Below are 442,932 nucleotides of genomic sequence, written 5' to 3' on the forward strand. Positions count from 1 at the left end.
ACTTTCATCTAAAATAAATTATTATATTGGTACTATAAATTAAAATTGTAGTATAAATTTTGATAAGGAACAAATTAACGAATAATAATATAAATTATATATTTTCAGCCATGTTAATATTTTAAATTCATACAATTTAAAAAATTAATATGGCATCGTAACTGGATTCATTTTTCAAGCTTTTTTTCTTTTTCTTACTCAGCGTATTAGGCAAGTCATATTCGCGATGTTGGATTTAATATGATGTAGAAGGTACGATATCTCATTTGTCAGAATATGATAAGTTGGTTACCGCTTACAAGGGAAAATTAAGGTAATCACATACTTTGTTGTATTCTTACTTTAACTGAGGGCGCATTCTGCTCATCTATAACGATTACGATACGTTCCCGATGCAATTTCATTCAAACTTTGACTAATCTATATTTATTCAGATTGGAACCGAACCGATATGATGTTAACATATGCCTTTATTTTAAAACCAAACTAAATTGTTAACTTTTATGCCAATAATCGATAATTAAATTAAATAATAGGAAGACGGACGAACGTCATCGATCACGCGATTCTATTGCGATAAAGTGACAATTTTTTAGTAGAATCATCGCGCTGTAATTGTGTTACCAAATTTTTCTCCCCTCAAGTTTCCTGCGAGATAAAAGACAATACCGCCTTTGAGCGCAATTTTTTTCCATTACTATGATGTAATCATTCTTTACATGTTGTGCGATAAAGTAAAAATAGATACACAAAATAATTGCAAACATAATAATACGTTTTCTGCCCCGTAGTCGGAATAAAATGGTACTTTAATTCTGTCATTTTCTTGGCGAGTTATTTAGGTATGGTAGAAAATAAATGTTTTCTAAATGTATCAGATATATCATAACAAAGATGATTCGAAGGGTATTTAGTGCTTAATCTTGCACTTGGCTGGGAAGCCACAGTTACAAAGAGTATAAGGGACTTACATCGTAAGGGATGATTTTTCAAAATAATAGAATTTATCTTCCAGACTATCACTTTCAATTTGTCCCGACCTGTGGTTCGAACCCAGGACCTCTGGATATGTGGCTTTATTTCTGGCCACTTTACTTATGAGACGGTGAAACATTAATATACCTATATATAGCTGTATGTATAAATGAATTTTGATGAAGCTAATTTGATTTCGACTGAAATGGATTGGGTTAAAAGCATTAATATAAAAAGACATATAATAGTTAAATGCGAGTCATTTAATTTTATTTTAACGAGTTTAACGACACGATAAGGATGAAATCCGCAGGGGTAGCGTCAGCCCCTGTTAAGGGGTGAAAAAATTTATAGGCTTAGTGCATTATTGGGATTACGTATTTCGCTGTTCAGACCTAACAAGTTATTAGTTTAGTTTTAACTTAGGGCTTTGTGCAAGCTCGTCTGGGTAGGTTATCTACTACCCACTTATCAGATATTCTAACGCAAAACAGCAGAACTTGGTTTTGTTGTGCTCCGGTTTGAAGGGTGAGTGAGCCAGTGTAATAAAAGGCACAAGGGACATAACATCTTAGTTCCCAAGGTTGGTGGCACATTGGCGAGGTGAGCGATGGTTAACATTTCTTACAATTCTTATATATATGGGCGTTAGTGACCGCTTACCATCAGATGGTCCGTATGCTCGTCCACCTAAATATTCAATAAAAAAATGTATGTAATAATTGTGGATGTAAATGGTGTGTTCTCCTATGTTCGTACTTATTTAGTTTTATGTAAGTGTAAAGCATGTTTTCGATGTATTTCATATACAACTGTTGTTGATGTAAATAAATAAATAATACTTATGTTGATATAACATAAATAGTTAAAACTTATTAGTTTGTTATATAGGAATGTATATAGGTGATAAAACAGTGCGGAGTTCGTATTCGTTTATTGTCATTTAGGACTTATTTTTACTTTATAGAGTTGTATATGTATTGCATATATGCATTGCTGTTTAGAAGTGATTATAAGTAGCTTATTCAATCATTCTGATTTAATACGGATTAGTAGATACACATGGGGCAGATTGTCGAACGCATGCAGGTTGCATGATCTTTTCCATTATTGAGCACGCTATGTATTATTAAAAAAATACTCACATGAAAATTCGATCGATTCATTGGTAGCTTGCCCGCGCCATCGCGATTCTCAATCGACCACGTAATTCTTTTACGGCAGATTCTCTGAAAACGTTCCCCAAATCAATAGTAAGGTTTATAAGAAAATTTTTGTGCTAAAGGTGATTATAACGACGTTGTACACGATAGCACCTTGGGAATGAAACGATCGACTCCAGGGGCGAAAAATAAATTATTACTGTGAGTAAAATTGTTGCTAAAAAAATAAATGTTATCGATCTGAGTTTCTTTTGTCGGCTGTTATCAGGTTTGAGGTATTTCTTTTCGAACTGATGGCAGATTACTATTGAATTCTATAATACTTCGATTGTTGTTTTGTTTGAGTGATCACAATATCTCTGAGAAAATGTATTTTTTAAATTAAAATAGATTAGGTAGACTGGCCTAAGTTAACTTTGGAAAATAATAAGTTATGTCTCTCACTAACTGTTCAAACCAGAACACAAGATGACTAAGTATTTCTGCTTGGCGGTAGAATATAGTTGAATGGATGCTAAGTGCCCAGATGATACAAATAATATTCATATATATATTTTTATGTGAAATATTTTTTGACGCGCCATTGGGGTAAGATCACGTATACTGGGACGGCAAACGTGATGACGTCCACTTATGCATCATGCCCACAGACACTCACAGTGTGCGTGCGTATATACTTCTTTACTATATATATGTGAGACAATGGGAGACAAAATAAATAGTAAAACCAATTTATAAGAAAACAAAGTATATTTAATATAATAGCAAGTAATTATACTTATTTCTAAACACTGATTACAACGAATTTGATACATAAAATAATGAAGTTAAATAACATAATTAACAGAATAAATACAAAAATACGCTCACCTGGGTAATTACCAAATAAACAGAGCACCGATAGTGCCGTGTTCAACACTGAACCACTTCTGATCTGTTGACATCTGTCGAGCCTTGTATTATATATTGACTTGTCATTTGAATCAATTGAACAACCGTGTTATAAGACCGGAACTTGATTAATGATGTTATCTTCCATATATATTTCCTTTCTCTACTACGTATCTATGTTACTATGTTGCCTGAAAGGGCGCGCTGTTTTAGCGATAGGGCAGCCTTTTGTACATCGTTCTTGTATGCTAACTACGTATATGTATGTTTATTGGTATACATTAGAGTTATTGAATTAATAATTAAAATATATTTGTGTTTATTAACGAAACTCTGCCTATAACCATCAATTTAGAAATTTCAACAAATTTGTACAAACAACAATTACAATAATTTATTATATTTGGTTATAACTTTTCTTCTTTTTTTTTAACGCTGGAAAAACGCATTACGCGTTTCCCCCACGGGAACAATGGGGGGGGGGGGTATGTGGGACTCTCCGGTGTTCAAGGCGCCGAGTGCGCCCCGAACATCGGGATACCCACTAAAAACCAGCGGTACCCTTTCCGTCTTAACGAGGAGCGCCACGGGGTCGCTTTCGCATGCTACCGTGGCGAAATCAAAACTTTTCGCCTACGATGGCGTCTGTTTTACAAAATTGGAATCCTTTTAAAAGTGAATTTTACAACAATTCGCTTAGTTCCGAGATTTCATTGTCGAGGCAGCGTAAGATGGAGTATTATTTTGTTCGATTTCTGGTAACGCTACGTCAGTTAAACCGTGATGTATTTGCAAAAGAAATACATGTGATTTATTTTTCTATTTTGAACTAAGAAACACAAGCACAGCTAACATTCGCGTAAAACTTATGTGAGCATTTATTAGTGTTGGTTTCCTGTATATTTTATTTTATTTATTTATTTATTGAGTGTTACCCCATCAACTTATCACTAAACACTTAGTTTTTAAAATTAATATAATATTATTAAATAATAAGCGTACTTATACGCTGTGAGATCAATTAATGAGATCTTTAAAAAGTTTAAAAAAAATTGGTTTGTTATTAAAAAAAAGTCGATATCGCCATTAGATGATAAGTAATTGAATTTAATCATACCTATATTTGTTCTTGAGGTTGGAGTGCAAAAGGATTCTCTAATTGGACGTCTTGGAATAATACGAGGAACTTATACGCTGAAATAATTCAGGCGATGATATTTCACCTTGAATGAGTTTATATAAAATCAAAATATCACTAAATATACGGCGATATCATTATGAAGTGTGCTAGTCTCGTTTCGTAGCGAATGACCCATTCAATTTGTATAACAACTATTACAAATAAATTCCGTGACCGTAATCGTAACCGTAACAGCCTGTGAATGTCCCACTGCTGGGCTAAAGGCCTCCTTTCCCTTTTGAGGAGAAGGTTTGGAGCTTATTCCACCACGCTGCTCCAGTGCAGATTGGTGGAATACACATGTGGCAGTATTTCAGTGAAATTGGACACATGCAGGTTTCCTCACGATGTTTTCCTTCACCGTAAAGCACGAGATGAATTATAATCGCAAGGTAAGCACATGAAAATTCAGTGGGGCTTGCCCGGGTTTGAACTCATGATTATCGGTTAAGATTAACGCGTTCTTACCACTGGGCTATCTCGGTTCCAAAAAATAAATTCATTAAATCTAAAATAGCGTGAAATTGAAAGATAATAAGAAAGAATTTAATTCAAAGACAATTTCTAGTGAAATATTTTAAATTCAATAAACAAAAGGTTTTATTTCTATTTTATTGATAGTAGTCGGGACACAAAACTTATTTACTACTAGCTGTTGCCCGCGGCTTCGCTCGCGCTTAACTATAAGGAAAGGATAAATGATAATTTGGAAGTGATTTTAAAGTAAGAAGCATGAAATGTCATTCTGGTTAGAAGAAAGTAAGGTTAAGGGAATTTTTTTTTTGGATTGATGATTACTTTAATAACCATCAGTGAACTTTCAGTTATTCCTAGCTAATATTCCGATCCCTGGATCGGAATATCAGAATCTCAGCAACAGAATCCTAATTCTGTTGCTGAGCAACGTTAAACAAAACTATTCAACTCGCTAAAAACTTTATTTATAATTAATAATCGAAGCACCTCTTTGTAAACGGTGGTAGGCTTTGGGCTCTACCAAGCCCGTCCTTGAAGCCCGTCTGGGTAGGTACCACCCACTCATCAAATATTCTACAGCTCAAAAGCAATACTTAGTATGGTTGGTGGTTCAAACCGGAAGGTTTGAAGGATGAATGAGGAAGCCAGTGTAACTACAGACACAAAGGACATAACATCTTCGTTCCCATGTTTGGTGGCGCATTAGCGATGTAGGTAATGATTAATATTTCTTACATCGCCAATGTCTAAGGACGGTGGCGATCATTTAACATCAGGTGGCCCATTTGCGCGTCGGGCTACCTAAAACATAAATAATAATAAAATTTATTTACACCCAAAACATGTAAATAATTTTAGTTGGCAGTTTTATCTAAATCTAGGGTTTTTTCATAAGCAACATAGGTGGTGGACCTCTGACTCCGAAACTAATATAAATTGTAATATAAGTTGACGGGCTGGTTGGCGTGGTTGGTAGATACTTGCCTTTCATGCTGAAGGTTTTGGTTTCGATTTCCACCCAGGACTGGCATTTGTGTGCATGAACATGTGTGTTTGTCTTGAGTCTGGGTGTAATTATCTATATAAGTATGTATTTACAAAAGAAAAGTAGTATATGCAGTTATCAGTTGTCTGGTTTCATTTCTGGTTGGGATCAGATGGCCGTGTGTGAATATTACATAAAAAATGACATTTGAGGTATTTCCTTTTGGGTTACAAAGTTACTCGCAGAGCTTGCTCTGGAGCATGCAACATAAGAACTGTCCATGTGATAACAGTTCTCAATAAAATCAGTGCCGGCCATGTTCAACGACAGGCAATGGGACTTTTGATTGTCAAGGGGAAGCACACTTTAAGAGGGAACTATATACTTTTAATTTCGAATATATTCTGATGAATGGTATTCTTGGAATGAAAACTACTTCTCCTCGAGCACATTCTAAAATAAAACTGAAGGAATTGGGGGTCATGATGAGGTATAGCTTCGAGACTATCAGTTAAGTGGTTCACATGGCAATAATGGAAGACGTTTTCAGTACAAACTTCTCTAACATGTTAAGTTCGTTTAAAAAAGAGTATTACTTGCATCAGAGGTATTTGAATGAAGATTTTTAAGTGAGTATGTACAAAAGTACTAACGATTAAAAAAAAACTAAAAAAATTGTGGTGGAATTTTGAAATACATGTATATCAATTCAATCAAGAAACACAAAAAGTAAATTTCAACCAGATCGGACTTTCAAACCCTATTTTACCTTCTTAGGAAGTAAATTTTTAAAAACACTGAAATACATATTATTTATTTATAACCAGAAGGTTGTATATGAAATTGCATGCCTTCTAACTTCAAAAATGAAGGGTTTCCATATAATCGTTCATCTCTTATTTTAACCCTTTAGGGGTGGAATTTTCAGATATCCTTCCTAAGTGAGTGCTTGCATCATAAAATGTATCAATTGCCAAAATTTCAAATTTGCTAACCCCTGTAGCTTAGGTTCTGTGTTGATGAATCAGTCAGGAAAAGTCATTATATGTATGTAGATATAACAACAAAAATACGTATTTTTTTATAACTTTTGATATACCGATTTTGACCGACTTTGATGAAATAAAGACTAAACAAAACCTCGAAATACTTTTTATAATATTTTAGTTATCTCAATTTGTAATTTTTAGCCGTTCCGAGATTAGCCTGGAGAAACAGACACACAGGCAGACAAAAATAAAAAATTACATGATTGTTTTGGTTTTGGTAAATCGCAAATAGCCATAAAACTTTAAAAGGGGCAGTTATTTTGCAATCACAGACAGACACTACAATTTTATTTATATGTATAGATAATTTAAAACTTCTTGAGAATGTTATGAGGATAATATCGATTTGAAATTACATCCCTTTCATCTCCAAATCAGCTTAAAATTGAAAAACGATTCAATTGGAAGGGATCTTTGTCGAGATAATCTGCAATCGACAGACCCCTGCTTTGTAGTTATATAAATTTAGATATATATATATCAATGTTAAAGCGAAACATAAGGGCTTAGTCTTGTAATGTGTTTTACGCAATTTTAATATATTTTTATTGATTTAAGATTCTAAGAAATGTAAATCTTAATCGGATATTGCAGGTTCTCCTCGTAGTCTGTTTTTAGGCGAAAATAATTGAACTCCAAAACTTCTCTTAAAAAGAGTCTCCTCTCCTTTTTCAGGAAAATGGGCCACATGATGGTAAATGGTCATCCTCATCAACTAGTACTGCAAAGAATTATATATCTTTTCTTCATATTGAATACGGCGTCAACCTTGGGCTCTACAGAAGACTTGTGTCCTTTGGGCCTGTAATTAAACTGGGTTACTCACCCATCAAACCGGACCACAGTAATTAATAGTATTGATGAGAGGGTGATTCCCTGACAGACAAGTACTTATCATCTACCATTTTTGGAAGTAAATAGTTTGAGGACCTAAAAACAGACATTTTTGATGGTATGTGAAGGAAAAGGTTACACGTACAAATAACAGAACTGGAAGTAACGATTAGTGTTACGGAAACATATTATTCACCCTTACCCTATATTTTTAAAACAAAACTTTAGAAACGAGTTATCCAACAACAGAGAAGTGGATATGCAGAAATACGCCTTAACGCGATAAAAATAAGACATATTTTAGCGAAAATATTATTAAGAAGGTTGTTTCAACACGTTAAGGAACGCAGATGTCTCTGAAGTATGAATAATAAATTTTTTTCCTTCTTTTACTGAAAAATATTGCAAAAAAATTATTTCCAACCGGGGTTTGTAAAAAGTATATGAATTTTATTTTTTATCTCCGGAATTAGAGTTATTTTAAGTATCGAGCTTAATGTCACTTAACTATATTTTTTCGATATTATATTTATTATGATTTTTGATAACTAAGATGTGTTCAAGTTGCCATATATGACAATTGCCAGTAATATACGTTTGTATTGAATTCATATTTTTATTTATATTACTTGTATACGCTATACTACACACATTTATTTATTTCGGGTTCCTAGGACTCCGGGAGTCTGGAAATTGGAAGCGTGGGAGTGCACACACTTCCAACTTCCAGACTCCCGGAGTCCTTACACCGAAAATTACTTTAATCTGGTGGCCCTGCGCATAAACTTTTTCCTTTCGTGTCGGATTGCTGTCCAATTGGATAATGAAAGTAAGGGAAAAGAGAGTGCCAGGTGGACTCTCTTTTCCTTGTTTACGTACACATTTTGTTTCGTACATTGATTAAAATAAATATATTTAATGCTGTTTTTAAATCGTAAAAGATTAGAGTTAAAAATTCGTTCCTAATATACTTTGCATCAACAAATACTAATACTATCAAACAATTGTTTTGTTAATCAAAATGTGACGTCATGTACAAGTCATTATACCATCCATATTCTACTTTTGTATATTATAAATGCGAAAGCTTGTGAGGAGGAGGTAGTGAAGGAGGGAGTGAAGATCTTTGTTACTCTTTCAAGCAAAAACTACTTAACGGAATTCGATGAAATTTGGAATTGAGATAGCTTATGCCTCCACCTAACATATAGGCTACCTAACGTTCCTGGTCTTAGAATCCCACGGAAACTAAGTGAACACAATATAAAGGCGTACACAGTGTAAATAATTATTATGTATTGTTTTTTATATTATTTGTGAATGTATAAATGATGTAAATAAGACTATAAAACTTTAACGGATTCAAAAACGCTATTATTTCTTCCTATGACTAAACTATATTATCCTCAGTAGACTCTTTATGTTATCGTGTGGATAATGACTTTTTGAGTACTCGCGTGCTCCGTCCTCCCTCGGGGAGTAACGCCACATCTGTTCTTAACACCCTGTTTATAATACTAGATTCGATTCAAGACGATTCTTGCGTTTTGAATTATTTTTTTTGAGCGTAAAATTACCATTTGCATTGAAACTGGGCATTAACAAATATTTATGTGTTTTTTATTTATTTCATATAAGACAATAGCCTGACAATGACTGATTATTATCAATGCACAGCTTATAGGACTTTTTCACTCATCAAGTTACATCATTCGAATCACTTCCCCTTTTAAAAATGTCTGTCCCCAAAAAAATGTGAATCTATGGGCGATGTGCTCCGCCCACTGACACTTCAAGCCTTCTTCAAATCTTTGGACGTTGTACGTCATTTTGGTTCGCTTGCGGATTTTGTAATTTTTGGTTCCATCATACAAAGAAACTCTGATACATATACGCGTACAATATGTATGAATGTATTTTAATCCGCAAAGATAAAATTATTAAAAACATTTTCCTCTGTTCGTCAACCGATTATACTTTTTTATGTTTATTCTCATAATAAAAAAATATTGAAAATGATAGAATAAAATAAAAGTTCGAAATATATAGTAATATATGATTTTTTGAGTATGTAGTTCTTATATTTAATTCCTATATATAAGGATGTTCAAATTTCGGCCACTGGACGAACTCAGTATTCAGTTTTTATAGCCCGTATCAACGAACATTAAATTATAAGAAATAAATTTAGTGAAGATATCGCTCTCCTTGAGTTTCAGCATCGGTTCATGATACTCAATTTATGAGGTTTACTGGTGGTAGGGCTTTGTGCAAGCTCGTCTAGGTAGGTACCATCCACTTATCAGATATTCTACCGCAAAACAGCAGTACTTGGTACTGTTGTGTTCCGATTTGAAAGGTGAGTGAGCCAGTGTAATTACAGGTACAAGATACATAACATCTTAGTTTCCAAGGTTAGTTATTTCTTACAATGCCAATGTCTAAGGGCGTTGGTGACCACTTACCATCAGGTGGCCCATATGCTCGTCTGCCTTCCTATTATATAAAAAAAAAATTATAAGGTTTTGATTTTATTTTTGACTCTTCAAATTACCTTTTTATTGCACGGCGTGTTCAATGTGTTAATTACCTATTAATGTGATACCTATACTTTTTAAACTAATTTAATTTAATTAGTAATTTGTCAGTTCTTGTTATTATTTTTCATATTATTGTGACGCGAAAATTTGTCATACAAAATATTAATCTTATTGATCAACAATGTGTTTTTTAACACTTCGATATTTAGATTTAGAAGTTTGAAGATAGTATCCAATTGAAATAACCGTAAAGCATAAAGATCGGCCGCGTTAAATAGCATATTTACATTATTGAAGTCGGTTATTTAGCAGCATTTATAAAACAGTTAAATGAAATTTTATTTTGTACGATTTTCTTAAAAATTTATACAGTTAGTTAAAATTACTTGAAAATATTTAAATATTTATTTTAAATATTAGTATAAATAATATAAATTGAATATGTTCTATGATATCTATGTTGAAAAATATAAACTGAAGTAATTCATTTTATTAAAAAAAATTTTTTGCCCACCACATTGTGTAGTATGACAAAAGGCGGACTCAATGCCTAAAGGCATTCTCTACCAGTCAACCTTTAGGCTAAGCAAAAATTCGTGAAGGCGGTAATTAATAATCAAAAATATACATACAAAAAAATATAACAACAACAAAGAAAATAAAAAAAGAGCTATAATATATATATATATAAATAATATATACATATGAATAATATATACATATGAATAATAATGCATTATAGATGTCAAAGATGAAGAGAACTAGGAACATTCTGATAAGATATGCTCACGGAGATGAGTCTTGAAAGTAAGTTTTGAGGTGGCTTTTCTTATATGCTGAGGTAGGTTTGTTCCATAATCGGACAGCCTGAACAGAGTAAGAATTAGAAACAAAACCAGAAGTATGAATAGGAACAGAAAGAATGTAAGAATCGTTACAGCGCAGCTGACGACTGTGCTTATCACACAAAAATTTGAACTTCCCGTTCAAATAATCAGGAGAGAGAGGGTCAGAGAGAATAGAGAAAAGTGAAGATAGTAATCGGAAGTCTCTACGTTGTCGAATAGTAAACCATTTTAATTTATCACGATACTGAGAAATATGATCGAACTTACGAAGACAGAAGATGAAGCACAAAGAGTTATTTAAGAGACGTCAAGTTTAGTCAGATTAATTTCACACATATATATATCTGTGATATATCACAGATAAATTAAACGGACACTTCTATGTATTTTCAAGTCTTCATGTTGATCACAAATTTAGTAATGTTGCTTTTAGTGAATTAAACATTTAATTTAAATATCATATTTAATACAAATACTTTATATTGTAAGAATATATTATAGCTTTATAAAACTCTTTCTAAGTATAAGTAAGTCTAAAAGTACAAAAAAAATTCTTTAATATTAGACGTCCAAGGGTTTCGGACCCTTTGGCTGGAGCTGTTGTCCAAAGACTAAGCAAGTAATAGAAGTGTCATTAAATTGCAGATTTTTTTATGTTTTATTTTTTTAACGAAGCGTAAATATGTAAGTTCAGGCATAATAATAATAATTACAGACACTGCTGGACAAGACCATGGTTATAAAGGAGGTGAGGTGCATATTTCAGTTTGGCTTACAAATAGTTTCTATTTTAGAAGACGTACTTGGTGTACACACAATCTTTCCTTCACCGCGTAAAATGAGTTTAATTTTATTTCAAGTAGGATGTACTATCGACTAATGACTAAACAAATTGTACAATACATTTCATCTTAGTGTATTGTGTGCCATTTGTGGGGATGTCAGAAAATAGTTGTTAGCAGCATTATATTAAAGTAAGTAAGTTTTGAGCAATTATTTTTTAATAAATGTTATGTAATTCACAGACATGATGATGTTACAATTATTATATGTAAAGATTAATATATAACTTAAATTTATCGAATGTTAAAGTAAGTTATATATTTTCAAGGCCTTACAAGGCCATCTGGGTAGTTACCATCCACTCATCTCATACTCTATCGCCAAACATCAATACTTAATATTGTTGTGTTTCGGTATAAATGGTAACTAGTGTACAGGCACAAGGGACATCTTAGTTATGGTTGTTAATGCATTGGAGATATAAAGAATAGTTAGTATTTCTTACAGCGCTAATGTGGTGTGGCGCGGTGGTGACCACTAACCATCAGGTGGTCCATTTGCTCGTCCGCCTATCTATTTTAAATTAAAATTACATTAAAATACGTCTGATCATGGAATATGCAGTTTTTAATGTATTAGAGAATTTGCAAGGAAATGAGACATGACCAACATCCTACCCTCCAATTATTTATCAAAGCTTGACAAGTGTCGGGTAGAAGTAAGACTACGTCAGAGGGATCACGACATTTTCAGACTCTCTTTTGTGCGGGCGCTTGCGAGCGGCGGTCGTTAGATAGTTGCTTTTACAAAATTCATGGTCCTTTTTATTTTAATTAATTATATTAGTTTCGTAATTCGTAATAATTGTCTAGTTCTAATAAGTTAAACAGTTGTGTTGGTTAGATGTGTCCATATTGGTTATAGGAAGTGTAAGATTAGAAATAGCATTAATTTAGGATTGATTGTGATATTATTTTAATTAACTTAATTTTAGTGTTAATAAGATTGATTTTATAATTTTGAATTATAAGGAAAGTAGTTGAGTTTTGTTTTTTTTTTTAATTATCCTATCTCTGGTTTTTACAATTAAAAATGGTTTTTCCTTTTTTTGAATCTTTGATCAATTTTCATTTTGTTCTGTTTTGTTCTAATACGTGTTGTGCTTTATTTGTACGTTTAGGTACCCGCAACATGTTCAATTTTAAGTATTATTTTATTACTTCCGTCCATCTGTCCATCGAGAAAACGTTGATATGCATATATTTTATATTTATATTTCGCCCTCGGTCTACAATAGATGCGATGTTGATTGTAACTGCCCGTGGCTTGAAAACCGCGCCACGTGAATTCGTGCTTCTCACATCGCACTTCCGTTCGCGCCACGCGTTCCCGTTGCCAGGCCAGGTGAAATGTTATGAATACAATATAAATGAAGGAATGGAAATAAATTTGTTATGATATATCATATTTTTAATAGTTGTGCAAGAAATACTTAATTATTAAATATTATATTAATAATAATAAATAAAACGCGTTTTATTTTTGTATATCTCTCATTCGACAAGTTACTGAGATCTGTAGTACCATAAGACTTTGTTTCAAAAAATAGTCTAAACTTATCACAATGCCTCAAGTGACAAACGCTTTATTTTTAAACATTTCTATAGAGCTTTTGTTCTATGGCCGTGCTAACTCGACGCCACCGTAAAAACTGAGATGTCCACTCATAAAGGGTGATAAATGGCGCGTCACGTGCACGCGGCGTGCAGAATATTTATAATAAATGTGGTTCAATGTTTGGGTTAATGCCTACACGAGCGATGTCTCAGAAATTAAGTCACAGGTAATATTATTATCATATATATAGTAAATATATTTAACATTTTACCTTAGTCTTAACAATACGATTATTTTAAGTCGTTTTTGGAATTTGTAGTAAAATATAACCACATTAGTTTTATTTGATGTTTTCTTTTTGGAACATCTATTGGCGCCCCTTAGTGTGTGACAGATTCGTAGTTTTAGTGTTACTTAGTCTTTATATTTATGAGTTTTATAGTTATGCTTTTTTCAAATTAGGCACACGAGAACTCAGTGGTTTTTAGCCGGATTTGAAGCCGCAATCTATGGTATAGTCCATTGCGGAGTATATTCATATGGTGTATATTCTTATCTTAATGTTTTATAATTTCGATCGACTGTATAGTCTTTGACGGCAGGTCATATAATGCAATGCCATAAATCTAGGAATATAACAAAGCAAGTCGACTCGCTTCAATGGACTCAAATAAAAAGAAGTCACATACATCACAGCGTGTACATTGTAACTGTTATTATATTACGGAACTGGAAAACAAATAAACAAATCTGCATATTCAACATTGCAATACATCACTACCTAATAAAAAAACATCGTGAGGAAACCTGCATGTGTCTAATTTCATTGAAATTCTGCCACATGTGTATTCTACCAATCCGCATCGGAGCAATGTGGTGGAATAAGCTCCAAACTTTCTCCTCAAAATGGAGAGGATGCCTTAGCCCATCAGTGGGACATTAAAAGGCTGTTACTGTACCACCTTATTGGGATACCAAGTTCAAATACCGGATTAAGCCGGTAAAAGTAAACTGGTTACCTAAATATTATCAGTGGAACTTCAAAGTTAGGATGTTGGAAAAGTAATGATCCCGCGCCTCGGGCAAGTGTCAAGCTGTTGTCATAAAGCTAATGTTGCTGTTTATGTTGTTAATTTTAAATAATATAGCTATTCTTAATAATAATTATTATTACAGCGCGAGATTAGGTATTGCAAATTTCCTCTCCACTCAAAAATAAGATTTGGAAGATATTCCAACACTTCTCTAATGTTCGGTGGACACATAGGTACGGTTTGAAGATTGGTGGAATTCTTGTTTTATCTAAGGCTTCAGCTGCTTTTTAGGAGAAACTTTGGAGTGTTTTCCACAACGCTGTTATGTTTTGGGGGATACACATGCTGCCAAATGTGTATCTACCGTCAAATAAAAGTTTCTCACGATTTTTTTTTCTTCAGCGATACGTACCAGCTAGTTTATTGAATAAGTTATGTACCGGAATTATCCATTAAGATTAACGTGTCCTAATCACTGGACCATCTCTGCACTCTTTTGTTATATATAATATAAATGTTTAACAAATGGTGTTGCTCTGTCACGTACTTACGCCCCAATTTCTTAATAGACCATGTAAAATTTTGTACAAAGATAGTTTCATTCTATTCCTGATTAAAGAACTAGGACAAAATACAATTAAAATGTTCTCCATGGTTCAACTAGTTTCTTTATAAGAACAGTAGTGTTATTTTGTAAGAAAAAAGTCTAAGCTGAACACAGAACACGATTGTGAAGTGTCAGAAAATGTAGGGACATTGACTTTAGTTATAAAATCGTTTGTCTTGAGTCTAGAAAGCTGAGGAATAGAGGTTTATTTTAACCTAAGTAAAGTAACAGCCTGTAAATTTCCCACTACTGGCCTATTGTCTTCTCTCCCTTTTGAGGAGAAGGCTTGGAGCTCATTCCACCATGCAGCTTCAATGTGGGTTCGTTGGCAAATGTGGCAGAATTGCAGTGAAATTAGACACATGTTGGTTTCCTCACGATGATTTTCTTCACAGCCGAGCACGAGATGAATTATAAGCACTTATTACGCATTAAAAATTTATAGAAAAAACGCCGTCTAAAAGATTGTCCTGTGGCATTGTACCCAAGACGCTGCCTCTGCTCTGCTAGACTCGGCCTTTGGGCTAAATAAGCGCTAGCTCTTGGGTCTTAGTGTTTTCAATTATAGAATATATAAGAAAGATTATTAAATATTTTTATAGATTGAATAATAAAAAAAACAGTTTTTCAATTAAAAGGAAATGGGGTATTTTTTATGGATTTTATGAAGTTAGGGCGGGTATCTAGTTAATTATAACATTCAAAGGTTACACGCATTACAATAGAGCATCACCGTTAATCGATTTTCAACATTTCACGAGTGAGACACGAAATGAGTTCAGACAAACATAACATAACATTAATAAAAGACAAACCTTAATCCGACTCGAGTACCAAAATAAATATGTCACTTTAGCCTTTGTGTGTTGAATTAACAAAATTGATTGAATACTTCCAACTGTTTATTTTGATTAATCAATTATTCAAATAATTACAGAACCCTAATTAAACAGATACGTTGTAATAAAAATTAAATGTAACCCAAAATCGTGCTGATCAGGACTGATCTAGTTATAAAACTAACGTTTACTATTATATTATTATTTGTTTAGTATACCCTTATGTTGTTTATCGAGAATTGCTCGATAAACTTAGAGAATACTAGTTCAGTTTATCGTTGAGTGAACACGATGAAATCAGATTCTACTGAAAATCATTTATGTATGTTTAACGTACTTTTTTAAATGTGTAACGTCCATAGTCGCGTTTTGAGTCATAGTCATAAAGAAAACTATTAAATATAACAGAATAAGTGTTCACATTTTTGTGCCATATATTAATCAATCACTTTCAAAAACTGCATAATAGGATCCCGACCCTTGGATCCGTCGAGCAGACTACATGCACTATACCTTCCGAGATCTTTTGTGTTCGCCCCTTTCTGTCCCCCCAAGAATCCCTTAAACACCCATGTCACGGAGATAATTATGGTATTCGATGGACGAGTGAATGAAGACATCCAAGACATAATCATATTATGTACATTTATAATTTTAATGGATGCGTCAGATTAAAATATTTCATCGTATACAAACGATTTGGTATTTGGGTTCTGCATGAATAATGTATAAATAGTTTTCGATTTCGATATTAATCCTGATCATCATCATAATATTGAGAATATATAAACATAATTTGCTTGTTCTTATTCCATTTACAAGGTAGAGACTTTTACGATCAAAGGCCTTTGCTTCTTTTGGAATGCTTTTGCTGGTAGGCTATAAGCTTAATTGAATTCTTTAGCCCTTATGACGCCCTGAGTTGGAGACCGATTGGCTTTAATTTAATCTATCTGTTTCGAAATACATATGAGTATTTATTTGAGTAATTGTGTGAACTTTCATTAAAATATTACACGCCGCCTTATTGCCTCTACTGGTGACAGGAGGGCAGGATTTAAAAGGGGAAATGCTGCTAGCATTCTTGCCACCATTCCACGAGGTCAGAATTCTAACAGAAGCTATTTTTAATATTTATTTGTATATATTTAAATCTTTATTTCAATAAATTCTGTTATAATGTTTTTAATATACTATTTTGTTAACCCTTGAAAATAAAAAAGGATCATCCAAGAAAAAACAAACAATCCATTCATTTTGATAATTAGATTCAAATTAGTTTAACAGCTTAAAATCGTATCTTGAGTTCCGTCACGGCAGGTAAAGCAAACATTTTAATTGGCAGAGTGTCTTGGCGTGTGATAGCTACAAAGTGTTGATTTACGTTCCACTGTGTCTACTTTGAATATTAACTTTAAAATTTGCAAATTTTTTAATTGCGGCATTCCTTTATAAATGTGTATAACCAGAAATTGCACTGTTAAATAACAGTTTTAATCTTAACAAGACTATTGCGTTGCCAATATAATGTGTCATGAAATATTTTATAACAACTTAAAATATCATTTCTTCTTATAACATAGGATAATATAAAGAAGCCTAAGGTCTGACTTGGTTAGTTTTCATGTACGAATTATTATTAAGTACCTATTAAAACAGTCATGGAATTGGTCAGTCAGTGAAAAAAATGACTATTTTTGGAAGTTAATATACTATATACATATACTATATACATATACTAAATAAACGTTTGAGGTGTGTTTATGAAATTTAGAGTACTTATGTATCTCGCAAGTCTCAACATATAAGCCAAATTTAACATGTTTATATAAAATAGTTTTTTAGTTATGAGGGGTTCAAAAGTGGCTCCAAATGGTTCGTGTAATATTACACACGGTGCTGCTCGCCAGTTCTGTTAGCTTGAACTTTGCTTGACACGCTAGATAGCTATTTGTTTACAATAATGATAATGTACTCTCTTATTCCCATGGGATGGCAATCTAACACAACCGATGAGACCAAGTGGAAACCTACGACCGAATTTCGTACTGCTACTATAAAATTATAACTTTATTTTTATTACCTAACCTGGTATTTGAAACCAGAACTTTAGAGCTTGTAGCCTTGTAAGCCAATAGATCAACGAGTTAATCAATTCACTGAATATGCTAACAAATTTAATGAATTCCGTATTATAATTTTATATATTAGTTATTTATATTTCTTTAATTTATTAAAAAAAAAACTCTATATACTACGATAGTAACTAATATTGTTACTTGGTAAATTTGCAAACCTAATGCAAAGGTTCGACCATTCTCCAGGATATTTTAGCAATTTGTATTATAATATAATTTAAAACTGATCTACTTTCTGTTTGAGATGCAAAGGAGTTTCTAATTAATGCGATGCTGGAACTCAGCCAGCTACCATCTCGCCGATAAAAAGAGCAAATTGAAAATTTATTATCTTAAGCTAGCTTCCTAATGAATTGATTATAAAATATTATTTTATTAGCGATAAGTGCATATAAATTGTTCAATCAATTTTGAAATTGAGAAAGATCTTTTGAATATAATGTCTAGTTAGACTTTGCATACGATGAGTTAGCAAAGTCAACAATGGGTAGTAATTTTGCAAAGTCTTCGAATAAGCAAATTGATTTGCTATCAATACGAGGTCGATAAAATTGACTTTGGCCGTTATGAACTGGGTTTAGTCCGATAATTGTTGATCTTTGCTTACTTATGAGGTTCACAGCAATGTTAACTTTTGCCTAGTAGTTCTGACATAGTGTATTAGCTAAATCCAATTTAAATAGGTATATAGTATCCTTGCTTTGCATATTATTTTTCCCAATAAAGTTCATATGATGGCCATTTTATTGCGTACTTACTTTAGTTTGAAGGGTGAATTCCTTAGAAAACACAGATTAGTATTTCAATAACGCTTCGCCCGATAACCGAAAATCTAGTCAAACGTGATAAAAAAGCCAAAATATATTAATGGTGTCATATAGCTGTGACAAATCGTGAACAAGTAACCAATATTGACAAAACACACAACCTTTCATATTTATGATATTAGTGTGATTATTATTATTCTAGTAATTAAAGAAAAATGGATTTACTGAAATATTGTAATGCCTTCTTATATACTATTTTAGGTGTAGTATTTGAATTTGAAGCCGAGATGGCCTAGTGGTAAGAACGCGTGAATCTTAACCGATGATCGTGGGTTCAAACCCGGGCAAGCACCACTGAATTTTCATGTGCTTAATTTGTGTTTATAATTCATCTCGTGCTTAACGGTGAAGGAAAACATCGTGATTAAACCTGCATGTGTCTAATTTCATTGAAATTCTGCCACATGTGTATTCTACCAATCCGCATTGAAGCAGCGTGGTGGAATAAGCTCCAAACCTTCTCCTCAAAAGGGAGAGGAGGCCTTAGCCCAGCAGTGGGACATTAACAGGCTGTTACTGTTACTGTATTTGAATTTGTTAGGACGACGTGACCACGTTGTTTCGCGTGAACATGCTATAGTATGTAGCCCATGGATAAAGCAGTAGCCAGTAATAAAATAATTTGACAACCCATCTCATCTAATTAAACTATAAAAATAAGGATAAAACTGAATATATCCTTTTTTTGGTTTGCAACCGATTTTTACATAGTAAATAGTAAAAGAACATAAAATTAGAAATTGTACAGTGTAATGCAAAATAATTTCAAAGCAAACACAACTTGCGGGAAATGAATTACTGTAAATATCTTATTACAGTTCAGTTATTAAAAATAAAACAACTATTAACATTTAAAACAAAAAACTAAAATTATATAGTAAAAGTGGAACGGCGCAACATAAATACTATAATTATATAATATAGAATTCTAATCAAAAATATGAGGTCTTTACATATGAAATTAGCATTTTGTCGTACTGACCATTTTGATCTGAAATATCTCCTCTTTGGTTAAGAATACCAAATTCAAATTTATAAATTCATTTAGCTGGTACATTTGAGTTTTGAAAACAGTCATTAATTTGTTTTTTCCTCATTATTTTTTTCTTTGGCGTCGCTTATTATCGTACAAATGAAAACATGAAATATCGGTATATTTACGAGTACGAGTTTACCGTGGCATCAGTGCTGCAGAAACGGCTCGAAGGATTAATGATATGTACGGCGCTGGTTTCGCAAAATAAAACACGGTACGTTTTTGGTTTCAACGTTTTCGTTCTGGAAATTTCGACCTTCTGAACCAACCCCGTTGACGGCCGGAGACCAAAGTGGAAAATGAAGAATTAAAGGCTATTGTGGAAGCGGATCTATCACAAAGCAATTCAGAAATAGCTGCAGGCTTCGGGGTAAGTGATAAAACTGTATTAATGCACTTGAAGCAAATCGGGAAAGTAAAAAAACTTGAACGGTGTGTACCTCATTAATTGAGTGAATCGAACTTGCAAACACGTGTCGACTGCCGTGTCACTTTGCTCCGACAAACCGACACAATAATGAACGGATTTTAAATCGAATCATTACTTATGATGAAAAGTGGATACTGTGCGATAATCGGAAGAGCTCGTCGCAATGGCTGAATCCTGGAGATCCAGCCAAATCCCTAAACGAAAATTAACTCAGAAAATGTTACTTGTGAGTGTTTGGTGGACTAGCACCGGTGTCACTTTCATCTTTCTAAAATCTGGCCAAACGATTACAGCAAATATCTATTGTCAGCAACTGCAAACCATGAAGGAAGAACTAGCTGCTAAACAACCGAGATTGGTCAATCGCTCTAGGCCACTGCTGCTTCACGACAACGCAAGACCACACACTGCACAACAAACAACCACTAAGTTAGATGAGCTACAATTGGCATGTCTGGGACATCCACCGTACCGACCTTGCTCCAACAGATTACCATTTTTTCCGGAATTTAGATAACTTCTTACAAGGAAAAAAATTCAACTCTGATGCGGCAGTGCAAACCGCCTTCAAAGAGTTTATTGATTCTCGCCCATCGCCCATGGTTTCTTTAGTAAAGGGATCAATGAACTACCTATGAGATGGCAAAAGTGCATAGATAGCAACGGTGCATACTTTGATTAATTAAATATATTTTACCAAAACATTTTGACTTTATATTCCTCCCGTACAAAACGCCAATTTCATATGTAAGGACCTAATATTAACTGAAGACTAATATAACATTCGACTTAATAATTGCAATCTAAAGCAACAAAGTATTTAATATTATCAATGTAATAATAAAAAAAAACAGTCGAAACGACTACTAATCAATAACAACGCAAATTCGAACGAAAGTCGATTGCTTATATTATGTATGACAGAATGTTACTTTTCTCCGTACAATCTGGATACCACGATAAAGAAATTGACGTTTTAGCATACCGCCATCCTTATTTTAAAGGCTGCAATATTATAACAACAAAAAACCGTACGTGACCTTTAAATTTTATACTTTTAATGACCTCGACCGATTTTGATAAAATAAAGACGAAACGTTACCTTGAAATACTTCTTATTATAATGTTATTTCAATTTGTAATTTTTAGCCGTTTTAAAGATTATTTCGAGTAAGCAGACAGATCGACAGAAAATAAGAAAAAAATGATTGTTATGGTTTTGGTAACTCAAAGGCAGAAAATTCAATTTTATTCACTTGAATGTATATTTTACTATCGGGCTATGCTATATGGCTACGAATGAAGTCGTGTATTTTAACCGTAGGATGAGCAAATTTGTGTACCAATTTGTCTCGTGCTTGTGGTAATAGAAAATGTTATGCGAAAAAGCTGTCGCTGAAAGAAATTCATTGTGAAATATTTACAGTGAAGCAGCGTGATGGATTAAGGTTTATATATTTTCTACCTAATGGCGTTTATTGAGGTTGTCCAGCCGTGGAATATTAGATAAAGATAAGTTTTGTTAACTTTATAAATGGCAGCTAAGTTGATGAATTGTTGTGATCATTTCTAGTGGCGGTGATGCTTTGTGTATGTTTGTCTTGGAGCAGCTTTTAAGAGATAAGGAGTGCGTTGCAGAATATGGAGCGGCATTTATAGGTTATTACATTTTTATTAAATATGATTGGAGATGAAAATTATCAAGTGACCAATTCCCTTGTCTGTCATAACAACATTACTTTGAGGTATGACTTTGTGCAATCCCGACTGGGTAGGTAAAACCAACTTATCACATATTTTACCGCAAAAAAGCAATACTTAGTATTGTTCTTTTCTGGTGAAGGGTGTGTGAACTAGGGTAACTTCAGGCACAAGGGATATAACACTTTTGTTTCCAAGGTTGGTTATAAATTGACGACAGAAAAAATGATTAATATTTCTTGTAGCGGGAATGTTTTTAAGTAGTGGGGATCATTTACCACCAGTTCGGGCGTATGACTAACAAACACACAAGTCAATTCATAATTGAATGATTACCGAAAATATTTGAACCATGAAATGAAACCAGAGGAAATCATTAGGTAGAACAAAATGTTATATTTTAGTTAAAGCCGCATATAAGACTTAATATAACAAATTAAGTTAACACACGTGTAACTTAAATATTAGACCACCATTTCGAGCTTTGAAACTTAAGGAATATACCAAAATTCTTGAAACTCGATAAAGTTCAAGCGATGTGCCCAAAGTTTATCGTGATTACTATAATTGAACAAATATGAATATGATGATGCGTTGTCTAGTATGTTTGCTTATGTAAAATTTACTTTAAAATTATTATAATTCTGTTATAATTGCCGATTGAAGAGATTTAAGCTTAATAACAATTGTATTGATTTTTACAAAGAGAAATACGAACCGATATCCGACACCCTCAATAGATAAAGGTTAAAATGTTTATTAATTAATTTGATTGTATTTATTTATACAATGTGTATATAATGTTATGTTATCATTGTACATCCATTTAATGTTACGTTTTTTCCTTTTACTTTGATTTTTATAGTTATTATTCTGTCCAAACCTATTCCTCAAAAAAGGAGAGGAGGCCTTAGACCAGCAGTGGGACATTCAGAGGCTGTTACTTTACTTTTTACTTTAAATAAAAATAATAAAGTTTTTATGTAGCTTGCTATTCAACACTTCTGGTCAGTTCAGTTTTTTATCTCACTCATTAACCAAGTCGGCCGTTCGCCTTTGGAACAAATTACGAGTTAGAGTCCATAATAAAAAAATGTGCCTGGCGCCTTTAATTGACAAATTAAGAAATTTATCAATTTTCGGTATTTCTTATAAACATCGTTTAGCAGATAATTAGTCAAAAATGCCAAGTTCTTTGATTGTCAAATCACTAATGACAGAAAGAGAGAAATCGGTCTTTAACTAAACAGCCGCTAAGTAACGTTTATAAATAAGGCCGGCAGTGTTTAATTTTATATTATATAAAGTGATTTAAGTACATTACATATTATATATTTATATACTATTATATGTGTATTTGTACTATGAGTAAATTATTTATAGTAAAATAATAAATCTTTATATTGCACACCTACTAACTATGTCTCCTGCAATTTCTAAAGCCAATAGAGAATCCTTTGCATGAAGCTTGTTTTTTGTGCAATATTTATATATTTTTAAATCTATGCACTAATATGCAATAAATTAGTTAAAGATACACTTAAAATCTAAAGCATTTGGTACACAAATGTATTTTTGTACAGCTTTTGCCTTCTACCACGATGTGTAATCCATCACTGGTTGATAAATTGCTTGCTATTATACAACCAAAATGCCGCTTACAATAAAACAGTTACAAATCACGTGGTGTTAAAATACCTACGTAATTTGTAAGAGTTATATTACGTATTCAAAATTTAAATCACTTGTAAGCACATTGAACGTTTCACTATTATATATTTTTTTTATCATTGTAGAGTAATAATTAATACAAATGGTGCCACTTTACCTGGCGCTAGAACAAACGCCCATATCGGGGTATTACGAAGTAGACGAACTAGACACGGCTGTAATTTTCTAACACATGTATTATGCTCTCATTCTACATTAATTTATTATTGAACCTTGTTGCAATTGTTTTTTTTTTCAAATCAACTAAATTTATTTAATATTACATTGAAACATAAATATATCTAAGTTAAAATATTTTACACGTTGACACGGAAATATAACAATGGCAATTTTTTTTTTCCAAATTATTTTAGTCAAATTTAAAATAGTCCCTCCCGATTCCCACCCGAGGCAAAGCTGCCTATAATGCAGGCCGATTTCCGCGCTGTACGGCAATGGACAAACTCTGTGCCAAGTAGGACCCGGAGCGACTGTTAAATCCCCTCTCTCTAAGGCGACAGCCAATCTCCCTTATAAAGTAAGGGCATTCGACCCCCAACATCCCGAAGTTTCGAACGCTAGTGGCACAAATAAAAAAAAATTACACAAGGGCATATTTCTCCCGCTTTCTCGCTGCTGCACTCTTAGCAGCCTCCCCAGTCGTCCGTGTTATGTGAGCCAGGTGAGAGATCGCGAAGGTATACATGTAACATCCCAACCAAGGTATTATTATAGTAAATAAAAAAATAAGGTTGTGTGAACACACACATGGTCACAGTAAATATAGTCGTGGACATAGCATACATGCAATTGTATGTTTGAATGTGTATATTGCACAAATCGCAAAATCTCTCTACCATTAATGACATGATTATTGGAGTGTATTGACAGTTATAATAATGTAACATTGTATCAGTGATTCATAAATAAATACGCCACAACAAGAGACGAGAATATATTTAATATGACTTTATGTGAACTAAGAGTGTTATGTTAAGTAAGGGATGGCGTGACGCGTCAGGATGTCTGACATAACTGATGGACACCCTATACCCTTTTAGTAAGTGGGTTGTCAGTAAACGCGAAATTATAATCTTTTATAATTAAATATACTCAAAAATATTAACATTGAGCAGTTAAAAAGTATATACGAATCAAAGCTAAAAATATCAAATGTACAAAACAACCTCGTTGAATAGTGACAAGTATAGTAGCGTTTCCGTAAATAACTTCCCTGTCATCAAAATTATTTATTAATTTTTACTAGTTTATTTCTATGTGGACGGCAAAGAAATATATTTCAAGATATATAAACTTTTACTTACGCCGTCAAAGGGCTGTTATGAGCATGGCTAATTTAAATTATTACACTGAATTACTGTAATAAGAATACAAGTAAAATACGAGTATTGATATTTGGCAGTCGAAGAATTATAGATAAGTGGGTAAATAGTGGATTACTTGTCTACTTAGAAAAAGGGCAACTTGGTACATTGGTATTATAACAAAAAACATTGAATGTAGCAAGGGATGCATTAAATCAATATCGCGCACAGTAACGCCACCACCTCGGCTGTCACCAACAGACATGAACCTCTGAAATATCGAGCGAGCCTGTGACAGTTCTGAAAGAAATCTGCGTTTGATGACCGACTTTATTGGATCCTATTTAATATTCCATTTTAAATTCATGTGAATTCTGATGATAATTCGAAATTGATTGGAGTTTTTAATTACATCCAACAGCATTGAAGATGCAGTGGATAGGTTTTTCCTACCGGGTAGGACACACGGTGATCTGAAAGGGTTGTCATCTTCAGGTCTGTTTAGTCTGGGGGAGTCCCGTGCACGTTTCACGAGCTTATTTTATTAGAATATAATTTAATTACGGATATTTAAAAAAATACTAGACTAATAATTATATCACCTTTATTTAAATGATAATATACACATATTTACAAAAGTTACAAAATATAAACTCTTTTAAGCCAAAGGTTATCGTTGGCAAATTCTTTAAACAAATTATATTAAATAGCATATTAGACTGTCATCAGTACGAAAAGTATTTACAAAATTTTAAATAAATTTGTCCTACACGGGTCAATAGGTGAAGTGAAATTAAAGTTTATAATTATTATGTTAATTAGCTTAACGATGTCTCAGTGAAGACCGAGTCATTGCTCTCAACTGGAGCCTTTAATAACATTTAAATCAGTCAAATCAGCAACCGTTTAATTACGTACAACTTTCGCAAACTTTATATAAAAAACGAATATCAGTATTCTACAATAGCACCAGTCGTGTAATAACATTTTTATGCTTTACTTTTTCTTATATAATGTTATGTTTTCTTATTTTATCTTAAACGTATCCATAGTATATGACGCTTATTTTAGTATTTTGTTTTTTTTTTTCCTTCGGGAAACAACCAGTACATTGTAAATAAATAATATTCATATAAATTACAAACATGGATCAAAAGATTAAATAAACAATAATTATTAAATTAACAGATTTTCATTAAATTTCTTTTTAAAAGTTTTGAGGGAACATGATAACAAATCATATGTTAAGAGCGCGGTATTATCTAAAGACAGCTGTCAATAGGTATTTAGTTAACGTTAAAGCACAATAGTAGACTCATTTGATGCTAATTATTTCAACGTCAATCTTTTATTATAAATTCCTTATTTATACTCTATACATATAAATAAAATTTAAGTGTCTGTCTGTGATATCAAAATAACTGCCTCTTTTAAATTTAATATGGCTATTCGCAATTTACTAAAACCAAAAAATTTTTGTCTGTCCGTCTGTTTGTCCAGGCTAAACGGCTCTTTAAAACGGGTAAGATTACAAATAACTGAAATATTAAACGAAGTATTTTACGGTGCCGTTTAGTCTTTACTTCATCAAAACGGTTTAGTCTATCAAAAGTGATAGTTTGTATAAAGAAAACGTATTCCATTATTGTCATGTGTATCACTTAATTGGTAGTTCGAAGCTGTGCTTCAACATGACCCTCATTTCCTACAGATTTATTTTAGGATATGCTTGAAGAGTTTATATATACATATATATACATAGTTCCCTCTTGAAGTGTGTTTCACCATGACAATCAAAAGTTCCATTGCCTGTTGAACATGACCGGCATTGATATTAGTAATAACTTTTGTGACATGGATAGTTTTTTTGTTGCATGATCCAGAGTGAGCTCTGCGAGTAACTTAGTAATTTTAGCCCCAAAAGGAAACACCGAAAACTTCGTTTTTTATGTTATAGGCAGGTGGACGGGCAAATAGGCCATCTGATATTAAGTGAACACCACCGCTCATAGACATAGGCGACGTACGTAATATTAATCATTCCTTACATAGCAAGCAAGCAAAAAAATATCATTTTTTCTTTATCTGCAGCAAAGCATTTTCATGATCTACAGCAAAGCTGCTGACCAGTCTTATCTTCCTTAAAGTGTATATTAAATTCTTGTTTAAATATCTTCCCATACATGGACTCTTTAACAGGAACTATGTTTTCTTTATCGCATTCTGTGACAATGCCACCAACGTGAAAACGAAGATGTTATGTCTTGCACCTACCTACAGTGGCTTACTCATCCTTCAAATCAGAACAACAGACTAAGTGTTGCTGTTTAGGGTGGTACCTTCCCAGACGGGCTTGCACAAAGCTCTACCACCGTTTAAAAAGAGGTGCTACGTTTATTATTTATAAATATAGTTTTCAGTGAGTTGAATAGTTTTGTTTAATCTGAGTTTGATAGAATAAAAATATATATAGGTACGTTTGCTCTTTTACAGTATGAACTATATTCAACAACGTGGATAGATGCCGGGTGTTTAGGCAACAGAATCGTAGACCGGAAGACATGTATAAAATAAATATTTCTTTAAGCCATTTAAGTCACTATATTAAGTGAAACTACAGGAAAGTAAGTTCAAAAAATAAAAAAAATAACTGTTTATATACTTTTTTCTAACCAGAATAACATTTTATGTTTCTTTCTTTAAAATCACAGACATTTATCCTTTATTAAATCCATATTTAAGCGCGAGCGAAGCCGTAGGTAGCAACTAGTCGTAAATAAAATACATTTTTTTATCTTAAGGAAATTTTATACTCTTTTGAAGAACCCTTGTTTTTCCTTAGTTTGTTTTTTATTCCGTGTAATTAGTCAATTAATTTGTTTACGATGAAGGTTTTATAGGAAAACTAAATCAGAAAAAATAATAATAATATCATTTTTGTTTCTAGAAGTGCTATTATTCTATTCGTATTAAGAAGTGTAAACATTGAGAGAGATAGTATTTCAAGTATAAATAAAATTAAGTCTTCGATTTTAGCGTCACGTATAAAACAATACAAAGGATAATATTGAATCAAAGTAATTGTTTTAATATGAATTGACAAATAGCGACTACCAAGGAGATTCTGGATAACAAGCAAAAGGCATCCATATTAGAGATGACCTGATTAGTAAGAGTAGCCGAATACCATCCAGACCAGAGGAATGCAGAATGCCACTAAGATGAATAAGTCCCCATCATCGTCAACCGGCACACATTCCGAGTCACGTTTGCTCCAATAAGGTAGGTTGTTGTTTAGTAATAAAATTGCAGGTATATTAAAAAAAACATCATTATAATTTCAGATAAGATATAGTTAAGGCAATCACAACTCGTCTATGGAGATACAATTAAACATACAGACAGATTGTAGTAGACGTTGCTTGCATTGCTTTTATTAGAATTTATATTTTATTACTAATGTCGATTAAGCGCTGGAATTGTTTCCTGGTATCAATTAACCAGTATAGCAGTCCACAAGAAAACTAGACAACGCAACATATTTTTTTTATCATTTTTATACGATTGCCCATAAATGAGAGTAGTGTTTCCAGGGTTCGAGTAAAGTACATATGTATATAATGATGTATGTGAGTTTCTATATTCCACCATAACATTAAAATGCCTAAACAGATTTGTATGTATGCGGTGTCCTTATAACGGGAATGTCTTGTCTTACTATCTATTATTGCACCGTCTGAAAGTATTAGAGGTGAGACTTGATATTTGGAGGACATTCAGAAAGTTTTTTGTAAAATATAATTTATGGATAGCTCTGCACACTTTCTTTAAATTGATTAAATAGATTTGTTTAAGGTTTCGTTATATTTAGCACAGACGAATATATAAATCTACTAAACCGCATTGAAGCAGCGTTATGGAATATGTTCCAAACCTTATCGTTTTTGGGATAAGATAATCATCTCGCGTTAACAACACTTAAATATATTTATATTCTTTCTGCAGACAAACCCAGGTAGTGCTAGTAGGTCTATACCATAATAGAAAAGTTCGTAACAAGCTTGTCGAGTATTTTCTGTTTAGTATTATTAGAACGCAAATATAATTGTTATAATAAAATCAGCATAGCGTAAACAGTTAACGAGTCACGTTCTACGAATAAACTTACTTCAAGGTAATCAAGTTGTCTTATCAAACACTACGTGCTTGACGCCGACCTGACATACGGATGAAAGGACTTATTCTTAAGTTAAAGAGGCTACAAGAAAACAGGCGAAATAAAATAAAAGTAACAGTCTTTAAATGCCCCACTGATGAGCTTTGGCCTGTCCCTTTGTGCTGCTTATGCCACCACGCTGCTCCAACGCAAGTTGATGGATACACATGGCAGATATTAATCGGCCTTTTGCACGTTTCTTAACGATGTTTTTCTTAACCACCTGATCACTAGTTGAAGTATAATCACACATTAAGCACATGAAAATTCAGTGTTGTGTACCCGGTCTTGAAACGGAATTATTATTTACGATTCACGTCCACTAACTGGACCATTACAGCTTCACGGCGAAATGACCAAGTGAAATACCTGGATCTAAATTAAGTTTCGAAGCTATTAATGAATTTTCGCACATATTAAATGAATTTTCGCATGTGTTTGTGATTAAAAAAAACATCGTAAGGAACTTGCAGGTTGTAAGTTTCATATGAAGTTCTGGCACATATTCCTCTAATATGGAGTGGAGTAGCGTATTGCAATGAGGTGTAAAAAAACTACCTTATTTGTCCACCCATTTTGACAAGTATGTTTACTACGTTTACCTTTACTGCTCCTGGTATTAAATTGAGTATTTCATTCTCAAAACACTTGTTCCAGCGTCGAGTGCAGTCAGCCTGTACGTGTTTATCCGCTCACGTTGTCTACTTAAGTTAAAGTGGAAGTTGGCTAAATGTAAATATGTTATATTCATTTGTATATAGGATCATTCTTTAAATATAGTCTATGCTAAATTTTCTATATTCATGTAAATATAAGAAATGTATGTATACTAATATTTTTAGCCTCACTGATTTTCAGTGCCGTCATTGTTAAGGAATTGCCAAGCACGTCAAGAGAAGTTGAAGCGCACACTCTAGATGTTCAACATAAGTAGGAGTACAATAAGCTCTTTCTGTTCTGTCTTTCTGACAAACCAAAACTGACAGAAAAGAGACCAGGCGCAGACTTTACTTCGAAAACATATATAACATATATAATTTTCTAATCTTAAGGATTCGACTTTCCGATGTAATAAGCGAATACTTTTTTTGTTTTTTTTTTAATGGTGTAGGTAGGCGGACGAGCATAATATGACCCACCTGATGGTAAGTGTACATTGGCATTGAAAGAAATGTAAACTATCGCTTACATCGCCATTGCGCCACCAACCTTGGAAACTAAGATGTTATGTCCCTTGCGCTCGTAATTACTCTGGCTTACTAGCCTTTCAAACTGGAATACAACAATACCAAGTACTGCTGTTTTGCGGTACAATATCTGATGAGTGGTTGGTACCTACCCAGAAGAGCTTGCACAAAGTCGTACCACCAGGAAAGCAGCACAGCATTCCTATTTTTTAAAAATAATCTAAAAAATGCACAGCATACATTTCTGTAAATATATATAGTTATCAGATGGACCATATGATTGGTTCCATTATTGAACATTATGCGGGTAGATATTTCAACCATGGTTTCACTTTGCGCTTCGCTTAGAAACTGTATTAACGATCCTTTCCGATTTTAAATGCTTATTTGAAAATCGAGTTGACAATAGTTCAACAAGTCGGGATCGAACCTGCAGCTTTCTGATCGCTAGGCGGCGGCATTACATTTAGGTATACAGGAATATCTTCTCAATATAATCATATATGATATTGTATTGTTCGTGTGTCAGAGAAAGGTGCCCTACAAGTTGGCTTAAGATCATAAATAGTTCGTATCTATTCGATTTATTCTCTTGCTGAAACGTTCGGAAATTTACTGTCGAAGACCCACTTCGTGTTACAAGCGATGTACTGTAACAATTACATCGTAATAAATAAAATACACTATTTTTAATCAGAAGACAGTTTTGTAGTTATATTAATGCTTTCTCTTTATGGGGTGGTTTTACGCGGTCATAGGTTCGCTTGCGATATAATTTGCAAGCGAAATTTTATCGTTCACTTTACGCAAGCTTTTAAAAAGCGAATAACCTGATTGACGGCATGTGTATCTTTACACCTTATATGTAATCAATATTATATCGTACAAGCCGTGTGACCACGCTTCGATGTACCATTTTGTATGCTCTAAATATTATCTTTATCTTCCCTGGGAACTTCATTCGTCTTCTAAGTTAGGACTTTGTGCAAGCCCGTCTGGGTAGTTTCCACACACGTATCAGGTGTTCTACCACTAAACAATAATACGTAGTATTGTTGAGTTCCGATTTGAAGAGTGAGTGAGCCAGTATAACAGGCGCAAGAGACATTACATCTCAGCTCCAAAGGTTAGGTGGCGCATTGGCGATATAAGGAATGGTTAATATTTCTTTTATCACCAATGTCTATGGGTGGTGGTGACCACTAACCATCGGGTGCCCATTTGCCCGTTCTTCTACTTTTAACACATAAAAGAATAATTATTACGTTATGTATTATATGCGATATACAAACAAAACAAAAACTATACGGGTAGTGGCCACGTTACACCCTTTCGCTCTGAAAACAAGAGATCCAGTGATAACACAACTAATTCTGGCAACGAAAACTCGATACCTTTCTACAAATGCTACGTTGATATCTGTTAATATGTTGTTATACGTAACAATTAAGTTCATTAAATTATACAATGCTTCAAAAATATTTTAAGAAAAAAGACGTGATACCTATCATTGGTAAAATACGATTCGCTTGTTTGGTTGAGAAGGATAGATGTAAAAATAATCCTATTGATTATTTAAATATATTTTATCATTTAAGAATATTTAGTATCTTAATTTATCACAGGATACTCTGTCTGTACTCAGACGGTGTAATTATCTATATAAGTATATAAAAGAAAAGTAGTATATATAGTATATCAGTTGTCTGGTTTCCATAGTAGAAGCTCTGCTTAGTTTGGGATCAGATGGCCTTGTGTGAATAATATCCCCGGATATTATATTATATTAAATATGAATATCTACAATAAGATATTATATTTGAACAGTAACAGTAACAGCTTGTTAATATCCCTCTGCTGGGATAAGGCCTCCTCCCCATTTTGAGGAGAAGGTTTGGAGCTTATTCAACCACGCTCCAATACGGGTAGAATACACATATGGCAGAATATCAATGAAATTAGACACATGCAGGTTTCCTCACGATGTTTTCCTTCACCGTCAAGCACGAGTTGAATTATAAACACAAATTAGGCTCATGAATATTCAGTTGTGCTCGCCCGGGTTTGAACCCACGATCGTCGGTTAAGATTCACGAGTTCTAACCATTTGAACATTAGGTATAATTATGTGAATATATAATTAATCAATCAAATCAAGAAAAACTAGTTTAAGCTGGTCAGAAATACGACACCGTTGTCAATGTAACGTTATTTATTGTTCGATTATCTAAAGTGCTAACACTAGTAATCATTTTAAATAGGTATACCATTAAATATTTATTCAGCTGAATAATATGAAATATTAATTTTGATTAAAACTTTTAATCTGATACGAGATTTTAAGATATAAGCTTTAATATTATCTCCTTTAGTAACCATCATTACGCGGAACGAATGGTTGTATAAAGATCCAAATCTGTATTAATGATTATTTTGAATGTCGTTATTAAGTTGGATTTAAGTTTTTCGCCCAGAGGATTGAAATTGCGATTCAATAGGGAAATGCTGCTAGCATTTTTGCTACCATTCCACGCGGTCACGATTTGTACAGTAGCTATTTTTTAATTTTTATTTGTATAAATATAAGGCTTCAATATGAATAATTCTTACATAAATATATATTGTATATCAAGCTTATGGTGAGTGAAAACGACCAAGTGGCCGCTGCCCCAAACGATGGTCGGAAGTTACCAACCTCACTGGTCTCCAAGTGACCACAGCCCTGAGGAAAGCTGAGGACAGGAAGGACTGGAGAAAATTCACAGAGATCATGACCCAGACCCTAAATCAGAGTGGACACGACCTTCAGCAATGAAGTAAGCGACCGAGAGAATATTAGTCCTGGACAAAGGCTTCCGTCTCTTATTAAGGAAAGAGCTTGAAGCTTATTCTATCACGTTGGTCCAATACTGGTTGGATACACATGTAGTGGAAGTTCATCCGAAGGATAGAAACAAAAATTAAACAAATGAAAACATAGTGATAAATACTGGGGTCTGAATCCGGAATCTTCGGTTATAATTCACGCGTTAAAGCCATTGTGCCATCTCGGCTCTGTCGTATACGGTACTATCAGTTTGTAGTTCAAAAAATGAAACAAATTACAAAATTCAAAATTGCTCCCGCGTGACGTAAGAGACGTAGCCAAGTTTGATTTGAATATCTAAATACATATGTATATATATATATATATATATAAATATATACTGTAGCATATATACGCTATTGTTTAGTCGCAAATAATATATAGCAGCGCGTGTTGTGCTTAGAATTTCTATAATACATAATCTGTATAGGTGATTTTGCCTTGAAACTTTAGCTAAGTTAAGATAGAAAAAGTCCGTGTAATACTAAGCTGGAGTTGGCGAATCCGGCAGAAAAGTTGGACGTAAATCTCTTTTATCTGACCGACCCCTGTCTAGTCCCTTTGTTATTATATAAGGGACTATTCTGAGAGAATGTTCCCTGTACAATTTTGAATGCAATATATATATTTTTATTCAACTATGAAATGCTACTAAACATTAAATAATTTGGTTACTTCGTTTAAATATTTAAAAAAACGTAAGAAATTATCAAATTTACTGACTATTTAAGAAGATGAAATATGACACTAGTATTGTGTTAACCGACTTACAAAAGAAATCATTTATATATATATATATTGTTTATAAGCGTGCACTCTTACGCTGTTAGCTAATTATTATTTTTAAATTTTTATGCATTGAAAGAAAAAATACCCCTTTATCTCATTTTTTAATTGAATATCTTATATATTGATGTTTATATAATTTTACTTAAATTAAATTAACTTAAGTAATATCCTTTCAGAATAGACTATGGAATGCAATAGAATAACTGGTAAATAGGTGATACCTTCAGACGGTCGTAGGGCTTAAATTAGCTTAGACGATTCAAATCGCTCTGGATTTTAGGTGATCGACTAAAATCGACACGCATGAACTTTCTATTATATTGAAAGTCCTTACTTATGTAATAATGTGTCGTTCTATGTAAAATTTTAGACATAAAGACTAAGACATAAACTACTTTTTTTATCAACATAAATTCAGCGATACCTTTGAATACCCCCGTGAAGCGACAAAGTGCGTGAATGTGTGTCTGTCATTGATTTATGCCGACCTTTTTCCATAAATTAGTCTCGTTTCATACGATAGTAGATTGATTCTGCAAATAATGTAATTTGCAGCGGGCAGGTTGTTAAGTGATACATGGATCCATGGCGGTGAAGGATGTTAAGGTCGTGTGTAATTTTTCAATGAATGTGTTGTTTTCGAAATCAAAAGACTGTCCTTTACATAACATGAGGCATATTTACATAAATTACAGTATTAATATTTTTAAAATAACAAAATTGTACAACAAATTTTTTACTAGATTTTAATCTCTTAATAGTGAAACAGGAATAATAAATATTAACAATATTAAATAACTTAAAAATGGCACCCACATAAACCCAATAAATAACTTCATTTCAGCCTCTTGGGTACAATGCCACACGAAAAACTTTTTGAACGCGTATTTTTTTATAAATTGTTATGTAATGTCTGTATATATTTTTTTTGTTTAGTTAAACTGTTTAAAATTATAATTTTAATGATATTAAACTATCATTTTATATAACTTATTAAGTAAGACATTTATATTTAAAATAATATCGTTGCTTCCTTGTAATTTTGATTCAAGAAAGAAAACGCATTTTGATTCTAAAAATTCTGCAATCTTAAAACCGACAACTACTAACTTAAGTTAATAATAAATTATATTTAAATTTTCAATTCATTGCTCAGTTTATTGATACTTACTAATAACGACACATACAAAGCTATCAATGTATTAGAATCACTAAAAGTACTCGTATCACATTCGTTTGAAACTTTCTTTGGTATACGCAAATTAGAATTTTAGATTTGGCTAGTTTCTCGTTGTTATTCCAAACCGGTAGCGGGTTCGAATCCGGGTTGAACAGTTGCTGACGTCTTTTTCTTTGTAAAACAGATGTTACGCATAAGTTAATATCAAATGATGAAATGCTCTTAATTATTTTAGATTTTCCTTTACGTCAAGCTATCTGGTTTATTAAATATGTTGTGGCATTGCATTTGGCTTATATTTGTTTTATTAAATGGCTTGTCTTTTTACTTATGAAGCTGCTCTTACTAGAATTTACAATTAATCTTTTCAGTGTTCGAGAACATTGAGATGATAAATAATATAATTTATTTCGTGCTCGGTGGAGGAGAAACCTTCATGTGTTGAATTTTACAAAAAATCTGACACATGTACCCGCCGGGCCGGATTGGTGCAGCGTGGTGGAATAAGCTCGCAACCTTCTCTTCTTTCTACTTTTAAGTTACATCAAACAATAGCATTCCATAATAATTGTGTTTTAAGATAATACATTAATTACCGTTATCTTTAACTAAACAACTAACAAATACTACAAGAACATAAGCCATTATGAAGCTTTTTAATATAAAAAGTAACTTAACACTATTTACATAAAAATATTTACACCAAAGCCAACAAACGATGCTATTTTTCATATAAAATTAGAACGTAGCAATACGTAGCTCTGCTACGCTTTTGTAGCACGTGCTACGAGACAAGGATAAAAGACACATCTTCGGGAATAGTATTTTAAAAGTAAAAAGAGGCACCTATGTATATGTGTTGTAAAAATACATAGTAATTGTTATTATATTTTGTTAATCAATCAGTTTATGATATGATTTTAAAGTTCAAATATTGTATTAATTCTAAAATTATTTTCCGTAAATTGAGACTACATTAATAAACACGTACTAAATGAATTTCATTTATCTCTCAAAATATAAAATAATATAATATAATAAGTAGTTTTTAAATAATTTCTTAAAAAAATCATGTTATATTTTTTATAAATACTTATTTTTATATCTCTCAACTCGCAATGAATCAGCGTTGTTGAACAAACTCCAAAACCTTCTCATGATAAGGTAAATAGGCCCTTATTAATACTACTGGGTTATTTATATACTGGGTGCTACTACAATGTTCAGAATCAGTAAAGATTAGAAGAGAGCCAAAAATTTCGATATATTTTGAAACTCTGTAACAAGTGTGAAGTAAGTAAACTTCCCGGCGATTATCGATACCGGCGAACAATTTCCAATCGCCATAACTATTATTGATTTACACCCCTTTTACGACTTTGTGAGCTAAAAACTAGAAACCTATCAACACAAAAATCAATCCTACTGTAATGGAATAAGGCTCATTTTATAATAAACAAATTTTATAATGGTACACGGAAGATTTCATACATGTAACGACAGATCACAAACGACGTAAGTACTCTCCTTTTGTTTTACAAAATTAAGCTTTCTATATTCTTCGATTAAAGTTAAGTTTAAATTTAACAAAGTTTAAGTTAGGTGTTAATCGCGTGAAAGGCAATGTACGCCTTTGGGTATCAGAAGCGTCGTATATCGGATTTAAGGAGATACAGTGCTTGCACAGAATAACGTTGTAAGTACCAAATATATACACACCAAAATAAACCTTTTTGTCGACCGAATATAAAGTTGGTAATAGATTGTGCAGTTTTTCAAGTTGTAATAATTATATTGTGTGAGTCGTATCTTTCGTTTTGGACGCCACATTCGTTATTTTTTATTTTTACTACTAAAGGGTACTTTTTATTTTGAGCCGGGCTTTATAGTGCCTTCGAACATGGGGCGGGGTTCGATACTCATTCTATTATAAGTCATCCGCAAGCAAGTGAAAGGTAATTGCTGGTCAGTGTGCTGTGGAACTTCTGGTAAATATTTACTTTTCGGTTCAGTTAAAGAATTGATTAGGGAGTTGTGATCATCCGAACGTTATTACACTTTGGTGGTTATTTTATCGTTATTTATCATATTTTCTTTAAAGATAAATATAAAAAACCTATGTGGGCGTATTATTAATATATAGTATAATTTAATTTAGCAATGTAAGAAACCAATTAAGCTTCCTGAAGGGATGTGACCTCCAACCATCCACTCGGTCTGTATATATCTTATATATAACACTTTTCACTAAGCTATCTACTTATTAATTACACTAACTCACCGTTGAATTTGGAACACAGCAATATTAAGTGATAGTACTATCGCGAAGAATCAGCTGATACTCCTCTTTTTCCTTTACATATCAGATATATATTTTTTTACAGAATAGAAAGGCGGACGAGCATATCGGCCACCTGATGATAAGTGGTCACCAACGCCCATATACATTGGCATTGTAAGAAATGTTAACCATCGCTTACATCACCAATGCGCCACCAACCTTGGGAACTGTGCTGAAGATGTTATGCCATTTGTGCCTGTAATTACACTGGCTCACTCACCCTTCAAACCGGAACACAACAATACCAAGTATTGCTGTTTTACGCTAGAATATCTGATGAGTGGGTAGTATCTACCCAGACGCGCTTGCACAAAGCTCTACCACCAGTAAAGTGGTATACAGTAATATACAACTAAATTGATAGTAATTCCATTTCCTCTTTTAAAAATTAAAACATTATTATGCAAGCACTCTCTTATGAGCACATTTGATCAGTCATCATTCATATCAAAAGATAAAATTAAATGAAACGCTACCAATGTAGTCTCTTTTTTTTTAAATGAAATACATAGTCAACTGCACATTATTAAATTTATATATCTCGTTCCTAAAACAAAAAGTACATGTACTGATTTTTAGTTTTATTTAGATAACAGCTTTAAATAATGCAAGTGCAGGATTTCATTGCTGTATCAAATGTCTCCCCCCGGAAGGATGTATTAACTTTGCGGAGTCGGAAGTATTGTGTTCTAAGTTTATCTCGTGTTTATACTATGACTATAACTGTTTTCAGAATAATCAACATTATTGTTAGTACGTCGTTGTCTTACTTTATATGATAGAAAACAATTGAAATCCGCGTTTATTGCAAATACGCAAAACCTTTATCTCATAGTAAATGTGTGCCACAACCCTTTGACGTTTTACGCTTTACACTCACAGACATATTAAGTATAAACAAATAGTTATTAGAATTTTTACAGCTATAAACTTTGTTTTGGGGTATGGTTAGTTAAATAATGCTGTCTTTGTCATGCGAATGTCAAGTCAATAATTATAGAAAGAGTTATCTCTTATCAGGATTAAATAAACACTTTGTTTTTGCAAAAGATTTACGAATATTTACCGAGATTGCAGACTCAAACCTAAAGTACTACAAATGTTTGTTGTGCTTAAAACACATCTCGTATCTCATATATCATCGTGGTCGGCAGTAAAAAATTCTACCACATGTATCTCTTCTGCAATGTGGAATCAATTCGGAATAAGCTTCAAAACTCTTCAAGAGGAGATCTTTCCGTCGATCTAGAACATTTACTTACTTACCTTACCTTGTAACAAATATTAATTATGATTATTTATTTTGAAAATTTTTCGTATTCTTAATATATTTCTTAGTGTGTTCCTTTTATTATTTGTGATTGGAAAAAAAATTATTATTTTTCTTATTTATACATTTTAACAGCAAGGCGTTGTAGTTATTCTGTACTCGTGTAACACTTAGCGGGTCAACGAGTATTCACCTCACGATGTTAAGGGTTAAAGTAAACACGGCGTTACAAAAATATAACGCAATTATTTATTATTTAATCTAAGAATATTTTATGAATACTCATAAATATTTTTAATATTTATTCGTCATTTCCATAATTAACAATTATAAAAACTGATTGAATTAAAAATGAAAATTTTTTTTTTTCAAAATATATGATAGTATACAATGGTTAATAACAGAAAAAATACTAATATATTATACTATTACATAATAAAACATTACACAATAAACAGCAAAGTTAATTACAAATGTTGTTTAATTTATACTCATTATCCACAAAACCCCAATCTAAAATAGAATAGATGTCACAATGGAGTTGCTATCGTCCGGAAAATTGGAATCGAATTGACATCATATGGAGTAAAGTACTCGAAATACTTAATTAACGGAAAACGCTGCTTTGACTTTAAATGTTTGAACATAGACTATTAACGCTATCATTAATAGAAAAGACCTTAGAAAAATCCGCAGAATTTTTCCTATCTACATATTATAACAATCCTCATAACAATCTGCTGAATTGCTTATAAGTGAAGCAACGCCATCTAGCGGCGAATGATAACAATGTAAGCAGTACAAAAAAGGGCTTTATGTAAAATACTTAATACTGAATATCGGCACATATGGTATGCAGTGTGAGTATTGTGGTGATCGTTTAAGCGATGTCGAATTCTATTAATCTCAAGCAGATATACCTCCATCCTTTTTGGAACGAAATTATTTTACGCGGCTTATAGTACAGTGTAATGGCAGTGGCCTTGGCCATATCGCATAACAAGTTAGCGCTATGCCTCCCGTCTCTTTCTCTTCATTACTGTCTTTTTCTATTTTATACGGTTGATTTGTAAAGAAAAGTGAAATTGTTTAAAAATGATATGATGCATGAATGCAATGAATGATGTATGCTTTACATTCAAACTTTAAAAAATACTCAATATAAAAGGTAGGGCATTATTATTAATTTATAGTAGACTCTGTTTTGATTGTTTGCAACTTTAAAATACATTTTAATACATTGTTAAAATATTAAATTCACTGTGACAATATTACAAAAAAAACCGTCTGAATTTATATCTATATTCTGAATCAAATTTAATTATTATATGCAATAAACTTACTTCCATTTGAATTCTCATAGCCGCACGTCCTGTGAACAAAGTTAAAATAATGTTTGCTTATATTGATTGTTATATTACGTTATGTTAATAAATAAGTTGTTTTTTTTTTATAAATAACTTTTAATTCACTATTTTATATTTAAATTTGAATAAATTACTATTTTCCTAAGAAAATTAAATGAATTTTATAAATTTAAATCTTTTCATCTAGTGTGATAAGAGAAATTTGAACAAAGGAATATAATCAATTAAATTTAAGTAAAAAAAAACGCCCCCGATCGCACCGTTTATATTATAAGACAATGTATTACTTTATTATATAATTTTAACCGTTGAGGTTGTTAAGTATTGCACACATATTAGTTGTTCTAACACTAAACATTAATAGTTTTTATTAAAGTGTAAAAGTTCGAAGGGTATGTGAGCCAGTGTATAAACGTTTGGATGCAAACTGACGATATATGAAATAGCATAGAACTGATTGAGCCAATTTCTACGGTGAGAGGTGACACTCAGGATTAGGGGGTTGTCGACATGCCGTCGTTATTCAAACTAAAAATAAATATTGAAGTAGAAGTACTGCTTTGAAGTAGAATCTATATGTCCAATAAAAACTGTCAAATCAGATCAAAATAAACTTTGTAACAGGAATTTTTATTTTGTATCGTTCGCACCGCCCCGTCAGAATCGACCCTTAACGATGCGTGAATATTGGAAAAGGGCCTTCAGGTGTGAGGTCGTGAGGTCGACGTTGTTACATTTTATCGCCGTCATGTTGAGATTGTCACACTCTGAAGACGTTTAGACATGCGTTGAACGCAAATAGGTCCTTCAGATAGCATTTGATTTTGCCTTAACAATGAAACGTAGTTATAGCTCTGTAGGTGTAGCTTTGAAATTCGAATAAGATTTTTTTGTTCGGAAGATCGACGAATCTGACTTAACATAAGTTAAGTGCTTTGATCCATAAAAAGTGTACTATAAATATAATAAACTATACCGTCGAATTCAGTTACAGGGTCAATGATTGATGACGGGAAATATGAAGAAATCAAATAGCTGCTTGTCTGGTAATGTTTTCACTTTTGTGCCTCATAGAGAAAGTAAAGCCAAAGTCTTTGCCTCTGCGCCTGATATTTCGATTTATCAATTCAACTTTAATATATTAAATTTCTGGTCCAGTGGATGTAAAATAAATATTAGCAAAAGATTGCTGGTTCGTACCCGGACAACGGGACGGTGGATTTTGGCTGCTTTTTCTGGTGCTTATAATCGCCTCGTATCGATCGTGTGTATCCACCAACAGTCAAAGAAGCGGCTTGATGTAATAAGCTTCAAAGTTTGCCCTGAATAGGCTTAACCACAGCAATGGGACATTTTCAGATCGTTAATTCCTTTTCACAATGAACTTTATACGATAGGCCATAATAATAAATAGTCAAAATTCCGTAACCATAGCAACCGCTACACCGAATCTGCTATAAACGTCATTTCCACTCGCATCTCGTCATTCACAATTCATATCGCGTTTACACCCTCACCCGTCTACCCCGCACCGGCGCCCTCCCCCACAAGTCCTCTACCCCCGTCACTATTCGGTTTTAATTGAATATCTGCGAATTAATTAAAGATAATTCAATTTATTGTTAAATCTGTTTTAGAATTACGATGCATCCATTATTGTTTATTTCAAAACAATATATAAAAAAAATAAGTTTTTTAATATACATTCTCTTATTAACAGCATTACTTATGTTGTTGTGTTCCGATTTAAGGGTTGAGTGAACCAGTGTTATACAGACACAAGGGACATAACATATTCGTTCCTAAGGTGAGTAGCGTATTGGTGAAGCGAGGAATGATTAATATTTCTTACAGCGCCAATGTCAATAGGCGCTCGTAATCACTCACAATCAGAAAGTGCTTTTGCTAGTCCACCTACCTATTAGAAATAATAAATATATAATATTCGAAAACCGAACGCGATAAGCTGGCATATAAACCTTGTAAACACTTTAAGGTTTTTATATGATTGATTTGTGTTTATATATCATCTCGTGGAGTTCGGGGAACTGACTTGTGCGAAGAAACTTGAATGTATCAAATTTGTCAAATGTGTCACCAACTCACACAGGAGCAGTGAGGTATGCTCCACCTCCCTTCTAGGAGAGTAGTCTTTGCCCAGTAGTGGGTTATCCACAGCTTCTGGTACTAATTAAAACTAATTATAAAAAAAAGAAACTTAAGAAAAATCATTTGTAACGTTACGTAATGTTTTGATTAAAATTCGACCTTGAAATCTAAATCGTATTACGCCCAAAGAAGTTTTGCTTCCTTCAATTTTTTTCATGTTTAATACAGGTTTTGTTTAAATTATTCCGACTCCGTTTCAAACAAATGTATATTTTACCATTATAGGAGATTTCAACATTATTATTTTAAAGTTCTAGTAATCAATACAGTGGTGGGTTATCAAAAAAAATAATATTAAAATATGCTTTTTTTAATTTGGCTCTTAAAGGCACATTTGAATTGCAAACATTGTAAACACGTATACTTTATTATACACCACAAGACAAAGTTTTAAACTAATTTAGATACACAAATACAACCGTTATTAATCAATAAATTACTAAAATTAAAGTTAATTTAAATTTTATTTATTATAATTTTGTTATATTACGACGCTAATGTGTTTTTAAATAATATTGTTAAAATTTACAAGATCAGATGCTGGATAAATTTTATTCCATTCCGACGGCTTTTTATTTATTATACACGCATTGTTGCTGGATAAAAATAATGTTTCACAAGAATATGTCATGAACACTTACAGGCCCATACAGTATCTCTACGCAACAAATAACATCAGAGGAGGGTCCTCCCCTGGTCCTGGTGCTGCATAAAGTAAGGACAAACTGGGGTACCAACAAATACCTTCACATTCACAGTATGAATATGAATACATATCTTAATATAACAAACTATGATAATCGTTATCTCTTATTCAACAGTACATTAAGATTATTCAAAACGTCAAACAGTGTCTTCATAACATTTTATACGTAAAATTTATATAAAATTGAATAGCAATATCAGTATTGCAAGTTCTAAGGGAAATATTGAAAGCCATCGATAAAAGACTTACTTAGGCATTGAATTGTTTAAGATACAAAGCCCCTTCTGACACAAGCGCATTATATTTTATATCAACGAAAACGTTATTTCATTTTGTATAATATGATTGTTATGTCAGTAATGAAGATATTTTATTGGCTGATAACAGTTTTCAGCTAACGAAAATTAGAAGTCTAAAGACATCGTTGTATTGGCACACATAGTCCAGGGCAAACACCACTGAAATTTCATGTGCTTAACTTGTAACTGTTTGATAAATACAAAACTAAATGGAATTAAATCGCACTTTATTAAAATTAACTTTTACAACGTCCTTAATTTAGAAGTTAACAAACATGTACATTCGGTTCTCATTTTAATCTCATAGGAAAAACGATAAGAAAATAACTAATTCATTAATTAAAATACATAGAAATTTTAATAAATTGAATGAAATGAACAAAAAAAATATATTTAAAACCATAATAAATTTGCCTTATATAATTACTCTATATTTTACTAAATTTAATTCACGCTGTTTTAATTTGTTGTGAACTTGTATGTATGGCATCGTGCAATAGTTGTAGCGAATATTAAATAGTGAACATTTTCCATTCCTAGAAAAGAAATAACTAAAATGAAATTAATGAATACAAGCATTTACGTCTTTGCACCTATATCTACTACTCATAGAAATAGAAAGAAAGATTCGATTTCGGTCACAGCGGCCGATCTCAAAAGAGATAGTTATCTTAGTAACATTCTGGATTCCTCTGGTTTGGATGGTATTTGGCTACTCTTGCTAATCGGGTCATCTCCAATATGGATGCCGTCTGATTCAGTATTATGCTTTTTATTGTTTTAATTATACTTGGAGTCCTCTCTTAATGTTTACACTTCTTAATACTAATATAATAATAATAATGTTTTCCAGACCGATTTCGGCCACGGCGGCCAATCTCAAGAGCGATTACGCAGGACATATTATAGTGCATAAGGCACAAACACAGGTGCACTCTTTATTCCCTAACCTTCATAACTCGATGGGACGGCAATTCAAAGAGCTCAGGTGCATGACCAATGACTTTACGTACTGTCCGAGGCACGGGAGCGTACACACTTCCAACTTTTAGACTCCGGGCTGCTACTGAGAATTTTCAACAGAAAATCTCAATAACTTTTTATTGGCCCGACCTGAGATTTAAGCCCAGGACCTCCAGGTCTGCTTTACACTTACACGACTGCCTCGTTGGTCCAGTGGCTAGATGTGGCAGGCAGAAAGATTTGTATCAGCCTTTTGCCGTCCACTGCTGGACGAAAGCCTCCCCCATCGCCAACCATCCCGATCTTGGGCAGTCCGCATCCATCCCGAACCTGCCACCTTTTTTAAATCGTCGGCCCATCTTGTCACAGGGCATCCTACACTACGTTTGCCTAAGAAAGATTATAACGATAATATATTGTTATTAATATAAAAAAATGGTCTTTATAGAACAAAATTATTAGTTTAAGTTAAGACGCATTGAGTTTCTTTTAAAGATTTAAGTTCTTTGTTATTTTTTTTCCTCAGTTGTTATTTGATTAGATGCGTAACATTTCTTTACGGTGACAGTATATTAATGAAAGCTTTTTGGTAATAAACATAACATGACATATCAGCGACATTCATCAACCTTCAATAGCAGATGTCACATCAATAGCGTCAACTATTCATCTGTTTAATACCCAATATGTCTTGTTGTATTAAGACCGGTCGATAATTGTCTATAACCTAGGCAATTTGCACTAATTACTAATCATTTGTCAGAGATTGGCAGTTCACATTTTTTAATCTTTACTATAGATTTCTTAATCCTGAAGATGTTCATCTTAAATTGCCTAAAAGAGATCGTTGTGTAGGTAGGAAAATGGGTCATCTGATGATAAGTGGTCAACATTGCAGACATTGGCAATTTAAATATTAACCATCCCTTAGATAGCCAATATGTCACCAACCTTGGGAACTGAGATGTTACGACCCTTGTTCCTGTAGTTACACTGGCTTACTCACCTTTCAAACCGGAACGCAACAATACTAAGTATTGCTGCTTGAAATCCCAAAGTTGCTTATTAAGTACATCGCCATTTTGCTACACATAAATCACATCAAATTTATTAAATGAACGCCATCCTTAAACTTAAAACAAACAAACAACGATTATCCGACGAATGTCTTAGCGGTCGAGTTAAGTTCGCAATGAGAACGTCTCATAAAGCAATTACATCACTTTTCACGGTACAAATAGTCCATATTTTGCTCGTTATTAAAACTAAGTCTTAACTCATACACGATAGAGCACAAATTCGAATGTCATTTATAATTTCAGTCCTAATTAAATAAATATGTTCCTATTTATATTCGATATAATCATAATATAATATCTAAAGAACTGAATTCACATATCAATAGAACAAACAGTATTTTAATGACATAATTAATATTAATTAACGGCAATTTGTACTTTATAGTACTTAACATTGAGCTCTTTATTTAAATGCCACCGCACAAATATAATATTTTCACTAAGAGTCGCGTGACGCGTATGTGCTGTCTCCCGTATCGATTATTTCATAATAATAGAATATAGTACATTATATATTAGTTTAATTTAATGGTTATGTAATAGATATTTTTATTATTTCAAACACGCACACGACCATACACCGAGTGACACACCCATAATCACGCACTGGTACACATAGGTGTGCTGAAAGAAATAGTAACCATCCTTAGATCGCCAACCTTGGGAAATAAGATTTAATAGAAGACTAATATATATAAAAGATTTGATAAATAAATATTGTGTCTGTCTCACTCACCCTTCAAACTGGAACACAAAAATACTAAGTTTTGCTTACTTGGTAGTAGAATATTTGATGAATGAGTGCTATTAAAATGTAATTTTATTATTACTTGCGTCTAGGCACTGCCTTCCATCGTATGATAAGTTGGAGCTGTTCATATTTCTTCACGATACGTATTATGCTGTTGTTGGGCACCAACAAAAAGTGCTAGTTGAATACACAGCTTTAATTTACAAATATTCCCATCATACTCGTAGTGGTTTAATATAATTACCGTCATGATAATACTGAATGCAAATGGCTCCAGCGTGTTATGTGATTAACATCAATTACGGCTTGGTAACTGACGGCGCTCATTATGTATTAGCGGCTGCCCGCGGATTTACCGCCTAAGTCGGTTTTGCGAGTCCATACATGTAGAGCAAAATTCAAATCCAAATCGCTTTATTGTCATATTTTTCAAAATAGTTTTTTTTTTTAATTTATATTACGAAGGCAAACGAGTAAATGGGCCACCTAATGGCAAGCGCTCCTTGGCGCGTACCTATAAATTAAAGGTGTGACTTATCACAGATTTTCATTTCATTTCATTACTGAATAAAACTAAATTAAAATTAAATAGTTATTAGTACTATGTATATCATTTAAAATGAAAAGAACCTTCAAAATCTTTTCACATTTCTATTTGAACGACACAGGAAATGGAAAAATATAAGCCGTGGGGGTACAAGGCTTAGTTCAAACTAGCTGTTACTCGTTGCTTTACGCTTCATGCTTTTTTTTTTTTTATTCAATAGGAAGGTGGACGAGCATATGGGCCACCTGATGGTAAGTGGCCACCAAACGCCCTTAGACATTGGCATTGTAAGAAATGTCAACCATCGCTTATAGCCAATGCGCCACCAAATAATTACACTGGCTCACTCACCCTTCAAATCGGAACACAACAATATCAAGTATTGCTGTTTTGCGGTAGAATATCTGATGAGCGGGTGGTACCTACCCGGACGAGCTTGCACAAAGCCCTACCACCAGTAAAATTTTTGGAATACATGCAGTATTACGATTTTTCAATTTTAAAAAATACTTCTAAATTTTTTTCTCTACTCAAGGTTAAAGCACATATCAGACTGATGTATACCATTTATTTGATTACGATACTTTGTAGACTTGTTTTGAGCAAAGTAACATAATAACATCAAAGCGCAATAAGTACCTCGAGTCATATAATTTATCAATAGAAAAAATCTACGCCAAATATCATACGCCGGATTCATTTAAAATCGTTGCCCGAAATATTTAAGTACAGGTAATTAGAAAATGAATTTATTACTATATATTATATCTTATTTATTCATTCTTGAGAAACATACAGCTTTACTTTTAATAATAATACATTATTGAATTGTATATATCAGTTTAGCTTACACTTGAAAATACATAACTGTTTTGAGCATTTCTAAGTTTAAATAAAATTATATTATATTTTATAAAATATTATTAATATTTATTAAAAAGCCGAGATGGCCCGGTGGTAAGAACGCGTGAATCTTAACCGATGATCGTGGGTTCAAACCCGGGCAAGCACCACTGAATTTTCATGTGCTTAATTTGTGATTATAATTCATCTCGTGCTTTACGGTGAAGGAAAACATCGTGAGGAAACCTGCATGTGTCTAATTTCACTGAAATTCTGCCACATGTGAATTCTACCAACCCGCATTGGAGCAGCGTGGTGGAATAAGCTCCAAACCTTCTCCTCAAAAAGAGGAGAGGAGGCCTTTAGCCCAGCAGTGGGACATTCACAGGCTGTTACGGTTACGGTTACGGTATTAATATTAGTAAGAAAATTTGTAGTACAGGTAGATATGTATACTCATAATATATGCACACAATTTTTCTTTCCTAATTCTAAGCTTACTATTCCTAGGACAGTAATATTATTTAATTTTTTACTATGTACCTTCGTTAATATATTTACCGAAGCAAGGAATCCTATTATATATATAAGCTTTCCTTGATAACACAATTCTTGTAAATACATACACTTGAAAATATATTGTTATAATACGATTGGTACATAAAAATATATAAAATAAAGACGTTAACTCGACTACTTACGTACAATTTTTTTTCTTATATTGAGCTGTCATTTTACGATTTCAAAAAGGCAATATGCCGTTGTTGAATATAAACTGAAAAGTACCGACAGGATCTAGTAATTAATCTCGGTAGTCGACTCAATCGGTAGGAAACAAAAAAAAAATTGTTATGAGTTATATACATAATTATAAGGCCGTGCAGACTAATAATAACAACACGAGACTAATAAACAAATTAGTTTATATATATACATACTCTACATATGATGATAATAATGTCCAAATTATTTTAAAAAAAGACAAACCCGTCCCTTTATATATATAAATATATATAAGTAAGTTGATAACACTTTTCAATCCCCGAGCTTAAGCTGCTCTAAGTTGAAGTCGCGTTACTCACCCCTCCTCCCACCCTCTCGTATTTCAGGGTTCAGATTTTATAATCTTGAGATCTTTTATGTAATTCGTCCGGTATCATATCCGAGGGTTCAGTTTCATTTCTTAAATAATCAATATGTTGTCCATTGCCTTTTGTGTATTTTTTCCATTGTTTTGATTTTACTTTTTTATGTGCATTATTTATGTGTATTGCGAATGTGCTTATATATTTTTCGTGCTTATATTTATTTAACGGTGTGTAATATCATGCAATATGCATTATTATTAATAATTATACATTAACTAAAAAAAATAGCAATAAATTTAAAACAATACAGATAATTTTATTATATTTTATACATTCCAACAATATTATTAACATTTATTTATATTCTTGGTACCCATATCTGTCCTGTCAACTTGTTTGTGTGATGAAAGCACTTGAATGTACCGTCGCAATATTCTTTTTTTATCTGTTCGCGTTATATAAGTATTTTAAATGAAATATATATTTCATAGTCTACCTATCTAGGTACCAACTAGCATATGGGCCACCTGACATTTGCGATATAAGAATATTCACCATTCCGTACATCGCCAATGCGCCATCAACCTTGGGAACCTCCTGAGACCAGCCGACCAGACCGTGTTTTTTTTTTATAATATAGGAAGGCGGACGAGCATATGGGCCACCTGATGGTAAGTGGTCACCAACGCCCATAGACATTGGCATTGTAAGAAATGTTAACCATCACTTACATCACCAATGCGCTTACCAACCTTAGGAACTAAGATGTTTTGTCCCTTTGTGCCTGTAATTACACTGGCTCACTGACCCTTCAAACTGGAACACAACAATACCAAGTAGTTGTACCACTGCAGTTTCGCGGTAGAATATCTGATGAGTGGGTGGTACCTACCCAGACGGGCTTGCACAAAGCTCTACCACCAATGATATATTATAGTGCCGACAGCTGTTCTTTCTATATCCGTCGAGACCGAAGTTGGTAAGGAAGACATCCCCGTTCATTATTGAAGGAACTGATAGGAAAGCATATCCGACAGGGCAACACCGACGGTTTTACTTGCGTTCGGAGTACGAGAATGTAAACAATTGAGTGTACTATTTAAATTTTCCTGATATAATAGTTTTTTTTTGTCATAATACCCCCCCCCCCCTCCTCCATTCTCTTTTTTTCTATATAAACTAATCAATAATAATTGTTAAACGGTGAAGTCTGGGCATGAATTCAATTACAAACGTTCAGCCTGTCACACATGAAGGCTGTTTTTCACGTAAATTGCCGACTGACATTGACGACGACGAATTTTTTTTGGATCCGTAATTTGTTTTCGGAATTTACAGCGAATTTTAGTTCGTTCACTTGTTACGCTATTTATTTATATTATATACCGCTACTTGATTCCTGTTATATGTATAGTTAGGAGATTCCTTGATTCCTACAACAGCGTTGTTAAAAAAAACGGCGCGCTAATTTAAAATCATGACTTTGTTGATGGACTGGAAGGTAAAGTAATTAATTAATTATTACTGGCGCGACTTATGATTTGTTGAATGTATGAAATTGTGATGTAGTGTGATGGCGTTCTATTTTTAAAAAGGCTTTGAATTATGAGAGTCAGGAAGAGCGTACCTGTAGTGGAACGAGTGCGTTCTTAAGCACTTAAATAGAAAAGATCTGGAACGCGATGATGATGGATGGAAGCTTCCCAAACAATTTGCATTCATCCATACAAACTCAAGATCAAGTGATACTACGTTTGTTTAAACGCGTTAACCACAGAATCTACCAAGACATTTTGAAAAAAAAAAATGTATTCGTTAGTACATTTATAAGGAAAGGTTATAAGACTATATAACATCAGGTTATGATCCACGGTAGTGAAGCAGTAAAGCTTAAAGCGGGAGAAACCACGTGTAGCAGTTACTATTTAATAAAGTAGTATTATACTTTCTTATTGATTATAATAATATACTGGGTTTTTAGGGTTCCGTAACTCAAAAGGAAAATGGAGCTCTTATAAGATCACATCGTTGTCCGTTCGTCTATCCGTCTATCAAGACCCTTTTTCTAGAAACGCGTGGAGGTATCAGCTTTCGCCGGCGAACCGATGTGATATGTGATATACAAACCTTCAAGAAAAGAGCGTACTCATTCCTTAAAGGCTGGCAATGCACCTGTCACTTTCCATCAAGTGAGCCTCCTTCTCGTTTTCCTACTATAACATTACAAAAAATCAAGTTGAAATTTATACCAAATACTCAAGTATGCAATCCATTGGAGAAATGAAAATATCAAACTTCTTAATTAACGCAATCAAAAGATACGGCCCGATACGGGTTTGAACCCCATTTATGCCGCAAAATGGATGTTTTGATACTCGCAAGGGAATTGAAATCTATAGGGTACTTCCTGTTTACCAAGAATTATGTCAAATTTGGCAAAAAGCAATTTCATTTAGCACACTTATTGGGAAAATTATGAAAACCGTAAATTTGTAATTTAATAGGTGTTAGGACTTTGTGCAAGCCCGTCTGGGTACCACCCACTCATCAGATATTCTACCGCTAAACATCAATACTTAATATTGTTGCGTTCCGGTTTGAAGGCACAAGGGACATATCATCTTCGTTTCCATGGTTGGTGGTACATTAAATAAATAAAAGTAAATAAAGCTTTTATTGCTGTTCTTAATTATACAAATATAATAATAATTATATTTGTATACTTTTTTGAATGTGCCCTAAACTTTTAAAGTAAAATATCGGCTCACGGTCGTTAATCTCCTACAGCTTGTCTTCCGACAAACGTCTCCTCTAATGATTTCCATTCAATCCTGTCTTTTGCTTTGCGAGTTCATGTTAGACCCGCTACTTTTTTAATGTCGTCCTCCTATCTCATAGTCTTTCACCTCTGTTTCTTTTGCCATCTCGGGTACCTCGGGTAATCGGTGGTACATTAGCTATGTCATAAGAATTCAATAAAGTTGTTCGTGTAATAAAAAGACATACAAACATTTCTTAACAGGTTTTAACAATTTTATTAGTGATAATTTCTAACGCGTTTTATAATATCATCGGGTAACACTACCTGTTATATGATATTCCCTATATCAATAGCATGATACAATTGAAATTGATAATGGGTTACAAATTATTTTAATGTGCGGTGCTAATTGGCTAATGACGATTTGGCAATTAGCAGCTCATTAACAATCTAACAATATATGGAGTATATATTATGTATATGTAAAATTGTATGTACTATTGGTACATAGAGAATAGTAGTCTAGATATATTGTAAGCAGCCAAAAAAATGTGATTGTATACATATATAATATGATTAATATTTATATTTATTTTTTACCTTATTATTATTGTTACGTTTATGTTTAATTTTTGTTGTGATAAAGTGCTGCTTCCACCACTTCATATTAAAATTGGTTTGATGAAACCTTTATTTATGTAATACAAAATCCTGATTATAAAAATATTGTCGAGGATATGTTAAATGCCTACAAAAACAAAAAAAACACAAATTCAAACCCAATATATTTTTATTGGCCCGACCTGGGAATTGAACCCAGGACCTCCGGGCCAGCGGCCTTATATCTAGCCACTAGACCAATGAGGCAGTCAAACGAAATATACAAACCTAAACCATACATACAAACCTAAACCTTTTAAAAATTAAACATAAACGTAACAATAATAATAAGGTAAAAAATAAATATAAATATTAATCATATTATATATGTATACAATCACATTTTTTTGGCTGCTTACAATATATCTAGACTACTATTCTCTATGTACCAATAGTACATACAATCTTACAAGTTAAGTTTAAAAATTATTATTTGAAATCACACATTGATTGTTTTCCTAAAATCTGAGCGACTACAGCGAGGAATAGGGTGAGCGGTTCCCTCAAGATGTTAAAGATATGGATAGAAGGGTTTTTTTTTAAATTAATAGGCCAGCGTTTGACCATTGACTTTCCTGATGTTAAGCATCGACACGGTCTAAGATGTAGCACGCTTGCCTATAAGAAACCTTTACTCTGGATTCGAAGACACCAACATTGTACCTATCAGGAAATACGGACTCAGGCAAAGCATCCCATAGTTTCGCTTTGCGAATGATGAATGTAGATTCAAAGCGCTTTGTACGTAGGCGGGGAATTTCCACTGTGTACTTATGGTGCTTTGGTCGCGTTTGCCTGGCCGTTCGATAGTAAAAGGAGGGTATGCAGGTCGTTGGGATGTTACTATAATGGCAGACTATTGTTGGATGTTGTATAGAGATGAAGCAAAAACTAATAATAGAAAATCAACTAAACGTAGGTTTAAAAAAAAAACAACGTTATTATCAATTATTCTGCTTAAATGTGCTATTGTTATTTAATTTAATAACTACAAACATAATAAAACTTAGTAAAAAAATCTTAAATGATTTTCATTCATTTTATAAAATGTTTGTTCCATACATTTTTAATCAAAAAGCGATATAATCTAAATCTTGTAAATTTGACGTGGTATATATCATATGACTACTGTTTTATATTACTTTTAGAACATTAATAAGAAATAATAATTTTGCAGATTTGCGTAATTCAATGGAAAACAGTAATTGACTCTATTATCTGGATATTGTATTTTTTTGTCAACGTATTTTGTATAATGCTGTTTTTCTTAAATAAAAAATAAATAAATATGGATCTTAATTTATTTTGGTATGCAAATTTTAATAATTAATTATTAAAGATGAAGTCTTAATAACCGATTTTAGTCACGGTAGCTGTTCTCAATGGCTTATAATAATGCCTTATAATAGCCTATATAGTAACTACTTACGAAATATTCAAGTGAGGGGAGAAACAATTTTAACTTTTTTTTAAATTGTTAATTTTTTATTTTTCAATAATCCTTCAGTAAAATAGTAGATATAAATTAAAAAAGTCAACGAAATGTGTTTATACTTAGTATATGAGCAAATTTATTTGCCGCAATTACATTTGAAATGTTAATATTTAAGATATCAATTAAATGAAATGCGTAGATTCGATTAGAGTTTCTTGTCGGGTCTTGTCTACGACCTACATTTAAAAATGGTGTTAGCTTTATGATTCCAAACTGCTTATTAGATGCTTGAATAAAGAATATTTCGATTTTGATTTAAAGATTTTTTTAAATTAAAATCAAGCAATTTTTTCGAATATTTTCATAAAAATATAATATAAATCTGTTATTTATATATTGAAATGCCTTTTGTTGTTATGAAAAGAAACTCGAATGAAATAATATATTTCAGAAAGACTTGAAGACTGGCAAGTGGGTCAACTAATGCTAAGTGGTCGCCACTAACCCTGAAATTCTCTCAGGCTGTAGCGGTTTTCCGTCCCATCAGGTCATGGGAGTAAGCGAATAATGAAAGAATATTTCGGCCACGACAGCCGAATATAAATTTCCCTGATATAAAGATAACATTTTATTGAAAAAATAAATAACATATATTGATAACATCACGAATGCCAATTCAAAATCGATTTTAATGGAATCGCAATAATTCGAAATTCGAAAGTTTGAGCAACAAAATGCTGCTCAAGAAAAAGTTGGAAAAACGTTTCCCTTAATTAACATGCAGTCAGGTGACCGTCAAGGTGACGTGACGAAATAACTGACGGTAGCCAATAAGGTCTACAAATAAAAACCTTCAAATGCCACACGAACGAATTCCCTTGCATAAGTCGTTAACAAATATTTTAGAAAGACTGATAATCGCATTTTCTCCCTACGACTTGATTACACGAGATAATTGAATGAACAAATAAGCTCGCTTGTTTTTCAGACGACTTTCGATCACATAAATTAATCTTATTAAGTACCCGAATAACTTTATCTATACAATACATTATATATCTGGCATCATGGTTTATTTTGTCTGTCTGAATTAAAAACAAATTTATTGATAAATTAATAAAGCCTATACATTACAAGATTATATATGGTAATAAAAGCTTGGATTCAGTTTTAGTTTTCTATACCGTAACAGCCTGTGAATATCCCACTGCTGGGCTAAAGGCCTCCTCTCCTCTTTTTGAGGAAAAGGTTCCACCGCGCTGGTCCAATGCGGCTTGGTGGAATACACATGTGGTAGAATTTCAGTGAAATTAGACACATGCAGGTTTCCTCACGATGTTTTCCTTCACCGTAAAGCACGAGGTGAATTATAATCACAAATTAAGCACATGAAAATTCAGTGGTGCTCGCCCGGGTTTGAACCCACGATCATCGGTTAAGATTCACGCGTTCTTACCACTGGGCCATCTCGACTCGGCTTAGTTTTCTATACTGAATGTATAAATTAAATTTTATGTAATTGACGAAAAAAGTAATAATTGTAATAGCTATGTGTGTAGCATTTAATTGCTAGTTTTTTATTTATTTTTGTATACAGTGATTATTTGAATATCTTAGAATCAATGTTATCGTTAAATATATAATAAACTACAATGGTGACTTCATACACACACAGACATTGTGGCGTTGTTCACTAACATTATAATATAATGTAATTCTAAGGAATTGATAGAAATGTGATATAAATATTTTTTGTCGTTATACAAAATAAAATTGTTTCCGCGTCAAGAACCTTTTATTATCATATTTCTGTTTCAATATAAATACAGAGTTTAATTTGTAATAGTTGAGTTTCAAGTAATAACAAAAACTATATTTCTTAGCCTACATGAACCGAGCGGTCTACACCGACCGTAATTTTTATTAATAAAAGTCAAGAAAGCGTACTAAAAGCAGCCATTGGAAGAAATCTGATTAGAAATAATACGTTTAAATAACAAAGGGTTCGCGAAGTTTTTATTTATACGCTCTGGTATTGGTTTTCGCTCAGAAATTCCTAAAGTTGGCCGGCCTATGCTAATTTCAGTGAAAGCTGACCCGTGTAGGGTGGCAATGCTTTTGGATGAGAACGATTTTTTGAGTATATTAATTTTTTTAGAGTTGCTTCAAAGTATTATGAAAGATTAAATACAAAGATCATCATAAAACAGTATCTTGAAATATCGGACTATAATAATTATAATATTTAAAGGATACACGCATCAAAATAGCGTACCGACGTACAACGGTTATCAATTTATCTCGTGTGACACACGAGGCGACTTTTACAGATAGTTATGTCCATACAAAGTGCTAACAATAAAAAAAAACAAACAGAAACAAAGTTCTGAGGTATCTTCATACATGTAATTCACATACAATTAATTAATATTTGATAACGGGCAAGATGGCGCAGTTTTTTATATTAATCAGTCTTTAATTTAATATTACCGTGTTCTACTACCGAGCTAAGTCCTCCTCCCCTTAAAGTCAAAGTAAAAAATCTTTATTCAATACATATTATATTTATACAGAAGCGTGACACTTACTGATTGTCATAAATCACTGGTTCAGGTCCAGTCCAGCCTTGAAAGGTTTGAAGGTCATTCAACCACGTTATTCCAATCGGGTTAGTTTCTTCAAGATTTTATCGACCAAGCATGAGATAAAACAAATTAAGAACATGAGATTTCAGTGACACTTGCTCGATTTTAAGGCTTTAGTTAATTAGTTAATATTCACGTGTTCTAAAAACTGAACCAAATCGAATTTTGTATAATTCACGATGGTATTATATTTCTAATAAATTCGTTATTTTGGTGACCCTGTCAAACTAATTTCAGTAGCAGGGTAACGTAGTTTCGTCCACTATTTTCGTCGTAAACAAAGTTATATCACCGGCGTTGCTTGTGATTAGAAAGAAAAATAAATGTCGGTATTTTAGTTCCACCTTTAATTGACGACGTGCTTTCATTGTTTATTTAACCATTTATAAGTGATCTAATACACTATTAATTAATTACTAGACACCCATAAATATGACCAAAGAGGTTAGATGTTTATAATACAAACATGAAGTGAGGTATTTATAATATTCATCATCATCATCATCATCATCAGCCGAAAGACGTCCACTGCTGGACAAAGGCCTCCCCCAAGGATTTCCACGTTGCCCGATCTTGCGCTGCCCGCATCCAACGGCTTCTCGCGACTCGTTCTAAGTCGTCGGTCCATCTTGTAGGGGGCCTGCCCACGCTACGTCTTCCGGTTCGTATTTTATAATATTACTATATTATAAATGCATGTTTTTGTGTGTTTCTATGTTTGATATACAATCGATCTCGAATATTTGGATGAGTACCCGGCGGTTTTTTTTTATAGAATAGGAAGACGGACGAGCATTTAGGCCACCAGATGGTAAGTGGTCACCAACGCCCATAGACATTGGAATTGTAAGAAATGTTAACCATCGCTTACATCACCAATGCGCCACCAACCTTGGGAACTAAGATGTTATGTCCCTTGTGCCTGTAATTACACTGGCTCACTCACCCTTCAAACCGGAACACAACAATACCAAGTATTTGTGTATTTTGACTGTTAAAAATAGTTTTGACTGAAGAATATTTCAAGAATAGGTTATTAAAATACATTGTGACATATAAATATTAAACAACCTCCATATAACCGTGGTATTGTGTAATGACTTTAAATATATAAATTAATAATATCCCGTAATAATATCCTGGGACTTTATTCACACACGGCCATCTGATCCCAAATTAAGCAGAGCTTGAGCCATGGAAATCAGACAACTGATATACTACATATACTACTTTTCTTTTGTAAATACATACTTATATAGATATTTACACCCAGACTCAGGACAAACAGACATGTTCATGCACACAAATGTCTGCCCTGGGTGGGAATCGAACCCACAACCTTCGGCGTGAAAGGCAGGTACCTACCAACCACGTCAAACGGCTTGTCATGTCAATTAAATTAAATATTTGTGTCAAATAAGTTACTTAAGTAATTGAATAATAACGCTATGGGCCTTTACGTGCAATCAATTTATTTTTATACATATAAAACATGTTTGCATAGTTTTGTCTAAAGATTATTTTAAATTCAGAGGGTAGAGGTGAAAGTCTTTCACGTATGACGTATCAGTATATATAAAAATTGTAAATTTTAATATAATGTAATTCAATTTTATTTGTTTATATTTACAGAATAATTATTTTTTTTACCTTTTAATTTATTAATTCAAATTTACATTATAGTGCACTAGTTTTTATCAAAATTTAGTTATTTATTTTGTTATTTAAGTTAACGATGCAATTGTTTTCTTTGTTTTGTATTTCGTCAATTAGAATTGGATTTTTTTTTTTAATTTTGGATTTTTAAATTAGCCTTTAATTGGTATATATATTTTTAAATATTTTTATACATGCAATAACAAATGTTTTTCTGAATATATAACGTTGGCTTCCTATTTAGTGAAATAAAAATAAAATAAATTAATACGACCAAAAGAAATAAACAGCCTGTCAATGATGAGTCCTCCTCTCCTTTGGAGTAGAAGTCTTGGAGCTTATTCCACCACTCAGCTTCAATGCTGTTTTATGGATATACATGTGGTGAAATTAAACACATACAGGCTTATTCAATGTTTGTCCACAAAATGAAATATAAACACAAATTAAGCATATGAAAATTCAGTGGTGCTGGCCTGGGCTTGAAACCACAGTCATCGGTTAAGATTCACACGTTCTAACTACTGGGCTATCTCGGTTCTTAACAAACATAATACATCCCAATAATTACCGACTAATTTCTTATAAATACACGACTGGATAAAAATATATTCCTTTTTTTCCTACCTTTCAGTACTAATAATATTTTATTTTATTTTTTAGAGAAAACGACTGATCATTATTTAGATTACTGGAATGTACAGTTATGGCAGTGGCCGCACAGTTATTTATAAAAATGCTAAAATATATATTAATTATATATTATACTGAATTTCTCAGTCTTATGATTTAATCGTAAAATGTTTCTCACGTATGTGTGTGAGATTGATAAATAAACATATACATAGTAACCTAGTTATTTGAAAATGTTTCAGGAAAATAAATATAACATTTTTAATATCACGTTTTGAGTGGAATAGTTTCACTTTGTGTTGTAGTGTTCCGGTTTCAAGGTATAAGCGGTATAACATCTCGGATCCCGTGGTTGGCGCGTTGACAGTATTAGAAGTATATATATATATATATATATATATATATATATATATATATATATGGACCACATTTATCATCATTCATCATTTGTTTGTGAGCATTTCTGAAATAAAAATAACCTTTTGAAATGTAAGGTTAAATATAATTAAAAATCAAAAAGTAATATACTTTGTTAAGTGAGATTTCAAAGCACGTTTGAATCGTCATTTTGAAGAATTATATTAAATGTAAACCGGCAAGAAACTTAAAGTAAAAAAGTAAAGTAACAGCCTGTGAATATCCCACTGCTGAGCTAAGGCCATGTCTCCCTTTTTGAGTAGAAGGTTTGGAGCTTATTCCACCACTCTGCTCCAGTGCGGGTTGATGGAATACATCATCATCACATGTGGTAGAATTTCAATGAAATTAGACACATGTAGGTTTCCTCACGATGTTTTCCTTCACCGTTAAGCACGAGATGAATTATATTCACAAATTAAACACATGAAAATTCAGTGGTGCTTGCACGGGTTTGAACCCACGATCATCGGTTAAGGTTCACGCGTTCTTACCACTGGGCCATCTCAACTTTTTCTGACTGTTGTTTTGCGATAGAATATTTGATGGTACTTACCTAGACGAGCTTGCACAAAGCCCTACTACCTGTTCACTTCAACAATCACTCCGTCCGTTGGTGAAAACCTTATGAGAATCCTTTTAGTAGTTTTTGAGTTTCTCAAGGACAAACAGACGCGGCCTATGACTTTATTTTACAATATGTAGTGATTATCATGAGACCTTATATTCACATTTAAATTCAATATGAATTTAATAGCAGACACGCACACTTTAAAACTACACATAACAAAACCAGCTCGGTCCCAGGGTGGGTTTAAATCAGCGTTAGATTGTGATCATACATATAACATTACACATGTATCGATGTCATTATCGAAATGAAAAGTCTGTTATTACAATATCGTGTTTATTATGTTATCATATTATATTTACAAATTTAAACACAAGATACTATTTGGAACACTATTATATGTTTGTTTGTACGAAGTGGGGTAAGCAAACTGAGAAAAGGACCACCTGATGGTAAGTCAGCACCACTCATAGACATTGGCGCTATCAGAAATATTCCTTATATCGCCAATGCTCCACCACTTAACTACACTTATATAATAATATTATACAACAGAACTGCGAGGCATCGTACGTAGTTGACATATCTAAGACACGTACGAAACGATTTGCTTCCTCGTTTCTGATACGCACCGCTAAGATCTGGAATACCCTCCCGACCTTCCACCACCTACAATATGGGTACCTTCAAGTCTAGAGTGAATAGGCATCTTCTAGACAAGCGCGCTCCATCTTAGACTGTATCATCACTTTCCATCAGGTGTGATAACTGTCAAGCGCTAGCTTATATATATAAAAAACAAATATATATATATATATATATATATATATATATATATATATATATATATATATATATATATATATATATATATAATTTAATTTGTTATATATATATATATATATACATACTAAAACGTTCTCCGAAACTCGCTGCATCACCTGGTATACATTTTATTTATATTCGTTTAATGGTTTTTTTTTTCTTTAAATTTAAAAATTCGTCTTCTCATTTCTTAGTAGATATAGGTACATAAAATAATTCTGTTAATTAATTTATAGGATTACGGGTGATGGCTCTAATACCGGAGTTTTTGCGTTAACGGTCACGAAATTCTAAGGAGCTAGAAGTTAGTAATTTGGCAGTGTCACACTTCGGTGTATCGGATCGAAAATAAATCCGTGAACTTTACGCCTCAGCGCTCTCCAGACGTATCGGATTTTCGAATCGGATCAGGAGAATGCATAACAGTGGGAGTGCATAACAGGATGCACCTGTGTTTACGTAGACATTCGTGCACTATAATATTTCTTACGTTCTTGGCTGGTCTAAGTGGAACATATATGTAAAACTAGTTACCGCCCACGGTTTGCTCGCATGTGAAGCGGGGGTACGTCCTATATCCTTTTCTGTACCGCTGATAACGATAAAGCCCTCTCATATTGCCTTTGTAATATTAATTAGAATAATAAAATAAGATTAACAACATTTTACGAGTAAAATACGAAGTGAGTTCTTACGAGACATGATTGAAGTTTATGTAATTTTCAAAAGTATGATATTTCTTTTATAAATACATTATAATATTGAAGATACACACATAATCGTGTTAATAATGATTGTTTAAAAATTAAAATTATTTCAATACATTAATCAATAATTATCAGGATGTTCTCGGTTATAGTTTCTTGACGGGCCCGTTAGCGTGGTTGGTAGATTGACTTTCACGCCGAAGGTTGTGAGTTCGATTTCCACCCAGGATAGACATTTGTCATGAACATGTCTGTTTGTCCTGAGTCTGTTCTATCTATATAAGTATGTATTGACAAAAGAAAAGTAGGATATGTAGTATATCAGTTGTCTGGTTTCCATAGTACAAGTTCTGCTTAGTTTGGGATCAGATGGCCGTGTGTGAATAATGTCCCAGGATAATTATTTATAGTTAGATCACACGCTGCATTTTTTATAAATTTCATAATACAATAGACCTGAGATGACCCAGCTACAACACGTGAATCTTAAACGAAGATAGAAGGCTGTGACTGTGATTTCATGTGCTTAATTTGTGTTTATAGTATAATATATCTTGTACGAGCACCAGTTCAAAAAAACATCGTGAAGAAACCTTCGTGTGTCGAATGAAAATCTTCCACATGTTTGGAACCCATACCGGCCAATATTAGAGCAACAAGAATATGAAAACATTTATTCGGATTAAATAGGTATTACAGACATCAAATTAAATAAATAATTATACTCCAAAAAAATCTGCTGAAAGTATTACTCATAATTTGAAATTCGGTTCGTAAATTTATTGAACAAATTCTCATTACACAAAGCTATCGTTAATACAAACACATAATTAAATCAGGCTTACGTTTGTACATCACATGTTCCGCAACGCTTATTAAAATCTCTTCCAAAACTGTTCGGGATTCATTTTAAATTGATTGCAGGAATTTAACGTCCATTCTATGATTGGATTAATTGTATTTCAATGCATTTGGTATTTCTGTACAAACGGATAATAGACAAGTAGGTCGTGTTTATCAATTAATATATTAATCGTTATTGATTGCGTAGTTGGTTTTGTGGCTGGTTCATAATTTTAAAAATCCTGAGCTCCTCGGTTCAGCTTCGGGTCGGGCCAGTAAAAAGTAATAGGGATTGTCAAGAGAATCTGAATAGCAATGCGTTGTTTGGAAATTAGCAGTATTTATTCTGTCTAACAAATCAAATAAGAAAATAATAATATTGCAATTCGACTGTTATAGCCGTTACATAATATTGACAACTAATATATATAAATAAAACTAGGATTTGCAAAACTATTATACAAGGTTATTCCATTACACACAATTGAAATATTCTTTATTTAAGAAGCCTGATAAAAGCACCATTGAAGTATTTAATTAAATGTATAAAAGCTTTCGGAATCCACATTCAGAATCTATGTGAAGAAATCTATGTGAACAACTTTATTTTTTATGTTTGACGGTGCAAACGAGCAGGAGTCTCTCCTGATTGAAAGTGACTGCGATCGCCCATGGACACCAACATAACATGCAACACCCGAGGGTCTGCAGTTGCGTTGCTGGCCTTTGAGGAATGAGTACGCTCTTTTTTTTATTAAATGATACATAATAGTCGGTTAAAATAAACCACACAACATACAAACACCTTTACACAATATAAAACACACAGTTATAATATTTAAGACGCTGTTTTCGCTTAAGCCTAGCTTAGATCACCCAATCAGTCTTCGCTTCGAGCCGTTACGTGTGACGTTCGATCAATCACTTCAACGACAAACGACGGATACCATTAGAGTCGAATTTACGCTTTTATTAAAAAAAAAAATGTGGCTGAATGTATCATACGTAGAATTTAATCAGCCTCTATGTAAGTTAATAGAGCAACCTAATTAAATAATTTCTTAGTATTGTAATTTTTACTTTTTCCTTGTCCTTGTTTGTTCAAGTAAGCTCATAAAAACACTTCAATAATATTGAATTTAATATAAGCCGGTTCGGAACGTAGATCCTAATATATTTTGATAAAAGAATTAAATTGATTAAAGAGTGAAGTGGAAAAATTTCGGATCTTAATATATATTAAAATACAGACAAAAAAACACCTGATAGTGATAACAAACATAAACCACTTCGTACGCCGTCAATGCGCTGCCAACTAAGGGATATAATATGTCACGTTCGCGGTTCACGGTTAATGTTCACGGTTGATGGCTGATTGTGATTGGCTGATTGCACAAGCCCGGTTGGAATACACCAATACAAATATTTGTTATTTGGCGATCAAATAAAATTGGTAAGTACCATACGGACCTGACTAAAGGTAAATAGATCTTTGCATCTCGACGTAATAAAAACCCTAGAATTAGATAACACTGCTAACAAATTGTGTACATGTATTTTTTTGGGTGTGTAAATAATTTATTATTATTATAATTATTAAATATAACTTTCTTGATAATAATTTATATATCTTTATTTTACCTACTTTCTAGATCATTATATATAATTTCTAGATTATTATATAAGCCGAGATGGCCCTGTGGTAAGAACGCGTGAATCTTAACCGATGATCGTGGGTTCAAACCCGGGCAAGCACCACTGAATTTTCATGTGCTTAATTTGTGATTATAATTCATCTCGTGCTTTACGGTGAAGGAAAACATCGTGAGGAAACCTGCATGTGTCTAATTTCACTGAAGTTCTGCCACATGTGAATTCTACCAACCCGCATTGGAGCAGCGTGGTGGAATAAGCTCCAAACCTTCTCCTCAAAAAGAGGAGAGGAGGCCTTTAGCCCAGCAGTGGGACATTCACAGGCTGTTACGACGGTTACGGCTTACGGCTAGATCATTAAAATAACTTCAGTTTATGTGTGTTACCGGAGAGAGTAATATTAGTTTGTAATAGTTTGCACAAATTCTCTTGTCTTCTCAAGTTTACATCGTCAGACATTGTAAATGTAATTGCGATAGTTATGATATCTATTTTAATTAAAATTAATTTAGATTAATTAAGATTTTCGTCAAGACGGATGACTTCGTTTATATTATTTTGGAAATGTAACATGGAATGGAGAAGACACGAGAGGAGATTAATTAGTACGGTTCAGATTATACATAAGTAATACTATTCAACATGATTGGGTTCATACCCAATACATACATACATACATACGACGCTATAATGTATCAGTAGATCTTTGTGCTAGCCCATTAATTTATTTTACCGCCACACAGCAATAAATTGCCAAAGCCAATGATAATAAGCAATTTGAAATAGGTTGTAAACGAATATATAAAACAGTGATTTTTTTAACAACTTTCCTTTTCTAATTACCTTACGCCTAGAGAGCCAGTTCTCGCGTAGCAGCCTGGACTTTGACTTTAGTATGAAATAAGAGTTTTCACTTTGCCTTAAAACAAATACAGTTTTACGTAACAATATATTTTTATTGTATACCTGGTCACAGTTATTTATTATATTTTTTTTATAGAATAGGAAGGCGGACGAGCATATGGGCCACCTGGTGGTAAGTGGTCACCAACGCCCATAGACAATGGCATGTAGGAAATGTTAACAATCTCTTACAACACCAATGCGCCACCAACCTTGGGAACTAAGATGTTATGTCCCTTGTGCCTGTAATTATATATATATATATACTTATACATATAATATATATACTTATATATATATATATATATCTTATTTGAAGTATATATATATATATATATATATATATATATATATATATATATATATATACTTCAAATAAGATCTTAACAATTAAAGTAATAACGATCATCTGATGAAGTAAAATATTTTTAATTTATTAATTTTCATATATTTACTATAAGTAAATGATTGGTAGATAGACCAGCTAGGTCTCTAGGGGTCTTGATGCATACAAAATATGTTTTCTCCTGATCTTGTAATGCAATATGTATCAATTTATATTCTCAGCAGCGACGAATTCAATGTTTAAAATCTACATTAGAAATGCTATAGGTCACGCCAACTACAAATAAAAAACCTCGATCAGTAAAAAAGATTTCATTGATATATATTTTTATATCAATTGTATTTAAAGAATAATAATATCTATACTAAAAAGTGAAGTATTTCACTGGCGCCCAAAGTGGGACTAAAATGCATGGCCTTGAAGTTTGAAACTGAACTAAAAAATAATATATAACAATTTTGAAAGAATATATAAAACGGAATGCGTTTGCTATCAGAACTTTCAAACTGCAACCTCAAACGAACTTAAGATATTTGAATTAAAAAAACATTATATCAATAATGTCTAATACAGTAACAGCCTGTAAATGTTCCACTGCTGGGCTAAGGCCTCCTCTCCCTTTTTTGAGGAGAAGGTTTGGAGCTTATTCCACCACGCTGCTCCAGTGCGGGTTGGTAGAATACACATGTGGCTGAATTTCGATGAAATTAGACACATGCAGGTTTCCTCACGATGTTTTCCTTCACCGAAAAGCACGAGATGAATTATAAACAGAAATTAAGCACATGTAAATTCAGAGGTGCTCGCCCGGGTTTGAACCCACGTTCATCGGTTAAGATTCACGCGTTCTTACCACTGGGCCATCTCGGGGGTCCTGGTCTCCTCGGTAAGTCGTATATACGTGTCAAAACGTATATACGACATGAGATGATTTCACTTTGACCAAGTCATGAAAAAAAAAAAAGTCTAATACATTACATTAATCTAATACATTAGTATTAGTTAAACAGACTTGTATATGCCATTTCTATTTTTCTTATTCTGAGAGCTCATTTGTATACAAGCCGGTATCTTCTATGATCATGTTAAGACGGTATATGGTATACGTTATTTATCTAGCGTAAGTAAATATCTTTGTATGTATTATTTTTATATTTCTTTGAAGATAAATTCACGCACATCATTACTTAACAATATTAATAAAAGCTAGTAGTCAAAAGCCTTACCATTTTCAAAGGTGCTGTTGAAAATTGTTATAGCATTCGTAATGGATATATTGGTGTTAAATTTAAATAAATACCTTTGAATAATAGTGCTTAAATATATTTGGTGGTAGGGCTTTGTGCAAGCTCATCTGGATAGGTACCATACACTCATTAGATATTCTACCGCAAAACAGGAGTACTTGGTATTGTTGTGTTCCGGTTTGACGGGTGAGTGAGCCAGTGTAATCACAGGCAAAATGGAAATAGCATCTTAGTTTCCAAGGTTGGCGGCGCATTGGCTATGTAAGGAATGGTTACTATTTCTTGCCAAGGAAATAATATCTTTTATACCAAAATAGTAAAGCATTGACAAAGGGAATACCATTATAGATGTCATGATCGGTAGTACATTAAAGGTATTATATATTCAGATAGTTGAACTGTGAGAGTATAATAGCTTATACTCTCACAGTTCAACTGTCTATGAATATCGATAGCCATACATTAGCCAGCCAATTGACCCATTACACCGATTGCATTCCAGCAAAAAATATAAAATGAAACGTTTTTGAAATGACTAGTATAAAATCTACATCTAAATTAATGTAATCAATACATGAACACTAACACACATGCGCAAACTCACGCAAACACTAAAACTAGATAAAAATTCACATTTTAACATTTACTTTTACTTTTTGAATTAATCGAAATAAAAGGCAGTCTATATTTATAAAAATATTTCGAAGAGCTCATATACTCGTGACAGGAGGTCTCACGTAGTAGATTGGAACACGCGCGCTTTGACACCACACGTGGTGATAGCTTTGGATACTCTACTTTGACATCATTTATGTATCCATTACATATAAAATGCAAAATAGACATTATTACCAAGTTTTATTAGATGAATAGATTTTAAATTTACAATTTATTTTACATTACTATTCCAATCATCATCATCATCATGATGATGATTTGTTATTATACATATTTATTCATACTATTCCAATATCGTATACAGACATATGTTGCCACATACTCATACCTTGACGAATAGAGAAAGACAGTAATTTTTTTTTAAATATAATCTTATTTAACTAGTATCGTTATTATTGTAGGCTTTATTATTAAATGATTATAAGTCGTATGTAGTTAGATGCGCTTTTTTATTGAATGATATAATCAATATCGCATATCACTTGCTGACATTTCATGATCGTGTTCTGTGATGAGTTACGACTTTATTCTAATAGCTCTTCTGTACCCCTGACACGATTGAAACACGATTGAATTAATAATGTTCTTAACACTATAAATTTACAATTAATATAAAAAATAATTCGCAAGTATCACTTTTTTCCAAAGTGTACATGCTCCAGAACTCTACTGGCCTTGCCAGCGCAACAGGGCGATAGGACGAGTGCTAAAACTCAAGCCAGATGTTGAGAGTCCACTTAAGAACTCCAAATACTTTCGTTTTGGGGGAATCTTCTGTGACGTCTGGCTATCAGTTTTAAAAAAATGATCTGTAAATAATATATACTAAGGCTCTTTATGTGGGTTAGAAACACAAATTAATTAGCGCCATCTTTTGATAACGGGTTATACCTAACGACGTTTTTTATTATTATTTATTTTTAAAAACAATCAGTCTTCATGGCTACCCTTCTGGCCAGCTGCAGGTAACAATGTAATTTATATATTCCGGATACGTGGGACATAGCGCTCACAAATCTGAAAATCAGGTCTACGGACTTGTTTTAGGTCGGTTGCTGTCAGAAGCATTAGTTAACTATTCGAAAATTTCGCAACTTTGCTGCGCGACACAAAATTAAATTGGAATTTCTAATTTGAAATCCTAACTGGATGAATTAAATGCAAGGCTGACTGACTTCATATCACCGGATCCATATATAGGTACTGAGTTCTATGGACTGGTGAGTATTGTTAGATTTTGTAAAGGACATGCAATACTCTAACTATTGAAATTATTTAGGATATGACGTAATATGTCGTTGCATAAATCAAAATACATTTTCTGCATATAGGCTCCACATGTATATTCAAATTGCCATCAAGAGTGAGTGTTACGTTTAAAGATTCTAATGAGAATAACCAACAAGAAACTTAACAGTGCTAAACTATATAGAAGGAAGAAAAGCTTTATTGATTTAGTATCTGACATGTGGACTACATAACAGTAATAATTATCTTACAAGTAACCACACAACACTGGTGCCTGACGGTTGGATAACTTTCCTTGTCCAATAATATACCTTGTCTGTTTATAATTTCTTGGTATATACAGTGAGTGTGACTTAAATGTTGTCTTCTTGACTTCGGTCACGGCAACTGCGCAGGGAATATTATAGTCTACAAAGGTGCAAACAAACAATTACTTAGGTATCTATTCTCTAGTGTATATTTAATATATGTAGTCTATTAAGCTCTTTATTCTCTCACACTCGTAATCCAATGGCATGGCAAAACGGACACGACCGGAAAGAATTTAGGTGCAAGACTATCGGCTTTACGTGCTTTCTGAGGCGCGGGAGTGTACACGCTTTTAACTTGTAGAGCCCGCTAGGCTGCCACTGAGAATTTTTGAAAAAAAAACTCATAACTTTTTTCGGCCCGACCTGGTGTTTGAACCCAAGGCGTCGGGATCTGTAGCCTATTATCCAGTCATTATACCAACGAGGCAGTCAAAAATGATAAATACCTATATCGTATACAGGGTTATTTCAAATTCACGGACTTGACGTAACGTTACTTCCATACGTGCTAATTCTGAGCTACATTAGAAATGGCACGTCCCGAGGTTACGACTAATATTAGCAGATCGTAAAGAAAGACTGTTATTGCCAGGGTGTAGTTACTGGCTTGTATAAAAGGGTTTTCCTATTAAACGTAACAAATGTATTCGACTTTTTCCAAAAGTATTGCCTGGTTTGGAAGAAAAATGTTGGGAATATATACTTTGTTATTTATTTATTATACAAAATATTAAAAAAGCATATCTAATGTTTATATTATCCTGGAAAAAATTATCGCGCCGGACCTCAAGCTCTTGAAGAATTGCTAAAAGCACTCGCTTTTACCGTAAAAGTACCAAGTGACACAAACCCGAAAAGTGCTGCATATTTATTACTAAGCAGCATCACAATCTAAACTCAAACATTTGATGTCCGTAACGCTTTTGAAACGATCAAACTATTTGCTGTTTCTCTGGTATGTAACTTATTTGGATAAAATCCAATATTTTTCCAAGACGTTATTCCATTAGGGTTCACAAATTTTAAAATCCGTTCCCTATTATACCTACTATATATTTTTTATGATTGAGTTATTTTGAGAAGTCGCAAAAAACAGCGACTATACTAATATTATAAGATATAAAACCTTATAATTACGCTCGAGTGACTCCTCTACGTCACATAAGCAATAACGTCACATAAATCAGCTCTGTGAGTTGACAGGGCACGTGTAGACGAGGCATTATTAACATAACTAAGACAAGCACTTGCCTACAACTTGCTTGATACACTACAATTATAAGTAATATTACAAAAAAATGTTTTATATTTTATATACAAACTACCGTTGGTTTTGAAATGCTTTTGCTTTCAAATGTCTTCGTAAATATTTCTTATTTATGTGTTCACCTGGATTATTCTAAGCTGTACTTGAGGCCGATAGATTCGACACTGCATCGACATCCAAATCTTTAATTTTCAATAAAATTCTTAATTTATATATTTTTTTGATTTCTCCTAGATTTGCGCATCTAGTTATATTTTAGAACAATATTTGTTTTGATGTCACTGACAAGATGCTTAAGAGTTATGCCACAAGTATGCCAGGTCCACGGTTTTTAAAGAAGATATATTTTAATTAATTAAAAAAGAACATCTAACTACTAATTTATAACTTTAATTTTAGATAAATATAAAAATTCAACGTTTTACCTACCGAAATTGCTTATAAACAACGAAATAAATAACAATTTAATTTGGAAAAATTGGCTACTACATTCCGAACTACATTTATTAGTCACTGGCTTAGATAAGGAGTGTGAAAAGGGAAAAATCGCAATTTTATTACACTTGATTGGTGGAAAAGGTGTCGAAATATTTAATTAAATCAACATTGAAAAAACACTAGAAGACCTCATTAATAAATGTAACAACTATGGACAGAGATGCTTTATTCATAAGAAAACAACGCGAACACGAAGATAAAAACAACTATCACGAATCTAGAAAATCTAAAAAAATTATTTTAAATAAAGTATAATAGTTATTATACTTTATTTTTAAGTTAATTAATAATAGCTTTAGTTATTCAAGCGCAACTATCAAACATACAAACATTCATATTCATAGCAATGGTTAGATATGTTAGTGAGATATCAAAAACTAAAGAGCACTGTCAGCAAGCCACGCATGCGTTATGTAAGGTTTTATATAGTGAAACATAACTGTAATGTGTGCTACATGAATCCTTATTTCAACGTAGTCGAATAAAACCTTTTTGGAGATTTTCTTAAGAAGATATTAGCAATGCCCGTTTTTTTTAATAAATAATATTCCTATTTACTTCTCCAATTAAGCGTTAAGCTTGTGTTAGAAGTGGAAACGATAATAGTCCAAAGGTTTGGGATCGAACCTACGACTTTTACATCGCTAAGCGGCACGTAAACCATTGCGCTGTTGACGATTGAATATCTTATATCAGTTTAGTAAACGGATCAGATGTAAGCTATGCCAATAAATGAATTTTAATGTTAAAAAAAACTAAGGCAGTAAGATTACTCGGGACAAGATTCTTTATATACAACATTGTTGTGATAAAGGCGCGTGGTCAGTATTCGTTGATGTTCATATATAATTTTAGTATACACCATTATATTGACAATGCTCCGCAAACCATGGCAGATTATTAGAATATATCAACGTTGATATCGTCATGCCTACGCCTGCCGTGGAACTTGAACAGGGTTAAGTGATTGCCTCTCAGCATTCTTTGGTTGATGCTTACACTTTACATAAATTGCATTTCAATTAATGTTATATAAATAATAATTATAACATTTATAAAAATCAAACGATGCTTATGTATTTGAAATTTTTTTTTGACATTTTCGCACCCCTTGCCACCTGACGCCTGGAGGGATCGCTCCTCTTGCTCTCCAGGGCCGGCGCTGCCTGCCTGATATTTCCTTATTCACAGATAAATTGTAAAATAGTACAAAATGTTCGGTAGAATAAATAATTATTGAGACCCATATGAAGTAATTAAAACCAATAGGTATGTTAACAACATATTAATATAAGTAGGCGAAATTTAACCAAAATCGATAAATATATATTTCTTAATAAACTAAATAATAATGAACTCAATGTAAAACGTAATTATTAAAAACTAAAAGTACGTAGCTTAAATATACCACTACAGGGTTTTTTTACGCGAAGTGTAAGGCTTATTCCACAACGCTGCGTCAATGCGGATTGGTGGATACATATGCGGTAGATTTCCTTTCGACCCAGTCAGTTCTTATCGCGATTTTCTTTCAACGACGAGCCGAGATCAATTATAAATATAATTAACCACATAAAATTCAGTTCCAAGGGTTTCAACTTGCAATCTTTAGTTAGGATTCACAGTATCTAACCACTGTGCTATCTTAGCTCTTACAACAATAAGAGCTTTAGATAAAACACTCCTCACGCTGATTCACTTTAAGGCTTGACACCTTCAGGCATAGTGCCAAGAATGTTGACATATTTCCCCTCTGGATGGTAAAATTTAGGAGACACTATCGCTGTAATACTATTACCAGTAGGGCTTTGTATACGCGTTACTAGTCTCAAGCATTCATAAATATTATTCTACTGACAAACAGAAATATTTTGTATGTAACGGTCTGAAGGGTGAGTTACCTAGTGTAACTGAAGGTATACGTATAATAAGTTATTTCGTCTTCTTGCAGAACCAATGAGCAAGGGCGAAACGGAAAACGTTCCATGAGGTGGCCCGTTTGCTCATCTGGTTCGACTGTGTGAAACTTGCACATTTATTTATTTATTCATTCATTCAATCATTCATTTATTTATTAGAAAAGGCACATATACAGTACATATATTAAACACTTTTGAATTTATTATTATGTACTAATTACAAATATGCACAGTACTGATAGCTGATTAAAAAGTGCTTCGTTTCTCTCTAAAATTGCATTTTAAGGCATTATAGTTATTTTCTTTATATTTCTCTGACATTTTTTTAATTAAAGTTAGTGGGGCGACAGTCTAAAATGACTGGAGCGTGATGACACAAGAAAGATAGCTTCGCTTGCTTTTTGAGGCACAGGAATGTATGCACTGTGAATATAAAGAGTGTTTATTCAGATTTAATCGACACAATAGCTTTCACTCACCCGACCTGGGTGCTTAACCCAGGAGATTAATAATGATAAATTTAACATTTTAAGGATAGAAGCATCAAAATAGTGTGCGTCAGTTGGTTTTCAATATTTTCGCGAATGAGATACGAAGGCGTATTTTAGAGGAAAGCACTTTTTAAATAATAAATGTCAATGTATCGTAGATATTAAGTTATCTGTTCAATCAAAAAGTCAATTAAATAAAGATTACTTTAATAACTCAAGACAACAGCGTTAAATTAATATGTAATAATCTAAGAAGTTTTAAAATTTTTTTTTTATATATCGAAATAAGCCCACATAAGCAAATAATAAAGCTTCGTACAATGCCCTTTGGGACACGTGACATGTAAGATATATAGTAACTTGTACAAATTTAATTGCCCTAAATATGTTATACAATAACAACCCTTAAGCTTTTAAACCTAAGGTTCACTTCTACATGTGCTTATACACAGTACGTGGTATGCTTCGTCGACTGTACAAGACCCGTGCCTCTCCATGAAACCCTTAGTATTCTATACATTTTATACATGTTCTAAAATGATACTAAGGGTCCAGTTAAATGGTCGATATTACGATACTCTTTCCACTAACCTTTCGGTAGGTATGTTTTTGACAAAATTACGATGTTAATTTAATACTTCTTCATTTTGTATTGTGTTTATAGATATACTATTTTAGTGGGAAATAGCTTTGCTATAGATAAAAACAAATTATAGTTTATTCATACAAAATACAAATAATATTTACTGAATACATAGTACGTGATTATTTTATTTATGTATCTCCGGTGCAGAGAACACATTAATAGCAATGATTGCGGCTTCAAATCCGGACAGCACATTTTTTTTTCTTTCAATTCACTTTGTTCTCAGGAACCTGCATGAGTGATGAGTTTCTGCATAAGTGTATCCACCAATCCACATTGCAGCATAGTGGAATAAACTCCAAAATTTCTTCATAAGAATATTTTTACTCGGATGTAAGCCTTTGTAAAAGTTCGTCTAGATATTCACATATTCTACCGAACCAAACAGCAATACTTACTATAGTTTACTGTTTTAGGCTGAGGGATATAATATCATGGATGGTGGCGCATTGGCCATGTAAGAAATGATTAGTATGTTACGGCGCCAATGTCTATGGGTGGTGGTGACAACTTACCATCAGGTGGGCCATCTGCCCTACTACACATTCCAACTACCTATGTTATAAAACAAAAGAAAAAAGGATAGCCTATGTCCAGTAGTGTAGCGTTGTAGCATTTATTTGACAAGTTGTTACGTAACTCGAGCAATAATTTGATGATATAGTCCGTTATATATATGACTAAAATTCACAACACGAAAGGAAGACATACCTGTCAACTTATTGAGTTGTCTTGTCGTATCCTACGTGAGTTTGCTGATTCGTCGTCCCTTCATCAACATGTACATACATGTACAAGCCTTAACATTTACAGTCAGCCTTAAAAATATGTACATATATTCGACATATTGACATATATTGATATACTCGGCAATGTGTAAAACGATAATTCTCGAAGTAATATCATATATAACTCACATATATATATATATGACTTGGTCAAACTTTTTTGACTGCCTCATTGGTCTAGTGGCTTGATATAAGGCCGCAGACCCGGAGGTCCTGGGTTCAATTCCCAGGTCGGGCCAATAAAAAGTTATTGGGTTTTTCTGTCAGAAAATTCTCAGTAGCAGCCCGGAGTGTGGAAGTTGGAAGTGTGTACACTCCCGTGCCTCGGAAAGCACGTAAAGCCGTTGGTCCTGCGCCTGAACTCTTTCCGGTCGTATCGGATTGCCGTCCCATCGGATTATGAGAGTTAGGGAATAGAGAGTGCACCTGTGTTTGCGCACACACTTGTGCACTATAATATCTCCTGCGTAGTTTTTTTTTTTTTTTTTTATATCGCCGGGAGGGCAAATGACTCTACTCCACCTGATGGTAAGTGGTAGTAGAGTCCAAACGCGACGACGGCCAGTACAGACGGGAAAAACGTTCTGCACTAGCCGCCTTCGCCTTGCCGGCCCGCAAGATGCCTCTTCACGCCTCGTTTGAAGGAACCCGGGTTGTAAGAGGAGGGGAATACGTGAGCTGGTAAGGAATTCCATTTTTTGGAAGTGCGACAAAGAAAGGAGTTGCCAAATTTCTTTGTTCGCGATGGAATTGATGTCACAGTTAGGCGGTGACATCGAGAACCAGCTCGCGTGGACTTAAGAAGGAAGGGGGAAGCAGGGAAGTAGTTGGCTAATCTCTCTTGAGATTGGCCGCCGTGGCCGAAATCGGTCTGGAGGACATTATTATTATTATTATTATATATGATATATAACAATAAAAATATTTATATTTCTACCTACGAGCATATTATCAAAATAATTTATTATATTTAGTCGCCCACGTGTTAGATATAAAAATTAATATTCATCAAAATCGATTCAGTGATTTAGCCCTAAAAGCGTAAAAGACAGGCAGACAAAGACATTCAAGTTGACTCTCATAACAACTTTTGAAAAGTCAAAATGTATGAACCTTTTACCGCTAACGGATAGATAGATTTTACCGAAAAAAAACACTTTTTAAGTCGTTTTCAATATTATATCAACCGTTTTGTTTAAATTAACTGGTCAAAACGAATCTGCTATGTGCGTTCTCCTATCAGTCTGCAAGCATCAGGCGAAAAACATTATGCCCTAAACATATCACGATGTTAACGATCGTTCTCACAGCGTGACATGATTAAGAAGACAAAAAAAGCTTAAAATTATACTCATTATATTTTGGTGTTGACTGTACATGTCGACGTGTGACACCGTCTGTTACGGGTTAGCTGAGAAGGTCTTTTGTATTGTTGACATGATTTTTGCTCTTACATAGTAAAACTATTTTTTATTTAAAATATGAAGGCTCTCGTTCGCGGTAAACGGTCACTTTTAATAACAGTACTAATACTGAAAGAGTCGAGCGATTGTTGGAGTTGCATTGATTATAGTTATCCTTCTGATATTATTGATGAAGTAACGATAATATGTTTGCATTTTTTATAGTAGTCCACGATTAATAGATAAATAAATTGACAAAAACTTTATATAATATATATTTTTGAACTCGACACATTTTGTAGTCATATCCTAGTTTTCATTGGATAATATATTTTTGTTTTATGCGTCGATTTGCTGGGCTTTCACGGCTAAACCACTAAGCCGATTTAGATGCAATTTGGTACGCGTCAAGCTGGAAACCCAAGGACGGAGATATGCTGCTAACAACTGCCATTATTGCATTCATATTCATTGTGATAATATTTTTGCGGGTAGGGAACTACCCGTAAAAATATATAGAAGAGACGACCCCTCTTCTCCGGTCTTCTTCGGCGAAGTGGGTCAGCGGAGGCTCTAATCACACTTCTGCTACGCAGGCTCTTTTTGTCACATAACACTATCACAAAAAAAGACAATGTCCATCCAACACGGGATCTCCGCCAACTATCACCGCCAGGGAATGCCTCTAGAGCCAGCACGCTGCAGACTCCGTCGGGGTGTGGTGCGCCGTTGCGTGAGATAATTAAACTTTGATTTAATTAACGCACACAGAAGCGAAATAAATTTGAAGTAAATATGTACGTGTAACAGTTGAAAATTAGCTAGTTCGTTTATAATATTTTAATTAATGTTGCAAAAGTAAGATTTGTTATAAAAGTATATTTCCACTCTTTATATTAAAACAGAAAAACTCGTCTAATATCGTAAAATATCGCGCTTTTAAAAATGCTCACATTAAAATCCTTTCAAATTTTAGATTTTAAACGAATATAAAAACTTTAACAAAATTTTCTTTCCAAAATTTTATTCCGTAATAAGAATTGAATTTTTTTTATTATTATTTTTCAATGGCCTGTATTTTGTTCTGGGTTTTTATTTAATGAGGGTGAGCTAAATTTTCATGACTCCGAATGGCTCTCAGGCATGTGGAAGTGTCAAGGTTACGTCGACTTTTAACAAGATGGCCTACGTATTTCCATAAAACGTTTTTGTTCCGGAGTTTTATTACTAATAGCGAGAACCTTCTGAAATTTTACCGCTAAAACATCGCGTCGGTTGTGATGTGAAACATGATTCAAAGTAATTACTTACACAAACGATATAATAAATACATTCAGCTAAATAATATATTTTAACGAGTACTGGCTATGCCACGCGATTATGTACACGGAATAATAAAAAAATCTATTTAATCCATTTGGGCTTTGTCTGATCTGGGTAGTTACGACTATGTTATATTCTACTGCCAAACAGCGGCAACATACTCAGTATTTTTACAGGGCCAATAAGCGGAGTTTACCGCTTACCCATCATACTCATTCCGCTTACCTATTTTATAAAATAAAAAAATAAACAATATTAACGGATGTAAATCAAGTCCAGTCTATCCAAGTTAAATTTGAAAAATCGTGAATATTGTCTTTAGTATTTACTATCAACTTATATACCCAAAACAATTTTAAGCGTAAAAAAGTACGTAAATATTTGAAGCTTTCTTCACTTTTGCGAAATAAAAACGAAACTGTTAAAAGCTCTGTAATGATCCAATTATATTTGTATTTTTTTAATTTATCATATAACGGTTGCTTTGGTTTTGGTATTATTATTTTCGAATAGAAATATTAATTGAACAAAGCAGTTATTTTGAAATCAGAGACAGACACTTAATGTTAACCGATGATCGGGGGGCGAACTCTAACTGGTGGTAGGGCTTTGTGCAAGCTCGTCTGGGTAGGTACCACCCACTCATCAGATATTCTACCGCAAAACAGCAATACTTGATATTGTTGTGTTCCGGTTTGAAGGGTGAGTGAGCCAGTGTAATTACAGGCACAAGGGACATAAAATCTTAGTTCCCAAGGTTGGTGGCGCATTGGATATGTAAGCGATGGTTGACATTTCTTACAATGCCAATGTCTAAGAGCGTTGGTGACCAGTTACCATCAGGTGGCCCATATGCTCGTCCGCCTTCCTATTCTATAAAAAAAAAAAAAAGAACCCGGGCAAGCACTACTGAATAATCATGTTTATTTTTTTGTATATGTAAAGGCTTCTTAGTTACTTCACTCTACATAATTTGTTAGGAAAAGGCAACAATTGTCAATAAAAAAATCTAATTGATTTTTGTTACGACAATTAACCTATTTTGATTCAATCTAAAAATCATTATGTTTGTATTGATTCGAAGATAGTTTTTTTTTTAGGTTTTAATGAAAGCATATTTTTCTAAATAACGAAGTGAACACTTCTCTTTGACAATCATTTCTTTAACAACAGTATATAAATATTATTAACTGTATAAATATGATTTCACAGAATATATGAATTAGTTAGTGGAATTACTTTATATTAAATAAAATAATTCCACTATAGAAGTAAATCTTTCTATTATATTTTAACTGAAAGAACCATCTTACGGAGTCTGCGTTTCTTTTTTAGCTCAATATATATATATTTTTGATGTTATAGGTAGGCGGACGGGCATATGGGCCACCGTATTGTAGGTGGACACCATCGCCCGTAGTCATTGGCGATATTAACAAAATAAAGTGATTATGATGTCTTCAGACAGCTTTCAGCCTGCTAACTTCAAGCTGATACTACGAGTTTCCTAATAGGGAACACCAAAAAATTTGTATTTACCTGATCAGTTTTGAACCATTTTGTTGGTTAGCTAGCCAATAGACCAACGAGACAGACTTAGAATGTAACTATATTGCCCCACTCCCATCATTAAGATATGGTACCAATATACCCAAATGCTCTTGCTGGATGCATGCATGTATGGATATTAAGCTATAATGACCCCATACAAATACTGGTTAAAAATATTTAAGCATAGAATATTTTTTACACAATTTTCTTTTAATTCTCTTAAAAGAAATTAATTATAAATACAAATTGATTCTATGTGTTAGTAAAATAATGAAATCTCTTTATTAGGTAATTATGTTTTTTATTTTAACCGCTATTATTTCGACCGTGATTCAATCGCTTAAACTTGTACACGCAACTATAAGATACAAAGAAATATCTCGAAAAACTACGCATATTTCATAGTCCTTAATACCAGTATCATAAGAACGATAATGACTCGTATATAACCGAACAATAGCTACGTTAATACATTCAAAAATAAACCTTAACTCCTATTCTAAAGAGTTAGAATTTTATCGAGTGTACAGAGCCGAATGGAGCGAAGTTTTTATTCGAAAATAAATTCTACAGTCGTTATAATAAAGTTTAAGCTCCAATGAAACAGATAGTCGTTCATAATCCAGGGTTGGCGATAAAGCCAGGGATACTGTGGCCGGTGAACAATAGTGTATTGTTCCCAGAGGCAACGGTAGGGTTGTCACGAATAGAATTACGGGATTTTTATTAAAATAAGCCAGTTATTTGAAATTTTGGGATAGTCAGATTGCTTTTATGATTGACATAAACGGTAAATATAAAAGGAATTCTTATTTAACATTTTGTTTATATTTGAGAGGAATATTGATGTATGTCAAGTAAATTTTCTATTTACATTAATTAAAATACACTGTGTTTGTCAATTACAAATGAATTAAAAGTTTTGACTTGCAAATAATCCGATAATAAAATAAACAAGCAGCAATATAGCTTAGTACAAGCGTTACCCAGTGTAAGTACAGTGCCCAAGGTGGGGACGCATTGCTTTAAGGAATGGTTAATAGTGGTTAGAACTAGTGAATCTTAACCAATGTTCGTGGGTTCAAACCCAGGCAAGCACCACTGAATTTTCATGTGCTTAATTTGTGTTTATAATTCATCTCGTGCTTGAAGGTGAAGGAAAACATCGTGAGGTAACCTGCATGTGTCTAATTTCATAGAAATTATGCCACATGTGTCTTCTACCAACCCGCATTGGAGCAGCGTGGTGGAATAAGCTCCAAAACTTCTCCTCAAAAAAAGGGACAGGAGACCTTAGCCCAGCAGTGGTACATTAACAGGCTGTTACTGTACTGTAATATTTCTTACGTTGCCGATGCTTATGCACGGTGGTGACCGTTTACCATCAGATTTTGCCCGTCCCCTAGTGATTTTATAAAAAAAATTAACAAAATGAGTTCCATTTAATTCGTAAACTTCTAACTGAAAAATGTTATAATTAGTTTTATATACTATTGCAGTGATAGTTTTGAATTAATTTATTGTAATGGTTTGACTCTTGTATCTTTTTTGTTTATTATTTTATTTATAATTATTTGTATATCGTTTGTACATACAACAATAAAATTGTCAAATCGTTGTATTACGTTATTTTCTGTATTAGCAATTAAATAAACAATGATTGTCTGGCAGACATTTTAAAATACGCACAGCCAAATATATCTCCTTCAGGCGTTTTTGTGTCATAATCTTTTATCGTCGTCAAAACCCGGTCGTGCTTATAGCCCTTATAAAAATATAATAATAGAAAGGTATCCCGAACTTTCTATTATTATTCGGGATGGATGCGGACTGCCCAAAATCGGGATAGTTGGCGTTCTATGGGAGGCTTTCGTCCAGCAGGGGACGGCAAAAGGCAGAAAAAAAAAGTTATATATAAATATATATTTATCTTTATAATTATCAGGGAGTGTTGTTTTAGTATCTGCTGCACTTTATTGCAATTTATTATTATTATTATCATAATAACATTCTTTTTTTTTAATGTTTTGTTTTATATATTATATATGTATGTTTATGTATATATTATTTATTTATTTGTATGTATATTTAGTTAGAGTACTGTATATATATATATATATATATATATATATATATATATATATATATATATATATATATATATATATATATATATATTTAAAAAATAAAAATTGAGATCATTAGCACACCTCCTTACCGCTTTATTTATTTCATGTCCTTCCCACAAAGGTTGTCTGGAAGAGATCGCTCTTTTAGCGATAAGACCGCCTTTTGTACAAAATAGTTTTCGTTTCTTTTGTGTTTGTGTTTAAAATGGTTCTGTAACTCTTTTGGTGTACAATAAAGCATATTCTATTCTATTCTATATATATATATATATATATTTTCTTATATATATATATATATATATATATAAATATAAGAAAACAGTTGTCACAGTAGTAAGTTGTAACAAAGTAATCTAAATAGTCAGTAGTTAGACTGTTGTAGTAGCGTGACCACGACTGAAGCAAACAGTAATGAAATGTCAGGCAAAATTAAAAATAGGTACAAATATGACACCCGGTAAAACCAGAGAATGATATACATATAAAATGCATGATAACGATGATGAGCTCCTGACAGATTTCCGCCACAGCGCCATCTTACTTGGGTATCTGCCGCATCATATCTAGTCACTAGACCAAGGAAGCAATAAAAAAATGCACAATATACACATATATATGATAAAAGCATAAATGAATGAATACTTTGATTTAATTTTTCTGAGGTTCAAGGCTTGTATCATTTTTCTTCCAATTCAAATTACTTAGCCTATGTGATGTCTTCTCCTAATATCAGTTTCAAATTAATAATTTAATAAAATAGTAAAACGGTCAAGTGGCAACCCTAGCAACAATGAATGAACGAACTCACTTATTCGAGATACTTTTGTTACTGTTTTTGTATCTCCGTTAATCGCTTTGACGTCTTTATGTTCGAAGGGCTGGACAGATGTAAGCCATAGTAACCCTTATTTTGCTTGATTTAAAGGTGAGAATCACGTGGAAAATATTGAAATTTTTTGATTAAGTGAAAAGTGCGTTTTCGTTGAAATAAATGAAAATGAATAATTTTGTTTGGACGAGATGGTTGGGGTAATTAATTATACTTTAATTTTTTATCGCAATGGCTCATTGGTTATAAGTTTTATGTATAAGGTTCGTTGTGCATAGTTTCAGAAACATTAATTTTCCAACTCTGATAATGTGACAAGGAAAGGTATTCAATACAGCAAAAGTTGGCAGTTGATGCATTTTATGATGTAAACACCCACTAAGGAAGGATTTTTGAAAATGCCACCCCTAAAAGATTAAAATAAGGGATGAACAGTTGTATCCCATACAACCGTTCACCTGATATTTAATATTAAAACTTCTGAGAAAAAAAAAATGCACAGGTATTTCGTCGTTTTTAGAAATTCAACGCCAAACGGGAGAAATGGATTTGAAACATTAGTATAAAAATGAAAAAAAATATTCCGATCTGCGTGAAATTTACTATTTATGTTTCTTGATTGATTTAATAAGCATGTATTTCAAAGTTTTTAGAAATTCCACCCAAACGTAGCCGAATTTTTTTTATTTTTGTTTTGAAGGGTTAAAACATTTGTATGGACATATTTGCTAAAAAACTTCATATAAATACTTCTGGGTGCAAATAACGAAATGCAAAATACACAATGTCAAAGTTTGTGTGAAGAAAACGTATTTCTATCATTGTCAAGTGTAGAGGAGAGATAATTTTCATTCCAAGAATACCATCCATGACAATATATTATTCATCATATATTATCATTCGAATTTCAAAGTATATAGTTTCCTCTTAAAGTGTGCTTCCCCATGACAATCGTTGAACATGGCCGGCATTGATTTTAGTGAGATTTATTATCACATGTACAGTTTTTAGAGTGATCTCTGCGAGTAACTTAGCCACAAAAGGAAACACCGCAAACGTCTTTTTTTTAATGTTATAAGTAGACCGACTGTCACATAGGCCACCTGATGTTTATTGATCACCATCGCCATAGACATTGGCTATGTAGGAAGTAGTAGCAATTCCTCTCATCACCAATGTGCCACCACCTTGGGAACAACGATGTTATTTCCCTTGTACCTGTAGCTACACTGGCTCACACATCTTTCAACGCAAGAATACTAAGTATTGCAGTCTATCTATATCTAATGAGTGGTTGGTACCAACTCAGACGGGAGTGCACAAAGCCCTACCACCGTTTACAAGGAGTTGCTTCGATTATTCATTATTAATAAAGTTTTCATTGAGTTTAATAGTTTTGTTTAATCTGAGTTTAATAGACTTAAAAAAATATATTCGTACACTTGCTCATTTACAGTATTAACTATATCCAATGGCGTGGATAGATGCCGCGGTATTTAACCGACAGAATCGTAGATTGGAAGACATATTGTATAAAATCAATTTTTCTTCAACACATTTAATTCACTATAAAATATATTAAATCAAATTTAATTATTAGAAGAATAATCAATCTATAATAAAAAAATAAAAATCTTAATATATTTTTTTCTAACCAGAATGACATTTAAGTGCGAGCGGAGGCGCGAGCAACAGCGTATATTTAAATATTAAAAAAAACTCGAAATAAGCTGGTTGAGTTTTTTATTATTTCTCAGTTACAATTAACAAAATATCACTCGAAAATATTTTGAAATATCAAAACCATTTTCATACGGCAGTTTCGTTATTTGCTCGTCGCTTTGAGCAATCAACAGTTTTTGTTAGTCTCTCACAATCAAGTGGCGAGCAGACGGTAAAAATTTTTTTTTTTTAAAACAATCCAAACTAAACCTAAGCTAGCAGAGCTTCTCTATCTTAACTTTAATAAATATGAAATGTTACTAAATAAATAAATGAACATGTAAACGTAAAGAAAAATATAAATTATGTTTAAGGCTTATTAAACTTTATAAAAAAACAATTGTTATATATTTGAAAAATATTTACATATTAAAAATAAAAATGAATGATGGCAAGCGCACTAATAGCATTCCTCCTACTTTACATAAAAATAAACTATATAATTATATTTTTATCTACACTTAACACTTGCCACTCTCTCTCTCCTACTCATATGAGGGCAAAACCACTGCCGGAAACAAGTAGTCTATACACTAAATTAATTTTAAAAGCGAAGATGATATGAAGTAAAATACACACAACAAATATCAAATATACTAATATTCTCCTCCTTATACTGCGGCTCCGTCGTCTAAAATCGCCTGAAAATACGAGTTTTTACTGACGATCAAATACGCAGTAACATAGAAATATATTTTTATTAGCGATATAATATATCCGAGCGTATTAAAAAGCCCCCAGCGATGTCGTAAATCGTAACATTAGACGAGGCTGTCCTATATTTCACACCATACTATATCTTTGTTAAATTATAATTTTATTTATACATATATATGTATTTTTCAAACAGCATTTTATTGCGATATTCCTGAAATTATAAATATGAAAGTGAGTTTGTTTATTACGCTTTTAAATCTAAGCTACTCGACGGATCACCTTGAAAGTCACCGATAACATTGGTATAGGAAAGAGCATAGGTTACCTAGTCTAGGAAGGATTAGAGAGGGAAGGAAAACCGCGGGCGGCAACTACTAATGTTATAAATGCGAATATATATATATATATATATATATATATATATATATATATATATATATATATCTGTTGGTTCATTCTACATTAGGACGTGGTTTTCATTTTTTTTAATTTCCTGTTGTGTTCCTTCTCTCTATATCAATAATATATTATCTGAATCCACAAATAAATAAATAAAACAGTTAAGCTATTATAAATAATATTAATGATTATTATTTAAAAATTGGAAATGCAAACAACATTTACTTTTCTGAATAAAAACTTAAAAGAAGCCAAATGAAGTCATTACTCTAAAGCAAGGAGCCGTGCTAGAGTACCAGGCTAGCATAAGAAATAAGGAGATAAAGCTGTACGACATTATCGAACCTCGGCTTAACTTGTACCGCGAAGTCCGAAGCAGCTAACTACGTTACCTAATGCCGAAGCAAAATCCAAACTAAGCAAGACTGCCGCGAGTCGCCGAATGAAATAAACCGACTTCTTTTGTTGGCCGGAACTTGTACCGAGGTTCTTGTGGTACAAGTCTAAGCATTTCTATTTTTTTTAATTCGTAAGAAATGATAAAGGAGATGCGTCACCCAGTAGGGTTAGTAGGGTACCCAGGGTTACTAAAGGCACTAAAAAGGGACTGCAATATTTCAATGCACCTCGTAAGTCTGGAACTTAAACCAATTGATTGAATTATCATTAAATTTAACATGCAAAGTATATAATAAAGGGCTAACTGCAATTAGTTGACTTATAATGATGATTAAAACCGCGAATTAAAAACGCTCTAATGTATTTATAGGCGTGTCAGTAGAGACATTAGGTAAATCTTGTTCTATTAGGTAAACCCATCTTATGTCATAATTCAAAACCAAAGAATAATTCAAACGTAATTAAAATTAACGGCGATCCGTCGATGTCCTCCAACCACGATATATGGCTGGCCGTTTGACGTTCCGCCAGTGACATAGCAACAAAAGTCTGCTATCACTCTCGTCTCAAATTGTATACTCTAAATCATTGACAGCACCACAGTCTCGCCGACATATTTATATTACATTATATTATTTACGTTATTCGTCGGATTTTTCCAGTGTAATAATAATAAACAGAATATCATCAAACCGCTCGTATCTCGTACCACAGACGAATCGTTGTCAAAGTTAGCCGTTCATAAGAAGTTCGCTGACAGAAAGTACCTACTATATGCAACACAATAATACGTAAGGATTTCTCTATTATTACGAGTACGTATAACTTGTTACTTAATCTTTAGATTAATGGCGCTTATTGAGAATAAGTTCTTCAATAGGCGCCATTATACATTGTACGTTCAAGTTATCAGTTATTTTATTACTAAATTGACACTAGAAGGAGTAAGCAATAGACTTATGATCAAGTTATCGTAGATTCGATTATACTTATATTTTAAGTAAAAAAATGTATTGATTTTTTTACTGTCATAATTATACAACCATTTTGCGATTATTATTGTAATTTATTCTTGTGATCATTACTTAGTTAAGCTTGTGGTTTCGTTTTAGTATTTTTTTCTAGTATAGCCAGCACATCATTGCCCGCTCTATAAACAACAGTCATATAGTCGTAATAACTAGAGTTAAAATGCACGAACAGACTCGATTATTTAAATTATAAAATGAGAAATTCCCAATAAGCACTTCAAAAATATTCACCAAAATCATCGTTCAATGCTTTTGGTGTTCAAAATATGAACTCATAGAACGCAAACTCACTGTGGTAAGTTATGATGCAGCACGATAAACCGCTTACTGAAATCATGCCAATCATTCTACAGGTTAAGGATGCCAGAAACTAAAATTATCTTTGGCAAGTTTCGTACTTAGAAAGCAGGTACTGATGTTGTAATTTTGAAATTGAATTCATTTAAAAAAATGCGATATTTAACTTATTGTATCGCAGTGGAATTCTTATTGTTGTCTTTTGTATTTATAGAATATTAACGCTTTACTTGTGGCTTCGCTCGCCATAATTCAGAATTGTTAAATAACCATATCCCTCTAGCTCTTTCTTAAAAAATAAAGGATTTTCATAAAAATATTTCATCCCCTTTATCACTACCTTCAGGTACTACCTGATGTGTGCAAATTCCTTAGCGCTTGCTCCTGTAGTTTGGCTGTGCTTTAATATGTCAGTGTCATATATATATAATGATAACGTCCTCCAGACTAATTTCGGCCATGGCGGCTAATATTAAGAAAGATTAGACAACTACGCAGGAGATATTATAGTGCACAAGTGTGTGCCCAAACACAGGTGCACTCTCTATTCCCTAACTCTCATAATCCGATGGGACGGCAATCCGACACGACCGGAACACACTTCTAACTTCCAGGCTCTGGGCTGCTACTGAGAATTTTCTGACAGAAAAAACCCAATAACTTTTTATTGGTCCGACCTGGGAATCGAACCCAGGACCTCCGAGTCTGCGGCCTTACATCAAGCCACTAGACCAACGAGGCAGTTTAGTTTATATATATCAAAACTGGAGATTTGTACAATAAGAAATAATAATGTAAAATTTGTGAGGATGCATGGATCTGCGAGTCTTTCACGCAAAAACGACTGAATGGGTATGGGTACAATTTGAAACAGACATAGCTTATAATCTGACGTGGTACATAGGCTACCTAACACCTACCATCGCGTGTGAAGGCACGGTGATACAAGGAAGCTAGTAGTAATTATTGGAAAAAGATTGAGTTTTTTCTTTTCTGTTTTTTTAGTAACGTTAATTGTTTTAATATATAATTGATTTATATTTGTATTGTGTAATTTATGTAACTGTTATCAGAAGGGCTTCCGGCCCGTAGCAAGTGTTTATGTTTTCAGTTAAGGACTATTTTACATTTGTAATTAGTAAGTTATTTTGGTTTTATCGTAGTAATTACAACATTATACAACTTGGGACCGAGGTAATCAGCGAAGTTTTGAGCAAAAGCTGTTTTGTGCCAGGGGACTACGAAACTCAATTGCTTCTACGTGTCATCGTTGAAACTAACACGTTTTTATATTGTGATGATATTTATCTATTTATTTAATTCCTTATATACTACATTACTGGTTAAAAGAACAGCTGAAATAAAAAAAAACCATTTTATCTTCTTATCTTTTTACAAGCAGTGTCTTCCAAATAATTAATATTCAAAAATTTTAAATGTGCGCAGATATTTATATTTTATTCATTTTATACCAATCAAGTGATGATTTTATAATAATTTAATTGCTAATGTCTTTTCAATTTGTTATAAATATTTTGATTTTTAAAATTATTATTTTTTGTTAACTCGAAATGTTGATATATTTTGCAACACCTATAATTTAGGAGACACTTGATTTGTATAACGTTATGTTTAAAGACTCAATTTGTATTTATTACTTCTTGTTGGTGTTGATATTATAATAAATAAATAAATAAAATACCTTTAGGCTTAGGACATTTGAAAATTGAGATCAGAGTGGGTGGTGGTATTTGTTTATATTTAAAATTCATACTAAATATTACATACGTAAGCATATATACATATTAAAAAAGAATCGAAAATAATTAGAATGTAAAAAAAAAATTAACATCAATATATACTACACAATCTGCCCCATCTTCGCCAATATGTGCCAATGCGTCGTGGTGTGTGTTCCATGTGAACCGGCATAATGATAAGCCTATTAATGGAGTCTTATTAAGGCATTGTTCTTAACAACAAGCGTTTGATCTGGACAATCTCTACAGAATCTTATTACCCTTCCCGTAACAGCCAGTGAATGTCCCACTGCTGGGCTAAAGACCTCCTTTCCCTTTTTGAGGAGAGGGTTTGGAGCTTATTCCACCACGCTGCTCCAGCGCCAGTTGGTTAAATACATATGGAGCAGAATTTCAGTGAAATTATACACATACAGGTTTCCTCACGATGTTTACCTTCACCGTAAAGCACGAGATGAATTATAATCACAAATTTTACTCTTTTTTATTACTCTTCGCGCGTATCTTTAAATATCTCGTTATATTTCCAAAGGTATCAAAGGTTCTAGTGAAAATGCAATATTTATCAAGATAAAACGATTAAAATGAATACGTTATTTATTTTGATAAGGATTAATTACTCTGTGACGTATCAAATATTTTATTATATTGGATGATACAACGTTAACTCCAATTCAGCCAAAAAGCGACTCACAGCGCGTTATGGTCACAGTAAAATGTTCACTAACATTAACAACTACATAACGAAATTCATGTATCGCCTATCATGCGATTCGACATTTAGCAATGAAAAAACCATGACGCATTCTGAACCGCACGCAAAAAAATCGATTTTAATCATCAATAAAACGCAACGTTAGAGCTCATCGCCAAATGGGGCTCTGATAATCTTGTTGAGTTTAATGCCAAGAAAACACAGGTATGTGCTCTCACAGCGAAAAAGTCAACATTTTCCCCTCTTCCCTCCCTCTGTGGTACTCCGCTGGTGATGCAAAGCAAAATCGCCATGCTGGGGACTGACGTTCGCTGCGACCTTAGTCCAAGGGATTACATCGAGGCTGTTATAAAACCCTCTTACAACCCGGGTTCCTTCAAACGAGGGGTGAAGAGGCATCTTGCGGGCCGGCAAGGTAAAGGCGGCTAGTGCAGAACGTTTTTCCCGTCTGTACTGGCCGTCGTCGCGTTTGGACTCTACTACCACTTACCATCAGGTGGAGTAGTCATTTGCCCTCCCGGCGAATATAAAAAAAAACAGCTTCTGGCGCAGCTGCAAGTGCATTTCCTTCACCATGCGTAAAGAATATAAAAATCACTCCAGAGGTAATACAGACAGGCCTACATTCACCTTAGAGTTACCAGTGTTGGTGTCTGTTAAAAATATTCAAGTATGAACGGTTTATAATAACGCTACTCGCTCCGCTTATGACCTAAGTCATCTTCTAGTGGTCAAAGTTGAGAACAGAAGTGCGCTGACATTGGGTCGTTTTATTACTTCTATCTGCGATCGATCGAAGCGGAAAAACGCTTGCGAAGCGTGTGTAAGATTGGAAATCTGTTACACAAACGACAATCTAGGGAAAGAATTTATTTGTTACGTTCGTATGACTGTATAGTTGCTTTTGTATGTCTATCATTTTTTACTTAAGTAGGTGGAGATATTTCATTTCAGAAACAACTTCGTAATTATAGCAACAAAGTCTTAACCAAAATGCGTATATAAATATGTTAAAATAGCTTCGATTATTCGAAGTCTATTATAATTATAATGTACAAAAGAGAATGCCAAAGCTTCTTTCATTATACAACAAAGATATTATTATTTCCTAAAATAGTACAATACATCAAAATATTTAATTAAAATATTTGTCTTCAGAAATTGGCTGGGTTATATTGTGTATCTTTGCTGATCAAAGATATTTCGGATTCATGTGCTCCATTTATGTACATAAATATTCGTCTCGTGCTCGCGGTGAAGAAAAACATCGTAAGGTAATCTATATGTGTCAGATGTAAAAGTGCCACATGTGTATAACCCGCGTTAAAGTAGAGTGGTGGAATAAGCTCGAAATTCTATCCCAAACGAGAGGAGCTCTTAGCCCAGAAGTGGGACACTTGCAAGCTGTTACTTTATACACATAGTACGGCGAGGTATTAATCACCTGAGTTATCAATTGAAGGGAACAAAAATACACTTTCAGAAAACATGAAAATAAACGACACAAAACTAAAATATACACGACGAGCTGAGACACCGCGTCGCGAAACTCTGATAATGTCAAGACAAGTTAAAGTTTTACGGCAGAAGTGTTGCCAGCGCTGAAATAACATTGAAGGAATTAACTATTAAAATAGTTAAAGGTAATTAAAAAAAAATTATGTATTTATACAATATTATGTACTAACAAGTAATAAATTTGTTTTTGAATAATATTTGTAATCAATTTGCGGCTACAATTTAAAACGATATTATTATAGTCAATATTGGCAACATTTTTAATTAAATTAATGGCAACTCTAAGTTATTTAATAATATAATGTATCTACTATTTAAATAAAATAACCTTGCCACAGTTTAAAAAGCTGCTTATTTGTAAATAATTTTTTTAGTTGAAAAAGTCAATTTCAAAAGCTACGTCAGTGTAAACTTAAACTGTCAACTAAAATTAATATGTTTTTGATTACGTAAAAGAACAAATATTATAAATGCGTAAGTAACTGTCTGTCTGGATGTCTATCTGTGTGTCTTTTACGATTTCATCACTAAACCGAATTTGATGAAATTTTGTGTAGAGCAACTTTGAAACCCAAGGAAGTACATTTGCATGACTGGCTGTTTTTTTATAACTAAAACTTGCTTGTTTTGTGTTATTTATTTTATATAATCCTCTATGCATGCATAATTGCGAAATTACGTGCAGATTCATTAGAAAATTTACTTAAAGTTTGCTTGCACAATAATTGTGTGTGTGTGTGTGTGTTTTAAGTATTAGTAATAATTAGTTCCTATTAGGTATAGGTGTAGCGAAAAGTGGGTTAATTCTTGCGTTTGAACATTTAATTGAAATTTGTCTTAATAGAAGAATAAACGATTCGGCATAAATAAATAAGAATATTTTAATACGACGGCATACACAATATATCTACAAAAAATTATATTGAGTTATATGATTCAAATATCAAAGGAATTTTATTCACAGAAATATATTATTTTATATAAAAGAACAACCTGTCTCATTGTTTCATAATAATACCTCACAAAAAAGTTCCATGAAGCAGTAAAATTGTCTTCGCAGGGAAGCCGATAAGCGCTCGTAAAATTATAACGTAAAATTATTTTACGGCTCCAACGTACCTACACATTACAAACTTACGTAATTTCCTGTTGCCATGAATTAATTCGTCCGGAGTCATCTTTTTTCCCGAAACCAAAAACTTTTCCTCCCGATATCATCTTTTGGATGATTTATACACCGGAGGAGTGAAGGTAAGGCGGCCACACGTTATGTTTTGAAAATGGTCCTGTCCTGAGATAATAACAAGAACAAATTGAAATAGAATATAATAAGCATGCAGAACTGAAACTGATTTTATAAAAACGTCGAATTGGTCTTTTTAAAAAAGATCAAATTATACAAATTGATGTAAATAACTCACTAAATATTACTCCGCATAACACATGTGAACACATCACAAATCACAAGTATATTTCAGTAAACAATATTAACATACTTAAATATTATATATACAACATACGGGCGGTACACAGCAATAAAGAACAACAAATTAGACTCTTAACTTTAAATAACGTGGGTGTGACAAAAACAAGATGCAATATAACGTATCGCTTGTGTTATAGCAATTGATATTATTTTCTGTAGCTAATTTACATATTAAAATTTTGTAAGAAAAATACAATAATCAAATAACAATGTAGAAAACATATATAAACACACACATTTATATATATATATCGACGCGGGATTCAAAGGTCCTCCATGTATACTTATTTATGTTATTATTAATTTATGTAAGAAATAGTCGTACAGTATTAGGTAACATTGTTTTTATAATAAGGTTTCATTGATGACATTAAAATATTTTGTTTATTATCACCAGTAGTAACAATCTACTGTAATTGTAAAAAAAAATACTTATAATTAAATTAAGTTATAAATATCATGCATAATGATTGTCTATAGATTTTACACTTATTTACTTTGTATTGATTTATAAAAGCAATTAACTAATTGATGTTAAAAAGGAAAAATAAAATAAACAAATAATTTAAAGCAATTCACCAATCCACCAGGCACTAAACAGCACCTTACTTAAAGTATAATGAAGTCAAGTTTTACGTTACGTTTACCAAATATAAGACATATTCTCAGGTCTGAGGTGTTTATTTTCGAACCGGTACATATGATAATCAATAAGTAACGCTTCTATATTGAATAAAGATTTTTGACTTTTACTTTGAATAAGTCCCCAAATTATACAAAACATGGTCGCTCTACTCCGACAACAGCAAGGGAAGTTCCTTGATGAATTTTCTTTTCATGTGTTTATATTTATACGACATGTTCTAAAAACTTCAGAGAAATTCGGCTCATGAAAAATGGATTACGTCTTCTCGTACTTTGTAAGTTTTCCACCGATCTGTCAAACGTGTTGCTTGACAAACGTTCTAGTATTTTCGAATGTGTAGTGACAGCCGCCATTAGTGTAACGTATCGAGTGTGTGAGCACTTACTGTATCTCATGTATTAATCAATTTTAGTACTTTCTATTTTAAAAAAAAAAGAATAACAATTGTCGTTATCAAAAAAAAAAAAACATTTTTGGAATTCACAAAAAATACTTTTCTTAAATAAAACATACCATTCCGTATATCGCCAATGCGCCTGCGAACCAAGATGCTAGGTATCTTGTGCCTGTAGTTACTCTCCCTTCAAACCGGAACACAACAATACCAAATATTGCTGTTCGTTACACTAATTGGCTATAGATAGACCTAGACAATATAATATTTGAAAAACTATTTAAATATAGCTTTTCGCTTAAATTATTGACGGGCCGGTTGGCGTGGTTGATAGATACTTGCCTTTCACGCCGACGGTTGTGGTTCGATTCCCACCCAGGACAGACATTTATGTGCATGAACATATCCGTTTGTCCTGAGTCTGGATGTAATTATCTATATAAGTATGTATTCACAAAACAAAAGTAGTATATGTAATATATCAGTTGTCTGATTTCCATAGTCCAAGCTCTGCTTAGTTTGGGATCAGAGAGCTTTGTGTGAATAATGTCCCAAAATATTATTAATATTAATATTATTAATTAAAATTTAGTGTTTTTTTCTTTCTTTTTATTGTTTAACTTACCTTTTTTCATCTAAACTTATTATTAACCGTAATTCTTAAATACAATACATATATACTTATCAACTTTCATGGTGATCGGTCAAATGGTGCTGAAGTGTCTAGTGTTTTTTATTTGTTTCCGCACCCAGTGTGCTGTCTCTCTCTTGTTTAGGGTCATTTTAATGTCCAATATCAAATATCAAAAAAATATAGTTACATATAAATTTAAATATCTTTATACGGAGTTCCATACCCCGACTTATAAAAATAAGTCTTCCAAGTGTCTCCAATAAACTTACAATTCATCTCATAATCTGCGTTGAATGAAAACATCGAGGCGACCTGCATGACTCGCAGAATGTATGAAACGTGATCCGGCAACAGAGAACGGATGAACTCTTCGGATGATTCACGTGATTATTGACCAGCAGTGGGTGGTTTGCGAACGGTATAGAATGGACTTATATACTATACTTATATACTATAATGTACTGTATACGTGAAGAGAAATCTTTGTACCCGTTTTTAAGTGTATTGCGTGAACGGAGGAGCATAGTGTATTGTGTAGCGAACGAGTGCAGAACGCTAAAATATATTATACGTATCTTAAATACATTGAATAAAAAAGACAAACAAGCTATTGCAAAATGGCACAAGCACAAACGTCTGTGGTGATATAATTAATAAAAAAATACTCATGATGTCCTTTTTTCCTTAGACGCCATGTATAATACCAATTCTTTTTAGCGGTAACACAATACAGCATAAGAACACACTCTATTTGAATCGTTATTTAATAGCATTAAATCAAAAATACCCGCTTACTATATCTATAGAATCGTAAGTGTACATCAGTGATCCGTAACCGTAACAGCCTGTGAATGTCCCACTGCTGGGCTAAAGGCCTCCGCTCCTCTTTTTGAGGAGAAGGTTTGGAGATTATTCCACCACGCTGCTCCAATGCGGGTTGGTGGAATACACATGTGGCAGAATTTCAGTGAAATTAGACACATGCAGGTTTCCTCACGATGTTTTCTTTCACCGCAAGCACGAGATGAATTATAATCACAAATTAAGCACATGAAAATTCAGTGATGCTTGCCCGGGTTTGAACCCACGATCATCGGTTCAGATTCACGCGTTCTTACCACTAGGCCATCTCGGCTTTCATCATCAGTGATCAATCGTTTTAAAATTCTTAATCGTTTTTAAATTATTATACATCACACAAATGCGGCTAAGAAACTTGCGGAACGTGTTTTATTGAGATGCTTTTGAATTACGCTTCACAGACAGAAAACGTAAACAAATCGAATCCTTTATTGAATATAGTAATTTTGAATATAGTTTATATCAAGAAGCTCACTAGTTACTCTTTATCTTAAATACAATGATTTTTATATAATACCATAACACTACATAATAAAATTTACATAAATTACACAACCAATGAAGCACGATTTAAAATAAATTAAAAACGATCTATTTTAATTTCTTTTATGACAGTCTAGGCTACCAGGCTCTCATAAATCAGAGGCAGTCAGACCCAATCAAATTAGCATAAAGAACCACAATTAGCGGTTCGTTTATAGCCCACGATAATGGTTTCGGAAATTAATGTACCGGAGAGATTGTGGTAGCGGTCTTTTATTGAAGGGACTTTTCAGCGATTTCAAAAAGAAATATTTCTTATTTTAATTTCCTCTGTTCTTAATTAACGATATTTCAAGATATTTTATGCCAAGGACAAATGCATCATTTATTTATTTAACAAATTTAAATCTATATGAAAGCTAATTTTAAATGATCCAATGTTGTTTATTGAAAAACAATGAACAACATTGGAGTTACATATTACATAACCGTAACCGCTGGGCTGTGCTGGGCTAAAGGCCTCCTCTCCTCTTTTTGAGGAGAAGGTTTGGAATAAGCATTCCACCACGCTGCTGGATATGCTATGCTATGCTATGGATGGATCTTTGTGACTCGTTCACGCAATATTTACTGATCGGATTTTGATGAAAATAAGAATGGAGATAGCTTAAACCCTTGCATAGCACATATGGCCTATGTGTACCTAACCTAATATACCTGCTCCCTTCCCTTTAGACGCGGGTGGAACCTAGTTAGTAACAATGTTCTTCAGAAATAAAATTACCTCAAGGAGTTCTCGGGAGAGATTAGCCCGCTGTGCCTAAGATTACTATACTGCTGTGAGTGTCTCTATTTCTTTATTTTGATAAACACAAACACAAGAAAATATAAAGAGAATTTCTTACCGTGATCGAATTATTGATTGAAATTCTATCAAAGTATTCAATAAATATCAAACGCGCAGAAAACAATCGCAATAATCTAGAAACCAATAAAATTGCTAAATCTTTTAAAGTTAAAAGCTACACACGTCTTATATAATAAATTTAACTTAACACAATATACCGACAAGATTTATTTAACAAGGCTGCAGTTGCTTACAGAATAACGGTATAACTTTTCAAGTTGCAGACGCATCTATAAAGTTGCAACTTGTTTTATTATCTTGCGTTTTGTTGTTACCTCGAGTCTCGTCCTGTTTTTGAATGGATATAGATATTTGCTATTAATCCAAATTTAACTATATAGAAGTTTATAACAAGTCTTATATAAAGTTAGCTTGTTATGCAAAATCTGCATGTTTCCAGCATGATATGATTAATAAACAAATATTAAGCACATGATAATTCAATTGTGTCTGCCCAGATTTGAAACCAAAAACCGGGAAAAATCTTCGATAAGACGCTGATGTATAGACCTATCTATCTACAACCATCGCGATGAGATATAGCTACTTATATATTTTCATTTATCTGAGTAGAAAAGCAAAACTTCTCGCGACAACATTTGGAAGTAACATTCAATGGTGAGACAGCACCTTCTTCTACTATTTTTTATGTAATAGCGGGCAAACGTGCAGGATGCTCACCTGGTGGAAAGTAACTACCACCCCGCCCATGGATATTTGCAATACTAGAGGGCTTGCAGGGGCGTTGCTTGGCTTTAAGGAATGAGCAGGCTAATTTTTGAGAAGCTAAGTGGTACTGATGGTTGAATGTCTAAATATAATGTTACTCCATTTAAAAGTCGGCGGCGCGGAAGCCACAGCCGCAGACGCAAATAATTCAAAATTTGCATGTGTCGAACATTATCCATATCCATTCTTATAATCATGTGATTACATACATTATAAAAGATAATCAATTGACAAACATATAAGGTAAAGGTATTTAATTGTTGTGTTTTTGCCTATTTATGTATAGAAATAAAGTAGATGCAGATTAATATTAAACAATAAATCATTAATTAAATTAGCAAAATAATAACAAAATGGCATTTACACAGAAATCTGTGAAGAATAAAGATACAATTATATTCATAAAAAATAAAATTATTTTAAAGTCAAAACAATGTATAATTTCACGTGATAATTAATGCATATTTATGCAACAATAATTACACAGAGCTGGAGATAGCAGTTGCGATTAAACAAGTAGGAACAACCGTTACATGCACGGCAACTTAAGAACTTTCAATCTCTGAAATTTAGCTTTATTACAAAACTACTACTACATTTGGTATCAAGTATTAGTGATCAAGCAAATGTTAATTTCGTAACAATTTTGAGATTTTTTTTCTATTTATTCTGTATATGTATTTTTATAGAAACCGAAATGGATACTGTATCCATTTTTATGTTTATATTATATTTTTGTGATATATATACTAGTGGAAATGTTTAAATATTTAAAATAGAAAGGTCTTATTCTTACATGCATACCTATATATACGATTTCTATCACGCATGTTTTACAATAATAACTTTTACATTTGGAAATTTAATAAATACATCGTCACAATTGTAAGTGTGAATTCAGTGTTACAGTAACAAAAAATATAGTCGTGTTGTTTGCACATACATTACGACGTCGACGTTTTATCCCGTGAAATAAAAAACTTTCCATGTGATAGCAAAATACTCCATCCATCATGACCGAACGAACAAAGGCACAAGTGAATCATATTTCAGAAGACCGTCTGAGACATAAACGGCCTTAAATATTATTTACTAAGAAATACTCTTAAAAAAAGAGAAGAAGACACCTATATTAAAAATTTAAAGCAAATCATAATCCAATTGGACTTGTCTTTTTGGTGGGTACCACCTACCAATCATATTCCAAAATACCTTAGAATCGTAATGTGACAGGATTAAAAATAAATTCCACTGGTTCGGAAAATAGATTATATTATCGATCTGCTAAGTAACTGTCCACCAATTAAATTACATCAAAATGTTAATTAAATATGATAAAGAATATTATTTATCATCCACGAAAAGAAATAAATATAAGTCCACACTTTTTTATTATCCATATCAGCTATTTTACAACCAAACCGCAACAGCTTCGTCTAGCTATACCGATTTGAGAGGTAAGTGATCCAATGTAATACAAGCACAAAATATATTGAATGCCGTGACTGGTAAGGCATAGATGAGTGGGTTACGAGTGTACTGCGTATATCAGTATATTTGGGCCAAGGTTTCATATTATAATAGTAATCTCTGTGAATATCAAGAAGACTTAAAAATCTTCCAAAACATTATAAAGTCGGATCTTAAACATTTATATCTTGATAAAGTTTTGTTACAGCGATTACACCGAAAGTTAGTGCTTCTACTGTTTAAGAGTTTCCATTCAACTTGAAACTTGAACAATAATGGTACGGAATTCCTGTTTTTACAATTTCAGACTTCGTTGCCATGGATTCGTATGAACTTTAGTTTCTAGCAAACTAAAACTATTTTGTTTCCAAAGACTTCTTCGAACATTACATGGTTGTTATATTAGGATCTACTTAATTGTGCTAACTTGACAATTATGATAAGTTACAGTTAAGCCGGCTTGTAATTCGACAACTTTGAGCTTTACATAATAAATGATTTACAATTATTATTCAAGTGTTATACGTTATTTTAGTCGATTGTAAGTTCACGTGCTTACTTGTTATCTGAGTTTGTAATTTATCCAGTGATTATTTACACATGTTTTATTGTTGAACATGAATAATAAATACAAATTATACGCACCAGCGAGGAGTACGGAGGGGAGGAGTGAATGTGAGATCACCTTCGCCCCCTAAGGACAGCTCGGCCAGCCGAGACACGAGCGGGACCGCGGATGCGTTGTATCGATACGATTCTGAGGTCTCTCCGATCCGCTCCGAAGACGGCTATTGCAGTGGTTTTAGGAGGTAAGAATTTCACATACTTGTTGGTGGGTAAGGCATCTTCGTTCCTAAGGTTAGCGGTGCATGGGCGATGTTAGGAATGGTTAATATTTCTTACAGCTAAGCAATGTCTAATGCGAAAAAGAGTATGTTTGTTTATTTCTTTATTTGTTATATCTTCACGGCTTTACTACTCAAAATTATGAAATTTTTCAAACTCGTTGTTAGGGTTACAGAAAAAAACAACGGGTAACCTCAGAAATGGAAGAAACCATGGACGGAAATTATTTTATTATAAATGAATCCCAGAAATTAAGCTGTTCTAAATATATAATGATATAATTAATGTATATTTAATTATTAAATTAAGTGATGTTGATATTTCTGTATTATTTAGCTTGCATAGCTATGATCTTGTTTTATTTAAGATAGATCTGCAAGTAATTATCATAATAGATTAACAAATACCTGCATGATAACGTTCACATTAAATGATAATCGAATCAAGATAACGGATGTAAACCATGTGACGCTACTGGTGAGCCATTTACCTATTTTTGACAATTAATGATCAAATGTAAAGCATTTCTACTAAACTAATTACCACCCGTGGCTTCGCTTTCGTCTGAGGAGAAGAGAGGGGGGGGGGTAGTGTTAGGTACCCTATGTCCGTTTCAATATCCCTGATGATGTGTATGCAAAATTCCATGATGGTCGGTTACATCGGTCGGTACATACACGCGAAAGTGTAACAAATAAACAAACCTACTGTCGAATTTATAATATAATATGAATACTAAATAAAGTCTGTCTATTATAATGAAGGCTTTGCTATTTACATAACAATATATATAAATAAGTAGAAATTTGCGGGTTGTTGTTTATCCGCAGATTATTTTAATATGTAAATTAGATCGCGGTTCTGCGCGTAATTATGTCACGGCCGTGAATATGATAATGAACTCGTTTCATTTTTCTATTAAGATACAAAGAGCAGATTCATGGGATCATTCATGGGACCATAAGCAGCTTATTTCGAACAGCATCCACCAATTCCAAATATTACATATGACAATCATATTATTAATATTAAATAACGTTCTGCAATTTGTAACAAAAAAGAAAAAACAGCAGAGGTATTTTCCTAGCAGTGGGAAATACATATATGGACGTGACCGTCCATATATGTCCCACTGCTAGGAATATATTTGTTTTCAATGCCAAGTGCGGCACTAGTATAGTGATGTCTTCAATAGACAAGCCAACTGTGCAAGGTATATGATCATACACAAGTGTGTGTAATATAATAATAAATGTAATCAGAAATGAGATTATCCGGAAAAAAACCGGAATCACCGACATAGCTTGGAAAATTAGCAGACTGAAGTGGTAGTGGGCTGGTCACGTATGTCGTAGGACCGATGGCCGTTGGAGCAGACGAGTCCTAGAGTGGAGACCGCGAATCGGCAAGCGCAGCGTAGGGCGCCCTCCAGCCAGGTGGACCGATGACCTTAAGAAGATGGCGGGCACCAACTGGATGTGGAAGGCGGAGGACAGGGAGTTTGGCGCACCTTGGGAGAGGCATATGTTCAGCAGTGGACAATGATTGGCTGTTGATTGAAGTGTGTGTAAAACACAGTTGAACTTATATCGGATGTGATATGATATGATTAACATGTGTGTGAATTATTAAATTATAAGTCCAAAGTTCAAAATAGATACAAATTTTATTATATACACACGTTTTCACTATATACAAATCAGAAACCAAAAGAGTAAGCAGAGTGTTAGAGCAAGGCAGAAGTCACAGCAATTAAGTAAGTATTTATAAAGTTATTAAAAATTAAAATACGAGAAATAATTTTATATAATAGAACAATAAAATCTTACATCTTAGTTCCCAAGGTTGGTGGCACGTTGGCGACGTAGGCGATGGTTAACATTTCTTACAATGCCAATGCCGTTGGTGAACACTTATCATCATATGGCTCATATGCTCATCCGCCTATCTACACAATAAAAAACAGTTATTTTAAAAAGTAATAATATGTTTGTGTTAGTAGTGAAAAACCTAAGTCTAAATATGTATACTTTACCGAAGAATCACGAACCAATTTTACAAGATTGTGGTTGTACCTACCAAGACGAGCTTGCACAAAGCCTTACCACTAGTAAAACTGTGTTACAAATATAGAAATATAGTAGATATAAGAATCATTTTGAGTCGAATTAAGCTAAGATATTAACACACTGCATGACTTTTTGCAATTAACGAATTCTTGCAGTAAGTCGACGATATATCCTATCTGCGATGAGACTTAAACACAAATGGCTATTCCAAATTAATCTGTGTGTTCATCTCTTTATCATTAGAGTAATGTATATGCTTTCATCCCCAAACAAATAGATATAGTAAGCAACTTTGAACTTTACACCTTTGTAATAAGGTATTAAATCGAATAAATTGAATCGGCTTAACATTGTAATGTTTGAATTAAACCTAACGATTTATGGCGCAAGGCTCAATTTAAATTGTACTTTTTTATTTATCTAAATATTTTAACGCGGAAACAACAAGGACGAAATTCGCTTTTCACAACATTTGCAACAAGTACAAGTATACAAAATACTTTATTACAATGGAATAAAACCTACATTTGCATCCAGGTTTACTTCCTGTAACTTACTATGAAAACTGGATAAGTTCGGCTAACTGGGAAATATTTGACTTTTATTACAAGGCTATAAGGCATATATTTGCGTGACTTTATAGCTTAGCATTTAAATGTCTAATTTCAACTTTAAGTAATCGATTAGTAAGGTTCATTTTTGTCTGTGACACGCAATGCAGTTAATTCGTCACGCGTGACAACAGGACAGACATTTAGCTATTATAGCCTTTAACAAGCATCTATTCTGGCTTTATTTAACCCTATTGTTGTGATCTTTGCTACATTTAGTCTAACTCATATAATACATATACTCGTTTTTGTCCACGAGTCTGCTCGCAAGGGCTTTGCTGCTTAGTTAAGAGATAAGCGTTGCACGATATATCCCCAGCTTTGTTTTTGGTTCCGTACAAGTTGCAGAATATCACTATAATTACGTAAGTGATACTCTGCGACTGCAGATAATATTCTGTGTGAAGATCAACTTGGTGGTAGGGCGTGGTGCGAAAAAACATCTTAGTTCTCTCCATTGAAGGTACATTGAAGATGTAAGGAATGATCAATATTTCTTAATATTAGCAGTGCAGTCTATAGATGCTAGTAAACACCTATTCAGGTAGTCTATTTGTCAGCCTGTATACTTATTTAAAAAAAAAAGGTATCATCAGGCAAAATTAATAACAATATTAACTACTGATAAGTAGATAATAATAGTATTTAAGTAACATAAATATCCGACGGCTGGGTAAAGATCTCTTCTACTCTATCGAATGTTAACCAACAATGCAAACGTATACACAATGTGTTTAGTCATTGAAAATGAAATGAATTATTATTATATTCAAAATTTAAATTAATCAAACAAGATGTCATTGGTTAGTGGCTGAATTTTAAGCCACAATCGATCGATCAGGTGAGATTCAATCCACTGAGCCATCTCATCTCTATTAAGTATGTTATTGTAATATCATAAGGTAATTATTAACCTTTAAATAATTATTTATTACATAATTAAAGTCTTAAATATATACAAATAAAAAACAACATTAGCTACTGTACAAATCGTGAACGCGTGGAATGGTTGCAAGAATGTTAGCAGCATTTCCCCTTTGAATCGCAATTCCGATCCTGTGAGCTAAAAATGAACCAGACCTCCTATTACCAGTAGAGGCAATAAGATTAGGTGTTATATTTTTGATGAAAGTTTTTGCAATATTACATCAAAAATCTTATCTTTTGATATGAATCTATAATAAAAAATGAGGCGAGGATTTATTTGTATCTCACTGAAATAACAACCGAATCAATACATAAAACTTATACGAAGAAATGTAGCACGTTTCGGAGAAAGTTTAATTATAAATAAAATGAATACCAGCTTTATATTCAATTGTTAACGTGACAAGCGTGAATTTTTCTTGTTATAAAAACAAAAGTATACACTATGAAAAGAACGCATCTTATCGGTTGGATAAAAAGTTATATTATAATATTTTGTACACTTAAAAGTATTGAATAAAACCTTAAATTATGTTTAAACTCGATCCGACAAGTAGAACTCTACCTCATCGTATATATATATACATATATATAATTTTATAAATATGGATAACAGAATTTTCAACCAGGAAAATATTAATATTATAATGAGTGCTGGAGGCTATTTGTATTATCAATCAATCAATCAATTGTATTATACTGAGTTTAAATTTGTCTTGACTTAAAATTATAAATAATTCCTACCCAAGGTGCCTTACCTAATTAATATTAGCTGGAAGAATTAAATGTCTCTTGTTAAATGTAATTTGATACCATTTAAATATATCTGGTTATAAAGTCTGGATAGATTGAAGTTCTATGGTTATTTGACAGCCAAATAGAAATACTTAAAAATGCCGAGTACGTTTGCAGAATGAGTGAGACAGTGTGTTTACAGGCAATGTGGACACAACATTTATAAATATCCGACAGTTGACAATGCGCGCATGGAGCAGTATTTTTAGTAGAGGTGACGTAAGTTGATGAAAATTAAGATGGAACACACTGACGCCCCTTGTCCAATTATATTGTGTCACTGGCAATGATTGTTATAGCCAATTTGGTATCTATGAGTTCGGATACTACGTACAAATTTTTAGATTTTTCATGTTTTTTTAAATTAAAATATCCCTAGGGTATTTTATTTCGATTGACGGTTCGGCCGTCGTCGAGTGAGGTTGTGTGCATACGCTTCTTATCTACGCTTTCCGAATGTTTCACGACTACCCACTTTGGCTTTGTTTATTGGTTTCTGATTTTCTGACGCGTCATATTATTGAATTTTGGCTTGAATATGGACTTTTGTTTTGTTTAAGAATTGGTTTCGTTATTTGGTATAGGTCTTTATAGACCTATTTTTATTTTTGTTTTAGGTATAAGTCTTTTATAGACAAATTGTTGTTTTTTTTTTTGTGTTGACGATGGACACGGAGTTGTCCTCAGATGCCTTTGCTGGTCGGAAGCGCCCACGCGTGGGCTTAGGCATTTTCGACTCTGGCTCTTATACTGAGACAGAGGGACGAGTTACGGCGAAGTGTAATAGTGCACGTCGCGGGAAGCCCACTTCGAAGGGACGCGGAACTGTCCTAACTCGGGCTAAAGCTGAGCTTAAGGCGAAAGCCGCCGAAGCCAGGGAGGAGGCGTTCGAGCGCTCCTTAAGAAGTCGGGCTTTCCGTAAAAATGCAACCGAAGTCGTGCTGGACTCTGACGAATCCTCTTCCTCGGATGTCCGTAGAGAGGATCCCATAAAATTGGGTGCCGAGGAGCTGCGTGCGGAGGCTGGCCGCAACGCAGCGCTTATTTTAGAGGTGGCCCAAAAGTCGGGCAATTTGAAGAGTGGCTTCATTAAGAAGCTGAAAGATTCGGCGGCTTCGCTTCAGTGTATCGTCGATGCTCTGGCGTCAAGGACTGAAGCGGAGGAGACCCGCAGGCTCCGTGCGGATAATGGTCGCCTCCGCAAGGAAATTGACGACCTAAAGACCGAGCTTAAGGCGCATCGCCGCGAGTTCACCGAGATGAGCCTCGGTAGCAGCGGCGAACGGGTCGGGCACTAGCCCCTTGCAAGATTTGAAGGCTTTGGAAGAATTCAGGGCCTCAATTGTCTCGTCAGTCGGCGTAATGATAAACGCCAAGTTGGCGGGAATTGAGGAGCGCCTCCTTCCTGCGAAGATACACCGTCGCCCGCTAGCCGCGGACATAAGGCGGGATGCGATGCAGGAAACTGCACCTACGTATGCGCAGGCCACCCGCCCGGTCCCACCGAAAAATGCTGCAGCCGTACCCAAGCGCCGTCATCCGTCCGCTCCAAGCCAGCTGCCTCAGTCGCACCGGCAACACCGATAGAAGAAAGCTTCCCCGCCAGCCGAAATCTCCGCTCCAGTTATCTCAGCGGTGACAAAGACACAAGCGGCCAAGCCAAAGCTGACCGGCCCTCGAACCACTGCAGTTATTGTCACGCTGCAACCGGAGGCGGAAGAGAAGGGCGTAACATACGCACAGGTCCTGGAGCGAGCCGAACAGGGCATAAAGCTCCAGGACCTCGGGATCTGTAGCGGACTTAAGGTCCGTCGCTCGGCAACAGGGGCTAGAGTGTTGGAATTACCAAAAGCACAGTCGGAGCAGGTGGAGAAGCTTGCGGAGAAGCTTCGTACTGTGCTTGACGGGGTGGCCAACGTTGTCCAGCCCATAAAAAGAGTTGACTTGAAGGTGACGGGGCTCGACGGCTCAGTCACCCCAAAGAAGCTGGTTGCGGCAGTCGCACGTGCAGGGGACTGCACGCCTGAGGCAGTCAAGTGTGGAGCGTTGCAGCGTGGACCCGGATATATGGGTATGGTCCGCGTCACCTGTCCCATTACGGTGGCGAAGAAGCTGTCCGACGCCGGTCGTCTTCTGGTAGGGTGGAGCTCAGCCAAAGTGTACGTCCTGGAACAGCGCCCTCTGGGCTGTTACAAATGCATGGGCGTTGGACACACAAAGATGCTCTGCCCATCCAAGGCGGAACGAGGTAGGCTTTGCTTCCGGTGTGGTATCGAGGGCCACAAGTCTTCGACCTGCACTGGAAAGCTGCATTGTGCAGTATGTGCGGACGCTGGAAGACCCTCTGGGCACGTGATGGGCTCGGGAGAGTGTAACCCTCCCTTCACAAAAGGAAAGATGGTATTAGGCACTCACACCATTACCAACGTCGGACGGCGCCAGGCCGAAGAGGAAGCACCCATGTCAACATGAGCGACAAACTCAGATTCCTCCAGACGAACGTCAACCACTGCGCCGGGGCTCAAGACCTGCTACTGCAGTCCATGGCGGAGTGGCAAATTGACCTGGCTGTGGCCTGCGAGCCCTATTTCGTCTCTCCCTTATCTCACTGGGTAGGGGACTTGGACGACACCGTGGCAGTCCTCACTCGGAAAGGTACGAGTCCTTCCCTCTCACTCATTGAGAGGGGCTCGGGCTACGTAGTGGCGGAATGGGGAGACTTATCGTTCGCTACGCCTGTCACGGCGCGCAGAGTGAGAAATTGGAGAGTGGAGGAGGAGGTGGAGACTCTGTCGGACCATAGATACATCCGGTTTGAGATCTCCACCTCTTGCAGGCCAGCGGAACCTCTGAGGGTGCCAACCACGCTCCCCAGGTGGTCCCTTGGCCAGCTGGATCGTGAGCTGGTCAGGGAAGCTGCTATCGTGCAGCGATGGGGTTCCGCCGGAAGGAGGGAGGGTGCCAGTGTCGACGAGCTGGCGGACCGCATGCGCAGCGCTCTAAAGGAGGTGTACGATGCGGCCATGCCGAGGACCCGGCGCAGGGTACCGTGCCGCCAGGTATACTGGTGGTCGCCCGAAATAGCGGAGCTTCGAGCGACATGTAACCGGGCGCGGAGGGCATACGTCCGCTGTCGCAGGCACAACGGCCTCGACGCGGACTTGGAGGGACAGCTGTGGGCCACTTATCGCCAGCTGAAAAAAGAGCTGCAGCAGGTGATAAGTCAAGCTAAGGAGAGAGCAAGGGAGGAGCTTCTGGTGAGCCTGAACAGGGACCCGTGGGGAAGCCCGAAGCTGCCGGATCTCCTCCTGCGACTGGTTGGTGAATTATTTCCCCAACCAGGCGAACACGTCCCACCAAGTATGACCCCTCGCTCTGTAACAGATGACAGTGCGGCTCCACCACTCGTTACGGAGCGAGAGATGGAGATGGCCCTCGATCGATTGAGGGCCAGAACCACAGCGCCGGGTCTGGACGGGTTTCCAGGGCGTGTTCTGCGTGATGCCTTGGAACATCTAGGTGGGAGGCTTCGGGAACTGTTTGATGAATGTCTTTCCAGTGGGCAGTTTCCGAAGCTGTGGAAGGAGGGAAAGTTAGTTCTGTTGCGGAAGGAGGAGCGTCCACTCGATTCTCCTTCGGCATATAGGCCAATTGTGCTGCTGAATGAGACTGGCAAGCTCTTCGAGAAGATCCTCGCTGCCCGTCTTATTCAGCGCCTCAACGAGGTGGGGCCGGGTCTTTCAGAGGCTCAGTACGGGTTCAGGGAGGGTCGATCAACCATTGACGCCCTGGATACCCTAAAGACCTGGACCACCGAGGCGGTGGCCCGAGGAGACGTAGTCCTGGCGGTATCGCTGGACGTAGCGAACGCCTTTAACAGTCTTCCCTTCGAGACGATAAGGGAGTCACTCCGATACCACAGGGTTCCTTCCTACCTCAGAAGGCTGTTGGTGGCATACCTCCGGGACCGAGTGGTCCTCTGGGAGGGGGGCGATGGGTGACTTGTCCAGCGTTGGTTAGGCTGCGGCGTTCCACAGGGGTCGGTACTCGGCTCAATCCTGTGGAACGTCGGATTCGATTGGCTCCTTAGGGCCCCCATCCTTCCCGGAATGAGGGTGTTGCGCTACGCGGATGACACCCTCATCACGGCGATGGGGCAGACCTTTCAGGAAGCGGCCCGCCTGGCCGAGGTCGGAGTATCGCTCACGATGGACCGGATTGGGATGCTGGGCTTGAGGGTCTCTGTCACAAAACCAGAGGCCCTCCTATTCCACGGTCCACGTCGGGGTCCCCTTCGAGGGGCGTCTATCACCGTCCAGGGGACGGTGATTAAGGTGCAAGCCCAGATGAGGTATCTGGGCCTGATCCTGGACGGAAGAGGGAGCTTCAGGCAGCATTTTGTCCAACTCGGCCTGAAGCTCATAAGCGCTGCTGCTGCCCTGGGCCGCCTCCTACCCAATGTAGGAGGGCCGGAAACACCATGTCGGTGCTTATACGCTGGCGTGGTACGCTCCATAGCGTTGTACGGTGCACCCATTTGGGTGGATGCTCTCACCGCTCGTAACAGAGCTTTTCTGCGGAGGCCGCAAAGAGTCATAGCGGTGAGAGCGATACGTGGGTACCGTACGGTGTCATGGACGGCAGCGACACTTCTCGCGAGCGATACGCCCTGGGAACTCCAGGCAGAGGTGCTTGCGGAAGTGCACCGGTTCCGGGTGGAAACGAGGTCAAGCGGCGTCCGTCCAGGATCGGCGGAGGTTGAGCGAGTCAGGGCCCTAGCCCAGCGAGTCTTGATTCGAAGGTGGAGGAGGACCTGAGGTTCCCCTCGGCAGGCCTAGTGACAGTGAAGGCGGTCCGCCCCCACTTGGGTTGCTGGGTGGAACGGAGTCACGGCACACTCATATTCAGGCTGACGCAGGTACTTACCGGAGACGGTTGTTTCGGTAAGTACCTGCACCGGATAGCGAGGCGGGAGGTGACATCCTCCTGCCATGAGTGTGGTGCGCCTTCGGACACAGCGTGCCACACTCTGATGGAGTGTGCCGCTTGGGGACCTCAGCGCCTGTCCCTGGCGGCCTAAGTCGGTGAAGACCTCTCGCTGCCGAGTGTGATAAATGCCATGCTTGGTAGCGAGAGGTGCTGGTTGGAGACGGTCTCCTTCTGCGAAAATGTCATGTCGCAGAAAGAGGCAGCGGAGCGGGAGCGTGAGGAGAGGGCCTCCGCTGACTCGCTTCGCCGAAGAAGACCGGGGAGAAGGCGTCAGCGCTATGCGCATCTTCTCCTCCCGCCCTAAGTGTTGCCGGGGTTAGGGGGTCTTTGTACCCTGAGAACCCCCTAGGATTTGGAGGCCTGCAGAGGCGGGCCAACCGTCTAGGCGTCACGGTAGTATGCGCAAGCGATCCCGTGACGCCCCTCGAAAAGGCGGTGTGGGTACCGCTGGTTTTTTAGTGGGTATTCCGGTGCATACTCGGCGCCGGCGAGTCCCACATACCCCCCCACTTCAAGTGGGGGAAACGCGTTAACGCGTTTTTCCAGCGAAAAAAAAAAAGGGTATTTTATTTCAATATAAGACTACATGTTATTACGTTTCTAATTTCGTATATATTACAGTCAGTTTCATGTATAATGAAAGCTAATATTATCAAGTCCTTAGAGTATACTAATAGTCGAACATAATAAAAATATTTGGTGAGCCGTGCGTAGTAAGTGACTTTAATTGTACTCAAATAACATTGAAATCCTTAAGAAAGAAAGTACGTTTGAATCAGCAACAAATTAAGTTCAAATAAAGGACCAATACTCGTAATTGAGATTTGAAAATAAAAGATGTCTGGTGTCCAACATCTATTATATATTGTATCTAATTTTTGCTGTCATGGATATTACAATATATCATAAATACCCAACCGTTTGAAATGTACTTAAAATGTATTGCGATAAGGTTGGTTTTTAGTGTGTTCCATATTTTTGAATACTTTGGATGTTTAGAAATCACTGGCGCTTTGATTGTTACTATTTTAATAACGGTTTGAATAAACTTATGTATTTAACAATGTTCGCGCTCCGATATATTTGGAAAAAAAGGATGATTTAAATAATTTGACGACTTGTTGTATGAATGTTATTGATCACTTTAAGGTTCTATGTACTTAACAATGTTGACTGTTACATTATATACGAAGCTGACTATACCAAAATGAAAAGAAGAAAGGAAAGTCATTTTTTTTTTTATAGAATAGAAAGGTGGACGAGCATATGGGCCACCTGATGGTAAGTGGTCACCAAACGCCCTCAGACATTGGCATTGTAAGAAATGTCACCCATCGCTTATAGCCAATGCGCCACCAACCTTGGGAACTAAGATTTTATGTCCCTTGTGCCTGTAATTACACTGGCTCACTCACCCTTCAAACCGGAACACAACAATATCTAGTATTGCTGTTTTGCGGTAGAATATCTGATGAGTGGGTGGTACCTACCCAGACGAGCTTGCACAAAGCCCTACCACCAGGGAAGCCCTACCACCAGTAAATTATTTATTTATTTATAATAATAGATTAGGCAGTATTTGAAAAAATCACATCAATAATTTTGGTTAACAATAAAATGAAAAACATTACCGGCGTTACTTATTAACGTTACTTAGCGACTGATTAGTTAAATACTAGTTTCTTCCTTTCCGTCTCTGTTAATTTGACATTCGAAAGAAGAAGACACGCGGCATTGTTAAATTAGTCACACGCTTAACAAAGTTTGTAAGTAAGGCCGTGTTGTTACTTGAAGTGGCGTGAAAATCGATTATTTTATTCCTAAGGTATCATCTAAGCAGTAGTTGAATGAGCTTCAAGTCTTCTGCTCAACATTGAGTATGTGTGCTCCATCACGAAGAACAAACAAAACTACCGCCTTAGACTTTGAAAATACATAAAAATACTATAATATAAAAAAAAATGTAGAATATGGGAAATATAATAAATGTAGTTGCGGTAGTAGCGACTAGTCATGTAAGATTCGCGACATCATCAAAACGTAAACGTCAAAGTTTTTATCACAAGATTCAAACTAATAAAGTTCACACCCCACAGCTTGCATTCCTTTGTGATATTATGAATAGCATTTCCACACTTTGTCTGTAGTTTGTGTAAGCGGTAGCACTTGAAAGTGAAAAACTATTTCGTGCATGTAATGTCATGTTATACAAATTTTATGCACTTCTTACCATAGCGTTATTTTTTTGGTTAATGAATTTTATTTGTGAGAAGTTATTGAGTTTTTCCATCAAAAATTTTTCAATAACAGCCCGAAATCTAGGAGTTGGTGGTGTCCATACTCCTGGGTAACGGAAATAACGTAAATAAGGCTATTCTGTAAGACTCAAGTAAGTTGTTAACATTTCACGAGTGAGTCATAAAGTTAATTCTTACAGAATCACATTACTTGTAGAATTTTTATTCATTTTTTTCTCATAAGATTGCAAGATTGTAGGAAATAAGAGAACGCTTGTGTTTACGCACCATAATATATTTAATATGGTTAGTCTTCCATAAAAATGGTCTCTGAAATTGGTAAGAATGACATGATCATCATTAGAAAGTGATTGAATTTCACATCGAATGTGTTACGCAAATAACGAAACTCTGTTATTTAGTATTGTCCATAAATACTAATGTACCTTAAGTGCTTGAAGATGTTAGCATACATTAACAACACATTTCTCGCAAGACGACAGTGTGAGTACATAGCCACTTGTATATAATCTACATAAACTATTGAGTCGAGGCGTCCCAGAATAACACGTGGGTTTAAGTAAGGTGGGATGGTGAGATGAAAGTTATCAGGACACAATAAGTCAAAGTTTTGCTTGGTGGTACGGCTTAGTATAAGCCCGTCTAGTTAGATACCACCCATTTATCAGATATTCCACCGCCAAAGAGCAACACTTAATATTGTAGTTTTCCAATTTGAAAGGGTAGTGAGCCAGTGTTGCAACCTTTTTGCAGCCTTTATCAGTTTGACGAGCCGGTTGGCGTCGTTGAATGATACTTGCCTTTCACGCCGAAGGTTGTGGGTTCGATTCCCACCCAGGACAGACATTTGTGTGTATGAACATGTCTGTTTGTCCTGAGTCTGGGTGTAATTATCTATACAAGTATGTATTTCCAAAAAAAAAGTAATGTATTTAGTATATTAGTTGTCTGGTTTCCATAGCACAAGCTTTGTATCCCGGGATATTATTATTATTATTTCTATTTAACTTTTAAAGTTTATCTTCTTTCGAAGGGTTTAAGCCTAAAACGCGGGCTGCAGCCAAGCGTTAAGGAGTGTTGCTTATATTAAAAACGTTGATGATAAAGTGGATGATGATAAAAACTTTCGGGTGATACGGCAGGTGTTAAGGATTATGGCTTTTTGAAGTATATGGAGGATATACGCTGGCATTTGTAAGGTGTTCAGATTTTGTGTCAAGGATTTTGGCACGATACACACACGGTGTGGAGGACTATTGGGACTATGTGTACTGTTTGTGCTTTCCATTGCGTTTTAATTTCTATGGCGAGATCTTGATATTTACTTAACTTTTCAGATATTGTGGTTTGTATGTTATGTGAATTAGGAACGGCTATATCGATAAGATAAACGATTCTATTGATTTTATCATGAACGGTAATATCTGGTCTATTATAACAGATAGTTTTGTCAGTTATTATTGTTCTATCCCAGTAGATTTTGTGGTTTCTATTGTCTAATACACTTTCCGGTTTATATTTGTAATATGGATTCATTTCTGTTATAAGTTTATATTTGTATGCTAAATGTTGGTGTATGATTGCAGCCACTTGATCATATCGATGCTTATAATCGGTCTGTGCGAGAGATTTGCAAGCCCCCGTTATGTGTTGAATAGTTTCAGAGGCTGCGTTACAGTGTCTACATAAGTCAGTAGGTTGATTATGATCCTTCATTATGTACTTCCTATAGTTACGAATTGCTATTATTTGGTCTTGAATGGCGAGCATAAAACCTTCAGTCTCAGGAAACAGTTCACCTCGTTTGAGCCATTCGTTCGACTTCTCTTTGTCGACGTGGGGTTGGTTCAAATAGGCTCGGTGCCTACCATGCAGTGTTTTTTCAGCCCATGCCAACATTTGTTGTTGTGTACTTATGATATGTTCGTTTACTTGAGTGTTTTTGTCATGTAGGTTTAATGGTGTAAGCTTTTTGTCTATTTCTGTTGCGTGTCTATGTAGAGGTGAGTGTTCGGATTTATCATGGAAGTATGCTCTGAGTGAGAGTATCTGCTTATTGTGTAAATTGTGTATCTCTATTAATCCCCTTCCTCCTTCTTTGCGTGGTAGTGTGAGCCTTTGAATACAAGATTTTGGATGATGTTTCCTATATTTAGTGAAGTGAGTGTTTATAGTTCGCTGCAATTTTTTTTATGTCACTTTTTGACCATTGTATTATTCCGAAAGAGTACGTAAGTAAGGGTATGGCAAATTTGTTAATTAATTTGTTAAAGCTTTTATTGTGTTTTTAGAGTTAAGGTGTGTCTTTAATACGAGATTTAATCGGTGCGAGAATTTTGTAAGCAGTTCTTGTTTTGTCGTAGTTTGTAGTATTTGCCTAGATTGTTTAAAACCTAGGTATTTATATGTGCTTTGTTCATCCATTGGTTCAATTTGTTCACCAGTTTTGAGCGTGTAGCTATTATTAAGGATTTTTCCTTTCGAGATTGACAGAATTTTGCACTTGTCGACACCGAATTTCATATGAATATCTTTTGAGAACTGTTCCGTAATGCTTGCTAACTCAAGCAGCGTGTTTTTGTCAGTGGAGTAAAGTTTTATATCGTCCATGTACATGAGGTGTGATAAGTTATATGGGTGTTATTACCGTAAAGTGTGAATCCAGTATTGGTTTTATTTAACAAGAGTGAAAGAGGATTTAAGGCCAAGCAAAACCAAAGGGGGCTTAGAGCGTCTCCTTGAAAAATTCCTCGTTGGATACGAATTGGTTCAGTAGTTAGAGATTTCATGGACGATTGTTTTATTTTTAATACAGTTTGCCAGTTTTGCATAGAATTTTGAAGAAATGATATGAGGGTTGGGTTTATTTTATACAATTTTAAGACTATTATATGTTTAAGACATACAATAACCAGCTATGCGGGACTGAATCAAAGGCTTTTTGATAATCAATAAACATAGTATGGATATCTGATTTTGATTTTACCGCACTACTTAAAATGATTGCATCAAAAGTAAGCTGCTCTTTACAACTTTAGTTTAGTTAAATGTTTGTAGTATATTTCTTCACTTATGCAAGCTGATAAAATTTTATATATGGTTTGTAAGCAAGTTATTGGTCGGTATTTATCTGGATTTGTGGTATCATGTTTATCTTTAGGTACTAAATACGTGATTCCATGTGTTATATATTTCGGTAGTAAATGTGGTGATTTAATGAATGTATTTAAGTACTTATGAATGTATGAGTGTATGTTATGTTCTATGGGGTTTTCCCATGTCTTAGCCCAGAATTGTCGAAATATTTCAGCAGGAGGTATTTCTAGATTTTACTCATTGTCCTTGCAATTAGATAATAAATTTCTATAGAAGATTTTTTCATTGTTAGCAAATGTTTTGTTTTCTATTTTACGGGCAGTACACGTCAAATATCTCTTAAGTCTACTAGCTGCTGCATTGAGTTTCTGTTTTAAGGTATCTAAGAAGTGTTCTATATGCGTGTTTGTATTTTCATATTGTGCGTGTGATTGATATTGTGTCTTTATGAGTTCTACTGCAGCTACTACTTTTCGGTTTCTATTTCCTCTAATAAATTGTGTTAACCTGCCTATATTGACTCGCAACTTCCTTATTTTATTTTCTAATCTTCTTTGCCAGCTAGGTTTTCTGTATGATTTGTTTTGATGGTTGTTTTGTGTTAAGAATGTCATTCTTGCCCCATTACATTTAGCTGCTGTCCATGCTGCACAGTAAATTATTGTCTGTAGAGTGATAAAATCAGTATCAGTGTTTACAAATTTTGTCAGTATCATTGTATCTATGTATTTCATTATTAATGAAAACTTTTTAGAAGTTCTTTGTTTTGGAATGTATGGTCTGCTAGTTGGTTCAGTATCACAAAAATGTTCTAGAGAATGAACGAATGTGTTCTCTATTTCAGTGTTTACTTCTAAGGTCACATCATGATCGTGGGTGATATTTTCTATGTTTTGTTCATCGATAGGGGTTGATGTAACGGAATCAGTGCATGTAACTGTAGTGTTTTGCATTTTCCTAGCTTGTGAGTTTGTTTCTGAATTAGATTTGAATGCATCGTAGTGTGTAATATTACTTTGTTCTGTTATTTGTAAATGTTCATTATCTGTGTCTTCCGTTAGTGTGTGTGTATAATGTAATTCATCTGCTACTTGTTGTTTAATCAGTGTTAATCTATCTTGTTTAATATATTTATTATTTATTATTGCCCTTCGTTGATCCGCTAATCTTTGCTCTGTAATGTGTGGAAACTCTGGGTATAAGTTTATAAACTCTTCATACAAACATTTTCTATAAGCGGTCTTATTAGTCTCTAATTGTGTTATTTTGAAATAAATCCTAATAATTGCTTCATTGCATTCATTTGTCAATTTCATACGTTTTCCTGTTAGTGTGTTAAGGGATGTTTTAAGATTTGTGGCGTTTTGTTGTATCTGAGTTTGGATTACTTGCAATTCTGTTCTAACTTCATCGTAAATCTGATCAATGGTTTCTTGTGATAATAATTTCTTTTGTATAATAGCTCTACGTTGGTCACCAATTCTCTGTCTGCTTACTTCCATATGTGGATATTTATCTATAAATTTTATATGTAATTAAGAAAGATATGAATTTGTGTCTGATTCTAAATTTGTAAGATATAGGTTGGTACGTAGGATGAACTTATTCATTTCCATACTCCATTTTTTACGTTTTTTTACGCCACTGGTGGTGGGCACAGGTTCACTGACAAAATTTGTCTCCTGTGCAACATCCGCCAGTTGAGCACCGGTTGATGATGAATTTGGTGAAGATGCATACAAAATTGGTGATGAAGAGGGTATTGATGGAAATAAAGATTTGGAGGATGAATTAGAAGTCTGCATGGACTCTTCTTCTAACGATGGCACGTTCGCCTGTATATATTTTTTTGTTTTAGACCTAGTTATCATATTATTCCCACGAGTAGCTAGGGACACAAAAGTCAATCACAGCAGAGCCCTGCATTCACTGTGATAAGGGTAAATTAAATTAGAGGTCCCCTTGTCTCTTAAGTTCGCATACTAACGACTAAGCACCCCCTTAGTCATGGAGCCCTCGGCGTACGCTGTTCCACCTTGGCTTGGGCTGTATCTCTCTTGGTCTGTCTTCTCATCTTAGGCCAATCCAGCATGAGTAGCTCTATTGGCATATAGAATCATTGAAGTGCACAAGCCCCACCACGTCGGCAACGTAAAGATACTTCGGTGGAGTTATTATTATTAGTATTATCAGTATTATCATGCATTTATAAAAATACAAGAACGTACTGTAAATAGTTTTAAACATTAACAATTATTATGGAGCTCTTAGAAGTGACGACATAACATGATTAATTCTATAACGAATTTTATACAATCGTATAATAAAAGTTTGGTCATGCTTTTACTAAAATATATTCTAATATAAATCATTTTTTACGTTACAATACTTTTATTGCTGTTTTTAGAAATAGCATTTTTTTTAAATAAATTTTATGCAAAATGTGATTGTTAAAATATTTCTCCATAACTGACAAATACGTAAAAGCAATATTCGTTTAGAAAATGCCCTTAAAAATGAATATTTTATTAGTGAGACAATTAATTAACTTAAAACTACCGTATATGTTTTCAAAACTAAAAACGATTAAGATTGTGACTTATTTATAAATTACCATTACTATTATTATGCAGCTTAAGAGTTCATTTGTCTGTTTGAACTTAATAATCTCAGGAATCAGAAACTACACTAAAAATATTATTGCGTTAGAAAGCCCTTTTATATAGAAAGGTTTTGTATAGAAAGGCTATATAACATCACGTTAAGTCTATCGTAACGTGATTTTATTTTATAATAATGGACTGTAGCTACTAGCTGCCCGCTACGCAGTAAATTAAACAGTTTCATTCTGGTCGTTTTTAATTAAAATAATAGCATTCTATATTCTCTATATTCTTCTCATTCCGTGAATCGACTTTTACAGCTAATTTAATTAAAAACCGACCAATCGTTAATTTGTTGCAGAATTTAATGAACGGATACAAAGTAACTTTCATAATATCAGTTGGAGTTAGAAGTTTCATAAAAAACTAATTAATTTAAATGTACTTTATAGAATCATATTAATATTATAAAAAGGTACATTAGAATAATTTACGTTAAAGACTTATATGTTATATACTAACAAAAATTTAAAATAGCTACTTTATAAACCATGACCGCGTGGAATGATTGCAAAAATACTATCAGCATTAGGTGAGTTGTATTTGTTTGTTTATCCGCACAAAAATTATTTGATTTTACTTTTATATTGTGGTAAGTATAGTTTAAGGATGGATGCGTCTGCCACAACTATACTATACAGATAATACTTTGTACATACGAGAGATCTCTTAAATTTGCAATTACAATTATAATAATAATGTCCTTGGACATTATTCTCAAACGGCCATCTGATCCAAACTAAGCAGATCTTGTACTATGGAAACCAGACAACTGATATACTACATATACTACTTTTCTTTTAGAAAATACATACTTATATAGATAATTAGATCCAGACTCAGGACAAACAGACATTTTCTTGCACACAGATATCTGTCCTGGGTGGGTGGGTATCGAACCCACAACCTTCGGCGTGAAAGGCAAGTATCTACCAACCACGCCAACCGGCTCGTTATTATTTATCTATCTTTAATAGATAACGCATAGTAAGCATTTATGGGTTTAAAAAAGAAAGAGAAAAATAAAATATAATAAATGTTAACGTACAAGCTTAAGCACCTGCCTTCAACAGCACCAATTAGGTTAGGTATACTGGGCCCAATACGTGTCTTCGGTCCTCCTATTTATACGACGTCTATATATAATGATAGAACTCACAGAGAACACACATTACAGTTTTTTATTAGAGCGCGTAAAATTTCGACCGGTTAGTTCAGATATCAACGCGTGTGGCACTGTAGTCGCGCGTCTAACTTATACGCGTAATTTTATTTTTATTTTATTAGGATCTCCAACAAGAAATAGACATGACAAGCTTTAATATAATATGCGAATTATAAATCTATGTGCTCCCTCAGTTACAGGACCCCACAGCATCCATCACATATAACTAAGTAACAGCGAATATAAATAGTAAAATTAAAATTAAGAACTTAACAAATTTAAAGTGATATGACTTAAAGAACTAAAACAAAAACAGAACTTATGTTAAATGACTAAAATTTAAGAATAAAATTTGAAATAATAATCTAATCGGTTTCTATTGTGAATGAAGAAAGTACTCAAACTCATTCCAAAAAAAGAAATAATGAACTACATAAATCATGTTTCTAAAAATTGTGTTATCTTATAAATTAAGATAAAAAATAATAATTAAATGTGTAGTTTTTTTTATTTATTTTGATAAAAATCTTTTTATTAATGATTTGTTACATAGTAAAAGTCACATATTAATTTTGAGCGTTTTCTATAAATACATCCTCTTAAACTTTGCAGTTTCGATCAGTAGGTTTTGACACAAAAGATATTTGAAAAAGCGCTTGGAAAAGGAATGGAGTTCGCGGTAGGTGTACGTATGTGTGCGTAGGTGTGGGTAGTTATGCATGGTACGAGTGGATAGATATATTGCTGGGTACTGATTGCACTGTGGTTAGAACAATAATGGTGAATCATATCCAAAGTTTGCGGTTACAAGCCCGAGTATCTACGTCACTGAATTTTCACGAGGATAATTTACGCATGTCGTTCTCGGTAGTGAAGAAAAACATCGTGTGGAAAGTAGGGTTGGATAAAAGAGTGTCATATGTGTAAACACAAATAAAACGGATAGGAGTAGTAAGGTGAAATAATATTACAAACCCTTTCCTTATCTATTGGTATTTGACATTTGCAAAGTGTTGATATTATTACACAATGGGCCTCATAAGAAGGCTCAAGGTCACTCAAAGGGCAATGGAGAGGGCTATGCTCGGAGTTTCTCTGCGAGATCGAATCAGAAATGATGAAATCCGCAGGCGAACCAAAGTAACCGACATAGCCCGAAGAATTGCTAAATTGAAGTGGCAGTGGGCGGGGCACATTGCTCGCAGAACCGACGGCCGCTGGGGCAGAAAAGTTCTCGAGTGGCGACCATCAACCGGAAGACGTAGCGTAGGCAGGCCCCCTACAAGGTGGACCGACGACTTAGAACGAGTCGCGGGAAGCCGTTGGATGCGGGCAGCGCAAGATCGGGCAACGTGGAAATCCTTGGGGGAGGCCTTTGTCCAGCAGTGGACGTCTTTCGGCTGATGATGATGATGATGATGATGATATTATTATGGTAAACCCAGGTGCATTCTGTATTTCCCTACTCTCATAAACGAATTTTTAAAATTATAGACTAAGATCTAAAAGATCTCCATATTGGAGATACTTTACGCCGATGACGTATGCCTCATGTCCGACAGCATGGAATATCTCCAAAACTATGTTGACGTACTCCACCAATCTTGTCAACGGTTTGGCCTGGTTATAAGTGCTACCAAGACACAAGTCATGAAACAACCACCAAGACATTTCCAAGCGGATCCAACGGCACTAAATCTGGATGGGAAACTACTAAAGAAAGTCACTCACTTTAAATATCTTGGGAGCAACATTTGATCTGAAGACACATTGTCTTCGGAAATTCCATCACGTATGCCTACGCTGCCGCCAATTTCGGAAGATTCACTGATCGTGTGTGGAAATCCTATGACCTCAAATTAGAGACAAAGATTAGTGTCTACAAGGCACTAATTATCCCCGTTCTTTTATATGGCTCAGAGACATGGTGTATCTACAAATAAGACATCAAAAAACTTGACACATATCACTTAAGGTGTCTACGTTCAAAATTATAATTTCAGTGGTTTAACTCAAAGCCAAAAATATACTTTATTCAAGTATCTAAACTATCACAACCACTTTTGAATTGTAATTTTACAATTTTTTTATTTTAACGGGAGCTTTATGTTCAGTTCGCTGGAATGTAGATTCTACCGAGAAAAACCAGGATTTTAGTAGTTACTCTTTATAACAATTAGCAAATTACATATTTTATTTATATATCATATGAACGATCAACGAATGCTAACTCCAATCTCTTATATCATTTTTATAATCCTGTACAGTAATAATATGACTTATTTATTGGTAAATATTTTTTTATTTAATATTAAATTTAGTTTAAACCCACGATCTTCAGTTCAGAATCACTTCCTCTAACCACTGGGCCATTTAGGCTAACTTATATCTTATGATACTGTTACTACTTTTGTTTAAAATTAAGTATAAAACTTAATTTTAATTTAATCATGATCTTCGTATGTATTAATACTAACTTACCATTAACCAGGAACGCAGCTGCTACAGCAAGTGGGCGGTAACATAGACTTGTTCATAGCACTGATATACCACCGCTAATATTTTTATACGTATAGGAAGTGATAGTGCGTAAAGGTATCTACAATTTATGACATTGTTTTGTTCAATCCAGTTTAAGTGTTTTTGGCGAACATCCAGAATAATACACGACTTGTTTAGCGTGAGATGAGTAATGACATTACTACTTACATCCGTGAAGTATAACTATGACTGTGACTCGGTGTTTTGAATTTAGAATTCAAGTATAAATACATACTTGAATCATCATGTTACAGGATTAAATGATTTTTTAAGCTACCAACGGCTCGGACTGTAGATTCAATTATCAAGAAGAACCGGATAGATACTCAGTAATTACTCTATTCCACCTTAAATACAAAAGTATATTCTTTATAAATTATTTTAAAAAAAAACATTTTTCCTGCATAAAAATTAAGAAATACTAATAATTTTTATCATATGTATAGTCTTTTATCGAGTAATAAACCTGTTTTAACATAAAATTTTAATTAATTAAGTAAAAAGCCAAGCTAAAAACATCTGCTGAATCTTATAATATTAAAGAAACGAATACTATGCCGCGGGAAGACTGCGGAGTCGGAAACAACAAATGCTTGTCGTTTATTTATTTAAAATAGATCTATAATTATAATTGCGAATAAACAGAATATTATTGTACTTCATGACCTTTACTTTGTAAAATTGCGTATCGTAAAAAAACAATTAAAAAAATACTTTATACAAGTAGGCTTTTACGGGTGCTTACAGTAGTCAGTTACTTTGATATGGCTCATTAGCCCGTCATGCTTCGTTTGCACTTATGGCATTTATTAGAAATCGGTGCTGTGTCTCAGTAACTTAATGATTAATTGATAGTGTCTATTACGCAATAAAATAATTTATGTATATACTATATATGAAAAAAAATGTAATGTATGTAAATTTTGTGAATTTCTGTATAGGACATAATATGAACAAAATATTAATTGTATATAATATTTGATAATTACATTGAGCTCCTTGTCATTTTCCCTCGATATAATCTATATTCCGAACTAGAGGTCGCTTTATGTTTAATAAAATTCTGTAAGATGACGATTCAATGGTGCTCATAAGAAATAACTTGAATAAAGAACATTTGGTTTTAATTTTATGGACGATAATTTTTTTTTTATATATATAGAAAAGATAGGTGGACGAGCATTTGGGCCACCTGATGGAAAGTGTTCACCAACACCCATAGACATTGCCATTGTAAGAAATGTTAACCATCGCTTTCATCGCCAATGCGCCACCAACCTTGGGAGCTAAGGTGTTATGTCGCTTCTGCCTGTAATTACACTGGCTCACTCACCCTTCAAACCGGAATACAATAAAACCAAGTACTGCTGTTTTGCGGTAGAATATCTGATGAGTGGGTAGTACCTGCCAAGACGAGCTTGCACAAAGCTCTACCACCAGTGAAAATCATGACACACTATAAATATGTTTTCGTCATATGAGGCAAAACGTAATTACAATCATTCGTTTTAAAAATTTGTATTATTTTTTCATATCACGAGAAAATGGGTCGCACACGATCCGTTAATCGGTCACCTTAATTCATAGATACTAATACTGCAAGAGGTACCACTTTTTAGGTCGTATATTATTATTCTATAAAATCGAAGATTTCAACATGCCTGTAATTACAGTAGACTTCTCAATCTTTAAATCCCAATACTAATTTTACCAGTTCCAGTTCATTAATTACCATTACCAGTTTATGTTTGGTGATATAATAAGTGACGAACTTCCACACAGGCCTATCATTAAAAATTAAAAATACAAAAGTTAAAACTAGAATATGCCTTCACGTGTGTGATTACTTTGTTATACACTGAAGCTGCGCCCTGGAGCTCTTCAATTCTACACTTCGCTGCTTGCACGCACTCACTAGATTAATTTTATTAAATTTTTTCCCTTGTAAAGGAAAATTTCTGCTTACGTAAATGAATTTGAGCTCCACTTAAAAAAAAACACGCAGTTTTTTTATATCATTTATTTTTCGGTATAGGAGATCGTACATGCGTTGGATATATGGATACTGTACATTCATTATCAAAGTAAACGATAATATGTATAATAAAATGTAAATATATATAGATATATATTATATATAATGATTTACTACATAATGTATTGGCACCAATACGTCACTTACACGTATCGTATTATGGACGCTAGTACGAAAGACTACAGAAATAACGTAATGTCAAAAACGACCGGCCCGGGGTGAAGCACGTACACACTACGAGACGAAACACGAGTATAATTGAGCACGTGACACACTGTCGAGTAAGTCCGAGTGAGCGTGCTTGAGTAAGTTCTTCTATATTTTTATAATTTATATGTTATATGCTAGTTGTGAATTATGTTGAAATCAAACAGATATATAAGAACGTATTTACTTCATATGTTTATGTTATGAAACGAATACAATTTAGTCTTTCTTCTTCTTCTGCCTAGCGTTTTCCCGGCCTAGTAACGCCAGGGTCCGCTTTCCTGCATCTACGCCTCCACTTTGCCCGATCTAAAGCGTAACGGATACAATTTAGTATACTTGTATAAGTGTTTATTACCAGTGATTTATACCGAAAGTATGTGCGAATTTCAGCTCTATCGGCTGTGTGGAACTAATGTAAATTAAGTGGCAATATTTAATCCACACACATACGTGATTTTTGTATGGAATAGTGCCGACTAACTAAAAAAATATAGACTAAATAGTAAATATTAATCATTATTAAAATGTTCTGTAGAGTTAATTTTTTATCTCACTGTTTGAATTGAATGAATTCCTCTGTGTGATAACTTTGTATTAACAAACTGTATATACTTCTTATGTTGAAAACATCAAGCTGAGTGCTGCCTATTCGTTACGTCACATCGCTTTGTCACGTAAAAACATATAACATATACTTGTAGTAATAATTATTATTTTTGTTTGTTTTTAAAATATCTTTCTTCATTTTACCTATTCATATGAGTATTTTCTAATTCTCTTTGACACTCTTTTAGTAACTTATTTACAGTTGTTTACGAATAAACATGTATAATAAATATTAATATATGATCTGTTTATTTGTTATTTCTCCGAAGACTCAAACTTTTCTCTCGTAGTGTGTATGTCCGTCTCTATTTATTCAATTTCCATCAAGAGATAATATCGTATTATAATACTTTAATATCGTATATAACACATGACAGTGATGATAAAAATGGCAAAAGGTATCTAAAATTTTCAATTTCTCTTATTATATCAACAATAGTCGAACTATACAGTGGAAACGGTCTATTCCTGCTGAATAAGAAATCTTGTGGGTTGGTTGTGGGAGGTGATTTTCAAATATTATTGCTTAAATATATTTATTAATGTGTGATGATAAAACTCATTGGAACAACAAAGGCGATCCCCAAATAAGAATTTACTCAACGAAAAAGTTATCAATAAATCGATGAGTCAGTAAACAACCTGGGATCGACTTCATCAAATTGCGCTTGAAACACAAATTTATTAAAACCATCATCCACTTACTCGGATTAAAAATACATGAACCTTTAAAATGAATTGAATGAAAATTGTAGACACATGCCATTGATTTTCTTATAAGGGCTATGAGCGCAGCTATTGATTCGTAGGGCAACAGTGGGCAAAGACGATTTGGAGTTTATTATGTTATTATCAGTTTTGTCAAATTTATTTTAATCTTCAAACTAATAGAGACCCACCAGAGTTTTAGCAACACTGAGTTATTGCATCCTTTTCTAGCTACGCCGCTGATATACATACTGCGAACATATCGTGGGCTGGTCGTTTATAAAATGATTACTCAGACAAGTATACATGGTTTTATAGAGGGGCGGGGGTCGCGGGGTATAGTCGAGGAAAGGGGAAGAGCCAAACGTGTACGTCAGAAGATCTAAGCCATTACTCTATCTATAAATTCATCTATCTATTGAACTCGCATTACAAGAAGTTAAGGATGGACAGACAGGGTTCTACATAGCTCCTTAACTAGGCCGGACTCCGCAATGGACGGATCTTTACATTCTCATGAACAGGTACGTAAATTAAATTTCGTTTAAAATTACTGTCGAATTGACCAAAATTTTTTTTTTTTTTTGATACGGTACAAAAATACATTTAGCTATAATCTAACTTAACTAAACTAATCGATTTTTATAATTTCTTTCATTTTTTCGTTTATATTTCAGTGAACCCGCAACTCGCCCGCGCCTCTGTTATCACAATCTTAACAATATAACGATGATGCTGTGATACTAAAAACTAACGCACATTGCTATTTCATTGCCGATATAATTAAATTACGACTCGGTATGAATTCAGCCAAACAGCCGCTTATATATAAGAATGTTCACATAACTTATGAATTCGCAAAAAATAATTTAAAACTAAATTGACAATTCTATTACAGACGATTATCGATTAAAATGCAGTCGATTACACATTTTCAGCCATAGTGTGCCATGTGCGCTAGCTGAAAGCACTAACCTAGTGCACAGTTTGATCTGAGCTGTAAGAAAGTAATATAATAAAACTAATGATCAACATTGAACATGTGATAAACATTTTCATTTCAATCAAAATGTTAGCAAATGTACTCCATACAAAAATCGGTCCGAACTTAATGGACTTCTAAAATTGACATCGAAATTTACATAATTGTTAAGCTATAATACATCATATATTATTAGTTTACGAATTTGACGTCTATATAAAATATAGTATAGATATATGCCGGTAGGGCGTTGTATTCCGCGAGATTCGAGTTTCGTTTAGATAACACGCGAATCTCGAGGAAGTGACCTTAACATTACCAATAAATTACAAATTCTAAGTTTCATTTTCATTGGTGTTCATTGCTCTAAACATTCAGACATCGTAATATACCCAATAAAATTAAATATATTCAATTCACAATTTACCTCCATTTATATAAGAAAAATCTATTACAATTATCAACAATTTGGCACATTCCATTCCTGTTTTAAACACTTACTAGAACTAAAATAACAATGGCAAGGAAAGGAATAAGACAGAGGAAAGAATAACTACCGTTAGAGATGAAATATGCATAGAAGGTGCGTTCGTAGCAATGCATTCGACAGTTGCTTAGACGAAAAATGGGAGAAGATTATTCTTCTCTAAAGCTTTCAAATGGCAATCGAATTCAAGAACTTATATTGAAATTTTACTCAGGAAGGAAATATTAGTTTTACATTAAAAAATATATCATTTAATAAAAACTTGAAATGAAAATTCTTGTTATTAATAAAGTCAATAGAATTGCAAAATTATAAGAAATATTTTAGTAAGAGTAGAAGCATGTTATGCAATTACAATTTCAATTCTAGATTTAAAAAAGGAAAATGTTCACATTCTATTTAATTTTCTTCCCCACAACGTTAATTTCAAATGTCACTGCAACGAACGTGCCAAGACAGAAAGAGTTCTACTAAATACGTATAACAAATTATGATTATAGGAGCACTACGAAGGCTATACAAGGACACATTTCTACGAAGATAGTTCACACGATTTTAGTCCCTAAGATACAAGGACTAGTACACAATAAAGTCTAATTTACTGTAATATTTTTAACGACACAGATCGTTTACCATCTATAATACACGTCTAAGAGTATCGCATTCATTCATGTTTTGTTCAAGTCACAATACGGGCTTCAAAATTTGGACGATAATTTTTCTTTACTAAATTGACTCTCAATTTTGAGGATGAAGATTTTGGTACAATTTCAACTGATTTTATTCCAATATTCAGTACTTTTACCTCATTAGTTGTACAAAATGGAAATCAGGACTGTCTAAATACAATTTTCAGTCATATTTCTCTAGTACTTCTTGAGGATAAACTTGTCTACTAATAATCACGATAATTATTTCGATAGACATTAAAAGCTTTCCCTGCTGCGAGAATATTTAATATTATACGATGTAATAAAAAAATAACCCTAAACTTATTATAAATTAAAACAATCAATGGTATAACGAAAATAGTATTAGTTACTAAGATAAAATAAGATTACAAACATCATATTATTAAAGAAATTGATTACACGATTAAATATTTCAATAATATAATATATTAAAAAGTAATTGAGTCGATAAAAACTTAAAATAATGGCATCTTCACAGCAGAAAGTCAAATACTTAAATTGACAAAAGTCCTTTGATTAGCGCGAAAATATACAATACCGTTGTATAGGTTGGGTGATTCGCGTCTCCGTGTAAGGCCCTCACCGCGTGTCGCGCGGGTGAAGGAGAAGCCTGGATCGACCTTCTAGGAAAAACTGCAACTGCACCGCCATTAGACGATACAGCTACGCACCAGACCTCATCTGGTTCTGGTACTAAAAGCACTGCTCTCCAGCAGTGTTGAGCTAGATCTGGTGTGAGGATGGCGGGTGTGGATCTACCCCCCCTAAGCCATAGCACGCGGAGGTTACGCCCACAAGCTCCACATTCTAGCCGCCAGCCGTTAGGTGTAGGCTCAGCGTTCACAGCGGTCGCTGTCGCTCCACCTAAGGATTTGGGAGACAGTATTGTGTAATATAAATAAGATTATCTATCGGATTTTTGGAGTATTTGATTTAAGACTGCACATAGTAACAATAAATAGTTAGCAATGTAATCTCCTAGACAATCATTTATTACCTCTATATAAGATACATTTATTAATATTATGTTTTTTTTTAGTCGTCTCCACTGAATTATGAATTAAATACAAGGAAACATCAACGAATATAAGCCATATTTATATAAAAATCATCAAAAATAAAACCAATACAAACATTTAATGACTTATTAGTATGTACAACGATGACTGTAACTGGCTGATATACTTAAGATCGCGAGAAATGTTACAAATCATAATTTTGTGTGTAAGGTAAATAGGCTTGGTTTCTAGTTGGTCTGTAATTTTAGGGTGTGAAAAAAGATGAGGATAAGAAACGAACTGCTCAGTAAATTACAGATCTCATCTTAAAACAAAATATCTAAACTGGACCGGCACCACTGACTTTAGTAGTGAAACAACTTTGGGCCCTGCCGAAGAAATCTTTCTTTGTATAGTGTTCAAGATTATTACATAAATGCTTCTTTTTTGGCACGTGAAGCTTAATGTTAACAGGTTGTTTTGTTTGACGTTGAAAAAGTTAGAATGACATAACCTACATTTAAATAATATGACTTTTGTACCCGCACAATGGAGAGTTGGATAGAATGGGTCGCAGGCCTTTGTGTAAAAAAGCACCTTTCGGTTATATATACTCATGGTACAATAACATACCTGTTACTTTTAGCGTCACTCGCTTCAATTCCTTCAAGCGCTTGAGGTCCGGCGCGCGCGCCCCCACGCACCTGTACTCGCCGCCTTCTTCGTATAAGGCTTCTTTGATACCTGCCCAATTCACATTGTTTTAGAAACTTCTACATTATGCAAGTTTGTTTATGACACAAACATTTTGTACTCTTAATTTATTTTAAGTCCTTCGGGATGTTTGGTTGTTTTTTTTTTTGTAGAAAAGGAAGGCGGACGAGCATATGGGCCACCTGATGGTAAGTGGTCACCAACGCCAATAGACATTGGCATTGTAAGAAATGTTAACCATCGCTTACATCACCATTGCGCCACCAACCTTGGGGACTAATATGTTATTACTATTATGCCTGTAATTACACTGGCTCACTCACCCTTCAAACCTGAATACAACAATACCAAGTACTGCTTTTTTGCGGTAGAATATCTGATGAGTGGGTGGTACCTACCCAGACGAGCTTGCACAAAGCTCTACCACCAGTATAATTATAAAACAGATTACGTTTTTTTTAAAACTGTTACAAAAAATATGTATTTTGTAAAGGATAGCTTAAATTGTATTGTAAATCTAAAACAAATAATTATTTTATTGTTGTTTTGAACAACTCATAAGATGTAGCTTAAAATAAACAGTAACGTATTCCTTTATTTATCTTATAACCCGTCCGGATCGTTTACGTCACCGCGTCCTGTACATAACACGAAAGCCGCTGCTGACGGCAATGTATATTATTTAATTAATGTCTCAGGTGATTTGTTCTACGATAATAATAATAGTAAAAATATTTTTTTAATATTTTGTATACTATATAAATAAAAAAAGTACGTTACTAAGACTATCTAATACATACCTAGAACGCCATGCGCGTGATGAGAGCCAGCGGGAGCCCACGACTCACTGGAGTTACCGACCACACGTCTCCACCAGCACCCCACACTCCCTGCGTTATAATCAAGACGTGTTGTTAATTTGTCGGAAAACACAATATCCATATAATAATGAAGACTTAAGATTGTTGTTGTTTCTCTCCATACACGGTATCAGGAAAAGTAATCGAGAATAAATTTGTAATTTGACTCCTATCTTTATAATATTGTGTACAGTAAAGACATTCTAAAATTTAACATCTGAAATCATTTGTTATATGTAAACATTATATAATTAAGTCTTTTATATTATATACCTGTGGCCATTTAATTTTTAAGATAATTCAATAATAAGTCTCTATCAGACAATAGATATTTCTTTTCAAGATAATTAATCAATTTCACTACATTAGGTTATTGTTTGTATATTATCATCATTTTATTTAATTATACGTTTTTATAAATTAAAATACAAAGAAGAAGAAGTAAAACACATTTAAAACTGATTTATGAACTATATCTTCGTCAAAGATTGGATTGGAGCTGTTCAAGCATTTGGTACCTTTAGGACAATGTAACTGAACGTTCCCTCCCAAAGGAACTTCAACATTCTGATGATCTGGTACTTCATCGTTAGCATCTGGTTCCGCCGTTTGTGCGTTTTCATCCGCGGCTGCTACACAGTTAACATTATTATTAATAAAAGTAATCTTTATTTTTATTTATCTGTCTCGCGTTACCACCTCGTTGGTTTATTGGCTAGCTGAAAAGACCGCAAATCAAGAGATCCTCAATTTCCCAACTCCCATGCCTCCGAAAACACTATAAATTTATAAAGGAGGACTACATTTATGTTTAAAACTTGTACTATTTATAACTTCCTTACGATTTTGTTGCCCATATAAAAGCTAAAAGAATAACATAAATGTTTTATAGTCACCAGGAAATAAATCAAAATATACAAAACATAATAAAGAGACCCAACATTCCGTTAATATGAGTATGTTAAATAATTAAACGCATTGCTAAAATAAATAATTTTCTCAAATGAAATCAAAATATACTTTATTCAAGAATATAAATAAACATTTAATACAAGATTATGTTAAATGTAAATTGTATCGGAATTTATCTAATAGGTAAATAAGAATTACATATGTAAGTAATACATCAATCGTTTTCAAGACAAATACATTATATTTTAATAAATTACGGAGTTAATAATGTTTCTTTATGTGAACTAGTATTATTCAGAGTGAAAAATAAAGTGAACAATACCATCTATTAAACTTTTCACAAAATTATACACCATATCCGGTATAAATATATATATATATATATTTATAAATATATATCTTAAGCTGGTTTTACAAAAAGCTTAATTCAATCGACTAATGAGACAAATGTAAAGGCTTTAGGTCGTCTTTCCCCGAAGATACTGTGTAATTTATTTTACTATGGGTTTCAGTGTAGAAAGTGTTAATAATTATAATTAGCTTCGACTACTAACGAAATAATGGAACTGAAATACGTACGCAGCACATTAAGGTAGTATCCAATGGAAGAGTACTCAGTGTCCATCCATCGTGCCCTGCACCGATACCATCCGGCATGAGACTCCCTCAGCCTAGTCCAGCGGAGCGTGGCAGAGCCCAGAGATGCACCATCATCAGCGCCTACTTCCAGAGGTGTTGGTGGACTAGGAATATTAAAAATAGTTAAACTTACAGTACAGTAACAGCCTCTGAATGTCCCGCTGCTGGGATAAGGCATCTATCCTTTTTCGAGGAGAAGCTTTGGAGCTTATTCCAAAACGCTGCTCAGATGCGGGTTGGTAGATATATTTCTGGCAGAATTTCAGTAAAATTAGATACATGCAGATTTTTTCACTATGTTTTCCTTCACCGTCAAATTCCGTGGTGCTTGCTCGGGTTTGAACCAACGATCACAGGTTAGGATTCACACGTTCTAACCACTGGGCCGTCTCGGCTAAGCCTAATTGAAAAATATGATTTTGAGTTTTTTTAACGTCTTGCTACAATGCGAGTTGGTTGGTCGAATTCTTGGTAATAACTCATTGGTGTTCTAATACGATCATGCAACCATTGATTATATTCAAGACTGCCATTTAAAAGCCGATTTTGAAAATTATTTTTTAGCTATACTCCGTTTAAAGTGGGCGCCGTTACCGACGTCGATCAGAAAATAATGTTTTTATGATTATATTGAAGCTAGTGGTCGATTATACAGATATATAGATAATTTCCTAGTAACTGCAAGAAAGGCTCGGTGGAAATCTCTATCCAAGAATAAAGCAATTAGATCAGTGCTGAATGACTTCTCGTACAAGAATGGAAGAGTAAATGTTCAACAAGAACCATTCAATACATCTTTTGAACAATACATAGTACTTTCTCCAATTAAACAGACAATAGTAGCTCTCGCGACATTGCCACAATCAACACCTGGCCCAGGAAATTGACGATCATATACGACTTACGGCCCTGAAACTAAAGAACTTAATATTGACTAAACTATTTGATTTCAAGATTGATCATGATGAGGATGATAAAGAAGATGATGATGTTCTTACATCAAATTTTGATGCCCAATCTCTTTGGGGACTAATCAACTGCGCAGGAGATATAGAGCACAAGTGTGTAAAAATATAGACGCGTTAATTAGTGTCAATAGAACACTGGCGTATGGATAACCAAACGATGTAAAAATCGCTGATATAAAAACATGGAAAAACACAAATTCAATAAAAGCAGACGGATGATAAGAGTTTCTCTTACCTTGCATTAAAATGTCAGATATTGAGAAATAATAGATTAACATTGATATTATTCAATAGACATAGCTTCCATTGAATGCTCTTTTAATTTCCGTTTTATATTTTATAATGGGTTTTGCGAACATGAAAAACTACTGGTTTTTAAAAGACGCTTTCAATCATAAATATTTTACTTGATGACTGTTTGCCCGTTCTGACTTGATATATTCCTGTTGAATGAAGTATATTGTTCATTTATTTAAAAAAAAGATCTGAAACTTAAACTCAGCGCCACTATTAATCCCAATCTAAACTATCCAGAAACTTACTAAAACACAGATAAAAAAATTCAGAACTTTAATTTAAGATTTTATTAAAAGTTTGTTTAAAAACAAATAAAACATCATTAATACGACGTAAATAAAATTTAGTCCTTTTTTATATACAAAATCAATATGAGCTTATTTATTGTGTCTGTTAAGCTGTGCTTTTTTATTATTGTAATAACGTTTTGTATCGTAAGTTACTATGTAGACAATTAGCGAATGAGAGCCAGACCGCAATAAGTGTAACACTTACGACGTCGTCACACCTCGTATACGAGTACACACACTACGAGTGTATGACGTGTGTTATATTTATAATAATAAATACAATTTTAATTTTCATAATCTGAAAGAATAATAACAATTTAAATTTTACTTGCCCTCTAATCACATATTCTACCGTCAAATATGTGAGTGAGCTAGTGTAATTACAGGCATAAGGGATATAACGTCTTAGTTCCCAAGGTTGGTGGCGTATTGGCGAAGTAACGGGTGGTTATTATTTTTAGCGCCAGTATCTATGGGCGTTGACGACCGCTTACCATCAGGTAGCCCATTTGTCTATGTATAAAGACGCATATATACTTTAAATAAAAAAGAATACCATTAGACAAAACACCATTAATAGTATAATTTAATTACTTTTTTTTTCATTTTTTGCATTCTGCCTCGTATTTAATACATAAAATAAAAGAAACTTCATCCCTAACGTGTGTCCCGGAACACCTTATGTTTTTTATAGACCAGCCGTGATATACTTTTTCAAAAAGTTACTATCACCCGAGTAAAGCTCTCGTCAGGAGTGGTCACGATAGTCCACAGCGGTGCGGTCTGAGCTTTTGTATTTTATTTAAACTACGAAAACTTTTATATAAAACAAGTTCTAATATGTTCCATACCATCCGATGAGAGAATTATTATGATAAATTAGCTATAAAAGCTTTTACAACGGAGTTATATCTCCTCAGTTGGAAAATATTTGAAAATATAATCTTTATTACTAGACTTCAAAGCGTTTTAATTTAAACGACGGTAATAAAGTTTAAAATTTGATAAATTATAAAGTTTTTTAATAGTTCTTAGTTATTTATTCTTATATATATATATATTAGTTTACGACAGAGAAAAAAATGGCACTGTATGATAGTTAAAAAAATGGGACCTACTATTTTTGTCTCACGTCAAAATTATATTATAACGTGAAATAATAAAAAAAAAAACATTTAAACCAGACAATATTAAAGGAAGCAAAACAACTATTTTTATAGTGATCCTGAAAATATATTAATTTTATAATTACATATTCATATACCTAATTTATATATTACAAGCACAATCGGTTTTGATTAAAATATAAAGACTAAACATTACCTCGTATTTAATTACATAATATACCCTATAACCCATTCATATTATTCACATTAATTTATAATTTTTACCCGTTTTTACGATTACCTCGAACAACAGACATAAATAACAAAAAAATAATATTTGTACCGATAACTAGATAATAGACATATTAACTTAAAAGGCTTTAATAAAACTTTGAAACAACCAGACACTTCAATTTTTTATATTAGATACACATATTATGTTGTAGTTACTTATCCTAATGTGGCTAAAATGAAACGTTAAAAAAAAGACACATTTATACTTAATTTCTACTTACCTAGAAGGTCTGTCAGTGTCTCTCATCCAAGTAGCTCTAGCCGGGGGGTTGGCGTCCACGTCACATCTCAAAGCAGCAGCTCCGCCAGCGGAAAGAGATATTCCGAATCCTGGCCAGCGTGATATCACGAATGACGGTGGATCTGGTACAAAATAGTTTTTAAAAGATTTAACATTATATAAATATATTGCCCTTCAACCTAAATCCACCCAGATGGGTAAAATAATTCTTTCTTTATTCATAAAGATAAAAAGAGTCATACTCGCGCACAGGTCATAACATCGTTGTGATTGGAATTTTTGACTAACACAGTTACTATAAGCAAATTGTACGCAAACGCAAGGGTGTTATATAATTGTCATAATAGCGGCTACAATTATACATTTTCTGTAAAATTTAACCAACTGCGCTTCCAAAATTTAACCTTCTAACAGACAGAAACACAGTACTTAATCGGTAGTCGATTAAGTACTGTGTTAAGTACTGAGTTCGTAGGGAATCCTTACAAATCACTGACCAAATTTATGAAATATTTTTTAATCGGCTATTAAAATAATGCTTACAAGTGACATGTATTTCAAGTTTGGCTGTTAGCACGTCGTACGCCGGCACGGGCGGGGTGTCCGGACGTCGCTGCCTCGCCTCACACTGTAACGTGGCGTTGTGGAGCTCTCGTGCCGCTGTTACGACCACTCGTGACCACGCTACAGCCTCTGTTGTACGGAAGATTCATTTCTACAATTGCTGACGATAATAATTAAGGTGTAACTTATTTGACCACTAAGAAATTCAAATTCAATTCACATTTTTGAGGGTAACATTCACTGTAGAATTAACTTCCATATATTTTTTGGAAAAAAATATTAGATTTGTTGCAGTTTATAAAAAAAATAATTACCGATGGTATAATTAGTGTGATGTATACGAAGATAGGGTCGATGATCTAGAGCCGGCTCTAAAGCCAGAAGACGCCATGACAGTTCTGGAGGTGGAATTCCACCTAGTAACACACAAAGAAATAAATCTTGTATTAATATAAAAGTAAATGGCCAATCTTCAATCATAACATGTTGAGAACGATCGAGTTCAGTTAATAAATAACATATATCGATGTCATATCATTTATATACACAAAATATACCTAGATTAGATTCTATACAAATATTTGATTTACCCCACTTTCATAGTTGTATATAAATCAAGGACTCATCAAAGCAGAAAGGAAAAATAATTGTACAATTAATCGCTTTTAAAACAATGTATATTCTGCAAATACTTTACTCTTGTATTAAATGTGAAAATAAATCACTTCCATGTAACAAACGTTATAAAATATCTTTCTTTTCACAATTACGTATCGGAGTTCACGCTTCTATTGTTCTGCAAATCTTTAAAACTTGACCGACTTCACGCTTAAATCTAAGCCAACTGCACAAATAGCCTCCATTCTCTTTTACCCGTCCAAAGACATCAATAAAAAGGCTTTTAAGAACTAGCACTGAAAGCATTTGAAAGTTCGAACGCTGCCAGAAAATGCAACTTGTATTGTAAAAGCATTTTAACTCCAATAGACCCATTTACAAGTATTCGATACTTGGTAATTCCGTTGCTAGCGTTTAGAAGGAAAATGTGTTTGATCTTAAAAATAAAACGATTTTAGTTGGGATATAGTTGAATATATGGTGCAGAAAGCTTACCTTCTGCGACACATCTGACCTCAAGCACGGTCTTGTCCCGCACAGGTACCCAAGTGTTACCAGCGTCGAGGCGTCTTCCGTCCACTGCCAGATACACAGACCGCACAGGTTCTGTTGTCAAATTCATTAAATTATAATATTTACTGTAGTAGTACTGATCATCTTCAAATGTCTTGAAACATTACAATTTGTGCTTTAGAAAACCCTAAAAAAAACCTTTTGTGGGAAAACACATACACACAGTTTTAAATATCAATTATAAAAACACAATTTACTTGTAACAATGAAATAACATAATACCATATATAATATTATATATATAATACTTAACAATAAATAACAATTATTATTATTAATACAACGCAAACCCGAGTGAACGGCGTAGTAAACGAGTACCGACGGCTCGTGCCTATGCGCCGTCCACCATCGTCACAACGGCTTGTGGTGACAATTTACTCGTGGTACCCCCGAATTGTGATATTACGATCGTCTTTAAATAATTGCTTTTCTGCTCCATACAATTTATTAATATATTCATGTGATTTTAAGTATTTCTTCGTGCCGTTCCCATTCTTATGACTGACTCTGTATATCATTTAGTGTTTTCTTTATTTCTTCCGACTGTGGCTGTACATTGTCCTAATCCGGGGTTTTGAGCCCAACAGATAAAGTATGCTGTCATACATGTCTACGATACCAGTTCGTCTAATCGTCTAACGAATCGCGGAAGTAGTAGCTCAACATCTATTTGCTTGTGATGTAAATAAAATACGTCGTTTATAAGTTTATTACTATATATATATAAGATTATATACAAATACATTATACTAAGAAACACTACAAATACAGAAATATTGTTTGGTCTTATCTGATAAGAAGCTTACAAAAATTCATAACAAAGGAGATGAGATCAAAATTGCTATCTATGAGTGGGAGTTCTTATCGACCCACAAGATTATTGTCGAATCGAGTTTAAGGGTTCAGCTCCGAATTACCTTCAATGATTAAATATGCTTTAATTAATTATTGTGGGAGTAACAATCTTATTCATCAAGGTCAATGCAATTCTATCCAGCTTAACACCCATGCATTTTAAATTTATACAAAATATTTTTGTTTTTATAATGTTTTAAAGTAAATTGCCCAATTTGAATAATCTATTTATTTATGATTAATAAACGTGTAACTTAAAACTCGCATTAATTTAATTAGAACTAATAAATTAGATCAAGTGATTCCCATCACGTTCATTACAATTTTAAACCTACCCACCTACCTACCTAAAGTCAAAATATCTATTTTTATTGTACAAACATTATGCCTCGGAATGATTTGATATGTTGTTTAGATATTAGTTTAAACATTAATATAGATAATAAACTAAGATGGCGCAGTGGTTAGGACACGTGAAACCGAAGACTGCAGGTCAAGCTCGAGCAAGCACTATAGAATATTTATGTGCCGATATTGTGTTTATATTACAGCTAGTGTTCGGCGGCGAAGGAAAACAGCGCGGGGGAAACATATGCCGTAGGAAATTTTGCCAGATGTTTATCCACAAACACGCATTGAAGTAGCGTGGAATGGAATGGAATGGAATGGAATGCACTCCTAACCGTCTCTTCGAGCAGTACATATTTTATAGGTTAATTTATTTTATTTATGGAAAACAAACAAAACACGCATCACTACGCTTATTTGAAGTATGAATATTCATTATTGATTGTTTTTTTCCTGTTATATAAGTTAATAACTAGATAAGCAATTACATACTTTGATAATTATCGATTAAGATGAGCTGTCCGAGTGGATATATTAGGTCCGTTCATATGAAATTAGCGTTTTGTCGTACTGACCACTTTGATCTGAAATATCTCCCCTTTTGGTTAAGAATTCCAAATTCAAATTTATAAATCTTAACTGGTACATTTATACCTTAACTGGTACATTTATAATTTATATCTTAACTGGTACACTTATAAAATTTAACTGGTACATTTGAGTTTTGAAAAAAATTAGTGACCATTTGTTTTTTCCTCATTATTTTTTTCTATGGAGTCGCTTATTACCTCACAATGGAAAACATGAAATGTCGGTTTATTTACGAGTATGAGTTCTACCGTGGCACCAGTGCTGCAGAAACAGCTCGAAGGATTAATGATGTGTACGGCGCTGGTGTCGCAAAAGAAAGCACGGTACGTTTTTGGTTTCAACGTTTTCGTTCTGGAAATTCGACCTTCAGAACCAACCCCGTGGACGGCCGGAGACCAAAGTGGAAAATGAAGAATTAAAGGCTATCGTGGAAGCGGATCCATCACAAAGCACTTCAGAGATATCTGCAGGCTTCGAGGTAAGTGATAAAACTATTAATCCACTTGAGGCAAATCGGGATAGTCAAAAAACTTGAACGATGGGTACCTCATGAATTGAGTGAATCGAACTTGCAAACACGCGTCGACTGCTGTGTTACTTTTCTCAACCGACACAATAATGAAGGGATTTTAAATTGAATCATTACTTGAAAAGTGGATACTGTACGATAATCGGAAGCGCTCGTCACAATGGCTGAACCCTGGAGACCCAGCCAAATCCTGCCCTAAACGAAAATTGACTCAGAAAAAGTTACTTGTGAGTGTTTGGTGGATTAGTGCCGATGTCGTTCAATACAGCTTTCTAAAATCTGGGAAAATGATTACGGTAGATATCTATTATCAGCAACTGCAAACTATGAATGAAGAACAAGCTGCTAAACAACCGAGATTGGTCAATCACTCTTGGCCACTGCTGCTTCACGACAACGCAAGACCACACTGCACAACAAACAACCACTAAGTTAGATGAGCTACAATTGGACATTTACCGTACTCCCCGGACCTTGCTCCAACAGATTACCATTTTTTCTGGAATTTGGACAACTTCTTACAAGGAAAAAAATTCAACTTCGATGCGGCAGTCCAAACCGTCTTTAAAGAGTTTATTGATTCTCGCCCCTATGGTTTTTTTAGTAAAGGGATAACAACGGTGCATACTTTGATTAATTAAATATATTTTACAATAAAAAAAATTGACTTTATATTTCTCCCGTACAAAACGCCAATTTCACATAACCTAACAACACGTCAATCTTAACTGATCGACGAACTCGTATCGTAGCAGCGTAGTGCACACGTCTTATCCTTTACTCAACAATGAGAACGTTAAGGACTGTTGTTTTATTTTCCTTCGCGAATTTAATAACATTTTATATATTTATAATGAAGTTATGGTTTGACAGCTATCACACGACACGTATCACACTTACGGTATCATTGTTGGACAGGCATAATGTGACGTCAAAAGTTTTTCTAAATGAACTCAAGTCGTTCCATATCCTACTTTGATTGTAGTTGTGCTAAAATTTCCATTTAATAGATAGTCCGTCATAATTTTCTAACAGCTTACCCTGACTCGACAAAATTAAAAATGAACTTTAAAATGAATAAACTTTTTATACTAAGTGATTAAAAAAGTGATAAAGCTATAACAGTAGTTACAAAGGTTATTTTGTACCATATATAAGAAGCCTCGTTGGTTCTCCAGTCACGGTGCGTCCGGACCAGTCTCGACCGGAGCACCTCCAGCGTGCGGCGTGACCTCGAGATGCTCGCGGTATTTCCACCGCATCACCTTCCCTCCAGGCCGACTCTCCTCCGCCAGGTGAAGACGGTAGATTGATTTGCTACGTAAATTGTTTTGATAAATAATCACATTAATCTACCTAACTTTTGGTATCTACATTTGTATATGAAAATTATCTTAGTCAATTGCGTTTTGCGCATAATAATTTATCTTATAAATGATACTTATAATATGGAATATGAGTAAAAAATATTAGCTCTGAAAGAAACAGATACTGATATGTTAACTTAAGTAACTACTTAGCGATTTCTTTTTACTTTATATATATATATATTAAAAAATATATATATTAAAAAATAATATATATATATATATATATTATTTTTAAGGGAAAATCTAAATAATTCTGTGAATTGAATATATTCATTGATTTTCATGGAAGAACGTGGGCCCTTTTCCTAAGTTTTATGAACTGAATTTTAATGTATACAGCATGTTGATGTCGCGTTAACTTCATAAGAAAATCTACGATTTCTACAATAATAAATCTATATTCTATCACGTTGCAGGCGATCCTCAGTGACATCTGAATATTTGATCAGCGGTGAGTTGTTTAGGTGGCATACTCTATTAGTATATTTAATATCCTTCGAAATTGATTTTAATTTTCTCCTAAAATTTCCTATATTTACTATATTAAGCACTCTGCAAAGTATTTTTGATTCTAAACGGGAAGCGTAACAGTTTGAATGTACGCTGCTAGCTTACGAAATAAATGCTAGTCAGAATTCGTTTTACATATTAATTACTAATTAACTTCGCGACACGTCGATAGAATATTAATTAGACAATCTTATTATATATTTTTTTACGGAATATTTTAATCCCAATCTTAAGTAATTCTTATGAAAAAGCATTTTAATCTTGGATATAAATATTTTCTCCTTTACTACGTTAACTGACGTTTCATTACGAAAATACCATTTTTATTAATGTACTATAACTATTTCCCAAAATAATTATTGATTTATTTTTAGATTTATTTATTTTTATTTATTATACGAAGTGCCAAAGTCTTTATATTAAAGCCAAGTGTTTGGCTTTAGTTTAAAGACTTTGGCACTTCGTATCGTTTAGTAATTGGCTTTAGTATAAAGTTTCTTTATACTAAAGCCAATGGCTTTAGTATAAAGAAATATTGATTATTCTATAAACCGAAATCTTAATTTATTATATCGACTTATAATTAGAGCAGAACTTACCTCGTTATCTTTATACCATCGCAGATTTGTAATGTTGACGAGATCGCACAGTATTCGAGCGTGTGCGTGAGCCTCCACAAGTAGATCCCGTTCTTGTTTCAATGGCTAGGTAAGATAAAAGAAAAAATAATTTATATCAAAAATACTGTTACAGATGACACAAGAATGGTTCTAAATGGATATTTCTTTATCAGATGTAATAAAACAAAAAACCTAATACTCTTAAAATGTGATGGTTATTTAAACATTTATTTCTCAAAAAGAAAACAACTCACTAAATATGAGAAATACACGTTAATTGTAAAAGTAAATATAAGAATTATGAAACGGGTGGGTATTAGTATATTCATTACTTTGTACGTTGAGCTTGTTTATACACTATAATTTAACATTGTTGTAGGTGAGTAAAGGGAAAAAGTAAGCAAGCACTATTACATAATGTTAACATGGTGAGTCTACGGCCATTATTATTATTATTTTGTATTTTATGTTATTATATTTTTACGATTTTAGATTTTATATGCTTATTTATTGAAGTGAAACTTGAGCTAATTTAAAAAAAGCAAAGCTATTAATGTAAAATGATTTTTAGACTCTATTTTGAAAATGTAGCAAGTTCTTTTACTGAACATAATATTCTTGTTATTGTTATAGCAACAACTTCGATACTTAATAAAAATATTTATTTAGGAATCTATGTCAAATCAACTTTACTTCGTAGAAACTTCAAACTTTGATATTATTTTTCTCTCATTTCTTTAGGTTCACTCGAACGGTACTGAGTTTGGACTGACTTTATTTATATTAAAACACGAGTCCCCAGTAATTGAACGTCTTACAACCACAAACAGCAACCAGCGAAATTAAATTTAGCTTGTCTATATTTATTTACGTACCAAAATACAAAATAATTTCCAACGAAAGGAGAAAAAGGAAGGAGCAAATTAAAATTTAATGTCGAGTAAAAGGCCTCCGTTTGAAGCGGTCTGTTCTGTAGCACGGGAGGCGACCGTCTCGTAATTAATTGGCTTTTCTTTGGGATAAAATGTTGACTTCGCGATTGAGAGAATGTTTGAGATGTTTTCAGCATCTTTGCGTGAGTTAAGAAACAATTAAAGATTAAATACTTAATGTGTTGCGCTTCAAGCATCTCATTTAAAATTGCGCCCGAATTTCAGAGTATTGTTATGTGATTCAATAAATAAAACGTAATCAACGATTTTCAAAGAGTGATGTCGATTGCCTTATCGTAAACATCAAATAAACGTGATTAGATTTACATATGGATCTTATAGTAGTCTTTTGGAGTATTCATTAATCTAGAACTTGCGAGTGTATTGTCAAAATAATGTTATTTTTTTTCTCTAATTGAGAAATAAAATTAGCTTACTGCGTAATAATTAGCTATATTAGATAAGGACTAACTTTATTAAAGATGATTAATCTGATAGAAATACTTGAGGTATATTATTTAGTAAATATGAGTCACTTGTCTCTCTTATGTCAAATTACATGCGTATCGCTTAGTTTACCTGAGGCGGTGACGCAGATACTCTATCTCTTCTAGCCTCCCTCATCTGATCTCTGGGCTCATCTCTCATAACTGGTGCCGGACGGATCACGAATGCATCCACTCGCGATGACGCTCGCATACCTGGAGCTGCCCCTGCGTCACCAATAGCATCGCGGACAGCTCCGCGGATATTGAGGATCGTGTCACCGGTTTTAACTCGACGTGACTGTGTATTATTGTTTGAAGATATAGCAAATACCCCAGTTAATACGCTAGTCTTTATGTGTCCATTGAAACTTAAATTAACTTTCCAATTTCAGTTACTTACATATAAGGTTCAAGTAATTAATAGATATAGGTGTGATACAAACTTTTCAAGTCTTAAAACTTGATGCATTATATATTTTTTTAAAGAAACCTATAAGTAACTAGTTAGATTAAATAAAGGCGTTAGCCAATATATTTAATTTTAATATTACCTTAGTTGGTTTTTCCCATTCTTGTCCACTGCTTCGTTTCTGACGATCAATAGCATCTTCGTCCTCGTTTACTTTCTGAGGTATTTTCCCTAGAATTAATTCTCTCAATGATTCGTCGAAACCAAAGTTTTGATGTTCGTCTTCAGCTCTGCCTTCTTCAGCCATTAAATTCCTATTTATTTCTTCTACATTGTAACCTCGAGCAACTATAAAACCGTTTGTTTCTTTTAATTGTTCCATGTCGTCTGGGAATATATTTCTTGAATTATTAACGTCACTAGTTAATTTTCTATGTTGTACTGTCCCTGCAGTAGTAACGTCATTATAATCATTTTGATATAATTTACTCTTATCTGTATAATCAATTGCATATTTATTTTCGTCATATAATTTAGGAACTTCAACAATTTTGTTATTCAAATTCGTTTTGAACTCATCGAATGTAGATTCTTCAGGAGTAACTAGAATACTACTAGTTTCAGGATCATCATAGTCAACACCATGTACTTCATTTACATCAGTATTTTCAATAGAATCCTCATCGTTAAACTCATTTGTGTCAAAAAAAGGTTGCAAATCGTCGTTATTAAAATCCGGAACTAAATCACTTATTGTTTTGTCGTTGTCTTCTTCGTTGATTTTTCTCTTCGCGAGATTATTGATATCTACATAGTGGTCGGAGTCACGTAGAGGAGGGTAAAGGGGAGCATCGCGGAGAAGCTCTGCCGCATCAAGGGAGGCAGGAGAGCGTTCAGAACTACTCCTATCGGAGTATACAGCGGGAAGGAAGCCTGTGGACAACATAGGTTTATTAGTTGTTGGTAAAATTGATTTTATTTTAATTTATAATTAAATCTATGATATTTTAACCCCTGATTAGTATATTGTTTATAAATAAATATATTTAATTTTTATTATAATATTGCTAATATTTATAACTTCAAATATAAAACTGATTTAGACTGAATTAAAGACTTGAAAGAAATATGTTTTAATTTTAGTATTCAAACGTTGAGTTTTATTTAAAAAAAATAGTGATAAAAATGAAGTTAAGCAATATTAAAAAAATAACTTTCGTTGTGAGTAAAACACCAACGCTTTAAGACAACACAACATTTACCGATATTCCTTTGACGGAGACTCATAAGGCAAATCAAGAGTTCGAACCAAATTAATCTGAACCAATAATTTCAAAACCGAATACTTAAATATAATAGACTTAATATTAATCATAGTTAATTTCATAAGAACTTTTTAGTTGCCTGACCCAGTGGAAACAACACGTGGCCTTAATTACAGAACATTGCGAGGAAGCCTGCATGTGTTAGAAGAAATTATAGCAATTATGTATCCATCGAAACGCATTAAATGGAAATGTTGCTTATTTACTGATTGAGAGGAAGATAACTTCCCTATAAAATTATAGGAGGTCTTTGATTAGTTGGATTTTTACATCATTAACAGAGCATATAGTAGTAGTAGTACTACTTCTACACATACACAGAGCATATTATTCCAAAACAATTAAGCAAAATCTTTAAAGTACAATAAAGTACTTGATTAAGTTATTAAAATTATATATATATATATATATATTTATTTTTTTTTATTTATTTTTTTTTTATAGAATAGGAAGGTGGACGAGCATATGGGCCACCTGATGGTAAGTGGTCACCAAACGCCCTTAGACATTGGCATAGTAAGAAATGTCAACCATCGCTTATAGCCAATGCGCCACCAACCTTGGGAACTAAGATTTTATGTCCCTTGTGCCTGTAATTACACTGGCTCACTCACCCTTCAAACCGGAACACAACAATATCAAGTATTGCTGTTTTGCGGTAGAATATCTGATGAGTGGGTGGTACCTACCCAGACGGGCTTGCACAAAGCCCTACCACCAGTAAATTAATTGCTTCCATTCAAATACAGATCACTAACAAGATATTCGAAATAGGAATTACGACAACTCATTTAACTCGAAACAAGACGCAATATAAATGACACTCAATAAAAAACGCCAAAATGATTGACACCCTCACAGAGGAGCAGTTTTATGAAAGTCATATTTTAAATTGAGACAAAGTCGTATTAAGTGCTTACAAATTATAATTTTGTTAACAAGACGTTTTAACTTCATTTAAAGTAAATCTGCAAAGTATTTTTTTTTCCTCGCAATTTATTAAATTTTTCTCGACTCACAAAAATAACAAAACAGGTAAAAAATCATAAAATAAAACTTTAAAAAGTATTAAATAATATAAATATTATAAATGTATTAACAATCAAAAATGAATACTAAGGTGTATATAAAAATCTCGACTGAATACATTATATTATAATTTATAATACAACATAATATACATAATTATTTAAATCAAAACTTTGTCGCGTCGGAGTACCACTTCATATTAAACTACTGTAATAAAATAAATACTCAATCAATAAAATTAATTATAGATCTAATAGAGGAAAACCAAAAATTAACAGTAATTATGTATACATAGCTACTAAGATGTAAGAAGGTATGTAGTTTTTTTGATTCGGGGGTTTTTTAATTTTAGTTTTATCCGGTTGAAGAATAAAACATCATTGTTTGACGACTATTCCTTATAATGTCAACAGATAGTGACCACGTACCATACGCCTTTCTATTTAAAATTTTCAAAAGTCACATCTTTTATCTTCTCTAAGCCTCATTCAATTCGCAAAAACTAAATTTCATTTACATCGACAAGTATTTAAAATTAATTTAAGACTTTTTTTAATTAATTTGAATAATCACCAATTCCACGTCCACCTATGACAAGATCTTTATTTAAAAATACCTTCTAATGCACTGTAATTTTAAAATTACTTTTGTAAAATTAATTATTTGATTTAACGGTTGTTTTAATGAATCTTTTTTTGAATCTGTCGTGTTATACAGCATCCGACTCTTAACCCTTCCTCGTAGCGAGCAGATCAAAGCTAATAGAGATCGCCAAGTCAGACGTAAATTTCCATTTAGTTCTTCTTTACAAGTTTCTGACGCAACAAAATTTTATTTCCTAACAAATTTTGAGACCATCCCTTTGTTCATTAGGAAACTTTGTGTCGCCGGAATTTTGCTTAAGAAGTCGCTTAAAGCTTCCCGACAAAGAAATATGAAGTCAGTCACAGTCGTCCTTTTCACTAGCAGGTCAGAGGTTAAGCGCGAGACAGAGACGAAAAATAGATGAAAATTGGATATAACTTTTGTAAAAGTAAGAAAAATAAATGATTGCTCTGACGCTTCGTACTTAGTAAATGATAAAGACGGTGTTGAAACTTAATTAGAAATCAACGCTTTGAAAGTCGTAATTACTGCTGAATACAATTTGATTATAAAACAATTTGGAAGCGAAAGATGATTATTCATCTTGTTCGACATAAATAGAAAAATAATTAATATTTTACGATAGTTATCTTTTATACAAATTAAAGGTTTCATAATATTTAAAAACGTGTTATTACTTTAATTACGCGTTAAATTTTTAAATTTATTTTCATTATTTAGTCGATTTTTAATCGACTTAAAAAACAGTTCTCAATTCGTCTGTGCATATAATTAATATAAAGTTATACAAGTCGAGATGGCCCAGTGGTAAGAACGCGTGAATCTTAACCGATGAACGTGGGTTCAAACCCGGGCATGCACCTCTGAATTTTTATGTGCTTAATTTCTGTTTATAATTCATTTCGTGCTTTTCAGTGAAGGAAAACATCGTGAGGAAACCTGCATGTGTCTAATTTCTTCGAAATTCTGCCACATGTGTATTCCATCAACCCGCATTGGAGCAGCGTGGTGGAATAAGCTCCAAACCTTCTCCTCAAAAAGAGAGAGGAGGCCTTAGCTCAGCAGTGGGAAATTACATGCTGTTACTTAATTACTTTACTTTTTATACATGTTTAATAAAAGCTTAGGGACCCGCCTCGCCTTCACAAAGATAGATGATGAAAAATTTATTGGATAGGATTTGCGTCAAAAAAGTTCTTAGTGGGCGTCTAGGTAGCGACTATGCTTAATTCCAAGTCAATCGGACCTACGGAGTTTCGGAGATCTCGTGATGAGTCCGTTAGTGGTAATTCGCGTATTAAAAGTTATAACTTTTTATTTCTGCACCGATTTTGATGATTACATTGCGTTGGTTTCAGTAGCGATCTAAATTCCTATTTCAAATGTTAATAAACTTAACATCGTACATTCAAACAAATTTTACAAGACAGTGTTAAATTAATATTATAAATATTTGATTTAAACTTCATACGTAATCATTTATTAGTTAGTTGATATTTTTTGCAAGTTAAACTTTTAGTAATCAATCGTGATGTTCGAAATATTTAATTTCTAATTCAATGACAATTTTATTTGTAAACGAAACATTATATAAAAAATAAACCCGCTGAGTTTTTTTCGACGTTTCTTCTCAGGGCTGGGTGGTTCTTTTCCGAACCGGTGGTAGCTTTTTTTTTTTTTACAGAATAGGAAGGTGGACGAGCATATGGGCCACCTGATGGTAAGTGGTCACCAAACGCCCTTAGACATTGGCATTGTAAGAAATGTCAACCATCGCTTATAGCCAATGCGCCACCAAACTTGGGAACTAAGATTTTATGTCCCTTGTGCCTGTAATTACACTGGCTCACTCACCCTTCAAACCGGAACACAACAATATCAAGTATTGCTGTTTTGCGGTAGAATATCTGATGAGTGGGTGGTACCTACCCAGACGAGCTTGCACAAAGCCCTACCACCAGTAAATTCTGGTTTGACCACCAATAACTAAGTATAATGTTTCAATGTTGAATAAAGTATTTTGATTTTATTTCAAACGTTGTAATACGTAACATGTCATGCAAAAAATAAATTTTACTTCTATCACGTGTAAATGTAGTTTCAGTCTTTTTATTTATATTGAAATAAAACATTTAAAATAGCCAGACATCATTTTTAATTGCTTTCGTTAAAATTAAAAACACAAGCAAGAAAAACGAACAAGCTAATATTAAAAGTAAAAAGCAGCTTTCTAAACTTCGAACTAAAAATCATGTACTTAAAAACCCTGACCAGATTTGCCGGCTTCATTAATATTTCACTAAAGATCGCCGACCGTAAACCATCTCATTACTTCTTAACGAAGATCTTTTTATAAAGATTCTCCCGTCCGACACGACATATCGTGAGGTGTATAGATCTACTACGATCTCATTTATTTGTTTTATTATCTATGTACCAGTTATGTTCTTACGAATTTTTAACATGAACAAAAAATGAATTACAAAATAAAGCATCTCTATAAGCGATTGCCTCCAGTCTGCCTAGTCAGACTTGCAAATGGGCCACCTGGTAGTATGTGGTCACCATCGCCCTTAGACATTGACCCTGTAAGAAATATTAACCATCCCATATATCGTCATTGCGCCGCCAACCTTGTTAACTAAAATGTTATATCACTCACCCTTCAAATCAGGACGTAACAACAATAAGTATAGCAGCTTGGCATTATTATTTGTGACGAGTGCGAGCTATTTACCCAGGTAGGCTTGCATAAAGCCTTATTACCAAGTCTAAGCCTGCTAAGTGGCTAGCTTTGAATACCTATAGTGAGAATGAACCACTTCACACACAGTCAATGTGACGCTTCTTTATTATTATTAATACACTGGCTCACAGATCTGTGTAATCATTAGATACACGGCAGTCTCAGGTACTTGAATAAGAAAGATTATTTAATTGCATTGTTTTCTTTTTATTCTGCCGGCATATAATGTATTATAAATGTTTTATAACTAAATATGTATTAACGCCATAATATTATGTGCCCAAAGTCTGATTTAAATATTTTTTTATTTTTTTATTTTACGTATAAAGACAATATATTTATTTATTGATATACTAGACTTGAAAGAAAATGTACAGAAATCAGTTACCATTACATTAATATATTTATCGTGTATAATGTATACGACTTTATCTGGTGGTAGGATGCTAACATCCGCCTGGCTTGTTACCACCGTACGCATGGTGAAAAACTCGTGAAGTGGCTTGCAGCCGCGTTTCGAGGTCAGACAGCGTACAGCCAGTGCTCGAGCGAGTATTGCCGCGATGGGTGTTGGTCCAGTGGAGACGGCTGTTGAACCAATGCCGGGGGAAACTGTATTGACCTGCCGGATAGGGAGACCTGAAGAAACGGCTGTTCCGCTGGCCGCCCGTGACATAGTACAGGGGCCCGAGCGTGCCTAACCAGCTCGCGAGGCTGCCCCACCAGGCCACGCATAATCTCGGGGTGGACCGTCGTGCCGGTTGGTGACCGGAAGGTGGGGTTCCGGCGGCCACTTCCGGGGGGGGTTCGGGGGCCCTTCCGTCCGGCGGATCAGTATATTTTCCCTATTGGCAACCATTTGGGAAAACACGCCTCCATACTTTGCCCATCCCTATCGTGGCAATACGTCGCTCGCTTTACGTCTCTTTTCCTTATTTTTCCAAATGGTAGCGCAAGTAAGAAATAACGGTCGTTCAGCGGTGCACACCCCCACCATACCCACCCTGTTTGAGGTCGAGTTCTCTAACATACGAGGACTCCACGCTAACTTCAACGCTGTCCACCACCATCTCGAGACAGCACGGCCAGCAATGTTGTTTCTCACGGAGACGCAAATACTCCGCCCTGCCGACACCAGCTACCTTAACTATCCCGGCTACATGCTTGAAGAATCTTTTAAAGCGAAAGCCGGAGTATGCTTGTTCGTCAGGGCGGATGTTTGTTGTCACCGATTGCGCTGCTTGGAGGACCCCTCCTTGTCCATGTTGGTGGTACGTGTGGACCTGGTTCGTCAGAGTCGAGTCTACGTGTGCCTCTACAGATCCCACAATGGTGACTTGGAGACAAGCCGATTATTTGACAATCTTAGTCGGGTGGCAGATGCTGTGCAAGAGCAGTTTCCTAACGCGGAATTGGTGTTTTTGGGGGATTTTAATGCTCACCATGAATCATGGTTGAAATCCCTCAAAACTGACCATGCTGGAAGAACTGCTCATGCTTTTGCTCTCACACACGACTTGACTCAACTGGTTGATCAGCCCACCAGGATCCCAGACATTGACGGGCAAGCGCCTTCTCTACTGGATCTTCTGCTGACTTCTCACCCGGTGGAATATCAGGTTGTGGTTCAAGCTCCACTTGGTTCTTCGGATCACGGCCTTATATCTTATTATACCAAAGTGCCACAGGCCAAGCTGCCGCCATCAGCGGTATGCAAACGTCGCGTTTGGCACTATAAGTCGGCAGATTGGGACGGCATGCGCGATTACTATGCGTCAGTCCCTTGGAAGTAACGTTGCTTCAGTGGGAATGACCCGACAGCTAGTGCCACTGCTGTTGCTGATGAGATCATGTTAGGAATGAAAAAAATCAGGCAACGTGATGTGCGTGCGGAGCTGCAATCACTTGATACACGGAAAGCTAGCGGTCCTGATGGAATACCAGCCATTGTGCTGAAGAAGTGCGCGGCGGAGCTGTCTCCTGTGTTAACGCGCCTGTTCCAACTTTCTCTCTCTTCGGGATGTGTGCCGGAGGCTTGGAGAAGAGCTAATGTGCAAGCGGTTCCCAAAAAAGGGGATCGGTCTGACCCGGCAAATTATCGACCAATAGCTATCACCTCAGTACTTTGTAAGGTGATGGAACGGATTCTTAACAACCAACTGATCCATTACCTAGAAGATCACTGTCTAATTAATGATCGTCAGTACGGGTTTCGACCAAAACGGTCCACAGGTGATCTTCTAGCGTACGTAACACACCTCTGGGGTGAAGCTATCGACAAGCATGGAGAATCGTTGGCTGTCAGCCTCAATATCTCCAAGGCTTTCGACAGGGTCTGGCACAGAAGTCTTCTCTCCAAGCTACCGGCATATGGTCTGCCTGCTCAGCTATGCACCTGGATTGCCAGCTTCCTACACAAGCGTAGCCTTCGTGTTTTAGTAGATGGTTGCGCTTCACAATTCTATGTAGTGAATGCTGGGGTCCCCCAGGGATCTGTGCTATCTCCCACACTCTTTCTTTTGCATATCAATGATATGCTCTCCCTTAGGAACATACATTGCTATGCAGATGATAGTACAGTGCATGGTGGATACCACGGACGCGCAGTTGCTGGGCGGGCAGAAACTGAGGAGAGGCGGGAGAATCTTGTCATTGAACTCGATAGGACGTTAGAGCTCATCGCCAAATGGGGTTCTGATAATCTTGTTGAGTTTAATGCCAAGAAAACACAGGTAAATGGTGTAAAATGGTGACTTTTTCGCTCTCACAGCGAAAAAGTCACCATTTTACCCTCATCCCTCCCTCTGTGGCATACCGCTGATGATACAAAGCAAAATCGCCATGCTGGGGATGGACGTTCGCTGCGACCTTAGTCCAAGGGATTACATCGAGGCTATTATAAAAACAGAACAAGGTGCGGCGTTTTTTCACGCCACAACAACTGTGCCTGTTATACAAAACACAGGTACGGTCTTGCGTTGAATATTGCTCGCACCTTTGGGATGGCTCCACTAAGTACCTACTGGAGGCCTTGGACCGGTTGCAGCGACGTGCAGTACGCATTATTGGCGACGTAAAGGTCACAAACACCCTTGAACAATATTCAAATTAATATTGAGCGCTTTATATCGACTGTATCACGGCGAGTGCTCTGAGGAATTATTCTCTCTAATTCCTGCTTCCCCCTTCCTTCTTAAGTCCACGCGAGCTGGTTCTCGATGTCACCGCCTAACTGTGACATCAATTCCATCGCGCACAAAGAAATTTGGCAACTCCTTTCTTTGTCGCACTACCAAAAAATGGAATTCCTTACCAGCTCACGTGTTCCCCTCCTCTTACAACCCGGGTTCCTTCAAACGAGGCGTGAAGAGGCATCTTGCGGGCCGGCAAGGCGGTGACGGCTAGTACAGAACATTCTTCCCGACTGTACTGGCCGTCGTCGCGTTTGGACTCTACTACCACTTACCATCAGGTGGAGTAGAGTCATTTGCCATCCCGGACATATAAAAAAAAAAGACTTATATGTATCATACAACGTCTGGCACGAACTTATAACAAATTTTATTCTGACCTTGACTTTTTCTACTTATCAAAAATGCAATTGAAAGGAGAAATAAATCAAATTCATCGGAAAAAAATTAAGTGAATAATAAACACACACACACACACACGCACACGCACACACACACACACACCCATACAAGTGAACACAAACAATACATACGAATTCTCGCATTAATATTAAGCATGAATGTTACTGTAAATATTAATACTTATGTAGTATAATATTATATAGTCTTGACTTTTATTTTTTCTGAAGCTTCGTATTATAAAATTGTAATCCTATGTATGTAAAATATGTAAAAATAAATAAATAAAATAATAAACGATAAAAAAAAAAAAACAATTTAGGTAAGCGGTAGCCCATTTTTGCCGGACTGCTTTGTATCGTGTTTTGTATTCTTACAGTTTCACCCCCCGTGCCATTGCCTCTACCGACACATACCCACCACCACTTCACAAAAAAGGTTACTAGCTCTATTGCCTCAATTTTACGAGGTTAAGATTTATACAGAAGCTTTTTTTTAATTTTAAATTGTACATATTTGAAGTATATACAAACTTTTTTTATTAAGCTGCTTTTTACGATAAATTATTTCTGTTATGACGTAATTGAATATTTATATAAAATTTTGAAAAGTCCAAAAAAGAACAAATACTCTCGTTGTCCTGATGATGAAGTAGAATATCTTCTTGATCAACTTCACAAAACCGTGACGTGTAAAGTACCTTAATTCCGCCTCTTATAAATAATTCCACGTCCCTTAGATTAAGAGGCCTCTGAGGACTTTTATAAGACGCAGCGGAAAGTAATAGCTGCCGTGGGAAGATTTTAAAAACCATTGCTAGTGATTATTTTAACCTTGAAATTTTACACTTTCGTGTATGTAAGCGTAATGTCAAACTATTTTGTTTTACAAAACGTCACCCAGGTCACATACCGTTGTCAAAAACTCAGTGGTTTAGGCGAATATTATTGGATCGTGTATGAAAACTAAATTATCCGTGTTTCGACGTCATCTGTCCTAAAGGCTGACAGCCGACAGCCGACACGCCAAAATGTCGAACATGTACGTTATAAGAATTTTGATAGGAATTTAAACTAATCGTAGTTATATACAGAATCTCGGGGCGCGCAAAGTCGAGATTCTTGGCACGTCCCATGTATGAGATCTTGTAGCTGAGGCTGAAGCAACGAACACACTTATGAATTTAAATTTTGGTATACATACAAATTGCTAGCTTCCGAGTTAGTTACTAGTATAGGAGATGGCGATAAGATATAAAGAATTGTTGAACCTCAACTACCATTTCAAACTCTAAAAGCACATCCGTAAGAGTTCAACCAATAAATATGAATTATTTTTACTTATATGAGACAATCATACATATATAGTCCGGAACCGGTATGATTCTAGAGCCAAATATATATCATTTGTAAATATAAAATAGATATAACATGTGACCATAACTGTAACATCATTAATTAATTTAAGACTTGTGTTAAAAAGATTATAAACAAGGCATATTACTCGACATTATTAAATAGATGATTAAAAATCGTGGAGTTAGTTAATTTCCATAAACATATTTATGCTTAAATTTATTTATGTAATTTATTTTAGAGAAAAATAATAAATTAATTATTTGCCGGTTCTCGGTAGATTCTAAATTCAATTAATTCGTTGTCTTCTTAACCAATATATTTAATCTATTTCTTTTGCGTCCGTGCCTTTTTGAGTTTCCTTTTTATGGTTTTTAATTTATTAGGCTCCGTTATATTCTTATGAATAAAATTTAGCTGTATACATAATATCTTTGTAATATATTAACTAAAAAAACTATTTAACGTCTTTCTTCATTATTACATGTATCTATAAAGTATCTACATGTTTGCGTCTTTGTATCTCATCCGTGAAAACCACCAATGATGCTCTCATTAAGTTTGATTTAATCGTCCTGAGATCTGGTCCGCTCCTCCGACACTACGGTGATCTGTTTTTACATTTAACCAATATTATTATGGATTTAGTACGACGAAAATATTATTTGTATGAATTAAAAACAACAGCACAATTAACCGCGAACTTGAAGTTAATTATAACTTGTACGTGCCCGCGGTTAAGAAACAGAGTCAGGAACTTTAAAGTTAAGATGTATTCAAGCGCCGCGGAACAGTCTAGTTTATTTAACACGGTCCTTGGAAATTTATCGCTTTCTTGACTTACTTCTTATTAAGTATATACAAATATATGCTGTTTCTTATCATGTTTTTGATTAATATAGATTTCTCCTCTTTTTTCTAGGGTACTAATTGTCATAAATTCTTATTAAATAAATAGGGCAAACGATTAGGAGGTTCACCTGATAGTAACTACCGCTGCAAATGGACATCTGCAACACCGGAGAACTTGCAGATGCGCTGTCAGCCTAGCTTTGAAGGAATGGGCTCTTTAAAGGTTTGTCATATCGGTTCGGAAAAACTGTCAGCGACGAATGGTCCCACAGACTTGTTGTGCAGCAGAAAATGCCTTAATCATCGAGGTGGTTACTTTCCATATTGAAACGTACACAGCCAGACTTAAATAAAAATATAATATATATGTATAGACACACCCTTGGTACATTGTAGATGGATATCTTTAAACAAGTATTTAAAGCGTCAAAGAATACTCGCATATATATATATATATATATATATATAAACTAACAGTCTGTGAATGTCCCACAGCTGGGCTAAGGCCTCTTCTTCTTTTTTTGAGGAGAAGGTATATATATATATATATATATATATATATAATCTCAAATATGAAATAATTGCATTTGCAATTAATTACCTTTCAAGGAATATAAAAAATATTCAATAGGAAAAATATGTAAAACAAAATTCGAAGCGGAAATTTGTTAGAGTTTGAAGTTTTATTTTCTAATGAATGGAAATTATTCTGCAAAACTGTTAAATGAAAACAAGAAGTAAATATGTTGAATATCGCGTTCTCAATTCTAACTCGACTTTGGGCATATTTTAAAGTATTTTACAACTTTCCCATTACAAATTTCTGCTTCAAAAACTTCGATCTAAATTCTATGGACCCTCTCTGGGTAATCACCCGTCATTAGCATTGGAGAGAGACTCACGTAGCGACAATTTGTGGTCCACCCCATCACCTAAAGCTTTACAACCTTTATTACTCTCTATATAGAGTTCATTATCGCTTGTTTTTGTTACATCTTCAGTATTGCACTAACGATCTTTATTATCATTGTAATAAGGCCTATTATCACTTGGTTCTGGTTTTATTTGTTCAGCCAGGAAGCGATTCGTTAGATGTTATACATTTTAATAATCTGCTGTCGGTTTGCTAAAAAAAAATTTTCAAGTGACGTCATCACCTTTAAGCACATATATGAAAATGAAATAACACTGATTTATATTAACTGACAATGAACAACCCAATTAATTAATGAATAATGCGTTGTTCGTAAGAAGATCCGTAAGGTAATCAACCCAATGGAATATAATGAATTACGTAGACAGAACTATCCGTAAGAAAAACTAATCGTTTCTTGTATTGCACCGGGATTTGAAATTATCTACTATGTACTACATATAAGTAAATGTAATGTAAAAAAATATATCAAATGTATTGAAACATTGCTTTAAGGAAAATCGTTCCAAGCATTTTAAGATATATTAAGAGATATACATATTCCTTGAGATTTTTCTGTTTTGATACAATCTCATCAACAGAGTCAACATTATTAAGACCAGCACGTGTTCAAATGTAGCAGCGGATACTCTTGTCTCGGTCGTAGCGCTTCATTTGTATGTTTGTTTGTCAGTAAAGTTCTCTTTACGATCGGATCGATATTGCTGATTATTTATGTCTTCGCATTTGCATCATACTTAAACAAAATTAAATTACAAAAATATTCAGGAACTCAAAGCTAAAATAAAGTCGGTGTTTTAAATTTGGTCAATAAATTCGAGCTGAATTGTCCAAAAAGTGTAGTGTAAAATAATGAAGACAGAAAAAAATAATGAGAGAATTCCATAAATTTTCGTAGAAATCCGCCGTCTTGTGGCTTACAATAAAATTTACATACACTAATTTACAGTAATGATTCAAACTCGCAGAGCTCCGACAATTCTTGATTTGTTCCAAATTTAAATAAAAGGACCGAGATGTCTCACGAGACGAACACTTAAGTATTAACCATAGGTTTCGAAATTGAATAAGTCTTGAGTTTTCACGTTCTTAATAACACTTTCTCGATAAGTCATCTCTTGGTCAGCGGAGAAGGAAGACATCGTAAAGAAACTTGTGTCGGATAAAACTGCCACAGCCATAAATGTATAATGTATGTCAATCGGTGGAATAAGTTACCTCCTCCTTCACCAGAGAGGCCGTAAATATCATAGCAGCTGGCCATTTATGGCCTGTCACTGTTAATTAAATAAAATATAAACTTGAAAAAATATATTTCACACATGAAATATTAAAATTACAGCAGGAAAATATAATGTAAATATGTAAACTTGTACCCTGAAGCCTGAATGTTATATATATAATTTTCGGTCGGTTCTGTTAACCGCAAAACTTCAAATTATTACTCAATACAAACATTACATCTGTATAGACTTATTAAGTCCTGCAGATATAACAATTTCATTAATATTAATGTAAGTCGTTAAACAGACCCGAATGAAGCAAACGACAGTGGACCTTATTTATTGGATATAAGAGTTGTTTTACCTTAAAATAATGTACACATCCACATATGAAGGGAAGTAAATCTAACCTCTTCGGGGTTTTACATTAATTTCAAAGGACCGACACAGAATATTGTTTTTACAACGAATCCGCTAAATAGAATTAAGGATGTTTACTCGAGCTTGATTCAATAATATATTTAAATTTCCTAAAAAATTCAACTAAGTTTTTATAAAAATATATTTTTTTGTTTTTTATTTTTTCTATTTAAAATGATAAACTTTTTTAGTTAAATATTGTACAATATAAAATTATGATAACCATCTAAATACTATGTTCAAATAAAATCCAGAATTTTTTTTTTTTTTTTTTTTTATAGAAAAGGAAGGCGGACGAGCATATGGGCCACCTGATGGTAAGTGGTCACCAACGCTCTTAGACATTGGCATTGTAAGAAATGTCAACCATCGCTTACATATCCAATGCGCCACCAACCTTGGGAACTAAGATTTTATGTCCCTTGTGCCTGTAATTACACTGGCTCACTCACCCTTCAAACCGGAACACAACAATATCAAGTATTGCTGTTTTGCGGTAGAATATCTGATGAGTGGGTGGTACCTACCCAGACGAGCTTGCACAAAGCCCTACCACCAGTGAACCAAAGTGAAAGTGAATAATTTTTCGTAGTTTATCGTCATCATTGAAATCGGTTGAGAAATAAAACAAAATTCATTAAAAGCACACACATTGATGACAGATTTAAGTGTACATGTATATATTATATATAAGAATATGTATGTTGGTTTATTACATATTTGTATTAAGTTTATAAGTAATAAGTATAAGTTTTTCGCACATTACGCCCGAATGACCCTGGCAAAAAAAAACATAAATATTTTTTTACACAGAGGTTGCCTGGAAGAGATCACTGTAAGTGATAAGGCCGCCATTGCATACTATATGTACTCCTTATTCTTTTATATGTTTGTAAATTGTTTGCAATAAGTTAGACAAAGTATCGAATATAACAGAGCAGTAAGTCAGTTTAAGTCAAAGATAAGTAAGTAAGTAATAAAATCCGTCTAGTTATAAATAAGTGGATAGATCTACAGATAGCTATCGACAGTAATTTAGTGAGGTCGTGCGATACACCCTGATCCCCCTTTATGCCACCGAGTTGATTGAACCTCGTAAAACGGACGGATTTGGGGAACGAATTATGAAGTGGATTCCACGATACAATTGTATTTGTTGTTATATTTAATAGATATATTAAAAAAGTAATGTTATTTTTATTAACGATTAAAAGTTAAGAGAATAATAAAAAACTTTTAAAAAACATTTTTTTATTTCATTTATGTACTAAAACGAATAGTTGGACGAAATAGTTTATGTCAACCCAGTGAACTATTTTGCACACTTGGTGTGAATTTGGTATAAAATTAAAATTAGGCTCTTAATGACTTATCATGTCATTGTATTAAATTAAATGTCAAGCTACCACCGGTTCGGTATGTAGATTCTGCCGAGAATATCTTAAGAAACATAGTAGTTACTCTTTTCCACCAATTAAGTTAATATACTATATACTTAAATTAAATTGATTTAAATTACCACGTGGAAGGACGCCCATGCGATGGACCGACCATATAAAAACAACTGTTGGCGGTCCTTTGCATGAATGTACGAGGCTCACCACTAACAGGGACATATCGGAAGGCTCTTGAGGTGAATAACATCTACGCCGAACAATTCATAAAAATTCATGGCGACCAAACCTCTCTTACAAGAGTGTCACGACGAAGATGAAGAAAACTTAAATTATTATATATCTTTAGCGATGCAACCGCACTCACATTACAACATACAATTATTTAACATAGGTTGTGGTTATATTATTATATATAATAATAATAATATCCTGGGACATGATTCAAACACGGCCATCTGATCCCAAACTAAGCAGAGCTTGTACTATGTATTATAATATATATATGTTATAGGTTGTATAATTAGCTTGGGTTTTTCTTAATTTTAGATTCACTTAAACACTTCTCAGCCTATTCAAAAAGCTTCTTATCGTGATAGTTTAAAGTTTCACGTTATATAGTTTATGAGATACAGTTAACTTTTTCAATGTAGTCGGAGCGAATGTCTCCCAGGTGCTTTATCTTTATCTCCCAAACTCAAGTAGATATATCAAAACTTTGTATAAGGACTTCTAGATTAAAATTAGGTACTGAAAATTTCCAACACAACTTTATCGAAATCAAAATAAACTTTATTAAAGTAGACTTGACTTAAATTAATAAATTATAAAACTTTTCATATATATGCTTAAGTTTTTTTTAAATATATGTATTTATATATTTTATTCTAAATTAAATCATATCAAACCAAAAACTGTTCTAGTAGCTTATAAGGCTTATACAGTAATGAATTCATTGTAACACTACCACCAGTTTCCTACCGAGAATAGAATACTCCTACTGAGTTTCTTGCCAGATCCTTACCTTTTCCATTATTTTAATTGCAAAGACAATCAAATTGTATTAAACCAGTTGTAGTGGACAGCGGTAAATATGTTTCTTTGGATTTATTTATTACGGCTGACTAGCAAATGGCCCACTGACTTAACACTGATGGGTTAAGGAGTATTATACTATTATAGTGCATAACTGTTTGCGCAAATACAAGTGCACTCTCTATTACTTTCATGTCATACCGATGTAACAACAATCCGAGATGATCGGAGAAAGATCAGACGTAGAACCTTTTAACGTAGAAGTTTCCTTTCGACAAATAACTCTGAATATAATGTTAATAGGAAATATTAAAAGTCGGGGCGGATGGTTACGGACACATATTGTGAGAGATAGTGTCGGCAGTTACAAGGCATCGAGGACTTCGACCAGCCCCTCGATGTACTGGCTGACTTTGTAGAAATGGATCGCTGATACGTTTTTTTTTTATAGATAACAATATTATTTAATGAGCTAAAATAATTTCAATGTGAAACGTATTTCATTATAACTCAAACTCGTCTCTTCTTTCGTTTCTTGTATTAACAAGTATTCAATGTACCTGTTGTTGAACTCGAAACTTCATTCGTGATGTTTTCAACTGTAACTGTTTTACTGGTGGTAGGGCTTTGTGCAAGCTCGTCTGGGTAGCTACCACCCACTCATCAGATATCCCACCGCAAAACCGTAGTACTTGGTATTGTTTTGTTCCGGTTTGAAGGGTAAGTGAGGCTCACTTACCCTTCAAACTTAGAATTATTACAGGCACAAGGGACATAACATCTTAGTTCCCGAGGTTGGTGGCGCATTGGCGATGTAAGCGATGGTGAACGTTTCTTACAATGCCAATGTCTATGGGCGTTTTTGACCACTTACCATCAGGTGGTTCATATGCTTGTTCACTTACCTATTCAATAAAATATAAAAAATAAATACTAACAGCGACGTCAAAATATATTTCAAAAAAATATTATGTATATCGGTAAGCCATCGTGTCGTTCAAACATCATACTATTTCCACGTAAGAAAGCACCAATAGCTAATAGCTTTTCAGTTTCTTGGCTTTTAATTTAAAATTCCCAAGCAAATGATATTAAGCAGTTTAATTCCGAAACTGTCTGTTAAAACCTTGTAACGTTCACGTCATATCAATTTGCGTCGGGTCGTAACGTATTTGCTGTAATTGAATTACAACGAAGCTTTGCAGAAGTCGAGAGCTAATTATATAAGAGGGCCAATTACGGAGGGGTAGGAGAGGGTATTCGAAATTTTATTATTATGGCCTTTTTAACCATTGATGTTGAAGACGGTGAAATTGAGTTACGCATTAACTCGAACGTGTCGTGAGCTAATGATTTTATTTATACACTACATTAAAAGGATCAGTCCAATAACAAGTTCACAACGCATGCATTATATCACTGTTAGATACCTACACCTATTATATTATATTATGCATCAATCTTATATACTATTTATATATATATAAGATTGATGCATAATATATATATATACTGAGTCACGACTTTAAGAAACTATTTTTACACTTTCTTGTAATAAGTGAAAAATGTTCGCTCTAGCTATTTAATATTAATCTTGCTCAATAACACTTGAGATCAATATTCAGCCGATGCGGCGTCACCTTTGAGGCACAATAAAATTTAAACTTGTACAAAAATGTTCACAACAACAAACTTTCACTTCGGTTTTGACGAGTGCTTTTTGATAGCTTTTTAAATGAATAATATAGTAATCACATGTTATATCTACAGTTTGGAAGAAAACCGACTGCACTATGATTGTGTTAATAATATTTTCGTTGTACATTAAGATACAATAGTAATTTTTAACCTTCCTATTTTTGAAGTCGGTTAAAAAGTACTTATGTTACTTTCGTAATTTATTTTTAAAGCAAAAAAAAATGTTTTACAAGATTACATTAAATTGAATTGAAAATGATTAAATTCATTTTACAAGATTATATTAAATTTAACTCTTAAACTTCTTAACCATCGCGATGTTGGTAGAAACCAAGAAGGACCAAGAAGGAACTCATTTGTTACTTTTCACCAATCTAAGCATGTTATATTATCAAATACGACTAATTTTATATATCCCGTATGAAATTCAATGAATTAGTACTAAATCCAAGCTTTTTTAACATTTATCATGTTTAATCTTGTAAATATCAAGCCTTCAAATGTCCCACGGCTGGGCCAGGACTCTCCATTTTAGAAGGTCTCTCGACGTTTTCCTTCAACGCTGAACATGAGATGAATTATAAATACATATTAAGCAGATGAAAATTAAATAATATTGTACAGAACAATGTGCCCCAGGCATAATGTATATAATACAATCAACTATTATATTGAGTAACTTTTGTATATTTCATTCAAACAAATTCATTTGAAACATCATTTATTTTATTAAAATACAACAAATTTTCAGCGTAACGCGCAATGATGTCGTGTAACCAAGAAACACTTTAATATTGTAAAATGGATTTATTTTATTAGTGATGTTTTCAGACAGAAGCTGAATTATCTTTATGTATTCATACCAGGGGTGCATAGCAAGTAGGAGCGCGAAAGAACGTCGTAATTACGACCGATCATTGTTAGCATTGCGAAGTTCAGAGGTCTCGTTCCTACGCGACTGAAATGTACTTGTTAGATATAAAATTACTTTTCGAAACTCCACGACAAAGCCGGTGATCATCCGTCGTAGACTTAATTCCCAAAGGATGCTCTCGTTTAGACGTCTGTCCAATGTTATATTCAATCAATATATATATTTTTTTTTTATGCTGGAAAAAATCATTACGCGTTTCCCCTACGGGAATAGTGGGTATGTGGGGCTCGCCGATGTCCGAGGCGCCGAGTGCGCCCCAAACATCGGAATACCCACTAAAAACCAGCGATACCCTTTCCGTCTTAAAGAGGAGCGCCACGAGATCGCTTGCGCATGCTACCACGACGCTCTGGCGGATGGCCTACCTCTGCAGGCCTCCATTCTCTAGGGGGTACTGAAAAACTCCTTGGTCCAGGCGACGCCTATTGCGGCGGAGAGAGAAGGTCTGGAATGGAAGGAATAGCGCCTCTTTCTTCTCCCCGGTCTTTTTCGGCGGAGCAGGTCTGTAGCGGCGTTCTCTTCCCACTCCCGCTCCGCGGTCTCTTTCTGCGACATCACATTTTCACAGAAGGAGATCATTTCCGACCAGCACTCCTCGCTTTCGACCATCGCGTTGATGATCCTCGGTATGGAGAAGTCTCCAGCGACAACTGCCGCCAGTGAATGCCTTTGGGGCCCCCACACAGCACACTCCGTCAGGGTGTGTTGGGCCGTGTCGATAGGCGCACTACACTCGTGGCAGGAAGGTGACATTTCCCACCGCGCTATCTTTTGCAAGTACTTACCGAAGCAGCCATGTCCGGTAAGTACCTGCGTCAACCTGAATGAGAGTGTGCCTCTTTTTATTTTGACCCCGCGACTCAAGTGGGGACGTACCACCTCCACTGTTAGAAGACCCCAGGTTCTTCTCCCATCGGGCTATTAGGGTTTGCTGGGCTAGAGCCCTGATCCGCCCGACATCCACCAACCCTGGACGGTCACCGCAGTCTCCCGCCTCGGCCCGGTTGCGGTACACTTCTGCGAGCACCTCCGCCTGGAGTTCTCAGTGTGGATAGCCCGCAAGGAGCATCGCCACTGTCCGAAACACAATACACTACCCTTTTATCCCCCTCACCGCTATTACCCTCTGCGGCCTCGGCATGCGTGAGCAGTGAGCCCCATATCGAGGCACCGTACAGTGCCATCGATCTTCCTACGCCGGCATAGAGGCAGCGACATAGTGCTCCGGTCCTCCCACGTTAGGTAGGAGGCGACCCAAAATTAAAATAATCTGTATTTTTATTCACAAAAGAGTATATTGATTCAATAAATATTCTTTCGTACATATGTATGTGTAATAAACTTTAGTGGGCAGTGTAACGTTGAAGGTTAAATAAAATATTATGTATCTTTATTAGGATGTATACTTTCATATAGCTTTTAAATGTTTAACCTTTATATTTTACACACGATTTACATATGAATTTAGTAATTCCAATTATTTAATTTTTAAAAGCAATTAAGATAATAATATGGTACATATTTTATTGCGTTTTAGAGACAAAAGAGCCACGTTTAAATTATTTTTGTGTCTACAGTGGTATTTACTCATCGAAATCATAAGTAAGATCACTGAAGCTGGAAAGATACACGGGAGAAGTCCCTAATAACTAAAGGAAACGAGACTCGTACGGGGTCGCACATGCCCACCATACACGAATCACAACGATCGATTTACTAGACAGTGACAGACAGTACAGCTACTGTACTATTATATTATTATCTAATATATAAAAATCTCGTGTCGCGGTGTTTGTGGTCGAACTCCTCCGAAACGGCTTGACCGATTTTTATGAAATTTGTTATGTATATTTGGGAGGTATGAGAATAGGTCGTTAAGTATATTTACCGCTAGGTTATTAGGGTGTCCTTATACATTTTTTTTTATTTTTTTTTGAAAAAAAAATTAATTTGTATTTTATTTTGATTTAACATCAAAAAATAAATAAATTATTATATATTTTTATATAAGATATAAATCGCTATAAATTTTTTATCGCGATTTAATTATGAAAAATATCCAAATAATTTAACCGTCGTCGTATTTCAAACAAAACTAAATAATTCATAGTGTTAGTCATAGTGTGTGTAGAACTTTATCCACAAATAGGCAAGTAATTTTGACATTTCATTCTGCATTTGATGCATAATCACAACGCGGTGCGTGCCATATTTTGTACAATTGTTATTAATTTATAAGAAATATATACCGTGTTTTATGACTGTAATATTAAAGAAACAAATATATTACCGGTATAGTTTTTCATCAGTAAAAACAACAATTTGGTCTATTTGTGTGTGTTTGTGTATTTTTTACAGTGAACAATTCCAGCAAGACGCAAGGGTGCCCATTTTGACCGTTGAACGAATAAAGCAACAAACATGAGAAATAGTAAAGCACAAAGAACAGACAAACAAATCCAATAAGATAGCGAAAATGTACGTGTGATCGCAATTCGTATGTCGCAATTGCGTGCATCTCAATCACAAGAGGCACGAGCTGAACGAAATCAACGACGACATTTGGAACGGAGACAAACGCGCCGACTCGTAGTAAATACACACAGAGCTTATGACCGACAGCGACAATAAGTATATCGGGCATTTACATCCAGGTACGAGCCAGATATTGAATGTCTCCCATTGTCATGCGCTCAAATTTAAACATGAGTCAGCCGGGATGTGTTGCGCATGAATCCAGTATCAAATCTACTGCTGAAGTCCATTCGCACATGAAAAAATATCGCAAAGGACTTCGTTCCTCCCCGGGTCCCTTCGGGTTCCTCGACTGCACATTTTTTTATCGTTTTAATTTAAACGGGACTTATAACGCGTCTTCATCGTATCAATTTTATGACAAAAGTCGAAAAACTGAAACTGCAGCGAGTGTAAATAATACAACCTTCAAAAAATAAAAATAAATCGTATAAATGAATACAAGTATTTAAATATTACATACATTCAATATATATATGATTCGAGTGTTTACTATTTACATGCATTACAGTGTAATTATTGTGAAATCATATACTCAGCGTTCAAAAAACTATCGAAAGAAATAAACACAAACTATTTAGACCGGAGGTTTTTTTTTACATTATTAAAAGATTTAAGCCGATATATAAAAATTAAGTCGCCTCGGTGCCCTTTCAAACTTTGAACATAAAAATATATACTTAATTTAAATTAATATCTTAGGAGTTACGGCAAAGTTATAAATCTTGCGTAAGAAAAAATATTATGGCCACCACCAACGATGCGATGGCGAAGAAGCTGGCGCAAAGAATTCGTATGTTCCATTCGTATGTACTATGTTTATCACATAGTCTATGGCCAAACAGTAATATTTAGTATTGCTGTGTTCTGGTTTGAAAAGCGAAGGAGTGTTTAACTACAGGCGCAAGGTACAATTTAGTTCCCAATGTTGGTGGCGCATTGGCGATGTAAGGGGTGGTTAATATTTTTTTATAATGCCAATGTCTATGGGTGGTTGTGACTATTTACCAATTTTAAACAGAAAACGAATAACGGGCCAACTTTTTCAAAAGGTTAGTAATGTAGGACGAATAAACAATGAGCCACCACTCCCCATAAAAACCGTAGACAGAACCTAAGAAAACATTAACAAAAAAACGCATAAAAAATACGCACTGTGGTGCTTTATGCATATGTATTATTATATGCCACTTTACTGTATGGGCGAATAGATCGATTGACGAATGTTTCTCCCTTACTGATTAAAAAATGCACGAAATAAAATCCTTATTTTTACTACGAAGACGGGGCGGGTAGCTGGTAATATGTATTAACTTAATTACTGTTTCCAATATTTTTTCAATACTCCGCATTTTTTTTATTTTTGATATGAATAATAATTCCAAAATTAACAAGGAGATACTTCTTATTTATCCATATTCAGACGAGTGGGGGAAATACTTAAGCATGGTTTCATATAAATATTAAACAGTCTACCTGACTAATGACCGGAAAAAAAATTCGATGTTTCCTGAACGACCGTTGCTGCTCAACGAGATATAATTATGACAACTTTATTTTTTGTTTTCCTGCGGTTTTGGACTATTTCCATTTGATTTTCTCTGCATTCATTTTAAATATTAAACCGAACAAGAAATAATCTAAAACGATGAAGCTCTACTTTTTTTTAAAGATTGAGTATTTTATAGATAAACTTTTATCTTTTACCGACTGACTCGAATGGCTGACGACAGTCAGCTCGTTCCTACCACAGTGCTCATGTTTTTGACAAACAATTGAATATAATAAGATATAATAAGATACATATATATATATGTCTATATATTATATACTTAAAACATGAGCACTGTGGTAGGAACGAGCTATATATATACCATGAAAACTTAGTTTTATCCTATCTATGTAATAAAAAGTTTTTTGTCTAAGGAGTTTTGTTCAACGCTCCTTAATCACATGCGGAATGCCGCAAGACCAATGGGTCTTCTCTGGTAGCTTAAATTGTTAAATAGTATATATTAACATTTTCTGAAGTTCTGCCACATGTGAATTCTACCAACCCGCATTGGAGCAGCGTGGTGGAATAAGCTCCAAACCTTCTCCTCAAAAAGAGGAGAGGAGGCCTTTAGCCCAGCAGTGGGACATTCACAGGCTGTTACGGATATATTAACATTAATATGTAAATACTTATTACACTTAATATTTATTTGACCTTATTAAGGAACAAACGTCTTAACTACCTATTAACTAACTTTTATAGTAAATGTAGATGCAATAATAACGTATATAATTATATATGAAACTAAAATATATTAATTAGCTAAGATAAGCTAAGATATATATACAAGATAGTAAGGCTCTGTCCAAGCAAGTCTGGGTAGGTACCGGTACTTAAATATTCTACCGGCAAACACCAAAACTTTTTCTTGCTATGTTCCTGTAAAGGGTAAATCCGCCTATTGCTAAAGTTATTACAAGCACAATTCATCTTGGAATGGACGTTGACAATATTTCAATATTTAAGGGCTGTGGTAACTGCCTTCTGATTCTCTCTTTGCCTTCACTTATTATAAATCTTCTTTAAAGTGAGTCGTCTCATATAGTGTTTAGAATTTGGTGAGCGATTCATTTGTGGATTTTCATACACGATACATAATTTTATTTGTATATGAGTATTATATGTAAATAATTATCATTAATGTAAAATAGTAATTACTGAAATTCTTGCCTGTCGTTCTCGGTATTTACTTTCCGAACCGACGTTTGCTTTATATTAAATTTAATCTTGTACAATGACGATTCAAAATTAGATGTCAGAGCTACTTGAATGAAGTATATTTGTTTTATTTTTTTTTAAGTATTTTTTAATAAATTGTTTTCAATAATTTTAAAAACAATCGAATAACTGTGTCTACCCTTTGCTAAATATATCTTCTTGAATTTACGACTTTAATATACCTGTATCATTCATTATTGCCGGACAAAAACAATTTATATCAACGATAAAAACATCCGAATTTAAGAGGAAAGTTTTAAAAATATGCTCTTGTTTGTTTCCATTGTGAGAAGAATGATGGTTTCCGCTCGTTTCGATTGCAGTACACTTTGTAGAAAATTTTAACAAAAAAAATGCACTCAACTTTGAACTCTATTGTTTAAACTTTAAGATGTATTTCGCGTTGGTTTTTATTATATTTTCATTGGCTACATACAGAAGACTGATATAACATTGAATTTTGATCTTTATTAATATACGTTGAAGGTTCATTATCATAAGTCATATTTGAGGTCTCGGGAGCTGAACTGTGGGTAAAGAATAAACGATCTTACGGCTCTTTTTTTAAGGACTATGATAAAGTGAAGGCGAGATAAACGATTTTATTTACCGAATAACTTTACTGTTTAATATTCAGGTGGAGTTTCGTCTGGGGATGTTTTGATGAAGTCAAGACTAGTTAAAGCGACCGACTCTGCGTGTCTTATAGATTTGTCTTAATTTACAAATAACGAACATACTGACGGTTTTTGTTAGATTAGCCTCTGACTCCCGACTAAGCCAATACGACACAAAGATAATCGATTAAAAGAAATTTGTCACTGACGCACAATGTCCGGTCACTATAATCAACTAACTTACGGATGGTAGAACGTTGAGAACGAGTTGTTCAAAAGCTTTAAAAATTATCGAAGTCGCGTGCATCTGATGTAAAAGCATATAAGATAATTGTAAATTTATTTTAAAATTATATTTTAATATTTAATATAAAAGGCGTGTCATTCGATAATAAATAAACTAACTTTAGTTTCAAAAAATCAGAATTTGACTTTCAAAATGTCTTAAGCCAAAGAAAATGTACTTTACGAATCAAAAAATTTCTATAAGTTCCTTCTAATACATGCATTTAAAATATAAAGGTATAACAAGATATTCGATTGGAAACAGCCAGCCAGGCGAGCTCATCAATGGTTATCGTCGCTCTCATCCTGTCCCGGCCTGACATCCTCTCAGATTTGATCGAACTAGGTCAAAGCATCCAAATGTCTGTATCGATACTTCGAGATTTAACATGTAACTAATATAAGAGTATTTTTAATTTTAAATGTTTTTAACCCTGAGTCATATCATATTAAATCAACGGAACCAATCATTATGAAATTTGCCGTTGAGGGTCTTGGGCGTCGGCGAGGATCTTGGGACCTTTTTTTATATTATTTTTTTGTTTTTAACGCTGGAGAAACGCTTTACGCTGTTCCCCCACGGGAACAATGGGGGTAGGGGTATGCGGAGCTCGCCGGTGTCAAAGGAGCCGAGTGACCGAACATCGGAATACCCACTAAAAAACTAGCGGTACCCTTTCCGTCTTAACGAGGAGCGCCACGGGATCGCTTTCGCATGCTACCGTGACGAAGGAATCTTGGGACCTGAACAGCAGTATGAAAAGCTAGTTTAATTAAAAGCACAATGACAATACAACAAGGCTGACCTTAGTTCATAAAATAGATTTAAAAATTTTGGTAATATAAGGGATGAAGTATTTTTTGCACTAATCCACTTTAAATAGTAAAAATAACTATAATTTTATTTATTTGTGCCAAAACAATTGGTTCACTCAATGGTAAGGAGTCACTTTCCTATGAACAATGGTACTATAATAAATCTAAGTCACTCCTGACACCGTCAATGCGTCAAACACGGAATATAAGATGTAGGAACCCCTTTAATTACTGCTATAATTACGGCTGTGAAGCTGTTGTGTCTTCAAATACTTTCGTCTACGTCGAGCTTGTCTTCATGCGATCATTAAGATGCTTATAATTATCTCTGCAAGTTTCGCGAGATTCATTCAGATTTTTAGTATGACAGATAATAGCGAAGTATTAAAATGAATAATTTGCGTATTGTTTTTGTAATAGTCGAGAGTTGTTTTTATTTTATTTCGGTCAACAAAATATAACTAAATATTGAATCAGGTGACGTCACTGAGCAGGCCCGTTGTTAGTACAATCATTATGCTAACATGCCTTTGTGTGAAACCAATGAAACGAAGCCTTCGATGACGAACACGGCTTTGTAACACAAACGAGCGGCCTCTGGCTCCGGCGGTAAAGCAATGTTGATGTTTGTGTATCCGATACGTTACGTTGCGTACATTTTGGTGATTGCAGCACTTTCAACTTACACCCTGAATGCTAAGATGGATATTAGTTCTACTGGTCGCTCTCTCTCCCTCTACTTCCTTCTTCTCCAACTTCTGTATAACCACATAGAATAAAAACACAAACAAGTTAACATCGCGACAAATACTGATAAGATTTTTTTATAGCATAGAAAAGCGCACAAGCATATGGGCCACCAGTTGGTAAGTGGTCACGAACGCCCATACACATTGACATTGTAAGAAATGTTAACAATCGCTTTCATCACCAATGCGCCACCAACCTTGGGAACTAAGATGTTATGTCCCTTGTGCCTGTAATTACACTGGCTCACTTAACCTTCAAACCGGAACACAACAATATCAAGTACTACCGTTTTGCGGTAGAATATCTGATGAGTGGGTGCTACCTACCCAGACGAGCTTGCACAAAGCTCTACTACCAGTAATAAATCTTTTACAAAGAAAAGATAGTTTCATGTGAACTCCCTATCTTTGGATTTAGAACGTTGTATATTTCACTATTAATACATTCTACTAGTGAAACGATTGGACGTTGTCCTGCCTACGTTTGTTTTGTTTTCAACTGTATTCCGATGGCCGAAAAAAAAGCCGAGATGGTCTGAACGCGTGAATCTTAACCGATGATCGTGGGTTCAAACCCGGGCAAGCACCACTGAATTTTCATGTGCTTAATTTGTGATTATAATTCATCTCGTGCTTGACGGTGAAGGAAAACATCGTGAGGAAACCTGCATGTGTCTAATTTCACTGAAATTCTGTCACATGTGTATTCCACCAACCCGCATTGGAGCAGCGTGGTGGAATAAGCTCCAAACCTTCTCCTCAAAAAGAGGTGCGGAGGCCTTTAGCCCAGCAGTGGGACATTCACAGGCTGTTACGGTATTCCGATGATTGATTTTTGTGTCGCTTTTCAAATAGTAGTACATATGGCTACAGACGAGGCATCTAGTGATAATTTACTTATGTAGGATCAATATGGACCCCTCTTAAGAAAATAATAATGAAATATAATCCATCTATTAAACAAAATAATAATTAAAAAAAATCTCAAATAAACGCTTCGACAGTACAGTTGTTGATGTACTACAGCGCCATCTAACGAGTTACAACAAAATATATAAAAACCTTGTCCATGAAGAGATCCTACACGTGCCAACTTCGTAAAACGATATCGAAATCAATTAAACTCAAATACATATTCAATAACCTAAAATAAAATAACAACTTTTTCAGATATACATATTTTTGTTATACATTTTTTTCTTGTCTCCGATATTCCTATTCTATTGTTGTTAAAATTTTTTGAGTTTATCTATATTTAATGTTACATGAATGTGATGTCGCTACTGTTTTCTTTTTATGTTTAATTACAAGCGGTGTATACCTATAATTAGTTGTTACGCTATTCTATGTATATATTTTTTAAATATACAACCGTTAGTAAACCGTAATAAATATATAAAAAATAAAATAAATTATATACACTTAGTATACTAACATTTTTTTATTCTTTTTTTTTTAAAGTTCGTGTTTTTTTAATAGATTTTACTGTAATGCTGGATACAATTGATATTGAACTTTCATTTCGGTGTTTATAGTAAAACTAAATAAACAGTCACGCTGATAAAAATCAAAACTTAAACTTTTAAATTAAACTTCGACTCTGAACTTTAACCGTCATCAATAAAATCAAACGGAATAACAAAGTTAGGAAAAACAAAATAATGCTTCAGCACCAAGTATCGGAGAACACTTCTTACGCATCACAAAAATAAGTCAAACTACGAAATAGCCACAGTAAGGCAATTTCAACCTTATTTTAAAATGTAGTAAGAACTACAATAAATTTAAATCAAAATCTGTAGTATCATGCAGTATTATCGTAGTTTGTTGTATTATAGCCCTTATTATGAACGTTTAAGAGTGAAATTGACTTGCAGAATTGCAATCATAGTATGCAGAATAAATGCACGATTATTGTTTGAAAGTGCAATTATTGCACTGTCTCGGTGTAATGACAGCGCCGCGGCAACAAAAATGTCATTACACTTGACATCCACTCCACATAATGCTAAAATATTTGAGAAGATTTATTATTAATAAACAAAACCAAACCAACCGTTTTCTTTTGACTACCGCTGCCTATTTATAACTATAATTTAAACAGACAATATGAACGTTAAAATGCCACTAACTGGAGAAACGACAGATGTCGCGTGACTCGGTTGAAACGAAGTTTTACTATGTATTAAATAAAAGGCATAATAAATAAATAAAATCTGATTATAAAAAATATATGAAGGAATGTTAATAAAATCACAATTACACTATGATATATTTTTAAAAGATACTTGCTGTAGTTTATATGTGTTTTCATAACTACAGTCTGGTCAGTCGATATCTGGCACTTTCTGCCTGACTCTCATTGTCTTGTGTAACGCGCGATAAGGAACTTCGTTCCAATAATCATTCAATAATTTTTCTAATAAATATTAATAAAGTTTTCATCTGTCCGCGTTCTAAAATGAAGTAACGTTCACGTCATTAAAGTTGATTGACTTTTATAGCATGAATAAATTAAATTTAATTTCATACACTTCTCGAACATTCCCTCACAGCCTATGTATTACTTATTTTTCTACAAATTAGATGACAAGCAATTTGTTCTTAGTAGAAAAATAAATATCTGGACTGTATAGAAAAAAACGAAGAATTAATTGAAAGTAAGTTAAACCTAAGTATTTTCCTGAGCGTATGTAAGGTGACCTCACGTCGGGGCGGCGGCAGTGCGCACTGAAGTGGCTTTCAACTGTGAGCTCACAAAGGCCTTAATGAACGCGACACGCGAGTTTGTGGCCGCAATTACACGTGTTACAGCAGACGAAATTAAGTGGACAGGGCAGGACGAGATAACTACAGAACTATACCTGTGTTTGCGAAAATACATTTTTAATTTATATATAAAAAAAACATAACTCGTGAATATACGGATTTATATGATACTATTTGTTACATTATAAAATCGAATGATATTGTTAAATTTTTCTTATGTTTGTTCTAATGTTACGCTGTAGTTACCAAGTCTTCTTCTTCTTCTGCCTAGCGTTTTCCCGGCCTAGTAACGCCAGGGTCCGCTTTCCTGCATCTATGCCTCCACTTTGCCCGATCTAAAGCATCCTCCTTAGTGAGATCGTGCTCTCTCATATCGTCCCTCACAACATCTAGCCAGCGCTTCTTGGGCCTGCCGCGGGATCTATGGCCTTCGACAACAAAGTTCAGGCATGTGGCCAAATCAACGCAGACGGCTTTCCTGCAACTTATCCGCTACATCGCAAACTCCAAGGCTACCACGGATGTGCTCGTTACGAATGCGATCTAGTCTCGTAACGCCACACATCCACCGCAGCATCTTCATTTCCGCGACGTGAAGTTGCTGAACGTGTCTCGCGAGAGCTGGCCACGTCTCACTGCCGTACAATAAGACTGGTCGGATGATGCACTTGTACACAAGGCCCTTTAATTTCACCGGTATCCCGCCATTTGGCCCAGGCTGCGTTTATTCGAGCTCTGACGTCGTGGTCGACTGTACCAGACTCGTGCAGTACGGACCCGAGGTATTTAAACTTTTCCGTCTTGATAACGGGTTCTCCGCCTATCTTTATGGGTTCGGGGTCCGTACTGCCACAGGCCATATACTCGGTCTTCGCAACATTTAGCATCAGACCTCCCCTCTCTAGCACACTCTTCCACTGGTTCACCTTTTGCTCCAATACCTGTTTGTCCTCATCTACCAGTGCAATGTCATCAGCATACATCATGAGCCAGGGAGACGGCTCATGGGCTTTCACTTTGACAACGTCAAGCACTACACTGAACAGAAAAGGACTCAGGGCCAAGCCTTGGTGGACACCAACTGTGATCGGGAAAGGGTGTGTGTCGCCAACGGCGGTCGTTACTATTGATTCCGAATTATGGTACATGTCTCGGATAATGTCAATATAGATTTGTGGCACGTTCTTCATCTTCAAAGCCCACCATATAATTTGGCGTGGGACGCAGTCAAATGCCTTCTGCAGGTCTAGAAACGCCATGTACAGTGGCTTCTTCTTTTCCCTGTGAGTCTCGGCCAGTATTCTTAGGGCGAAGATGGGGTCTATGGTTCCACAGCCTGGGCTAAACCCATATTGACATTCCGAGACAGTACATTCTTGCCGGAGCCTTGATTCGATTACGCGTTCGAAGAGTTTCATGGTGTGGCACATAATCTTAATACCGCGGTAGCTTTCGCAGTCCTGTACACTACCTTTGCCTTTATATACTGGAGTAATGATACTCAATCTCCAAGAGTTGGGCATCTTCCGGCTAGTAAGTATTTGGTTAAAAAGTTCAGTAAGTAGGTTCACACCATGAGAACCCATCGCTTTCCACGCTTCCATCGGCAAGTCGTCAGGGCCTACGGCTTTTCGGTTTTTCATTGTACGAAGACATTTGAGTACCTCGTCATGTGTTACCGGTGCAACAAGTCCGAGATTAGGAGGCAGTTCTGGAGGAGAGACATTACTTTGTTGTGTGTTAAGCAACACGTTAAAGTAGTCGCGCCACCTCTCCTTCACCTTAACTGCGTCGCAAACCAAAGTGCCATTTGAGTCCTTTACACAAAGACATTTTGTAATGTCTTGTGTCGCTTTCTCCCGAGCTTTTGCCAAACGGAAGATAGTCTTTTGGCCCTCGTTTTTCTCAAGCGTGTCATAAAGAGGTGACAACGTCTGGTAGCGGGCTTTGGCAACTGCTCGTTTGGTGACACATTTAACTTCTTTATACGCGTCCCGGTCTTCAGGAGATTTGGTCTCTTGCCACTTTATAAACTGTGTCTTTTTCTCTCGAACTGCCTCCTGTACTGAGCTGTTCCACCACCACGTCTCCTTGTCGATGACGCGGCCTCCCTTCGAAGTGCCAAAGACCTGTTTTCCAATGGTGTTCACTGTTGGCTGGATACTAGACCATTGACTATCGACTGATTCATCTGTGTCTGTGCTTAAGTTGAAGCTAGCTACGACTTTACAGAAGTCATGCTGTTTTGGTACATTCAACAGCCACCATTTAGTTTTAGGTCTGCGTCGTTCAGGCACTTTTTTGCTTGTTACTTCCAGCATGTCCATGACAAGGATGCGGTGTTGTGTTGTGAGGCATTCCCCAGGAATTACTTTGCAGTTGGTCACTCTAGCAATTTGGCTTCTTCTTATGAGCAAGTAGTCGATCTGGGTGGAGTGCGGCCCACTTTTATAGGTGATGAGGTGCTCGGGTTTCTTTTGGAAGAAAGTGTTAACAATGGCAAGGTCTGATAATAAGCAGGTGCTGAGAATTGAATCTCCCTCTGCATTCTCACGACCATAGCCGTAGCCGCCATGTACACGTCCATATTCACGTGAGTCCTCACCAACGTGGCCGTTCAAATCTCCACCTATCACGATGCTCTCGGTGTTCGAAATGTAGCGGAGCATGACTTCCAGAAGGATTCCTTCTCCTATTCAGAGCCGCCGACCTGTGGAGTGTAGGCGCTGATAAGATGAGTAATTACTCCTTCTATCAGTAGCTTCACCCGAAGAAGTCGGTCGCTCAGTCTATCGACTTCTAGAATACTGTTCTGGAATTCCTCGGATAGTACTACGGCCACACCGTTCTTTCCTGAGGGGGATCAACTTGTAACCCAGTCCAATATCACGGGACTTGTTGCCCTTCCAACGAGTTTCTTTCAAGAATGCAGCACGAACTCTGCGCCTCGTCAGTACGTCAGCCAGTTCAAGGGAGCGACCTGTGAGAGAGCCGATGTTCCAGGTGGCAAAGCGAAGCTTCTTTTTAGGTACTTGCTTCTTTAGCCGTGCCCGTACTTGACACGGTAGCCCTTTTCCACTTGTTGCAGGTTTAGGTCGATGTGCCTGCGCGTCGTTTTGCGGCGACGCCCTAGCTATTGTACCTAAAATTATTTTGTTTTTTCCATGTTAAATGGCGGGTACTGGTTTTACAAGGAGCGACTGCCGTCTGACCTCCCCAATCTAGAGTTGAAAACCAGTTCAGGATAGAAGGGTGTTGAGGAAATTTGGTGGGAATTCAAGGTATAGGGATACTTATGCCACGGAAGACATAGGGTGTAGCATAAGTAGCTCGGGGAAGGCGGGGTCGCGTACCCGTATGTTTATATTTCTTATACCGGACAGGTACAAAATACAAACACCCCTGCCTGCATGTATGCTGTAGTTACTAAGTAATGTATTTTTTTTTTAATTGTAAATATTTTCAGTTAAATTAAAATTAAAATGTATTATTGTACATCATTGTTGATTGTATAATTGTAGTCAGTTTTGTGGACTAATTAAAAAAAAAAGTTCAAAGCACTATCCTATTAAAATGTATATTCATTCGTTTATCATTTCGGTAAGAGCCGAGATAGCCACGTGTCTTGAATCGTAATGGAATATTGCGCGTTCAAATCTGGACAAGCAATGAGTTTTCATGTACTTAGTTTGTGTTTATAATTCACCTCGTGCACGGCGATAAGGAAAAACATCGTACCTGCACGTGTCGGTTACCCGCATTGAAATTGCATGGTGGAATAACCAACCTTAAAAAGAAAGGAAGCCTTCGCCCAACAGTTGTACGTTTAGCTCTTACTCAACTAATAATATACTAAATCAATAAATTAATTTGTTTAAAATATAAATTCCCACTAAAAAATCGTATTAAATAATAATATTTTTATAACATTGATAAATTTGGTTTTAAATAAAACGAAAGAACGAACCTAATATTACGGGCTTTTATATAACGGTGTTAGTCAGTCCTACTTCGGAGTCAAAACTTGCGATTCTTAAACGATTCCACCCCAATTATGCTGTATATTTTTTAACACTTCCAGTAGTTCCGGTGACAATACAATCGAGTGTTGTTTTTGCACATGGATTTAATAAGAGCTTGCTTTTAAAATCCTTACACAACGTTTTCTATTCATTAAGCCGTTGAGACTTGCAAACTTAGAACTTTTAAGTCAACGTTGTTTATAGAAATCCCGGGGAGGTGTTCACTTTTATATGCAAATGTTCAGCTCAGTACCAATTGATTACGTTTGCTCTTAGATATTAATAACATATGGGACTTGTATGCATTGACATTGTCAATACGCTTCTAACCATGAGATACGATTCGATACGTAGCCTGTGGCCGCTTATAGATCTGTAATTATAATCAATCAAACATAACAATATGGTATGTGGTAGTTGCGCCTTTTACGATTTCTCTGATGAAGGTGGATTTAGACTGGCGTCTAATTCAAAACATACTTTATTCACATACAACGAGTTTTGATTAAAGGTAAAACTACTGTCGCTTATCATAAACCTTAGAAGTGATTTTTTTATGAATTCAATTACATATCAACTGTAATGCCTTATGAAATTGAGCAAATGTATCAAATCTAAGCGGATGTTATAATATAAGTTCTTGCACATATTTGTCGATATAGATACCATTAAAAGTTACGTGAAAATAAAATCTTGCAATTATTTAAATCTGACAATTCATTTCATTCCAGTGTGTTGATACAAATATAATTGTTTATATATTTTAACAAAGTCCTCGTCGAAAAGAGTGGGATACTCCGAGATAAGCCGGCAACGTTCCAGAAAATAATGAAGTGCCGACGAGAGAGCCTTCGTTTATAATTTTAATACGAGGCCTCGAGTTAGATGAAATAAATTCTAAGATTGTACGCAAATCTTTGCACAAAAATTATGAAGTGGTTATAAAATTATATATTTCACACTTTGTTTAGATCGGTTATCATCGTTTAAAAGCTATAACAGTTTTATTTTTATTTTAGATGACAACTTATAAATGAAAAGATTAGTTGTAGCTGCAAAAATATACAAGTTTTTGGTATGAAATTTTATAATCCCAAATTATATTTTCAACCTTTTTTAACGTAGAAATTTTCAGAATAGAGATATTAATAAAAAGCAATCATGTCTTATCAGAATGGCAGCTGTTCCGGTTGAGAACCTAGTATGCTCAAAGTACGATAAGATAAGCTGATTCCAGTCGTAAAATTTCTACTCGATTTAAAACAAAATTTATTTCGCTTTCTGAAAACTGGTTTATTTAGAACGTGAACCGATTTTTTTGTTAATTTCAAGTAAAACTGTTAAATTAAAGGAATAATAATAATAATTATTAAACTGATTTTATTATTTTATAGAAAATTAAATTATTAAAACAGCGATGAACTATTTCAACAGAAAATTAAAGACGAATTATTACAACGAATGTTATAAGTTGATGTTCTGAATATATGCATGCTGCTTATAATAATATGACGGCATTAAGCAGACAAGAATATTACGCACTTCGAAATAGCTTTTTTATAATATTAAATATACTTTATTTTTATTATTATTAAAAATTTCGGATTTTTTCTTTTATTACTATTGTCAATTTAAATAAGATGAATAAACATATAACATATTGCTTGGTATGTTTTATATAAAATTCTAGCAATACTGCTCGGTGGTGATGTTAAAAGTACATAAATATATTTCAGCTAATAAATATATATTATATGATTTTGTGATCATCCTAATAGTTAAATATCCTCTTATTACGACAGAAACTTGAAGCTCTATCCTTCTTCCACCATCGAGAACCAACACTACAATTAATTAATTAACTTGGCACACGACTCTCAGCTCAACCGAAATTTGTCCCGCGCTCATTTGAGGTTTTCATTTTTGGGACATGTTAGCTCTGACTCAATTTTAAATTTGATTCATTTTACAATCCAAAACCAATACGTAATGATTTAATTCTAGCGCCGAGCGCGCGAGCTGCTGGGATTTCATTACACGTATAACAGGTTACGGGCAGATCTCGTGGCAATTACAGCGGTCCGACAGTAACCGCAGCTCTGTGTGAGGCGACGCTAACTTGAGCTATATGCGTTTGATGTGTGATGTCTGATTTGTACAATTATAATTACGTCAAAGAGATATACATTAAATTGATCATGGATTTAAATAAGTTTAATAGTTAGCTCGCTTTTAGTATTATAGGATGAAGGTCGATTGTAATTTTCATGATTAGTTCATAATTATTGCCATCAGTACCTAATAAATAGGTTCAATATTTTTAATTAACTTACGTACATAACATATACTAATACTTGTAACACGTACGAGTCTTCACATAAAATGTTATTCGTAAAGATTGATGAGGATAATAGAAACGTCACCCGGAATTATATCGATAGATGATGCTGGGTTGATGGAATTTTTTAAATAAAAAACTTTGTTAAGAAATCTGGTTTTTTAGGAGATATTAGAAGACTTTTGCGATACATATAATTCAATCAAATCGTCATCTTACATAATATGTACTAGTTAAACACAGAGTGCGAACTACTACTTGCCGCACTAAAGAGAGCCAGAGCACTAAAAAAAGCTGATGATATTCTTACTTTAGAAATCCTATTACAGCATATACAATTACACCATCGAAAGAAATATTATTTAAGTAATTCAACACGATATTTTCGTTCACCAATTAATTTAATCACAAAATTAATTCATAAAGTCACAATTGAAATAACTAAATAAATATCAATTCATCTTGTTGCTCCATCAATTCGACGGATTGAATGATCGTTTGAGTAAACAGGCGATATTGGAAATTTTACAACGGCTGTAAAATGGTCAGGATTCGGAAAGCGTTACCGAACGTATCCGAACGTATCCGAACGTTACCGGACGGTCAATTCGTTCGGAAGCAATTGGGAAGTTGTTTATTCCGATTGTTCTGCGATATGCTCCATTTGTCAAGTACTTAATATAAATCTGAAAGGGTTGAGTCGTACCTGACGATACAAAATTGTTCAGTCGACCTTTTTACCATAATCGCTTCGGGGTATATTATCTTTCACGAATCGATTGTTTTGGGTTACGGTCATAAAGTTTACTCGTATCCAATAATATTTTAGTAAATTAACAGCCCGTGAATGTCCCTCTGGGTTAAGGCCTACTGTCCTACTTAGGATGATTTGGAGCTAATTCATGAGTTTGAAACGCACTCTTCGGTCAAGATTCACATGTTCTAGACATAGTATTTTATGTAGAAACAATTATAACATATTCGAGTAATAGTAATTAAAAGTAAATTAAAGTACAATACGTTCTTTCCGGCTAGAAAATTTGTTGACAATTAAACCCACCTTTTGCACAATTGTATTTTAAATAAATAATTGTAATTAATCATAATTATGATAATTTATTTAATAAGCAGACAATATATAATAAATTCGTTGTTAGTAATGATTGGTACTTAAAAAAACTGTTAGGACTTGTTCTAATCTAAGTAATCTGATCCTCAGCGAAGACTAGGAAACTGCGCGGGACATTTTATAGTGTACAGGTGTGTGGACAAGTATGAGTGCACTCTCTGTTCTTTGACCTGAACTTTACTCGGGCGGGTCGAAATGCCATTGGATATAATCCACAGGACTGACACGCTAGTGTAAATACTCCAAACTACGGGTTTCTATTGCCTTATAAGGTATCATTAATATTATACGTAATCTTCAACAATATATTTATTGCGGATATTAAATGCCGGGGAAACATAATGAGTTCTGAGATAATATTTAATATAAATCTGTTCAACGGCCAGATGAATAAAAGAGCAATATATATCTGGAGCTGAGCTCGACCCGGTCGGGCGCAAGTTCAGCATTTCTTGACTCTTCTGTTAATTACTTCGTTGTTTTAAGTCTCAGCTTAGCGCAGGAATACTTATTGCCTTGATTCCCTTTTGGGGATTAACCCGAGATGAAATGTTTTCTCGATTAAAGGATCTCTGCGTTCTGGGATATTGATTGTGATGAATTTTTATAATAAAAGATTGCTTTAAATATTTTACTATCATTGCTTAGCAGACTTTTTTTAATTGATTTCTTTGATTTCTGAGTTTTTGTTTCTTATCCTGTCTGTACGAGTTCCAAATTACTGAATCTTTTTTAATTAAATTTACACGAATTACAATGTCTTGAACAATTACGAGTAAGATCTTATCTTCTGTGAACGTATAATATATTTTCAATATTTATATGTATCCCAATAACATAATATTTACTGTCACACTCAGTAGATCGTGCAATACTGGCGCGGTAAAAATATATATTTATAACAAAAGCTTTGGCTGCCATCGCACGAAAACAAACACAATTATCGAAACAATTTATAGGAGATATAAATTGCAATACAAATGAGCCGATACCGCCCCAGTGACATCTGACTTATACAATCGATCACGGCCCCGAGGTGCCCAAAGTGCCTAAGTTTTATATTCGCTACATTAAATCTTGGATGCCTCAGACGACTATTCAATGTGTTACCAGTTTAATAAATTTGATTTCGTTTGCCTCCTTGGTCCTATATGATCCAGGTCGTACAAATAAGAAGTATAAGTTTTCCAGTTGTAGCGTGCCTTACTAATTATAATGATAAAAATTAACTTGAGAATGGCCGGCGAATAGGAAACTGTTTATCAGAGAAAAACCAAAAAAATGTGGATTATGATGATGTTGACTATGATTGCAAGAAAAGATTTACTGAGGGAGTTTTGGAATTTATGAGGAATGGAAAAGAAAATAATTTGTGCCGACCACAATTTAATGTACCAAAGCAAAAGCAAAGCAAGCGAATGCTGAAGATGACGAAGTGTGTACTTCTGTTGTTGCTTATTCTCCTTCATCGATTTCAATTAAACTCGACACAGGACACTCTCTTACTTCGGTAATAAAAATAGTCTAAGGAGACAATCACACAACTTTGTCTACCATTTCGCGCCCTCAGTCGCGAAGTCACAAAGACGCTCGATGTTGATACAATATAACAATGTTTTACAAATTATTGTGATAACGAAATACTGTATAAACAAAATAGACATGTATATTTGCTCAAATATTTAGTGACAAATTGACATATGAGCTTCCTGAAAGTAATTATTACATAAACTTTAGTTTTCGGTAGAATCTACATAACGATGATAACTATATTTACTCGTAATATTACCTTTTAACCTCACACCTGATCTGACCGCGGGCGTAAACTTTTAAAGCATTTTTTTTTAATTTAATGTGCAATAACTAATATATAACAAATTATTTATTTGGCATCGCTATTCAATATCAGAGATACACACTTACACGCGTAATTTAAAATCAAAATCAGAATAAAATGCATTTAGCGGTTATTTCCGCGTATGAACAAACGTATGCCCTGCAAACTTTGCAATATACTATGTTATTAACGCTAGCAAATGTGGACTGATGTGATCACAAACAGTTATTGTTGCACGAATAATAAATTCAAACAGGCTCCCAATAACTTCGATTATTCGAAACAGTTGAACCGATTCGAATAATTATTCGTTTACTTTGCGCGCTATTCATATTGCAAGTCGATTGTTGTAGAAATTATTATGGTAATAGGTGCCCCTCATTGGCTTCCTTTGTTGTCGGTGCATTAATTAACATCCAATGCACTCGAAGCACTGCGGTTACGAAAACCTACCGAGCGAACTCACTCGATAATTTTATAATGGGATATTTCTTTAGGTTGCTCGTTTAATTTTGTGCGATGGAAATTTTGACATGCAGTTCTATTAACATCGCAAAGTATAGCGTCGATTTCAAGCGAGGTCTTTGTTTTACCGCTCTTTAAGATTAAGTGACACAGTTTTGACATAACGCATGTATTATATACTCACAAACAAAGTACGGGTTCCATACAATTACATACCACATGCTAACCACCGGTCACCTAAATGTCAAGGTTCTTGTAAGTTTACAACTAACTTTACTAATTAAACTATTCACTAGAAATCCAGCAATTAGTCTGGGTGTGATATCGTCCACCAAATCTATTAAATTCCTGTTAAGATATAATTTAATAAAAAAAAATTTAGTTGAATTTCATGTAAAGTTAACGATCTCGTTTTTACAATCCGGTAAAATTAATTTTAATGTCAATGATATTAGACCCTGAGATGTGTGGAACAATGAAATACACATACGCACATCCGAATACGTATTCACACACATATATATGAATACCTTTGGTATTTTAAAAATCGTAGTTAATATCGCTCGTTTGGTAAAACTATTTAAATATATTGCATTTGTGAAACAACATTAAGATAATAATACCGAGCCAAGATGGGCTAGTGGTTAGAACGCGTGAATCTAAACCGATGATTACGGATTCAAACCCAGGCTAGCACCACTCAATCTTCATGTACTTGAATTATGTTACAATTCATCTCGTGTTTGGCGGTGAAGGAAACCTAAATTTATCTTATTCAACTTCAGTTTGAGAGGCCTTAGACCAGCCCACATTTACAGGCTGTTACTTCTATACAAAATACAAAGTCATTATATTTACAATTGAAATATTTTTATTCAAGAATAATTAAACCAAGCTCCCATTGGAATGTAGACTCTAACAACGAACGGAGACGATTCATATCTGTTTCTACTGCGACGTAGTAAGTTAGAGTACTGTAATTACTTGGAGATCTATCCCAAGTTATCGATTGTATAATTAAAGTTTATACTTGTTGTATTAGTATACAATCGAATAAATATTTTTAAGAAACGCTTTAAGCGAACTTAGAACCAATAATGTAATTGCTATGTATTCAATATTTTATAGTAACCACGGATGTTATCAACATTTATGATTTTACTTTAGGTTTTCTTCATTATCATCATTATTTAGAATGAAATAAGAAAGTTAGTATTAAGTACAAGGCGGTAGTAAGAAATATCTTACTTTACATTTGGATAGTCATAGTAAACTGGACAACCCCTCTTCTCTTAATGAGAACTTATTGCACCACGCTGCTCCAGTGCGGATTGGTCAACAAACATGTGGCTTAATGTAATATGACACATGCAAGTTTTCTCGCGTTATTTTTCTACGTCCCCGATCTCAATAAATGATAGACACAAATTAGCAATGATTACACGGATTTGAACTCGCAATTTACTTAGTTGTACTCACGGGGCCATCTCGGCTCACTTTTGAATAGAAGTATCTCATTTGTACATCTTGGCTACACTACTTGGGTGTGTTTTATTCAGTGTTTAGAACAAATTGAGTTTTTGAGGTTTTAATTCATCACCGTCTAAATATACAATTCTTTTAAAAATAATAAAGTTCTATAATAAGAATACATCATTGTTAAAACGAAGACAAAGGTTATCACTTGCGTAGCGCTCGTAGCGATGTCGTAGCTTATTGATCTTATAATCGCTACGTCATTAAAGTTTTAAACAAGAGACATTTACGTTTTAATTTAAAAAAAAAAAAAGAAATGAAAATGTGTTGAGTTCAATTGAGTGATACAAGTTTGTTATTTATGTTTAGATGTAAATTATATCAAATATCCCGTTAGTCTAGTAGTTAGCTTATAATGCACGCACAGAGTCCATATCCCGGATCGTGCCTAAATTATAAGATACTGTATTTATCTATTAATAAATTATCAGCCGTAGCCAGAGTGAGAAAACCAGCAGTGTCACACTCCTCTGCCTCGGAAAGCAAGTAAAGAATTCCATCAGGGTGATATTATTAAATCAGTATTTCGGTTAATAACACATTTTATAAAATGAACTCGCCTGTTATGAATAACGATAGGATCTCACTCACTCATCTTACTTATAAAAGTTTCAATAAATAACTGTTTACCTTAACATTGGCTATTCTTTACATAATAATGTATTTCCAACCAAAAATCTATCCTCCTCCCATTATTTTCATTGGCACCCATATTTGTATATGAAACAATACTTATTACTCAAACAACGCTCTACTGATTTTTTTTGTGGAATAATAATAATATGTTCAGTATAAAATAATATTATTACTGTTAATTCATGAGGCAATAGCAAAAAAATTAATAAATAAATAATATGGCCTGTATATTACTTACCGTATAGGAAGAGTGATACCGTCGCACAAAAATCTTGTATAGTATATCAAATCTGTATTATTTATACAAGATGCAAATGCTATGTATTATATTCAAAGCTATAAAAATTTTATACCCTTTTCATTTAATAGCTTTCTAAATAACTTACTTCATCTCAGTTCAACTCGAAGAGGAAGTTATCTTTAAAGGAATCGAGATGAAGTCGGTCCGCTAATATATTCATGGGTTGAGATTAAAAACTGAAGCCGCTCTCATCAATATTAAAGAGAGCGGTAATTATTCATTATAGGTGTTGCTACTTTCTCATTTTTAAGAGCGTTTTTTAATAAAATGGTTCATATGTAAATATATATTATAAAAAAGGCGGACTTAGTTACCAAGAGCATTATTATCTAGCATCCATAATAGTATAAGCCGAGATGGCCCAGTGGTAAGAACGCGTGAATCTTAACCGATGATCGTAAGTTCAAACCCGGGCAAACACCACTGAATTTTCATGTGCTTAATTTGTGATTATAATTCATCTCATGCTTTGGACGACGTCATCTCATGCGTTAGATGACGGCGTCCTCAGCGACACTTCAGGACACTTTATCAATCTTTTAAATAAAGAAAAAAATAACAGGCAACAGAAATATCTTATACCAATATCTTGATTTATTCTGAAGACGAGAAAATACTTCAAATAGTATTTAGTGGAATTGCGTACAAGATGGCCGCCGTGACCGCCCAGAGCGTGTTCCGCAGACACGTTGCAAATAATGCTGCGACGGAGCGTGTTTGATCATAGATGATAAAATAGATGCGACTCGTTAAATAGATAGGAACCGTTTTAATGTCGAATCACTTATAATAACCGAAATCTTAAAATTTATTGATTAAGTACAATGATATTTATATAATACTTTGTCTTCTTCGTTCGAATTTAAAAAAGTAAGTTTAAATAATGTTTAAGTACACCAGTTTACAGTGCTTATATTTATTAACTTTTTCCAACAGCAATTACAATACGTGTGTCCTACACGTCGTTGGAAAAACGTCTAACAACCAAAATCACATGGAATATAACTCGACAGCCGGGGAAATTGTACACAGGCTCTATATTTATTAATCTGCTAAGTAAAATAATAATTTATTGGCTTACAAAAAGGATAGTAATTTAAATACATTTCGATGATGTTTCGTCTTCCAAAAGTGTTTACAAGAGACCTTAGATTGAAACAGACAAAATGTTACATAAACAATTTAAGTTAAACCTATTCTATATAACGTTAAAGTCTTCTAAAACTTAAAGTATTTTGCCAAAATCTTAAAGTTGAATTATATATTAAGTGTTTCAAATATTTTAGAAACAGGTTAAGGATTTGGTAATCAATGGAAAGTCGTTCTGGTAAAAATGTTTAATGATTATTCGTAACATTCTATATCATTTTTCTTTTAATCCTCAAATTCACACTTTTAATAACTTACTTCAAATAAACATCAATACGATTTTTTTATTTATTCTTGTAAAATGACGTTTCAGAAGCACTCATAAAATATTTGAAATATTACGTAATACTAGTAGAAATAATTATCACGAGTATTTCATGTTCGGTAAATAATTTCTAAATAAAGTAAACAAAAGGGGACTTAATATCGTTTTAGCGGCAACTTTATCGGCGGCTTATATGGCTATTCGTTAGTGCTATCGATTCGATTACTTTTTAAAGTGTGTTTCCGAGCAACGCAATGTTAAATAATCTCCATTTAAACTTAAGTTAACTTAACTGAATAATGTGCGGTGGTTATCAGTTCCATTACTTTACTTGATGTTTTATTTTGTAACATCATATAAAATTACATAGAATATAAGTAGCAGCATCTCATCACATGAGTACTTGAGAGGAATAATTTCCAAATTTAATAAGAATATTATAATGAATAACCACCTGCGAAACAAACATCAATTAATAGTGATAGCCCAGTTATATATTTCTCATAGCTAGTGACATCTTAACTGGGAACATCAGAATTTTAATTAAACCGTTAAAATTAGTTAATTAATCCAACTAGTTAACAATTAAAACGAAAACCAACGCATTGCATTACCCTATCTAGCCCCTCCGGGAGCGAAATATTTTAGCAAACACAGCGTTTTATAAGATTAGAGATGAAAACAGCTTTTAGAGATATTCAACAATAGCGCTTCTGCCGCATTTATTCTATGGTTGGCAAGATAGGGGCCATGGAATTCTGTTGATTGTACGGATTAGACGATATTGTTGGAGACAAGCGAATTTGAAATCAAATCCCCGGGGATACAGTCCCAATTTATTTGTAGAGGGGGTAGGAATATACGATTTCCGATAATAAAATAGGGAATGTGTCTTTGTAAGGCAGTTTTGGAGATTGCGGGAATCCCAGTTGTTTTTTCGATGCAAATTGTGCTCAACTGCCGGCTTTGTGAAATGTTTTAGCGGATATATGAAGTATATATAAATTAAACCGAATAAAATTGCGTCTAACATCTTGATTATACCGATAAAAGAATAGAGGGGAGAAAATGATATCCTTAATATAAGAAAACGGGCCATTCCTTTTATGTATTAAAATATTATTAAGTAGGAACTTCACTTCGAATATTGTGAGTTGTGCAATCTCGTGGAGTCCCACTCGTTCTGGAAGAATGTCTGGTTGCTTCAAGCGGATGATTGATATCCGACACACTTATAATTGCTTTATGAAATGAATGAAAGATTTTAAGTAAAATCATTTCTGAGCATCAGCTTACATTGTGTGTGTTTTTTTTTATAATGTTTAACTCAATTTTGGTTTTCATTTTCTTCTTGTTATTCACAAGTGTAAACAAAAGAAAAGAATAATAAGAAGAGGCAAAGGTTAAAATTAATTTAAGTACTTATTTTAAATGAGGGTTGGTGAAACATAAAGACTCCTAAGTTACCCTAAAATATGTTATGAACATCATTATGTAATAGGTTTTATGTAGAACAACTTCTGTATGTGTTTTCCTAAACATAAATTACTCATATTAATCACAAAACAAGATCAGTTGAAATATTAGCTCATGCTAAAATAATCCTAATTCCTTTATCAATAAAATGAATATTGCGTGCGAGGATTTGCCTTTATACCCTTTTAGACAGAAATTATATCCATTGTTCTATTTGGGCTAATCTCAACTCCATTTATTCGAGCAATGGTACAATTCCCATATGTTTTGTTTTCCCCTAAAATTCTATTTGAATTAAATGCCCTGATCTGCTTTATAAATACAGTAGTTAGTTAAGCTCGGTATCAGTTAATATGAATGAATCTATAACAAGCAGTTGCCTGCGACATCGCCAGCGTACGTATGAAACTTTTAGCCATTCGAGTTGCCGGAAACTTTGATTATCTATGCCATGAAAAATATCCGAAATCAATATTTTGGAACATAAGTAAAGTTTTTGAAGAAATAAATTAAAAAATGATAATTTGATTGATCACGATTGCTTAAAAAATGATAATGGCAGATTTTTTTAAATAATAATTCATTAAAAATTAATGTAATTAATGCTTTGAAAAATATTGAATATACATAAAGTATAAAATTATTTATTTTTATAAGTAATGTAATTTTTACAAATAAATATAATCCGCGACAGTAGTTGTTACATTACATTTCTTAAAAATAAATAATAAAAATATTAAACCACATAGATTTTCTATAAAAACACTCCTTATGAGATATAAGAAAGTTCCTTAACATGCGAAAACAATTTTACAATAAGGAAACGGAAAAGATAAAGAAAGAGGGGAATGTTAAAATATCTTAATGATATACATACTTAGAGTAAATGTACCAGGCCAACAGAACGCTCGAGGCAGTGAATCCTGTATGGTAATTCTATACGAACGTTTTACAGCGCCTTGAACAAGTACTCACCCACTCGAGCTTTTACAGTACCCCGATATGCGCTCCTTGTACATGCTTCTTAAACAGAAATTCTCTTTGCTTTAGAATATATTTTCATTATCTTTTCTTATAAGCCGAAGGTTTTTTTTAATACTGTACACGTTTTATTTTATTCGAACAAATTCAAAGAGTAAAACTGCTTGATTATTTTTTAAATGCCTGAGTGTGTGCGTCCGCAAGCGTTAATGTTTAATAATTAAGAGATTAGCGTAATATGTGAGCTATATAAAGTTGTGTACATTATCTTATTTGAGCCGGCTGGTGTGGTTGGTAGATACTTGCCTTTCACGCCGAAGGTTGCGGGTTCGATTCCCACCCAGGACAGACATTTGTGTGCATGAACATGTCTGTTTGTCCTGAGCCTGGGTGCAATTATCTATATAAGTATGTATTTACAAAAAGAAAAGTAGTATATGTAGTATATCAGTTATCTGGTTTCCATAGTACAAGCTCTGTACAAGCTTAATTTGGGATAAGATGGCCGTGTGTGAAAAATATCCCAGGATATTATTATATTATATTATTGTTATCTTGCAAAAAATTGTTATAATTATAATTTATTTTTTCGCTGCTTTTCTAGTCTTTTAGAAGTTGATTTTACAAAAAAAAACTTGGTTTGATTTCAAACAACGTATATAATATGATGAAGTTTTTATCGAGGGTGATATTATTTCAAAATGATATATTATTATCTTCAATACAGAATATTTATGAATAGACAGCTGCAAATACATCTATAATTTTACAAATATTAATATTTCAATATATCTGCGATGTTTAAGAGTTATTACTTGCGCCACTGAGCACGTTTCCATTTTCCTCATGACAAGCAAAGCGATCGAAAAATAGGTCATACTCGTATGATACAAGCGAACGCGAATAACTCATCGTGAAAGATAAAATGTTTTATTTTCGCGCTCATTACATAGTGGAAGCAATAAACCAAATTATATAGAATTTGTAAATATTTGCGCTTATATACAAGTGTTAAAGAAATACATAGAGAAGAGATAACTTATATTTTTAATAATATTATAAATATTATAATTAAAAATTTAAATAATTATCTTCATATTATCTCATTTTAAATAAATAATGATATTCTTTTCTTGATTAAACTTTTTTTAAATAAAAGTACATAGGCGATCGAGCATCGCTCGACTTGTTCGATTATGGATAAACTATACATCAATGTATAATCTATGATCTATAATCTTAGCTAGGTCGACCTATCTTGTTTTTAGAAAGTTCTAGTCCGCTAACCGCTAATAAAATCGCTTCTCTTATATGAGCGTAACAGCGTAAAATGGATGTCAGTTGATTGAATCGGACGTCGCATTGACAGATTACTGCCGGGCGCCGGCTCCGCTACAGAGAGTACAGGAGGGTGAGACAAGTTTCTAGAACAGATAACATAGAACGATGAATTAGAAGTGACATAGACACTTGTCAATCTCTTGTTACGGCCTTGTCTTATTAGCTTAGTCACAAACTGCACAACGCTTTATTTTTCACTACTGCACTTTACTTCAAGGACGTTAGGTTTTGAATTATAATTAAAGACAATTAGTAATTTTGTATTACAATTATTTATTTGTTAGCACATCTTTCTTGCTCGGTATCTAGCAAACGAATGGCTGGTTTTCCGACTTTTATTATAAGTTTAATTTCGAGTCAAAATAAAACTTATATTATTAATCAAAATAAATATTTCGATCTAAACGGAAAGAATCAATTGAGATACTAAAATATTTGTAGGATATAGTTTTGTGTTTTATTAAAATATTGTATATTTCCGCTTTATTAAAACAATGATATATCTAAAGTCGGTAACACTCTTTACCTAAAATTCTTCGACCAGCAAGTTCTGTAGGAACTTACTTCGCCACTGGTGAAATGTTTAAAGCCAACAGTGATATATTATATTTATTATATAACATACTCATATATTATAATCAATATCGTATATCACTTTCTGACATTTCACGATTATGTTCTACGATGAGTTCCGTGTCTGCCTTATTATTGCGTTTTATTTCAATAGTTATAATTTAGATCATAGCATTAAACTTGATATTTAATTCTATGATCGGGGTTGTGTCGCCGTCACCAGTGCCCGCAACGTAACCGTGCTTTCTTATAGAGCAACACCCCAGCGTTCGGACGTGTTAGCGAAAAATATAACAGTACAGTACAGTAACAGCCAGTGAATGTCCCACTGCTGGGCTAAGGCCTCCTCTCCCTTTTTGAGAAGGTTTGGAGCTTATTCCACCACGCTGCTTCAATGCGGGTTGGTGAAATACACATGTGGCAGAATTTCAGTGAAATTCGATACATGCAGGTTTCCTCACGATGTTTTCCTTAACCGTCAAGCACGAGATGAATTATAATAACAAATTAAGCACATGAAAATTCAGTGGTGCTTGCCCGGGTTTGAACCCACGATCATCGGTTAAGATTCACGCGTTCTTACCCTTTGGGCCATCTCGGCTTTTTAGCGAAAAATATATCTGGAAATAAATCAACTCGACCGAAAAGGTTTTTGTTTTAAAACTATGTATATATATTAATTAAATATATGGTTTTAAATTAAAATACATTGCATAGATAGCTAAGCTTATATTTTTAATTTCTTTAATTCTGCAATCGATTCTATGAACACTATCAATATAATCGTTTGAATCTAAAGACTATTCCAATGACAGAAGGAGACAAATAAAGATATTCCTTGTAATTTGCTAATAACACTGCTAAGGTTACTTTATCTTGCCCCTCTGCCATTGAAATATAGTATAATGGACTAATTAATTGTCAAGTTGTTTTCAAATAAAAAAAAAGGAAAACACAGCTCCGCTGAAAGAATAGTCATCAAACTTTGAAGATGTACCCTCGTACTTTTTTTAATAAATTATTAAATTACTTACCAATAAGAATGGTGCAATAGAGCGTGGTTAGAAGAGCGCAGCGCGTCATCGTGCGCGCGGGAGGGGGACGGGGTGAGTGCGAGCGAGACGGAGCGATGCACCGCGCGCGCTCATCTCCACGGACGCTGCATCTGTCAACGTGTTACATCGTTAATACATTGTACTGTAATTTGAGCGCCGAACATAAAATAAAATCTAACGATGTCACATTTATACCGCGGTGTTCCATTTCACGATCGACTATATGAAAAACATCAATTAATACATAAATAATAGTTAATCAATATCATTACTTTAGTTACTCCTTAACCAAAATAAACAAAGGTAAATACAAAAAAGTAACGAGTGCAATAATAAAATAAATTAAGAAATCATCCAACGCATGCAGGCAGGTATTCTCATGATGTCACCTTTGTCACTTTAAATGTTCACGAGATTTTTTTCAGCAAGAAGAGAATTAAAAACACAAATGTCTTTGTTATTAGTCCTAGATCTAAAGTTGAACCTGTTAACTTATAAAGTTAATAAAATAAAGCGATAACTACGTAAATACGTAAAATAACTAAGTAACATAGGAATCATACGATAATAATAACATACTACAACTATGCCAAGACATCATACGCAGAGAATATGGGAGACAGTAATACAGAAAATACATTTTCTTTTCAGCCTTTTGCCGTCCACTGCTGGACGAAAGCCTCCCCCATAGAACGCCAACCATCCCGATCTTGGGCAGTCCGCATCCATCCCGAACCTGCCACCTTTTTTAAATCGTCGGTCCATCTTGTCACATATACATATATGGAATATACATATCGAATAGAAATTCCAAATAGGGTTGATAATGTGAAATAGATTAAGCAAAGAATCGATTTTATGAGTCAAGGTGCTCGATTTTTTATTCGATCTCAAACAATGAACAGATCCCATGAATCAATCTCAGACACTCTCATGCTTTAGTGAGTAGCAACCTTCGAGATAAATTTCAGATGCGTGTGTTCGCAACGACACGTCGACTGTACTGACTTGTTATGCAACACGCAAAAGGGATTCGTCGAACAAGCTCGTCTCGCTATTAATAACCTAGGTAACATGTTACATTACGTTCAAAATGATTTAACGTGATGTAACATTATCTACCAAAAGGCAGCCTCGACACTGTCCGACGTATCTGGCGAGCTTTGGCAATTTTAAGGTAATTTTCATTATTGAATGCATATAACATATTAATCTGAAACCGAGATGGCCCAGTGGTTAGAACACGTGAATCTTAAACGATCTCACGATCATCGTGACGTCGTTGAAGATTCACTGAACTCGGGCAAGCACCACTGAATTATCTTGTGCCTAATTTTTGTTTATAATTCATCTCATGCTCGACGGTTAAGGAAAACATTGTGAGGAAACCTGCATGTGTCTAATTTCAAAAAAAGGGAGGAGGTCTTAGCCTAGAAGTGGGACATTAACAGGCTGTTACTCTACATCATATTATACTATCTGAACAAATGTGTCAACTCCACAGACAGAAAATTGTTCTATTAAATTAAAAATTGTTCTATTAAATTTAATTTTAAAAATTGTAATACAAAAATAATACGAAGTTATACTGGAGAGATAATAAATTAGAAACGTCTATATAAAATCAACAAATGCAATAATTATAAGAAACGAAAAGCCTAGACTCACAACTTCTAAATTTTAAGTTAGTAAAATTTGCCCATTGGCGTATCTTTTTCCGATGTCCCAAAAATGTTTTTGAACGGAAACTTTTCTAAAAATCGGGACGTCTGTATAATTCGAGTAAAATCATAACATAAAACGTTAACACCGCTTCGTATAATCGTATTTCTTATAAAACAAAACTTGGAGATGCTGCGGGACATGTCACAAAGAAGAGACAAATTGCTAACAATAAAACTAGTACTTTTCATTTTAAGCTTTATCCTTTTACTGTAAATGTCATTTTTACTTAACAACGTTACATGTCAAAGGGAATTCAATTTTAAACCACTGAATTAGAGCCGCTTTTCATTTGAATCTTCCTCAAATTCGCCAAGCGGATAGACGTGATCGGGTAATACCAATGGATTTTAAGTTTTATGATATTTATATACGGTGTACATTTGTTTGACAAGTATGGTCTTGAGTTAAGAAGTGTGGAAGGAAACATTTAGAGTACTTCCTGAGAAAGTCGAGAACTTTCTATTGAATATGTGTAGAATATTAATAGTAAAACTTTATTTTATATATTCTATTCCAGAGACTTCGCCCGCCAGATGGCGTGCAATGATTGTCGATTAATTAAACGTCATGTTTTACAAACAGACATACACCAAAATATACCTGACTTCACAGTCCAGTCAGTGGAACCTTGAAACATTAGGACATTACTTAACCGTATTATCAGAAGTTGAATTGTCCATTGGGCAGATTAAGTGAACTTAATCTCACGAAGGGGGTGATGTCGTAAGTTTTTTAATAAACTAATATACATATATCCGCAAAACACAATGTTCACATGATGAGTTATCCATTTCATATTTATTTTATTCGGGTTATACGATCATGTGCTGCAGACTATTGCAACTTTGTCGAAACGCGTTAATGTAACAGGCTGTAATTGCCTATCTCTTCTTTGGAGGAAAAGTTTTAAGGTCTATGATCATGTTTATACTACTCCACGCTGCGACAATGCGTGTTGGTAGAAGGATTCCTTCAACGTAAGAGTAAGAGATCAATTATAAACATTTAAACCCAGATGTGCTTCTGCACTTCTGGGCTTGAAACCTCAACCTTCGGTTAAGATTCGCGTGTTCTGGATCTCGGCGCCGACGGGTGTAAAAAATTGGTTAATCGTAATCGTAAAATTTTGTACAATTTATACCTATTGTTTAGATTTGCTTCCTTGCAATAAGGGACTAACAATTTCAAAACTTTTAAAATGGATTTAATTCAAAAGATAAAATAAATAGCACGTAATGGTAATAAAAGAAGTAAGTTAGAACTCAAATTAGGTACACTGACATCCGCAAGCTACGCAAGGCAAAATTACGAATCTTATTAATTTTAAACAAAATATGTATATAAATTGTTTTAAAATGATCGTAGCGTCCTTTGAAATTGCCCGCTAGACACGTACGTTTTAGTATTAAATGAATCTTAATGTATTACATTTCGGTTGAAATTACTTTGAAACGATTTTCGTTTCTCTAAGCTCGCTCATTTATGTAAAATGTAGCTTTTAACAAAGCATTAAGGTTGTAATTCCTTTGCACATAATAGTTCTTATATAGTTTGCCGATTTAAATATGACTGCTATGCAAAAAAGGCTCGTATCACTGTTGAATATGTATTTTTTTTCTTCGAATACGACACCCTCGGCTATCATTACAATCATTCAACGTGTTACAATAAATCAGGGTTTGATTAAAGAGTACTTCAACACGTGGGGGAGAAATGATTGCTCGGACACGCGGCTTTGTTTGTTCGAACGACTTTATAAAGCAGTTTTAAAGAAGCCGCTATTTATCTAATTAACTTGGTGTTTAAGGGTATCGATTAATACAGAAAGTCTTCTCTGATTAAGTGCTTTTCAAATAAAAATCTGTAAATCGTGACAAATTGAAGATTGTAGCTGATGAAGAATACTACAATGCAACATTTAAATGTGTTCTTGAGAAATAGTGTAAACAATATCGGAATTAGAATTAGCGTTAAGTAAACTAACAACCAGTAAATGTTACCCGAGGTTGGTGGGTCTCCTCATAAAGAGTCAGCTTCAAATTTATTTCATGAAGCACGAGTGTCAGTTGATGAAAACACTTACGTATTAAATTTATCAGACACGTGCAGGGTCCTCTTGGTTCTCGCCTGATCTGTCTTCTATTGTGACGGATTGGCATTGGGTTATAAGAGCAAATCAAAAGCCCAAATCCACTTGCTAATTTCACTATTTAGTTAGGTTTGCGTGTCATTGTTTATTTTAAAACGTTTATTTACAATAATATATAAAGCGAAGTAGCTACATCTTCATTGAGAATAGCCGCCGGGGTCGAAATCCTTCTCAACATCATATCACATTCTTGATAGTCTTCCTAATAATAAATAAATAAATAGGGTTACTTAATTCTATATGAATACTAAATTACAACTGTTTTCGTATTTTAGCTTCAGAGAAGATAAACAACATGACAATACTTCCGCTAACTTGCACGCGAAGTTCAGACTGATGACTTGGTATAAATATAATAAATTAGACATTACCATACAACAACACGAGACGACAAAGGAACAGTTCCAGAGTATTCTTCAATATTAGACCAAGATTTAGTAAGAGCAAATCAAACAGTAGTCTCACACATAGTTATTACATTAAACCAACTTGAGTAGTAACTTTGTGCTCGAAGAGACTGGATGATTTAAATTGATGGATGTGTATTTTATATGCTGAAGAACGTATTCATTTTTTGACATTTTATCATCCCTTACACTACCTATATCCTATATTTTGCTATTATTTCTCATTATATACACTTGTTTTTTTTTGTTTTTGATAAAGTTCTATACAATACGGATAGAACTTATTTTGGTACTAACCTTTACGAGCAAGAAATGGCAAAGAAGGTGATGGAAACTCAATAAGAGATCAGTGATATTGATATTTTGATCAACAATATCAAAGAATGTGTACCTAATTACATTTATTTTGTCGATAACACAGTCATGTTGGATCAAACTTGAAATATTCTTAAACACAACGATTAAAAGAATTAACTTTTTTCGTTCAATTAACATTGAACGAAAAAAAATACATTGTTACGACGAAAAAATTACATAAGGTAGCCGTAAATATTCCACTGTTAACCAAACGCGTCTGTCTTCCTTAAGATATTTAATCTCTATCCGGTTTGGAATTTATTCCAACGCGCTCCAGTCCTGATATGAATCAAAATTATCAAGGACCTATCTTCTAAAAAAAATCTGATAGTAAATTGTTGAGTAAAGGAAAAGTCAATACAGATCCATAGTTTGACCATTTTGCTACTGGTCAGAGGGCACTTCTCTTCTTAAGGAAAAGGTTTGAAACCTATTCCACCGAACACAAGAAAATGTGGCGCTTGTCTAGATTTATGCCCTTCGATTAAGATTCAAATAATCAAATACATCTTTTATCTTTAAAAAACAAATCGGTAAAATGGACGGCCAGAAGCGTTGGTAGCGCTTTATCGTAGATTACTTTAAAACCTTTTGTAACTATTACACTTTATTTTTACAACAGCAAAATGGTGTTCAGTATTATAAAATATTTTTCACGATTAAAATTCATTCAAACAATTATTTATTATATGTGTTGCTATCAACAATAGTTAAATGGAAAATGCAAGAAATAAAAAATTCAACATCGCGCTGCAACATTAATTATTCACTAACTATTTATAATTTAAACTTCATTCCGATATAAAATATTTTAACGTTATCTATATAATGGCCAATGATTAAATGCGACCACAATTACGTAGCAAGTAAATAAATAATTTCGAGCTATTTAGTCAACAATTATTTTAAATAAAAGTATATAGATTTATTAGTTTAAATTATATTGCATATGAGCCGATGAGACGATATTCGTTCCAAATATTATAATACAAGCGTAATTATGCAGAATTTTCAGTTGAATTGAGTTGAATATCAAATCAAATTTAATCATATTATAATCTGAATTTGAGCAAATTGATTTATTAACTGCGATATTACCTCTATCTATTTAATAAAAATCTCATCGTTTCATATAGTATAACCATAATAAATACGTTGTCGCGTTATCCAATTGTAACTGGAAACATTTCATAATATATACAATGAAACTGAATGAAAAAAACTAAGAAATCATCAAGTACTTAAGTATTAGTATCTTAAGCCTCCGGTACACACTGGGCCAATAATACTCATGACTTTTAATCAAAGTAAAAAATAAACAATTAATTAAGTAGATACGAGTATTTTTTCTAATACTTAGGTCCATTTTCTTTTAAATGCAAGATAACACTATAATTTGAAAAGTAATAGAAAACGCTGATCAGGACAATCTAACCGCAGGAGGCAGATAAAATTAACTGGACGTAGGTTACGAGACCTCGAGGGAGAGTGAATAATGAACCTCCGGTCCCCGAGGCGTTTCCGTGGAAGCTGCAATTTCAACTTATGTTCTAGATTTTTTATCTCTGGCATAAAAATCCTGACACGCAAAACTCCGATGCTATATTTTGAAAAAAGGTAAGGAATTATTTTAAATTTTCTCAAAAGTGTGACGTGTTGCAGTTTTCATTAAGAAATGTTGAATATTTTTAACAAGTTTTAAAAAGAGGATTTCTGTCCTTTTATGTTTAATGTTTCCTTACAACTTGTTAGCGAGAGTTATTTACAATTCAATAGTCGAGCATGGAAATGACCGGAAGCTTCAATGTCAGATTTCAGATTAAGGAGCAAAATTGTCAAAACCGTCTGTTTGATTTTAATCTTTACAAATGTTTGATAATTTTATTATCTCGTCGTGTTAGCAATTTGACGGTCATTAGATATACACGATCTTGGATCACTTAAGCTATTTTAAACGTTTATGGAATCGTCTTAGCAAATTTGGATCAATATTAGTAAATTCCTCTCTATGAAATATAATAATAATAAATATTATCTCACGCTGGCCCAGGTTTGTTCGGCAAATTTTGGAAAAGATTCATGAACGATGGTACATGGGTCATGCTGATTTTGCGTATGTGAAGTGTTAGAGATGAATTATAAACACAAATTAAGCACAAGAAAATTCAGTGGTGCTTGTCCGGGTTTGAACCCACGATTATCGGTGAAGATTCTCGCGTTCTAACCACTGGGCCATTTCGGCGTTTTTTAATAGCTCAGGTACAGCATAGTCGAATGTAATAATCCTGACGATTAATAATTATCATAAGGTAGTTCATACACACAGAGAGTATTGACAAATAATTACAAATGATAACGTATGACAAACGTAATGTAGATACAACGTATTTAAGGAACATTTTACAAACAAAATATCAATAACAAGATCAGCTAACGACATGTTTGAATCTGTTTTACAAGAAATAACAACTAGATACGACATCAATAATATAATAGAAGGCAACGACAGACACACGTTACGAATATGACACAATACAACTAAATGGTACGTCAGGTTGCTCTTTGCATTTTTGACATAATTATTTTTCTATATAAAATAGATTTTACATAAACTTTATCTATGATATCCTCAAAATAATGTTAATATAATTTTTATTTAATTAATTAGAATTTATGTCGTTTACGCTTAAAGCTTTTGACGTCAAAAAGCTTATGTGCGTCGTTAAGTGTGTTTGTCGTGTCGTGTTGTCTTTACCATTACCATGTATTATATAGGCTGCAGAATCGTAATTTCTGGTTTCGGTTTCGGCCCGATAAAAATACTTAGTGTTTAAAATATCACCTTATAGAGACCGCCCCTTACCATATTCTAGTGAAAAATGCAAAATTACACGTCGTTGACGTTACAAAAGTTTATTGAATTAACTACACAATATTTAATTATATTGTTGGAGACTTTGCAAACACAGAAATGCTCAACTTTATAAGTGATCACACCACTATTCAATTATTTTAATTAAAACACAGAATGACTGCTCAAATAGACATATGTTTTTACTGGTGGTAGGGCTTTGTGCAAGCTCGTCTGGGTAGGTACCACCCACTCATCAGATATTCTACTGCAAAACAGCAATACTTGATATTGTTGTGTTCCGGTTTGAAGGGTGAGTGAGCCAGTGTAATTACAGGCACAAGGGACATAAAATCTTAGTTCCCAAGGTTGGTGGCGCATTGGCTATAAGCGATGGTTGCCATTTCTTACAATGCCAATGTCTAAGGGCGTTTGGTGACCACTTACCATCAGGTAGCCCATATGCTCGTCCACCTTCCTATTCTATAAAAAAAAATGTATGTATAGGTAGGCATGTGAACACTCTCCCGCCTTAATCCTTAGTGAACATCCTAATTTTTCAATCTTCAAAATGACTGTGTTTATATCTACGTGTACAATATTAAAAGGAAGAATACTACGAGGAACATGAAAGTTATCAAGACAATATCATCATAGAATATTCGCAATTTCGTCTCCGCAGATTGTCAGCTGTTTCGGGCGACAAACGGCTTGGGAAAAATTTACGCAATAACAAGTTACGGAGAGGAATTGGTGCTGGGAGTTTTATTATTCCTTTAATTTTGTGCTACAAACATTGTAGGCGAGGCTTGAACGTTCCCAAATGTCAGATTGAAAATACCTTTTTAATCTCAATGGAAAGGAATATTTATTTAGTGATACAAACTGAAATGAATTCACATATGCCAAAAAGTCAATAATAAATAAAAAAAAATATTTTTTTATATATTTGCAGGGAGGACAAATGACTCTACTCCACCTGATGGTAAGTGGTAGTAGAGTCCAAACACGACGACGGCCAGTACAGTTGGGAAGAATGTTCTGCAATAGCCGCCCCCGCCTTGCCGGCCCGCAAGATAAAAAAATAGAATAAAATACTTTTTATTATAAAAGGATTTTTCATGGTATTACGTATCTGGTATCTAACATTCGAATTTACAATGTTATCCTTGTTTCTGCTCTGACTTCTGTGTCTGCGAACTTGATTCTTTATAAGTTCCACAATAACTGTTAATATCACTAATAAGAAATTCCATCAGTACTGTTGGACAAATTCTTTTTGCGACTCGCTATGGGTTATAGATTATAGAGTATTAAAGCGTTTATAACACGGCGGTCGGTTACAGGTTGACATACATGGCATACATTTCCAAGAATCTCAGCAATTCTTCCGTAAATTGTAGTTCAAGTCTCCTATTCATATGATGTATGTTCATGACCAGATTTTTATCTAAAATAGATCTTTAACCCGAATGAAACCGACACTATTCGATAGTATATTTCTCACAAACGACATCGTCAAACCCACACAAGCTTACATATATGTAGATCCTTGAATAGATTATCTCTAAATCCTTCTCCGTAATCCGATAGAAATAATCCGGTGACATCGATTACCGAACTATCCTTGTAAGAACTCATAATACAATTCAGTCACGGACGCTTCTTCAAGGGCTGTCTAATTTATTACTGAAGTGGAACTCGAGGCCCCGAGCGTTATATTTTCAGTTTCATTTTACGTTGCTGATTCAATTTACAAGTTTTGTTTCAAATGATGATTTTACCTGTTTACAAGTTACAATACCACCATAGTAGTAAATATACCTTTAAAGTTTAATCGCTTCGCTATAAGACAATGAGGCGGTTTTGCCAGTTGTGAGCTTTATTAATAATAATAATAATATCCTGGGACATTATTCACATACGGCCATCTGATGCCAAACAAAGCAGAGCTTGTACTATGGAAACCAGACGACTGATATACTACATGTGCTACTTTTTTTTTGTAAATACATACTTATATAGATGATTACACCCAGACACAGGACAAACAGACATGTTTATGCACCCAAATCTCTGTCGTGAAAGGGAAATATCTACTAACCACGCCAACCGGCCCGATTAGAAACTAATAAGTTTATTAGGCACATTTATCTAACTGTTTGCGTCATTTCGTCTTGGCATACCGTGTGAATTAAACCAATGACTTAGAAAGATGTCTATTTCAGCAGTTACGCTTTTTTATGATTCTGAATATGAACAAAAAACCACTCAGAACCCTCTTTCCTTGGCTCGCAAAATACACCGTCATCGTTTAAGTGTGTATTTTATTTTATTTGACATAAACTTATAATTAATTGTTAAGTGTAAACATGTTACACAACTTTTATAAGCGAATTATACTTTGCCCGGCACTTGTTATGTTTCGTACTCTTAGTGTCACAGTCTTTATGGTTTGAAAATAATTACTCATTAAGTAATTATACTAAGCCAAATTCGGTTTTTATTTTATATTAAATAATAAAAATATAATTATGTTACAGTATATTTCGGACTGCCTTGAATAATTATTATTTCTGGTCGGTCACATTTAATCGCTGTATTACCGGCTCGGGGACTTCACAATGTGTTAGTTCCGGTGTGAAGAACGAGTGGACCGAGGAAATTACTAAGACGAGATAATTAACATACTCGCTCTTAAGGTATAGCGCAAAATTGACACTTAATGCTACGTAAACATTGATTGGACTGAAGATATTTTGAACATAATACTACTTTTATATATTATGTGAAAATACGTGTAATTATTACGTATTCAACGTCATTACAATTATATGATACAGAGAAAATAAATGTATATAAATGTAAAAGGTATTAGTAACAAGAAAAGGTTTTGACAACACTAAAAATACTCCATTTTGTTTATTTATATGTCTATAGGCTTTCAAATAAATTGGTACTTACTCACTACTTCTATTGTAAAATATACAATATATCAACTTAAAAAAAAAAACAAAACAACATCTCTATACTTAAATACTGTTGTTGACAAAAATCATACATATTAACTAATTTTCTAATAAACTTTAACAGTTAGCTGAGAATTATTCAAGAATGAAAACAAACATTTTCCTTTAAAAATAAGAACTAATATGAACGTTAAAATAAATGATACAAATTATTAAAAATGAAAAACATCTTTTTAAACACTAAACGAATAGCAAATAAAATTATAATACTTTTCACAACGACATCTTACCGCGATACGAAGAATATGAGCACACACTAAACACGTCTGCGCGGTAAGACCGTCGCGCCACCACTGATACGGTCCCCGCCCCGACGCGCACCCTCGGGGAGAAGGTCCGGGAGACGGTGCGGGACGATCAGGAGACGATATTTAATATCTATTCATTACACATTATAAGAAATATTTAATTGCGTTTTCTATAAATACATAAAGACTTTCAACTTACAAACGTTACGTATAGCAACGTTTTACCCAAATATTTTTTCCCGATGTTAAAATTTAACTACAAAATCATCACAGGAAGGTCCACTTCAAAAATGTAGTAATCGTTTTCTGTATTATGTTTTTTATAATTATTATGGATGAGCAGAACATGAACATACTTAAATTATTTTATCATTTAAAATATTACAATTCAAGCTCACAATTTATTACGCGCCAAAATGTAAACACTATTCAGGGGATTTTATCAAAAATGTAAATATTCCTTATTCAAGTAGTAGTAGTAGTTCTTCCTATTCCGTTTCGGAATGTAGAGGTGAACCAACAAGAAACTCAGTAATAACTCAGTTTGTGGTCGATACAGTTAGCTCAAAAAAAAAACAAAATACATATTACACCATAAACATGCAACTCCATCGGAAAATTTATTAAAACTGTATATGAAGATAGAACGTGTATATTGGATTTTCTTTTTTTTAAATAACAAAAGTAAAGTCTAAACTATAGTGTATGCTGTTGTATGCACGCATATATTTAAGAAAAAATCAGTAAGTATACTCGTCCATTTATATTTTTTGTCGTCTGGAATTATTTAAGAAGTAAAAATGTTTTGATTATTCTTATCGCAATAATAGTGTTATTACAAAATAAAATCAGTCGAATTGTTAGCCTTTCCCTTTTTGAAAGAGATATGTTTATTTCATTACTTAAATGTCTTCACGTTATTATTATTGCTTACACTCGTAGATTCGATATGAAATACGCCGGCGTCGGTTCTATTATTATTTTTCTGAACATTGATTTTTAATATATAATAATAATATACTGATAAATGTTGAGACTTTTTTTGTGTTTTACAAAAAAAATGTCATTACTCATCATCTAACAGAAAAACTACTGGAAGAATGTAAATAAATTTTACGCCAGAAGATGCAGCGCTTTTCGGAGATGGTTTTAGTGTATAATATTATTATATAAGATGTTGCGCTTCGCAGTTTCACCCGTTTTAAACTTAGACTATTGACGAGACAATCGGGAATTTCATGTTCTTGTATATAACGCCGGCCGATTGGAATAACTTGAAGGTTTTGAAAGTCTTTAAAAATATTTGTATATTTTCGACTCTTTTTGTCTCAGTACACATACACTCAATAAAAATTACTTGGTCAGAGTTATGTCAATACGTAAATGTATTCTGTTTTTCTAATACATTTTATGAAACAATTACCTCCCTCAATTCGACTCGCTCTCGTTGCTGCGTCTTGAATGAAACTAGCTCAAGGCATTTAATTTTAATGCAAATACAAAATAGTACAAAAAATATGGAACACTGACATATTCTATCATAGAAAGTGTTTTAAAAAATAGCTTATTGTTTATTACATCATTTAAAATAATCGATATAATGCAAGGCTTATAATATTTATGAATTATTTTAAAATGTATTTAAAAAAGCCTAAATTGTACCCCTAAGTTTGTCTAAAACAAAACTTTTATTATTTTCTTGAGATTCAACATACAAAACATCTCATGAGCGTTTCTATTTGAATATTTCTTGTTTCTGTACATTCTATACAGTACAGTATTAACTATATAAAGAACTGGTCGCAAACGTAAGTCAGTAGTTGTTGAGTAGTCGTCGAATAGCCGTGACGTGAACATGTCGTCCCGTGCGCTGTCATGGCTCCCACACTTCGCTCTCTTGCTGCCTGTCCTGTTGATGGTAAATATAAAAATCGTTTATCCTTCCATCTCAATATTTATTACTACTTGGAAGATACAAGTAGCTTTAAGGAAAAAATACAATACGAGTTATTTGGTGACAATTTGCAAATAATATATTAGATAAATAACTATTTTGACATTTTAATAATTTTATAACATTTTATATTTTTGATTTTTATTTAATAATATCCTGGGACATTATTCACACACGGCCATTTGATCCCAAACTAATCAGAGCATGTGCTATGGAAACCAGACAATTGATATACTACATATACTACTTTTCTTTTGTAAATACATACTTATAAAGATAATTACACCCAGGCACAGGACAAAGAAACATGTTCATACACACAAATGTCTGTTCTGGGTGTCGGTGGGAATCGAACCCACCAGGCAGGTATCTACCAACCACGCCAACCGGCTCGCCAAATTCACACACAAACAAACACGTCCATGCCAATTTCATTGAAGAGTCCAGTATCCATCTCCAGCTTTATGAGTGATGATGAGCATGATTATGTCTTCCTGCTATCGACATACCGTGTAAACACAACTGCACTTTATTTTCTTTCTATCTCATAATTTGATAGGATGGCAATAAGCTCTGTTGTGATTTTCCAGATTTGAACTGATGATCTTCGGTTATAAAATCCATGTTCTCTATCCTCTGGACCTTTTTAGGTTAATAATAAAAATAGTTAGTCTGATATAATGAGTCTAATTAAGTTTTATTTATTTTCAGTTATGTTCCTGCGTGAACGGTCAAACGTAAGTAATACTTTTTGAACATTCTTTGATAATTTATGTTATTAATAATAACAATATTTTCAATATGTAATTCCTGCTTCCCCCTTCCTTCTTAAGTCCACGCGAGCTGGTTCTCGATGTCACCGCCTAACTGTGACATCAATTCCATCACGTACAAAGAAATTTGGCAACTACTTTCTTTGTCGCACTTCCAAAAAATGGAATTCCTTACCAGCTCACGTGTTCCCCTCCTCTTACAACCCGGATTCCTTCAAACGAGGCGTGAAGAGGCATCTTGCGGGCCGGCAAGGCGGGGACGGCTAGTACAGAACATTCTTACCGACTGTACTGGCCGTCGTCTCGTTTGGACTCTACTATCACTTACCATCAGGTGGAGTACTCATTTACCATCCCGGCGCAAATAAAAAAATGTGGCATTAGGATTTTCTTTTAAAAGATATCAAAGTAGTACGAACATTTACCCAGAATCCTATTTACGGGCCGTCACTTACATTCATATATTACAAAAATAAGAACCTTTTCACTAATTATATACAGATAGTAACATTCAACAGTAAGTTTTGGATATATAAATATAGAACCTAGGATGGCCAGGTAACCTTAGCCTAAATATATTTGCAAACATTGGAATAATTACGGAGGGAAATTGTAAGAATTTATTAAAGTGTATATTTCTATACTCAACAGAATCTGACTCTACAGAAGCGATCGAGCGCGATATTTTTTGGGCATTCGTCTATTTTGATGTTTTCGAGATCCAGTCGTTTAGTTCATTTATTTTATTGTATCCGTTATTGTAAATTTCGCCAATTCAACGCTAGCCTTTAGATGAATTATCACATGTTTTATGTCTCTATTAAAACGACAAATAATTAGTTTTCTGTATTCTGGCAATACCCATCACGATTGTATTTAAATACTGGCTAATACAAATAATTTATCTCCAGTGACGGCACGTCGATTGTGGCAGCTCTCATCATCAACAAGATCGAGAGGTGTATCGACAAACTGAACGCCGTCGTTGACGTCATCGGATTATTGGGATGAGTCGGGGTCGGTACGTCACTGTCATACTGCTATTCCTACTTATGTATTAACCCCAAAACTGAGCTATATGATCAAATATCTGTCCAAATTATCTTTATAGACCCTATGTACAAATAAAATTTATGTTCGTTCCAGCGTGCGTCGACCAGGTGATGCTATGTGCGGAGTTAGAAGATGTTCCTAATTTATTTAAAATTATTTATAAATGATTCATTCATTCATTCATTCATTCGTTCATTGCCTTATAATATTAATAAGTTTATAAACAATAAAAATTTTGTATCTATTAAAAACAAGGATTTTAAATTGTTAATTTATTATTATTAATTATTGTCACTGCCGTAATATTAAACAAAACAAAATGAATGTATTGTTTTAATGTAATTGCCTAAACCTTTTTCTTATTCTAAAGTAATTTACTTATAACTAGCTGTGCCCGAGGTTTCACCCGCATATAACTTAAAAAAATCAATAAGAGCAGACTTATAATATTTCAGTGTATACAACATTTTTAGTTTTATTTTCATGGGATATTAGTATTTATTCGGTTTTTCCGCACCCGTATCTAGATAGAGCAACGTACAAGTGGAATCATACATGAGAAAAACATCATTCCCTTAAATCTATTCCGACATACTTGAATGTCTTTCCCCGTGCTTTATTTATTGTGAATGCAAATGATACGGACCGAAATAAAACAAACACTAAATTTTAAGTGAAGCTTGCCACAATACATTAGTGAAAACCGCACTCAAATCCGTTAAGCCGTTTCTAAGATTACCGTGCACAAACGCACAGACAAACAGACAAAAATTCTAACAATGATTGTTTTTTTTTTTTTTTTTATAGAATAGGAAGGTGGACGAGCATATGGGCCACCTGATGGTAAGTGGTCACCAAACGCCCTTAGACATTGGCATTCTAAGAAATGTCAACCATCGCTTATAGCCAATGCGCCACCAACCTTGGGAACTAAGATTTTATGTCCCTTGTGCCTGTAATTACACTGGCTCACTCACCCTTCAAACCGGAACACAACAATATCAAGTATTGCTGTTTTGCGGTAGAATATCTGATGAGTGGGTGGTACCTACCCAGAAGAGCTTGCACAAAGCCCTACCACCAGTGCACAAAGCCCTACCACCAGTAAGTAAGTAGTTTTGGGTTCTATTGCGTTGATAAAGGCTTCTATTGCGGTAATAGTCTTACTCATATATCTTTCATATACAGACATCGATCGGTTACAGATATATATGTATAGATATAATTTCGGATCATGATTTGCGTAAAACGTTTAAGAGATTAAACATTTTTATTGATGGTTTTTTTAAATTACTTTATTAATGTCTGAAATCTGTACGATATCTTATATATAATTCAATGGTAAAACCTCACCTTGATTATTTGATTGAAATTTGTGGAACTTTTGCAAATAATAACTTAAAAAAATTACAAATAAAACAAAACAAAATACTAAAACTACTTTTTCACTATAATTATCTATCTCATACTGAAAAAGTGTATAACGAAACAGGGTTGATGATAGTATCTCAAATATTTAAATATAACACGTGTCTATTAGTGCAAAAGATTTTGAACAAAAACATAAACACAAAACTATCGTTTACAAAAATAGGACAAACACAGAAACGGTTAACTAAACGGATGAATAATATAAGTCTCATACGACCAAGAACCGACTACGGTAAAAAAAGCATATTGTATGAAGGAGCACGGTTATACAACGGACTACCTAATACCTACCTAATAGCATTAAGGATATTCAGTCTTTAACTTTATGCCCGGTTTACATTATTCCAGTCCAGCGATCTAGTCCAGTACTGGATTGCTTACTGGAAAAATGTAAACCGGCACTGGAATGAACTGGATTGGATTGAGTCCAGTACTGGACTAGATCGCTGGACTGGAATAATGTAAACCGGGCATTATACAAAAAAAAATCCCAAAACACCACATCTTAAAGACACACACACAGTTCTCTAGACCCTAAAGTATTTGCGTTTGTTATGAAATTGTTTTAAAAATTTTCATTTAATATTATCAACGATTAATTTTGCTACATTTTTTTATTATTGTATTTTTCTTTATCTGATATATTATTTGATTATTGTATTTTTCTTACAAATTTTTAATGTGTAAATTAGCTAAAGAAAATAATATCAATTGCTATAACACAAGCGATACGTTATATTGCATCTTGTTTTTGTCACACCCACGTTATTTAAAGTTAAGAGTCTAATTTGTTGTTCTTTATTGCTGTGTACCGCCCGTATGTTGTATATATAATATTTAAGTATGTTAATAATGTTTTCTTAAATATTTAAAGCGAATTGTATTCTTTTTTTGAGAAATAAATTCTTAAACCATAAACCATAATAATATTGGATGAGATTGGTTCTATCACTGACCTTGTGATTTGCGAGTTCAACAAAATAATAAAGCCTATTCGAACCGCAGAAGTAAAAACAAATTAACAACTTTGACATTGAATTAACGCGATATCATTGGTTGAAAACTTGAATAATCTATGGCATCCGTCATGGATTCGTTAAACAATCGCACTTAGAATGTTGGCGCAGTTCTAGAAAGTATTAGGTGTAATTTGAATAATTTTGTATTATAAATAAGGTTTCAATTAAGAACTATTTGTAGTCAATTTGAATATGTAAATCTAAAGTTTGTTTATCTTAACTTCTCCATCGATTGGAATAGGGTACAGCAGATTTAACATCCGGTTTTATTGATTATTATATGATTGATCTGTATATATTTAAGTTCAATCACTTTATCTCATATTTTCCGTAAAATCTAAATAAATTAAAAAACAAATACATATTTATGTAAAATAACGTAATTATGGTATTCACTGGAAAAAATAATAAAGACAACTATTTGAATACATTAATGTCGATGTATGTCAATCAGAAGCACATTTACCAACATCTTCATAGGTAAGATTAATCACTCTTATTAATAATCTTGTAATAAATTTTATATTAATCTCGGTACCTACATTTTGGCCTGAAAATATGATATCAGTCTGTAAGCAAAGAAAACACGACACAAAGTCGATTGATTACTTTATTATAAGTTTTATAACAAGGAGACGCGACAAGTACTTTAACATTTCTTTAGATCATTTTCTTATAAGTTGTTTAAGCAGACGATCGTTTGTAAATGTTATATTTTAATGGAGGATATGGGAAGTTTCAACTCTTGAATAAAACCAACATTTGATGCAAAATGAAACCTTTACAATTTGCAAGCTACTAGCAGCCCAGGCTTTATGGTTTGGCCTACAAGACCGGTCAAAAATAGTGTAATTTTACTCTAACCCCTTCGGAAAAAGGGGTCTCAAATATTAACGTTCCTAGGGGCCTTGGAGCTATAATTCCAGGCCTGTATAATATAATAGATACCACATCATAAGTAATAAAAAAAATAAAAAATTTTAAATCATGTTACATGAGGTGTGAAAGTTTGATTCAGGCTAGTATTACAAATATTCTCAAAGTGTATGTCGGTGACTCGCCAAAGTTCTCCCCAGGACCCATGATGGCAATAAAAAAAAGACAATATAAATGAACTTGATTATATTTTTGATCAACCACTCAGTACAACAATCGTCGAAAGAATGCCAGCCCAAGCCTACTTTTCAACTTACTAAATTACGACATGTTTCTTTTTATCAATAAAAATACTATATTTACTTTTTTACAAATATAATTAATAATTACGGTTTATAATTGTACAAACAATATTAATTTTTTTTTTATCTTAATTAAAAGTTGAAATATATTATAATATATTTTAATTAGCTTAATTATTTATTACTAACTATAATAAAAACATGTACCGGAAATATCGAGTTTACACAGTCGTGACAAAACAAATAATATTTACATTTCAAAATTATATTATAATTATAAAACAATATTAGATAATCATAAAACATATCCAAAACATCTATTAAATCTTATTTAAATTAATTCGTTACTTATCATAATAATCTGTAAGGAAATCATAGCGTCAACACGGTAGGTACAAAAATGTTAGTGACTTGCTTAATTCATTCTGCATACCAAAATTATTTTAATAAGCATGTTGACCTCGGTATTATTCAAAATAGATTTTAAATTATGAATTATAATTTATTATTCCACATTTTATTAACTGTCTAGCAAAAGTTGTTAATAATATTTCCTGTGTTATTTCAGTTCCGAATTAGATGGCGCTTTACAGATATAAAGTATTGATTTGGTTTATTACTTACAATGAAACCAGATGGCAGCACGGTCCAGTGCCCATATGTACATGGCGGCACCACGCAAGCCTCAGCTGTATCTGTAACTTCGTCGGCGCTCGATGGATATTAAATTATTTTTTCGACCATACTTTGTGAACCGTTACTATCGTAACTATATTTAAAATCATTTGTTTAAATCAAATTAACAAGGCAGTACTATCTCGATGTTCCCATCACATCGTGTATGTCATCATCATCAAATATCTGATAGAGAGTTAAACAAAAATGGTATATTTTATATTGATAATGATAAAAACTATATACATGCCAAATATAATAAAGTGTACTTAAATAATTATGTACAAATGTATCCACACAGGGAGTTAATAGATAACCGTTGCCTGGGTGAATACAAAATAGATGCTTCCCGTACTGTCAATAATTGTATGTAACCTGTTCCGTGGTAGAAAACTATTACTTCTGTTTATGCGCCAGGAAACGAAAGATGTCGTATATCATAAAGCGTTACTGTGAACAAAGGCGTGACGTCACAGCAAACGACTTGAATTAAAGCATTTCTACGCTGTGGATGATGTTGATGACGAATGAAACAAGCCGAGATGACCTAGTGGTTAAAACGCGTGAATCTTAAACGATGATCGTGGGTTCAAACCCGGGCAAGCACCACTGATTTTCATGTACTTAATTTGTGTTTCATCATTCATCTCGTGCTTGACGGTGAAGGAAAACATTGTGAGAAAACCTGCATGTATCTAATTTCATTAAAATTATGCCACATGTGTATTCTACCAACCCGCATTGGAGTAGCGTCGTGGAATAAGCTCCAAGCCTTCTCCTCAAAAGGGAGAGGAGGCCTTAGCCCAGCAGTGGGACATTAACAGGCTGGATACTACGCTCTGGATGATTACGTAAAATTCGGTGATAACTCAATTATAACTTAAATTTTTAAACAAAACCGCTTGGGTCCAAGTCGATCGCATAACAGTCATATCACACGTTTCCGGCATTCTAGTGGCGTAATGCCGACATTCATCTCTGTCAGCATTCTTCTGAACGTACTCCATCCCTAATGTAATGCACGACACTTGTCGTCAGTAGATACAATCATCTCTCAGAAATATGATTTTTCTTTATTTCTACCACTTTCCAATCGCTTCGTAGAAAATGCAAAAATAACACAATTTTTTTTTAATTGAAATTTTACAGTAATAAACATCTGTCGTCTGTCGGGCCAACCAGTTATGCTGCATTTAATTTGACATATTACTATCTTCCACCGATCTATTACCACTACAAAAGAAATTACGGCGACGGAAGAATAATGTGAGAACAGATGAAACATTAACAGGCTGTTACTGTACTGTACTGTAGATGAAACATACCCGATACGAGCTATGTTTACATTATGCTTTAGAAATGGTCACAATGTTATTGATTAGTTTTTTATAAAATAATTTATGTACTCGAAGTTGTAGGTCACGTCCCCGAACTTTACTAATCAAGAGTGATTGTAAAATTGTATTAACAATGACTAAGTATGTTATTATTGTTGTATAATTTATTATAATTAATACATTAGCTGTATTAACGAATAAATATTAAAGGTTTGTTCTACATATTGTTTTTATAATTTTATATATATTATTAAATAGTACTAGCTGTTCGACCTAGTTTCGTATGATTAAAAAAAATTTATATCAATTAAAAAATAATCATCCAAATTGATCCAGTCGCTTAAGAGAAGTTCATTGATATGAAACACAGGTATAGAAACGTGTAAAGTTATAAAGATATAGTTTATGTTATAAACAAACAAAACGATAGATTTAGAAAAAATATCGTGCAATCAGATTCTTTGTTAACTACATGCACAAATTACGCAATAAACTAACGAAGTAATTTTATAATAGTGACAATTATTTTTAATGATGTTAATACAACACAACTATGTGTATACGTTATAGTTCAAGTTTTACCACACAAACGACTTATTAATTAGGTGATCGGGTTTTCCTTGTTTATCAGTACTTTATTTTCCGTTAGAAATCGAGCCTTTTGCTAGCGGGTTAAACCCGATTCCAACGATATAAATACGGAAAACGTTGACTTATTGGATACAGTTGAAGTTCGCGTCTCTTCATCGAAGCATCAGTTTTCTCCATCAGCAAAAATATATTCTTTGCAATCGTCAAAATGGTGAAAAATTCAATGTTGCTGTTGGTCTGCGTCACATTCCTGGTGATTGTTTCGTCTCCGAAAAATGCAGTCCAAGCGGACAAACTTATCGGCAGCTGCGTGTGGGGCGCTGTCAACTACACCTCAGACTGCAACGCCGAGTGCAAGAGACGTGGGTACAAGGGAGGCCACTGCGGCAGTTTCGCTAATGTCAACTGTTGGTGCGAAACGTAAACGTAACATTGTTGTCTACGAACAGATATACCCGCAACATATAATCTATGGAAATGAAAATTCATATAAGGTGAACATCACGTGAAAATTATTAAACAACACCCGACCGGTAGATATTAAAGAGCCTTTTTAAGTGACATATTCAGAAGCGGTTAATCTACATTTGTTCTATTTAACAATTTATTTTATTCTACCTTTGGACTACTAGTTATTTTTATTATGTGCAAATATTACAAGGTTTATTCATTTGAAAATTTCTTTTTCTTTCTCTTTGTTAAAATAGTACCCTTGGATTTTTTCAATCCTACCAACAAATCTTGAATATTGGAATTTGTATTAATTTTTACCGTTTATAAGTAATGACATCGTAGCGGTAACGATTTGACTTTGTCAAGAAATTATATTCTCTATGTCGGTAAGACAAGACTTAACATATTAACATACGTTAAAAGTATCAAGTATCAAAGTTATTGCACTTACAATTAACCTTGAAGTTATTAATGGTGTTTAGCTGGACCACCGATTGTTAGAATATTAGCAGTAACGTAACATACAGTAAATTCCAAATGTCATAAGTGGAAGAACGATTCCGAAAATTTTGCATCATCTCTTACAATAACATTGTGCTTAACATAAGCACTAAATCAAACGTTAAATATCTTTTACGCTGTGATACTGGAGCTGCAATAAAAACATAATGTTCAAAAATATGTCCATAGCTATATAGTTATAGCTCGTGCAATCACTATCTTGACAAATGGTTGTATACGATATTATTATTTTTTACAGGTAATTATTTAAATATATACTATATAGCTTAAGAATAGATTGTCAATTACGTATAATTAAATAATAATTATAAGAATACAACTTATACGATAATTAGTATTAAGAAAGTAGTACAAATAACATTACCTGTGTAAAGTGTTACGTCCCGTTCGATCGCAGCCCGCGACGCCATTGTATGCATTACTGAGGTCCGATTTAAACGTTACGACTGCGGAATAAACATAAAATAATACTGTGTCGAAGTTTGACAGAGAGGACGGAATTTTTTTTTACTACAGACATTTTATAGTATCGCTTATTTATTTTTTACAGAAAGGTATTTCTAAATACCTACATGAGTCGACACCAATATTCGCATAAACATCTCAAAGAATTTAAATTTAAAATCAAAATGATTTATTCAACATTGAAGCAGTTACACTTGCTTATTGATAGTCACGTACTTCCAAAAAATGGAATTCCTTACCAGTTCACGTGTTCCCCTCCTCTTACAACCCAGGTTCCTTCAAACGAGGCATGAAGAGGCATCTTGCGGGCCGGCAAGTACTAAGTAAGTGTACTGGCCGTCGCGTTTGAACTCTACTACCACTTACCATTAGGTGGAGTAGAGTCATTTGCCCTCCCGGCGCATATAAAAAAAGTCAAACACAGCAGAAACAGCCAGCCCTGAGAAGAACCGGCGAGAGAAACTCAGAATCTCTAGCTTAGAACTTCTTGCTCTGTAACCCGAATATATTGTCATAAATCTGCCTCTGCGTCATTTCATATAGAAACACATAAATACAGTAATCATAAACAAAAGTTGAAATAATAATATAATTATAGATAAGATGCTTAGCTTAGCATAATAGATTGAGAGATAGCGATGGGCAGACTTATGGTATGTTAGCAAATCATATATTGATGCTAGGTAAACCATTTCATCTGCCGTCGGTGAAATGGGGATTTACTATTTCCCGTCGATGGTTCCTTGGCTTTGTCCAGAGGTCAAAAAACGTCAAAATTAACTTTTAAAACGTGATCGCAGCTTGTCTGCCGTACTGTACCGTAAGTCTGCCAATCACTGGCTCTAGGCTATAAAAAAATAACTCGAACATGACACACATTCATAGCCGTGCCGAGATAGCCCAGTGGTAAGAACGCGTGAATCTTAACCGATAATCGTGGGTTCAAACCCGGGCAACCGCGGAATTTTCATGAGAATTTGTGATTATAATTCATCTCGTGCTTTACGGTGAAGGAAAACATCGTGAGGAAACCTGCATGTGTCTAATTTCACTGAAATACCACATGTGTATTCCACCAACCCGCATTGGAGCGTGGTGGAATAAGCTACAAACCTTCTCCTCAAAAAAAAAGGACAGGAGGCCTTTAGCCCAGCAGTGGGACATTCACAGGCTGTTACGATACGATATGACACACATTCGATGGCAGCAAAATAGATACGGACATCTGCATTTTTGTGAAAATTCTTTTTTTTACAAAATTAACCTTATGTCGGAATAGATTTAAGGGAAATCTGTTTTTTTCATAGCCAATTGTATGTTGCTATCTAGATTCGGGTGCGGCGAAAAGCAATAAATACTAATATTCCACGAAAATAAAACTTAAATATTTTTACTACTGAATTACTATAAATCCGCTTTTAATGATTTCTTTAAGTTATTCGCGGGTAGAACCGCGGACGCAACTCGTTACCAATTACCAATAAAACATTTAACTAAGTGGTTAAAAATAGCCTGATATTCTGTAAATTTCAAGGCTGATTATATTTTTAAGAAACAGTGATATAATTTTTATTTTTATATTAGCATAATACTTTATTTATATTAATTAATAAAAAAATGATTTTCTTTGGTAGTTGATCTAGTATAACTTATTTAAAAAAAAGATTTATTTTTATCCTTAAAGAAAAATATATGATTTTTCCTTAAAAAATCCTTAAAAAATAGTGTTTTTATATACATATTATGTTAATCCTTAAAAACTGGAAGTTGTTACCTTAATTTATTAAATATTTTAATTAGAATGAACGCTTTTTCGATTACAACGCATAAACGGATATCAGGCAGATGACTTCTTTTACGCTGAGGCTTGTAATATTAGAAAAATTCCTATTTTGTAGATGTCTGTATCTACTTTGCTGCCATTACATTAATCGTCAAATAATGACATTTTAATTGACTAACTATGAGCATTATTAACTTTCGAACAGGTAAGGTGATATTACCAAACTAGATTATCTCTTCATAAATACGATTATTTAAATTCATCAATTTTAACTATCATACAAAAATTGTAACAAAAAGTACTATATAAAATACATAATTAACTTATATAAAATTATGTAAACGATATATAGAGCCGACCTTTCTCTATTATCTTATAACAAGAGCGAATCTAGCGCAAGGGCTGCATTTATATACTGATAAATATATCACATTTAAATATATAACAATACAATAATATATCTGAAGTCATTGTTAGTATAATTTTACTCGCAAATTCTCATAACATATATAAATTGCAGTAAAATCAACTGAAACACAGTTGAAGAAACTTGCTAGTGAAGATGGTGCGTCGCGTGTTCTCTTGTCTCTCCGCTTTTGCTCTCTCGTTGCTTGTCGTGTTTATGGTAAGTGAAGCTGGGTCTCCACTAGAAAGCATATATATCTGCAGGTCTTGGTGAGGGCAATAGAAGTCGTCAGAGCGTAACGATAGCATGCGCAAGTGATCCCGTGGCGCTATTCGTTAAGTCGGAAAGGGTACCGCTGATTTTTGAGTGGGTATTCCGATGTTTGGGGAAATTTGACACCTTGGACACCGGCGAGCCCCACATACCCTCCCATAAAATGTTTCCGTGGAGGAAACGCGAAATGCGTTTTTTCAGCGATAAAAAAGGGCAATTTTTTATAGAATAGGAAGGCGGACGAGCATATGGGCCACCTGATGGTAAGTGGTCACCAAATGCCCTTAGACATTGGCATTGTAAGAAATGTCAACCATCGCTTATAGCCAATGCGCCACCAACCTTGGGAACTAAGATTTTATGTCCCTTGTGCCTGTAATTACACTGGCTCACTCACCCTTCAAACCGGAACACAACAATAACAAGTACTGCTGTTTTGCGTTAGAATATCTGATGAGTGGGTGGTACCTACCCAAAAGAGCTTGCACAAAGCTCTACCACCAGTAAACAGAAAATGTACTTATATTTTGCGTATACATGAGGAGGACATCATCAATAAATTTATCAAGTTAATTTTGTACGTTTCGTATATTACTTATAATGCTCTCGATGTTACCGTCTAACTGTGACATTCACTCCATCGCATACAAAGATATTTGGCGACTCCTTTCTTTGTCGCACTTCAAAAAAATGGAATTCTTTACCAGCCGACGTATTTCCCTCCTATTAAAACCTTGGTTTCTTCAAACGAGGCGTGAAGAGGCATCTTGCGGGCCGGCAAGGCGGGGGTGACTAATGCAGAACATTCTTCCCGACTGTACTGGCCGTCGTCGCGTTTAGACTCTACTACCACTTACCATCATGTGGTCATTTTCATTCCAGTCAAATATATAAAAAAAATATAAAACAAAATTTGAGCCGGGATGGTCCAGTGGTTACAAAACGTGAATGTTAATGTTGATTGTGGTTTTAAATAAGTGCTAGCACAGAAGAGCTTTCATGTGCTTAATTTGCGGTATAATTAATCTCGTGCGCAGCTGTGAAGGAAAACTTCGTAAGAAAGTCTTCAAGTTTGATAACTGTGTATTCACGAACCCGCATAAGAGCAGCAGCTTTGGTGCTCTATTATTTATTCTAAGTTATTCTATTTATACAAGTATTATTTATATAGTCCACTATCCACACAACCGATTGTGCTGGAATTTTCGCGTACACTGAGTTTTAGTTATTTAATACATAATAAACTTAATGAATTATTGAATGATTATTTTCAAAATGTGATTAATATTAACAATGAATGATTATAAGCATATATTTGATCAACAATATTTACTACAAACCTTTTTGACAAAAAAATGTATCTTTTACAGATGACTGCCCGAGTTGAATGCCAAATGGATGGGTAAGTGTTGTAACGACTTAAATACATATATTTTAACGTAGACTCTGTACACACTCAACTACTTCTAATTTTATTGAAATTGGCTCTTCTCGGTCGTTTACTTCATTGCTGAAGGTCGTGTCCACTTTGATCTAGGGTCTGGGTCACGATCTCTGTGAATTTTCTCCAGTCCTTCCTGTCCTCAGCTTTCCTCAGGGCTGTGGTCACTTGGAGACCAGTGAGGTTGGTAACTTGGTCCGACCATCATGTGGGGCAGCGGCCACTTGGTCGTTTCCCCTCTACTTTGCCAAGCACCAACAGCTTGTCGAGGCTGTCAGGCTGTCTTCGCGCTATATGAGCAAAATAACAAAGGACACGCTGTTAGCAAATACTTGACAATCTCGTTTTATGTGCAGTTGTTGCAGGATCGAGACATTGGTTCTCTTGGCCGTCCACGGTATGCGCAGCATTCTTCGCCAGCATCATATCTCGAACACGTCGATCTTCTTTCTCTCCAGTGAGCGAATTGTCCAGGATTCCGAGCCATAAAGAAAGATGGAGAATATCAGAGTCTGAACGAGCCGTTTTTTCGTTATATTCGATATTTTCCTGTTCTGCCATATTCGGGTTAGTTTGCTCATTGCAGACTTGGCCATTTGAGATCGTCGCTGGATCTCCTTTTCACAGCCTCCTTAGTCGGTCAGTAGTGAGCCGAGATACAAAAACTCAGAGACAAATGAAATTGGCTATCAGTTATATACAGCCATTTTTATAATATATAAAATTTAAAAAAATACGCAGAGATTGTCCTGAGGCATTGTACCCACGTTGGCACTATTACCTCTCTGCACCGCAGGACTCAGCCTTTGGGCTAAAACCACCTCTTGGCCAATTACAGCCCCATAGCAATCACCTCCATACTTTGCAAAGGTTTGGAGCTTGCATTGAGTAACAAACACCAGGCGTACCTCGAAGAATACGATCTCCTATCGGACCAGCAGTACGGCTTTCGTCGGAATTGATCAACAGGAGATCTCTTAGTGTACACTACTCACATCTGAGGCGAGGCCATGGACAAGTATGGTGAAGTGTTAGCCGTTTCACTTGTTGTGTCCAAGGCTTTCGACTGGGTCTGGCATAATGGACTTCTGAGCAAGCTTCCTAGCTACGGGATACCTGTTGGCTTTTGCAACTAGATATCAGATTTCCTGAGTGGACGATCATTTCGAGTTGTTCTAGATGGCTTCTCGTCTGATCTAATGGCGATTAATGCTGGTGTACATCAGGAATCAATTCTATCCGCTACGCTCTTCCTGCTGCATATGAACAATCTGCTGAAACCCGGTATCTTTTGGTACGCAGACGACAGCTCTGTAACGGAGAGATACATATCCGGTCCCCGAGCTAGTGCAACAGAAACTCTTGAGCACAGGGATGCCTTGGTAGAACGCATCAATTTGACATTAGAAGAGGTATCGGATTAGGACGACGATAACTAAGTCAAATTTAATCCTACCATTGAGTCTTGGAAGGATGTGTGTGTGTTTGTTCACCGCCAAGAGGAGTCCATTCCCCCTGACGCCAACTTTCCAAAATGTATCTGTACCCATCACCGACAGTATAGAGCTTCTAGGAGTTACTTTTACATCCAAACTCAACCTTGGACAATGCATTGAACCCAAAGCTAAAACTGCTGGCAAAAAACTTGGCATCCTCTTTAAGGTCAAGCACTACTTCACACCGGAACAGCTTCTGACTTTATATCAAGTCTAAGTCAGATCGTGCATGGAGTACTGCAGCCATTTATGGGACGGCTCTACTAAGTACCAGCTTGAAGCTTTGGATTCAGTGGATCGTCGTGCTAGAAGGCTCATTGGCGATCAGACACTGGTCACAAAACTCTAGACCTTAGAACATCGTCGTAAGGTTGCCTGTCTGTCGGTTTTCTACAGGATATATTTCCAAGTGTGCTCATGAACTATTTAATTTAATTAACTGCGAGGCATCGAAAAGATCTGCACCCGTACGTAGTTGACGTATTTAAGACACGTACGAAACGATTTGTTTCCTCGTTTCTGATACGCACCGACAAAGCCTGGAATACCCTCCCGACCTCCGTTTTTCCCACCACCTACAATGTACCTTCAAGTCTAGAGTGAATAAGCATCTTCTAGGCAAGCGCGCTCCATCTTAGACTGTATCTCACTTTCCATCAGGTGTGATAACACTCAAGCGCTAGCCTATATATTAAAAAAAATAAAAAAAATTGGGTCACCAGTTTATATACATAAGCTTAATGTATACTATTTAATTATGTATATAATTGAACTGCTGTCGCCGCCCAGGCCAAACAGCCTGCTTTGTATAGTTGTGTAATAGTTTGAAGGCCGATTAATCCAGCGCCAATAGAGACAACGGATGTAGCAACTTAGTACCTACAATTGTAACGCAATGTACATAACACGTATAAATGCTGAGATTATATTACGTGTAATTTGGTCTTTTGTCTAATAAGACAATTCAAATACTCTTCTTATAATAATTTATTACTAGATTGAAAAAAAATCTGAGTAATCACCACTCAATATATATTTACGACAAAGTTGCAATCAATTCATCGATATTTATTATTATGTATTATTATTTTTCTTTATACTTTTTATATATGTGTTCGTACATATGATAAAAAAGCGTGTAACTATACTAAATAATTTCAACGTTCTTTTGAAATGTATGGTCATAGTTGTATTTACACCTTCTGCTCACGTCTTACGTAAGTTTCGAATTTAAGATTATTTAAAAAAATATGTTTATTATAAAAATAAAGAATATAATATATTTATATTACTTATTTATTATACAGACGCTTTTACTATCATCAGTACTTTTGCATTTTGTCTCTAAATGTATCTCATTTTACCCTCAGCCTAGCGACCAACACGAGTGCTCTGTCATCACTGATAACTTCTCATCTCGAGCACACCATCGATAATCTAAGCTCCTTCACAAACATAATCTCCTTGCTGGGCGGGATGGCCGGTGTGTATTAGCATCAATTCAACTTTTTAAATAAATTGCTAATACTTATTTAGTTTTAAACTGGCGTTAGCTTTTCAACTGTAGCTATTGAATGTTCAATTTAATTTATTTCAGAATTATGATGTAGATTAAATACTAATTGTGGAACAAGTCAAACAATTACATAAATTATTATTAGTCCTATAAGAAATACTTTCTTAAAATTCTTGACAAAATATCGCCTTGCTGTGATAATAATTTTCCCATTTCCATTTTTAGTTATACTTTAACCGTATAACCGTATATACCGAGCCGTATATTTGGAATTATTTGTGTTCATTTAAAAAAAAAAATCTCTAAAGTCACAACTAGCATAAAAGCTTAATTTCAGCTTCCCTAAAATTAATTTGTTCTGTGAACTGATGTTGATTATTGGTTTCAGGTCTCGGCTAGAGGCTGCACGTCTAAAAATGTCACATGTCAAGTAAGACAGTGTGTCGCTGCCTAATTCTTAAGACTTTACAACAATTAAAACAATTATAAGAAAGTTATTAAATATGTTTTATTTTAAATGAAAGTTACTTAACATGTAGTTTTTATATTATGAGATTATAAATCTAAAAGTATCCTGTCCTGCTTTTGCTAACTCGTAAACTAAACCACTGAACTAATTGTCAACCTGATTTACCGAATTTAATACCAATATGCCGAGCTGAGCCGAGCCGAGTTGAGCTGACAAAAAGTTTATAAAACAATATTCGAAAAAAATATAAACATAATAATTAGTACTCCTTATGAACAAATAGTATACAAGGCTTTAGTGTTTATGTACATATAGTATATGAGACTTTGTATATTATTTACAAAAAGTATAATATGAGGAATAATTCAAAAAAATTAAACAAAATTTCATTAGATGAATTCTTTATGTACATAAAGTTATTAAATATATATGCATAATATATGTATAATGCATTAATCCTTATCTACAAATATTAGTGCAGAGCTGAGCCGAGCTGAGTTTGTGTGTGCAAATAGTATATAAGGCATTATTCGAAAAAAATAAAGATGTATAATAATATCTTATATACTTATTGTATTCTTTAATACTTCTATTTTATCCTATTTTTTTCGAGAAAAGCCTTGTTTACTTTTTGTAAATTATGCATAATTCATTATGTACGGTACTAGCTGCCCGCCCCGACTTCGTACAGGTAAAATAAGGATATTATCCATGCATTTTTAATCAATAATATAAACATTCGTCAATCGATCTATTCGCCCATACGGCATAATTATATACCTATATGCATAAAGCAACACCCTGCGTATTTTTTCATGCGTTTATTTGTTATTGTTTTCTTAGGTTCTGTCTACGGATTTTATGTGTGAGTGGTGGCTCATCGTACATTCGTCCCACATTATGAGACAGAACATTTGAAAAAGGTGGTCCGTTATTTGGTTCATTTTTAGTATTGGGAAATGCTCACCCCCACCCATATACATTGGCACTATAAAAATATTAATATTCCCTTACATAACGAATGCGCCACCAATCATGGGAACTAAATTGTCCCTTGTGGCTGTAGTCACACTAGCTCCATCACCCTTTAAGCTGGAACACAACAATACTAAACGTTGCTGTTTGGTGGTAGAATATGTGATAAGCATAGTACATACGAATGGAACATACGAAATATTGCTCTGGCTATTTCACTATCGCATCGTTTAATGTTCTAAGTTTGAAAAGGCACCGCGCCCGCTCAATTTTTATATAGCGGCTTGAAGTTGTAATAATAAAAAAATATATTGAAATGTGTTTTAACACGTTTTGAGTTGAAAAAATGTATATTTTTATTAATTACATTACTGTATTTTTGTCACTTCCTCTATTCAACTCTGTCTCTAATTTTTTGTGAAAAATGTTATGTAAGGATTTAAATTAATAAATGTCATTAATCTTTTTAGTGAAATAGTAATTTATTTAAAATAAAGTATAAAATAGCGAATTATAAGTTATATTAAAAAAACAACTTTACTAAATTTATTTTTTGACAATTACACAGAACCGTTTTATTACCGTACCGTAACAGCCTGTGAATGTCCCACTGCTGGGCTAAAGGCCTCCTCTCCTCTTTTTGAGGACAAGGTTTGGAGCTTATTCCACCTCGCTGCTCCAATGCGGGTTGGTGGAATACACATGTGGCAGAATTTCAGTGAAATTAGACACATGCAGGTTTCCTCACGATGTTTTCCTTCACCGTAAAGCACGAGATGAATTATAATCACAAATTAAGCACATGAAAATTCAGTGGTGCTTGCCCGGGTTTTACTGGTGGTAGGGCTTTGTGCAAGCTCGTCTGGGTAGGTACCACCCACTCATCAGATATTCTACCGCAAAACAGCAATACTTGATATTGTTGTGTTCCGGTTTGAAGGGTGAGTGAGCCAGTATAATTACAGGCACAAGGGACATAAAATCTTAGTTCCCAAGGTTGGTGGCGCATTGGATATGTAAGCGATGGTTGACATTTCTTACAATGCCAATGTCTAAGAGCGTTGGTGACCACTCACCATCAGGTGGCCCATATGCTCGTCCGCCTTCCTTTTCTATAAAAAAAAAAAAAAAGAACCCACGATCATCGGTTAAGATTCACGCGTTCTTACCACTGGGCCATCTCGGCTCATCACGGCTTGAACCGTTTTATAATTATATAAAAATAATAATATAATAAACGGAGATGGCCCAGTGGTTAGAACGCGTAAATCTTAATCGATGATCGTGAGTTCAAACCCGGGCAAGTACCACTGAGTTTTCATGTGCTTAATTTGTGTTTACAATTCATTTCGTGCTTGACGGTGAAAGAAAACATCGTGAGGAAACCTATATGTGTCTAATTTCACTGAAATTCAACCACATGTGTATTCCACCAACCCGCAATGGAGCAGCGTGATGGAATAAGCTCCATACTTTCTCCTCAAGGAGAGGAGGCCTTAGCCCAGAAGTGGGACATTCACAGGCTGATACACTTATACTGTACTGTTTTATAATTCCAGTGAGGCAAGCGCGTCTTTTTATTGCCTTTCAATCGATTTAAAACGGCCTTCGCATTATTAGCAAGTAACAGTTTCTATTTAAACAGACAAATTAAATTCCTGACAAATATTTTTTAAAATATAGTTTTATATTTTACACAACTTGAGATGATTTAGTTTACACAAACTTTATAAACAAACATAATATGTTCAAAGGTGCTAACAGATTTCAAATGGAATTAAGTTTTACTTATTGCATAAAATTAAATTTGATTCTGAATAATGATATTAATTCTAAAGGATTTTATTTTGAATATTGTCAAATTTATTTAAACCCTTTAACAATAAATTAAAATTATCATTAAGTACTATTTCCGTTTGTTTGTTATAGTGAATAATGTCAGCAAGACGCAAGATATGGGCCGTCGAACGAATAAAGTAACAATCATGAGAAATAGTAGAGCAGAAAGAACAGACGAAAAATTATACAAGATAACGAAAATTTGCGTGTGAGCATATCACCATTGAACGGTTTGCTCATCGGCACGTATCCAGTAGCAAGGCTGTTCTTGAAGTCCATTCGCACACGAAAAAATATTGCAAAGGACTTCGTTCCTCCCCGGGTCATAGGCGTCCCGTAAATGGCTGCAGTACTCCATGCATGATCTGACTTGATACAAGGTCAGAAGCTGTTCCGGTGTGAAGTACTGTTTGAACTTATTGAGGACGCCAAGTTTTTTGCCAGCAGTTTTAGCTTTGGATTCAATGCATTGTTCAAGGTTGAGTTTGGATGTAAAAGTAACTCCTAGAAGCTCTATACTGTCGGTGATGGGTACAGATACATTTTGGAAAGTTGGCGTCAGGGGGAATGGACTCCTCTTGGCGGTGAACAAACACACACACATCCTTCCAAGACTCAATGGTAGGATTAAATTTGACTTAGTTATCGTCGTCCTAATCCGATACCTCTCCTAATGTCAAATTGATGCGTTCTACCAAGGCATCCCTGTGCTCAAGAGTTTCTGTTGCACTAGCTCGGGGACCGGATATGTATCTCTCCGTTACAGAGCTGTCGTCTGCGTACCAAAAGATACCGGGTTTCAGCAGATTGTTCATATGCAGCAGGAAGAGCGTAGCGGATAGAATTGATTCCTGATGTACACCAGCATTAATCGCCATTAGATCAGACGAGAAGCCATCTAGAACAACTCGAAATGATCGTCCACTCAGGAAATCTGATATTCAGTTGCAAAAGCCAACAGGTATCCCGTAGCTAGGAAGCTTGCTCAGAAGTCCATTATGCCAGACCCAGTCGAAAGCCTTGGACACATCAAGTGAAACGGCTAACGCTTCACCATACTTGTCCATGGCCTCGCCTCAGATGTGAGTAGTGTACACTAAGAGATCTCCTGTTGATCAATTCCGACGAAAGCCGTACTGCTGGTCCGATAAGAGATCGTTTTCTTCGAGGTACGCCTGGTGTTTGTTACTCAATGCAAGCTCCAAACCTTTGCAAAGTATGTAGGTGATTGCTATGGGGCTGTAATTGGCCAAGAGGTGGTTTTAGCCCAAAGGCTGAGTCCTGCGGTGCAGAGAGGTAATAGTGCCAACGTGGGTACAATGCCTCAGGACAATCTCTGCGTATTTTTTTAAATTTTATATATTATAAAAATGGCTGTATATAACTGATAGCCAATTTCATTTGTCTCTGAGTTTTTGTATCTCGGCTCACTACTGACCGACTAAGGAGGCCGTGAAAAGGAGATCCAGCGACGATCTCAAATGGCCAAGTCTGCAATGAGCAAACTAACCCGAATATGGCAGAACAGGAAAATATCGAATATAACGAAAAAACGGCTCGTTCAGACTCTGATATTCTCCATCTTTCTTTATGGCTCGGAATCCTGGACAATTCGCTCACTGGAGAGAAAGAAGATCGACGCGTTCGAGATATGATGCTGGCGAAGAATGCTGCGCAAACCGTGCTATTCTTCTTAGGTACAGGTTGTACGTTGGCAATCTTCCAAGCCTTAGGAACTTAAGCGAATTTAAGAGGGAGGCGGAACAAGCGTGTTAGAACAGGAGACAACTAAGGTGCACAATTCCTCAAGACTATTGCTGGAATCCCGTTAGGGCCGCTGGCCTGATTCAAATTCAAGGTGCTGAGAATTTTTAAACCTCCCTTTGGCAAATTCGTATCTCTGGCATGATTGAGTCGCAAGGTGGTAAGTTAGGCGGTGAGGCAGTTTCCGCATCGAGACGCGAATTTTCGGCAAACAGAGCCACTATTAAGTTAGCCTTTTTTGTTGCCGTGAAGGCCAGGGATCCATGTCAACCGACTTGGACAGGGACTAAAATGCTACTGCGGGGATAGGAAGCTAATTTAGTCCCAAGACGTCTAGTTCGGTTGAAACGAATCGTTGCTGGACAATGCATTTACCACATGTACATGTATCACATCCTATTTAAAAGTCAACTTCAATAATTATATTATATATTGATTTCGATTTTTAGAGTACCTACATTATTTTGTGTGACGTTAAAAATGTCAATATAAAAGTGTCAATGTCAATCTGTTAATGTCAATCTGTCAATATTAATCTGTCAATGTAAATTATATATTTTTTGTATATAAGGAATAATGCATTTTTTAAGTATGCACACTAGGAATAAAGCCTTTTATACTTTTGTACATAAGGAATTATGTACAAAAAAGGAAAAAAGCCTTGAATAAATTAAGTAACTACTAATACTACTGTTACTACTACTACTACTACTACTACTTTTACAACTACTACTACTACAATAACAACAACAACAACACTTCTTGCACATAAGGAATTATGACTATTTATCTTTTTTTTTATAAAATAGGAAAGCCACTTTACTGGTGGTAGGGCTTTGTGCAAGCTCGTCTGGGTAGGTACCACCCACTCATCAGATATTCTACCGCAAAACAGCAATACTTGATATTGTTGTGTTCCGGTTTGAAGGGTGAGTGAGCCAGTGTAATTACAGGCACAAGGGACATAAAATCTTAGTTCCCAAGGTTGGTGGCGCATTGGCTATAAGCGATGGTTGACATTTCTTACAATGCCAATGTCTAAGGGCGTTTGGTGACCACTTACCATCAGGTGGCCCATATGCTCGTCCACCTTCCTGTCCTATAAAAAAAAAGCGAACGAGCATATGGGCCACCTGATGGTAAGTGGTCACCAACGCGCTTAGACATTGTCATTGTAAGAAATGTTAAACATTGCTTAAATCTCCAATGCGCCACCAACCTTAGGAACTAAGATGTTGTGCCTATAATTACATGAACAATAATGCAATATTTACTTTTTGTACATAAGGACTAATATTTTAAGACTTTATTCACCTAAGGATTACTGCATTATAAACTTTTAGACATAAGGCCCTTATGTGAAAAAAGTCTAAGTGATGATTGCTGAAAATTTTGTAGATGTCTTTATTTACTTTGCATATAACATTTCACATAGCTTCATTTACGTCTCTTAGTTAAACTCATTTAATTTCCTAAACCACACAAATGTTTTGTTTTAATAATAATGCATATGCAATAATACTGTTTTATTTATTATTTATTCATAATAATTATATGTTTTTGTTTATGGACAAAAAAATCAAAACTATTTTTAGGTAAACTATACTTTAGATTAAATATTAAAGAGAATAATGTATAATGCTAACATACAGATAAAAAAATGAATATCACTGTTTCTTAAAAGTATAATCACCCTTAAAAATGACAGAATATCAGGCTATTTTAAATCACTCAGTTAAGTGTTTTATTGGTAACGAGTTGTGCCCGCAGTTCCACCCGTGTATAACTTAAAGAAATCACTAAAAGCGGACTTATATAATTTCAGTAATAACAACATTTTTAGTTTCATTTTTGTGGGATATTAGTATTTATTGGTTTTCCCCGCATCCAGATCTAGATAGGGCAACATACAATTGGCCATGAGAAAAACTGAATTCCCTTAAATCTTTTCAGACATATTTTAATGTCTGTCTCTGTACTTTATTTATTATGACTGCAAATGATACCTTCTCAAGAAATTGTATCCTTTTAAAACTGAAAGGTAAATCTGTATTTAAAAAATAAGTATTAATGAATAACTAACTATTAAAAAAACGAGTAATTATAAACTAAACGAAACAATGAGAAAAAAATCTACGCAAATAATGGATTATTATAGAAATAATTTGATTATCGTAAAAAAAGGTTACAGTAAGTCATCCTGAAATGATACACATATGAATTCGTTGATGCTTGTTTTTATCTTTTAAGAAAAACAATTCTGGCATTCGTGATTGTTGCTTAACTTTAACCGTTTAGGCAGTGCACGCAGCGGAAGCTCTCGAAAAGAATACATTTTCCCCGTTTCTGCAAAATTTTTTATTGATGCTTTGCTCCTATTGGTTGTAGCTTGAGGTTAAATATAATAATAACATTTGATAAAGGGGAACACTAACATAATTTTTAATTTTAACCGGTATTTTTTGAGATTAGCGCGTTCAACCAAACAAACTCTTTAGCTTTATAATATTAGTAAAGATTAGTTGCCGAGTAAAAAAAAAAAAAATCTTATAACTCTACAATTATCATCACTTTCAAACTACTTCGTTAAAGATGCGGTGCGAATAAACTAAGTTATTATTTTAATTCTGCGTCGTCAACTGCTGTTGATTGTAATACGCTACTGTGTTTGATATTTTTGTAAAAATCATGGTAGGTATCTTGATAGAAACTAATATTTTAATTTATAATTTTAACAAAAAGTGCGACAAATTAACCGCGTACTTGCGTAACCGCGTATGTACAAGAGTGAGATAAGTGACTGATGTCTTTCATGATGATTTGATGTCATCTGTGGATACTCCAAAGTAAAGGCGGACAAATTCAAATGTCCGTTTCTAATGCGGCGTTTTTTAAAATTTGAGTGTAGATTTATTCATTTACGTATCAATCTGACATTGACGTCAATGTGTCAAAGTCAATCTGTCGGTGTCAAAGTCAATCTGAAAATGTCAATTCATCATCGACAGCCAATCATTATTCACTGCTGAACATAGGCCTCTCCCAAAGTGCGCCAAAGCTCCCGAGCCTCCACCTTCCGCATCCAGTCGGTGCCCGCCACTTTCTTAAGGTCATCGGTCCACCTGGCGCTCTAAGCTGCGTTTGCTGATCCGCGGTTTCCACTCTAGGACTCGTCTGCTCCAACGGCCATCGGTCTTACGACATACGTGACCAGCCCACTGCCACTTCAGCCTGCTAATTTTGCAAGCTATGTTGGTAAATCCGGTTCTTTTCCGGATAATATCATTTCTGATCTTATCCTTCAAAGACACTCCAAGCACAGCTCGCTCCATAGCACGCTGAGCTACTTTGAATTTGTGGTCCAGTCCCGCAGTTAGTGTCCACGTTTCGGCACCGTATGTCATGGCAGGTTAGACGAATTGGTTGAAGACTTTCGTCTTCAAACATTGCGGTACAGATGACTTGAGGACTTGACAAAGGTTGCCAAATGCTGCCCATCCCAAGCGAATTCTTCGATTAGCTTCCTTCTCGAAGTTATTCCTACCGACTTGTATGATCTGTCCTAGGTAGGTATATTCACTAACAACTTCGAGAGGTTCCCCTTTGACGTTTAGGGGTGAGACAGGGGTCTCACCCCTGTGCGCAGTTGGATCGCCTTCGTCTTACAGTCCTGGATGTGGACAGTCATTATAGCGGAGTTGTACAGACATCTTAGTACCTCGATATATCTCCAATCGATATGACATCTCTGCAATGAGTCGAGCACTGCCCAGGTTTCGATGGAGTCGAAGCTTTCTCGTAGTACACAAATGTACACATACACAGCGACTGATTGTACTCTTCGGTCTTCTGCACAATCTGCCAAACAGTATGGATGTGGTGCTGTAGCTGGATTGAAAGCCGGCCTGCACTGGGGACTACCCGGTTCAATGCACAACTGATTTCTACAATGCTGCTAATGAGATTCTTCGATTTTTTTTTTTTTTTGGACTCTACTCCACCTGATGGTAAGTGGTAGTAGAGTCCAAACGCGACGACGGCCAGTACAGTCGGGAAGAATGTTCTGTACTAGCCGTCACCGCCTTGCCAGCCCGCAAGATGCCTCTTCACGCCTCGTTTGAAGGAACCCGGGTTGTAAGAGGAGGGGAACACGTGACCTGGTAAGGAATTCCATTTTTTGGTAGTGCGACAAAGAAAGGAGTTGCCAAATTTCTTTGTGCGCGATGGAATTGATGTCACAGCTCGCGTGGACTTAAGAAGGAAGGGGGAAGCAGGAATTAGAGAGAATAATTCCTCAGAGCACTCGCCGTGATACAGTCGATATAAAGCGCTCAGTGCTGCTATTTCGCGACGCAATTGTAAAGGTTCAAGGGTGTTTGTGACCTTTACGTCGCCAATAATGCGTTCTGCACGTCGCTGCAACCGGTCCAAGGCCTCCAGTAGGTACTTAGCGGAGCCATCCCAAAGGTGCGAGCAATATTCGATGCAAGACCGTACCTGTGTTTTGTATAACAGGCACAGTTGTTGCGGCGTGAAAAAACGCCGCACCTTGTTCAGAACTCCGAGTTTTCGTGAAGCTGTTTTTATAATAGCCTCGATGTAATCCATCCCCAGCATGGCGATTTTGCTTTGTATCATCAGCGGTATACCACAGAGGGAGGGATGAGGGTAAAATGGTGACTTTTTCGGGCAGGGCGGTGGCCTTCACGACTGTGGACGGATGGGCCGTCAGGTCGTTGTCGTGCGGTGTTCCGCAGGGGTCGGTACTAGGACCGCTCCTGTGGTGCATCGGCTACGACTGGGTGCTGCGCGAGGCCACGTTGCGGGGGGTCAGCGTCACGTGCTACGCTGACGACACCCTCGTGTCGGCCAGCAGCAGTTCATACCGGGATGCGGCCTATCGCGCTACGGCTGGGGTGGCGCACGTGGTCCACCGAATCCGTGCGCTGGCCCTCGAGGTGGCCCTACACAAATCCGAGGCCCTCGTCTTTCACGGGCCTCGGAACGCGTCACCTCCGAGGGCGGCGATAACGGTGGGCGGAACTTCCATCGCCGTCGGGTCGACGATGAAGTACCTGGGACTCGTGCTCGACGGCAGGTGGAAGTTCGAAGAGCACTTCCGGCGCTTGGCCCCAAAGTTGGTGGCTGCAGCCGGGGCGCTAGGGAGGATCCTCCCGAACGTGGGTGGGCCAGGAGGCGCCTGTACACCGGCGTCGTGCGCTCGATGGCGCTCTTCGGGGCGCCGATATGGGCGGACGCTCTGAGCGCCCGTAACGTCGCCTCGCTGCGACGTCCACAGCGAGCGATGGCGCTCAGAGCGGCTCGGGCGTACCGCACGGTGTCGTACACCGTGGCGTGCCTGCTCGCCGGAAGCCCGCCATGGGACCTCGAGGCCGAAGCTAATTCGAGGGTCTATGGGCGGATCAAGGCGGCAGTGAGAGCGGAGGGGGAGAACCGGCCCCACCCACGTGAGGTTCGGACGTGGCGGGAGAAAGCCCGCGAGAGGGTATTCGCCGAGTGGTCGGAGAGACTGGGTGTCCCGGGTGCTAGCCGGGACCTCGTTGCGGCCATTCGGCCGGTGCTAAGGAAGTGGGTCGAGCGCAAGCATGGCCCACCCATGTATCACCTCACACAGCATTTGACCGGCCACGGTTGTTTTGGCCGGTACCTGTGTGAGATGGTCGGTAGGGAGCCGACGGTGAAGTGCCACCATTGTGGCGGAGGAGCCGTGGATACGGCGGAACACACAAGCGTAGAGTGCCCGGCTTGGGCGGAGCCTCGCGCGGTCCTATCCACGGCCGTAGGTGGAGACCTGTCGCTTCCGGCCGTCGTCGAGAAGATGGCCGAAAGCGAAGAGATCTGGGCGCCAGTGTCCCGGTTCAGCGGATGCGTCATGTCGCAAAAGGAGGAAGCAGAGCGGGAGCGGGAGGACGACGTGGACTCGCTCCCGCAACGAAGAAGGAGACCTCATGCTGCAGAGTTAAGGTGTGGTTGGCGGCGGAGCCAGTTTGTTGATCCGCCGCGGGGCTTCAAGCCCAGACGCCCAGCCTCCAGTGGCGGACTTGGGGGAGTCCGTCACGTAACAGGACGGAGGCACAGAGAGGAGGGAGGCGCGCCCTAACATCCTGGCGCGCTCTCGAGATGGGTCGCCTTATGGCGACGACCGCTGGCGGGGTTGCGGTTGTAAGTCACAACGTTCCCGTGACCCCGCCGCCTTGCGGAGAGGCGGAAACCCGGGGAGGTTTTAGTGGGTAGGACGGTGGCCCTCTGCCCCGTGAGTCCCACATACCCGTCCCGGTCCCCCCGGACCGGGCGGCAGGCGTAAATGCCTTTCCTCCCCGAAAAAAAAAAAAAAATGGTTCGCTGCGACGTCTCGGGGTCAGGCATCAGCAAATGGCTGAAGCCCTCCCCCAAAAGGGGGCGTGGTCGACCGCCCACGACGGGCGAATACGTCGGCCTCGGGCGCTCCCGCGAGGAGCTGAAAGCCGCTAAGGCTAAGGAGCGGCGGTACGAGGCGGAGGACGCACTGGCCGCGTACAGTGCGGCGGCCAAGGTGGCCACGGAAGAAAGGGCGGCCCGTGTAGAGAAACGCCAACCCGGCACGACCGTGGACGTGCCGCAGACGTCTGCCGCGCTGGACGCGGCGGTGAAGGAAGCGCTCGACGTCGTTCTGCAGGTTGCCGACAGGTCGGGCAACTTGAAGGGCACGTTCGTTCGGGCCCTGAAGTCCGCCGGCGTCACCATTAACACCATCTAACGCAACGGGCATTAGAGCATCTAGCACACTCTACTGGCAAGCTTAATTCAGGCATGCGTGGGCCCTATCATGTGGTCAAGGTGCTTCCCGATGGTCGTTACGTGCTGCGCTGCTGGCTGGCTCGTATGGCAAGTCGACTCAAGCGGCTGCGGAATATATTTGTCGCAATCGTATCATCTCTGGAACGCTAGCGCCATCTGTCGGCGCTCGACGGAGTCAATGATTCACCGGCTGAGCGGCGCATACGACACTTCTTGTGCAGCGGCCGGACGGTGCGGTCGAGTGTTGGAGCCGACGCGCGTTCCTGGATGTAGTGCTGACGTTTGGAAGCTGTGGACCGTGCTGATGAGGCTGAGGCTCATCCTCCGTCGTATTGTTCCGTGGCGGGGTGAGTGGACCCCGGATACATGCGAGGCATTCTTCGGGACTGAAGAGAATGATGTTGATGAGGAACCATCAAGTGAGGATGGACTACAAAGAGACCCTGCTGCAGAAATCCAAGCTGACGAGGCCGTTCAGCTGTCAGGAACGGCCGTCTTAGAGGAAAATCCCTCTCAACCTAGTACATCGGCGCGATGACGTCAGGTGGAAGGGATAGCAACAAGAGAACGGAGCAATACCGTGCGGCGCTTCACTTTTTGCATCGGCGCTGGGGCGAGACGGTTGTGTGGTTGTGCTCTCAAGTGCTATTCGTAATATTGGTGATCGCTAATTCTGATTTCATTTATATGTGCTAATTTTGTTTTTTTAGTTCCTATTTAGTTTATTTTGTGATTTGCTCATGTAAAGATTATTTGAATAAATAGAGGTTAGGATTGTTATTGTCTTAATTTGATCTTACCTTTATAAGATCAGAAGTGGGATGAACGTTCGAGGATACCCACAGTTTAGGTCTGATGTCTGAATCGATCAGGGCAAGTGATTACTGAATTAAATATTTCCCGAAATTATAAAAAAAAAAGAGACAATCCCATGAAATGAAGAGTAAAATCGAATAGCAGGCCGTGTCCCGATGGCGGCAAACGGTAGCTTCATTATGCGACGTATAAGCAGGCCGTGCTCCGATGGTGACAAACGGTAGCTTCGTTATGTGACGTATGAGCAGGCCGTGTTCCGATGGTGGCAAACGGTAGCTTACCTCGACTATGTGCTGTTAATGAGCAGGCCGTGTCCTGACGGCGGCAAACGGTAGCTCAAGTTCATTAAGCTTGACACAATGTACGTCCAAATAAGAATGAAGTGATATTTGGTTAATTAATGTAGTGATTACCAGTGAAGTGCGTTATTAGTGTTTCTGACATTAACGGAATAACTATTGATTAATTAAGTGATTGTATCATTTTAAACGTTTCTTAATGTTTGGTCAAAACTTGAAATTATCAACCCACCTATCAAGATTGTTATTTAAATAAATGTGTAAACATAACTATTTGATAGACTCAGAAATTAACTATATTCTATGATTATCATTTAAATAAATGTGTAAAAACTCAAGTATGGTGTACTAGGTATTTACTGTAATATTTACTTTTGATTTTTATTTTATTTTTTATTATATAATTTACTTTTCATTCAATGTAACTCGGGTTTTCTACCTAAATTTATTTAATTAAATATCTTATCTTAGAACTTAATATATAAAATATACATGTACTCTAAAATTTGTCGTATGTGGTCATACTCTAATTCGAATGGCCGAGCATTATTTGGAATGGGGACATTCCAATAGCAGAATGGCCGTCTGTTAGCGTTTGTAGGAATATAGGAGGGTAGTAGTGGGAGGAAGTGTATTTAAAGGAGGGTGGACGGTAGACAGGTCTCTTTTTGCTATCGTGTGTTCGGTCGATTGGTGTCATACTGTGTTATTTTTGTAATCCATTGCGATTGTTTGTTAGTGTCGGGTTGCTAAGAGTCATTCGATCGGGGGCGACAGCGAATGAGTGTGTCCCGTGTGAATTGTGTCTGTGACATTTTAAAATAAAAACTGTTAATAGATTCGATTGTGTTTTCCTACAATTCATTTGGAAAGTTCGGATTCACCCATTAAATATCTGTTCCTGCTAGTGACTTTCAACATCAGAAGTGGGATCTGAATTCCATTGGCGCCCAATGTTCGCGATTCAGCAGAGAAATAGAGCAACGAGATGCTGATCCACGTGCTTGGTGTGCTACGATTGATATTTGCGTTAATGAACGTCCACTGGAAGGTGTATCGCTCATCATAGCTCTCAGTAAGGCACTGAAGGGCAGTGTCTTGTCGTGGCTGTCACAAATCTCCCATGCGGCATATGCAAGCCGTGTGATGACGTCACTGTTGACTAGATGGAAGGATTAAGTCACGAAGAAATCGCTATGTCATATGTGCTGGCCCATATTGCCCAGTTCGATTCGCGTCTGTATCGCTTAGCATTTACAAGACAAATGACAAACGACATGTAAGAAATGACGACAAGAAGTGATAATAATTTGTGGTAACTTATTATACAATGAAAAAATCTGGTGAGTACGTTCCAATTTGTTTAAAACCGAAACTGTGTCTTACTATGTGTTGTACATCATAAGTTTCTTAGTAACTTCACAAGTTAGCTTGTACCTACATTGCGATAATTTCTTTATTTATCTACCCTGCTTTGGATTATTAATTAACAATGATCTTCTGCAATAATAGCTAAGAAACTTGCCTAATAACAATGGCTTACCATGGCTCTCGTTCCAGAAATCGATTAACGTCATTGAAAGAATAAACCGTTCACCTCCACGAGCCACGCTACCGCGACCGCGAGTAGTGCTTGTGACTATGGTGGAGCATCAGGATTCTGCGGCATTGTCTTCGCCAAGGCTGTGAGCTCTGCCACGAACCGCGATGCTGGTGCTGCCGATCGTATCATTGATGCGATACGATCTATCAATACTTCGGTGAGATTCGGTGAGATCATTTGACCATCTTAGTCGGGTGGCAGATGCTGCGCAAGAGCAGTTTCCTAACGCGGAATTAGTGTTTTTGGGGGATTTTAATGCTCACCATGAATCTTGGTTGAAATCCCACAAAACTGACCATGCTGGAAGAACTGCTCATGCTTTTGCTCTCACACACGACTTGACCCAACTGGTTGATCAGCCCACTAGGATCCCAGACATTGATGGGCAAGCGCCTTCTCTACTGGATCTTCTGCTGACTTCTCACCCGGTGGAATATCATTTTCGGATCACGGCCTTATATCTACCAAAGTGCCACAGGCCAAGCTGCCGCCATCAGCGGTATGCAAACGTCGCGTTTGGCACTGTAAGTCGGCAGATTGGGACGGTATGCGCGATTACTATGCGTCAGTCCCTTGGAAGGAACGTTGCTTCAGTGGGAATGACCCGACAGCTAGTGCCGCTGCTGTTGCTGATGAGATCATGTTAGGAATGGAATACTACATTCCTAGCTCAGATCTCATCAATAGGAGCACGCGTAACCGTTGGTTCACTCGTGAATGTGCCGACGCTGTGTCATCTAAGCAGGCGGCATATCGCGCGTGGATCAACGGCTGCATTAGCGGGGCATCTAACATTGACTCACTGAAAGCAAACTACAATAAAAATTCCAAGTCCTGTAGGAAGGCATACACGAGAGCGGATGCACAGCGCATTGTACAGATTGGTCATGACCTTATTTCGCATCCTAGGGGCTCCCGTAGCTTCTGGCGTCTGACCAAGTCTGTGCAAAGCAATTTCTGCCAACCTTCGCTGCCACCGCTCAGAAATCCGGACGGATCGCTAGCTCACAGTCCGCAGGAGAAAGCCGACCTCCTGGCTAAACTCTTTGCCGACAACTTTGTGATCGATGATTGTAGTGCGCAGCCACCAACAATACCTTCATGTGGCCACACGATGCCTGACATCAAAATCAGGCAACGTGATGTGCGTGCGGAGCTGCAATCACTCGATATACGGAAAGCTAGCGGTCCCGATGGAATACCAGCCATTGTGCTGAAGAAGTGCGCGGCGGAGCTGTCTCCTGTGTTAACGCGCCTGTTCCAACTTTCTCTCTCTTCGGGATGTGTGCCGGAGGCTTGGAGAAGAGCTAATGTGCAAGCGGTTCCCAAAAAAGGGGATCGGTCTGACCCGGAAAATTATCGGCCAATAGCTAACACCTCAGTACTTTGTAAGGTGATGGAACGGATTTTAAACAACCAACTGATCCATTACCTAGAAGATCACTGTCTAATTAATGATCGTCAGTACGGGTTTTGTGGTATCTATCTAGATATACACATGTTTAGTGCCATCATAATATAAAACCCACACCAGTAACGTTAATAAAGTAGTCTTATATCAACATTCGAGCGTTTCATTTCCCTCGTCCTTATATGGCGACCCTGCCAGCGCAGTATGCGCATCGGTAACGCGAGTTGCTTTAATTTAAATTACCGACACGTGTAAATTCAAACTCGCCAAAGTTCAAAGTTAATAATGGTCACTGTAGTTTAAAATATGTGTAATTCGAAAGTAGAAAAGGACATTTTTATAAACCAAAATTCTGTAGCTGCCGAAAATAATGCATATATAAAAGAATTGAAATTCCAAGCGTCCACCACAAACATTCTTTTACTAATAATATTACTGTTGATGAGTCTGTTTATCATCTACGTTGTATGGAGAGTATACCGAAAAATGCATCATCGCTGGGTCCAGCAGGGTATACATCAATATGTACTTCGTGGATCGTTCAGACGTCAACGGGCTACCCTTCACGGTTCTCCAGCTGTTGCTGAACAAGAAACATAAATTGAAGTGATTTTGGATTGGAGCCGCGTCTAAAAATTGTTAATATTCAAGAAAAAAAAAATTTGTGATTTGTCCAAACAGTGCGCGAGTAACGTGACTCCAGAATGCAGAACATGCCTATATAAGGGATGCAACGCAGAGACGGACTTTGATAGTTTTATATAATTATAATAATACATATTATGTAGCAATATATTTGTAATAACTAGATAATTAGTGTTAAAGTATTCATATTATTTTTGTATAACTTCAAAATACGTAATTAGCAATAATGAATTTTAGTAATATGTATAATTTTTATATTTTGATATGGCAGATAATTTAAAAATATTGTGCTAAGAGTTAAAATTGATTAAAGAATACTTAAGGAAAATTGGTCCTGAGCGTAGAAAGGGTAACATTTACATTGTTAAGTTAAGCGAAGCAAATAGTTTGTATAGCCAATATTTAACATTAAATTCTTATTTGCAAAAAGAAGTAAATTGTGGTAATATTAGTGCTAGCGATAGTGAGTTGATTGTCGATTATTCACAGCAATTTCTTTCATTGTGTAAAGATATTGTTAGATACTCTTCAACGCCATCCGATTCGAAAGAATTTATTAGTAATTCAGGTCAGACTATAGAAACTATAAACATGGAAAAATTTGATTTAAAAGATGCTCTGAGTTTGTTACCGGTTATGAATGACGACTTATCTGTAACTAAACAGTTAATAGATTCCGTTGAATATTATGAAACCACCCTTACTGCCGATTCTAAGCCCCAATTAATAAATTTTGTGTTAAAAAATCGTTTATCGCAATCAGCAAAACTTAAATTACATCCAAGCTATTCTAGTATTTCAGACTTAATTCATGATATGAAAAAAGAGCTTTTGCCGAAAAAATCTGCTACGGCCGTCCAAACACGGTTGCTGAATTTTAAGCAGAATGAGTTGACCATCGAAGAATACGGTAAGCAAATCACTGAAATGTTTGTTGACTTAACTATTTCACAGGCAGATAACGACCCAGAGACTTATAAGGTGCTTAAGCCCTTAAATGAAAAGCAAGCAATCAAACGATTTGCTGATGGACTGCAAAATCGTAGAACCGGGACCATAATTACAGTGCGTAACTTTACATCCTTAAAAGACGCTATTCAATCTGCATTAGATGAGGAGTTGCCATCCACTTCTAATTCCAATTTGATGACCATAAATAAAAAAGTTTCCTGTTTTCGAAATTCCAGGGGACGTTATAATTACCGAGGTGATCAATATCGAGGGTACCGTGCCCACCCGCAGCACGGCGGTGGTATGAGCAGAGGCCAACAGCCAACGTGGCGTGGCACTCAGCGAGGTAGATCATGGCGTGGTAAATCCCGCCTGTACCAGAATAGAGGTATGAAAAATGGAAACAATAGCTTAAGCGTTGGGCAAAATCGAGGTTATGTAAACATCATCGATCGAAATAATTCACAGTCCCAACCCACCCCATCTGTTGATAATAATAATCGGTTTTTTCGTGAGTAAAGGTCATATATTTTCATGTAATAATCATTCGCGTTTAGTTCAATTTACTTTTAACAATTGTTTTACTTCACATTGTTTAATTGACACCGGCGCATCAATTTCCGCGCTAGAATCGAAACTTGTTTATACTTATAACATTCCATTCCATAAAGAGAAATGTGAGTTTAGCGGAATTGGAGGTAGTGTTGAAGCAATTGGATATGTCTTTCTTAATTTGGAAGTGCCCCAAGGATCTTTTAAACATAAAGTCTTTGTATTTGATACTCTACCTACTAAAGTTCCTGCTATAATTGGCGATGACTTTTGCAAAAAGTATGCGGCGATAATTGATTATGAAAACAATTATTTTTATTGATTAATTCAAATAATGATCGAATTTATTTACCTACTTTTAGTAATATTAATAATGAGGTTTTGTAAATTCCGTCGCGATCGGAATCTATACATTTTATAAATACTGATATGAAAGATGATTGTGTGGTACGTTCGAAAGAGTTATCGGAAGGTGTTTACTTAGCCAGTATGTTAGTAAGTCAAATTAGAGGGAAAATACCGATTCGAATAATAAATACAACCGACAGAGATTTTTGTTTGGGTGACGTAAGCCCTAACATTTATAGTGCGAGTGAGTATAATATATGTATGTTTGGAAAATCGAATAAGAATTCGGAACGCGTAAAAAAATTATTTTCTATTTTAAAATTACACGAATATCTAAAGGGGGAAGAACAGGTATCAATCGAAAACATATGTGCGAAATACTGTGATATCTTTTATTTACCTGGAGACAACTTGACTGTGACTGATATCTATAAACATACAATTACATTAAAACCCAATGTAGATCCAGTCTATGTAAAACCATACAGATTACCCCATTCTCAAAAAGTAGAAATAAAAAGGCAATTAGATAAAATGTTAAATCAAGGAATTATTGAACCTTGTAAGAGTGAATGGTCAAGTCCCATTCTACCGGTACCTAAAAAATCGGAAAGTAACGATAAAAAATGGAGATTAGTAATCGATTATCGTAAATTAAATAATTCCATAGTTGATGATAAGTGATCCTTTGCCGAATATTACAGAAATACTCGACTCACTTTCAGGTTGTATATATTATACACATTTAGACTTAAATCAAGGTTTCTATAATGTAGAATTAGATCCAAATAGCCGTGGGTATACAGCATTCTGTTCTGGTCAATACCAGATGACCAGAATGCCAATGGGTCTTAAAACCAGTCCCAGCTCTTTCTCTAGAATGATGAATATGGCTATGGCAGGCTTAACATTTGAAAAATGTTTTATTTACCTTGATGACATCATAATTTTTGTTAGAAATTTAGCAGATCACAATAAAAATTTAACGGAAGTATTTGAACGATTAAAACAAGTTAATTTAAAGCTAAACCCCGATAAGCGTACATTTTTAAAAAAGGAATTACTGTATTTGGGTCATGTTGTATCTGGAGATGGTGTTTTACCGGATCCTGAAAAAATCAAAGTCTTACAAAATTACCCTATTCCTACTAATACAGACGAGGTAAAACGCTTTGTAGCATTCGCGAACTTTTATCGTAAATTTATTCCAAATTTTGCAGAGAAAGCTTTTTATTTAAATAAATTATGCCGTAAAAATGTACAATTTCATTAGAGTGACGAGTGTCAACATTCATTTAATTCATTAAAACAAGATATGATGTCACCTCCGTTACTGCAATACCCAGATTTTTCTGAAAGTAACCAATTTGTAGTTCAAACGGATGCATCAGGTTACGCTATAGGAGCCGTACTGTTCAATAAAAATGGTAAACCTATAGCATATGCTAGCCGAACTTTAAATAGAGCGGAAAAAAACTACCCAACAATCGAAAAAGAATTATTAGCGATTGTATGGGCTGTTAAACACTTCCGGCCTTATTTATACGGACGTTCTTTCAAAATTTATACGGACCACAAACCTCTCATTTATCTTTTTAACATAAAAGATCCTTCGAGTAGGTTATTGAAATTTAGACTTGCGCTCGAAGAATACGATTATATAGTAGAGTATGTAAGAGGAAGTGAAAATTCCGCCGCAGATGCTTTATCCAGAATACGTATTACAACAAAAGACTTAAAAGATATGAGTGAGTGTAGTTTGAATGTGTTGACTAGAGCTCAGAAGAAAAGGATGGAAGAGGAACATAGTATGTCAGGGATGAACAATGATTCTTTGTGTGATAGTGTGAATACGGACGATTGGCTTGATCACCCAAGAGTCGTAGAGGTACACAACAAACCGAAGATATCGATAGAATTAAGATTTATCAACAAAAGTAATTTACAAAAATTACGAAAGGACAATGAAATCGCATGCGAATCTAGAACTTTTATATACGTTTTAAAGAAAATGACAATTTATATAAATCCAGCTATTCGATCACAATTATCGCGAGGCGAATTTGTGAGGGAGCTGTCTGATTTTTGTAAAAAAATAAATATTAACGAAGTTATACTTCATGAAATGTAAAGAAAAAAAAAATTTATAGAGCAAGTAATAAATGAAATTAAAAGTATTGAAAATTGGCCCGGTCCAAGAATTATTGTGTTAAATGAAATTGAAAGAATTGACAACAAAGACGACCAAAGAGTAATATTAAATGATTTTCATCTCCTCCCCACTAGTGGCCACGCGGGTATTAAGAAGATGTTAAATAACATTAAAAAATATGACTTTTGGCCAGGTATCGAACGAGATATAACAGCATTTGTGAGACGCTGTGACAAATGCCAGAAACAAAAGTATTCTATACCCGTTAGGGAGCCTATGATTGTAACTTCTACAGCTCAAACTCCCTTCGAAAAAATTTTCTTAGATATTGTAGGACCTTTAGATAGAGATAGTAATAATTATTCATATATATTAACACTCCAATGTGAGTTATCTAAATACGTAGAAGCATATCCGTTAGTTTCTAAGAGTTCAGTTGAAGTTGCTCAGGCATTCGTAAATAACTTCATTCTTCGACATGGAATACCCAAGGAAATAGCCACAGATCGAGGTACTGAGTTTATGTCCACAGTAATGAAAGAGGTATGTAGTTTATTAAAAATTAAAAAATTAAATTCCACAGCATACCATCATGAGAGCATCGGCGCTTTAGAAAATTCCCATAAGAGTTTAGGAGCATTTTTACGCATACAGACTGACAACCACTCCGAGTCTTGGAGTTCCTGGCTACCCTTTTGGTGTTTCTCGTATAATACTTCCGTTCACCGTGAAACAAAATATACCCCATTCGAGTTAGTTTATGGCAAAAAATGTACTTTACCTAGTAACTTAACAAAAACCGTAGAACCCCTCTATAATTACGATGATTATCCATTAGAATTAAAATATCGCCTACAAACCTCACAAAAAGAAGCAAGAGAAAATCTTATAAATAGTAAAATTGTTCGAAAATCAAAATATGATTCTAAAATGAACCCTATAACTTTTAAAATCAATGTTTTGTTATTAGTTAAAGAAGAAACAGGCAACAAACTCAGCGCAATTTATTCCGGTCCATATTTAGTTATTAAAGATTGTTCACCAAATGTTGAAATATTGAAAGATGGAAAAAATTATGTGATTCACAAAAATCGAACGAAATTGTATTACCCTTAAAATATATATACGTAAAAAAATTATAATATGTTATGTATACACATTGTAGTTCATTTTTTTTTGTAATTATAATAATAGTCTTAAGTTTTTTTTATGATTTCTTTAATGTTGTACCTATGTCAATAATATGATGATTTAAATACTGTTTTAACATAAAAAAAAGAAATATATGCATTTCTTTTTTTTCTTTGAGAGGGAAGGTGTGGTATCTATCTAGATATACACATGTTTAGTGCCATTATAATATAAAACCCACACCAGTAACGTTAATAAAGTAGTCTTATATCAACATTCGAGCGTTTCATTTCCCTCGTCCTTATAGCTAGTTCTCGATGTCACCGCCTAACTGTGACATCAATTCCATCGCGCACAAAGAAATTTGGCAACTCCTTTCTTTGTCGCACTACCAAAAAATGGAATTCCTTACCAGCTCACGTGTTCCCCTCCTCTTACAACCCGGGTTCCTTCAAACGAGGCGTGAAGAGGCATCTTGCGGGCCGGCAAGGCGGGGACGGCTAGTACAGAACATTCTTCCCGACTGTACTGGCCGTCGTCGCGTTTGGACTCTACTACCACTTACCATCAGGTGGAGTAGAGTCATTTGCCATCCCGGGGCATATAAAAAAAAAACCAATATTTTTATATTTCTAATTTCGACATTGATATGTATTTGGTGCGAGGAGGCAGATCGTGCTAAAGTTTAAAGTAAATGGAGTGATAACGAGAGTTGGTCTCACATTGGCAATTGTGATTTGAAGCGTGTTCGGCGCTTTTCGATTAAGAGTATAAGGAAAAGACTGTACTGGCCCTACTAGTCTGTCTTTATTGTTAACGGTATGTCAAGTCACTTTTAGTAAATAATTTTAATTAGCAACTGCTAACGAATGCGTTGATATTGTGTCCAGAGTCACTCAAGACTGATAGATGTGTGGGTTTTTCTATTAATTTAAAGAAATGCCTTTTTAGCAATTAATATAGAACTCTTAGGTTGCACTATCAGTTAAGGTCAGGTACAGCCGAGCGAACACGTTAGTTACGTGTCGACCACTTCGAAGCTGTGCGTGAGGTGCAAAGGCAACGGGCGTTAGAGCATCTAGCACACTCTACTGGCAAGCTTAATTCAGGCATGCGTGGGCCCTATCATGTGGTCAAGGCGCTTCCCGATGGTCGTTACGTGCTGCGCTGCTGGCTGGCTCGTATGGCAAGTCGACTCAAGCGGCTGCGGAATATATTTGTCGCAATCGTATCATCTCTGGAACGCTAGCGCCATCTGTCGGTGCTCGACGGAGTCAATGATTCACCGGCTGAGCGGCGCATACGGAACTGCCAACCAAGGTGGCCATTAGGGGGCTGCCACTCGACACACCCCCGGAAAAGGTGGTCGCCGCCCTGCGCAGTCTAGGGTTCCCTGCGCAGAGCGCGAAGGCGATTCCAGGCGGAAGAGGTCGACATGGGTGCACTTATATCGTCCAGCTGGTGCACCTGAAGGAGCAGGAGCTCATAAGTTTATACAAAACAACTGAGCTCCTGTGCATGCCCGGCCTGCTGATCGAGGCCTGGAAAGGCGCGAAGAGCCCACCTCAATGCCACCGCTGCCAGGCATTTGGCCACTCCTCGGCCAATTGCCACAGACAACAGAAGTGTGTTCGTTGCGCCGGCGAACACCTGGCACGGGACTGCCCGAGGCCGATTTCAGAACCGCCAACGTGCGCAAACTGTGCCAAGGCGCACACAGCAAAGGACCGGAGGTACCCGGTCTTCAAAAAAGAAGCACGAAGGAGGGGCATTAACGTGCCCGCCCCTCGCCCGAACGAACCAAGAGCACAGCCAAAGGGTGACAGGGAGCGTGTCCCCCCGGTAGCACCTAAGCAGATGGTTGGTCGCCCTATCGTCGCAGAACCTAGAGCGACGATAGTAGTCGACCAGCTAACAAAGCGGCCACCTCCTGCGAAGAAAGCCACGGAGGTGCGAGCTAAGCTTGCGCCCCCAACAACTCTGGCGCCTCCAGCCAACCAGCCGACGGCCAGGGACCAACCCCTAAAGGAGCCTAGCAAAAAGAGGAAGAAGAAGAGGGCAGCTAGGCCACCCAGGACTGAGCCTGCGGCGGCATCGACGCCGCAGCCCAGGAAGGCAGCGACGCAGCCAAAGTCCGCTCCGGCTGCCGCCACGCGGCCGGTGGTGAGGCAAGAAGTGCCTCCCCCTGTGCAGATGACGACCTCGGCCAGTGCGAAAGGCCCGGACACCACCATCATCGTCCAGGTCTTCATGGAGGCACTGACAGCGATCCTGGTCGCCTATACACAAGGCCAGGACATTATACCTGCCATCTCTGCTGGAATAGCCACTCTTGCGAAGCTTAATTCCAGCTGAGAATACTTTACTGGAACTCAGGCGGCATACGAAGCCATATCCGGGAGCTGACCCTACTCACCCAGTCGCAGGATATTCATGTCATCTTCCTGGGCGAGCCGAAGCTCTCGGCCGAAATCAAGCTCCGAATCCCGAACTTCTTTGTGTATCGGCGAGATGAAGTCTCTCCCCGGGGCTGCCCATTCAGAGGAACTGCAGCCCTGGTAAGGAGGGATATCATATACGAAGAACTTGCACATGCACCGTTTGTGAGCCTACGTACGCAGGGGGTGCGTGTGCATGCTGGTGAGATGGAGCTGCTGCAGTATGCCGCCTACAAGCCACCCGGACACACTTTCTGCAGCACCGATGTCCAATCGCTTATCGACTCGCCGATGCCTACACTGATCGTGGGTGATCTGAACGCGAAGCACCACGCTTGGGGCTCGCGCGTCATCACCCAGGTGGGTAGGCACCTGCTCGAGGATAGCGAAGGACAGGGTGTGACACGGTGTGTTGGGTCCAGGAGCGCCGACCCACATACCGACTAACCCTACGTACCAGCCGGACGTCCTGGACATCGTGCTGCACCACCGACTAGACGCACCCATCGATGTTGAGGTTAACTACGACCTCAACACACAACACCTACCAATTGTGCGCGACTTCACAGTGCCCCGCTCCCCACGTTTGCGGGTCGACTGGGGGCGCTACTCCTCAGAGCTCTCGGAGTTTGAGCTCACGGTCCCGATCGCGACGACTGAAGATGTAGAAGGAGCTGCTTTTAAAATTTCTGAGGCGATCCAGAAAGCCAAAGAAGCAGCCACCTCTCAAGGAAGCACGCCGAGAAGTCGTCAGGACCAGCTGCCGAGCTCGCTCCGAGTGAAACTGAGGATGAAACGAGATCTTCGCCGACTAGGGGCGCGAACGCGCTGCGCGAGGGTGAAGCGTGACCTCAACAGGATTGCAGAGGAAGTGTCGCGTGCGCTAGTGGCTCTCGAGGATGACTACTGGGAGGCCACCATCGATCGAGCATCCGAGCACGACACTACGCTGTACCACCTCTGCAAACAACTTACTGGACATGACTCGCCTGTCTACCCGCTCCTAGATCGAGCGGGTAACAGAAGATATTCCGCCAGCGACAGAGCAGAGATCCTGGCGGAATATTTGGAGGGTCAACTTACCTCCAACCCACCGGACTTGTCTAAAACCGATGTCGTCCATCATCACGCGGCGATCCAGAATCAAGTGGAGGTATTCCTGTCGGCCCCAATCCCGCCGCTCCAGGGAGACGATTATATCTCTCTGTCCGAGCTGCGGAAGGCCGTCTTCCGACTACCGAAGAGGAAGGCGCCAGGCCCCGACGGAATTACCAACGCCGCGCTGATGCAGCTACCCAACAACTGCCTCGTAGCGCTCGAGAGTGCATTTAACGGGATACTCCGGACCGGACACTTCCCCGAGGCGTGGAATATAGGGAAGGTCATCGCCCTCCCTAAACCCGGGAAGGATCGTTGCTTCCCGGCAAGCTATCGGCCTATCACGCTACTTTTGCACATCGCCAAGCTGTTCGAGCGTCTGTTGCTGCGGAGACTCGCGCCTCACCTGCCCATGCGCGAGGAGCAGTTCGGATTCCGCAGCGACCACTCAACGACGCTCCAGCTGGCGAGAGTTCTTAGCCACTTAGCCAGTGAGCGAAACAAAGGGCATCCCACCGTCGGGGTCTTTCTCAACATGGAGAAGGCCTTCGACCGGGTGTGGCATGCCGGATTCCTGGCTAAGCTCTTGGACACCTCGGCGCCTCTCGCGTATGTGCTAGTAGTGGCGTCGTTTCTGGAAGGCCGAAGCTTTTATGTCTCGGTGGAAGGCGCGGATTCTCAGCCGCGCCCCATTCGAGCCGGAGTACCCCAGGGTAGCTGCCTGTCACCGCGTCTATACGCGGTGTACACGGACGACATTTATATTCGCCGGGAGGGCAAATGACTCTACTCCACCTGATGGTAAGTGGTAGTAGAGTCCAAACGCGACGACGGCCAGTACAGACGGGAAAAACGTTCTGCACTAGCCGCCTTCGCCTTGCCGGCCCGCAAGATGCCTCTTCACGCCTCGTTTGAAGGAACCCGGGTTGTAAGAGGAGGGGAACACGTGAGCTGGTAAGGAATTCCATTTTTTGGAAGTGCGACAAAGAAAGGAGTTGCCAAATTTCTTTGTTCGCGATGGAATTGATGTCACAGTTAGGCGGTGACATCGAGAACCAGCTCGCGTGGACTTAAGAAGGAAGGGGGAAGCAATGGAATTAGAGAGAATAATTTCTCAGAGCACTCGCCGTGATACAGTCGATAGAAAGCGCTCAGTGCTGCTATCTCACGACGCAATTGTAAAGGTTCAAGGGTGTTTGTGACCTTTACGTCGCCAATAATGCGTACGGCACGTCGCTGCAATCGGTCCAAGGCCTCAAGTAAGTATATAGTAAGTACCTAACTTAGCGGAGCCATCCCAAAGGTGCGAGCAATATTCCACGCAAGACCGTACCTGTGTTTTGTACAGCAGGCACAGTTGTTGTAGCGTGAAAAAGCGCCGCACCTTGTTCAGAACTCCGAGTTTCCGTGAAGCTGTTTTTATAACAGCCTCGATGTAATCCCTTGGACTAAGGTCGCAGCGAACGTCAATCCCCAGCATGGCGATTTTGCTTTGCATCACCAGCGGAGTACCACAGAGGGAGAGAAGAGGGGAAAATGTTGACTTTTTCGCCGTGAGAGCGCATACCTGTGTTTTCTTGGCATTAAACTCAACAAGATTATCAGAGCCCCATTTGGCGATGAGCTCTAACGTCCTATCGAGTTCAATGACAAGATTCTTCCGCCTCTCCTCAATTTCCGCTCGCCCAGCCACTGCGCGTCCGTGGTATCCACCATGCACTGTACTATCGTCTGCATAGCAATGTATGTTCCCAAGAGAGAGCATATCATTGATATGCAAAAGAAAGAGTGTGGGAGATAGCACAGATCCCTGGGGGACCCCAGCATTCACTACATAGAATTGTGAAGCGCAACCATCAACTAAAACACGAAGGCTACGCTTGTGTAGGAAGCTGGCAATCCAGGTGCATAGCTGAGCAGGCAGACCATATGCCGGCAGCTTGGAGAGAAGACTTCTGTGCCAGACCCTGTCGAAAGCCTTGGAGATATCGAGGCTGACAGCCAACGATTCTCCATGCTTGTCGATAGCTTCACCCCAGAGGTGCGTTACGTACGCTAGAAGATCACCTGTGGACCGTTTTGGTCGAAACCCGTATTGACGATCATTAATTAAAGAGTGATCTTCTAGGTAATGGATCAGTTGGTTGTTTAAAATCCGTTCCATCACCTTACAAAGTACTGAGGTGATAGCTATTGGCCGATAATTTGCCGGGTCAGACCGATCCCCTTTTTTGGGAACCGCTTGCACATTAGCTCTTCTCCAAGCCTCCGGCACACTTCCCGAAGAGAGAGAAAGTTGGAACAGGTGCGTTAACACAGGAGACAGCTCCGCTGCGCACTTCTTCAGCACTATGGCTGGTATTCCATCGGGACCGCTAGCTTTCCGTACATCAAGTGATTGCAGCTCCGCACGCACATCACGTTGCCTGATTTTAATGTCAGGCATCGTATGGCCACATGCAGGTATTGTAGGTGGCAGTGCACTACAATCATCGATGACGGAATTGTCGGCAAAGAGTTTAGCCAGGAGATCAGCTTGCTCTTGCGGACTGTGAGCTAGCGATCCGTCCGGATTTCTGAGCGGTGGCAGCGAAGGTTGGCAGAAATTGTTTTGCACAGACTTGGTCAGACGCCAGAAGCTACGGGAGCCCCTAGGATGCGAAACAAGGTCATGATCAATCTGTACAATGCGTTGTGCATCCGCTCTCGTGTATGCCTTTCTACAGGACTTGGAATTTTTATTATAGTTTGCTTTCAGTGAGTCAATGTTAGATGCCCCGGTTATGCAGCCGTTGATCCACTTGCGATATGCCGCCTGCTTAGATGATACAGCATCGGCACATTCACGAGTGAACCAACGGTTACGCGTACTCCTACTGACGAGATCTGAGCTAGGAATGTAGTATTCCATTCCCAGCATGACCTCGCCAGCAACAGCAGCGGCACTAGCTGTCGGGTCATTCCCACTGAAGCAACGTTCCTTCCAAGGGACCGACGCATAGTAATCGCGCATACCGTCCCAATCCGCCGACTTATAGTGCCAAACGCGTCGTTTGCATACCGCTAGTGGCGGCAGCTTGGCCTGTGGCACTCTGGTAGAAATAAGGCTGTGATCCGAAGAGCCAAGAGGAGCCTGAACCACAACCTGATATTCCACCGGGTGAGAAGTCAGCAGAAGGTCCAGTAGAGAAGGTGCTTGCCCATCAATGTCTGGGATCCTGGTGGGCTGATCAACCAGTTGGGTCAAGTCATGTGTGAGAGCAAAAGCATGAGCAGTCCTTCCAGCATGGTCAGTTTTGAGGGATTTCAACCAGGATTCGTGGTGAGCATTAAAATCCCCCAAAAACACCAATTCCGCGTTAGGAAATTGCTCTTGCGCAGCATCTGCCACCCGACTAAGATGGTCAAGTAATCGGCTTGTCTCCAAGTCACCATTGTGGGATCTGTAGAGGCACACGTAGACTCGGCTCTGACGAACCAGGTCCACACGTACCACCAACATGGAGAAGGAGGGGTCCTCCAAGCAGCGCAGTCGGTGACAGCAAACATCCGTCCTGACGAACAAGCATACTCCGGCTTTCGCTTTGAAGGATTCTTCAAGCGTGTAGCCGGGATAATTAAGGTAGCTGGTATCGGCAGGACGGAGTATTTGTGTCTCCGTGAGAAACAACATTGCTGGCCGTGCTGTCTCGAGATGGTGGTGGACAGCGTTGAGGTTAGTGTGGAGTCCTCGGATGTTAGAGAACTCGACCTCAAACAGCGAGGGTATGGTGGGGGTGTGCACCGCTGTACGACCGTTATTTCTGTTTTGTTGCGCCATTTGGGAAAAATGAAATGGAAAAGAGACGTGAAGCGAGCGATGTATTGCCACGATAGGGATGGGCAAAGTGTGGAGGCGTGTTTCCCCAAGTGGTTGCCAAAAGGAAAAATACACTGTCCCGCCGGACGGAAGGGCCCCCGAACCCCCCCGGAAGTGGCCGCCGGGACCCCACCTATTGGTCACCAACCGGCACGACGGTCCACCCCGCGATTATGCGTGGCCTGGTGGGGCAGCCTCACGAGCTGGTTAGGCACGCTCGGGCCCCTGTACTATGCCACGGGCGGCCAGCGGAACAGCCGTCTTCGGGTCTCCCTGTCCGGCAGGTCAATACAGTTTCCCCCGGAATTGGTTCAACAGCCGTCTCCAATCGGACCAACACCCATCGCGGCTATATTCGCTCGGGCTCTGGCTGTACGCTGGCTGACCTCGAAACGCGGCTGCAAGCCACTTCACGAGTTTTTCACCATGCGTACGGTGGTAACAAGCCAGGCGGATGTTAGCATCCTACCACCAGATGAGCAGATGGTCGCTCAGATATTCCTTAGTCGCCTCTTACGACACCCATGGGAAAGAGAGGGGCAGTGAAATGTATTCTTTCTCCGTCACTGCACGGATAATCCCATCCCTACCCTCCAACGCTCCGTCACTGCACGGATAATCCCATCCCTACCCTCCGCGACCATCTGCGAGAGGGTGAAGAGGATGTGATGCTGGCCCTGTACGCGGACGACAGCGCATACTTCTCGTCGTCCTACCACCATATCGTCGCTATCAACAGGATGCAACGTGTGTTGGATCTGATACCGGATTGGCTAGACAAGTGGAGGATGGCTGTCAACATTGGTAAGATGGCCGCTCTGCTTGTCGGTGCTGATAAGCCGATGCGTCGGATCACCTTCCGAGGCCAGGACGTGGAATGGCAGACTTCAGTCTGCTACTTGGGGTGTCACTTGGAACGCAGGCTGCGCATGATACCCACCGTTAACAAGGTGGTGAGTCATGCCGCGGCTGCCCGGTCTAAGCTGCACACCCTCTTTACGTCGCGGCTTCCTTTGAAGACCAGACTGAGGGTCTACGGTGCCTACGTCCGCTCGCGCCTGACGTATGCGGCCCCCGCCTGGTACGCACTCTGCTCAGCGTACCAGAAGCGGAGGTTTCAGATCCAACAGAACCGATGCCTGCGCTTGATTGTAGGAGCTCCGAGGTACGTCAGAAATGATGTCATCCATCGAGACACCAGGACGCCCACCGTGGAGGAGTTCGTCCGCAAGCTCGCTCGCTCGCTATTTGCTAAGGCGGATAGCAGTGCGAGCGAACACCTCCACGGTATAGCACCGCTTCATGCCAGACCACCTGAGGGGCGTCCGTTACCTCGTGAGCTCCTACTGTCGCCGACCATCAGCGCCGATGCGGGCATCGGTGAAGAGGACGACGACGATCTGGAGACACGGTAGGACGACATTACCCGTAAAAAAAAAAAAAGGAAAACCAATAAGGACTTACAGCCACCGGGTCATAACGACCCTGGCCCTCTGGGCCAAAATAAAGTGACACGACGGTTGAACCGTCGGGGAGGACCAGCCCGGGTAGGGGGGGCAACCCCGAGGCCCGTACCCAGACTGGCCTAGGCCAGCCAGGAGGACCATTGATTGAATATTGGTGATCGCTAATTCTGATTTCATTTATTTGTGCTAATTTTGTTTTTTTAGTTCCTATTTAGTTTATTTTGTAATTTGCTCATGTTAATATTATTTGAATAAATAGAGGTTAGGATTGTTATTGTCTTAATTTGATCTTACCTTTATAAGATCAGAAGTGGGATGAACGTTCGAAGATACCCACAGTTTAGGTCTGATGTCTGAATCGATCAGGGCAAGTGATTACTGAATTAAATATTTCCCGAAATTATTAAAAAAAAAAAGAGACAATCCCATGAAATGAAGAGTAAAATCGAATAGCAGGCCGTGTCCCGATAGCGGCAAACGGTAGCTTCATTATGCGACGTATAAGCAGGCCGTGCTCCGATGGTGACAAACGGTAGCTTCGTTATGTGACGTATGAGCAGGCCGTGTTCCGATGGTGACAAACGGTAGCTTACCTCGACTATGTGCTGTTAATGAGCAGGCCGTGTCCCGAGGGCGGCAAACGGTAGCTCTAGTTCATTAAGCTTGACACAATGTACGTCCAAATAAGAATGAAGTGATATCTAGTTTATTAGTGTAGTGATTACCAGTGAAGTGCGTTATAAGTGTTTCTGACATTAACGGAATAACTATTGATTAATTAAGTGATTGTATCATTTTAAATGTTTCTTAATGTTTGATCAAAACTTGAAATTATCAACCCACCTATCAAGATTGTTATTTAAATAAATGTGTAAACGTAACTATTTGATAGACTCAGAAATTAACTATATTCTATGATTATCATTTAAATAAATGTGTAAAAACTCAAGTACGGTGTACTAGGTATTTACTGTAATATTTACTTTTGATTTTTATTTTATTTTTTATTATATAATTTACTTTTCATTCAATGTAACTCGGGTTTTCTACCTAAATTTATTTAATTAAATATCTTATCTTAGAACTTAATATATAAAATATACATGTACTCTAAAATTTGTCGTATGTGGTCATACTCTAATTCGAATGGCCGAGCATTATTTGGAATGGGGACATTCCAATAGCAGAATGGCCGTCTGTTAGCGTTTGTAGGAATATAGGAGGGTAGTAGTGGGAGGAAGTGTATTTAAAGGAGGGTGGTCGGTAGACAGGTCTCTTTTTGCTATCGTGTGTTCGGTCGATTGGTGTCATACTGTGTTATTTTTGTAATCCATTGCGATTAAGTTTGTTAGTGTCGTGTTGCTAAGAGTCATTCGATCGGGGGCGACAGCGAATGAGAGTGTGTCCCGTGTGAATTGTGTCTGTGACATTTTAAAATAAAAACTGTTAATAGATTTGATTGTGTTTTCCTACAATTCATTTGGAAAGTTCGGATTCACCCATTAAATATCTGTTGCGGCGCTTCACTGTCTATCATCGCGGGGTGCGGGGACGCGCCTACCAACTTAACTTCACTTGTCGTCTCGACTCGCGTGCGCGACACACATCAGTTCTTATAATGATTTATCATTAATACAAGTATTCAATTTCCAAAGTCTTCGTTATTTTTAACACCACAAAAACAGCTATCGAAGCTAACAAAATGGTCCTTCGCCCGTGAAATATTAAATAACGAAGAAATTAGAGAAAAACGCGTCATTCTTATCGACGCACGCGCACGCGCACCCACGTGGACAAGTCACACAAAGGATACCTGTGCAGAAAGGCAAATTTTCTACATCGAGGATACCTTTTCATCGTCCGATATTCAAGGAAGACGAAGCAGATCATTTCATATTGACGATCATCCAGTTCAAGCATATAACGTCACCACGTGGCCTACCTAAGACGCGTCGTCGCCGACGTCGCGACGTCTACAATTTGGAGTCAACGTAATTTTACAACAACATTCAAGTCACCAGTGGAAACAAATTTACAAAATATTTTGACGGGATTGACTAACAGAAACAAAAATATAACAGAGAAGTGGACTTTGGCCCTTGTGAGCAACACGGATACGAAAAATAATAATCGAGTGAGTCCGTTCCTTTTTATTTCCTATCTTTTCCTTTTAACTTCTTTGCTTATCCAATTTAAAGTAAACTATTATAGCATATTGACATCTCTTCATATTGTTAACGCTAATCGTAATTTTCTGTAAATCAATTTATCATATTATATGAAAATATTTTTTATAATAGCTGACAGCCGCAGCGCATCTATCTCAACGCTATATTGCTATATATGCATTTATTATCTTGTTATTGCATTGCTACTGCGTCGAGCTGCTATCGCGTGCCGGCCGTCTGTTGTATTATCTACTTATCTAGCTATATCTACCTATCGCTTGCTTTGCATTATCGTAAATCATTTCTAATCGTTACATTCATTTAATATTTTATGCACTTTTTATTATTTCTCATTTAGTAACTTGTTATTATTATATATAATTAATTAATAATGGCTGAAGCTCGTATTAAGGACATTATTAAATTACGCGGGAATGTTAAAAGCAAACTAACGCTATTTAATACTTATATAAATACAATAGATATTACTCAGCCGTTAACAGACTTACAGATAACGGAAATAGAATTACGTTTGTCAAAATTAGAAATTACATATAACGAATTTGATAAATTACAGACGGAGTTCGAGATATTGTCTGAGGGAGATGGGAAGTTCGACGAGCGTATACAATTTGAGAATAAATATTATTCTGCATGCATGTGGCTTGAGCCACATCGTTGACGAATGCAGAGCGCCAGAAACGAGATCACCTTCGTCATAGATATGACTCATCATCTACCGAATCCGTGCATCATGACTTCGTAAGGCTGCCAAAAATCAACTTGCCCTTATTCGATGGCGACTTTCAGCGCTGGCTGGAGTTTAGAGATACGTATTTATCTATCATTCATAATAATAAAAGTCTGTGATATTAATAAATTTCATTATTTACGCGCTGCTCTTAAAGGTACTGCGTCTTTAATTGTACAGAATATAGAATTCACTGCAGATAATTATCAAATAGCTTGGAATTTATTAACTTATCGTTACGACAACGAACGTCTCTTAATTAATAATCATGTAAATGCATTATTTAATTTACAACAAGCACAAAAAGAATCAAGTCAGTGTTTGAGAAACATTATTGATGTCACTAATAAAAACTTGCGTGCACTTGCCAGTCTCGGCCAACCAACTGACCACTGGGATACGCTTATCATTCATATCATGTCTAAAAAATTAGATGAAATTTCTTTTAAGGAGTGGGAAGAATTTCGTAGTACATTAACAGGTTACCCTACTCTAAAACAATTCATAACTTTTTTAACAAACAGATCTGATTTATTAGACACTATACAACAACAAATGACATATAAACAGAACACTCAACAAAAACAAAATACATTTAATTTACAAGTACAACACATACAAAAAACAGATACAAAGCAAAATAATATTAATACTACATGTTCTATGTGCAAAAAGAGTCATTTCTTATTTAGTTGTCAGGAATTTAGAAACCTTGACGTCAATAGCCGTTTACAAAAAATAAATAATTTTAAGGTCTGTAAAAATTGTTTACGTCCAGGTCATATAGATAAACATTGCAAATTATCACACTGCAAGTATTGTAAGCTTAAACATAATACACTCTTACACACACACATACAAAATCAAACAGAATTACCAGTAACACTCACTTCATCTACTAATACTTATATACAAAATACTAAAACCTCTTCCGTACTGCTTTCCACAGCGTTGGTGAAGGTGATGGATTCTATAGGGAGACTTCGCACAGCTCGCGTTCTACTAGACAACGGCAGCACTTCTAACTACATCACGCAGCACTTCTGCGAGAAACTAGGTTTGACGAAACATGATACGAGCTCCACTATTGTAGGTATAAACAATCAATGTTCCTATAGTGCAGAGTCTTGCGTCATAACTATCCAGTCTATTTCGGGTGGTTATCATGTTAATTTAAAATGTTTTGTTCTCCCAGAAATAACAAAATTATTACCACATAATTATATAGATATCACACATTTGCCTCTTCCTTCGGGCATTCAACTAGCAGACCCCTCTTTCAATATTCCCTCGACTGTAGACATACTGCTCGGGGCAGAAATTTTTTGGCAAGTTATAACTAACAATTACATATATTTAGGTAAGCAGCGTCCTAAGTTGCAAATGACTAAATTAGGTTGGTTAGTTTCAGGCATTATACATACACACACAAAACATAACAACACAAATAATAATACAGAACATTCTTCTTCTTGTCACTTTCTTCAAAATGATGAGTCAATACTTAACCGGTTCTGGGAGCTGGAGGCGGTATCTTCCGAGCACTGCTTATCACAGGAGGAACGAGCTTGTGAGCGAACCTTCGCGGAGACCACAGCACGAAACAGCGACGGCAGGTTTGTAGTCACAATACCATTAAAAGACTCACCTGAAGTACTCGGGGATTCCTATGCAGCGGCGAAACGTCGTCTTCTTTCCTTGGAGCGCAGATTTTTACGTGATTCACTTTTAAAAGAAAGGTATTTACAATTTATGTCAGAATATCTAGCCTTAGGGCATATGTCAGAAAATAAGAAAATTATGTCAGATAAAAATATTAACTATTACTTACCTCATCATGGGGTGATTCGGGAGTCGAGTACAACGACCAAATTACGAGTTGTCTTCGACGCGTCAGCAGTCACAACTACGGGTAAGTCTTATAACAACATACAGATGGTAGGACCGATTGTACAAGACGATCTCTTATCTATTTTACTCAGATTCAGACAACATAAATATGTAATCTCAGGCGATATAGAAAAGATTTACCGAGATATTCTCGTTACACCTTCTCAACGCCACCTACAACAGATTTTATTTCGATTTAATTCTAAAGAACCAATTAAATCATATACACTTAACACAGTAACGTACGGCACGTCATCAGCGCCATACCTCGCGACTAAATGTTTAGTTACATTAGCAGATACATGCACTGATATTGAAGTAAAAAATTCAATTCGCAGAGATTTTTATGTCGACGACTACCTCAGTGGGGGCGACTCTGTCGCTTCTGTCATCGAACTAGCTAAAAATGTTACAAAAATTATGGATACTGCTAAATTTAATTTAAGAAAATGGCAATCAAACAATACAACTATATTACACTCTATTACGCAAAACACAAATCAACAACAATCAGAAAAAACCTTAGACTTGAATGATTAACTTCCCAATAAAACATTAGGGTTAAATTGGGATTGTAACTCAGACAATCTTTTCTTTTCTATAAACGTTCAGACTAATAAAAAGAAAATATCGAAGTGCGTTATTTTATCTCTTATCAGTCAAGTCTTCGACCCTCTAGGTTTATTAGGCCCGTGTACAGTCGAGGCAAAAATTCTAATGCAGAAATTGTGGCTCGACAAATTCAACTGGGATGACGGGGTCTCTTATGATATTCAAATTAAATTTTTAAATTTTATTAATTCACTTGTAGCTTTAAATTCACTTCGCATACCACGTTGGGTTTGTCTCGATGCGTCAGTTACGTACGAACTACACACATTTACAGATGCCTCGGAACGTGCATACGGATCATGTGTGTACGTGAGATCAGTTGATGAGCAAGGAAGAGTTTGTGTCCGTCTTCTTGCTTCCAAAAATAAAGTAGCACCCTTAAAACCTGTCACTATCCCCAGACTGGAGTTATGCGGCGCTTTACTCGGTACTAGGCTTTGCACTAAAGTTCTACAATCACTAACAAAAACTTTTAATAATTGTTATTATTGGACAGATTCGATGATAGTTCTTGGTTGGCTAAATACATCGCCTAGTCGCCTAAAGACTCGTTCGAAACAGAATCGGTGAAATTCAAAACACTACATCTGCTAATAGTTGGAGCTACGTACCATGTAAATTGAATCCCGCAGACCTGGTCTCTCGTGGAGTAAAAGCTACTCACCTCATCGATTCTTGTTTGTGGTGGACGGGTCCTAGCTTCCTTCATCATTCATACATAAACTTCCCACAAACACCAACAAAACAGAAAGATATACCACTTCCAGAAATTTCACTTCATACCAAACAAACAAACATAAGTAAAGAGAATATTATATTACACTTAGTACAAAAAAAATCAAACTATACAAAATTAATTAGAACAGTAGCTTATATATAACCTAACCTAAAACTGTAGGTATTTTGTTATTATCAGAACTTAACGTTGCAGAGTCAGTTGTATTACGCACGACACAACAGGAGATGTTCCCGGATGAAATAAATTCACTATTATTAAATAAATCGTTAACAAAGAAAAACAGATTAATTTCACTGTCTCCGTTCATTGACAGTAATGGCTTATTACGCGTTGGTGGACGCCTTAACAACTCATACTACACTTACGATGTCAAACATCCTATTCTTTTATGCTCCAAACATCACCTCACGAAAATCATTTTTCACAAATTTCACACAGATTCCTTTCATGCGGGGCCTAACATGCTACTATCTCACGTTAGACAGACGTACTGGCCATTGGGGGGGAGGAGCCTCGCCAGGCGTACTGTTCATGGCTGCATACGTTGCTCTAGGTTTAAACCAAAACCTATTCAACCCATAATGGGTGACTTACCGCGAGATAGAACGCACCTTGTATTTCCGTTTCTACATACGGGTATCGACTACGCTGGGCCGGTGCTGATTGCCGATCGAAGGGGTAGGGGCTGTAGGCTTACGAAGTCATATATATGTATTTTTGTGTGTTTTGCAGTTAAAGCCTTACATCTGGAGCTTGTGACAGATTTATCAAAAGAATCGTTTCTAGCTGCTCTTCATCGTTTCATCGGTCGTCGTGGAAAGCCTCAAACCATCTCCTCAGACAATTCAACTACCTTTGTTGGTGCGAGTAACGATATTTATAACTTTTTTAAAACTTATTCAGATGATATACAGACAGACGCTACAAATAAAGGTATCGATTTTAAATTTATTCCGCCCTACTCTCCACACTTCGGTGGATTGTGGAAATCCGCTGTGAAGTCCATCAAACATCACTTACGGCGCATTCTTTCCCTAACTCACTTAACGTTTGAAGAGATGTCAACCTGCTTAGTTCAGATAGAGGCAATCCTTAATTCCCGTCCTTTAACACCTCTATCCTCAGATCCTTCAGACCTTTCCTGCCTTACCCCAGCCCATTTCCTCATAGGACGAACTTTTCTAACTGTTCCTCAGCCACCACTAGACAATGAAAACATTCAACAACTGCAACGCTATGAACGAATTGAAAAACTAAAACAGCATTTTTGGCAGCGTTTCTCACACGAATACGTGACTGCGCTGCAACGGAAGGTCAAGTGGCGGTCTTCCAACAGGGACCTGGAACTGGGTTCCATGGTTCTCGTCCGGGACAGGACTCAGTCACCGCTCTTATGGGTCTTGGGCAGGATAACAGGACTTCATCCTGGACCAGACGGGGTAAACAGGGTCGCTGAGATTCTAACCAAAAAAGGGACTATTCGGAGAGCGTACAATAACATATGCCCTCTTCCGGAGACATCTAGCTGTTGAAGAATCCTTCAACCCCGGGGAGTATGTTGCGGCGCTTCACTATCTATCATCGCGGGGTGCGGGGACGCGCCTACAAACTTAACTTCACTTGTCGTCTCGACTCGCGTGCGCGACACACATCAGTTCTTATAATGATTTATCATTAATACAAGTATTCAATTTCCAAAGTCTTCGTTATTTTTACCACCACAAAAGCAGCTATCGAAGCTAACAATATCTGTTCCTGCTAGTGACTTTCAACATCAGAAGTGGGATCTGAATTCCATTGGCGCTCAATGTTCGCGATTCAGCAGAGAAATAGAGCAACGAGATGCTGATCCACGTGCTTGGTGTGCTACGATTGATATTTGCGTTAATGAACGTCCACTGGAAGGTGTATCGCTCATCATAGCTCTCAGTAAGGCACTGAAGGGCAGTGTCTTGTCGTGGCTGTCACAAATCTCCCATGCGGCATATGCAAGCCGTGTGATGACGTCACTGTTGACTAGATGGAAGGATTAAGTCACGAAGAAATCGCTATGTCATATGTGCTGGCCCATATTGCCCAGTTCGATTCGCGTCTGTATCGCTTAGCATTTACAAGACAAATGACAAATGACTACCAACATGTAAGAAATGACAACAAAAAGTGATAATAATTTGTGGTAACGTATTATACAATGAAAAAATCTGGTGAGTACGTTCCAATTTGTTTAAAACCGAAACTGTGTTTCTTAGTAACTTCACAAGTTAGCTTGTACCTACATTGCGATAATTTCTTTATTTATCTACCCTGCTTTGGATTATTAATTAACAATGATCTTCTGCAATAATAGCTAAGAAACTTGCCTAATAACAATCGCTTACCATGGCTCTCGTTCCAGAAATCGATTAACGTCATTGAAAGAATAAACCGTTCATCACCACGAGCCACGCTACCGCGACCGCGAGTAGTGCTTGTGACTATGGTGGAGCATCAGGATTCTGCGGCATTGTCTTCGCCAAGGCTGTGAGCTCTGCCACGAACCGCGATGCTGGTGCTGCCGATCGTATCATTGATGCGATACGATCTATCAATACTTCGGTGAGATCCAACCAATATTTTTATATTTCTAATTTCGACATTGATATGTATTTGGTGCGAGGAGGCAGATCGTGCTAAAGTTTAAAGTAAATGGAGTGATAACGAGAGTTAGTCTCACATTGGCAATTGTGATCTGAAGCGTGTTCGGCGCTTTTCGATTAAGAGTATAAGGAAAAGACTGTACTGGCCCTACTAGTCTGTCTTTATTGTTAACGGTATGTCAAGTCACTTTTAGTAAATAATTTTAATTAGCAACTGCTAACGAATGCGTTGATATTGTGTCCAAAGTCACTCAAGACTGATAGATGTGTGGGTTTTTCTATTAATTTAAAGAAATGCCTTTTTAGCAATTAATATAGAACTCTTAGGTTGCACTATCAGTTAAGGTCAGGTACAGCCGAGCAAACACGTTAGTTACGTGTCGACCACTTCGAAGCTGTGCGTGAGGTGCAAAGGCAACGGGCGTTAGAGCATCTAGCACACTACTGGCAAGCTTAATTCAGGCATGCGTGGGCCCTATCATGTGGTCAAGGCGCTTCCCGATGGTCGTTACGTGCTGCGCTGCTGGCTGGCTCGTATAGCAAGTCGACTCAAGCGGCTGCGGAATATATTTGTCGCAATCGTATCATCTCTGGAACGCTAGCGCCATCTGTCGGGAATAATATTTATCTGAGGATAAAATAAATGATATTACAATATAATATTAACAAAGTCGGTTTTTGTCCCGACTGAGTAGGTATCATTTAATTTGTTTAAAAATGTAACAGCATTTTTACCCACAGCTGGGATAAGGCGTCATCTCCTTATTACGAGTACACACGTATAGGATCTCTACATGATAATCGAATCAAAAACTTCTGGATACGAAGCCTTATAAATATATTTTTTTATAGAATAGGAAACATTGGCATTGCAAGAAATGTTAACCATCGCTTACATCGCCAATGCGCCACCAACCTTGGGAACTAAGATGTTATGTCCCTTGTGCCTGTAATTAAATACTCAATATTTAATTTAGTTACTAGAACTCACGACTTCAACAAGATAATAACGAACGTACCTTGAGTGAGCACGCCTATGAGCGTCGACTTGCCCGCCTCGTTCGCCCCCATCACCGCGACCCGCAGCTCGACGCTCTGCTGCGTGTCCGCCAGCTGCGAACCGAGTACGTACTGTAGCGTAGACAGGTTTAGACAGAGATAGAATTATCAAATCTTTTGACCCTTATCGTGTAACCAGTGTTGGTGTTTGTTTCGCTACTTAAGTAGCGAAACAAACTTGACAGTTGGTGGTTTATGTTAGAAAACGATTCTAATCCAGTGTAAAGGCCGAGAAACAATCCTTATATCATATCGATGGTTATACAATGGTGCAGTGTCATATTATTTCATGTTAAAGCGACAACAAGAAGAAAATTGCCGGCGTGTGTTTTCACGCGTAAGTACGACTATTTTGTCTCAAAATATAGTTTCTCAGTGATGTTTATTTATGCCATAGCATGACGGAACCTTATATCGCATTAAAATCCTAAAGATAATATGATTTTCCAGTTTTTATTATTCATAACCTATAATTATTTATCATGTAAGTGCTGAAAGCATCGGCTAAAAAAAGTCCCGATATTCGATAAAAAATATCGACTCGTCGACAATGAAACAAATAAATACGGAGTCCATTAATAAACTAAAGTGCTTCGTTATATGTATATATGTTATTTTAATTTATTCGTTATCCTATTTATAGTTTTCTAATGACAACATGATTTAACATTCTTCATGAATTTATAATATTATTAGATTCCGAGTCAAGAGGGTAACATAAAAATATATGTGGCAACCATTCTTTATGAGGAGAACGCTAATCCAGTACCATATAAAGATGCGAAGTACTATTGATAACGGAAACAAAAACAAACAATGCAACGGTTTTCGGGTGTAGGAGGAAAACAAAAAAATATTATAATTAAAAAAAATGTATAATAAACATTAAAAAATAAAATTTAATAACCCTATTTAGTTTTAATTAAGTCCCGAAAATCTCCCAAAACAGGGAACGCGGGTACTATGGCAACGTTATAAGCACACATCGACAAACCATCTCCGTCTCGATCGCGGCCTCGCGGACTCCCGTAGCACTCGTCGCCGGAATCGTCGGCGTCGGATGTTCTGAGGGCCAAATCGAATATATTTAACATTGATCTTATTTCGATTAATGCCATCCGCGTTCGGTGAGACCGTCTCACTGTTTATGTTCTCCTGGAACATTAACAACGTAATCCTAACTGGAACTAATTGACTCTTTTAATCTATTCGTTCGGTGAGACCGACACTCTGTTTATGATCTCCTGGTACGTTAACACTGTAATCCTAACTGAAACTAATTGACTCTTAGTCTAATCGTTCGGTGAGACCGACTCACTGTTTATGATCTCCTGGTACATTAACACTGTAATCCTAACTGAAACTAATTGACTCTTTTAGTCTAATCGTTCGGTGAGACCGACTCACTGTTTATGATCTCCTGGTACATTAACACTGTAATCCTAACTGGAACTAATTGACTCTTTTAATCTAATCGTTCGGTGAGACCGACACACTGCTTATGATCTCCTGGTACATTAACACTGTAATCATAACTGAAACTAATTGACTCTTTTAATCTAATCGTTCGGTGAAACCGTCTCACTGTTTATGATCTCCTGGTACATTAACACTGTAATCCTAACTGAAACTAATTGACTCTTTTAATCTAATCGTTCTGTGAGACCGACTCACTGTTTATGATCTCCTGGTACATTAACACTGTAATCCTAACTGAATCTAATTGACTCTTTTAATCTAATCGTTCGGTGAGACCGACACACTGTTTATGATCTCCTGGAACATTAACACTGTAATCCTAACTGAAACTAATTGACTCTTTTAATCTAATCGTTCGGTGAAACCGTCTCACTGTTTATGTTCTCCTTGTACATTAACAACGTAATCCTAATTCTAAATCTTTGAAACTAATAATAATAATATCCTGGGACATTTTTCACACACGGCCATCTGATCCCAAATTAAGCTTGTACAAAACTCGTGCTATGGAAACCTGACAACTGATATACTACATAAACTACTTTTCTTTTGTAAATACATACTTATACAGAAAATTACACCCAGACTCAGGACAAACAGACATGTTCATGCACACAAATGTCTGTCCTGGGTGGGAATCGAATCCACAACCTTCGGCGTGAAAAGGCAAGTATCTACCAATCGCGCCAAACGTCTCGTCAAAATTAACTCTTTTAATCTAATCGTTCGGTGAAACCGACTCACTGACACCCACCCTCAACCCGGAGGTGGTAGCTGCCATTCCCGAAGCTGTTCATAAAAGAGGTAAAGGCATTGAGTTCAGACGAAAACAGCGAACTTCCGCAGTGTCATACATAGCCGAAGCTCTTACATCCCTTATGACATCAGAAACAAAAAATACTGACGTTATTCAAACATTGATAGACGCTATTAAGCTTATGTGTGATAGACAGTACACTGATTCAACAATAAGAAAAAGCTTCATTCTTAATACCTTGAGAAAGCAGCCTAAAAATTAATTGCAAGCGACAAAAATCGACAAATTGTTTTTAGCGAAAACCTAGCTGAAACTCTAAAAGCATCTAAGGCTACCTCAAGATCCGGAGCAGACATGAACTATGACTATCTCCTTCTAAGCAACATACTGTAAAAACTAAACAGTATAAACATTTAAACTAGCGTGTTCCTCCCCAGAACCACAGGCTGAGAGGCATTCAGAGGACGAAGGAGCCTGCCAACAAGGATCGCCCCGACAAATCAACGAAGCAGTCGTCGCGTCCAGCACAGCATCGCAACCGCCATTAGATACGGTAAAAAATGCGGGTAGGCTTTAAAAAAGTAAGAACTTTAGCAGACATTGGTGACTTGACGTGATTGATGACACGTGTGATAAAACTATTCTGTCATGGGTAGAAGAGTATCAAATACCCTTTTCTCGTCTAGTAAAACAGACAAACCTTCCCGTTACAAGAATATTTAGGAGGTGGACGTTGTAGCAGTAAAATAAAACTTCTTATTGTAGAACAGTAGAAACGGTGAATATGGTGGAATATTTTATTAAAAAATGGTACGAGTATATATACAAAAAGTGAAGTAAAAATTAACCAATGAGAATACAAGAAAAATATAAATTGTAAAAATGAAAAATTAATATCAAATGTGCGCGTCTACATTACTTACTCCCGCGATTAATTCCCCACTATTGACGATGCGCGGCTGATTCTACAAATACTCGTTTTACCGCGGCGTCGCGTTCAGTCAGTTCGAGCGGCGCGTGGAGTGAAGACGTGTTTCGAGAAGTCAGCTTTATAGGAAGATAATAAATATAAAAACAGCTCTTTTAAGAGCTTGACATTACATCATACTACGTCATTGCATGCTGCTTCTTGTTTCAAATAAACAATTCTTTTCAGAGCTATTCGTTGTTTTAAAAGATGACGTCATATTATGAGGCATGCGTGGCGTGTGTATTCTTGTTGCTATGCGTACTGCTACAGGAGTCCCCCTCAAGTGAAATGTACCGGCAGCTTAACGATGCGGCCTGATTGCGTCTGTGTAGGATTGCGATACGGCTTTGACGTCATGTTGTTTGGTGAATGAGTTTTATTCATTGTAGTCCAGTCAAAATAGACAAAAATAAGTCATAACTTAGCCAAAGTCCGCATGGAGCTGAAAATTGGCAGAGACGTTAAATACATCATTATAAATAAAATGTCAGAAATCCTCTTGGATCCTACATCTGCAAAAAAAATTATTCAAGGTCAAACGTACAAAATCGAAAAGTTTTATCGTGAAAATAAGTTAGACAAAAATTGTACATCATACAATTCTCTACAAAAATAGTTCAGTCACTTTTTTTCTTACGACTCACCATTCGGTGAGATATCGGGGTTTTAATTATTAGAAAATTCATATTTTACATAATATGCACTAAAATGCAGCCTGTACACGTCATCGGACGTTCAATATAAATGAAAATAAGAAACTATTGGTTTTTGGTACACACACAATAAAACTTGTATAAATTGAATGAGTATTTTAAAATAAGACTGTACTGACAGTCCCTAATTCCCTTCGTCAGTAACCTTGAGTAACATGTAATAACTACGTCATTGTTCGAGTGTCGCATACCTGCCTATTTTTGAAGGAAGAAAATGAAATAACTCAGTATATACTGTTAGTTTGAAAATTCCTTTGCAGTGATCAGACGTGCTTATTGGTAATATTTTCAATTTTAATTTGTGCTGTTAAATAATTTTAACAAAATGTCAGAAGTTTGTTTCATTTGTGATAAGCCTTTGAGAGAAAGTAAAGTTGTTGTTGTCGATCGTGGAATGAAGACTTTGATTGATGCAAGTGTTGAAAGAAATGATAAGTTTTTTGAATACTTGAAACACGAGCAATCTGTGAAAGTCCACGTGCAGTGTCGTAAAATGTACACTCGAAAGAGTAGTATTATTGCAGCTAAAAGACAGTGCGAGACCGAACAACGTAGTACATCCATGATAAGTCCACCTCATACTAGAGCACGAGTAAGTGAACCGATTTTAACTTTAGAAGATATTGTTTATTTTGCGGCGATGAAGCAAGTAAATAAGCTGAAAAGAAGAAAGCGCAGAATGTTCGTCGTAAAATATATAATGTATCTACACTTGAATTTAAATGTTCCATTTTAACGGTAGCTCGGACTCGTTCTGATGATGTAGCAAAAGCTGTTATTGCCCGCATTGGGTATGAATTTGACTTAGTTGCTGCTGAAGCTAAGTACTACAATAACTGTTTTAATATCTTTCTGAGGCCTACTACGGGATATAAAGTCGGTCGTCCTGAAGATTATTCAGTGAACTTGGCGATGGAGGAAATATTTCAATACATTGAAAATAATGATGATTGTCAATTTTCATTGCAAGAATTAAGACATTGGCAAAAATCCAACTATAGATAATAAAACAATGAAAAGAAGATTAAAGTATCGTGATAAAATTATTATAACTGAGAAAAAAGGGAGCTTAATAATTATCTGTTTTATTAACAATCAGTTTGATATTCTTAATAAAGCTTGGTATGAAAATAAAAAACAAAATAAAAACGAAGAACGATTCAGAATACTGAAAGCTGCCGCAGCAATTATTCGAGAGGATATTCAATTCAATCTGTAATGATTGATAATGATAATTATCCCCCGCCGAGTCAAATGTTTGAAAATATTGACAGCGATATTCTGAAGTCCTTGACTTATTTTTTGGAGCAAGTAATTTAAAAAAATCGATAATTTAAATTAGATCATTTGAAATTAATATGTACAACTATTAGCAACTGTATAATGACTGCTGTTCAGCCTAGGTTTTTCAAATCATTATTGTAATTGGGTTTATCAGTTTTTTTTCATCGAAGATTTAGATCTAAGCGTCTTATACAGACTTTTTTTCGTCCACCGCATATTTTGCCACCAGAAACTGGCACATTTATTCAGTATGTTGCAGATAATGCTGATATAAATGTACATACTTTGGACGGTCATAATACGCTTCACATCATGGAGATCAATAAAATTATTTCTTCAAAAAGTTCAGTTACAGCAGAAGAGCCTATAATACGAACAAACATACTTCCTTCAGCGCAACATTTCGCAGAAAAACCTCATGTGCCAATACAAGTCTTTCAAACAGATGGTGTAGTAGGATATAGTAAAATAGCTGTGCAGGATTTTAATTATGAAAGTAATACAACATCTTTACTTTAAAAGTAGATATGTTATGGTTATATAGGAAATGGAAAAATTTATTATTGCCCGGATGGAATGGTTATATTGAACATTTAACAAGTAAATTATACATTTTTCGGAATCTCGAATTTTATTTTTACCATTTATTCATCAACCTAGGACCTACAGCGAAACTATGGATACGATATTTTCATATGGTGTCCATTGTAAAGGAATTTATAAGAGCTGAACGTATGGGAGATTGGAGAGCTAATTTGAATTGCGTTAAAGAAATGCTTCCCTATCTTCATGTGTCAGAATATAATAATATGCCAAGTCTGCGCATTTATATCTACAAGATATGATGCAATTAGAGAACTTGATGGATCCTGGTGTTTATCAAAGATTTATCGAAGGATTTTTCACTATTAGACGTTCTGATAAATTAAATTGTGGAACTTCGACGGATATGGTGATTGAACAATCATGTAGTATATGAAAACAGACGGAGGTGTTGCTCGAGGGAGAAGTACGCAAGAAAGTGACATTAGTAAATGGGTTTATGGCATGCATACCATGAATACTGTGTGTGAAGGATTGGAAGATCTCGCTAATGTTAGAATGGACACAACAGACCAGCATGTGGATGCAAGCGATTCTCGTGTAAAGAGAGATATTGAAGATATTAATAAACTCTTATCACACGATCCGTTTCCTGTGTTTCCAAAACTTATGTCCATTGCCAGCGGAGTCATACTGTCATAATGCTCGTGCAGTTGGACTTGCTTCTATAAGCAAAATCACTAGCCAAACGTTTAATAATATTAAATCAAAACGCGCTAATAGAGTACTTACTCTTTTAAGTGCAAGTAGTGTCATAAAAGTACATGATGAAAAGGTGCCAATAGACCCTGTATTATTATTTCAACGCATGAGCATTACTAAGATATTTAAAGATTAACTTGAAACATTCTTCGCATATGAATTAGCTCCTTACCCATTATCACTCTTTGATGCAGTGGGAATGCGTAAAACTATGAAGTCAGCTCTTTATAATTGCTTTGAATGTTTAAACTTCAACTTCAACTTCAGGTAACACAAATGCTATCTACATCATCAATGGAGGGTTTTTATTACACCGTATTGTATGGGATCGAGATGAAACATTTCATATTATTTTTGAAAAATATGTTCAGTATGTACAAAAACATAACAGTCATAACAGTACGATTGTATTTGATGGTTATACTAATCATACGAAAAATATTAAAGCTGCAGAACAACGTCGTCCAAGTTCCAACAAACCAACAACAATTTCTTGCAAATACTCACAATAAGTCTCGCTTCATTTCAATGTTTTGTGAAGAATTTACAGCTGCTGATATTCCAATAAAACAAGCTGATATATGATGCTGATGTCCTTATAACTGAAACAGCAATAGAACAATGGAAAAGTTCAAATACAACTGTTTTGTTGTTAGGGCAGATGTTGATTTGTTGATATTACTGACTGCACGGACTCCAAATGATAAAATTATTTACTTTTTGAAACCTGGGAAAGCTCAAGTACAATCAACAATATATTCATCACAAATTCTGACTGCATATCCAAAATGTCAAGCTCATATTTTATTTTTGCTGGTTGCGAAACTACATCAGCAATTTTTAAAAGAGGTAAAATAGCAGTATTTAAATTGTCCGAAAAACGTAATGATTTAATTGATTGCGCGTATTTACAAAGATTGACTCTTCTCCACACCACATCGTTACGAATAGAATTCGTTTTCTTCTTGCAATATATGGTGCTCCAAAAAAAATTGATTCCATAGACAAATATAGATATTTGAAGTTTGTAAAATCTGCATGGAACAAAAAAAAACAGTACAGTTGTCTTGTCTGCCTCCAACATCTGCTTCTGCCTTTCAACACTTGTATCGTGTGTATTATCAAGTTCAAGTATTGCTAGGCAATGAGCTGGACCCAGAAGGATGGGGTTGGAAATTAACAGATAATTATTTGGAGCTACTTCAAACTTGCCGTGGAGTACCGGCTTAGAATAGTACTCCCCCAATCTCATCCCGTGGGTGTCGTAAGAGGCGACTGAGGGACGGGGAAAAGGGGGGATGGGCAGCAGCGTCCCCCCTCCCATAAACATCTTACCCCCCTACTGCGCTCGCCAACACGCCTGCCCAGCGCGGCGAGTATGGGCAAACCCCTCCATTAATGGCAGATGCGCCCAAAAAAAGGCCCCCAGTTACCGGCAAGCCCGCTAGGCCCGACCAAGGTAGCGGTCGCGGTATCGGCAGGGCAGGGGGTGCTAAGAATCACCGGTTCACGGCAGGCTACCGTATAAAACGACTGAACATGGCAACGTATAATGGACGCTCGATGAGGCTGGACCATCACCTCGCCGAATTAGAAGTAGAGTTAAGTCATATAAACTGGCATATACTGGGGTTATCTGAAGTCCGAAGACAGGGGGAGGACACGATAACTCTAGAGTCCGGTAACTTACTCTACTTCCGCGAAGGTGATAACCTCTCCCAGGGTGGTGTCGGTTTTCTAGTCAAAAAGGATCTCATTAGCAGCATTGTGGAAATCAGTAGTGTGTCGAACCGGGTAGCGTACCTTGTCCTAAAACTTTCCGACAGGTACTCCCTGAAGGTCGTACAGGTATATGCGCCAACTTCGACATACTCTGATGATGTGGTCGAAGCGATGTACGAGGGCATCGAAAAGGCCCTCAACGACACCTCGAAGGCCCACTACAATGTTGTTATGGGAGACTTTAATGCTAAAGTGGGAGTACAAGATAGCGGTGAATCGAAAGTCGGACCCTACGGCTTGGGCTGCAGAAATCACAGGGGGCAAATGCTGGTAAACTTTCTCGAAGCGCAGGGGCTTTTTTTGATGAATTCTTTCTTTCAAAAGAAGCCTCAGAGGAGGTGGACCTGGCGAAGCCCCGATAACGTGACAAGGAACGAGATAGACTTTATCATTTCGAATAAAAGGCACATATTTAGAGATGTTTCAGTGATCAACAGGTTTAATACCGGAAGTGATCACCGCTTGGTTCGAGGCACTCTAAATATCAACTTAAAAGCCGAAAGATCGAGAATGATGAGGTCTACTCTCCGACCTACCATGCACCAAGCTGCTCAAGGCTCCGAAAAGTTCCAAATGGAACTTCAAAATCAATTCACCGCGTTGGAAACCATAAGCAGCATTGATGAGAGAACCGACACGCTGGTCAAAATACTGCAAAACACATCCCGCAAGTGTTTTCCGCCACAGAGAAGAGACAACGCACCAAAACTCTCTGCTGAGACACTCGAGCTTATGAGAAAACGACGAGAACTACCATCGTTTTTGTCAGATAAGGCCTTAAACCGAACAATAAAAACGCTGACGCGACGCGATCTCCGACGCTCCAATACCCGTGCCATCAAGGCTGCGATTGAGCAAAATCGGGGATCGAAAGTGTTCGCTCGCAAGTTTGGGAGGCCGCGTCTGACAAAACTTAAAACTGAAAATGGTGGGGTCGTTACCTCTAGGCCTGAGATTGTCGGAGAAGTAGAGAGGTTTTATGGGCAGTTGTTCTCTTCAGGATCGGATAAACCCGTGGGAATCAGTATTGATGACCAGCGCGCCCCTCTTATGCGCCATTACTCCGAGGAGCTCCCGGTCGTTGACCAAGGAGAGATTAGGGCGGCTCTAGAACAGCTTAAAAACAACAAAGCTCCGGGAGATGACGGAATCACAACAGAGTTGCTTAAGGCAGGCGGGACTCCGGTCCTGAAAGAGCTAGCAAGCCTCTTTAATTCCGTCATCCAACATGGCAAGACCCCGGAAACGTGGAGCGGGAGTGAGGTGGTACTGTTTTTCAATAAAGGTGATAAAATCCTCTTGAAAAACTACAGACCAATCTCCCTCCTGAGTCACGTGTATAAGCTGTTCTCAAGAGTCGTCACGAACCGTCTCGCCAGACGACTTGACGAGTTCCAGCCCCCAGAGCAAGCCGGCTTTCGATCAGGCTACAGCACCGTGGACCACATCCATACTGTTCGGCAGATTGTGCAGAAGACCGAAGAGTACAATCAGCCGCTGTGTATGGCATTTGTGGACTACGAGAAAGCCTTCAACTCCATCGAAACCTGGGCAGTGCTCGACTCATTGCAGAGATGTCATATCGATTGGAGATATATCGAGGTACTGAGATGTCTGTACAACGCCGCTACAATGACTGTCCACATCCAGGACTGTAAGACGAAGGCGATCCAACTGCGCAGAGGGGTGAGACAGGGGGATGTAATATCCCCGAAACTGTTCACCAACGCGTTGGAAGACGTTTTCAAAACGCTGGATTGGACTAGGTATGGAGTCAATGTAAACGGCGAGTACATCTCACGCCTTCGATTTGCCGACGATATCGTCATCATAGCAGGAACAACTCACCGAAATGCTGCGTAGCCTAGGCGAGTCTTCCCGGTGTGTCGGTCTCGGTATGAACTTGGACAAGACCAAGGTCATGTTCAATAGGCATGTCGTGCCGGGACCGATATACGTCTAGGGGAAACCTCTCGAAGTTGTTAGTGAATATACCTACCTAGGACAGATAATACAAGTCGGTAGGAACAACTTCGAGAAGGAAGCCGATCGAAGAATTCGCTTGGGATGGGCAGCATTTGGCAACCTTCGTCAAGTCCTCAAGTCGTCTATACCGCAATGTTTGAAGACGAAAGTCTTCAACCAATGCGTCTTACCTGCCATGACATACGGTGCCGAAACGTGGACACTAACTGCGGGACTAGTCCACAAATTCAAAGTCGCTCAGCGTGCTATGGAGCGAGCTATGCTCGGAGTATCTTTGAAGGATAAGATCAGAAATGAGATTATCCGGAAAAGAACCGGAGTCACCGACATAGCTTGCAAAATTAGCAGGCTGAAGTGGCAGTGGGCTGGTCACGTATGTCGTAGGACCGATGGCCGTTGGAGCAGACGAGTCCTAGAGTGGAGACCGCGAATCGGCAAGCGCAGCGTAGGGCGCCCTCCAGCCAGGTGGACCGACGACCTTAAGAAGGTGGCGGGCACCAACTGGATGCGGAAGGCGGAGGACAGGGAGCTTTGGCGCACCTTGGGAGAGGCCTATGTTCAGCAGTGGACAACGATTGGCTGTTGATTGATTGATTGATTGATTGACTTCAAACTCTACTCCCGCCTGCTCCAGAAAAACTGCTTAATACTGTTTTTTGTAAATGCAAGATGGATTGTAGTAAGAATTGTGGCTGTAAAAAAGTGGAATTATTTTGTTCGCCAGTATGCATCAATTGTCAGGGTCAGACTTGCTCCAATATTGAAACAAATACAACAGATGAAAATATTTATGATATTAATGAAGAGACAATTGATGCATCCCTTTTCTTAGAACAGCGAACAGAAATTCTGCAAGAAGAAGAAAATGAAGACGAAGAAATAATTGTCGAAGTAGAATTAGACAATTATCTAATATAAATACCATTTAGGAGAAAACAACCTATTCCACTTTGATCATTAGCAATATTGCCATTCTTTCAATCAAAATTTCAACTGGGTAAACCACGTTAAAAAATGCGCCAAGTACATTATCTCATAGGTGATACATATTATACATTTCCGTATAATATGCACACATTTAAAAAAAATTATAAATATATGAATTTACTAATGATTAAAACCTCGATATCTCACCGAATGGTCACCGAATGGTGAGATATCGAGGTGAACTATTTTTGTAGAGAATTTTATGATCTACAACTTTTGTCTAACATATTTTCACGATAAAACTTACCGTTTTCGAGAAAAATGGAAAAAAACCTTAATTTTGTACGTTTTGTACCCTGAATAATTTTTTTTGCAGAAGTAGGATCGAAGGGGATTTTTGACATTTTATTTATAATGATGTATTTAATGTCTCTGCCAATTTTCAGCTTTATGCGAATTTTGGCTAAGTCAAATGTTTATTTTGACTGGACTATTGCGAATGTAAGTGGCTTGTGATCGGTAAATATGATTAAGGACGGCAGTCCTTCGAATATTTTACGGAAGTGTTTTACTGCCATATATATAGCTAGTAATTCACGATCGTATGTTGAATATTTTTTCTGAGCGTCTGTGAATTATTTTGAGCCGAGTGGTTGCCATTTTTCATTAATATATTTTTGTAATATAGCTCCAGCTGAGTTGTCAGAGGCGTCGCTGAATATCGCAAGTGTAGCTTGATGAGATGGGTGAGCGAGTAAAGTCGCGTTAGAGATGCTTGCTTTACACGCTTCGAATGCTTGTGTGATTCGTTGTTTGAAACTATGACGTCATATAATGCGGCATGCGTGTCGTGTGTATTCTTGTTGCAATGCGTACTGCTACAAATACTTTCCGCAACGGAAAGAACTCAATACGAACAGTCGATTCGCGATCTTTTACTAATAGGAACTACTACGGAATATAAACCTTGACGGAACCAATTTTTATCTCCTATATTTTTAGTACCAAAACCAAGCCGCAAATATTGGCTTATAATGAATTTAAAAACTCTAAATAAATTCATTGATACCGCACACTTCAAACTCGAAGACCTGCGGACGGCCTTAAAACTGGTTTCCAAGGAATGTTTTATAAGTACCTCCGATTTATGAATTTAATGCCCTGCCTTTTGGCTTATGTACTGCTCCTTCTGTTTTCACCAAAATTATGAAACCTGTGATCAGCTTATTGCGATCTTGTGGCCACTTGTAAACAATATATTATTGATATCTAATAGTCTAAAAGCCTGTCATAAAAACATAAACGATACAACGAGGCTGTTAGAAGCGCTAGGCTTTATTATAAACACAGAAAAGAGTAATCTCTCCCCTGATACCACATGTAAATTCCTGGGTTTTTAATTAACTCCCATAATTTTACAAAAAGTTATTTTACATCATGATAAAATTACCAGATTCAAATCTGAATTAAATAAATTCCGTAGTGTAAAACGTTGTAAGGTTCGACAATTCGCTAGTTTAGTTCAGCTATTTAACTCAGCCTGCCCAGCCGTCAAATACGGTTGGCTTTATACAAAAGAACTTGTAAGATGTAAATATTTAACTTTAAAAAAAAAGCGATAATTATGACCAATTTATGAACATACCGCCATAAATATTATCAGACTTAGTTTGTTTGTCCCAAGCAATCGTTCGCCCGCTAAATGACATTAGACAAAATGAGTTTTTGTTTGGAAATCTATTGCTTAGTCTCAACAATGGGATGGGGAGCAGCCTGTGGTGGGAAACAGGCTAATGGGATGTGGACGGATAAGGAACGTTCCCGTCACATCAATTATCTAGAAATTTTAGCTGCATTTTTTTTTCGAATTAAAAATGCAGTCTTTTCGTGACAATACTACAGCCATATCATACATGAATCGTATGGGAGGTGTTCAGTTCCCGCGACGAACAAACGTCAAGATCTCTGGCAATGTTGTTACTATATGCTCAACCGATAATGTTGTCGCAGATGCTGAACCACGTCGTATCCATCCAGATTTTGAATGGGAACTGTCAGATTTCGCATTTAAAAAAATTATATAAAATTTCGGAAATCCAAAAATTGACCTACCTTACCTAAAATACTACCTAAAAATTTACCTAAGTATGATACTACATGGCACATCTATTGTTCTTAACTACTTAGCAAACTGGTACCCTAACGATACATTAAGTTTTGAAAAATTATCATCAGAATGATCAACTTTACATGCGATAACGACAGCACATAGAGTGCAAACGATCACCAAAATTTGTACAAAAAATATAAAATTTCTCGTTAATGAGATTAATATCAAAATCCCAGATTTGATAAAAACCCGTCCAGGGTCGTCGCAGCCAGTGCTAATCCTTCCTTTTTTTCGTCAACGACGAGAAACATGCCCTGGTCTCACATTGAGCTGGTAAATATAAAACACAATCTCTACGTAGTACTGATGGTCTTTTTATAAGAAATCGAAAAACCTCATGCACCCATCACACCTCAGTCACTCAGTACAGGGTTTAAATCAACTTTAAGTAGTTCTGGAATATATGTCAATTTATACCGCTAAAAGTACAAGTGGCTACTTCCAAGGCACATAGGCTGGCTGTCAATTTAGATCAGATCAGAAAAAGTACAGGGCGGAGCGGTCGCTCCAAAGTTTTTGGTAAATTTTATAAAAGAGAAATACCTCATTACTAATGCAAATCACAATGACACGTTCACAAGAATTGTTACGAGTGATACACTAAATGATTGATTTAATTAAAATTAATATATTTTAAAAGAAGGATATTATACTTTCGTTTAAAATGTCCTGTTCTTTAAAGCTGATATTTTCACTCTCAATACCTACATGTAACTTTATGCTAATCTCGAGGACAAAGCATGAGTATAATATATGATTAAACGAACTTACCTGTACGTGAAGTTCTATCATAATTATAATAATAATGTCCTCCAGACTGATTTCGGCTACGGCGGCCAATCTCAAGAGTGATTAGCCAAATACGCAGGAGATATTATAGTGCACAAGTGTGTGCGCAAACACAGGTGCACTCCCTATTCCCTAACTCTCATAATCCGATGGGACGGCAATCCGACACGACCGGAAAGAGTTCAGGCGCAGGACCAACGGCTTCACGTGCTTTCTGAGGCATGGGATTGTACACACTTCCAACTTCCAGACTCCGGGCTGCTACTTAGAATTTTCTGACAGAAAAACCCAATAGGTTTTTTTTATTTGCCCGACCTGGGAATTGAACCCAGGACCTCCGGGCCTGCCTTACATCAAGCCGCTAGACCAACGAGGCAGTCATAATTATACGAGGGCTTTGAAGAGAATAGATTAGCATCTCACCCACCCCGTTTACCATTTCCCTTATAATAAATTATTTTTTATTGGACAGAGAGTGTCTGACCAGAGACAAATATTAACCATCTACTTGAAACTCAAATATCAATATTTGCAAAGAAGATGCTCTGAACATAATGAAGATAGTAGAAAGCGGCACCAGCACCAAGTTGTGCCTACTACTATAATAATAAAAAATCCAAATACAGTGCAGACTGGCGACATCTAGTGTCTACTACATGTAACATTATGCTGGACATTATGGTAAGTTCGTTTAATCATTAATTAAATCATATAATCGACTAAATGGGTACAATGATATTTATGATTATATACTAATGTATGGAATTCGATTAACGCTACAAGATTTACTATTGAGTTTCTTTCTTCGGTTCAGTTCTTCTTGGTAGAATCTGCATATATCCACAAGTAGTAGCTTTAAACCTTTGTGAAATAATTCGAATGTACTTATAAGTCTACTTGATTAATTATTACCAACTCATCAAGCGCGCATTGTCGTGAAACTTTCTTATGAACGCGGGTTGACACAATAATTGCCAATTTATTTTTTACAAAGTGTAGCTTAAATTATAAAGATTTTAAATAAAAAATCCAACATACTTTAATTATTTTTATTATAGTTTAATTATGTGCTAAAAAATGTTTTAATTTTTTTTTTAATATTGAATGACTGATTTAAATTTTTTTTTAATCTTTGCTAATATATAACATTTTTCTAACTCAGTAAAAAACATTGTTTTATTTTCTAAGTCACAATCACACGTTTTATTCAAAGCATAATTAAATAAAAAGATTAATTTAGTCTAATAACACCCTAAAATTTTCATAAATCGATGACATGAAAATGTAAAAAATACACTTATAAATATACATTTTTTTAGTAGGATTACTTTTTAGGTATTTTTAGTTCATACAAATTATAAATTAAAATATTTACTTACAATTGTTTTTACAGATGAAAAACGAAACAGCAAATTATTTAATTAATTTTGTTCCCATAAATATTTCTGAATTTCAAAATGGTGTCACTTAAAAATGTCTTACGTTTGTGTTACATAAATACGTATATTTAACTTAAAATAGCAAGTTATATCAGCTTACAGGAACTAGAAAAATCATTTAGATTTAATGTACAAAATTTAAATACTTCGACAAAAGATATGTATACAACAATACAATAATATGAATCACGCCAAAATTTAAATTTAAAATGGCGTCATGATTACGTTTAAAAATATTTAATATTTTAATAAATTTAAATAACACAATAAGAATTTGAAATTGGGGTCTTTTCAAAATAACAGAATATGATATAACAGAGCATTTTTTAATATTCTTGAGGATGGTTACCACTCAAATGCTATTTCTGATATTAGGTCTGCTATTCTTTTAATAATTATTGTTATTTAGCTTAGCGGTATTTTTTCCATTCATGTTGCCGCAGAGTCTTAAACACAGGACATTCCTTATATATTCAAAATGGCGCCTAATAAGAATAAAATATAATTTTCAAGCAGTGATGAATCGCTTGAATTTTGTAAAAATTTACCAAAATAGTAATATATAATTTTATTTTGGTACATATTCAAATTTAGTATTGCATAAGTTAGGTAATAGACGAAATTTCATTTATATTTATAACTGATCAGAATATGATTGACGGGAATAGTTCGTGCTTATAATGCCTGAAGTTCTCAAAAAAATATGACCGAGTTATTACAACTTATACCTAAATACCTGGATGTTTATTTTTAATTTATATATAATTAACATTACTTTATGCTGCAATTTTTTTTAATTTGTTATGTGTAATATAATAATCAGGTTAGTAAAGGTTTGAATATGTTTTTTTATTTAAAAAAATAACTTTTAACGCGACACGTTTTCTTAGACCAAAAACGTAAATGATACTAATTATCTTTGTTTAAAAAAAATCTTATTGCGCCCTTATATTGAAAAACGATTTATCCCATACTTATCAACCATTAATTGCTTTTATTAAATTATGTTTAATATTATTGTAGTTTAATTAATATCGATACCACAGATAGCTATAAAAATATTAATTAATACAAATCATAAAAATTCAATGTCATATCGTCTAAAGTAAAATCGGCATTAAATAATCCGATCATTGATAGTTAGATATCGTAATGTTATATAAATATGTATCATTAACTTAAAATTGCAATTTATAAACAGGAACTGGATATATCATTTAATGTACAAAGTTTAAATACAAAAATATGAAAGCTAATTTTGGTTTACCTCTTGAGGTAGTGATTATATTAATGGCGCCAAAATTGTAATTCAAAATGGCGTCATGACGTTTGTGTTTTTAAAATGCTAAGCATGTTTTTGTTTTTAAATAAATACAAAAATTATTTTACCGTACAACATTATTGTTTTAAATTTATAATCAATTTTTATTGGAGTCTTACATATCAGCGCGGCTTAATGCAAAAGTAACATCGGCATTGTAAGAGCTACAATTAACAAAAAAAAAAAAAATACAAACATAAAGATTTGTTCCTTGGGGCGTGATTATCATTTTAAAAACAGTTACGTTATATATGTATGCATATATATATGTTATTTCATTTAAATAGAAAATAACTAGTGTATTAAAGCCACAAGAGTAGACAAAGGCAAATTAACAACCGACATTGAATTGGCGCGATATCATTGGTCGAGATTTTGAGTTATCTGTGATATTCATTATGGATTTGCGAAAAAATTGCGTTTTATTCGAGAAAGTAGTTAAGCTGAGCTGTTAGCGACTATCACGGGATATGGAAATATAAAGTTAGTTTATATTTACTCCTACGATTGGAATATACTAAATATACATTTCAACTAATTGTAAAAGGTGTATTAAATACAATATTAACACGTACATAGTGCTATTTTGATTTTAAATAAGAATATTTAATTTAAATCTCAGTTTATTTGAAATTTTAAGTCAACTAACTTCTAAATAAGGCGATAAAGCTCTTCTGAAAAACTACCGCCCCATTTCACTTTTAAGCCATGTTTACAAATTGTTTTCGAGGGTAATCACGAATCGTCTTGCCCGAAAATTCGATGACTTCCAACCCGTGGAACAGGCTGGGTTTCGAAAAGGCTTCAGTACCGTAGACCACATACACACACTAAGGCAAATAATACAGAAGACCGAGGAATATAATCAGCCTCTATGCCTAGCGTTTGTGGACTACGAAAAAGCCTTCGATACCATCGAGACCTGGGCTGTTCTGGAATCCATGCAGAGATGCCTAATTGACTGTCGGTATGTCCAGGTGGTAAAGTGTTTGTACGAAGCCGCAACCATGACCGTCCAAGTACAAGATCAGAGCACAAGACCAATCCAATTGCATCGCGGGGTAAGACAGGGAGATGTAATATCACCGAAACTCTTTACCAATGCATTGGAGGACGTCTTCAAGACGCTCGATTGGAACGGACGCGGCATTAATATAAATGGTCAACACATTACACATCTGCGATTTGCCGACGACATTGTCATCATGGCGGAGACTCTGCAGGATTTGGAAGAGATGCTAAACAGCCTGAGCGATTCTTCAAGACAAGTAGGTCTCGGGATGAACATTGAAAAGACCAAAATTATGGCAAACCGTCATGTATCCCCGAGACCAGTGGTCGTAAATGGCTCTCCACTTGAAGTTGTGCAGGAATATATCTACCTGGGCCAAACTATACAACTTGGCCGGCACAACTTTGAGAAGGAGGCTAAAAGAAGAATACGTTTGGGCTGGGCGGCATTCGGGAGGTTACGTCATATTTTTGAATCGTCGATCCCACAGTCGCTTAAGACCAGGGTCTTCAATCAGTGCGTCCTACCTGTAATGACTTACGGTGCCGAAACGTGGACACTTACCGTAGGACTGGTCCACCAATTTAGGGTCGCTCAGCGAGCAATGGAACGCGCGATGCTTGGGGTTTCTCTGGCAGATAGAATCCGAAATGAGGACATTCGCCAGAGAACTAAAGTCACCGACATCGCGCTTAGAATTAGCTCGCTGAAGTGGAAGTGGGCTGGTCATGTCTCCAGGCGCATTGATGGCCGATGGAGCCGACACGTGTTGGAGTGGAGACCACGCTTAGGCAAACGTAGTGTAGGACGCCCTGTGACAAGATGGGCCGACGATTTAAAAAAGGTGGCAGGTTCGGGATGGATGCGGACTGCCCAAGATCGGGATGGTTGGCGTTCTATGGGGGAGGCTTTCGTCCAGCAGTGGACGGCAAAAGGCTGAAAAAAAAAAAAAAAACTTCTAAATAAGTTATTATTGTAACAATTTAACATACGATAAGATTATCATAGTCTTGTCACCGTGGCGTCACAGAAGGGTAGATAGGCAAACATGGTATAACTAAGATTTAATGTTTTTGAATGTACATATTTTCAAATATAAAGACTTATAACCTTTTACATAATACTCTAAAGACATTATACCCTAAAGCGAAAAATATATCCGTGGTCAGCGATGAGATGAGCAACCCGATGGTAAGTGGTCACCACCGCCCATAGACATTGACACCGCAATAAATATTAACCATCGCTTACATCACCAATGCGTCACCATCCTTGGGAACTAAGATGTTTTTTTTTTTTTTTTTTTTATAGAAAAGGAAGGCGGACGAGCATATGGGCCACCTGATGGTAAGTGGTCACCAACGCTCTTAGACATTGGCATTGTAAGAAATGTCAACCATCGCTTACATATCCAATGCGCCACCAACCTTGGGAACTAAGATTTTATGTCCCTTGTGCCTGTAATTACACTGGCTCACTCACCCTTCAAACCGGAACACAACAATATCAAGTATTGCTGTTTTGCGGTAGAATATCTGATGAGTGGGTGGTACCTACCCAGACGAGCTTGCACAAAGCCCTACCACCAGTTATGTTATGTCCCTCGTGCCTGTAGATACACTGTTTTACTCACCAACAACAATGCTATTGCTGTTTGGCGGCAGAATATATTATGAGTGTGTGGTAACTGGTGGTAAGGGCATTGTGCAAACCCGCCTGGGTAGGTACCACCCACTCATCAGATATTCTACCGCTAAACAGGAATATAACATAAAAAAATAAATATCATTATCATACTTAAGTATTTTACGTAACACCACAAATTATACCAAAATTAAACTATTTAATTCCACTCCGCAAAGTGAGTTTGATGTATGTATTCGTTACCTCGATAATGGCCGTCTGACGCACGTTCCCGACATGCACAGAGCACTGGAACCCTGCGTAGATGGCCGTGGAGTGTCTCAGGACATGCACGGATGCCTGTTACATTCAATCAAATTTAATTCATGACCGCATTACATATTATATTGCACAGTCTATGCTAATATTGCTAGCATATAAAAAAACAGCCGAGATGATCCAGGCACCACTGAATTTTCATGTACTTAATTTGTGATTATAATTCATCTCGTACTTTACGATGAAGGAAAACATCGTGAGGAAACCTGCATGTGTCTAATTTCACTGAAATTTTGCCACATGTGTATTTACCAATCCGCACTGGAGCAGCGTGGTGGAATAAGCTCCAAACCTTCTCCTCAAAAAAGAGAGAGGAGGCCTTTAGCCCAGCAGTGGGACATTTACAGGCTGTTACTGTACTGAAACGATTTAAAAATGCTTTTTTGAATAACGTCTCTACCGCCAAATGGCAATACTTAGTATTATTGTGTGCTAGTTTGAAAGATGAGTTAGACAGTGTAACTATAGGCACAAGAGACGTAATATCTTAATCCCCAAGTTTGATGGCGCATTACGATACATGCAGGTTTCCTCACGATGTTTTCCTTTACCGAAAAGCACGAGATGAATTATAACAGAAATTAAGCACATCAAAATTCAGAGGTGCTTGCCCGGGTTTGAACCCACGTTCATCGGTTAAGATTCACGCGTTCTTACCACTGGGCCATGTCGACCTTATAATCGTTATATAAATCGTTTGTATAATATAATTTTAAATATAAAGCTACAACCAGTAAACCAGTACTCTGTAAGAACATTCTCTCACTCACCGCAGAAAACGGAAATAATTGTAACATTTCACCACACGCATCATCATCATATCAACATTTCACCGGAGAGTGATGAATCTAAATCTACTGGCCGCGTTTATATATTCTGTCTTAAATACATGTAAGTTTTTATTTAGTAATAAGGTTTGAATTAGCGACCCACCTGTCGTCCTCTGCAAGTCCCGGGCGGTCAGCCTCCGAAGGTGGGCCGCTCGTGTCCCGCGGCGTAGCCCCCCGGCCGCGCTAGCAGCACCATGCCCTGCCGCAGTCCCGCCGGGAAGCGACCCAGGCCCAGCGACGACGACTGTCCCGCGCGCACGCTACCGCACGGGACGCGGTTGCGGTATATCGTGCGCACGGATATCTCCGCGAACTCGCCGGACTCCAGAGGTCCTGTGGGGGGGGGGTGTTAAATATACGTCGCTCTATTCATCTCACAACTAACAGAACGCAACGCACCTATGATAAGTTCGTCGCCCTCGTAGAGTCGCCCTCGCGCGAGCAGTCCCCCCACGACGGGCCCCGTCGAGTCCCCTACGTGGAAAATTTCGTCTATTTGAAACTCGCACGCCTCCTCTAAAGTGACATAAATTATAACATTTATAATTTAATAAAAAGGATACTAGTCAACTGCGCAACATATATATATATCTGATCCGAAACTAAGCAGAGCTTGTACTATGGAAACCAGACAACTGATATACTATTGTATAGACAATTACACACAGACTCAGGAAAAACAGACATGTTAATGCACACAATTGTCTGTCCTGAGTGGGAACCGAACCCACAACCTTTGGCGTGAAAGGCAAGTATCTAGCAAGGGTGGTTGGCGTAGCTATAGACAATATTATTACCGTTACCAATAGTATGGAACTCGTTTTAAAGTCATATATAAGAGTTCACCCAGAAACACTTCGGGTTTAAATAAAGGCTTGTGAAGCTAAGCTTGTGAGTGGGTGATACCTACCCAGTTAGCTACCTAAGTTATATATAATGTTATATATTTAATATTATTTATTATTCACTTGCGTCACCAGGTGCTGGAAGCGTCGCTCGCACGGCGAGACCAGCTGCAGTTTGTACTCGACGTTCCCGAAACGAGGCTCGGGGGGTAGACTCCCGTAGCACTCGTCGCCGGAATCGTCGGCGTCGGATGTTCTGAGGGCCAAATCGAATATATTTAACATTGATCTTATTTCGATTAATGCCATCCGCGTTCGGTGAGACCGACTCACTGTTTATGATATCCTGGTACATTAACACTGTAATCCTAACTGAAACTAATTGACTCTTTTAATCTAATCGTTCGGTGAGACCGACTCACTGTTTATGATCTCCTGGTACATTAACACTGTTATCCTATCTGAAACTTATTGACTCTTTTAATCTAATCGTTCGGTAAGACCGTCTCACTGTTTATGATCTCCTGGTACATTAACACTGTCATCCTAACTGAAACTAATTGACTCTTTTAATCTAATCGTTCGGTGAGACCGTCTCACTGTTTATGATCTCCTGGTACATTAACACTGTCATCCTAACTGAAACTAATTGACTCTTTTAATCTAATCGTTCGGTGAGACCGACTCACTGTTTATGATCTCCTGGTACATTAACACTGTAATTCTTACTGAAACTAATTGACACTTTTAATCTAATCGTTCGGTGAGACCGACTCACTGTTTATGTTCTCCTGGTACATTAACAACGTAATCCTAATTCTAAATCTTTGAAACTTATAATAATAATATCCTGGGACATTTTTCACACACGGCCATCTGATTCCAAATTAAGCTTGTACAAAACTCGTGCTATGGAAACCTGACAACTGATATACTACATATACTACTTTTCTTTTGTAAATACATACTTATACAGAAAATTACACCCAGCTCAGGACAAACAGATATGTTCATGCACACAAATGTCTGTCCTGGGTGGGAATCGAACCCATTACCTTCGGCGTGAAAAGGCAAGTATCTACTAACCGCGCCCAACGTCTCGTCAAAATTAACTCTTTTAATCTAATCGTTCGGTGAGACCGACTCACTGTTTATGATCTCCTGGTACATTAACACTGTAATCCTGACTGAAACTAATTGACTCTTTTAATCTAATCGTTCGGTGAAACCGTCTCACTGTTTATGTTCTCCTGGTACATTAACATCGTAATCCTAATTCTAAATCTTTGAAACTAATAATAATAATATCCTGCGACATTTTTTACACACGGCCATCTGATCCCAAATTAAGCTTGTACAAAACTCGTGCTACGGAAACCAGACAACTGATATACTACATGTACTACTTTTCTTTTGTAAATACATACTTATACAGAAAATTACACCCAGACTCAGGACAAACAGACATGTTCATGCACACAAATGTCTGTCCTGGGTGGGAATCGAACCCACAACCTTCGGCGTGAAAAGGCAAGTATCTATCAACCGCGCCAAACGTCTTGTCAAAATTAACTCTTTTAATCTAATCGTTCGGTGAGACCGACTCACTGTTTATGATCTCCTGGTACATTAACACTCTAATCCTAACCGAAACTAATTGACTCTTTTAACCTAATCGTTCGGTGAGACCGACTCACTGCTTATGATCTCCTGGTACATTAACACTGTAATCCTAACTGAAACTAATTGACTCTTTTAATCTAATCGTTCGGTGAGACCGACTCACTGTTTATGTTCTCCTGGTACATTAACAACGTAATCCTAATTCTAAATCTTTGAAACTAATAATAATAATATCCTGGGACATTTTTCACACACGGCCATCTAATCCCAAATTAAGCTTGTACAAAACTCGTGCTATGGAAACCTGACAACTGATATACTACATATAGTACTTTTCTTTTGTAAATACATACTTATACAGAATATTACACCCAGCTCAGGACAAACAGATATGTTCATGCACACAAATGTCTGTCCTGGGTGGGAATCGAACCCACAACCTTCGGCGTGAAAAGGCAAGTATCTACTAACCGCGCCCAACGTCTCGTCAAAATTAACTCTTTTAATCTAATCGTTCGGTGAGACCGACTTACTGTTTATGATCTTCTGGTACATTAACACTGTAATCCTAATTCTACATCTCTGAAACTAATTGACTCTTTTAATATAGATGTTAGTTAATGAGCTTAAATATAAAGCCTTGATTGAAATCCCGGGTGAAGCGAATAGATATGTTATTGTTTCTTGCTCTTCCATACCGTGGAAAGCAAGCAAAGCCTTAAGAAAAAACGTATAATTACCCAAAATTACAACACATAAGAGATGAGATAGTCTAGTGGTAAGAACGCGTGAATCTTGAAAGATGATCGTGGGTTCAAGCCCGGGCAAGCACTACTGAATTTTCATGTGCTTAATTTGTCATTATAATTCATCTCGTGCTTTACGGTGAAGGAAAACATCGTGAGGAAACCTGCATGTGTCTAATTTCACTGAAATTTTGCCACATGTGTATTCCACCAACCCGCATTGGAGCAGCGTGGTGGAACAAGCTCCATACCTTCTCTTCAAAAAGGGAGAGGAGATCTTAGCCCAGCAGTGGGACATACACAGGCTGTTACTTTACTTTACTACTTTACAACACATAAATTATAATACTTTTTTTTTAATTAACAAAAAACATCACTTACGTATCATCGCAGAAGTCTTCCATATCATCAGAGCTGTAGAAGAAGTCACTCTCCAAGTCCTCGGAATTGAAATCACCAGCTAAATACATACGTCCTTTATCCTGACCTTCTCCAACTTATCGATGACATTGTACACTCTATCGGCAAACTTTATCCCACTTCTCGTTGCATCCTCATCATCATTGGTCGGTTTCCTCTTCGTCTTCTTAAAATCGTCTTCCGATTTCAAATCGTTGACGTTCTTTCCGATTTTCTCGTCACAGACCTTTGGTATCAACGATTGATTATTCAACGGTTCCGGTACTTCTTGTGATGAACTCTGCCATGCTGTTGTTAGGACGTCCTTCGCTGGCGATACTTTGTTCTTCTTCCTTCTGTTCTTCCTGCCCGAGTTCCTTCTGCAGGGTTAAATTTTCAAAAATCCTTCCTAAGTGCTAACCTATTGCGTAAAAGGAACCCGTATGCAAATTTTCATGTCGCAGTAGTTTGGGCTGTGCGTTTATATGCCAGTATGTTATATATATGTAAATGAAGCTCTTTGGGCTCTTCATTAAATTTAAATTGCACGTGCATTAACTTCGACTTAATACGTCCAAGTATTATCTATTGTGGCAACACTTTACATTATGTCATGTGTCATTCTACAATTAGAGAAATTCACACTGGCTTAATATAATAAAAAGTTAACGACGTTTTTTTAAAAAAAGAAACAATTCAGATTGTAAAAAAATATTTGAAGCAATAGCTTTTAATGTTGTTTCTTTTTACGGGTTAGTAAATAATTATAATTTGTACTCATACTTTGTTTGCAGAAGTAATTTGTGATATGATATAAAAAAGAATAAATTTCGCTTAACAGAGCAACGACTTTAGTTTTTATTTCAATAAATAAACTTATTACATATATACAAAGGTTTGTACATACCCTTGGGTGCGTCTGGGTTCTTCCTGCCGTTTTCTTGATCGTTTTTATGTTTTTTCTTATTATTCTGTCTGTTCGTATTGCCATCTGACGGATCGAAGAGGCTGAAGAACGAGTCCATTTTTGTCTGAAAAATTAGATTACCCATTATTGTTCGAATAATAATAATATCCTGGGACATTATTCACACACGGCCATCTGATCCCAAACTAAGCAGAGCTCGTACTACGTACTACTAATACATACTTATATAGATAATTACACCCAGACTAGGGACAAACAGACATGTTCATGCACACGAATATCTGTCCTGGTGGGAATCGAACCAACAACCTTCGGCGTGAAAAGTAAGTGTCTACCAACCACGCCAACCGGCCCGTCAATAATAAAATTTAAATATTAAACAAATGGAAGAAATATGTATAATCCGCGCGCGATTAGAATGGTATAAGACATTTTGGAACCAAGACTCGCGTGGATTTTTGCTTTTTATTTGTTATTTTATTGATTTATGGTTAGACAATTATTTTAGAATGTCTTACTTATACTTTTAGATTTAGTTATGTTTATTAAGCTTATTTTTGTTTTGCTTTTAGAATACTAGTTAACACTCGCAGTTTCGCACGCGTGTTATAGGGGGGTGGTTAAGCCGTGAAAGCGTAACAGACATACAGTTACTTTCGCATTTATAATATTAAGTATAGATGATATTTCTGTTCAGAACTTCATTGCTTACGTTTCAACAATACAACAACAACCGAAGGGAGTCCAAGCGCTTGACCAACGGCTTTACGTGCTTTCCGAGGCACGGGTATGAACACACATCTAACATCCAAACTCCGAGCTGCTATTGAGAATTTTCAAAAAAATAACCCAATAACTTTCTATCAGCCCCACCCGGGGATTGAACTGAGGACCTCGAGATCAGCGGCCTTATATATCGCTTCTAGACCAACAGGGTCAAAAGAATCCTTACTAATATTATGAATGTGAAAGTGTGTTTGTTTCTTTGTTACGCTTTTACGTTTTAACTTCTCGACCGATTATCATGACCGAAAAAATGTTGACATTGTAACAGAAAAGGACAAAGGACATACATCTGTCTCAGTCCCTCAAACATGGGTCAAGCTGCGGGCGAAAACTATTATTATATAAATAGATGTACTTCGCAGTGTCACCCTCTTTAAATTTAGACTCTTAACGTGACAATCGTGAATTTTCTTATTATAAATAAATTTAAATAGAGTTCACTGACACGATAAAAATAAAATTAGCATGCTTTGAATCCGTAACAGCCTGTGAATGTCCCACTGCTGGGCTAAAGTCCTCCTCTCCTCTTTTTGAGAAGGTTTGCAGCTTATTCCACAACGGTGCTCCGATGCCGGTTGGTGGAATACACATGTAGCAGAATTTCAGTGTAATCAGACACATGCAGATTTCCTCACGATGTTTTCCTTCACCGTAAAGCAAGAGATGAATTATAATCACAAATTAAGCACATGAAAATTCAGTGGTGCTTGGCCGGGTTTGAACCCACGATCATCGGTTAAGATTCACGCGTTGTTACCACTGGGCCATCTCGGCTCTATGTTTTGAATAAAACTACTAATATACATAATAACATTAAGCATATTGATAAATGAAAAGGAATGTTTGTAAGTATGTTTGTCGTTATGTAAACGTTCTTGAACTAATCATTCGATTGTGTATGAGTTTTGGTGAGGTGTTCTGTGTAAAACTGCGAAGATTTCTGACTCAAAAATAAGTAATTTTTTTTTGTCTGTCCTTCCGTAAAAACATTTTATTTAAGCCCTTAAAATATTACGGAGTTAGTAATCTATATAATAACGCGCTTCTAACCACGAGGGTAATGCAGTAACCTGAGACAGCTCCTACCCTTCATAGAGGGATATAAGACCTTAAAGCTTAAAGCAGCAGTAGATACTTGTCTTTTTTTTGTATCTTGTAAAATGCTCGAATTCAGGGCGTCATTTTCTTTGACGTCAAAAAAAAAATCTGTCATAGTTTTTTCTTATAATCATTGTATTAAAGAAAAATCATGACGGCAACTTTAAAATAACATATATACTAATATTATCGACATTAGCTAGCCCTTACTACATCTATAAACATACTTACATAGGTACAAGTTCTGTAGACATATATGAATTTGCATATTTCGACCGTAATTTTTTCTACTCTTTAATTTTTTTTTTATGAATAACACTAAAGCTTAAAAAAAAGAATCCTTTAACAGAGGAGAAGAAGGCACTGAACTGTTTTATCTAAAGTCTATATAATCTGATACAGTGAAGTGGCATAATTTCATCGGACTCACGTGTGCATTCTACCGAGACGAAACGACACGAAATTAAATATAAGTATATTGTTTTATATTAATAATTACTACCTAACGTTGAAAATAACAAAAATTAAAACAAACTAAGCCTTAATTTAAAATTGGAACTCAATTTGAAAGCGAATATTTATTTGCTCATACAATAGACATACGATAACGCGACCACAGAACCGCCAACTAATATTTATTGTATAGCTCTATGTATAATAATAATAATAATATCCTGGGACTTTATTCACACACGGCCATCCGATCCCAAATTAAGCAGAGCTTGTGCCATGGAAACCAGACAACTGATATACTACATATACTACTTTTCTTTTGTAAATACATACTTATATAGATAATTACACCCAAACTCAGGACAAACAGACATGTTCATGCACACAAATGTCTGTCCTGGGTGGGAATCGAACCCACAACCTTCGGCGTGAAAGGCAGGTACCTACCAACCACGCCAAACGGCTCGTCATATAATATAAATACTACTGCTAGGCTTCAAATTAGTTCCGCCCGAGGTTTTATTCACATTCCTTTTTTTATAAACAAATTAGTCTCATAAAAGGCTCGAATTCAGGGCGTCATTTTGTTTAACTTCAATTGGATAGAATGCGAATAAAACTGCGGGACAGCGCTTGTATATTTTGAAGTTTTATTTTAACAAATAAATATTGAAAATCGATTTCATAATTATAGTATTATTGTAAAATAAAAGCTTTATAAATTGTTTTGGCAACACACCATATTTTCATTTCTGGCATTGGTTATTTTTTTTTTATTGAAGTGGTATATTGCCAATTTCTGTATTTATTCTGGATGTTCCGAAAATGTCATTATATGTAACAGAGTCGAACAAGCAATGTAATTCAAAATTATTTTATGTTATTTTTAGGAAGTACGAGTAAGCTGGCTGGTTAAGGTCTGTTCTACCTTTTTGGATAATACACAGTGGATTGTTTAGCAGAATTTCAGTGAAATTTGATAATTATAAATGCAGGCTGTCTCACGATATTTTTAAACGCAAACTAATCACATGAAAATTCACTGGTGCTTGTTTAGGTTTGAAACAGTCATTATTGTTTAAGGTAGTGTTATATGTATTTCACTATGCCTGCTCGATATATATATTTAAAAAAAACACACAGAAAGTGACTTGGGAACAGATAAGTAACATTCCTTTTGAATACAATAACATAACATGAATGACAAATTTCATTATCAAAATAATCACATCAGATAACCGATAAGGCATTTTAATGTTTTTATTAGTCATAACAGATTAGAAAAAGTTAAATTTAAAAAAATCTTTTTGTATGTTTACTATAAAATATGTTTATAAATGTTATATTATTTTATAAGAAAGGGGGGTAAGGGGGGAACGGAACTACCATCTAAACCGACCCAATTGCCAACCTCACCTGTACGTGGTGCTCCCTGCTAGATAACAGACGAGGCTCTGGCGACCGATCAATGGTGGTATAACCATACGCACCATGATTGGAAAAAGGGAAACAGCGACCTTGAGGTACAAGTAACCTCTAAAATGTCTGGTGCAGAAGGCAAGGGGAAACCACTGCACTATTATTCCCTAGTTATCGTCAGCTTTATGGAAAAGTCTAAGAAAGAAATGGCCCCGAGTTCCTGGCGTCCCTTAGATGGGACAGGGGTGCTAAGAATCTCCAGGTGGAAAAAACAACAAATGAAGATAGGAACGTGGAACGTCAGAAGCTTGAAGAGTCCTGAAAAAGTCTACAATGTCTGCAAAGAAATGCAACGAATGAAGATTAACATCATGGGACTAAGTGAGATTAGATGGATAGGCAAAGGTAAACACCAAATAGATAATAATTACACCATGTATTACTCTGGTTCCGAGGATAGCTCCAACAAGTATGGAGTGGGAGTAATCATAAACACAAAATACATTAATACACCTGTTAACTTAGTACCAAAATCAAACCGAACCATGTTAATATCATGTAGACTCAAACAACTAAAGAAGAGAACACAGTACCACGCAATAGACGTGAGGAAACTTAAAGAACTTAACATCCAAGATAAAGTGGCAAAAGAAATAAACGAGTGGGCAGCAGATGAGAAACCTGGGATAATGCGTACGGTGGAGGAAGAGTGGTGTTCAGTGAAGAACAAAATATTAAACATCAATAAGATATACTTGAAAAGAGATTGGATTCCTAAGCAGAGTTGGATGACAGAAAAAATATATGATCTTATCGAAGAAAGGAGAATCTACAAGAATTCCGACAATAGCAAGTATACTGAGATTGATAAGAAAATTCGGTGTAAAGTTCGTTATGCTAGAGATGCTTGGTATCAGTGCAAGTGTGATTTTGTGGAGGACCTTTATGCTAAACATGATGCATTTAACCTGCATAAGGAAATAAAATCTTTGGTAGGACACAAAAAGACGACTCACCAACTTACGGATGAAAATAATATTCCCATATCAGATATATCAGGAAAAAAACACCTATGGGAACAATACATTTCATCAATATACCGACGATTTGCGAAGCATAGCGGTAAATTGTGATCCAAATGAGGGATATCCTATCCTGAAAAATGAAGTCGCAAACGCTCTTAAAAAAGCTAAAACGGGAAAATCAACCGGACCGGATAATGTTCCCATAGAGGTACACAAACTTATTGAAGACGAAAATATTAACTTCCTGGTTAAATTCTTTAACTTGGTATACGACTCTGGCTACTTACCCAAAGACTGGCTAACCTCAACTTTTATTACGCTTCCTAAGAAGACCAACGCAAGAAGGTGCGAAGAGTTTCGAACGATTAGCCTTTTGAGCCAAGTATTGAAACTATTTCTGAATATCATCCACGAGCGAATAAGAGCTAAATGCGACGAACATCTCGCAGATAGTCAGTTTGGTTTTCGAATAGGAGTGGGCACGAGAGAGGCTCTTTTCGCAATGCAGGTTCTCGTACAAAAATGCAGAGACATGCAACAAGACGTTTTCCTTTGTTTCATCGATTACGAAAAAGCCTTTGACAGAGTACTGCATGACCGTCTAATTGCAATATTACATGATATCGGCTTAGATGACAAAGATTCGAGAAGTATTATCCAGAATCTGTATTGGAACCAGAATGCTACTGTACGAGTTGACAATGAGGAGACTGATGAGGTAGAAATAAAGAGAGGAGTCCGACAGGGCTGTATATTATCACCCACGCTATTTAATTTGTACTCGGAACAAATAATAGCAGAAGCAATTGAAGGCCAAGAATGTGGAGTCAAAATAAATGGCCGGTATATTAACAACATCAGATACGCTGACGATACAGTCCTAATAGCATCATCTCCTGAAGAGGTGCAATTAATTATGAGCCGTGTTAATGAGTGCAGTGAAAACGCTGGTCTGAGGATGAACCTATCAAAAACGAAGATCATGGTGTTATCTAAACATAGCTTCGATGACATTGCTATCATTGTAGCAGGCCAAAAAATTGAGAGGGTGCGCAAGTACAAATATCTGGGGACATGGCTTAATGACACCTGGAGCTGTGAACAGGAGATAAAGACTCGCATCGAAATAGCTCGAAGTGCCTTCTGCACGTTGAAAAAAGTACTCTGCAATCGCAGACTTAAGATTCCTGTGCGCATACGACTCCTACATTGTTACATCTGGCCTATACTTCTTTACGGATGCGAGGCGAGGACAATTAAAGAAGATCTCAAAAAACGTATAGAAGCTTTCGAGATGTGGGCTTATAGACGTATGTTGACCATTAGTTGGACTCAAAAGGTCTCGAACGTGGAAGTTCTGCGACGCGTCAACCAAAAACGGCAACTTTTGGAGACTGTCAAGAAGAGAAAAGTTGCATATCTCGGACACGTGCTTAGGCATGAAAGATATGAACTTTTGCAACTGATTATGATGGGAATGTGCAACATCCGTGAATGGACGGGAATCGCGAGTGCTGTCGAACTCTTTCGCCTCGCGAAGAACAAGAAGGAGTATTTAAAGCTGACTGCCAACCTTCGCTAGTCGGAGTGGCACTCGAAGAAGAAGAAGAAATGATCCAGAGACTTCATTCGAATTTATTTCTAAATTTGATTTTTTTTACCAGTATCTATGCTAGTTGTGTACAAAACATTCTGCCTTGATAAAAATATATTTGTTGCTTATTACAAAAAGACTACTATTTACTTTATAGACTAATAGTCTGAGTTTCTTTCACTGGTTCGACACAGGGCTGGGTGTTACTTTTAACCGGTGGAAGTTTCTAGTTTGACTATCAATAAGCAAGTGTAATGCTTCAATGTTGAATAAAGTATTTTGATATTAATATTGTTTATGTGAACCTAGTGTGTTTGTTAATTCATAATAAAATTTAAATAAAAGATGACCTAGGATCTGTATAAGGATAAAAAAACATAAATTATGGAAATAAACAGAAAAAATGTCTAAATGAGTCATGGAAAACCACTAATGATGGAATTCGATTAACGCTACAAGATTTACTATTGAGTTTATTTCTTCGGTTCAGTTCTTCTTGGTAGAATCTGCATATATCCACAAGTAGTAGCTTTAAACCTTTGTGAAATAATTCGAATGTACTTATAAGTCTACTTGATTAATTATCACCAACTCAGCAAGCGCGCATTGTCGTGAAACTTTCTTATGAACGCGGGTTGACACAATAATTGCCAATTTATTTTTTACAAAGTGTAGCTTAAATTATAAAGATTTTAAATAAAAAATCCAACATACTTTAATTATTTTTATTATAGTCTAATGATGTGCTAAAAAATGTTTTAATTTTTTTTTTATATTGAATGACTGATTTAAAAAATTTTTCAATCTTTGCTAATATATAACATGTTTCTAAGTCAGTAAAAAAGATTGTTTTATTTTTTAAGTCACAATCACACGTTTTATTCAAAGCATAATTAAGTAAAAAGATTAATTTAGTCTAATAACACCCTAAAATTTTCATAAATCGATGACATGAAAATGTAAAAAATACACTTATAAATATTCATTTTTTTAGTAGGATTACTTTTTAGGTATTTTTAGTTCATACAAATTATAAATTAAAATATTTACTTACAATTGTTTTTACAGATGAAAAACGAAACAGCAAATTATTTAATTAATTTTGTTCCCATAAATATTTCTGAATTTCAAAATGGTGTCACTTAAAAATGTCTTACGTTTGTGTTACATAAATACGTATATTTAACTTAAAATAGCAAGTTATATCAGCTTACAGGAACTAGAAAAATCATTTAGATTTAATGTACAAAATTTAAATACTTCGACAAAAGATATTTATACAACAATACAATAATATGAATCGCGCCAAAATTTAAATTTAAAATGGCGTCATGATTACGTTTAAAAATATTTAATATTTTAATAAATTTAAATAACACAATACGAATTTGAAAATGGGGTCTTTTCAAAATAACAGAATATGATATAACAGAGCATTTTTTAATATTCTTGAGGATGGTTATCACTCAAATGCTATTTCTGATGTTAGGTCTGCTATTCTTTTAATAATTATTGTTATTTAGCTTAGCGGTATTTTTTTTAAATCATTTTGCCGCAGAGTCTTAAACACAGGCCATTCCTTATATATTCAAAATGGCGCCTAATAAGAATAATATATAATTTTCAAGCAGTGATGAATCGCTTGAATTTTGTAAAAATTTACCAAAATAGTAATTGTTGCGGATTTTGATAGTATTTAACGAAGAGATATTAAAAAAGGCGTAGTTTAGTTGCAATGAAAATTTTATTGTGTTACATATTTTTATGACAGGGTAGGTAAAAAATTACAATAAACAAAGTGCCTTATATCTAAATCGTTCCGTAACGTCCATATACTAAATTGCTTCACAGTTTTAACAGGCGCTTGCGCCAACATACCCCCGGACGTTGAAAGATTCCCTTTCAACCAGAATTTCCATCTTCAGAAAGGTCGGGTAATGGGCAAATTTTGCTAAATGATCTTCGAACTACGCCATTGGACGTCTTGACATCTGCAACTCTGATGATCCCATCTGGACCGGGATGGACAGCCACGATTCTCCCCATTCTCCATTTTAGTGGCGGCAAGTTATCCTCTTTTAAAAGAACCAAAGAGTTGAGTTTCAGCGAACCCTTACATGACCTCCATTTGGTTCTTATCTGAAGTTCCGATATATATTCCTTGCTCCATCGAGTCCAAAAATGTTGTCTCAGCTGTTCTATTCGTTGAAAGCGAGTTAAGGAATTTACAGGGCGATGTTCGTAGTTTGGCGATGGTAATGATACTAAGGGGCGTCCAATTAAAAAATTTCCTGGCGTCAATGGCGTTAAATCATCGGCATTTGATGATAATGGCGTCAGTGGTCTCGAGTTCAAGATAGCTTCTATTTGGACTAAAGTGGTGTATAATTCTTCGTAAAAGAGGTTACAGGGCCCAACACTCTAATTAAATGATGTTTAGTTGATTTTACGCCAGCCTCTGCAAGACCAGCAAAATGAGGGGAGTATGCCGGGATAAAATGAAAGTTTATAACTTCCTTTGACATCTCTTCAGTTACCGAATCACAATCTGTTTTAAGAAAGCTCGAAAGATCATTGTATGCACCGACAAATGAACGGCCGTTATCGGAATATATATTTTTCGGCTTTCCTCTACGTGAGATGAACCTTTTTAAAGCTAAAATAAATGTATTACTAGATAAATCACCTACTAACTCGAGGTGAATTGATTTTGTTGTAAAACAAATAAATATGGCAATATAAACTTTAACTAATTTTGTACCTCGACCTTGTCGAACTGCTGATTGGATTGGACCTGCATAATCCAAACCAATATTTTCAAAAGGAAAACCACCTAGAAGTCGCTGCTGTGGTAAGTAACCCATAGTGGGAGTAACTGTTTCACCTCTGAATCGACAGCACCGCGTACATTGTAAGTAACATTTTCGAGCTAAATTCCGTCCTCTAATAGGCCAATATATTTCTCTAATAGAAGATAATAATAATTGACGGGCAGCATGAAATAACCTTTTATGTTCATATTCAAATACTAACACTGTAAACCGATGATTGGAATGTAGAAGAATAGGATGCTTTTTATCATACTGATAGTTTGAATTTTGGAGTCGACCACCGACACGCATGATATTTTGGTCATCTAAAAATACTTTGAATTTATTTAGTGGAATTTTCTTAGGCAACTCCTTTTTATTTATTAATAAAGTATATTCTATAAATGATTCACTTTGAGATGCCCGAATTATTACATTTAAAGCTCTTTGTAAATCTTTACTATTAAAAGGACCAATATTCTTTATCTTTTTGCATTTCAGATCAACAAATCGTAAAACCCAAGCTAAAGTACGCCTAAGCCGTAGAAAATTAGAAAAAGAGTTAAAATTAATTAATCTATTTAATTCATCATTGTTGGCCAAAGCATGTAAAATAGTAATATTTGATTTAATTTCCGGTAGTGTATCATCATCTGTATGTAAAGGTTTAGTTGGCCAACATGACATATCTTTCATCAAAAATTCTGGTCCGGACCACCATTCTTTCAAATTCCGTATTAACTTAAATGCGACACCACGTGAAATATAATCCGCGGGATTTTTATCGGTAGGAACGTGTCTCCACTCATAACTGGGTGTCTTATCTAAAATTTCTGCAATTCTGTTCCGGACAAAGGGTTGAAGCTTATTTGGCAACATTTTTAACCAGCCTAGCACTATCATAGAGTCACTCCAAAAAAAGGTTCGTGCTGCTCGTACTCGTAATGATGCAACAACCTTTTCATATATACGAACTCCTACCAGGGCACCACAAAGTTCCAACCTCGGAATAGTTGTGGGTTTAAGCGGAGCAACTCGACCTTTAGCTACTAATAAACGCACTAATACATCACCCTCATCACTAACGCTACGTACGTATAGGCACGCACCGTAGGCTCGTTCAGACGCATCGCAGAAAATGTGAAATTCTAAAAACTGGTATGAATCAATAATAACACGTCGTGAAATCCTAATTTTATTTAATTCCGGTAAATCAACAATCAATTCGGACCAAAGTTTATTAACTTCCGGAGGCAGTTGTTCATCCCAAGACAGTTTGTGTAACCATAATTTTTGAAGCAACATTTTCATTGTCATTACACAAGGACTTAGAAGGCCTAGAGGATCAAAGATCTGTGAAATAACAGAAAGCATTTCACGTTTACTATTACTGTCGATAACTGAATCACTGATGGGAAACACAATTCATCAGACATTGCCTGCCATCCTAAACCTAATGTTTTAGTCGATTCAAGTCCTCCAATATTTAAGTCTAGCGAAGACTGCGACATGTCACATCCGTTAAAAAACTGCATGTTTGACTTCCATTTCCTTAAATTCATTTGGGCTGATGCTAGAGTTAAAGTTATCTCTTGACGCAAGTGCTCGACTTCAACCATGTCATCTCCGCCTGTAAGGAGGTCATCTACATAAAAATCATGAAGAATAATTTCTGAAACTTTTTGATTATCACACTCTAGACCTAATTGACGAAGACATCTGGTTGCTAAGAACGGAGCACTAGCTGTGCCGTAGGTTACAGTATTTAGTTGATAAGTTTGTAGTGGAGATAGAGGGTTATCACGCCAGACAATCTGCTGCAAGTGTCTGTCATTAGGATGAACCACTATAGTCCGGTACATTTTCTCGATATCTCCGGCGATTATATTTTTATGTTGTCTAAATCTAATTAGGATAGATAACAGATCATCCTGTACTACGGGTCCTATCATTTGTAAATTATTAAAAGAAACACCGGTATTTGTTGGGCTACTAGCATTAAAAACCACTCTTAATTTTGTTGTAGTACTACATTCACGCATCACTCCGTGATGCGGAATAAAATATGCGTCTTTGTTTGTAGTGTCACATAGTGACATGTGACCTAAGAGCTCGTATTCGTTCATAAAACTTTTATACATTTCACAGAATTGTAAGTTACCCTTAAATCTGCGCTCTAACGATGAAAAACAATGCTTTGCTCGAGATAAAGATTCACCTAGGAGGTCAGAAGGATATTTTAAAGGAATTTTTACACAAAACTGACCGTTTTCTAAACGCGTAGTATTTTTTACAAAATGATCTTCGCATGTTATTTCCTCAGGTGAATGATTTGATGATGTGCAAACCTCTTCTAGTTGCCAAAACCGCGTAAGCAAATGTTGAATATTGTCATTCAGATTATCCTCATCATCTGAGATGAGCTTTGTGAAGTTGCACTTACCTTTTGTAAAGGGCAATGGCATAGCAGTACCCGTTGGCCCAGAAACTAACCAACCTAGCTTAGTTTCACAAAGAATGGGTTGCCCTGGTCCTAATTTTATTATCTTCGATCCTAACAGGTCCCAAAATATATCAGCACCTAGTAATATGTCTATCGGGGCCGGCGTATTAAAATTTGGATCAGCCAAACAGATATCAGATGGGATTTTAAGGCTGGATGGATTTATATAGTTATTAGGAACATTCTCAGTTATGGATGTTAACACAAAACAATTTATCTTTACTTACATTGTAACCAGAAAGTCCCAATCGTTTGTACAATGCTTCGGTCATAAGACAGGACGTGCTGCCGCTGTCAAGAAGAGCACGAGCGGTGTAAACTATATTGTTTCCCCCCATCACATTTACAAATGCGGTCGAAAGTAAAACACTGTGTTCAATTTTTGCCGTTAACGATAAGTTTGCGCTTTGATTTGATTGAGCGGACATAGTTGCATTATTACCAGTATCATTACCATTAACAGTTTTGTGAACAGAGGGAGTATTTTTAAATTTTGAATGTTCAGAAACGTGTACAAGAGTGTGGTGTTTGCGACGACATATTTTACAGCCTGCCTTCTTACAGTTGTTGGCATAATGACCCACACACAAACAATTAAAGCATACCTTATAGCTAGGTAAAATTTGCAAACGTGCTTCACATGACAGTGCCAAAAATTCAGGACACGAACTCAATTTATGGTCACCGCTACACTTTTGATACTTTTTAGGTTTAAATAAAGCAGAACTTAAATTATTTTTATCATCACCAGAGTTACCTTTATTGTTGTAATCTTGTACAATCATTGTCTTGACTTTAACATTTTTTAATGTGTTTGCATTTTTATTAGCTGAGGAATTTGAAAGTTCTAATGTTTCTATTATATCAGCTCGATTCTTAATAACAGTTAAAAATATGGAAAACGTAATTTTTGAATTCTTTTCGAGATTGCCTTTGTACTCCTCCCATTCACGATACGTTTTACTGTCTAATTTATGTGTAATAATATAGATTAAAAGAGTATCCCACTGATTAACAGGTTCACCTAGTGATGCTAATGCACGCAAATTTTTATTTATCTGATCTATTAAATTTTTCAATGTTACTGACGACTCCTTATGAATGACATCCATATTAAATAATGTTGATACATGATGTTGAGTTAATAAATGCTTATTATCAAATCGATCACAAAGAAGTTGCCAAGCCACAGAATAATTCGCAGCAGAAAACTGAATTGAGTTAATTACCACAGCAGCAGATCCTTCTAGCGAGGATCTTAAATAATGAAATTTATTAATATCATTCATGTCATCATTTGAATGTATTAAACTCATAAAAGTGTCATGAAACTCTAGTCAGTTTGTGTAGGATCCGTTGAATTTTGGTAATTGAATCGTTGGTAACTTTACAAATTTATGATTGCTAGAAATTAATGTCGCGTCACTATTTGCTTGATCCTTTTTCTTATGATTTGCAAGTATTTCTTGAGCTCGAGATATAGACTTATAATAAAAGGATTCAAACTCGCTACGTTCTGACAATTGACTATCCATATTGTCAGTATTGCATTCTAATGACACCTGCACTTCATTGTATTGTTCATACATAGCCTCGAGCTTACTCAAATGCAACTATAACTCACTAACCTCAGAGGTGCTCAAAGTTGAAGGATCCAATGAATTTAAATAGTTAGAAAAGAAAGTTAATCTTCCTTTGTAACTCGCACGTTTCCTAGTAAGCTCCTTATCCTCAGGCATTGCGTAGGCTGGTGTAACAATCTGGAATTTATACAAATCAAAGTGAGAATTTATACAAATCAACAATTTATACTAGTTACAGACTGTAATAATAAGCAATACGACAATATTTTAAAGATTTAACAGTACAACAAATAAAATTTAAATAACTACAGGTTACAAGTTAGCACGTGCTCTAAGAACTTAACAAAATTACCTTAACTTCAATATTAATAAAGCTAAATAAACTGAAATCTTAATAAATTATAACCGTAAAGTGATGTTGCAATTAATCTTTATGACCTAACAAAGCGTTTATAATGCAGTTATTTTATACTCTTTGATAACTACTCTTTGATAGATCTTTACAACATAATTAATAAAATAATTTAACTAGGCTTGATTAAGTTAAATTAAATTTATTATAATAATATTCGTAGAATTTTATTCACGTTACAGTAATAACAAAGATATACTAACCTTAAGCAAATTATTTTACGTTAAATACTACCTTAGAGTGTTGGGAATTAATAATCATCAAGATCTTTATGAGTTTACCACTGGGTACTCTGCTATCCTGACCACAGAATCTTCTTATTATATAAGCGTCCAAGTTATCCTCTGGATGACGCAACAAAATCATGCAGTGATTCCCAGCTGCGTATATAATATTTCTTGATGTCCAACAATTTAATAAATCCTTGATAAATTTTCTTTAATTTGAACTAGTTTTTTCACATCCGGCTCGAAGGACCATGTTGCGGATTTTGATAGTATTTAACGAGGAGATATTAAAAAAGGCGTAGTTTAGTTGCAATGAAAATTTTATTGTGTTACATATTTTTATGACAGGGTAGGTAAAAAATTACAATAAACAAAGTGCCTTATATCTAAATCGTTCCGTAACGTCCATATACTAAATTGCTTCACAGTTTTAACAGGCGCTTGCGACAACAGTAATATATAATTTTGTTTTGGTACATATTCAAATTTAGTATTGCATAAGTTAGGTAATAGACGAAATTTCATTTATATTTATAACTGATCAGAATATGATTGACGGGAATATTTCGTGCTTATAATGCCTGAAGTTCTCAAAAAAATATGACCGAGTTATTACAACTTATACCTAAATACCTGGATGTTTATTTTTTAATTTATATATAATTAACATTATTTTATGCTGCAATTTTTTTAAATTTGTTATATTTATTTTTTTAAATGTGATATAATAATCAGGTTAGTAAAGGTTTGAATATGTTTTTTATTTAAAAAAATAACTTTTAACGCAACACGTTTTCTTAGACCAAAAAGGTAAATGATACTAATTATCTTTGTTTAAAAAAAATCTTATTCAACCATTAATTGCTTTTATTAAATTATGTTTAATATTATTGTAGTTTAATTAATATCGATGCCACAGATAGCTATAAAAATATTTATTAATACAAATCATAAAAATTCAATGTCATATCGTCTAAAGTAAAATCGGCATTAAATAATCCGATCATTGATAGTTAGATATCGTAATGTTATATAAATATGTATCATTAACTTAAAATTGCAATTTATAAACAGGAACTGGATATATCATTTAATGTACAAAGTTTAAATACAAAAATATGAAAGCTAATTTTGGTTTACCTCTTGAGGTAGTGATTATATTAATGGCGCCAAAATTGTAATTCAAAATGACGTCATGACGTTTGTGTTTTTAAAATGCTAAGCATGTTTTTTTTTTAAATAAATACAAAAATTATTTTACCGTACAACATTATTGTTTTAAATTTATAATCAATTGTTATTGGAGTCTTACATATCAGCGCGGCTTAATGCAAAAGTAACATCGGCATTGTAAGAGCTACCATTAACAAAAAAAAATACAAACCTAAAAATTTGTTCCTTGGGGCGTGATTATCATTTTAAAAATGTTACGTTATATATGTATGCATATAAATATGTTATTTCATTTAAATAGAAAATAACTAGTGTATAAGCCACAAGAGTAGACAAAGGAAAATTAACAACTGACATTGAATTGGCGCGATATCATTGGTCGAGATTTTGAATTGTCTGTGATATTCATTATGGATTTGCGAAAAAATTGCGTTTAATTCGGGAAAGTAGTTAAGCTGAGCTGTTAGCGACTATCACGGGATATGGAAATATAAAGTTAGTTTATATTTACTCCTACGATTGGAATATACTAAATATACATTTCAACTAATTGTAAAAGGTGTATTAAAGACAATATTAACACGTACATAGTGCTATTTTGATTTTAAATAAGAATATTTAATTTAAATCTCAGTTTATTTGAAATTTTAAGTCAACTAACTTCTAAATAAGTTATTATTGTAACAATTTAACATACGATAAGATTATCATATTCGTGTCACCGTGGCGTCACGGAAGGGTAGATAGGCAAACATGGTATTTTGAATGTACATATTTTCAAATATAAAGACTTATAACCTTTTACTGTTGCGATTTCTGTTTCTCTTTTTTAATTTCGAATAGGAAGGCTAATGTAATTTTGGTGGTTATTCTCCACCGCGTCATTGGCGTTTTACGAAATATTAACCATCATTTATATTGTCAATGTGCCACCAACATTGGGAACCAAGATGTAATATCCATTGTGTATGTACGTTATTTCATAAACCTAGTTATATAATTATTTAATATTAACTAGAAATTGAATGTATGTGTGTACATACATAAGAAGCCATTAGTTCCATATTATATTTTCATATATATATATAAGCCTTTATATATTGCAATATTATTTATACATAAGCATAGATTTATCCGTGCAGTGACGGAGAAAGAATACATTTCACTGCCCCTCTCTTTCCCATGGGTGTCGTAAGAGGCGACTAAGGGATATCTGAGCGACCATCTGCTCATCTGGTGGTAGGATGCTAACATCCGCCTGGCTTGTTACCACCGTACGCATGGTGAAAAACTCGTGAAGTGGCTTGCAGCCGCGTTTCGAGGTCAGCCAGCGTACAGCCAGAGCCCGAGCGAGTATTGCCGCGATGGGTGTTGGTCCGGTTGGAGACGGCTGTTGAACCAATGCCGGGGTAAACTGTATTGACCTGCCAGTCAGGGAGACCCGAAGAAACGGCTGTTCCGCTGGCCGCCCGTGGCATAGTACAGGGGCCCGAGCGTGCCTAACCAGCTCGTGAGGCTGCCCCACCAGGCCACGCATAATCTCGGGGTGGACCGTCGTGCCGGCTGGTGACCGGTAGGTGGGGTCCCGGCGGCCACTTCCGGGGGGGTTCGGGGGCCCTTCCGTCCGGCGGGTCAGTGTATTTTTCCTTTTGGCAACCACTTGGGGAAACACGCCTCCACACTTTGCCCATCCCTATCGTGGCAATACATCGCTCGCTTCACGTCTCTTTTCCATTTAATTTCTCCCAAATGGCGCAACAAAAAAGAAATAACGGTCGTACAGCGGTGCTCACCCCCACCATACCCTCGCTGTTTGAGGTCGAGTTCTCTAACATCCGAGGACTCCACACTAACCTCAACGCTATCCACCACCATCTCGAGACAGCACGGCCAGCAATGTTGTTTCTCATGGAGACACAAATACTCCGTCCTGCCGATACCAGCTACCTTAATTATCCCGGCTACACGCTTGAAGAATCCTTCAAAGCGAAAGCCGGAGTATGCTTGTTCGTCAGGACGGATGTTTGCTGTCACCGACTGCGCTGCTTGGAGGACCCCTCCTTCTCCATGTTGGTGGTACGTGTGGACCTGGTTCGTCAGAGCCGAGTCTACGTGTGCCTCTACAGATCCCACAATGGTGACTTGGAGACAAGCCGACTATTTGACCATCTTAGTCGGGTGGCAGATGCTGCGCAAGAGCAATTTCCTAACGCGGAATTGGTGTTTTTGGGGGACTTTAATGCTCACCACGAATCCTGGTTGAAATCCCTCAAAACTGACCATGCTGGAAGGACTGCTCATGCTTTTGCTCTCACACATGACTTGACCCAACTGGTTGATCAGCCCACCAGGATCCCAGACATTGATGGGCAAGCACCTTCTCTACTGGACCTTCTGCTGACTTCTCACCCGGTGGAATATCAGGTTGTGGTTCAGGCTCCTCTTGGCTCTTCGGATCACAGCCTTATTTCTACCAGAGTGCCACAGGCCAAGCTGCCGCCACTAGCGGTATGCAAACGTCGCGTTTGGCACTATAAGTCGGCGGATTGGGACGGTATGCGCGATTACTATGCGTCGGTCCCTTGGAAGGAACGTTGCTTCAGTGGGAATGACCCGACAGCTAGTGCCGCTGCTGTTGCTGGCGAGATCATGCTGGGAATGGAATACTACATTCCTAGCTCAGATCTCGTCAGTAGGAGTACGCGTAACCGTTGGTTCACTCGTGAATGTGCCGATGCTGTATCAGCTAAGCAGGCGGCATATCGCAAGTGGATCAACGGCTGCATTAGCGGGGCATCTAACATTGACTCACTGAAAGCAAACTATAATAAAAATTCCAAGTCCTGTAGAAAGGCATACACGAGAGCGGATGCACAGCGCATTGTACAGATTGGTCATGACCTTGTTTCGCATCCTAGGGGCTCCCGTAGCTTCTGGCGTCTGACCAAGTCTGTGCAAAACAATTTCTGCCAACCTTCGCTGCCACCGCTCAGAAATCCGGACGGATCGCTAGCTCACAGTCCGCAAGAGCAAGCTGATCTCCTGGCTAGACTCTTTGCCGACAATTCCGTCATCGATGATTGTAGTGCACTGCCACCTACAATACCTGCATGTGGCCATACGATGCCTGACATTAAAATCAGGCAACGTGATGTGCGTGCGGAGCTGCAATCACTTGATGTACGGAAAGCTAGCGGTCCCGATGGAATACCAGCCATAGTGCTGAAGAAGTGCGCGGCGGAGCTGTCTCCTGTGTTAACGCGCCTGTTCCAACTTTCTCTCTCTTCGGGAAGTGTGCCGGAGGCTTGGAGAAGAGCTAATATGCAAGCGGTTCCCAAAAAAGGGGATCGGTCTGACCCGGCAAATTATCGGCCAATAGCTATCACCTCAGTACTTTGTAAGGTGATGGAACGGATTTTAAACAACCAACTGATCCATTACCTAGAAGATCACTGTCTAATTAATGATCGTCAGTACGGGTTTCGACCAAAACGGTCCACAGGTGATCTTCTAGCGTACGTAACACACCTCTGGGGTGAAGCTATCGACAAGCATGGAGAATCGTTGGCTGTCAGCCTCGATATCTCCAAGGCTTTCGACAGGGTCTGGCACAGAAGTCTTCTCTCCAAGCTACCGGCATATGGTCTGCCTGCTCAGCTATGCACCTGGATTGCCAGCTTCCTACACAAGCGTAGCCTTCGTGTTTTAGTAGATGGTTACGCTTCACAATTCTATGTAGTGAATGCTGGGGTCCCCCAGGGATCTGTGCTATCTCCCACACTCTTTCTTTTGCATATCAATGATATGCTCTCCCTTGGGAACATACATTGCTATGCAGATGATAGTACAGTGCATGGTGGATACCACGGACGCGCAGTGGCTGGGCGGGCGGAAACTGAGGAGAGGCGGGAGAATCTTGTCATTGAACTCGATAGGACGTTAGATCTCATCGCCAAATGGGGCTCTGATAATCTTGTTGAGTTTAATGCCAAGAAAACACAGGTATGCGCTCTCACGGCGAAAAAGTCAACATTTTCCCCTCTTCCCTCCCTCTGTGGTACTCCGCTGGTGATGCAAAGCAAAATCGCCATGCTGGGGATTGACGTTCGCTGCGACCTTAGTCCAAGGGATTACATCGAGGCTGTTATAAAAACAGCTTCACGGAAACTCGGAGTTCTGAACAAGGTGCGGCGCTTTTTCACGCCACAACTACTGTGCCTGCTGTACAAAACACAGGTACGGTCTTGCGTGGAATATTGCTCGCACCTTTGGGATGGCTCCGCTAAGTACCTACTTGAGGCCTTGGACCGGTTGCAGCGACGTGCCGTACGCATTATTGGCGACGTAAAGGTCACAAACACCCTTGAACCTTTACAATTGCGTCGTGAGATAGCAGCACTGAGCGCTTTCTATCGACTGTATCACGGCGAGTGCTCTGAGGAATTTTTCTCTCTAATACCTGCTTCCCCCTTCCTTCTTAAGTCCACGCGAGCTGGTTCTCAATGTCACCGCCTAACTGTGACATCAATTCCATCGCGAACAAAGAAATTTGGCAACTCCTTTCTTTGTCGCACTTCCAAAAAATGGAATTCCTTACCAGCTCACGTATTCCCCTCCTCTTACAACCCGGGTTCCTTCAAACGAGGCGTGAAGAGGCATCTTGCGGGCCGGCAAGGCGAAGGCGGCTAGTGCAGAACGTTTTTCCCGTCTGTACTGGCCGTCGTCGCGTTTGGACTCTACTACCACTTACCATCAGGTGGAGTAGAGTCATTTGCCCTCCCGGCGATATAAAAAAAAAAAAAAAAAAGACGTTTTTCATGTATGTTATATGCGTAATAAAAACTCTGACACTGATTAATTAACTGACTGAATAAAAATGAGTTATGAGTGAAAATTTGCTTGATCACATACGATGGTTTATTAAAAATTTGTCCTCTAGTGTTAAATATATGAAAGTTTATATGGATGGTCCACATTTTTTTTATACAGTGTTGCCGACTTGGGGGTTTTCCCCCTAAATAGGGCTATGTCAGATGAAATCAAATAGGATATTTTCAGGTTAAACATTTTTTAGGAGGAACATTTTTTAAAGAAATTCTCTCCGGGGATTAACTCTTCAGCTTCATTTAATTGAGTATATTTCAAGTTTACTAATGCTACTTGCAGTACTTGATTTGCTTTTTTTTAACATCATATTATAAATGTATTTTGTATTTGTTTCAATTCATCCGTCAGGAGGATGCTTCTAAGAGGTTGGCAACACTGTTTTTATGTAACATAAAAATACCATCATCGTTTGTCGTTTTTTGTAATTTAATCCGCAAGGCGAAACGCCTCCCACGCAATCATGAAGTAAACACGACAAGAAAACTGGTTACAGATACAATTACTATATTTAATTTATCTAGAATATTCTAGAGAGATCTCGAATTTTACATTGGAACCGTGTTCTATAGAATTCATGGTATGTACGGGAAGGTTTGCGTGACCCGGCCGATGGCTCTGTAACAAAACAATTTCGTTAATATATAAAAATGGCTGTTTGTGTATCTGTTTGTGATTAATAGAGTTCGGACCGTTTGAATCACCATCATAGTTGAAATTTAGATGTATGACTCCTGGATGATTTTATAATATCCACTTCGTTGTAACGCCGCTAGATGGCGCTGTACCACATTAACAGCCACCTACCGGGTTTTGCTAGTAAAGTACAAAAGTGTCTGTTGGTCGAAGATATCTCTTCTTAAGAACAAAACTTATTCCAACATGATTCAAAACAGTTACAGTATATAAATGTCCCACAGCTGGGCTAAAACCTCTCCGTCTCAGGAGAAGGTTTGAGCTTATTCCACAACCTGCTACGATGCATGGATTTCCTTCACCGAACACTTATAAATTAAATATGTGAAAGTCAGTGGAGCTAGCGATCTCGGATACCAACACTGAACTGACGATATACTTTATTGGCAACAATTCAACTGTAATTAGAAGTTATCGTTGGGTTCGTTGAGCGGTACCTGGTCCCCAGCCCCGCCGTGAACAGCAGCCGGCGGCCCCACACGAGGTACTCCGGACAGCGGGCGAACCTGAACAGCACGGAGGCCCCCTCGCCCGCCCTCAGCACGTTGTTCGGAGACATTATACCCTAAAGCGAAAAATATATCCGTGGTCAGCGATGAGATGAGCAACCCGATGGTAAGTGGTCACCACCGCCCATAGACATTGACACCGCAATAAATATTAACCATCGCTTACATCAACAATGCGTCACCAACCTTGGGAACTAAGATGTTATGTCCCTCGTGCCTGTAGTTACGATGTTTTACTCACCAACAACAATGCTATTGCTGTTTGGCGGCAGAATATATTATAAGTGTGCGTGGTAACTGGTGGTAAGGGCATTGTGCAAACCCACCTGGGTAGGTACCACCCACTCATCAGATATTCTACCGCTAAACAGGAATATAACATAAAAAAATAAATATCATTATCATACTTATGTATTTTACGCAACACCACCAACTATACCAAAATTAAACTATTTAATTCCATTCCGCAAAGTGAGTTTGATGTATGTATTCGTTACCTCGATAATGGCCGTCTGACGCACGTTCCCGACATGCACAGAGCACTGGAACCCTGGGTAGATGGCCGTGGAGTGTCTCAGGACATGCACGGATGCCTGTTACATTCAATCAAATTTAATTCATGACCGCATTACATATTATATTGCACAGTCTATGCTAATATTGCTAGCATATAAAAAAACAGCCGAGATGATCCAGGCACCACTGAATTTTCATGTACTTAATTTGTGATTATAATTTAATATCGTGGGACATTTTTCACACACGGCCGTCTGATCCCAAATTAAGCTTGTACAAAGCTTGTGCTATGGAAACCAGACAACTGATATACTACATATGCTACTTTTCTTTTGTAAATACATACTTATATAAGATAATTACACCCAGACTCAGGACAAACAGACATGTTCATGCACACAAATGTCAGTCCTGGGTGGGAATCGAACCCACAACCTTCAGCGTGAAAGGCAAGTATCTACCAACCTCGCCAACCGGCAAATGTGATTATAATTCATCTCGTACTTTACGATGAAGGAAAACATCGTGAGGAAACCTGCATGTGTCTAATTTCACTGAAATTTTGCCACATGTGTATTTACCAAACTTATTTTGTTCTGTCTCCTCGCGTTCTTTCGATTCTTCTCCGAAGCTTGCGACGATTGGACTAGTTCTGATATCTGTAACGATGAATTTTGAAAATAAAAAAATATATCACTTTTTTAATTTCGTATGGGGACACTGGCAAATGACCACCTTATGGTAAGTGGTCGTCACTACCCATAAACTTTGTCACAGTCTATTAATCACCCCAACATCGTAATGCGCCATCAAACTTGGGGATTAAGATATTACGTCTCTTGTGCCTATAGTTACACTGTCTAACTCATCTTTCAAACTAGCACACAATAATACTAAAGTATTGCCATTTGGCGGTAGAGACGTTATTCAAAAAAGCATTTTTAAATCGTTTCAGTACAGTAACAGCCTGTAAATGTCCCACTGCTGGGCTAAGGCCTCCTCTCCCTTTTTGAGGAGAAGGTTTGGAGCTTATTCCACCACGCTGCTCCAATGCGGGTTGGTGGAATACACATGTGGCAGAACTTCGATGAAATTAGACACATGCAGGTTTCCTCACGATGTTTTCCTTTACCGAAAAGCACGAGATGAATTATAACAGAAATTAAGCACATGAAAATTCAGAGGTGCTTGCCCGGGTTTGAACCCACGTTCATCGGTTAAGATTCACGCGTTCTTACCACTGGGCCATCTCGACCTTATAATCGTTATATAAATCGTTTGTATAATATAATTTTAAATATAAATTTGTAAATCATAATTTTGTAAATCATAATTTCGATTCTCTATAGACGAAATAAACCAACTTTCACTGGAGGATTCAAAACGACAAAGGGAATATAATATCATGTGTGTCATCGACGTAAGCGCACGGAACTATATAGCTCCGTAAAAAAAAATTGTTTTAAAAATATAAGGACTGTGTTTTGAAATCATAAAACGTAGATATGTGTATATAACAAAGATAGTGTGTGATCTATATAAAAACATTATTGTTTAAATAAGTTTAATACGCAAAAGGGTGAAACGATAATTATATAATATAGGTACTTTTACTGAGGGCAGTGACTTATTTTACGAGCAAAATAAATTAAGAAAGTAGTGTATTAATAAAAATAAATGCTTTATAAAACGATTTTAAGAAACACCTAAAGTTCTAGTAATTTATTTTAAAACAAAGAAATACTTTAAAAAATATACAGTGAAGTGAGTAGATACAAAGAGAATAACTTTTTTTGTAGCGGGTGTTTAATAAAATCTCCAGGCGCAGATTATAATATTGTACATACAGTTCGCAATTTTTACTTGAACGATAACCATATCGTTGGCCCAACGGTGTGAACCATACTTCCACGCACGAGCGATACGGGTTCAAACCCAAGTTGTTGGTGACCTATTTCAATTTATTTATTTTTCTGTTAAGAAGTTGCTGTTATAGTCGTTACTAAGTAAGAATGATTCCACAGAAAAAAATAATAACAACAAGAAATAATACTTCTCCAGAATCTTACAATGTGACAAATCGGCAAAAAAGCAAACAGTCTGAAAAGTGGTCGCCTGCATCAGAACAACTTACTAAACAAGACGTTGAACAAATCATTCGTAATGAGTTTCAGGCCTTTAAAAATTTACTATTGGATGATATCACTAACATGTTAAACAAAATGATTCAAGAAAATCTTAAACCTATAAAAGAGCAAATATCTACTATTGAAAACTCGATGACTTTTTTGAGCGAAGAATACGAATCTACTAAAAAAATAATTGCAAGTTACGACGATAAAATTGCGGAAATGGAAAGATAGAAAATGCACTAAAAAATGTAACATCTGATTTGCAACAACGAATACATACTATGGAGCAGTATAATCGATCAAATAACATTGAAATACAAATGATTCCTGAGCATAAAAATGAAAATTTAATTAGTGCAGTAATGCAACCGAGTAAAGCAATATCATGTGATCTAAAGGATGATATACATCACTGTACTAGAGTTGCAAAATTGAACAACAGCGACAAAAGACCCAGATCTGTGATTGTAAAGCTATCCACACCACGAATGAGAGACACGATGCTAGCATGTGTCATCAATTACAATAAATCGCATCCTGACGATAAACTTAACACAAGTCACATAGGTATTGCAGCAGATAAGCAGCCAATATATGTTATGGAACACTTGTCACCGGCTATTAAGTCTTTACATGCAGCAGCTCGAATAAAATCTAAAGAAAAAAAATACAGATTTGTGTGGGTTAGACAGGGCAAGGTATTTAGCAGGACGGTGGAACCCTCTAGGGTGCCAACCACGCTTCCAAGGTGGTCTCTTAGCCAGCTAGATCGTGAGCTGGCCAGGGAGGCTGCCATCGTACAGCGATGGGGTTCCACGGGAAGGTGGGAGGGCGCCAGTGCAGAAGAGCTAGCGGGCCACATGCGCAGTGCCCTCAAAGAGGTCTGCGATGCTGCCATGCCTAGGTTCCGGCATAGAGCTCCGCGCCGGCAGGTGTATTGGTGGTCGCCCGAAATAGCAGAACTTCAGGCGACGTGCAGCCGGGAGCGAAGGGCTTACGTCCGTTGTAGGAGGCGCAACGGTTTTGATGCGGACTTGGAGGGACAGCTATTGGCCGCTTATCGTCAGCTGAAAAAAGACCTACAGCTGGCGATAAGTCAGGCCAAGGAGAAAGCTAGGGAAGAACTACTGGCGGGCCTGAACCGGGACCCCTGGGGGCGTCCGTTCCGCGGTGTGCGTGGAAATTCCGCACGCAGGGTGCCCCCGTGACAGAGACAATGTCATCGGATCTCCTCCTGCGCCTGGTCGGGGAACTTTTCCCCCATCCAGGTGAGCATGTCCCTCCACAGATGGTCCCTCGCTCTATGATTGACGACACAGTGGCTCCACCACTGATCACGGAGCGGGAGATGGAGGTGGCCTTCGACCGCTTGAGGGCCAAAAACACTGCGCCGGGCCCAGACGGGATTCCAGGGCGTGTTCTATGTGACGCTCTGGAATACCTAGGCGTAAGGCTTCGGGAGCTGTTCGACCAATGTCTGTGCAGCGGGCAGTTTCCGAAGCCTTGGAAAGAGGGAAAGTTGGTCTTGTTGCCAAAGCAAGGTCGACCGCCAGATTCTTCCTCGGCATACAGGCCGATTGTGCTGCTGAACGAGACGGGCAAATTCTTCGAAAAAATTCTCGCTGCCCGTCTTATTCAGCACCTCGACGAGGTGGGGCCGGGTCTGTCAGAGGCTCAGTACGGGTTCAGGGCGGGTCGATCAACTATCGACGCCCTGGACGCCCTGAAAACCCGGACCACGGATGCGGTGGCCCGAGGGGACGTAGTTCTGGCGGTATCGATAGATATTGCGAACGCCTTCAATAGTCTTCCTTTCGAGACTATTGGGGAGGCACTCCGATACCACGGGGTGCCTTCCTATCTCAGGAGGCTGTTGGGGGCATACCTCCAGGACCGGGTAGTCCTCTGGGAGGGGGGCGATGGGCGTCTTGTCCGGCGTCGGGTAGGCTGTGGCGTTCCACAGGGGTCAGTTCTCGGCCCAATTCTGTGGAACGTTGGCTTCGACTGGCTCCTGCGGACATCCGTCCTTCCCAGAATGGGGGTGTTGTGCTATGCGGACGACACTCTCATCACGGCGACAGGGCGGAATTATCAGGAGGCGGCTCGCCTGGCCGAAGTCGGTACGTCGCTCACAGTGGACCGCATAGGAATGTTGGGCTTGAGGGTCTCCATCTCAAAAACGGAGGCCCTCTTATTCCACGGTCCACGTCGAGGTCCCCCTCGAGGGGCGTTTATCACCGTCCAGGGGACGGTGATTAAGGTGCAGGCCCACATGAAGTATCTGGGCCTGACCCTTTTTGTCCAACTTGGCCCGAAGCTCATCAACGCTGCTGCTGCCTTAAGCCGGCTCCTACCAAATGTAGGAGGGCCGGAAACGCCATGCCGGCGATTATACGCCGGTGTTGTGCGGTCCATGGCTCTGTACGGTGCTCCCATCTGGGTGGACGCTCTCACCGCTCGGAACAAGGTTCTCTTGCGAAGGCCGCAGAGAATCATAGCGGTGAGGGTGATACGCGGATATCGTACGGTGTCGTGGACGGCGGCAACACTTCTCGCGGACGATCCGCCTTGGGAGCTCCAGGCGGAGGTGCTCGCGGAAGTGTACCGGTTCCGGGCGGAAGTGAGGTCGCGTGGCGACCGTCCAGGGTTGGAGGAGGTGCTGCGAATCAGGACTCTCGCCCAGCAAGCCCTGATTCGCAGGTGGGAGGAGGATCTGAGGTCCCCATCAGCAGGCCTGGCGACAGTGGAGGCGATCCGTCCCCACTTGAGTCGCTGGGTAACGAGAAAAGGCGGCACACTGACCTTCAGACTGACTCAGGTGCTTACTGGACATGGGTGCTTCGGTAAGTACCTGCACGGAATAGTCAGGCGGGAGGTAACGCCCTCCTGCCACGAGTGTGGAGCGCCTACGGACACGGCATGCCACACTCTGATGGAGTGTGCCGCTTGGGGGCCTCAGCGCCTTTCCCTGGCGACTTTAATTGGCGGAGACCTTTCACTGCCGAGCGTGATAAATGCCATGCTTGATAGTGAAAGGTGCTGGATGGAGATGGTCTCCTTCTGCGAAAATGTCATGTCGCAGAAGTAGGCCGCGGAGCGGGAGCGCGAGGAGAGTGCCTCCGCTGACCCGCTTCGTCGAAGAAGACCGGGGAGAAGACGCCGGCGCTATGCGCATCTTCTCCTCCCGCCGTGAGTGTCGCCGGGGCCAGAGGGTCTCTGTACCCCGAGTACCCCCTAGGATTTGGAGGCCCGCAGAAGCGGGCCAACCGTCGGGACGGCACGGTAGTATGCGCAAGCGATCCCGTGACGTCCCCCGACAAGATGGAGTGGGTACCGCTGGTTTTTAAGTGGGTATTCCGGCGCCTTCAGCGCCGGTCAGTCCCACATACCCCCCCACCTTATGTGGGGGAAACACATAAATGTGTTTTTACAGCGAGAAAAAAAAAAAAAAAAAGGGCAAGGTATTTATGAGAAAGATAGAACATTCAGAATGTATTTATGTAAAAAATCATACTGTTTTGAATAATATCCAGTAAATTGCTTTGCTCTCTAAACTCATAGATCATTTTAGTGTTTCATGTTATAAAATTCAACGGTCTTAATATATACTACCAGAACGTCCGAGGTCTCCGTACTAAAACACATGACTTCATCTGCAATTTATCGTGTACAAATTATGATGTTATTATATTAACAGAAACGTGGCTTAATAATAAAATAGAGAACCATGAAGTCTTCGACAACCGTTATACAGTATACAGAAGAGATCGTGATAGTTTACTTTTACATTGTAAAAAAGATGGTGGAGTTTTAGTGGCGGTCTCAAATAAACTGAAATCAATGCGACTCAGTTTTTGTGAAAGTCAGTGTGAAGATCTTTGGATAAATATTGAACGAGAAAATTGTCACGATGAGTGTAACTCAATTGCATTATGTGCAGTTTATTTGCCTCGTCCCGTCAGCCGTAATATGCTATCTAATTTTATCAATAATTTTAATAGTAGAATTGCAGAGAATAGACAAAATGTTATGCTCGTGGGTGATTTTAATTTAAGTAATATCAATTGGTTCGCTACTGATGATAATGTTATTTCTAATAGTTCCTTAGGAAATTTGCTAGTTGATTTTGCATCTCTCAATAATTTAGTTCAACATAATAACATTAGTAATAACAATAATAACATATTAGACTTAATATTCAGTAATCATAATAACATAAAAATTAGTAAGTCTATTTTGCCAATAGTGCCTCCAGATCACCACCATCCTCCCTTAGATATATTAGTTTCTTATTCACCAAGAACTTCTTTAAAAAGTAATGTTATTGGTGATAAGAAGAACTATTTTAAAGCTGACTACGTAAGTATAATTTCAGAATTAAATAATATCAATTGGTTAAGCGAATTTTGTAATTGTAAGTCAATAAACCTAATGATCGATAAATTTTATAAAATTTTGAACAAATTTTGCCGTGGAGTACCGGCTTAGAATAGTACTCCCCCAATCTCATCCCGTGGGTGTCGTAAGAGGCGACTGAGGGACGGGGAAAAGGGGGGATGGGCAGCAGCGTCCCCCCTCCCATAAACATCTTACCCCCTACTGCGCTCGCCAACACGCCTGCCCAGCGCGGCGAGTATAGGCAAACCCCTCCCTAAATGGCAGATGCGCCCAAAAAAGGCCCCCAGTTACCGGCAAGCCCGCTAGGCCCGACCAAAGTAGCGGTCGCGGTATCGGCAGGGCAGGGGGTGCTAAGAATCACCGGTTCACGGCAGGCTACCGTATAAAGCGACTGAAAATGGCAACGTATAATGGACGCTCGATGAGGCTGGACCATCACCTCGCCGAATTAGAAGTAGAGTTAAGTCATATAAACTGGCATATACTGGGGTTATCTGAAGTCCGAAGACAGGGGGAGGACACGATAACTCTAGAGTCCGGTAACTTACTCTACTTCCGCGAAGGTGATAACCTCTCCCAGGGTGGTGTCGGTTTTCTAGTCAAAAAGGATCTCATTAGCAGCATTGTGGAAATCAGTAGTGTGTCGAACCGGGTAGCGTACCTTGTCCTAAAACTTTCTGACAGGTACTCCCTGAAGGTCGTACAGGTATATGCGCCAACTTCGACATACTCTGATGATGTGGTCGAAGCGATGTACGAGGACATCGCAAAGGCCCTCAACGACACCTCGAGGGCCCACTACAATGTTGTTATGGGAGACTTTAATGCTAAAGTGGGAGTACAAGATAGCGGTGAATCGAAAGTCGGACCTTACGGCTTGGGCTGCAGAAATCGCAGGGGGCAAATGCTGGTAAACTTTCTCGAAGCGCAGGGGCTTTTTTTGATGAATTCTTTATTTCAAAAGAAGCCTCAGAGGAGGTGGACCTGGCGAAGCCCCGATAACGTGACAAGGAACGAGATAGACTTTATCATTTCGAATAAAAGGCACATATTTAGAGATGTTTCAGTGATCCACAGGTTTAATACCGGAAGTGATCACCGCTTGGTTCGAGGCACTCTAAATATCAACTTAAAAGCCGAAAGATCGAGAATGATGAGGTCTACTCTCCGACCTACCATTCTCCAAGCTGCTCAAGGCTCCGAAAAGTTCCAAATGGAACTTCAAAATCAATTCACCGCGTTGGAAACCATAAGCAGCATTGATGAGAGAACCGACACGCTGGTCAAAATACTGCAAAACACATCCCGCAAGTGTTTTCCGCCACAGAGAAGAGACAACGCACCAAAACTCTCTGCTGAGACACTCGAGCTCATGAGAAAACGACGAGAACTATCATCGTTTTTGTCAGATAAGGCCTTAAACCGAACAATAAAAACGCTGACGCGACGCGATCTCCGACGCTCCAATACCCGTGCCATCAAGGCTGCGATTGAGCAAAATCGGGGATCGAAAGTGTTCGCTCGCAAGTTTGGGAGGCCGCGTCTGACAAAACTTAAAACTGAAAATGGTGGGGTCGTTACCTCTAGGCCTGAGATTATCGGAGAAGTAGAGAGGTTTTATGGGCAGTTGTTCTCTTCAAGATCGGATAAACCCGTGGGAATCAGTATTGATGACCAGCGCGCCCCTCTTATGCGCCATTACTCCGAGGAGCTCCCGGTCGTTGACCAAGGAGAGATTAGGGCGGCTCTAGAACAGCTTAAAAACAACAAAGCTCCGGGAGATGACGGAATCACAACAGAGTTGCTTAAGGCAGGCGGGACTCCGGTCCTGAAAGAGCTAGCAAGCCTCTTTAATTCCGTCATCCAACATGGCAAGACCCCGGAAACGTGGAGCGGGAGTGAGGTGGTACTGTTTTTCAAGAAAGGTGATAAAACCCTCTTGAAAAACTACAGACCAATCTCCCTCCTGAGTCACGTGTATAAGCTGTTCTCAAGAGTCGTCACGAACCGTCTCGCCAGACGACTTGACGAGTTCCAGCCCCCAGAGCAAGCCGGCTTTCGATCAGGCTACAGCACCGTGGACCACATCCATACTGTTCGGCAGATTGTGCAGAAGACCGAAGAGTACAATCAGCCGCTGTGTATGGCATTTGTGGACTACGAGAAAGCCTTCGACTCCATCGAAACCTGGGCAGTGCTCGACTCATTGCAGAGATGTCATATCGATTGGAGATATATCGAGGTACTGAGATGTCTGTACAACGCCGCTACAATGACTGTCCACATCCAGGACTGTAAGACGAAGGCGATCCAACTGCGCAGAGGGGTGAGACAGGGGGATGTAATATCCCCGAAACTGTTCACCAACGCGTTGGAAGACGTTTTCAAAACGCTGGATTGGACTAGGTATGGAGTCAATGTAAACGGCGAGTACATCTCACACCTTCGATTTGCCGACGATATCGTCATCATAGCAGAGTCGCTGGAACAACTCACCGAAATGCTGCGTAGCCTAGGCGAGTCTTCCCTGTGTGTCGGTCTCGGTATGAACTTGGACAAGACCAAGGTCATGTTCAATAGGCATGTCGTGCCGGGACCGATATACGTCGAGGGGAAACCTCTCGAAGTTGTTAGTGAATATACCTACCTAGGACAGATAATACAAGTCGGTAGGAACAACTTCGAGAAGGAAGCCGATCGAAGAATTCGCTTGGGATGGGCAGCATTTGGCAACCTTCGTCAAGTCCTCAAGTCGTCTATACCGCAATGTTTGAAGACGAAAGTCTTCAACCAATGCGTCTTACCTGCCATGACATACGGTGCCGAAACGTGGACACTAACTGCGGGACTAGTCCACAAATTCAAAGTCGCTCAGCGTGCTATGGAGCGAGCTATGCTCGGAGTATCTTTGAAGGATAAGATCAGAAATGAGATTATCCGGAAAAGAACCGGAGTCACCGACATAGCTTGCAAAATTAGCAGGCTGAAGTGGCAGTGGGCTGGTCACGTATGTCGTAGGACCGATGGCCGTTGGAGCAGACGAGTCCTAGAGTGGAGACCGCGAATCGGCAAGCGCAGCGTAGGGCGCCCTCCAGCCAGGTGGACCGACGACCTTAAGAAGGTGGCGGGCACCAACTGGATGCGGAAGGCGGAGGACAGGGAGCTTTGGCGCACCTTGGGAGAGGCCTATGTTCAGCAGTGGACAACGATTGGCTGTTGATTGATTTGATATTAGCGGGTTCCAACAATTGAGCCAGCCTCGCTACAACAGCGTTGATGTTGCTAACCAGTTCACACTTGTTGATGACTGCGAAGAACGGCATGTCCAAAGCCAGCAGAAGACCGATGTGTTCTTCTGTGATGCGAGTTATACCGGCTGTTGCCGAAATCTAGAAATAAAAAAAATATATTATAGTATAAGTTGATAATATGACTACAGGGCCATCTATAATATTATCTTGTAGCTGAATTAAAAAACTTACAGCCACTGGGTCGCTGTGACCCTGGCCCCTCGGGCCAAAAATTAAAGACACGACAAGTTAGGGGGCAACCCCGCGGCCCGTACCCAGACTGGCCTAGGCCAGTTAGGAGGAACCAACTCTCTCTCTTAAAAAACTTTCATTAATAAGACGTATTGCTCGATAAGGGTTTATAAATATGATAAAAAATTGTGTTTAAACTCTTACATAGTTTAATTGTAGCAAAAGAGTTTAGTTTTTTGCCGATTATTTTTAGTAGGATCTACAGTTTGAGCCGGTGTTAGGTTTATATATTATTACCTGAATAAATTGTTTTGATTTTGAGCTGTTTGTAAAAATGTATTAATAAGATAAGATATTTATTCAATAAAATGAAAATTAACTTTGGTTTGATATGTCAGGACTCCAAAAAAATCCTTACCTAATAATAATTTGAAAACACGTTATCAGGGCTATAGAAAAAGACTTAGGATACCTAAAATCTGAGCCACCCCCACACTTATGGGAACTAGTAATAAATAAACATACTTACAACGAGCATGGCGTAGTGCGGGGAGTAACCCGTGAGCCCGTGGAGCGTGGTGCGTTGGTACTTGCTGTGGCCCGCCAGGTCCAGGAAAGACACCAGCTTGGCGCTCCTCTCTCCGATGCTCTCCGCTGTCATCAGCTCGGAACACTGATTATATGAATGTAATACATTATATGACTTTCATTTTAGGTATAAGTAATACCGGGTAGTGTTGCATGTCGATAGTCCATTATCGATAAAATCGATAGTTTTGGACTATCGATAATCAATGATTTTTCGATAGTATTGACGTATTGATTTTTTGACGAGCCGGTTGGCGTGGTTGGTAGTTACTTGCCTTTCATGCCAAAGGTCGTGGGTTCGATTCCCACCCAGGACAGACATTTGTGTGCTTGAACATGTCTGTTTGTCCTGAGTCTGGGTGTAATTATCTATATAAGTATGTATTTACAAAAGAAAAGTAATATATGTAGTATATCAGTTGTCTGGTTTCCATAACACAAGCTCTGCTTAATTTGGGATCAGATGACCGTGTGTAAATAATGTCCAATATTATTATTATTATTATTTCTATTTAACTTTTAAAATTTCTCTTCTTTCGAAGGGTTTAAACCGAAAACGCGGGCTGCAGCCAAGCGTTAAGGAGTGTTGCTTATATTAAAAACGTTGATGATAAAGTGGATGATGATATAAACTTTCGGGTGATACGGCAGGTGTTAAGAATTATGGCTTTTTGAAGTATATGGAGGATATACGCTGGCATTTGTAAGGTGTTCAGACTTTGTGTCAAGGATTTTGGCACGATACCTGTGGATGATAGGACTATTGGGACTATGTGTACTGTTTGTGCTTTCCATTGCGTTTTAATTTCTATGGCGAGATCTTGATATTTATTTAACTTTTCAGATATTGTGGTTTGTATGTTATGTGAATTAGGAACGGCTATATCGATAAGATAAACGATTCTATTGATTTTATCATGAACGGTAATATCTGATATGTTATAACAGATAGTTTTGTCAGTTATTATTGTTCTATCCCAGTAGATTTTGTGGTTTCTAGTGTCTAATGCACTTTCCGGTTTATATGTATTTGTAATATGGATTCATTTCTGTTATAAGTTTATATTTGTATGCTAAATGTTGGTGTATGATTGCAGCCACTTGATCATGTCGATGCTTATAATCGGTCTGTGCGAGAGATTTGCAAGCCCCCGTTATGTGCTGAATAGTTTCAGAGGCTGCGTTACATTGTCTACATAAGTCAGTAGGTTGATTATTATCCTTCATTATGTACTTCCTATAGTTACGAGTTGCTATTATTTGGTCTTGAATGGCGAGCATAAAACCTTCGGTCTCAGGGAACAGTTCACCTCGTTTGAGCCATTCGTTCGACTTCTCTTTGTTGACGTGGGGTTGGTTCAAATAGGCTCGGTGCCTCCCATGCAGTGTTTTTTCAGTCCATGCCAACATTTGTTGTTGTGTACTTATGATATGTTCGTTTACTTGAGTGTTTTTGTCATGTAGGTTTAATGGTGTAAGCTTTTTGTCTATTTCTGTTGCGTGTCTATGTAGAGGTGAGTGTTCGGATTTATCATGGAAGTATGGTCTGAGTGAGAGTATCTGCTTATTGTGTAAATTGTGTATCACGATTAATCCCCTTCCTCCTTCTTTGCGTGGTAGTGTGAGCCTTTGAATACAAGATTTTGGATGATGTTTCCTATATTTAGTGAAGTGAGTGTTTATAGCACGCTGCAATTTTTTTATGTCACTTTTTGACCATTGTATTATTCCGAAAGAGTACGTAAGTAAGGGTATGGTAAATGTGTTAATAGCTTTTATTGTGTTTTTAGAGTTAAGGTGTGTCTTTAATACGAGATTTAATCGGTGCGAGAATTTTGTAAGCAGTTCTTGTTTTGTCGTAGTTTGTAGTATTTGCCTAGATTGTTTAAAACCAAGGTATTTATATGTGCTTTGTTCATCCATTGGTTCAATTTGTTCACCAGTTTCGAGTGTGTAGCTATTATTAAGGATTTTTCCATTCGAGATTGACAGAATTTTGCACTTGTCGACACCGAATTTCATATAAATATCTTTGGAGAACTGTTCCGTAATGCTTGCTAACTCAAGCAGCGTGTTTTTGTCAGTGGAGTAAAGTTTTATATCGTCCATGTACATGAGGTGTGATAAGTTATATTGGGTGTTATTACCGTAAAGTGTGTATCCTGTATTGGTTTTATTTAACAAGAGTGAAAGAGGATTTAAGGCCAAGCAAAACCAGAGGGGGCTCGGAGCGTCTCCTTGAAAAACTCCTCGTTGGATACGAATTGGTTCAGTAGTTAGAGATTTCATGGACGATTGTTTTATTTTTAATACAGTTTGCCAGTTTTGCATAGAATTTTGAAGAAATGATATGAGGGTTGGGTTTATTTTATACAATTTTAAGACATACAATAACCAGCTATGCGGGACTGAATCAAAGGCTTTTTGATAATCAATAAACAGTAAGCTGCTCCTTACAACCTTGGCTATTTTTTCTACACCCCTTTTGCTATTCGGCTAATATATTATGTTTAGTTAAATGTTTGTATATTTCCTCACTTATGCAAGCTGATAAAATTTTATATATGGTTTGTAAGCAAGTTATTGGTCGGTATTTTTCTGGATTTGTGGTATCATGTTTATCTTTAGGTACTAAGTATGTGATTCCATGTGTTATATATTTCGGTAGTAAATGTGTTGAATGTATTTAAGTACTTATGTATGTATGAGTGTATGCTACTAAATTTCTTGTACCAATAGTTGTGAATATTGTCTGAGCCTGGGGATTTCCAATTGTGCATTCGTTTGATGACATCTATAAATGTTTCTATTGGTATGAAGTTGAACTCCATCTCTGGAATATGTGTAGTTATTTCGTTAACCCAGTCTGCATGTTCATTATGTTCTATGGGGTTTTCCCATGTCTTAGCCCAGAATTGTCGAAATATTTCAGGGGGAGGTATTTCTAGATTTTGCTCATTATCTTTGCAGTTAGATAATAAATTTCTATAGAAGATTTTTTCATTGTTAGCAAATGTTTTGTTTTCTATTTTACGGGCAGTACACATCAAATATCTCTTAAGCCTACTAGCTGCTGCATTGAGTTTCTGTTTTACGGTGTCTAAGAAGTGTTCTATATGCGTGTTGGTATTTTCATATTGTGCGTGTGATTGATATTGTGTCTTTATGAGTTCTACTGCAGCTACTACTTTTGGGTTTCTATTTCCTCTAATAAATTGTGTTAACCTGCCTATATTGGCTCGCAACTTCCTTATTTTATTTTCTAATCTTCTTTGCCAGCTAGGTTTTCTGTATGATTTGTTTTGATGGTTGTTTTGTGTTAAGAATGTCATTCTTGCCCCATTACATTTAGCTGCTGTCAATGCTGCACAGTAAATTATTGTCTGTAGTGATAAAATCAGTATCAGTGTTTACAAATTTTGTCAGTATCATTGTATCTATGTATTTCATTATTAATGAAAACTTTTTAGAAGTTCTTTGTTTAGGAATGTATGGTCTGCTAGTTGTTTCAGTATCACAAAAATGTTCTAGAGCATGAACGAATGTGTTCTCTATTTCAGTGTTTACTTCTAAGGTCACATCATGATCGTGGGTGATACTTTCTATGTTTTGTTCATCGATAAGGGTTGATGTAACGGAATCAGTGCATGTAACTGTAGTGTTTTGCATTTTCCTAGCTTGTGAGTTTGTTTCTGAATTAGATTTGAATGCATCGTAGTGTGTAATATTACTTTGTTCTGTTGTTTGTAAATGTTCATTATCTGTGTCTTCCGTTAGTGTGTGTGTATAATGTAATTCATCTGCTACTTGTTGTTTAATCAGTGTTAATCTATCTTGTTTAATATATTTATTATTTATTATTGCCCTTCGTTGATCCGCTAATCTTTGCTCTGTAATGTGTGTAAACTCTGGGTATAAGTTTATAAACTCTTCATACAAACGTTTTCTATAAGCGGTCTTATTAGTCTCTAATTGTGTTATTTTGAAATAAATCCTAATAATTGCTACATTACATTCATTTGTCCATTTCATACGTTTTCCTGTTAGTGTGTTAAGGGATGTTTTAAGATTTGTGGCGTTTTGTTGTATCTGAGTTTGGATTACTTACAATTCTGTTCTAACTTCATCGTAAATCTGATCAATGGTTTCTTGTGATAATAATTTCTTTTGTATAATAGCTCTACGTTGGTCACCAATTCTCTGTCTGCATACTTCCATATGTGGATATTTATCTATAAATTTTATATGTAATGAAGAAAGATATGAATTTGTGTCTGATTCTAAATTTGTAAGATATAGGTAGGTACGTAGGATGAACTTATTCATTTCCATACTCCATTTTTTACGTTTTTTTACGCCACTGGTGGTGGGCACAGGTTCACTGACAAAATTTGTCTCCTGTGCAACATCCGCCAGTTGAGCACCGGTTGATGATGAATTTGGTGAAGATGCATACAAAATTGGTGATGAAGAGGGTATTGATGGGAATAAAGATTTGGAGGATGAATTAGAAGTCTGCGTGGACTCTTCTTCTAACGATGGCTCGTTCGCCTGTATATATTTTTTAGTTTTAGACCTAGTTATCATATTATTCCCACGAGTAGCTAGGGACATAAAAGTCAATCACAGCAGAGCCCTGCATTCACTGTGATAAGGGTAAATTAAATTAGAGGTCCCCTTGTCTCTAAAGTTCGCATACTAACGACTAAGCACCCCCTTAGGCATGGAGCCCTCGGCTGTTCCACCTTGGCTTGGGTTGTATCTCTCTTGGTCTGTCTTCTCATCTTAGGCCAATCCAACATGAGTAGCTCTATTGGCATAGCCCTAAGAATCATTGAAGCGCACAACTGTGCGCTTCAATGATAGCCTCACCGCCTAACTGTGACATCAATTCCATCGCGCACAAAGAAATTTGGCAACTCCTTCCTTTGTCGCACTACCAAAAAATGGAATTCCTTACCAGCTCACGTGTTCCCCTCCTCTTACAACCCGGGTTCCTTCAAACGAGGCGTGAAGAGGCATCTTGCGGGCCGGCAAGGCGGTGACGGCTAGTACAGAACATTCTTCCCGACTGTACTGGCCGTCGTCGCGTTTGGACTCTACTACCACTTACCATCAGGTGGAGTAGAGTCATTTGCCATCCCGGACATATAAAAAAAAAAAAACAAGCCCCACCACGTCGGCAACGTAAAGATACGTCGGTGGGGTTATTATTATTATTATTATTATTATATTATTATTGCTTTCTCAAGATAATTAATGTAGTAGGCCCAGTAACAACACTATTATTAATGAAGTTTTATTAAATCGTTACTATCGAATGAATACCTATGGATTGATTTTATCAATATTATTAATAATAATAATAATGTCCTCCAGACCGATTTCGGCCACGGCGGCCAATCTCAAGAGAGATTAGCCAACTACGCAGGAGATATTATAGTGCACAAGTGTGTGCGCAAACACAGGTGTACTCTCTGTTCCCTAACTATCATAATCCGATGGGACGGCGATCCGAAACGACCGGAAAGAGTTCAGGCGCAGGACCAACGTCTTTACGTGCTTTCCGAGGCACGGGAGTGTACACACTTCCAACTTCCGGACTCCGGGCTTCTACTGAGAATTTTCTAACAGAAAAACCCAATAACTTTTTATTGGCCCGATCTGGGAATTGAACCCAGGACCTCCGCGGTCTGCGGTCTTATATCAAGCCACTAGACCAACGAGGCAGGCAAACTAGTTTTCAGTAGTATTGTGAACAGAGAGCTGTGGCGTCCACCACATGTGCATCCCACTAACATACATACTTACACACATATTATAAACATACATCCAAACAGACATACTACACAACACATTCCAACTCAACATGGAATATTGAATTGACGACACAACGGACGATCGAACGTACACAGTGGACAACCGCATTGTTTATCTCCGTTGTGACGTCGTCCTTTGTTCTATGTTGAGGCCCCGCCTACCGGTGCAAGCGCATTGGAGCGACGGATTTTTTATATTGGCTACGAATGATCCTACCAACGTTTACGACTAACGCATTATTCATTATTCTACCACCGTCATAACCGTTACTTGCGCTTAAAAATAATTCGCTTTGTGTTTAAGTATTGTGCTCGTGTTTATGTGTACATATGTGATCTTCTATGCCTGTATAACGTTATTTCTTCTGTGTGCATATATTGTGTGTATAACGTGTATATAATATACACGTTTATGGACCATCCGCGTGAGTTTCATTTCTTATTATAATATTCTCACAGACCCTAACACACACATCACTTACCCATCACTGGTGACCCCGAGCTGTAATTTTTAAAGAACACCATGAGCGAAAGCAGCGATTCTGCTAAGTCATGCACTTCACAAAACGGTGGTCATAACGTGACCAAGCGAAAACCGAGCGAACGCTCTGGAACTTTTAACGCCGGTCTTCGACTACCATCTTTTTACCCTGATGACCCGGAAGTCTGGTTCGCACAAGTCGAGGCTCTATTCGCGAACGCCGGAATTACTGGTGACTCCACCAAGTTCAATTACATCATCGGCAACCTCGACCACCAATATTCGTGCGAGGTCAAGGATATTTTACTGGCTCCACCTGCTGCTGATAAATACAACAAATTAAAAACCGAGCTAATCAAGCGACTTTCGGCTTCTCAAGAGCGTAAGGTGAAACAGCTTCTCATGCATGAAGACCTTGGAGATAGAAAGCCATCCCAATTCCTGCGTCATCTCCAGAACCTCGCGGGCCAGAACGTGCCTGAGGACTTTCTCCGTACCATCTGGTGCAGTCGCCTGCCCGGAAACATCCAGACCCTTCTCGCATCACAGCCTCATAGCTCACTGGAGACCCTTGCAGACTTGGCCGACAGGGTGCAAGATATAGCATCCCCACCGCACCACATTGCTGCGACATCTGCGCATGGACCCAGTTTACAGTCCATGGCTGGTGAGATAGCCGAATTGCGGAGAATGGTTAAGGATCTGACCCTTGAGCTTGGCAGACGACCCCGCTCGAGGACTCGACATCAGCGCCGTGACAGAAGTGGATCATCCAGACGTTCCGAGTCCAGCTATCGGAAGTATCCGATATGCTGGTATCACCAACGGTTTAGGGACGGCGCAACGAAGTGCATAAAGCCGTGTGACTTTTCGAAGGCGGGAAACTCTCAAAGCAGTCGGTAATGACGACTACCGATTGCTCCAACCCAACACCAGGTCGTCTATTCGTCACTGACCGCCGGACCAAGAACGAGTTCCTTATCGACACGGGCAGTGACCTGTGCGTATTTCCTCGGGCCCTACACAACCAGTGCAAGCAGACTGGCTATCAACTGTCGGCGGCTAACGGCAGTGTCATCAACACGTATGGTTTTGTTAATTTTAATTTAGATCTAGGCTTACGCAGGGATTTTCCTTGGCGCTTTATTGTTGCGGATGTAACCAAAGCTATCATAGGTGTAGACTTTCTTTGTAAATACAATTTATCTGTAGACGTAAAAAATAAGCGCCTAATAGACAATATCACCTCACTTACTTCAATTGCTGAGCTTTACTACAATAAAGATACTTGCAATGCTTTTTCTGTAAAGGTCTTGACTGGTGAATCTCGATACCATTCTATTCTGTCGCAATACCAAAGATTAATCCGACCATCCGGTATACCTTGCACACCTAGGCATAACACCGTACACCATATACGCACCACACCTGGACCTCCCATAGCTTGCACTCCCCGCAAGTTAGCTCCCGATAAGCTCACCATAGCTAAGCGCGAATTCGAGATTATGCTGAGCAACGGCACTGCACGTCCTTCAGAGAGTCCATGGTCGTCGCCATTACATTTAGCTCCGAAGAAGGACAACGGATGGCGACCTTGCGGGGACTACCGCAAGCTCAACGCGAGGACAATTCCGGACATGTACCCCATCCGACATATCCACGATTTCGCGCATAATATATCAGGTTGTACAATTTTTTCTACAATCGACTTGGTTAAAGCTTACAACCAAGTGCCGGTTAGTGAAGATGACATCCCAAAAACTGCCATTACAACCCCGTTTGGTTTGTTCGAGTTCCCATTCATGACCTTTGGTCTCAGGAACGCAGGCCAAACGTTTCAAAGGTTGGTTGACGAGATGACTCGCGGGTTAGATTTTGTTTACCCTTACCTGGATGACTTCCTGGTTTTCTCCAAAAGTCAGGCCGAACACGAGAAGCATCTGCATCAACTGTTCGGGAGAATGCGAGACTATGGCATGCTGGTCAACTCAGCCAAGTGTGTCTTCGGTGCCGAGGAGGTAACGTTTTTAGGTTACAGAATTTCGGCAGCTGGTACCAAGCCCTTAGACTCTAAGGTAGACGCCATCAAGCAATTCCCAGTACCTAAAACCGTCCAACAGCTGAGACGTTACCTAGGTATGTTGAATTTTTACAGGCGATTTATACCTCAGGCTGCTAAAATCCAACAGCCCCTCCACGCCTTACTCACCGGTTCAGTGAAAGGCTCCCACCCAGTCCATATATCTGGCGAAGCCCTCGCAGCATTTAACCAGAGTAAGGAGAGTCTTTGTGATGCCACTTTACTTGCACACCCAGATATCCAGGCCAAACTAGCTCTCGTCACAGATGCGTCTGACCAGGCTATGGGGGCAGTCTTGCAGCAACACAAAGATGGGATTTGGCAACCGCTAGCATTTTTCTCACGGAAATTGAGTCCGGCACAGCAAAAGTATTCCCCGTATGATCGCGAGCTTCTTGCTATCTACGAGGGAATCAAACACTTTCGCCACATGCTAGAGGCGCGACATTTCACAGTCTATACTGACCACAAGCCATTGCTTTACGCCTTCCACGAGAGGAAAAGTAGCAGCTCCCCTCGTCAGTATAGACACCTGGATTTCATAGCGCAGTTCACCACAGACATTCAGCATATATCTGGCAAAGATAATGTTGTTGCTGATGCCTTGTCCCGGGTGGACGCACTACAGAGCCCTGTCGCCATTGAAACACTCGCCAAATCCCAAATCAACGACCCTGAATTAACACTTCTACTCGGTGGTGAATCTTCACTCCGCCTCGAGAAGAAGACAATTGACGGTAGCCTAATGTCACTATACTGTGACGTAAGCACCCCTACGCCGAGACCATTCGTGACTAAATCAATTAGGCGTCAAGTCTTCGACAGTCTGCACTGCCTTAGTCACCCTGGTGCTAATGCGACTGCCAAACTTGTATCGCAGCGAACCGTGTGGCCAGGTGTGCGGAAAGACTGCCGCGAATGGTCACGGAAGTGCCTGGATTGCCAACGTGCCAAGGTCACAAGACATGTGACAGCACCATTAGGCACCTTCGAATTACCACGAGCCAGGTTCACTCAAATTCACATTGACCTAGTGGGACCTCTTCCGCCATCTGAAGGTTTCAAATATTGCCTCACAGCTGTAGACCGTTTTACTAGATGGCCTGAGGCGATACCTATCGCAGACATAACAGCTGAGACGGTTGGCAAGGCACTGCTGTCGGGATGGATATCCCGTTTTGGCTGTTCGACAGACATCGTTACCGACCGCGGACGTCAGTTCGAGTCCGCTCTGTTTAACTGCCTGTCCAAGATAGCCGGGTTTCATCATCGACGAACCACCGCCTACCACCCCGCATGCAATGGTCTTGTAGAGCGATTTCATCGTCAGCTGAAATCATCGATCATGTGCCATGCCGATAGCCATTGGACTGAATCGCTACCCCTGGTCCTCCTTGGCATGCGCAGTTGCATCAAAGAAGATCTCAACTCTTCATCCGCGGAGCTCGTATATGGCGAACCTCTTCGCCTCCCCGGAGAATTTTTCAATTCCTGTGTAGACGGTACCACGGACCTTTCCGACTTCACCGCTCGCCTGCACAGGATAATTAATAATCTCCGACCCTCTCCAGCCTCACGTCACGCGAATAATAAAGTCTTCGTATTTAAAGACCTCGCTTCCTCCACCCACGTATTTCTCAGGGAAGACGCGGTGCGGGGATCCTTACAACCACCATACACCGGCCCTTATAAGGTTGTACAAAGTGGAGACAAAGTCTTTAAAATCCTAGTCAAGGGTAAACAGGTCTCCGACTCCATCGACCGTCTAAAACCAGCGTACATGGCCACAGAACCCGCCACAAGTATCGAAGTCCAGCACGGCAACATCAGCCAAGCTAAAGATGCTGTGTGCCCCGATGTCCGAGCAACTCGCTCGGGTCGAAAGGTCCGATTCCCGGATTTTTACCGTCCGTAGGGACGCTCTCTGGGGGGGAGTGATGTGGCGTCCACCACATGTGCATCCCACTAACATACATACTTACACACATATTATAAACATACATCCAAACAGACATACTACACAACACATTCCAACTCAACATGGAATATTGAATTGACGACACAACGGACGATCGAACGTACACAGTGGACAACCGCATTGTTTATCTCCGTTGTGACGTCGTCCTTTGTTCTATGTTGAGGCCCCGCCTACCGGTGCAAGCGCATTGGAGCGACGGATTTTTTATATTGGCTACGAATGATCCTACCAACGTTTACGACTAACGCATTATTCATTATTCTACCACCGTCATAACCGTTACTTACGCTTAAAAATAATTCGCTTTGTGTTTAAGTATTGTGCTCGTGTTTATGTGTACATATGTGATCTTCTATGCCTGTATAACGTTATTTCTTCTGTGTGCATATATTGTGTGTATAACGTGTATATAATATACACGTTTATGGACCATCCGCGTGAGTTTCATTTCTTATTATAATATTCTCACAGACCCTAACACACGCATCACTTACCCATAGAGCTATAGTAACTATCGATAATATCGACAATATTGACACAAGACGATACTTTCGGAAGAACTGTCGATAATAGTTTTCGAGGTCAAACTATCGATAGTTCTGCAACACTGATACCTGGGATTAGGTAAATGAAACTACAATTTATTAGATTACAAAAACAATCACTTCTACACTATATACACTCCGTAGCGAATATCTAGAAAGCGCGATTCAGGAATGTGACATTTCGAATGAGCGCCATCTATCGTTAACGGGGTGTAACATACGCCATCATACAATTGGATAATAGAATAACGGAAGCTTTTACAAAGACTAATATAATTGAAAAATGAGTATGAAAACTAGATAATGTTTAGACAACTTGTAGCCGAGATGGCCCAGTGGTAAGAACGCGTGAATCTTAACCGATGATCGTGAGTTCAAACCCGGGCAAGCACCACTGTATTTTCATGTGCTTAATTTGTGATTATAATTCATCTCTGCTTGACGGTGAAGGAAAACACCGTGAGGAAACCTGCATGTGTCTAATTTCACTGAAATTCTGCCACATGTGTATTCCACCAACCCGCCTTTAGCCCAGCAGTGGGACATTCACAGGATGTTACGGATACGAACGGTTTAGACAACTGCACGGGACTAATAATGGTACTTGTGTGTGCGTGCAAGCACAGACAGTCTCTATTCCCACACACTCTTAATCCTATTGAGAACCGAGATGGTAGTGAATAGAATGTGTAAATCGTTACCAATGATAGCGTGTTAAAGCCCAGATTAGCACCACTAAAACATACATGTTACAGCGACAGAAAGAAGAAAATTGCCGTCGTGTGTTTTCACGCGTAAGTACGACTATTTTGTCTCAAAATATAGTTTCTCAGTGATGTTTATTTATGCCATAGCATGACGGAACCTTATATCGCATTAAAATCCTAAAGATAATATGATTTTCCAGTTTTTATTATTCATAACCTATAATTATTTATCATGTAAGTGCTGAAAGCATTGGCTAAAAAAAGTCCCGATATTCGATAAAAAATATCGACTCGTCGACAATGAAACAAATAAATACGGAGTCCATTAATAAACTAAAGTGCTTCGTTATATGTATATATGTTATTTTAATTTATTCGTTATCCTATTTATAGTTTTCTAACGACAACATGATTTAACATTCTTCATGAATTTATAATATTATTAGATTCCGAGTCAAGAGGGTAACATAGAAATATATGTGGCAACCATTCTTTATGAGGAGAACGCTAATCCAGTACCATATAAAGATGCCGAAGTACTATTGATAACGGAAACAAAAACAAACAATGCAACGGTTTTCGGGTTTAGGAGGAAAATAAAAAATATTATAATTAAAAAAAATGTATAATAAACATTAAAAAGTAAAATTTAATAACCCTATTTAGTTTTAATTAAGTCCCGAAAATCTCCCAAAACAGGGAACGCGGGTACTATGGGAACGTTATAAGCACACATCGACAAACCATCTCCGTCTCGATCGCGGCCTCGCGGCCCCCCGGCATCCCAGCGCCCCAGGCGTGCCCACCTTGCAGATGTACACCTCGGCGACGGCGCGCGAGGCCGCCATGCGGCGGGCCCACGCGCCCACGAGCGCGGCGACGCCCGCAGCGCGCCCGCCCGCAGCCCGCGCAGCGCGCCGCAGTCGCGCACGCCCACCACGTACACCACCGCGCCGCCGCCCGAGCGCAGCCGCCACTTCAGCTGCGGGGGGGGGGGGGGCACGTGTTGAGGTTTCGGGGTGACAATACGATATATTTTTACTGGTGGGAGAGCTTTGTGCGAGCCCGTCCGGGTAGGTCCCACCCCCTCGTCAGATATTCTACCGCAAACCAGCGGTACTCGGTATTGTTGTGTTCCGGTTTGAAAGGTGAGTGAGCCAGTGTAAATACAGGCACGGGGGACATAGCATCTTAGTTCCCGAGGTTGGTGGCGCATTGATGATGTGAGCGATGATTAACATTTCTTACAATGCCAATGCCTATGGACGTCGATGACCACTTCCCATCGGGTGGCCCATATGCTCGTCCGCCTTCCTATTCTATAAAAAAAAAATATCTCGCTGAATGTCAACCGCCTATCAAAATTCATTTTAATTAAACGATTCGCTAACTAACAGCTTCACACGTGTGTATCCGGGGCATTATTATGCTTTTGACATGCCGCTTAACGTTGTACGTTACTCGAAACGGCGCCACCTATTGGCCCCGAGTGGAACTACGAGCATCGCATCGATATATTTCACGAGCACAACCTCAATAAAATTGTTTGTATTATACGCTCAAATTGAATATACATATATATTGCTTAAACGACATATAAAAACGCTATTGTTTTTTTTTAATCCGTGTTATAAAATGAATTACCTCGTGGCGTTCAGCTGTCAAGACCGCAGGGTCTGTATGAAAGCACACACTGTAGCTCGTGGTTGCGTTTTATCAGCGTAAACAGTCAAAACTAGCATATTTTTAAAACCTTCGTGATTTAATAAAATATTTCGAACAAGGAAAATGTTTTCCTAATAAAGTGTTTATTTTATATCAATTAATAACCGTTGTGTGATATCAAAGGTATTTTTTTTATAGAATAGGAAAGCGGACGAGCATATGGGCCACCTGATGGTAAGTGGTCACTAACGCCCATAGACATAGGCATTGTAAGAAATGTTAATCATCGCTTACATCGCAAATGCGCCACCAACCTTGGGAACTGAGACGTTATGTCCCTTGTGCCTGTAATTATACTGTCTCACTCACACTTCAAACCGGAACACAACAATACCAAGTACTGCTGTTTTGCGGTAGAATATCTGATGAGTGGGTGATACCTACCCAGTTAGCTACCTAAGTTATATATAATGTTATATATTTAATATTATTTATTATTCACTTGCGTCACCAGGTGCTGGAAGCGTCGCTCGCACGGCGAGACCAGCTGCAGTTTGTACTCGACGTTCCCGAAACGAGGCTCCGGGGGTAGACTCCCGTAGCACTCGTTGCCGGAATCGTCGGCGTCGGATGTTCTGAGGGCCAAATCGAATATATTTAACATTGATCTTATTTCGATTAATGCCATCCGCGTTCGGTGAGACCGACTCACTGTTTATGATCTCCTGGTACATTAACACTGTAATCCTAACTGGAACTAATTGACTCTTTTAATCTAATCGTTCGGTGAGACCGACTCACTGTTTATGATCTCCTGGTACACTAACACTGTTATCCTATCTGAAACTAATTGACTCTTTTAATCTAATCGTTCGGTGAGACCGACTCACTGTTTATGTTCTCCTGGTACATTAACACTGTAATCCTAACTGAAATTAATTGACTCCTTTAATCTAATCGTTCGGTGAAACCGTCTCACTGTTTATGTTCTCCTGGTACGTTAACATCGTAATCCTAATTCTAAATCTTTGAAACTAATAATAATAATATTCTGGGACATTTTTCACACACGGCCATCTGATCCCAAATTAAGCTTGTACAAAACTCGTGCTTTGGAAACCTGACAACTGATATACTACATATACTACTTTTCTTTTGTAAATACATACTTCTGCTCCATGTTGGTGGTACGTGTGGACCTGGTTCGTCAGAGTCGAGTCTACGTGTGCCTCTACAGATCCCACAATGGTGACTTGGAGACAAGCCGATTATTTGACCATCTTAGTCGGGTGGCAGATGCTGCGCAAGAGCAGTTTCCTAACGCGGAATTGGTGTTTTTGGGGGATTTTAATGCTCACCATGAATCATAGTTGAAATCCCTCAAAACTGACCATGCTGGAAGAACTGCTCATGCTTTTGCTCTCACACACGACTTGACCCAACTGGTTGATCAGCCCACCAGGATCCCAGACATTGATGGGCAAGCGCCTTCTCTACTGGATCTTCTGCTGACTTCTCACCCGGTGGAATATCAGGTTGTGGTTCAAGCTCCGCTTGGTTCTTCGGATCACGGCCTTATATCTACCAAAGTGCCACAGGCCAAGCTGCCGCCATCAGCGGTATGCAAACGTCGCGTTTGGCACTATAAGTCGGCAGATTGGGACGGTATGCGCGATTACTATGCGTCAGTCCCTTGGAAGGAACGTTGCTTCAGTGGGAATGACCCGAGAGCTAGTGCCGCTGCTGTTGCTGATGAGATCATGTTAGGAATGAAATACTACATTCCTACCTCAGATCTCATCAATAGGGGTATGCGTAACCGTTGGTTCACTCGTGAATGTGCCGACGCTGTATCATCTAAGCAGGCGGCATATCGCACGTGGATCAACGGCTGCATTAGCGGGGCATCTAACATTGACTCACTGAAAGCAAACTACAATAAAAATTCCAAGTCCTGTAGGAAGGCATACACGAGAGCGGATGCACAGCGCATTGTACAAATTGGTCATGACCTTATTTCGCATCCTAGGGGCTCCCATAGCTTCTGGCGTCTGACCAAGTCTGTGCAAAACAATTTCTGCCAACCTTCGCTGCCACCGCTCAGAAATCCGGACGGATCGCTAGCTCACAGTGCGCAGGAGAAAGCCGACCTCCTGGCTAAACTCTTTGCCGACAACTCTGTGATCGATGATTGTAGTGCGCAGCCACCAACAATACCTTCATGTGGCCACACGATGCCTGACATCAAAATCAGGCAACGTGATGTGCGTGCGGAGCTGCAATCACTTGATATACGGAAAGCTAGCGGTCCTGATGGAATACCAGCCATTGTGCAGAAGAAGTGCGCGGCGGTGCTGTCTACTGTGTTAACGCGCCTGTTCCAACTTTCTCTTTCTTCGGGATGTGTGCCGGAGGCTTGGAGAAGAGCTAATGTGCAAGCGGTTCCCAAAAAAGAGGATCGGTCTGACCCGGCAAATTATCGACCAATAGCTATCACCTCAGTACTTTGTAACGTGATTGAATGGATTCTAAACAACCAACTGATCCATTACCTAGAAGATCACTGTCTAATTAATGATCGTCAGTACGGGTTTCGACCAAAACGGTCCACAGGTGATCTTCTAGCGTACGTAACACACCTCTTGGGTGAAACTATCGACAAGCATGGAGAATCGTTGGCTGTCAGCCTCGATATCTCCAAGGCCTTCGACAGGGTCTGGCACAGAAATCTTCTCTCCAAGCTACCGGCATATAGTCTGCCTGCTCAGCTATGCACCTGGATTGCCAGCTTCCTACACAAGCGTAGCCTTCGTGTTTTTTTTTTTTTTTTATAGAATAGGAAGGCGGACGAGCATATGGGCCACCTGATGGTAAGTGGTCACCAACGCTCTTAGACATTGGCATTGTAAGAAATGTCAACCATCGCTTACATATCCAATGCGCCACCAACCTTGGGAACTAAGATTTTATGTCCCTTGTGCCTGTAATTACACTGGCTCACTCACCCTTCAAACCGGAACACAACAATATCAAGTATTGCTGTTTTGCGGTAGAATATCTGATGAGTGGGTGGTACCTACCCAGACGAGCTTGCACAAAGCCCTACCACCAGTTAAAAGTCTGCCTGCTCAGCTATGCACCTGGATTGCCAGCTTCCTACACAAGCGTAGCCTTCGTGTTTTAGTAGATGGTTGCGCTTCACAATTCTATGTAGTGAATGCTGGGGTCCCCCAGGGATCTGTGCTATCTCCCACACTCTTTCTTTTGCATATCAATGATATGCTCTCCCTTGGGAACATGCATTGCTATGCAGATGATAGTACAGTGCATGGTGGATACCACGGACGCGCAGTTGCTGGGCGGGCGGAAACTGAGGAGAGGCGGGAGAATCTTGTCATTGAACTCGATAGGACGTTAGAGCTCATTGCCAAATGGGGTTCTGATAATCTTGTCGAGTTTAATGCCAAGAAAACACAGGTATGCGCTCTCACAGCGAAAAAGTCACCATTTTACCCTCATCCCTCCCTCTGTGGCATACCGCTGATGATACAAAGCAAAATCGCCATGCTGGGGATGGACGTTCTCTGCGACCTTAGTCCAAGGGCATATAATTACATCGAGGTTATTATAAAAACAGCTTCACGAAAACTCGGAGTTCTGAACAAGGTGCGGCGTTTTTTCACGCCACAACAACTGTGCCTGTTATACAAAACACAGGTACGATCTTGCGTTGAATATTGCTCGCACCTTTGGGATGGCTCCGCTAAGTACCTACTGGATGCCTTGGACCGGTTGCAGCGACGTGCAGTACGCATTATTGGCGACGTAAAGGTCACAAACACCCTTGAACCTTTACAATTGCGTCGCGAGATAGCAGCACTGAGCGCTTTCTATCGACTGTATCACGGCGAGTGCTCTGAGGAATTATTCTCTCTAATTCCTGCTTCCCCCTTCCTTCTTAAGTCCACGCGAGCTGGTTCTCGATGTCACCGCCTAACTGTGACATCAATTCCATCGCGCACAAAGAAATTTGGCAACTCCTTTCTTTGTCGCACTACCAAAAAATGGAATTCCTAACCAGCTCACGTGTTCCCCTCCTCTTACACCCCGGGTTCCTTCAAACGAGGCGTGAAGAGGCATCTTGCGGGCCGGCAAGGTGGTGACGTCTAGTTCAGAACATTCTTCCCGACTGTACTGGCCGTCGTCGCGTTTGGACTCTACTACCACTTACCATTAGGTGGAGTAGAGTCATTTGCCATCCCAGACATATAAAAAAAATAAAAAAGTTAGGATTACAGTGTTAATGTACCAGGAGATCATAAACAGTGTGTCGGTCTTACCGAACGATTAGATTAAAAGAGTCAATTAGTTCCAGTTAGGATTACAGTGTTAATGGTACCAGGAGATTATAAACAGTGAGTCGGTCTCACCGAACGATTAGATTAAAAGATCATAAACAGTAAGTCGGTCTCACCGAACGATTAGATTAAAAGAGTCAATTAGTTTCAGTTAGGATTACAGTGTTTGCATTTGTGTGCATGAACATGTCTGTTTGTCCTGAGTCTGGGTGTAATTTTCTGTATAAATATGTATTTACATAAGAAAAGTAGTATCTGTAGTATATCAGTTGTCTGGTTTCCATAGCACGAGTTTTGTACAAGCTTAATTTGGGATCAGATGGCCGTGTGTGAAAAATGTCCCAGGATGTTATTATTATTAGTTTCAAAGATTTAGAATTAGGATTACGTTGTTAATGTACCAGGAGAACATAAACAGTGAGACGGTTTCACCGAACGATTAGATTAAAAGAGTAAATTAGTTTCAGTTAGGATTACAGTGTTAATGTACCAGGAGATCATAAACAGTGTGTCGGTCTCACCGAACGATTAGATTAAAAGAGTCAATTAGTTCCAGTTATGATTACAGTGTTAATGTACCAGGAGATCATAAACAGTGAGTCGGTCTCACCGAACGATTACATTAAAAGAGTCAATTAGTTTCAGTTAGGATTACAGTGTTAATGTACCAGGAGATCATAAACAGTGAGTCGGTCTCACCGAACGATTAGATTAAAAGAGTCAATTAGTTTCAGTTAGGATTACAGTGTTAATGTACCAGGAGATCATAAACAGTGTGTCGGTCTCACCGAACGATTAGATTAAAAGAGTCAATTAGTTACAGTTAGGATTACAGTGTTAATGTACCAGGAAATCATAAACTGTGAGTCGGTCTCACCGAACGATTAGATTAAAACAGTCAATTAGATTCAGTTATGATTACAGTGTTAATGTACCAGGAGTTTTACAGTTTTAATCTAACCGTTCGGTGAGACCGACACACTGTTTATGATCTCCTGGTTCATTTACACTGTAATCCTAACTGAAACTAATTGACTCTTTTAATCTATAATTGAATTATAATAATAATGTCCTCCAGACCGATTTCGGCTACGGCGGCCAATCTCAAGATTGATTAGCCAAATACGCAGGAGATATTATAGTGCACAAGTGTGTGCGCAAACACAGGTGCACTCCCTATTCCCTAACTCTCATAATCCGATGGGACGGCAATCCGATACGACCGGAAAGAGTTCAGGCGCAGGACCATCAGCTTTAAGTGCTTTCCGAGGCACGGGAGTGTACACATTTCTAACTTCCAGACTCCGGGCTGCTACTCAGAATTTTCTGGCAAACAAACCCAATAGCTTTTTTTATTTGCCCGACCTGGGAATTGATCCGGAGGGGGTCTGCCTTATATCAAGCCACTAGACCAACGAGGCAGTCATAATTATACGAGGACTTTGAAGAGAATAGATTAGCATCTCAACCACCCCATTTACCATTTCCCTTATAATAAATTATTTTTTAATTTTTATTTAAATTATTTTTCTACTTGATACTCAAATATCATTATTTGCAAAGAAGATGCTCTGAACATAATGAAGATAGTAGAAAGCGGCACCAGCACCAAGTTGTGCTACTATAATAAAAAATCCAAATACAGTGCAGACTGGCGACATCTAGTGTCTACTACATGTAACATTATGCTAGACATTATGGTAAGTTCGTTTAATCATTAATTAAATCATATAATCGACTAAATGGGTACAATGATATTTATGATTATATACTAATGTATGGAATTCGATTAACGCTACAAGATTTACTATTGAGTTTCTTTCTTCGGTTCAGTTCTTCTTGGTAGAATCTGCATATATCCACAAGTAGTAGCTTTAAACCTTTGTGAAATAATTCGAATGTACTTATAAGTCTACTTGATTAATTATCACCAACTCAGCAAGCGCGCATTGTCGTGAAACTTTCTTATGAACGCGGGTTGACACAATACTTGCCAATTTATTTTTTACAAAGTGTAGCTTAAATTATAAAGATTTAAAATAAAAAATCCAACATACTTTAATTATTTTTATTATAGTCTAATGATGTGCTAAAAAATGTTTTAATTTTTTTTTTATATTGAATGACTGATTTAAAAATTTTTTTAATCTTTGCTAATATATAACATGTTTCTAAGTCAGTAAAAAAGATTGTTTTATTTTTTAAGTCACAATCACACGTTTTATTCAAAGCATAATTAAATAAAAAGATTAATTTAGTCTATTAACACCCTAAAATTTTCATAAATCGATGACATGAAGCTAACTTTTATTAAAACTGGCCGTTTACTCTGACAAAATTAAAAAATTAAAGAAACACACGTTTCAAATTAATATTCTAAGCGAACTGCCACAGATAATACACAATTAATTATTTAACACCATCATTTCATCGCTTACCATTACTTTATCAAATTAAATTAATTCGGATTAATTGATACTTTGAGGCAAAGAGATCTAATAAAATACGTACTTAAAATTTATGCAATAAGGACTATTATTGTATAAACAATAAGATATGTAAGAAAATTTTAAAGTCGTTAAGAAGAAGATAAAAGTTAAAATGAATCTTAGTGGAATATATATAAAATACAAATTTGATGATAAATATAGAGTAAATATAAAAAATACACTTATAAATATAATTTTTTTTAGTAGGATTACTTTTTAGGTATTTTTAGTTCATACAAATTATAAATTAAAATATTTACTTACAATTGTTTTTACAGATGAAAAACGAAACAGCAAATTATTTAATTAATTTTGTTCCCATAAATATTTCTGAATTTATATTTATAACTGATCAGAATATGATTGACGGGAATAGTTCGTGCTTATAATGCCTGAAGTTCTCAAAAAAATATGACCGAGTTATTACAACTTATACCTAAATACCTGGATGTTTATTTTTTAATTTATATGTTATTCGATTTTTATAAGTGAAATATTTCGTCTACAATCTGTGTTCACATAGTTGTTGGGTTATAACTTAGCTTGCTTATAATGTTTACTTATATATTAAATGTGTCTTTAGTTATAATCTGTTTTGTGGACCATAAATAAATAAATAAATAAATAAATAAATAAATTATATATAATTAACATTATTTTATGCTGCAATTTTTTTTAATTTGTTATGTGTAATATAATAATCAGGTTAGTAAAGGTTTGAATATGTTTTTTTATTTAAAAAAATAACTTTTAACGCGACACGTTTTCTTAGACCAAAAACGTAAATGATACTAATTATCTTTGTTTAAAAAAAATCTTATTGCGCCCTTATATTGAAGAACGATTTATCCCATACTTATCAACCATTAATTGCTTTTATTAAATTATGTTTAATATTATTGTAGTTTAATTAATATCGATACCACAGATAGCTATAAAAATATTAATTAATACAAATCATAAAAATTCAATGTCATATCGTCTAAAGTAAAATCGGCATTAAATAATCCGATCATTGATAGTTAGATATCGTAATGTTATATAAATATGTATCATTAACTTAAAATTGCAATTTATAAACAGGAACTGGATATATCATTTAATGTACAAAGTTAAAATACAAAATCCGTATCCGTAACAGCCTGTGAATGTCCCACTGCTGGGCTAAAGGCCTCCTCTCCTCTTTTTGAGGAGAAGGTATGGAGCTTATTCCACCACGCTGCTCCAATGCGGGTTGGTAGAATTCACATGTGGCAGAATTTCAGTGAAATTAGACACATGCAGGTTTCCTCACGATGTTTTCCTTCACCGTAAAGCACGAGATGAATTATAATCACAAATTAAGCACATGAAAATTCAGTGGTGCTTGCCCGGGTTTGAACCCACGAACATCGGTTAAGATTCACGCGTTCTTACCACAGGGCCATCTCGGCTTTTTTTTATAAAAAAATATGAAAGCTAATTTTGGTTTACCTCTTGAGGTAGTGATTATATTAATGGCGCCAAAATTGTAATTCAAAATGGCGTCATGACGTTTGTGTTTTTAAAATGCTTAGCATGTTTTTTTTAAATAAATACAAAAATTATTTTACCGTACAACATTATTGTTTTAAATTTATAATCAATTTTTATTGGAGTCTTACATATCAGCGCGGCTTAATGCAAAAGTAACATCGGCATTGTAAGAGCTACCATTAACAAAAAAAAAAAAAAAAATACAAACCTAAAGATTTGTTCCTTGGGGCGTGATTATCATTTTAAAAACAGTTACGTTATATATGTATGCATATAAATATGTTATTTCATTTAAATAGAAAATAACTAGTGTATTAAAGCCACAAGAGTAGACAAAGGCAAATTAACAACCGACATTGAATTGGCGCGATATCATTGGTCGAGATTTTGAGTTATCTGTGATATTCATTATGGATTTGCGAAAAAATTGCGTTTTATTCGATAAAGTAGTTAAGCTGAGCTATTAGCGACTATCACGGGATATGGAAATATAAAGTTAGTTTATATTTACTCCTACTATTGGAATATACTAAATATACATTTCAACTAATTGTAAAAGGTGTATTAAATACAATATTAACACGTACATAGTGCTATTTTGATTTTAAATAAGAATATTTAATTTAAATCTCAGTTTATTTGAAATTTTAAGTCAACTAACTTCTAAATAAGTTATTATTGTAACAATTTAACATACGATAAGATTATCATAGTCCTGTCACCGTGGCGTCACGGAAGGGTAGATAGGCAAACATGGTATAACTAAGAATTTAATGTTTTTGAATGTACATATTTTCAAATATAAAGACTTATAACCTTTTACTGTTGCGATTTCTGTTTCTCTTTTTTAATTTCGAATAGGAAGGCTAATGTAATTTTGGTGGTAATTCTCCACCGCGTCATTGAGAAATATTAACCATCATTTATATTGTCAATGTGCCACCAACATTGGGAACCAAGATGTAATATCCATTGTGTATGTACGTTATTTCATAAACCTAGTTATATAATTATTTAATATTAACTAGAAATTGGATGTATTATATTTTCATATATATATGTAGGGGCTGTTGCTTCCCTAACTATTTCGGCGGTTTCTTGAGTATCGTAATAAACTTGTTGATGCTTCAGGTGGAATGATTTTTTTTGAAATTTACACAGATATATATACAAATATGACAATTATTAATAACCAATAAACAATATTTACAGAAATTCGTCTCCAATAAAAAGTTTCACATTATAACCAATGAAATTGGATTATAATGTGAGTTACAATTTAATTACCGGTTTACCAATCGGAAGGGCTATAACAAGAATAAAATTCTTTAAGAAAATTATGTACAAATCAAAACATTGGCTTTTCTACCAATAGCGAGTGAGTATGTAAGAACAATAATTATTTCTTACGAATTGTATGAGAGGTGAGGGGCGCACCGTCGCCGCGGGGGGCACCATATAAATACGCGCCTATCTGTGTCCATACAAAACTCGGCGTATGTGCTCCTACGTTTTAGTAACCGCGCGCCTTCGGCTCACGACGGTCATATGCTTGATGTTTTGTATGGACGCTGCGTGTGGTAGGTAATGTAGGTCCCACATATATATAAGCCTTTATATATTGCAATATTATTTATACATAAGCATAGACGTTTTGCATGTATGGTATATACGTAATAAAAACTCTGACACTGATTAATTAACTGACTGAATAAAAATGAGTTATGAGTGAAAATTTGCTCGATCACATATGATGGTTTATTAAAAATTTGTCCGCTAGTGTTAAATATATGAAAGTTTATATGGATGGTCCACATTTTTTTTATACAGTGTTGCCAACTTGGGGGTTTTCCCCCTAAATAGGGCTATGTCAGATGAAATCAAATAGGATATTTTCAGGTTAAACATTTTTTAGGAGGAACATTTTTTAAAGAAATTCTCTCCGGGGATTAACTCTTCAGCTTCATTTAATTGAGTATATTTCAAGTTTACTAATGCTACTTGCAGTACTTGATTTGCTTTTTTTTAACATCATATTATAAATGTATTTTGTATTTGTTTCAATTCATCCGTCAGGAGGATGCTTCTAAGAGGTTGGCAACACTGTTTTTATGTAACATAAAAATACCATCATCGTTTGTCGTTTTTTGTAATTTAATCCGCAAGGCGAAACGCACGCAACCCTACGCAATCATGAAGTGAACACGAAAAGAAAACTGGTTACAGATACAATTAATATATTTAATTTATCTAGAATATTCTAGAGAGATCTCGAATTTTACATTGGAACCGTGTTCTATAGAATTCATGGTATGTACGGGAAGGTTTGCGTGACCCGGCCGATGGCTCTGTAACAAAACAATTTCGTTAATATATAAAAATGGCTGTTTGTGTATCTGTTTGTGATTAATAGAGTTCGGACCGTTTGAATCACCATCATAGTTGAAATTTAGATGTATGACTCATGAATGATTTTATAATATCCACTTCGTTGTAACGCCGCTAGATGGCGCTGTACCACATTAACAGCCACCTACCGGGTTTTGCTAGTAAAGTACAAAAATGTCTGTTGGTCGAAGATATCTCTTCTTAAGAACAAAACTTATTCCAACATGATTCAAAACAGTTACAGTATATAAATGTCCCACAGCTGGGCTAAAACCTCTCCTTCTCAGGAGAAGGTTTGAGCTTATTCCACAACCTGCTTCGATGCATGGATTTCCTTCACCGAACACTTATAATTTAAATGTGTGAAAGTCAGTGGAGCTAGCAATATTGGATACCAACACTGAGCTGACGATATACTTTATTGGCTCAACAATTCAACTGTAATTAGAAGTTATCGTTGGGTTCGTTGAGCGGTACCTAGTCCCCAGCCCCACCGTGAACAGCAGCCGGCGGCCCCGCACGAGGTACTCCGGACAGCGGGCGAACCTGAACAGCACGGAGGCCCCCTCGCCCGCCCTCAGCACGTTGTTCGGAGACATTATACCCTAAAGCGAAAAATATATCCGTGGTCAGCGATGAGATGAGCAACCCGATGGTAAGTGGTCACCACCGCCCATAGACATTGACACCGCAATAAATATTAACCATCGCTTACATCAACAATGCGTCACCAACCTTGGGAACTAAGATGTTATGTCCCTCGTGCCTGTAGTTACGATGTTTTACTCACCAACAACAATGCTATTGCTGTTTGGCGGCAGAATATATTATAAGTGTGCGTGGTAACTGGTGGTAAGGGCATTGTGCAAACCCACCTGGGTAGGTACCACCCACTCATCAGATATTCTACCGCTAAACAGGAATATAACATAAAAAAATAAATATCATTATCATACTTATGTATTTTACGCAACACCACCAACTATACCAAAATTAAACTATTTAATTCCATTCCGCAAAGTGAGTTTGATGTATGTATTCGTTACCTCGATAATGGCCGTCTGACGCACGTTCCCGACATGCACAGAGCACTGGAACCCTGGGTAGATGGCCGTGGAGTGTCTCAGGACATGCACGGATGCCTGTTACGTTCAATCAAATTTAATTCATGACCGCATTACATATTATATTGCCACATGTGTATTTACCAAACCGCACTGGAGCAGCGTGGTGGAATAAGCTCCAAACCTTCTCCTCAAAAAAGGGAGAGGAGGCCTTTAGCCCAGCAGTAGGACATTCACGTGCTGTTACGGATAAAAAAACACACACACACACACAATGTGCTGTGCAAACATATACAAGTCTATGGTCGATTCCAATAGCAAGTAGAGTATATAAGCAACTTCGACCTTGAAACTTGGTCGAAATCTTAATATTCTGTGGTATTGACTATGGATTCGCGAAAAATTTACCGTTTTGGTTATCTGTGTAGTTGTTATCGGAACTTTGTAAGTAAAACTAAAGTGTATATAAGTAGTTAAGTGTAACAATGTCGTGTTATGTATAGAGATATATTGATCGAGAAGTGTTTGTAGTGTACAATACAGCAGAGCTGGTTGCGAATCGCGTGGAATCGCATATCTAAGGTTTGCTAATCTTTTAAAAACGAGTAGAGTTTTCTGCTCACCTGAAAGTATATACAGCGTCTAGGGTCGTTTGGGTCTTCGAGGAACACCAGGTCGTCACACACGCACTTGTCCTGCGTGTCGCTCGACACGTGCGCGTCACTGTACTTGCTCCCGTCGTCCGACACGTACACGTTCGTGCACTTCGTGTCCGATGTCTTCGTGAGGCTGTTCTTCACGTTGGCGATGTCCTGGAGGATATTCTTGTTCTGTCTCCTCGCGTTCTTTCGATTCTTCTCCGAAGCTTACGACGAGTGGACTAGTTCTGATATCTGTAACAATGAATTTTGAAAATGAAAATATATTACTTTTTTAATTTCGTATAGGTACGCTGGCAAATGACCACCTTATGGTAAGTGGTCGTCACTACTCATAGACTTTGTCACATTCTATTAACCACCCCTAACATCGAAATGCGCCATCAACTTTGGGAACTAAGATATTAAGTCTCTTGTACCTATAGTTACACTGTCTAACTCATCTTTCAAACTAGCACACAATAATACTAAGTATTGCCATGGCGGTAGAAACGTTATTCAAAAAGGCCTTTTTAAATCGTTTGTATAATATAATTTTAAATATAAAGCTACAACCAGTATGGCTACTCTGTAAGAACATTCTCTCACTCATCATCATCATGTCAACATTTCACCGGAGAGTGATGAATCTAAAATTCTAGAATAGCACTACTGGCCGCGTATATATATTCTGTCTTAAATACATGTAAGTTTTTATTTAGTAATAAGGTTTGTATTAGCGACCCACCTGTCGTCCTCTGCAAGTCCCGGGCGGACAGCCTCCGAATGTGGGCCGCTCGTGTCCCGCGGCGTAGCCCCCCGGCCGCGCTAGCAGCACCATGCCCTGCCGCAGTCCCGGCGGGAAGCGACCCAGGCCCAGTGACGCCGACTGTCCCGCGCGCACGCTGCCGCACGGGACGCGGTTGCGGTATATCGTGGGGGGGGGGTGTTGTTAAATATACGTCGCTCTATTCATCTCACACCTAACAGACCGCAACGCACCTATGATAAGTTCGTCGCCCTCGTAGAGTCGCCCTCGCGCGAGCAGTCCCCCCACGACGGGCCCCGTCGAGTACCCTACGTGGAAAATTTCGTCTATTTGAAACTCGCAAGCCTCCTGTAAAGTGACATAAATTATAACATTTATAATTTAATAAAAAGGATACTAGTCAACTGCGCAACATGCGCTGCAGGTCGTGGCGCGGCGCCAGCGCCAGCAGGCACGCGTGCAGTGCGTTGAGGCCGGCGCTGCGCACGCAGCTCACCGGGAACACGGCCACCCTGCCGGCCGACACTACTGTGATTTGCGTTCAACTATATATAAATATATCTGATCCGAAACTAAGCAGAGCTTGTACTATGGCAACCAGACAACTGATATACTATTGTATAGACAATTACACACAGACTCAGGTAAAATAGAGACGTTAATGCATGGTATATATTGGTATTATTACAGAATCCGCTGTTAATAATTGACGAGAATATGGCAAGGAACTGCGTTGCGCCGCAAAAGTCGAAACTGGACACCATAGACAATGTAGACAAGGAAATCAAAAGGATGAGGAGTGAGTAGCTTCACAAGCCTTTATTTAACCCGAAGTGTTTCTGGGTGAACTCTTATGTATGACCTTAAAACGAGTTCCATACTATTGGTAATGGTAATAGTATTGTCTATAGCTACGCCAACCACCCTTGCTAGATACTTGCCTTTCACGCCAAAGGTTGTGGGTTCGATTCCCACCCAGGACAGACATTTGTGTGCATGAACATGTCTGTTTGTCCCGAGTCTGGGTGTAATTATCTATATAAGTATGTATTTACAAAAGAAAAGTAGTATATGTATTATATCAGTTGTCTGGTTTCCATAACACAAGCTCTGCTTAATTTGGGATCAGATGACCGTGTGTGAATAATGTCCAATATTATTATTATTATTATTATTATTATATTATTGCTTTCTCAAGATAAGTAATGAAGTAGGCCCAGTAACAACACTATTATTAATGAAGTTTTATTAAATCGTTACTATCGAATGAATTTCTATGGATTTCTGTTATCAATAGTATTAATAATAATAATGTCCTCCAGACCGATTTCGGCCACGGTGGCCAATCTGAAGAGAGATTAGCTAACTACGCAGGAGATATTATAGTGCACAAGTGTGTGCGCAAACACAGGTGCACTCTCTATTGCCTAACTCTCATAATCCGATGGGACGGCGATCCGACACGACCGGAAAGAGTTCAGGCGCAGGACCAACGGCTTTACGTGCTTTCCGAGGCACGGGAGTGTACACACTTCCAACTTCCAGACTCCGGGCTGCTACTGAGAATTTTCTAACAGAAAAACCCAATAACTTTTTATTGGCCCGATCTGGTAATTGAACTCAGGACCTCCGGGGTCTGCGGTCTTATATGAAGCCACTAGACTAACGAGGCAGGCAAATGAGTTACCAATAGTATTGTGAACAGAGAGCTATAGTAACTATCGATAATATCGACAATATTGACACAAGACGATACTTTCGGAAGTACTGTCGATAATAGTTTTCGAGGTCAAACTATCGATAGTTCTGCAACACTGATACCTGGGAGTAGGTAAATGAAAGTACAATTTATTAGATTACCAAAACAATCACTTCTACATTATATATACTCCGTAGCGAATATCTAGACAGCGCGATTCAGGAATGTGACATTTCGAATGAGCGCCATCTATCGTTAACGGGGTGTAACATACGCCATCATACAACTGGATAATAGAATAACGGAAGCTTTTACAAAGATTAATATAATTGAAAAATGAGTATGAAAACTAGATACAGATGTTTAGACAACTTGTAGTCGAGATGGCCCAGTGGTAAGAACGCGTGAATCTTAACCGATGATCGTGAGTTCAAACCCAGGCAAGCACCACTGAATTTTCATGTGCTTAATTTGTGATTATAATTCATCTCTGCTTGACGGTGAAGGAAAACATCGTGAGGAAACCTGTATGTGTCTAATTTCAGTGAAATTAGACACATACAGGTTTTAGGAATACACAAGTAGTAGGTGTATTCCACCAACCCGCATTGGAGCAGCGTGGTAGAATAAGCTCCAAACCTTCTTAAAAAAAGGGAGAGGAGGCTTTAGCCCAGCAGTGGGACATTCACAGGCTGTTACGGATACGAACGGTTTAGACAACTGTACGGGACTAATAATAGTACTTGTGTGTGCGTGCAAGCACAGACAGTCTCTATTCCCACACACTCTTAATCCTATTGAAAACCGAGATGGTAGTGAATAGAATGTGTAAATCGTTACCAATGATAGCGTGTTAAAACCCAGATTAGCACCTCTAAATTGGAACAGCGTATTGGAATAAGCTCCTCATCAAAGGGAGAAGAGGGATTAGCCCAGCAGTGGGACATAGACATTTACATAATCCCAGGGTGAAAATTAGAGAGAGTTCAGGCGCAAACAATATCTTTACATGCTTCCAAATCTCACTTCTAGTGTACAACTTACTTTTACTTTTCTTTTCTATTTACTTATTATAAAAAATATAACGCCTCTGCTGGGCTAAGGCCTCCCCTCCACTTGTGATTTGGAGCTCTAGCTTGCTGCTTCAATGCGGGTTGATGGATATACATAGCAATACTTCATCCCATAAAAGCAGATCTCCTGACAATGTGCCCATTAATTAAGCACATCAAAGTGCAGTGGTGTTTGCCCGGGCTTTGCAAGTGGGTGGGGGATTGTTCTTAATTTAAATAAACGTCAAAATAATCATTAGCGCACCTGAGCATCGAAGTCGAGTATCTCGTGGCTGAGCAAGGACGTCATACAACTTTTCACTTCGTGCAAATGCCTGAACATGTTCAGGCGAGCGCTCCCTCTACCGTTATCGAGTTCAACTGTAGAAAAGAAAAATTATTGTATTGCTCACTACAAACAGCTAACATACCATCAACCAATGATGTCGTTACAATTTCAAGATCAAATTTTATACTGCCATTGTAATTACAACTAAGTTTCTTGACCATAAAATATTTATCTGAGGATAAAATAAATGATATTACAATATAATATTAACAAAGTCGGTTTTTGTCGCGAATGAGTAGGTATCATTTAATTTGTTTAAAAATGTAACAGCATTTTTACCCACAGCTGGGATAAGACGTCATCTCCTTATTACGAGTACACACGTATAGGATCTCTACATGATAATCGAATCAAAAACTTCTGGAGACGAAGCCTTATAAATATATTTTTTTATAGAATAGGAAGGCGGACGAGCATATGGGCCACCTGATGGTGAGTGGTCACTAACACCCATAGACATAGGTATTGTAAGAACTGTTAACCATCGCTTACATCGCAAATGCGCCACCAACCTTGGGAACTGAGACGTTATGTCCCTTGTGCCTGTATTTATACTGTCTCACTCACCCTTCAAACCGGAACACAACAATACCAAGTACTGCTGTTTTGCGGTAGAATATCTGATGAGTGGGTGATACCTACCCAGTTAGCTACCTAAGTTATATATAATGTTATATATTTAATATTATTTATTATTCACTTGCGTCACCAGGTGCTGGAAGCGTCGCTCGCACGGCGAGACCAGCTGCAGTTTGTACTCGATGTTCCCGAAACGAGGCTCCGGGGTAGACTCCCGTAGCACTCGTCGCCGGAATCGTCGGCGTCGGATGTTTTGAGGGCCAAATCGAATATATTTAACATTGATCTTTTTCGATTAATGCCATCCGCGTTCGGTGAGACCGACTCACTGTTAATGATCTCCTGGTACATTAACACTGTGATTCTAACTGAAACTAATTGACTCTTTTAATCTAATCGTTCGGTGAGACCGACACACTGTTTATGTTCTCCTGGTACATTAACACTGTAATCCTAACTGGAACTAATTGACTCTTTTAATCTAATCGTTCGGTGAGACCGACTCACTGTTTATGATCTCCTGGTACATTAACACTGTAATCATAACTGGAACTAATTGACTCTTTTAATCTAATCGTTCGGTGAGACCGACACACTGTTTATGATCTCCTGGTACATTAACACTCTAATCCTAACTGAAACTAATTGACTCTTTTAATCTAATCGTTCGGTGAGACCGACTCACTGTTTATGATCTCCTGGTACATTAACACTGTAATCCTAACTGGAACTAATTGACTCTTTTAATCTAATCGTTCGGTGAGACCGACTCACTATTTATGATCTCCTGGTACATTAACACTGTAATCCTAACTGAAACTAATTGACTCTTTTAATCTAATCGTTCGGTGAGACCGACTCACTGTTTATGATCTCCTGGTACATTAACACTGTAATCTACTTTTGCTACTTTTCTTATGTAAATACGTATTTATACAGAAAATTACACCCAGACTCAGGACAAACAGACATGTTCATGCACACAAATGCAAACACTGTAATCCTAACTGAAACTAATTGACTCTTTTAATATAATCGTTCGGTGAGACCGACTTACTGTTTATGATCTTTTAATCTAATCGTTCGGTGAGACCGACTCACTGTTTATGATCTCCTGGTACATTAACACTGTGATCCTAACTGAAACTAATTGACTCTTTTAATCTAATCGTTCGGTGAGACCGACACACTGTTTATGTTCTCCTGGTACATTAACAACGTAATCCTAATTCTAAATCTTTGAAACTAATAATAATAACATCCTGGGACATTTTTCACACATGACCATCTGATCCCAAATTAAGCTTGTACAAAACTCGTGCTATGGAAACCAGACAACTGATATACTACATATACTACTTTTCTTATGTAAATACATATTTATACAGAAAATTACACCCAGACTCAGGACAAACAGACATGTTCATGCACACAAATGCAAACACTGTAATCCTAACTAAAACTAAATGACTCTTTTAATCTAATCGTTCGGTAAGACCGACACACTGTTTATGATCTCCTGGTACATTAACACTGTAATCCTAACTGGAACTAATTGACTCTTTTAATCTAATCGTTCGGTGAGACCGACTCACTGTTTATGATCTCCTGGTACATTAACACTGTAATCATAACTGGAACTAATTGACTCTTTTAATCTAATCGTTCGGTGAGACCGACACACTGTTTATGATCTCCTGGTACATTAACACTCTAATCCTAACTGAAACTAATTGACTCTTTTAATCTAATCGTTCGGTGAGACCGACTCACTGTTTATGATCTCCTGGTACATTAACACTGTAATCCTAACTGGAACTAATTGACTCTTTTAATCTAATCGTTCGGTGAGACCGACTCACTATTTATGATCTCCTGGTACATTAACACTGTAATCCTAACTGAAACTAATTGACTCTTTTAATCTAATCGTTCGGTGAGACCGACTCACTGTTTATGATCTCCTTGTACATTAACACTGTAATCCTAACTGAAACTAATTGACTCTTTTAATCTAATTTTTTCTTTTTTTTATAGAATAGGAAGGCGGACGAGCATATGGGCCACCTGATGGTAAGTGGTCACCAACGCTCTTAGACATTAGCATTGTAAGAAATGTCAACCATCGCTTACATATCCAATGCGCCACCAACCTTGGGAACTAAGATTTTATGTCCCTTGTGCCTGTAATTACACTGGTTCACTCACCCTTCAAACCGGAACACAACAATATCAAGTATTGCTGTTTTGCGGTAGAATATCTGATGAGTGGGTGGTACCTACCCAGACGAGCTTGCACAAAGCCCAACCCCCAGTAAAAGTTTTCGGTGAGACCGACTCACTGTTTATGATCTCCTGGTACATTAGCACTGTAATCCTAACTGAAACTAATTGACTCTTTTAATCTAATCGTTCGGTGAGACCGACTCACTGTTTATGATCTCCTGGTACATTAACACTGTAATCCTAACTGAAACTAATTGACTCTTTTAATCTAATCGTTCGGTGAGACCGACTCACTATTTATGTTCTCCTGGTACATTAACAACGTAATCCTAATTCTAAATCTTTGAAACAAATAATAATAACATCCTGGGACATTTTTCACACATGACCATCTGATCCCAAATTAAGCTTGTACAAAACTCGTGCTATGGAAACCAGACAACTGATATACTACATATGCTACTTTTCTTATGTAAATACGTATTTATACAGAAAAATACACCCAGACTCAGGACAAACAGACATGTTCATGCACACAAATGCAAACACTGTAATCCTAACTGAAACTAATTGACTCTTTTAATCTAATCGTTCGGTGAGACCGACTTACTGTTTATGATCTTTTAATCTAATCGTTCGGTGAGACCGACTCAATGTTTATGATCTCCTGGTACATTAACACTGTAATCCTAACTGAAACTAATTGACTCTTTTAATCTAATCGTTCGCTGAGACCGACTCACTGTTTATGATCTCCTGGTACATTAACACTGTGATCCTAACTGAAACTAATTGACTCTTTTAATCTAATCGTTCGGTGAGACCGACACACTGTTTATGTTCTCCTGGTACATTAACAACGTAATCCTAATTCTAAATCTTTGAAACTAATAATAATAACATCCTGGGACATTTTTCACACATGGCCATCTGATCCCAAATTAAGCTTGTACAAAACTCGTGCTATTTAAACCAGACAACTGATATACTACATATACTACTTTTCTTATGTAAATACATATTTATACAGAAAATTACACCCAGACTCAGGACAAACAGACATGTTCATGCACACAAATGCAAACACTGTAATCCTAACTGAAACTAATTGACTCTTTTAATCTAATCGTTCGGTAAGACCGACACACTGTTTATGATCTCCTGGTACATTAACACTGTAATCCTAACTGAAACTAATTGACTCTTTTAATCTAATCGTTCGGTGAGACCGACTCACTGTTTATGATCTCCTGGTACATTAACACTGTAATCCTAACTGGAACTAATTGACTCTTTTAATCTAATCGTTCGGTAAGACCGACACACTGTTTATGATCTCCTGGTACATTAACACTGTAATCCTAACTTTTTTTTTTTATATATCCGGGATGGCAAATGACTCTAGTCCACCTAATGGTAAGTGGTAGTAGAGTCCAAACGCGACGACGGCCAGTACAGTCGGGAAGAATGTTCTGAACTAGCCGTCACCACCTTGCCGGCCCGCAAGATGCCTCTTCACGCCTCGTTTGAAGGAACCCTTGTTGTAAGATGAGGGGAACACGTGAACTGGTAAGGAATTCCATTTTTTGGTAGTGCGACAAAGGAAGGAGTTGCCAAATTTCTTTGTGCGCGATGGAATTGATGTCACAGTTAGGCGGTGACATCGAGAACCAGCTCGCGTGGACTTAAGAAGGAAGGGGGAAGCAGGAATTAGAGAGAATAATTCCTCAGAGCACTCGCCGTGATACAGTCGATAGAAAACGCTCAGTGCTGCTATCTCGCGACGCAATTGTAAAGGTTCAAGGGTGTTTGTGACCTTTACGTCGCCAATAATGCGTACTGCACGTCGCTGCAACCGGTCCAAGGCCTCCAGTAGGTACTTAGCTGAGCCATCCCAAAGGTGCGAGCAATATCAACGCAATCAATATCATAATTCAACGCAAGATCGTACCTGTGTTTTGTATAACAGGCACAGTTGTTGTGGCGTGAAAAAACGCCGCACCTTGTTCAGAACTCCGAGTTTTCGTGAAGCTGTTTTTATAATAGCCTCGATGTAATTATATGCCCTTGGACTAAGGTCGCAGCGAACGTCCATCCCCAGCATGGCGATTTTGCTTTGTATCATCAGCGGTATGCCACAGAGTGAGGGATGAGGGTAAAATGGTGACTTTTTCGCTGTGAGAGCGCATACCTGTGTTTTCTTGGCATTAAACTCGACAAGATTATCAGAACCCCATTTGGCAATGAGCTCTAACATCCTATCGAGTTCAATGACAAGATTCTCCCGCCTCTCCTCAGTTTCCGCCCGCCCAGCCACTGCGCGTCCGTGGTATATAATGTATGTTCCCAAGGAAGAGCATATCATTGATATGCAAAAGAAAGAGTGTGGGAGATAGCACAGATCCCTGGGGGACCCCAGCATTCACTACATAGAATTGTGAAGCGCAACCATCTCCTAATACACGAAGGCTACGCTTGTGTAGGAAGCTGGCAATCCAGGTGCATAGCTGAGCAGGCAGACCATATGCCGGTAGCTTGAAGAGAAGACTTCTGTGCCAGACCCTGTCGAAAGCCTTGGAGATATCGAGGCTGACAGCCAACGATTCTCCATGCTTGTCGATAGCTTCACCCCAGAGGTGTGTTACGTACGCTAGAAGATCACCTGTGGACCGTTTTGGTCGAAACCCGTACTGACGATCATTAATTAGACAGTGATATTCTAGGTAATGGATCAGTTGGTTGTTTAGAATCCGTTCAATCACCTTACAAAGTACTGAGGTGATAGCTATTGGTCGATAATTTGCCGGGTCAGACCGATCCTCTTTTTTGGGAACCGCTTGCACATTAGCTCTTCTCCAAGCCTCCGGCACACATTCCGAAGAAAGGGAAAGTTGGAACAGGCGCGTTAACACAGTAGACAGCTCCGCCGCGCACTTCTTCAGGACAATGGCTGGTATTCCATCAGGACCGCTAGCTTTCCGTATATCAAGTGATTGCAGCTCCGCACGCACATCACGTTGCCTGATTTTGATGTCAGGCATCGTGTGGCCACATGAAGGTACTGTTGGTGGCTGCGCACTACAATCATCGATCACAGAGTTGTCGGCAAAGAGTTTAGCCAGGAGGTCGGCTTTCTCCTGCGCACTGTGAGCTAGCGATCCGTCCGGATTTCTGAGCGGTGGCAGCGAAGGTTGGCAGAAATTGTTTTGTACAGACTTGGTCAGACGCCAGAAGCTACGGGAACCCCTAGGATGCGAAATAAGGTCATGACCAATCTGTACAATGCGCTGTGCATCCGCTCTCGTGTATGCCTTCCTACAGGACTTGGAATTTTTATTGTAGTTTGCTTTCAGTAAGTCAATGTTAGATGCCGCGCTAATGCAGCCATTGATCCACGTGCGATATGCCGCCTGCTTAGATGATACAGCGTCGGCACATTCACGAGTGAACTTACGGTTACGCGTACCCCTATTGATGAGATCTGAGGTAGGAATGTAGTATTTCATTCCTAACATGATCTCATCAGCAACAGCAGCGGCACTAGCTGTTGGGTCATTCCCACTGAAGCAACGTTCCTTCCAAGGGACTGACGCATAGTAATCGCGCATACCGTCCCAATCTGCCGACTTATAGTGCCAAACGCGACGTTTGCATACCGCTGATGGCGGCAGCTTGGCCTGTGGCACTTTGGTAGATATAAGGCCGTGATCCGAAGAACCAAGTGGAGCTTGAACCACAACCTGATATTCCACCGGGTGAGAAGTCAGCAGAAGATCCAGTAGAGAAGGCGCTTGCCCATCAATGTCTGGGATCCTGGTGGGCTGATCAACCAGTTGGGTCAAGTCGTGTGTGAGAGCAAAAGCATGAGCAGTTCTTCCAGCATGGTCAGTTTTGAGGGATTTCAACCATGATTCATGGTGAGCATTAAAATCCCCCAAAAACACCAATTCCGCGTTAGGAAACTGCTCTTGCGCAGCATCTGCCACCCGACTAAGATGGTCAAATAATTGGCTTGTCTCCAAGTCACCATTGTGGGATCTGTAGAGGCACACGTAGACTCGACTCTAACGAACCAGGTCCACACGTACCACCAACATGGAGAAGGAGGGGTCCTCCAAGCAGCGCAATCGGTGATAACAAACACCCGCCCTGACAAACAAGCATACTCCGGCTTTTGCTTTAAAAGATTCTTCTAGCATGTAGCCGGGATAGTTAAGGTAGATGGTGTCGGCAGGGCGGAGTATTTGCGTCTCCGTGAGAAACAGCATTGATTATAATTGAAACTAATTGATTCTTTTAATCTAATTGTTCGGTGAAACCATCTCACTGTTTATGTTCTCCTGGTACATTAACAACGTAATCCTAATTCTAAAAAATTTAAATTTAAAATGGCGCAGAGTCTTAAACACAGGCCATTCCTTATATATTCAAAATGGCGCCTAATAAGAATAAAATATAATTTTCAAGCAGTGATGAATCGCTTGAATTTTGTAAAAATTTACCAAAATAGTAATATATAATTTTGTTTTGGTACATATTCAAATTTAGTATTGCATAAGTTAGGTAATAGACGAAATTTCATTTATATTTATAACTGATCAGAATATGATTGACGGGAATAGTTCGTGCTTATAATGCCTGAAGTTCTCAAAAAAATATGACCGAGTTATTACAACTTATACCTAAATACCTGGATGTTTATTTTTTAATTTATATATAATTAACATTATTTTATGCTGCATTTTTTTTTTAATTTGTTATGTGTAATATAATAATCAGGTTAGTAAAGGTTTGAATATGTTTTTTTATTTAAAAAAATAACTTTTAACGCGACACGTTTTCTTAGACCAAAAACGTAAATGATACTAATTATCTTTGTTTAAAAAAAATCTTATTCAACCATTAATTGCTTTTATTAAATTATGTTTAATATTATTGTAGTTTAATTAATATCGATGCCACAGATAGCTATAAAAATATTAATTAATACAAATCATAAAAAGTCAATGTCATATCGTCTAAAGTAAAATCGGCATTAAATAATTCGATCATTGATAGTTAGATATCGTAATGTTATATAAATATGTATCATTAACTTAAAATTGCAATTTATAAACAGGAACTGGATATATCATTTAATGTACAAAGTTTAAATACTAACAATATGAAAGCTAATTTTGGTTTACCTCTTGAGGTAGTGATTATATTAATGGCGCCAAAATTGTAATTCAAAATGGCGTCATGACGTTTGTGTTTTTAAAATGCTAAGCATGTTTTTTTTTAATAAATACAAAAATTATTTTACCGTACAACATTATTGTTTTAAATTTATAATCAATTGTTATTGGAGTCTTACATATCAGCGCGGCTTAATGCAAAAGTAACATCGGCATTGTAAGAGCTACCATTAATAAAAAAAAAAAAATACAAACCTAAAGATTTGTTCCTTGGGGCGTGATTATCATTTTAAAAACAGTTACGTTATATATGTATGCATATATATATGTTATTTCATTTAAATAGAAAATAACTAGTATATTAATAAAAAAGCCACAAGAGTAGACAAAGGCAAATTAACAACCGACATTGAATTGGCGCGATATCATTGGTCGAGATTTTGAGTTTTCTGTGATATTCATTATGGATTTGCGAAAAAATTGCGTTTTATTCGAGAAAGTAGTTAAGCTGAGCTGTTAGCGACTATCACGGGATATGGAAATATAAAGTTAGTTTATATTTACTCCTACGATTGGAATATACTAAATATACATTTCAACTAATTGTAAAAGGTGTATTAAATACAATATTAACACGTACATAGTGCTATTTTGATTTTAAATAAGAATATTTAATTTAAATCTCAGTTTATTTGAAATTTTAAGTCAACTAACTTCTAAATAAGTTATTATTGTAACAATTTAACATACGATGAGATTATAACATAGTCCTGTCACCGTGGCGTCACGGAAGGGTAGATAGGCAAACATGGTATAACTAAGAATTTAATGTTTTTGAATGTACATTTTTTAGGAGGAACATTTTTTTAAATAAATTCTCTCCGGGGATTAACTCTTTAGCATCATTTAATTGAGTATATTTCAAGTTTACTAATGCTACTTGCAGTACTTGATTTGCTTTTTTTAACATCATATTATAAATGTATTTTGTATTTGTTTCAATTCATCCGTCAGGAGGATGCTTCTAAGAGGTTGGCAACACTGTTTTTATGTAACATAAAAATACCATCATCGTTTGTCGTTTTTTGTAATTTAATCCGCAAGGCGAAACGCCTCCCACGCAATCATGAAGTGAACACGACAAGAAAACTGCTTACAGATACAATTAATATATTTAATTTATCTAGAATATTCTAGAGAGATCTCAAATTTTACATTGGAGCCGTGTTCTATAGAATTCATGGTATGTACGGGAAGGTTTGCGTGACCCAGTCGATGGCTCTGTAACAAAACAATTTCGTTAATATATAAAAATGGCTGTTTGTGTATCTGTTTGTTCCGCCCTCAGCACGTTGTTCGGAGACATTATACCCTAAAGCGAAAAATATACCCGTGGTCAGCGATGAGATGAGCAACCCGATGGTAAGTGGTCACCACCGCCCATAGACATTGACACCGCAATAAATATTAACCATCGCTTACATCACCAATGCGTCACCAACCTTGGGAACTAAGATGTTATGTCCCTCGTGCCTGTAGATACACTGTTTTACTCACCAACAACAATGCTATTGCTGTTTGGCGGCAGAATATGTTATAAGTGTGTGTGGTAACTGGTGGTAAGGGCATTGTGCAAACCTGCCTGGGTAGGTACCACCCACTCATCAGATATTCTACCGCTAAACAGGAATATAACATAAAAAAATAAATATCATTATCATACTTAAGTATTTTACGCAACACCACAAATTTTACCAAAATTAAACTATTTAATTCCACTCCGCAAAGTGAGTTTGATGTATGTATTCGTTACCTCGATAATGGCCGTCTGACGCACGTTCCCGACATGCACAGAGCACTGGAACCCTGGGTAGATGGCCGTGGACTGTCTCAGGACATGCACGGATGCCTGTTATATTCAATCAAATTTAATTCATGACCGCATTACATATTATATTACACAGTCTGTGCTAATATTGCTAGCATATAAAAAAAACAGCCGAGATGATCCAGGCACCACTGAATTTTCATGTACTTAATTTGTGATTATAATTCATCTCGTACTTTACGATGAAGTAGCTTATTCCACCACGCTGCTCCAATGCGGGTTGCTGGAATACACACGTGGCAGAACTTCGATGAAATTAGACACATGCAGGTTTCCTCACGATGTTTTCCTTTACCGAAAAGCACGAGATGAATTATAACAGAAATTAAGCACATGAAAATTCAGAGGTGCTTGCTCGGGTTTGAACCCACGTTCATCGGTTAAGACTCACGCGTTCTTACCACTGGGCCATCTCGACCTTATAATCGTTATATAAATCGTTTGTATAATATAATTTTAAATATAAAGCTACAACCAGTAAACCAGTACTCTGTAAGAACATTCTCATAATTGTAACATTTCACCACACGCATTATCATCATGTCAACATTTCACCGGAGAGTGATGAATCTAAAATTCTAGAATAGCACTACTGTCCGCGTATATATATTCTGTCTTAAATACATGTAAGTTTTTATTTAGTAATAAGGTTTGAATTAGCGACCCACCTGTCGTCCTCTGCAAGTCCCGGGCGGACAGCCTCCGAAGGTGGGCCGCTCGTGTCCCGCGGCGTAGCCCCCCGGCCGCGCTAGTAGCACCATGCCCTGCCGCAGTCCCGGCGGGAAGCGACCCAGGCCCAGCGACGCCGACCGTCCCGCGCGCACGCTGCCGCACGGGACGCGGTTGCGGTATATCGTGCGCACGGATATCTCCGCGAACTCGCCGGACTCCAGAGGTCCTGGGGGGGGGGGGTGTTAAATATACGTCGCTCTATTTATCTCACAACAAACAGAACGCAACGCACCTATGATAAGTTCGTCGCCCTCGTAGAGTCGTCCTCGCGCGAGCAGTCCCCCCACGACGGGCCCCGTCGAGTCCTCTACGTGAAAAATTTCGTCTATTTGAAACTCGCACGCCTCCTGTAAAGTGACATAAATTATAACATTTATAATTTAATAAAAAGGATACTAGTCAACTGCGCAACATATGGCTCACTCACGTCCTCGGGGCGCTGCAAGTCGCGGCGCGGCGCCAGCGCCAGCAGGAACGCGTGCAGCGTGTTGAGGCCGGCGCCGCGCACGCAGCTCACCGGGAACACGGCCACCCTGCCGGCCGACACTACTGTGATTTGCGTTCAACTATATATATATATATATCTGATCCGAAACTAAGCAGAGCTTGTACTATGGCAACCAGACAACTGATATACTATTGTATAGACAATTACACACAGACTCAGGAAAAACAGACATGTTAATGCACACAATTGTCTGTCCTGAGTGGGAACCGAACCCACAACCTTTGGCATGAAAGGCAAGTATCTAGCAAAGGTGGTTGGCGTAGCTATAGACAATACTATTACCATTACCAATAGTATGGAACTCGTTTTAAGGTCATACATAAGAGTTCACCCAGAAACACTTCGGGTTAAATAAAGGCTTCTGAAGCTACTCACTCCTCATCCTTTTTGATTTCCTCGTCTAGATTGTCTATGGTGTCCAGTATCGACTTTTGCGGCGCAACGCAGTTCCTTGCCATATTCTCGTCAGTTATTAACAGCGGTTTCTGTAATAATACCAATATATACCATTACTTTAAATTTAAATAAATCTGTAAATTATACAGCATCCCTGATTTATCATCTCGTGCTCCTTGAAGAACATCGCGAGGAAACCTGCATGTTTCCAATTACAATATATACTAATATTATAAATGGGAAAGTAAATATATCTGTTAGTCTGTTAAACTTTCCCCCCCCCCGGCTTCTCTTTATGTTATATGTGTGCAATTGGGCCACCTGATGGTAAGCGGTCACCATCACCCATAAGCATTGATGTAAGAAATAATAACCTAGTTTATAAGCTAGTCTTTATAGATGCTATTTAAAATAAAATCACTGACCTTATTAGCGGGTTCCAACAATTGAGCCAGCCTCGCTACAACAGCATTGATGTTGCTAACCAGTTCACACTTGTTGATGACTGCGAAGAACGGCATGTCAAAAAGCCAGCAGAAGACCGTAGATGATGTGATAATTACCGGGGAGGACGACCAATCACATTTAAAAACACTTCACGAGGTATTTAATCGATTACAAAAATATGGTTTAAAAATTAAAAAAGATAAGTGTACGTTCTTTGCCGACTCTGTTACATATTTAGGCTTTGTAATTAGTAAAGAAGGGGTTCATACATGCCCAAATAAGATTGAAGCAATTCAGAAGGTTCGCATACCGAATAATGTATCCGAATTGCGCTCATTTTTAGGATTAGTTATGTATTACGCTAGATTTGTTCCAAACATTAGTACAATTTTAGCACCATTGTATATTTTATTAAAAAAGAAAAAAAAATATGAATGAAATACAGAAAGTAATATAGCTTTTAATAAGGTTAAGCAATTGTTAACATCTAGTGAAATTTTAGCACATTATTCACCTGACTTACCCTTAATTCTAACAACTGACGCTAGTAGTTATGGAGTAGGGGCTGTAATTTCACATATAACCGCTAAAGGGGAGCGACCTATAGCTTATGCGTCTCGGGTGCTTAATGCTGCTGAGAAATCGTATGCTCAAATTGAAAAGGAAGCTTTAGCTATTATTTATGGCATTAAAAAATTTCACACGTACTTATACGGAAGGAAATTTACGTTACGCACGGATCATAAACCGTTGGTAGCTATTTTCGGTGATAAACATGGTATCCCTACAATGGCGGCTAGCAGAATGCAACGGTGGGCCGTTATTTTAGCTGGTTATAATTATAATATTGAATACGTTCAAAGTAATAAGAACGCGGCCGATGCTTTATCTAGATTTCCAACGGGAGAAGGGAAACTACAAGTAGAGGAGAAAACTTACGTTAATTTCATACAATTTTTTTTACCTATAACACGGAAGACAGTAGTAGAACATCAGAATAAGGATAACATATTTAAGAAAGTAATTTTATACTTACAATCCGGGTGGTCCAAGGCGTGCGACGATGAAGATCTTAAGCCATATTTTGTACGTCGTAATGAATTGTATTTAGATGCGGGGTGTATAATTTGGGGATACCGCTTAGTAATACCTAAATCATTAACATCTGAGTTGCTAAAGGAAATACACGTTGGTCATTTAGGTATAGTAAAGATGAAGAGCATTGCACGTAGTTACGTTTGGTGGCCCGGTATCGACGCCGACATTGAACGCACTTGTAATGAGTGTGTTACGTGTGCGATGGAAAACGCAGCACCAGCGAAAGCTCCGATCAAGCCATGGCCTTTTATTCCGGAGCCATGGTCAAGAATACACATTGACTTCTTAGGACCGCTTAGCGGTAAAACATTTTTAGTTTTAATAGACTCCACATCGAAATGGTTAGAAATTTTTAACATGCCAAATACGACCGCGGCTGCTGTTATTAAAGTTTTACGGGAAACTTTCGCTAGGTTCGGTTTGCCTAAAGAAATTGTTTCGGATAATGGGCCGCCTTTCTCGAGCAAAGAATATGCCAATTTTATGAGGAACAATGGTATTAAGGTTACATTCTCCCCCGTGTATCATCCGTCTAGTAATGGAGCAGCGGAAGGCGCTGTTAAGTTGTGCAAACGGGCAATAAAAAAGTCGTTAAGGGATGGTTGCGATATCGATGCCGCATTGCAAACCTATTTATTAGCATACAGGAACGTCGATCAAAGTACCACGGGTCTTTCACCTGCCATGATTTTACAACGTAGGCGTATAAGATCAAGACTAGACTTATTGCATAGGGATTGGGCGATGGAAGATAGAGTACGGGAGGTGCAAAATAAGCAAATAGAAAGAGGAAAAGGAGTTATAAGGCAATTTAAACAAGGGGATAATGTCTGGGTAAGGAATTATGGGGAAGGAAACAAATGGTTAAAAGGTAAAATAGATGGTAATTTTGGGTCTGTATACCGACGACTGAGTCGGCTGAATCATCCAACACGGAACTTATTATTCCACCATCGATATCCCCTGAGACTCAGGTAGATGTTCCACCATCGATTCGTTCCCAGCGCGTTAGGAAACCAGTTGAACGATTTCGATTCGAATTTGATTAGGCAACTAATATTATATAATTTATTTTTAAGTTAGGTTAAGTTAATTCTAAGTAATGTATAAATAATTAAGGGTGAGGGTGTAATGTATGGGGTAGTTTTAGAATATTACTTTTATAACTGTGGGTAATTGTAAACCCATGTATGGTGGTCTCTCGCTATTAAACGCTCAACCGAATGGACGTCTTTTATTGCGCTCAGTAATTATCCTCAAATAATTATGAATAATATTATATATTATTCACATATTCAACACTTAGCTTCCTCGAAAAGAATGCTAAGGGTTGCCATTCATTGTTCTTGAACTGTTGCAGCACAGCACCTATTGCTGTATCTGAAGCGTCCGTCTGTATGGACAGTTCTGCTTGAGGATCTGGGTGGACCAAAAGCGTGGCTTCTGAAAGTTGCTTTTTAGACAGTTCGAAAGACTCTAATAATAATAATAATAATAATAATAATATTTATTTCAAGTATCATGGACTCATTTTGTTAGTAATACAAAAACTTAAATGTCTATGTTAGTACTTAACCTAAGGCTATCTAAAAAATATGAATATTTAGATATGTGAGTCACCTCTGCGCCATTCTATTAGAAATAGCGCAGCAGTGACCCACATATGTGCAGTCCAGCCTGCCCGCGATTAGTTTCAAGATGCTGTTGGTACTGTCCCGTACTCTGCGCACCAGGGCTCCACATCTTTTACGCATAGTAGTATAAAAACAGTCCACAGAGCAGGCGTCATGTTAATAGGCTGCGATCCCTTCGTTTTAGGCCCAACGAGGAGTTGGTTGAGCGGTGCCTGAACTTTTGCAGCATTAGGTATAAAACGGCGATAAAAATTGATCATACCTAAAAATCTTCGTAATTCTTTTAGCGTCTTGGGTACCGGGAAGTTCTGAATGGGTTCAACCTTCGATTCTAACGGCTGTATTCCTGCTGCTGACACGTTGTGTCCCAGGAACTGGACTTGCGTTTTGCCGAAAGTACATTTGTTGGTATTTATTAGAACTCCATATTCTGCTAGTCTTTGAAACAACAACTTGAGATGCTCCTGATGAAGGGTACTGCTGCTGCTGAAGACTAGAATGTCATCCAGGTACCCATAACAAAAATCTAAGCCCCGCAGTACCTCGTTCATGAATCTTTGAAAGGTCTGTGCGGCGTTACGAAGACCGAACGTCATGAACGGGAATTCGTAAAGCCCGAAAGGAGTGGCGATAGCAGTTTTCGGAATGTCGTCTTCGTATACTGGTATCTGATGATAAGCTTTAACCAGGTCTATCGTTGAAAAGACCGTACTGCCTGTCAACTGGCACGTAAAATCATGCAAGTGCCTGATAGGGTACTTATCGAGAATTGTACGGGCGTTTAGGGCTCTGTAATCGCCGCACGGTCGCCACCCGTCGTTTTTCTTCTTAGTTAAATGTAACGGTGATGACCATGGGCTGTCAAATCTTCTTGCTGTGCCACTCTGTAACATCTCTTCGAACTCTTGCTTAGCAATTTTTAGTCTTTCCGGGTCTAACCGTCGCGGGCGGCTAGATACCGGTGGTCCATCGGTGGTACGGATATGGTGCACCGTAGTGTTTGGTGATGTGCGGCTTTCCAGCAGGACGAGTGATTTCTGGGAATTCTCTAAGCAGGCGATGATAAGATGTATCCTCTAAAGTCGTACGGACTGAGGAAATTGTTTCCGTAGAACGTTGTTTCGGGAGTGCAACAGCAAGTGTGGTAACACCGTCAACAAGGCGCTGCTTGCGACAGTCGACTAGCAGGTTGTAGTAACTTAAAAAGTCGACGCCGATGATGGGCTTTGAGACGTCTGCTACGACGAAACGCCACGTGAAAGCGCGCCTAAGTCCTAGATCCAGCGTTAAGGGGAGGAAGCCATATGTGTAAATTATAGTCTTATTTGCAGCGAACAATTCGTATCCCGTTTTGTTTCTAGGTTCCCGACCAGCGGATCTTGGAAAGACACAGAGGTCTGAACCGGTGTCAACTAAATATTGCACTTTGGTCTTGCGATCCGTGATGAACAGGCGGCCCGAAATTGTAAGGCAGTCGTTTACCGCCACTACTGGCTGCCTTGAGCCTTTCCCATCTTCTTGTAGCTACACGGTTGAATACATTTGCGTGCGCGCTCGCCGAATCTATAATGGTACCAACAGTACGGGTAGTTATTTGTTTGTGAGCGGGAACGTGCGCGGGAATGTCGTCGCGATCTATCTATGGCGAATCGTGAGCGGTATCGTGGCTGTCTTCGGTTAAGTTGCATGCTAAGTATCTCCATCTGCTTGCTCAGCTCAGCTACGGTCTGGTTCAGGCTTTCGAAACTAGTACTTGGTAATCCTAGAGTGGAACTAGATGCACTAGCTACTTGCCCGGCTACTCGACCGGCTACTGGCACGGCTACTTGCTCGGACACTTGCAATGTTGCTGGAACGATTTCGTTGATACGGTCGGCAAGCTCTGCCATGTCTTCAAGGCTCATCTTCGTATGCTGCGCTGCTATACACGTCTGCAAATGCGTTGGGAGTCGACTTGACCAGATGGTACGGATAAAATCGGTTGGAACAGTTGGCCCAGCTAGGTGTTGTAGATGCCGTAAAAATTGTGTGGGCTTTCTATCACCGAGTTCCTCGTGCATTAGCAGTTGTTTTATTTTACGCTCTTGTGAAGCTGACAGCCTCCGCATTAATTCGGCTTTTAATTTGTCGTACCTGCCGGTGGAAGGTGGAGCTACGACCAGGTCCCTTATTTCCGCCGTGTGCTGTGATTCCAGTTGCACTAGTACGTAATAGAACTTCGTGGAGTCTTCTCGGATGCCGGACAGGGTGAATTGGCCTTCGGGCTGTGCGAACCATAATTCTGGATCATCTGGGTTGAATACAGGTACTCTCACTCCAACTCGCATCGTTTCTCCAGTGGCCGGAAGGGCGGTTACAGCTGTGGCGTCACGTGATAATGGAGCGTCCGGCATTGACATTGTAGCGGAGTTGTGGTTGATGTTGTAGATGAGGTTTAATTAAAACAGTTTCTTCCACTACTAATTTATTTCTTGTAGAAATAATAAATAACATAAAGATAGGCACAGCACAGAGTAGAATGATAAGAACGAAGTATGAAGATAAGTTTAGATGCAAGAAGGAAGTATGACTTATCACAAACACTTAAGGTTCAAAATTGTGTAGCAAATTAGAACTTAGAAGCGACGTGCGTTCAGTACGAGATCTAGGATTCGACTGTTGGCGGAAGGCGGCCGACTGCTGAGCCGATGCGCTTACGTTTCTTTGTTTAAAGTAACGGTATATAATCAAAGAATAGACATTTCTATTATACGATCGCGCGGCGACTGCCTTCCGACATTACATAAATTATTATATTTTACTTTAATTATTTATATGATTTTAAAGTGTAAATATTTATATTGTGTATTACATGTATATGTTATAATATATAATATGTATTTATTATATAATTTATATAAGTATATAAAGTATTATAGTATATATAGTATAGTTATATGTACATATGTTATAGTAATATTTGTATTTATGTTACATTTATTATTTTATGTATGAAAAATATATAAGATATTATATGATTATATATATAATGTTTTATTTATATAAGTTATATAGGTTGTAGGGATCTGGTAAGTGTCGCGTTCGCCACAACATCTTGAAAGGTCTTCTTCTTCTTCGTGCTTCAAACGTCGGGGTCACCAGTGAAGGGAGTCGTAGCTTAACCACCAATTAAAAACTCCGGCAGACTTTAAGAGTTATTTATTGACATTTTTGACATTGACAAGTCAACAATGTTTACATTAGAGCGTACAGTAAAAATAATTGAAATAATTAATTAATTAAAAATAAACAACAACAACAGCGCTTATATAGGCATTCCCCTCTCACGATGACCACCACGCGTGCTTGCCACTTTTGGGACCTCCTCCTAGGCGAAAACAAAAGCGATGCATGCGGCCATCTTGCTGGGGGTGTGGTCAAGCGTGTGACGTCGCTGCGAGGACAATAGATGCGCATGCGACCATATTGCCGAAGGGGCGTATCCATACGTGTGACGACATACATCAGACCACTGCAACATCACCTGATCAATGACGTAGTTGATCAGGTGATGTTTGTGCTGCGTTTAGACGCATTGTGCACTCGCCACAATACTTACAACGAGGACGGCGTAGTGCGGGGAGTAACCCGTGAGCCCGTGGAGCGTGGTGCGTTGGTACTTGCTGTGGCCCGCCAGGTCCAGGAAAGACACCAGCTTGGCGCTCCTCTCTCCGATGCGCTCCGCTGTCATCAGCTCGGAACAACCGTAGTTGACGACATTACCCTGATTATATGAATGTAATACATTATATGACTTTCATTTTAGGTACAAGTAATACCGGGTAGTGTTGCATGTCGATAGTCCATTATCGATAAAATCGATAGTTTTGGACTATCGATAATCAATGATTTTTCGATAGTATTGACGTATTGATTTTTTGACGAGCCGGTTGGCGTGGTTGGTAGTTACTTGCCTTTCATGCCAAAGGTCGTGGGTTCGATTCCCAACCAGGACAGACATTTGTGTGCATGAACATGTCTGTTTGTCCTGAGTCTGGGTGTAATTATCTATATAAGTATGTATTTACAAAAGAAAAGTAGTATATGTAGTATATCAGTTGTCTGGTTTCCATAACACAAGCTCTGCTTAATTTGGGATCAGATGACCGTGTGTAAATAATGTCCAATATTATTATTATTATTATTTCTATTTAACTTTTAAAGTTTCTCTTCTTTCGAAGGGAAACCGAAAACGCGGGCTGCAGCCAAGCGTTAAGGAGTGTTGCTTATATTAAAAACGTTGATGATAAAGTGGATGATGATATAAACTTTCGGGTGATACGGCAGGTGTTAAGGATGATGGCTTTTTGAAGTATATGGAGGATATACGCTGGCATTTGTAAGGTGTTCAGACTTTGTGTCAAGGATTTTGGCACGATACCTGTGGATGATAGGACTATTGGGACTATGTGTACTGTTTGTGCTTTCCATTGCGTTTTAATTTCTATGGCGAGATCTTGATATTTACTTAACTTTTCAGATATTGTGGTTTGTATGTTATGTGAATTAGGAACGGCTATATCGATAAGATAAACGGTTCTATTGATTTTATCATGAACGGTAATATCTGGTCTATTATAGCAGATAGTTTTGTCAGTTATTATTGTTCTATCCCAGTAGATTTTGTGGTTTCTAGTGTCTAATACACTTTCCGGTTTATATTTGTAATATGGATTCATTTCTGTTATAAGTTTATATTTGTATGCTAAATGTTGGTGTATGATTGCAGCCACTTGATCATGTCGATGCTTATAATCGGTCTGTGCGAGAGATTTGCAAGCCCTCGTTATGTGCTGAATAGTTTCAGAGGCTGCGTTACATTGTCTACATAAGTCAGTAGGTTGATTATTATCCTTCATTATGTACTTCCTATAGTTACGAGTTGCTATTATTTGGTCTTGAATGGCGAGCATAAAACCTTCGGTTCAGGGAACAGTTCAGCTCTTTTGAGCCATTCGTTCGACTTCTCTTTGTCGACGTGGGGTTGGTTCAAATAGGCTCGGTGCCTCCCATGCAGTGTTTTTTCAGTCCATGCCAACATTTGTTATTGTGTACTTATGATATGTTCGTTTACTTGAGTGTTTTTGTCATGTAGGTTTAATGGTGTAAGCTTTTTGTCTATTTCTGTTGCGTGTCTATGTAGAGGTGAGTGTTCGGATTTATCATGGAAGTATGGTCTGAGTGAGAGTATCTGCTTATTGTGTAAATTGTGTATGTCTATTAATCCCCTTCCTCCTTCTTTGCGTGGTAGTGTGAGCCTTTGAATACAAGATTTTGGATGATGTTTCCTATATTTAGTGAAGTGAGTGTTTATAGTACGCTGCAATTTTTTTATGTCACTTTTTGACCATCGTATTATTCCGAAAGAGTACGTAAGTAAGGGTATGGCAAATGTGTTAATAGCTTTTATTGTGTTTTAAGAGTTAAGGTGTGTCTTTAATACGAGATTTAATCGGTGCGAGAATTTTGTAAGCAGTTCTTGTTTTGTCGTAGTTTGTAGTATTTGCCTAGATTGTTTAAAACCAAGGTATTTATATGTGCTTTGTTCATCCATTTGTTCAATTTGTTCACCAGTTTCGAGTGTGTAGCTATTATTAAGGATTTTTCTTTCGAGATTGACAGAATTTAGCACTTGTCGACACCGAATTTCATATGAATATCTTTGGAGAACTGTTCCGTAATGCTTGCTAACTCAAGCAGCGTGTTTTTGTCAGTGGAGTAAAGTTTTATATCGTCCATGTACATGAGGTGTGATAAGTTATATTGGGTATTATTACCGTAAAGTGTGAATCCTGTATTGGTTTTATTTAACAAGAGTGAAAGAGGATTTAAGGCCAAGCAAAACCAGAGGGGGCTCAGAGCGTCTCCTTGAAAAACTCCTCGTTGGATACGAATTGGTTCAGTAGTTAGAGATTTCATGGACGATTGTTTTATTTTTAATACAGTTTGCCAGTTTTGCATAGAATTTTGAAGAAATGATATGAGGGTTGGGTTTATTTTATACAATTTTAAGACATACAATAACCAGCTATGCGGGACTGAATCAAAGGCTTTTTGATAATCAATAAACATAGTATGGATATCTGATTTTGATTTTACCGCACTACTTAAAATGATTGCATCAAAAGTAAGCTGCTCCTTACAACCTTGGCTATTTTTTCTACACCCCTTTCGCTGTTCGGCTAATATATTATGTTTAGTTAAATGTTTGTATATTTCTTCACTTATGCAAGCTGATAAATATTTATATATGGTTTGTAAGCAAGTTATTGGTCGGTATTTATCTGGATTTGTGGTATCATGTTTATCTTTAGGTACTAAGTATGTGATTCCATGTGTTATATATTTCGGTAGTAAATGTGGTGATTGAATGAATGTATTTAAGTACTTATGTATGTATGAGTGTATGCTACTAAATTTCTTGTACCAATAGTTGTGAATATTGTCTGAGCCTGGGGATTTCCAATTGTGCATTCGTTTGATGACATCTATAAATATTTCTATTGGTATGAAGTTGAACTCCATCTCTGGAATATGTGAAGTTATTTCGTTAACCCAGTCTGCATGTTCATTATGTTCTATGGGGTTTTCCCATGTCTTAGCCCAGAATTGTCGAAATATTTCAGGGGGAGGTATTTCTAGATTTTGCTCATTATCTTTGCAGTTAGATAATAAATTCTATAGAAGATTTTGTCATTGTTAGCAAATGTTTTGTTTTCTATTTTACGGGCAGTACACGTCAAATATCTCTTAAGTCTACTAGCTGCTGCATTGAGTTTCTGTTTTAAGGTATCTAAGAAGTGTTCTATATGCGTGTTGGTATTTTCATATTGTGCGTGTGATTGATATTGTGTCTTTATGAGTTCTACTGCAGCTACTACTTTTGGGTTTCTATTTCCTCTAATAAATTGTGTTAACCTGCCTATATTGGCTCGCAACTTCCTTATTTTATTTTCTAATCTTCTTTGCCAGCTAGGTTTTCTGTATGATTTGTTTTGATGGTTGTTTTGTGTTAAGAATGTCATTCTTGCCCCATTACATTTAGCTGCTGTCAATGCTGCACAGTAAATTATTGTCTGTAGTGATAAAATCAGTATCAGTGTTTACAAATTTTGTCAGTATCATTGTATCTATGTATTTCATTATTAATGAAAACTTTTTAGAAGTTCTTTGTTTAGGAATGTATGGTCTGCTAGTTGTTTCAGTATCACAAAAATGTTCTAGAGCATGAACGAATGTGTTCTCTATTTCAGTGTTTACTTCTAAGGTCACATCATGATCGTGGGTGATACTTTCTATGTTTTGTTCATCGATAAGGGTTGATGTAACGGAATCAGTGCATGTAACTGTAGTGTTTTGCATTTTCCTAGCTTGTGAGTTTGTTTTTGAATTAGATTTGAATGCATCGTAGTGTGTAATATTACTTTGTTCTGTTGTTTGTAAATGTTCATTATCTGTGTCTTCCGTTAGTGTGTGTGTATAATGTAATTCATCTGCTACTTGTTGTTTAATCAGTGTTAATCTATCTTGTTTAATATATTTATTATTTATTATTGCCCTTCGTTGATCCGCTAATCTTTGCTCTGTAATGTGTGTAAACTCTGGGTATAAGTTTATAAACTCCTCATACAAACGTTTTCTCTAAGCGGTCTTATTAGTCTCTAATTGTGTTATTTTGAAATAAATCCTAATAATTGCTTCATTGCATTCATTTGTCCATTTCATACGTTTTCCTGTTAGTGTGGTAAGGGATGTGTGTGTGAGTTTGGATTACTTGCAATTCTGTTTTAACTTCATCGTAAATCTGATCAATGGTTTCTTGTGATAATAATTTCTTTTGTATAATAGCTCTACGTTGGTCACCAATTCTCTATCTGCTTACTTTCATATGTGGATATTTATCTATAAATTTTATATGTAATGAAGAAATATATGAATTTGTGTATGATTCTAAATTTTTAAGATATAGGTAGGTACGTAGGATGAACTTATTCATTTCCATACTCAATTTTTTACGTTTTTTTATGCCACTGGTGGTGGGCACAGGTTCACTGACAAAATTTGTCTCCTGTGCAACATCCGCCAGTTGAGCACCGGTTGATGATGAATTTGGTGAAGATGCATACAAAATTGGTGATGAAGAGGGTATTGATGGGAATAAAGATTTAGAGGATGAATTAGAAGTCTGCGTGGACTCTTCTTCTAACGATGGCACGTTCGACTGTATATATTTTTTAGTTTTAGAACTAGTTATCATATTATTCCCACGAGTAGCTAGGGACATAAAAGTCAATCACAGCAGAGCCCTGCATTCACTGTGATAAGGGTAAATTAAATTAGAGGTCCCCTTGTCTCTAAAGTTCGCATACTAACGACTAATTCTGGTGGTAGGATGCTAACATCCGCCTGGCTTGTTACCACCGTACGCATGGTGAAAAACTCGTGAAGTGGCTTGCAGCCGCGTTTCGAGGTCAGCCAGCGTACAGCCAGAGCCCGAGCGAGTATTGCCGCGATGGGTGTTGGTACAATTGGAGACGGCTGTTGAACCAATGCCGGGGGAAACTGTATTGCCCTGCCGGACAGGGAGACCCGAAGAAACGGCTGTTCCGCTGGCCGCCCGTGGCATAGTACAGGGGCCCGAGCGTGCCTAACCAGCTCGTGAGGCTGCCCCACCAGGCCACGCATAATCTCGGGGTGGACCGTCGTGCCGGTTGGTGACCGGTAGGTGGGGTCCCGGCGGCCACTTCCGGGGGGTTCGGGGGCCCTTCCGTCCGGCGGGTCAGTGTATTTTTCCTTTTGGCAACCACTTGGGGAAACACGCCTCCACGCTTTGCCCATCCCTATCGTGGCAATACATCGCTCGCTTCACGTCTCTTTTCCATTCTATTTTTCCCAAATGGCGCAACAAAACAGAAATAACGGTCGTACAGCGGTGCACACCCCCACCATACCCTCGCTGTTTGAGGTCGAGTTCTCTAATATCCGAGGACTCCACACTAACCTCAACGCTGTCCACCACCATCTCGAGACAGCACGGCCAGCAATGTTGTTTCTCACGGAGACACAAATACTCCGTCCTGCCGATACCAGCTACCTTAATTATCCCGGCTACACGCTTGAAGAATCCTTCAAAGCGAAAGCCGGAGTATGCTTGTTCGTCAGGACGGATGTTTGCTGTCACCGACTGCGCTGCTTGGAGGACCCCTCCTTCTCCATGTTGGTGGTACGTGTGGACCTGGTTCGTCAGAGCCGAGTCTACGTGTGCCTCTACAGATCCCACAATGGTGACTTGGAGACAAGCCGATTATTTGACCATCTTAGTCGGGTGGCAGATGCTGCGCAAGAGCAATTTCCTAACGCGGAATTGGTGTTTTTGGGGGATTTTAATGCTCACCACGAATCTTGGTTGAAATCCCTCAAAACTGACCATGCTGGAAGGACTGCTCATGCTTTTGTTCTCACACATGACTTGACCCAACTGGTTGATCAGCCCACCAGGATCCCAGACATTGATGGGCAAGCACCTTCTCTACTGGACCTTCTGCTGACTTCTCACCCGGTGGAATATCAGGTTGTGGTTCAGGCTCCTCTTGGCTCTTCGGATCACAGCCTTATTTCTACCAGAGTGCCACAGGCCAAACTGCCGCCACTAGCGGTATGCAAACGTCGCGTTTGGCACTATAAGTCGGCGGATTGGGACGGTATGCGCGATTACTATGCGTCGGTCCCTTGGAAGGAACGTTGCTTCAGTGGGAATGACCCGACAGCTAGTGCCGCTGCTGTTGCTGGCGAGATCATGCTGGGAATGGAATAGTACATTCCTAGCTCAGATCTCGTCAGTAGGAGTACGCGTAACCGTTGGTTCACTCGTGAATGTGCCGATGCTGTATCAGCTAAGCAGGCGGCATATCGCAAGTGGATCAACGGCTGCATTAGCGGGGCATCTAACATTGACTCACTGAAAGCAAACTATAATAAAAATTCCAAGTCCTGTAGAAAGGCATACACGAGAGCGGATGCACAGCGCATTGTACAGATTGGTCATGACCTTGTTTCGCATCCTAGGGGCTCCCGTAGCTTCTGGCATCTGACCAAGTCTGTGCAAAACAATTTCTGCCAACCTTCGCTGCCACCGCTCAGAAATCCGGACGGATCGCTAGCTCACAGTCCGCAAGAGCAAGCTGATCTCCTGGCTAAACTCTTTGTCGACAATTCCGTCATCGATGATTGTAGTGCACTGCCACCTACAATACCTGCATGTGGCCATACGATGCCTGACATTAAAATCAGGCAACGTGATGTGCGTGCGGAGCTGCAATCACTTGATGTACGGAAAGCTAGCGGTCCCGATGGAATACCAGCCATAGTGCTGAAGAAGTGCGCGGCGGAGCTGTCTCCTGTGTTAACGCGCCTGTTCCAACTTTCCCTTTCTTCGGGAAGTGTGCCGGAGGCTTGGAGAAGAGCTAATGTGCAAGCGGTTCCCAAAAAAGGGGATCGGTCTGACCCGGCAAATTATCGGCCAATAGCTATCACCTCAGTACTTTGTAAGGTGATGGAACGGATTTTAAACAACCAACTGATCCATTACCTAGAAGATCACTCTTTAATTAATGATCGTCAATACGGGTTTCGACCAAAACGCTCCACAGGTGATCTTCTAGCGTACGTAACGCACCTCTGGGGTGAAGCTATCGACGAGCACGGAGAATCGTTGGTTGTCAGCCTCGATATCTCCAAGGCTTTCGACAGGGTCTGGCACAGAAGTCTTCTCTCTAAGTTGCCGGCATATGGTCTGCCTGCTCAGCTATGCACCTGGATTGCCAGCTTCCTACACAAGCGTAGCCTTCGTGTTTTAGTTGATGGTTGCGCTTCACAATTCTATGTAATGAATGCTGGGGTCCCCCAGGGATCTGTGCTATCTCCCACACTCTTTCTTTTGCATATCAATGATATGCTCTCGCTTGATAACATACATTGCTATGCAGACGATAGTACAGTGCATGGTGGATACCACGGACGCGCAGTGGCTGGGCGAGCGGAAATTGAGGAGAGGCGGAAGAATCTTGTCATTGAACTCGATAGGACGTTAGAGCTCATCGCCAAATGGGGCTCTGATAATCTTGTTGAGTTTAATGCCAAGAAAACACAGGTATGCGCTCTCACGGCGAAAAAGTCAACATTTTCCCCCCTTCCCTCCCTCTGTGGTACTCCGCTGGTGATGCAAAGCAAAATCGCCATGCTGGGGATTGACGTTCGCTGCGACCTTAGTCCAAGGGATTACATCGAGGCTGTTATAAAAACAGCTTCACGGAAACTCGGAGTTCTGAACAAGGTGCGGCGCTTTTTCACGCCACAACAACTGTGCCTGCTGTACAAAACACAGGTAGGGTCTTGCGTGGAATATTGCTCGCACCTTTGGGATGGCTCCGCTAAGTACCTACTTGAGGCCTTGGACCGGTTGCAGCGACGTGCCGTACGCATTATTGGCGACGTAAAGGTCACAAACACCCTTGAACCTTTACAATTGCGTCGTGAGATAGCAGCACTGAGCGCTTTCTATCGACTGTATCGCGGCGAGTGCTCTGAGGAATTATTCTCTCTAATTCCTGCTTCCCCCTTCCTTCTTAAGTCCACGCGAGCTGGTTCTCGATGTCACCGCCTATCTGTGACATCAATTCCATCGCGAACAAGGAAATTTGGCAACTCCTTTCTTTGTCGCACTTCCAAAAAATGGAATTCCTTACCAGCTCACGTGTTCCCCTCCTCTTACAACCCGGGTTCCTTCAAACGAGGCGTGAAGAGGCATCTTGCGGGCCGGCAAGGCGAAGGCGGCTAGTGCAGAACGTTTTTCCCGTCTGTACTGGCCGTCGTCGCGTTTGGACTCTACTACCACTTACCAACAGGTGGAGTAGAGTCATTTGCCCTCCCGGCGAATATAAAAAAAAAAAAAGCACCCCCTTAGCCATGGAGCCCTCGGCGTACGCTGTTCCACCTTGGCTTGGGTTGTATCTCTCTTGGTCTGTCTTCTCATCTTACGCCAATCCAACATGAGTAGCTCTATTGGCATAGCCCTAAGAATCATTGAAGCGCACAAGCCCCACCACGTCGGCAATATAAAGATACGTCGGTGGGGTTATCATTTTTATTATTATATTATTATTGCTTTGTCAAGATAAGTAATGCAGTAGGCCCAGTAACAACACTATTATTAATGAAGTTTTATTAAATCGTTACTATCGAATGAATACCTATGGATTGCTGTTATCAATAGTATTAATAATAATAATGTCCTCCAGACCGATTTCGGCCACGGCGGCCAATCTCAAGAGAGATTAGCCAACTACGCAGGAGATATTATAGTGCACAAGTGTGTGCGCAAACACAGGTGTACTCTCTGTTCCCTAACTCTCGTAATCCGATGGGACGGCGATCCGAAACGACCGGAAAGAGTTCAGGCGCAGGACCAACGGCTTTACGTGCTTTCCGAGGCACGGGAGTGTACACACTTCCAACTTCCAGACTCCGGGCTGCTACTGAGAATTTTCTGATAGAAAAACCCAATAACTTTTTATTGGCCCGACCTGGGAATTGAACCCAGGACCTCCGGGGTCTGCGGTCTTATATCAAGCCACTAGACCAACGAGGCAGGCAAACGAGTTATCAATAGTATTGTGAACAGAGAGCTATAGTAACTATCGATAATATCGACAATATTGACACAAGACGATACTTTCGGAAGTACTGTCATAATAGTTTTCGAGGTCAAACTATCGATAGTTCTGCAACACTGATACCTGGGATTAGGTAAATGAAACTACAATTTATTAGATTACAAAAACAATCACTTCTACACTATATACACTCCGTAGCGAATATCTAGACAGCGCGATTCAGGAATGTGACATTTCGAATGAGCGCCATCTGTCGTTAACGGGGTGTAACATACGCCATTATACAACTGGATAATAGAATAACGGAAGCTTTTACTAAGATTAATATAATTGAAAAATGAGTATGAAAACTAGATAATGTTTAGACAACTTGTAGCCGAGATGGCCCAGTGGTATAAACGCGTGAATCTTAACCGATGATCGTGAGTTCAAACCCAGGCAAGCACCACTGAATTTTCATGTGCTTAATTTGTGATTATAATTCATCTCTGCTTGACGGTAAAGGAAAACACCGTGAGGAAACCTGCATGTGTCTAATTTCACTGAAATTCTGCCACATGTGTATTCCACCAACCCGCCTTTAGCCCAGCAGTGGGACATTCACAGGCTGTTACGGATACGAACGGTTTAGACAACTGCACGGGACTAATAATGGTACTTGTGTGTGCGTGCAAGCACAGACAGTCTCTATTTCCACACACTCTTAATCCTATTGAGAACCGAGATGGTAGTGAATAGAATGTGTAAATCGTTACCAATGATAGCGTGTTAAAACTCAGATTAGCACCACTAAATTGGAACAGCGTATTGGAATAAGCTCCTCATCAAAGGGAGAAGAGGGACGGATTAGCTTAGCCGTGGGACATAGACATTTACATAAAATCCCAGGGTGAAAATTAGAGAGAGTTCAGGCGCAAACAATGTCTTTACATGCTTCCAAATCTCACTTCTAGTGTACAACTTACTTTTACTTTTCTTTTCTATTTACTTATTATAAAAAAATAACGCCTCTGCTGGGCTAAGCCCTCCCCTCCACTTGTGATTTGGAGCTCTAAATTGCAGTTTCAATGCGGGTTGATGGATATACATAGCAATACTTCATCCCATAAAAGCAGATCTCCTGACAATGTGCCCATTAATTAAGCACATCAAAGTGCAGTGGTGTTTGCCCGGGCTTTGCAAGTGGGTGGGGGATTGTTCTTATAGCATATGGGCCACCTGATGGTAAGTGGTCACCAACGCCCATAGACATTGGCATTGCAAGAAATGTTAACCATCGCTTACATCGCCAATGCGCCACCAACCTTGGGAACTAAGATGTTATGTCCCTTGTGCCTGTAATTAAATACTCAATATTTAATTTAGTTACTAGAACTCACGACTTCAACAAGATAATAACGAACGTACCTTGAGTGAGAACGCCTATGAGCGTCGACTTGCCCGCCTCGTTCATTGTGTTTTATGTTCAATTTTCGCTTATATTTATGTTAGAAAACGATTCTAATCCAGTGTAAAGGCCGAGAAACAATCCTTATATCATATCGATGGTTATACAGTGGTGCAGTGTCGTATTATTTCATGTTAAAGCGACAGCAAGATGAAAATTGCCGGCGTGTGTTTTCACGCGTAAGTACGACTATTTTGTCTCAAAATATAGTTTCTCAGTGATGTTTATTTATGCCATAGCATGACGGAACCTTATATCGCATTAAAATCCTAAAGATAATATGATTTTCCAGTTTTTATTATTCATAACCTATAATTATTTATCATGTAAGTGCTGAAAGCATCGGCTAAAAAAAGTCCCGATATTCGATAAAAAATATCGACTCGTCGACAATGAAACAAATAAATACGGAGTCCATTAATAAACTAAAGTGCTTCGTTATATGTATATATGTTATTTTAATTTATTCGTTATCCTATTTATAGTTTTCTAACGACAACATGATTTGACATTCTTCATGAATTTATAATATTATTAGATTCCGAGTCAAGAGGGTAACATAGAAATATATGTGGCAACCATTCTTTATGAGGAGAACGCTAATCCAGTACCATATAAAGATGCCGAAGTACTATTGATAACGGAAACAGAAACAAACAATGCAACGGTTTTCGGGTGTAGGAGGAAAACAAAAAATATTATAATTAAAAAAAATGTATAATAAACATTAAAAAGTAAAATTTAATAACCCTATTTAGTTTTAATTAAGTCCCGAAAATCTCCCAAAACAGGGAACGCGGGTACTATGGCAACGTTATAAGCACACATCGACAAACCATCTCCGTCTCGATCGCGGCCTCGCGGCCCCTCGGTGTACCAGTTCCAGGCGTGCCCACCTTGCGGATGTACACCTCGGTGACGGCGCGCGCGGGCGCCACGCGGCGGGCCCGCGCGCCCATGAGCGCGGCGCCGAGCGCGCGCGCCATGTCCCGCAGCTCGCGCAGCGACGCCCGCAGCGCGCCCGCCCGCAGCCCGCGCAGCGCGCCGCAGTCGCGCACGCCCACCACGTACACCGCCGCGCCGCCGCCCGAGCGCAGCCACCACTTCAGCTGCGGGGGGGGCACGTGTTGAGGTGTCGAGGTGACAATACGATATATTTTTACTGGTGGGAGAGCTTTGTGCGAGCCCGTCCGGGTACGAGGGGGTGCCTCGTCAGATATTCTATCGCAGACCAGCGGTACTCGGTATTGTTGTGTTCCGGTTTGAAGGGTGAGTGAGCCAGTGCAAATACAGGCACGGGGGACATAGCATCTTAGTTCCCGAGGTTGGTGGCGCATTGATTATGTGAGCGATGATTAACATTTCTTACAATGCCAATGCCTATGGACGTCGATGACCACTTCCCATCAGGTGGCCCATATGCTCGTCCGCCTTCCTATTCTATAAAAAAAAAATTATCTTGCTGAATGTCAATCGCCTACCAAAATTCATTTTAATTAAACGATTCGCTAACTAACAGCTCCACACGTGTGTATCCGGGGCATTATTATGCTTTTGACATGCCGCTTAACGTTGTACGTCACTCGAAACGGCGCCACCTATCGGCCCCGAGTGGAACTACGAGCATCGCATCGATATATTTCACGAGCACAAACTCAATAAAATTGTTTGTATTATACGCTCAAATTGAATATACATATATATTGCTTAAACGACATATAAAAACACTATTGTTTTTTTTTAATCCGTGTTATAAAATGAATTACCTCGTGGCGTTGAGCTCTCAAGACCACAGGGTATGTATGAAAGCACACACTGTAGCTCGTGGTTGCGTTTTATCAGCGTTAAAAGTCAATATTAGCATATTTTTAAAACCATCGTGATTTAATAAAATGTTTCGAACAAGGAAAATCTTTTCCTAATAAAGTGTTTCTTTTGTATCAATTAATAACCGTTGTGTGATATCAAAGGTTTTTTTTTATAGAATAGGAAAGCGGACGAGCGTATGGGCCACCTGCTGGTAAGTGGTCACTAACGCCCATAGACATAGGCATTGTAAGAAATGTTAACCATCGCTTACATCGCAAACGCGCCACCAACCTTGGGAACTGAGACGTTATATCCCTTGTGCCTGTAATTATACTGTCTCACTCACCCTTCAAACCGGAACACAACAATACCAAGTACTGCTGTTTTGCGGTAGAATATCTGATGAGTGGGTGATACCTACCCAGTTAGCTACCTAAGTTATATATAATGTTATATATTTAATATTATTTATTATTCACTTGCGTCACCAGGTGCTGGAAGCGTCGCTCGCACGGCGAGACCAGCTGCAGTTTGTACTCGACGTTCCCGAAACAAGGCTCCGGGAGTAGACTCCCGTAGCACTCGTCGCCGGAATCGTCGGCGTCGGATGTTCTGAGGGCCAAATCGAATATATTTAACATTGATCTTATTTCGATTAATGCCATCCGCGTTCGGTGAGACCGACTCACTGTTTATGATCTCCTGCTACATTAACTCTGTAATCCTAACTGAAACCTATTTGTTCTAAATCCTAATTGTTCGTCAGGGCGGGTGTTTGTTATCACCGATTGCGCTGTTTGGAGGACCCCTCCTTCTCCATGTTGGTGGTACGTGTGGACCTGGTTCGTCAGAGCCGAGTCTACGTGTGCCTCTACAGATCCCACAATGGTGACTTGGAGACAAGCCGATTATTTGACCATCTTAGTCGGGTGGCAGATGCTGCGCAAGAGCAGTTTCCTAACGCGGAAATGGTGTTTTTGGGGGATTTTAATGCTCACCATGAATCATGGCTGAAATCCCTCAAAACTGACCAAGCTGGAAGAACTGCTCATGCTTTTGCTCTCACACACGACTTGACCCAACTGGTTGATCAGCCCACCAGGATCCCAGACATTGATGGGCAAGCGCCTTCTCTACTGGATCTTCTGCTGACTTCTCACCCGGTGGAATATCAGGTTGTGGTTCAAGCTCCACTTGGTTCTTCGGATCACGGCCTTATATCTACCAAAGTGCCACAGGCCAAGCTGCCGCCATCAGCGGTATGCAAACGTCGCGTTTGGCACTATAAGTCGGCAGATTGGGACGTTATGCGCGATTACTATGCGTCAGTCCCTTGGAAGGAATGTTGCTTCAGTGGGAATGACCCGACAGCTAGTGCCGCTGCTGTTGCTGATGAGATCATGTTAGGAATGGAATACTACATTCCTACCTCAGATCTCATCAATAGGGGTACGCGTAACCGTTGGTTCACTCGTGAATGTGAAATGAAACCGACGCTGTATCATCTAAGCAGGCGGCATATCGCACGTGGATCAACGGCTGCATTAGCGGGGCATCTAACATTGACTCACTGAAAGCAAACTACAATAAAAATTCCAAGTCCTGTAGGAAGGCATACACGAGAGCGGATGCACAGCGCATTGTACAGATTGGTCATGACCTTATTTCGCATCCTAGGGGCTCCCGTAGCTTCTGGCGTCTGACCAAGTCTGTACAAAACAATTTCTGCCAACCTTCGCTGCCACCGCTCAGAAATCCGGACGGATCGCAAGCTCACAGTGCGCAGGAGAAAGCCGACCTCCTGGCTAAACTCTTTGCCGACAACTCTGTGATCGATGATTGTAGTGCGCAGCCACCAACAATACCTTCATGTGGCCACACGATGCCTGACATCAAAATCAGGCAACGTGATGTGCGTGCGGAGCTGCAATCACTTGATATACGAAAAGCTAGCAGTCCTAATGGAATACCAGCCATTGTGCTGAAGAAGTGCGCGGCGGAGCTGTCTCCTGTGTTAACGCGCCTGTTCCAACTTTCCCTTTCTTCGGGATGTGTGCCGGAGGCTTGGAGAAGAGCTAATGTGCAAGCGGTTCCCAAAAATGGGGATCGGTCTGACCCGGCAAATTATCGACCAATAGCTATCACCTCAGTACTTTGTAAGGTGATTGAACGGATTCTAAACAACCAACTGATCCATTACCTAGAAGATCACTGTCTAATTAATGATCGTCAGTACGGGTTTCGACCAAAACGGTCCACAGGTGATCTTCTAGCCTACGTAACACACCTCTGGGGTGAAGCTATCGACAAGCATGGAGAATCGTTGGCTGTCAGCCTCGATATCTCCAAGGCTTTCGACAGGGTCTGGCACAGAAGTCTTCTCTCCAAGCTGCCGGCATATGGTCTGCCTGCTCAGCTATGCACCTGGATTGCCAGCTTCCTACACAAGTGTAGCCTTCGTGTTTTAGTAGATGGTTGCGCTTCACAATTCTATGTAGTGAATGCTGGGGTCCCCCAGGGATCTGTGCTATATCCCACACTCTTTCTTCTGCATGATCAATGATATGCTCTCTCTTGGGAACATACATTGCTATGCAGACGATAGTACAGTGCATGGTGGATACCACGGACGCGCAGTGGCTGGGCGGGCGGAAACTGAGGAGAGGCGGGAGAATCTTATCATTGAACTCGATAGGACGTTAGAGCTCATTGCCAAATGGGGTTCTGATAATCTTGTTGAGTTTAATGCCAAGAAAACACAGGTATGCGCTCTCACAGCGAAAAAGTCACCATTTTACCCTCATCCCTCCCTCTGTGGCATACCGCTGATGATACAAAGCAAAATCGCCATGCTGGGCATGGACGTTCGCTGCGACCTTAGTCCAAGGGCATATAATTACATCGAGGCTATTATAAAAACAGCTTCACGAAAACTCGGAGTTCTGAACAAGGTGCGGCGTTTTTTCACGCCACAACAACTGTGCCTGTTATACAAAACACAGGTACGATCTTGCGTTGAATATTGCTCGCACCTTTGGGATGGCTCCGCTAAGTACCTACTGGAGGCCTTGGACCGGTTGCAGCGACGTGCAGTACGCATTATTGGCGACGTAAAGGTCACAAACACCCTTGAACCTTTACAATTGAGTCGCGAGATATTAGCACTGAGCGCTTTCTATCGACTGTATCACGGCGAGTGCTCTGAGGAATTATTCTCTCTAATTCCTGCTTCCCTCTTCCTTCTTAAGTCCACGCGAGCTGGTTCTCGATGTCACCGCCTAACTGTGACATCAATTCCATCGCGCACAAAGAAATTTGGCAACTCCTTTCTTTGTCGCACTACCAAAAAATGGAATTCCTTACCAGCTCACGTGTTCCCCTCCTCTTACAACCCGGGTTCCTTCAAACGAAGCGTGAAGAGGCATCTTGCGGGCCGGCAAGGTGGTGACGGCTGGTTCAGAACATTCTTCCCGACTGTACTGGCCGTCGTCGCGTTTGGACTCTACTACCACTTACCATTAGGTTGAGTAGAGTCATTTGCCATCCCGGATATATAAAAAAAAAAAAAAAGTTAGGATTACAGTGTTAATGTACCAGGAGATCATAAACAGTGTGTCGGTCTTACCGAACGATTAGATTAAAAGAGTCAATTAGTTCCAGTTAGGATTACAGTGTTAATGTACCAGGAGATCATAAACAGTGAGTCGGTCTTACCGAACGATTAGATTAAAAGATCATAAACAGTAAGTCGGTCTCACCGAACGATTAGATTAAAAGAGTCAATTAGTTTCAGTTAGTATTACAGTGTTTGCATTTGTGTGCATGAACATGTCTGTTTGTCCTGAGTCTGGGTGTAATTTTCTGTATAAATATGTATTTACATAAGAAAAGTAGTATATGTAGTATATCAGTTGTCTGGTTTCCATAGCACGAGTTTTGTACAAGCTTAATTTGGGATCAGATGGCCGTGTGTGAAAAATGTCCCAGGATGTTTTTATTATTTGTTTCAAAGATTTAGAATTAGGATTACGTTGTTAATGTACCAGGAGAACCTAAACAGTGAGACGGTTTCACCGAACGATTAGATTAAAAGAGTCAATTAGTTTCAGTTAGGATTACAGTGTTAATGTACCAGGAGATCTTAAACAGTGAGTCGGTCTCACCGAACGATTAAATTAAAAGAGTCAATTAGTTTCAGTTAGGATTACAGTGTTGATGTACCAGGAGATCATAAACAGTGAGACGGTCTCACCGAACGATTAGATTAAAAGAGTCAATTAGTTCCAGTTATGATTACAGTGTTAATGTAGCAGGAGATCATAAACAGTGAGTCAGTCTCACCGAACGATTAGAATAATCGTTCGGTGGAACGATTAAATTAAAAGAGTCAATTAGTTCCAGTTAGGATTACAGTGTTAATGTACCAGGAGATCATAAACAGTGAGTCGGTCTCACCGAACGATTAGATTAAAAGATCATAAACAGTGAGTCGGTCTCACCGAACGATTAGATTAAAAGATCATAAACAGTAAGTCGGTCTCACCGAACGATTAGATTCGGTTTATAGACATTTATTTCTCATAAAGAATACAAAAAATTCACTTAAAATGAGAAATATACAATTTTTTACGTTAATTTAAGTTAAAAATAAAGATAGTGTCTCGGATACAGTAAATTAAAGTAGTTAACAATATTAAAAAAGATGTAGGTAGTATTAGAAAAGTAATAATTACGCATGCTATAAAAACTTACAATGCAACGCATAGCGGTGAGACCACATTAACTGATATTGTAGATCGATTCAATTTCAGAATTCTTAGGATCTTTTTTGTGGTGACTCCAAGCAATATTTCTATTAAATATACTACTTATTACAGCCCTATTTATCCAGTCTTCTCTTGGTTTGTTTAGAACTTTTATTTTTATAGTTTTATTTTCTTTAATTTTAGTTATGATATAGTTTTCCAAAATCTCATAAATGCATTGTTCATTTACGATTGGAGTGTCCTTGACTGATTTGTATAGGGCTTCATAATTAGTTGCTAAGTATTCGCGTTTGTCTCTTTTCATTTGTTGTTTTGTCATTTTAATATCTAAACATATCTGTTTGTGGTCCGATAAAGGCGTGTCTAATACAGCCATGTGAAAGATGTTTTCTGGTATATTAGTCAAAACATGATCTATAATGGATTTTTTGGTTACAGTCTCTCGTGTACAGTAATCTTCACTTAAATTGTTTAAAATATGAAAGCCGGTTTCATTCAGAATAGAATTGTAATCCTTTGTATTCCGGTCACCCTCATCTAATAGGTTGATATTAAAATCACCGAAGATTAAACTTCTACGTTTTATAGTTAGCTGTTGCTCATAGGTTTCTAAAAAATCACTGATATTTGTGTTCGGTGGCTTGTATATAACAGCAATGTTTAAGGCATATTTATTTCAGTATATCCAGAGAAATTCGTTTTCGTTTTTATTGATTGTAGTGGTGCTTTCAAATTTTATACTAATATGAATATAAATAGACACTCCCCCACCAATACGATTTTTTCGATAATTGTACACATGAGTATAGTCAAAAATTTGGAGCAGTGATGCGTCCAAGTCTGATTTTATCCACGTTTCAGTCAGTATAATTATATGTATAGTTGTTTGTGTAGATTTTATTAAGGTTTTTCAATCAATCAATCAATCAACAGCCAATCGTTGTCCACTGCTGAACATAGGCCTCTCCCAAGGTGCGCCAAAGCTCCCTGTCCTCCGCCTTCCACATCCAGTTGGTGCCCGCCACCTTCTTAAGGTCGTCGGTCCACCTGGCTGGAGGGCGCCCTACGCTGCGCTTGCCGATTCGCGGTCTCCACTCTAGGACTCGTCTGCTCCAACGGCCATCGGTCCTACGACATACGTGACCAGCCCACTGCCACTTCAGCCTGCTAATTTTGCAAGCTATGTCGGTGACTCCGGTTCTTTTCCGGATAATCTCATTTCTGATCTTATCCTTCAAAGATACTCCGAGCATAGCTCGCTCCATAGCACGCTGAGCGACTTTGAATTTGTGGACTAGTCCCGCAGTTAGTGTCCACGTTTCGGCACCGTATGTCATGGCAGGTAAGACGCATTGGTTGAAGACTTTCGTCTTCAAACATTGCGGTATAGACGACTTGAGGACTTGACGAAGGTTGCCAAATGCTGCCCATCCCAAGCGAATTCTTCGATCGGCTTCCTTCTCGAAGTTGTTCCTACCGACTTGTATTATCTGTCCTAGGTAGGTATATTCACTAACAACTTCGAGAGGTTTCCCCTCGACGTATATCGGTCCCGGCACGACATGCCTATTGAACATGACCTTGGTCTTGTCCAAGTTCATACCGAGACCGACACACCGGGAAGACTCGCCTAGGCTACGCAGCATTTCGGTGAGTTGTTCCAGCGACTCTGCTATGATGACGATATCGTCGGCAAATCGAAGGTGTGAGATGAACTCGCCGTTTACATTGACTCCATACCTAGTCCAATCCAGCGTTTTGAAAACGTCTTCCAACGCGTTGGTGAACAGTTTCGGGGATATTACATCCCCCTGTCTCACCCCTCTGCGCAGTTGGATCGCCTTCGTCTTACAGTCCTGGATGTGGACAGTCATTGTAGCGGCGTTGTACAGACATCTCAGTACCTCGATATATCTCCAATCGATATGACATCTCTGCAATGAGTCGAGCACTGCCCAGGTTTCGATGGAGTCGAAGGCTTTCTCGTAGTCCACAAATGCCATACACAGCGGCTGATTGTACTCTTCGGTCTTCTGCACAATCTGCCGAACAGTATGGATGTGGTCCACGGTGCTGTAGCCTGATCGAAAGCCGGCTTGCTCTGGGGGCTGGAACTCGTCAAGTCGTCTGGCGAGACGGTTCGTGACGACTCTTGAGAACAGCTTATACACGTGACTCAGGAGGGAGATTGGTCTGTAGTTTTTCAAGAGGGTTTTATCACCTTTCTTGAAAAACAGTACCACCTCACTCCCGCTCCACGTTTCCGAGGTCTTGCCATGTTGGATGACGGAATTAAAGAGGCTTGCTAGCTCTTTCAGGACCGGAGTCCCGCCTGCCTTAAGCAACTCTGTTGTGATTCCGTCATCTCCCGGAGCTTTGTTGTTTTTAAGCTGTTCTAGAGCCGCCCTAATCTCTCCTTGGTCAACGACCGGGAGCTCCTCGGAGTAATGGCGCATAAGAGGGGCGCGCTGGTCATCAATACTGATTCCCACGGGTTTATCCGATCTTGAAGAGAACAACTGCCCATAAAACCTCTCTACTTCTCCGATAATCTCAGGCCTAGAGGTAACGACCCCACCATTTTCAGTTTTAAGTTTTGTCAGACGCGGCCTCCCAAACTTGCGAGCGAACACTTTCGATCCCCGATTTTGCTCAATCGCAGCCTTGATGGCACGGGTATTGGAGCGTCGGAGATCGCGTCGCGTCAGCGTTTTTATTGTTCGGTTTAAGGCCTTATCTGACAAAAACGATGGTAGTTCTCGTCGTTTTCTCATGAGCTCGAGTGTCTCAGCAGAGAGTTTTGGTGCGTTGTCTCTTCTCTGTGGCGGAAAACACTTGCGGGATGTGTTTTGCAGTATTTTGACCAGCGTGTCGGTTCTCTCATCAATGCTGCTTATGGTTTCCAACGCGGTGAATTGATTTTGAAGTTCCATTTGGAACTTTTCGGAGCCTTGAGCAGCTTGGAGCATGGTAGGTCGGAGAGTAGACCTCATCATTCTCGATCTTTCGGCTTTTAAGTTGATATTTAGAGTGCCTCGAACCAAGCGGTGATCACTTCCGGTATTAAACCTGTTGATCACTGAAACATCTCTAAATATGTGCCTTTTATTCGAAATGATAAAGTCTATCTCGTTCCTTGTCACGTTATCGGGGCTTCGCCAGGTCCACCTCCTCTGAGGCTTCTTTTGAAAGAAAGAATTCATCAAAAAAAGCCCCTGCGCTTCGAGAAAGTTTACCAGCATTTGCCCCCTGTGATTTCTGCAGCCCAAGCCGTAAGGTCCGACTTTCGAATCACCGCTATCTTGTACTCCCACTTTAGCATTAAAGTCTCCCATAACAACATTGTAGTGGACCCTCGAGGTGTCGTTGAGGGCCTTTGCGATGTCCTCGTACATCGCTTCGACCACATCATCAGAGTATGTCGAAGTTGGCGCATATACCTGTACAACCTTCAGGGAGTACCTGTCGGAAAGTTTTAGGACAAGGTACGCTACCCGATTCGACACACTACTGATTTCCACAATGCTGCTAATGAGATCCTTTTTGACAAGAAAACCGACACCACCCTGGGAGAGGTTATCACCTTCGCGGAAGTAGAGTAAGTTACCGGACTCTAGAGTTATCGTGTCCTCCCCCTGTCTTCGGACTTCAGATAACCCCAGTATATGCCAGTTTATATGACTTAACTCTACTTCTAATTCGGCGAGGTGATGGTCCAGCCTCATCGAGCGTCCATTATACGTTGCCATTTTCAGTCGTTTTATACGGTAGCCTGCCGTGAACCGGTGATTCTTAGCACCCCCTGCCCTGCCGATACCGCGACCGCTACCTTGGTCGGGCCTAGCGGGCTTGCCGGTAACTGGGGGCCTTTTTTTTGGGCGCATCTGCCATTAAGGGAGGGGTTTGCCCATACTCGCCGCGCTGGGCAGGCGTGTTGGCGAGCGCAGTAGGGGGTAAGATGTTTATGGGAGGGGGGACGCTGCTGCCCATCCCCCCTTTTCCCCGTCCCTCAGTCGCCTCTTACGACACCCACGGGATGAGATTGGGGGAGTACTATTCTAAGCCGGTACTCCACGGCTTATTAAGGTTTTTAATTCATCTAATTTATTACTCTTTACTAGGCTTCTTATGTTTGCATAGATAAATATTAATGACGAATTGTTTTTATGTATATCTTCATAACAATTAAGATTCTGATAGGTAATATTTGGAATATGTTCTTGTCTAGTTATTATATTTTTTGTGTTAACAGTAAGCGGGTTTCGTTTTTTGAATTATCTTTAATTATTTTAGGTATCCCCTTAATATACTTTATGATAAGGTCGGTTTCTCCTTTCTGTACTCGAGATGCTAATTCGCTACGTAATTTTTTCATATGCTGTTGTTGATTTGGTGTTTGATCAGGATAAAAACGAACTGTATCCGAAATGGTTTTATTTTGGTTCCTCAAAATAAATTTTACAGTTTCCTGTTTCTCAAAGCATAATTTAACCGGTCGGTTTTTGTTAGGGTTGTATTTTCCTAATCTTAAAACTGAGTGAGATGTAGGGCATTCTGGGAATACAGACTTAATAATTTTCATGGCTTCATATTTGTCATGGTTAAGCCGAGAGACTTTATCTGAATTTTTAGGCTCTGGTAATCCAACCAAAATAATATTTTTGTCTCGACGAGACCGCTCACTGTTTATGATCTCCTAGTACATTAACACTGTAATCCTATCTGAAACTAATTGACTCTTTTAATCTAATCGTTCGGTGAGACCAACACACTGTTTATGATCTCCTGGTACATTAACACTGTAATCCTAACTGGAACTAATTGACTCTTTTAATTTAATCGTTCGGTGAGACCGACTCACTGTTTATGATCTCCTGGTACATTAACACTGTAATCATAACTGAAACTAATTGACTCTTTTAATCTAATCGTTCGGTGAGACCGACTCACTGTTTATGATCTCCTGGTACATTAACACTGTAATCCTAACTGAAACTAATTGACTCTTTTAATCTAATCGTTCGGTGAGACCGACTCACTGTTTATGATCTTCTGGTACATTAACACTGTAATCCTAATTCTACATCTCTGAAACTAATTGACTCTTTTAATGTAGATGTTAGTTAATGAGCTTAAATATAAAGCCTTGATTGATATCCCGGACGAAGCGAATAGATATGTTATTGTTTCTTGCTCTTCCATACCGTGGAAAGCAAGCAAAGCCTTAAGAAAAAACGTATAATTACCCAAAATTACAACACATAAGAGATGAGATGGTCTTGTGGTAAGAACGCGTGAATCTTGAACGATGATCGTGGGTTCAAGCCCGGGCAAGCACCACTGAATTTTCATGTGCTTAATTTGTCATTATAATTTATCTCGTGCTTTACGGTGAAGGAAAACATCGTGAGGAAACCTGCATGTGTCTAATTTCACTGAAATTTTGGCACATGTGTATTCCACCAACCCGCATTGGAGCAGCGCGGTGGAACAAGCCCCATACCTTCTCTTCAAAAAGGGAGAGGAGATCTTAGCCCAGCAGTGGGACATACACAGGCTGTTACTTTACTTTACTACTTTACAACACATAAATTATAATACTTTTTTTTTATTAACAAAAAACATCACTTACGTATCATCGCAGAAGTCTTCCATATCATCAGAGCTGTAGAAGAAGTCACTCTCCAAGTCCTCGGAATTGAAATCACCAGCTAAATACATATCGTCCTTTATCCTGACCTTCTCCAACTTATCGATGATATTGTACACTCTATCGGCAAACTTTGTCCCACTTCTCGTTGCATCCTCATCATCATTGGTCGGTTTCCTCTTCGTCTTCTTAAAATCGTCTTCCGATTTCAAATCGTTGACGTTCTTTCCGATTTTCTCGTCACAGACCTTTGGTATCGACGATTGATTATTCAACGGTTCCGGTACTTCTTGTGATGAACTCTGCCATGCTGTTGTTAGGACGTCCTTCGCTGGTGATACTTTGTTCTTCTTAATTCTGTTCTTCCTGCCCAAGTTCCTTCTGCAGGGTTAAATTTTCAAAAATCCTTCCTAAGTGCTAACCTATTGCGTAAAAGGAACCCGTATGCAAATTTTCATGTCATAGTAGTTTGGGCTGTGCGTTTATATGTCAGTATGTTATATATATGTAAATGAAGCTCTTTGGGCTCTTCATTAAATTTAAATTGCACGTGCATTAACTTCGACTTAATACGTCCAAGTATTATCTATTGTGGCAACACTTTGCATTATGTCATGTGTCATTCTATAATTAGAGAAATTCACACTGTCTTAATATAATAAAAAGTTAACGACGTTTTTTTAAAAAAAGAAACAATTCAGATTGTAAAAAAATATTTGAAGCAATAGCTTTTAATGTTGTTTCTTTTTACGGGTTAGTAAATAATTATAATTTGTACTCATACTTTGTTTGCAGAAGTAATTTGTGATATAATATAAAAAAGAATAAATTTCGCTTAACAGAGCAACGACTTTAGTTTTTATTTCAATAAATAAACTTATTACATATATACAAAGGTTTGTACATACCCTTGGGTGCGTCTGGGTTCTTCCTGCCGTTCTCTTGATCGTTTTTATGTTTTTTCTTATTATTTTGTCTGTTCGTATTGCCATCTGACGGATCGAAGAGGCTGAAGAACGAGTCCATTTTTGTCTGAAAAATTAGATTACCCATTATTGTTCGAATAATAATAATATCCTAGGACATTATTCACACACGGCCATCTGATCCCAAACTAAGCAGAGCTCGTACTACGGAAGTCAGACAACTGATATACTACATATACTACTTTTCTTTTGTAAATACATACTTATATAGATAATTACACCCAGACTAGGGACAAACAGACATGTTCATGCACACGAATATCTGTCCTGGTGGGAATCGAACCAACAACCTTCGGCGTGAAAAGTAAGTGTCTACCAACCACGCCAACCGGCCCGTCAATAATAAAATTTAAATATTAAACAAATAGAAGAAATATGTGTAATCCGCGCGCGATTAGAATGGTATAAGACATTTTGGAACCAAGACTCGCGTGGATTTTTGCTTTTTATTTGTTATTTTATGGATTTATGGTTAGACAATTATTTTAGAATGTCTTACTTATACTTTTAGATTTAGTTATGTTTATTAAGCTTATTTTTGTTTTGCTTTTAGAATACTAGTTAACACTCGCAGTTTCGCACGCGTGTTATAGGGGGGTGGTTAAGCCGTGAAAGCGTAACAGACATACAGTTACTTTCATATTTATAATATTAAGTATAGATGATATTTTTGTTCAGAACTTCATTGCTTACGTTTCAACGATACAACAACAACCGAAGGGAGTCCAAGCGCTTGACCAACGGCTTTACGTGCTTTCCGAGGCACGGGTATGAACACACATCTAACATCCAAACTCCGAGCTGCTATTGAGAATTTTCAAAACCCAATAACTTTCTATCAGCCCCACCCGGGGATTGAACTGAGGACCTCGAGATCAGCGGCCTTATATATCACTTCTAGACCAACAGGGTCAAAAGAATCCTTACTAATATTATGAATGTGAAAGTGTGTTTGTTTCTTTGGTACGCTTTTACGTTTTAACTTCTCGACCGATTATCATGACCGAAAAAATGTTGACATTAACTTAAATTTAAACTTGACTAGCATGAATTCTCGCATAAGTACCATCAGAAGTACCATTTTGTATTTTTATTTTCCTACTAATTAGTTTATACTTACAAAAATTAAGTGAGCCAAGGTACTCGTGAGAATTGATGTGTTAACGTGTGTGCTCGTGTACCGATCTCACGCACACATTAACGCACTTATAATAATAAATCTTACGCTGACGTCATCTGAAGTCGTACAGCGGTGCTCACCCCCACCATACCCTCGCTGTTTGAGGTCGAGTTCTCTAACATCCGAGGACTCCACACTAACCTCAACGCTGTCCACCACCATCTCGAGACAGCACGGCCAGCAATGTTGTTTCTCACGGAGACACAAATACTCCGTCCTGCCGATACCAGCTACCTTAATTATCCCGGCTACACGCTTGAAGAATCCTTCAAAGCGAAAGCCGGAGTATGCTTGTTCGTCAGGACGGATGTTTGCTGTCACCGACTGCGCTGCTTGGAGGACCCCTCCTTCTCCATGTTGGTGGTACGTGTGGACCTGGTTCGTCAGAGCCGAGTCTACGTGTGCCTCTACAGATCCCACAATGGTGACTTGGAGACAAGACGATTATTTGACCATCTTAGTCGGGTGGCAGATGCTGCGCAAGAGCAATTTCCTAACGCGGAATTGGTGTTTTTAGGGGACTTTAATGCTCACCACGAATCCTGGTTGAAATCCCTCAAAACTGACCATGCTGGAAGGACTGCTCATGCTTTTGCTCTCACACATGACTTGACCCAACTGGTTGATCAGCCCACCAGGATCCCAGACATTGATGGGCAAGCACCTTCTCTACTGGACCTTCTGCTGACTTCTCACCCGGTGGAATATCAGGTTGTGGTTCAGGCTCCTCTTGGCTCTTCGGATCACAGCCTTATTTCTACCAGAGTGCCGCAGGCCAAGCTGCCACCACTAGCGGTATGCAAACGTCGCGTTTGGCACTATAAGTCGGCGGATTGGGACGGTATGCGCGATTACTATGCGTCTGTCCCTTGGAAGGAACGTTGCTTCAGTGGGAATGACCCGACAGCTAGTGCCGCTGCTGTTGCTGGCGAGATCATGCTGGGAATGGAATACTACATTCCTAGCTCAGGTCTCGTCAGTAGGAGTACGCGTAACCGTTGGTTCACTCGTGAATGTGCCGATGCTGTATGAGCTAAGCAGGCGGCATATCGCAAGTGGATCAACGGCTGCATTAGCGGGGCATCTAACATTGACTCACTGAAAGCAAACTATAATAAAAATTCCAAGTCCTGTAGAAAAGCATACACGAGAGCGGATGCACAGCGCATTGTACAGATTGGTCATGACCTTGTTTCGCATCCTAGGGGCTCCCGTAGCTTCTGGCGTCTGACCAAGTCTGTGCAAAACAATTTCTGCCAACCTTCGCTGCCACCGCTCAGAAATCCGGACGGATCGCTAGCTCACAGTCCGCAAGAGCAAGCTGATCTCCTGGCTAAACTCTTTGCCGACAATTCCGTCATCGATGATTGTGTGCACTGCCACCTACAATACCTGCATGTGGCCATACGATGCCTGACATTAAAATCAGGCAACGTGATGTGCGTGCGGAGCTGCAATCACTTGATGTACGGAAAGCTAGCGGTCCCGATGGAATACCAGCCATAGTGCTGAAGAAGTGCGCAGCGGAGCTGTCTCCTGTGTTAACGCGCCTGTTCCAACTTTCTCTCTCTTCGGGAAGTGTGCCGGAGGCTTGGAGAAGAGCTAATGTGCAAGCGGTTCCCAAAAAAGGGGATCGGTCTGACCCGGCAAATTATCGGCCAATAGCTATCACCTCAGTACTTTGTAAGGTGATGGAACGGATTTTAAACAACCAACTGATCCATTACCTAGAGGATCACTGTCTAATTAATGATCGTCAGTATGGGTTTCGACCAAAACGGTCCACAGGTGATCTTCTAGCGTACGTAACACACCTCTGGGGTGAAGCTATCGACAAGCATGGAGAATCGTTGGCTGTCAGCCTCGATATCTCCAAGGCTTTCGACAGGGTCTGGCACAGAAGTCTTCTCTCCAAGCTACCAGCATATGGTCTGCCTGCTCAGCTATGCACCTGGATTGCCAGCTTCCTACACAAGCGTAGCCTTCGTGTTTTAGTAGATGGTTGCGCTTCACAATTCTATGTAGTGAATGCTGGGGTCCCCCAGGGATCTGTGCTATCTCCCACACTCTTTCTTTTGCATATCAATGATATGCTCTCCCTTGGGAACATACATTGCTATGCAGATGATAGTACAGTGCATGGTGGATACCACGGACGCGCAGTGGCTGGGCGGGCGGAAACTGAGGAGAGGCGGGAGAATCTTGTCATTGAACTCGATAGGACGTTAGATCTCATCGCCAAATGGGGCTCTGATAATCTTGTTGAGTTTAATGCCAAGAAAACACAGGTATGAGCTCTCACGGCGAAAAAGTCAACATTTTCCCCTCTTCCCTCCCTCTGTGGTACTCCGCTGGTGATGCAAAGCAAAATCGCCATGCTGGGGATTGACGTTCGCTGCGACCTTAGTCCAAGGGATTACATCGAGGCTGTTATAAAAACAGCTTCACGGAAACTCGGAGTTCTGAACAAGGTGCGGCGCTTTTTCACGCCACAACAACTGTGCCTGCTGTACAAAACACAGGTACGGTCTTGCGTGGAATATTGCTCGCACCTTTGGGATGGCTCCGCTAAGTACCTACTTGAGGCCTTGGACCGGTTGCAGCGACGTGCCGTACGCCAAAGGTCTCAAACACCCTTGAACCTTTACAATTGCGTCGTGAGATAGCAGCACTGAGCGCTTTCTATCGACTGTATCACGGCGAGTGCTCTGAGGAATTATTCTCTCTAATTCCTGCTTCCCCCTTCCTTCTTAAGTCCACGCGAGCTGGTTCTCGATGTCACCGCCTAACTGTGACATCAATTCCATCGCGAACAAAGAAATTTGGCAACTCCTTTCTTTGTCGCACTTCCAAAAAATGGAATTCCTTACCAGCTCACGTATTCCCCTCCTCTTACAACCCGGGTTCCTTCAAACGAGGCGTGAAGAGGCATCTTGCGGGCCGGCAAGGCGAAGGCGGCTAGTGCAGAACGTTTTTCCCGTCTGTACTGGCCGTCGTCGCGTTTGGACTCTACTACCACTTACCATCAGGTGGAGTAGAGTCATTTGCCCTCTCGGCGATATAAAAAAAAAAAAAAAAAAGTTGTGTGTGGACTCTTATTAGGCCCTACTGTGTACTGAACGAATTTTTTTATTTATTTATATTTATTAATCCTTTATCGCACACACTTTACAAACATTTAGTATCATATAATAGCAAGTCGAACATTAAGTATGCGAAGGCGGCCTCATCACTTATATTGATCTCTTCCAGGCAACCTCTGTGAAGAGAAATGTTTATGTGCTTTTTTTTCGAATTTAATGCCATAACTGTATGGAAATGAAGACATTTTTGCTTAAACACTTATTCTATTGAAGAGAAAAAAGTAGTTTCATGGTTGAGACGTTCGATACAATGTGAGAACGAACTCTCGTTAAGATATCTTATGGGACGAGAGCGAGAATGAGGACTTTGCAATGTCTGGAGCCGAAAGTCGTGATTAAAAATTATGTTTGAAAATTAAGTAATTATTAAATTAAATATAAATTGTATTGGTTTTTTTTATTTATCTGCTGACTGTACATTGGCATTTATAAAATAATATAAATTTAATTTAATGAATACGAACTTACACTTATATTGAACACAGCGCAAAAATAATACAAATATATATTGACAAGCCGGTTGGCGTGGTTGGTGGATGCTTGCCTTTCACGCCGAAGGTTGTGGGTTCGACTCTCACCCAGGACAGATATTTGTGTGCATGAACGTATCTGTTTGTCCTGAGTCTGGGTGTAATTATCTATATAAGTATGTATTTATAAAAGAAAAATAGTATAAGTAGTAAATCAGTTGTCTGGTTTCCATAGTACGAGCTCTGCTTAATTTGGGTGGCCGTGTGTGAAAAATGTCCCTGGATATTATTATTATTATTATTATATATTACCTAAGAACACACACACAAACACACCAAAAATATATGTGTAACGTTGACTTTCAGGTCTCACTCAACTAGTGAATCTCAGTTTGAACGTGAATCTCATATCCCACCTCCCGGGGGGGCTGTTCCGGCACTCGCCGTACATCGGCCGAATCGACTTGTACGTGAACAGGTTGCTCGGCTTGTCGGAGGGACTGTTCAGCGGCCTGCAGAAATTAAAAGAGGTATTTTTGTTGTTCGTAAAAAGATAGGCATCATAACCTCAAACCCATTTGGTTAAAATCTTGGACGGGGAAGCCCCCTAATCCAAAGTGTTAGGTATTAAAATTAGGTCAAATCCTTTGAATTCGAAATTGCATCGTACTTCATTAAAATCGGTTCAGTAGTTTAGCCGTGAAAGCGTAACAGACAAACATACCGAAAAGACTTACTTTGTCTTTTATATAAATTTAATTGTATTTAATTGACATACCTATGTTAGTTAATTTGTTGAAAATAGTAACTAGGTAGTTTCTTGCCGGTTCTTCTCAGTAGAATCTACACTCCGAACAGCTGATAGACTTTAAATTTAAAGTCTACTCGATTAAAAGTATATTTTGATTTACATTTGAATGAACCACGAACTATATATAGCTCTGGGTTAAAGCAAAGAGTACTTCTTACTTGGTGGTAGTTACTGTCTGGGTCGGTACCAGCCACTCATCACATTTTCTAGCACCAAACAGCAATACTTATTATTGTCGTGTTCCGGTTTGAAAAGTGAGTGAGCCAGGAAAACTACAGGCAAAATGACGTAACATTGTAACTTGACAAGGTTTGATGGATTACCATCAAGTTGCCCAATTGCCTAAACTTCATATTTATTTATTCTATAATTTCAGATTTTAATATTCGACAACAATGCAACACTGAAACTAGAAAACCGGACGTTTTCCAATTTTCCCTCCCTCTATAACTTGAAACTCGAGAAGAGTTCCATCGAAACGGTACCAGCCGACCTGTTCCTAAACACGACGAATCTAAAAAAAATATCTTTGAAAGGGAATAAAATCAAAGTGTTGCCGAATGGAATATTCTCGAAGCAAAAGTTGAATTTGTTGAACTTGAGTAATAATTCTATCAGCGAACTTCCGGTGGATGTTTTCGATGAGCAAGATTCGTTGGTGAACTTGGAGTTGCAGCGGAATGTCTTAGAAAGTTTGCCCGATGGGCTATTCTCTAATCTTAAAAGCTTGAAAAAATTGGATCTCGCCGATAATTCTCTGAAGAATTTGTCCAAGTGAGTTTTTAACATCAGCATTTATTATGTATACAGTAACAGTAGCAGTAACAGCCTGTTAATGTCCCACTGCTGGGCTAAGGCCTCCTCTCCCTTTTGAGGAGAAGGTGGAGCTTATTCCACCACGCTGCTCCAATGCGGGTTGGTGGAATACACATGTGGCAGAATTTCAATGAAATTAGACACATGCAGGTTTCCTCACGATGTTTTCCTTCACCGTCAAGCACGAGATGAATTATAATCACAAATTAAGCACATGAAAATACAATGGTGCTTGCCCGGGTTTGAACCCACGATCATCGGATAAGATTCACGCGTTCTAACCACTGGGCCATCTCGGCTTTTTTGTATAGGAATAAAGATAAACAAACCTTATATTCCATGCGATTGGCTAATAGCTCTGCTCTATTATGTACTACAAGGAGTTCGATTAATATATATTTATTTATAACTAGCTAAAATCCGCGGTTTTGCCTGCATTTTGAGTTTGTATTGTAAACGAGATACGGTCCTTGAAAATATCTATATATATAAAAGATTAACTGACTTACTGACTTATCAACACACCGCCCAAACGACTGGGGCTGGCGCCATGAATATTTGCACACGGATTCCTCTTACACCGTAGTTTAGCACTAAGGAAGGACTTTTGAAAATATAACCCCTAAGGTAAGTGGTAGAGGGGATCGTCAGAGCGTCACGGTAGCATGCCAGATCGATCCCGTGGCGCTCCTCGTTAAGGCAGAAAGGGTACCGCTGGTTTTTTAGTGGGTATTCCGATGTTCGGGGCGCACTCGGCGTCTTGGACATCGGTGAACCCCACTGTTCCCGTGGGCGTCAAAAAAAAGTGATAGAGGGGATGAAATTTTGTTTGAGAATCCTTTATTTATTATGACGCGAAGTCACGGGAAAAACGCTAGTTTTATATGTTTTTGTTACTTAATTTTGTTGTGCATGAAAGGAATTATATATAAATGAATAACTCATATTTTCCAGGTCTGTGTTCCATGGGCTGACCAGCCTGACGGAGCTGTCTCTAGCCGGGAATCGAATCGAGTACTTAAATCACGCTGTGTTTGAATTTACACTCTCTCTAGAGGTGAGTCTTATATAAATATATTCATAAGTATCTATATATATATATATATATTCTAAATTAAATGGCGATCGGTTGATAAAATTGACAAAGTATAAATGCTCGTGTGGTATGTTTTATTAATAAATAATAATAAGCCATAAGAAATACTCCATATAAAATACATACTAGGTGGGAGGGCCTCGTGCAAGCCCGTCTGGGGGGGGGTACCACCCACTCATCAGATATTCTACCGCGAAACAGCAGTACTCAGTATCGTTGCGTGAGTGTGTGACTTATTGATTTAATATTTATTTTTAACGAAATCGTTTCCGGTTTCAGACGCTATCGTTCGCGCGCAACAATATCACGATATCGAAAGAGGAGAACAGCCTGGCGCTGTTCTCGCAGTCGGCGTACGCGCTCGCGGCGTTCGACTCCCCGTTCCGCCACCTCGCGCTGCTGCGGCGCCTCGACCTGAGCCGCAACCGCGTGGCGCTCGTGTGCGACGACTGGCTCCGGATGTTCAACTTGGTCGAGCTGGACCTCTCTTATAACAACTTCGCTTCGCTGACGGTCTGTATGTAACATCTACAGTAGTATAGTGACGGTCCGTGAGTGTCCCGCTGCTGGGCCGAGGCCTCCACTCCCTTTTTGAGGAGAAGTTTTTGGAGCTCCACCACGCTGCTCCAATGCGAATTTGTGGAATACACACGTGGCAGAATTTCAGTGAAATTAGACACGTGCAGGTTTTCTCACGATGTTTCCCTTCACCGTCAAGCACGAGATGAATTATATTATAAGGGATGGTTAATATTTGTCACACAGCCAGTGTCTATTGGCGGTGGTGGACACATACAACCTACCCATTTTAAATATAACAAAAAAGTTAAATTTAAGTCAATGCTTTTCAAATTTTTGAAGCTGGGAACACATGTTCATATCTTGTTATTAATTGAGATATATTCAAGTAAATAAATGTCACACTGTCGAGCAAAGACCCGTAAGAGTGTTTGTGGAGCATTTCACCACGCTGCTTTACTGTGGGTAGATGGATACATCACTGTGATAAACTATAAAAATTATTGAACGGTTCTTCATAAGGTTTTTACCAATGCATGGAGTGATTCGTGAGTCACATGACGTCATAGTTTGAATGGTTAAAGCGGGTGAAACCGTAAAGCGCAGCTAGTTATAAAATAATATTATATACTTTTTTTTATATGCGCCGGGAGGGCAAATGACTCTACTCCACCTGATAAGTGGTAATAGAGTCCAAACGCGACGACGGCCAGTACAGACGGGAAAAACGTTCTGCACAAGCCGCCTTCGCCTTGCCGGCCCGCAAGATGCCTCTTCACGCCTCGTTTGAAAGAACCCGGGTTGTAAGAGGAGGGGAACACGTGAGCTGGTAAGGAATTCCATTTTTTGGAAGTGCGACAAAGAAAGGAGTTACCAAATTTCTTTGTGCGCGATGGAATTGATGTCACAGTTAGGCGGTGACATCGAGAACCAGCTCACGTGGACTTAAGAAGGAAGGGGGAAGCAGGAATTAGAGAGAATAATTCCGTGAAGCTGTTTTTATAATAGCCTCGATGTAATCCCTTGGACTAAGGTCACAGCGAACGTCCATCCCCAGCATGGCGATTTTACTTTGTATCATCAGCGGTGTGCCACAGAGGGAGGGAAGAGGGGAAAATGGTGACTTTTTCGCTGTGAGAGCGCATACCTGTGTTTTCTTGGCATTAAACTCAACAAGATTATCAGAACCCCATTTGGCAATGAGCTCTAACGTCCTATCGAGTTCAATGACAAGATTCTCCCGCCTCTTCTCAGTTTCCGCTCGCCCAGCCACTGCGTGTCCGTGGTATCCACCATGCACTGTTCTATCGTCTGCATAGCAATGTATGTTCCCAAGAGAGAGCATATCATTGATATGCAAAAGAAAGAGTGTGGGCGATAGCACAGATCCCTGGGGGACCCCAGCATTCACTACATAGAATTGTGAAGCGCAACCATCAACTAAAACACGAAGGCTACGCTTGTGTAGGAAGCTGGCAATCCAGGTGCATAGTTAAGCAGGCAGACCATATGCCTGCAGCTTGGAGAGAAGACTTCTATGCCAGACCCTGTCGAAAGCCTTGGAGATATCGAGGCTGACAGCCAACGATTCTCCATGCTTGTCGATAGCTTCACCCCAGAGGTGTGTTACGTACGCTAGAAGATCACCTGTGGACCGTTTTTGTCGAAACTCGATCTTCTAGGTAATGGATCAGTTGGTTGTTTAGAATCCGTTCCATCACCTTACAAAGTACTGAGGTGATAGCTATTGGTCGATAATTTGCCGGTTCAGACTGAGTCCCTTTTTTGGGAACCGCTTGCACATTAGCTCTTCTCCAAGCCTCCGGCACACATCCCGAAGAGAGAGAAAGTTGGAACAGGCGCGTTAACACAGGAGACAGCTCCGCCGCGCACTTCTTCAGCACTGTGGCTGGTATTCCATCGGGACCGCTAGCTTTCCGTATATCAAGTGATTGCAGCTCCGCACACACATCACGTTGCGTGATTTTGATGTCAGGCATCGTGTGGCCACATGAAGGTATTTTAGGTGGCAGCGCACTACAATCATCGATTACGGAGTGATCGGCAAAGAGTTTAGCCAGGAGGTCGGCTTTCTCCTGCGGACTATGAGCTAGCGATCCTTCCGGATTTCTGAGCGGTGGCAGCGAAGGTTGGCAGAAATTGTTTTGTACAGACTTGGTCAGATGCCAGAAGCTACGGGAGCCCCTAGGATGCGAAATAAGGTCATGACCAATCTGTACAATGCACTGTGCATCCGCTCTCGTTTATGCCTTCCTACAGGACTTGGAATCTTTATTGTAGTTTGCTTTCGGTAAGTCAAGTTTGGTTCGGTCAAGTCGCTCGGGCTCTGGCTGTACGCTGGCTGACCTCGAAACGCGGCTGCAAGCCACTTCACGAGTTTTTCACCATGCGTACGGTGGTAACAAGCCAGGCGGATGTTAGCATCCTACCACCAGATGAGCAGATGGTCGCTCAGATATCCCTTAGTCGCCTCTTACGACACCCATGGGAAAGAGAGGGGCAGTGAAATGTATTCTTTCTCCGTCACTGCACGGTTAAGTATTTCAGCTGTTTGAGGTCGAGTTCTCTAACATCCGAGGACTCCACACTAACCTCAATGCTGTCCACCACCATCTCGAGACAGCACGGCCAGCAATGTTGTTTCTCACGGAGACACAAATACTCCGTCCTGCCGATACCAGCTACCTTAATTATCCCGGCTACACGCTTGAAGAATCCTTCAAAGCGAAAGCCGGAGTATGCTTGTTCGTCAGGACGGATGTTTGCTGTCACCGACTGCGCTGCTTGGAGGACCCCTCCTTCTCCATGTTGGTGGTACGTGTGGACCTGGTTCGTCAGAGCCGAGTCTACGTGTGCCTCTACAGATCCCACAATGGTGACTTGGAGACAAGCCGATTATTTGACCATCTTAGTCGGGTGGCAGATGCTGCGCAAGAGCAATTTCCTAACGCGGAATTGGTGTTTTTGGGGGATTTTAATGCTCACCACGAATCCTGGTTGAAATCCCTCAAAACTGACCATGCTGGAAGGACTGCTCATGCTTTTGCTCTCACACATGACTTGACCCAACTGGTTGATCAGTCCACCAGGATCCCAGACATTGATGGGCAAGCACCTTCTCTACTGGACCTTCTGCTGACTTCTCACCCGGTGGAATATCAGGTTGTGGTTCAGGCTCCTCTTGGCTCTTCGGATCACAGCCTTATTTCTACCAGAGTGCCACAGGCCAAGCTGCCGCCACTAGCGGTATGCAAACGTCGCGTTTGGCACTATAAGTCGGCGGATTGGGACGGTATGCGCGATTACTATGCGTCGGTCCCTTGGAAGGAACGTTGCTTCAGTGGGAATGACCCGTCAGCTAGTGCCGCTGCTGTTGCTGGCGAGATCATGCTGGGAATGGAATACTACATTCCTAGCTCAGATCTCGTCAGTAGGAGTGCGCGTAACCGTTGGTTCACTCGTGAATGTGCCGATGCTGTATCATCTAAGCAGGCGGCATATCGCAAGTGGATCAACGGCTGCATAACCGGGGCATCTAACATTGACTCACTGAAAGCAAACTATAATAAAAATTTCAAGTCCTGTAGAAAGGCATACACGAGAGCGGATGCACAGCGCATTGTACAGATTGGTCATGACCTTGTTTCGCATCCTAGGGGCTCCCGTAGCTTCTGGCGTCTGACCAAGTCTGTGTAAAACAATTTCTGCCAACCTTCGCTGCCACCGCTCAGAAATCCGGACGGATCGCTAGCTCACAGTCCGCAAGAGCAAGCTGATCTCCTGGCTAAACTCTTTGCCGACAATTCCGTCATCGATGATTGTAGTGCACCTCCACCTACATGTAATACCTGCATGTGACCATACGATGCCTGACATCAAAATCAGGCAACGTGATGTGCGTGCGGAGCTGCAATCACTTGATGTACGGAAAGCTAGCGGTCCCGATGGAATACCAGCCATAGTTCTGAAGAAGTGCGCAGCGGAGCTGTCTCCTGTGTTAACGCGCCTGTTCCAACTTTCTCTCTCTTCGGGAAGTGTGCCGGAGGCTTGGAGAAGGGCTAATGTGCAAGCGGTTCCTAAAAAAGGGGATCAGTCTGACCCGCCAAATTATCGGCCAATAGCTATCACCTCAGTACTTTGTAAGGTGATGGAACGGATTTTAAACAACAAACTGATCCATTACCTAGAAGATCACTCTTTAATTAATGATCGTCAATACGGGTTTCGACCAAAACGGTCCACAGGTGATCTTCTAGCGTACGTAACGCACCTCTGGGGTGAAGCTATCGACAAGCATGGAGAATCGTTGGCTGTCAGCCTCGATATCTCCAAGGCTTTCGACAGGGTCTGGCACAGAAGTCTTCTCTCCAAGCTGCCGGCATATGGTCTGCCTGCTCAGCTATGCACCTGGATTGCCAGCTTCCTACACAAGCGTAGCCTTCGTGTTTTAGTTGATGGTTGCGCTTCACAATTCTATGTAGTGAATGCTGGGGTCCCCCAGGGATCTGTGCTATCTCCCACACTCTTTCTTTTGCATATCAATGATATGCTCTCTCTTGGGAACATACATTGCTATGCAGACGATAGTACAGTGCATGGTGGATACCACGGACGTGCAGTGGCTGGGCGAGCGGAAATTGAGGAGAGGCGGAAGAATCTTGTCATTGAACTCGATAGGACGTTAGATCTCATCGCCAAATGGAGCTCTGATAATCTTGTTGAGTTTAATGCCAAGAAAACACAGGTATGCGCTCTCACGGCGAAAAAGTCAACATTTTCCCCTCTTCCCTCCCTCTGTGGTACTCCGCTGGTGATGCAAAGCAAAATCGCCATGCTGGGGATGAACGTTCGCTGCGACCTTAGTCCAAGGGATTACATCGAGGCTGTTATAAAAACAGCTTCACGGAAACTCGGAGTTCTGAACAAGGTGCGGCGCTTTTTCACGCCACAACAACTGTGCCTGCTGTAAAACACACAGGTACGGTCTTGCGTGGAATATTGCTCGCACCTTTGGGATGGCTCCACTAAGTACCTACTTGAGGCCTTGGACCGGTTGCAGCGACGTGCCGTACGCATTATTGGCGACGTAAAGGTCACAAACACCCTTGAACCTTTACAATTGCGTCGTGAGATAGCAGCACTGAGCGCTTTCTATCGACTGTATCACGGCGAGTGCTCTGAGGAATTAATCTCTCTAATTCCTGCTTCCCCCTTCCTTCTTAAGTCCACGCGAGCTGGTTCTCGATGTCACCGCCTAACTGTGACATCAATTCCATCGCGAACAAAGAAATTTGGCAACTCCTTTCTTTGTCGCACTTCCAAAAAATGGAATTCCTTACCAGCTCACGTGTTCCCCTCCTCTTACAACCCGGGTTCCTTCAAACGAGGCGTGAAGAGGCATCTTGCGGGCCGGCAAGGCGAAGGCGGCTAGTGCAGAACGTTTTTCCCGTCTGTACTGGCCGTCGTCGCGTTTGGACTCTACTACCACTTACCATCAGGTGGAGTAGAGTCATTTGCCCTCCCGGCGAATATAAAAAAAAAAAAAAAACTGAAATCTCTACTAAATACTAAATACTGAAATCTCCAAAACACGCTGCATCCTTTAGTATAAGTTTTATGTATATTGATTTTGTCGATTCTTTGTTTATTTTTTTATTTTTTTTTATAGAATAGTAAGGCGGACGAGCATATGAGCCACCTGATGCTAAGTGGTCAGCAACGCCCATAGACATTGGCATTGTAAGAAATGTCAACCATCGCTTACATTGCCAATGCGCCACCAACCTTGGGAACTAAGATGTAATGTCCCTTGTAATTACACTGGCTCACTCACCCTTCAAACTGGAACACAACAATACCAAGTACTGCTGTTTTGCGGTAGAATATCTGATGAGTAGGTGGTACCCACCCAGACGAGCTTGCACAAAGCTCTACCACCAGTGGCATCATTTAGGCATTACAAGAAAACATCTCCTCATTTATTAGTATAGCTTAATATATATACATATTTGAATTTCAGGACGTGGATATGGATTTCTCAACAAACGTGACCGTTGACTTCAGACACAACAACATACAATATTTCCATCCGAATGTCGATATATCGAACACGGCCGTGCCGACATTTCTGATGGACTACAATCCTTTCCGATGCGATTGCAAGCTATACGATTTTATAAGAAACTATAAAAGCGGACGAAAAATGAATATAAAAATTAACAAGACGCAGTGCTCTCAACTGACGGCGCTAGAGGGGGTTAAGTTGACGGATTTGAAGCCGGAAGTCTTAACGTGCGAAGTGGATTGCTCCACCGGTTATTTCATAACACGAACTAATCGTCCAACTAATTCAAGCGCCAACTGTGACTCGTGCACGATACGTCCGGACAAATCTCGCCTCGAAATGTCCTGCAATGGGCTGCCGGATGTGTACCCCCCACTCCCACCCGGGACGAATTCTACGTACATAAAACTGAAACGTGTAACAGATATACCGATGCTGCCGCAACGTGTGACGACGATTGATCTGTCGTCCCTGAGTCTCAGCCGACCGCCGACAGCGACGTCGGTCGAACTAAATCTGACCGACAACGAGTTGACCGCGGCGCCGATCGATCTGCTCGAACGTAATTGTACTCTGCACCTGAAGGATAATCCCTTCGATTGTTCCTGCGAGGAGAAAAGCAACGTCGTCGTATTGAATATGTACAAGGCGCGGATTCCCGATTATGAGTTTGTAACTTGTTCGAACAAAGTTCTCGTAAGGAATATAGTCGTCGAACAGCTGTGCGCCGAGAGGGACGCGACCGTCGTGGGCTGCTCGCTGGCGGTCGGAGGACTGTTGCTGGCCGTCTGCACGGCGATCGCCTATAGGTACTCGACGGAAATCCGGATCCTGCTAAGGAAGTACGGGCTCTATTGCGCGAAAGAGACGGACGGCGAACTTTACGACGCGTTCGTCTCGTTCGCACACCAGGATGAAGATTTCGTCATGAAACGACTCCTGCCGAAGCTGGAGAGCGGTCGGCCGGCGCTGCGTCTCTGCGTGCACTCCAGGGACTGGGTCGTCGGCGACTGGATACCGGCGCAGATCGCGCGGTTGGTCGAGCAGTCGCGCTACACGATCATCGTGCTGTCGCGGCACTTCGCGCGCTCACACGGAGCGCGCGAAGGCGCGAAGGCGCGGATGGAGTTTCGCGCGGCGCACGGGCGGCAGCGCGCCATCGTGCTGCTGCTGGGCGACCTGGCGAACGACCGCTCGCTCGACCCGGAGCTGCGCTCCTACGTGACCATGAACACGTACGTGCGCGCCGACGACCCGCTGGTCTGGGATCGCTTGAAAGACGCCGTCCTCAATAGACGGAAGCGGATCGGCGAGGATTCGTCCAAGCTGAGCAAATTAGTGCCCAAAGGACTCGACGTGCAGCTCGAAAACGGAAAATTGGTAAATAAAGCGCTCACGGTGCCCTCCGTCTGACCGAAGTTGCGAACGATCCCGCCGCTGAAATTTTGAGAATATTTTGATTGTGTGATGACGATGCGTTTGTTTCGTTCTGTTTCAATGTGCCTTAGAAATATCCTCTTATGGGTATTTTTTACGATAAGCAATAAGAATGATCTGTTTCTAATAGATATTACAATATTATATAGCTTTAATGACTGTCTCGAATGACGAATGCTCAGCTGTAAGATTTATATTAAATATAATAACATTTTATTATATAGCTGCAAGCGATGCTCGATTTATAGATCGATTGCGATCGCTTTAGTCAATAAGTTTCTTAATTTTGGTGTTAGCTGCTATGTTATTTAAAATATCTAGTAGTTTACTAAGTAGCCCTGATATTTTATGCACTGCAAGCAGTTCTTGATTCATATATATTTGCAATACATTTTTCCACTTATATAGTCCTCCGGACCGATTGCGGCCACGGCGGCTCAAGAGATTAGCCAACTGCGCAGGAGATTTTATAGTGTACAAGTGTGTGCGCAAACACAGGTGCACTCTCTATTCCCTGACTCTCATAATCCGATGGGACGGCGATCCGACACGACCGAAAAGAGTTTAGGCGCAGGACCATCGGCTTTACGTTCTTTCCGAGGCACGGAAGTGTACACACTTCCAACTACCAGACTCCGGGCTGCTACTGAGAATTTTCTGACAGAAAAACGATAAGCTTTTAGCGTTTTTTTGTAATTAGTAAATCGGACTTTCACCATCGTTGTACTTTCCTACATTAATGATGACCGCGATTATAAATAGGTGATTATGAGTTGGATTTTAAAACGAGATTATTTTTTTTAATTGAAGTTCTCTTTTGCCTTCAAGGAGAATCTTATGTAAGGTGGTGGATACACATGGGATTTCTATCCGACACGCGCTGGTTTTAAAACTGGAATATCAATTCCATTATCTCAATATCGAATTTCATATAACTGATATACAAATACTTATTTTATAGCTGTTCTTACAGCTTTTATGTATATGAAGTCAAACTCCTTAGTCGTCGATTAGCCCTACAAGACTCCGGCCCAGGGTCAGTTAATAAAATAATACAATTTTTAAATGTCAAGTAAATTTCGTCACAAGAAAGAGAAGAAAGATATAAAGTGACAACGTAAAGAGAAAGAGAGCTGTATATTTGAAGAAGTTTCACTCGTAGCCCGTGAACAGCAATACACGTGCAATAAATTTTTTTTATTGTAAATTGATTTACGAATCTTTACTATATTGGTGATTTTACTAAATGTGTGAATGTAAATGGAACTAGCTTATAACAAATCTAGCCATAATGTAAACGAGAAATTGTCACGCTTTATTATATAAAATTTCTCGTTTAGTAGCAAAAACTTTGTTCACAATTTTTCGACAGCTTAGAATTTCTCCAGATTTGTCATAAACCAGCTACTCAATCTCACGATAACACACACGCGATTGTCAATTTCGATGAAATTTATAAATTCTATAATACAACTACAGACTATACAAGGTGCACGTAGTCACAGAATTATGTTTTTAAAACTTTGTCGACTCAAAGTCGATTTTATGTGTATTGGTATATATGTATGCCGTGCCAATAGATTTTATAATCTTTACATGGAAAATAATAAAATTTATTTTGATAAATGCTTGCTTTTTATTATACCTGAAACTGTTTTCTAATTGAAAACTGATAATCTAGGTCTTGAAGTTACTGGTTCTTAGCTTTGCATTTATTAAAAAAAAAATAACAGCGCCATCTAGTCGATTTAAGATAGTATAATTTTAAATCTTATGATAAACATATGAACGCTCAAATACAAGAGTTATGTATAAATATATGCATTAGAAAGAGTCTGGCTTTTTCGTAGATATTTTGGGGACATTCAAATCTCTTACAAAATTATTCAATCAATCAACAGCCAATCGTTGTCCACTGCTGAACATCCTAAGTTTCTCTCAAGGTGCGCCAAAGCTCCCGGTCCTCCGCCTTCCGCATCCAGTCGGTACCCGCTACCTTCTTAAAGTCAAAGTTTTTTGGTATCTGTTAAAGCTTTGGCCGAGTTCGTTGACATATGTAGCTATATCACTAAAAATATAAAACCTTCAAGAAAAGAGCGTACTCATTCCCCAAAAACCTGCAACGTACCTACAAGCCCTCGGGTGTTGCAGATGTCCATGGGCCATAGAAGTCACATTCCATCAGGTTAGGTCAGCCTCCTGCTCGCTTGTTCCCTCTAAAATAAAAATAAATAAAAAAATATGATACATATAAACAGTATATAATCTATGATGTTGCATATTAATAGGATTACTAGTTTTTGCTTGAAACCATAAAAATGACAAACGCAACTCATCTATATTAATATTATAAAGAGGTAAAGTTTGTGAGGTTGTAGGGGGTAACCTCTGGATCTACTGAACCGATTTTGAAGATTATTTTACCAATAGAAAGCCACATCAGTTGTGAGTGTCATAGGCTATATATTAACCCGAAAAATGAAAAGACTTTTTCGTAGTAGTGGGATTTGCAAAGAAACGGTCGAACGAAAACATTTCTTACGAACGCGGACTTAACGATGAGAGATATATGATTGAGTTCTAGAGTAAAGTTGTATACCTTGATAATGCCTACAAAAAAGTCAGCAACAGCATATGTCTAAAATGTCAAGTAGTTTTTTATCAATCAATCAACAGCCAATCGTTGTCCACTGCTGAACATAGGCCTCTCCCAAGGTGCGCCAAAGCTCCCTGTCCTCCGCCTTCCGCATCCAGTTGGTGCCCGCCACCTTCTTAAGGTCGTCGGTCCACCTGGCTGGAGGGCGCCCTACGCTGCGCTTGCCGATTCGCGGTCTCCACTCTAGGACTCGTCTGCTCCAACGGCCATCGGTCCTACGACATACGTGACCAGCCCACTGCCACTTCAGTCTGCTAATTTTGCAAGCTATGTCGGTGACTCCGGTTCTTTTCCGGATAATCTCATTTCTGATCTTATCCTTCAAAGATACTCCGAGCATAGCTCGCTCCATAGCACGCTGAGCGACTTTGAATTTGTGGACTAGTCCCGCAGTTAGTGTCCACGTTTCGGCACCGTATGTCATGGCAGGTAAGACGCATTGGTTGAAGACTTTCGTCTTCAAACATTGCGGTATAGACGACTTGAGGACTTGACGAAGGTTGCCAAATGCTGCCCATCCCAAGCGAATTCTTCGATCGGCTTCCTTCTCGAAGTTGTTCCTACCGACTTGTATTATCTGTCCTAGGTAGGTATATTCACTAACAACTTCGAGAGGTTTCCCCTCGACGTATATCGGTCCCGGCACGACATGCCTATTGAACATGACCTTGGTCTTGTCCAAGTTCATACCGAGACCGACACACCGGAAAGACTCGCCTAGGCTACGCAGCATTTCGGTGAGTTGTTCCAGCGACTCTGCTATGATGACGATATCGTCGGCAAATCGAAGGTGTGAGATGTACTCGCCGTTTACATTGACTCCATACCTAGTCCAATCCAGCGTTTTGAAAACGTCTTCCAACGCGTTGGTGAACAGTTTCGGGGATATTACATCCCCCTGTCTCACCCCTCTGCGCAGTTGGATCGCCTTCGTCTTACAGTCCTGGATGTGGACAGTCATTGTAGCGGCGTTGTACAGACATCTCAGTACCTCGATATATCTCCAATCGATATGACATCTCTGCAATGAGTCGAGCACTGCCCAGGTTTCGATGGAGTCGAAGGCTTTCTCGTAGTCCACAAATGCCATACACAGCGGCTGATTGTACTCTTCGGTCTTCTGCACAATCTGCCGAACAGTATGGATGTGGTCCACGGTGCTGTAGCCTGATCGAAAGCCGGCTTGCTCTGGGGGCTGGAACTCGTCAAGTCGTCTGGCGAGACGGTTCGTGACGACTCTTGAGAACAGCTTATACACGTGACTCAGGAGGGAGATTGGTCTGTAGTTTTTCAAGAGGGTTTTATCACCTTTCTTGAAAAACAGTACCACCTCACTCCCGCTCCACGTTTCCGGGGTCTTGCCATGTTGGATGACGGAATTAAAGAGGCTTGCTAGCTCTTTCAGGACCGGAGTCCCGCCTGCCTTAAGCAACTCTGTTGTGATTCCGTCATCTCCCGGAGCTTTGTTGTTTTTAAGCTGTTCTAGAGCCGCCCTAATCTCTCCTTGGTCAACGACCGGGAGCTCCTCGGAGTAATGGCGCATAAGAGGGGCGCGCTGGTCATCAATACTGATTCCCACGGGTTTATCCGATCTTGAAGAGAACAACTGCCCATAAAACCTCTCTACTTCTCCGATAATCTCAGGCCTAGAGGTAACGACCCCACCATTTTCAGTTTTAAGTTTTGTCAGACGCGGCCTCCCAAACTTGCGAGCGAACACTTTCGATCCCCGATTTTGCTCAATCGCAGCCTTGATGGCACGGGTATTGGAGCGTCGGAGATCGCGTCGCGTCAGCGTTTTTATTGTTCGGTTTAAGGCCTTATCTGACAAAAACGATGATAGTTCTCGTCGTTTTCTCATGAGCTCGAGTGTCTCAGCAGAGAGTTTTGGTGCGTTGTCTCTTCTCTGTGGCGGAAAACACTTGCGGGATGTGTTTTGCAGTATTTTGACCAGCGTGTCGGTTCTCTCATCAATGCTGCTTATGGTTTCCAACGCGGTGAATTGATTTTGAAGTTCCATTTGGAACTTTTCGGAGCCTTGAGCAGCTTGGAGCATGGTAGGTCGGAGAGTAGACCTCATCATTCTCGATCTTTCGGCTTTTAAGTTGATATTTAGAGTGCCTCGAACCAAGCGGTGATAAGTGATCACCGCTTGGTATCACCGCTTGGTATCACCGGTATTAAACTTGTTGATCACTGAAACATCTCTAAATATGTGCCTTTTATTCGAAATGATAAAGTCTATCTCGTTCCTTGTCACGTTATCAGGGCTTCGCCAGGTCCACCTCCTCTGAGGCTTTTTTTGAAAGAAAGAATTCATCAAAAAAAGCCCCTGCGCTTCGAGAAAGTTTACCAGCATTTGCCCCCTGTGATTTCTGCAGCCCAAGCCGTAAGGTCCGACTTTCGATTCACCGCTATCTTGTACTCCCACTTTAGCATTAAAGTCTCCCATAACAACATTGTAGTGGGCCCTCGAGGTGTCGTTGAGGGCCTTTGCGATGTCCTCGTACATCGCTTCGACCACATCATCAGAGTATGTCGAAGTTGGCGCATATACCTGTACAACCTTCAGGGAGTACCTGTCGGAAAGTTTTAGGACAAGGTACGCTACCCGGTTCGACACACTACTGATTTCCACAATGCTGCTAATGAGATCCTTTTTGACTAGAAAACCGACACCACCCTGGGAGAGGTTATCACCTTCGCGGAAGTAGAGTAAGTTACCGGACTCTAGAGTTATCGTGTCCTCCCCCTGTCTTCGGACTTCAGATAACCCCAGTATATGCCAGTTTATATGACTTAACTCTACTTCTAATTCGGCGAGGTGATGGTCCAGCCTCATCGAGCGTCCATTATACGTTGCCATTTTCAGTCGTTTTATACGGTAGCCTGCCGTGAACCGGTGATTCTTAGCACCCCCTGCCCTGCCGATACCGCGACCGCTACCTTGGTCGGGCCTAGCGGGCTTGCCGGTAACTGGGGGCCTTTTTTTGGGCGCATCTGCCATTAAGGGAGGGGTTTGCCCATACTCGCCGCGCTGGGCAGGCGTGTTGGCGAGCGCAGTAGGGGATAAGATGTTTATGGGAGGGGGGACGCTGCTGCCCATCCCCCCTTTTCCCCGTCCCTCAGTCGCCTCTTACGACACCCACGGGATGAGATTGGGGGAGTACTATTCTAAGCCGGTACTCCACGGTTTAGTTTAGGTTTAGTTTTTTATATTCGATAATATTTTTTTCATTTCATTCGGGTCATGTTTATTGATCATATTAATAAAAATTATGAATTCTTATCAAAATATAAATAAATATAATATAAATAATTTGGACAAATAGTTAAAGAGATAATACGACATAGGTATGGAACCGCGACCGTGTGATCTATTGAATGATATTTGTATTAGACGGTTTTACAACTTTTATATTTAAGTCACAAAAAGTAGTTTTTTAAATTAAAAAAATAATTTAAATCGTTAGGTCGTGTTTATTGGTCATAAAATCAACAATTATGAATTCTTATCAAAATAAGTAAACTTAACGTCTCAAGCGTTTAAAACAAAAGACTTTTCCCTTTACTGCATATAATTTGGACCAATGGTTAAAGAGATAATACGACATAGGTATGGAACCGCGACCGTGTCGTAATGTATTCAGTGATATTTCTATTAGACGGTTTTTTTTTTCATTTACAACACGTCAATCTATTTAAAATTAAATTGCTTTATTACCAAGGAAATTCTATTTAGATAAAATTCATGTTGTACAGTTTGTTTTTTGGTTGCATAGTTTAAAAGACAATTTAAAATATCAAATACGCCCGACAATTTTACTAATGTTCGGCCAATCGATCACAAGTAAAAATGTTTAACGCCCAACGAAGTGCGTACGGGTCAGCTAGTTTCTTTATAAAATTAATATGATCTTATACTGCTATTTAAAATGATAGCGCCATCTATTGGAACTTTAACTACACGGAATACTACAGACGGTATTTAAAGTGACGTCGTCGCGATGGACATTATTCTTGCTCAAAAGAATTAATAGTAAATAATTCTTCTCTTTCACAACAAGCTTTTATTTAAAAGACATAAAGCTATAAGACCTAAATACGAAAACAAACATTAAAATAAATAAAAAATTTGTTACATTATACAATTTTATAAAAAATTAACAATTGGAGCGACTTTCAGATGAAGTCTTAACAATAAATAAAACAATATTTTCTTTAAATTATTTGATCTATACGTCTTATCGCTTTATTAATATCATGTCCTTCACCAAAAGGTTGTCTGGAAGATATCACTCTCTTAGCGACAAGACCGCCATACGTACATACCATTAAGAGTTTCTTTTATGTTTATAACTGTGTTTCTGTATAGCTTTCCGGTGTACAATAAAGCATATTCTATTCTATATATACATATTCACATATTCTAACAATTATTACTATTCATAAAAATTTATGTTCCAAATAAACGCAAAATGAGACACAATAGTATATATATATTTTTTTCTTTTATATTCGCCGGGAGGGCAAATGACTTGCAAGTTTCATATCGCCATCTAGCGGCGTATATTGACAAATATTGATCTTTTTGTTTTAAGTTATGTTTTAAATGATTATATTTTTTTTAATGTCTAAAACACACGAAATTCATATTCAAATAGTTATTGGAATTGGATGAACACATTTGATGTTTAATTCATCGTTAAAATATTTAATTTACTGTGACCATATTCAAAATAAATCTGGTATAATTATTCTAAGTAACATTAATTATTTTATGCAATAAATAAAACTTATTTAGACTAGCAGTGCCACCTGTAAACAGTCTGTTTGAAAAATGCGTTGTTTATATTATTTTTATTTTACTTTTTTTATATAATTTGGCGAAAATAAATAATTTCCAAGTTATATAAAATTCAATAAAATATTCATTTTAAATATTAAATTTAACCATATGTCAATAATTATTCTGTAGTAATTAAATTTGTCTGTTACACGAAAGATTTGTGAAGGCATTATGAGCACAGAACACTAACTCGGAGAGAAGAATAATGACTTCATACAAAAGTTTTGAGGAAAATATTCCAAAGCGTCCTGCGCCATTTATGTACCGCCCATTAAAAATAGAGGGTAGAAGTTAGGACGGGAATTTCGAACCATAGTGCAATTTATAGATATTTGTATTGCATTTTAAGCACAAGTAAGGTGCGTTTCTCGATAGTTTTCATAGACATCTAAACATAGTCACAATCGAAAAACTAAAAATAGTCTATAGTTGTCTAATAAAACAGAGATTAGTGCTTTACTTTTTTATTTATTATGATAATAATTATAATTTCCACATTCATTCAGGCGACATATATTATTACTGATTTACATGAATACAACGAATTTATTCACAAATCACAAGTCTATGTAATGTCATATTAAGACACAAATTTCAATCGTCGGCAAATCTAGAAACATGAAAAGAAAAACAGTTTATAGAAATATAATTACTTGTCCAGACTGACTGATCCATTAACTAAACTTAAAATTACACACGAAATGTTCCACTTAATTTTCAAAACACACCAAAAAATAACCACCAAAACACAGGCGACGGAGGAGCCAGCTCGCCTTAACGTTATCATTTTAATGTAGAATTAAATGAAACTAGTTTATTACAAATAAACATAAGTACAAGATAAATTGGTATGTAAGCAACAAAACCCTATTTTTGTAGCTTTTCTCAAAAGGCTCAATAGGCCCACCCATTCAAACATTTTTTAACTTTAATATTAAATAACTTGACTTGCACACAAAGCTTCATTTTTAATTTTACTTGAGGGTAAATTAAAAAACAACCTTTTTATAAATATCCCATTCGTTAGATTTAAATAAATAGAAGATATACGTTATATATATAATAGTGTTCTAGCAATAAGGTTCAATTTTGTTTGTAGTTTTACATAAAGAAACAAGATATGTTATCGCTGAAGGAAATTATTTACGTATCTCTCATACACAATACACTGTCACCCTTATACCTTACGCACTTTAAAAAATAACAACCTAACATACCGCTCATTGAAGGACTCATAATGACCTTTCATTGTTAAGCATTCAGACATTGAAACAAAAATAAACTTAAATATTTTGACAAATAAAAATCCAAATTATACTTTTGAGTACATTTTTATTAAAACTTTAAGAAAAAATTAAATTACAATGAAGACAATTACAAAACCGAGTTCATAAAACGATATTTTAAACACTTCGAGGAAATTTAACTTTTGACCACTGAATATTATGAATTAATTGTATAATAACATTTGTTAGACACAAAGCTTTCTAAAATTAATAAAAACGAAATAAGCATCAATACGAGCTAATGTTATAAACAAAATAACACAAATTATAATACATATTGCTCATTTATAAGTACGGGTAGTTTATTTTACATACGCCGAGTGATTTAATCAGACGCTCGTAAATATTACATGAATTAAAAACAGACAATGATATGTAGGTGTTTTTACTAATTAATTGTTGTATCAGAAATTAAATTACATAAATTATAATTATGAACACTGTTTTTATATATATTATAACAAACCTAACAACACCCCGCTAATAGATTCGAATAGAGTTTACCTTCAATAGTGAGAAGTTTATTGCTTCAAACATTACAAAACATAACGACTCGTTTGAAATTCCTTGGCTTTGTTTATGCCAGTACCAGGTTTCACCGTTTATATTTCAAAAACTAATGCATTAATGTGTATAATTCTATGAATGTCGTCTCATTTTTATTATCAGTGAATCACGATCGAAAATCGGGCGACCACTAATTAATACAGTTATACGAAACTTACTGGAGCTGTTAAGTTTTGGTTTAAACCAGTCACCAACTGCTAGAGTGGCAATTTGAAAGAGAATTGCATCCTGCAAACCCAATTTTTGTCATTTACGTTTTTTCTATATATATATATTTTTAAATATCAACACAATAATAATACTAATGTTATAAAAAGATCTTTTTTTTTTCAGTTACACCTATATCACGTACTCGATTCTCTTCCAATTCGATTAGTACCGAAGTTTCACATTATTTCATTTAATGTTTCAGATCGGACATAGGCATATACAGTAAGGTCATATGAAGCACCTTTAAAGACATAGCATAGCGCGCTGACAGTCCGAGAGAAAATAACAGGTCCAGAAGCGTTTGAACCGAAGGCCGCCAAAATTGATACATAAAAATACTTCACATGAGAGATTTGTATGTACACAAAATGTAAAATATCAGCAACAACATGTATCTATCTTTTAAAGATAACTCACATTTAAAAAGGAATAAGGAAGTACAACTAGTTTAGTTTCTCTGTCCCAAAGTATGAATCCTTACCAAAATACATAGTATATTAATTTTAAACAAATGTGCAAATAGGTCGCCTAATGTATTCGCCGCCGCCCATAGACATTGAAGCTGTTAGCCAAAAACCTTGGGAACTAACACGTTACGTCCCTCGTATCCATAATTACACTGGCTCAGTTTCCCTAACAACCAAACACAACAGTACTATGTATTGCCGTTTGGCGATAGACTCAGTTTGTAACCATCCGAACAAGCTTATTCAGTGCTACCACCAAGAAAAGCACGCACGCACGCTCGCAAACAAAAACACACGAGCTTGTTGGGTGTATACACAAGTACAAAGAGAACGGGTTTTGCGATTATAAAGAACGACTAATACCAATTTAGATAAAAAGCACCGCGCGGGCTTAGTTAACTTGATTCAAGCGAACTTTACTCTCTTACAGATTTTTGATCTTGGATTATCTTCGAGCGGTGTCATCTTTAATGATATAATCCAGGTGGCGGTAGTTTCGATGGTTGGTCCTTCAAGCCTAGCGGTTTTCTTCGGCTAGGACCTTGCAAAAAACGTGGGCGAGCCCCGTGGTTGGGTTTGCGGCTCGACCACAAGGGAGAATTAACCGATGCAAAAAGTCCGATAAAAAGTATATTGTTCCGCCCCGATCTTCCACAGGAGTCGGGGAGCACGGTCAATTCCTCCTCGGTGGTTCAACCTGGCGTTCCCGGCGGGAATGTTGGCTGGACCTGTCCAGCTTGTAAACGTAATTTTTGGAACCAAGACGGGGCTGGCCGTCCAGAAACGTAGAGCCCACCCCGTCAAGGTCAATGCGGACGATACCCTAGCGCTGGTGAAGCGCAGGTGGAATGAGGATGAGTTGCTTCTCATGGCGCAAGTCGAGGCGCAACTGACGAAGGAGACCGGGAAGTGTGTGAACGCAGGCCTTTTCGGCAAACTGACCCAACTGCGTAGAACGAAATAAGCAGTTAAGGGCCATCACCGGAGAGTCTTGTCTGGCGCTCTCGGAAGTTGAGTTCAAAGCGAGAAGGGGTCGTGCGCTGAGCGGACCTCTGAAGTGCAGCCTACGATTGAACCGGAGAGCGCTCCCGAAGACCCACCTGGCAATAAACCACGCCGTACAGTCCAAACCCCAAACGGCTCGAACGCGGCGCACGTACTCGAGGATCTCCTTCGGGAGGTAAAGAGACGTAAGCGGCGCCGCGAGCCGGGGGCGAAGACTAGGAATCGCCAACGCCGTAAGAAGTATGGAGGTGACAACCAAACTGCGTCAGACTCTGTCTAGCCGCTGACGGAGGAGAATAGAGTACGCAAGGATGCAGAAACTATTCCGGAAGAGTCCCAGTCGTGCAGCAGCTGAAGTGATCGACGGACACACTCGGGCCGTAAAGCACAACCTAAGAAAGTTGGAAACCAGTAGGTTTCCAGACTGGCGGGCAATTCCTGCAGCATTGAAAGCGGAAATGTTCAACGGATGGATGGTACAATGGAGTATCCCCTTGAGAATTTTCCGTTGCAAAAAGTCCGATTAAAAGAATATTGGGCCGCCTCGATCTTCCACAGGAGTCGGGAAGCACGGTCAATTCCTCCCCGGTGGTTCGATCTGGCGTTCCCGGCGGGAATGTTGGGCAGCCACTTGGATGGACCTGTCCAGTGTGTGGACGTACTTTTGGAACCAAGACGGGGTTGGGTGTCCACAAACGTAGAGCCCACCCCGTCGAGGCCAATGCGGAGGCTGCTCCAGCGTTGGTGAAGCGCAGGTGAAGTGAGGAGGAATTGCTTCTCATGGCTCGAGTCGAGGCGCAACTTACCAGGGAAACCGGGTAGTGTCCGAACGCAGACCTTCTCGCCAAACTGCCCCAACTCCGTAGGACGTTGGAAGCAGTTAAGGGCCAACGCCGGAGTGCCAAATACAAAGGACTTGTGTGAACATGTCTGGAGGAGTTGGCACTCTTGGAAGTTGAGCCCAACGCGAGAAGGGGTTCGCGCATCGAATTACTTGGAAGTACTGCCTACGAGAGAGCCAGAGAGCGCCTCCGAAGACCTACCTGACGATGAGCCACGCCGTACAGCCCAAACCCCAGTCGGCTCGAACGCGGCGCAAGTACTCGAAGATCTCCTTCTGGAGATTGAGAGACGGAAGCGGCGCTGCGAGCCTGGGGCGAAGGCTAGGAGACGCCACCGCCGTAAGAATTATGGAAATGACTAACCGATTGCGTCAGATTTTCGGTCTAGCCGCAAACGGAGACGAGCAGAGTACGCACAGATGCAAGAATTGTGTCGGAAGTCCCGCATCGACATGAGGACTGCGCCAGGTCCGGACGGAATCCGTGCGGATGACTGGCCGGCAATTCCAGCATCATTAAAAGTGGAAATGTTCAACGGATGGATGGTACAAGGGAGTATCCCCGAAACACTGAGACAGTGTCGAACAATCTTCATCCCGAAAAGTGATGCCCCGAAAGGTCCGGGTGACTATCGGCCAATTTCAATTGCGTCGGTACCACTTCGGCACCTACACAGCATCCTGGCGAGGAGGTTGCTCGCCTACTGCCCACCTGACGGGCGTCAGCGCGGTTTCGTGAGTGCCGATGGTACTCTCGAAAACACCGCCGTGCTTGACGCTGTGTTGGGGGATAGCAGGAAAAAACTGCGAGAATGCCACGTGGCGGTGCTCGATTTCTCTAAGGCATTCGACACAGTGTCGCACGCGGCACTTGTTGAGCTGCTTAGGGCGAGAGGGCTGCCGGATGGGTTCTGCAGTTACATGGCTACCATGTACGAGACGGCAAGTACCACCTTAGCTGTCGGAAACGAATGTATCCATCCTGTTAAAATGGGTCGAGGGATGCGACAGGGAGACCCCTTTCACCGATACTATTCAACATGGCGATGGACCTAGTCCTTGCGTCACTACCAAAAGGAGTCGGATATAGGCTAGAAAATAAGCAGATCTCGGCTCTAGCCTACGCCGATGATTTAGTCCTGCTTGCAGGCTCGAAGGTAGGGATGCAGGAAGCCATCGATCGTGTGGTGCAGGTCGGCGAAATGGTGGGTCTCGGTATCAACCACAGTAAAAGTTCCGTTCTTTCAATGGTGCTAGACGGGAAACGCAAGAAACACCACTACCTGACGGAGAGGGTGTTCTCTGTTGGGAAGAAAAAGCTTCGGCAGGTGTCTTGCGTGGAACGCTGGAGATACCTTGGCATAGACTTCGAATCGTCCGGGGCTTCAATGCTCGAGCAGGAGGTGCGCAAGGCTTTGGACAACATCTCCAAGGCACCTCTCAAGCCGCAACAGCGGCTCGAAGTTGTGAGAGGTCACCTGATTCCGAGGTTCATGCACGGTCTAGTGCTAGGAACGATATCGGATGATCGACTCAGAATGCTCGACATTGAGATCCGGGGCGCAGTGAGGAAGTGGCTAAGGCTTCCACATGATGTGCCTAAGGCCTATTTCCACGCCGAAGTTAAGGCCGGTGGCTTGGCGATCCCATCGCTACGGACAGTCGTTCCAAACCTCATCTTACGGAGGTACGGACGGCTGGCTTCGTCGCGATGGTCTGCTGCCAACGCTGCCGCCAGATCCGAGAGGATCCGTAAAAAACTCAGCTGGGCCAAAAAGCAGTTAAGTAAATTCACCAGGGAAAATCCGAAAACCTATCTAACATCTGTGGAGCAGTATTGGCGGGAGTCTGTATGCGTCGACGGACGGCCTCGAACTTCGAGAGTCGTTCCGGAATCCGGCCTCCACTAAGTGGATAAGGGAGCGATGCATGCAGTATAGTGGTCGAGACTACGTGCAATTTGTGCACTGCCACATTAACGCCCTCCCTTCCCGATTCCGGGCATCACGAGGGCGTCGATGTATCAATCAATCAACAGCCAATCGTTGTCCACTATCCACAATCGGTCCTACGACATACGTGACCAGCCCACTGCCACTTCAGCCTGCTAATTTTGCAAGCTATGTCGGTGACTCCGGTTCTTTTCCGGATAATCTCGATGTATGGGAGAGTCGAAATTAAACTGTCGTGCCGGGTGCATGCTCAGGGAGACGACGGCTCATACCATACAGCAGTGCTTCAGAACGCACGGCGGATCGAACGCCATAATTGCGTCACAAAAGTCATCGCCGAGGCGTTGGTAGAAAAAGGATGGACCGCGGTAGTGGAGCCGAGGTTCGTGACCTCAATAGGGTATCGAAAGCCCGATATAATCGCTGCTAGGGGCGGGGCTGGAGTGATCATAAACATTCAGATAGTCTAGGGTCAGAGACCGCAGGACGACGCTCATCGTGCGAAACGTAGCAAATACAGGAAACACGCTGAGCTAGTCCAGTTGGTGGCTGATAGACTAGGGCTATCTGGAGCGGAAAGTGTACGTGCCACCTCATGTACCGCCTCCTGGCGCGGTGTTTGGAGCGGCGCTTCTGCAAGGGAGATACACGAACTCCTCGGGCTTGAAAAATCCATATTCGAGCAAATACCAGGCCTCGTTCTGAGAGGTTCACACATTAACTGGACCAGGTTCAACCAGATGACCGCAATCTCAACGGCGTCGGTTGAGTCGGGTTTCTACAGGACCTTCACGGTATCGGACCCACATTCTTACAGTATGGGTAGATCCGCTATGCAGGTATCCTCTCCAGTATCAACTGCGCTCAACCGCTTGCAACACCAACCTGTACAATGCAGCCACGGCCGCGGTCACTAGACGGGAGTAGAAAACAGCATGGTTACTCCCGGGGCCGACGACTCCCAGCTAGTTGGGCGCTCAGCACGACATTGGGTGAACGAAGGCATGCGGAAAAATACCCAAAACGACATCTAATTAGTCGACAAACGACATCTAGACAAGTATGAATGGATGAATGAGATTCCTGCTGCCCCTAGTCTTCTACTAACTTCGCCTCTCATCACTCAAGGGCATAGATCAGACAAAAAAATTAAAATCTTGGGGCGTAACGTAACCTGAGTAAATATGTAAGTAGCATTCATAATGATATAGCGGTTGTTAACATTAATATAAAAAATGTTATTTTATTTTAATTTAAAATACACATTTGCCCTAATTCCCCTACATAGAGATAATTTTTTGAAATGTGATATCACAAGAGTCAAACATTTAGTTCATAATATAACTAACTTTATACTACAATACATTCTTCATATATTCTTGAATCATATTTAATGAATTTGTTAATTAACCGTAACATACATACAAACGCCATCGTTGAATTTTTACTGTTTCATCTTTAAGCTAAAAAACTTTTTATAGAAAGCAATCATATAGCTGTGTTATAGTTTAAGCAGCGTTCGTAAAGCCGTTCGCTAATCAAGTTATGTTGCAAAATCTCCAAGAGCAAAGCAAAGCAGCTTATTGGACATGCAGCAGTTTAATCTTCAACAAAACAGCACAGCAACAGCTCCATCTCAGCAAGAACTCTTCGGCTCATTAATGTTATTATATTACTATTGTAACATAATAAAAATCTCTCACCCTGAAAACAAAACATCTTATTAATTTCTTAGATAAATATTAGTTCTTAAGATTAAAATAGAGACAAGTAGAAAATAAATTATTAAAATTTAATACATATATATAAAACTGCACAAGCACCACTGAATTTCAATGTGCTTAATTTATGTTTATGATTTATCTCACACTTGGTGGAGAAGAAAAACATCATGAAGAAACCTGCATGTGTCTAATTTCACTGATTCTGCATATGTGTATTCCTAATCCTAACTATGACCTGAGCGAAGCCTCAGGTAAATCGCCAGTCAACTTATGATTGAAGTTAACATTTTAGGCACCAATATAGGAAATTAATTAAATTTTACTTAATTAGCAATACAACAGTATAAAAAAACAATAACAATATTAAAATAAATAAAATGAAATCTTAAAATTTGTTTAAACACTTTAAGATTCAATACAAGAGGAGTAAACCCAAATAAACAACTTTGATACCGATATCATTGGTCGATATCATGTAAAATCTATAATTACTTTTTTTTATATTGTAATTCACTATGGATTCGTGAAAAATTGGCTTTTTCAATGTCCGCGAAGTTGTAATCGGAAATTCGAAAGTTAAATTAATGTGGCTATAATTAGTTAAGTGAAATAGTTTTGTATTATAATTAAAGGTAAATTAATCAAGAACTGTTTATGGCGCATAATACAGCAGAACAATGAGAAAATCGCATGCATTGTGTACCTTTACTCCGATTGGATTATGGTATAGTATGCTGTCAAAAGCCAAGTTCAATTTTTGTTTTAAATATCAAAAAAAATAATTGAAATTAATACTGAACCGTGTAGGTTTTTGATTAATAATGTAACTAATGCACCAACTCACCTGTGGGGTGTATGAAGATATCAAAATTGGGTATTATGTGACATAACCACGTGGCCGGTTTTAGTACATTGACTGAAATTAAAACAAAACTATTTTATATGCCACGATAAATAAATCGAATGCATTCATTAGGCGAATACAATTGTTTTACTTACGGTTCGGCATCCGGAAACCCGTTAAATATTTGAAATAAAATTGATGACGTAGATAATCCTCCGTTATGTTATCTGGATATAATCTGAAACGAATAGAAGAATATATATAACGTATAATATAATGAATGCTAATAATAAACGATATTAACTGGTAATACTTACAAATTTAATGACATTTTATCGTTATAAATTACAAAGCGCCGGTTACTGGTAATGAATAGTGGTAACGATAACCAACCGACCACTCCTACTCTGAGGTAAAAAGGAAATGAACCTACAAAGAGGTCACGAAAGAGAACACCTCCAGTGACCAGTCGAAAACGACGAACGATGCAGTGCTGCCAACCATCAAACTTTATAAAATCGATTTTAGTTGATGGAACAAATATCGATTTACTACTCGAACTTTATTTAATAAAACGATTAAAATTAATTTCATTAGGAGAGGTTCATCGTTAATAAATATTGAATAACACTTGTATATAAGAATATTAGACATTTTTTTCTTGTTTCATATTTATTAAAGTGCGTTTTTTCCGTAGTCTGGTTTTAATTTTTAAACTCATTTTTTTAGTAGTTGCTTCAATTTTTTTTTTCTTTTATCTTCTTCTGCTTCGAGTGCCACTCCGACTAGCGGAGGTTGGCAGTCGGCTTTGAATACTCATTCTTGTTCTTCGCGAGGCGAAAGTGTTCGATCGCATTCGCGATTCCCGTCCATTCTCGGATGTTGCACAACCAGCACTTTATTGCGACCAAAAGCTCTCCTTCCGGCAACCTTTCCCATCATAATGAGTTGCAAAAGTTATTATATTTCATGCCTAAGCACGTATCCGAGATATGCAACTTTTCTTTTCTTGACAGTCTCCAAAAGTTGCCATGTTGTTTTTTTTTTAATTTTCCATGCTTCGCACCCGTAAAAAAGTATAGGCCAGATGTAACAATGTAAAAGTCGTATGCGCACAGGGATCTTAAGTTTGCGATTGCAGATTTTTTTTTAATCAGTATATCTTACTTATCTCTACTAATATTAAAAATGCGAAAGTGCCTATGTCTGTCCGGCTAACATGCTTTCATGGTTAAACCACTGAACAAATTTTGATAAAATTTGGTACAGAGATAGACTAGATCTTGGAAAAGAACATAAGCTATTTTTTATTGCGAAAAAATGCTTGACAGGGTTTAAATAGGATGCAATTTTGTATGGAAATTCGTCATTATCGAAGATAAAACCACGGAACTTTGTATTTACGCACTTGATAAAAAGTAAATAAACATTACTTCCTGCATTTATTAAATTTCGACCCACATGGGGATGAAATAAGAGATAAAAATGTACAAACAAATCTGTCAAAATTTTAATAAACGGATGTTTACGGAAACGTGTATAATTAGTAAAATTACGTCTTAATTATATACACGTCGCGTGAACGCTAATCGTTATTTCATCAAAATCGGTTGTCTATCAAAAGTTATAAAAATGTAATGTTCATATACATATTTTTGTTGTTATAATATATGTTGCCAATATCAGCCAATAGATGGCGGTGTGCTAAATACGCCAAATTCTAAATTGTTGTGTCCTTGTTCGTTTCGTCTGATTGATTTTTCATTCATTTAATTATTACAATGACTGAAAGAATTAAATACTTTGTGGCTTTAGGTTGCAATTATTAATTCGGTTGTAATTTTGTTCTATTAATTCTAAGTTAATATTTTGTTTTTAATTTTATAGATGTTTACTTAAAAGTTAGACACATAGAATACAATAAATAAAGGTTGTGTCTTTTGTGAATATATGTTACTTCTGCACGCTTTACCACAGCTAAAATATGATAAATTAACATATTTATTATTATCCTATTTAACTGGAGTTTCGATTATGACGTGCGCGAAACGCTAGTTAAATATATTTCCGAATGAATCAACAAAAATATAAACAAATACTGTTATTACTATGCCTAGAAGGAAAGATCAAATAATTGCACGTTACGAAGATAGTTTATAAAAAGAAATAAATATGGCATAATATACAAATTCTTTTTAAAAAACGATTGTTTATTTATTAAACATTTATATTAATTTAATAAAAAAAAGAAAATTTCAAAGATTACTATTTTACTCGCCCGCCGCCTTTATAATAAAACTAGGATCACAGTGAAATTTAAAAGAATGCCTGATTTTACGATTATTAATTTAAAACGAATATCGATTCGACACAGATAAAGTAAAATGTTTTAAATCACACGTTAATTTCATATCTCATGTTGGTAAAATAAGCAGTTAGCGTTAGTTTCTTGCGGTTGGCAATGAATTGTTAGACCCGTTAAACCCGTTTGGACATTTGAATTTCAACATTACGTTTAGTATTGGTTTCTCATAATTCATTAAATGCATTCTTTCACTTTCACTTTATATCTTAAACGTTTCCATTACAAAACGACAATAAATATTATTTAATTTGTAAGTAGTATCAATGAATATCGTATATTATCAGTATTTAGTATATTTAACTATGTGCTTATATTTAATATGTGATTTTTTCGTTTCTTTTTTTTTGTTTCAGATTACGTATATCGGATTATTACTATGTCATCTATTTCATTTTAAATATATAAGAAGTTTTTGGTTACGTTGTTACATTGTAAGTAAAACTAAATTGTATTCGTTTAATGGAGGTATATCGATTGTGATATTTAATAAATTCTTCGTTTAATTACATTCTTGATAATAAAAGCGGCCACTTGGAATATTATTTATTATTTATTTATTAGGGAAACATACAGCATATCGTATATTACAACTTAATATAATAATCATATTTTAACACTTATGCCAGTTAAGTTTCCACTACTGTTTTAACAGGGAAGTGGACCAATTTTGATGTTACATAAAATATAACTATTTATGACAAAGTAAAATTTTAACGTAAATATGGTTATAGTTAATTACTAATAAGTATTTTTCACAAGATTATAAAATTTACTTAAACTATTTTTAAACAGATCAATGTGGTTGTATTTTCTATTATGACTATTCATCCGTGCAGTGACGGAGAAAGAATACATTTCACTGCCCCTCTCTTTCCCATGGGTGTCGTAAGAGGCGACTAAGGGATATCTGAGCGACCATCTGCTCATCTGGTGGTAGGATGCTAACATCCGCCTGGCTTGTTACCACCGTACGCATGGTGAAAAACTCGTGAAGTGGCTTGCAGCCGCGTTTCGAGGTCAGCCAGCGTACAGCCAGAGCCCGAGCGAGTATTGCCGCGATGCGTGTTGGTCCGGTTGGAGACGGCTGTTGAACCAATGCCGGGGGAAACTGTATTGACCTGCCGGTCAGGGAGACCCGAAGAAACGGCTGTTCCGCTGGCCGCCCGTGGCATAGTACAGGGGCCCGAGCGTGCCTAACCAGCTCGTGAGGCTGCCCCACCAGGCCACGCATAATCTCGGGGTGGACCGTCGTGCCGGTTGGTGACCGGTAGGTGGGGTCCCGGCGGCCACTTCCGGGGGGGTTCGGGGGCCCTTCCGTCCGGCGGGTCAGTGTATTTTTCCTTTTGGCAACCACTTGGGGAAACACGCCTCCACACTTTGCCCATCCCTATCGTGGCAATACATCGCTCGCTTCACGTCTCTTTTCCATTTAATTTCTCCCAAATGGCGCAACAAAAAAGAAATAACGGTCGTACAGTGCTCACCCCCACCATACCCTCGCTGTTTGAGGTCGAGTTCTCTAACATCCGAGGACTCCACACTAACCTCAACGCTGTCCACCACCATCTCGAGACAGCACGGCCAGCAATGTTCTTTCTCACGGAGACACAAATACTCCGTCCTGCCGATACCAGCTACCTTAATTATCCCGGCTACACGCTTGAAGAATCCTTCAAAGCGAAAGCCGGAGTATGCTTGTTCGTCAGGACGGATGTTTGCTGTCACCGACTGCGCTGCTTGGAGGACCCCTCCTTCTCCATGTTGGTGGTACGTGTGGACCTGGTTCGTCAGAGCCGAGTCTACGTGTGCCTCTACAGATCCCACAATGGTGACTTGGAGACAAGCCGACTATTTGACCATCTTAGTCGGGTGGCAGATGCTGCGCAAGAGCAATTTCCTAACGCGGAATTGGTGTTTTTGGGGGACTTTAATGCTCACCACGAATCCTGGTTGAAATCCCTCAAAACTGACCATGCTGGAAGGACTGCTCATGCTTTTGCTCTCACACATGACTTGACCCAACTGGTTGATCAGCCCACCAGGATCCCAGACATTGATGGGCAAGCACCTTCTCTACTGGACCTTCTGCTGACTTCTCACCCGGTGGAATATCAGGTTGTGGTTCAGGCTCCTCTTGGCTCTTCGGATCACAGCCTTATTTCTACCAGAGTGCCACAGGCCAAGCTGCCGCCACTAGCGGTATGCAAACGTCGCGTTTGGCACTATAAGTCGGCGGATTGGGACGGTATGCGCGATTACTATGCGTCGGTCCCTTGGAAGGAACGTTGCTTCAGTGGGAATGACCCGACAGCTAGTGCCGCTGCTGTTGCTGGCGAGATCATACTGGGAATGGAATACTACATTCCTAGCTCAGATCTCGTCAGTGGGAGTACGCGTAACCGTTGGTTCACTCGTGAATGTGCCGATGCTGTATCATCTAAGCAGGCGGCATATCGCAAGTGGATCAACGGCTGCATTAGCGGGGCATCTAACATTGACTCACTGAAAGCAAACTATAATAAAAATTCCAAGTCCTGTAGAAAGGCATACACGAGAGCGGATGCACAGCGCATTGTACAGATTGGTCATGACCTTGTTTCGCATCCTAGGGGCTCCCGTAGCTTCTGGCGTCTGACCAAGTCTGTGCAAAACAATTTCTGCCAACCTTCGCTGCCACCGCTCAGAAATCTGGACGGATCGCTAGCTCACAGTCCGCAAGAGCAAGCTGATCTCCTGGCTAAACTCTTTGCCGACAATTCCGTCATCGATGATTGTAGTGCACTGCCACCTACAATACCTGCATGTGGCCATACGATGCCTGACATTAAAATCAGGCAACGTGATGTGCGTGCGGAGCTGCAATCACTTGATGTACGGAAAGCTAGCGGTCCCGATGGAATACCAGCCATAGTGCTGAAGAAGTGCGCAGTGGAGCTGTCTCCTGTGTTAACGCGCCTGTTCCAACTTTCTCTCTCTTCGGGAAGTGTGCCGGAGGCTTGGAGAAGAGCTAATGTGCAAGCGGTTCCCAAAAAAGGGGATCGGTCTGACCCGGCAAATTATCGGCCAATAGCTATCACCTCAGTACTTTGTAAGGTGATGGAACGGATTTTAAACAACCAACTGATCCATTACCTAGAGGATCACTGTCTAATTAATGATCGTCAGTATGGGTTTCGACCAAAACGGTCCACAGGTGATCTTCTAGCGTACGTAACACACCTCTGGGGTGAAGCTATCGACAAGCATGGAGAATCGTTGGCTGTCAGCCTCGATATCTCCAAGGCTTTCGACAGGGTCTGGCACAGAAGTCTTCTCTCCAAGCTACCGGCATATGGTCTGCCTGCTCAGCTATGCACCTGGATTGCCAGCTTCCTACACAAGCGTAGCCTTCGTGTTTTAGTAGATGGTTGCGCTTCACAATTCTATGTAGTGAATGCTGGGGTCCCCCAGGGATCTGTGCTATCTCCCACACTCTTTCTTTTGCATATCAATGATATGCTCTCCCTTGGGAACATACATTGCTATGCAGATGATAGTACAGTGCATGGTGGATACCACGGACGCGCAGTGGCTGGGCGGGCGGAAACTGAGGAGAGGCGGGAGAATCTTGTCATTGAACTCGATAGGACGTTAGATCTCATCGCCAAATGGGGCTCTGATAATCTTGTTGAGTTTAATGCCAAGAAAACACAGGTATGCGCTCTCACGGCGAAAAAGTCAACATTTTCCCCTCTTCCCTCCCTCTGTGGTACTCCGCTGGTGATGCAAAGCAAAATCGCCATGCTGGGGATTGACGTTCGCTGCGACCTTAGTCCAAGGGATTACATCGAGGCTGTTATAAAAACAGCTTCACGGAAACTCGGAGTTCTGAACAAGGTGCGGCGCTTTTTCACGCCACAACAACTGTGCCTGCTGAACAAAACACAGGTACGGTCTTGCGTGGAATATTGCTCGCACCTTTGGGATAGCTCCGCTAAGTACCTACTTGAGGCCTTGGACCGGTTGCAGCGACGTGCCGTACGCATTATTGGCGACGTAAAGGTCACAAACACCCTTGAACCTTCACAATTGCGTCGTGAGATAGCAGCACTGAGCGCTTTCTATCGACTGTATCACGGCGAGTGCTCTGAGGAATTATTCTCTCTAATTCCTGCTTCCCCCTTCCTTCTTAAGTCCACGCGAGCTGGTTCTCGATGTCACCGCCTAACTGTGACATCAATTCCATCGCGAACAAAGAAATTTGGCAACTCCTTTCTTTGTCGCACTTCCAAAAAATGGAATTCCTTACCAGCTCACGTATTCCCCTCCTCTTACAACCCGGGTTCCTTCAAACGAGGCGTGAAGAGGCATCTTGCGGGCCGGCAAGGCGAAGGCGGCTAGTGCAGAACGTTTTTCCCGTCTGTACTGGCCGTCGTCGCGTTTGGACTCTACTACCGCTTACCATCAGGTGGAGTGGAGTCATTTGCCCTCCCGGCGATATAAAAAAAAAAAAAAAAAAGACTATTACAAGATCTTAGAATAAAAGAATTTTTGAAATAATTAGTTTTATAAATGGGTATTGAAAAAGTATCCTGAGAGCGAGCGTTAAAACGAGGACACTTAAATAAAATCTCACTGAGCAGATATGGAGAATCAATTAAATTATTTAATATTTTGTAAAGAAACATTTGGTCTCTTTGTTCTCTACGTTCTTCAAGTGGCATAAAAACAGAGTCAGGAAAAGTAAATTTGTATCGCAACCTCCTGATAATTTTTTTTTGTATATTTTCAATTAAGTAGACATATTTTGCATATTGTGGATTCCAAACAGTTGACGCATACTCTAAATGTGATCTAACGAAAGCATTGTAAAAAATTACAAAGGTATGAATATTTTTAAAATCTGCCCCTTGCCGAAAGATAAATCCAAGCATTTTATACGACTTCATCACTATTTCCTCAATATGCTTATCGAATATAAGGTTGTTGTCTAGTTGTACCCCAAGGTCTCTCACCTCGGTTACCCTTTTTAATTTAGTATTAAATATGGAATAGTCAAAAATTACTTGTTCTTTTTTTCTCGAAAATGTAATTACACAGCACTTGTCAACATTAAGCTGCAAATTATTAGCAATGCAATATTGTCCTAATTTATTTAAATCCTCTTGTAAATGAAAACAGTTTTGATTATTTTTTATTATCTTAAAAATTTTAGTGTCATCAGCGTATAATAAAACTTGAGAATTTTTGAAACAATTAGTTACGTCATTAATAAAAATGTTAAAAAGTAAAGGGCCAAGGTGAGAACCTTGTGGTACACCCGATGTTACAGGAATAAAACTAGACGTATATCCTTTAATAGCAACGGCTTGAGATCTTTCGCGGAGATAAGATGTAAGCCAACGTAGAAGGTCACCATGTATACCGATGTTGTTAAATTTTTGTAATAACAAATTGTGCGATATCTTATCAAATGCTTTCGAGTAATCAGTGTATACGACATCTACCTGGAAACCAACTTCCATAGCACTCAATACTGTATGCAAGAACTCACACAGATTGGACTCAATGGATCGCTTATTAATAAAACCATGTTGGTTACAGGTAAGTAGAGGCCTTAATAATGGAAATATCGTATCATAGACAATCCTTTCAAAAAGTTTTGGAATAACTGACAATTTAGAAATACCGCGATAGTTTTTTATATCGTTTTTATTTCCAGACTTATAAATCGGCGTAATTAAAGATTTTTTCCAATTAGTTGGTAATAATCCATTGTCCAATGATTTTTTGAAAAGCATTGTTAAAGGCACACATAACACTTTACTGCAGTTTTTTAAGAAAATGGGATGTATTCCATCTGGACCATAACCCTTGGATGTATCTATGTTCGATAAATATCGTTCTACTTTTTTGTCAACAATCTCGATAGAGCTGATGATAGTCTGATTTGCGCTAGTAGAATAGTGATCCATTGTTTGATTTCCACTATTATCCTCAAAAACTGAATGAAAATAAGAATTAAACATATTTGCTATATCGTGTCCATTGTATCCAACTTGAGAGTTAAAATACATTACATTAGGTACAGATGTATGACCTTTTTTAGTCTTTATATAGGACCAAAACTGTTTTGAGCTAAAACGAATATTATTCTCTGCTCGTTCCAGAAACTCATTATAACACGTTCCTTCTAAGTTTTTTGATTGTAGTCGTAATTCAGAGAACTTGTTATAATCGTTTTGTTGGCCGTAAATTTTCCATTTTTTGTGGAATTTTAATTTTTTATTAATTAACTTTATCAAGGGTCGCGTAAACCAGCGTGGATATTTATTGATCTCATTTATACACTTAGACAGGACAAATGTCTCTATAATGTGATTTACGATAAGATAGAACGTATCAACTGCCTGACTAATATCTTTGTTTTTAAACTCGTGTTGCCAGTTAACTTTAGCTAATTCAAAATTAATTTTATCATAATCAGCGCTGTGAAAGCGACGTACAACACGAATAGCTGGATTTAAATTTCGCTCAATGGTATTCATATCAACTTTAATACAAAGGGAAGGATGATGTTCATCTTCAGGTTCTGATAAAGGGTCCACACGAGATATGTTACAATTCAGATTGGAAAGTACTAAGTCTAAGAGCCTGTTATTTAAGTTAAGAATATAATTTAATTGTTGTAATCCAGTAAAATTCATAAAAACAAATATTTGATGTACAAGGAGACATTCCGAGGGATTTAAAATATAAATTGAATTATTATTATTTAATGACCAAACAGCATCTCGTATATTAAAATCACCTGTAATAATTATATCATCTTGTGAATTTTCTATAATCAAATCAGATATAAATTCAAAAAAATTAAGCTGTGAATCCGTTTGAGAATTATTCTGTGGAAAGTAACAACAAAAAAGATGCAGAATTTTCATAATAATACCGCGTTTGGTTATAATTTTTATATAAGTGACTTCAGCACTAGGAAAATTAGGCAACTGAACATTTCTCACATCAACATCAATTTCGCGACGGACCGCTATCAGAGTACCACCTCCCTTTGTCATTTCTAACTGCTCGTAATCACGGTCGTTACGATAAACATTATATCGAGCATCAAATAATTCACTGTCAAAGATTCCAGGTAAAAGCCAAGTTTCTGTTAGGCAAATAATGTCATAATCGCAATTAAGCACGTTTTTATAAAATTGATTAGTTTTAGTCCGTAAACTTCGGACGTTATGATAAAAAATATTTAAGAACATGTTGAATACTTAAAACACAAATAATAATTGTATATATTACATATCTGTAATAAAAAATCCTTCATAGTTTCTATTTCTAATAAGTCATAAATAAATGATTCCCGCAATGAACGCTACTCAGATAAAACGAATAAAATCATAAAAGAATATACAACACTAACAATAAAATAATAACTAAAAAAGTCATGAAAATGGACACTAACTAATAAAGTAAAGTTATGAAAAAATACTAACAAAATAAAATTAGACACTTGAAACTTATGTTTTAAATAAAACAATTTCGCACTTATACGATTTTTTTTAAACAATCTTCAGAAGTGATGTGCAGGACAGGCGAGCTTTCTGTGCGTCTTACCATAATCGTGCAGTTACGTACCCAACAAAACAAATAACCCTTTTCCTTTGTTATAAAACTTTTAAATGATTCAATAGATGAATTTAAATGAGTGAAACGTTCATCAAAGTGGTCTATTATAGATTTAGTATTCAAGGTTGAATAGGGCTGTGCAAGATCTAAATTGGTTTCGTTGGCGACATTAGGTGTAATGGGACTTTTATTATTATTTTTTTTGGTCTGTTACAACTTGGACATTTCCATTTAGCTTTATTCATCGGTAGAATCTTTTTAAAAGCTGCAAGCGAAATTCCCACGCAGCCATGATGATATATATTTAAGCAAGCAGTACATTTAATAGATTCTTCAACTTTCAATAAGCATAAGCAATGTTTACACTCCATTCTATTCGCTTTTAAATAAATGTAGGTAAGCTTTAATGAGTTAACACAGCGTATTCAATTTACCTTGCTCTTCGATAATAGCTCGCGCCCAAAAAGTCGTAAGCGCCGCGTATATCGCGTACTTACGCGTTCTCTTCAAATAGTATGCACTTCAATGTAATTACTGTGATTGTTTTAGTATTTTAAATATTTTTATTATACTGTGTCTTTGTATATTATTAAAAACAAGCACAAATATACTTTAATACTTATTAAACAACATGAAATAAAAAGTCACTTCCAATAACACTTTTATAAGGAATTAGGGATTATTTTGTATAGCACAAACGATATAGCACCGTACGTCAACTGTACTAATATCTTACATATTGCCCAATTTTGATACATTTAAGCATTCTTCAGGTGAGTTGATGCATTAATTACATTATTAGTTAATATCCAATATGTTTCACTATTTATTTCAATTAATATCTTGATATTTTAAACAAAACACATACATTAAAAGCAAAGCTACTAGATGACTTAGGTTGAATCCTAATGTGTTTGGAATACTTAAAGACCTAATTTCATTAATATTATTATTGTTCTCGTTCTCTTATACTCTTTAATTGCTATTTAAGCAAAAAAAGCATATTGTGGCATTTCAAATGAGAACATTAATTACTTCTTATCATATAAGTTATTAGTAACATTTTAATGCTTTATTTTTATTTGTACCTGTGTTTGTTTCATTCTCAAGACATAGTATTTGATCTAGTATATTCAGGGCAGGTAATAAATTGTTTTGTTTACAGGACAAGACTTTATGATATTACAGTAGTAATATATCAGTTGAAAAGTTCTTGCTGGGATGCAGCTGTTGGGGGCTCGTTTTGTTGAAAACTAAATTGCTGTTTGCTGGCCTGCAACTGCTTGCCACATTGCTCTGCTTTTATTATCATACTGAATCAACATTTTCATTTTCTCTTCTTGATGCTGAATTCTGGGTTTATGCTATCCTGCTTATTTCCTTTATCATTTGTTGATGACTTAATATTTAACTTTGATGAGGAGATTGATATTTATCTTAGTGTACTGCAGAATTATTCGCGTATAAGGGAGTCGCTTTCTATTTTCGAATAATTAGAGATAGTTATATATGAGATAAGATGCGGATAACGTGTCGCTCCCTATTTACCTTTTTGGGTTCAGTGTGGTAAGACGTTCTTGTTCTACTTGAAGTTCAAATGTCGTCTAATTTTTATATTGATGATTGGAAATATTGGTGTAATAAAACACAATTATTTTGTAATTATTAGCAACTGTGAGGTTGCCGCCCGCGGTTAGGCATTAGACGCGTTAGTACATTTTTTTATTTCTAACTGACACGCCGTGAGGCTTTTTTTTTTTTTTTTTTTATAGAATAGGAAGGCGGACGAGCATATGGGCCACCTGATGGTAAGTGTTCACCAACGCTCTTAGACATTGGCATTGTAAGAAATGTCAACCATCGCTTACATATCCAATGCGCCACCAACCTTGGGAACTAAGATTTTATGTCCCTTGTGCCTGTAATTACACTGGCTCACTCACCCTTCAAACCGGAACACAACAATATCAAGTATTGCTGTTTTGCGGTAGAATATCTGATGAGTGGGTGGTACCTACCCAGACGAGCTTGCACAAAGCCCTACCACCAGTAAAAGTTTGACTCGGGTTTCTCTGAGTAATGCGGTGGTAACTTCGGAATGAGATTCCTCGCAACAGTCTCGATGATTGGTCTCTACGGAGTCCTTCTAGTCTAGCGGTTTTTTTTTCCATTGGGACCTTGTGGTTCAGTCTGCGGATGGCAGTCTGGGTATTGTTGCAAAAAATCCAAAGATGAAAATTTTGGGCTAGAAAGGAACCATCTCAATCATCAAGGATAACATCTCCAAGGCAGGAGGCTAACTGATCCCGAGGTATATGCCGGTCTGATGCTAGAAAGGATATCGGATGAATAGATTCGGGACACAGTGAGAAAGTCGTTGAGGCTGCCACAAAACGTGCCATATTTCCATGCTTGGCTTGGCGGTCCTAAGGATGCAGACAGCCTTTCGAACCTCGTACTATATCTGGTACTGACGATAATTCTGCCGCCGGATCCAATAGGATCTGTGGAAAAAAATAAGTTGGCACAAAAAGCAAGTCACAAAGTACACCTGAAAACCTTAAAACCAGTTCTGGTTAATGAACTAAACGTAAAGACGGAATGCTACAAACTTCGTGAGTCTTAACCCGCATAGTGCATAAGAAAGCCGCTGTTACATAAAGGCCCTTCCCTCACCTTCCCTGTTCGAGTCAGAGTGTCGCGGAGACCCAGGTTTATGGGTAATTTGAAGTTATTCATGCCTCAGGCCTCACATGCGTATCGTTTCCAACACCAACCTGTATAATGAAGCCATGGTCCCTGGATGGGAGTAGTCACTCTCGAGGCCGTTGACTTTCGGCAGTCGGGCGCTCAGCACGACATTAGGTTGACGAAGGCATTCTTACGGCTTAGCTCTTCACAAGCCTGCTGTACCTACTGGTCTTTGGTAAGAGGAGGAGTTTTATTTCATTGATTAGATCGCTTGTCCCTGAAAACCACTGCAGGTCTGCCAACAAATGAATGAATCAGTGTGGACTCAATCGCAATGTAGGAATGTCGATAGTAAAAGCCAATCTAGCCATTACTTTATTAGAACATAATAGCAACGAATACAGTGCGTTCTAACATGTCAACGCAGGAGCCTGGGATAGAACATCGAAATTATATCGGCGTACTACTATAAGAGAAGTCGAGATGGCCCAGTGGTAAGAACGCGTGAATCTTAACCGATGAACGTGGGTTCAAATCCGGGCAAGCACCTCTGAATTTTCATGTGCTTAATTTCTGTTTATAATTCATCTCGTGCTTTTCGGTGAAGGAAAACATCGTGAGGAAACCTGCATGTGTCTAATTTCATCGAAATTCTGTCACATGTGTATTCCACCAACCCGCATTGGAGCAGCGTGGTGGAATAAGCTCCAAAACCTTCTCCTCAAATAGGGAGAAGAGGCCTTAGCCCAGCAGTGGGACATTTACAGGCTGTTACTTTACTTTTACTTTTTTACTACTAATACATTCATGACACGCGGGTACTGAGTCAGCTGACAGAACACAAAATTTTAATAAGAATGCATACTCGCCGCTCTGGTTTTTTGAACCTCGAACGTACGTGCGACGAAAGGCGGATACAGAATACCGCAAGATTCAGATTCGGAGGTTCGTTCTCAGGCGAGTATTGCAAGGTCAGGCCTTCCACTTTTCACGATCCTGTTTGTTACTCCAGTGTGGACCCAATATTTGCTTACATAGGGAGGGAGTGAAGACACTGCTTGAGCTCAAAATAATTAAGAAGTTTATTAGAAGCTATAAATTAAACTAAAAACAAGATTAAAGTTACAATTATTTCATTTTATCTTATATTATAAAAGGTCATTAAATTTATTTTTTTGCGTTGCTGAAATATTTGTTAGTTTTAAGTTAGTTTTATGTTCATTGAAAATTAATACCAAAATGTATTTTTTGTTAATACTAAATTTAACCATAGTCATTATAGAAAATTTGAGGAAAATATATTATATGAATTTGCATATTTCAAACATTTTTTTATTTATAGCACCAAAACTCGTCAATACCTATATACCAAATTACCTACTCGTAGTAAACTATACTGGTGGTAGGGCTTTGTGCAAGCTCGTCTGGGTAGGTACCACCCACTCATCAGATATTCTACCGCAAAACAGCAATACTTGATATTGTTGTGTTCCGGTTTGAAGGGTGAGTGAGCCAGTGTAATTACAGGCACAAGGGACATAAAATCTTAGTTCCCAAGGTTGGTGGCGCATTGGCTATAAGCGATGGTTGACATTTCTTACAATGCCAATGTCTAAGGGCGTTTGGTGACCACTTACCATCAGGTGGCCCATATACTCGTCCACCTTCCTATTCTATTCTATAAAAAAAAAAACATACACAAGGTAATCGGGTGGCCGACAGCAGTTAAAAAGATACAGAGCTCGAGTATATGCGATTATTTTTTTCTATTCTCTTTTATTATACGTCTTTTCTATGTAATTGTTATTTAAAAAATAATATTGTAGAATTCATTAGTCATTCTTTAACATTATTGTCATTAAAATGACTAACTCTAAGAAATGTTATTAAAAAAGCTCGAGTTCATTTTATTCGCTTTAGAATATCTTTACTAAGCCTCACTAATATTATTAATGCAAAAGTGGTAATATTTTTTCCACTGATTTATTCCTAGGATATTCGAGTATTGTCGTTTAGTTCAAAATAATAAAGTTGTAAATGCCATCTATCTCTTCAGCAAGGAACTATTATTGTTTAATAGAAATAGTTTACTTCGTTTATAAATAGATGTCACTTTAAACTATACATCTATATAAATTATAAACAGTATATATTATATATTACTATCTGCTCGTCCATCTCGATTAGTACAGTTGAAATATGTATGTTTTTTTTTTGTTACAAATATTTTTTTATCCTACTCATAGCACTCATAGCACCAAATTCAATTTAATTCAATTCAATTCGTTTTCAATTAAAGCCTTCCAGGAATCCAATCAAACACCCAAAAAATTGTCAAAATCGGTCCGGTAGATTATTTTCAGTGACACACACACGTACAGAATAATTATATATACAAAGATAATAAATATTATTCAAATTACGACAACTAAATAAATAACAAGGACTTTTAAAAAAAAACCAACGTCAAATATTATAATAATTATATCTGAACTTTATTTTCGATGCAATATCTCTGTTTTGTTATTTAATAAGTAAACATCGATTATTGAATCGACATTTTGTTTCAACACTCATATCCGTAGACAGAGAAACTAAACTTGTTTCTCTGTCTACGCTCATATCGATTCTTTTTTTCTGTGTTGGCAGCACTGCATTATGGAGTGTTATGGAGTGTAGTTGAATGGTAAGGATGAGAACCTCAAATATTCATCTCGGGTCTTCATTTGAAAAGGTGTCTAACGAAATATATAAATATAAGGGTTTCATAAATTGTGAGACTACGTTTATCATTTGGAATTTATGAATTATTTGTTTAACTGTATAATTTGTAAAAAGCTCCTTCTAAAGGCGGATGTCTGACTTTTTCTCTCTAATATAATTTTAATTAAATGAGTTAATACTTCGATTCAACACGTTAAGCAGCGCTGTCAATATTTTATACATTTTGAGGGTCATTTTTTATACTTAAAGATACCCTTACCTCTACTGTCTACAGCTAGACTCGGACCATAAATTTTTCATTTGACATTTATTAAGTTGATCATGAGCAGACACCGGTCGTTGACCAAGATTATAATTACTAAGGCTTTGTAATTTCAAACTGTAAAATATAATTTCTTTTGTAAGTATTGTCAGTGAATATCGTAAATCATTGTCGTGTAATATATTATTTGTACGTTTCGTGTATTTGTTTCAGATTGTATACAGATTACATGTAACGAAAGGTTACCTACGTCATTATTTCAAGCTAACAGTAAGTGAAATAATGTATATTCTCTTAATCGAGGCATTTAATTGTATTGTTTAATTGATTTATCGTTTAATTTCAGTATTTGTGCCAAAACATGCCACGTGCAGTATTTGACGTATAATGCCGAATTTTGATGTATTTAAACATTCTTCAGGTGAGTTGATGCATTAATAACATTATTAATCTATATCCTACATGTTTCATTATTTTAATAAATTTGTTAATATTTTAAACAATAAATAAACTTTGCTTTCGACAATATACTGAATGCCATGGTTTAATTCTAATATGCTTGTATCTTTTAAATGCTTCATTTTATTATAAATAGGTATAAATAACTTTATCATTCTTTTTTTATTACTAATTAAGAAATTAGTTTCCATATTTGGGAATTTTTAAAATGACCAATTTAATAACTTTAATCACATAAATAATTATTTGAAATTTACAGTACAGTGCAGAAACATCCTGGTAATATCCCACTGCTGGTCTAAGGCCTCCTCTGCCTTTTGAAGAGAAGGTATGGGACTTATTCCACCACGGTGCTCCAATGCGGGTTGGTAGAATACAAATGAGGCAGAATTTTAATGAAATTAGACACATGCACATTTCCTCACAATGTTATTCGTCACTATCAAACATGAGATGAATTATAAACACAAATTAAGCACATAAAAATTCAGTGGTGCTTGCCCGGGTTTGAACCCACGATCATCGGGTAAGATTCACACACTCTTACCACTGGGCTATCTCGGCTTCCTAATAAACTTGTAACTCCTAACACTATCTCAAACTGTATGCGTTCGTAATCGACCGAATTTAATTAAGATTTACACGTTCTAACCATTAGGCCATCTCGGCTTTTTTTAAGTATTTATGCAATTTCTGTTATAAGTATTTTTTTTTCACAGCACTTGACTTGGTGAAGTCAACTGAAGAGTGCTTGCTGAGATGGAGTTTTTGGAGGCTCTGCTGTTTTGAAGTTTTGCTGCTGTTTGTCTAGACAACTGCGACTGTTGCTTCTGTTGCTGCTGTTGATGCTGCAGCTTGTTGCATGCCACTTTGCACTGCTTTTTCTGTTCTGAATCGACAGTTCCGTTTTCTGTTCTGGATGCTGCATTAATGGTTTGCACTTTCTTGCTTATTTCAATTAACTATTATACGTCCAATTTAAAACCAATACTAATAATTATTTAGTTATTTAATAAGCACACTAGCAATATACATGTATCACACAGTCACACACACATATAAACAGTTTCTGATATGAATATTAATTAATAATAATAATAAATATCCTGGGACATTATTCACACTGATTCCAAATTAAGCTTGTACAGAGCTCGTTCTATGGAAACCAGACAACTGATATACTACATATACTACTTTTCTTTTGTAAATACATACTTATATAGAAAATTACACCCAGACTCAGGACAAACAGACATGTTCGTGCACACAAATGTCTGTCCTGCGTGGGAATCGAACCCACAACCATAGGCGTGAAAGGCAAGTCTCTACCAAACATGCCAACCGGCTCGTCAATTATAAGTGTACTTAACTTCATAGATTATTGCATGAACATGATTTAATAAAAATTGTGCCGTCAGGAACAAAGTTCTTTGTAATTTTCAACTCAAAACATGTTTTAAAATTTTAGTGTTTAACTGTATTATTGTTAAACCAAAAATCACAGTCGTCCTTTCTTTCAATGCAAAAATGTTAAGTACCAATTTAAATTAATAAATTACATTTAATATTTTAGTAATTTAATCAAAATTAAAATTAAAAACAGTTATTAAAGTATTATATTTTATTATTATCTGCCCAGAGAAGAATCGGCAAAAGAAACTCAACGGTTTTTTTTTTTATATTTTTATTATCATGCCTTGAAATTGTTTACAAATTTTATAAAAAAAGTATAATAAAAATAGTAAAAATATAGTCGGAAGACGATCGTTTCATAACCAAGGTGTTCTATCATCTATAAACTCGCTTATTGTATAAGTCAAATAATACTGAAGGGGATCGTAAGCGCGATGTAATTCAGACACTCTTTTTAGCTGGCCATCTTTGCAATGCAGTATTGTATCTCTGGATCCTTTGTAATCTACTCATCACTGAATAGATTATACCATAGCTATCTCTTCAACCATTCGTCCAAATTATATGCAGTAGAAGGGAAAAGTTTTTTGTTTTAAGCCAAGTGCTTAAACGATAAGTTTACTTATTTTGATAAGAATTCATAATTTTTGATAATTTGACCAACGAACAACCTAATGATTTATTTTCTTAATATAAAAAATAGCTTTTTGTTACTTAAATATAAACTTGTAAAACTGATTTTCTTGTAGGCATTATCAAACTCTACAATTTTTCTCTAGAACTCGATCGTATATCTCCCATCGTTTTCGTTGGACCGTTTTTCCTCCGACTTACTTTGCAAATCTATATACAGCACTCACAAATGATATGGCTTTCTATCGGTAAAAGAATTTTCAAAATCGGTTCAATAGATCCAGGGATTACCCTTACAACCTCACAAACTTTACCTCTTTATAATATTAGTATAGACAATCAAAAAGCTGCCACATACAGAAGATTAAATGATGAATGACAATTACGTACGTCAGTAATATCATTTTCGTTTTTTTCCATTCGTTCCTAAGAAGATAGATCCACACAGCCTAATCAACTTAAATGCATGCCAAAAATAGTCCAAACTATTATATTTATTAAAGTGTAATATTTTAAACTTTGACAGCTAAAAATGAATAATGAAAGGCTTTTTTTTTACAAATCATATCATAGATATACTCATCTTGAATAATTTGAAAATCCATGTTTAACTTGAAATGACGATGAATAAAATATTTGTTATTTTTTTAAAGGTTTTCTGTGATAAAATAACTTTGTCTTGGTTGATTCCTGCACGAATAATATTATAATAGTGTTCATCTGAATAGCAATATTATTGGTCGTATAAATTGATGAAAATTTGTGTACTCAAAATTTTCCAAGTTTGTTCTAATCGTTTTGAAATTATTTTTATAGTCTTAAAAATTTTAAAGCTTTTAAAGTATCATTACAAAAATATATTTTTTACGATCCGCCCAATACCAAGTGGAATTAGGTAAACAACGAAGAAAAGGAACCACGAACGGGTCGTGGCCATCGTCGCCCCTGCGGTCGCTGGCGCTCCAGCCATCGAGGGTGTGGCCAGGGGCAGGGGGTGCGTGCTGGCCGTCGTCGGCGGTGTAACGGTCGTCGCCGTCTACGCGTCGCCCAGTTGGAGTCTCGCCGAATTTGAGCAGATGCTGGTGGAGGTCGAAACTCTGATCGGACAAGCAGCGCCCGCACCGGTGTTGGTCGCGAGGGATTTCAACGCCAAATCAACGGCTTGGGGTTCTCCTGTGGCTAATGCCCGGGGTGAGGTGCTGGAGGAGAGGGGCGATCTCGTTGGGACTGGCGGTCCTCAACAGTGGGTCAGAGAGCACGTGCGTGTGGCAGCAGGGCGAATCGATCGTGGACGTTACGTTCGCGTCCAACGCCCTGGCCCGCCGTACTCCAAATTGGAGGGTCGAGACTGGCGTGGAGACACTGTCGGATCACCGATATATTCGGTTCGATGTCTCTGCGTTGGCTCGTTCGGATGTTCGGCCCACTGTTGGGAGAATGGAAGGTCGTCCGCGTTGGTGCCTGGGTCGCCTCGACGGACAGTTGGCGAAGGAGGCGGCCATCGTCGAAGCCTGGGGGGCCGGTTCCGACTCGGCCTTCCCGATCGACCAGGAGGCCGACCGGATCAACGGCGCCCTGTCTCGGGTGTGCGACGCGGTGATGCCGAGGGCTAAACCGCACCCGCCATGACGTCGGGTGTACTGGTGGCGTCCGGAGCTCCGTTGGCTGCGCAAGGCGTGCGTGGCGGCACGGCGCCGTTACGTTCGGTGTAGGAGACGAAGGGTCCGCGATTACGACGCGATTAGGAGGTCTTCTACACCGGATATAAGACCGCCTGCCAGGCCCTACAAAAGGCCATAGCACAGGCCAAAGAGGCGGCGTGGGAGGAGTGGCTGGAGACGCTCAACAGCGATCCGTGGGGGCGTTCGTATCGGGTCGTGAGACAAAAGCTCCGACCCTGGGCTCCTCCGCTGACCAGCAGTCTCCAGCCGCAGCTTCTGGAGAGGGTAGTGGACACGCTCTTCCCCGAGCGAGAGGAGGCTCCTGCAGGCGCCTGTACACCGACGTCATGCGCTAGATGGCGCTCTACCGGGCGCCGATATGGGCGGACGATCTGAGCGCTGTGGCGGGAGGAGACCCGCGAGAGGGTATTCGCCGAGTGGTCGGAGAGACTGGGTGTCCCGGGTGCTAGCCGGGACCTCGCTGCGGCCATTCGGCCGGTGCTGAAGAAGTGGGTCGAGCGCAAGCACGGCCCACCCACGTATCACCTCACACAGCTTTTGACTGGCCACGGTTGTTTCGGCCGGTACCTGTGTGAGGTGGTATCCACGGCTGTGGGAGGGGACCTTTCGCTCCGGTCCTCGTCGAGAAGATGAAGCGAAGAGATCTGGGCGGCAGTGTCGAGAGGACGACGTCGACTCGCTCCCGCAGAGAAGGAGGAGACCGGGTCGACGGCGAAGGGCCTTCGCGGGCCAGACGCTGCCTTGAGTGCATTGAGCAGGTGTGTGTGGTTGGTGGCGGAGCCAGTTTATTCATCCGCCGCGGGGCGTTGAGCCCTGACGCCCAGCCTTCAGTGGCAGACTCGGGGGAGTCCATCACGGTACTGGACGGAGGCAGAGAGGAGGGAGACGTGCCCTACCATCCTGGCGCGCTCTTGAGGTGGGTCGCCTTGTGGCGACGACCGCTGGCGGGGTTGCGGTTGTAAGTCACAACGTTCCCGTGACCCCGCCACCTTGCGGAGAGGCGGAAATCCTGGTGGGTAGGACGGGGCCTTCTGCCCCGTGAGGCCCACATACTCGTCCCGGTCCCCCCGAACCGGGGGGCAGGAGTAAATGCCTTTCCTCCCCAAAAAAAAAAAAGGTAATGTCCGTGTCAAATTGCAAGACTGCGTGAGAACAATTAGAGACGTTTATTTTGTGCCTGATCTTTTAGAAAATTACTTTCTGTCATTTGTTTAGTGAAGAAACGTTATAAAGTAACATTTAATGACCAGAAATGTATTGTATGTGCTGAGGAAGTCGAAGGTGTGAAGTTTTGGCAACTGCCACTCTTAGGATTGGTACACACAGACTTATGCGGACCAATGCCAAAGCAGTCTGTTGGTGGTGCAAAATTATTTTTTGATATTTATAGGCGATTTTAGTAGAAAAACATTTGTTTATTTTTTGCATAATAAAGATGAAGTTTCAAAGTATAATGAAACTAACTAAAAAAATTAAAACTCTTCGTAGTGACAACGGTGGTGAATATGTTTATTCTAAATTACAGGCTTACATGAAAGAATGCAGTATCAAACATCACACAACGGTCCCATATTCTCCACAATAAAATGGCGTGGCAGAGAGAGCGAACAGGACCATTGTCGAGGAAGTCAGTTGTATGCTGAGGGATGCCTACCTGGACAACAAATTCTGGGTGGAAACTGTAAATACCGCCGTGTCTCAAAAACCGGACAAAAACTAAGGTTCTAATTGGATAAGTACCTGAAAAAAAATGGAAGAATACAAAGGTAGATGTTAGTCATTTACGTGTTTTTGGCTGCATTGCCTATGCTGTTAGGCAATTAGAAACAAACTGGATCCGAAATCCAAGCAGCATATTTATGTTGGGTACTGTGAGGATACTGAAGGTTTCGATTATTGGATCCTGATAAATCATATAAGTTTGTCCAAGTAAGAGATGTGATTTTCTAGGAAATTAAATTTCTGACTAATAAATCACATTTTTGATTTTGAATTCATTGAGTTTTCTCAAAATGATGCCTCGGCGAAACCTGTGAGTGTTGGTCATGACCCAAATCAATCCTAGATGGTGACCGGTACTCACAGCAAGATGAACGGCCTCAGCCGAGCTAGTCTGAAATGTAGCAGTACGCATAGCAACAAGAATACACACGCCACGCATGCCTCATTATTTGACGTCATCCTTTGAAACAATGAATAACTCTGAAAAGAACTGTTTATTTGAAACAAGAAGCAGCATGCAATGACGTAGTATGACGTAATGTCAAGCTCTTAAAAGAGCTGTTTTTATAGTTATAATCTTCACATAATAATCTTCGCTTCAATTGGTTTCACTTCTTCAATGAAAACGACTCAACTTGTTGACTTCTTGAAACACGTCTTCACTCCACGCGCCGCTCGAACTGACTGAACGCGACGCCGCGGTAAAACGAGTATTTGTAGAATCAGCCAAGCATCGATAGAGGGGAATCAAGCGCGGGAGGAAGACGCAAAACAGGTTTTTACGCGCCAATCAAAATCCCTACTTTTAATGTAGACGCGCGCATTTGTTATCATTTTTACATTTTTACAACTTACATTTTTCTTGTATTCTGATTGGTACATTTTACTCCACTTTTTGTATATATACTCGTACCGTTTTTCAATAAAACATTCCACTAATTCCACGATACTCTACTGTTCTACAAGAAGAAGTTTTATTTACTGCTACAACGTCCACCTCCTAAAGAACCATCCACCGTAAGACCAGAGTTTTCTGATGCCCAAACAAGAACACGGTCGAGTATAATTACAGTAAATGTTTCAGATAGTGAGGTAGACACCACAAATAGTTCTGCAGATCCTACTTACGTTCCAAGACGCTCGACACTGGATGAGATGACATTAAATTCACCAGAATATGAACATCTCGATGAGGCTGAAATATCTGTCCTGTTGGTTAAAAAGCTGTACGTGTAGCGTGTCAAGCCAAGTTCAAGCTAACAGAA

The 442,932-nt window shown here is 37.7% G+C and overlaps 3 protein-coding genes and 5 long non-coding RNA genes across 11 annotated transcripts; 5 read left to right on the forward strand and 3 right to left on the reverse strand.

The window, feature by feature from the left end:
* Nucleotides 1–842: 842 nt before the first annotated feature.
* Nucleotides 843–255,030, forward strand: LOC126778478 (uncharacterized). 2 transcript variants are annotated; one of them, XM_050502068.1, is made up of 2 exons: nt 843–847; nt 253,367–255,030. In XM_050502068.1, exons 1-2 carry the CDS (start codon nt 845–847, stop codon nt 254,429–254,431), a joined length of 1,068 nt encoding a protein of 355 aa, XP_050358025.1. In that variant the 5' UTR covers nt 843–844; the 3' UTR covers nt 254,432–255,030. The 2 variants fall into 2 exon arrangements, with proteins under 2 accessions (XP_050358025.1, XP_050358024.1); XM_050502067.1 differs by lacking the exon at nt 843–847 and adding an exon at nt 252,222–253,094 and having other exon boundaries at nt 253,407–255,030.
* Nucleotides 121,127–200,160, reverse strand: LOC126778446 (uncharacterized). 2 transcript variants are annotated; one of them, XM_050501988.1, is made up of 15 exons: nt 200,085–200,160; nt 189,316–189,446; nt 140,690–141,480; nt 140,230–140,436; nt 138,698–138,802; nt 137,367–137,535; nt 133,818–133,928; nt 133,019–133,120; nt 132,684–132,833; nt 132,121–132,262; nt 128,885–129,048; nt 127,912–128,025; nt 127,334–127,423; nt 126,453–126,563; nt 121,127–125,685 (listed from the first exon to the last, which is right to left on the reverse strand). In XM_050501988.1, the coding sequence occupies exons 2-15, from the start codon at nt 189,362–189,364 to the stop codon at nt 125,315–125,317; spliced, it is 2,676 nt and encodes an 891-aa protein (XP_050357945.1). In that variant the 5' UTR covers nt 189,365–189,446; nt 200,085–200,160; the 3' UTR covers nt 121,127–125,314. The 2 variants fall into 2 exon arrangements, with proteins under 2 accessions (XP_050357945.1, XP_050357946.1); XM_050501989.1 differs by lacking the exon at nt 140,230–140,436.
* On the forward strand, nt 201,908–204,166 carry LOC126778622 (uncharacterized). Its single transcript, XR_007670168.1, has 4 exons — nt 201,908–202,020; nt 202,768–202,793; nt 203,741–203,850; nt 203,976–204,166. It is a non-coding gene; the product is annotated as an uncharacterized LOC126778622 (long non-coding RNA).
* On the forward strand, nt 213,882–218,431 carry LOC126778638 (uncharacterized). The gene is made up of 3 exons (XR_007670187.1): nt 213,882–213,961; nt 215,386–215,417; nt 218,323–218,431. It is a non-coding gene; the product is annotated as an uncharacterized LOC126778638 (long non-coding RNA).
* Nucleotides 255,031–304,748: 49,718 nt separating the features above from the next.
* On the reverse strand, nt 304,749–305,965 carry LOC126778633 (uncharacterized). Its single transcript, XR_007670182.1, has 3 exons — nt 305,874–305,965; nt 305,305–305,432; nt 304,749–304,789 (listed from the first exon to the last, which is right to left on the reverse strand). It is a non-coding gene; the product is annotated as an uncharacterized LOC126778633 (long non-coding RNA).
* A 96,260-nt stretch (nt 305,966–402,225) lies between these two features.
* On the forward strand, nt 402,226–403,674 carry LOC126778405 (protein toll-like). The gene has a single exon (XM_050501893.1). The coding sequence runs from the start codon at nt 402,226–402,228 to the stop codon at nt 403,672–403,674; it is 1,449 nt and encodes a 482-aa protein (XP_050357850.1).
* Nucleotides 403,675–419,125: 15,451 nt separating this feature from the next.
* Nucleotides 419,126–420,502, reverse strand: LOC126778624 (uncharacterized). Its single transcript, XR_007670172.1, has 4 exons — nt 420,417–420,502; nt 420,255–420,337; nt 420,100–420,171; nt 419,126–419,235 (listed from the first exon to the last, which is right to left on the reverse strand). It is a non-coding gene; the product is annotated as an uncharacterized LOC126778624 (long non-coding RNA).
* A 15,341-nt stretch (nt 420,503–435,843) lies between these two features.
* Nucleotides 435,844–437,233, forward strand: LOC126778632 (uncharacterized). 2 transcript variants are annotated; one of them, XR_007670181.1, is made up of 3 exons: nt 435,844–435,896; nt 436,105–436,179; nt 436,937–437,233. It is a non-coding gene; the product is annotated as an uncharacterized LOC126778632 (long non-coding RNA). The 2 variants fall into 2 exon arrangements; XR_007670180.1 differs by lacking the exon at nt 435,844–435,896 and adding an exon at nt 435,972–436,028.
* Nucleotides 437,234–442,932: the final 5,699 nt, after the last annotated feature.

This window comes from Nymphalis io, chromosome 26 (genome assembly GCF_905147045.1).
Source record: "Nymphalis io chromosome 26, ilAglIoxx1.1, whole genome shotgun sequence".
Classification (NCBI taxonomy): Eukaryota; Metazoa; Arthropoda; class Insecta; order Lepidoptera; family Nymphalidae; genus Nymphalis; species Nymphalis io.

Bases quoted from the DNA above. Each gene is read 5' to 3' on its own strand.
- LOC126778446 (XM_050501988.1), bottom strand. From the start codon at position 189,364: ATGACGCGCTGCGCTCTTCTAACCACGCTCTATTGCACCATTCTTATT. The intron at 137,536-138,697 runs GTAAGTTCTGCT...CAATTTACGTAG, and splicing joins GATGGTATAAAGATAACGAG to CAAATCAATCTACCGTCTTC. The intron at 128,026-128,884 runs GTACGTATTTCA...TTAACTGTGTAG, and splicing joins ATACTACCTTAATGTGCTGC to CAGCCGCGGATGAAAACGCA.
- LOC126778478 (XM_050502067.1), top strand. From the start codon at position 252,419: ATGTCTAAAAAATTAGATGAAATTTCTTTTAAGGAGTGGGAAGAATTT. The intron at 253,095-253,406 runs GTATAAACAATC...TAGGTTGGTTAG, and splicing joins TACGAGCTCCACTATTGTAG to TTTCAGGCATTATACATACA.
- LOC126778405 (XM_050501893.1), top strand. From the start codon at position 402,226: ATGGATTTCTCAACAAACGTGACCGTTGACTTCAGACACAACAACATA.